This window comes from Hemiscyllium ocellatum, chromosome 20 (genome assembly GCF_020745735.1).
Source record: "Hemiscyllium ocellatum isolate sHemOce1 chromosome 20, sHemOce1.pat.X.cur, whole genome shotgun sequence".
In the NCBI taxonomy this organism is placed as follows: Eukaryota; Metazoa; Chordata; class Chondrichthyes; order Orectolobiformes; family Hemiscylliidae; genus Hemiscyllium; species Hemiscyllium ocellatum.
The window spans coordinates 36,253,674-36,762,904 of NC_083420.1; the positions used below are offsets into that span (position 1 = coordinate 36,253,674).

The 509,231-nt window shown below is 41.1% G+C and overlaps 9 protein-coding genes and 1 pseudogene across 18 annotated transcripts; 6 read left to right on the forward strand and 4 right to left on the reverse strand.

Moving 5' to 3' along the window:
• Positions 1-10,201: 10,201 nt before the first annotated feature.
• Positions 10,202-31,316, forward strand: ubfd1 (ubiquitin family domain containing 1). 2 transcript variants are annotated; one of them, XM_060840275.1, is made up of 8 exons: positions 10,227-10,254; positions 13,674-13,798; positions 15,445-15,732; positions 17,446-17,654; positions 22,274-22,339; positions 24,100-24,205; positions 25,514-25,596; positions 29,063-31,316. In XM_060840275.1, the coding sequence occupies exons 2-8, from the start codon at positions 13,795-13,797 to the stop codon at positions 29,171-29,173; spliced, it is 867 nt and encodes a 288-aa protein (XP_060696258.1). In that variant the 5' UTR covers positions 10,227-10,254; positions 13,674-13,794; the 3' UTR covers positions 29,174-31,316. The 2 variants fall into 2 exon arrangements, with proteins under 2 accessions (XP_060696257.1, XP_060696258.1); XM_060840274.1 differs by lacking the exon at positions 13,674-13,798 and having other exon boundaries at positions 10,202-10,254.
• Positions 31,317-32,031: 715 nt separating this feature from the next.
• On the forward strand, positions 32,032-156,249 carry ern2 (endoplasmic reticulum to nucleus signaling 2). Its single transcript, XM_060840737.1, has 22 exons — positions 32,032-32,205; positions 72,712-72,826; positions 81,210-81,243; positions 83,567-83,639; positions 87,245-87,317; positions 89,046-89,168; positions 99,803-99,904; positions 100,091-100,352; positions 101,455-101,533; positions 101,800-101,959; positions 105,104-105,222; positions 113,550-113,735; positions 114,245-114,509; positions 117,494-117,584; positions 121,900-122,089; positions 132,739-132,838; positions 138,195-138,394; positions 138,983-139,130; positions 148,194-148,321; positions 151,499-151,622; positions 151,706-151,773; positions 153,418-156,249. Exons 1-22 carry the CDS (start codon positions 32,140-32,142, stop codon positions 153,646-153,648), a joined length of 2,937 nt encoding a protein of 978 aa, XP_060696720.1. The 5' UTR covers positions 32,032-32,139; the 3' UTR covers positions 153,649-156,249.
• Positions 67,693-70,891, reverse strand: LOC132825551 (betaine--homocysteine S-methyltransferase 1-like; annotated as a pseudogene).
• A 385-nt stretch (positions 156,250-156,634) lies between the features above and the next one.
• plk1 (polo-like kinase 1 (Drosophila)) lies at positions 156,635-168,760 on the reverse strand. Its single transcript, XM_060840738.1, has 11 exons — positions 168,203-168,760; positions 167,237-167,405; positions 165,953-166,097; positions 165,761-165,854; positions 164,694-164,913; positions 163,138-163,189; positions 161,980-162,080; positions 159,320-159,397; positions 158,719-158,873; positions 157,626-157,808; positions 156,635-157,541 (listed from the first exon to the last, which is right to left on the reverse strand). The coding sequence occupies exons 1-11, from the start codon at positions 168,572-168,574 to the stop codon at positions 157,335-157,337; spliced, it is 1,776 nt and encodes a 591-aa protein (XP_060696721.1). The 5' UTR covers positions 168,575-168,760; the 3' UTR covers positions 156,635-157,334.
• A 4,720-nt stretch (positions 168,761-173,480) lies between these two features.
• Positions 173,481-193,474, reverse strand: dctn5 (dynactin 5). Its single transcript, XM_060840739.1, has 7 exons — positions 193,386-193,474; positions 191,024-191,092; positions 189,689-189,807; positions 188,513-188,624; positions 181,481-181,583; positions 176,624-176,755; positions 173,481-175,436 (listed from the first exon to the last, which is right to left on the reverse strand). The coding sequence occupies exons 1-6, from the start codon at positions 193,431-193,433 to the stop codon at positions 176,658-176,660; spliced, it is 549 nt and encodes a 182-aa protein (XP_060696722.1). The 5' UTR covers positions 193,434-193,474; the 3' UTR covers positions 173,481-175,436; positions 176,624-176,657.
• Positions 193,475-193,804: 330 nt separating this feature from the next.
• palb2 (partner and localizer of BRCA2) lies at positions 193,805-221,452 on the forward strand. Its single transcript, XM_060840276.1, has 14 exons — positions 193,805-193,994; positions 194,075-194,134; positions 195,188-195,287; positions 195,798-197,600; positions 198,428-198,784; positions 201,932-202,428; positions 203,060-203,149; positions 210,844-211,005; positions 211,993-212,078; positions 214,276-214,434; positions 215,710-215,826; positions 216,320-216,407; positions 218,554-218,711; positions 219,600-221,452. The coding sequence occupies exons 1-14, from the start codon at positions 193,947-193,949 to the stop codon at positions 219,829-219,831; spliced, it is 3,957 nt and encodes a 1,318-aa protein (XP_060696259.1). The 5' UTR covers positions 193,805-193,946; the 3' UTR covers positions 219,832-221,452.
• A 5,974-nt stretch (positions 221,453-227,426) lies between these two features.
• On the forward strand, positions 227,427-236,301 carry LOC132825214 (acyl carrier protein, mitochondrial-like). The gene is made up of 5 exons (XM_060840277.1): positions 227,427-227,639; positions 233,012-233,134; positions 234,386-234,473; positions 235,310-235,427; positions 236,136-236,301. Exons 1-4 carry the CDS (start codon positions 227,475-227,477, stop codon positions 235,399-235,401), a joined length of 468 nt encoding a protein of 155 aa, XP_060696260.1. The 5' UTR covers positions 227,427-227,474; the 3' UTR covers positions 235,402-235,427; positions 236,136-236,301.
• Positions 236,302-243,156: 6,855 nt separating this feature from the next.
• On the forward strand, positions 243,157-250,433 carry LOC132825601 (uncharacterized). Its single transcript, XM_060840983.1, has 5 exons — positions 243,157-243,293; positions 244,138-244,297; positions 247,012-247,369; positions 248,841-249,485; positions 250,306-250,433. The coding sequence occupies exons 1-5, from the start codon at positions 243,157-243,159 to the stop codon at positions 250,431-250,433; spliced, it is 1,428 nt and encodes a 475-aa protein (XP_060696966.1).
• On the forward strand, positions 249,787-288,849 carry si:ch211-14k19.8 (mucin-5AC). Of its 2 annotated transcripts, XM_060840749.1 has the most exons (9): positions 249,787-253,472; positions 255,982-256,097; positions 261,385-261,443; positions 261,736-261,899; positions 262,773-262,935; positions 272,261-272,452; positions 282,270-282,497; positions 284,464-284,617; positions 287,305-288,849. In XM_060840749.1, the coding sequence occupies exons 1-9, from the start codon at positions 250,433-250,435 to the stop codon at positions 287,377-287,379; spliced, it is 4,191 nt and encodes a 1,396-aa protein (XP_060696732.1). In that variant the 5' UTR covers positions 249,787-250,432; the 3' UTR covers positions 287,380-288,849. The 2 variants fall into 2 exon arrangements, with proteins under 2 accessions (XP_060696732.1, XP_060696733.1); XM_060840750.1 differs by lacking the exons at positions 272,261-272,452; positions 282,270-282,497; positions 284,464-284,617; positions 287,305-288,849 and having other exon boundaries at positions 261,736-261,877; positions 262,773-262,929.
• Positions 287,803-478,320, reverse strand: LOC132825456 (trinucleotide repeat-containing gene 6A protein-like). Of its 8 annotated transcripts, none has more exons than XM_060840745.1 (25): positions 478,200-478,320; positions 477,851-477,898; positions 428,788-428,878; positions 426,353-426,374; positions 388,363-388,686; positions 382,734-382,781; positions 348,628-351,357; positions 323,817-324,023; positions 322,791-322,957; positions 321,523-321,603; positions 320,649-320,697; positions 320,383-320,525; positions 319,621-319,788; positions 318,358-318,495; positions 317,279-317,425; positions 314,733-314,807; positions 313,827-314,022; positions 312,853-313,002; positions 312,044-312,220; positions 303,941-304,081; positions 298,502-298,609; positions 297,745-297,963; positions 294,472-294,542; positions 293,360-293,499; positions 287,803-289,812 (listed from the first exon to the last, which is right to left on the reverse strand). In XM_060840745.1, exons 1-25 carry the CDS (start codon positions 478,202-478,204, stop codon positions 289,440-289,442), a joined length of 6,018 nt encoding a protein of 2,005 aa, XP_060696728.1. In that variant the 5' UTR covers positions 478,205-478,320; the 3' UTR covers positions 287,803-289,439. The 8 variants fall into 8 exon arrangements, with proteins under 8 accessions (XP_060696728.1, XP_060696723.1, XP_060696730.1 ...); XM_060840740.1 differs by having other exon boundaries at positions 313,593-314,022; XM_060840747.1 differs by lacking the exon at positions 382,734-382,781.
• Positions 478,321-509,231: the final 30,911 nt, after the last annotated feature.

Genomic DNA, 509,231 nt, shown 5'->3' on the forward strand with positions numbered 1-509,231 from the left:
GTCGACTTTGAAATGTATCACAGCGTATCCTAATCTTCAACTGATAGTTTTTATACATGTTTCTCAACAGCAATATAGTTGCTGGCCAGTGAGCAAACTTCCCCCTCCTAGTAGATGGTCATAAATCTTCCCCAGACCAGCTGAACACAGATTCTGGAACCTGTGATCCCACTGACAGTGGCTTTACACCGAGCCACCAGCAGCTCAGAACAGAATCCTATTGTGCAGAAGGAAGCCATTTGGCCCATCGTAACAATGCTTTGAGGCCAGTCTTAACTCCGCAGCTCTTTCCCATATGCCAGCTGGAAACAATCTACAGTTATGGAAAATTAACATTTTCAGTGAGAAAGACAATGTTTGAAATAGGACAGGAGCAATTCTGATAAGAGGTTGTCATCTTGAAATGTTTACTCTTTCTTTCTTCACAAATGCTACCTGATCTGTTGGGTGCTTTCAGTGATAATCTTTGCACTGATTTCTTGCCTCCTTCAGATTATAGTTTAACAACCACAACTGGAGGTAGGGCATGAAATGGAAAGTGGATGGAATGACAGATGGAAGAGATGAGGAAGTGGGTGACTAGTGCCAACATCTCTGTTTCTAGCCTGCGGCATTGCTCCGGCAAAGCTCAACCCAAACTGGAGGAACAGTACTTTATCTTCTGCCCATGTACTTTACAGTTGGTTTTAACAATTTCAGAGTGTAAACACCCTCCTCCATGTTTGTCACTCAACCCCACAGTCGAAGATCCTGTTCTGTTGGTGTTGTTCCCAGCACAGAGTGTGGTGCTGGAAAAGCACAGCATCATGAATGTGCTTCCTTATAAAGAGCTTATGCCCAAAATGGCGATTCTCCTGCTCCTCCGATGCTGCCTGACCTGCTGTGCTTTTCCAGCACCACACTCTCGATCCTAATTTCCAGCATCTGCAGTCCTGGGCGGCACGGTGGCACAGTGGTTAGCACTGCCGCCTCACAGCGCCAGAGACCTGGGTTCCATTCCCACCTCAGGCGACTGACTGTGTGGAGTTTGTATATTCTCCCCGTGTCTGCGTGGGTTTCCTTCGGGTGCTCCGGTTTCCTCCCACAGTCCAAAGATGTGCAAGTCAGGTGAATTGGCCACGCTAAATTGCCCGTAGTGTCAGGTGAAGGGGTAAATGTAGGGGTATGGGTGGGTTGTGCTTCGGCGGGTCGGTGTGGACTTGTTGGGCCGAAGGGCCTGTTTCCACACTGTAAACAATCTAATCCTCTCTTTCTCCTAGCTGTTCCCAGTGCAGACAACTTTGGCATAACAGCCTCCCAGTGTGGTGACCTCCCATCCTGGCCTAGCAGCTCCCCAGCAGGTGTAGTAACAACCCAGGGTAGCCTCCCAGCGTGGCGTGGCATCCTCTGCCTAGCATGATGGTCTGAAGCAATCTCCCAGCCTCATGATTCTCAATGTGAAGCCCAGCACGGTCTGGAGCCAAGGCCTGATGCTGAATGGAGGCTAGGTGCCAGAGTGAATTGGTTGGAAGACTCTTGTTCTGGACTTTTATTTCTGCGATGCTGGATATTTTATTTCTCTATTTTCCAAGATCTTGTAACTAAAGAAGCTGTACTGAGGTACCTTTGTACCGAAGATGGAGCTATACGTGGTGACATATAAACTTTTCACTGTACCCATGAGTATATGTGACAATGAAGCCAATTCATTCATTCATTCTCTATTTCCAACAATTCTACTTTTTTCAGCATTTATCTCCCTTTCAGCTTATCATCAATTCCTTTGTTGCCTCTCCATTTGTCTTTCTCTCTGTTCATGTATCCTACTCAATTCCTGCTATTCACCCCCATCATCAGCATAATACCTTTCCCATCTGGTTTCAGTCCTGACAAAGGCTCACCAGATTTGAAATGTTAATTTAGGTTTTCTCTCTACAGATACTGCCAGACCCACTAATCATATCCAGCATGTTCGTTTTTTGTTCCAGATCTCCAGTGTCTGCAGATCTTTATTTTATTATAGTAATATGGGAAACCTGGAGTGAATGAGAGTAAATGAGAGAAGACATGCATTCAATCATGAGAGTTGAGGATCATGAATTTTGAGAGCAGATGTGGACAAAAGCAGAGTGGAGTGAGTGTGAGTGAGGAGAGAGAAGAACTTACCCTCATCGAGCAAACAAGGTTATTAATTTTTTTAAAAGCTGAAAGAACTGCAGATGTTGTAAATCAGAAATAAAAACAGAAGTTGCTGGAAAAGCTCAGTAGCATCTGTGAGCTCTGTAGAAGGGTCATTGGACCCGAAACATTAATATTACTTTTTTTTGCCGCATTGCTGGGCATTGTTCTGGTTTGTGGTCAATGCATTGATGCAGGAAGTAACTTTGGGTAAGGCTGGCAGGATCTTGTCCATGGTGTCCTCTGGAAATCCTGAGGAAACAGGATGGCCCTCCTTTGCACCAGTAGCCAGTACTTCCACTATAGATAGCAGAAGATAGTATGGGTAGGGTATCATAGAGCCCTGGTGCATAGATAATGAGATAAACTGTACAGATTAGCTTGGAAAAACTCACTAGAACTTCATGGAGAGAACCCCTCATGAAACTCGCCAACATTAACATTTAACTAATTACTCATAAAATTCAGCCCTATGACTTTATTTATAAAGTTCAGAATCCTGTAAGAGTTATCATTTGCTTTCTCAACGTGTCCTATCACCTTTAAGGATTTGAGCCCATAAAATCCAGGTCCCTCTGATCCTGCATTCCAGTTAGAATTGTTTCCTTTACTTTACACAACCTTTCCTCAGTCTTCCTACCAAAAGATGTCGCTTTAAATTTTACTACATTAAATTTCAATTGCTACATGTTTGCCCATTCCACTGATATGTCTATGTCATTTTCCAGTTTATTGCTATCCTCTTCACAGTTCACAATATTTCCATGCCTTATGACACCTGCAAATTTTGAAATTGTGCCCTATAGATCAACGCTGAAAAATGTGTTGCTGGAAAAGCGCAGCATGTCAGGCAGCATCAAAGGAGCAGGAGAATTTAGGTTCCTGAAGAAGGGCTTATGCCCGAAACGTCGATTCTCCTGCTCCTTTGATGCTGCCTGACCTGCTGCGCTTTTCCAGCAACACATTTTCCAGCTCTGATCTCCAGCATCTGCAGTCGTCACTTTTTCCCTATAGATCAACATCTAGGTCTATTTTATGTGTCAAGTACAACAGTGGTTCGAATATGGTATTGACCTCCAGGATACCCCACTGCATACTTTCCTGCTGTGCACAAAAAATAACTATTAATTAAAAAATAATCCATTTGCACCTGTCATTCAGTCAAGTATTTTCTGTACTGCCACTGCTTCTTTTATTCCATGGGTTTCAAATTTAGAAGTGAAAGTGTTATGTGGCACTTTATCGCATTACTTTTGGAAGTCTAAGTACACCCATCAACTGCATAATGTTTGTTAACAGTCTTTATTACTTCATTATAAGTCCAAATTAAATGAACTCTCAGCTCCAGGAACCCATGACAGATTTTTTTTTGAAAGCATATGTTTAGTTTCTAGTTTGTTCCTTTGCAAGGAAACACACACGGCTGTCTGGGATTATAATGAAGCATCTACATATACTGACTCATTGGTTCCTTGCCAATGTGAACCAACTGTCTGCACTGTTTACTCTGTACATAATGGCAATAGAATTCAGTTCACATGGTTTCTAGAGTAAGTAGGAATTGGGTAAGAATCCTAAATGAAATGGGAACCATTACTGATTCAATTAAAATCAAGGGAAGATTTACACTTATTACATATTTTCACAACCTCACAAAGCATTTTATAAACTAATAAAGTACTTTTGGAATGTAGGCGATGTTCAAACTACAGGATAATAGGACAATACAGGACAAAACATGGTCATTCAGTCCATTGTAACTGAGCTAGCATTTTAAAGTGCTAGGGAATTAGTGCTACTACCCTACTCTTTTCTCATAACCCTGTGAATATTTTCCTTTAAACATTTAGAATAGATTAGAGTAGATTAGATTCCCTACAGTGTGGAAACAGGCCCTTTGGCCCAACCAGTCCACACTGACCCACCGAAGAGTAACCCAACCAGACCCACTTCCCTCTGAATAATGCACCTAACACTTTAGGCAATTTAGCAAGGCTAATTCACCTGACCTGCACATCTTTGGACTGTGGGAGGAAACCAGAGCACCCGGAGAAACCCACGCAGACACAGGGAGAATGTGCAAACTCCACACAGACAGTTGCCCAAAGATGGAATTGAACCTGGTTATCCAACACCATTTTGAAAGATGCCATTGATTGTGCTTCCACCCCCACCCTCTTTCAGGAAGTACATTCTTAACCATTACAACTCTGCATATTTTTCCCTTTTCACCTCTTTTGTATAGTAGCTAATTTATGCAAAGCCCAAAGCACAAACAATGAGTTAATAATGAGCAGAAGGGATTCATGAGAATGGTTCCAGGCATGAGGGAATTTAGTTGTGAAGATAGATTGGAGATTTAGGACTCTTCCTTGGAAAAGGCTGAAGGGTGATCTGAGAAAATTATTCAAATTCATGAAGTGTCTGGACAGAGTAGATAGGGAGAAATTGTTTTTGCTTGTGAAAGGATCACGAAGGAGAGGGCACAGATTTGGATAGGAAAGTGTTGGAGAGATATGGGCCAGGAGCGGACAGGTAGAACAAGTTTAGTTTGGGATTATGTTTGGCGTGGACTGGTTTAACCGAAAAGTTTGTTTCCATGCTGTGTCATTCTATGACTCTATTTAAGGCACTTGGTAAAAGAAGCAAAATAATTTTACTGAAAACTTTTTCATGTAGTGGATGGATAAGATCTGGAACGCATTGCCTGAAGTATAGTAAAGCAATATTCAATTAAAGCCATGCCATTTTGAAAAGAAAGAATGTGCAGTGTTACAGGAAGAAGGCAGAAGAATGGCATTAAGTGAAATTTTCATTCAGAGTTCTTTTGCCAATGTAATGGTCTGAATTCTCTATAATGATAAATGAACACTTTTAGAGATGTTGGTTGTGAAAGTAATATAGAATCACACACATTTACAGCACGGAACCAGACCTTTCGGTCCAACTTGTCCATGCCGACCAGATATCCCAACCTAATCTAGTTCCATTTGCCAGCACTTGGCCCATATCCCTCTAAACCCTTCCAATTCATATATACATCCAGGTGCCTTATAAATGTTGCAATTGTCCCAGCCTCCACCACTTCCTCTGGCAGCTCATTCCATACACACACCACCCTCTGTGTGAAAATGTTGCCCCTTAGGTCTCTTTTATATCTTTCCCCTCTCACCCTAAACCTATGCCCTCTTGTTCTGGACTATGCCACCCCAGGGAAAAGACTTTGTCTATTTATCCAATCCGTGCCCCTCATGAATTTATAAACCTCTATGAGATCACCCCTCAGCCTTCGACGCTCCAGGGAAAACAGCCCCAGCCTATTCAACCTCTCCCTATAGCTCAAATCCGTCAACCCTGGCAATAGCCTTGTAAATTTTGTTTGAACCCTTTCAAGTTTCACAATATCCTTCTGATAGGAAGGAGACCAGAATTGCACGCAATATTCCAACAGTGGCCCAACCAATATCCTGTACAGCTTTTCAGCAGTCTAATCCTCTTTATCAATAATCAAGGAAAAAAACTTCTTCACTACCGTGAGTCAAATAACCCATCCTCAAAGGTTCCAGTGGAGCATGCTCTATTCATACTACTGCTACAGTCTTAATACCCATTTATTTTCCTTTTTTCTCTGAGAATTCCTGAGTAGTTCTTCCTGCTGCAATTGGTCTCTCCTTTAACTTTCAGAAAGTGGCTTCATTTGTCCAGTCTTAATGCAATAGAAGCATATCCTTATCTTTATAATACATTTAGGTTCTAGTTTTTCCTTTACGACTTTGAAGGTCCTTCTCTTTGTTCCCAAAACCTAATACTATTTCCCAACATATAACTGTTGTCTGCATAAAATATAATAGATATCTGCCAAAATGATGCTTCCCAGAGCTTTGATACTTGACACTCATGTAAATAAGATTTAAGGTTTACGGAATACTATTTTGGAATTCTTCCATTAGCATTATTGCCTTCACATTTTCAACTTTTTTCTTTCTGACTTCAGTAATTGAAACCACTAATCTCATAAAATGTATTTTGTTTTGCAAATTCTTGATTTCTTTTTTGTAATCTTACTGCCAAAACAATGACCATCATCAACAAGAGAGAATCTAACCATCGCTTCTTCGCTTTCATTGACATTACTATCACTGAATCTTCCACTATAGAAATCCTGAAAGTTACCATTGACCAGATACTGAACTGGATTAGCATGAAAATACTGTGACCACAAAAGCAGGCCAGAGGCTAAGAGTTCTGTGGCAGGTAACTCACCTCCTTTCTCTCAATATCTATTCAAGGCACAATCAGGAATGTGATGGAATACTCCCCATTTGCCTGGATGACTGCAGCTCCAACAACACTCAAGAAGCTTGACATGATCCAGCACAAAGCAGACTAAGACATAAGGAAGATGTCATCTTCTCTTTTACAAATATGGATTTTTAAAATTATCTGTTTCACAGAGCAGACTGGGCTTTTGTTTGATATTTATTGCAGTGATTGCCTGAATTTTGTGCTCATGTCTGAAATTTGTGACACAGAAGGAGCTACAAGTGTATCATGGCTGACACAGATTTAAACACCCAACATCACCTCTGCCACTAAAGATCAAAAGGCAGCGTGAATCTTAAACCTGGAGCAAGGTTAGGTTGCAATAATGGGCCCTATTTTAATTTTGTGCAAGAAGATTGATTTTGAATCAGTTGAAATCTCATGGCAATAATTCCACAGGAACTGTTATCACAGCCCCACTGTTAACATGCTTTACTATGTCACTGTGGCTTAAGTGGTCCCATTCATGTTTCTGAGTTACAGATTCTCAATTCAGGTGTCCAATTTAGGGTTTAAACCCAAAAATATACATCTGAAGGAGTGCTGCACTTGTTTAAAGTGCTGTCTTATTGATGAATCATTAAGTCAAAGGCAGCATTTATTTGCTTAGGAGGATGTAAAAAAACTCCCATGATACTATTTTGAAGAAGAGCAGAGGAATTATCTGGTGTTCCATTCAACATGTATCCTGCAATCAACTCCATCAAAACTTTTTTTATTGCCCGTTATCACATCGTTGTTCAGGGAGGTGGCTGCTGCATTTTCTACAATTTAAGAGACTATGCTTCAAAAATAATTTGTTACTTTGAGATGTCCAGTCATGGTGAAAAGCATCATGCAAAAATGCAAGTCATTGATTTGAAACATGAGCCATGTTTCTCGAGAAGTGCTGCCAGACCAACTGAGTATTTCCAAGTATTTTCTATTTTAAGATAGCTTAAGTCCTTGTTCCTCAGGTTGCAAAAGGAATGGAAGTGGTGCACGGTCAGGATCACAGCTGTGTCTACGTTTATTCTCAGATCATAGACTTTCACCTTGCATCTTAAAACTTTCTGTCTAATGAATAACAGGATGGTCTTTAAATGACCAGAAGGACAAATGAGATTTAATTTGCAAAACATGCTTAGGATGAAATCAAGACATTAGTATATATACTGGAGTTTGAAGGTGCGATAAATAGAGTTACCCTTAAAATTCCAAGTGCCTTTCATCCCAACCACCACTGAAATGAAACTGAAATATGGGTCACAGATTGGTTTTGCTTGGATTCAATAGCATTCAGACCAGATCCTTAGGTTGCTATTTGGAGTGCCTGGGGTCAGTTTGAAGGAATGTGTTGGGGAAGGTGGTATTCCCAAGCTTTGCATAGAAATTCCTTCATTTTTCCCTTTAAGACCATAAGACATAGGAGTGGAAGTAAGGCCATTCGGCCCATCGAGTCCACTCCGCCATTCAATCATGGCTGATGGGCATTTCAACTCCACTTACCCGCATTCTCCCCGTAGCCCTTAATTCCTTGTGACATCAAGAATGTATCAATCTCTGCCTTGAAGACATTTAGAGTCCCGGCCTCCACTGCACTCTGCGGCAATGAATTCCACAGGCCCACCACTCTCTGGCTGAAGAAATGTCTCCACATTTCTGTTCTGAATTGACCCCCTCTAATTCTAAGGCTGTGTGCACGGGTCCTAGTCTCCTCGCCTAACGGAAACAATTTCCTAGTGTCCACCCTTTCCAAGCCATGTATTACCTTGTAAGTTTCTATTAAATCTCCCCTTAATCTTCTAAACTCCAATGAATACAATCCCAGGATCTTCAGCCGTTCCTCGTATGTTAGACCTACCATTCCAGGGATCATCCATGTGAATCTCCGCTGGATACGCTCCAGTGCCAGTAGGTCCTTCCTGAGGTGTGGGGACCAAAACTGGACACAGTACTCCAAGTGGGGCCTAACCAGAGCTTTATAAAGTCTCCGTAGCACAACGGTGCTTTAAAAGGCTTTAGTAGTGATAAGTACACAAGTACGCTTGAGGCTTTCTGAAAACCTCTACTAAAGTTATGATTGGAAACTGAACTCGTATATTTCTGGTCCTGAGGAAGGGTCACTGGACCCAAAATGTTAACTCTGATTTCTCTACACAGATGCTGTCAGATCTGCTGAGTTTTTCCAGCTTTTTCTGTTTTGTTTATAGTTTCCAGCATCTGCAGTTCTTTGATTTTTTTTACAGCTTTCCCCAGGTTACGAATGCCTGACTTGCGAACGCCCGTACTTACAAACTGATCTCCGTAAAGCCTATTTTTTTTAAAAATTGAGTTACATACAACGGTTCGTACTAACGAATGGGTGAACTACTTTGCGCGATGCTCAAAACACTATGTGTTTTCAGTGGTTCGTTAGCCCAAGGGAGAACATTGTCATCGTCAATGACAATGATGTCTTAGACTTGCTTGAATCCTATGCTGAAGAACTGACCAATGAGGACCTAATGGAGTTGGAGCAGCAGATGATAGCATTTGAGGAAGAAGGCTGGGCCCGAGAAACCCCAGACTCCAAGAAGGTTTTGACGAAGGAATTAGCTGAAGCCTTTCGTCTCATTGAACATGGATGGAAAAGTTAGAAGAGCAAGATCCTAATGCAAAGAGGCTCACCAAAGTTTACTGGATAGTTGCCTAAGGCCTCAGCTGCTACAAGGCCATCTCTCTCTCTCAATTATAAATACTGTGCTGTAGTTACATTTATTATTATTACTACATTATATTTAAGATGTTTTAAGTAAAATATATACTATATACTAAGACAAACATTTGACTAATTGACACTGGATGTGAACTGTAACCGTTCCGACTTACATACAAATTCAACTTACGAACAGACTTAAAAATGGAACTTGTTCATAACCTGGGGACTTCCTGTACATATATTTTTATCTTCAGCCCCCTTGAGCTATTGCAAATGGTGGAAACATTACCTAACTGTCCAAAGGGCCTTAGTTCTAGAAACAGTAAAAATATCTCTGCCCTGGACCAAGAGTGGATTAATTCAAATGGGCAAAACCATGCACCTAGCTCAACTGCATAATTCCCTGAAGGACATGGGAAAGGTTCCAAGTGCTGGCAAATGGGACTAGATTAATTCAGGATATCTGGTCAGCATGGACAAGTTGGACTGAGGGATCTGTTTCCATGTTGTACACCTCTATGACTCTATGACATTTGTAAAATTTTGATTATTATAAATGGGTCAACACTAAAGTAATTATAGTTAATTTTGATTATATCACGTTTATACGGTTGTGAATACTTTTTAAAGAACCTTTAAGAGAATACCTGATAGAAAATACTTTTTAAAATATTGAAAATAAAAAGTGTAGATTCACTAAATTGTCAGAAATGGTGTTAGGTTGATTACAGGTAACATGAAGATGACGGACCGAAAAAGCTCCTTTGATAACCATTCCACAAATCAATTTATAATTCACCAGGATTCCTTGACTGTGAACCACGCCCACCGGTTGCTAGGAGAGCACCCGACTGCCAATCAACAAGTCTCCGCCCACCAACGACAGCACACCACCAATCAACCGTGCGAGACCCACCCATCACGTGACCGGTCGCATGTCAATCATGAAGGAACGCGCCTGTGGGCGGTCTCAGATATGACGTCGTTTCTGGGAACTGCCAATCAATTTAGGGCGCCGGGCCAGGAAACGGATGTTGTCATCACGTTCCCAGCGGGCGCCGGGCTGTGAGGGACAGCGATGGCGGCGAGGGATGGTAGGTAGCGGTTACGGCCGAGTGCTGAGCTAGGTATCCCGGTTCTGTCTGCAGAGAGACACTGCTCTCCTTGCTGTGCTGGTTGGTGCTGCATATGCATTCTCCCATTGTTGGGGTCCCACTATCACGAGATGTGTTGAACAGAGACTCGAGGCCCAGTGCGATCAAGATGCAATCATTTGAGGAGAGCGGAGTTATCAGGAGACCAGGGTGCGAGGGATGTGTGGTGGGGCGGTGAGCTTGGAGACCCGGGTGTGAGGGATTTAGCTATGAAGGTGTTCTGGTGGGAGACCAAGGTGCGAGGCATTTGGCACGGGCGTTGTGGAGAGGGTGTATGAAGCCCCAAGATGTGAGTGTTTCTGAGGTGGGTTTGGGGTGGACACCGAATGAAAGGAATCTTTTTTAGGTGGAGGGTAGACGTTGTTGGACGATAAGGTGCAAGGTAGCAGTGTATGAGGATGGTGTTGAGCTGGAGATCAGCATATGTAGTTGAAAATATTGACATCTTTGCTTGCTTCTCTGTATAACAAAGTCATTGTAGGCAGGATGTCGTCTCAGCTGAAGTTCTTTGATGCAGTTATGGAAAGTTCAGGACATTTTCAATTCCTCGAATTTTTTCTGAGGAAATGTTCTGTTATTTTGGATATTGTGTATGAGTGCTTTGGGACAGTACAGATTGACTATGACGGCAGGTGATTTTGAACTTCTGGTCCCCAAAACATAGGGAATTGGCACTGAGGAAGAGGGTTTTCATCATCAGATGTCTGGGTCTTTTGTAGAGATTGATTTTTGTCATAGAGCTGTATTACATGAAAACTGATCCTTTGGTTCATGCTGATGAGCTATCCTACCTAATCTAGTCCCATTAGCCAGCACTTGGCCCATACCTCTCTAAATCTTTCCCATTCACATACCCATCCAGATACCTCTTAAGTGTAATTTTACCATCTGCCTTGACTTCCTCTGACAGTTCAATCCATACACGCACCATCCTCTTGGTGCAAAAAAGTGTCCCTTTTAAATTTTTCCCCTGTCACCTGTCTAGTTTTGGGCTCCCCCACCCTGGGAAAAATACTTTACCTATGCCCCTCATGATTTTATAAACCTCTACGGTCACCTCAGTTTCTGACGCTCTAGGGAAAATAACACCAGCTTATTCACCCTGTCTCTCTTGCTCAAACCCTTCAACCCTGGCAAAAACCTTGTAAATCTTTTCTGAACCTTTGAGTTTCAAAACCTCCTTCTTTAAAGGAAGGAGACCAGAACTGCACACAATATTCCAAAAGTCGCTTAACCACTGTCCTGTACAGCGGTAATACAACCTCCCAACTCAATGCACTGACCAATACCAAACACCTTCACTATCCTATCTACCTGGGACTCTACATTCAAGGAACTATGAACATACACTCCAAGATCTCTTTTATTCAGCAACACTTGCAAAGATCTTATCATGATTTGCTATTGAATGTTGGAATTTTGCAGCCATAGACATGCCAGATTTAGAGGAATTCATAGTGTTCTGAGCAGTTCACATGTTTTAAGGGCAGCAGCTGTTGAATGAAGTCTAAGGTTTGAATTTGAGAAACAGTAACCAATTTTGTCAGTTGTGTGAGGTTTCTTTAAGTGTGTTTTCTGTGAGTTGCTCAGTTTACTGGTGTAATTAAAAATGAACAATAGGTTTCTGACCTCTAGTTAAAGAGAATAGGCAGAGATTGTGAAGGATACCAAAGAAAGTTAAGGTGATAGGTGTGTAATGACATACTTATGAAAACAACCATCAGAATAATCAGCTTGGATGATGAAAATGTTCAAGTAATCTGTCCAGTCTGTCTCATATTAGCTTAGATCTGGATGTCATCAGCAATGCCTCTTGCCACAGTAGACAGAAAACAAACCCCTGTGAAATACCAGGGGACTGCAGTAACTTGTATAAATAACAGCACTTATGCCACCTTTGCCTACTTCTGTAACTTGAGATCCTTAAAAATGAAACTTTTTTTTTGGAAGTTATATGGTGAATCCAGACTTGCTGCATGTTCCATTCTGTTTGAGGTCATTGATTCAAAGGCATAACATCCTGGTTTCTGGCCCAAATATTTTCAATACCCTCCAAGGCACACGGTTGTTCTCTAGTTAACAATAGAATTGAAGACCTGTATAGGTACTTATAATAATTGGATTGTTATGAAAGCAAAGGTCACAAAAACTGGTTAATATAAAACGTCTGAAGAAGAGAACAATGTTTGGGTGGAGGGTGGTTTGAAGATTTTTATTTAATGTGTCCCAGTATTAATTTGTATAGAGTAGTCATTCCTTGTCTGAACAAAACTGGGTCTTGCTGGCATGCTTTAAGAAGAAACAGAACCACAAGGAGAATAGGATAGAAATATTATTTCAAAAGTGAACTTGCGTTATGGTGAGTTCTGCAGTGTGCCCATATTTGCTTCCCAGATCAGTATGTGTTAAGCTGAAAAAGATGATTGGTATAAAAACAAAAAGCTGTTAACAGTCAGCACCCAAGGCAGCATCAACATTTCTTGTTGATAGCCTTTCAATGAAACAGATGTATATGTGATGAATTTCAAACAGTCACGTTGAAGGGGAAAGCAGGAAGGAGAAGAGCAAAAGAACAGGCAGATCTGTAATTGACTGGCAGGAAGGAAAGACTGGATTTGAATGCTTGGGAAGAGATCAGGGGAGTTTGTCCTTGTGCCAAGAAAAAAAGTAGTGACCAGATCATAACATAATTAGGTTTGAAGGAGCAAGGAGAGAATTCAAAAGTAAGGAAATTCCAGAACTGGGACTCAGGCTTTGGTGGAGTAATTGAAGTCTGATTTGTAATTGCCCAGAATTGGAGCAGAGCTAAAATCTTGGTATATTGTAGGATGAGAAGGTGAGGCAGAGGTTTTAGTAAAAATTAACAAGGATGAGAATTTTACAACTATTTAATCACTGCACTGTTTCAAATGTTACTAGTGATCTGTAGCTTTAGTTTAAACAGTTAGAATAGTTCTCTGTATAATAACTGATCTGGCATGCAGATCTCCAGCAACATGTGACTGGAGTGTCAACCAAAAAAATGAGCTGATGTCTTGAGGTAAACCTTGGATCCACAGCCTTCTAATATGGGTGCTCCCACTTTTAAACAAAGTTAACCCTTTCATTCTTTGAATAAGTCACTTCAAATGATAAAAAAAAATCACCTAAATCATTTGTGAAAGCTTTGAGTTGTAGCAAAGATTTGAGAGAATAGGACAAAATTAAGCAAACTTTCCAAATTTTCAAGTAAATTGTATATTAACTTTTAAAATGAGAAAATTACATCTTCCCCCATCCCACAGCTATTTATGTTTAAGGCGGTTCATTTATCAATTGTTTCTAGAACTAAATAAGTTTTTTTTATTTTGTTTAAACAGGGAAGAAAGTCTGAATGAATGTTTTCAACTTACGGAGAGCAACCGTTCTCTGCTATTTGGAAGTGATCAGAATTTTATCAATAAATGATGTCGTCTTGCATGTTGCTGCTGGATTAGATTCATGTGTAAGCATTGCATATTAGGAGGGAGATTATGTTTAAGAGCTGTCTGGAGCTAATTTAACGAATGTGCACCATTGACCAGTAGCTTATTCTGGCAACTTAATGTGTGTTGTCCCCCTGTGCGCACCCCTCACCACCCCCATCCCCATCCCACAGAGCTGTCACAGCTAAAGTTGGACTTATCCTTGCCTAGAACATAAAGATGTTTTGTTGGGAAACTATAACGGTCAAGTTTTTGAGTTGTTGGAAGGGATTTTTACTTTTTAGCTTTATAGCACATTTCAAATGCCTATGTAAGTTTTATAATCCTCAAATCTATTCTGATGGCAGTGAATTGACAGACTGTGGGGTCTGTGATTGTTGTCGAGGCATGCATGTAGGCCAACAGAACATGAGAACTCTATCTTTCCATTGAATCATGCATTGGGATCTCATAATACTTTGTATGAAAGATGGCACTTGTGATAATGCAAACCTAAGCAATTGTATGTAGTCCAGAACTGATGCATGGCAAAAAAAGGCCATATGAGCAACTGTAAACCCACATCCTTGCTTCGATGTTGGTTTGACTATTGAAGCTCCTATATTTTACAGCAAGTATATACCCTATGTTTATTTTAGAATGCTAATTGGATAAGGAATGTTTAGCACTTTAGAAGGGAGGCTGTCCCTTTCTGTTGACATTGAGCTCTTTCAGTTTGGCGCTCTATAGCTAAATACCAAAAAACTGACATGGAAAATTTAGTTAGTAGGCTGTCTTATATTTTTGTTTGAGCATCTTCTAATGCTTTAAATTAGAGGCTAAACATCCCTTTTCAAACAGTGCTTTCCAAATACTATCACAGGCCTGTACTGTACCAACTGATTTTTTTTTTGTAATTAATCTCTGCTAGAAATAACACGTTTCTGTAGTGATGTTTGTGAGCAGTTGAAGCACAGCTAGAGAAGGGTCTTTATAATATGTAAGCTGCATGGGAAGTTTTGTACCTGATACTGGTAGAGGTGTACTCTGCTGGCTGCATGGATGTTACAATTCTTTTTGTATTTGTGGATGTTTTGCTTTCGTCTTTTGCGTTTTTGATCTTTGGCTATTTTTGTAGGTAAGTTGGATGATGGAAGTGGCACAGCCTTGCCCTGGGCCTGCTATTAGTCTGCAAGCTGACCTGTATGAACCAATGATACGCAAACATTGACTTATTGATTTATTTGACTGGAGGGGATAGTAATTGGGTTAAATGTTAAAAAAATTAATCTTCCATGCGATTGACTGCTGTAAGATATCAGATCAAGATGTGGACTTAATGCAGGTACTGTCTTGGTCATTCTACCTTAGTTTTGTTTAATTTAGTTGGTAATTTAACAGAGGTAATTTACGAATTGAAGAACCCTTCAGCAATGCGTATTTGATTGCTAGGCAGTATTATGGTATTTCGAAGTGGCCAATTGTGGGAGAATATAGTTTAATGTGAGTTCCATAAGCAATTTCCATTGTAATGTAGCAATTTAACAAGAAAGTTGACAAAAAACTAACAGGAATTCTGGTTCTGCGGATGTGAAATTGACACCAGTTTTAATATTTTATAGATTCACTTGAATTCTGATGTTCAGATAATTAATAACTTTCGTTTTCTTTTCATGCTTGATCGTAGGGGCAGACAGTAGTGGAATGGAAACAGAGATTTGCAAAGACATCACCATTCAGAAAGAGAAACCAAGCTGTGGGACTGCTGGTGACGGAGATGCTCAAACTTTGCTGACTGAGCAAATGGAGAATGAGAATGCACTTCCTCAAACTTCAGTTAGCAATGGTGGAGAGTCAAGTGCAGAAAAGGAAATGGTCGACCTGAAAATTATTTGGAACAAAAACAAATATGATTTGAGAGTTCCATTGGATAGTACAGGTGCAGGTTTGAAAGAGAAGATTCACACACTCACAGGTGTGTTTTACTGGAGCGGTTTGGTTCATATTAACTTTCCTGTCATGTTCTGCAGTTGAGGATCACAGATGACAGATGGTTGGATAATGCTAAACCTTAGTATACTGGGGAAAATGCTGGAGTGTCATTTTTGCCATTAATTGTCCTGAATTATATAGCATATACAGTACAGAAAGTGAATTCAGTTCAGTCTTTGGTGTTCTTGCTTCACACAAGTCTATTTTCATCTCACATTATCTCACTATCATTTTACCCTTTTATTCTTTTTCTCCCTTGTCTGTATAGCTTTCTCTTAAACAATCCATGCAATTTTCATGTGTTGTGCAAATATATACATGTAATTTAAATTCCACTTTTTCAACCTCGTCTTGGTGAAGAAGGTTCTCCTGAATTGCTGTTTGGATTTGAAGACCTTGTATATCTTGAATGGAGAGAACTCCTTTAAGTTACAGGAAGCAGGTTTTCTCTCTAGTCCTTGATACTTGTGTGGTCATTTCTCTCTCCCATTCAAAAAGGTACTGAGTTAATTGGATTTTCATTGTTGCAAACTAAATCAGAAGTTTGATTGCTACTATATAATGTTGTGCATTGTTAAATAGTTCATCAATGTATCTTGCCCTTGTTTTAATGTAAAAAATGAGGTCTGCAGATGCTGGAGATCACAGCTGCAAATGTGTTGCTGGTCAAAGCACAGCAGGTTAGGCAGCATCTCAGGAATAGAGAATTCGACGTTTCGAGCATAAGCCCTTCATCAGGAATTGTTTTAATGTAATCCATCATCATGGAGATATTTTTCTCAGTAATTTACATATTTGGCACAAGAGTACAGTACAAAATACTGACTTGTGTATTAATTTGCTGTTTTCTTAGTCTTGTGTCAAGATCTTGAGTACCATTAAGGGAAACAGAAGTATTTATGCTGGTGCAGTTGTTATTCTGACCCTTGACTGTGCTCTACTGTCTCACCTTTTGCTGTAATTACCCAAGAGATGTTGATGGAGCATTTTGTTACATCTAAGTTGTGCTGTAGTTACCTTGAGAGAATGATTGTGCAGTATAGAAAGAGATTTAGTCTGTTTTCAGCCCATGCCTTAAAAATATTAAGTGCAGCTATAGAGGCAGCCTTGGGATATCATGCTGTGCTGGTACCTCTCACCATTGCCATGGCAGGCACATAGCACTTCTGCCTCACGGCCAGGGACCTGGGTTCAATTCCAGCCTCAGGCGACGGTCTGTGGAGTTTGCACGTTCTCCCCACGTCTTCGTGAGTTTCCTCCGGGTGTCACAGTTTCCTCCCACAATCCAAAGATATGCAGATTAGGTGAATTGGCCCTGCTAAATTGCTCATAGTATCCAGGGAAGTGTAGGTTAGGTGCATTAGTCAGGGGTAAATGTAGAGGGATGGGTTTGGGTGAGATACTCTTCGAAGGGTTGTTGTGGACTTGTTGGGCCAAATGGCCTATTTTCACACTGTAGGGATTCTATGATTCTTTGATATGAGAGATGTATAATGTTGGACAACTTGGGAGCAAGAGACCAGGGATGAGTAATTGTGTAGATAGCTCTGGGTGCAGGGGTTGGGGTGTAGATTTCATACCAGTTTTCTTATTTTCATTGATCCTGACCTGATTCTCACTGGTCATAATAACGATGAACATCTTCTCCCAATTTTTCAAGGATTGGACTAAGATCAATACTCCTTCCTCTTTGCAGGTCTCACTCCTGCTATGCAGAAAGTTATGCACAAGGGTCTGCTCCAAGAAGATAAAACTTTACGTGAAATTAAAGTGACAAATGGTGCAAAAATAATGGTAATCGGATCAACAATTAATGATGTTCTAGCGGTAAACACACCAAAGGAAGTGGTTCAACAAGAGGCCAAGGCTGAAGAGCCTAAAAAGGAACCCCTATGTAGGCAAAAGGTAAAGTGTTTTGTACAAAAAAAACCTACTGGATAATGTGAGCAGGAGGCTTTTTAGCTCCTTGAGGCTACAGCAGATCATTGAGTCTGCAACTGCAGTGGGGTCAAGCCACTCAGCCCCAGTGAGTCCATTGTCAGATCATAGCTGATCTGAAATTTTATCATTTACTATCAATGCTCCATCTTGACTCACCTATCCAACAAATTTTCATTTAGCTCAAAGTATATTATGGGAGCAAGCGAAGCCTGATTATCTCCATGTTGTCCATGCTAGACTGCTTTTCTGACTGCATGAATTCAAAGCAGCAGAAAGCCATTAGGCACCTCTAAGCTCTGCTTTTCAATAAGGTCACAGCTGATCTGATTGTGGCCTCACCACCACACTCATTCCTTCCTTCTCTTCCCAATCCCACACCCCCAAAAAAGTCATTGTTATTCAAGAATCATATCCAACTCTGCCTTTAAGAGTGTTCCATGCTCCTCCACATTCACTCTGGGGAACCGGTCTGAAGATACCTGACCCTCTGGAAGAAAATGTTACACTTAAATGGGAGGATTTTCTTATTTCTAAAATGTATACATTGGTTTTAGTCTCTCCCACAAGGGAAATACTTCCTTTTAAGTATCCACCCTGTAATGTTCTCTGAGTTTAATTCTTTTAAGCTTAAATAGATACAAGCCCAGCCTTTCCTCTTGCTACAATTCAACTGCGATTTTCTCCCGCCGACCATAAATTCAAGTATACGTTAAGTAAATCTCATCTGAATTGCTAATGCATTTAAATCTTTCCTTAAATAAGAAGACAATCCTTCTATAACTGTAGTCAAACATCCCTACTTTTATACTCTGTCTTATGACTCTCGGCAAGGGCATTCTGATGCCTATATATGTATGATTCTGTAATTTGCAGTTAAGTAAATGTGGTCATACTCCCTTTTCCTCTCACTATATTCTTCTGCCAAATGCTTTCTCTCTCACTCTTTATCCCCTTTGCAGACTACTTCTGTTCTCTCAACTTTTTTTCCTACCTCTCTTTGTATCGTCAAATTTAGCAACCATACATTTGGTACCTTCATTCAAGTAATTGAAAAAAGCTGTAAACAAATTGAACCTCAATCGGTGATTCTTGTGTACACCACTTGTCATCTCCCAACCTCAATGGCCCATTTATGCATGCCCTCTGTTAACTAATCAGTTACCTCTGCATGATAAATACTACCCTCTACACATGAGTTCTTATTTGCATAGTAACTTTTGTGGCATCTTGTCAACTACTTGCTGGAAATCTAACTACATGTTCACAGGTTCTCCTTTATCCCAAGTTCCTCAAGAACTCTAAATTAGTCAAACGTGATTTCTTTTCACACAACCATATTAACTCTACCTGATTTGCATTAAGATTTATGTCTTGCTAGACTCTCTTGCAGTTTGTGTTGAGCTAGTGTCGCTGTCTTCTCTAGTTTTGTGGATCAAGCTGCAGAAATAAAAGTGGATCTACTGAAACTCTACAGGATTCTTCATTAGCAAACTCCTCAGACTTTTACAACCCTTGGTCATTTTATATGCAACTCCCTGTGGGATTCATGTGTAGGCTGCAATTGGAGGATAGCTCATTGCTTTGGGTTATATGCATTTACAAGCCAGATATCTCTCCCTATCCTTTGCCAGACTGTAGTTCCTTCCATTGGTATCTAATGAAGGCACAATTGACATCTGGTCATTGGTTGAAGGAGAGAAAATAGGAACAGTCATAGAGATGTACATCATGGAAACAGACCCTTCGGTCCAACCCGTCCATGCTGACTAGATATCCCAACCCAATCTAGTCCCCTCTGCCAGCGCCTGGCCCATATCCCTCCAAACCCTTCCTATTCATATACCCATCCAAATGCCTCTTAAATGTTGCAGTTGTACCAGCCTCCACCACATCCTCTGACAGCTCATTCCATACACGTACCACCCTCTGAGTGAAAAAGTTGCCCCTTAGGTCTCTTTTAAATCTTTCCCCCCTCACCCTAACCCTATGCCCTCCAGTTCTGGACTCCCCAACCCTAGGGAAAAGATTTTGTCTCTCTCTTTATCCTATCCATGCCCCTCATAATTTTGTAATCTATAAGGTCACCCCTCAGCCTCCGACGCTGCAGGGAAAACAGCCCTAGCCTGTTCAGCCTCTCCCCCAGCTCAGATCCTCCAACCCTGGCAACATCCTTGTAAATCTTTTCTGAACCCTTTCACGTTTCACAACTCCTTTCCAATAGGAAGGAGACCAGAATTGCGCGCAATATTCGAACAGTGGCCTAACCAACGTCCTGTGCAGCTCCAACATGACCTCCCAACTCCTGTACTCAATACTCTGACCAATAAAGGAAAGCATACCAACGCTGCCTTCACTATCCTGTCTACCTGTGACTCCACTTTCAAGAAGCTATGAACCTGCACTCCAAGGTCTCTTCGTTCAGCAACACTCCCTAGGATCTTACCATTAAGTGTACAGGTCCTGCTAAGATTTGCTTTCCCAAAATGCAGCATCTCACGTTTATCTGAATTAAGCTCCATCTGCCACTCCTCAGCCCATTGGCCCATGTGGTCCAGATCCTGTTGTAATCTGAGGTAACCCTCTTCGCTATCCACGACACCTCCAATTTTGGTGTCATCTGCAAACTTACTAACTGTACCTCTTATGCTCACATCCAAATAATTTATGTAAATGTCAAAAAGTAGAGGGCCCAGTCCTTCAAGTCTGCTATGCCATTCAACTGAATACCCTGTTTACCACTTTTTCCCTATGTACTTTTATTACTTTAGCCCTAAGAACAACCTAACTCCTCCTTGAAGGCATTCATTGTTTTGGCCTCAATCACTTCTTTTTTTCCCTGTGGCAAAGATTTTCACAACCTCACTACTCCAAGAAATTACCCCTCATCTCCGATCTAAATGGCCTACCCTGGTCCTTAGATTGCAACCCCTTGTTCTCGGCATAAAGTAACTTTTCATAATTATAGAATGGTTACAGTACAGGAGACCAAGGTTAAAGTTCCAACTGCTCCAGAAGTGTGTAAAAACATTGCTGAACAAGTTGACTAGAAAATATCTAGAATAGTTACAGCAGAGAAGGGGCTTTTGGGTCTTTTCTGTTTGGATAGTTTCAAAAACTATTCAGCTCGTCTCACTCTCTCCATGTTCATGTAGTCCTACTTTTCAGATAATTGTCCATGTTTCCTTTTGAAGGTCTGCATTGAATTTGGCTCTGTTGCTTTCTCTGGCAGTGCATTTCAGGATTTAATTTTTAAAAAAAATTCTTTTCCCTCCTGCTGCCTTAGATTATTTTGCCATTAATCTAAAATGTCTCTGTAGTTCTTGACCATTCTGCTAATTGGAACCATTTCCTTTCTCTCTCTCAATTTTGACCTGGATCTGATGACTTTTGAGCACCTCTATCAAATTTCCTCTCCACCTTCAGTGATGAGAACAGCCCCAAGTTTACTAGTCTGTCCAGATATCTGGTTTCAAGGATTCTCAATCTTTCTGCAAACTCTCCAATGTCTTCATCCTTTCTGAGTGTCGCATCCAGAAGTTCTGTTGTGGCCAAACGTATGTTATATGAAGGTGGTTGATAACTCACTTTGTACTCTACCTCTAAATTAAATTTTCTTTTAAACATCTGTTTCTTATTATGTCCTGCCAGCTTCAAAGATTCCTGTGCATACACTTCCATATTTTTGCCTTTTTTAGAAATATATCCTTATGTTTGGTTGGAAGAACAAGGATAGGTATCACTTTACAACTTTTTGTATTGAATTTCATCTGCCATGTATCTCCTAAGTCCTCTCGCCATCCTCCTGTCAGTTCATTATACTCGTAGCTTTTACCATCTGCAAATTTAGAAATTGTACTTCATCACCTTCCTCTGCATGGGTGGGGGTATGATTTAGAGAAAGGAATTCATTACGCCGTCCAATGTTCTTAAATTTAAGCACTGTTGTAATGTAATGCCCACCCTTGGTGTACACTTTTTTTTCAAAAAAAAAAGGTGCTGCTTGTTTGCTTCCAGCAAAAATCTTTTGCACCGGTGGAAAGAAGGCTCCCAAGAGACTTTTTTTCTTGTTGAAGATTCTCATTCTAAGGGGCATGGATAAACTAAACTTAAATAAAGCACACACTGGCTGTGGCACATACTTTAGCTCAGGGAGGTAGATACCTGGAATAGATTGCCTAAAGGAAGTAATTTGGGTTTGGAGGGATATGGACCAGGTGCTGGCAGGTGGGACTGGATTGGGTTGGGATATCTGGTCGGCATGGATGGGTTGGACCAAAGGGTATGTTTCCATGCTGTACGTCTCTGACTCTGGTCTTGGACAGAACTTGATGAAGTTGAGTAGTTTGTTTTTAGTATTGTTCTGAGGCAGTTTAGGATGCAATTTATTGAACTTTGGGATTGTTAAGATGTACCTTATGTATGTTCCTGCAGTTCACAGGAAGGGGTTCAGTAAAATACAACTGAGTGCTCTTTTCCACCACACTATCATTGGGGGAAATACTTTCAGACTGGCGTTTCAAGTGAGTTTACTTAGCTGTGTCTTTGACGTCCTATGATTTCATCGGCTGCTTTTTTCCTTCTAGCAACACAGGAAAGTGTTAGATAAAGGAAAACCGGAAGATGTCATGCCATCCATTAAAGGTGTTAAGGTAAGTTGCTGCATTTGGTGTTTGCTGTGCTTTGTGAAAGATCCTTGGTGTTTCTACCTGTTGCCTATGATCGATAAGGATCTGCCTTGTTTATAAATTGAAAATTATGGGTTCAAGATCTACTGAAGATATTTGAGTGCAAGTATCCATGCTGACTCTCAGTACTGAGGGAGTTTGCCATCTTTGAGCTATAGATCTCTCCACTGGTTGTGAAAAATCTCCTGAGATTTTTTTCCTGGCTGTAATAGGAAGGGGAGTTCCTGCTGATAATTTGTAAAATATCTTTTGAAAATCCAGATATATCGGAGAGCTTGCGGAAGGTTGCAAACCAAAGAAAATCACTGACTGAGAAATCTGCCCGTCACTGCTGATCTTTTTACTCATGAGAATTTTCAGACTGTACGCACAGCTAAGCCTCATTTAGAGTACCTCCTCAAAAATTGCAGAGACAAACGTAGGGTAAAGCTTTTTTTGACACTGACGGCTCTAGGACATCTCTGCAGCAGTAACTGAGTAGTGTCCTTGGTTTAACCATCTTTAACTACTTCATCAATGACATTCCCTCCATCATAACATCATCACCATTCACAAATCCTCACACTGGAGCAGTCCATACCAAAATGCAAAAAGATCTCGACAGTATCCAAGCTTGGTCTCTTAAATGATAAGTAACATTTGTGCAGAACAAATGGCAGGCAGTGATTATTTTCAACAAGAGAATCTTAACTCTTGCACCTTGACATTCAGTAGTATGACACTGATTCCCCTGGAGGTTACTATTGACCTGAAATTCAACTGGATTAACCACGTTAAGTATGATTGCCTCAGACCTGTTCTTGTAGCAATGAAAACCAAGAGCTGCAGATGCTGTATATCAGAAACAAATAGAAGTTGCTGGAAAAGCTCAGCAGGTCTGGCAGCATCAGAACTGCTGAGCTTTTCCAGCAATCTGTTTCTTTTGAGGCAATGATTTATTAGTAACTTACCCTCATGATTTGCCAAAGCCTGTCCACAAGGCACATGCCAGGAGAATGATGGAATGCTTCCTACTTCCCTGGTTGATTACAGCTCTAACAACAATCAAGCTTGACATCGGAACAAACCATAACTGCAAATGTACAGACCCTCTATCACTGCTACTCAGCAGCAGAATGTACCATCTACAAGATGTGCTGAAGAATTTCACCAAGTTTCCATTTGCTTCCAAACAAATGACCATTGCCAACTAGAATTGCAGGATGGCAGATACATGAGAACATCATCTGCAAGTTCCCTTCCAAGTTACTCAAGGTCCAGGCTTGCAACTATATCACTATTCCTTCTGTGTCACTGAGTCAAATTGTAGAATTCCCTCCCTTTAATATGTGTAGGTGTACCTATACCAAATGGACTGTAGTGGTTCAAAAGGCAGCTCACAACCATCCATTAGATATGGGCAGTAAATACATTGAAGTTTTTTAAAAATTCCATGAAGCACTCCAAAATTGGCTGTTGAATAAAGGTCCTTGCATGCTTTTGTCTACTATAACCCCCCCACCCTGAACCCAAGTAGGCTGTATTGGTGTGATTGTCTACAAAGGCAGTTTAATTTGTTGTATCTAAGTTTGTAACTTCCATTTTGCAATTTGGCTCCCCTAATGGTTGAGATTTGTAATTCTTGGAAGTGCTCACTCTAATGTGTTGAATGGGGGCAGTCTGATAAGCCACTTTATCCTTCAAAGGGCTGTGATACTAACTCGTTCACCCTGAACATTCTGCAGGAGCGTTTACCGAGTGTACCGTTATCTGGCATGTACAACAAGTCAAGTGGAAAAGTAAGATTAACCTTCAAACTGGAGCAGGACCAGCTCTGGATTGGAACCAAGGGTGAGTGTTACAGTGCATATGTTGCTTTGATTTGATAGGTATAATCAGTAGGTTTGCAGATGACATTAAAATTGGAAGTGTGGTAGACAGCAAAGAAGGTTACATCAATGCAACGGGATCTTGATCAGATGGGTCAGTGGGCTGAGGAGTGGCAGATGGAGTTTAATTTTAGATAAATGAGAGGTGCTGCATTTTGGAAAGGCAAATCAGAGCAGGACATGTACACTTAATGGTAAGGTCACAGGGAATGTTGTTGAACAAAGAGACCTTGAAGTGCAGGTTCATAGCTCCTTGAAAGTGGAGTCACAAGTAGATAGGATAGTGAAGAAAGCTGTTGGTATGCTTTCCTTTATTGGTCAGAATGCTGAGTAGATGAGTTGGGAGGTCATGTTGTGGCTAAACATGACATTGGTTAGGCCACTTTCGGAATATTGCGTGCAATTCTGGTCTCCTTACTATAGGAAGGATGTTGTGAAACATGAAAGGGTTCAGAAAAGATTTACAAAGTAGGAGGATTTGAGCTACACGGACAGGCTGAATAGGCTGGGGTTGCTTTCCCTGAAGTGAGAGGCTGAGGGGTGATCTTATAGAGGTTTATAAAATCATAAGGGGCATGGATGGGGTAAATAGACAAAGTCTTATCCCTGTGGGCAGGGAGTGCAGAACTAGAGGGTATAGGTTTAGGGGGTGAGAGGGGAAAGATATAAAAGGGACCTATGGGGCAACTTTTTCGTGCAGTGGATGGTGCGTGTATGGAATGAGCTGCCAGAGGAAGCGGTGGAGGCTGGTTCAATTGCAACATTTTAGAAGGCATCTGGATGGGTGTATGAATAGGAAGCGTTCAGAGGGACATGGGCCAAATGCTGGCAAGCAGAACTAGATTAATTTACGATATCTGGTTGGCATAGACGAGTTGGACCAAAGCGTCTATTTCTGTGTTGTACATATCTAACGATGACTCATTGCTCTCTTTTGGAACAAACCTTGTATGTGGAATGATGCTTGCAGATCCATTCTGAGGAATTGTTAGAATATGCTTATGTAAGTGCAAATTGTTGCAGTGGAAGGTATCTGGCAGTTTTCTTTTCTGGTGTCACCCATATTTTAAATGGATTTTCTGGCTGATTTTTTTTTTAATTACTCCATCCTAAAATATAATAGAAAACAAACGAGCTGAGAGCAATTGAAAAAAGTCGGTAAGTGAGATTAATTGGATAATTGGTTGAAAGTGTTCTTGGGAACAATAGCTAAATGGACTCCCTTAGTACAAAAGATTTTGTGGGTGACCATTGTTTTATTTTTTAACAGAGAGAACAGAAAAAATCCCTATGGGCTCTATCAAAAATGTGATCACTGAACCTATTGAAGGACATGAAGACTATCACATGATGGTGAGAACTGAGCCTAGTACCTGATGAGTATGGAGGGCATAGGGTTTCTGGATAATTGGGTGTGTAGGTCTATAATTAATATGCACAAATGTTTTGAGGGTTTACTGAATTATTATGGAATCTGTGGCATATTTGGTTGAGCTGAGATGCTTGGAAGGTGGGAGATGGGAGAGTGATCGGGTATAATGGAGTCTGGCAGAAGAAAATCATAGATGTTTGTATTGGATCAGTTGAAGGAAGAATAGAGTATGTGATGGAATGGGTAAAAATAATGACTGTAGATGCTGGAAACAAGAGTCTAGATTAGAGTAGTGCTGGAAAAGCACAGTTCAGGCAGCATCCGAAGAACAGTAAAATCGACGTTTCAGTCAAAAGCCCTTCAGTTGATTTTAATGCTCCTCAGATGCTGCCTGAACTGCTGTGCTTTTCCAGCACCACTGTAATCTAGACTGTGGTGGAATGGCAGTGCAAAAGATGTTCTTGTGTTGAAATGGAAATCGTGAAGTTCATATCAGAGATTGACTTGATATGGTAATACAGAAATGTTCACACTTTCAAACCCCCCCCGCCATCTTATCCTCTGTCTTGTTAGCACAAATATATGTGGACAACTCTCTGCCACTCTGTAACCAGTCACTAGGATGTACATGTCAGTGCAGCTTTTATGCATAGTTGGTAACTTCAATCCTTGTCTATTAATCTGTAATTAATGACTGGTCACTGACCACTTGCCATTCAATTCCCACTTGTCAAATTTAAAAAGTTACATGATGGCCACAATTGTCTGAAACTGTATTTCCCATCACTTCAACTTCTGAATACATCTGCATTTTGATAGGAAGACAAGGTAATTTCTATATAGTTTCCAGGAACAGTAGAAAAATATTCTGTTAAACTAATTGGCCTGTAGTTCCCTGCTTTCTCTCAACTTTCCTGAATGAAGGTTTGCATTTGCTATTTTTCAATGTACAGGCCCCTTCCAGATCTTCCAAATTTTGAAAGATTATAACTAATGCATCTGTCTGTGCTGACGCTATGTTTAATACCCTAGGATGCAAATGGTCAAGTTCTGCTTGACTTGTCAGTCTTTAAGCCCAATAATGTTTCTAGCACTCTTTTTTCCCACATGAAGTTCAGCTCTCCACATCACCTCTTGATTTTTATTAACCTTTGGAAGTTTTGTCTTCTGCAATAAACCAACCAAAAAAATTCGGCGGGTCGGTGTGGACTTGTTGGGCCGAAGGGCCTGTTTCCACACTAAGTAATCTAATCTAAATCTCCACTTTTGTTTTCCTATTTTTTTCAATTCCCCAGACTCCGTCTTTGGAGGACCAACATTAGCCTGAGTAACACTTATTTACTCTTATTTAATACTTCGGAATGCTACACTCTGTTCTTGTATTGCTAGCTAGCCTTCAAATTCTACATTGTCCTTTGCTACTTTTGCTGCCTAAATATCGTCTAATCGTCTGGGCTGGTCACATAATACTGTGTCTGCAAGAGCAGGTCAGAGGCTATGAATCCTGTAGCAAGTATTTCACTTACAGACTCCTCCAAAGCTTGTTCACTATTGACATGATGCAAGTCAGTAGTATGATGGAGTTATCCCTGTTTGAGGAGTTGCTTTCGTCCAGGTACTCCAGGAGCTTGACTCAATCTAGGACAAAACAGGCAACGTGGCCTTCTGGAATTTTGAGCTCCCTCATTCATCCAAAAAAAAATTCTTACCACGAGCTACCTATTACTACTAGACAATTAATAGTCCAGGTAATGTCTGGGGACCGAGGTTTCAATTCTGGCAGTTTGTGGAATTTAATTCCAGACTTTGTAAAATGGAATTTGAGTGTAACGATGACCATTAAACAGGTGTCAATTGCTAGAAATACTAATCTGTTTCAGTATGTCCTCTTTTTTTTTAAAAGAAAGAAATCTGTAGTCCTTACTTGATTTGGCTTACTTGTAACAACAGACCCAGCAATGTGGTTGGCTCTTAACTGCTTTCTGGGCACTTAAGGATGGGCAATAAATTTTAGCCTAGCCAGTGACACCCACATCCTGTGAATAGTTTAAAAAAAAACTGCACCTGGTTGAATGTCTTGTTATGGCATGGTGTTATGCTTAATTTGCCCATTAACCCTACAGTCTATATAGAGTCAAGAGCAAATGCTGTGAACGTTAGCACTAGGTAGTTGGCTTGATTCTTTCTTGATTATGCTCTCCTCACTTGCCATTAAATTCTTGATTTAACTCCCCTGCTTGGATGGTACCAGCTCCAAGGTGTCAAGGTCAATTTAATTGTTCGTCCTCTAGCCACATATTTCAACTCCAAGAATCCTTGCTGCTTACTCAAGCTGTATTCCTGCTAGTAAACTTAAGTACCAAAGAAACATGACGATAATTTCCTGGGCTTTCCACTTTCTCAAACAAATATTCAGAATAATAATTGAAGAAAATGGGAAGCAGTGTGCAAATGACAAAGTTTTAAAAGCTATTAGGTTGTGCCATCGAGAAAAGTGGAGTGTAGAAGAGGAAGAGAAGGTTTTCTCCACATTGCAAGTTTGTTTCTGTGTACAATTCAGTTATCGGGTATATCTAAAAGTTCTTTGCCTCCTTGGTAGACAGGTGGGATATTTCAGTTGAGTGGAGTCTGAAGGAAAGGGTTTTATTTTACCCATTGCTGTTAGGATGTTAAACCGCTCCCTTTTTCTAAAAAAAAAACCCTGTAGTTCAGAGGAGGATTGAGCTCTGCTGGTGATCTGGCCAGTATTACTTTCCTGACTCCACCAAAAAGAACAAAATAACTGGCTGTCTGTCATGTTGTCTGTGGATCTGCCCTTTGCATGTGCTGTTTTCCAGCCCAGCAGTAATGTGAAGTGATTTGAAATGCTTCAAAATTAGTTAATTTTGTATAGATGTTCTTTTGCAAGGTTTGTAGCTCGGGTTGAGGTTTAGGATGTAGGTTTGCTCACTGAGCTGTAGGTTTGATATCTAGACGTTTCATTACCTGGCTAGGTAACATCAGTGGTGACCTCCAAGTGAAGCGAAGCTATTGTCTCCTGCTTTCTATTTACACATCTATCCTGGGACAGGCTAAGCAAAGACATACCAGAGAATTCCTAGAGGCCTAGCACTCCAACCACAGCGCCATAAACAAACACCCAGATCTAGATACCATCTATCAGCCCCTCAGAAAATGAACAGGAAATGACATCACCACAAATCCCAGGAACCCCCATCCAGGATAAACAAATATAAATAGAAAGTAGGAGACAACAGCTATGTTTCACTTGGAGATTGCTATTGATGATACCTAGCCAGGTAATGAAATGTCTGGATAGCAAACCTACATCCTATAGATGTTCTTGTTTCTGTGGCTAAGATGGCTATTATACCTTTTTTTCACGTATGTTCCTAATGCAGTTCTAATCTCATTCATTGATTTTGTTTTTAATTGATTTTTTTCCAGGCTTTTCAGCTGGGTCCGACTGAAGCTTCATACTATTGGGTTTACTGGGTGCCTACACAGTATGTTGATGCAATCAAAGATACAGTTCTTGGGAAGTGGCAGTATTTTTGAATGTGCCTCCACCTCTGGCAGTGAAGGATGGACTGAAACCAAAGGACTATAAAACTGATTAATTGGAACTTTCTCATACTGGATTGTAATTCTTCCTTCCCTCTCCCTTCCCAACCCATGGAAGATGCCAACAATGATTTATAAAAATGTATTGGAAGATCCTCACCAGCAGCTGGAGGTGGTATGTCCAATCTGACTTTACCTTTGAACTTCAAATTTAAAAAAATCAAAGAAGGAAAACTCCAAATTATACGAAGTTCTGTAAGAGCCACAATTACTTGCAGGTTATGCACTAGAAGCATTATTGTATTTTCTGTAACATGGATAACCTCTCATCCAGGGCTGTATCTCTAATAGTACAGTGGGCCTCTACTTACTTGTACTCCTCGCTGCCTGGTCCGCCTATTGTGTGTGGATCTATTATATCAACTTCTATAAAGCTTAATTGGAGTGTTTATTTCTATAAACAAGCTTACATTACATGTCTGTTCTCAGGACATTTTACAGTCAGATGCCTTGTATTTAAATAACTTCTCCAGTTGTTTCCTTAGTATCTCAATGGCATTCTTTTGACTTGCCTTGTTTGCAAGATCCAAGGAAAAGGGAGAGTGCAAAGAGAAATTAGTGCACAGTGAATTCTGTTTGTCTGCCATCTTAACGTTAAAACTGGCTTTGCTAGTTAATTGCATTAATTTTTCCAGGCACAACACTATGCAATTAAGCGGAACCCACTGTACTTCCACTAATTTCTGTTGAGGGTTTTAAAAAACCATATTTGGGTGAACCATGTAATTGTACTGTATGTGCTGAGTTTTTTAAACCTGTTGCCATAATGCGGTACTGATTTTTTTTAAAGTTGCATGACCATTTCCACATCATTGGTTTTAATTTGTGTAGCTTGACGGGGCAGAGGATGATTCTCAAAGCATTTTGTCTCTGTTGGTAAGTTTCAAGATCTTTTTATTTTCTGACTTGAGCAGAGTTGTTCCCGGTAGATAGTTTTACCTGGGACCCCAAAATGTGGGAGTGATCGAGGATAAAACGTTCATTATTTTTAATGCTTGATGTTGAAGGATCTTCATTGTAGTGCCATATGCACCTCTTCTCTGGGTTATCCTGTCAGTCTGTTCTCATTATAAAGTTGGTAGTAAGCACTCAGCCAGTTCAGGTATTGTCATTTGAACAAATAAAAATAATTCCACGTTTTTAAATAACTTCAAAATTTAACCTGATTCTTCCTTCTCTTCCACCCCCGTCCTACGCTGTGAGCAAACTTTTCAACAATTTTGAAATGATAGAGCAGCAAACAATTTTCAAACTTAATTGGTACTTCCACTTGATGCAATACAATAGTCCGTGATAAGAGGTTATGTGGGTTTCCAACTTGTTTGCTGTGTAATTCAGTTTGAAGTGGTGAAAAGAGTTCTCGACTGTGGTAACCTCTCAAACTGAGGTATGTGCCACCAATTCACTTTGAAAATTTTCCAGAAAATGCATTGTTTAGAACAATGTAGATGATCTTTGCTTTGTGTCTAACCAGTGGTTGAAGCACTTCTAATATCCAGCATTGCATCTGGCCTGGGAGGTTTTGATAGGACATTGCAAAAGGAGTTTTACTCTGTACTTGTGTGCAGTGCCTACCTTGGAATTATTTATAAAAGTGCAGTAGAAGCTTCTTTCTGTACTGTTTGCTGGTAAGGATGACTGCACTTGTGGCAATAAATTGCAGTTTCTAATCATTGAGCTTTACTTGAATTCGTATAAGTCAGAGTGAAATATTTTGATTTAATGGGCTTTAGATAAAGTTTATAGATCATAGACCAGATAACTATGAAACGAGGTGCAATATTTAAGTGTAAATACCATCTTTCAACAAAATAAATCCTCTGCCCTGTTCTGGAATTTTCCATGTGTGGAAACTGATGCTATGGTTTAGATTGCAAAAGGTCATGCAGCTTTTAATACCACTTATCTTGCAGAATGCATGATTCAAGCACCCAAAGTATCTGGTGAACTGAGGGAGTTGACTTGGTTTTAGAGTTGCACTGCTTCTGATTTTAGTGCTGACCATTAGTTAGCCCAATGTTTAATTCTAAGACTAGTCTTTATTGCCAATTAAAGTTTGTTACTTTACAGTATTAAACTTGTGTTGTCTTTTGTGTATCTGTGGAATATCACCAGAACTACACTAAAAGCAAAAAAAGTATGCTGGAGAAACTCGACAGGTCTGGCAGAGAAAAACAGTTCATATGAGTGCAGTGTTCCAAAGAAGAAATTGAACTCCGATATGAACTGTCTCAAAAATGATACTAGACCTGTTTAATTTAACCAGCATTTTCCATCTTTAATTACAATTAAGAACTGCTGAGATTGGATTTGCTTCGCTTTTGTCTGATTTGCGGATGAATGGTGGAAACGGGCTCTCGGGATTGGCCTACGTGTGTTCCTACATTAGCTCGTTGCCAGTATTTTCTATTGGGTTGATGGTAATGTACAGTGGTGTGTGTTTGCGGAGTCAGCATGCTCCCGGAACAGGAAGTTACTGGAAGCTGTGTCTCCAACATTTACAAACAAAACAGCTCCACGTGTCAGAACTGTCACTTTCGTTTGCGAAGACCTAACCCTTGACGCGTTCCCGTTTCCGATTCGTCAATCCTAAAGTCCCGCCCACCGCTCCCTCTGTGTGATTGGTTACTGTCTCCGGGTCCCGTGGGCACTGTTGTCCGGTGTCTGTAATCACGTGGGTGCTTTACCCAATCCTGTCCGAATTCCTGCTTTGAGCCAATGAGCGAGGAGCGGGGTCGGCGCGTGCCCTCCCGGGCCGGATGTCCGCGCGCGCGCGCGCCCCCGAGCTGCGGGTTGTCCGCTGGCGGTTGGAGCCGCGAGCATGGGAGTGCGGTCATTTGCAGCGTTTCTTCACCACCAACCCTCCATCCCTCTGAGCGAGTGAGTGAGCCGGGCAGGCCATGGCTGAGTCCCGGGGGCTCCGAGCCCCTCTCTTGTTAGTTATCCTGTTGCTGGCGGTAAGGCAGGTGAGTGAGCCCGAAGGGACGGAGACCCTTGTCATGGCCGGAAATCTCAGACCGAAGCTTGAGGTCGGCTCCGAGGGGCTACCCGAACTGTGTGGGCATTGGCATTGGAGGGCAGGAGCTTGGCATTTTATTTTTCTCCTTGCGTCTTTGGCGGTCTTGAACATAATGAACCACGAGCAGGAATCTGGACTGCAATTATATTGTGTAGGGCATTGCGATGGGTGAATGCGCCCTGACTAATTCTTCCTGCTTGTTACTGTAGGTCAGCAAAGCGACTGTCTGTTGTCCTTATTGAATGTTTTGGGACAAAACAGAACATTTAACTTTTAAAGCACGACCCTTACTAAAAATAGCAGATATTTAAAAAGACAACTACTGGAAAAGATTTCCAAATATAAATGATTATAAGCTTGCCTCATTGTTGAATTGACCAACTGCGTTTCAGCCTCATTTTTGCAAGGGCATTTTTATTTGAATATCTGACACTCGTTTGTCGCTTGTTCTGATTTGTTCAGTATATCAAGTCGGAGGGCCACTGCTCGGGAACTTGGTTGAAAGTGGCTGACGGAAGACGGGGTGCAGGATGTTGGTCTGTCCAGACCCGGGCTTTTGCGTGGCAGAGGAGCAGGCTGAATGATGCTGACCTAGGTCAGTGTCCAGTACATGGCCAAAGCTATCCATAGCCTCATGGCTGTACATCTGTGACTATGACTCCAGTTCACGGCCCGAGAATGCACTGAATTGGTGGCTCATATTTGTCGTGGGTTTCCAGATGTACAGAACCCGTCTATCCAGAACTCTATGTTGACCACTGAGACACAACCCTGCGTCTGATCTTGTATCCCATAATTTGGCTGTGGAAATTTAGGTTTGAGCATTTTTAAAACAGCGCAAAGTGTTTGTTTTTCCTATGGGCTGTGCTATTGCACCTATCCACCCAGGTGTGCCTATCTTAAAGCAACAAGATCCCAATTGGATAAATCTTTCAATCTGGAGTGGAGAGTGTTGCATGTTGGAGTTTCATCCAGCAGACACTTAAGTCAGTACACAGTGTGCCAGGCCACGTGTAAGGGTCTGCATGCTGTATATTTTTAAAAGTATGTTTATCAGAGGGGTTAACAATTATTTTCCTTTGGTTTAGACACCAGCATGGTGATGCTATAAGTAGTATTTGAAGCACTAGTTGTGGTGCTAAATTCGGATGTAGCTTTTTTAGCTTTGATGGAAGATTTTTTGTGGCCTGGAGAAAAACTTTTGAAGTTTTAATTTGAATGTCTTTGCAGTCTTTTTCAATGCGCTGCTTTAAAACCTTTTATTGCACTTCAACTCCATGCTCCTGATCTTTAGGCACTCATTTGGTGGGGCAGGCATATCAGAACAACTCATGGGCTCCAAGGTCTGCTGTAAATTTTGCTGTTTGTTAATTTTTCTTAGGTGCACTCTGTCCAGAGATACTTGAACTTGGATAGGATAGTGCAGAGGGTATTTGGTGTGTTTTCCTTTTTTTTTATTGGTTGAAGCATTGAGTATAGGAATTAGGAGATCATGTTATTAGATTAGATTACTTAGTGTGGAAACAAGCCCTTCGGCCCAACAAGTCCACACTGACCCGCCGAAGCGCAACCCACCCATACCCCTACATTTACCTCTTACCTAACACTACGGACAATTTAGCATGGCCAATTCACCTGACCTGCACATCTTTGGACTGTGGGAGGAAACTGGAGCACCCGGAGGAAACCCACGCAGACACGGGGAGAACGTGCAAACTCCACACAGTCAGTCGCCTGAGTTGGGAATTGAACCCAGGCCTCAGGCGCTGTGAGGCAGCAGTGCTAACCACTGTACAGGACATTAATTGGGCCAGTCTTGAAATATTGTATGCAGCTCTCTCCCTCCTCTCTTTCCCCCCCTTCCCCCTGTAGAGGAAGGATATTGTGACCCTTGAAAGGGTTCAGATAAGATTTACAAGGATGCTTTCAGGGTTGGAGGATTTGAGTTATAGGGATGGGCTGCTTTCCCTGGAGCGTCTGAGGCTGTGGGGTGACCTTATAGAGGCTTATAAAATCATGAAGACCTGAATAGGATAAACAGTCTTTTCCCTAGGATGGGGAAGTCCAGAATGAGAGAAAATCGGTTTAGGGTGAGGGAAAAGATTTGAGAATTTTTTCACACAGCAGGTGATACGTGTATGGAACAAGCTGCCAGAGGAAGTAATGGATGCTGGTACAATTACAACATTGAAAAGGCATCTGAATGGATGTATGAATAGGAAGGGTTTGGAGGGAAAAGGGCCAAATGCTGGCAAATGAGATGAGATTAGTTTAGGATATCTGGTGAGCAATTTCTGCATCCATACTGTACAGCTCAGACTCTGGCTTGCCAGTGTGACCATCAAAGGGCAATTGCTATGAGAACTGACTGTCTGCTCTTTTCACGTGGTTACATCTGTGCTGGAGTATCCATGGACAGGGAGATTGTGTTCACTTACACAGGTGAAGGTCCAAGGGTACTGCAGGGGTTAAGGTTGATCACAGTGATAATTACCTTTTTTTAAACTACAAACAATTTTCCTTTAAGTTACAGTTGACCTTTTGGCTTTTGTTAGTGCTCCACTGGGCTGTCTAAATCACTTTTGAGTAGTGTGTTTTGGGGCGAGAAAAACTTTTTGAATGAGAGCTTTTTGTGTGCACTAGATTGAATGCTCTTGTCACATGACTGCAGCAGGATATGCGTGTAGGATAAAAAGAATTTGAAGTTGCTGTCTAGCCTCCATACTACTGGTTGCTTCTCTGAATTTTCAGCACTTATTTTGTATCTGGTACAAGTTGGTTGTGGCAAACTGATAATGAGCAACTGATTGTACAAAAAGAAAAATGATTTCTATTCTCTTGATCATACTGGGCTTGGGAATGGAATTATTGTATAAACGTCTGACTAAAGTGTTGTAATCGGAAGTGGTGATTTTAATTGCAAAACAAAATTTACTGTATCTCTGATTCAAGATTTACAGTAATTAAATTGTAAATGTTTGATTTACAGTGCAAACTCGTATTTTGAAGGAATCATAAGTTTTCCTTTAACTCAATACGGGCCATAGGTACTGAATGTTGTGTAATGGATGTAAGTTTGCTTGCTGAGTTGGAAGGTTCATTTTCAGATGTTTCATCACTACACTAGGTAACTTCAGTGAGTCTGTAATGAAGCACTTGGGATATGGCCCGCGTTTTATGTTTAGGTTTCCTTGGATTGGTGATGTCATTTCCTGTTCTGATTCTGTCGACACCTGAAACCATACAAGACTCTCTCATTCACATTTTTCATGTTACAATACTGGAAGTAAGATTTGAGTAATCTGACTCTCATAGAAATGGGTAAAACACTTAATATGTTCTGATTGAACTCCTCCCATCTTGCCCAAGGCTTATGTTGAATTCACCCCTGTGCATTGCTGTTTCCTTTCCCATAAATCCCAATCAATACCTACTTAGAATTTTTAACTTTCAAGTTTTTATTGTTATGAGAGTTCTTGAAGTGCAGTGGCAGTGCCCCTACTTCTGAGCCTGGAGGCCTGAGTTCAAATCCCACTTACTACAGAGATATGTAATAACCTCTCCGAACAGGTTACTGAGAAAATATTGACATTGTGTGCATCATTAATGCTGTTGGGTTTGTCATAGCCATTATTCCTTGATCTATATTATGTATTTCATGTTCCAAATCCATTCCAAGCCCGCCTCATCTCCTCTTGCAGCATTATTATTATGGATCATCATTATTATCAGCTAGGAAAAGGCATTCAGCCACTCGAGTAGATTCTGTTATTTAGTGGGATTATGGCTGATCTGTGCCCTAAAGTCATCCATCTACATTGTTGCATATTCTTTAATATCAAAAATATTAGTCAATCCCAGCTCTAATTTTTACTTGAGCAAACATATTGTACTTTTTTTTTCAAAAGTTTCACATTTCTTCCATTCTCTGAAGCAGTGATTCCTAACGTTGTTCCTTAATGGCTTGATTCTCATTCTGAGGTTGTCTTCTTTATCCTAGACGCATTTACTCATTTAAAAAATTATATCATCCTTTTCAAGTCCTAAAAACCTAATCAAGTTTATTCCTTACTCTTCTGTATTTCAGGCAACATAAGTCTAGCCATATAACCCTCTTGGAGCCTGATTATGTTCTACAGTGCCCTCCTTTTAAGGCCAAATATATCCTTTTCCAATGGGCCTAGAACTTCATACTGTATGTCAGATGTGATCTGTTTAGGACTTCGTATAATTAATAATACTTTCAGTCTTTTATGATTTAGTCTGCGACATGGCAAGGCTTACATTCCTTTTGTTTTGATTTTTTTTTAAAAGCATGTATAAGTCATTAACACAGGAGATTATTTTGTCCATGTTAGTGCTAGCCAAAAAAAATCTGTCTAGCCTGATCTCACATACCAGCTCTTGCTGTTGCACTGTGCACACTGCAGCAATTTGAATGCTTATGCGAGTATTTTTAAAGTATAATGAGATTTCTCTCATGAGTATCTTTTTAGATTGTTCCAGGTTCCTCACTACGCTTTTGGGTTTTAAAAAAAAATTAAATGCCCCTCTGATCCCTTTCCTGACGACTTCACCTCATGTCTCCTGTTTATTGAAGTTTATAAAGGAAAGAGATCCTTCCTATTTACTCTACCTAGGCCTGTCAAATTCATACACTTGGAAGAATTATTTCACCAGTTTCTGTTTCATAGAAAGCAAGCCTAGTCTGATTCCTGAAGAAGGGCTTATGCCCGAAACGTCGAATTTCCTGTTCCTTGGATGCTGCGCTTTTCCAGCAACACAATTTCAAGCCTAGTCTAATCCAATTTTTTCTCAACCGTATCTGTGCGTCTCATAGTTTTGTAGACTTCTGTTAAGTCTGCCTTCAGCCCCAGTATTTTGCATTGGTGTTTACTGTGGAGAAGGATACAAAAGATATAGAATGTGGGGAAATAGATGGTGGCATCTTGAAAAATGTCCATATTACAGAGGAAGTGGTACAGGATGTCTTGACATGCACAAAAGTGGATAAATCCCCAGAACCTGATCAGGTGTACCTTAGAACTCTGTGGGAAGCTAGGGAAGTGATTGCTTGGCCCCTTGCTGAGATATTTGTATCATTGATAGTCACAGTTGAGATGCTGGAAGATTGGAGGTTGGCTAAAGTGGTACTACTATTTAAGGTGGTAAGTAAAAACCAGAGAGCTATAAACCGGTGAGCCTGACTTTGGTTGTGGGCAAGTTGTTCTAGGGAATCCTGAGGGACAAGCTTTACATGTAAGGACTAATTAGGGTTGGTCAGTATAGCTTTGTACATGGGAAATCATGTCTTATGAACTTTATTGAGGTTTTTGAAGATCTAATAAAGATTAGATTACTTAGTGTGGGAACAGGCCCTTCGGCCCAACAAGTCCACACTGACCCGCCGAAGCGCAACCCACCCATACCCCTACATTTACCCCTTACCTAACACTACGGGCAATTTAGCATGGCCAATTCACCTGACCCGCACATCTTTGGACTGTGGGAGGAAACCGGAGCACCCGGAGGAAATCCACGCAGACATGGGGAGAATGTGCAAACTCCACACAGTCGCCTGAGGCGGGAATGGAACCCGGGTCTCTGGCGCTGTGAGGCAGCAGTGCTAACCACTGTGCCACCTTGCCGCCCACGAAGAGGATCGATGAGGGCAGAGCAGTGGAAGTTATCTTTATGGACATCAGTAAGACATTCGACAAGGTTCCCCATGGGTGCAAGGTTAGATCTCATGGGATACAGAACTGGCTCAAAGATAGAAGACAGGGGGTGGTGGTGGAGGGTTGTTTTTCAGAGTGGAGCCCTGTGACCAGTGGAGTGCCACAAGGATCGGTGCCGGGCCCACTACATTTCATCATGTAAATAGTGGTACCATGTTAGCCAACCTCCAATCCTCCAACATCTCACCTGTGACTATCAATGATACAAATATCTCAGCAAGTTGCCCCTTGGGTCTCTTTTATATCTTTCCCCCCTCACCCTAAACCTATGTATCTAGTTCTGGACACCCCAAGGAGAAGTCTGCTTACCCTATCCATGCCTCATGATTTTATAAACCTCAAAGGTCACCCCACCGTCTCAGACGTTCCAGGGAAAACAACCCCAGCCTATTCAACCTCTCCTGGCAACGTCCTTAAATCTTTTCTGAACCCTTTCAAGTTTCATAACATCTTTCCGATAGGAAGGAGACCCAGAATTGCACGCAATATTCCAACAGTGGCCTAACCTGTGCAGCTGCAACATGACCTCCTAACTCCTGTACTCGATACTCTGACCTATAAAGGAAAGCATACTAAATACTGTTGTCACTATCCTATTTATCTGCGATTCTGCTTTCAAGGGGCTATGAACCTGCACTCCAAGGTCTCTTTGCTCAGCAACACTCCCTAGGACCTTACCATTAAGTGTATAAGTCCTACTAAGATTTGCTTTCCCAAAGTGCAGTACCCTGCATTTATCTGAATTTAAACTCCATCTGCCACTCAGCCTATTGGCTCATCTGATCAAGATCCCGTTGTAATCAGAGGTAACCTCCTTCGCTGTCCGTACACCACCAATTTTGGTGTATTCTGCAAACTTACTAACTATACCTCTTAAGCTCACATCAACATCATTTATATAAATGATGAAAAGTAATGGACTCAGCACCAATCCTTGTGGCACTCCATTGATCATGAGGCTCTATTCTGAAAAACAATTCTCCACCACCACCCTCTTCTACTTTTGAGCCAGTTCTGTATCCAATTGGCTAGTTATCCCTGTATTCCATGAGATCAAACCTCACTAACCAGTCTCCCATGGGAAACCTTGTGGAAAGCCTTAGTGAAGTCCAAATAGGTCATGTCTACTGCTCTGCCCTCATCAATCCTGAGTTTTTTGATGCAACAATCAAGTTTGAGAGACATGGTTTTCCACGCACAAAGCCGAGTTGACTATCCCTAATCAATTCTTGCCTTTCCCAATACATTTACATCCTGTCCCTCAGGATTCCCTCTACAGCTTGCCCATCAACGAGCCAGGCTCCACAGTGTTTCCGCAGTAAACACTGATGCAAAATACTCGTTTAGTATCTCCCCATCTCCTGCGGCTCCATACAAAGCCCGCCTTGCTGATCTTTCAGGGGCCCTGTTCTCTCCCTAGTTACCTTTTTGTCCTTAATGTATATCTAAAAACCCATTAGATTCCCATTAACTCTATTTGCCAAAGCTATCTCCTTTCCCCTTTTTTTGCCCTCCTGATTTCCTTAAGTATATTCCTACTGCCTTATACTCTAAGGGTTCACTTGATCTATCCTGTCTATATCTGATATATGCTTTCTTCTTTTTTTAATCAAACCCTCAATTTCTTTAGTCATCCAGCATTCTCCAAACATACCAGCTTTTCCTCTCACCCTAACAGGAATATACTCTCTCTGCACACTCATTATCTCATTTCTGAAGGCTTCCCATTTTCCAGCCATCCCTTTATCTGCGAATGTCTGCCCCCAATCAGCTTTTGAAAGTTCTTGCCTAATAGCATTCAAATTGGCCATTCTGCAATTTAGAACTTCAACTTTTAGATCTAGTCTATCTTTTTCCATCGCTATTTTTAAACTAGTAGAATTATGGTCGCTGGTCCCAGAATGTCCCCCCACTGACACCTCAGTCACCTGCCCTGCAGTAAGAGTAAGTCAAGTTCTGCATCTTCTCTAGTAGGTACATCCATATACTGAATCAAAATTTTCTTGTACACACTTAACAAATTTCTCTCCATCTAAACCCTTAACACTATGGTAGTCCCAGTCTGTTTGGAAAGTTAAAATCCCCTATCATGACCACCCTATTATTCTTAAAGGAAAGCATATCCTTCGTGGGCAGAGCATTGAGTATAGAAGTTGGGAGGTCATGTTGTGGCTTTACAGGACATTGGTGAGTCCACTTTTGGGTGTAGTTCTGGTCTCCTTCCTATTGGAAGGATGTTGTGAAACTTTTGAAAGGGTTCAGAAAGGACTTGCAAGGATGTTGCCAGGGTAGGAGGGTTTGAGCTATAGACTGGGGCTGTTTTCCCTAGAATGTCAAGAGGTTGAGGGGGGACTTCATAGCGGTTTATAAAATCATAATGGGCATGGATACTATAAATAGACTTTTTTTTTCCCTGGGGTGGGGGAGTCCAGAACTAGAAGGCATAGATTTAGGGTGAGGAGGAAAGATATGAGATCTAAGGGGCAATGTTTTCATGGAGTAGGTGGTGCATGTATTGAATTGGCTGCCATAGGAAGTTCGGTACAATTGCAAAATTTAAAAGGCATCTGGATGGGTATATGAATAGGAAGAGTTTAGAGGGATTTGGGACTAGATTATGTTAAGATATTTGGTCAGCATGGGCCAGTTGGACTGAAGGGTCTGTTTCCGTGCTGTACATCTGACTCTGCCATTCCAGAGAAAACAACTCCACCTTTTCTTGCCTCCTCTTTATAGCTCACACTGTCTAATCCAGGCAGCATCCTGGTGAACCTCTTCCATACTCTTTCCAAAACGTCCATGTAATATGGAGACCAGAATGATAAGTGTACTATAACTTTTGATTTTTCAAGTGTCTGAGATTTGGAATGTCATCACACATTTTAGCTTTGCTAAAATCCAGTTAGATCACATCAAATGTGCTACTCTCATCGACCTATTTGATACCTTCGCAAAACTTTCAATCAAGCTAGTGAGAGAGAACCTTCCTTGAAAGACACCAATCTGATCGTATTCCATCACCTATGCCTTTCTAGGTGACTCTTTTTGTGCTACCTGTTAAGAACTTTCTTTTCCAAACATTCTTCCTAATAACTTTCCCATCAGAAGTTGGGCTGATTGGCTTATAATTCCCATAGTCCTCCCTACTTAAGCAGTGGTGCAAAGTTAGTCTTCCAGCTTCAGCTGTAGCCACCGCAGATTGGGACATGATGGTCAGGGCCTCTAGGTATTTCCTTTGCTTCTCTTAGCAAATAGGATATACATAATTATATCTTGAGATCCACTTTTAAGTTGTAAACAGCTTAATAATCATGCTTGTACAATGTGTATCTTAACAATATTTCAGAAGTGCAGTTTCAGCATTGCTTCCATCTTTTATGAAAACAGCTGTGAAATATTTGAGCAGTTGTCATATCATCTGACTCCACAAGTCTCATTTTTGATCTCCAATGAGACTTACTTAGTAATCCTGTTGCTGTTTAGGCATTTATAAAACTTATTTAGATTTTCCTCCATTTTATCTGCTAATCTTTTACTCATTCTCTGCTTTCTTGATTTGTACCTTTCAATTTCACCTACAGTTTCCATACTTTAGATTTTCTATAATAAACTATTGCCATCCAACAAAAACTTCTGTTCCTATGCTACATTTAACTAAACTGTGATCGTTACCACTAAAATGCCCCTGCTTTAAATTTGCAAGTATTTTAAACTGAGGAGGCTGAAATAAACTCTAAGCAGATGTAGGTTGGTGAATTTTCAGTGGCAACTAAAATTTAATGTTATGAAGTATTAAATTATAGTTGGAAGAATGAGGAGAGACAATATAAATAAAAGGGGCGCTTCTAGAGGGGTGTAGGAACAGGAAGATTTGGGACATTTGTGTACCAGTTGTTGAAGGTAATACAGCAACTAGAGGTGGTTAATGAGATACATTGCATGGCTTCTGATTTTTCAAAAATCTGGTAGTCCACGCCTTCCCCCTCTGTCTGCCCCATATTCTTAAATTGTATTGTGCTCACCTCTGGAAATGTGATATCTCTGTAGCCCTAACCTTGCAGATGCACCAGGATGAAGCTAGATGCAGAACAGACTCAAATCTGGGGCTCCTGCTTCTCCAGCTGATTACATTTCCTGCATCTGTGATGGTACAGAACATGAGAAATGCCATGGAATTAGCATGTGCTACAGGATGTGCATTCAACAGGTGTGAAGTCTTTCCAGATTCCACTTATTAGATGACTAAACTTGCCACAGACTTGCTTAGTCCTAAGCTTTTTTCAAACCTAGTAAATTTAAAACTTGTCAACACAACTTCATATGCCATGAGCTAAATTATTTAACTCGCTGCTTTAACCTGCAGTGAAAATGATAAAATAAATTAAGACCAACCATCTACCTTTGCCCTTGTGACATCAGGGAATGAATATAGGGTGTCACTGCTCCTTCTGTTGTCACTGTTCAGGCCTGTGCTGTTATCTGTCCATTAAATTTTAGTGGTCTATCTTTTTATGTCTCGGTGGGAAACCTGCTGGATATCAAGCCACATTATTCCTGGAATAATCACAGAAGTTAAATTTTTTTGAATGACATGCACAGTATTCTCCAACTTACCTGTGGTTTAGAACCAGGTTGGCATAAAACAGACCAGGGTTCCTATATTTACCAGGAGTTATTATTACAAATAATCTAGCTACAGATTAACAATTAGTGATTTTTGAGAAGATTTGTAGCTCCGGTTACTAAGTTTGTAAGTTAGCTTGCTGAACTTGAAGGTTTGTCAGAAGTCGTGGTTATTTTTTGTTCTTGCATGATATCTTGTAAATGACATTTAGTTTTGCTGGTGGTATCTAATGGATCCTTTAGGTTCATTTGTTGCTGTTTAAGTTTGTTGATAGGTTTATGGGCTACTATGATGTCAAGGTAAAAATATGGAAGTCATTTCTGATATGCCTTTGTAAGGTAAAGTGGCTATAGTTCTTGGTTGCGTTGTCTGCTTGTTTGGTTTTGTTTCTGAGGAATAAACGGATTGGGTACCTGTTTCTCTTCAAATATCCATATGTTTTCTTCTGCTTTTTGTAGTTCTTGGTTCTGAAGATGGCTTCTGAAGTAAAGTATTTGACCATGTTGTTTTTCTGTAAGATGTCATTTAACTGTATGTTTAACTGTCACGTCGAGATTGGGAGTCTGTTGTCGTTCTGGCAATTTTATGCCTGTCAGGATATTTTGATGGTGTTGAGTTTCCTCTAATTTGTTCTGTTTTGTGCTGAAGGTGTCATCGACATAGCAAACCCAAAGTTTGGGTTGGGTAGATGGGAGGGCAGCTTGTTCAAGTCTCTGTATTACTACTATGGCAATGAGCATATGAACAGAAAACCAACGCACATGGGCCAAATACCTAATTTCAGAAGCAATCACACCAACACCCACAAACTGAGCTGCATTAAAACATTGTTCAACAAGCTACATTGTCCTGCGGTACCCAAGAACTACAAAAAGCAGAAGAAACATCTATACAACGTTTTCAAGAAAAATGGGTACCCAGTAAATACAATCTATCTATTTCCACAAACACACGTAAACAGTGACTAATGAATCTAAAGGATCTATTAGATACCACCAGCAAAACAAACATCATTTACAAGGTACCATGCAAGAAATGTTTTAAAAAAAAAGTCGGACAAACTAGTAGGGAACTTGCTGTCAGGATCCATGAACATCAACTGGCCATCAAAAGATGCAACTCACTCTCTCACTAGTTTCCATACAAACAGACAAATAAGGACACCAGTTTGACTGGTACAACACACACATCCTAGGATAGGCACAGTAAAGGCACATGGCATTCTAACCATCATTCCATCAATAAAAACATATTGTTTTAGATCCTATCTACCTTCCGTGGGAAAGCAAAAAAAAGGACCACCAATGACATTACCCATCTTAAAAAAAAAACTAACACACATAAATAGAGAGGTGGGACATACCACCAGCTCTTCACCAGAGACTATGATGATTAAATTAGTTTAGATTCCCTACAGTATGGAAACTGGCCCATCAGCCTAATAAGTCCACATCGACCCTCTGAAGAGTAACCCACCTTGACCTATTCCCCTATATTTTACCCCTGACTAAATCACCTTACACTATGTTTATCATGGCCAATTCACCTGATTGACACCCTGGATTGTGGGAGGAAACCGGAGCACCTGGAGGAAATCCACGCAGACACTGAGAACGTGCAAACTCCACACACAGTCGTCCAAGGCAGGAATTGAACCCAGGTCCCTAGCCCTGTGAGGTAGCAATGCTAACCACTGAGCTACCATGCTGCCCCAATGATGTTACCTAGTATGGCGATGAACTATCTGAAAACAAACCTTCAAGATCAGTGAGCTAACTTACAGACAGATTAACAATTTTATGATCTGTTGATATTTAACTCGTATTAGTTAAAAGGCAAAACCCCTCATGAAACTCCTTCCACACACGCAAAAAGAAGTGTTAGGCATACAGAAAGATTGGGAAGGTAATTCAGCAGTCGCTGTCTCCTGGGGTGAGCAACAATCCCAAAGTTTTCTTTTCTGCAATAGAGTACTTCAGATGCAAACTGAGTTTCTTGGAAAAGTACCCCACTGGCTTCTCTACTCCCAACATCCTGCAATGTGAATGCACCTGCTCCTACATCGCAAGCATTATTTGCCATTTTGAAAGGTCTGGAAAAATCAGGGGCAGTCAATACTGGTTCATGTATTAGGAATCCCTCGCTTCTCAAAGGTTGCCTGGCATTCTGCTGACCAGACCACCCTTGCTTGGTTTTTTTAAAACAAATTTGTTGAAGTTACAAATAGTTTTCCAGCAAAGTCCATCAATTCCTAAAAATCTCTCAAATTCTTATTTAGTTTTAGGAACAAGGAATTCCACTAATACCTTAATTTTCTCTGATCTTGGTAACACTTTCTTATTGTCCTACAGCATATTGAAGATTTATACTTTTCTAAATTACTTTTGGGGGATCCTTGTGCATGAATCACAATAAGCTAGCATCAAATTTCAATAGGTAATAGGGAAGGCAAATGAACTATTTATCTTTTTATAAAGGAAATGGAGTATAAGGTGAGAGGGGGAAGATATGAAAGGGACCTAAGGGGCAACCTTTTCACACAGAGGATTGTGCAAGTATGGAATGAGCTGCCAGAGGAAGTGGTGGAGGCTGATGCAATTGCAATGTTTAAAAGGCATTTGGATGGGTATATGAATAGGAAGAGTTTAGAGGGATATGGGCCCAAAATACCAGAAAATGGGTCTGGATCTTTTTAGGACATCTGGTCAGTATGAACAACTTGTACTGAAGGATCTGTTTCTATGCTATCTCTATAACTTTAAGAATAGGGAAGTCTTGCTAAAACTAAGCAAGGCACTAATTAGACCATACCCAGAATTCTGTGAATCATTTGGGTTCCTCTTATTTCAGGGGATAGGATAAACAGACAAAGTCTTTTCCCTAGGGTGGGGGAGTCTAGAACTAGAGGGCATAGGTTTAGAGCGAGAGGGGAAAGATATAAAAGAGACCTAAGGGGCAACTTTTTCACGCAGAGGGTGGTATGTGTATGGAATGAGCTGCCAAAGGAAGTGGTGAGGCTAGTACAATTGCAACATTTAAAAGGCGTTTGGATGCCTATATGAATAGGAAGGGTATGGGCCAGGTGGTGACAGGTGGGACGAGATTGGGTTGGGATATCGGATTGGCATAGACGAGTTGGACCGAAGCGTCTGTTTCCTTGCTGTGCATTTCTATTACTCTATGGCTAAATTTATTACTATGCCAGCAAATTGTAATTGCTTAATCAGATCCTAGACTTGTCTCTAAATTTTTTCCCTTGTGTCACAACATAGTAAAACTACACAGTTATGGACTTAAGGTAGACTTATAAACCTCTAGCACAAAGTTGGGATGTCCTTTAACCCAAATGGCATCACCAAATGGTGTAATGAAAGCAGTTGCAGCTTTAACGTTTGACATTAATTACACTTGCCAGTACTCTTTCAATTGATCTTTCTTAAATGAGGTAGTGTCAGCCCTATCAGTGCAGTCTTCTAATTGTGCAATTGAGTAGTAATCTATCTTTGTGACATTTACTTTTCTGTATATAGAATTTGGTTAGTACATCTGGTTTAGGAGCTAAAGGTAATAGTGAACTGCAATTGCTTTTACGTTCAATGAAGTGGTTTTCCAGCAAGTTTTGAATCTCTGTCTCCATCTCATCTTGTTTTACTGGGCTCACCCAATAGGGATGAAGTTTTATAGGTCTTTGACTCCTACATCCATATCATGTATTTTGTTAGCTAAGCATCTGGATGTATTTCAATAGATTACTATACTTTCCTAGTAGTCTTGCACGATCCTCCCTATGTTTTTTTTAATCTAAATGTGAGAAGATTGTGCAAGTCTACCAATTTTTCCATGTTAGCCAAGTCTGACTGTAGTATGTTCACTGAGAATGATCTACTTCACCTTCCACCTCACTCTTGGTGTCTCTGTCATCTTCCACTATTCTTACTATGATATCTTTGTTCCTCCTTGTCGTCTTCCCTGTTTTGATACCCTATCAACATATTTGTGATCCTTCCTGCACCACTGAATTTCTCTTTCAAAAGTTCACCACAACAAAGGGAACAATGAATACTTCATCTCCCATGTTAAACATTCTGCTTGCTGAATGTTTTCCTACCCATCCTTTTATTTTCATTGTGAAACTTCAAATACTTCTGTGCTACCTTACAAGCTGCTGAGTTTTTCTCAACATTCATGGGGTTGAACCTAGGAGAGGTAAGAATATTATTTGCTGAGCCTGATACTCTTTTTATTATTCTTTATTGTGTTATCTAATTCATTTATGAATTTAAGGGTTTGTTGAGGTAGCATATGGGAAATCAAGCCTCTGCTATTCTCCAGGTCATCACAAATGTTAACAATTTTTAAAAATGTGCCAAATTCCCCAATTTACCAGACTTTCAGACCCAGGTTGATAGAAAGCATAAATGTGGTTTCCATGTTTAGCAAAACTTATTATTTATTGCAAGTAAATAGACCCTAGTTACAGGTAAATCATTTAAGAACCATCTGCATATAATTCAACTTGATAAACTCCAATTCCCTTAAAATCTTCCATTATTACACAATCATATGATGCACACACTAGTCAGAATGTCACTTCTCCATCTGTTCTCAGGAGGCTTTTGTTAGTTTGCGGGAGGCATAGAGGCTAGTTCATAGTTTTAAATCGTCTCTTGCTTCTGAATTAAAAGACACAGCCTAAAACTGCTGATGAAGAAAACCAGCGATTTTCCAAACTTAGAGCTGTAGATCAGCGAGCGCTCCTGAGTTGATGGTCTGAAGGATTCTCACTATCTTGTTTGTATTCCTAAGCTGTTAGGAGAAAGTGAGGACTGCAGATGCTGGAGATCAGAACTGAAAAATGTGTTGCTGGAAAAACTCAGCAGGTCAGGCAGCATCCAAAGAGCAGGAGACAACTATGTAACCTGAGAACCAGTCAGAGTTGCTGGCAGGCAGAAGTCCCCTGTTATCATTAACTGGTCACTAATACATTGCACAATCAGCTTCTTATCAACCCACTCTCCTTTTGTACACAACCCTTCAGTACCAGCTCATTATAAACTACACTCCACTTATTGCTTGAACAAGCTACTGTATAAATGATGCTTGTGATGAGTGTCAGGTAACTTGCTTCCAAAATAAGTTGCAGTCCTTCATCAAGTCTTGGTTTCAAAGCTGTTTCTTTTCTCAATTCACTCCACAACTAAAATTACCACAAAATAAAATGACAGTCTTTTGGTGACTTCCTTCCACTTGAAGTACATAGCTTCACTTTCTTTTGTATGTCTTAACCAGTACAGTTGCCCATGCAATAATTTGCCTTGATTCCATGAGCATTAATTTGAGCTAATCGTTTATCATGGAATTTTATTGACTGCTATCTGGAAGGCTTTTGACTGTAGTGAAAGCCTTTCCATACCTACTACTTTAGTCCCATCTTCAGAGATACAATTAGGTTCATTAGAAATCACCTATAAATCTTCATTGGTATGCTCTAAAGGTCTTAATTTTTTTTCGAAGTACTAAGTCACTTTGCTCTTGGATTCTAATAACTTTCCTACAACGGATGCTAGAATAAAATTTTTCAGTTTTCTTGTTTCTCTCTTTGCTGTGTCACTTTTATCAGGGTTATAGATCCTCTCTATATATCACCATCATCTTGTAGGGATGGAGAGGCAAGTGCACTCTGACAATTCTTTTGAGTGATATCTTTGGCAATTCCTTGCTTCTAGTATAGCTACCCATGGTGGTGATGTTTTGGGGAGGTACCAGAAAACAAAAAGACCTCAAAAGCAGAACTTTGGAGGAAACTTATTTTTGCTGGCTGCAGAGGGAGAAAAATGCTGCAGTGACAAAATTATCCCTGTCATTATAGTTTGCTATATCACCAAAATCTGATCACAATTTCCTAACAATTGTTTGGACAATAATGTGCCTTACAATCCCTCTGTTAGATAAAGGTGCATGCAGGCTTCTAACAGGATCCATTTGCTAATCACATGGCAGTGGAGAATTGGTGACAGGAACAGGGCTGTGCATCTGAAAGATCTTAGTCAAGAAACTGCACACAGATGACCGATCCATGAAAGTTGTTGGATGCCTGTACTGGGACAGAAGTGCCTTTGAACTCCAGCGTTTGTGACTGAGCAGGCCTCTTCAAGATGCCCTAACCTTGAGTGAAGAAGAGGTCTAGAAAAGGAGCCCTATAATAGTCACTCTCATTTTTCATCTGGTTGGCGAACTGCATCCTGTGAACTCACCACCTTTGTATCCATCTTTGTAGTATGCCTTACTCTGTCTAAACACCCTATGCTCTGTATATCTATGTGTATCTTTCTGTACTGCTTGCCAAATAAAACTTTTTACTGTATATGGAGGTACATGTGACAACAACAAATCAAATCAAAGAAAACCTTAAAATTTATGTCTTGGAATGTTAGAACTCTCAGGATAATCTCATGTGACTCTCCAGAAAGAAGAATTGCAGTATATGTTGGGGAGACGATGGCTGAGTCATATTATTACTCGACTATTAATCAAGAAACTCAATCGTGTTCTGAGGACCTGGGTTTGAATCCTGCCACAGCAGTTGGTGGAATTTGAATTCAATTAAAAATATCTGGGGTTAAGAGTCAACTGAGGATCATGAAACCATTGTCAATTGTCAGAAAAACCCATCCGGTTCACTAATGTACTTTAGGGAAGGAAACTTCCATCCTTACCTGGTCTGGCCTACATGTGAATACAGAGCCACAGCAATGTGGTTGACTCTCAACTACTCTCTGAAATGGCCTAGCAAGCCACTCTGTTGTATTAAGCACTAGAAAGTCACAACAAAGAAATGAAACGGGATAGACCCACCTGGTTTTGACCTTGGAACTGAAAAAGACAACGGCAAAAACACAAATCGCCCTGTCGACCATGCAAAGTCCTCCTTACCAACTATCTGGGGGCTAGTGTCGAAATTGGGAGAGCTGCCTCATAGACTAATTCAGCAACAGCATGACATAGTCATTCTTACGGAATCATACTTTACAGATAACACCCCAGACACCACCGTTACCATCCCTGAATATGGCCTGTCCTATTGGCAGGACAGACTCAGCAGAGGTGCAGCACAGTGGTATACACTCGGAAGGGTGTTGCCTTGGGAGTCCTTGACAATGACTCTGGACCTTATGATGTCTCTTGGCTTACACGTGGACGAGGAAACATCTTACTGGTTACCATGTACTGTCCTCCATTGGCTGATGAATATCCGTACTCCTCCATGTTGAACAGCACTTGGAGGCACTGAGGGTGGCAAGGGTGCAAAATGTACTCTGGGTGGGAGATTTCACAGATCACCGCCAACAGTGGCTCGGCAGCAGTATTACTGATCGAGCTGGTCAGGTCCTAAAAGGTATAAGTGCTGAACTTGGTCTGTGGCAGGTGGTGAAGTAACCAACTAAAGGGAAAAGCTACTTGACCTCATCCTTACTAATCTTCAGGCTGCAGAAGCATCTTTCCATGACAGTATAGGTAAACGTGACCACTGCACTGTCCTTGTGGAGACAAAGTCCCTCCTTCACATTGAGAATAACTTCATCGTGCTGTGTGATACTATCAGCATGCTAAATGGGACAGACTTCGAACTGATCTAGCAGCTCCAAACTAGGCATCCATAAGGTGTTGTGGGCCATCAGCAGCAGCAGAACTGTACTCCAGCAACCTCATGGCCTGGCATATCCCTCACTGAACCATTACCATTAAGCCAGGGAATCAACCCTGGTTCAATGGAGAGTGCGAGAGGGCATGCGAGAAGCAGCATCAGGCATACCTAAAAATGAGGTGTCAATCTGCTGAAGCTACCATACAGGACTACTTGTACGCCAAAAGGCATAAACAGCAAGTGATAGACAGAGCTAAGTGAACCCAAAATCAACGGATCAGATCTAAGCTCTGCAGTCCTTCCACATCTCGTCTTTAATGGTGGTGGGCAATTAACCAATTCATTGGAGGACGTGGTTCCACAAATATCCCCATCCTCAATGTTGGAGGAGCCCAGCACATCAGTGCAAAAGATAAGACTAATACATTCGCAACAATCTTCAATCAGAAGTGCCAAGTAGATGATCCATCTCGGGCTCCTCCAGTGGTTCCTCAACATCACAGATACCAGTCTCTAGCCAAATTGATTCACGCTATGTGATATCAAGAAATGGCTGGAGGTACTGGATACTGTAAAGGCAATGGGCCGTGATAATATTCCGGCAATAGTACTGAAGACGTGAGCTCCAGAACTTGCCGTTCCCCTAGACAAGCTCTTCCAATACAGTGACAACACTGGCACCTACCCGACAACGTGGAAAATTGCCCAGGCATATCCTGTATACAAAAAGTGGGACAAATCTAACCCAGCCAATTACTGCCCAATCAGTCTACTGTCCATTGTTAGTAGAGTGGTGGAAGAGGGTCATCAACAGTACTCTCAAGCAACACCTGCTCAGCAACAACCTACTCAGTAACGTCCAGTTTGGATTTCGCTAGGGTCAGTCAGCTCCTGGTCTCGTTACAGTCTTGGTTCGAACATGGACAAAAGAGCTGAATTCCAGAGGTGAGGTGAAAGTGACGGCCCTTGATATCAAGGCTGCATTTGACCAAGTATGGCATCAAGGAGCCCTGGTAAAACTGGAATCAATGGGTATTCGGAGGGCAAACACTCCACTCAGTCAGATCTTGTACGAAGGAAGATAGTTGTGAGTGTGGTTGTGGAGGGTCAGTCATCTCAGCTCCAGGAAATTTCTGCAGGAGTCCCTTAGAGTAGTGTCTGAGGCCCAACAATCTTCAGCTGCTTCATCAATGACCTTCTGTCTGTCGTAAGGTCAGAAGTGGGAATGTTCGTCGATGATTGCACAGTGTTCAGCACCATTCACGACTCCTCAGATACTGAAGCAGTCCATGCTCAAATGCAATGAGGTCTGGACAATATCCAGGCTTGAGCAGATAAGTGACAAGTAACATTTGTGCTACACAAATGCCAGACAATAACCATCACCAATACGAGATGCTCTATCCACCGCCCCTTGACATTTAATGGTATTGCCAGTACTGAATCACCCACTGTCAACATCCTTGGGGTTACCATTGATCAGAAACTCAACTGGACTCACCACAGTGGCTACAAGAGCAGGTCAGAGACAAGGGATGCTGCAGCAAGTAACTCACCTCCTGACACCCCAAATTCTATCCACCATCTACAAGGCACAAGTCAGGAGTATGATGGAATACTCTCTACTTGCTTGCATGGGTTCAGCTCGAAGAACACTCAAGAAGCTTGACACCATCCAGGACAAAGCAACCCGGTTGTTTGGCACCACATCTACAAACATTCAATCCCTCCACCACTGGTGCTCAATAGTAGCAGTGTGTACTATCTACAAGATGCATTGCAGAAATTCACCAAAGAACCTTCGACAGCACCTTCCAAACCCACGACCATTTCCATCTAGAAGGACAAGGGCAGTAGGTACATGGGAACACCACCACCTGAAATTTTCCCGCCAAACTGACTTGTAAATATACTGCCATTCCTTCAAAATCAATGGGTCAAAATCCTGGAATTTCCTCCCTGAGGACATTGTGGATCAATCCACAGCAAGTGGACTGCAGCAATTCAAGAAGGCAGCACACCACCACCTTCTCAAGGGCAAATAGGGATGTGCCAGCCAGCGACACCCATGTCCCACAAATGAATTTTTAAAAAGTGAATTATCAAATCAAATTCATATGGTTTCCCTTAATGAAACCCATCCTCCTGGGTGGGGCAACTGAAGTTATAAGCAAGGGGTACACCTTTTACTGGAAAAGAAGGCATGACATAAAGCATAAGACATAAAACATAAAACCATGATGTTCAACATACTATTACATGTCATGGGCTTTCTCTTTGTAGATGACATTATTTGCATTGGCTTTATTAACACCATTTTTCACAATTATTCTATTCCAGACATGGGAATCACAGTCAACCTTGACATTCAAGTCCCTCAACCATACCAAAATGCCATTATAATCAGTACATGCCCCTACCCTTGACTTTATTAGAGTCGTAGAGATGTACAGCATGGAAACAGACCCTTCGGTCCAACCCGTCCAAGCTGACCAGATATCCCATCCCAATCTAGTCCCATCTGCCAGTACCCGGCCCATATCCCTCCAAACCCTTCCTATTCATATACCCATCCAAATGCCTCTTAAATGTTGCAATTGTACCAGCCTCCACCACATCCTCTGACAGCTCATTCCATACACGTACCACCCTTTGCATGAAAACGTTGCCTCTTAGGTCTCTTTTATATCTTTCCCCTCTCACCCTAAACCTATGCCCTCTAGTTCTGGACTCCCCGACCCCAGGGAAAAGACTTTGCCTATTTATCCTATTCATGCCCCTCATAATTTTGTAATCCTCTATAAGGTCATCCCTCAGCCTCCAATGCTCCAGGGAATACAGCCCCAATCTGAAAATTAGATTAGATTAGACTTAGTGTGGAAACAGGCCCTTCGGCCCAACAAGTCCACACCGACCCGCCGAAGCGCAACCCACCCATACCCCTACATTTACCCCTTACCTAACACTACGGGCAATTTAACATGGCCAATTCACCTGACCCGCACATCTTTGTGACTGTGGGAGGAAACCGGAGCACCCGGAGGAAACCCACGCAGACACGGGGAGAACGTGCAAACTCCACACAGTCAGTCGCCTGAGTCGGGAATTGAACCCAGGTCTACAGGCTGTAGCTCAGATCCTCCAACCCTGGCAACATCCTTGTAAATCTTTTCTGAACCCTTTCAAGTTTCACAACATCTTTCCGATAGGAAGGAGACCAGAATTGCACGCAATATTCCAACAGTGGCCTAACCAATGTCCTGTTCAGCCACAACATGACCTCCCAACTCCTGTACTCAATACTCTGACCAATAAAGGAAGGCATACTAAATGCTGTCGTCACTATCCTAATTATTTTTGATTCCGCTTTAAAGGAGCTATGAACCTGCACTCCAAGGTGTCTTTGTTCAGCAACACTCCCTAGGATCTTACCATTAAGTGTATAAGTCCTGCTAAGATTTGCTTTCCCAAAATGCAGTACCTCGCGTTTATCTGAATTATTTGAGCCAGTTCTGTATCCAAATGACTAGTTCTCCCAGTATTCCATGAGATCTAACCTTGCTAATCAGTCTCCCATGGGGAACCTTGTCGAACGCCTTACTGAATTAAGCTCTATCTGCCACTTCTCAGCCCATTGGCCCATCTGGTCCAGATCCTGTTGTAATCTGAGGTAACCCTCTTCGCTGTCCACTACACCTCCAATTTTGGTGTCATTTGCAAACTTACTAACTGTACCTCTTATGCTCGCATCCAAATCATTTATGTAAATGACAAAAAGTAGAGAGCTCAGCACCAATCGTTGTGACACTCCACTGGTCACAGGCCTCCAGTCTGAAAAACAACCTTCCACCCCCCCTCCTCCCCCCACTGTCTTCTACCTTTGAGCCAGTTCTGTATCCAAGTGACTAGTTCTCCCTGTATTCCATGAGATCTAACCTTGCTAATCAGTCTCCCATGGGGAACCTTGTCGAACGCCTTACTGAAGTCCATGTAGATCAAATCTATTGCTCTGCCCTCATCAATCCTCTTTGTTACTTCATCAAAAACTTCAATCAAATTTGTGAGACATGATTTCCCACACACAAAGCCATGTTGACTATCCCGAATCAATCCTTGCCTTTCCAAATATATGTACGTCCTGTCCCTCAGGATTTCCTCCAACAACTTGCCCACCACCGAGGTCAGGCTCACTGGTCTATAGTTCCCTGGCTTGTCCTTACCACCTTTGTTAAACAGTGGCATCATGTTTGCCAAACTCCAATCACCCGGCACCTCACCTGTGACTATCGATGTTACAAATTTCTCAGCAAGAGGCCCAGCAATCACTTCTCTATCTTCCCATAGAGTTCAGGTCCTGGGGATTTATCCACCTTTAACCGTTTCAAGATATCCAGCACTTCCTCCTTTGTAATCTGGACATTTTCAAGATGTCACAATCTATTTCCCTGCAGTCTATGTCTTCCATATCCTTTTCCACAGTAAATACTGATGCAACATATTCATTAGGTAAAGGGGTAGTACAGAGAGATCTGGGTGTTCTCGTACACCAGTCAATGAAGGCAAGCATGCAGGTACAGCAGGTAGTGAAGAAGGCTAATAGCATGCTGGCTTTCATAACAAGAAGAATTGAGTATAGAAGCAAAGAGGTGCTTCTTCAGCTGTACAGGGCCTTGGTGAGACCACACCTGGAGTATTGTGTGCAGTTCTGGTCTCCAAATTTGAGGAAAGACACTCTGGCTATTGAGGGAGTGCAGCGTAGGTTCACGAGGTCAATTCCTGGAATGGCAGGATTACCTTACACTGAAAGACTGAAGCGACTGGGCGTATATACCCTTGAGTTTAGAAGACTGAGAGGGGATCCGATTGAGACATATAAGATTATGAAAGGATTGGACACTCTGGCAGCAGGAAACATGTTTCCGCTGATGGGTGAGTGCCGAATCAGAGAACACAGCTTAAAAATACAGGGTAGACCATTTAGGACAGAGATGAGGAGAAACGTCTTCACCCAGAGAGTGGTGGCTGTGTGGAATGCTCTGACCCAGAGGGCAGTGGAGTCCCGGTCTCTGGATTCATTTAATAAAGAGTTAGATAGAGCTCTCAAAGATAGTGGAATCAAGGGTTATGGAGATAAGGCAGGAAGAGGATACTAATTAGGAATGATCAGCCATGATCATGTTGAATGGCGGTGCAGGCTCAAAGGGCTGAATGGCCTACTCCTGCACCTATTGTCTTTTGTCTATTTAGTATCTCCCCCATTTTCTGTGGCTGCACACAAAGGTCGCCTTGCTGATCTTTGAGGGGCCCTATTCTCTCCTTAGTTACCCTTTTGTTCTTAATGTATATGTAAATTCCCTTTGGATTCTCCTTAATTATATTTGCTAAAGCTATCTCATGTCCCCGTTTTGCTCTCTTGATTTCCCTCTTAAGTATACTCCTACTTTCTTTATACTCTTCTAAGGATTCACTCGATCTATCCTGTCTGTACCTGACATATGCTTCCTTTTTTTAAACCAAACGCTCAATTTCTTTAGTCATCCAGCATTCCCTATAGTTACCAGTCTTCCCTTTCACCCTGACAGGAATATACTTTCTCTGGATTCTTGTTATCTCATTTCTGAAGGCTTCCCATTTTCCAGCCATCCCTTTACCTGCGAACATCTGCCTCCAATCAGCTTTCGAAAGTTCCTGCCTAATACTGTCAAAATTGGCCTTTCTCCAATTTAGAACTTCAACTTTTAGATCTGATCTATCCTTTTCCTTCACTATTTTAAAATGAATAGAATTATGGTCACTGGCCCCAAAGTGCTCCCCTACTGACACCTCAGTCACCTGCCCTGCCTTATTTCCCAAGAGTAGGTCAAGGTTTGCACCTTCTCTAGTTGGTACATCCACATACTGAATCAGAAAATTGTCTTGTACACACTTAAGAAATTCCTCTCCATCTAAACCTTTCACACTATGGCAGTTCCAGTTGATGTTTGGAAAGTTAAAATCCCCTACCATAACCACTCTATTATTCTTACAGGTAGCTGAGATCTCCTTACAAGTTTGTTTCTCAATTTCCCTCTGACTATTGGGGGGGATCTATAATACAATCCCAATAAGGTGATCATCCCTTTCTTATTTCTCAGTTCCTCCCAAATAACTTCCTGGATGTATTTCCGGGAATATCCTCCCTTAGCACAGCTTAATGCTATCCCTTATCAAAAATGCCACTCCCCCTCCTCTTTTCCCTCCCTTTCTATCCTTCCTGTAGTATTTGTATCCTGGAACATTAAGCTGCCAGTCCTGCCCATCACTGAGCCATGTTTCCGTAATTGCTATGATGTCCCAGTCCCATATTCCTAACCATGCCCTGAGTTAATCTGCCTTCCCTGTTAGGCCCCTTGCATTGAAATAAATGCAGTTTAATTTATTAGTCCTACCTTGTCCCTGCCTGCCCTGACTGTTTGACTCACTTCTGTTCTCAGCTGTACCCGTCTCAGATTGATCTCTTTCCTCACTATCTCCCTGGGTCCCCCCCATCTTACTCGTTTAAATCCTCCCAAGCAGTTCTAGCAAATTTCCCTGCCAGTATATTAGTCCCCTTCCAATTTAGGTGCAATCCTTCCTTATACAGGTCACTTCTACCGCAAAAGAGATTCCAATGATCCAAAAATGTGAATCCTTCTCCCATACACCAGATCCTCAGCCATGCATTCATCTGGTGTATCCTCCTATTCCTGCCCTCATTAGCTCGTAGCACTGGGAGTAATCCAGATATTACTATCCTTGAGGACTTCCTTTTTAAAATTCTACCTAACTCTCTGTAATCTCCCTTCAGAGTCTCAATCTTTTCCCTTCCAATGTCATTGGTTCCAATGTGGACAATGACCTTCTGCTGGCCCCTCTCCCCCGTGAGCATATTCTTCACCTTCTCTGAGACATCCTTGATCCTGGCACCTGGGAAACAACACACCATTCTGCTTTTTCTTTGCTGGCCACAGAAACGTCTGTCTGTACCTCTGACTACAGAATCCCCTAACACAATTGATCTCTTGAAAGCTGATGTACCCCTTGTTGCATTAGAGCCAGTCTCAATACCAGAAACTTGGCTGTTCGTGCTGTGTTCCCCTGAGAATCCATCACCCCCTACATTTTCCAAAACAGCATACCTGTTTGAAATGGGTATATCCACAAAAGACTCCTGCCGTAGGTGCTGATCTCTCTTACCCTTCCCGGAGCTAACCCGTGTACCTGACTGTATCTGAGATTTCCCCCCTTCCTATAACTGCAATCCGTTACACACTGTAGCTGTTGCAAATTTCTCATCGCTTCTATTTGTCTCTCCAATCGATCCACTCAATCTGATAAGATTTGCATCCAACAACGTTTATGGCAGTTATAATCCGCAGTAACCCTTAAACTCTCTTTAAACTCCCACATCTGACAAGAAGTACATATCACTGCAAAGGCCATTTTTGCTCCTTCACAATCTACAGACCCAGAAAATAACACCGTCTTATTCCTCTACAAACACTGCCCCAAGTTAAATTAATAGCTATAGCTTCGGGCGGCACGGTGGCACAGTGGTTAGCACTGCTGCCTCACAGCGCCTGAGACCCGGGTTCATTTCCCGACTCAGGCGACTGACTGTGTGGAGTTTGCATGTTCTCCCCATGTCTGGGTGGGTTTCCTCCGGGTGCTCCGGTTTCCTCCCACAGTCCAAAGATGTGCGGGTCAGGTGAATTGGTCATGCTAAATTGCCCGTAGTGTTAGGTAAGGGGTGAATGTAGGGGTATGGGTGGGTTGCGCTTCGGCGGGTTGGTGTGGACTTGTTGGGCCGAAGGGCCTATTTCCACACTGTAAGTAATCTAATCTAATCTTATATTTTATGTTTAATCAAGAGACTTATCTCCAAAAACATATAATCAAGAAAGAATCCACTGTACCCACTACTGCAGCCTTTCTATTGGACATTAGTATGTGGAGGAAACATTCTAATCTTGTTAAAACCCTCATTGCCTTCCCAAAAGAAAAAAAAAATCAACTTCTATGGACTTGTACTCAACAAGAAGTCAAACAGAAGGAAACATCAATGTTTGCAGTCCTCATGGTATGCCAGCTGACGTCTTCAAAGAGGACAAAGTTTTCTCCACATCAGGACAAGGGCACAAAATAATTTGCTTTCAAGAAAGCAACATTCCAAAAGTTCAAAGCTTATACCCAAATGAAAATCTGGAAGAGAAAGGAAAAATGATTCTCAAAAAGGTCAGCCCCTCCTTGTTGCTTCCTTCTCAGTCTAATCCATTTTAGTAACATACTTTCTGTATTTCACAGTGATGAGTGAAGTATTTAGATTTGCACAGCAACAGAGCTAGAATAAATTCATGGATATCCTAAATTTTTATCAATACAATTAAACTTGAGGCCACAATACACAAATAAAGCATTAATTTCTCAGATACCACAATATTTAAATGGATACGAGGTGACATGTATAAGTTAACACAAGTTTTTTTAAAATAACTAAAATACTCCTATCCACAAAAAGCTATTTCAGCTAATGCATTTCCATTGCATATTCACAAAGCTGAAATATTTTAAGCAGACAGTTACCACCCATTTTATTGAATCTCCGATTTAGGTGTAACATTTGACAAGGTGTTCATTTTAATGGCATTCACCACAATCTTCCCCATTTAATAGCTCCTGGTTGTGTGCAGCCTTAAGTTAGAGATCCCACATTAATTTGCATGTAATGCATTATTTTAGTGATTCCAAGTTTCTGGTTAGTTGAGTCTTCCTTTGATAGGTTTGAAACTGTTGTGTCTCCTTCACAACCTCTTTCACTTTTCCCCTCCTTTGCAGCCTGCCTTTCATTCACACCTTTACTTGAAACCTACCTCTCTGTCCATCTCTGCTTAATCTCCTTGTGGTTCCAACATTCTTACAACTCCCTCTTTTTATTCCTGACCTATTATGGAACCCTTCTGTCCATCCAGCCACTGCTAGTCACCTTCTAGCCCCTCTGTCATCTTTCAAATTCTCAGACCCCTTGTAACCTTCCTCTTCTCTTCTCCCATTGACCCCTGGGGCAAAGGCACAGCTGTCCACACCTTCCTCCCTGCCTTGGCAAAATGGTGGCTACCTCATGGATCTTGCCCTGCTAGCTTCCAGCCGTGGACATTGGCTTCCCCACCTCTCACCACAGATGACTCCTGTGTTTATTGCTGATAGTACACGAGAGAATCAAACTGTAATTGGAGAATTAACTTCTCACCCTTTCATTCCATTTGTCTTACAGAACCATATTTTCTGCCTCCTAAGTAGATCTTTCCAGGGTTATTCAGACATTTTCAAGGGTGGATTCCCCTATGTCTGTCTGTATTTTGAGCATCGATCAAGCATCCTGTGCACTCAATTTACAGTTTGGAAGGAAAAAGTGTTTGAGCCCTTGATTTCAGGAATTTTGCAATTGTAATTATCTTCAAGAAGAGACATAAATCATGCTGTGGAAGCTATTTAGGTGTTTTCCTCTTGACGGCAGGGAAAATCCTAACATTATTCCAGTGAAATCCTTTCAGAGATGTAGAGAGGCTTAGACCTTTCATGGGACCCTCCATCATAGTCTTTGTTGCCAAACAAATCCAAGAAGATTGTTGAGGACACCAAGAAATCTTCATTGCATTTGATTACTTGACCAAAGCATTTGATTCAGTAAATTGTGAGGTCCTGTGATTATTCTCCAATGATTTAGATTTCCAAGAAGCTTCTTCACAATCCTACAATTGTTTCATGATGATGTGACAACAACTGTCTGGATCTGAAACAGCTACCTTCAAAAGTCTGGACTGGAATCAAGTAAGGCTATGTGATCGTCTCCATGCTAGTTACAATTTATTTGATGATGGCTACTAACCTTACCAAAGATCAACTATTCTGCTATCAGCATTACATGCAATCTGGACAGAAAATTCTCTTAACCTCAGTCACTCCATGCCAAAACTAAATTGACCACCATAAGAATGCATGATTTACAGTTTCTGGATTGCTGAAGCATTGTTGCCCAATCTGCACCAGAACACAGGAAACTCTGCCTGACCGTTGCCAAATAAACACAGGTCAGGTAAACATTCCACCTTCTATATTTATTGGAGGACAGATTCTGAAATATGTTGAGTATTTCTCATACCTCGGTAGCCTCCTCTCATAAAAGACCACCATTGAGAAGGAGTTCCGATACCAGATCAGCTGTGGCAGTACAGCCTTCTACAAACTATGGTCATAAATGTTTAACCACAAAGTCTTTGACATATTAAAGAAATCCTTCTAACAGAATAGTTGTCTCACTCTCTTCTAAGATGTTGCAAAGGTATCTGCAGTCTGCAACTAATGGTGTACATTAAAGCGACATATGATCATCGGTTGAATCACAGCTATTGATTGTGTGTGTGTGTGTGTGTGTGTCAAATGCAAATTTATTTGTAGCGAATTTCTGCAAGTGTTGAGTCAAAAAAGAGAAAGGTTCATTGGGTGGGAGAGGATTTGTGCAGGATCCAGTTCCCTTACATTGCTCAAAGGCTTAAGAGGCGGCTACACCATCCTCCTCACGGTTCATAGTACTTCCAAGTTTTATGTCATCTACTAATTTTACTCTGTTTTTCTTTTAATTTTTCTATCGTTTCATGTCCATGTTGAAATTAACACATGAACATTGTTCCTTCTAAGACATTTTGCAGGTTTGTAAATTTATTGAGTCTGTTACATATTATTTTCTTGATAGATTTGTTCTTGGCAGTTTTGCCCTGGTTTCTCAGAGATTGAAGGTGACCGTATAGAGTTTTATAAAATCATATAGATATGGTGAATGGCAAGTGCCTTCTCCTTAGGGTGGAGGATTTAAAGACAAGGCGGAATATTTTTAAGGCAAGAGGAAAAAGATTTTAAAAAATCATCAAAAGCAGAAGTTTTACACAGAGAGTGGTTCATATGTGGAATGAACTTCCAGAGGAAGTGGTGGATGCGGGTACAGTTACTACAGTGTTTAAAAGACGTTTGAATAAGTACATGAATAAGAAATGTTTGGAAGGATATGGGCCAGGTTAGGCAGGTGGGAAATGATTAGTTTGGCATTGTGGTCGGTATTGACTGGTTAGACTGAATTGTCTGGCTCTCTGCTATATGACTCTATGACTGCAGTGAGACCTGGACTGTGAATCCGTGGTACATAATGCCTTAAAAAATTTCCATCAGTGATGCCACCACGGAATCCAATGAAAGACAGTTGAATAAGTGCTAGTGACCTGCTTGAAGTGGGCTCCACAAGCATTCAGACAAGATTCCTGCAAAATCAAACTCAATATGGCCTAGATACTGTATCCAACAAGCTGATAAGTGCCTGATCATGTTTTCTCAACTCAAATTATGAAGTTTCCATTTGAGTATAAAGAAAATGCTTGAAAGACACTCTGAATTTCTCTTTGTCATGTGGGGGAGTTGACATTAATGATTGGGAGGAACTTGCAAGCAATTGTTAAGAATGAAGACAACTTTTCACTTTTTTTGTTACAATGTATGAAGAATTTAAAGTTTAACTTAACTCTTTGAAGTTACTTCTCAAAGTTTTTGAAGTCTAGTTAAGTGTAATTCATCTACAGAATGTGTAGATTTCTGCACAAAAGACTCATTCTTGGACAATTATTGATACCCTTGTTAAAATATGAAGGACCTGGTTTAAAATAAAGATTCCTCTGATGTCAAGCCTCCACTGACATTTCTCTGAAAATGTTACCTGACTAATGTTTTTGTCCTTGAGCCAGGTTTAGGTGTGGCACAGATCCTGTTCCTTACATGATTCATGTTATGGTGATAAAAGCTGCACAAATAGAATCCTATTTATTAACTAGGATGTGATGTTGTTCTACCAAAAATGTCATTTTAATGTTTATTGAGCTTGACCTTGCGTTTTATAACAAATGTTAGAGACCAAAAGCAGATAATGGAGAAATGCTGCGAGTCATATTTCATAATTAATAAATCTATTAGAAAATATAGCTGGTAATTTTATATTTAAAGTTATGGAATTGATAATTATAGCATTGCACTGCACATTGAACTACGCTTGCTCAGAGTTTCAAAGCTAAGAGCAGTAATCTCATACTAAATTTGTTTTCCTCCTTAATGAAGGGTAGAAATTCACAGTTCAGAGAAAAGTAATGCATCATATTGTTCATAATAATTGTTATGTAATCCTAATGTCAGGAATTAAAATTCAAACTCACGTAAACATTTTGAGTACTTTCTGTGCTGCAGTCTTGGTTATTTGTTTTATGTTTTAAGGTTTAGTAGTAAAGGGTATCTTGCATGTGAACTTTGATTCCCCTTACACAAGTCATATTTTGCATTGGAGAAAAGGGATCTTGGCAGTTTCTCAATTTCTAATATCACTGAACTCTATTGCACTTGTCATCATGCTATTACTAATCAGCAATATTAAAATGAAAAATAAACATATTAAGGTGTTTTTCTTGAGAAAAGCACATCAATATGAATATAATTGTTTAATTGTAAGCTTTATAATTGGATTATAGAAATATACTTCCAGATATTTGTGTGTTTTAGATCACGAGGTCTGAGACTCCTGCCAATACAGAATAGGACAGGCTCACAAGATATGACATGAACCCATTGTTTAAGATGTACAGAGACGTGTACTTAGAAAGCTCTGTAAAATATTGAGTAGGTGTGTGCACATTAGTTGAATGAGTCAAGATAATTTTGGTAATTGTAAGGAACAATTATTCATAGAATATGGAACTGATCTTATACTTCTGCATTATGACGAGTAAAAAATGAGGTCTGCAGATGCTGGAGATCACAGCTGCAAATGTGTTGCTGGTCAAAGCACAGCAGGTTAGGCAGCATCTCAGGAATAGAGAATTCGACGTTTCGAGCATAAGCCCTTCATCAGGAATAAGAGAGAGAGAGCCAAGCAGGCTGAGATAAAAGGTAGGGAGGAGGGACTAGGGGGAGGGGCGATGGAGGTGGGATAGGTGGAAGGAGGTCAAGGTGAGGGTGATAGGCCGGAGTGGGGTGGGGGCGGAGAGGTCAGGAAGAGGATTGCAGGTTAGGAGGGCGGTGCTGAGTTGAGGGAACCGACTGAGACAAGGTGGGGGGAGGGGAAATGAGGAAGCTGGAGAAATCTGAATTCATACCTTGTGGTTGGAGGGTTCCCAGGCAGAAGATGAGGCGCTCCTCCTCCAGCCGTCGTGTAGTTGTGTTCTGCCGGTGGAGGAGTCCAAGGACCTGCATGTCCTCGGTGGAGTGGGAGGGGGAGTTAAAGTGTTGAGCCACGGGGCTCCCACCCTGAACCCTGTAAAAACGCCATCCCATATTCCCAATTCCTTTGTCTCCGCCGCATCTGCTCCCAGGAGGACCAATTCCAACACCGCACAGCCCAGATGGCCTCCTTCTTCAAGGACCGCAGATTCCCCCCAGACGTGATCGACGATGCCCTCCACCGCATCTCCTCCACTTCCCGCTCCTCCGCCCTTGAGCCCCGCTCCTCCAACCGCCACCAAGACAGAACCCCACTGGTTCTCACCTACCACCCCACCAACCTGCGCATACAACGTATTATCCGCCGCCATTTCCGCCACCTCCAAACGGACCCCACCACCAAGGATATATTTCCCTCCCCTCCCCTATCAGCGTTCCGCAAGGACCACTCCCTTCGTGACTCCCTTGTCAGATCCACACCCCCCACCAACCCAACCTCCACCCCCGGCACCTTCCCCTGCAACCGCAGGAAATGTAAAACTTGCGCCCACACCTCCACACTCACTTCCCTCCAAGGCCCCAAGGGATCCTTCCATATCCGCCACAAGTTCACCTGTACCTCCACACACATCATCTATTGCATCCGCTGCACCCGATGTGGCCTCCTCTATATTGGTGAGACAGGCCGCTTACTTGCGGAACGCTTCAGAGAACACCTCTGGGCCGCCCGAACCAACCAACCCAATCACCCCGTGGCTCAACACTTTAACTCCCCCTCCCACTCCACCGAGGACATGCAGGTCCTTGGACTCCTCCACCGGCAGAACACAACTACACGACGGCTGGAGGAGGAGCGCCTCATCTTCCGCCTGGGAACCCTCCAACCACAAGGTATGAATTCAGATTTCTCCAGCTTCCTCATTTCCCCTCCCCCCACCTTGTCTCAGTCGGTTCCCTCAACTCAGCACCGCCCTCCTAACCTGCAATCCTCTTCCTGACCTCTCCGCCCCCACCCCACTCCGGCCTATCACCCTCACCTTGACCTCCTTCCACCTATCCCACCTCCATCGCCCCTCCCCCTAGTCCCTCCTCCCTACCTTTTATCTCAGCCTGCTTGGCTCTCTCTCTCTTATTCCTGATGAAGGGCTTATGCTCGAAACGTCGAATTCTCTATTCCTGAGATGCTGCCTAACCTGCTGTGCTTTGACCAGCAACACATTTGCAGTTCTGCATTATGACCCAGATAATGAGTATGTATCCTCAGTTATATATCTGTAATTAAATTTGCCTTCTTTTTAATTTCTTTTTCAAGTAGAAAAAATTAATTGAACATGTGCATTTCTGTGAATTTAATATAGGAATGTGATTGAGAGATTACATCTTCATAGAAGTTTAATATATCGTATCTTCCTTTATTTGTTCGTGGGCATATCGATGTATTTGCCCAAAATAACATAGTGATGATCTGCCTTCCTGAACTACTGCAGCCCATGTACCCTCAACACATATTCAGTGCTATTAAGCAGGAAGTTTATTGTTTCACGATTTTGATCTAGTGACAGTGAAGGCATTGTGATGGATTTTGTGTGCTAGGAGGGGAACTTGAAGTTGATGGATGCATCAATTGCCCTTGCCCTTCCTGGTATAGAGGTCACAGATTTGGAAAGGCTTGTTGAAAGAGAACGATGAGTTGCTGCATTGCTTTTAATAGCTGGTACACACAGCTGCCAATATTCATTGGTGAAGATGGTGGATGAGGTGTGACTCCATCAGACTACTTTGTTCTAGCTATTGTGAAGCTTCTTGAGTTATACCCAACCAGGGATTTCAAATGAGTTGCTGCTGTTCTTTCAAATCCAATACTAGGTTATTTAGGTAGAGAAATATGACACCTCAACCAAAGTGCATAAAGTATGTTTATGACTAAAGCATAGGTTTGCTTTTGTAGCTTATCATGACAATATATAGTTCTGGTTGACCGTTCATAATTTTGAGTTGTAGAAAGTTTTGGCTCCTGCATATTTTATCATCTCTAGATTTTGATAGGAGTTCAGCTGATGTTCTATCAGGCAAAACTGGCCGTGTCATTGCAGTGGCTGAAAATTGGCAATATCTAAAGTTTGTTGGTATCACTTAATTTAATTGAACTTAATTGTTGTTAACTTCACGAGCCATCAAAAAAGAAATGTAGCAAAAAAGGTTAATTTATGAAGATTGGAAGTTTTTAATGTTGGAAGATTTAACATTTCCCCCAATATATGCACAAGTTCACAGCATCAAATATTCCTGTGTCAGACATAGAAAAAAATAATTGAGTAAAATTTCCAAAACCGTACTTACTTCATCTGCATCAGTAGATCAATTCCATTTTACATATTGCTCTCACCTTTGGGTGATAAAGTAAGTTAGAGATGTGTTATATTTTGCATCACTAATTGCTCATGTCACTGATAAAAGAGCTGATGTGTAAAATACACATGAAAAGACCAGTAGAAATCTTGAACTCACTCTCCAAAAAGCTGTTGATATTGTTGGGTGAGTTGGACCTTTCAAGATAGAAATATTTTTCTGTAAGAGTTTCAAAGAATATGGGAAAAATGTTGGAATCTGCAACTCAATAATGTTGATAATGCATGATCTAATTGAATGATAGAACAGACTCAAACAACTGAATGACTAACTGTGGTTCCCAAGGTTCCATATGGGATGAGAATTAATTGGTTGAGTGCCTTTTCTTGTTTTGAGAGTTGTTAAATGCTTAACTTACTACTAGAAGAACAGATATGTGAATGAACTGGAAAAACCTTGTCTTTATAAATTTCTTGTTAAACAATGGAATCTTTGTCCCTGATTTTAGTAGTGAATGTAATCAATGCTTAACATTTTCCTCATTGATCTATATTGTCCAAAAACGCTATTGTCACTCTTGGATGACAAGTGCCTAATTAATGCACTAATTAGAGTACAAATAGGTTAATTTGTTACAAGAAAGCAGTTTTAAACTTATAATCATCATCAAATCATAGAATCCCAACAGTTTGAAAGCAGGCTATTCGACCCATTAAGTCCACATCGACCTTCTGAAGAGCATCCCACCCAGGTCCACCTACCATACCTGTAACCCTGCATTTCCCATGGCTAATCCATCTAGCCTGCACATCCCTGGACCATATGAGCAATTTAGCTTGGTACCAGAGCTCCCAGGGAAAACCCATGCAGACATGGGAGAATGTGCAAACTTTAATTGCCAGAGGATGGAATTGAACCTGAGTCCTGGCACTAAGGCAGCAGTGCGAGTATAGATAGAAGAAGCCATCTCTTGAATACAAATTTAAGATCTCAGATTTTCTACGCACAGTTCTATACAATACTCTTAATCTGAAACTTTCCATCTGTTATTTGAGCATCCACAATTCAGTTAATAAGTAATCAGGCACTGTAGGGTAAATGCAATTTTAAAGCAAACTAACCATGAGCCACAAGGGTGTTGGTTTAGGTACACATTGCAATATTTCCTTGTTACTGTTTGCTGCTAGGTTGTATTCAGTTTAGCACTGAACTGGAAGTTTTTAAAAATTATTTTATACAATTTTATGGGAAAATAGGATCATTATCTGGAGAATTGAGGAAAACAGACTATGGGAGTAAATAGTAAAGTAGAATTTATTTTCAGTTGTTTTCCCAAAGATCTAACATGTCTGGGTCTCAGTCGGTTTGTCTTATAAGAAAAGATTGGACAATAACATGCTTATTACACAACATCAGACACAAAGATTAAAAATAGTTACGGATAAAAGATAATTAAACGTGATGTGGTTAGTAAATAAGCATTAGATACAAAGATGTAAAAATAGTTATGGACAAAGAATGACTTAAATGCAATGCAGTTATTAAACAGCAGGCACAAAGATTAAAAGTAGTTTTGGATAAAAAAGTTACTCAAAAGTGATATAGTTTGTAGATAAACATCAGATACAAAAGTTAAAAATAGTAACAAGTAAAAGATACAGAAAAGTGATACAGTTGGTTCTCAGATGTCATTTCTTTTTGTTGTATTGGTCTTTGTCTTCTTTGGTCACGCCAAAGCTATCTGGCTTTGAGAGGCCACATATGGTCACCCTGATGCAGGCCCCAGTTTCTCCAAAATGTCCACTGAGCTCTCACTTACACCCAAGGCTTTATGTGCATTGCAACACCATCTTCCCAGGCATCATGCTTCACTGACACCACTGGAAGGAAGACCTTTTCAGCTGCTCTTATGCTACAGCCCTAATATGATAAGGTTCACATCCACAACAGACACCAATATGTTGGATTCCTGAAGTAAAAGCATCTCTTGTATCCCATTTGGCGAGAATTTGTGGCTCCAGAGCGAATGAAAATTCGGGAAGATCAATGAATTTCTGCTTGTTGTAGTCAGGTGTGTACAGAGCTGTGGGCTGCTTCATGAAGTGTGCTTTTAGTTTTGCAGCTGCTAAACCTTTTCTCATAAGTATCATAGTTTTGAGTTAAGTGCCTGGCTCAAAATGGCAGTTCACTCCAACAGTGTCAGTAGTAACCGTTATAAGTCTTCCTGCACTGTACCCTACTGATACTACAGTCAAAATTATCTTTGGACCAAAGCATAAGTGGGACCAACTGGTTTTCTGGATTCCTTCAAAATATGAACTGCCCGTTCTGCTTCCTTCACATGTTCAAAGTACTCAGCAAGCATGATGTTTATGTTTTTCTTGCTAAAGACATCTAGTTATTTCCTGCAGATTGCCTTCACCTCTGTCTCACTTTTGCAGCTGTGTTAGGAAGAGGTTTGGCTGACTACCCCAGTAACAAGGACATATGTCCTCCTTCATTAACCATCTCCCTTGCAATGTCATATGCAGCTTCACTTTCAGGCCTGAAACTTTTTGTTCTAAATAATTTCCTCTGTTTTCCAACTTGTCTTCACTTGCGTAAAAAGTGAAATCGGCATGGCTGTAAAGCCTGCTTTGAGGAACTCCTGGTGTAGCTGTCTGATAGCCTTAAGATACTCAATCGTTCCTTCTGGGTCCAAGGTCCAGCTTCAACATGTTCTGTCTTTTTGAGAACAAAAGCAAACCCTCCAGCTCCAATAATGACCTCCCAGAGGACAAACAATCCAGAAATGCTCTTTTGGCAGCAGCCTTCTCTTTTTCCTGACTGGTGGCATTCCAAAGGCACTGGCTGGTTCTGAAAATGCACTCTGCTGTCCACTTGTTTCCAGCTTTGAGGAGTTATTATGTACTTACAAATGAAGCCGTCTGATGTGTTTCAGGCATGGACCCAGGAGGTTATTTATTTTCTTTCACTGGAATGGGGATGACAAATTTGTAGCTAAAAATTTGTTTGTTACTGTCCGTCATATTGGATGCTTATAGGCTATTTCTCAAAACTATTACACAGTTAATCAGGTTGTATGAGTGCAAACATAAGGTTGAAAAAATTGCAATAATTTTCAGCTAGAAATGCCAGGTGGATGATCTATTTCATCCTCCTACTGAGGCTCCCAACATAATAGATGCTGGTCTTCAGCAAATTTGATTCATTTCACAAGAATCACAAAATGGCTGAACACAGTGAATACTGAAAAGACTGTGTGCCCTTACAATATTCTGGCTATAGTGCTAAAGACATATGTTCCAGAGTTTGCTGTGCTCCTTGCCATACTGACACTAAACACTGGAATCTACCTGTGTGGGAAAGTGCCTAAGTATATACAAAGGACAGGACAATCCAAGCTGGCCAGTTCTCTCCTGGTCAGTCTACTGTCATTTATCAGTAAAGTGATGGAAGGGGTTATTAACAGTAATCATTAATAACCTGCTCACTAATGCTAAATTTGGCTTTCTCCAGGACTACTCAGTTCCTGACCTCATTACAGCCACGGTTCAGATATGGAAAAAAGCTGAATTCCAGAGGGGATGTTAAAGTGACAGCTCCACGCTGGTGAGAGTCACACCTAGCACATCGGAAAATGGTTGTGGTTATTAGACGTTAATTATCTCAGAATGAGGACATCTCTGTAGGGGTTCCCAGTGTAATGTCCTAGGCCCAGTGTCAACCACAAAACACACACACTTGCTTCAGCATTGTGTGACAACACATTGCATCTCGTCAAGGGGGGATACATTGGATGGTTACGTTGCACAGAATGGAACAAGTGGGATGTATTGCTAGGTTGTAAATGCTAAAATAGGGCACCAGTAGATTCTTCCTAACACTGACAATTTGAATTCATTCAAAATAAGGGGTGGCACAGTGGCTCAGTGGTTAGCACTGTTGCCTCACAACGCCAGGGACGCCTTGGGTGCCTGTCTATGTAGAGTTTGCATATTCTCATCGTATCTGCATGAGTTTCCTCCCACAGTCCAAAGATATGCAGGTCAGGTGAATTAGCTATGCTAAATTGCCCATAGTGTTCAGGGATGTGTAGGCTCTGCATTAGTCAGGGGAAATGTTGGGGAATGGGTCTGGATGGGGAACTCTTCAGAGAATTGTTGTGGACTTGTTGGGCCAAATGACTGTTTCCACACTGTAGGCATTCTACGATGTCAGTTGTGGTGTGAAACTGGATTACATTAGTACACAACACAAATAACTACTGCATTGAAGCCAGAAGCTGAGTTCAGTCTTTCTACTTGTTCATCAGGTTGATGCCTGTGGCAGTCTAATAGTATGACTACACCCTTTCACACCCTTGTAGAAAGTTTGAAAAGATCTGGTTGCACAAGTTATTAATTAACGGAAATTGCCCTGCAGTTCATCACATTGTGATGTTAGAAGAGGGTTGTGCTTGCCTGCAGTTATGTTCACTTCCAGTAATATCTTGCATTATTTGCTTTCAAAGCTTATGTTACTTCTGATAATGGCTACTTGGACAAAGTATCAGAGTTTGTGTCATGGCGATGAATCAATCAGTTTCAAGAAAAAAAAGGAAAGGAGTAGTGATGAGAAATAAAAGAAAAAAATAGATGAAACTAATGTCAACAATAGGCTGAACCATGTAGTTTTAGGAAGGCTGCTACCATCTTTTTAATTTTTTTAATTCAATGGAACTAGAAATTTATCTTGCGTTTTGGGTACCAACTGCAGTGGTTATTTTACATCGTCGAGAAAAGGTGAGAAAGCTGTGTTAATATCTTAACACATACAAAATAGCACTTTTAAAATCCAGATCATTATCATATTACTTCCCTGTGAAACATGGTGAGATTTGTTTGTATTCCCTGGTTTAGCAGTTGTACCAGTATATAGCCATTTTAAGGGTTTTCTGAGTTACTTGATTTGAGCAAAAGTAACTTTCCTATTTTTACATTTTTTTAATAATTCGTTCACGGGATGCGAGCATCGCTGGAGAGGCCAGTATTTACTGCACTTTCCTAATTGCCTAGAGGGCAGTTAAGATTCACCCATATTGCTGTGGGTCTAATGTGAGTCACGTGTAGGCTAGGCTAGGTAAGGATGGGCAGGAGGCTGCAAGACCACAGCAGGCCAAGCAGCATCAGGAGGTGCAGAAGTCAACATTTTGGGTGTAACCCTCCTTCAGGACTGCGGGTGGATGGGGGGAGGGCGCTGCAGATAAAGGGGAGGGTGGTGAAGTGGGATAGGTGAAGGCAGGTAGAGGGTACGACCTGGTTGATCAATGGGAGGAATGAATCTGTTGGTTGCAGGAAGGGGGAGGGGCAGGGAAGGGGGTCAGGGGATGGGGAGGGAGGTTATTTAAATTTGGAGAACTCAATGTTGAGTCCTCCGAGCTGTAGGGAGCCCAGGCGAAAGATAAGGTGTTGTTCCTCTAATAGGTGCTGTGGTTTGTTTTGGCAATGGAAGAAGGAGGCCAAGGATGGTCATGTCGGAAAGGGATTGGTTGGGGGAATTGAAATGGACAGTGACAGGGAGGTCCAGTCGGTCTGTGCAGACTCGCTGCAATGCTTGGTGAGCCGTTACGTAAGTTTACGTTCTTGCATCAGTAAAACGTCTGCTCAATTTGCTCCGGCAGGTGCCATCCAAATTAGCAAATACCTTTGAAAGAGTTCAAGAAATTATACACCTTGTGGTTAAAAGAGATTGTAAATTGCTGATTACCAAGTACTGTTGAATTCTTAATTCTTAGATCCACAGACAGTCAAGGTCGTCAGGCACTTTGGATTTTCACAACACTATCTGATTATCATATAAACTAATATATTTAATATTTCCACACTCAGTACAACATGTAATATTTTAGCTATAAAATGTTCCCTAAATCTAAATACCTAAAGTGGAGAGGAGGAAGAGACTCAGTTTTCTGTGGCTATCATGGCAATGAAAGAGAAAGGATAATTCTAATCATCAGATTGCAGAATCTTCCAGTAATCATAGAAGAATTCCTATTCAGGTACAACATGGTTGTTTTTTATTTAAAATTCGACTGTTTGCTTTTTGTCAAGAATGATTACTTATTATGGAGCATAATTTTCAAACTGCAACACAGGCTAGTATGCCACCTAAGTGACCAGATTTTCTACCTGAGCCAAGACTGCAAGTGCAAACAACCAGCGAGGAGGCCATATGTGCTCTGCAGTACAATGCATGGGATATTCCTGAATACAAATATGTGTGGGCAGGTATTATCTAGTGGTATTAATTGCTAACTTTAAATGTTTGAATCCTGCCGTGCAAATAGTAGAGTGTGAATTCAATTAAAAACCTGGAATGAAGAGTCAAATGATATCATGGATGACCATTGTCAATTGTCAGAAAAAAAAACTCATCTGAATCATTTATTCTCTTTTGGGAAGCAAATTGTCATTCTTACCTAGTCTAGAGATGCTGGAATCCAAAGTAGACAGGCACGAGGCTGGACACCTTAGTGAAATAATGCTGAAAATTTGACTTTATAGTTGACTTCATCCTCTTATTTCCCATCATTGAGCTATTTTCAGACCAGGGACGAGGTGGACGAGTTTTCAGCCTTCTAACCAATGTTAACATAGCCTTAACCCCGAACAACTTGGCGATTTTGAATTGACTTTTCTTTGCCAGTGATGTTGCTGTGATTTCTTTATGCTTGGTCTAGGAAGAAAAACATCAAACCAAGTTAGACATAGATGAATATGAATGGATTTGAATTTTAAGTTATTTTCTTACATTTTAAATTTTGACAGCAAATATCATTCTGTGTTTCAACAGTGTGCTGTCAGCACAGTGACTCTCCCAGAAACACTGCTCTTTGTATCGACACTTGATGGGAACCTGCATGCTGTCAGTAAACGAACTGGAGAAATTAAGTGGACCTTAAAAGAAGGTAAAACATTTTTAATGGATGTAATATTTAAATATACACAATTTGTTATTAAGGCTTTCTGCATATATAACTGAAAAATCAGCAAATGATGAAGGTAGCTTTCTGAGTTTAACCAAAATATAGCCAATTGATGGTAAACATCTTCACTCCCCACATTCTTCCTGAAGCTGTCAACTCTGTTTCTATACCAGGGCTCTAGCCTATTGCATTTGGTATTCCCTAAAGTATCTCTCACCTTAGTACTAATCAAGTCTGAGTTTACATACCTTCTGAGGTCAGACAAGATTGGGCATTTTCAGACTGCTACAGCCATAGGCAGAACATTAACCTGAGGGTTTTAGATTGCTAGACCAGTGACATTACCACTATATTGCTGCCTCCCCATAATTATTTTTAATCAACCTGTTGAGGTATGAAGAGCTTTGGGACAGTTGGTTACCTAAACCCAGATTTTCTAACCCACACGTGGCGACTCTATCATTGCACCATAGGACCTCCTAATATTTTTTAAATCAATCTTTCCAGACATGTTACACATTTGTATTGACAGGTACGACTTGAATCCAGAGTTTCTGGTCCAGAGGTACGAACAGTTATAAGCTGGTTAACAGATGGTGGAAACCTTTCACTTTGCTCATTATAAGCCTGGATCATCCATTAGGGTCCAGTGGTTGCTGTAAGAAAAATTATTCATCACATTTGCTTACATCAGTACTGAGAAATTTAATGTTAGTGAAGGTGCTGTGGATTTAGGTGTGGAGAGCTGATTTTTTTTGCTGGCTGTAAATGATCATCAAAAGCTTGATCTTTGTCTGCAGAATATTCTTAATCAAAGAACAAGAAACATGTAGACAGATTGGGCTGTCAATAACAATACATGGATCCTCTTTCTCCATTGGTTTATGCATCAGGTGATTTCTTGATCTCTTTTGGGCCAAGTAAGAAAGGTATTTTCTTGAAACCATGCAAATTGGAGACAATAGCTGAAAATGTGTTGCTGGTTAAAGCACAGCAGGTCAGGCAGCATCCAAGGAACAGGAAATTCGACGTTTCGGGCCAGAGCCCTTCATCAGGAATGAGGAGAGGGTGCCAGGCAGGCTAAGATAAAAGGCAGGGAGGAGGGACTTGGAGGAGGGGCGATGGAGATGTGATAGGTGGAAGGAGGTCAAGGTGAGGGTGATAGGCCGGAGTGGGGTGGGGGCCGAGAGGTCAGGAAGAGGATTGCAGGTTAGGAGGGCGGTGCTGAGTTCAAGGGAATCAACTGAGACAAGGTGGAGGGAGGGGAAATGAGGAAACTGGAGAAATCCGAATTCATCCCTTGTGGTTGGAGGGTTCCCCGGCGGAAGATGAGGCGCTCTTCCTCCAACCGTCGTGTTGTTATGTTCTGGCGATGGAGGAGTCCAAGGACCTGCATGTCTTCGGTGGAGTGGGAGGGAGAGTTAAAGTGTTGAGCCACGGGGTGGTTGGGTTGGTTGGTCCGGGCGTCTCTAAATTGGAGACAAAGTAAAGCACAGGCGAAGTAATAGCATAGTGGTAATGTCACTGGACTAATGACTCATCCAGAACCTCAGGGTAATGTTCTAGGGACATGGGTTTGAGTTCCACCATGGCAGATGGTGAAACTTAAATTTAATAAAATCTAGAAATGTAAAGCTAGTCTAAAGGTGATTTTATAATCACTGCTGATTGTCACAAAAACCCACTGGATTCATTCAGATCCTTTCGGGAAGGAGATCTGCCATCCTTACTTACTTTGGCCTACATATGACCCAGACCCACAGCAATATGGGAGACTTTTAACTTGCCTCTGAAATAGCCTAGCAAACTACTTAGTTGTATCAAATCACTGTGAAGCTCAAACAAAGGAATGAAACTGAACAGACCACCAGGAATCAACTTAGGCTCTGGAAATCAGAATAGCAAAGCATAGCGTTGAAAACAATTTAAAGTCTTCTTTACTAACATCAGGAGGTTCATACTAAAACTGGAAGAGCATTGCACAGATGAATCAAGCAAAAGTTATACTGATGGAATTGTACCTTACAATGTCTCATTCCCCACTACTATCATCCTGTCTTTCAGATGTTTTGTCACCATATTAGGTAACATCATCAGCGAGCCTCCAATGATGCACTGGTGTTAGTGACCCATTTTCTATTTATGTGTTTAGGTTTCCTTGGGTTGGTGATGCCATTTCCTGTGCTGATGTCACTTCCAGTTCTTTTTCTCAGAATGTGGTAAATGGGGTCTAAGTCTTTGTGTTTGTTGATAGAGTTCCGGTTGGAATGCCATGCTTCTAGGAATTCTTGTGTGTGTCTCTGTTTGGCTTGTCCTAGGATGGATGTGTTGTCCCAGTTGAAATGGTGTCCTTCTATATGTAAGGATACTAGTGAGAGTGGGTCATGTCGTTTTGTGGCTGGTTGATGTTCATGTATCCTGGTGGCTAGTTTTCTGATTGTTTGTCCAATGTAGTGTTTGTTACAGTACTTGCAAGGTGCTATGTAAATGAAATTAGTTTTGCTTGTTGTCTGGATAGGGTCTTTCATTAGCTGCTGTTTTAGTATTTTTGTGGGTTGGCGGGCTACCATGATGCCAAGAGGTCTGAGTAGTCTGGCAGCCATTTCTGAGATTTCTTTGATGTAGGAGAGAGTGGCTAGAGTTTCTGGATGCATTTTGTCTGCTTGTTCGGATTTGTTGCTGAGAAATCGGTGGACTGTGTTCGTTGAATATGCTGTATAGGTGATTTTCCTCTGCTGTTCATAGTTCCTCTGTGTTGCACTGTGTGGTAGTTCATTGAAATAATGTTCTAATGCAGCTTTGTTTGTGGGTGTTGGGATGATTGCTTCTGTAGTTCAGTATTTGGTCTGTATGTGTTGTTTTCCTGTAGACGTTGGTTTGAAGTTCCCACAATAGACTCCGTAAATACAGCCGGGAAATTTCGTGCCAAAAAACCATACTCACGAATGCATCAGACCATGATTGGACAGACACATTTCAACAAGCCATAGATATTAGACATCGACAAACACAGAAAATGAAAATTAACTAGACTGCAGAAAAAAACTAGACAAACTCACACAAAATAACAAAGTTAAAAATCACACAACAGCAGGTTATAGTCCAACAGGTTAAATTGGAAGCACTAGCTTTCGGAGCGCCGCTCCTTCATCATTTGGTTGACAACCACCAATTTAACCTGTTGGATTATAACCTGCTGTTGTGTGATTATTAACTTTGTACACCTCAGTCCAACCCCAGCATCCCCAAATCATGACAATAAAAACAATACAGACAACACAGAAGCATAGATAAAAAAACTTATCTGACCGACCCTTAACAAATAGAAAAAGCTGTGTTAGTAAGTGGATTAAATTACAACTTCCAGGATGCAGACAAGAAAGATTTCTTGGCAGCATCAGAAACAACACTGCAAGACTGCAAACTCACAGAGGAAACCCAACAAACAATTAGATAGACAGTCGCTCCAAGGAGGAAAAAGGAAGGAAACACACTCAATACACAAGAAAGGAAAGCATTAGACGGACTGAAAAAGGACTGAGAAAAGATAAAAACATTGTTATCCTCCTGCAGATAAAGGATGCTTGATAGTCATTTTATTTCAAACAGACTACATTGAGAAAGCGAGCACACTGCGTACAGATACCAACACTTACCAACAAGTGGTGATAAACCCCACAACTAGAGAACCGATCGCAGCCCTACTGAAAAAAACTTCAGAAAGCTGGAAAATTAAAGACGTACTTCCAAAAAATGAAACCAGATGGATCCAACACACCATGCATCTACGGATTACCCAAAATTCACAAACCAGGAGCCCCCTCAGACCCTTAGTCTCGCTACCTGGAACACCAATGTACAGATTAGCCAATGAACTACACCAAAGACTAAACCACCTTAGTAGAAGACCTACACCACTCCATCCATTCCACCCAAGAATTCCATCAAAGATACCAGGATAGAAGAGGATGAAATAATGGTCTCCTGTGAACAGCCCTGGTCACATCCATAAACATCAACCTAGCCAAGGAAACACTGACTACACTATTAGAAGAACCAAAGACACATACACAAACATCACAAACTTCGTCAGCAAGGATAATATCGTCAAGCTAGTGGACCTATGCCTTACCACCCACTTCACCTTCAACAACAAAACCTACAACAGACCAGCAGAACACCTATGGGATCTCCAATATCAGGGTTCTTAGCAGAGGCAGTAATGCAGATCTCAAACAGACTGCTTTGCCAACCATCCAACCCAAACTTTAGGTTCACTACGTGGATGATACCTTTGTCATCACTAAACAAAACAAATTTGAGGAAACCTTCAACACCATCAGAAATACCCTTACTGGCATAAAATTCACTAAAGAGGAGGAAAACAACAACAAACTGCCATTCCTAGATGTCACAGTAGAGCGAACAGCCAATGGGGAACTTCAAACCGACGTCTACAGGAAAACAGGACATATGGACAAATACTGAACTACAGAAGCAATCATCCCAACACCCACAAACAAAGCTGATTCACAGATTACTGATTGCTAAAGGTACCTTTAAGAGAGCTATTTTTTGATCAGCCTGCACATACTGGTGGCTTGGCAGTTCTCCTCCCACCTGTTCAATTTTCTCCCATCTTATATCCCCAAAGCATCACATTGTGTCACTGGCTTTTAAGATTGTCTATGTACTAAATTCAAACGTGATTGGAGTTTGGTATTTTTTGGGGTATAATTTAAACTGATCAGCCTAATTCAAATTTGTTTTGTTGTCTCCAGGCAACCAGCTAATCTAGTTTTTCAACAAAATGTTATATCTTGTTCAGAACACTTAGTGCTGTCAGGTAGTTCTGCTAGCTTTTAACTCTCTTCAAGGTACAGTACACCCACATCTTCATAACAGAAGGAACTGATGATGGCATTAATGATAATATTGAAGACTTGTTCTCCGAAATTAGCTCACTGTAATCTAACTGTTCCAGAACAGCTGCAATATTGGCAGCCAATTGTCATTGTTGAAAACTGTTCAGTTATGTCCTCTACAAAACAAACATGACAAATCCTCAACCACCCACTCTTGATGGATGTAGTCATTGATCATACTATCAAGCAACACTTGCAAAGGATTGACTTGCTGATTAGTGCTCAGTTTGGGTTACTCAGCTCCTGACTTTGGCCTACACAAGGGCAAAAGATCTGAATTCCAGAGATCAGAAGAGAGTAACTTTCCTTGAAACCAAGGCAGCATTCAACCAAGTTTAGCATCAAGTGAGCAGTATCAAAACTGGACTTGGTGGAAATTGTGAAAAAGTCTCTGCTTTTGCAGTCATACCTAGCACAAAAGAAAGAAATTTAAGGTGGTTGGAGATCAATCATCTCAGCACCAAGACATTGTTGCAAGATATCCTTCAGGTGGGAGATGATGGTAGCAGCATTGGGGCGCTGGGTTACTGGGGGGGGGGGTAATCCTGGACACCAGAGTCCTAGAAAGAACTGACCAACACTGGGCCTAGGCTTTGACATTCAGAGCCACTCAAATCTTTCCCAAATTAGAAACAAGAACTTGAAAATGGGCTTCTCCTGTGAGGAATGGAGGTTGGAAAAATCTGACAATTCTCACTTTTAAAAGAAATCAATAAACTCCCAGTCTCTCGTCAATAAATCTTTGGACTTTCTAAATACATCTGTGCAATTCCAAATGTTTTTAAAAATCAATTAGTGGAAGGGTGAGATCATAAGTAATTTTGCAGATGACACAAAGATTACTTTCTTCACGCTTGTCAGTGAGGAAGAATCTCTGTGGTTACAGGATATACGTGGATTGATCAGATGAGTAAATCGGTGGTAGATGGAATTTAATCCTGATATGTGTAAGTTGATACATTTTGGAAGAAGTAACAAGATAGAGGAATATTCAATGAATGACAGGATTTTAGGAAGCCCCGAGGAACAGAGGGATCTTGGAGTACTTGTCCACAGATCCCTGAAGGCAGATTAAAAGAGTAGTTCAGAAGGTATAAAGGACATCTGCCTTTCTCAATGATGGCATAGATTATAAGTGCAGAGACATTATGTTGGAGCCGAACAAAACTTTGGTTAGGCCACAGTGGGAACACTGCACGCATTTGTAGGAAGGATGTGATTGCACTGGAGGAGTGCAGAGGAGGTTTACCAAGATGATTCCTGGAATGGAGCAGTTTAGCTTTGAAGAGAAACTGAATAAGCTCAGGTTGTTTTCTTTGGAGCAGTGATGGCTGAGAGGGGACCTGGTTGAGGTGTGCAACAATATGAAGAACAGTGTCAGAGTGGATAGAAAGTAACTGTTCCCATAGTTGAAGGGTCATTAACAAGGAGGGACATAATTTTAAGGTAACAGGTAAGATGTTGAGAGGGGATTTGAAGAAAGTAATTTTCACCCAGAGGGTGACAGAAATCTGAAATGCACTGTGTGGGAGTGTAGTTGAGGCAAGAAATCTTGTAACCTTTAAACACATTTGGATGAGCGTTTTGAAATGTCATAACATATAAGGCTATGGGCCAAGTGCTGAAAAGTGAGGCGAGTGTAGATTTGGAGGAGTTTTTGTTGATGCAGACTTGATGGGCCAAAATGTAACTTCTATTCTGTATGATTCTGTTATGATATGTTTGGCCCAACCACCTTCAGCTACTTCATCAATGACGTTTCCTTCATCATGAGAACCAAAGTAGGGATCCCCACTGATTGTTACATAATTTTCAGCATAATTTGCAACTCCTCAGCTACTGAAGCAATCCAAATAGTAATGCAGCAAGATCTGAACAATATCCAAGCTTGGGTTGATATGTGGCACATAACATTCATGTCACAGAAGTGCCAGGAAATGACCGTCTCTAACCAGAGAAAATTGAACCATTGCCATTGATACTCAGTGGCAAATAGCGAACACTGAATCCCTCATTGTCAATATCCTGGGGGTTACCATCAGAAACTGAATTTGACCAGTCATATAAATATTCTGGCTGCCTAAACAGGTGAAGGCAGGAATTCTGTGGCAGATAATTCGGCCATATTCTCTGCAATACCTGTGAATCATCTACAAAGTACTCGTCAGGAGTATTATGGAAAAGACTTCATTCAGCCAAAGGGTGCAACTTCAGTGACACTCAAGAAATTTGATACCATCCAAGACAAAGCAGCCATTTTGATTTGCATTGCAAGCACAACCTTCAGTTTTCATTCTTTTCACCACTGACACGCACAGGCAGCTGTTTTTAACCATCTTCAAGGTGCACTGTAGCAATTCACCAAGGCTCCTTCGATAACATTTATAACGTCTACCACCTAGAAGAACAACGGTAGCAGATACATGGGAACACTACCATAATTTGGGACTAGTTCAGTTTAGGAAACCTGGTCAGTTGAAGGGCCTTTTTTTATACTGTATGACCACCAGTTGTAAGGTCTGCTCTAAGTGACCATTCTGACTTGAAACTATTTTCCATCACTTTTGCTTGGTCAAAATCCTGGAACCCCTTTCTTAACTCACCGTGAGTGTCCCTACATCCCAAGAACTGAATACGTTGAAGCAGGTATCTCAACACCACCTTCTTAGGGACAGTCAATAAATGCTGTCTGAGCCAGACATGCCTGCATCCCTTGAATGAATTAAAAGAAAATGTTGTAGTGCCTTAATTGAGGGCTGGTGTGAGATAATACGAGATGACAGCAGAAGCAATATATCGAATGAATTGTAATCAAACCCTCCACAAGCCATAAAAATCTACACAAAAAGGTGCAAACCATAAACATATACAATGACATGCTTTAAGTAGGTGATTTCTAATTACAGTACCAGTTGTCAATCATCATTGTTCAGATAGTCAAATAACTCTGCACAATGCACAAGTGCATCATTGATATCTGAGTACTGAACACAGTAGAACCTTTACATAAGATCATGACATAGGAATTTTCTAATCAACCTGTTCAGAGTTGTTATTATGCCCCTCTGGGGCATGTGGGACTTGAACCTGAACCTGCTAGAATAATAGAGATAAACTAGGGTGATAGGATTATTTGGCACTACTGAGAGTCAGCCTAAACTTGACTGACGGGTGGCTGCATTCTCTGTTGTAATAATTCTCTAGGAACAACGCTGTACTCTAGTCCTGTAAATCAATTGGCAGGTGGGTGCAAACTTTCAGTGTTCTCAAGTAAATCTCAAGATTGCTTGGAAAGCTATGAAATAGCTGCATGATTCAACTAACCTCTCAGTATGGATTGGGAAAATGGAACCCCAAGTTTAGCACCGTCACAGAGTTTCTGTTTAGAACTGCCACATTTCTCAAGCAGCTCTGAATTTTGTCTATAATTTATTTTTCAGATCCAATCATTCAAGTTCCAGTCTACGTTGCTGAGTAAGTTTCTGTTAAACTTATTATTTATATTCTGAAAACTTCTACAGAATATAGGCTTGAACTGTTTCACTATGAAGACACCTAATTTAGATTAGATTACTTACAGTGTGGAAACAGGCCCTTCGGCCCAACAAGCCCACACCGACCCTCCGAAGAGGAACACACCCAGACCCATTCCACTACATTTACTCCTAAACTGGGCAATTTAGCATGGCCAATTCACCTAACCTGCACATCTTTGGACCGTGGGAGGAAACCGGAGCACCCGGAGGAAACCCACACAGACACTGGGAGAATGTGTAAACTCCAGTTGTTGACTTTGTGAATGATTAAATGTTTTTCATGTAACTATTGGGTACTCAGCATTGTTGAGTTGCAAAGAGCTATGCTGATGGGTTGAGTACGAAATTGAGTCAGTCAAAAACAGGTAAGGCACATCCTTCACTTTATTATCAAAAATCCCCTTTCACTTAAAAAAAACCACATACCTCAAAAATATACTATATAGTTTTTTTAACGTTGACAATTTTCCATTTCCCCTGGTGAGTTCTCTGCTCTGCTGCAATTTAGAGGAGATCAACATTTAAATGTTGATCTCTTGCTGTAGCAGTTCAAGAAGGCAGCTCACCACAGCTTTCTCAAGGGCAAGCAGGAATGAGGAATAAATGCTGGTCCAGAAAATATCCCATGAAAGAATGAAAAACCTTCCCTCTTATCCCAGTCTTTCTTTGTAAGTCCTCTTTGGTCTCCCAGCCTTAATCGGGGGCCTCTCATTTCTCATGAGTCAGCATTGTATTTGCATTTTTCCTACAGCTCTGCTCATAGTGCCTTATGTTGTAATGGTTTTCAGTCCATTAGTGACCTTTCTACACAATTTACATGTGCAATTCTCCCAATCCATCATAAACTGGTTTGTCCTTTACTGATGACTTTTGCACCCCTCCCAAATGTGAGAATGTCACTGAAGTTTTTGCAATCTCCAGGTTTCATGACCAGGAGGTAACAGCTGAATATCCCTCAGTAATTCTTTTTTATCATGTTCTTTCCATCTTCACTTATATAAAATTAGTTTACCTTTGTTTCAGAGTGACCATTTCTGTATTGTTATGAAGGTGTAGAGGTGTACTGTACCTTTAAGAGAGTTGAAAAGCTAGCAAGGACTGACAAAGCACAGAGTCCTGAACAAGGTAATAATGTAACAGTTGGTCAAAACAAATAGCAGCAGCCGGGTTGCCATGAGTTAAAAAAAATTCAAATTCTCCCAATCAATTTAAATTATGCCCCAAAATACCAAAATCCAATCAAATTTGACTGTAGTATTTTGATAATATTAAAACCAAAGAAGCAATCCAATGTTTTCGGTATAAAGTCAGACATTTTGACCAGTTAGGGGGAGAACTGACAAAGACCACCAAAGTAGACTGCTAGCTGAAGAGCTCTCTGAAAGGTATCTGTATGTGAGAAGTTTGTGCAGCAGAAATTGAGGCTTTCCCGGAGAGAATCTACATAGGAAAATCAGAACGGCTGACTGGTTTTGAAACGTGATTTTTTTTTTTGTAAATCTTAATTGGGATTTTTTTTGTCGGGCTAGTAGAGTGGGAGCTAAAAAATAGGTTTAAGAGAAAGGAGTTGTAAATAGTTGTTGGTTTTAAAATTCTCTGTTGCATTTAAGGGATAAAGTTGTTCATTTTTACTTTAAATAGTGACCTCTGGGATGGTTCTTTGGTTTTTAACAGACTACAGCACGAGGAGAATCTTTTCTGTGTGGCTGGTTTAAATTAGCAGAGGGATTTACCCCGTGTCATTACAGCATTTAAAAAGTAGCATGCACTTAACCGCAGCATCAGTGATTGATATTCTGCATAATGTATAGTACATATGAATAAGTAGATGGCACAAATCATCTGTCTCGACACTGAGATTTCAAAATAAGTGTCAAGCATCAGACAGTTTTTGCTTACATTTTATCGAACCAGTTTCCGAATCGAAGTGTCTGCCAGTTCACTAGTTGCAACACTTCGGAAGAGCACTGGAATCATAGCATTTTACTGCACAGAAATTGATAATTTGGTCCATTGAGCGTATATTTGTACAAAACTAAAAATGAGTCAAAAGAAAATCAGATGTGGGTTGGTCCAGTGAGGGATTTAGATTGTTCTATAAATTCTTAAAAAGTTACTCCTAATTCATGACTGTCATTTGACCTAAATTAAATACAGTTATTACATTTTGTTTATTTGTTTCTATTACAAATTATATCCTGCATTTTGGGGCTTGATTCATGCCAAGTATACACAGAAACTTGTTTCTGTTCTGAATGTAGGCCGGCATTTCTTCCGGATCCAAATGATGGCAGCCTTTATGTTATGGGAGGGACGAACAAAGAGGAACTAATGGTAAGTTGCGTAGCATTTCATTAATTCCAAAAATGAATTTCAGTTCTGAATTTATTATTCAAGTGCAATACCAAGAGTGTTATTAGTCCAGTTCTCCAGCCCTATCTTTGTAGCCCTCTAAATTGATGATTTTCAAGTATATATCTAGCTCTCTTATGAAATCTCCAACTGTATAGAATCAGTCTCCACCATTGTCACAGCACATTTCAAGTCCTAACAACTCTTGAATAAAGAAGTTTCTCCTCATCTCGTCCTTAGATCTCCTTCTGATAATCTTGAAATTGTGACCCTAGTTAGTGATATACCAATGAATGGAAACAGAATATCCTCTTTATCCTCTCAAAATTGGCACAATAAGGTCACCTCTTAATCTTCTCTTCTCCAAAGAGAGAAAACCCAATTTCTCTAATCTTTGCTTCTATCTAAAATCCCTCATTCCTGCATCATTCTAGTAAATCTCCTTTGAACTCTGTCCAAAGCTTTAACTTCCATCCCCAAATAAGATCCCCAGAACTGAACAGAAAACCCCAGATATTCTGACCAATGATTTTTAGAGGTGCAGCATCACTTCCTTGCTTTTATACTCAATGCGGAGAAATTGAGGACTGCAGATGCTGGAGGTCAGAGTCAAAGGTTGTGTTACTGGAAAAGCACAGCCGGTCAGGCAGCATCCTAGGAGCAAGAGAGTCAACATTTCGAGCATAAGCTCTTCCTCAGGAATGAGACTTGTGGTCCAAGGGGGCTGAGAGATAAATGAGAAGGGGGTGGGGCTGGGGGCAAAGTATCTGGGAATGCGATAGGCAGATGAAGGTGGGGATGAAGATGATGGTTGGAGAGGAGGGTGGAGCAGATAGGTGGGACAGAAAATGGACAGATAAGACCATTCAAGAAGGCAGTGCCAAGTTGGAAAGATGGTTCTGGGATAAGGTCTGGGATCTGGGATGCAATCCTGGGCCGCCTCCACCACCAAACCCTAACCACCCAATGCCTGGAGAAAGAACATCTCATCTTCCGCCTTGGGACTGTCCAACCACATGGGATCAAGCTCTGGTGTGCCTCTACTCCTGTAATCCCCTTAAAGTTGTACCATTTAACCTGTCTTGTCTCTGTGTTTCTTCTACCAAAATGTAATACCTCACATTTCTCTGCATTAAAATTCACCTGCCAGGTGTCTGCCCAACGTTCCTCTGAAGTCATTCAGCATTATCTTCATAACTTACTGTTCTCCCTTGCTTAGCTTTATCTGCAAATTTGGAGATTTTTCCTTCAACACCTATCTCCAAATCGTTTACATAAATCATTAAAAGAAATGACCTCAACACCAATCCCGAGGGAACACCACTTTCAACTTGTCTCCAATTTGGGAAATACCCATTTACACCTACCCTCCATGTCCATCTTCTAATCCAAGCTGCCAAGAATCCATCAATCTCAAACATTTCTAACTTTCTAATCATTCTACCACATGGCACCATATCAAATGCTTTCTGAAAGTCGAAATATACAGCATGCACAGCACTATCCACACCTAACTGCCTGTGTTATCTTGTCAAAGAACTTAATTAAATTTGTCAGACCAGACCTGCTCTTGAGAAAACCATGTTGACTATTTAGTATTAACTTCTTTTTCTCTAAGTGTATATTTATCTTATTTAATACTATGGCCTCCATTAGTTTTTCCACTACTGCAATCAAGCTGATAGGTCTGGAGTTTCCTGGGTTATCCTTTGCCGTTTTTTTAAACAACAGTGTTAAATTTACAATCCTCCAGTCCTCTCGGACTAATCTGTAGTCAGGAAGACCTGGAGAAAAGACTGTTATCAATCTTCTCATTGTTTGAAAAGTTCAAACGTTTGTGGTGCAAAAGATCAGTTGTCTTACTTTTTATTTCCAGCTTTAAATTTTAAATAAAACATTGCAAACAAAATATAGAATAAGAGGCCATTCAACTCCTAAACCAGCTACTTTCACATTACAATCTACTTTGGTCAACTCTACCGTCCTCATTTCATGCCAAGCCACTATGGACCCAATATATTATCTTGAACATTCAATCTCTCCACAAATGTTGGAAGGGACAAATAACTTCACAAATAATTCCCTGCCATTAAGTATTCTTCTTCTTAAAGTTAAGCAACTGTTGCAGGCCAAGAAGCATCTACACCTGCTCCTTGTCACATTATAAACTAGGGAAAGTATGTTACAGAAATGCAAATTTGATTTTGAGACTGAAACAAATTAATTTGTATGGGGAAGCTAATTTTCTATTTAGCTCAACCACCATATAAGTTGGTGGTAAGGGCTGGACACAGAGGATAGTGAAGAAGCTGGTTATTTGTGTAACTTGTGTAGATCTGTGAACAGGCAAGAAATAGAGATACAAACCTTGAGCAGGCAGGTGGAATTAGAATAGAATGGAATCATGGTTGACACAAACATGGTGGGCTGAAGTGCTGCACTGTTCTATGTTAACTCCATTTGCAGTGAATTTGGAACGAACACAACATTGTTATGGACCAGACAAAACCCCCTCAAAATATGTCAAAGAGATAGCCTAGACCCTAACTTTTTTCTTATTTAAAGGTAAGTGTAAGGTACTGTATTCCAGGTGCAATTCGATTGGTCACTTTCCTTGGCTTTAAGCAAAACACACTTTATTCTTACCTCTACTTAAAATACAAACAAAAGAAAGAAGGATTGATATAACCTTAACTTTACTGGAAAACATAACAGAATAATAGATTAGTTAACCAACTGCTCCAATATAGTAACATCCCATAAACACACCCTTGTCAAAGGCAAAGTCAGTAAAACAGATTGTCTCATGTGTGATTCTGGCAGCAGAAAGAGAATCCAAGCTTTTTAGCTGTAACAGCTTCCACAGCCAACTTCATAATCTTAACAACTGCTGAAAACTAAACTAAAACCTGAATGAGTGGGAGCCTGACTCCATCTATCTGCCGCTTCTATCATTCCAACCTTTCAAAAACCCCAAGATGTCAAAAGCTGTTTACTTTATTGGTTTCAAATAGGCAGCTTGTCACCTATGGCTCACAATTTCTCTTTAAAAAAAAAGCCCAGGACAAAATACACCTCTTAAAGCCATAGTATTGTCACTCCAGTACTGAATCATAAGAAACAATTATCCATGTTGTGATGCCAGTATGTTGCATGGTGAAAGATTATTGATGACAGTATTTGTGTGCAGAATGTCAAAGATATGTGCTTTTGTATGGTTGTAATCCAAATGAGGGAGATACCACATATAAGCCTGTCACTTTGGTGGAGGGATTAGGCGTAAGAAGAAATGACAGGGAAAATATGATGAGTAAACAACTGTGGATTCTTGCACTCTGCTGCGGTTTTGAGGCCTCTGAAAACAGCTTGTTTTAATGACTAGCTGAAAGCCAGCAAAGGCATCTATTTTCTAATGTAATGCAATATCTGATTTTTAAACAGTATGTATTACTATTGTATTACAATGTACCATGTATTATTGTCTGAATAAAATATTAACAAAGTTAAAAAAAAACTTAATTGAAGACCATTGTCTGAAAGTCAGTACAATCATTCTGCTTTTGGTCAAATAAAATTATTTATTTCAGAAACTGCCTTTCACCATCCCTGAATTGGTCCATTCCTCTCCATGTCGAAGTTCTGATGGAATATTGTATACAGGTAATGTTTTATGAATTATTAACTTGCATTTTATGCATTTGCATTTCTTTTGTTATAGTAAAGCAACTTTTACAAATTTAAAAGTCACCTTCTGCAATAAAGGCTTCTCAGGTTATACATTACAGCATTTCTAAATTAGAGGGTGGTTTATCATGTCTTAACAATGCTCCTCTTAAACAGCAACTAAGAGATGCACAGCTAGGCAATGGTGCTAAGTTGGATATAGTCCAACAGGTTTATTTGGAAGTACTAGCTTTCAGAGTGCTGCTCCTTCATCAGGTAACTAGTTACCTGATGAAGGCATAGCATTCTAAAAGCTAGTACTTACAAATAAACCAGATGGAATTTAACCTGGTCTTGTGTGATTTTTAACATTGTCCACCCCAGTCCAACATTGGCACCTCCACATCGTGCACCTGTCTGTTAGTCTGGTTGTAAACAATGTGTCTCAAAAATTAGTGTATGGATTTCAGTTAAACTTGGTATGTTAAACTTTGCACATAGGGTATGGCCAAAGGAGGAACTGATTAGATTTTGCTGAAAATGCCTCAGATCTGGATCCTGGAATTAAAAAAAATAAAATTCAGAAAAACGCAAATAGAATTTTATTTAAATTTTGTGGGATGTTTTATTTCAAATATTAGGATACAATTCGTCATTGTTGTCCAAATGTGAGCAAAGTTTTCAGAGCAAATTGTTGAATGTGGATTGGTTTGCAGTCTCCTCAGTGAAATGGAAGCATGATAGAAATGTATGCTGTCTTATACCATTTACTTATCTTACAACATTTTACCCTAGCACTGCTTCTACTATTCACCTATTATTCAAAGAAAATCAGAAAAGCATTATTATTACAGTATTGTGCTTGCACATGCTTTTTGTATATATGCTTTGTGTGTGTGCATACTTGTGCTGATGCTTTTGTACATGTCAGCTATTTCCTGTACGTAACTACTCATGCCCGAGTGTGTATCTGTATGAGACACATAATAGATCCGACTTTGAGATCATTCTAATTCTAGATGGTAATGAAGCAAGAAGAAAAAATACAGAATGAAAAATAGCCCACTTCACCCATTGCTTCAAACAGATTGAGCACAGTTTATTCTTTTGGAGACTTCAGACAACTGTTTAATCACCAGAAATAGGTGACTACTGAAAGACCCAAGCAGTCTCAGTCTGGCACTCATAATTAAATATCAGGATCCCCAAAAGTAACAATATCTAACATTGCAAATTTATCTTAATCAACCCTGTTTAGTTATATTCCACAGATGACATCTATATGGTTGCAGACGCACAGAAACAATCATGCTCCAAATTTTGCTAACCATCTTTGTGTGTACTTATCCTTAGAAACTGTATTATAAGATTTATCCAATGTTTTTCAAAGGCACTGGCTGACTTTTCATGCTTGTCTGTTCCACATGTCTATTCTTTTATGGACATGTATATATTTAAAAAATTGTGTAGCTTCATTGATTAATTTGAAAGAGGTATTTGTAATCCTGGTAATTCGGTGGCAGCAGCATTATTATAGTGGATCTTTCTGTGATTGGATGGCTATTATCTGGTACCTATGTGAATAATTAAGCCTTTTTTATGTGTCCCTTCTTGTTGCAGAAGCTGTTCTAAAAGAGGGCAGCCTAAAGAAAAATAGCTTTTAACACTTGGCTGCATAATTGCATGTTTAAAGCATGTATTGTTTGCTTTTTTTTCTTGCACCAGGTAAGAAACAGGACTTATGGTTTGTTGTGGATCCCACAACTGGAGAAAAGCAGACTACGCTGACCACTGATACATCAGAGAACATTTGTCCATCTGCCCCTCTCCTATACATTGGGCGCACAGGTAAGAACATTCAGAGGCTGATTCCTGGTTGTTTGCTTGGCAAAAGAGGTGAGCTTTTAAAAGGTTGATACCTAAGAGTGTTCAGTTTGGTGAAAGGTCCAAATTCCAGGGAGACATATGAAAAAGAAGTTGAGTATGAAGGTAAGTAACATACAACATTTTTTAGTAGGGTATGGAATGAATGAGGAAGACAGGATTAATTAGTTCAGAATGCAGCTAGATGCATCATTGGAAAAAGGGAGGTTTGGAAGTTTTCATAGATTTGGGGTAAAATTAATACAGGTGAGAATAGCAGGACCAGTCTCTGCTCAAAGTATTTTTTCTGCTCACATATGCACTGTGAATATTCATATAAACATTGTCTGTTGGCTGGAAAATTGTAATCTGCAAATTGGCAATGCAGTTTGCTTTCCCAAATTTGCTTGGCCCCGTGAGTTGAGAGAAACATTTTAATTACAATAGAAATTGATATTTAGTTTTATTTGAGTATTTCTGGAAATTCCAATATTGACAGTGTTAATTTGTATGTCTAAAATATAGAATTAGACCAGCTGCTTCATTACTGCTTGGGAGCTTGGTGTGCAAAAATGGCTTCTTTTATTACCAAAAGCAGCGTCTGCTAACACCAGCACTAGCATGTTATGCACTGCTTAAACTCTTGTGTGTGCATTTAAACATGTTCAGGTTCAAATGGGGCGCACTGTGAACGGATTTACTAGGAGATGTGGCATATGAAGAGAAATGTGGAAGGGAATGTGGCACGATTAAGAGCTGTGAGGTCCGTTTCAATATTGTGTTTCTCCTCTGCACGTGCATAGAGCCATCATTACATGATGATAATGTAGTGGTACTGGAATCGAGTGGTACTTGTGTTTTTCCAGATTAGTCTGCATGTACAGTTGCCCCATAGTTGTGGGTGTAAGGAGACAGTCATTTCCAAATTAAAACAGTAGCTACACTTCCCAAAGTGTTTTACAATCAATGAAGTATAAATTAAGGATAAATAGACAAAGTCTTTTCCCTGGGGTCGGGGAGTCCTGAACTAGAGGGCATAGGTTTAGGGTGAGAGGGGAAAAGAATAAAAGAAACCTAAGGGGCAACTTTTTCAGTGGTACGTGTATAGAATGTGCTGCCAGAGGAAGTGGTGGAGGCTGGTACAATTGCAACATTTAAGAGGCATTTGGATGGGTATATGAATAGGAAGGGTTTGGAGGGATATGGGTTGGGTGCTGGCAGTTGGGACTAGATTGGGTTGGGATATCTGGTCGGCATGGACGGGTTGGACCAAAGGGTCTGTTTCCATGCTGTACATCTCTATGACTCTTAAGTAATTTTAATGACCTGAGGCAATGAAAGAAAAACTCCTGTAATTAGTGAATGGGAAAGCTGTCTTAGCGTATGGCTCAGCATAGTAAAACATTTTCAGGTGACATGCTGGTCAACTAAATAGTATTAGTTATTGTTGTATTGAGTCACTTTTATGATGTGCTTAATACATGATCTTGAAGAAGGGTTATACCCAAAGTGTTGACTTCTCCATCTCCTGATGCTGCCTCACTTAAGTGTGTTCTTCCAAACTCCTGCTTGTCTAATACAGGATGTTGGTGACATCTAGTGGTAGAAATGATCCTATGACCAAATTTGTCCATCCATCTCAAAACTCCTATACGCAGATACTGCAAGTAATTAGAAAGGTGTAGCAGATAAGAACTGTGTTTTGTCTCAGAGTGCCATTGGTCTGGGGAATTCTGTTCCACAGAAAGCAATGGAGATTGAGTCATTGAATTTTTTTTTATTTAGGGAAGAGTTAGATTGTTGACAGATGAGGGAATCACAGATTGGGGTGTAGGTAGGAAGGGGAATATGAGACTATGGTCAGATCAGCCATGATCTTATTGAATGTCAGAACAGGTTCAAGGGAATAACTGGCCTACTACTGCTCCTCTGTGCTATGTTTATAGCTGAACAAATCTCTACATTTCAGTGGTTGTTTGGTAAACAAGAATATTTCTTAAAAGATACATTTCGTCAAATCTTCTCATTTCACACTCAACAACACAATCTTCAAGATTACTAATTCAAGGAGAAAACCAGAATTTATATTGCATGGGAAGAGAGTTTTGTTGGATTGGCAAATGCTGATAGACATTTAACAGCCATGTTTTACTTTAAACCTCATATCAAACAGGTAGACTGATTGGTCAGGGCATTGCCCTGTGAAATGAACCAATGAATGGCTGACACTTATTTTGCTAAGTTGAATCAGGAGCAGTGCACGTACGTATTCTTCCTGTCTGTAAAGCATGAGGCTTTGTGTATTAATATATGTTTGTGTGGCACACTGGGGTGCAACTGGCAATCCTAAATTGGTTGTCAGTGTAATTATTTGCACACACTGAATTATTGAAAAGCTTTACCAAAATGTATCTCTAAATTTATTTGTTCAACTATTGAAAATTCCATCCAGTTCCAGATAAAATTGAGTTTGACTACAATATTATTTATATCCTAGCTTAAAACATTATGGCCTGGAGTTTTGTAAAATCAAAGAGCAATTCTATTGTTGCAAAAATGGCATATGAGCCCACATATCAGAAATGTGGATCGGATAGGGCAATGCTGCTTCTTTAACAAGGTTATGCTGTCCTTGTTTTTTCTTCAGAGAGGTTGTAAAAGCAGTGATTCCGAAAAGTCCATGTTTGAAGGGCTTTAAGGCCAGTTTGATTATAACTAACAGATACTTGCTCAGGCAAAAGGCTTTCAGGTTTTAAAAAAGCACTTGTACAATGAAAGTGGAGTGGCCTGTTCTCTGGTTTGGTAATTTTTTAGCAGTCTGTCTGTTCACTGAAAGCAGTCAGTCAGTTTGAGGCTGCTGATCTAAAAAGACATGGAAGTAAGTGTTCCATGCTGAATCCCTATTCCATCTCTGTCCTGTAAGACCCTGTGTTTGATTTTACTTTATGTTTATGGGGTGTTTATGGGGATTGTTGTGGGAATTTGGAACAGTATCATTAAGTTGGGATAGTCAGTTGGGTTTTTGGACAGGTTTTAATTCTATACCCTGTTCTCTTTTGTTTGTGTTTCATTTGGTAATATTGCAAATAAATTCTGTTTTATTTAAAACTGTATTTGGATCAGTTGCATCACTCCTGGAATATCCACTCTATACCTGCTTAAAACAATGAGCAAAGTTAGGGTCCAGGCTACTTTCTTGAAGTGTTTTGAGGGGAGACCTGGCCTAGTCCATAACAGATTGGGGGCTCTTTGTGGGATTTGTTCTATAGTTGCAAATTGGGATTAGGTTGCTGAATGGTAGGTGTTAGTGTCTTTTGTTTTGGGAATTAGATTTGGTTGGTTTAAGCAGCGCTTGGATAGCAATGCCTCTTTCAGTCACCAAGTGTTTTCTGGGAGTGACTTTGGGGAGCTTGCAAAACGTGATTAACGGCAAGCTGCTGGAATTGGCTGACAAACTGGAGTTAGAGGTGCATCCTTCCATGAGGAAAGGAGAGATAATTGCAGCAATAGCTCAGCATTTAAATTTGCTGAAAACACCATCAGAATCTTTAGAGATGGTTAAATTCAATTGAAAATAAAGCAGCTTGAGTTAGAGGCAAAAGACAAGGAAAAGGCAACAGAAATGGAACAGTTTGAATTACAATTAAAAGCAGAGGAAAGAGAAAAAGAATTAACTGCTTTAGCAGAACAAAACGAAAAAAAGGAAGAGAAAAGGAGAGAGAGGGAGTTGAATGTATCCCTGAATGCTGTTATCTTAAAAATCATGTTTTAGTGAGAAAATAGAGACCATCATATATTCAGGCAGATGGGATATGGGCAGAAGTTCATCAAATTGTATTGCCAGTGGGTTATAGAGAGGAGGTGTTGCAGGTAGCATATCAGCTACCACTAGGGGGTCATTTAGGAGTGAGAAAAACTCAAGCTAAAGTACAGAAACATTTTTACAGGCCTAGACTACACAAGAATGTAGTTGAATTTTGCCAGACATGTCATACATGTCAGGTAATTGGAAAACCACAGGCAGTAATAAAACCAGCACCTTTAATACCTATTACTGCATTTGAGAAACCTTTTACAAGAGTCTTAATTGATTGCAAAGGACCCCTCCCTAAAACAAAAAGTGGGAATCAGTCCTAACCTAAACTAGTCCTGTTTGCCAACACTTGGCCCATTTCTCTCTAACCCTTCCTATTCATACCCATCCAGATGCCTTTTAAGTGCTGAAATTGTACCAGTCTTCACCATTTCCTCTGGCAGCTCATTCTGCACTATCCTCTGCATGAGAAAGTTGCCCTTTAGGTCCTTTTTATATCTTTCCTCTCTCACCCTAAACCTATGCCCACTAGTTCTGGACTCCCCCACCTCAGGGAAAAAAACTTTTATCTATTTATCCTATCCATTCCCCTCACGACTTTATAAACCTCTATAAAGGTCTGGATTAGAGTGGTGCTGGAAAAGCACAGAAATTCAAGCAGCATCCGAGGAGCAGGAAGATCGATGTTTTGGGCAAAAGCCCTCCTGATGAAGGACTTTTGCCCGAAATATCGATTTTTCTGCTCCTCAGATTCTGCCTGAACTGTTGTGCTTTTCCAGCACCACTCTAATCCAGAATCTGGTTTCCAGCATCTGCAGTCATTGTTTTTACCTAAACCTGTAGAAGGTCACCCCTCAGCCTCCGACGCTCCAGGGAAAACAGCCCCAGCCAATTCAGCCTCTTCCTATAGCTCAAATCCTCCAATCCTGGCAACATCCTTGTAAATCTTTTCTGAATCCTTTCAATTTTGCAACATCTTTCTGATAGGAAGAAGTCCAGAATTGCACGCAATATTCCAAAAGTGGCCTAACCATCTGGTCAGTTTGAGGATGCTGGTTCAAGAAACAGTTACATGGAGGAAGGTGTTCTATGCAGAATCCCCTTTGCCATCTCTCTCCTGTAAGACCCTGTGTTTGATTTTACTTTTTTTGCCAAGGGGTGTGTATGGGGATTGTCGCAGGAATTTGGAACAACATCATTAAGTTGGAATGGGCTGTTGGGCTTTTGGATAGGTTAAGTTATTCTATATTCTGTAATCTTTTTGTTTGTGTTTCACTCAGTAATATTGCAAATAAATTCTGTTTTGCAGATGGCCCAACCGCTATCCAAACACCCAACTAGCGGTTGGGCCAGCTGTATCCGTCCTGGAATATCCACTCTACACCTGCTTAAAACAATGTGCAAAGTTAGGGTCTGGGCTACTTTCTTGAAATGTTTTGAGGCGTTTGGCCTGGCCCATAACAAGGGAGAAAGGTCAAAGTCTTTTTCCCAGGGTAGGAGGTCCAAAACTAGATGGCATAGGTTTAAAGTGAGAGGGGAAAGATCTAACAGGCAACATTTTCACACAGAAGGTGACGAGTGTATGGAATGAGCTGTCAATGGAGGCTGGTAGGGCTACAACAATTGAAAGGAATCTGGCTAGGTACATGAATAGGAAGGGTGGATATGGGGTCAATGCTAGCAAATGGGACTGGATTAATTTAGGATAGTTAGTTGGCATGGATGAGTTGGACCACAGGGTTTGTTTCCAGGCTGTACAGCTCTATGACTCTAAACATGGCACCTACCATTTTTGTGGAGGTGTGAATGAGGGCATCTTCTTTGTTTTGTGCTTGTGCATTTTGAAGAGGAACCTGCCGATATAAATCTGTACTTGCCTCTATGATGTGTGACCTTGCTGATCTGGGATATGACAGTGCAAGATAAACTGGAAAGGAGTGTGTTTGAACATGGTGGGTTTATTTGGGTAGCCAGGATACTCTTTTGGAGAGGTAAGGTACCCCTTTGCATATGGTCCCAGGATGTCTTTGGTGAGATCAGGTGCCCAAATTGTTAATGTAGGCATGAATATAGATTATTAAAACTTTGCAGCTCTTTGGACTGCCAACAAGACCTATCAAAAGTATCAAAGGGACATGCCAATAATACCAAGAGGATGTAACAAAAGTGTCAAGAGGACCTGGCAAAAAGTGCCAAAGATGACCTGGCAAAATGTCACAGGAAGACATGTCAATGAAGGAATTATGGACAGTACCTATCTCAAAATTAGCTGTCAAGAGAGCCTGTCAGCACTGTCAAGAAGAACTATTAAAATGAATTCTCAAAGGTAACAAAACATTTACAACTCCTGCCCTTAAATTCTCCTAGAAAAATGTCTGGAATTTCAAAACAATTGTTTGCTGTTTAAATGCTTTGTTGACAGAAGACTGAAGGTTTCTATTACTTGTTTAGAGCTACAGATGCTATTATCATTAATAGTCAGCCTCACCCTGGACAGTGAGGAGACAGTGCAATACTATATTTGGCATATTTACTCAATATGCCTGGGGTTTGAGGATAAAATGGGGTGCTGAAGACTTAGATAGCTCGGTTGGCTACGAATGTGGGCAAGTTCAGAGCCTATGGGTTCACAATAAAGAAGGGAATGTGTACTTTTGGGGTTCACCATGAGGAAGTGGCTGAGCCTAACACTCAGTGTCTGAGGAGTGACTGCTGTTTTCTTCCATTCTGCTGTAAACAATAAGTGTGCAATGAAGATGAGAATGGTTCCCATTATGGCCAGAGTCAGCAGGGTAGATGTTTCATTCTTTGAGGCAGGATTCAATTTTGAGTAAGATGAGACCCTTCAAAGGTAAATAGCATTACAAATACACCCACACAGTAAAACTGAAACACATTTACGAGCACTTTATGCTGTGTGAACCTTGGGCATTGACTTACTATGTGCAGTTCAAATCCTTGCTTAAGCATTTTTCAACACTTGGGCAGCATCACAAATCAATGCCAGTAATGACTGTGATACACATGCATTGTGTTGTGACCTGGAAAGTTACCAAAGTAGCAGTCACCTTCCTAATTCCCATAATCTACACCTGGTCCAAGAGCTGCTAAATTCACATCTTGGACCATAAAACCTTGTCTGGCATTAGAGATGATTAAGCTATGTACAGTACCTTCAATGCTTTATTTGGGACTAGATGGATATTTGCTCACAAAGCTGATGATTAAAAGTAAATACGTTAACAAATGTGATAAAGTAGTTACAATGATGCATCACTGGTGATACTTGTGTGCCCTTAGATCTTCTTTCTTTCCCTCTCTGTCTCATTGCAGTCTTAGGGTCTGCAGTTGAGGTGAATGAGCTTGTCCTAAAGTGGAATCTGTTGACCTAATGTTGGGTTTGGGCAACCCTGGGACATTTATCTCTAAAGGGCCCAGACATGCTAAATGTGTTCTGGCCAGAGACAGATCCACCCTGCTTGGCTTGATCTCCCACAGGGCTATGAGTGGCATGCAGGGTGGAAATGAAATTACTCCATCTCTGAATGATCCTGAGGTGAGGCTTCTGGGGTCTTTTATGTGGTTCATCCTCTGCTAGCTGCCTATTGGCACCACTTTTTGTCCTTTTGAGGTCCAGGTCCCTCATCCCTGACACCTTTCTGCTGATGTTGAGTATACATGACTTGAGGATGGAATACAGATTTGTGCATATATCCATTAGACTTAGAGATTGCTGGACCTGAAATGTCTTGGCAGCTGCCAGTATGTCCATGGAGATGCCAGACATTCAGAACCTGAGGGAGCAGGATTCCAACAGTGCTGGTCCAGTCCAGCAATCTTTGTGTCATGTTACCGCTGTCCCTGACAGTGCTGCTCTTCTGTCTACATCTCAATACAGTCGCAATTTGTTGACACCTTGGCGTCCTTTCCTGCCCAGACCCAAGCAGGTGCCTGATTTTCAGCAGTCTTCGAAGTTCCAATGGACTGGGGCATTACTTCCTTGACTAGCTGCAGAGACATGGCAGTGAAGTATTCACCAGCAGGTGCTCAGCACTCTTAATATAGCTAAATTACCCACCAAAATGTTAGTATCTAAGCTGGTGCACACAGACGAGCAGTTTTGCTGATGTGTTCTGTGAAGTATCTTTGTACTCTTCCTCAGAGATGGAGGAGGAGGTGTTTTATGGGGCCGCCTTCTTGGCTGTGGAGTCCATGCTATTCCTGCTAATGGCTGTTGAAGATGAAAGAGAGAGAACAAGAGAGAGGAAGAAGTTCTGATATGTTAAGAATATGTTAGAGAGTAGCACTGCAATGGACAATAAAACTTTCTTGGTTGTTAGGATATGGATGTTTCCACATCTCCATAAGATTGGTCCCAATCCTAAACCATGAAGACCAAGATTCTTTTCTCACTATGGGTGAGGAGCAGAATGTCAGGTAACTCACCAACCATCCCAGTTCTTTAGGTCCTGTAATGGGCCATTTTCTCCTGTAATGAAAGAAAAGGAGGAAGTGAGTGAAATTAAAGTGATTGCCCTGCTGTTAATACTGGTTAAGTCGGGGAAGGTAACAAGGTGTTCCAAATGAGTGGACAGAATAGAGGCTTTGTAGGGTTGATTTGTGCTGAGAATTGGGAGTTGTCAGCAAGTGAATAAGATTTTGCATGCTGTAATGTGATTGGTAGAGCCTGAGCCTTGGTGAGATTTGGGTGCAGTAGCAAAGATAGAATATAAGGGAGCCAGGAGAAGATGGTCGCACTTGCCTTTCCAGGGATCATTCTGGTGAACCTTTGTTACACTCTCTCGATAGCATTTGTGTCTCTTTTAAAATGAGGAGACAAAAACTGTGCACTGTATCCCATGTGTCATCCCATCAATGCCCTGTACAGCTGCAGTAAGACTTCCTTGTTCCCATCCTTATCCTGTAAGAAAATTCTAACTTATGCGCCACAGTTCCCTCATTGGGTGTGCAGAGCTGGAGAATATTATGACTCTGCAATGCTGTTGCAGGAGTAAAAACATCAGTTCTATGTCTTTTAGATAACTAAATTAACAATGGAATTAGGTGTCTCCAGGCCCCAATAAGTTGTTGATATTGTGGATGATAAAACGTCTTTAACAAGTACAGTCATTGGTCTTTCGAACTGATAGTAACATTTGGAATCAGCGCATATGAAATTCAGCATGAAAATTCTAAAAATTGCTGTCAGTGAATCTATGTTTTTATATGCATAGCTGACATTCCTGCAGATTACAATCTTATAGATTGCATTGAACTGACAAGAGCTCCCTCCCTTGTGTTGAAATATTATTATTAAAAGCCCATCAATGTGTACATCTTATTAATGAAAGGTAACTAGATTTATTTTGCAGGTATATTTAGTCACAAGTTCTTCTGAAGAACCTGTCTGGCCGAGAAAACTAGTTTTATGTATATGTAATGTCAGTTTTTCTTTCTGAGATTTTTAATATGACAATTAAAAAGCATTGTTATTTCAGCTTTCAGTGTAAGCCCCGATTATTAGTTTTGCTCTCTGAAATTTAAGTCATAAGTGATAAGATAATTGCTGCATTTTACTTTTGGGTTTGCAATCTGTGTGCAACAAGTGCAAAACCATGGCGCCCTCACTTCCCCCCATCCACTTCCATCCAAGATCTGACAGAAATTTACCTGTACTTCCACACATGTCATCTGCTGTATCCGTTGCACCCAATGTGGTCTCCTCTACATCAGGGAGACAGGACACCAACTTGTGGATAGTTTCAAAGAACATCTCTGGGACACCCACACCAATCAACCACACTACCTCATAGCTGAACACTTTAACTCTCCTTCCCATTCCATGAAGGACATGCAGGTCTTGGGCCTCCTCCATTGCCAAATCCTAACCACATGAAGCCTGGAGGAAAAACAACTCATCTTCCACCTTGGGACTTTGCAACCACTCAGAATCAATATGGGATTTCACCAGTTTCCTCATTCCCTTCCTCCCATCTTATCCCAGTCCCAGACCTCCAACTCAGCACTGCCTACTTGACTTGTCCATCTCCCTTTCCACCTATCCACTCAAGCCTCCTCTCCAATCTATCACTTTCACCCCCACCTTCATCTATCTATCGCATTCCCAGTTACATTCTCCCCAGCACAACCCTCTCCCATTTATCTGTCAGCCCCCTTGCCCCGCAAGCCTCATTCCTGATGAAGAGCTTATGCCCAAACTGTCAATTTTCCTGCTCCTCAGATACTGCCTGACCTGCTGTGCTTTTCCAGCGCCACACTCTCGACTGCAGTCTGTATTGTATTTCAGTATGACCAGCTGCTTAATTACTTGAAGACATCCCTGTTAACGGATGCCAAGATGACTTCTTGAATTGTACCACATTAAGATTAATATGAGGAAAAGTGAAATCATAGAGATAACTGAATCTTTGTGGGCAGTTCTCTTCCAGGCTAATAGTGAGTGTGTTATTAATTGCAAAATCCAGGTGAATATGTGATGATTGGTTTATTTGTTTGTTTTTGTATTTACATTAATGTTGTTCTCACCTGACTGTTAGTGGTGGATACGGTATGTAATGGATGCATGCATAAGGAGAGTTTGACTAAAAAACTCAGGTAAACCTGTAATTTGAAATGAAATGGCAGAGAGCATTGTCCATTATTTGAGGTTTCATATTGTTCTGCAGGTAAAATGCCACTATTCTGCTAGCAGTGTTTAATTCCTCTTAACATTCCTTGACTTACGTTGAAAAGGAATACTTCTTAAGCTATATTGTGACTATTTTTTCATTTCATACCTTGATAGAGTATATGATTACCATGTACGACACCAAGACTCGAGAACTTTACTGGAATGCTACCTATTATGACTATTCTGCTCCTTTATGCAATGAGAATACAGACTACAGTAAGTTTTGAGTTTGATTTAATTAACAAAGTTTACAGACAGTTTCAAGAGTTTGTTGCCTGCTATAATCATTTGAGCATTAGAACTAGATCCACTTCCTGAGTGAAATTTCAGCTTTTCTCATTTTATGAAATGACTGTTAGAAGGGTATAATTGATGCCGCCTCCATGTTTCTGATTTGTACAGAAATGGCTCATTTTGCATCAAATGGAGATGGTTTGGTGGTGACAGTAGATAGGGAATCGGGTGATGTTCTTTGGATGCAGAACTATGGCTCTCCAGTGGTGGGAATGTTCATTTGGCAACAGGACAGCCTGCATCGGATACTTCATCTCAATGTTGCCATGGAAACTCTGCGGTATCTCACTTTCAACTCTCAAGACATCCGAATGATAAAGTGGAAGTACCAGTTCCCTAAAGAACCCTCCACCACAAAAACTCAACTGGTGTAAGTTGTGATTTGGAGATGCCGCTGTTGGACTGGGGTGTACAAAGTTAAAACTCACACAACACCAGGTTATAGTCCAACAGGTTTAATTGGAAGCACCAGCTTTCGGAGCGCTGCTCCTTCATCAGGTGATTGTGGCTACCACCTGATGAAGGAGCGGCGCTCCAAAAGCTAGTGCTTCCAATTAAACCTGTTGGACTATAACCCGGTGTGGTGTAACTTGATTCTTTCTGAATCCAAATGTAATCCCCATATGTGTCATAAATTATGACTAGCTTTTGTTACCATCGTCTAAAACAAATTATGGGACACAAGACAAAGGCTGCCAGAAAAAAATGCCTTTTCAATGTGTATTTATACTATGGCTTTTCTCTTCATTTTTTACTTCCTTATGCTTCTGTTGGTACTGCAATCCAAATCACTTGGCTGCAAAGCTTTAGTGTCTTTCTGTATTGAGATGCACATGAGTGCTTTGGAAGGTTGTTCATTTAATCTACAGTTCTGAAGAAGAGTCATACCAGACTTGAAATGTTAATTGTTTCCCTTTCCATAGACCTGCATTTCTCAAGTATTCTCTGTGTTTGTCTCTTTAAACATCCTTCTCCACAACACCAAAACTAAAGTTGTGAACATTAACTCAGCTCACGACTGATAACATGCTTCAAAGCAATCAGTTGGTGATACAGTTGAACTGCTAAGAGTTCCAAGGGCAGTTGAGGCTAGGAAATAAGTGTTGGCCTACCCAGGAAATCCCACATCCCATGAATCCACTTTCCAACATGTTTAGCTGTATTTAAGACCACCATTATGAGGCAAGGCTTAGTGTCTTCTGGACAGAGTTTTTCATTGAATAATGCAACAACATAAAAAATCCTAAAACACTTTACAGGAGCGTTTTCAGATAAACAGTGACCTTGATGAAAAGCATAGTTTAAAGCAGAGAAGTTTTAGGGCCAGTCTTAGAATCTGTATCTCACACAATATACAATTATATTTAACTGAAGTAATTTTTATTTTAAGCCTTTGAAAGTGGTCTTTTGGATATATGATTTTCCATTAATTAAATATACTATTAACTTTATTTCTTTTTCTGTTATTACAGTCCCACACTTTATGTTGGGAAACATGCGTCTGCTTTCTATGCCTCATCATCACTTGTCCATGAAGGTGTCGCTGTAGTGGTAAGTACATAATTCCACAAAGGGCCAATGCACCATCATTGTGAAGTTACTGATCTAAATGAGCAATACTGGAAAGAAACAGTGAGTCTCTGAAAAATGTATAAATCTCACAGGAAATCTTTATTTCCAGAAGAATTGGTGAACACTATTTGGTGAATAAATGGTCTTTCCTTAATTTTTATTAATTTACTCAACTCCAGAGAATGCTGCATAGGAACTTATTTTAATCTAAAAAAAGTTTGTGAACTTTCTTCCTTTTTCCCCAGCCACGAGGAATTACTATTGCCCGTGTTCATGGCCCTACCACTGATGATGTCACTGTGCCGGAACGAAGTGCATGTGAAAGAACTCCAAGCACACATGTCAAATATCCACAGGGGAGTATCCTATCATCTGGAAATGACAAGAATCAATGGTTGTTCATAGGTATGTAACTAATTTCCCAGTTATTGTAATGACAAGGAAACTCATGATCTTTGAGTGTAGAGCACTCTTAATAAAAAGAACAAGATACTTAAGTTCACTGCCTGCACCATGTCCCCCATCCCCAGTGATAATATTTGGATTCTTTTGCACTGCTAGTTTCTGCACCCAGTGAGTTCTGACTTGATGGTGAGCAATCAAGGAGGGGCGGTACTAACTTTGAAGGTAGACAGATTAATGAAATAGTAGCCGAGGAGTTTAAACTCCTGCTGTAGAATCCAACATACAACCCCTCTGATCAAGAAACGAAAGTATGACACACTGACCAATGGCAGTACACTTTCCTGAATGAATGAATGATTTATTTATTATCACGTGTATCTTGAAGATACAGTGAAAAGTGTTTTGTTGCCACAATCCATTGCTATTTTGAATTACAGCAAGGATAAAACAAAATTACTTAAATAAGAGTTCATCTTCACTAGAGCACTACAGCAAGTTGAGTACTGAAATGTGTGCTGGAGAGCAAGGTGGTGCATTAAAATTGCAAATGACTTAAATGTTGGGGTCGTGCTTGCAAACTAAATGGAAGTGTTCTGCAAAGCAGTCACCCAGACTTCCTTTGGAATCCACAATGTAGAGGAGACCGCAGTGAGAGTAATGAATATAGTACAACTACAAGTACAACTACATCGCTGCTTCATTTGGAAGGAATGTTTGAGGCCCTGGATGGTGAGGGGGAATGCAGTAGGTAAAATAATAGCTTAATACTCTTTCTGCAATTGAGTAGGAAAATGCCGTGGGAAAGGGGACAAGGTTATTATTGAAGTGGACCAGATTGTCACAAAGGGAATAGTCCTTCCAGAATGCTGATGAGAAAAGAGATAAAGTTGGAAGTGGTGGAAATGGTGAAGGGATCATCCTTTGAACTTGAGGGCTGATGGGGTGGAAAGTGAGGCGAAGGAGAATCCCACCTTACTACTGAGAAGGAAACAAGTGTGGGTTTGAGAAATTGTCAAACACCTCTTAAATAATCAGTATTCAAAGGCTGTTTTATTTTTCCAGAAGGGATTAAAGTTAGAGATGAGAAACAATAAGGTAGTCCTTGTTCTTGACTCTAAAATGAGGCAAGATGTCTGGCAAGATTGTAGTTGGCTTTAAATGAGGTAAAACATTAATCACACAATTCCCCAAATCAAAGACAGGTTGAAAAGAAGATGGTAAACCAAGGAAGTTTTCAAACTATTGAAATATGTTTCAGAGCAAAGGGACAGGTTTGAAAATTATGATTGGTTGGTTTGAATCTGTATTTGACATAGCCCCAGGTATCAACTTACACGAGGATAGGGTGCAGGAGCTATACCCTTTTATTTTGGGATTCTTTGTGTATTTCTTCTCTTAGACACAGGCAAGGAGAGAGAGAGAGAGAGCTGCCAAGACTCAACTTGAGAATACAGTGGTTTATCAAATAGCAGCCTAGAAACATAGCATAGAGGCTATTAGGAAACAGGAGTGTTACTGCATTGGAGTAATTAGCAGAAATTGAGAATGGAGCCTATGCTCACAACTAAAGATCTAAATGAATGAGAAATTAAAATTGTAGACCCGCCTAGTAAAACTACTGGAAGAGATCCACAAGGGAATTCTCCAGAGAGATGGAGCTCAGGAATTACAAGTACCAAATTGGAAACTAAGGAGAAATGTGAATTTCTGAAAGTTGTGGCACACCATGGTTTGATCGCAGGAGAAATGGAAAAACTCTCAAAATCGTTGTATGTTTGGGGTCATCTTGGGTGGAATTAAAAACAGAACGGAAAGTGGTCCTTTTAATTAAGAACTGTGGAGGTTTGAATTTCTTTTTAAAAGTTAATGGTTTTCTTGTGATCATAGCATCATGAATGGAAAGTGTTCCCAGGTTCTCAGAGAATACAGTTTTACAGTCTTTATAGGATCTCTTCCAGTTGAGAAAGTCAGTTTCAGGGAGAAGACCTTCCCCAAGTGTAGGAAGCAAGGGATCTATTTGGCAAACTCTGCTGTGGTTTGAGATGCTCAGATCAGATTCCATCTTGAACATGTATTCAGATCTCGGTACAGTGCTTCAGGAAAAATATATTGGCCTTAAAGGAGGACAGCTCAAATTCACCAGAATACCGGATGAAAAGGGATAAATCACGAGGATAGGTACTTAGACTTAGTTACAAACCCATATGTCCAGAATATTAAGGGGTGATCAAATCAAGATATTTTTGAAGCGATTAGATGTTTCAATTGAGTAAATAGAAAGCAACTATTTCTCTGGTAGGGTGAGGGTGTGAATAAGAAAGGGTCCAATCTTAAAAAATTGAGGTTCAATGTTCAGGAGTGATAGCAGGTATTATTTCTTCACACACAACATAATGGAAACTTAGAACTCTCACGGTAAACTCAAATCACTTGATAAGAATGCACCTTTGCATTATCATTTATTATCACTAAGATTGAAATTTACAATATTGATCTGAAAAGCTTTCTACAATACCGTTGGTGATAAAACTTTAATTAGATAATTTAAAAAAATGATATTTCCCAGCTTCATTCAGGAAGCATTTGCTGCAGGTATTCATACAGGTCCTGTTATCTAAAGCCTCCATTAAAATATTAGTCAATGTAATTATGCACAATGTAATATTATATGCCAGAGGTCTTGGAATTGAATGAAAGCATAGAGACAAGGTTTTTAGGAAAACATAATTGCTTTCAGTTTTGTAGTAGATCTATTTGGGATGCTGTAAAGTCTCTATTTTTCACAAGGTTGGGTTATTGATTCACCTCATCTGAGAAAACAAAAAGTCTTCTATATTGAAAATTTTCTTTACATTTATATAATGGTTATGATGTAGGGCTGGAAGCATATGGTGAGTTGGGTGCATATCTAAAGGATTGAATGGAATTTGACTTCTGTAAACTAAGTATATATACAGAGAGTTATTATGTGAATTGGACTTGTGGCAGCAATGAGTGCATAAATTGAAATTTCTAAGATGTGCAATGATCAGTTAAAACTTCACAGATAGCGTGCGCTTGTATATTAAGCTTTAATTTAGAATAATGGTGGAAACTTTTTCTTTCTAAGCATCAAATAGCCAACTTGATTTTTATTATTTGAAGGTCACCATGAGCTGCCACCAGTAGCACATACCACCATTCTGAGGGCATTTCCAGATCCATTGAAGAAGAATGAAGAGACTGTCATCACTACAAAGACTAACACCAGGACTCTCGATGAAGTATGTTGCAAGCAGTTCACTTTAATTGTTCACTGCTGATTTATACCATTCATTCTGTGTTTCTTAAATATAAAAAGAATAAGGGGCACCAATATTGCAAGAAAAGCACCTGCAATGACCATAATTTTCACCCTGGCCCTGCACTGATATGAGTCATAGGAGCAGAATAGGCTATTCAGCCCATCAAGTCTACTTTGCCATTCAGAGAGATCATGGCTTATTGTATAATTCCACGTCCCTGCTTTTTTCCTTGATTCCATTCCGGGTGGTTCAGTGGTTAGCACTGTTGCCTCACAGCGCTGGGGACGTGGGTTTAATTCCAGCTTCAGACAACTATCAATGTAGAGTTTGCACATTTTCCCCGTATCTGTTTGGGCTTTCTCCTGGTACTCTGGTTTCCTCCCACAGTCCAAAGATTTGCAAGTTAGGTGGATTGGGAATGCTAAATTGTCCATTCTGTCCAGGATGTGCAGTTTAGGTGGAATAGCAGTAGAGAAAGCAGGTTAACAGGGATAAGGTGAGTCTGGGTAGGATGCTGTTCGGAGAATAGGTTTGGACTCAATGGGCCATATGACCTGCTTCCACACTGTAGGGATATTATAATTAAAAATCCGACTATTTCAGTCTTGAATATAGTTAATAGCCTAGCCTCAACCACCCTCTGCATTAAAGAATGCCACATTCAGTACCTTGTGAGAGAACAAATTCCTCTTCATCTCTGTCTTAAATGTATGACCCCTTATTCTGAGATTATGTCCCCTTGGCCTAGACTCTCCCACAAAGGAAACAACCTCTTCATATCTCCCCAGCAAATCCTGTGTGAATCTTATATGTTTCAATGAGGTTGCCTCACATTCTTCTATATTCTATGTTGTTCAATCCACCTAATCCCTCCTCTTAAGACCGTACCTCCATTTCTGGTATCAGCCTAGAGACATAGCTACTGATAAGGAAATGACTTTTCAAAAATCAATCCATATTTTGTCATCTTGTGGCTTGTAATAGAATCATTGAGTTTTTACAGTATGCAAAGAGGTTTGTTGGTCCATCATGCTGGTGATAGTCATCAAACATCCATGTATTTAAATCCAACTGTTCAGCACTTGGCTGTCAGCCTTAAATGCTATGGCGTTTCAAATGCTCATCTAAATAGTTCTTAAATGTCTTGAGGTTTCCCACATCCACTACCCTTTCATGCATTGAGTTCCAGATACCCACAATCCTTTGAGTGAAAAATTTTTTTTTCATCATATCCCCTTTAACTCTCCTGCTCCTTACCTTAAAACTGTGATCCCTGGTTATTGGCCCATTTATAAAGGGGAAAGCATTCTCCCTATCTACCTTGTTTATGTCCCTAGGAATTTTGTGCACCTTGATCAGATCCACCCTCAGCCTTCTCCACTTTAAAGAATACAAACCCAACCTGTCTAGTCTCTCTTTGTAGCTGATCTTGGTGAATTTCTTTTGCATCTTTTCTAGTGCAATCATCTGCTTCCTATAATTGAAATCCCCTGTTATTATTACACTATTGATCTTATTGTTGCCTCCTGGTGTGCTTCCCTGACCTCAAACATGCACTCCTAGTGTCATAGACTCATACAGCACAGAAACAAACCCTTCAGTCCAACTCATTTATGCCGACCAGGTTTCCTAAACTGAACTAGGCACATTTGCCTGCATTTAGCCCATATCTCTTAAAACTTTTTCGATTCATGTACCTATCCAAATGTCTTTTAAACGTTGTAATTGTACTCATCTCTTTGACAATTTATTCTATATGCACCACCCTCTCTGTGAAAAAGTTGACCCTCTGATCCCCGTTAAATCTTTCTCCTCTCATCTTAAACCTAGTTTTGGACTCCCATACTCAGGGGAAAAGACCTTGGCTATTCATCTTATTTACGCCTCTCATGATTTTATAAACCTCTATAAGGTCACCCCTCAGCCTTCTTATGTTCCGTCTTATTAAGTGTCTCCTATAACTCAAACCCTCCAGTCTCGGTAACATTCCTAGTAAATCTTTTCTGCACCCATTCCAGTTTAATAACATCCTTCCTTTGGCAGAGCGACCAGTTTGCATGCAGTACAAAAGTGGCCTCATCAATGTCTTGAACAGCCATGACACGACGTCCTAACACCTATAATCAGCACTGTGATCAATGAAGGCAAGCATACCAAGTGCCTTCTCCACCACCTTGTCTACCTATGATGCCACTTTCAAGGAACTATGTACCTGCACCACAAGGTCTCTCTGTTTGTCAACACTCCCCATGGCCCTACCATTAACTCTGTAACTCCTGCCCTGTTTATACTACCACAGTGCAACACCTCACTTTAATCTGAACTAAACTCCATCTGCCAATCTTCAGCCCAGTGACCCAGCTGATCAAGATCTCATTGTACCCTAAGATAACCTTGTTCACTGTCCTTTACGTTACCAATTCTGGTATCATTTGCAAACTTACTAGCCATGCCTCCTTTATTCTCACCCAAATCACTTATAAATGACAAACAACAGTGGACCCAGAACCACTGTCAAAGGCTTTTAGTCTGAACAATGTGAGGAAGGTGATGGCGTAGTGGTATTTATCACTGGACTGTTAATTCATTGTCCCAGATAACATTCTGGGGACCTGGGTTTGAATCCTACCACAGCAGATGGTGGTAGTTGAGTTCAATAAATATCTGGAACTAAGAGTCTAATGATGACCGTGAATCCATTGTCAATTGTCAGAAAAATCCATATGGTTCACTAATGTCCTTTAGGGAAGTAAACTGCCATTCTTACCTGGTCTGACCTACATGTGCCTTCAGACCTATAGCAATGTGGTTGACTCTTAACTGCCCTCTGTACAACTAGGGATGGGCAATAAATGCTGGCCTAGCCAGTGATGCTACCATGAATAAACAACAACCCTCTGCCACCACCTTCTGTCTCCGACCATCAAGCCAATGTTGAATCTAATTGATTAGCTGTCCCTGGATCCTATGTGACCTAACCATGCAGAACCTTGTCAAAGGCATTGCAAAGTCTATGTAGACAAGATCTACCATTCTTCCTTCATTTATCTTCCTGATCAACTCGTCAAAAAACTCAATCAAGTTAGTGAGACATGATTTCCACTGCACAAAGTCACACTGACTATCCCTAATCAGTCCCTGCTTTTCCAAATGCATGTAAATCCTGCCTGTCAGAATCTGGTCCAACAACTTATGTCAGATTTACTGGTCTATAGTTCTCTGCCTTTTCCTTGCAGCCTTTCTTAAATAATGGCACAACGTAAATCCCATTCACATTGAATCTTGAAAATAATGTCACATTAAACATCATCTCTGCTCAATATAACAAACATTATTACAAAATAGAACAACAAGTCAGCTTGGTTGGTATTTCAGCAGCTGTTGTTGGTCTTCAGCTTAGATTAATCAGTGTTTAAAATATAAGAAGTTAAGGTCCCTAGCAGATATTTAATGTTTGTTAGCAGAATTAAGCCTAAAGAGAGTAATTTAAGGGTAAGTCATGGTGGAGCAGCTGGTCCATGTGGAATGCTTTTTATTCATTCGTAGGATATGAGCATTACTGGCTGGCTAGCATTTATTGTCTGACCCTAGTTGCCCTTGAGAAGTTATTGGAGAGCTGCCTTCTTGAACCACTAGTCCACGTACTGTAGGTTGCTCCACAATGCCCCTAGGGAGGAAATTTCAGAATTTTTACCCAGCGACAGTGAAAGAACAGTGATATATTTCCAAGTCAGGATGGTGAGTGAATTGGAGAGGAGCTTGTAGGTGGTGGTGTTCCCATGTATCTGCTGCCATTGTCCTTCTAGATGGAAGTGGTCATGTGTTTGGAAGGTGTTGTTTAAGGGTCTTTGGTGAATTTCTGCAGTGTATCTTGTGGATTCTGAGTGTTGGTAATGGAGAAGATGGATGTTTGTCGATGTGTCAGTCAAGCAAACTGCTTTGTTATGGATGGTGTGAAGTTTCTTCAGAGTTGTTGGAGCTCCACCCACCCAGGCAAATGGGGCGTATTCCATCGCACTCCTGACTTGTGCCTTGTACATGGTAGACAGGCTTTGGGGAGTCATGAGGTCAGTTGCTCACCACAGAATTCCTAGCCTCCTGTGTTCCTCCTATGCAGTGCCGAATTCAGGGATGACCATGCATACAGTCTCTGACTGCAGCTGCATGAAATCCATTTTCAGAACTGGAGCAGCAGCTGGTGTTGCTGTGGAACTCCACAAGGCTGAAATCACCACATTTAGTAACTATAGTGAGCTGATCACTTTGCAGTTAAAGACCACATGCAGGAAGGGAATGGGTGACCACCACACAGTGTAGAAACATTAGACAGATTGTGCAAGAGTCTTCTCTAACAAGGGGAGATGTTTCTTAAAGGAAAACAACAAGAGTCAAGTCAATGACATTATGAGTGGCTCAGCCAGATAGTTGGTAGAAAAGAAGTGAGGAAACAGTACTGATAAGGGACTCTATTGTGTGGGCAATGAATAGATGTGACCAAAGATATGACACCAGAATAGTATGTTGGATAATTGGACACAAGACATTCAGAAAAGGGAGGGTGAGCAGCTCAAGGTTGTGCTCCATATTAGTACTAACGACATAGGCAGGAAGAGGGATGAGGTCCTGGAGAAGGAATTTAGGGAGTTGGACTTTGAACTTAACGCAGTACAGTACAGGAACAGCCCTTTGGTTCACCATGTCTGTGCTGGCCATGATGCTATTCTAAACTAATCCCATTTCCCTGCACATGTTCCTTATCCCTCCATTCCCTGCCTCGTCGTGTGTCTGTCTAAATGTCTCTTAAATGGGATAGTCTTGGGATGAGTCCCTATGTCACGTTGTAATGAAACTAGAAATAGAAAGATAAAATAGTTGAATGCGTAACTAAAAAGCTGGTGTAAGAGAGAGGATTCAGATATCTGGATCATTGGGATCTCTTCCAGGCTAGGAGAGACTTGTACAAGAAGAGGGGTTGCATTTAAACTACAGGGGCACCCATATCCTTGCAGGGAGGTTTTCAAGTGCTACTCTGAGGCTTTAAACCACTGTGGCAAAGGGGTGGGTACCAGAGCAGTAGATCAGCATGTGAAATGATTGAGGAGAAGGTAAAAGTTAAATCAAGTATGATTAATAGGAAGAACAGGCAGGGCCAGGTTATGAATACGGTGGGACTGATGGTCTGAAGTGTATTTAATTTGTTGCAACAGGTAAGGCAGATGACCTTCAAACCTGGATTAGTACACAGAACTATGATATTATAGCCATTACAGAAACTTGGATGAGAGAAGGGCAGGACTAGCAACTCAGATGTTCAAAGGTTTAGATATTTCAGGTGTGATAGAGAGGGATGTAAAAGGGGTGGGTGAGTTGCATTACTGACCAAAGAGAATATCACAGCCACACTAAGAGAGGATATCTTGATAGGCTCATCCAGTGAGGTCATATGGGCAGAAATCAGGAATTTAATAGACACGAGTACTATCACTATGGGCCTCCCAATAGCCAGCTGGAGATAGAAGAACAGATATGTAGACAGATCACAGAAAGACATAACAAGAACAGGATTGTTCTAATGGGTAATTTTAATTTTCACAATATTGAGCTCGACTCCCTTAGTGCCAGGTCAGAATTTGTTCGGTGTCTATGGAAAGTTTCTTGAAACAGTATTTAGACAGGCCAAAGGGCATACTAGAAATGTATTGGGGAGTGTGCCTGGCCAGGTGATTAAAGTTTCAGTGGTGGGGTGCGGGATTTGGGAACAGTAATCATAATTCTGCAAGTTTTAAGATAGTTATGGATAAGAATAAGTCTAGTCCTTGAGTGAATGCTAATTACAACACTTGTAGTCAGGAACTGGAGAAAATGAAAAGCATTAAGGTTGCTAAGTCCTCATTGCCTGATGGGATCTATTCCAGGTTACACAGGATGCGGCTGTTTGAGGTAAACCTGAATTTGATGTGGGAGTCTTTTAAAGGTCTATTGATCAGAGCTTGAGAGCAACATGTTCCTGTGAGGTTAAAAAGATGAGGCTGCCAAAATTTGGGAACCTTGGATGACAAGAGATATCCAAAGTTTAGTTAAAAATGAAAATAAAGCATATGTAATGTTTAGGAAACTGACATCACAAGGCCCTTGAGGAATACAAAGGAAGCAGAAAAGACCTTAAACAAGGAATTATGAGGGCTAAAAGGGGCCATGAAATGTCTTTGGCAAGAAAGATTGAGAAAAGTCTCAAAGCATTTTATACATTTATTAGGAGCAACAGGGTATCTAGGGAAAAGATAGGTCCACTCAAGGACAAAGGGGGAAGTAGATGCATGAAACCAGAGGAGGTGGGTGATGTCCTGAATGAGTACTTTGCATCGGTACTCACCAAGGGCACAGATGATATTAAGATAAGGAAGGGGTATGTTGATATTCTAGGGCATGTCGGTTTAAGAAGGAGGTATTGGATGTTTTGAAAAACATTAAGGTAGCAAAGTCCCTCGGGCTCAATGGGATCTATCTGAGGGTCCTGGGGGAGGCAAGGGAGGAAATTGTTGGAGCCTTAACAGAGATCTTTGTATCCTCTGTAGCCACAGGTGAGGTGCCAGAAGGAGAATAGCCAAATTGTGTTCTACGGTTTAAGAAAGGCAACAGGAATAATCTAGGAAATTACAAGTTGGGGAGCCTTATATCAATGGTAAGGAAATTATTAGAGAAGATTCTACAGACAGGATTTTCTCGCATTTTAAAAGAATGGACTTATTAGGGATGGTCAACATGGCTTTGTGCATGGAAGGTCTGTCTCACAAATTTAATTGACTTTTTTGAGGAAGTCACGAAGATGATTGAGGGGAGTGCAATGGATGTTGTTTAAGTGGACTTAACTAAAGCATTTGACAAGGTCCCTTATGGTAGGCTGGTCCAGAAAATTATGTCACATGGGATCCTCAATGAGTTGGTAAATTGGATATAAAATTGGTTTGATATAGAAGACAGAGGGTAACTGTGGAGGGATATTTTTCTGACTGGAGATCTGTGATCAGTAATGTTATGCAAGGAACAGTGCTTTTTGTTTGTAATATATATATTATTTGGATGAAAATGTACCTGGTCTGATCAGTAAGTTTGCGATAATATGAAAATTGTGGGGAATTGTGGATAGTTAGAGAGGTTGTCAAAGGATGCAGCAGGATATAGATGAAGTGGAAAGTTGTGTGGAAAAGTGGCAGATGGAGTTTAATTCGAACAAATGTGAGGCGATGAATTTTTGGACATCAAATGCAGAGAAATATCTACAGTAAGAGTATAAAGTGAAGTATAGGGACCCTTAGGAGCTTTGATATATGGAAGTATTTAGTAGCAGCATAAGTGAATAAGGTATTAAAGGTGTGCATGCCGTCATCGGGCGAAACGCTGAGCTTAAAAGTGGCAAGACGTGTGCAGCTTTATAAGACTTCAAGTTCGGTCACATTTGGAGTACCGTGTGCATTTCTGGTTGCCTTAAGAAGGGTTTAGAGATTTGGATAGGGTGCAAAAGAGGTTTACTCGGATGTTGCCTAGATTGGGGTGTATTAGCTGTAAAGAGAGGTTGGACAAACTTGGATTATTTTTACTAGCACATTAGAGGTGAAGGGTAACCTGATGGATTTTTATAAAATTATGAGGGGCAATCATAGGGTAGGCAGTTGGGAGCTTTTTTCCCCCCCAGGTAGAGTCAATCTCAAATACTGGGGGGATTAGGTTTAAGGTAGAAGGGAGAAGTTTAAAGGAGATGAGTGAGGCAGGTTTTGTTTTTGCACAGAGGGTGTAGAAGCAGATATTTAGATAGCCATATGAACATATACGAGACGGAGGGATATAGACCATGTGCAGGTGGGTAGGATTAGTTTAGAATGGTGTCATGTTCAGCACAGAAATGGTGAGTCAAAGGGGCTGTTCCTCTGCTGTGCTGTTCTGTGTTCTGTGTTAAGACTAGAACAAAAGGAGGTAGAAATCATGTTTAGCAATTATAAAGCCCTGGTTAGATGACATTGGATGTACATGAAAAATTTTGAGCGCCACACCCCTGGAAGGGTATTTAGATCTTGGAGGCAATAGGAACTGAATCACAATTAATTGTCATAACCTTGGACTCCTGGGATATATCTTAGAAATAATTTGGTAAATCCGTACTCTTTTTGCCTTCTTTGATAGGTGGAAAAGTTCCAACGCTACAGTCTATATTTCAGACTAAATTACAAAACAAATCCTTATCAGAAAATACAATTTAGCATAGAAGCACATATAATTTTTTAAAAGAATAGTTTTTTTCTTTCCTTAAGTTTATGATGCAGCCTGACCAGACGCAATCAAAAACATTTGACCAAAGTTATCGGATGGACAACGAAGTAAAACATGAGACTGCAAGTGAGAGTGTGCCTGAATCAGGAAATCAAGACATCTTGACTGTGGCCATATTCACTGTGCTAGTAGGAGGATGGATGGTGTTTCTGATTATGTATCCAAAAGTAAGTTATTTTTATTACGCAGCAATTTATGTTGTCCATTATCCTGGTGCAACTTGCGTGCATTAGTGTATTGTTACATTTACCTGCCATGCAGCTCTTCTCCATTAAACCAGTACCCAGGTGAACCCCTTTAGTCCATTATCACACTGCCTCACTGAGCTTCGGCCATTAACCCAATGTCACATTCAATATCCACACTCCACAGTTCCCCTTTGTTAACTTGGTGTTAATTTATCTGGTATTGCAATAATGACACCCCCATCCATTGGCCAGATCCTGTCTGTTAATTTGGTGCTACAGTGAAACTGAGCGGAAGGTAGATTATCTATTCTGATCTCGAGCTGTAATGTTTTTGCTCTTATTTAGTGTGGTGGGATTGGAGGAGATTCAGAATTTTAACTTTAATCATGAGAATTTACCTCTGAATCTAATCACTCCACACTCTAATGTACTATAATGAATGTTTCCCTGTCTGTTTTTAATCTTCACTTTCATCTTTTCTGTGGCAGAAAATGCACCAACAGCAGAAACTACAGCAGCAACAGCTGGAACAACATCTAGAAGAGAAATTCCAGCTGCTTCAGCAGCAGCCGCCACAATCTGGCAGTAAGCTCAGGGCAGACTTCCCAGAATTCTCAGAAGATGCAGCTCAGGTCTCCCAAAAAGATCCACAGGAATCCAACTCCTCAGCCCAAGATAGGAGCAGCCAATACTCAGAACAGCATGACTATAATTTGCAAAATGGCACTGCCTGCTATGATGAAATTGTTACTGGTTGGTATTTGAACTTCTCTTTGCTAGTTTAAATTTTCTTTTTAATTTGAGAAAAAGATTGAGGTGACACAGTACAATGTGCCATCATATATAAGTTGGAAACTCTGAAACCTCTAGAATTGCAATGTTACAAACTATACGTAGAAATGCCTATGACAGTTGAGGTTAAATGCCAAGCAACTTAATTTAAAATCCCTGACTGCCTTTAATGCCAGTAATTTATAGTTGGAGTAGTTTTATGTCTCCAACAGAATAGCTAAGAGAAAAATGCCTCATCATGCTTAGATGTTGATATTGCAAACAATAATTTCTTGGCAATGGTCTTCTTTAATCTTGATTTTGTCTGCTTCTCATTGCAGCTGTTCAGCCTTTTTTCTCATTATTCATCCCGGCCTCTTTCCATCTGTCTGTTTGCCTTCTTTTCTTCACATGTATATCAACCCAGGCATTGAAAGTTGATAAGAGTGTTCTAGCCTGATTCTGTCTCTGATTTAATTCACATTTCTGTTTATTATTTTGTTTATCCTGCTGCCTCCCTCTGAACAAGCCTAAAACATAGAGTGTAGGTAAGAACATATCTGGAATAATGTACGCAATTTTTGTCTCCTTACTAAGGAATTATATACTCCTCATAGAGTGCATGCAATAATGTTCACCAAGCATGGAGGAATGGAGGGATTGTACAAGGTTTGATCTGGGACTTTATTCTCTCAGTTTAGAAGAATGAGAGATGATTTAACAAGTAACTTGCTTAGAGTACAATCGAGTTGATACAAGCGGGATATTTTCTCTGGCCACTATGTCTAAGGTCAGGGGACTCAGTTTCAGAACAAGTGAAGTGACGTTTAGGATTGAGGTTTGACAAGATTTCTTCACTTTGGTGATGAATCTTTGGTGTTTTCTGCTCCAGGGGACTGTGATAGATTAGTCATTGAAATGTTCTGGACAAAGATTGATTCTTATGTGTTAAAAATCTAAGGAATATAGGGATACTGCATCAAAATGATGTTGAGGTCGAAGATCAGCTGTGATTTCCTTGAAATTGGGGAAGCGGGCTCAATGGGTTGAATAACCTATTTCTGCTGTCATTTCTTAGGTTTCCAAAATAATAAAGTTCACATTCAATAGTAGTGTCAATAGCCCATGCTGAGTAAATTTGTTAGTAGATTTGGAACTCAACAAAGCATTCATGATGAGATTCCATTGAATAACTGTGTCCAAAACCCATTCTGAGCTGAATGTGTTCAAACTTTTGAAGACCTCAGTGATAAACCAGAATGCAGAATGGCAATGTGAATGAGCATTTGGCTGGATGAGGATGACTGGGGAGGTGTATAAGACCAAGGTGGAGTCAGAAGCTATAGCTTAAGGGATTTGGCAGCAGAAAAGGCCGGGAAAGGCTCGGGGAAGGCAGCGATGGAGTCTGGAGCTGATAAAGCAGAGCTTCAGATCCCGGCTATGTTTCCTTAGCTGCTACTATTTTGCTGTGCTCACCTGGATGCTGCTATGTGCCTGTAACCTGAGTGGGTGGTCACAAGTGGAGCAGCATGAACAGAGGACAAGACACTGCGGCAGCCTGGTCCCTGAGCACAACTTATTGGCTCTAGGAAGGGTCCCTCCCAGGGAGCACAACAGACAGAGGGAAGATAGGCAACAGAATTAGTGGAGTGAAGGAGCAGTGCCTGACGGGATACTGCTGTGAAGGGAAAGCTCTTCTCCATCAGCCTCAGCCTTTACCTGCGTCTCCAAGTTTCTGGATCACACTTCTGGCTGAAGTTTTTAGTATTGCTATCCTTCTGGTTTGCTGCTTTTGTTGCTTCATAATTACATTGAAGGCATCTTTGTTCTACGTGCTCTTAGCACCACCTACAGATGGAATTTACAACATTCCCAGCCTATGTAGACAGCCAGAATCTCAGACATCTGTCCAGGCTCTTGAACAGCCACACTGGGGGCTGAGGTGATCTTCAAGGAAAGCACAAAAACTGTGGGACATTTCACTGTCATCTGAATTTTCCTTTTGCTCAATGGAAAATATCTTTTTCTGAGCGAATAATGTATTCAAATTCAGCCAAAGACTTTTCACTTGCACGATGTTGTTCATTTCCTTAACAACATACTAGATTGTCAGAATTGACTACCTGATTATTTAATGATTTTTTCAAAACAGGCCCTTATCATCACTCACTGTATTGTAAACATATAACTTATGATGCAGCAACTTTTGGATTTACCTTTCATATGATCCTCATTTCTAAATCAGGATGAACCTGATGTCTCATAACATCTTTATCCTGGTATAAAACATATTATTTTTCAAAATCAGTCTAACTCCATTAAAGTTGTGATTGGTCTGAAATGCAATGGAACCAGCAATGAAGGGACAGCTGTGTGCAAGTTTGCAAAGCACCCTTTACCTGAGCTATTGAAACTTACCAGCGCCGGTAATGGCAGTGGGAATCCATATCAGTTCAGGCCTATTTTTAAATCAATTTGGGCCCACATGAAGACAGAAAAATTCAGCCCATGATTTTAATTGTGTTGCTTTCAGAATATTTACTCATTATATTCCAGGAGTTTAATGTAAACCTGAAACTTGAGAGTTTTTTTGTCTCTACGTCTCTGGCATCTTCCTTAAAATATACTTTTAGATTTCACAAAATGAGCATCTTTCTTCTCTGTGTACTTGAATTCTGTCTCTTTATCTTGAGTTTCCCATGGTTTAAATATTTCTTTTTAAAAACTGAATTATTCTTTAGCTTTTATCAAACAAGCTGATTACAATTCTACTTTATTGGAAACTATTCAATTGATATGTTCTCGAACGTAGTGTTTAAGTGAGCAGCGGAAATCTCAATGTTTAATAATATTGAACACACTCCCTCTTTTTATACCTTGCCCAAAAATATTTGTAACAACGAACTTAAACTGATAAATGGTCCTGCTTGAAAGATTAATGGAGTTCTGTGTTCCCGTTCATCTAGATAATGGAACCAATTTGGTTACTGTAGGAAAGATTTCCTTCAACCCAAAAGGCGTGCTGGGTCATGGAGCTGAGGGAACATTTGTATTCCGGTAAGGCAAGGAAAACCCTGGATGATTGTCACTTCATTTACAGCCAGTAATGGATCAAAAAGCAACAAGTGTTATTCAGAATGTGTCCTGGATTATAGTATTAAAGTTACAGGTCCTAGTTGCAGTGAACTTAACAATCAAGAATTTAAAAGGGTGATTGTTTTGGCATATGCATAAGAGCACGAACACGCTTCACTGCTTGGGCTAGTACACAAGTTTAAGCTGTGATGCATTGAGCTTCAATTGCCAAGTGGAGATCAAATTCTCCCCAACTCAGTATGAGTGAAAAATCATTCCAAGGTCATTCTCTTGGAGTACCTGCCAGGTAATTTCACAATATGATATTTGTTGAGGCTTGGAAGGCAACTTGGGATAGCCATTCGATTCCTTTAGATTGTTGTGCTATTTAACTAAACCACGACTAACTACTATGGGAGAAAAAGGTTCTGATTCATTAGGCACATATACCAGCTCTATGGAAAGGGAGAGCTGTTTTGTTGGGACAGGCTTCATTTGAATGATGCTGGGCCCAGTGTTCTGGTGAATTTTATCACTAGGGTTGTAGATGGGCAGTGTGATTGAAAGAGTCAGAAAATACAAGCAGAAGAGTGCAGCAAAAATTACAATCAGCACATGCAACAATGTTTAAAAAGTCAGAGATTAAGGTTCTTTATTGGACTATCTTTGTAATAAGATAGATAAGATAACAACACAAATAGAAATACATTTAAATGACTTGATGGCTAACACAGACATGGTTGCAGGATGAAGAACTTGCAAAATGGAAAGGGGGTCAAATAGCTTTGTTAATAAAGAGCTTTCAGTGCAGTGCTGAGTTGTGATATAGGTGCAATAAATTGTGGTGTGGAATCAGTTTGAGTGAAAGAAATAGCAAAGGAAATAAGTCATGGGTAGAAGTTGTCTATTGACATTTGAAGTGTTGCCTGACTGCAAGACAAGGTATAAATTAGGAAATAATGGAGATGTGTAAAATGGACACGATAGTTATCACGAGTGATTTTAATCTCCATATTGACTGGATAAATCGTTTGGCAAGGATAACATGGAGAATGAATTTGGAGAATGCATTAGGCATTGTTTCTAAGATCGGTACATTGTAGAAACTGTCCAGGAATGGGCTATTTATCACCAATAATACATAATGAGGTTGGTTTAATCAGAGATTTTGTAGGATCCTCTAAGGTGTAGTGATCACAACATGGTAGAACTTCAAATTCAATATCAAGTAAGCAACTTGGATCTCAAACCAGTGTTTTTTAACTTAAGTAAGGGCAATTATAAAGCTACGAAAACAGATTTGTCTAAAGCAGATTGGGAAAATAGATAAAGGAGAATGTTAGTAGATGAGCAGATATTTCATAAAACTCAACAAAAATTTAATCCAGTCAAAAAGAAGCATGCAATAAGGATGAACCAATTTGTGTTAACAAAGGCAGTCAAGGAGAGTATCCAGTCAAAAACTAAGGCACACAAAGGAGAAAAAAACATGTGGGAGAGCTAAAGGTTAGGAATTTTCTTTTTGGAACCTTCAGTGAATGACTAAAAAACTAATAAAAAGGGAGAAAAATGATTTTGAAATTAAATTGGCAGAAATATAAGAGCAAACAGCAAGAGCTTCCACGAGTATATGAAAATAAGAGAGCAGTTAAAATGAGTTTGACTTTTGCAGGATGTGTCTGTGGAATTGATAATGGAGAATAGAAAATAGCAGATAATTGAACCCGTTATTTTGTGTCATTATTCACAGTGGAGGGTCCTGTTAACAATCTAGTGATATCAGATTTGCAAGATGTTTGGGTGAGATGCGGTTGGGGAGATTGGAGAGGGGAGAGGGAAATCTTGTAAAGTTCTCTTTTATAAAGGACAAAGTATTTGGCAAAATCATGGAAATAAAGACAAACAAGTCACCATGATCCGATGGCCTACATTGTAGGATTTTAAAGAAAATAGCTGTAGAGATAGTGGAGGCTTTAGTTGAAATATTTCAAAATTCATTGAACTCTGGGAAGGTTCCAGTGAATTGGAAAACCATTCATATGACACCCCTGCTCACGAAGGGAGAAGGATAGCAAGCTTGAAACTGCATGTCAGTTAGCCTAATATTTGTCATTGAGAAAATGCTGAAGTCAGTTATTAAGGAAGAAATAGCAGAAAAGCTTAATGCAATTAAACATAGTCAAATTGGGTTTTGTGAAATGGAAATCATGTTTGACAAATTTGCCAGAGATCCTTGAATGTTTAACAAATTGAGTTGATTAGGAGATGTCGTGTATTTGAATTTCCAAAGGGCATTTGATAAGGTGCCACATAAAAGGTTATTGCACAAGATAAAATCTCATGGTATTGGGGTAATGTAATTACATGGACTGAAAATTGGTTGACACACAGACGACAGAGTCGGGATTAATGAGTCTTTTTCAGGTTGTAAAGATGTGGAGAGCCACAAGAACCAGTCTTGGAATCTCAACTATTAATGATTGGTATTAATTACTTGTAGTAGAGTGGCAGAGTATAATGTATCTGAATTTGCTGATGATACAAAATTAGTGAGAAGATATGTTGTGATGAGGACATAGGGAATCTGCAAGAGAATATAGATAGGTTGAGTGATTGGACAAAAACTTGGTAAATAAGTTTAATGTAAGAAAATACGAGATCATGCACTTTAATAGGAAGAATCAAAAGGCAGACTATTATTTAAATGGAAAGAGGCTCCAAAATGCAGCACTGAGGGATCTGTATGTTCTTGAGCATGAAACACAAAAAGTTAACATGCAGATGCATTAAGTAATTAAGAAGGCACATGAAATTTGATCTTTACTGTTCAGAATTTAAACATTGGGAAGTGGAGGCTAGATCACTGAACATTTTAAAAGAGGAAGTAGATAGATTTTTGAAATACCAAGGAGTTAAGGGTTGTAAGGAATTGCAATGAACGAAGAATATAGATCCAGAGGGCATTGTCTCAGAATAAGTAGTTTATTGAGATGAGCAAGAATTACTCCACCTGGAAAATGTTAAATCTTTGGAATTCTTTATACTAGAGGCCAATGGAAATTCAACCATTGTGCGTACCTAAGATAGAAATCAATAGATTTCTAGATATTAACAGCACGAAAGGTTAAGCGAATAGTGTGGAGTGATTTCAAAATAGATGAGCAAACCCAATGGCTTAATGGCAAACCTCTGCTACAATGTTCCTGTAATTTAGCTATATCTTAATTCATCTAACTACCTGGGCGGCACGGTGGCACAGTGGTTAGCACTGCTGCCTCACAGCGCCTGTAGACCCGGGTTCAATTCCCGACTCAGGCGACTGACTGTGTGGAGTTTGCACGTTCTCCCCGTGTCTGCGTGGGTTTCCTCCGGGTGCTCCGGTTTCCTCCCACAGTCCAAAGATGTGCGGGTCAGGTGAATTGGCCATGCTAAATTGCCCGTAGTGTTAGGTAAGGGGTAAATGTAGGGGTATGGGTGGGTTGCGCTTCGGCGGGTCGGTGTGGACTTGTTGGGCCGAAGGGCCTGTTTCCACACTGTAAGTCTAAAAAAAGTCTAATCTACCTTCGTTCCATAATCCTCAATAACCTTATCTCAATTAATTCTCCACCCTTTTGGGGAAAATAATTTGGGTTCCACAATTTGTGTGAAGAAAGGCTTTCTAACATCAATATATTCAAAGACTTGAGCTGCATGGTCTCAGCTTGAGACATTTACCTGTTTTTATTCAAACTCAGATTTGCTAGTATTTTAAAAAATGTTTTGTTTTTATAACCTCTCATATTTATCTGTTCCACCCTCCATCAACTTGAAGTTATTCAAAATTGCTGTCCACATCCTAAATTCTACCACATCCCATTTGCCTATCGTCTCTATTTTTACCAAACTACATTCTGAATATAATCTTTTCTCCTTGTTTTCAAATTCCTACATTGCCTCATCCTTCCTCATCTCTGTAATTGCTTTCAGCTCACAACCAACATATCTTCATTCCTTCAAACGTAGCCTGTTCAGCATCCCCAATTTTAATTGTCCATTACTGGAGACTGTTCCTACAGCAATCCTAAACTCTGGAATTTTGCTCCCTAAACATCTCCAACTCTCTTCCAGACACTCCTTGAAATTTATTTCTTCAATTACACATTTTATGATTTGACATAACATTTCCTTATGTGGTTCAATATCAAATTTTGTTTGATAATTCTTCGTTGATGTGCCTCGGGATAGTTTGCTACACTGCGGGGGCTGTAAGCACAAGATTTTGTTTGTGTTGGTAACTGATTTCCTATTCATAACCCAGAGGCAGCTTTGATAATCGAAATGTTGCAGTGAAAAGGATTCTCCCTGAATGTTTCAATTTTGCCGACCGTGAAGTTCAGCTCCTTCGTGAATCTGATGAGCACCCCAATGTCATACGTTATTTCTGTACTGAAAGAGACAAACAGTTCTACTATATCGCTATTGAACTTTGCAGTACCACACTGCAGGAGGTGAGTCAGGAGCTTTCTGTTTAATGATTTAGTGATTCTTCTTACTCTCTATCAAAGGATACACCCCAGTTAGTTAAAGTTTCACTGTCTTGGAGAATTATTAAGTGATCCAGTTGATGTTTCTGAAATTAGGTAGGAAACTGCTAGTTTGGATCTGGGCAAGTTGTACATTTAATCAAAGTTTGAAATAGCAGTGGAAGTACTTTGCAAAAAAGGAAATTATTGTTTAATTTAACTCCAGGAAATCTGGAGTTTCTTCTTCATGCAGAGGATAACCAGAGTTATGAATTATTTTGCCTGAAGTAAATAGCTGCAATGGGTTCATGGTTTCTGATGAAAGAACAGATTAATATAGACTTTTATAAGTAGGATCGTGCACGTTTTTTTTTCAAGGAACTACTTTACTTTGTGTCCAGCTTGCACTCATTCCAGTTCACACAGTCCGGGTCTCACTTCAGCGCAAGAGTGTAGTGCCAGCAATTGACACAGATATAGATAGGTAAGTATATTGTGAAGATGATATAACAAGGATGCAGGTTGCTATAGATGAATTGAGTGAGTTAGCGAACTTTTGGCATGTGGAATATAACATGGGAAAATGTGAAGTTATTCACTTTGGCATGAAGGATACAAAAGCAGAGAATTATTTAAATAGTGAATGACAGCACATTCTGAGGTGCAGATTGATCTTGTTATTCCAGTTCATGTCACAGAAGGTTAATATGCAAGTACAGCAAATCATTAGGGAAACTAATGGGATACTATCATTTAGTACAAGAGGAACTCAACATAAAAGTAAGCATATTACGCTTCTGTTATACATGGCATTGATGACACCATATACTCTCTATTTAAAGAGGAAAAGGGGTCCCTGATTTACAAATGTAGTACTTGCAAACATGTTCCCATACAGGAGTATAATTTTAAAAACCCAATGTCCTGGCCTGTGTTCCAACAAGCATACAACTTGACTTATACACAGACTCCAGACCAGAACCATTCACTACCTAGGGCGTGCCTACGTATAAATGCATTGTAGGCAGTTCAGAAGATGTTGAGAAGTGTGGTGCTGGAAAAACACAGCAGGCCAGGCAGCATCCGAGAAGCAGGAGAATCAACGTTTTGGGCATCAGCCCTTCTTCAGGAATGAGGCTGGTGCGCCAATCGAGCTGAGATAAAAGGTAGGGGAGAGGGAGTTTGGGAGAGGGGCGCTGGGAATACGATAGGTGGAAGGAGGTGAGGGTGATAGGCCGTAGAGGGGGTGGGGGCGGAGAGGTTGGGAAGAAGATTGCAGGTCAAGAGGGCGGTACTGAATCCGGGGGTTGGGACTGAGATAAGGTGGGGGGAGGGAAAATGAGGAAGCTGGAGAAATCTCCATTCATCCCGTGTGGTTGGAGGGTTCCTAGGTGAATGATGAGGCACTCTTCCTCCAGGCGTCATGTGGCCAGGGTCTTCTCCTACTGCCCCCTTGACCATGACCCCACCTCCCACCACCAAGCCATCATCTCCCAGACCATCCATAACCTCATCACCTCATGAGATCTCCCATCCACCGCCTCCAACCTCAGAGTCCCACAACCCCACACTGCCCATTTCTACCTCCTGCCCAAAATCCACAAACCCGACTGCCCTGGCCAACCCATTGTCTCAGCCTGCTCCTGCCCTACCGAACTCATCTCTGCATACCTCGACACTGTCCTGTCCCCTTAATCCAAGAACTCCCCACCTGCATTCGGGACACCACCCACGCCCTCCACCTTCTCCATGATTTTCGCTTCCCAGGCCCCCAACGTGTTATCTTCACGATGGACAACCAGTCCCTCTACACTTTCATCTGCCATCACGAAGGCCTCCAAGCGCTCCGCTTCTTCCTCTCCCGCCAACCCAACCAGTACCCTTCCACTGACACCCTCCTTCGACTGACTGAACTGGTCCTCATTCTTAACAACTTCTCCTTCCAATCCTCCCACTTCCTCCAAATCAATGGAGAAGCCATGGGCACCCGCATGGGCCCCAGCTATGCCTGTCTCTTCGTCAGATATGTGGAACAGTCCATCTTCTGCAGCTACACTGGCACCACCCCCACCTTTTCCTCTGCTACATTGGTGATTGTATTGGCGCTAGCTCGTGCTCCTACGAGGAGGTTGAACAGTTCATCCAGTTTACTAACATCTTCCACCCCGACCTCAAGTTTACCTGGACCATCTCAGACTCCTCCCTCCCCTTCCTAGACCTCTCCATTTCTATCTCAGGCCACCGACTCAACACAGACATTTCCTACAAACCGACCGACTCCCACAGCTACCTAGATTACACCTCCTCCTACCCTGCCCCCTGTAAAATCACCATCCCATATCCCCAATTCCTTCGCCTCCGCCGCATCTGCTCCCAGGAGAACCAGTTGCACTACCGAACAACCCAAATGGCCTCCTTCTTCAATGACCGCAATTTCCCTTCCAATGTGGTCGACGATGCTCTCCACCAGGACCGAACCCCACTGGTCCTCACCTTGCACCCTACCAACCTCCGGATACATCGTATCATCCTCTGCCATTTCCGCCATCTCCAAATAGACCCCACCACCAGGGATATATTTCCTTCCCCACCCCTATCAACCTTCCGGAGAGACCCTCTCTCCGCGACTCCCTCGTCAGGTCCACACCCCCCACCAACGCAACCTCCACTCCCGGCACCTTCCCCTGCAACCGCAAGAAGTGCAAAGCTTGCATCCACACCTCCCCCCTCACCTCCCTCCAAGGCCCCAGTGGATCCTTCCATATCCGTCGCAAATTCACCTGCACCTCCACACACATCATTTACTGTATCTGCTGCACCCGATGTGGTCTCCTCTACATTGGGGAGACAGGCCGCCTACTTGCGGAACGTTTCAGGGAACACCTCTGGGACACCTGCAACCGCCCTGTGGCGGAACACTTTAACTCCACCTTCCACTCCACCAAGGACATGCAGCTCCTTGGCGTCCTCCACCGCATGACTCCTGGAGGAAGAGTGCCTCATCTTCCACCTAGGAACCCTCCAACCACACGGGATGAATGTAGATTTCTCCAGCTTCCCCATTTCCCCTCCCCACACCTTACCTCAGTCCCACCTCACGGATTCAGCACCGTCCCCTTGACCTGCAATCTTCTACCCGACCTCTCCGCCCTCACCCCCTCTCCGGCCTATCACCCTCACCCTGACCTCCTTCCACCTATCGTATTCCCAGCACCCCTCCCCAAATTCCCTCCCCCCTACCTTTTATCTCAGCCCGCTTGGCACAGCAGCCTCATTCCTAAAGAAGGGCTTCTGCCCGAAACGTCGATTCCCCTGCTCCTCGGATGTTGCCTGGCCTACTGTGTTTTTCCAGCAACACACTTCTCAACTCTGGTCTCCAGCATCTGCAGTCCTCACTTTCTCTTAGTTCAGACAATATTTACTAGATTGATACCTGGAATGAGCTGGTTGTCTTATGAGGAAATATTGCACAGGCTGGGCTTGTTTACATTTGAGTTAAAAGGACAATTCAAAGGTCAGTGAACAAATGAAAGCTGATTGATTCAAACTTGTAAGATACCCCTGTACTGATCAGTCTTGACAATGTGAGCGTTGAAAGTTCTGAGTGCATCCAGAACCAGAGGATACTTTTAAATCAGGAGTCATCCTTCTGGGACTGTAATGAAGGGAATTTTTTTCTCTCAGGGGATTGTGCAATTTTGGAACACTCATATCTCAGAAGGTAGATGAGGTTGGTACATGAATGTTTTCAGGCAAAGATAGATCTTTGTTTGGAAAGGAATAGAGAATAGATCAGAATTTGAAACACAAAGCGATTAGCCTTGATCTTATCAAATGGTGAAACACACTTGAAGGACTGAATGCTCTACTTCTGCTTCTAATTTTTATGCACACAGTAAGTTCTGTTGTCTTCCCGAGATCTTCATTGTCAAATGCTCACTGCTGTCGTTTGTAGAAGGCTGAATTGGCATAACTGATAAAAGTTGAATCTCCGCATTAGTGGTGGCTGTTTGAGAAAAGATATGGGAAGTGCTCAAAGAATTGCAGAATCTCTCCTTCAGCGTTTATAAGAGATGGAATATTTGGCTGACTGTGTAGCATTGACAAAAATTTTGTTTTGCCAGATTTCTAGGGCAAACCAATTTTCTTGTATGCACTATTAAAGAAATCAAGAGTGGCTTGCAGATGTGATGCCGAGTTTTATACAAACTCTGGTGGTCAGTTTAGTTTTGACACAGAGGCAACTAAGATAAAAGAGTTTTCCATCTAGACAGTCTAAAGTATAGACAGTCAATCTTTGAGGAACTGAATACTGGATTTATCATTGACAAGTGAGACTGCTAGAGAAGTTCTATCGTTAGTGTCTCAAGCATCCTCTGGATTCACTGAGATGACCATCAAAAACAACTGCGAGTATACCAGTGGCTGACAGCTGCAAAAATATTCAGGCAAAACTTGAAAAATCAACTTTGATGGACTGGAGACTGACCTAATGGTTGATAAGTGTCTCCCCCACCAAATCTTGTTTATTCAACTTTCAAATGGCCCATATTCCAGGGAAGAGAAAGAAAATGCTTTTAAGACACCTTGAAGCTTTCCTTGAAACATTGACAGGGTGTTTTTTTTTATTACCAAGTATTCAAAATGACAACATGTCCATCAAGCTGAATCACACTTTAGGTCCCAATGACCTAATTCTGAGGTAGAGTGGTGGCAGAGCAGGGGAGAAAGGTACCAAATGCTGAACTCAGAATCCTTTTGTCTCATGATATATCCTGCTTCATGTGCCCAAAGATCAAAGAATTGAGAATTGTCTGTTCCCCACATGAAGACCTGTGGCAGAAATGCACAACTCTGATCGTGAGGCCCCACTTTCACGGTCTATACTCGTAGTGAAAATCAAGATCAAGTGAGCTTTTGCCCATCTGCTCCATTGGAACTGTCTGAATTCCCCAAGCTCACTTTAAGACACCCGTGTTTTGGTGTGACAAGTGTACTGCCCCAATCAAACACCCCACCTGCTGCTGTCTCTGGAGCAGGTCATGCCTGGTTGCCCAGGCACTTCTGACTAGAAGTGATAGTCCTTTACCGGGAGAGTAAAAGAGTTCTGCATAGGTGTCATCTTCAAACAGGGGACAGTTGGTGAGAATGAACCTATGCCAATCTTACAAGTGTTCGATGGGATATTGTATTGGCATCTTTACTCTGTGCTAAGCTGTTTTCTATTTGTCCTGGAAATATTTGATGGCACGGTGTAGAGAACGTTATACTATATACCCACCAACATATGTGTCTTTGAATGTTTGATAGAATAGTGTAGAATACGTGAAATATGAACAGAGTTAGATGATTTGGACTGCTGAGTTTGCTTTGTCATTTAATAGATTCATGGTTGATCTTAGGCTTCAACTGACCTTGGATGGGTGTTGCTGAGTTTTATAATTAAATGTATTTTTGTTGAACATTTTGAACTTTTTTCAATGTTTTGTTTGCTGCCATAATGTTTAGTCTGTTTTCTCAATTAACCTTAAGCTCTCCTTTATCATTATATAATTAATTTTGTTCACATTTAAGTTTCTTATATGTGATGGAGTATGTCACTTTCAAAGGTGACATGGAATTTAAGTGTTATGATCACTTTCCCACTGAATCTTTTATTATGACATTAATAATTAACCCTGCTTCATTGCACAATTCTAGATCCAACATGGCTTCATCCTGAGTCAGTTCCACAATGTATTGCTCCAAGAAACAGTCACAAAAACATTCAACAACCCACATCTTCTTGACTTCCCTTTTCAATCTAATTGTACAATACTTCAAAAAGTTAATTATTACAGTGCCTTTTTTAGAAGTCCAGTGATTTCTGGTTTAATGTTCTATCCAGTGGTATAACCGTTTTTGGAGTGATGGTGCAATATACCACTTATATCAGTGATTTCTGACTATTGCTACTTCTAATTTCTACCTATACTGATTCTATTTTTTCATAGTCTGATGCCAGATTTTTTTTCTCAGGAATTCTCTTTTGTAATCCTTTACCATCAGCACTACTCCTTCTCCTTTGTCCTTCTCTCTGTCTTTTGGAATATTGTATTCCTTGGAATATTTTTTTCCCAACCTTGATCATCTTGTAACTATATTTCTGAAATAGCAATTAGATGTAAATCACTTTCCTCTATTTTTGCCTGCGGTTCATCTATAATATCGCAGAAGTTCATGTATTCAGATAAAGAACTTTAATTCTATTCCCTACAATGACATTGTTCACTGATGTACAATTTTTTTTTAACTCACTGTCCCTTCCCATTTGGTTTTATCCATTAATGTGCCTTGATTTTTCTCTTTGGGTTTCTGAAGCTACCTGCCCACAAGCTCTGGTTAAGTGATTGACCAGGACACTAGTCCCAGCCTATTGAAGTGGAGTATGCAAGTTAGCTTGTTGAGCCTGAAGGTTTGTTTTCGGATATTTCGTCACTATACTAGGTAACATCATCAGTGAAAGTCTCTGATGAAGTGCTCGTGGTATATCCAGCCGATTTATAGATCTTGGTTTCTGAAGGCAGGTGACATCACTTCCGGTTCTTTTTTTCCCAAGGGAAAGTACATAGGGTCTAAATCGATGTGTTTATTGATGGAGTTCTGGTTAGAATGCCATGCCTCTAAGAATTTTCATGTGTGTCTTTGTTTCACCTGTCCTATGATGTGTGTGTTATGCCAAAGTAGTGTGCTTCTTTGTATGTACAGAAACCAGTGAGAATGGGTCATGTCTTTTGATAAAGGTAAAAAATGAGGTCTGCAGATGCTGGAGATCACAGCTGAAAATGTGTTGCTGGTTAAAGCACAGCAGGTTGGGCAGCATCCAAGGAATAGGAAATTCGAAGGGCTTATGCCCGAAACGTCGAATTTCCTATTCCTTGGATGCTGCCTAACCTGCTGTGCTTTAACCAGCAACACATTTTCAGCTCATGTCTTTTGATGTCTAGTTGGTGTTCATGTATACTGGTGGCAAGTTTCCTGCTGCATGGTATCTTGTAAATGACATTAAGTTTTGCTGGTGGTATCTGTTGGATCCTTTAAGTTCATTAGTCATACCATGGTGCCAAGGGGTCCGAGTAGTCTGGAAGGCGTTTCTGATATGTCTTTGATGTCAGGTAATGTGGCTGTAGTTTTTGATTGTGTTGTGTTGCGTCTGCTTGTTTGGGTTTGTTTCTGAGGAATCGGCAGATTGTGTTTGTTGGTTACCTGTTTTTACTGAAAACATTCTATAGATATGTTTCTTCTGCTTTTCGTAGTTCTTGAGTGCTGCAGTGAGATGTAGCTCGTTTAAATGAGGTGCAACTCGTTTAAATAATGTCTTGATGCAGCTCCATTTGTGGGTGTTGGGATGATTTCTTCTGAAATTAAGTATTTGGTCCATGTGTGTTGTTTTTCTGTAGACATTGGTTTGAAGCTCTCCGTTCACTGTATATTCAACTGTCACGTCTAGGAATGACGTTTGTTGTCGTTCTCCTCTTTTGTGAATTTTATGCTTGTCAGGGTATTGTTGATGGTGTTATATTGTTAATTTGTTCAATTTTGTGATGACAAAGGTGTCATCCACGTGGTGGACCCAAAGTTTGGGTTGGACAGATGGGAGGGTCAGGTTGTTCAAGTTTCTGCATTACTGCTTCCTGATTTTGAGTCCTGATATTGGTGATCCCTTAAATGTTCCGTTGACTTGTTTGTAGGTTTTGTTATTGAATGTGAAGTGGGTGGTGAGGCACAGATCTACTAGCTTGAGGATGTTATCTTTGTTGATGAAGTTGTTTCTGTCTGGTGTTTGTGGTCCTGGTCTTCCTAGTAGTGATGCCAATGTTTCTTTGGCCAGGTCAATGTTAATTGATGGGAAAAGGGCTGTAACGTCAAATGAGACCATTATTTCATCTCTTCTATCTTGATGTCTTTGGTGTTCAGGAATTCTTAGGTGGAGTGAATGGAGTGGGGTGAATCTTCAATTATGTGTTTTAGTTTTTGGTGGAGTTCTTTGGCTGGTCTGTATGTTGGTGTACCAGGTAGGGAGTCTATGGGTCTGAGGGGGGGGGGCCCTGGTTTGTGTATTTTTGGTAATCTATAGAAGCGTGGTGTGTTTGATCCATCAGGTTTCATATTTTGGAAGTCTGTCCTGTTTAATTCTCCTGATTTTTTAAGTGCTGGTAGAAAAGATGAGATTCTGTTTAATAGCTGTGGAGTTGAGTCTATCACCACCTGCTGGTAAGTGTCAGTATCTGCAGGTAGAAACATTTGCCTTTTGAAGATAGATTTTTAAAAAATAATGGTCATGCATCCATTTTCTGCATGTAGGACAACAATGTTTTTGTCTTTTTTAAGTTTTTCTAAGGCTTTATTTTCTTGACCATTAAGCGTGTTTCCTTTTTTTTGGCCTAATGAAGGTGCAATAGCTTGTCTTATGGTCTGCATTTGAATCCACTTTAAAAAAATAACAGTCTTTCAAAAGAAATACAGCAGGCCATAACACAAGCTATCCCATTCCTAGACATAGCAACTAAACATACAGTTAACAGAGAGCTTCAAACCAGTATCTACATTAAAAACAGCACACATGGACTGAATACTTAATTTCAGAAGCAATCATCGCAACATCCACAAACAGAGCTGCATCAAGACATTATTCAAATGAGCTACATCACACTACAGCACCCAAGAACTACAAAAAGCAGAAAAAAAATCCATACAACATTTTCAAGAACAACGGGTGCCCAATAAAGACAAACCACCGATTCCTCAGAAACAAATTCAAACAAGCAGACACAACGCAACCAAAAACTATCGCAACATTACCTGACATCAAAGACATATTAGAAATGACCTCCAGAATATTCGGACCCCTTGGCACCATGGTAGCCCACAAATCTACCAACACACTTAAATAGTGACTAATGAACTTAAAGGATCCAATAGATACCACCAGCAAACCTAACATCATTTACAAGATATCATGCAAGAACTGAAAAAAAAACACTAGATCGGACACACCAGCAGGAAAATTGCCACCAGGAAACATGAACACCAATTGGTCACCAAAAGACATGACCCACTATCACTAGTTTCTATACATATAGACAAAGAAGGACACCACTTTGACTGGGACAACACACACATCATAGGACAGGTGAAACTAAGGCACGTATGAGAATTCTTAGAGGCATGGCATTCTAACCAGAACTCCATCAATAGACACATCGATTTAGACCCTATCTACCTCCTTCAAAAAAAATGACATCACCCATCTTAAGAAACCAAGACCTATAAGTAGAGAGGCGGGACATACCACTGATGTCACATAGTATGGTGACGAAACGTCTGAAAACAAACCTTCGAGCTAACTTACATACTTATCCTCAATCTGATCTGTAAATCTTCTCAAAAATCGCTGTTGAAGTGGAGTCTATGTAAGATCTGGGGTTCATTTTAAATTAGTTGTAAGATTTAAGTGAATATAATTATAGATTGAATTAAGATAGAATCTTACATCTCTTTTTAATGTCAACTAACTAGTCATTAATTCTACCAAATGAAGGTGTCTTCACAAAATTCACAGAATTTATTAGCTTAACCATATTAATGATAGAAATGCATCATTTAGCGAAGGAATTTGGTAAGCAGTCTGTCCATTTTGGAACACTGGCCAATTGGCAGAGTCTTTTGATATGTTCTGTTGACCAAAATCTATCTTCTTTCTTTTTGTTTCTTCTTGCTATGTGCCTGGCTGCTATAAGTTGCTGTTTATTAACCCTTACCAGCCATTACTGCTGTGTTGTGACTGTCCTTTAATTGGTTTGACAGTGCACGATCAGTTTCTGATTGGTTGGGTAGAGTATGAATAATGCCACATTCGTTTATTAAGGGTGATGGTCGTCTTACTAATGTCACTTCCTGTTATCTCCAGACTGATAACCTGAGGTTTCAGTTACTCAATGCGGGTGCACCAAGAATTAAACCTCTGTCTTTCCAACCATACTTAGAGCTAGTTGACTCTCTGCCAGTTAGCAGGTGGCTCAGGTAAAATCCAGAGTTGATTACTTTGACGTTATGCATCTTAATTTGGATCTTAATTCATTAAATTTTCCTTTAATAAAGGAGCTTCACTCTATTTTCAGTCTGTGCTATGCTTGCTATTAGATCATAAGACCATATGATTTTGGAGCAGAATTAGGCCATTAGGCCTGTTGTATCTGCTGTGCCATTTAATCATGGCTAATATGCTCCTCAACCCCAGTCTCCTGCCTTCTTCATGTAATCCTTTATCCCCTTTTTTTCTTGGAGTAATTGATGATATATTGTTGCAAAAAAAAATTCTGCATCTCTAACCTGTCTTGCTCCTGGTCTAGGAGATCCTTGTCTATCACTGGGAGCCAATAACTGGCATTCTATTGCACATAATTATTTTATCCTGGTGAGGTCTGATTACCTTCCCCCTCCCCCCCAGACTACTTTTAGTTTAGTTCAATAATAAAAATAATAGATGCTGAAAATGCTCAGAAGGTCTGGCAATATCTGTGAAGAAAAAAATATTGTTGATGTTTCAGTTTCTACAGTATATTGCTTTTATATTTTACTTCTTGTGTTTACAGTATGTGGAAGATTCCAAGTTTGATCGTGTTAATCTGGATCCAGTAAGTGCACTTTTTCAGACCATGTCTGGCCTGGCTCACCTGCATTCCCTCAATATTGGTGAGGACCTTCTTACATTTCAATATATAATCTAAAAGTAATTTAGTTAATTTGGCTCATCAGGTTAACATTTGTGTTCCTGTTTATGAAGTACTTAGTGTAATTATGTTCTCTTCATTCACCCTAATGTTTACTATTCCACGAAGCTGAGTCCCAAATTTCTTCACTTTCTATACACTTTACTATTCAAATTATTCTAAACCCTCTCTGTTTGACTTTGCATATTTGTTAATGCACCACCTAGTTTAATACTGTGCTTCCACCTATCCTCGCTATCTCCATGTTCTTATTATTCCAGTTAGTCTAATCCACTCTTTCCTTCATTCTGCACATCCTTTAATAATCCAGTTAGTTTAATCTCAATTTCCTGCTTGCTCCTCATACTCTTCGTGTTTTACACCCTGTCTAATCCTATCTCTTCTTTGTTCCCTTTGATTTTTTTTCCTGTTGAAGTAACTTTCTAAATCCCAAGAATTAATTAATGCTGCTCACTGACCTGGACATTTTGGACCAAATGGCTGTTTCCAGGCTGTAAATACTACGTGATACCTCAACAGCAGTTTGTTGCAGACGATTCTACATTCTAACCTTGGTCTCTGTAAAGTTATCTTCTAACAACCCCTTCAGTTCTTTTTGTGATTATTTTAAATTTATGCTCCCTTTTGTAATTGCTAAATACTTTTGAAACTAAAGTACCTTGGAATCAGTTACTCTGGATGAAATTTCCCAGCCCCTGAACAATGTGGGCATTGGGGAATCAGTTGGGAAAATTGAATGAGATTGGCAGAAATTCGATCCTTGTTGTTGAGAAATAAAATTCCAATTCCAAACCAAGTTTTGATTGACAAGGTGAGAATCTCAGTAGAGAGCAGCAAGAGGTCTATTTGCATAATGCCATAGTTATCTCACTACACCAGTAATGTAGTTTTCCAATTTCACACCATTGAATAGAAGATAGATGCCAACAACTCCTGACACTAGGGTTCCTAGTAACTACAGTCCACTGTTTACTCCTCCAGGCCTCCATCTTGGACATCAGTAACCAACATCCAAGGACGCAGTCCAGGGCAGTGACTGGCACACCCCTATCCACAGATGTTGTTATTTACTGCACTCTCATGTCTGACCCATTTACAATATGGTTCTGCACTTCAGTGCTACACTTTGGAACACACTAGAACCTTTTATTGTATTGCTGCTGCCTTGTGCACAGGACGAAGCATCCATCTCATGGACTGGACTGGGTGCATCTCAGGACTCCTCACTTGTTATCTCAGCACTCACTGACACTGCCCTTACTGCAAAACAGACAAAATTTCTGCCTTGCATTTTTCCAATTTTCTCCCTGAGCCAGACCTTAAAGGCCACTGCCTTTTAGTGCAGAGACAAAGCCCCAGGCAGGTTGTCAGCAATCATCAGTCAATGGGGTGGACATGTTGCTGTATGGCACCATGCTATATTAAGCTCACATCTACACAATGAGCTAGCAGCAATTGCAGAAAACAATTGATGTGCTTCAACCAAATGGCCATATCCCAAAGTCTCGAGAGAATTGTCCTCAGATAGTCCAAGACGTGATAGCTTGCAGCCAGGAAATCCCAGCCAGCCAAGGTCAGCCTCCATCTCAGTCTAGGGGCTAGCACTTGGTCAGTAAACTGATTGGCACATCCAGGCTCAAGAGATCCATATCGATAGAGACCAGGGGTTGGCCATGCTCAGTCCTACAGATCCAGTGCAACCAGCCCTTGGAGTTGCAGTAAGTCAGTCATGGAACTGGATAGAGATCAGTCAAGGGTCTTAGCACTCATCAGTCAGGGCTGTCAATCCAAGTCTTTTTGAGGTTTCGACACTGTCAATCTTAGAGGACAGCTCAATGAAAATCAAGGAAAACTATCAGAGGACACTACTGTGGTATGAAGTTGGGGATGTTAATTGTGAGGATTGGAGGCAACATGCTGGGATGTAGAGGGGACAATAATTGTGATGGCAGGGGAAACTCAATATATAAGTTGGGGGAAGGCAGTAGTGCATTGGAAGACATGGGTTGTGTGGGAGGGGAATCATCAATTAATACAACCATCCTGCCTTTGATGGGAGAGGGGATAATTAGTGAGCATGACAATTGGCATGACTAAGCTGTAGGGACTGGGACATGGTGGTTAATGTTAAGAGATAAAGTTGTAATTCATATGGGATTGTTTGGAAGCTCAGTACTGATGGGCTCAACAAGAATTGCAAGAATCATGGAGGTTCAGGATGGGGCTGCCTTTTATTACCAGGCTGAGCTTATGGCTCATTATGCCAAATGTGACCTGTGTTGCCTTCAGTACTCATGCGATCCATAAATGTGCACTGTAAATGAAAAATGGCTGAGACGACACCCAAAGTAGGGTGGAGTAAGTTTTGTTTTCTGTCTGAGAATGAGGACTCTACTTGGAAGCAATGGAAGGCTTTTCAGGGGTCAGTTGCATTAATGTGGCACGAGCACCATTCAGATTAAAGTTGTCATCAGCAATCACTCGCAAGCAAACATGATTGTTCATGTAGGAATTTCCATATCACTGGTCACGTGTTCTTTGAGTCCTTGCGTGACCAATGAGCCCAATCCAAGAGCGACAACTCCAATCACATTTGGCAGGTGTTTCTGGAAGATGGAAGTAGTCCTTGGCCTTGAGATCACTGGTATTCTTTTCTCAAGGTTCTTTTCTATACTTTCTCTTGCTGATTCTCAAAGAATTATTTCCCTTCATATAGAACGTTCCTCCAGGTACATTCTGAGTGAGTGTCAATCCAGGTATTCCTTCAGCTAAACACCTTGTACAGGACATTTTTAATGTGGAAATGCTATTGCACATTAGCAGATACATGGTCCTTGACAGAATGTTCAACCAGATCCAGTGGCAAGAAGACCTTGATGACTAGGGATCTCCCTATTCTGCTCCTTCCATACCTCTTCACAACTGTTTATGTCCCACACGCGTCTTTTATCTAAATGACTGCTGAGGACTTGCTTTTGTCTGGTTCCTTCCCTCTGACGTTACTTTCATGGGTGACCCTGCCAGAAATATGTAAATCCTGGTCACAAGCAATCTTAACCAAGTCATTAGTCATTGCAGATTGAAGACAGTCACCTCTGTAAAACAAGAGTAATCACATGTGAATTTAGAAGTGGCAAAAATACTCCAAGATCTCATAAGTTGCTCAAGGGCTCAGAACTGATTCCTCTCACCATGAACTGTAAATATTCACCAACATGCTTTTCTATGCTATGTTGTCTTTCTTAGCTAATGGAGGGGTGGTGGACAAGGCATCAGAAATCATACTGCACTTATAATTTCCTGCTATATTTACACAACATAGCTTGTACTATATATTTTGAAAAGGTCCCATCGTCATAGGTTCTTGTAGAGGCATTCCATGGTTTTAACATTCCTTGTTAGAAGTCCTGTATGTCTTAGTGTAGGGATGACCATGCTAAACTGTCACTTAAGAGTGATGGAAATGCTAATTGCTTATATTACTAAGGGCCTCTTCTGTTTCTTGTATTCTCCAAGAATGATGTATGCAGCCGCAGCAGGGGTATTGTTGCATTTGCTATGGGGCTACAAAGACACAGAGAACCTGAGGACAATAGATTGGTCAGCAAGCCCAGGACCAACAACTACTTCTAGTGACTGCTCCACATGAAGACATCACAGCAGAAGGACCCTCAGGATTCACAGGAGCTACAGGATGTCCAGAGTTTACCATCCTTGATGCTGTTTCCTCTAGATGAATGAAGCACATAGTTGCAACGCAGATCTAGGATTTCCCAGGACACATTCAGAACTCTGCCAATTGCTGGAGATCTGCAACAAGAGGAGTGGGTAGCCATCCTATCCTGGTAGATATTAAGGTGACAGCTGTGCCAATTTTTTATCCATCTGGCTGCTTCCAAGGGTCCCTTGGGGAGATGTGCATATCTCACTAAGGACCTGTAAATCTAGCAAGGCAGTTACCAGTGTAATTTGTGCAAATTCACACAGTTTCATCTAATTTCCTTGTGCTAAGGTCAAGGCTGCAGAGGGGCAGTATGCTTTGACAACATCGCTGGCATCCTGAGGGCATATAGACTGTACACACATTGTGTTGACAGTGCCATATTGTAACAAAGTTGATGATCATGTATTTTATTCTGTCAATGCACAAATCATCTGTAGTCATTGCTACCACATCTTAAAAGACAAGTGACCCTGGGAGTCGAATGATGCCTATATCCCTGAGAACTCTCAGTTTGCTGCTTTGTTTCAAGGATTGTATGCCTTACAAAGATAGTTGCTGGGAGACAAGAGCTATTCTCTGTAACCGTGGTTGTTCTCTCCAATATACAATCCCTGGCAGAGGCCAGGTAAAAATACAATGCAGTCCATTCTTTGATCTGGGCTATCTTAGAGCAGATGATAGCCTGCTGAAGATGAAGTTCCAATTCTGATTGTTCTGGGAGGCATTTGCAATACATTCCAGATTGGGTGCACCACATAACCCTAGCATGCTGTACATGGAGCAGGATGTGATAGTCATTGAAAAGCTGAGAGAATGACAGTGATCTTCCATATAGGAAGATAAGAATATTGACCAGAACAAAGGTCACCTTTTGCATGATATAGCTTCTGTTGTGTATATTTTTCTTTGCTTTTTTTTGTTGGTGAATAAAAGTGAATACATTTAACCATCTGAAGATTTTTCAGTATGTGATACTCCCACATTAAACAGCGAGATGTAAGGCTACACTGGGCATTGGGATAGAGGTCGCTCAGCTGAGACAGTCTTCTCAGGCGGACTAATACTAAGGCGATGTAGCTTGGTCCTTAAATAGAAATACGTTTATGAATGTGTACTTGTATTTGCATTGAAGTGTCAGCCATGCTAACAATGTACCCTGGAAGCATGTGTGTTTGGTTACCTTCCTGCTACTTTGCATGGTGAAGGGCAACTCCTGACTTGCAGCAAAACCTAAAATTGCTGGAGAAACTTAGCAGGTCTGGCAGCTTGCTTGACTAGGTGCATAACTGGGTTTTAAAAATGGCACTAGCACTGGAAATTCCAAGAGGTCCCAGCAAGAGTGAGTACTTCTGCCTCTGTGAGAGAAGATATGACAAGCAAGAAGCCATTGAGGTGAGGTGCACTGGTAATGAGATTAATTTTAAAATGTAGCTTGGGAAATCTCATTAGAATAATGGAGAGAATCCCTCTGTGAAACTTAACAATATTGATACTTAGCCAATTTCCAGTAAAATTCAGATGTCTGTTATATCAGCAAGTTGCTATTTGTTAGCCAAACCTGATCATCATTTTATTTCTGGAATTCTGGTTCTAGTCCATCGAGATTTGAAACCACGCAACATCCTTATTTCTCTGCCAAACTCTCATGGGAAGGTGAGGACAGTGATCTCTGACTTTGGCCTCTGTAAGAAACTGTCTGTGGGGCATCACAGTTTCAGCTTGCGGTCTGGCATACCTGGAACAGAGGGCTGGATCGCACCAGAAGTCTTAAGAGAGGAGCCTAAAGATAAGCCTGTAAGTATTGGCATAAAGATAGCCTGTTTACTCTCAAAACTAAGCATTTTGGGTAAACAACCTCAGAGGATCAAAATTACAAGGCGACAAAGAAAATCTGGAAATGGCCATCAGATCAGCGAGCAACTGACTGACAAAATAAAGATTGATTTTTTTCATGGAGATCTCCTCAATTGGAAACTGTCACAACAGTGCTGACAAAATTTACCTTTATTTTCTCAGCTTTAGCAAACATGTTTGGATCTCTAATATTTTCTGATTTACAGTGAGTGGCTAACTAGTCAACTGTATGTTCATTCAAGTGTTAGAGATTTCATTATTTTTTCTGAAAAAACTGACACTTAAAACTTTAGCCTGTCCATATTGAGAATGGTAGTAATGGTAACTGCAAATGTGATCTCAACCCTACTCTCTCTGAGATAGGAGAGTAGGGTTGAGATCACAACTCGATTAGCAATGATCTTATTTCATGGAGGAGCAGGTTCAAAAGGATGAATGATCGAATTCTACTTGTGTTATGTCATTTTTGAGTACTGTGTGCTCAGAGTCAGAACCACTTCAAAAAAAGCACTTGTATTTTCCCAACAGACATATGCAATTGACATTTTCTCAGCGGGCTGTGTCTTCTACTACGTTATTTCAGAGGGAAAACATCCGTTTGGCGATCCTTTGAGGCGGCAAAGCAATATAGCACTTGGAAAATACAATTTACAGCACTTTGAACAAGAGGTATATGGTAAGGACTTTCTTTGCATAGCTTTGGTCTAGCACCCACAGCTTACCTCATCAGAAATCTGGAGAGTATAGCCAATGGTTCACATGCAGTCATTCAAATTATTGTTCCAGCCTTGTTCAAATAGATTTAGAATATTTGTTAAGCTTTTTTTTGGTCTGCAAGTGAAAGTTGGAAATCATCACATCTCTTGAATGGATCTCCTGGAGTAAATGTTTAATATAGCATTTACCTTCACACTCAAATAAAGATCCTATGTTAGAAGCTATCTGAACATCCATAAGACATGAAAGCAGAAATAAGTTATTCCGCCTTTCAGGTCTGCTGCACCATTCAATGATGTGATATTCTTCAACTTCACTTTCTTGCCTTTTCCCCATAACCCTTGATTTTCTCCTGATTAAAAATCTTTCTACTTCACCCTTGATTATATTTAACGATGGAGCCTTAACAGCTCTCTTTGATAAAGAATACCACAGATTCATTGTCCTTTGAGAGAGGAAATTTCCCTTACTCTGAAATTATGCACTCTGGTCCAAGACACTTCCACGATGGAAACAACCTCTCAGCATCAACCCTGATAAGTCCCCTAAGGATCTTATATTTTTCAATGAGGTCATCTCTCGTTCTTTTTACCTACTATGAGTATGATTAAATTAGATTACTTACAGTGTGGAAACAGGCCCTTCGGCCCAACAAGTCCACACCGACCCACCGAAGCGCAACCCACCCATACATTTACCCCTTACCTAACACTACGGGCAATTTAGCATGGCCAATTCACCTGACCCGCACATCTTTGGACCGTGGGAGGAAACCGGAACACCCGGAGGAAACTCATGCAGACACGGGGAGAACATGCAAACTCCACACAGTCAGTCGCCTGAGTCGGAAATTGAACCCGGGTCTCAGGCGCTGTGAGGAGCAGTGCTAACCACTGTGCCACCGTGCCGCCCACTAATGATGTGCACAACCTCTCCTCCTAAGGAAAATGCTAATACCCCAAATCAACTTTGTGAACCCTTTCTGGATTGTCTCCAATGCCATACCTCTTTCATTAGATAAGGAAACCAAAACTGTTCACAGTATTCTATCAGAGAATTTGATCACTGTCTTGTATAGTTTTAGAAAGACTTCTCTGTTTTTATATTCCATTTCGTTTGAAATAAAGGCCAACATTACATTTGTCTTCCCTCTTGCTCATTGAACTTGTACATAAATCACAAAATCTAGCATATGAAACCCCCAAATCCCTGTTCGCTGCAGCTTTCTGCAATATTTCTCTATTATTCCTGCCAAATCCATAACCTCTCATTTTTCTATATTTAATTCTACTGGGGAGTTTTGCCCACTCATGTAATCTGCCTATATCCTTCTGTAGACTCCTTATTTAATCTTCATCGCTTGCTTTCCCCCTATTTTTGTGTCATTCACAAACTTGACAACACTGCATTCATTTCCCTCATCCAAGTTGCATACCAGCATCCAGAGGCCAGCACAATTTTGTGACAACCTGTTCTAAACTGGAGATACCAAAGACTAGTTCTTCCAACACTAATGCATCAAGTAATTATGGTGCAGAACACCATTCAACTCATCAAATCCATGTGAACTCTCTGTAGAACAATCCAGCCAGCCCCTATTTACCCATTTCTGTACCCAAAACCCTGCAAGGTTAACTCTCTCAAGTGCTTATTTAATTCCCTTTTGAAATCATTTATCATCTCTCTTTCACTGCCCTTATGGTCAGCGAGTTGCAGGTCATCACTGATCATGTAAAATGTTTTTCCTTAAATATCTCTCATAATCTTTGAACAAAACCTTAAATTTATGTTCTCTAATCCTTATATCATCAACTAGATTGGATTAGATTAGATTCCCTACAGAAACAGGCCCTTTTGCCTGACAACTAGTAAGAGTAGTTTTTTTCTGTCTACCTTATCGAACTAAATCTGACATAATCAAGCACACTTCTATTAAATCTCCCCTCAACCTCTTCTGTGCCAAAAAGAAAAAAAAACAGCTTCACCACCTTAACCTTATAGCCAGATTTGCTTATATACCTGGAACCATTCTGGTTAAATACCTCCGTAAAGGAGATTCTTCCTAAAATGTGCCCAGAACTGGAGGCAAGTTTTTAGTTGTGGCTTAATCAGAACTTTGTAACTCCCTGATTTGTGCTCACACCTTTATTAATGAATCCTAAGGTCCAATGTAATTTGATTACTACTTTTCCAATATGTCCTGTTACCTTCAACTTCTATGCACATGAAGTCATAGAGATGTACAGCACAGAAACAGACCCTCTGGTCCAAATCAACCAGATATCCTAAATTAATCTTGTCCCATTTGCCAGCATTTGCCCCACATGCACATCTATTTATCTTCAGTATTGTGCCCTTAAATGTTTATATTACCTGTCTCTAACCCTTCTGCAAAAATATGATACCTCCACTTCTTTGTATTTACTATTGTCTGTTTACAATGGATTGATATTGTCCTAATATTTGTTATACCTCCAAGAATGGTACCATTGCACATATTGAAATTTTACTTTGTATTCCAATATCCAGGTCATTTATCAAAAACAAATCCCAGCATAGACCTTTGGGGAACATCAGTGTCTAAATCCTCCAGTCTGAAAAACAATTCTTTACCACAGTCTGCTATTTTCTGTCCATAAATCAGCTAACATATTCTCCTATTCCTTGGGCCTCCATTTTGATACACAGCTTTTTACGTGATACTTTGTCGAATACTTTATTAAAAGCCATGTGGACATCATTCATCACATTCCCTTCATGAACCTCTTCTGCTACTTTATCAAAAAAATGTAATTTAAATTAGTCAAGTAAGATATGCATTTTACAAATCAAATTTTTCGAAGTACTGTTAATTTTTCTGATAGTTATTGTTTCAAAAACCTTACTCGTTGGATTGATAGATTTATACTTACTATGAATGTCTTTCTTGAACACTTGCATCTTTCCAATCCTCTGATATCCAGATATCCTGCCCTATGTCTAGGAAAGTTAGGAAGATTAAAGTTAGCCCTTGCACTATTTTCAACCACCCCAATTTCTTATCGATCTGAGACGTAAGTCATCCAGACCATTCGGCTTAACTATTCTAACTTTGCAAGTATAACCCACCTAACCAAATTTCACCTTCTCCATCACCTTTCTGCTTCTGTCTACATTTTATCACTATCCTCTTCATTATACACACCAATAAAAGTACTCACCAAACATTGTAGTTTTACCTTACAACTACCTTCTTGGCCCTGAATGGACTCTATCCTCTTCTTGCTACCCATTACTGTTTACATCGTGGAAAATTTTAGTTTACCTGGTAGACCATTTCAATATGCCCTTTTCTGCCAGTTTGATTTTACTTTTCCCTTTCCCTCTCCTCTCAATTGTTGGCATTTGCTATAGTTATAGAGAGTCATAGAGTTGTACAGCACAGAAACAGACCCTTTGGTCCAACTCATCCATGCTGACTAGATATCCTAAATTAATCTAGTCCCACATGCCAGCACGTGGCCCATATCCCACTAAACCTGTCCTATTCATACACCCATCCGGATGTCTTTTAAATGTAGTTATTATACTAGCCTCCACCACTTTCTCTGGCAGCTCGTTCTATACATGCACCACCCTCTGTATGACAAAGTTGCCAGCCACCCTAGACCTAGGGACTAGGGTATTTTAGGGTGATATGGTGGCTCAGTGGTTAGGACTATTGCCTCAAAGCACTAGATTCCTGAGTTCGATTCCACCCTCTGGCGACTGTGTGGAGTTTGCACGTTCTATCTGTGTCTGCGTGGGTTTCCTCCTGATTCTCCAGTTTCCTCCCACAATCCAAAGATGTTCAGGTCAGGTGAATTGGCCATGCTAAATTGCCCATTGTGTTAGGTGCATTAGTCAGGGTTAAATATAGGGTAAGGGAATAGATCTGGGTGGGTCACTCTTCAGAAGGTTGGTGTGGACTTGTTGGGCCAAAGGGCCTGTTTCCATACTGTAGGGAATCCAATCTAATACTGTCTGTCTTGCTGTGATCACCAGCATTTGTTTTCAGTACAGATTCCAGCATCTCCAGTAACTTGCTCCTGTATTATGTCTACCTGGGACTTCACTTTTGAGGAACTATGAATCTGCACTCTAAGGTCTCTTTGTTCAGCAACTCTCCCCAAGACTTTACCATTAAGTATACAAGTTCTGTTCTGATTTGCCTTTCCAAATACAGCATCTTACATTTATCTAGATTAAATTCCATCTGCCAAGATCCCATTATACTCTGAGGTAACCTTCTTTGCTGTCCACTCCACCACCAATTTTGGGTCATCTACAACCTTACTAACCATACCTCCTATTTTCACACCCAAGTCATTGATGTAACTGACGAAAAGCAGTGGACCCAGCACCGATCCTTGTGGCACACCACTGATCAAAGGCTTCCATTCGGAAAGGCACTGCTTTACTATCACCTTCTGTCTACTACCTTCGAGCCAGTTCTTTATCCAAATCATTAGTTCTCCGTGTATTCTATGTGATCTAACCTTGCTAACTGTCTACCATGAGGAACCTTGTTGAATACCTAACTGAAGTTCATAAAGATCACGTCCACTGCTCTTCCCTCATCAATCCTCTTTGTTACTTCTTCCAAAAACTCAATCAAGTCAGTTAGACATGATTTCCCACTCTCAAAGCCATGTTGATTATTCCTAATTAGTCCTTGCCTTTCCAAATATATGTAAATCCTGTCCCTCAGCATTCCCTCCAACAACTTGCCCACTACTCATGTCAGACTCCCTGGTCTATAGTTCCCTGGCTTTACTTTAACACTTTTTTCTTAAATAGTGGCATAATGTTTACCAACCTCCAGTCTTCTGGCACCTCATCTGTGGCTATCAGTGATACAAATATCTCAGCAAGGGGGATCCAGCAATCACTCCCCTGGCTTCCCACAGAGTTCTAGGATACACCTGATCAGATCCAGGGACTTATCCACCTTTATGCGTTTTAACCTCTTCTGACATGTCCAGAACCTCTTCTGACATGTATTATGCATTCTCCATTTTTGTTTAATCATATTTGCCACCTTCTTTATTATCCAAAGAGCCTTGAAATTAGTTTCCCTATTTTTCCTTCTTGTTGGAATGTACATAGCTCTGTATCTGAATCAACTCTTTCAGCAATTGATTCTTCCTTGCTGGAATGAGAATATACTGGTCAAGAAATTTCTCTTGAGCAACCTTCATAATTCATGCCTCTCTTTTTCTGTTTACTCCAATATTATCCCAATTGGTATATGCATACTTAAAGTCTCCTAAAATAACTATTCTCAAAAATTGTATGTTTACAATTTTCTTGAAGATTTGTTCTTCTCTCCCTCATTATTTTGTGGTATATAGAATTCTGGATGTAGGTTTGCTCACTGCGCTGGAAGGTTCGTTTTCAGACGTTTCGAAACCATACTAGGTAACATCATCAGTGAGCCTCTGGATGAAGCACTGGTGGTATGGCCCGTTTTCTATTTATGTGTTTGGGTTTCCTTGAGTTGGTGTTGTCAGTTCCTGTGGTGACATCATTACTTGATGACAGGAAATGATGTCACCACAGGAAATGATGTTACCTAGTATGGTGACGAAACATCTGAAAACGGACCTTCCAGCTCAGTGAGCAAATCTACATCCAGAACCTCAACCTGAGCAATAAATTTTCTCAAAACTTCGCTAATATAGAATTCCACCTGTAGGACAATCATAAGCTTTTTGCTTCTCAGCTCTAACCAAGTAGATTTGTCCTTGCACCATTATGGATGTCCTCTCTTTCCAACATCACAATGATGTCCTTAATCAGTACTATAATTTGACTGCCTTTTGCTCCTTCTCTGTTATTGCTGAGATCTGGGAATATCAAGTTTGTAATTGTCACTGTTCTCACGCTGCTATGTCATATTCTCCCATGCTTATTTGCACTTGTAGCTCATAAAACTTATTGACTGCACAGTGTTTACATACATATTCTAAACTGTCTCGATATTCTTCATTGTACTTCCTAAACTACTACTAATGTGGAAGTATTCCCTCGTTTAGTAGAATAAAGAAAATTACAGCACAAGTACAGGCCCTTCGGCCCTCCAACCTTGCACCAATCCATATCCTGTATCTAAATCTGTTGTCTATTTTCCAGTGATCTGCACCTCTGCTCCTCTGTCTAGATACGTCTTAAAAGATGTTATCGTGCCTGCCTCTACCACCTCTGCTGGCAACGCATTCCAGGTGCCTGCCACCCTCTGCATAAAGACCTTTACACGTATATTTCCCTTAAACTTTCCTCCACTCACCTTGAACTCATGAGCCCTAGTAATTGAGTCCCCTTCCCTGGGGAAAAAAAAACTTCTTGCTGTCCACAATGTCTATACTCTGATCCCTTTATCCACCTTATTCCCCTTTTTTACTTCTACATGCTGGTGCCCATCCATGTGCCAATCTAATTAAATCCTCCACAATGACATAGTGAACCTCCCTACAAGGACCCAGTTCTGTCAAGGTGCAACTCATCTTTGAATAGGTATCAATTGCCCCAAAACTATACCCAATGTCCAACGAATATCTAACCCTTTGTTCTGTCTCATACCTCAAACCACACATTGCTCCTCCTTATATCCCTATTTCTATTCTCACTGGAGTGAAGCATAGAACTAATCAAGGGATTATCACTTTTGAGGGCCTACTTTTTAACTTTCACCCTAGCTGCTGAAAGTCTGACCATAGAAAATTGATACCTACTGTGTTTATGTCTGGTATTGGCGTGTACCACAATTCTGGCTTCTTCCTTTTCTGCTGCAGAATATTCTAATATTCTGGATAATAAAAGAAAGGACATACAAAAATGCAAAAAAATGCACACAACCTGTTGAATGGTAAAACCAGAAAAGGGCAGCAAAGCATCTTATAAGAGCTATTGAAAGGGATTATGAAAGAAAACTTGCCAGAAACATCAAAATCAGAGAAAAGAGATTTTATAGTCACATAAATTGAAAATAGGTGTCAGAGCACTAAAGACTTAAGTGGGGATATTGTCAATGACTATGGGGAATAGGCAAAGGTCGTTAAATAATTATTTTGCCTCAGTATTTACATTAGAAAAGGATGATAGCTTTCCAGAAGTCTTGAGGAAATTAGAAGTGGATTGGGAAGAGGGGCTGAATTAAATTAAGGTAAGTAAAATGTCAGTGATGAGGAAATAAATGGAATTGAAGAGTGGCAAATGTCCAGGACCCGACAGTTTCCTTCTGAGGGTGTTAAAGAAAGTATGGGAGTAAAGGAAGTACATTGACACCCTAACTATAATATTTCAGAGTTCCCTAGATTCAGGAGTTATCCTTCTGGATTAGGAAATTGCTCAGTGTTGCTCCACTTTTCAAAAAGAATGAAAGAGGAAAACCAAGGATTACAAACAAGTTAGCCCAACGTCTGTGAAGGGGGTTCGAGGCTATAATCAAGGATGGGTTAACTGAACACATAGAACATTTTTGGTTAATCAGGGAGAGCCAGCATGGATGCCTAACAAACGTCATTGGAATTTCTGAACAGGTGACTAAGGCAGTGGATGTGCGAATGGGAAGTGAACAGGGTAAATGGATGTTGTTTCTATGGACTTTCAGAAGGCACTTGATGAAGTGCCACATAAGAAACTATTAACTAAGGTAGAAGACCACAGAATTGAGTATAAGTTATTGTTGTAGCTGGAAATGGGTTGAGTGGCAGATGGCAGAAAGTAGGGACAATGGGGAGATACTCAAATTGGCAGTACATAGCTTGTGGTTCCGATAAGGATCTGTATTAAGGTCTCAATTATTCACATTATTTATTAACGATTTGGATAATGGCATACAAATCATACTTCCAAACTTGCTAATGACATAAAGTTAGACAGCATCGTAGACAGTGTAGATGATGCCATAAAATTACAAAGCGATGTATATAGACTAAGTGAATGGGCAAAACTGGTAGATGGAGTGTAAGTACATGTGAGGTTATTCATTTTGGACCCAAAAAATAGGTCAGGGTACTTTCTAGATGGTATGATGCCAAATACAATAAATGTCCAAAAAGACTTTGGGGTTTTCAAAAAATAATGAAAAAAGCTAGTGGAATACTTATAATTTCTAGAGGATCGGGATGGAAGGATGCAGAAGTTGTTGTGGTTCTGTTCGCCGAGCTGGGAATTTGTGTTGCAGATGTTTCGTCCCCTGTCTAGGTGACATCCTCAGTGTTTGGGAGCCTCCTGCTTCACAGCACTGAGGATGTCACCTAGAAAGGGGATGAAACGTCTGCAACACAAATTCCCAGTTCGGCGAACAGAACCACAACAACTTCTGTATCCTTCCATCCCAATCCTCTAGATAATACAAGATTTTTACCAATCTTACATTATCAGCGTTAACAGATGGAGGTATTATGATTCACGATTTAATGACCAAGAAAAACATATTCGAAATTAAATATTCAAGTTCATGAAATTCAAACAGTAAAATGAAAATACAGGAACAGATCTATTTAGTCAATCTGAAGCCTAGGGCCGTGGAATGTCATGTGATGCCAAGATGCAGCTTAGCTGTTGCTGGCATTTCACCTCTGCAACCTTGTCTACTGCTTCAGAGGTTAGGTTATGAGGAGAGATTATACCAATTAGACATGGTTTTTTGAGAATTTATAAGGTTAAGAGGTGATCTAATCAAAGTCTTCAAGATATTTACAGGAAAAAACAGGTAAATGAAGATAAAGATCCCTTTTTTTGGAGATTCCAGAACTAGGCAGTATAGTCTGAAAATTAGGGCCACTCCATTTAGGAGCGATGTTAGGAAGCTGTGTTAAGTGGGAATGGTGTAGCAATAGGAAATCAATCAAGATCTCTCATTGTTCATTAGTTCTCGGTGGAACAGGAACATATTTACATTGGTAAAGAGAGGATTCGACTTGGCTGTGGTAACCTTACAGTCAATAGTTTAGATAATTTTAAAATTGAAAAATTACAACCTATCGTTTTTTTTTAGAGAATGTTGTGGGCAGACATTTGATCGAACAAATGATCGATGAAGACCCAAAGCAGCGGCCCTCTGCTCAGTGTGTCCTGAAACATCCCTTTTTCTGGACTAAAGAAAAGCAGCTTCAATTCTTTCAGGTAAGATTTCTCAAAGGAAAATCGACAAAGTTAATGATGCTTCCATGAAACAGAGTGTGAAAAAGAACAATATTTACCAAGCTCCCTTTCCAAATGTTTCTTTATCACAAAGCTTTGGTACAATTACAGATCAGGAATTCCCAGGACTGCCTGTCATATTTTTCCACTCTTGAATTTTAAAGAATCAAAAATCCGGAGAATCATGCCTGTAGTTTCAATTTACCAGTTCTCAGAGGATCAGCCATTGAGATATGAAAGGAAGACCCACCATTCAATAACTGACATTACAAAATAGTGGATGGCTGTTACTATATTCTGAAGTATTAAACTAGAGTTCACTTGTGTTGAACATCGTTTACCAGTGTCATAAATTTGTGGCATAGTCTGAAATATTCTGAATCATTTGTGTTTGTGACCCACTGAAATTAATTTGCAGGAAAATTTAAGTAATAAGAAAATATACAGGTTACTAATGATACTTGGAACTACATTTTGATGTAATGCCATAGCAGATAATGTGATATAATTGTCCCTGAACGAGACTTCAAAATAAAATGAATGTTGAACTTTGAAGTAAATTTATAGGCAGTGTTTGAGCAGACTAGCCAGCACCTAAAGGAGGACAGAAGGAACAATGTTCTGATGGACAGTCACACTCCACCAAAACTTTCACTTTTCCTTTTAAGATGTAAATCAGCCAGTTATGCATTTCCTATTTAAATTCTTCACCTAAATGATGGAATTTTAGTTGCCTGAGTTCAGGTCATAACAGCATAACTTGTCAAATTGTAATAATTGACAAATTAAGTTCAACACAGATAAATGAGGTAATATGTTTTGGAAACACTAGGAGGCCACTTACTCCTTAGAGTTACGTTTTTAGATGGGGTAGAACAGCAAAGGGGTCATGAAGTATAAATACATTAATCATGGAAATTTACACCACAGAATTCCTTTCCTCAAAAGGTAGTGTATGCAGAATCTTTAAAGGTTTTTAAGACAGTTAGGTAGATTCTTGATTACCACGAGGATGAAGGATTATTGGTAATAAGCAGGATTAGACGTTAAAACCAGCCATGACATTATTGCATGATGGAGCAGGCTTGAAGGGCTCAGCGGCATACTCATTTCTTGTTCATATTAGAAAAAGAAAATGAAACACCAGGTTTACTTCTTGAGGGATAAATTGCGAGGAAACCTGCTCTAACCTTAAGTTGGACAACACTTGGAGTGCTGTGTGCATTTCTGCTCACCATATCATAACTAGACTGAAGTGGCATTGGAAAGATAATGCCAGAAGTACATGGGGTTGAGTATTTGGAAGAGATTGATAAGCTGGTGCCTTCTTCTACTGGGGAAAAAGTGTTGAGAAGAAACCTAAAAAGTATTTAAAATTATTATTTTCTTAGAGTGGATGCAGAGAACATTGTGGAAAAGAGCACAGTTTGGGCTTATCATAATACAGGATACTCACCAAGAAATTCAGTAGTGAACACAGAAGAAAAATCTTTACCCAGAGTATGAAAGGACTGTGAATTTAATACCAAGAAGAACCATTGTAGTGAATAGTATAGTTTCATTAAGCGAAAGCCACATGAAGGAGTAGACAGTAGTAATTATATGGTAGATTGGATGAGGAATGATAACAAGAAGCCCAAGTGGTGTATAAATATTGTTATGGACTTGTTGGGCCAAAGGACCTGTTTTAATGCCATAATCCCAGGAGAATTCTTTGGGAGAGGAGATGGCCAAGTGGTATTATCGCTTGACTGTTAATCTAGAAAGCCAGGTAATGTTTTAGATTAGACTTACAGTGTGGAAACAGGCCCTTCGGCCCAACAAGTCCACACCAACCCGCCGAAGCGCAACCCACCCATACCCTTACATTTACCCCTTACCTAACACTACGGGCAATTTAGCATGGCCAATTCACCTGACCCGCACATCTTTGTGACTGTGGGAGGAAACCGGAGCACCCGGAGGAAACCCACGCAGACACGGGGAGAACGTGCAAACTCCACACAGTCAGTCGCCTGAGTCGGGAATTGAACCCAGGTCTCTGGTGCTGTGAGGCAGCAGTGCTAACCACTGTGCCACCGTGCCGCCCAATGTTCTAGGGACCTGGGTTTGAATCCTGCCAAGACAGATAATGGAACTTGAATTCAATTTGAATTAAGAGTCTAATGATGACCATGAATCCATTGCTGATTGTCAGAAAAACCCATCTGGTTCACTAATGTCCTTCAGGGAAGGAAACTGCCCATCCTTACCTGGTCTGGCCCACAGCATGTGGTTGACTCAATAGATGCTGATCTAGCCAGTGATGGCTACATCCTGTGAATTAATTTTAAAAATCTGAAGTGTGTAGACTAAGAAATATTAATTATAATCTAGTGATGATTTTGCTCATTGTGTAGGATTGGTTTAATTTTGTAACATGTAATGCCCTAAATTACAAGTCTGCAACAAGTACAAATCTTTATTCTCGTAAGTAAAGTGAACTTCAATAGACTTTCTATTTATACTGTATGAGTTTAACCTCAACAAATTCAAAGAAAAATCCACAGTCATTATTAGCATTTATCACCCACCCATACTGTCCTTGAGAAAGTGCTGGTGAACCATCTTCTTAGGACAACTAAGATACTTAGCAGGGCATTTAAAGATCAACCACATTTAATGAGGTCTGGAATTACTTACAGATCAGAGTGAGTAAAGATCTTTCAGAACCAGCTGTGTTTTGATAGGAATTTATGCCAGAATTAGTTAATTAAAATTCCCCAGTAAGTGTAGGGTGATTTTAATTCATGTCTCCAGATCAATTGTCTGGAATTCTAGTCAAGTAACGTAACCACTATGTTACCATATCCACATTGTGGGTGGGGTAGTTAGTGGTTATGTTATGTTATGGACAAGTAATCTGTTAGTATAGTGTAACTCAGCACTAACAAGGATTTGAAGCTGGGTTTCTTTAGGTCTATATGACTCAGCTACAATTGTTTGAAGCTCAGTAGAGTTGAATGTTATAGTCTGCTACACATTGTTCTGCTGGACTGATATTTTGTTTTCATACTTTGAATTACTTGACACAACTTGCAAATATCAACAAGTATGGAAATATAACACTGGAAAGTTACTGCACTGAAATATTATATTCAAAGTTCATTTTGTGTTTAGGATGTCAGTGACCGGATAGAAAAGGAACCATTAGAAGGGCAGATAGTTGGTAGATTGGAGTGCAACGGCAGAATGGTGGTGAGGACAAACTGGAGGATGCACATCTCTGTCCCTCTACAAACAGGTGAGCTATCCCTGAATGATCCTGCTTAATAGCTATAAATACAACTAAGATTCAGTTTACAGTATGTTTTCTTTCTTCCTCAGATTTGAGAAAGTTTCGGACATACAAAGGAAATTCTGTGCGTGACCTTCTCCGAGCCATGAGAAATAAGGTGAGGAACGTCCTCGGGTTTCTTCGCCAAATCAAAGACCTAAGAATATAGCTGTTGGGATTTGGACTTAATTCTAAACCAATGATCAGAACTTAATCATACTGACAACGAGGACGGTTAATAACTTAGAAAGCAATTCTAACAAGTTTTTTTGGAGAACAAAAACTAATACTTAACATTCCACTAGTTGAGATATGGCACAATACATAGGTTTAATGAGTGTTGATCTGTCTTTCTTGTGAATTTCTGGACTTCTGAGGTCTTCTGTTTGATTCCTTGAACCTGATTCTCTTGATTCACAATTTCTTTTGTTATTTTAACTTAGTTAAGTTAAATTTAACATGTATACACATTCCTTTGCCCCTTGAGACTTCTCGGTCTATCTTAACTATTAAAGCTAAGCTGCACTTTATACAAATTTATACTGGCGTCCTTCCCACACAAGTAAGTATTTTACCCTTGCTAACTTTATCTCTCCTCATAAGTGCCTGCTAGCAAGTGTCCTTTGCCAAAATGCTATTGCTTAGCAAATGCAAAGATCTTATTAACGTAACTCTATTTTATAAACCTCATAATTAATGACTCCAAATCCATATTTCTGACTTTTGATCAACTAGAAGGTATTGTAACCCCTCACAGTTATAATGCTCAGGCCAATTATTTCAGTCAGTCAATGTTGTGAGCCTTCTAACTGTTGGCTATATCTGTATTTCAACAGGATGCCCCAGAACATGTGGTGGTCTGAACCCTTTTTGGCTATAACTTTCAATTTTTGTTTTGGTCTTAAAGCCACTTTACAATAGCAGGCATTTAAGAGATATGCAATTTAAGACTTGTCATCACAAGCTTATATACAGTACAATATGACAATGTTAAGCTTTTCAATTACACCAATGTGCCAGCTTTTGTATCAAAGAAGAACTAGGGATGAGGACTAAAGCCACTTTTAAAAGGGAGTGTATAAGGAGGATTTTGGAGATGAAGAGATGTGATGAAGAGGAAATGGAATCCCAAAAAGTGGGACTTCAATGGTTGAAGGTTTTTAGTTAATAAAGATGCATACACAGCAGAGTAATATCTCAGAAATAGTGATGTGTGCTACTATGTTGGGTTAAAAGGTTTGTTGAGCTATATATCTTCAATAAAACAAATAAAAATTAACAAAAGTATACATTTTAAAACAAGGTCTGCTGCCAATAAAATCCCATTCATTTTCATGTGATGTTGTTTACCTCATACTTGTAAGGGATTTTGTGTGAAACTCGTCTGAGTGATCTTGAGTCAGTACCTTGTGGGCATGAGAAAATACCACACCAGTATTCCTAATAAACTACCAGTTGTTAATGTTGTTCAGACAGCCTTAAGACTGGCTGGTGTGGAAAATAGAGAATATCATAATGTTGCAGTCAGGAGAAGATTTTCAAAATTTAAGATGATTGATGCAAGTGGAGGGAGCTATACTTTGCATGCAGCTGTGTTTTACTTCCCAGCATAGACTTGATGCAGCCGGGGGCTGCTTGAAATAGAAGTGTTCCATTTTGCCAGTGCAGTCATAAGCAATGAGCAAAAGAACATATTTTTGTTTTAAAGACTAACATTTTAAAAGTTGTTTTCACATATTTCATGTAAAATAACTCTTCACAGAAACATCACTACCATGAATTACCCCTGGAGGTACAGGAGACACTGGGAGAGGTACCTGACCAGTTTGTGCAGTACTTCACATTTCGATTCCCAAACTTGCTGTTGCACACTTACAATGCAATGCAGATATGCAGCCATGAGAGACTTTTTCATCCTTACTACCATCAGGGAGCTGGAGGCAGGGAAAAATTAACCACTATACTTCCCTGCATTTCAACTGTGCCAACATAAAACTTTCCAAAGCCAGAGAAGTAGGAAGAAATGCTCCAAGCATCCCACGGTTATGCTTGTGGTATCCTGTGAAACTGAGAGAACTGCTCTTCACTTTTGGATTCTTCATGTAGAGAACAGGACTCCATCCTCAGAAAACAGGAGAAAGTTGGCTTGCTTAATCCCTGCACTGACACAGATTTATGTTTGGAACTTAGCATCCCACAACAAACTGCTTTGCTGCACTTCATTCTTAAGATTGGACAGGAAGACAATAAATATTGTAAAATTGATGACAGATTAGGTGAGATCCCTGCTAATACTTCCACTCATTGTGGTATACAATCATCAAATGGACTGTCCTGCACAGCGATGGGGAACTAAGACAGAAGGTGGAGAGAAGTGACCTATTGATAATGATGTACCACTTAACAATGATGTCACCTCTGGGGAAGCAAAACTGTTTCTGTCAAGGAGGCCTCTTTCCTGGAAGCATCGTCAGGACTAATATTCATAAATGAACTGAATTGACTCATCAACATACTTGTGCCATACACATAATCACTGACCATTGCAGAAGACTGGAAGGCAGCAGCTAAAGATGCCTGAACAAGTTGTTTCATTGCATGTATCTATAATTTTGCTCTACAAGAATGATTTCTATAGTAACTAAAAATAATGACAAGTTACTTGATAAGACTCCTGCTTTGTCATTAACTCCAGAAAGAGGAGACACGGTAGAATCCCAACAACAATTTGTACCACACTGTAACAATTGATACTGGAAATGTCATCAGTGCTCTTGTGACTTGTGAAGAATCTGCTATTTGTGATACTGGTATGAAGGTTTATAGGGTAACATTGCTGCAGCATGATCTTATTACCAATGATTCGACAGGTCTTTTTCTGCAGAGATTATTTTCATAGAGTAATTAATGCAACCTAATTTTTAAAAAAGATTTTAATTCTGTTTGAACAACCAAAGTGACTTTTCATATCAGGAATAGATGATCATCCCTTGATGTCAGTAGGAATAACTACCATCATTAACCCTGCTGTACTGAAGCCAGTGCTGTTTTGCTGAGTTAAACTAATATACTGTAAGAAGAGGTGGGAGTATAGTGGGTAGTCGATAGTGATCAAGAATGGAAACCACAAAACTCAGGACTTTGCTGGACCACTGCTATCTCCCAGCTAATTCTGCACAAATCCCATTACTGCCAGTTCTGTAACTCAGCTACTCACTCTTTTTGTCAGCACATCAGGGGAGGGCCAATCATTATTTGGGTTCATAATTGTACAAATTCAGTGGAAGTTTCTGTGGGCTGTATACATTGCCTACATAGTGAAGTAGGACATAATTTAAAATGAGCTCTGCACAATTGGGAGTGAATGTACTTGTATCTATTATTTGGACATTTGACCATGTGAAGTTTATTTTTGGAAGGGAGAGGAGAAACCAGGTACATGGTAACCTGTACTGCTGCTGGTATGTGAGAGCTGATATAGTGTCAAACATATTCTTGTGTTCGTTTTTTTTAAATCTACAGAAAAGTATATGGCACAGAAAGGTCCATTCAAACTCCATCTTCCAGCTCTTGGACTGAGCCATGTAGGTTATAGCACTTCACGTGCATAGTCAAGTATTTTTAAGTAGTTAAATACAGCAATGAGTTCTAAGTCTTTACAGTCCTCTGGGTGAAAAAGATTATCAATTCCTTCAGCCAATTGTTTTTAAAAAACTCTGCTGTGCCTTGTGGTTCTTGATCTCTCTGCTAATGGAAATAAGTGACAGTAGTTTTAGTGTATTCTTAAATGCAATTGAAAAATCAAACTGCCAAAGATGTGGGGTGGATTAAAAATGGTTTGTTGCAGATAAATTGTAGGAATAGATGCATTTAGAACTTTGGGAAAACACTGGGAATTTGAAGTGCAATATATTTAGTTTTAGATACAAATATTAAGATAACTGGTTTATTTCTACTCATCATTTTAAATTGCTAGCTGCTTTGCTGAAAAATTATCTATATTGATATTATAAGTGTTTGACATCTGCTCTTTGGATTTCTTTCATAGTTGACATGTCAACACCTGCAGTACCTGATATGTTTACACTGTTATTTTCCTGCTATGCTCTGTGTGTGCAAAGCTTGCGCACATTATTTTCTTGCCCAGTCTCACTGGCTGGGTGGTTTGAGAGTTTGGAAACTTGCTGCACAAGCATTGCTGTGAGCCCATCCTAAAAACAGTTGTGCTTTCAGTCTTGTGTTACACATCCCTCTCAACAGGTTGCAGGAGTTCATTGGTCTCTGACTGCTTTGGTGGCTGAAACCCTTTCTGGTTTCCAATAAGTTGCTTACTACGGCCACTAAAGGGCATAATTTATTAGTGCTGTGTATCCTACTCCATTTATATTCCTTTTCCATTCAGATAAATGTTTTATAAAAGAGAGCAAATCAAGCTAAACAATTGTGGTGAGTTTTTAAGCAACACTGACTGTATAGAACCTATCTTTAATATGTAGGAAACAGAATTATGGCACATGATTGTGTTAAATAAAGTTCACCTTCCTGTATCTCAACTTTGATTGTACATAGAGTTTACACTGTAAATAGGAGCAAAAATCTTTTGTATTGGAAAGTAAAACAATAAAATAAAATTCCTAAACACCAACAGTGCTATGCTTTCTTCCTACAAGGAGCAGAAGTGTTCACATAGGGGGGAGAAAAAGAAAAGGTTAATTTGACAATGGTAGCAGTCAGCTTTTTGTATTGTTTTCTCACTTTCTGTAAGGCAGAGACAGACCTGCTGTTTCTGTTGATCGATGTGTATGCCTACTTACCAGGAGTAAGTTTTAGAGGTCCTTCAGGAGGTACTAGCCATCAAGCTAACAAAAAAAAAGGAGGCCCCAACATATTTAAATATTGTCTTTTTTCTTCCACTCCATCTCTAAATTAAACACTACAATAATTATTCAAGAACAGATTTATTACTTTAATATGTTACAATTTTTAAAATGTATTAAGTACAAAACTTTCTCCCATTAAACAGAGACCAGTGTTAATAGCTGTACAAATAGTTGTTCCTAAAAGGTTCATCAACTGTATTCAGGGTGGGTTTTATTGGATGGAAATAGGGTCAAAAAAGTTTAGCAAAATATATTCATATCAAGTTCTAATTTGTTTTTCAACTAAGCACTTTTACACGCCCATTGAAATCAGTCACTGCATTTCCTATTGTTGTTAGAACACCAACACAGGTGTTGTTCTTCAACCACTAGAGTTCCTCATCAGAACAGGAGGGGTTGGAGCAAGAAAATACAAAGTGCAAGACACAACTGTTGCCTGAGAAGCAGTTGATCAAGGTTGTAAAGTGCTGTTGCCAGAGTATAAAAAGGTAGAACAACTAGACACCTGCAAAGAGGAGTGTAAAGCAAGTTTGGTGGTACACACAATGTACAGCTTAAATTTACATGATCTCATCTGCTGAGTCACTACACATAATGGAGAGTCACCATGTTTCTTCCCTCCCCCCTACTCGATTCAAACACATTGTTCACTTGTTTACTTCAAAAAAGTGTTTTAATACAAAAAAAAACCGAGCCGTACAAAAAGAGGGATTTATTTACACAAGTTTTTTGCCCCCTAAAGTAGGAAAGAATCGGTCCAATGGGGGCACTCAAGTCAGCCAGCCAGAAGCTCCAGTCTTCATGCTGAGTGTTTGACCCGTGTTCCCATAGTTTTTGTGGTGAGCAGCTTCTCCACCATGGTGCGTGCATAACGCAGTCGGCTCGCCAGCTCCTTACAGCAGCCATGTTCCTCAATCATGCTCAGCTTGAATGTGTGGAATTCTCGTTTCTCGTCAATATAGGTTACAGCATTCATTAGTGGGCACAGGATGATTTTAGTGTGGTCCTGGAAGAGTGAGTTTTAAAGATTCTTCATGTTGCATTTGTTCACCAACAGTAACTTTAAGTGGCAATTTAAAGAGGTACTCACCTGGAAGAAGTTGATTTGAACAGTGCCATTGCTGAGGTGCAACACAATTGCACTACGAGTCCTGAACCAGATCCGCAAGAATGGAAGCCGTGCCAACTCGTCACCTTCCCGGGGAGTGATGTTGGCCCCTGCCTTCAACAAGTGCTCACTCATGTAATTACGGAAGTATTTGAGTAGAGTTGCCTGCAAGAAGAGCACTCTTATGAGCAACACACCTACTGGCTATAAATTCAATATGTTCGTTTCCATGCTTTCGTTTTGGGGTAGGTGAAAAAAGTTGTCACCTAATTCAGGTCATTTCGAATATCACCATTCGGGGAGAAAGCAACAGTTTGACAGGTACTCACCATCCTCCTACTTTAGATAAGTCAGAGTCAAGATGACAACAATTCAATTGTCAAAAAGGAATGAGCCAGGCTCAATCCTTTCCACAGTTCTACAGGAACCAGTGGCTCTGATTTTGATTGTCCCTAAACTGTGTTATCAAACAGTTCTGGATGTAAATTTGCTCACTGAGCCAGAAGGTTCATTTTCAGACATTGTCACCATACTAGGTAAACAGTGAGCCTCCGGTGAAGCACTATTTATAAGGTCACCAACACCAAGTTGAAAACAAACCTTCCGACTCAGAGGAGGATTACTCAGATGGACTAATAGCCTCACAGACCCAACAATTATACTTCTCATGCTGAAATCAAATGGGGTCTTGGCGAGTGAGCTGTTTACTGTAGGATGACATTTTAAGAACAGGTTCTGACAAGTGTTAGAATGGGGTGTCATGTGCACACATTACGTATATTGCAGAACATCAAGTGGCAATTCAGAGCTAAAACATATCCATGCCAAGAAATGTCTAGGTTGGAGTTCAAAACCACTCCTCCTGTCAGAGTCAAGAGTGATTTCACCAAGATTTAAAAAAAAAGTTTCCTCCCTGTTACATTACATTTAACAGGAGACAGACCATATGCGTACAACAAATTGGATGGAATTGCTTGAATTTCTCGAATGCTTATAATTAATAAGGCAGATCAGGGCCTCGAGTACAATTATGATGGCGGCTAATAAATTCTGCCAATGCTTCAGTGACACTCACCTTTTTACTTAGGCTGGGAGGGTAAGATCGAAAGTTCAGGTAAGTCTCAGTCATGTCACGCTCAATGTATTGAAGACTCTCCCCATCATTGTACATAATTAAACGAGTGGAATCATTGAAGAGTACACCAACACTGTTGTCGCATAACTGATAACCTAGAGAATGATTTGATTTCCAGTCAGTGTACTGCTACAAGGTAAATTAACAAGACATTATGTAGGAGGCTACCTACTTAAGATACAGCTTCTGACCAGGAGAAAAATAGCTCCCTTGTATATTAGGTGTCTCAAGACACCAATTAAAAAAAAAATCCACAAAAGTCTCAAGCGACAGGGTTATAAACTGAAATATGGAGAATGCAAAAAAGGTCCTGAACCAGTGTCGCAATATCTGTATCTCCACTTATCCTTCTAGATCAGACTGGACTACAGGACAGTTATAGCTTACTTGAGGCAAAATCCAACATTTCACTCATTGCAGGAGCTTTCTTCTGATGATATCCAGTAAATTGACTACAGATCAGACATAAGCAGATAAATTATTACAATCCTAGTGCATTACACAAGTTTTATGAAATAGTATTGTTTAGAACATTACTTACCTAAACCATATTTATCTGAATAATCCACCCATTTGCTGACCCAGAAGATTGGTATACAGGCTGGGTCTTCAGCCTCCTCTACAAAGGGGAAACAACATGGTAAATACTGCATTTAATCGAGAGAACTCAAACAAAAACAGGGAGGGAGGTAAACAGTTATCCTGGGGTAGAGTCAACACATTGAACTTACCAACTATTTAAAAGTAGTTTTTTTTAAAAAAAAACCTCTATCAGGAACATTGATTTATGGGATGCTTCACAGTACAATATTTTGTTTCCTCATTAGCAGTGGAGGCAGCCAAAGCGCTTGCCTATGCACATTTCCTTAGTTACTCTGCCACCCCCACCCACCTCCCAAAACAGGTCACTAGAAGTCAGTTTGAGGGGTGCCACACCATGTGAAATATTGCTGACTTGGGAGTTTCTTGCTTGTACTGCTTGTCTGAGGCATATTGGTAAGATTTACAATTTGATAATGTGGGGATACAGTCAGATGTACAGCATGGAAACAGACCCTTCGGTCCAACCTGTCCATGCTGACCAGCTATCCCATCCCAATCTAGTCCCACCTGCCAACATCCAGCCCATATCCCACCAAACCCTTTCTATTCATATACCCATCCAAATGCCTTTTAAATGTTGCAATTGTACCAGCCTCCACCACATCCTCTGGCAGCTCATTCCATACACGTACCACCCACTGCGTAAAAACGTTGCCCCTTAGGTTTCTTTTATATCTTTCCCCTCACCCTAAACCGTTTCAAGACATCCAGCACTTCCTCCTCTATAATCTGGACATTTTGCAAGATATCACCATCTATTTCCCTACAATCTATATCTTCCATATCCTTTTCCACAGCAAATACTGATGCAAAATATTCATTTAGTATCTCCCCCATTTTCTGTGGCTCCACGCAAAGGCCACCTTGCTGATCTTGGAGGGGCCCTATTCTCTGCCTAGTTACCCTTTTCTCTTTAATATATTTGTAAAAACCCTTTGGATTCTCCTTAATTCTATTTGCCAAAGCTATCTCATGTCCCCGTTTTGCCCTCCTGATTTCCCTCTTAAAGTATACTCCTACTGCCTTTATACTCTTCCAAGGATTCACTCAATCTATCCTGTCTGTACCTGACATATGCTTCCTTCTTTTTCCTAACCAAACCCTCAATTTCTTTAGTCATCCAGCATTCCCTTTCACCCTGACAGGAAGATACTTTCTCTGGATTCTTGTTATCTCATTTCTGAAGGCTTCCCATTTTCCAGCCATCCCTTTACCTGCGAACGTCTGCCCACAATCAGCTTTTGAAAGTTCTTGCCTAATACCATCAAAATTGGCCTTTCTCCAATTTAGAACTTCAACTTTTAGATCTGGTCTATCCTTTTCCATCACTATTTTAAATCTAATAGAATTATGGTCGCTGGCCCCAAAGTGCACCCCCACTGACACCTCAGTCACTTGCCCTGCCTTATTTCCCAAGAGTAGGTCAAGGTTTGCATCTTCTCTAGTAGGTACATCCACATACTGAATCAGAAAATTGTCTTGTACACACAAATTCCTCTCCATCTAAACCTTTAACACTATGGCAGTCCCAGTCGATGTTTAGAAAGTTAAAATCCCTGACCATAATCACCCTATTATTCTTACAGACAGCTGAGATCTCCTTACAAGTGTGTTTCTCAATTTCCCTCTGACTATTGGTGGGTCTATAATACAATCCCAATAAGCTGATCATCCCTTTCTTATTTCTCAGTTCCACCCAAATGCCTTCCCTGGATGTATTTCCGGGAATGTCCTCCCTTAGCATAGCTGTAATGCTATCCCTTATCAAAAATGCCACTCCCCCTCCTCTTTTGCCTCCCTTTCTATCCTTCCTGTAGCATTTGTATCCTGGAACATTCAGCTGCCAGTCCTGCCCATCCCTGAGCCATGTTTCCATAATTGCTATGATATCCCAGTCCCATGTTCCTAACCATGCCCTGAGATCATCTGCTTTCCCCGTTAGGCCCCTTGCATTGAAATAAATGCAGTTTAAATTTATTAGTCCTACCTTGTCCCTGCCTACCCGGACTGCTCGACTCATTTCTGTTCTCAGCTGTACCTGTCTCAGATCGATTGCTTTCCTCACTATCTCCCTGGGTCCCACCCCCCACCTTACTAGTTTAAATCCTCCCAAACAGTTTTAGCAAATTTCCCTGCCAGTATGTTAGTCCCCTTCCAATAGTCCTTCTTGTACAGGTCACTTCTACCCCAGAAGAGATTCCAATGATCCAAAATTGTGAATCCTTCTCCCATACACCAGCTCCTCAGCCATGCACTTGCAGGGTCATCAAGTCCTGGAATTGGAGCTTGTGGCTCACAGACAGGGACCCTATCATACTGTGACACAGGATCTCCTGCTTACAGCATGCTTATTCATCCACAAAAGAAAAATATAGTGATTACTTGAATTGATCAAGAAATTTAAATAATTTGTTAAACTCAATACACAATATTTTCACAACATACAAAACAATTGACAACATGATCAACCTGCTGCATCCCATTGCCATTAAATGGGAGATTAATTGTTCACACTAGACTGTCTTATTATTCCAGATCAAGGTAGCCTAAAATGCATTTAAAAAAACAAACATTTTCAGGAGAAGGCAGTTTCTGTACCTTGTCTGATGACTGGTTTGTCAGCTGGCCTTGCTGCTACTACACTGCTTAACTGTTGCAATAGATCAGAGAGGTAGAAATCATTGCATTCCCCGCCATCCCTGTAGAAAATATAAATTAAGTTTAGTCAAAATGTAATGTTGTGGAATTTTTAGCTATCCTCAGTTTAACAGTCACCATTATTAACAATTGCCACCGATATCCTCAAGAGAAGAAAGTCTGCCTTTCTCACTCAGTTTGGCCAACTCAGTCGGACTCTAGACCCTCAGCAATGTGGTTAACTTTTAAACAACCTTGAAAATCCGTTCAAGGACAGTTAGGGATAGCCAACACATGCTGGCGACATCCAGGTCCTACGAAGGAATAAAAAATGTTTGCAACATCTTGCACAACCAACAAAGCTTGAAGACAAGCAATCGCAGTACATAGCGGTTTAATCCAAGTCAAAAACACAAGTCATCCTATAAACAGGAGGATTTTTTTGCTCAGATTTGTGGTTTGATTAGAGCAATACAGTACCAATGACCTACAGTTCAGAAAATTCTGAGTATTGGATGGTATCTGGAAATACTATTGGAGGTCTTCCTTTAAAATTCCCTTCCTGTATTTAAACAGATGTGCATAGCATGAGTGGTATAGAAGTCCATAGATTAAAAACTCTGGCTGAAATGGGAACAAGTAACAATTGTGTCACACAAATGCCAGGCAGTGAGCACCTCCAATAAGAGATAGTTGAATCACCAATCATCATTACTGAATTCCTGACTATTATCACAGAGGGTTACCATTCACCACAAACTGGCTAGGAATCCTGCAGTAAACAACTCATCATACTCCCCATAGCCTGTTCCCTATCTGCAAGGGTGAATGTGATGGCATAGTCCCCATGTGTCTGGATAAGAGAACCAGGGTCACGCCTTGAGGGAGCTAAGGGTAGGCCACAAGTGCTGGCCCAGACAGTAATGCCCACATTCCATGAGTGAATTTAAAAAAAAACCCCAAAAAAATTACATTTCCAACAATAATGAAATACTACAGGTCCAAAGCATTAAGACCGGAATCTCCTTCCCATATTATTTAAAAACTTCCATTGACTTGCATGAGACAAGTCAATTCAGAAGGCAAAATACCAGTTTAAAAAAAAAGGGTATTATTTACCTTGCTACTCCATCATCTTCTGACTTGCCTGGTCTGTCACCAGCTGCAACATCTATTGGGTTAACATTAGAAGGATCAATAACTTAAGACATAATTTTTAGAGAATCTCAAGTCATTAGAGGAAGTGATTTTCAATGGACTGTCCTGATATGGTCAGGAATTACAGTCAACTGTTATAATGTGCATTTCATCAACACAAATTGGGTATAACACAATTGAAGAATTTAGACCATTAGTTGTACAACACAAACTTGCTTTAAGTGTATTGGCTATGACATGATTCTGGTCCAATTGGTTTAAATTGGCCTGCAATTATGAGATTTTCTTGTAACATGGGATTGCACAGGAACAATCACATTATATCAGAACAGATTGGATAATGCAGGCAAATCACAGACCAATTCTTTTAGACTAGAGGCAGAAACATACGTTGCCAATTATAATCTTTTTAGCAAGTTGTGAAATGTAGTGGTGAGACCAGCTTGCAATTAAAAATTGCTAATTCAATAACACAAAACAGTGCTGCACTTAAAAACATCTCACTTGAAACAAAACAAAATTTATGCATTCTAATATGGGTGTTGAATATAAATAGAAAAAAAAAACAATGAAATTAAAAAAAAAGTTTTCCCAACATGGGGGTCAAGGTTTTGACACTATCCTATTAACTACTCGGAGTTACTTAGCTGTGAAGGAACTTGCCCCAGAAAGCTTTTTCAACCAAGCCTCACAGCCATGATAGAACAGAACCAAAAAGTCAAACAGCGCAAGGTAATTTAAGAGTGTGGCATTAACATAATTGTTCCCAATTTCTTTTTGAGACAGCCAGAGTGCTAATGCTCTCATTGCAGAGGTTTCAGTCAGCTGTCACCTAATATCATTCTACAGATAGAGTAACTGGAAGCCTCAGTGGTGACATCGGGAATATAGCAAAGTTGCCAGATAGTAATCATACAATCCGTACAGCGTGGAAGCAGGCCATTCGACGCGAAGAGTATCCCATCCAGACCCACTCTGCAACCCTATCCCTGTAACCCTGCATTCCCATGGCTAATCTACCATGCATGCACATCACTGGGCACTATGTTTCCCAATCTACTTCACCTGCACAGCTTTGGACTGAGAGAAAACTGAAGCATCCAGAGGAATCTCACGCAGACACAGGGAAAACATGCAAACAATTGCCCAAGGCTAGAGTTGAACCTGGGTCCCTGGTACTGTGAGACATCAGTTTGAACCACTTGGCTCAGTTTAGTGCTGAGCAACGGTATCATTACTGATTCCTTCATTTTGGACTTTGAACATCTTGCATAACAGTGGATGAAGTATTCAGTGGTCACTGGTGGTCAAATGAAGGGAATTACATGTTGCCTTTGTTGTATTCCACATATTCTGTTCCCCTTGTTGTCCATTCCACGTGTGAAAGTCTTCACAGCACATCATTCTTATAGCTTACATTCCAATCTAGTGTTGTTATATTGACAGAAGTCCTAATTCATGCAACACAATATGTACACAATACAAGTCAAGGACCAGCACCGCTCAACATATGATACCTTTGTTGAGTTCAGTGAGAGGTCGTCTCAGATTAGAATCAATCCCACCAGGCGCAAGAGAAAATCGGGGAGCCATAGTCAAGCAGGTTGTAGGCAAACGGACAGGTAGGTAGCCAGATTTAAAGAACTCATCATTCAACAGCTCATGGATGTTAGGCCGTGCACTTGGATCAGACCGAAGCATCCGCTGTATGAGGCTGGCAGCCACAGGATTAACATGCTAGAAAAGGGATCAGATCAGTTAATGGTTACAAACTGAAGATGGAATTTATAGAATTTAAAACAGACAATTAAACTGATCCAGACCCACCTGTTCACAGTATCTATTTCTGCATTCTCTCTCTCCCCCCCACCGTCTGACCTAGCTTTCTCTTCAAAAGTGTACATTATTCAACTCACCCAGTTCATGTGATAATAAGTGCCATATTTTTATTAGTCTGACTGACTAAATCAGTGTTCCTCATCATGGAGGATGGAGATATTTGTGCAGCCATTGCCTTTAGCACATTGTTTTAAGATTGCCCACAACTGGCAAGACTGCCTGGAAAGTTAATCGCAGGTTATCGTTCTGAGATTACCATCAATGCCTCAGCATCTAAAATGCATTATGGTCAAATACTAGCAGCTTCGATGTGAAGAGACACCATCATAATGAGGCCAATGCTGATCAGTTCAACAAAGAACGTCAGAGCACAAAAAGAGAAACATATGTTGAACTGGTTTTGTTAGGCAGAAGGCAGTACGATTGTGAATAGTACTTGACAGATCTTTAGAATTCAACCAAGAGCCTATCCCACGTGCCTGTAAGTCTGCACAATGCAAATGGAATTTCAGAAAAGGTGCAGACTCATCATTGAAACAGTCAGTCAAACTGGCTAGTCATTTTTCTTTCATTTTATGCCTTAAAATTGATTTGTCTGTGACAATGGCAGGGGTTACAATCAAAGAAAACAACAATATTCCCACCCCATAGTGGTTAGTGTGCACCAAACCTTGTTTAACACTAGCTTTCACATTACAGATATTTTTGGAGCAATTTTCCCAGAATAATAGTTAAATGCACCCACCTTGGGAATATTGTACTCATTTTTCTTTATCCTCAAATAGGTCTCTTTCAGACAGGAAGTTTCAAATGGCGGCTTCCCCACAAGCAGTGTATACCTTCAAGTATTAGTGGAGAAATCAGAGTTAAAAAGTGACAAGATGTAATACGTTTTTTAAAAATTAAAATAACCCAACAGCAGAGATGATTTACTCACATAATACAGCCTAGAGACCAAACATCAACTTCAAAACTATGCCCTTTCTTGCCGATTACTTCTGGGGCAATGTAATTGGGGGTCCCGCATAAGGTTTTCTTGCGTTCTCCTTCATATTGTACAGTCGTGGCCAGGCCAAAGTCACCTTCAAAACAGTTCACATCATAAGCCATGATTATCCTCAATCACAAATTGGTGACAGCACAGGGAGCAATTTGACTAGTGCTAATTCCCTAATATAGCAACTTAAAATCATCCCACCTTCACCGTAGTTTCACTGTACTCCTCATTCTCTTAGAGATTGATCCAATTTGTTTTTTGGATTGACACTATCAAGCTGTACCTTTTTAGATCTGAACCATCTACTACTAGTTTGTTTGTCTCCAGTGGGGAATAACACCTCCCTGTCTCTCTCAGTCATGCACTCAAATTTACCGTGCCAGTCTACGTATTCCCTTGAAATCCTCCATTCCTTTAAAATGGCACTGGCAATTTCCACAATCCGAATATCCCCTCTTGCTGGATTAGCAGTGCCCATTCAAGAACCACTAACGTGCAAACCTGCCACCAAACCCAGGAAAGTTAGGGCCAATTCAAGCTTTACTGTCAAAGAAATGACTACAGTAATCAACTTCCCTAATCATTTTTGGTTAAAAATAGTGTGTGCATACTAAAGGCTTTGTAAGAGAAAAGCAAATGCCTTGATCAGATGAGCCAAGGAGTGGAGCAGAGGAAGTTTAATTTAGATAACTGTGAGGTGTTGCATTTTGTTAATGTAAATCAGGGCAGGACAGTTATACACTTGATGGTAGGATCCTGGGGAGTTTTCCACAACAAAGAGACCTTGGGGTGCAGGTTCATAATTCCTTGAAGCTGGAGTTGCAGGTACACAGTGTACTGAAGGTGGCATTAGGTACACAGGGTAGTGAAGGTGGCATTAGGTACACTAACCTTAATTAGTCATTGCGTTAAGTACAGGAGTTCGGAGGTCATGTTGCAGCTGTGTGGGACATTGGTGAGGCCACTTTTGAGATAGTGTCTGCAATTCTGGTTTCCCTGCTACAGTAAGATGTTTACAAGGATATTGCCAGGGTTACCAGATTTGAGCTAAAGGGAAAGAATAATAGGCTGGGATATGAGGCTCTTATTAATTTAGGATGTCTGGTCGCCATGGCTGAGTTGGAGCGAAGGATCTGTTTCCATGGTGCGCAACTTTATGACTAAGTGAGATGTTGGTTTCAAGAACAGGCCATAGAGTACCGACAACCGGGTGCGGTGCTTTACCTATTTTCACTTCCATGTCATCATTGAGGAAAAGGTTGCCAAGCTTGAGATCTCGATGAATAACGTTGTTGTTGTGCAAATATTGGCCGCCCAGGATAATTTGCTTCAGGTAATACCGGGCCTCGGGCTCAGTGACAGCCTTTCGCCTCTTGTGCAATTCTAGCAAAGACTAAACCAGACATTTTTCGCTATTAAAGAAATTTTTGTTAAAAAAAAGATTGAAAAGTTTATTGAATTATTGGCCGCAGCCGATCAACAACACGGGGCGGTCCCAGGGAAAGCAAAATTTGCGGACAAGCGTCCCCAGGTTAGACGGAGGGGACTAACTGCGGCTTTTCCGAGCCATTTGGTGGATTAACACGGAGTGAGGAGCAGGGAAGGGAAGATGAACTGCGATCAGACCGACAGGCGGCTGCTCCTTCTGGTTTGCAAAGCCAAGGCTCCGCCTTCTTGAATACCAGGCACCCCGTCAGCCAACCGGCTCCGAGCTCCCGGAATTTTAAATACAAACCCCAACCTCCCTTTAAAAAAAGGAAAGGGACAGAGTCAGCAACGGACAGGCCTCCAGCTGGGATCCTGAGGGAGAAGGATACACCCGGGGTGGGGGGGGCAGGCAGGGGGTCACTTTAACCCGAGCTCAGACCCCGGCCCAGGGTGGGAGGGAGAACAGAACCGGAGCTGCTGTCCCTTCCCCCCCCGGGGGGGGGGGGAAAGAGTCTCAGACTGAGCCTGAAGGCTGCCCCCTGGGGAGGGGGGTTCTCGGAGCCTGTTACCAATCCCTCACCGATCGCTGAGAGCTGTGGGGGAGCCCGCGCCCCACATTGTTACAGATGGTCCCAATGGGGGGAGATGGGAGTGTGGACGCTGCCACTCGGCTCCATTCCCCGGGACTGTGCCCGTCCTCCCTCCCCGGTTTACAACTGTGTGTGTGTGTGTATTATATATTTTTTAAATATATACACTCACCCTCCGCCTGCACAGCTCCAGCACAACGTAGACGAAGTCATCGTCCTCGAAGAAGCCGTGGAAGCCGACCACGTTGGCGTGACTGAGGCTCTTGTGGATGGAGATCTCCATGGACATCTTCTCCCGCTGGTGCGGCTTCAGCAGCAGCGTCTTGGGCACGATCTTGCCGGCGAACACCTCGTTGGTCTCCATGTCGGAGATCTCGTAACACTTGGCGAACCCGCCCTTGCCCAGGAAGCGGCCCCGCACGTACCTCTTCATGGTCTTGGGGTTCACCAGGATGTCGGGGATCTCCTTGGCCACCGGAGCGGCGACCGGCGGCGGCGCGGCAGAGCCCAGCTTGGCGGACGGTTTACCGGCCACCGTGGTCATGCTTCGGCCGGTTCACAGCTTCGGGAAGGGGGGGCTGGTGGAGGGAGGGAGGGGAAACAGTGGGTGAACCGAAGTTGTATGGACTCCTGCCCGGGAGCGGTAAAGAGCTTGGTGTCTGCACACCGAGAGGCCGCTGCAAACCGTGTCCGTCCCGGCTCAGACGCTCGCGGGCTCTGATTCAAATCTGGAGCGTCGGCAGTTAGCGAGCCGTGCGCCGCTCCTGATTGGTCGGTTTTATTTAAATAGAACCCTCGACCCGGCTGAATGCCGGGAGGACGGTTTAAATGCACCCCCAGGCCCGCTGCCCGGCGACCGAGCTGATTGACAGCCACGTCCGCCAATCACAGCCGAGAACCTCAACCTGTAGGCTGGTTCCTGAGCAACGGAGGGAAGAGGGTGGGGATTCGAGCTCACGAACCCCTCTCAAGGCTCCCCGCGTGTGTCTTCAACTCCCCCCCCCGCCCCAAATGCTTCTGATTGAGTTTAGGACATTAATAGCAATGGGGAATAACCTTGCATTGCAGCCAGAAATTCAGGTGTTTGAGCACCATCCACTCCAGATGGAGCCGTAATCCAGACTGACATTGTTAAAAATCACACAAAACCAGGTTACAGTCCAACAGGTTGAATTGGAAGCAAACCTGTTGGACTATAACCTGGTGTTGTGTGATTTTTAAACTTTTGTACACCCCAGCCCAACATTTGGCATCTCCAAATCAGACTGACATTGACAGAGATGCTGACTTTCAGATGAGATGTTAAATATAATGTTTCTGGGACTGACCTGTTTCTATCCTAATAGCAATTACGAGTTGTTTGCATCCTCCCACTTCCACAGTTATCTCTGATGATGACACCCCCACCCATCTCTCGCCTACATGCTGTACTTTGCCAACATGGAGTCTTAGAGATATACAGCATGGAAACAGACCCTTTGGTCCAACTAGTCTGTACCAACCAGATATCCTATATAAATCTAGTCCCATTAGCCAACATTTGGCCCAGCTCCCTCCAAATCCTTCCTATTCACACACCCATCCAGATGCCTTTTAAAATGTAATCATACCAGCCTTCAACACTTCCTCTGGCAGCTCTACCCATACACGCATCACTGCCTGCGTGAAAAAGTTGCGCCTTAGAACCCTTTTATAATCTTTCCCCTCTCACCTTAAACCTACGTTGTCCAGTTTTTGACTCTTCCACCCTGGGAAAAGACCTTGCCTATTTAGTCTCTCCCTTCTCATGAGTTTATAAAACTCTTTAAGGTCATCCCTCAGTCTCTGATGCTCCAAGGGAAAAAAAAATCCAGCATATTCAGCCTCTCCCTATGGCTCAAACCCTCCAACCCTGGCAACAACCTGCTAAATCTTTTCTGAACCCTTTCAAGTTTCACAATTTCCTTCCTATAGGATGGAGACCAGAACTGCATTCAATATTCCAAAAGTGGCTGAACCAATATCCTGTAAAGCTGCAACTGCTATACTCAATGCACTGGCCAATAAAGACAAGCATACCAAATGCCTTCTTCACTATCCTATTTAGCTGCAACTCCACTTTCAAGGAACTATGAAGCCCCACTGCAAGGTCTCTTTGTTCAGCAACACTCTCCAGGACCTTACCATTTGGTGTGTAAGTCCTGCCCTGATTTTCCTTTCCAAAATGCAGCAACTCACATTTATCTAAATTAAATTCTGTCTGCCAATCTTCAGCCCACTGGCCCATCTGATCAAGATCCTGTTGTAGTCTGAGGTAATCTTCCTTGCTGTCCACTACACCTCCAATTTTGGTGTCATCTGCAAACTTACTAATCATACCTCCTATGTTCACATCCAAGTCAATTTACATACCTATGCTGACAATGTCCACCTCCACCTCACAAGCACTTATCTTGATCCATATACTGTTTCCAATTTGGCAAATTGCACAACTGACATCCGGTGCAGTACAGACAGAAAATTCCTCCTCCTTTCAATATTAAGGGAGACTGAAACTCGAACACAGAAGGTAAAAGGTTATCTGATTAATTTTCAACATATAATGGGAGGAAGAAAGATGGGGAGAAATTACTTAGCTAGCTTGAGACTCCAGGACTAGCTACATAGAAATGAAATAGAGCCAGTCTTATAGAAATAAAGTTAGGAAATGCTTCTCACACAAAAGGTGGTACAAAACTCTCTTCTTCATCCAGAAATCAATATTAAATTAATTGCTAATTTTAAAACTGAAATTGAAAGACTTTTGTTATTCGCTGGTATTAAAGGTAGGCAAAGTTGGGAAAATGGAGTTAGTCCCAAATCAAGAGCTCAACAAATGGCAACATCAGCTTTAGGCAGCAAAATAACCTGTTTCTGTATTCATTTGCAGACACTAAGTATGTTCTGTACAAATTTACCAGTGTTCAGGGTTGACCAAGTGTGGAATTGACTGAGCTATGGATTTGCCTGAATGTGCGTTTATCTGTGTTGAGGGTGTACATAGGTATGCATCTGTCTGAGCTATGGGCTTACTAGAATGCAAGGTTGTCTGAGTTTACCTGGATGTGTGTTTGTTTGAGTGGTAAACTAACCTGGATATGGTTTTGCCCATGTGCGACTTTCAAATATTTTCATGTTCTTTCCTCGTTCTGTTTTATTTGGTCTCTGCCCCCAATTTCTCTCCCTGCTAGTGTCTGAGATAAATCAACTTGTTTGCTAACCTTAAATGTTTGACCCCAAAGTAAGCCTCCATGCATATATGTACCAATACTCAGACTGCCTATTTCTATATCAATTTCACATCCCCGCAGCTATTCATCTGCTGCTGAAACCCTTATTCAAGCCTTCATTGCCTCTAGGCTCAACAATTTCTACATATTTCTGGTTGGCCTCCCACATCTACCCTCGCAAAAACTTCAGTTCACCAAAATCTCTTTTGCTTGTGTCTTTACTACTCGTGTCAAGTCTAGTTAGCTATCACTTTGTCCTAAATTATCTTCCAGTCAAGTAAAGCAATACATTTAAAAATTGTCTCTTTATTGACAAACCTCAAGTATTTGGTTCAGCTGACCCTAATAATCTCTGTAATAAGTTCTTTCTTCAATTTTGTTAATATTTGGAATTCTCTCTCCAGCAAGTATATACAAGGCTCAATTAGATAGTTGGTTGACAAGGGAATCAAAGGTTATGGGAGAGGCAGAGGGAAGTGAAGGTAAGTCCATATCAGACCATTAATAATCTTACTGAGAGGCAGAGCAAACATGAGGGGACTAAGGGCCTACTCTACCCCCTATTCCTTACATCCTGAAGGTAAGGCAGGTGACATGCCAAGGGTGAGGCTGGTTAAAGTTTGATGCATATAGTGACAGCAGGGCAAATCATGGTTACACTTTGATGCATGGAAAGAGTGGCACAGGTTATGATGATGGTTTGATCTGTTCCAAAGATGGGACTGGTTAAAATGACAGATTGATCCATACTGAAGGTACTGCAGGTTAAGGTAATAGATTACTGCAGAGGGTGGAGCAGGTTAGGATTATGCAATATCAACTTCAGTTTCCTTTACTCATTAATATCTCCTAGCATTCTGGTTAGGTTGTTTGTCTAACATATCTGGGTGACACACAGCCTGATGAGGCAATTTTGCAAAAATCAGGTGTCACACACACTACTCGGATCAGTCAAATACACAGCATGGTCTGAGACATAGGTTCGCAGAGAAATTAGTCAGTACTGCCTAGGTCCTGAAAACACTCAACATACATACCTCACTTGGATGTGGCAACACACCGCCACCATCCCAAGTGTAATGTAGGATAGCAAAACAAAAAATTCTATCCAGCAAATACCACATCATATGAAAGAACAAAAAATAAATAAATAAAAAGCAGAGAATAAAATATCGGCTAGTCACTGAAGTATGAGCAAATGGAGTAGTGACGTGCCATTTCCAGATAAGGTAATAAATTATTCTTTGCAAATAGTTACTCTGCGTGTCACACTTGAAGAAAAACAAAAGTGTCACTATCACCACCAGCCAAGTATCAACTACACTTACACTTTACATATAGTTTTCAAAACAGCAAGTGATTGCACTCAAAAGCAAAATATTTTATTGTACATTGTTCCAGAGTTGCAGTGTGTCATATTATCCAATCTTCAGGATTCTACATTCCTCCAAATATGGCTTCCCACACATTCCCTAATATTTTTACCTACCAATTGTCTTCACCCCAAACTCCCAAAATCCCTCCCCAAACTTTGTTATTTACCACAAAAAGTCAGTAAAAGTAGATTTTAAGCCATCTAATTCAATACCTTATATGCTTGTTGTCAAATTAGGCTCAATTATTGAAGTGTTTTGAGATTTTACGATAGTAAAAGATGATACATAGATTATTATTATGCAAGACTACTTGCTGATGTGGCCTGGGTCACACTACATAGTCATATCAGATTGGGGAGGCCCTCAGCATAAAACAGCCAGACTGGCATAATCAAAAAGCCCATATTGTAGACATTTCCACTATCACCAGCAGCAGTAACTGAAATTAGACAGGACAGTTGTTGAGGAGATAAGAATGAAAATAAACATTCAAACTTTGTACTTCTAGTACACTAACTATCTCCATGTAGAATTGAAATAATAGAAAAGGTACATAAATATTTGAAAAATAGAATAGTGAAGTAACAAGATAATTGGAAAAATTGAACTGGTTCACAGAAAGCTGTTACTGACAGTGTGCTAAATAACCTACTGTGTTGCAAAGTTGTGATTCTAAAGCTTGCTGGAATGAGTCTTTACAGACCCTGTTGTAGATTGTACATCTTTCCCTTACCTAGCCTTCATGCTCTATAAATTTCCCCCATATCCTGCAATTTGTCATGTTTCATTTATATATTAAGAAAATTTACAATTTACACAAACTAAAAAAGATTACCATGAATATTTATTACATTTGCACATTGACCTCTCCAATTTATAATTCTTTGACAGATGTGACTGATACAATAGGTCCAAGCTGTGGTCTAGTGTCCCAGTTTCCTTTGAGGTGTTGCAGACAGAGTGGATTGCAGAAGGAACCATTTTGAAAACACTGCTGGACAGTACTGGCATGGGAAAGTAGTTTGGATCTGGTTCTCCACCTAAAGAAAAGGTAGATAAACTAGGTAGTGCACCCAGTTGATAACAGCAGTAAATTTGAGTTGCACTCAATGTGCATTATGGGTGGGACTAGGTACTGCGAAATTGCATAATATGTACTGCATGAAGCAACATTGATATCCATTTACTATGGGGTGTTTCTTGTATTGTTGGACCACTGCAATTAGTCAGTTACATTGCAGGTTCTGACTTCCCATTGTCCATTTGCTTAACTCGGATAACTCATTTACTATCCAAAGAATTGGCAGCATATCAGAATGGTTACAAAATGATAACCAGGTGATAAGAAAAAGAAACAAACTGACATCTTAAATGTAAACCCTGTATTTCACAATCTGGCAGAATTCTGACTCTTAGCTGTATTCCTAGAATTATAGCATTACACAGTGCCTTCCACAAAGTCCACTTATGGGCACTGACCAATTCAATTGAGTGAAGCAGGCATCTCCTGGAGATGGTAAAGCATTCCTCAGTTCTCCAACATCTGTTAGCTGTGGTGGTGGTCGGTGGGTGGGTGGGTTTCAGGGAGCAATCATAAACACCCAAATAATCAGGGAACTCCTAGTGCCCAAAACTAACACTGGCTTGCACTCTATCGCCTTGCCTCAAGGTCCCCAAATTTGGACTGTCATGTTTTTTATTCCTTCTATAAAGTGCACATAAGTAGGATTAAATTCATTATGGGGCAAAGGTGAGGACTGCAGATGCTGGAGATTAGAGTCGAGAGTGTGGTGTTGGAAAAGCACAACAGGTCAGGCAGCAGCTGAGGAGCAGGAGAATCGATGTTTTGGGTGGGCTTCTGCCCAAGACGTCGATTTTCCTGTTCCTCTAATGCCGCCTGACCTACTATTATTTTCCAGTACCATAGTCTTGACTTAAATTCATTACATACATTGCTTGCTGCAGTGACCTCAAAAACTAAATTTTATTTTGAGTTAAAGCCCAAACGAAAAATGCTGTCCATCCTTGGTTTCCCTGTGGAGTAAATTCCCTTAAGTCATACTATTTTATCAATGCGCCTTGCCGGAGGAATTGGTCCTTAATGAAAGTTCTGTCATAAAAACTGGTTACATTTTAGCTAACTAAGCACCATTACTGTTTTGTTGGAAGGGGTGACAACTTCCTATCTACCTGTTCACCTCCTAGTTCTCAGCTGCATCCAAGAAACAGCCAAGTCCTGAAATAATGCTGCACTACTCATTGATGTCCAAGAATTCTACTTTGTACAGAGCTCAAGTTATTGCAGCAATGAGAATTCCAACTGGTGTTGGTGGTTAAGCAGATGAAACTCATGAACTTTGCAAATAGTAGGTAGCAGTTAATCTGAATGGCATTTCACAGACATTAAGCCTAATACAAGTGAATACGAAAGAGAGAACTCATACAATTTTTACATTCAGTCACAACTGAAGTCTTTTCCAAGTGGATTAAACCCAGTCGGAGGATCAGTGATTTAACGTTTCAACAAATAAATATATGCCCAGTACTCTGGATTTTCTCTGGTGTTATGCTGTAACATTGAACTGAAGACTACACAGACAGAGAATCACTCCCAGTGTAGAGGAGCAGCAATCTTCATCAGACTAAAGATGAACACATTTATCATTTAGAAAACTTGTGTTTCCTCATGTTAGAGCCACTCCATCACTTTGAAATGCTCAGGCAGAATTTGGGCCCTCTGTTTTTCTAGCTGTTCACTTTGAGTTCCCCAATTAACTGGATTCTGCAACAAGAAAAGTAAAATTAAATGTATAACGATGGACACTCGGGAAGAATGGGTTTAAAACTGGAGTCTTAAAGAAAACATTCAGCTGGTTTATATAAAGAATAAAAAATATGGAGGGCAGAGTTAAGATTGTATAAACCTACCAGACCTAACATATCCAGTGAGGTAACACATGTAATCTGTAGATAGTTGAAAATTTAATCAATTATTCTTAAATTACCCATAGCAAACAGAATTGGAAATGTGCAGACTTGGGAACAAATGAATCCAGCTACCTGCTTCAGCATTGTTATCTTGTAAATTATAGGAGACCTAAACCAAACCTTCAAGACAAAATAAGCACTGCCTCCAAATCAATGTTTCAAAATTTGTAAGTGAATAAATGATTTTTCAAAATTATTGTGGAAGGAAAGGGGAGAAATGCTGTGTCAGATAAGTAATATAGTTTGAGTCACTACAGGCACACATTTCATCACAAATTTCCTAGAATGCTTTATATTTCATTACAATGCACTAGACAATATTACAGAGCTATAAATTATGTTTATTTTGTACAGACAGATACTGGATTATGGATGATCATCATTATTGATAGAGGTTGCTGTCATGAAACAGAACTCATTAATTTACATATGATGTCATGGAATCAGAGAGCTTTAACATGAAGACATGGCCTTAGTTTCATGTCACATCTGGGAGATGGCACCTGTGACAACTTAGTTCTCTATCAAGACAGAGTACTGACAGAATGGTCAAGTCATCATGTAACTGGAACCCTTCTGAGTCAGTAGCACTGTCGTCTCCACAGACTTATCTATTAATTCCTAGCTCAGTTCACCTTTTTAGAACAAGACCTCCTCTAGACTCTAAAGTGTTTCATTCAGTTTAGAGGGGTGAGACAGATCATCAGCCTTCAGAGGAAACTACTTTTAAAATTAAAAAACAATATTTCTGTAGGTGCTGGAAACAGACAAGCAAATTACCAAGAAAAATGTTTCAGGATTTGGCCAACAGAAAAAGAGAACTGGGGTCTCAAATCTACCCTGGAGGCCAAGGACTCAGACAGGGCTGGAGTGACACAAGAGCAGCTTAAATATTAAGGTCTCATCTCGTTTTCAAAATATAGGTAAATGCTGACTTTCATTTAAAGCTTCACTAGCACTAGGCACCTCCGATCATCTTACCTGTATTTGTAGTGCTCTGAAGTAAAGCCACACCTCATATCTGAGACAGTGGCAGGAACTTCTGGTAGTAGCTCTTTGTGACATCCATCATAAGCTCCTGTGTACACTCTGGGAGCTCACCAGCAAACAGGCCTGTCAGAAAACAAAACAAAATTCTTTAAATTATATAAAGTAGGAACCTCACTTTGTAATTAATAGTAGACTGCACTGTTATTTTGTACATGAAGGATTGCCTTTTAGAATTGTAGGATACTTCAAAGTGTATGACAGCCAAATGAGTTTAAATGAAACAGAATAAATGTATGAAACATGGCGATCAAACAACAATTTGATAGTGATTAAATAATTTGGTTTAAAGATACTGTTGGAGAGATTAGCTAGGTCACTGGGAATAATTCTCTTGTTCATCTTTGAATGGTGCCATGGATGTTTTTGCATCCACCTGGCAAGTCAGAGAACATAGAACAATACAGCACAGTATAGGCCTTTGGCCCTTGATGTTGTGCCAGCCTTTTATCCTATTTTAAGATCAGACTAACCTACATACACTTGGTTGTACTAAGTTCCATGAAGGATCTGTGTGTGGAATATAATATGTCTACTAAAAAAAGTAAAGCGTAATTTCATTGAAATACTGAATTAATTAATTAATAATATAAAAAGATAGTCTTATGATCTACCAGAGTGTCTCAAATATGGAATAGGGTGAGGTAAAGATCTATGCAATTACATAGGCAAGTTATCCAAATACACTCTAATTTTGAAAGTCACTTTCCCTTCATGTAGGATCTTATTTTATTATTGATCTGAAAGAAGCACCTCAGTTGAGCTCCTCAATACTGCATAAAGGCTGGACTGAAAGGGTCACCTTAGATTTTTGGTTCAGGTCACTGTGGGTACAAGTCCAATTTCAATCAGAGGAGCATGCTACCCACTGAACCATGGCTAGACATTGAAACAAACAGGACAGTCCACAATCTGAGGAACACAAATTATACCCCAGGCAAATGATTCAAAATAATTAGGAATGACAGTCCACTTCTGGTAATCAGTTTCTTCTCCCCAATCGGGGTATAAGCATAGTCAACTGCACGGTCTCTCTGGACTGGATCATTTGAGAAGCTACAAGGTTGAGGATATCAGAAGAAGGAGAACAACAAAGTGATTTTCTTTTACCAAGGGCCTCAACATTAACAAACATCCCCACCCCACAATTTGAAGTAAAGCAAAGCAAAAACATTACAAACAGTGCAAAGATTATAGAAACTATTACATTCAGATGTGAATGTGAATATTCGAGTATCTGATTGATGCAATGTGCAACGTGCAAGTGCAGAAATGTTTGCAACTGCAAAAACTTATATTTATATAGTGCCTTTACCCACTGTAAAACATCTTCAGATACTGAATTATACGCAATTTCCTCTGTATTCATATTCCCATGTAATGCCATACCATTATAGCATCATATAGCAAACTTGCCAACATTTGGCCTATATCCCTCTAAACTCTTGTTATTCATACGCCCACCCAGATGCCTTTTAGAACATAGAACAGTACAGCACAGTACTGGGCCCTTCGGCCCTCGATGTTGTGCCAGCCTTTTATTCTACTCAAAGAGCAGACTAACCTATATAGACTTCATTGTACTAACTTCCAAGGGTCACTTAAATGTCCCTAAATGTATCTGACTCTACTACCACTGCTGGCAGTGCATTCCACACACCTGCCACTTTACACCAGTGTATAGAACCCATCTCTGACATCTCTCCTAAACTTTCCTCCAATTACCTTAAAATTTTGCCCCCATCGTGATAGCCATTTCTGCCATGGGAAAAGGTCTGTCTATCCACTCTATCTATGCCTCTCAACATCTTGTACACCTCTACCAAGTTACCTCTCATCCTTCGCTCAAATGAAAAGAGTCCCAGCTCCCTCAACCTTCCCTCATAAGACATGCCCACCAGTCCAGACAGCACCCTGACAAACATCCTCTGCACTCTCTTCAGAGCTTCCACATTTTTCCTATAATGAGGTGACCAGAACTAACAATATTCCAAGTGTGGTCTAACCAGGATTCTATAGACCTGCAGCATAACCTTGCAGTCTAAAACTCAATATCCCTGCTAATGAAAGCCAACACTATATGTCTTCTTAACAACCCTATCAACCTGGGTGGCAACTTTGAGGGATCTATGGACTTGGATCCCAAGATCCCTCAGTTCCTCCAAGCTGCCAAGAATCCTGCCTTTAACCCTGTATTCTGCATTCAAATCCGACCTTCCAAAGTGAATGACTTTTCCAGGTTGAACTCCAATCGGCCACTTATCAGCCCAACTCTGCATCCTGTCAATGTCTTGTTGCAACCAACAACAGCCCTCCACACTATCCACAACTTTCCTGTTGTTGGCAAACTTACTAACTCACCCTTTCACTTCCTCATCTAAGTGATCTATAAAAAAATCACAAACAGCAGAAATCCTGGAACTGATCCCTGCAGAACACCACTGGTCACCAAGCTCTAGGCTGAATACTTTCCATCTACCAACACCCCTGTCTTCTATGTGTCTGCCAATTTGGTGTCCAGACTCTCAGGTTTCCCTATTTCCCTTGCATCCTTACTTTCTGAATGAGCCTACCATGAGGAACCTTATCAAACATCTTGCTAAAATTCACGTACACCACACCTGTTGCTCTACCTTCATCAACATTTTTTGTCACATACTGAAAGAATTCAATAAGGTTTGTGAGACATGACCTGTCCTGCACAAAGCCATGCTGACTCTCTCTAATCAATCTATAGTTTTCCACGTAATCATAAATCTTATCTTTCAGAATCTTCTGCAGTACTTTGTCCACCAGACATAAGGCTAACTGGTATAATTCCTAGGATTATTCCTATTCCCTTTCTTAAACAAGGAAATAAGATTTGCCAAACTCCAGTCACCGGGTACTACTCCAGTGGACTGTGAGGACGCAAAGATCATCGCCAAAGGTGCAGCAATCTCTTTCCTCGCTTCCTGTAGTAACCTAGGGTATATCCCATCTGGTCCAGGGGACTTACCTATCCTTATGTTTTTCAAAATTTTCAGCACATCCTCCTTCCTAATATCAATCTGTTCTAGCATTTTAGTCTGTGTCATGGTGTCCTCACAAACATCAAGGACTCTCTCAGTAGCGAATACTGAAGCAAAGTATTCATTAAGAACCTCTCCTACTTCCTCCGATTCCAGGCGCAAGTTCACTCCACTATCCCCGATTGCTCTACCCTCACTCTCGCCATCCTCTTGTTCCTCACATAAGTGTAGAACAGCTTAGGGCTTTCCTTAATCCTACCCACTAAAGCTTTTTCATGCCCCCTTCTAGTTCTCCTAAGTCCATTCTTCAGTTCCTTCCTGGCTCCCCTGAAATCCTCTAAAGCCCCGTCTGATCATTGCCTTCTCAACCTTAAGTAAGCTTCCTTCTTCCTCTTGAAGAGATGTTCCACATCCCTTGTCACCCACATCACTTGCTTGCCTCAGTGAGACAAACCTGTCAAGCACTATCAGCCAGTGCTTCCTAAGCAACATCCACATCTGTTATGTATTTCCCAGAGAACATCTGTTCCATATTTAGGCACTCCAGTTCCTGCCTTATGGCATTGTAATTCCCCTCCCCCAATTAAATACTTTCCCATACCATCTGCTCCTGTCCCTCTGCATGAGTATAGTGTGTATATTTTGGTGTCACTTGCAAACTTAGTAGTTGTTACTGTATCCGCCTCCACTGCTTCTTCTGGCAGCACATTGCAAACATACACCACCCTCTACATGAAAACGTTATCCCTCAGGTCCCTTTCAATTTTTCACCTCTCACTTTAATTCTATGCTCTCTAGTTTTGGACTCCCCAGCCAAGGAAAAACACCTTGGCCATTCACTTTATCCATGCTCCTCATTATTTTATAAGCTTCTATAAGGTCACCCCTTAACCTCCAAAATTCCAGGGAAAAAGCACTGGCCTATTAAGCTTCTTCCCATAATTAAATCCTCCAATTGTAGCAACAGCAGCGTAAATCTTTTCAGCACCATCAAGTTTAATAACATCCTTCTTGTTGACCAGACTTATTAGGAGTATTCCAAAATGGCCTCACCAATGTCCTGTACAACCACAGCGTGATGCTCCTACTCCCATACTCAATGTTCTGACCAATGAATGCAAGGATGCCAAATGCCTTCTTTACCAACCTTTCTACCTGCAGCTCCACTTTCAAGGCAGTATACACCTACATCTCTAGTCTCTTTGCAAGGCAACACTCCCCAGGCCCTACAATTAACTGTACAAGACCTGCTCTGATTGGCCTTACCAAAATGCAACACCTCACTTTTATTTAATAAAACTCCATCTGCCACTCATTGGCCAATCCAAGGTCCTGCTGTACTCCGAGGTAACCTTCATTGACCCGACACTACCTATTTTGATGTCATCTGCAAACTTTAATCATGCTCCTGCATAAATGATGTAAATGTGAATATAAAATTACAAAAAGCAGTGGACCTAGCACTGATCATTGCAGCACATCTCTGGTCACAAGCCTCTAGTCCAATAAGCAATTTTCTTCCACCACCCTCTGACTCCTACCTTCAAGTTCACCCTGGATCCCATTTGATCTAACCCTACTAACCCAGTCTACCACGTGGAACCTTAGTGCATCAATTATTTTAGCAGTATAGGTTCTAACAGGACTTTATCTAGCTCACCAGCTATAGTAAACATAGCTGCCTCTCTCTCTCCTCACGGAGGGGAATTAGTTTTGACCCAAAGAATCAAGCATGATTCCAGCTATCATGGGTATGATGTTGGTATTTAGCTATACTCACCTGGACAGCCTGAGAAGACTGTGAAAGGCGGGACCACAGTTTCTGGCGGAAGGACAGTGTTGTCCAGAATTTTGCAGCAATCTTTCAGAACACATCTTCGACCCTACGTAGAGATAAAAAGGATTAGGGACAACACACTCCGTGTGCCAAAGGAATAATAAATAGTGTAACCAAGTATGGACCCAGAGAAATATTAATAGCACAGAGGTAAATTCCTTGCTCAGGATAACAGAGCTAGCTGCTACGGTGGTCCTATTATTCGTTTTTTTTTTAAATGAATCACTTCAGGGAGGCATTGGCATAGTGGTAATGACCACTACTCGGGAACATGAATTTGAAACTGACCATGGCAGCTGGTGGAACTTGAATTTAATTAATAAACATATGAAATTCAACTCAGTAATAGTGACCATGAAACCATTGTTGATAGTCAGAAAAATCCATCTGATCAATTACTGCCCTTTCAGGAAAGAAATCAACTGTCCTTGCCACCTTACCTACAATCTTAATTGCTGTCTGAAATGACAAAGTTACTCACTCAGTGGTATCATACTGCCACAGTAAGGTCAATTAGGAATGAAGTGGAATTGAATCCCTCGCACTGGAAACAATAAGAGCACACACAGGCTAGTTTTCTCTGCAGGGTACTTAAAAACATCTGGGGCTTGTGCCAAATTTGGCGACCTGTCCGTAGCTTAGCCTGCCATAGAATAACAGATTACAGCCAACATACACACTGCCACCCCAAGGGGTGTCCTATCCCACAATCAAAATGGATTCACCATTGTGCATTTGCACACAGTAGCCAGAGAGTTTTCAACATAGACTCCAGACCCCACGGAGTCTCATGACATCAGTTCAAGCAGAGGCAAAGAAATCTCTTATTAATTACCACCATCATTCCTCAGATGAGGGATCAGGACTTGGGAGTAGAACAGAGGAAGGCAAGGGCATAGGAATTAGTTCGGTAGCAGCATTATACTAAATCTTTCTTATCCGCGAGGGCTAGGAGCATGGACCTCCCATGGATAACATTAAAAACACAGATAATGCTACAATAGAAATTCCTTAGTTACCATGAAGTAGCACGCAATCTGTTAGGAACTATCAATTAGGTGAAGATTCTGCAGCCAACCCCACAAATATGTGGACTGTAGCAAATAAGGCGGGATGAAAATTTGTGAATAGGGGCATATTTTTAAGGTAAGAGGAGAGAGGTTTAAAAAAAAAAAAGACATGAGGGGCAAATGTATTACAGAGGACAGTTCACGTGTGGAATGAACTTCCTGAGGAAGTGGTGAACTTGTGTACAATTACAACAACATTAAAAAGCCATTCAGGTAAGTACATGAAAGGATAAGGTTTGGAGGGGTTTGGGCCAGGAACAAGCGGGTGGGACTAGTTAAGTTTAGGATTATGGTCAGCACGGACTGGTTAGACCAAAGGATCCATTTCCGTGATGTATGACTATGATTCTGAGTGAAGTCCGTGTACTCTCAGGGCTTGCAGATTCTAAAGAACATAGCTGCTAGACTGGGTCTGCTATAGGTAGTGAAGGAACTAACAAGGGAAAATCTAATTCTCCTTGATATCACCAATCTACTTGTCACAAATATCCATACATGACAATAGCAGAACATTGCACATCCCTTGTTAGACAAAAATCTTCTCTTCATATTGAAGATACCCTCAATCTTTTACATGGGACGAGCACCTGCTAAATGGGATAATTGGTCAGCAGATCTAGTAACTGAAGATTCAAAGTCACTGTGAGATATCAGCAGCTGAAGAATTGTTTTCGACTACAATCTGTAATTTCATGACCCAGCGCATCTCCCACTCTGCTATTGCCGAATGCAGTATCAAATGCCAGGAAAAGCACCAGCCATAACTAAAATGGTTGACACCTGGTGAAGCAAGAACATTATATTATTTGGCATGCAAATACTCCAAGAAATTTACAATAGACAGAGCTAAGCAATCCAACAACAATCACCTCAGATTCAAGTTCTGCAGTCCTGCCACATCAGTTGACGATGATGGCAGACAATTAACATCTAACTGGAGGAGGCTCCACACTCTCCATGATGGGGATGATCAGAAGATCAGCAAAAAAGACAAGCCAGAAGCTCTTGCAAGAACTTCAGCCAAATGTGCTACGTGATGATCCCATCTTAGCTTCCTCCTGAGGTTGCCAGCATCACAAATAACAACCTTCAGCCAAACTGATTCACTCCATGTGATATCAACAATTGACAGATGACACTGGATACTGCAAATGCTATGAGCAGTGATAACATTGCAGAATTAGTACTGAAGATGTGTGCCTCAGCTGTATCCCTAGCCCAGGTTTTCCAGTCCACCTACAACAGTGACATCTAGTTAGGAATATGGGAAATTGCCCAGGTATGTCCTGCCCACAAAGCAGGTCAAATACAACCTAACCATTTAATCACAAAATCAGGCTATTAAAATTATGAAGGATTATTGTCAGTGAGATGAAGCAGCACAAATCAAAGATTAACAGCTTACTGAATTCTGTTCAGTTAGGGCTACTCAGCTTATGATCTCATTATAGCCTTGGCCTAAATCTGCACAAAATCCTGCAGGTTCCAGGATTTAGATGTTTCAGTAATAACAGAGAAGATGGTAAAAGAGGGGGAGGTGTGGCATTGTTGGTCAAGGACAGTATTACAGTTGCAGAAAGGATGTTAGGGGACTCGTCAACTGAGGTAGTATGGGCTGAGGTTAGAAACAGGAAAGGAGAGGTCACCCTGTTGGGAGTTTTTCATAGGCCTCCGAATAGTTCCAGAGATGTAGAGGAAAGGATAGCAAAGATGATTCTTGATATGAGTGAGAGAGAGAGAGAGACAGGGTAGTTGGCATTGGGGACTTCAACTTTCCAAATATTGACTGGGAACACTATAGTACGAGTACTATAGATGGGTCAGTTTTTGTCCAATGTGTGCAGGAGGGCTTCCTGGCACAGTATGTAGACAGGCCAACAAGGGGTGAAGCCACATTAGATTTGGTACTGTGCAACGAGCCCAGCCAGGTGTTAGGCTTGGATGTAGGTGAGCACTTCGGTGATAGCGATCACAATTCTGTCATGTTTATTTTAGTGATAGAAAGGGATAGGTGTATACCACTGGGCAAGTGTTACAGCTGGGGGAAAGGCAATTACGATGAGATTAGGCAAGATTTAGGAAGCACAGGATGGGGAAGGAAACTGCAGGGGATGGACACAAGAGAAATGTGGAGCTTATTCAAGGAAAAGTTCCGAGTGTCCGAGATAAGTATGTACCTGTCAGGCAGGGAGGAAGCTGTAGAGCACGGGAGGCGTGGTTTACGAAGGAAGTGGAATCTTTGGTCAAGAGGAAGAAGAAGGCTTATGTTAGGATGAGATACGAAGGCTCAGTTAGGGCGTTTGAGGGTTACAAGGTAGCCAGGAAAGACTGAAAGAGAGAGAGCTCAGAAGAGCCAGGAGGAGACATGAGAAGTTGTTGGCAGATAGGATCAGGGGAAGCCCTAAGGCTTTCTATAGGTATTTAAAGAATAAAAGAATGAGGAGAGTAAGATTAGGGCCAATCAAGGATAGTAGTGGGAAGTTGTGTGTGGAGTCAGAGGAGATAGGGGAAGCACTAAATGAATATTTTGCGACAGTATTCATTCTAGAAAACGACAATGTTGTTGAGGAGAATACTGAGATACAGGCTACTAGACTAGGTGGGATTGAGGTTCACAAGGAAGAGGTATTAGAAATCCTGCAGAGTGTGAAAATAGATAAGTCCCCTGGGCCGGATGGGATTTATCCTAGGATCCTCTGGGAAGCCAGGGAGGAGATTGCTGAGCCTTTGACATTGATCTTTAAATCGTCATTGTCTACAGGAATAGTACCAGAAGACTGGAGGATAGCAAATGTGGTTCCCCTGTTTAAGAAGGCAAGTAGAGACAACCCTAATAAGTATAGACCAGTGAACCTTACTTCAGTTGTTGGTAAAGTGTTGGAAAAGGTTATAAGAGATAGGATTTCTAATCAAAAAGAAGAGAATAATTTGATTAGAGATAGTCAGCACGGTTTTGTGAAGGGTAGGTCATGCCTCACAAACCTTATTGAGATCTTTGAGAAGGTGACCAAACAGATAGATGAGAGTAAACCGGTTGATGTGGTGTATATGGATTTCAGCAAAGTGTTCGATAAGATTCCCCACAGTAGGCTATTGTACAGAATGCGGAGGAATGGGATTGTGGGAGATATAGCAGTTTGGATCAGGAATTGGCTTGCTGAAAGAAGACAGAGGGTGTTTGTTGATGGGAAATGTTCATCCAGGAGTCCAGTTACTAGTGGTGCACCGCAAGGGTTGGTGTTGGGTCCACTGCTGTTTGTCATTTTTATAAATGACCTGGATGAGGGCGTAGAAGGTTGGGTTAGTAAATTCGCAGACAACACTACGGTCAGTGGAATTTGGATAGTGACGAAGGATGTTGTAGGTTACAGAGACATAGAAAAGCTGCAGAGTTGGGCTGAGGTGGCAAATGGAGTTTAATGCGGACAAGTGTGAGGTGATTCACTTTGGTCGGAGTAACCAGAATGCAAAGTACTGGGCTAATGGTAAGATTCTTGGTAGCGTAGATGAGCAGAGAGATCTCAGTGTCCAGGTACACAGATCCTTGAAAGTTGTCACCCAGGTTGACAGGGTTGTTAAGAAGGCATACAGTGTTTTAGCTTTTATTAATAGAGGGATCGAGTTCCGGAACCATGAGGTTATGCGACAGCTGTACAAAACTCTGGTGCGGCCGCACTTGGAGTATTGCGTACAGTTCTGGTCACCACATTACATGCAGGATGTGGAAGCTTTGGAAAGGGTGCAGAGGAGATTTACTTGGATGTTGCCTGGTATGGAGGGGAGGTCTTAAGAGGAAAGGCTGAGGGACTTGAGGCTGTTTTCATTGGAGAGAAGAAGGTTGAGATGCTACTTAATAGAGACATATAAGATAATCAGAGGGTTAGATAGGTGGATAGGGAGAGCCTTTTTCCAAGTATGATGACAATGAGCACGAAGGGGCATAGCTTTAAATTGAGGGGTTAGAGATATAAGACAGATGTCAGAGGTAGTTTCTTTACTCAGACAGTAGTAAGGGTATGGAATGCTTTGCCTGCAACGATAGTAGATTCGCCATTTAAGTTGTCATTGGACAAACATATGGACGTACATGGAATAGTGTAGGTTAGATGGGCTTCAGATTGGTGTGACTGGTCAGCGCAACATTGAGGGCTGAAGGGCTGTACCACGCTATAATGTTCTAAAAGAGGTTAACATGAGGGGCGAGTCAGAGTGATTGCCCTTGACATCAAAGCCATATTTGTACAGTTATAGCATCAAGTAGCCATTGCAAAATTGGAATTAAGGATAAAACTCAGCTGTTTTGTGTCATACCTAGCACAGAGGAAGGTAGTTGTGCTTGTCAGAGGTCAACCATCTTAGACCCAGAAAATAATTGCACGTGCTCCTCCGGATAGTTTTCTTGATCCAACCATTTCTATCTGCTTCAATGATGTTCCTTCCATACTATAGTTAGAAGTGAGGATCTTTACTGTTCGTGTTCAGCACCATTTGCAACCTCTCGTGTACTGAAGCAACTCATGTCCTTATTCAGCAAGGCCTGAAGAACAACCAAGCTTTGGCTGATAAATCATCCAGGACAAAGCAGTCCACATGACTGACATTGAATGGGGAGCCAATAATATCTACTCTATTCACCACTGACACATAGCAGTAACAGTGTATATATCATCTATAAGATGCACTTCAATAAACTGCCAAGCTCCTTGACAGCAACTTCCAAACCCACCACCTCTACTAAGAATAAGGCAGCAGATACTTGTGAAAACCACCAGCTGCAAATTCTTCTCCAAGCCATGCATCATCCTGACCTAGAACCAACTCACCGTTCCTTCACTGTCATTGGATCAAGACAGCACTAACAGCACTGAGGATCCCCACTCCCCAAGGACTGCTGTAGTTCAAAAAGGCTTCTCACTATATTCACAAGGGAAATTTGAATGGCCAACAAGCCATGAACAAATAAAAACACCTCATTAGCTATTTTTGATTAAAAGCTACTGACCTGTACTTTATCAACACTTCAGTGACATCATATCCAGCATTACATATCGGGCGTTTGAATCCCAATTTTTAAATTATGAGTAAAGCAGCGGTATAGATTAAAAGAAAGCAAACAAATCCTTCATCCTGGATTCCACTAAATCTTGGAACGTCTTGCCCATATGCCCAAATCTGAGAATAGACTTGCTCAGTGATATGAAAATTCCTAGAAGAAACTCAACCCAAATTAACACTATCCTTGAATTAATGGTCAGTCAACAAAAACAACTTAGTCTGTGTGCTGGTGTGTGTACACTTGAGTGAGGGAGTGACAGAGTCCACGTTGAGAATACATCAGTTTAGGTCATTAAAAGAACAATAGCAGCTGGAAACAAATAATTACCAAGCACAACTCCATCTGTCGTAGACTGAACAATCTCTTATCACCATGGACCACTGACAAATGATCAACAATAGACATCTGTTCAGTGGGTTAAAGACAAGTTGGTCTTTGTATTCAACTACTGAAATAAAAAATTGATTTCTTGAAGCAGTAATAAAATCAGTTCAGGTTCAGACAATACATCTACCTTCTATATCTCCCAAGACTCTAACTCCTCCTTCATTCTTAGTGATAGAAAGGGATAGGTGTATACCACTGGGCAAGTGTTAAGTTCTGGGCCAAGAGGTGAATGTTCATGTCCCACCTGTCCTGGAGATAGCTACTCCAACATCCCCTCCCCTAAAATAATCTTTACAGCCGAATTCCTCTAACATGCCTGGGTAGGCCCAATTCTCAGAAGGTCTTATAATTTCTTCTTTCAAGCTACTGTCTCTCACAGGCTTCTATTGTACACCACACAACAGGAAGTTGCATTACAGACAGAATGAGCATAACAGCATTAAGAAGAGGCAATTTACTTACGATAACACAATTCTTCCCAATGTGAACATAGGATCCAATCTGAGCAGCATTTACCACACAGTCTTCCTCGATGAACACATGGTCACCAATGTGCAGTGGGAAAAAGGCAACTCTGTATTGCAGAGGAAATGTCTGATATAATTGATATCTTAGTCAATAGGAAGCTAATATACAAATGACTTAGTCCCACATGCCATGCGAATAGAGTGCAATCCAACTGCTTCTAAAAATCAACTAATACAATACAACAGGACCCCTGTATCTTTGCATGCAGAAAATCAAAGTTTATCATGCTCTTCCTCGATAACCACTCTTGTTCAGGAGATCTGAAGTTTAGAGCTTCTCAACATTGCCAGGAAGATGAACTTGATTCTGGGTCTGGAAGAAGTGGGTGTACTGGTCTAATATGAAACAACTACCTATTTATAAGTTTATAAGAAAGCAGCTTGCCAAAAGGCTGCTGTATTTCTTCATTCTATTCCAAGGTGTTTCACTATGCAGAGGTGCTAAGTGGAGAGAACACTTATTCAGTTGGACAAACCAACAAACTGAGCTTTAACAAATTTTCAGCTAAAAGATTCCAGGTTGACTGGTGCATGTGCAGCTAGTTCACTACTGCCAGTGTTGGCTGGGGCAACAAATACGTAACCACATCTTCCTTGTACTCATCAGGGAGAAAAGACCTATCTGCAAACATTCCTCGTTCTGACCACTTGGTAAAGTTTCTTGCTGGAAAGTAAGAATGAAGGTGGACTTGACCAGTTCCTGTATTCCACATATTTCTCCTGCAGTCTGTCACCATGGCAGGGCACTTGAGAGGTGGGATTGTCCCACAGGGCTGGAGCTAATGACCAGAGAAAGGACGTTGGCAAACAATGAAAATAGGGAATAACCTTGTGCTGTCTCACCCATTCTGTAATCACTTTCTTAAATCCTTTGCATCTCAGTGCAGTAAAATCTCTGCTGCAGACAGTATTTTTAAAGCTTCAATGAACTCATTCAAAATAGAACAACATCTCTGAAGCAGATGGAACTTGAATCTGGATTTCCTGACCCAGAGCTAGGGACACTGAAACCACACCACAAAATGCTAATTTCTAGATATGATTGATGTATAAAACCTTTCCAGTCCTATGTTACAGTAATTTCCATGTCTGTACAATGCATTTGCCTCACCCTTTGCTGAATTTCTTGAAAGGCGGGCGTATGACACTTCGGCTCTTGATGACACAATGCCGTCCAACCCTCACATTCGCCAGGTCTCCACGGATGATACAATCGTTCATAACAATAGTCTGATTTTTAAAATAACATTGTTATAATAAATTCTCTGGATGAAGTATTTACTGGTTTGAAGTGATCAATAGATTTGAACTCAACATCCTTGTAAACTACTCCAGGGAGTTCCTGGTTTCTCTGTGGGCAAGTATACCACACACTGTTCAGGTGTGGTACTGAGACAGGCATACCAGACGATCCCAGATTTGTGCAATTACCTGATCGCTCCATAGCTACAATCTGTTGGCCTATATTCATTTCAATAAACCTGGGTCTACAGCAATACAAAAAAAACCTGTCAGAAGCACTGAAAGGTCTCCACTCACAAATGTTGGGAGATACAATGGGGTACAAAATAGGTTTATTAGATTAGTAATTATTATTATTAGATTAGTAACCCAGGGGCCTGTACTAATGACCCAGAAAAAGGAATTCAAATTCAGTTAGTTAATTATATAAATCAACTACTAAAATAAAAGAATCATTAAAAAGTGATCATGATACTAGATTGATGTGAAAATTCACTTGGTTCATTAATGTAATTCCAGACCTGCATTATTGCACCTATTCCAGATCCAGGAGTGTTGAAATTAATTACAATCCTTACAAATTGACAGTAACTGGTCATTCTTGACTTCTCCCTGAAATAGCCTAGGTATCCCCTTACATCCTCTCATGAAGCAAGTTCACCACCAATGAAGGATTGGAAATAATGCTGGCCTTAAAAGTAACATGCATGTCTTGCATATACGCGATAAAAAAAAAAGCATCTCCAACTAATACTGAGGCACATGAGGAAATATTAGGACAGGTAACAAAAAGCTTGCTCAGAGATTAAAAAAAATTAAGGAGTGCCTCAAAGCAGGTGAAAGAAGGGTAGAGTGTAGAAAGTTTCAGCTACCTAATTTAAGAATCAGGGGCTGAGACACTGAATACACAGTATTCACTAATGGGCGAAAACTCGAGGCCAGAATTGAAAAAGAGATGCTGGAGGAAATTGAAATTTAAAAAAAAAGACCATTTACTATAGATGGAAAGCAGGGAAGGGGCTGTATATAACTATGAACACTACCATAAGGAATTACAATTGAGGTGGTGTCAGACCAGGAGCCAAATAGGTCAGCAAGATTATGGTAATAAGTGAGCAGACCCTGATGCTTGTCATGACTGAGAAAGTTGTCCAAACACATTTAAAAAGAGGCATTTGAATGTTCCTACATCCAGTCCACTTACCTTGCCATTTAAGACAATGTTCTGGCTTCCACAAAGCACAGACTGCCTGCTCACCTTGTTGCCAGAGGCCTGTAGACACAAGTCATATTTTTCATATTAGTTCATATTGACAGGAAAAATTATAAAATCAGTCAGTACTGTCGTGACCATAGTTGCTAACAACAAATTACAGAGTGCTGATACAGCCATACAGACTAATGGCTGTCTGGACAGACATCCAGAGAATGTCACACCTAAAGATGAAAAGGTAATCTGAAAAATCATTCTGCAAAAAGGGGGGAAAAGAGTCAAAGCAAATTAGGCTGTACAGTAATCTCATGACAAAAAATAATGCAGGGCTAATAACAACCCTGCACCAAGACAAACCACCATCTGTGTCATAGCGTCACATAGACATACAACACAGAAACAAACCCTTCAGTACAACTCGTCTGTACCAACCAGATATCCTAACCTAATCTAGTCCCATTTGCCAGCACTTGATCCATATCTGTCTAAACCCTTTCTATTCACATGCCCATCCAGATGCCTTTTAAATGCTGCAATTGTATCAGCCCCATGCACCACCCTCTATGAAAAAGCTGCCCATTAGGTCCCTTTTATATCTTTCTCCCCTCACCCTAAACCAATGCCCTCTCTTTCTCGACTCCCCCATCCCAGGGAAAAGACCTTGTCTATTTATCCTATCCATGTCCCTCATGATTTTATAAATTTCTTTAAGGTCACCCCTCAGCCTCCAACCCTGTAGGTTATGTGACATTGGTGTTTTACACAAGGACAGGAGGTGGTGTAGTGATAGTGTCAATAATTCTAGACCAAGAGCCCTGGGATCAAGTCTCACATGTTCCAGAAGTATATAACATCCCTGAACATATGGATCAAAATATATCCACACATGGACAGGGTTTAAAAGGCCAGTTTCAACTCTACTGTGTTGGAGTGTGCTGGCAGGATTGAAGTTCCTGTGTATCCCAACAGGCTAAGGTAATCCAGTGTACTATCTAGAGTTCAAGCATTAACATGCTATGAAGGTCTCAAAGAACCATCTTCTAGTCACCCATGTTACAGATAAAAGAACTTTCTCACTCAGACAGCTACTAAAGCTAGAAAGTCAGACAAAAGCCATCAGATCAACAAAGTAATCTGTCTCATCAGTGGGTACAGGAGCTGAAATTGGCTGATTGGCCACTCAAGTCTGCTCTGGCATCCAACTCCACTTTCCCATCTTTACCCCATAACTTTTAATTCTATTAGATTATAACCATCTGTCTATCTCAGCTTTGAACACACTTAATAACCCAGCCTCAATATCTCTCTGCAGTAAAGAAATTTATGACCACTGGAATAAAAAACAATCATTCTCTATACAGCCTCAAATAGCAAGATATCATTCTTTAGATAAGGGGACTAAAACTTCACAGCATTCTAGGTGTTGTTTAACTATTACTCTATACAATTTTAGTGAGACTTCCCTAAAGGCCAACCATCTATTTGCTTCTGTTGAACCTGCATTTTTTTAAATTTATGCATTTGGACACATAAATCCCTGTGCTACAGATTTCTGCAGCCCCTTTTGAAAAACATTCAGCTCTTCTATTGTTCCAAGCAAAGTGCATAACCTCATATTATATTCCATCTGCTAAGATTCTGCCACACACTTCATCAGCATCCCTGTGAATACTTTGCATCATCCTCACTACTTGCCTTCCCACCTATTTCTGTGTCATCTGCAAACTTGGCTATCATACAGTCACTCCCCTAATCCAAGTTATTAATATGGATTGTAAATAATTACAGACACAGCACTGAACACTGTGGCACTTCACTGGTTACAGGGATCCAAAAATGCCCTTCTTGCTCCAAGTCTGTCTTCTATTAGTTAGCCAATCCTCTATCCATGCCAATACACTATCCCAACACCAAGGGCTTATCATGTTGAGTAGCTTAACGAAAGTTACCTTAGTGAATGCACGTTAGCGCAGCATCTACTTAAGCCTTTCCTAACTGTACACCCAGTAAACAAAGAATTTGCATTAATGGAAAATGCCTCTTAACCTCGGGTCTTTGTAAAGCACAGTACAGCTATTGAAATAATTTTGAAGTCGCCACTACAAGGTAGTAAATTCTGTAGCCAATTACTACGAAGGAAAACTCTCCTTCGCCGAAGTAGCACCATGGGCTATGTTACATCAACCGAAACAAACAGATAGGGTTGTCAGCTGAAGATCTGATCCAAAAGGCAGCTCCTCCGGCTGTGGGGGAATCCTCCCTGCCCATCTCTCATTCACCATCCCGAACTGATGTCGAATCCTCTCTTACTGAAAACAGAACAAAAACACCCGCGACACCATGAGACCCTCACCGTCTCGATGTACTCCGCCTTGTTATACAGAATCTCACACAGCTCCATCCTCAGTTGTCGGGGCGACCGCTCCCCGCTTCACCCGGAAACACAACTCACACTTCCGGGGACAAATCGACCCGAGGGAAAGGCCGGAATGAAAATTAAAAAGTCCCCGCGTTTCTTTTAATTTCCCTTCGTTAATCTCCGAATAATGAACAATATTTTTCTAATGCCGCAGTTCAGAGATGTCGTATTTAGCTCGGAGAGGCACCGGTACCTTTAATGATTGATGTTGTCAATGACCAATAACGTCTAAAGGTGTCGTCGCCGTTTCTCCAATCGGCTGGAGGGGAAGGCGGGACAAGTGGGGAGCCTGTGCTCTGATTGGTTGGAATTGGCGGGATCCTCGATAGTCCGTTAGCTACCTCTGCTCAACTCAGCTGGTCTCCAGCATCTATAGCTCAGCCCGTCCCGAGTAAAGTGTCGGCCGGCGGCTTTTCTCCCTCCCTTCCTCTCTCAGCTTTACTAACACTCCGAGGAAGAGTTAATAACCGTTCACCCCGGGAACATCAATACACAATGGAACATAGCATGAAAAAAACCCTGAGCTGGGAAACCAGGGAGCAGGTAAAACAAAACCAACACCGTCAACTTCACAACAACTTAACCACAGCAAAATAAACTCAATTTAATCATTTCATTTACAGCTCAAAGAAAGGTTGGCCTTGCTGAAGAAAGAATACGCAAAAACTGTCCATAAGTTGCAGGTAAATGCCCCCTTCTCACAATAATACATTTATCCTTGAGACCAAATATATACGATGAGGGTGCAGTATGGCTTGGGTGGAACAGGTGATTGTGGATCCCAAATTTCTACAAACTAATGACGGAATGCAGTGATTCGTTAGTAATTCAAGTACTTTTTATGTCATACAACTTCAACGACTACAAAAGGTGAATGTGATGGAGCATAGTTTTCTTATAATCCAGTTTGGTGAAATACAAGGCAGAAGTGGGTACTGCAGATGCTGGAGATTAGAGTTGAGATTAGAGTGGTGCTGGAAAAGCACAGCAGGTCAGGCAGCATCCGAGAAGCAGGAAAATCGAGGAATGGATTAGTTGCTGATAAAGGGCTTTTGGTAAAAAATGAGGTCTGCAGATGCTGGAGATCACAGCTGAAAATGTGTTGCTGGTTAAAGCACAGCAGGTTAGGCAGCATCCAAGGAACAGGAAATTCGATGTTTCGGGCATAAGCCCTTCATCAGGAATGAGGTCCAAATTTTGTTGGTTGGAATGTAGTTCGGAGTCCGTGTGGTGTCAGTCGGTTCCGTAGGCAGGTGCTGAGGAAGGAGATGTGGCTGTGGTAACGAGTCTGTGAGAACGTGGCTGAAGAGCTTCTGTGCGGAGGAGGTGACCTGGGGGGTGCAGTGAGAGAGACACTCACTGAAATCCTTGTAGAGGGAGGAAGAGAGCTTCTTCAAGGAAGGCATCCTCGAAGCCCTTCATCATTCCTGATGAAGGGCTTATGCCCAAAACGTCGAATTTCCGGTTCCTTGGATGCTGCCTAACCTGATGTGCTTTAACCAGCAACACATTTTCATCAGCGATGAAGGGCTTTTGCCCGAAACATCGATTTTCCAGTACCACTCTAATCTTGGTGAAATCCAAACCTGTTGGTATGACATGTACTTCTGTGTTAGAGACTGTAGGTTTAATCCTAGCTAAAGGACTGGAACCGATAATCAAGGCTTCCCTCTTGCTGAATTTATGTTAGCCAGTCTGATATTAAACTTATTTTTTCCTTGATTTTCTATCACTAGCGTGCGCAGAAAGCCGAACGGGTGCGAAATCATGTTAAAAGCACCATTACTCATCAGAATCAATTGTTGGAAGAGCAGACCATAACTCAGTTCGAGACTGGTAGGTTTTCAGCAAATGATTTAAACTTTAGAATGGATCACTTGACTTCTTCTCAGTCATTATGGCCTCAGTTGTAGGGTTTCCAATGGGAAATGGAATCTGTAAAGTGACAGGTTGGGCTATACTTGCATTCTGTACAAGTTAACTTGCTCTCTGCTGTCATCAAGTGATTTGTAAATGACACTGGTAGGAGTCGTGTCTTGTGAAACAAAGCACCTTAGCATATCACTCAACCACTCCACTTGCATGCTGATTAGCATTAGGAGAAGATGTGAACTCGATGGGCTAAATGGCCTCTTCCTGCACTGTAGGGATCCTGTGATTTCTCAAGCCTTTTTACTTTTGGGTAAATTTAGAGATGTTATGTCAGTCTTGTCAAAAAATGTTTTGGCAATGCTTGTCTTTGTATTCAGATTGTGTATCTAGCTGCATCCTTCTCTATTCTCCCCCTCCCACAACAAAAATAAATTCAGGGCCTAATGTATTTCTTTAATCTCTTTTTTTAAAAAGGTGAGGCCTCATCATTTTTGGATACAAATCAGTCAAGCACCTCACATCAAAGAAGTCAAGTCCCAGTAGAAGAAAGTAAAGAGAGAAAATCAGCAGTGACCTTTAATCTTGAACCGGAAATCATAGAAGTCATTAATAGCCCAAATGTGACTTTGACAAGTACATTTGAATTTGCTGAACAGCCTTCAGCAGAACCCTTCCCTTCCCCAGTTGTGGAAACGATTCCCATCACAAATATAGACAGTCAAGTTCACAGTCGCCTAAAACTGAAAAAAAAGAGGTCATGTGAAGTACTGAGAAAGGAAGCAGCAAGTGAGCAGAATGAATCTCTGGCTGCTGATGGAAAATCCTGTGATAAAGAAATAGAGGAACTGAATTCACCTGTTAACAAAGAGTCTGTAAGATCTTCCATCTTTAACAGAGGCAAAAATGTCTCTAAATCAGTATGTGGAGGTGTAAAGGAGAATGTGGAACATAGAATATTCCTTGGTTCTCCTGAAGGTGAAGAACATTTTGAATTATTAAAAAATGGAGTACAAGAGGTGAAAGGCAATTGTTTAACCTTACCTGTGAGCAGAACTGTGAATGGCTCTGTTTACTGCAGTTCTGGTGATAAGTCTACAATAGTGTCTACTTGTGAAAATAAAGCTTTCAGTCCTAGGGAATTAAAGGTCCTAACTGAAGATGCCCAACAACAGCAAGCAAAGCAAAACTGCTCTGAGGATCTCACTGAAGCTTTGGAGAGCAATCTTGCAAAAGAGTCAATAATGTTAGATTCAGATTGTCTGCAGGCAAGTACTGCTGTAGCTGAAGTTTCAGAAGAGACCTCACTGAACTCATGTACACTTGTCGAGGGCCTTCTCTTCCCTGTTGAATACTATGTACGAACAACTCGACGCATGACCAGCTGTCAGCGACAAGTGGATCTGGATGCAGTGATTCACAGCCACTTGGGAAAGTGCAGAAATGGTGGTAAAGGAAGATATAAGAAATCCTCACATGAACAGAGCAATCCTGTAAAAGGCTTCCCCAAGGCTGAGGGAGAGCTCAACAACACATTATTACTTTTTAACAGTCAGGAGGATGGTATTGCTGGATCTGATGCAGCTTCTTCACAGCAGGACTCAATATACCCCTCGAATATTGACATTGATTCTCAGGATATTAAATCAAATCCTGAAAAAAGGAGAAACAGTAGTAGAGAAGAATCTATAAAATCCAAGCTCACAGATACTGAAGTGTTTAAAGATGAGTTTGTAGCATGGACTTTAAATAACCCCAGAATTCCTGATGTTCAATGTGCTATGTCTTCTAAAGTTCAAAGCAAGAAAGAGAGCAAGGAGAAAGAAAGTAGTTCTTGTCAGCCAGTGACCGATGCTAACAAATTGTGTGGAAGTGCTGTAAATAAGTTGGATGATCGTGTTTTTTCAAATATTACTGACTTTACTATGAAGAGTGCCAGTCTGTCTCAAAATGATTCTGACCATATTGTGGATTCACTACAGAACGCCGAAAGCCAGACCAGTGATATTTTAGTAGGGCCTTTCAAAGAGGATTCAATTGATCCATCAACAGTACAAGAGGACACTGCATTGACTTTGTCAGAGCATCATTTAAACTTAAATAGTGATACTGACAGTCAGGAATTGATCCCAGAGACTCAGCAAGATTCGTTTTTTAGCACAGCAAGGAAGAAGAGTTTCAGAGGTACAAAGCAGTCTTTTCCATTGGGAATTGATTCAAAGACAGAAGAATCTTTGTGCCAAGTGTCTCAGCCCAAAAGGAGAGTGAGGCTGACAAAAGGTAAGCTCAAAGTAAACTTGCATTATTGAATTTTAAAATATTTGACTACAGGTCTCCTTATTAATTCTGACATTACAGAGTGGATAATGCTTATTAGCTTTTATTTAGGAGAAGGAAAGAGCTTGCATTTCACGAGCACCTTTTCTACAATCTCAGGAAGTCTTTAAGCTTTACAGCCAATAGATGTATTTTGTGACATTTAATACAGTAGTCACTATATAACAGTTGGAGATCATGACCAGAGAAATTGCAGTGATCTTAACTTGAGCAGATGGGAGTTGAAAGGGATTTTGGCGTAATACAAAGGAGTTAAGCATGTCTATTATAGTTATTAATAAGCCCCTAAATTACGAGTGTCTTGTGTGTACAGCTTCATCTTTAAATAAAAACATTTTTTGCTTAGCCTTCTCTTTAATCAAAAACAGGAAATCATGTGCTGACTTATTAAGAGCCATAACAGTTTGAAAGGTATATGGTTTTTACAACAGTGGGGTGAAAATTTAAGTGATCAGATACCAGAAATATCCGCTGTTCAAAAAATAGATAATTTAAGCACTGCCCTCCGTATTAGAGAGCAAGCTAATGGTAGAGGGATCCTGGTGTCAAAGATGCCTTGTAAGTAGAATTAAATAACAACTTAGGTGGTTAGCTCTGACTTGTATATTCAGACTGCCAATGTAATGATTTACTGAACTTCTATGCTTATGGAAGCCTCAGTGTGGTTAGATTGTGGGGCAGGCTTGGTGGACCAGTTGGCCTTATCCAGCCTGTCAATTTCCATATGCATTGCGATTGCTAATGTATTATGACTTCTGTTTGCCCAATAGGTAACTCTTATCGCAAAACACGTGCCATCTCTAGGAAGTTCAACACAGGACTTGACGAGGGAACCCTGACGTGTTCAGAACCATTACTCCCTGTCAAAAAGCCTATCATCCAAAAGCTTTTTCACAGTCTGGAGGTCCAGGATTTTGATCTCCCTGATGAGGAATATGGTCAACTTAAAGAGAAGTTAAGAGCAGAGACATTGAAGAAATCATCTCATCCTTCGCAGTACAATATGGTTAATGGTGCTGTGGGAACACAGGTGAAAACTGAGAATTGGGATATGGGAAAATGTGACAGCCCACATTCCCAGGACATCAGTCAAGCTGTAGAAAACCTTGAAGAACACCTGCTACAAAGTAAGATGGCCCAGTCATTCCCATAAACAAGAGATCTCAGTATTCTTTAAAATATATCAGTTATGTTTTTTGTTAAATACCCAATATTTATTCTCTCTGTTAAATTACTTTTTGTTATTAACTAATATATATTGACAGAGTTAGGAGAAGTAATACTTCATAATGCAGATTTCTCTTCTTACTGTTGGTGCTATTTATAAATCACACCCTTCTTGTACAAATCTTTATGTATGTATTAACTACAAAGTGTGTGCATATTGTGTGATAGTGGTAAAGATCGTCAGGTCCACACCCCCCACCAACCCAACCTCCACTCCCGTCACCTTCCCCTGCAACTGCAAGAAATGCAAAACTTGCGCCCACACCTCCCTCCTTACTTCCCTCCAAGGCCCCAAGGGATCCTTCCATATCCGCCACAAATTCATCTGCACCTCCACACACATCATTAACTGCGTCCGCTGCACCCGATGTGACCTGCTCTATATTGGGGAGACAGACCACCTACTTGCAGAACGTTTCAGAGAACACCTCTGGGACACCCGGACCAACCAACCCAACCACCCTGTGGCTCAACACTTCAACTCCCCCTCCCACTCCACCAAGGACATGCAGGTCCCTGGACTCGTCCATTGCCAGACCATAGCAATACGATGGCTGGAGGAAGAGCGCCTCATCTTCCGCTTAGGAATCCTCCAACCACAAGGGATGAACTCCGATTTCTCCAGTTTCCTCATTTCCCCTCCCCCCACTTTGTCTCAGTCAAATCCCTCAAACTCAGCACCGCCTTCCTAACCTGCATTCTTCTTCCTGACCTCTCCGCCCCCACTCCCACTCCGGCCTATCACCCTCACCTTGACCTCCTTCCACCTATTGCATTTCCAACGCCCCTCCCCCAAGTCCCTCCTCCCTACCTTTTATCTTAGCTAGCTGGACACACTCTCCTCATTCCTGAAGAAGGGCTCATGCCCGAAATGTCGATTCTCCTGCTCCTTGGATGCTGCCTGACCTGCTGCGCTTTTCCAGCAACACATTTTCAGTAAAGATATTCTGTGTCAATGTGCAGGCTCAGCCATAGTTCTCCAATAACTGAGGATATGAGTGATAGTGACAGACTGCAGGAAATTCCTTCAGATTGAACTTGGCATCTGACTTGAATGAAAGTAAATTTGAAATTTGGATAGGCTGGCCACCAATATCCACTACAAACCAACTGACTCCCACAGTTACCTTGACTATACATCCTCGCGTCCTACTTCCTGTAAAGACTCTATTCCATTCTCCCATCTATTCTGATTATACCAATTTTGACAAGGGGGCCTCTGAAATGTCCACCTTCTTTCTCAACTGAGGATTTCTCCGCGCCATAGTTGATGGCACTCAGTTGGGTCCAACCCATCTGCTGCACTTCACCCCTCAGCCCCTATCTTCCCTCCCATAACTACAATAGGGTCCACCTTGCCCTCACCCACCATTGCACCAGCATCCACATCCAGAGGATTATTGGCTGCCATTTCCACCACAATGCCATGACATACACCACCACCAACAACAACCCCACCCCCCCAGCCTTCTGTAAGGACCATTCCTTCTGGGACACCCTGGTCCACTCCTCGTTCACCTCCCTCTACCACTCACCCACACAGGCCCATGACAGCTTCACCTGTAGTCACAGAAGGTGTAACATCTGCTTGTTTACTTCCTCTCTCCACAGTATTCAAGGGCTCGGATGAAGTAGCACTTTTCCTGAACTTCAATCAATCTAGTCTACCATGCTCACCATGTGGTCTCCTGTATATTGGGGAAATGAAGTATATACTGAGTGACTGCTTTGCAGAACATCTACATTCTGTCCACAAAAAAGACCCTGAGCTTCCAGTTGCCTCCCACTTCAACATACTACCTTGTCCCTGGCCAACATCTCTGTTTCAGCTTGTAGCCGTGCTCCAGTGAAGCTCAGCACAAGCTGGAATATCAGCACATCATTTTCTGTTTGGGAACTCTACAGCTCTCTTGACTCGATGTTGAGTTCAACACTTGTAGGACTTGAGTCACCTTCTCTCATGTCCTTACCCTGACCTCCACATACCAGGCCTTGTCATCACGTAGTCTGCTATTACACACTACCCATTTTTAGCCACTTTTGGTCCTCATTAGTAAGTATTCATTCTCCTAGGCTGATAGTTATCCACATCTTTGACAGTCCAACTGTTCTTCCGTCTTTGGGCTCTAAGTCTACCTATCATTTACTCCTTATCTTTCCTGTGCCCCTCCTATTTTTGGTTGTTGCCATATATGTGTCATTTGATATCTGATACAGAAATATATCACTGTTTCTTCACTGACACTGGGCAAGACTTTGGAACTCTCTCCCTCCACTACTGTTGAGAGTACAGAGGTCCCCCTGTACCCGTGTGGGATACCTTTCCCAACCTGCCATGGAACCCAAAACTGTGGATAGGAGCGAACCCATTCATTTTAATGGGAAATCTACTTTCCCGGCAACCTCCTTTTCCTTGGTTCCAGAAGGTTCCCTGTAGTATGTTCGGCCCGCAGGAAACTGCGGGTAACTGAAACCGCGGAAAACGATTCCGCGGATACGGGGTTGCCCTGTATCTTCGTCTCAGTGGCTATAGGAGGTCAGGAAAATGACTTATCACATCTTAGAGCATCTGAGGAAAGACAATAAATGTTGACCTGGGGGACTTTAAATCTTGAACCTCCATTCTGCAAAATGGATCCCTGCTTCTGACACTCATGTTCTATAATGAATTTTTAGATAATATATACTAGTTATCCATGTTAAAACTAAATTTGAGGGTGGCATGCACAGCGCCAGGGACCCGGGTTCGATTCCTGTCTCAGGCGACTATGTGGCGTTTGCACATTCTCCCCGTGTCTGCGAAGGTTTCCTCCAGGTTCTCTGGTTTCCTCACACAATCCAAAGATGTGAAGGTCAGGTGAATTGGCCATAGTGTTAGGTGCATTAGTCAGAGGTAAATACAGGGTAGTGGAAAGGGTCTATTTGGGTTACTCTTCGGAGGGTCGGTGTGGATTTGTTGGGCCAAAGGGCCTGTTTCTATACTGGAGAGAATCTAATCATCATTAGTTGATGTTGAACTTACTAATTTATGCATGTTTTTCACCTAGAGAGTTTTGACTGTAAGGAACTGAACAGGACCCCAGAAAAACCAGCATTAAATGATGTCGTTTGTCCTTATGGTCAGAAAACTCCAAAACGTACACCTAACCATAAATTATCTTCTAGTGTTCTGCTGTCAACACCTTCCTGTACTTCACAGTCAGGGCGGATCCACCAGTGTGAACAAGGTGCAATTAGCCCTGTTTTTCCTTCGCTTGGTTTAACTCCTGCATTTAGTTCTCCAACCCTTTCTCAAATCAGCTGTGGAAACCAGAACACATCCCAAATTGGCACACTACCACACACATGTAAAGATGTTAAGAATAATAGCAACTGTGATGAAGAGTTACAAACATCTGGTGAAGGAGAGGTGCCATTAACAAATGAAAAAGGCACTCCATCTGCAAGGGAATATTTAGGAAAGGAAGAACAACCTGCAGAGTGCTGCCATGTCAATCAGTCAGAGATGGTGAATGAGGATAATGCTGTGGAATATATTGAAGAGGTATGTTTTCTTTTAGTATGCTGCTTAGTGTTATGGTGAGATTGTTGCCGTTAAGTGTTGTAGTGTAGCATACTGACTCCCTCATCTTGAGTGTTGTTGATGAGGCAAAACTGCAGAGGTAAAAAAAACTATCTGACAAGGGCTAGATCAACTGTTGGACCACTCTACTGAGTCAGCCTGCTACAATTTGTCTCCCCTCTGGCGAAAGGTGTGTGCTAGAGATGTAGAATTGAATGAATACCAGAGCACTTTTTTTTCTTTTGTTTGGTACTTCAGATCTGTTCCTACTGCCGAGGACAGCAATTTCTACTAGTCATTCTGTGTTATCCACCCTAAACAAAAAAAAATGTGATGATTATTATTATTATTATAATATTAAATCTTTTACTTTTATCAATAGTTTCCTAGCCCCCTTCAATGTTATCCAAAATGGTTTGGGCAGGATACGGCATTAATTAAAAAAATGCAGTAACTTGGCAACTTTTACTTTACATTTACTTTTGAAATAGAGATGAGAGGCTGCTGACTCACCTAAAGTCTGACAGTTCTATACTATTGAACAGATTGTGTATAACAATTCTTTAATGGTGAAAGAGTCTTTTAACTCAATTTTACGGGTTTTTTTTAATAGGAGAATAATGATGCATTGACTCCTCCGCTTGGCAACCGGTTACAGCAAAAGCCAGAGAGGCAAACATTGCACCTAATTTCCAAGATACAGGTTAGTAAACAGTAGCCAATGTCAGATTATAAATGATAATGTTTTCTTTACAAAGTGACTGAGTTACCTATAAAACAGCCTGATTTATAAACCCATTCAGACTATTGATCAGTTATATACCTGGATCCAGGAATGATGCCGGTAATTGCAGAAGTATTATGGTGCAGGAGGCCATTTGGTCCATTGTCTACACTGGCTCTTCAAATAAATATTATTACCTACTGCCAATTTCCTACTTTATCCCCATTGTCTTGCATATAATTTCTATCCAAATAATCATTCAATAGCTTCTTGAATGCCTCAGTTTAATTTGCCTTCACCACACTTAAAAGCAGTGCATTTCTTACTGTAATTGCTCAGTGTGTGAAAAATATTTCTTCATGCACTACATTTACTCCTTTTGCGTATCACTTTAAATCTGTGCCCTCTAGTTCTTGATCCTTTAACAACTGGGAAAAGTTTTTCTCTATCTACTCTTTCAAGCTTGCTGATGATTTTGAAAACCTCTACCACATCTCCTCTTAGACTTCTTCTTTCCAAGGAGAATAGTCCCAACTTCAATTTATTCCTCATAACCCATTCTTGTAAATCGCTTCTGCACTAATCCCATGCGTTTACATCCCTCCTGTAATGTGGTGCTCAGAACTGCACACAGTACTCCAGCTGAGATGTATCAGTTGTCTTTTAAAAATTCAAAATCACCTCCTTTGTCTTGTACTCTGTCCCTATTAATAAAACCCAGGATACTGTTTACTTTATTAATTGCTCTTTCAGCCAGTTCTGCCACCTTCAGTGATCTGTACACATATACACCAAAGTTCCTTTACTCCTGCACCCCTTTTAGAATTGTAACCCCTATTTTATCTTCGAATGTTCTTCTTATCAAAATGAATCACTTTACACTTCTCCACATTGAACCCATTTGCCACCAATCTGCCCACTCTACAAACTTGTCTACATCCTAGACAGTCCTACACTGTCCTTCTCATAGTTTACTGTACTTCCATGTTTCTCTGTTTTGTTGAACAAAGTCCAAGGAAGTATCCATTGTAACAGGAGGAGGAACAATTGTTTTCTTTTTAAATAAGAAATGTGAACATTTGGTCCTTCAAAAAGGCAAATTTATACCTGCTTTAAGCAAGACCTAATCTAGATACAGAGGAACCTTGATTACCCAAATGACATGGGCGGTGTTATGAAAATGTGGATGTACTATACCTTTAAGAGAGTAAAAGCTAGCAATGACAGCACCAAGTGTTCTCAATAAGATACAATGTAACATGTGCTCCAGCTACTGGGGTAGCTAGTTGCCTAGAAACAACAAAACAATTTGAATTTGACCAATCAGTTTAATTTATATCCCAAAAAACATATCGAATTCCAATCACGTTTGAATTGAGTATATTGACAATCTTAAAAGCCAATGACACAATCCGACGTTTGGGATATAAGACTGGGGAAAATTGAACAGCTGGGGGGAGAACTGCCACCAGACCTACAACTGTAGTCTGCTAGTCAGGACTCTGAGAGATACCTGTCTAGAGAAGGAGTTTGCATAGAGAGAAACCTCAACACTGACCTCGAGAGAGAATCTACCGACGAAGATGAAGAGATTTAGCTGCTGGCTGGTTTTAAAATTTGAATTTTCCAGTAAATCCTAACTGGGAATTTTATCAGATTAGTATCATAGAAGGGATGGTAAAGATAGGTTAGAGAAAGGAGGTGTAAATAGTCGTGAGTTAATTATTCTCTGTTATACTTTAAGAAATAAAGTTATTAATTTTTACTTGAAAATTTGCAGATTACTGCACGGGATTAATCCTTTATGAGTTGCTGGTTTAAATTAAGCAGGCGGGTTTACCCCATGTCGTAATAGATTTGGGGTTCGGGTCCTTGATTTGAACCGGTTTAGACAAATTTGAATAGATTTGGGGTTTGAATAATCCGAGCAGATGTAACCACTTGCAGGTTAGTGTCCAAGATCTTTAAACAAAATGTAGGTGAAACAATTTGTTTAATTTTGGTGACTTGTGACTGATTAGATTAAAAGTGAGAGAAATGGTTCTTAAACTTGCTAAAGAGGTTCTGGGATTTGAAGATTATTCTCAAATTTGCCAAGAAAGTTTAGAAGGAAACAAAAAGGCCATACCTTTAGAATGAGCAAATATGTTAGATTCTGGTTTAACCAAGGACAAAAGTAAAGCTGAAATTGTGAGTGAGTTACACAAACACTTAGGTGTGTCAGAGAAACAGACAAGTGCAGTAGAGGTAGAAAAACTTAAATTACAATTGAGAAAAATGGAGTTAGAAGATAAACAGAGAAAGAAAAAGTTTTTGGCTGAGCAAGAGGCAGAGGAGAAAGAGACAGAGAAGAAAGGGAAAGTGAAAGAGAATTTGAACTTGAGAGGTTTTAACTTAGCCAGCAAAGTCAAGTTAACAGGGTGGAAATTAAACGTGAAGGTAGTGATATATATAAATATGTCAAAACGCTGCCACATTTTAATGAGAAATATGTTGAAGCCTTCTTTATTTCATTTGAAAAATTGGCTAGGCAGATGGAGTGGTCTGAGGATTTCTGGGTAATGCTGGTTCAGACTAAACTGTAGGCAGAACTAGTGAGGTATTTGCTGCACTGTCAGATGAGGGGTCAAGACGTTATGAAGAGATTAAACAGACTATTTTAAGTGCTTATGAATTGTTACCAGAAACATATAGACATCAGTTCAGAAACCCAAAGAAGGAACCGGGTCAGACTTATGTTGAGTTTGAAAGAATTAAACATAGTCATTTTGATCTATGGGTGCATGCTTTGAAAATAGATAAGACATTTGAGGCTCTAAGAGAGATTATTTTGCTGGAGGAGTTTAAAAACTTACTTCCAGAGATTGGAAAAATTCATGTGGAGCAATAGAAAGTTCAGGAAGTGAGAAGGGCAACAGAATTGCAGATGAGTGCAGGTTGGTGCATTAGACAGCTTCCAGCCAGAATTTCGTCCTGTGAGGGATAGAAATTGGGAGAAAGGGAGATCCTACACTACGAAACCAAGAGCAGAGAGCACTGGTAAGAATTTACCACAGGATAAAAAAGAAGCTCAAGAGGGTGGAAAGGGAGGCAAAAGACCTCAGGTATTTCCATTGTAGTTACGTGGGACACGTAAAGTCACAGTGCTGGTCGTTAAAGAAAGGCACTGTGGGAAAAGATGAGGTAAAAGAAGCGAAGCCAGTGGCATTAGTCAAGGTAGTAAAGGAAACTTCAAGAAGAGCCTATGAGCTGCAGGAGTGTGCACAGCCTAGGCAGGGGCTGGGTATGGAGTTAGTACCTGATCTTTACAAAGAATTTGCCACAGTGGGTAAAGTTTCCTCAAAGAACAGGGGGAGAAGAACAAGAAAGTATAATTTTGAGATATACAGCATTTAACCAGTCGCTGATAGTAAGAGGTGAGTGAATATGCAGTCTTTCTGATCTGTTACCCAAGAGTGTGGTAATATGTGGGATAGATGGACAGAAATTTAGCGTTCCCTTATGTAACATCAGTTTGGTGTGCCAACTCAAGACTGTGGAAGTAACAGTGGGAGTAATTGACAGAGTGTCAGTTCCAGGAATTCAGTTTATTCTTGGGAATGATTTGGCCGGATCCAAGGTGGGAGCGATACCCCTCGTGGAGAAGCCCAAGGAAGATCAAAAAACTGAGGAGTTAAAACAGAAATATCCTGGTATTTTCCCAGACTGTGTAGTAACCAGATCCCAATATCATAAGTCACAACACAAAGCAAAAAGTAAAGAGAAAGATAAAGGAGTTGAAGTTCAGTTAGCAGATAGCCTATTTGACATAATAGTGCAGGAAAAATCTGAACAGGCAGAGGGTCAGACAGAAGTTTTTCGTCCTGGAAGGCTAAGAGACAGCAAGACAAGATGATAAAAGATACATATGTGGATGCGTACTCTGAAAGGAGGCAGAGAATATTCCGGAGGGTTATTACTTGAAAGATAGAATCCTAAGACAGAAATGGCAGGTTAGTACAGAGAGGAAATGGTCCGAAGTGCACCTAATTGTATCGCAGGTAGCATACAGACAGGAGGTGTTATGGGTAGCACATGAGCTATCTGTAGGAGGTCACCTAGGGGTACAAAAGACTCAGGCTAAGGTACAGAAACATTTTTATTGGCCTGGAATGCACAAGAATGTAATTAAGTTTTGAAGTAAGTGTCATACATGCCAAATGGTAGGTAAGCCACAGGCGATAATAAAACCAGCACCTTTGTTGCCAATTCCTGCATTTTAAGAACCTTTCACATGGGTTATAATTGACTGTGTAGGCCCCCTCCCGAGAACTAAAAGTGGGAACCAGTATTTGTTAACCATAATGGATGTGTCTACCAGATGTCCGGAGGCAATTCCATTTTGGAGTATCAAAGCAAAAAAGGTGGTAGAGGAGATAGTAGCTTTCTTCACATGGTATGGGTTACCCAGAGAGATTCACTTGGACCAAGGGTCAAATTTTACTGCTAGGCTGTTTAAGGAAGTTATGGATAGGTTAGGTATACAGCACTTTAAATCCAGTGCTTACCATCCTGAATCCCAGCGAGCTTTAGAAAGGTGGCGTCAGACCTCGAAGACCATGTTGAGAACATACTGTCAGGATTTCCCGAATGATTGGGATAAAGGTGTCCCATACGTATTGTTTGCCGTTAGACATACCCCAAACGAACCTACTCAGTTTACTCCTTTTGAGTTAATATTCGGGCATGAAGTGAGAGGCCCTTTGAAAATAAAGAAAAATTGACAGGACGAAAGTCAGAGATCTCACACTTAGATAATGTATCAGAGGTGTGGGACAGATTTAGTAGAGTAGGTGAGTTAGCTAAACGGCATCTAAAGTGGACACAGTGTGGAATGAAGCAGGTGGCAAATAAAAGCTCTGTAACTTGGACGTTGTCCCAAGGGGATGATGTGTTAGTACTGTTACCAGTGATAGGAGATCCCTTCAAAGCCAGGTTTAGTGGTCCCTATTAAATTGAGAAGTTCTTGAGTCAGGTGAACTATTTAGTTAAGATGCCAGATAGAAAAAAATGGTATCGAGTATGTCACGTGAACATGTTGAAATCATATTATACATGAGAGAAAGAACTGGACAAACAGGTGTTACCGCCCCGCAGAATGAGGAGTCAAATTCAGATGATGTGGATTTTAATATACCTTAAAATAGATTTAAAAATGAAGGAGTCCTTGCAGTGTGGGATACATTAGTAAGCTATCTGTCTCAGGAGCACAGAACGCAATTGAAAGATTTGTTACTGCAGTATAATGACATATGTAAGAATCAGATGGGGAGGACTAATGCTATTGTACAAGAAGTAGACAGAGGGAATACTGCTCAGATAAATCAACACCCCTATTGGCTTAATCATTTCAAAGCCAGACAGGTTCAGATGGAGGTGGAGAACATGCTCGACGAGGACATCATCGAACCAAGCCAGACCAAGTGGAGTTCGCTGATCGTCTTAGTTCCCAAACCGGATGGTCTCAACGATTCTGCGTGGATTATCGGAAGGTCAACGCCGTTACAAAATTGGACTCATATCCAATTCCTAGATTGGTGGACTGTGTTGAGAAAGTGGGACAAACCAGTTATGTCACCAAATTGGACTTAATGTGTGGTTACTGGTAGGTACCTTTATCAGCGACAGTGAAAGAAATTTCTGCGTTTGTAACCCCAAATGGGTCTATTAGTTTAAAGTGATGCCCTTACGAATGAAGAATGCACCCGCCACATTGCAAAGACTCATGAACAGAGTTGTGGCTGGGTTAAGTCCTGGAATGATCACATGATACAATTGGCAGAGCTCTTTGAATGACTACAAGAAGCAAAACTGGTGATAAATTTAAATAAAACAGTTCTTGGGACGTAACATCGGTCATGGAAGGTTGACCCCATGGAACGCAAAGACGAAGGCCATCGAGGAATTTCTATGACCAATCTCGAAGAAAGAGATGCTTCGATTTTTGGACTCAGCGGATTCTATTGGAAGTTTGTTCCAAACTTCAGCAGTGTAGTGGCACCGTTAACCGATTTGCTGAAGAAGAACATGAAGTTTCTGTGGACAGAACCACGCCAGGAGACATTCGAACATTTGAAATCAATTTTAGCTATACCAAACTTTTCAAAACCTTTTAAAGTTGCCATTGATGTTAGTGACATTGGAGTTGGAGCTGTACTCCTCCAGGAAGATGAGGATGGGATTGAACTGCCAGTTGGTTACTTTTCGAAGAAGATCAACATCCACCAGAGGAAATGCTCAATGGTCGATAAATAACTATTGAGTTTGGTACTGGTCTTACAATATTTTAATGTGTGTCATGAACAAGATATCGGAGACAGTTGTGTACACTGACCACAATCCGCTTTCAAGACAAGAAAATCGTACATCTAGGGGTCGAAAAAATGTAATTGCAGATGTGTTATTGCAGGTTTAACTGAGAGTTTAGATGAGATTTGTCTTTATTTAATGTTTTATATATATAAGGTCTATGGGAAGAAATTAAGGTGAACTTATATTAAAGTTATCTGTAGGTTGGGTAATGTATATAAAAAGTAGCGATAAAGGAATGAAGTCATCTTTTTATTATGATGGTTCATTTTTCTTTAAGGGGGAGGTGTTATGAAGATGTGGGTATACTATACCTTTAAGAGAGTAAAAGCAAGCAGTGACAGTGCCAAGTGTTCTCAATAAGATACAATATAACATGTGCTCCAGCTACTGGGGTAGCTCTTTGCCTGGAAAAGATAAAACAATTCTAATTTGGCCAATCAGTTTAAATTATACTCCAAAAAAAAAACCGAATTCCAATCACGTTTGAATTGAGTATATTGACAAAAGCCACTGACAATCCGATTGTTGGGGTATAAGACCGGGGAAAATTGAACAATTGATCTACTAGCTGTAGACTGCTAGTCAGAACTCTGAGAGGTACCCGTCTAGAGAAGGAGTTTGCACAGAGAGAAACCTCAACACTAACCTGGAGAGACAATCTACCAATGAAGATAAAGAGAAGATTCAGCTGCTGGCTGGTTTTAAAATTTGAACTTTCCTGTAAATCTTAATTGAGAGTTTTATCAGACTAGTATTATCGAATGGAAGGTCAAGATAGGTTAGAGAAAGGAAGTGTAAATAATTGAGTTAATTATTCTCTTATTCTCTTATACTTTAAGAAATAAAGTTGTTAATTTTTACTTTGAATCATTCTTGGCCTCTCGAATTTTCACAGATTACTGCGCAGGATAAATCTTTTGTGTTGCTAGTTTAAATTAAGTAGGAGGATTTACCATGTGTTGTAATAGGCAGGGAATATTTTGTGTAGATAATCAAATGCCAGATAATATAGTTTAGCCAAGCATCGTGACCTTGCGCTCCTGTTCGGATAATCCGAAAATTTGGATAGTCGAATGCCGGATAATCGAGGTTCCTCTGTGTAGAGGCTCCTCTGTGTAGAGGCTCGTTTTAAGAAAGTGCACGTCTATCAGTGACCTCTATGATTTCACAATATGCGCACGGTTGGAAGAGGCTCATTATTGAGAAAATTTTTCCTGTGGAGCAGCCTTGACTGCTGTTGTGAAGTAGAGTTGCTCTTCAATAGCAATAGTTCTTTGTGCTCATATTTGGAGTTTAAATAATTTTCTCACTTGTCTTTATAGAATCCATCAACCTCCTGTATTATTGACTTATGTACAGTATTTTGGATGGTGAAAGAGGCTAAAACATTATGCATTGCCTGTGCTTGTGAAACAGCAGTGTTCTTGTGGGCCCCACAGCAGCTAAGCCAGTGGACTAATATCCATATGTGGGTCTTTGATAAAGTAAGATACCAGTTCTTTTTGTGCATTGCCTTAACTCTGATCTGACAATCTAGTATTCAGTGCTAAATAATTTATGTTGAACAGCGTTAAAGTACATGTTTGAATCAATTACTTTAAATTCTGTCAGAATTTTGAATGCCTTGTCAAAATTGCAAAGTTTAAAGCCTTATTAATTTGTTATCAAATATCTGCAAACCTGCATATGAAACCATTTAATAACCATCTTCTACTTAGAATGGGAAAAGATTGGAATGATGTAGTTAAAAACAGTGTTACAGTGCAATTGGTGCTACAGACTGAAATTTAACACCACTGTACCTATTGTCTCATTGTTCTCCTCTCTTCATCCCAAAAGATATTCTAGATTTGCCCTATATACCTGAAGTTCTCTCCCCTGAGGTTGGGAGAAGTCTTAATTCCATGTTTCCACACAAGATCCTTTAGAGATGTTACACAATATATGTATGGATTTACAAAAAAGAAAATTCTAACCTTAATTCACCAGACAGGATTAATATGGCAGGGGAGAAGAATGTATTGCCTCCCCCTCATCTGAACCAATGCCACTGAGTCAGCTGATAGATGACAGACAAAAGCAGGCTCAGGATCAGCTACTTTTGCTTTCTCAAGCACTTTGTCGTCTTTTGTTTGTGAGAGGTTGGTAGGGATGTGCCCAGCAGGAGCCCAAATATGATAAAGCTGCAATCAGGAATTTATTTGAGTCTCAAATCTATTAAATGCTCCAATCTGGTTTTGCATCACAAATGTGGACAGCCTTTTCAGTTGATTATGTTCAGTAGCCAATTGACAACTGTTCGGCTTCATATACAGTTCATATTGTGTTTTAGAGTCGAAGGTAATCAAAAAGTGTGCTAAAGCGAATGACTGTTGTTGTTATGATTAGTGGATTATGAACAGGACCCTCCTATGTCTTTTAAAAAAATACTGATATTGCCTTAATGTGATTACACTTCCCCACTCTTGCAGGTTCCAATAATTGAACTCATCCCCATTCCAGATGCTGTGAACATCCTGTGTGTGGCCTTTGGAAATCTGGAGATAAGAGAAGTCAAGTAAGACAACAAAGCATATTGACAAAATCATGGAAAGAACTGATTGTTTACACTCTCAGTATTTTACAGAGAAGTGAGGGTTTGCACTACATTTAAACGTAGTAATTTTGTTTTCACAATCAAATGAGGTTACCGAGAGAGTCCTTCGCAGCCTCTCCTCTCACCCAGTGACCCTCCGGTTTAACCACCACTAGTTGTCTCTCTCTAATGAGAAAGCAGCCCTAGGATTTGGTATGACAATGGTGACTTCACTTCAATTTTGTATCCTGACATGTTTTTTCTGAAACATGGTGTTTTTGTGGTAATTAGACTTTCACGGACCAACTATTGTTATGACAAGGTGAGGAGAAACCCCTCCCTTCAGTCAGTTGCAACAAACGTTTTTTTTCTTTTTAGCATGCAAATACATCACATAAGATGTAATTATCTAAATCTAAATGAAGGAGACAATTACAAGGTTTTCTTGAGCAAAAGAAAGAAGACTTTATTATCAACTAACCCCAAGGAAAAAGTAATAAAATGTGACATTTCCAGAAGCATATAAGCATGAGCAATAAGTTTAAAAAACAGTCTGTTACATACTGGGAGAACTAAGGTCATACAGTTTAAAAGCCTTCGGTATCTTTGAGGTGTTAGATTCTATGCCTGAGGCTAGGATTGGTTAGTTATTGACCAATAATGAGTAAAGATCTGCATCAGTAACAGAATCTGTGAGTACTATAGTTTTGAATTCTCGGTGAATGGTTATTTCTCCAAGTTGTTTTTCCACCAGGTTCTGTTTTGCAATTTGATGAGAAGAAGTTAAAGTTGTAGCTGTTGTCACAAATGCATTTATCCTTCTTTCTGCCCTGCTGTTCAAAAACAGCTGTTGAAATGTAATTCAATGTGTATTCCAGAACCTAGCTCCATTGTCTTTCCAAATTGGATTATTTGGTTGTTCATCTCCCAATGTTTGAAATTATCTTGCACATTTGAAGAAAATAGGAGTTGTGAATTTCTTGAAGCTGACTCAGTTGCCTTGCCTGCTTTCACTGGCTTTTGTTGAAAATAATAATTTCAGTGCACACAGTTTACCTTTTGCACACTTTTGAATAACTTTTCAATCTGCAATCGAGTCATCCAGTGCAGCCAGTTTAGTTCCATATTTTGTACTTTTTAAAAAAAACTTTAATCTAAGAACTATTAGATACAATTAGCAACTGATGGAAGTTAAATTCATTGATCTATTTTTACTATTTTGGTAACAATATTTTCATAAAAATAATCAGTTGTGCAGTTTATTTTAGTTGGAATTGACTCTCACCCTTCCTTATATTATTCTTCGCACTACCTGTGTGTAGTGCATTGGAAAAGTGGGAAGTGGACTTAAATACTGCTAAGGTGTGAAACCAGAGCAGAGGCTAGATATTTCTACATAATGGGGCAAGAATACAGATTTAGACCTTAAGACTGGAGTATAGGGGAGGCGGTGGCATAGTGATAATGTACATGGAATAGTAATCTAGAGGCAGAGGTGAATGTTCATTGAATCCCACCATGACACAGGGGAAAATTTGAATTTGATTAAAAAGAAAATCTGGGATTAAACATTGACTTAATGACAACAATGAAACCATTGTTATATAAAAAGTCTATCTGTTTCACTCATGTCCTTTAGGGAAGGAAATCTGTCATCTAGCCTAAAGATGAGTCAAACCCACAGAAATGTGTTGACTCTGAAATGCCTTCTGAAACGTCCAAGCAAGATACTCAGTTGAAGTGCAGTCAGGGGCAACCATCAAATGCAGGCCTTGCTGGTGACGCCCACATCCCTTCCATTGTGATTAATTTTATTAGTGTATTAAACTTCTTTTGAATAGAAAATTACTTTGCTTTTGCTTAAAATACTGTGCTTCAAGCACTGTAAAAAGTTTTATTGTGTATCTAATCTGTGCTTGTACCTGCCATTGGATATGTTTAATGCATGGGGTGCTTTGCCTTGTACTTAAAATTAATTGCACCAGATTTGTTTTTAATATTGTTTGAAAAGTGGTGAACTATTCTATTCCCAGCACAGATCACCTTCCACATTTCATCAAATGCTTTTTGTGTATATATCAACAAAATAATTTTACCCAGAATATTACAACAATTTTCATCATAGGCCAATTGGAAATGCAACCTGGCTGATTAATTTTTTTTATTGGCCTTTTTTAAGAGTATTGCACTCTGTGGAGAGAAACTGCTTGGAACACACCCTGCTGCAGACAGGAGATATAAATGCGTTGCTTGGGTTGCCTGGAAGGAGGCTGGTCTGCTCTTGTGGCACACTTCAAAGTCAGCACATAGAATTGAACATCCTATCCAAAGAAGGAAGGTCAGAATCATTAGTGTTTTTTCACTGTGTTACTTGTTGGTTTGCTTTGCCTTGAGCTAAAAGAGATATGCCATAATTTAAATGTTTATTTTGTGGGGATAAATAGGAGTCCTATTATTAATTAAAGCCCCAGCTATATGCATACCCCAGACTGAGTCTTTACTCATTATTTTCCTTCAATTTTTTTGACTTCGCACTCAGGTCAATGCTAAAGGCAGATAGTAAATAACATTTCATTACAACACCAAGTAATAGCAAGAATTGACACCTACTAGTTCTGGTCCTTGTAAAGTTGATCAGTTTGTTTTTTTTGGGAATATGATTCAACAGATTCAATAAAACACTTCGTGGACAAAGTGAGCATCTACCTAGAATGTGCTTCAAAGTCAAACCTTTAAATAAGAGAAGATAATTGAGATGTGAATAAAACCATTGTGAAACTTTGACTTATTTTTAAAGGATAAGCTGCTGAAAAACATTATAAAACTAAACCTGTTAGATTTTATGCAGTAATATGTAAAAGACGCCAGGATGGTAAAACCCAGGTTGATAGAATTACTGCCAATATTTTTTATTTAAATCCGTGACACCAAATTCTTTCTCTGAGCAAAAGATCTAAATTATTTATTCAGTCCCAGATTTTTGTTTCCTTGACTGAAATGAGAAGTATTACTCCAAATACAAAATAATTCCAGCATAGTAAAGCGAAATAGGATGGATACAAAAACAAATCCTTCTCTTTTTGTGACAAAAGTATAATTTCATAGCAAGGCAATTGTAAAAATTGTAGTAAGCAAAAAATCTAGATTTTAATTTCTACATAGAAATGTTTTGAACCCTTTACAATGTAGTTTAGCATGTCAGCAATTAGCTGGAGATGTGACTGGAAAAGTTGTCAATTTTATTCCAGTCTAGTTATAATATTTTTTAGACCTTACTAACTGTGATAACATGAACTTTAACTATGCATTTCTTATACTTCATCGTAGAATGTTGTCACAAAAGTTAATACTTGATCAAAGACAAGTGATCCCAGTCTGATAATACAGACGTAAGTAATACAATCAAGCAAGATCCAGGAGACCACAGTTCCCTTGACTAATTACATTGTAACTCCTTTCCCAAACCCAGTATTGGTTAAGGCCCATGAAGAGAGCCCGAGCTGGTGAATATTGTCTTTATGGAGCAAAGAGATAATGTAAGGGGAGGAGAAAAAAATGTCACGAGGTAATAGCAGTTTTGTGATTTGTTTTATGCCTGAATTTTTGTGGTTAGGCGTGAACAATGTATGCAATTGGTTCCACCCAATGAGATGGTGCTAGCTTTCAGTGAAGTCAAAGGAGAGGCAGAAGCTTTGATTGGATCGACAATAATGAGCAATATTGTCATTTGGTAAGTACATGCTTCCATTTAACTGGAATAGAGAGTAGATGTACAAGTCATTTGTGAATTCATTCATTCATTTATTAATTTTTAGCCATGTCCAGTCTGACTGTTTCCTGCGACTAATTTGAACAAAGAGGCTGAAATTATTAATAAAAAATCTTGAAGTAATAAAAATGTTTAATCCACTGTTGTTAAAGGATCTTGCTGTACAAATAAAATTTGCCACATATACTATACCAATATACTTAAAATGAATAAAATGTTTTCGAAGCTACTTGGATATTTCTGACAAAAGTGGTAATTATCATCGCAAAAGCATTCTTTAAACTACTGAAAGTGTTTTAATCTAAGCCTTGCCACAGCCCCTCCTGCTGAACTTCTCTGCTTATTTTCTCTCTGCTTTGCCTCATTGCTCTAATGATTCCGACATGAAACTATTCAGAGACTGTTGGTCATGAGGGAAACTCTGTTCAGATTAACTTTTATTTATCTCTCTTAGGAACTTAAAGACTGGACATCTTCTGAAGAAAATCCATTTAAGTGAAAGCTACCCGGGCACTGTCTGCCAGAAGGCCTATTCAGAGTCTGTAAGGAGCAATATTTTTTATCTTTATTACTGCAAAAAGTGGTCCCAGGCTACTAATTTGTGCAGTTCAGAAAACGTTCGCTACACTAATACCAGAAATGACTGAATTGCCTTATAAGGAAAGTTTTCACAGGCAAGCTATTATCTGCTGGAGTTTAGAAGTGTAAGTGGTGACTGGATTGAAATATAAAACCCTGAGGTTCTGGACAGAGTGCATGTGAAGAGGATGTTTCCTCCTGTGGGAGATTCTAGAGCTGAGAATAATTATTTCAAAATAAGAAAATCTTTGTCACTCTCTTCCTCAAAAGATAGTAGAAGCAGAATGTTTGAATATTTTTAAGCTACAGACCAATAGCTTTTTGATAAACAAAAGGGCCTAAGATTATAGGGATAGCTGGGAATATGGAGTAATCAAATCAACTATAATCTTATTGAATGGCAGATTAGGCTCAAGGAGCTGAGTGGTTTATTTTGCTCCCATCTTATGCATTAATATCCTTAAAGGCATCCTTACCTTCTGACCTACATGTGGCTTCAGAACAATTCTTGTTGATTTAATCTGCCCTTTATGCAAAAATGCTGGCAAAGCCAACAATACCCCCATCCCATGAGAAAATAGATAAATAAATAAATACAGCAAAAGTGGGCTGTTTGCTTTGAATAAACTGCATATGGACATACACCTATGGTGCAGTCTTCACAACCTTGGATGAATAACAATTATTTATTTACACTCTCTTTGCAATGTGGTAAATGAGAACTTTACGAGGTCTGGACCAGTTGACTGGCCAACCATTTGATTAAATAACTTGCAGCAATTACTCAAAATTCACAACAGGACCCAATGCATCAGTGAGAATTTAAAAGGCAAGTTAATGTTTGCATATCAATCCTCTAACAAATGTGAGGTTTGAACAGAGTCAATAGCTGAAATGTATTTTCCGTACTGTACAAATGCTGACTTTTACGGATATATTTTTGGAATCTGTAGTCTGTTTATCTTTGCAGCTGCATTTCTGTCCAAATTAAATAATAAAAGCTACTGCTTTATGAGTCGTACTGGAAAATGGCAGAATGCAGAAAATACAGAATGCAATCTACAGAGCAGTGATTTACGTATAATAAAGCAGGGGCTGTAACTGCATTTGAACAGAATTATGATTGCAGCTTCCAAAGCAGCAGTAAAAACTTGCAGTAAATAAAAATTTACAATGGATGAATGGACACTGTGTAACAATCGCCAAACAGGGTGTTCCCTCCCAGTCAGGGAACACTTCAGCGGTCAAGGACATTCGGCTTTGGATCTTCAGGTGACTGATGTCCAAGCCAGACCTTGGGATGTGCAACAACGCAGAGTCGCTAAGCAGAGGCTGATAGCCAAGTCCGGTACCAATGAGGATGGCCTCAACTGGGTTCTTGGGTTCATGTCACAAGACAAGTGACTGCACTACACCATACATATACACTCTTATATACGATCACACTCACGCAGACCCTCTCTCATACACATGCTATCTCTCAGATACACACTGCCACACTCAACATTCACGCACACACCCTCTCACAGGCATATACTCCATCTCACGCACGCACACACAAACACTTTCTCTCACACACACACACACACACAAATCTTTGGGATGAATTTGTATTTGCTGATTTTTATTTGCAGATACATTCTATTTTGTTCAAAAAGCACACAATCTGTAGGCAGTCAGTCCACGTGACATTTTATAAATATCTACTTTGGAAATAGAACCAGTCTGACTCAAGGTTGGAATATAGACCGGATAAACCCACATCTTTAATGCATTGTCTTGAGCTGAGATGTCACCTTTTTTAAACCTTAAGTTATTTCATGAATGTGACTTCTGGGATTTACAAAGTAATGAATTGAAACCTGCAACTCATTCTAAGTGATTAAAGACATAATTGCAATCCAGATTTGTTCAATACATCACACAGCAGTTTGAAACTTTGAACTCCAAAAGCTTGTACTTCCAAATAAACCTGTTGGACTATAACGTGGGTGATTTTTAACTTTGTCCACTCCAGTCCAACACTGACACCTCCATCCACCTCCATCAAAATAAAAATTGATAGTCCTTTTCAAATTAAAATATTTAATAATTAATTTTGTGTTTTAGGGCATATTGTTCGTACTCTTCAGTCATCGGTATGTTGGCAATTGTGATGGATCTGGTGGAAATAGAGTCTGTGTTTTAAGAATGGTTGGTGTCAATCCTATGAATGGTAAAAGTAGACCTGTCATGTCCTATATGCTTCCACTGGAATGCCACGGAAGGTAAGATACATTCTATATTGCATAGAAATCAATGTCCTGCTTTGGGAAAGTCCCACTCAATCCTCAGTGTTATGGGCCTCGGCAGACTCAAAGTTCTCTGGTTCATTCCCTGTTTGTTAAACTAGCAGACCGCAACAGGGGGATTTCATTAGAATGCTTTCATCGTAAACATGTGCTAATCCAGCTGTTCTGAAAAGGTTTCTGTTTAAGTGCCGTCCTCCTCAATTTGGTGCATAATTAAACAAGTCAGCCTTCCAAGAAAACTAACTCTTGTCAATTTTGTGAATCAGAGTTGTGTAGTGAGGCTATCTATATGAGATATGTGGATCCAGAATTAAGTAAAGTGAGAATCTGGTTCTGTGTCGTATCAACCATCATCGTGAGCTTCCATTTTATAATCACATTCTTTGTGACTTTTTTAAGGTATCATTAAGCACAATCCCCAATTCTACTATCTGAAGCAGCAGGATTACTGGATAAACAAATGAGATCTTTATCTATCCAGCAATACAAAGCTCTAAAATAGATGACAGAAACAAATGAGACTCCAGTTGCTGACTGAAATCCCACTGTATTGCATTTGGAATGAAGCAGTACAAGAGGTTGCTGTAATGACCATCCATTGGAAGAATCTAATTGACATTCCTGATTTTGCAGTCAACTTAACTTTACACTCCTTTGAATTTGAAGGAAATTAAAATTGGGCACAGGTGTAAAGCAAGTTCCTGATCCAATCCAATTGGTCCCCTGCTGGGTATGTTAGTTTAAAATGATTCTTCCAAAATTGAGGGATTATGCTGCGATGTTTTATTTACTTAGCTCAGTAATAAAATAGCTATTTTTCTCTCATGGCTTTTTTCCTTTTAAATGTATTTATTTCTGGAACAGGTACCTTGTCGGAGGTGTGAAAGATCAGTCCATTGCAGCAATTGTAACCCCTGGAACCCTGATTCTTTGGGATGTACTTTCTGGCCACATCACGACCATTCTACACCATGGCCCCAATGCATACTGGTCACTTTTCCACTGGGCAGAAGCCAATTCCTGCCTCCTGGCCAGAAAGAATGACCAAACTGTATATATCTATAAATATGTGGGAACTGGAATGGATCAAGTATGATGGTATTACTGCATCAAGACAGATGCAAGAAAAGCAGCTTCTGCATCTATTTATTTATTTGAAATCTTTTACCTAATCAGTTGAATGAAAGCACCAAATAATATGTTTTTAGGACAAAACATTGCAGTGTGAAGAAGACTACTTTTGTTTGCTGTGTACTATGTAAAGTTGTATTACAATTTAGATTGATGTACTGAACTGTTGTATAGTGTCTGTTATTGCTGTCAGGGAAAGCCAGATTTGAAATCAGGACTGGCCAATTTCAGCAAAATGTTCGGAGGATACTTAGTGTACGATATAGAAAATCCCCTTTAGGTGAGTAATAGACACCATTTTTCTTTCCAAATGTACTGTCTAGGTAATTTGAGATAAGTATTGTGAACTTCCTGTGTCATAATTTTACATTGAAGGGATCATTCTTACTCAGTTTCACAAATGGTTTTTCTTTGTTAACAGAGTTCAGTCCTGAAAATATCAGATGGAAACATCTGCATTATCTTCACATGTTAAAAACCATTATAGTTAATTTGGGATTTACAGCTTGAAACGAGTAAGGGGATATCACCATATATTTTGTTTTGATCATTTGAGTGTAAAAGTATGAGTAAGAACAGTAGTACCATCACAGCTGTTTACTAATAATGAAAGATAGATGACCAATCAGTTCTGTGTTCCAGCTCACAAGCTGTCTTCATTCACGTGGCCAGCCTCCTTCAATTGTGCAGCTGTCTATGAACAGGTATTGTTGATCAGGGTAAAGTTGTATGTTGACAGCATCATTGCAAGGGGCATCATTTAATATTGTCCCAAGAAATGGTGAGTAGAGTGGCTAGAAAACATCCTTGCTTCCTCTCAGTATTAGAAAGTTAATTATCACCAGTCACAACTTACTAGTAGAGCAGCATTTGTCAAGGCATCAAGAACTCTAGCTCACTTAATCAAATATGAACTGTCCACAGAACAATCAATATGAATATAAGAACAGATAGAAATATTGCATGCGAGAATATAAGCAAGTACTTACCTGCAGTGATTGAAGACACACCAGCCTAAAAAACTAGATATGAAGAATATTGTTGACAAGACTGACAATTCAAACAAGTTGGAAATATGTTGTAGATAGTTTGGGATTTTCAAGCAGTTTGCATTTATTGAGAATTGTCATAACATCTGCAGTGATGTATGATTGGACAATTCCATTTGCAGTCCCCTGAATTAATACTTTAAGAGGGTGGATGGAGAGGTACCAGCTTTTGCTCAGGCAGTGGCTGTTGGAAGAATGATAAAAGAAGAATCTGGGCCCATTCCACGCTGCTGGTTGTAACAGTCAGAGCTAAGTTAGTTGTAGGTTCAAGTCCACTGCAGAAACCTGAGCTCAGAAATCTGTGCCAATACTTGAGGGCTCTACTGAAGGAATGTTGACTTTTGCATGAGGTTTGAAACCAAGAACCTAAATACTTTATTATGCAGAAATAAAAGATCCAAGATTTGATCTATTATAAATTTTTGATTGGAAGTGAGACCCAGCATGGAGAGAATTAAAAAATGAAAAGTGTAAAAGCACTAATGATAAAGAATAATAAAGAGTAATTATAATTAAAGCTAATGATATTGTACATATTGCAACCCTCTTCTTTGAAACAAAAAGTAAATTGTAAACACTAGAAACTTAAATTCTAGAAATATAGAGTCTATGACTACCTAAAACAAATGCTTTGTATTCATCTTCAGTCCTTATGTTTTGAAAATGCTTTTTAAAAAAAAATTAAAATCAAGTTAATTGTGTAACTAAGATTACCTGAATACATATGAGATCATTCTCTGATTTCATTCATTCCTGTATGTCATGCTTCCATACCTGATAACCATTATACATTGTATTGTGATGCAGGAAAAAGTAAGTCTGTTGGTGTTTTCAAAATATAATAAGTTTGTGCTTACGATGATATATTTGTGAGGCACAAATGTGATTTATATTGAAGACTTTTTTTTGGGAACAGTGATTTGTTGGTATTTAAGAAATAACTATAATGAGGACTTGGGCCAAGGAATGACTTGCTACAAATGTGGGCGGCACGGTGGCACAGTGGTTAGCACTGCTGCCTCACAGCGCCAGAGACCCGGGTTCAATTCCCGCCTCAGGCAACTGTGTGGAGTTTGCATGTTCTCCCCGTGTCTGCGTGGGTTTCCTCTGGGTGCTCCGGATTCCTCCCACAGTTCAAAGATGTGCGGATCAGGTGAATTGGCCATGCTAAATTGCCCGTAGTGCCCGTAGTGTTAGGTAAGGGGTAAATGTAGGGGTATGGGTGGGTTGCGCTTCGGCGGGTTGGTGTGGACTTGTTGGTCCGAAGGACCTGTTTCCACACTGTAAGTAATCTGTAAGTAATCTAATCTAAATTACCTCTTCAAAACTTGCAGATGTTTTGTCTGTACTGAAGAATAGGAAATAACATTTTTTAAAGTTTAGAATTGGAACAAGAACATTTATTTAATGCCACTGACAAATGCCATTGACCTACATTAAATATTAAAGCTGGTGAGGAAGGCTTTATGGACTGTTTTATTGTAGAAAAGAGGCAGGGTTGCTCGTAAAGGGGAATTCCAGATCTTAGTGCTTCAACAACAGAAGGTTTAGCCACCAGTGGAATGATTAAAGTTTGGGAGGCATTACAGCCCACAATTAGAGGAATGTAGACATCTTGAAGGAATAAGCCCAATGCTAGGTTATTAGAACATTTTTGTGATATGTAAAATAGGTAGGATACCGATATGAAGTTTGATTTATATTTGTAGGTCGATCACATCTTATGATATCAAAATGTCTTAAGTGCTTATCATTACGCCTCCCCACTTCAAAAGGAATTAATGGTAATTTCAAGGGACTAATAATTCAGAGACCTATCTTTGCCAGGTCTGACCTACATGTGGCTATATATTCAGTGATGTGGTGGACTCCACTCTAGTGATGCATTCACTAGTGCCAACCACTAGGAATTTAAAAAGGAATGAAACTAGATGCACCAAGACATTGATTAAAGCAGGAAAGACAACAGCAAACATAGCTCTCCCAGATGTTGGTAAAGGGAGATTTTGGAGTGTCAGTGGGGCTTCTCACAGGCTAATCAGGCAGCAGCCTGACATAGTCATACTCATGGAATCATACTCTACACACAATGTCCCAGACAACCATCACAAGTCTACGCCATCAACAGCTCAAAACCAGCAGAGGTGGCAGCACAGTGCTACACAGCCAGGAGGGAGCAGTTGTAGTAATCAGTGTTGACCCGGAACCAATGAAGCCACGTGGTATCAGGTCAGACACAGACAAGGAAATCTGCTAATTACCATGAACCACACAATCCCACATGCTCCCCCCATATCAGCTCATTAATCATTACTACTATGATGGAGTACTACAGTCCTGGCACATCCAGTTGTGAATGGTAATAGGCAATTAGCTAACTGGAAGAGGAAGCTCCATAACACCTTCATTCTCAAAAGCAGGGGAGCTCAGAACATCAGTGCAACAGAAAAGGCTGAAGCATTTTGCCATAATCTTCAGCATGTGCCAAGTGGATGATCCATGTTGGCCTCTTCCAGAGGTCTCCATCATCAAAGATGCCTATCTTCAGCCAAATGATATTGAGAAATGGCTGGAGACACTAAATACTGCAAAGGCTAACAGCATTTTCGCAAAGTATTGCAGATATGATCCTGAACTTAGCACACTCCTAACCAAGCTGTTCCAGTACGGTAACTATACTGACATCTACCTGACAATGTGGAATTTTACCCAGGTGTGTCCATACATAAAAATCCAACCTGGATAACTACCGTCCCATTTGTCTGCTCTTGATCATTAATAAGATGATGGAAGACGTTGTCAATAGTTCTATCTAACAGCCCTTGCTTAACAATAATTTGCTAACTGACACTCCAAGCCACTCAGCTCCTGACCTCATTCTTACCTTGGACAAAACAGCTGAATTCTAGAGATGAAGTGACAGTGATTACCCAAGGCCACATTTTACCAAGTAGGGCATCTCAGAGTTCTAACAAAATGGGAGTCACAGAATCAGGAGGGGTGGAGGTAGTGGGTGAGTCCCCTCTGGTTGGAGTCAAATCTGGCACAATGAAAGATAGTTGGAGTTACTGGAGGTTAGTCATTACACTCCATGATATCTCTGCAGGAGTCCATCAGGGTAGTGTCAGTGCCTCAGTTGTCTTTAGCTACTTCATCAATGCCCTTCCCTCCGTCTCAAAGTCAAAAATGGTGATATTGGGCTAATAGCGCAATGTTCAGCATGATTTTTAGTTCTTCAAATACTGAAATAGACATTGTCTAAATGAAGCAAGACCTAGACAATTTCAGGTTTTGACTGACAAGTGACAACATTCATGCCACACAAATGCCAGGGACTGGCCATTTCCAACAAAAAATAATCTAACCATTGCCCTTTAACATTCAATGCATCATCATTACTGAATTCCTCATGACCAGCATCCTAAAGTTACCATTGATCAGAAACTGAATTGGACTAGCCATATAAATAAGTGGCTACAAAACCGTATTAGAAGCTAGGAATCCTGCAGCATCTAACTTACCTCCTGATTCCCCAATATAGAATTTTGTGACCACCATCGACAAGGCACAAATCAAGAGTACAATGGTAAACTCCCCAATTGCCTAGATGCGCTCCAACAACACTCAAGAAACTTGATAATATCCAGCAAAACACAGCTCACTAATTGGTACCACGTACACCCTTCATCCCCTCCACTACTGATGATTTAGTTGTAGTAGGATGTAGTGTCTACAAGATACATCGCAGAAATTCACCAAGGATCCTTAAGTTGGACTGTTTGAACTCATGACCACAATCATATAGAAGGACAAGGGAAAAATGCATGGGAACACCAGCACCCAGCAGTTTCATTCCAAACCACTCACCGTCCTAACTTAGAAATATATTGCTGTTTCTTCAATACTCGAAGGATCAAAATCCTGCAATTCCCTCCATGAAGGTATTGTGCATCGACCTAAACCAACTGGACTGTAGTGGTTCAAGAAGGCAACTCTCCACCACACTTCTCAAAAGCAGATAGGAATGGGCAATAAATGCTGTCCCAGCCAGTGGCACAACCCATGACTGCAGTAATTTGTTTTTTGTGAGAGCAAAGTAATGGTTGAAAATTTCTCTAGTTTTTTTGTGGTGTTGCTTGAAGGAGAAATGTTGACAATAGAATATTGTGAAAACATTTTGAACTTTGAATACTTCAATTAAATCAAGCAAGTTGAACTCTAGTTGTCTATTCAACTTTGCCTCAGACTACAAAAGCTAAGGATCACCTACTTTGCCTTGGGGGAAAAAAACTTACTTTTACATAATTAAAACAATGATCAATTGTTAATCATAATGATTGTTTTCTCAATTAGTCCACAGCAAATTCATATAATTCATAAGGAAGAAAAACTCTTATTGGTCAAGATCTTTGGCAACTGTATTTCAAAGCTACCTGTTCCTTCAGAATATGACATTCACTGAATGTCTTTTCTCAAAAGTACTTCATATCAAAGCAGTCTCTGTAATCAAATCCTGTTATAGTATTCTTTCTTACCAATCTATTATGGGTGGTTTATGGTCAACAATACAAAGTGGGTAACTAACTCTTAAATAAAATAAAGAACACTTTTTGATGGGGGGTTTATTGTGCTGATGTGATTATGAAATTAGGTGGAGGGGGGGAACACTTGAAAAAAACAGTAGATCTTGCAAATGATGCATTCTAGCCCAACTTGTCTCCTATAGTGTAGAACATTGCTCCGGTATGACCAATATATTCATTTTCAAGTATTACTTTTTTAAACTGATTTTTCCTCCATGTGGTGTTGGTATAAAAGCAAGGGGGTGTTATGTTAACCAGTGCTTCTCAAACTATATTGATATTATACATTGTATAAATAAGAAAACTTGGACTTTAATTAGTAAAGAGTTATTATTTTCTATACTTCGGTAATTCCAGTCAAAGTAACTTACCATTAGTCAAAGAGTTGGTGACAAGGTGACCAATTCTGGGTGAAAAGCTCTTTACCATGCGAGCATTATTGATGGGACTTAGGAATAGACTGGAGGAAAGGGTGTTCTCAAGATGATGAGAGCAGAGACTGTTACTGCAAGTACAGAACTCAGGCCAAAATGAGTCTCAGAAGGCTTGACCTGGGATGCCAGGTAGAAAGGAAAATAATGGGAGAGTCCTGGACAATTCCTAGTTGGTGAAGGGCCCTCTCATTCAGCTTCTAACCCAGGCTGCTTATAAAATGATGGTTGTACATGTTTCCTGTTGTACATTGCCCCCTATAAAGATGGTGGTGCACTGTTGCTTCCTGATGCACTTTACCCCCTAAAAATAGTGTTGGATGTATGTACCTTCTGCTGCTTGTCTGGATGCTCCAAACCACTGCCATCTTGTGGCCAATAGCAGTGCTGTTGAGCAAAATGTTTAAAGTTAAAAATCGCACAGCATCAGAGATTATAGTCCGACAGATTTTTTTGGAAGCACTAGCTTTCAGAGCGCTGCTCCTTCATCACAACCACCTGATGAAGGAACAGCGCTCCGAAAGCTAGTGCTTCCAAATAAACCTGTTGGACTATAACCTGGTGTTGTGATTTTTAACTTTGTACACCCCAGTCCAACGCCAGCACCTCCAAATCAAAAAATTTATAAAATCCTTGGAAGAAACAAAAAGTGGGACATTTATTAACTTTTCATCAAAGAGGAATGTTGAGGTCAGAACAAAATATTTGTTGTCTATTCCTAATTCTTCTTCAACTGAGTGGATGCTGAGACAATTCAGGGTAGTTTTAGAGTAATCCACATTGCTGTGCTTCTAGAATCACATGTAGACCAGAATCGATAAGAATGGTAGATTTGCTTGTCTAAAGAACATCCATGAATCATACTTGTTTTAACTACAATCAATGGTAGTTTCACGGCACTATTACTGAGACTATCTTTCAATTCCAGATTGTATTAACTTGAACCCCTGTCCCCAGAACATTAGTCTGGGTTTCTGTATTACTACCTTCCCCACCTTAATCATTGAAGAAGAGCTTTTCATTATAAGCCAGAGTATCACCCTCTAGATCTTCCCAAATGCAAGCAAGACAAGCAATCAACTAAGTTAAAATTAAAATCTGGAGTATCTATTTTGATCAACCTTAGCCAGAGGTTCTGGCTCAGACTAGGGACCCTTGGAGTCTGGAGTATCATGATCTATGCCTCCACAGTGCAGTAACCTGGGTTACACTACTATCTCCACAAAGATAGGTAAGTTCCATGGTAGCTGCTGGATTGTGTAGTGCTGGAAAAACACAGCAGGTCAGGCAACATCAGTATTTGAAAAACTCAAAAAATCCAGGGTAAGCCTCATGACTGGAGGTGGGTGTCAGGGCAGCTGCAGATAAAGGTGGGGGGGGAAGCCAGCTGAGGGGAATAGGTGAAGACTGCATACCCTCCCTGGACAGCGCCACCTATGGCGGAAGGTGTAGCGCTCTGGGGCGGGTCAGGCCTGGCCGCGCATGGGTATTGTTGCCTTTGTCACAGCCGCCGCGGTGCACGTTGGACACACAGTCCTTTCCAAGATGGCGCTGCGTGTTCTCTCTCGATGCGTCCGCCGGTGGCCGCAACCTTGGAGTAGGTCAAGGGCAGGCCCGAGCGTCGGGGCCCAGCCTCTCGCTGGAGCCGGCAGCAGCTACTCTCAACACGTTTGCAGCAGGCGGGCTGTTGGCGAGGCGCCCCGGGCTCAGGTAATTTGGAGTTTGGTGACTAGGCCGGACCCTGAGGCAGCGGGTGTAGCATAACCCCAAGTGCCAGCTGCTTCGGAGGAGATTGCGCTAAAAATCCTTCATCATTCGATGAAATCTGATTTCAGATAGAAATACAATGCTACAACTCCCAAATCAATTTGTGGAGTTTAGAGTTTTAGCCTTCGGGGAAAGTGCACTTGGGTTCCTCTGTATTCTTAATTGTCAGGGTCAAATCTTCAAACTGGGTAAGAAGATTTAAAATCAATGCATTTATGAAAAACTTCAGGACGTTCTGTAGTAACAAAAGTAGGAGCAGAATTGGCATACGACCCCTCAAGCCCCTCTGTTAAAACCGTGACGGAACCTCTACATAGACTAAACTTTCCTTGCTGATTCCCCAGATTTGTTGAATTGCTTAATTTTAAAAAAGCCATTCATCTGTATCTGGAAAGTACTGGGAGTATTTTCAGGACTCTGGGGTAGGTAATTTGAAATTTCACAATCCTCTGACAATTTCACAAACTTTCTCATCTTTTAATCTGAAATTAAGTTTTCTGCCCTATTACCCCACATGTTCCATAACCCTCTTTGAAGTGAAGTCTACAATGTGAGGAAAGTGGGAACAAAATTATGTGTATAAGCTTTCAGAGTGCTGTTTCTTCAACAAGTAGCAAGTTGGGCAGGATCATAGGACACAGAATTTTTAGTTAAAAAATCAAATTATCATACAGTAGATGTAAATAATTGAACAAAGCTAGATGGCTGTTAAGTCTTTAATCACTTAGAATGGGGATGCAGATTTTGCGTGATTAATTTGTAAATCCCAGAACTACTTTCAAGTCACAGTCCAGAGATTACTTAAGGATTTATAACAAAAAAGTGACATCTCAGCTCAGACAGTACATTAAAGGTGTGAGGTTAAGGTTAAACACACAATCAGTCTATGTGACATTTTATAAGTTCCTACTTTGAAAATAGGCCCAGTTTGACTTAAGGTTGGGGTTCAAACAGACTTGAACCTCACACCTTTAATGCATTGTTTGAGCTGTCACTTTTTTAATAAAACCTTAAGTTATCTCAGGGCTGTAACTTGAAAGCAGTTCTAGGATTTACATATTAATGAATCGAAACCTACATTCCCATTCTAAGTGAGTAAAGACTAAATAGCAATTTAGATTTGTTCAATACTTTGTGTCAGTTTTATGGCACTTTGATCTTTTACTATAAGTTCTGTGTCCAATGGTCCTGTCCCACTAGCTACCTGATGAAGGAGCAATGCTCTGAAAACTTGTATTTCCACGTATGGAGTCAGATATTACGAGGGGGCATAGCTTTAAATTAAGGGGTGGTAGATATAGGACAGATGTTAGGGGTAGATTCTTTACTCAGCGAGTCGTGAATTCATGGAATGCCCTGCCAGTAACAGTGGTGGACCCTCCCTCTCTATGGGCATTTAAACGGGCATTGGATAGGCATATGGAGGAAAGTGGGCTAGTGTAGGTTAGGTGAGCTTGGATCGGCGCAACATCGAGGGCCGAAGGGCCTGTACTGCGCTGTATTGTTCTATGTTCTACTTCCAAATAAACTTGTTGGACTATAACCTGGTGTTGTGTGATTTTGTGTGTACACCCCAGTCCAACACCGGCACTTCAGTGTCAAATTATGTGGAGTAATTTTCCATTATGCATATTAATTTTCCACAAACAACTCTGCTAATGATTGGATAATTTGATTGAGTAGTATTGATTGAGGAGTCATTTCTGATCCAGTTTCATGCAGTGTGCGGCATTGGCGAAAATTGTCAACTTTCAGGTGTTAAGCTGAGGTTCTGTCTTCCCATAGTGGATATAAACAAAACTCCTGGGTCACTCTTTAGGCTGTTCTTCTGGAATCCTGGTATTATTACTCTGACATATGGAGGTTTTAAATTGAATGGATGTTGATGTTGGAAATCAGAAACAAAAAACAGAAATTGCTGGAAAAGCTCAACAGTTCTGGCAGCATCTGTGGAGAGAAATTGGAAATAACATTTCCAGTGACTCTTCCTCAGAGTTGATGGTAGTTGGCAAAACTTGTTTTTATGTAGAAGGTAGGGGATAGAGCCGAAAGAGAGAGCAAAAACAGTTGGACTGTCAAAGAAGTGGATAATGGTGCAGCCTAGGAGAATGAATGGTGACTATTAGTGACTAACAATGGGTTGTATGTAATAGCAGACCATGTGATAACAAGGATGTTATGAGGGTTGTAGTAAGGACATGGGGAAAGGTGCCTCAAGCCCTTAAATTGTTCAATTCAATATTGATTCCAGAAGGCTGTAGAGTTCTCAAACGAAAAATTCGGTACTGTTCTTCCAGCTTGTGCTGAGCTTCATTGGAGTGCTGCAGCAAGCCTGAGACAGAGATGGTGGCCAGAGAACAAGTGGGAGGCAACTAGAAGCTCATGGTCTTTTTTGTAGACAGAACATTGTTGTTATGCAAAGCAGTCACCCAGTCTACACTTTGATTCCCCAGTGTAGAGAAGACCACACTGTGAGCAGCGAATGCAGTAGATTAGATTGAGTGAAGTACAGGTAAAATGCTGCTTCACCTGGAAGATGTGTTTGGGTCCCTGCATAATGAGGAGAGAGGAAGTAAACAGGCAGGTGTTACTCCTTATGTGGTTGCATTGGAAAGTGCCATGGGGCTTTGGGGAAACGTATGTGGAGTGAAGGAGGAGTGAACCGGCGTGTTCTGGAGAGAATGCTGACAAGGGAAGGGAGGGGAATATGTGTCTAATGATAGTTTCCCATTGGAGGTGAAGGAAATGGCGGCTAATGTTCTGATGGATGTAGATGCCGGTTCTGTCTGGAACATCTCTTGGGCTTGCCCATACTCCAGCAAAGCTCAGTGGAAGGTGGAAAAATGACACCTGATTTTCTGCTTGGGAACCCTGCAGCCTTCTGGACTCAATATCATGTTATGTAGTTTTACGCTTGAGCACATTCTCCCATCTCCTTACCCCAACCCTGTCAAACTAGACCGTGTCATCACTTGGACTGCTACCACAAACAATCCATTGTCAGCCACTAATAGTTCCCATTAGCGGCTATTGATTCTCTCAGGCTGACCTTTACTCATTCCTTTGTCTTGAGTCGAAAGGTGTAACACTGGAAAAGACACAGCAGGTCAGGCAGCATCCGAGGAACAGGAGAACATAAGCCCTTCATCAGGAATGTGGAGGAGGGAAGGGGGCTGACAGATACATAGAGATGTGGGGTGGAAGGTAGGTGGGATGCTAATAGGTGGGTGCAGGTGGGAAGTGATTGTGATCGGTCAGTGGGGAGGGTGGAGCAGTTGATGGGGAGGAAGATGAGCAATCTGCTTAACTGGTTTTCCCTGTATTTGGGCTTGATCTCGACCTATCGTTTACTCTTCCTCCTCCAACCCCAGTCCCCCCACCAGCATATAGGCCAAGCTTCTCCCAAATGCATTCAATTCCAAAGAAAGGTCACTGAACCTGAAATATTCAGTCTGCTTTCTCTCCTTAGAAGCTACCAGGTTTGCTAAATTTTTCCTGCAATTTCAGATTTCCAGCTTCTGCAGTTATTTGGGTTATTTTTGTTATCCCTCATCAATTGCTTAAGCTGTGGCTCTCGCCCAATAAATCGGTAACATTATAAATGTCCATTTGCCATGTTCCTCCTGCAAAAAGGGGAGTTACATGGAGGAGAAAGCTGGAGGAGCAGCAGTCCTGGTAATTCATGTTAGCGGTGCCAGCAAGGTAGACAGCATCCGGGCTCCTGGGCTCATCCACTCCAGATCAGCTGTTTCCTCCCTTCTGTCCTTCCCCTTTTTGGCATACTTCTTTATCTTCTTCGTCCTGTCAGCAGTGGAGAAGGTGATATTATGGAGGAGGGTGGCTGGAGGAGCACTCTTGGTGAGGTGGCAGCCTGTCCTAGCAGTGGAGCCATGTTAGTGGTATTCCCAGAGTAGTGGACTCCAGCTGTTGTCAAGGTGATGACAGCTACAGACCCAGGGACTCCTGGTTGCTGGGTAAGTGTGGGTCCAGCATGAGATCCAGGCATTGGTGGCCTGTTGGCGATGAGGGCTCAGCGACTAAGAGATGGTGCCTTGAGTGGCAATGCTGCCATTGATGGGTCCAATGAAGGCAGCGGAGGGGTGGCAGCTCAGGTGTCGTATGTCAGCTAGCTCAGGACTCACGCCACAGGTAGCAAAGCGGAGATAGACTCTGCTATATCTTTTTATTCTTAAACTACTCAAAATAATGCCAGATTGTGGTGACAGTTGAAGTTTAGCATTGTATTTTACTGTGTTCATTGTAGGCTACAAGTGACAGTAAATCATCATTCTTTCATTCATTTCTGAAGGATTATCTCAGCAAATCCTGTGGTCAGGGCCCACTAAATTGTTTTCTCACTTTTCCTCTGCCCATAACAGCCTTTTTTTTGATCTGTAAATTATGTTGGTGAAGTTGTATAAGGAAGTTAGAGTTTGAACTAGTAGATGTTATTAAGTCGTACAGCACAGAAACAAACCCTACAGACCATGCCGACTGTAATCACAAACTATTCCCACCTGCCTGTGCATATCCCTTATCCCTCCAAATCTTTCTTCTTCTTGTACTTATCTAGTACCTTTTAAATGGTATAAGTGTACTCGTGTCTGACACTTCCTCTGGAAGTTCATCCCAGAAACGAACCATCCTCTGTGGAAAAAGTTGCCTCTTATGTCTTTTTCAAATTTTTCTCCTCTCTCCTTAAATATATGCCCCCTAGTCTTTAAATCCACCCACCAAAGGGAAAGACACATGTCATTCATCTTACCTATATCTCATGATTTTAAAAAACCTCTAAGGTCACTTCTACGGGCCTCTATACTCCAGTGAAAAAAGTCCAGGCCTGTGCAGCCTCTTCCCAATAACTCAAACCTTCTGTTCTTGGCAACATCCTGGTAAATATTTTCTGAACACTCCAACTTGATAATATCCCTCCTGCAGCAGCGTGACCAGAACGAGACATACTACTCCAGAAAACGCCTCAACATGACTTCCCAATTCCTATATTCTAAAGGTCTGAGCAGTAAAGTTAGTTCATAATTGCTTATCTTTAGTTGGAATCTATTTGTAATAAAATAGTGATTCTTAAATTCAGAAACCTGATCTATGTTTACTATCAAGTACTTTGGGGAATTTTGTGTGTTTCTATTAAATCTTTAACTTTTATGACAACTCTAACAAGACTTGATTGAGCTACCCCAACGAGGCATAACACTACTGTATGTCAAAGCAATGGTGTTTTTGTTTGCCAGCATTAAGTCTTCAGGTCATGCAACTTCCACTATAAATTAACCTGTTTTTTTCTTCTCTTTTTGCAGAGTTGTAGTCTGTTTCTACAGTCTTTGCGTCAGTATGGGGATCTGCCCCCTCTGACTCTTGGCAGCATCCAGGAACGTGTGCTGTACGTGTTAAAATTGTATGATAAAATTAATCCTGACAAGGTAAGGAAACAATGTCACTGACCTTTTATTGAATTTCTGAAATAAAAATGAGATCACTCTGAGAAAATGTGACCTCTTTGAAATGAAGTTGCCAACACTTTCTTCGTTTACATTTTTTTAAAAAATGAGCAGCAAGGTGCTGAAAAAGTAAAACAGGTAAGGTGATGAGATGCAGACTCGGTTGCAGAGACTGGAGCAGAAGCGAGCAGCAGGACCATGAAAAATTAGCATGTAGCCCTGAACTATCAGGCCAGTGTCAACAGCCACCTTCAGATGTTTCATTGTATACAGTTTGTGCAAACATGATACGTTTCAAATTTGGCTATAGGTGTAATGTTTCTTATCTCTGCAAAAAGGAGTAACATATCAATACTGTGTGAATATTCTTGCAGTTTGGTATTTGTATTTTGCCTCCAGAGTAAACGGAGGTAATTTCCGCTAAGCTTTTATTACTGCTCTGACCCATTGTTTTACTAACATTAAAACACAACAAATATAAATATGTAAAACCTTCCTGGTGTACCATCATGTCAGTTTGACGGTCCTTTTAGCCAATCTCAGATTCTTTGTGAATATTCTAATAAATCCTCAGGTTTCCTTGAAGACCAAGAATGCAGGAAGTTCTGGATAACATTCAGGCATGAACTGAGGGCTGGAAAATAATATTCTCACTTCACAAGAGCAGGCAGCGATCACTTTAAACTAGAAAGAATCTAACCGTGTCCCATTGACATTCATCCAGGCAAGTGGGAAATATTCTATCAAAGGCCTGACTTTGGACTTTGGAGGGGTTGTAGGATAGTTATGAGGTGAGTTAGTTGCTGTTAAATAATGAGCTTCCTTCCAGCTCTTTTGAAGCCAAAATGTTTATGTGGCTGATCCATTGAGTTTCTGCTGCACACAGCCCTTAGAATGAGTTACAGGCTTTACAAATTGCTGAGCTATTTCAGAAGGTTCACACAGCTGTTGATGTGTGTACTGTCTCGTCAGGCAGTGAGTAAGAATGAACTTTATCAGCACCATCTACCAGGTAGCAAAGGGACAGTTGTAACATATGTGGTCCCTGTCTTTTGAGCTAATTTTGAAACAGGAAAACTCAGTTTTGCTCAGGGGTTACTGGAAACATCAGATTATCTGTTCACTGTTTTCAAAGGATCAAATCTGTTGTTTGAGCTTAATGTCTTGATTGCTTGTGGATTTTCTCTTGTACTTCTGAAACCTCCTGTAGTTACAATATTTCCTTTCTTAAAGCTTCTACCAACCTCTCATTTTATGAAGGATTTGGGTTTGGATAGTTTGGATCAAGTAGAAATCATTATGGCTATGGAAGATGAATTTGGTAAGTGTGTGTGTGTGTGTGTGGTAGGTTGTAATGTGTCAAGATATCTTGTTTAATCCAACCACCTCAGAATCTTTGTTTATTAACTGTTCTTTTGATTCACTGAATCTTCTGTCTCCTTTGACTGAAGATGCTTGATTTGTAAGCAGGTGTCTATTTCACAGTCATTAATGTCCTCTTGCAAATAAAGTAGCTAATTGTTCATTGTGAGCCCTGACACATTCAGCCTAATCAATCTTATGGGCTTCAGACTGTCTGGTCTTATATGAGAACTCTACCAAAGATTGCATCGCATTTAGCTCCATTTTCAGATCCTTGTTTGATGAAATAGTTTTAGCCTACATGCAATAACATCTGGTTAACATTCAGACTCAACTTGCAGGTGCTAAGTAACATTTGTGCCGCATAAATACCAGCCAGTCAATGACTATCTCCAGCAAGAGGATACTGAACCACTTCCCCTTAACAAGAACAACATTGTTAGTGATTCTACCAGCAGATACATCTCTGGAGAGGAAGGGGTGGTTGCGTTGTGTTGCATCTATTAGGCATATTATTGTAACCCTCCAAAGCTTATTTGACATTAACTCTCAAACCTGTAACAATGACTGTCTAGAACAACACTGGGTAGTAGTTCTTGAGAGTTGCATCACTGCAGGATAGTTGTGAGATCTCGATTAGAGGTGATTCAATCTGGTGATAAATTATTCTGTATGAGAGGGTTGTTGAAGGGCTTGCTATATGCCCAATATGGCAATGTGAAGAGTGTTAATGTGTACATTGGCCATGTTGCTTGTCTTTAGGAGTCATTGATCTTCATTTTTCTCTCTTTGAAGGATTTGAAATTCCAGATGTAGATGCAGAAAAGTTGATGACGCCTGATGAGATTGTAACTTATATCGCAGATAAGAAGGATGTATATGAATAATTTTTTTTCCTGGAGACAAAAAGAGGGTAAGAATTTGTTAGATGAGTTCTTAAAAGGGGAAGCAAAGTGTGCATTTTCTAACTTGTCCTTTGTCACAAGTACATGCTCTTTGACAGGTGAAGGAGGATTGACTGGGACTGTTCTCCCACCGATAAAGCTCATGCACCAAATCGTATTGTTGAGTCATGTGTCTGAGGAATATTGTTTGCATTAATATTTGAGTGGTGGAGGAATTGGTGCTTTGAAACTGTCTTGGGGCTTCAGTTAGTCCTCAGAATAGAGGTTGGAACATATGCATCCTAACCACGAAAAAGGACCTTGATCTCTGAATCATTCAGCACACCGGCACCACAATTGGCCCTTTAGTTATGGTCGACAGGTGTTGGGATGGCAGTAATAAATCACCTACACACTTCACTCAGTTCTTCACTGATGATGAAATAAAAAGTTTCCCTTATCTCCCTCAGCAAGGAGACCAGTACATCTTGAGAGAGTTGACTGGATCCCATTGCCTTCTCCAAACCAGAACCCCCAAACCTGTGCAGTCGAAAGGACTGTCCCCTCTTTAGAGATCCAGCTAAATTCAGCATAACCTAAAGTTCAAACCTGGCATTGAAAGAAGGCTACTTTACCCTATTAAATACTGACTTCATAGTTGTCAGTGATTTCCAGAAATGTTTTTGAAGTGTTTTTAAAAAAAAAATAAATTCTAAAACCTGTTTTTGGCTTTGCAGGTACTTGCTGCTGGGAGCTTACTCAATGTGTGAGGGATCACAAGCACTTCTTGGTGCATAAGTGCTGGTCTATGGTTTTTGTTGTCTGATTATGTTTGTTCTGCCAGTGATATTTCAAGTTCTTGAACACTTGATTTCAGGAATTAATAAATTACTCTTGAACCTGGATCTGTGTACGCGCTGTTTATTCACCCACCAACTTTGATACTCTACCTCTACATGAATTCTAGATTGATGAGCATCAGTGGATGGATATTCTTGTTCCTTGTTATGAACTGGAGGCCACTCAGCACATTTGAATCCATTCCACCTTTCAATGACAGTGTGACTCATCCCTGTCCTAACTCCATTTACCAGCTTTGGCTGGTGAAAGTCTGATCTTGGATTTTAAAAGTTGTTAATTCAGCTAGCATTCATGTTTATTAATTGAGGTGTGATCTGCCATCTTTTGCTGGAGACGGTTCCACATTTTAATCACTGAATGTAAAAGTGTTTCTGAACTTCTTTCCTAAATAGTTTGGCTCTTGTCACCCACTAAAAGGTGGATTTTTCTGTTTAGCTGCTTAATCATTTCCTTTCAAAGTTATGTAAAAATATTCTAACCAATCACCCTCCACCTTCCACATTCCAGGGAAAAGAAGTTGCTTCTGTTGCTTTGAACTGGGAAAAGTTGCACTGGTAGCAGGTAACATCCTGATCATCCATGATTTAAATGAATGGCAGAACAGGCTTGAGGAACTGAATTGACTTGGTTTTTCCTGTTCTTTAGATGTCGCTGGTCTCTATCAAAACAGCTGGTAGAGGCAAGTTGAAACTCTAGCTTAATTTCAGTCTGTTTGATATTTTTCTTAGACAAATGATTTTAAATTTGATTTCACTGCTGTACTGTTATGTTCTTGGTATGAGATGAATATTAATTATTGGGCTATTTACATTCATTTTGCCAATTAGGTAATCGAGCTGTGCAACACGTTGTATTTATGTAGCACCTTTTAATGTAGTTTAAATAGTCCCAAAGTGCTTCACATAAACATTGATCAAACAAAAATTGGCACTGAGTCATAGAAGGAGGCATTGCTATAGATCTAATTAAAGTAGAATCAAATAGGATGAGTAATACCGGCATTCAACCCAACTAGTCCATGTCAGTATTTGTGCTCTGCTCAAGTTTCCATTCATGTTTTTATCTCCTCTAAATGGATCATCATAATCCTCTATTCCCTTCTCTATCATATGCTTATTTTATTTCCCCTTAAATGCATAAATGTGATTGCTTTAACCATTCTCCAAGGTAATAAATTCCATATTCTTACAGCTTTAGGTAATCCATGAATCCATGTAAGATTCTGTAAATCTGTTTTTTGAATTAGAATCAGTCTGACAGTCTCGCAAAGGGCACCTCACACTTTCAATGCATTATCTGGGCCAACGTGACACCAATTGTTAAAATTCACTTGAGAATGTAACCTTTTTTAAAAAAGTTGTGTGATTTACATAAGAAAGAATTGAAACCTACGTGTTCATTTTGAAAGATGAGAGACTTAACAAACAATCCAGGTCTTTTTCAATATATAATTTCAGTTACATCACACTGTAAACTTTTGTTATAAATTCTGTGTCTTATGATCTTCTACTCCGCACCACCTGAAGAAAGAGCAGCATTCCGAAAGCTAGTGCTTCCAGATAAACCTGTTGGACTATAACCTTGTGGTGTGTGATTTTTAGCTCTAGGTAAAGTCCCTTCTGAATACCTTGTTGGATTTCTTGGTGACAGCCTTATACTGATGGTTTCTGGTCATGCCCTTCCCATTTCTACATAATCTCAGCCAATCTATCATTGTTTTAAAGACCCATATTAAATTTGCATTTGGCCTTTTCTCAAGACAGAGACCAGGCTGCCAATTCTTTCCTGATGTACAATCCCCATGTTTTTGGTATAACTCTTGTAAATCTCTGCAAACTCCTCGAGCCTCTTAATTCTGTTGTGTTTTATTTTGTACCTTTTCTAATTCCTCTTCTTTTGTGTGACATGGAGATCAGAACTAGGTTCTGTTCCAAGTTTGGCTCTGGGACATTAAAGCTCTGGTGTCCCCAGTCCAGCCTCCCTTAACTGTAATTTGGAGGTGCTGGTGTTGGACTAGGGTGTACAACGTTAAAAATCACACAACACCAGGTTATTGTCCAACAGGTTTTACAGTATTAGGAAGCACTAGCTTTCGGAGCGATGCTCCTTCATTTAGGTGGTTGTGAAGTATAAGATCGTAAGACAGAATTTATAGCAAAAGTTTACAGTGTGATGTAACTGAAATGATATATTGAAAAAGACCTGGATTGTTTGTTAAGTCTCTCATCTTTTTAGAATGAACGTGTTGGTTTCAGTTTTTTCATATGTAAGTCCCAGAACATTTTTTAAAGTTACATTCTCAAGTGAACTTTAACAATTGGTGTCATGTTGGCCAAGATAATGCATTTACGATGTGAGCTGCCCTGTGTTAGACTGTCTGTGCCCCTATGTTCAGACTGATTCTGATCTAAAAAATGGATTTACAGAATCTTGCATGGATTCCTGCAGTTCTTTGAGCAAAGTAAAATGTAATTCTGCAAGTACAAATACAGCCCACAAACTTGTGTATGTGTGCGTGGGGAGGGGAGGTGGGGTGGGGTTGAGTGTCTGTGAGTGTGTAAAGGGGTACAAGTCTTTGAGAGAGTGTATGTGTGAGCATGTGAGGGAGGGTCTACGTGAGTAAGCGAGGACTGCAGATGCTGGAGATCAGAGCTGCTGCACTTTTCCAGCACATTTTCAGGGTCTACGTGAGTGAATGGGTCTGTAGGAGAGTGTGTGTGTGTGTGTGTGTGTATAGTGCCATGGGGTCACCTGTAGTGACATGAACCCAAGGTCCCGGTTGAGGCCATCCCTATTGGTACCAAACTTAGCTATCAGCCTCTACTCGGCCACTTTTCGTTGTTGCCTGTCCTGAAGTCTGCTTTAGAGGACAGTCACCCGTAGGTTCAAGGTCGAATGTCCTGGACAGCTGAAGTGTTCTCCGACTGGGAGGGAACACTCCTGTCTGTTGATGTTGTGTGGTGTCCATTCATCCGTTGGCGTAGCCTCTGCTCGGTCTTTCCAATATACCATGCCTCGGCATCCTCGCCTGCAGCGTATGAGACAACATTGGCTGAGTTGCGCGAGTACCTGTCATGTGCATGGTGGGAGATGTCTGTACGCATAATGGTGGTATGCATGTTGATACTGACATCTTGCAGCATCCACCGTGACAAGGTTGTATGGTGTTCGCCTGAAAGCTGGGCAGTTTGCTACAAGCAATGATCTGTTTGAGGTTTGCTGGTTGGTTAAAGGTGAGAAGTGGTGTAGGGAAGGTCTTGGCAAAGTGCTCATCCTCATTGATAATGTGTTGCAGGCTGCAAAGAATGTGGCATAGTTTTTTGGCTCCTGAGAACTACTGGACAATGAAGGGTACCCTGTCACTTGCAGCTTGTCTGTCTCCTGAGGGGGTCATTATGGTTTCTCGCTGTGGCACGTTGAAACTGGTGGTTGATGAGCATCGTACCCCATCTTGATGAGGACATCCTTGAGAACTTCCAGATGTCCGTCATGTTCCTCCTCATCTGAAGTGAATTGAATTTATTGTTGTGTACTGAGGCATAGTGCAAAGCATTGTCTTGTGAGCAATACAGGCAGATCAGATAGTTAAGTAGCATGGATGAGTAAATAATTGGTAACCAGCAGCAAAAACACAGGTACAGGTGAATGTTAAGAGTTTGAGTCCATTCGGTATTCTAACAACAGTAGGGTAGAAACGGCTATGAAACCAGCTGGTGTGTGTTCAGGTTTCTGCATCTTCTCCCTGATGTTAGAGGTTGTAGAAAACATTCCCCGGGTGGGATAGATCTTTGAGAATGCTGGCGGCCTTTCCTTTACAGCGGGTCTGGTAGATGGATTCTATAGATGGGAGGTTGGCCTTTGTGATTGTCCGGGCTGAGTTCACCACTTTTTGTAACTGTCTTTAATCTTGAATGTTGCCATACCAGGTAGTGATGCGTCCAAACAGAATGCTCTTGTTGGCACACCTATAAAAGTTGGCTGGGGTATTCGCCATCATGCCAAACTTCCTCAGTTGCTTGAGGAAGAAGAGACGTTGTTGGGCCTTTGTAACCAGCATGTCCACATGAAGAGTCCAAGAAAGCTAGTTATTGATGACCACTCCCAGGAGCTTGACACACTCCATTCATTCCATCTCTGTGCTGTTAATGTATGGGGGGGGGCATGAGTAACATCCCGCTGAAAGTCAATAATGAGTTCCTTGGTTTTGGTGGCATTGAGAGCTAGGTTGTTCTCAGTGCACCATTTTTTCAGGTCTTCCATCTCCCATCTGTAGTCTGTTTCATTGCCATCTGAGATTCGACTGACTATGGTGGTGTCATCAGTGAACTTGTAAATGGCATTAGTCTGGTATTTGGCGATGCAGTCATGGATATGCAGTGAGTGCAGTAGGGGCTGAATACAGACCCCTGGGGGGCTCCAGTGTTGAAGAGGATGAAATGTTGTCCCCAATCTTCACTGATTGTGGCCTGTGGATCAGAAAACTAAGGATCCAGTTGCAGAGAGTGCGGCTTAGTCCAAGATCACTAAGTTTAGAACAGATCCTGTGTATGCATAGGGGATGGCTGTTTGAATAATATGGTTCAGGTAGAAGCTGGAGAAGTGTAGCATCATGGGGTTATCCATGGGATTGTGGTAGAGTGAGGTGCTGAGGTGCCTATTCTTGATGGAGATGCATGTATCCGAGAATGAGAGAGATCTAGAATGTAATCAATGGTGAGTTTGATGTTGAGATGAAACTCTTTGATATCACTGTAGTTGTTTTAATGACTCCTCGTCCATGGATCCAGAGGAAGAAAATGTCGTCAGTGTACCTGGTGTCTCGTTTTGGTCGGAGGTCCTGAATAGAGAAGAAGTCTTGTTTGAACCTGTGCATGAAAATGTTGGCATAGTGGGGTGCAAATTTGGTCCCCATGGCTGTTCCGTGTGTCTGGATGAAGAATTGGTTGTCAAAGGTGAAAATGTTGTGGTCGAGGATAAAGCAAATGATTTGCAGGACGGTGTTCAGAGATTGGCGGTTGTTAGTGTTGAGTACTGAGGTTGTTGATGCAATGCTGTCATGTGGGGTTACTGGCGTATGCGGGACGGGCAACAACGCAAAATGGCCAAGTAGAGGCTGATAGCCAAGTTTGGTACCCATGGGAATGGCCTCAATTGGGACCTTGGGTTCATGTTACACTACAGGTGACCTCATTGCACTATACACACGCACACGCACACACTCACACTCCTACAAACACGCACACTCGCCTACTGATCCATACATTCATGCAGTCTCTCATGTGCACCATTCACAGATTTATACCCTTTTACACACACACAAATATACACTCTCTCACAGACACTCCTAAATCCTCCCCCACCCCCCCCCCCCCACACACACACACAAGTTTGTGAGGTGAATTTGTACTTGCAGAATTACATTTTACTTTGTTCAAAAACTGCATGAACCCATGTAAGATTCTGTAAATCCATTTTTTAGATTAAAATCAGGCTGACCATTATGGCACAGACAGTCTCATACAGGACACCTCACACCTTAAATGCATTATCTGGGCCGCCATAACACCAATTATTAAAGTTTTGGGTGGCACAGTGGGTCAGTGGTTAGCACTGCTGCCTCACAGCACTACGGTCCCGGTTCGATTCCAGCATCTGGCGACTGTCTGCGTGGAGTTTGCACGTTCTCCCCGTGTCTGTGTGGGTTTCCTCCCACAGTCACAAAGATGTGCAGGGAAGGTGAATTGGCCATGCTAAATTGCCCATAGTGTTAGGTGTATTAGTAGGGAGTTGGGGAAGAGGTCTACGTGGGTTACTCTTCGGAGGGTCGGTGTGGACTTGTTGGTCCGAAGAGTCTGTTTCTGCACTCTTAGGGAATCTAATCTAATCTTACTTGAGAATGTAACTTTTAAATGTTCTGAATTTACATATGAAAGAACTGAAAACCTGTTCATTCTAAAAGATGAGAGACTTAACAAACAATCCAGGTCTTTTTCAATATATAATTTCAGTTATATCACACTAAACTTTTGCTATAAATTCTGTATTACGATCTTTTACTCCACAACCACCACGCTGCACAAAGGAGCAGCGTTTTGAAAGCGAGTGCTTCCAAATAAACCTGTTGGACTATAACCTGGTGTTGTGTGATTTATTTTCCCGCCCTTAACTGTGCTCAGTATAGATGTTTGAATAGCACGATGAATCTCAGGAAGAGCAAGCAAAATGAGCTAGAAATACGGCTGTAGCTTACAAACAGGAATGATTTATGCTGTCAGCTTTATTAGAAAGTGATCTGCAGCCGACGTGCGCCTGTCCACAGAGGGCAGTGAGTCGGAATTTTATCTCGAGTTCAGTATGAGGCGTGCCTTCGAGTTCCTGAAAAACCTGGAGGGCGCTTGAGGAAAGGAAATGTCTCCGAATTCCTTTTTGTCGCCTTAAGGCGTATTTTCGAATAAATATACAGCACTTCATGGCACGCTAAATCCCTCGAATAGGCAATCAATTATCCGTATATGCTCCTTTTTTAAAAAAAACAAAAAGCCTATAGTGGGACTAACTGGACAGCTTTCAGTTAGTACAGGCACGATCAGCCCAATCTTTCAGGATGTTTCCTCTAGACTTTTTTTTCCTCTCGCCTCACCTCTATCTCTGCCAGCACACTGTCTTTTCCTGCTCTCGTTTCCTTCCCCTCTCGGGCTGCGTTCTCTTTCTTGTGCAGTTTTCTCCCCCAATCAGTCCTTTATCCTCCCCACAACCCTCCCCCAGCTTGGTCATGCGGATTTCTCCTCTGACCACCCTCAGACGGAAATCCTTTCAGGGCTGCCTCCCAAGCACAAGCGCTGAGATATCGACAGCGCCGAGCCATCCTCCTGCCGCTCTGACCCTCGCTTCAAATAAATGCAGCTCCCAGACCGGCCACCGCTAGCTCCGCTCTCCCGGAACCTCGGCTTCTTGCGCTCCAGCCACGGGACAGCACCGGACCATGTTGGCCCGGGCGGTCTGGCAATTGCTGATGCTGCTTCTCACCAGCTCAGGTAACCCCAGCACTCACTCACTCCGGCACCGTTATACAGCGGTTGGGTTTGGAAAAAGGGAAATCTACTTTATATCGCATTAGTTTGCAATGTATTTATTGTATCAAATTTTATTCTGCTACATTGCAGTGTATTGCAATTCATGCATTTTGTGTTTGTGGTGAAGGGGGGAGGGGGTTTGTATTAACCCTACAAATCATAGTACTTAGAAATTGCTGGTCCCCTGTGCTGTATGAGGGAGGAGAGTTCTAACAGTAACCCTAACAGGGCTTTCTATCTAACACTGTCCACGTGTGTAACGGGGTTTTCTGCCTTGAGCTGTGTGTAATAGGACAATTGCACAATCCTGTCTAAGGTCATCGCCAACCTGGTCAGATCTGATCTGGGATCGGTGATTCACCCTGATCCAACTTGTCCTATACCAGGCTGGATGATGTCTGAGAGCCTCAGGGATACAATTGCCTTGGTGCATGACGGGGTTAAGGGGGGTGCAGCCTTGGACAGGATATAGCACATTTACCAGTGGGACTAATTGTCCACAATTGGCTTTGAGGAGGGAATCCGACTGCTCTACAGTAACACACATCCAGGATTTCTGATGACGGGTCACCAGACCCGAAAGTTAATTCTGATTTCTCTTTACAGATGCTGCCAGATCTGCTGAGCTTTTCCAGCAGCTCCTGTTTTTTGTTTCTTATTTATAGCACGCGCGGTTCTTTTGGTTTTTGGTTACTCTACGCCAACATTGTTAGTGCAGTCTCAATCTATGGTTGGGAATCAGAAAGTCTCCTGATCACTCCTGAGTCAGGGAGGGCTGCCCACTCTCTCCTGCCTTGTTTTTGAGTTGTACAGAGCTTTTTGCTGAGTCCATCGGGAAGGATGCAAGCCTGAAAGGGATGATTATTCCGGGCAGCGGAGGCCTGTTGGTCAGAGCCTCCCTGTACGTGGATAATGTCGCTGCTTTCTGCTCGGATCTGCTGTCAGATCTGGCCTTGGGAGCCAAGGTAAATCAAAGCCATATTGTTTGGGAACTGAGCTGACTGAGCCTTTATCCCCTTCACCATCGGGGCAGATTACCTGGGAATATGGTTCAGAGGGACGGGGTATGACTTGGGAGGAGTGTATCACCAAGGCGAGAAGCGGCTGGGGAAGGGGAGCGGGGTGGAGACTGTCACACATCTCCTCCTGGAATGTGCCTTTGTTAAGGAAGTCTGGAGAGAGATGCAGTGGATTTTGTCAAGCAGCTCTGTAACACAGGATACTGTGCTGTACGATCTGATGCCCAAGATGCACACTGAGACAAACATTGACTGTGCTTGGAGAACCATCAACTTCGTGAAAAATGCTCTTTGGTCTGCCCGAAACTTGTTGGTCTTCCAGAACAGGAATTGAGCCTGACCAAATGTTGCAGACTGGCATGTTCTAAGGTATAGGACTATGTGCTGTGAGATGCATTAACGTGTGGGGGCAGCTGCTGCCAAGGTTCAGTGGGGGAAGCCCACTGTCTGAGGTCTTTTTGTTGAAGTTAAATGGCACTTCAGTTATTGGACCTTCCCAGTGCCTCACATGCAGGTAAATGTAATCTGGTTCAAGTAAGAGATGTCTTTGGTTTGTGTGGATAGAGTCAAACTCCAATATTTGTTTGTTTCCTTGATATGCTACCGTACAGAACGGAACTGTTTGTGACTGTGTCTGAAGAAGTGTGCATAACAGGGCCCTCAACCTGGAACTCTGTGCTCGCAGTGGGGCCTTCTGTCTAGCGGTGTGTATGTAATTGATTTCTATCTTGCACTGTATATTATTAACAGGCCTGACTGTCATGCACTGATTATGTCTACATAACAGGGTTAACTGTTGAGCACTGACTGTGTATGTGACAGGTCTGAATATTCCAGCTCTTTCTGTCCTGACACAGACTAAATTGTGGGTATGTTTATACAAGATAGAGCATCACTATGGGTGCTGGGGAAAAAATAAGCACTACTGCAGTTAGGCGGGAGTGCGGGGGAAAAAACAACAAGAGATTTACGTTAGAGCCCGGGTGTCTACAAAAAAAAGAAGAAAACAAGATAGAGCATGTATGTAAAAGGTGATAACAGGTCTCAGTGGAGTATTTCATAGGTGAGTAGGAGAATTGTCTTTTATGTCCTGGGTTGATATATTTAACCTTTGAGCAATGACACTAAAACGGATCATTTGACCATTATCAAATTGTTCTTGATTTGGAGATGCCGGTATTGGACTGGGGTGTACAAAATTAAAAATCACAACACCAGGTTATAGTCTAACAGGTTTAATTGGAAGCACACTAGCTTTCAGAGCATCGCTCCTTCATCAGGTGGTAGTGGAGGGCTCAATCCTAACACACAGAATTTATAGCAAAAATTCACAGTGTGATGTAACTGAAATTATACATTGAAATATTGATTGTCTGTTAAGCCTGTCATCTGTTAGAATATCATGACAGTTTCACTTATTTCATGTGTAAATCACAAAACCTTTTTTTTAAAAAAAAGTTGCATTCTCAGGTTATCTGTTAACAATGGTCGTGGCTAGACAATGTGTTGAAGGTGTTAGCCCCCTGTGTTCTCTGTCCATGCCATGATGTTAAGATTAATTTTCAAATTGTTCTTGTTTGAAATCTAGGAGTATGCAAATTGGCTGCCCCTTCACAACATGACTGCATTTCAAAGGCACTCCATTAGCCTGCCCTAATGTTGTGTAAGGTCTTATGGAAGTAACAGACTGAATTCTTTCTTTGTGCTCAGGGGTTAGGTGCTTTGTTTTGGGAGCCTCTGATCCTCTGAGACTAGGACTGTGGCTCAGTTGTAGATGAAGTATAAAAGGGCAGATGGTGGCTGAATGGTAACATGGCAAGAACTGATGCCTATGGGAAGTGATAATAGGAGAAATTCGTAAATAAAGACATAAGAACTTGTACCATTATAGCACTTTTAACATGGCTGAAGATAGTTGCACACTGGTGATATCACTGGACTGGTAATCTAGGGGCTCACGGTTCACACCTGACCATGATTGAGTTTTGAATTCAATGAATAAAATTTGGAATTGAAAGCTAGTCAGTAAGTATAAAATTGCTATTGATGAGTGTCATAAAAATCCAGATGATTCATTAATACTCTTTGGGGAAGGAAATCTGCTGTCTTTATCTATTTTGACCACATGAATGACTAACTCATCACTGCCTTGAAAATGACCCAACAAACCACTCAGTTCAAGGACAATCAGGGATGAACAACAAATGCTGGCCTTGCCAGTGACACAAACACACATTACATGAAGGAATTAATTAACTTTGAAAGTGTAGCAGGCATGTGACTGGAGCATTAGCAAACAAAACTGACATTGGATTAAATGGAGACATAATGGAATAGATTTCCAACAGCTTGGTCTAAGAAGTAGGATTTAACTTGTTGAGAAAAGGAAGAGAAAGAGGCCAAGAAGTTTGGGGAGGAGATTGTAGGGCTCAGGACCTTGATTGACCACCAGTGGTTAAACTCAAGGATGCTCAAGAGGAGAAATGCAAGTATCTCAGAGGCCTGTAGGGCTGGAGGAGGTTACAGTTACAGTGAGCTCCTCAAGGAGTTTTAACAAAGAGCCTGAATTTTATTGATCAAGAATTCAAACTTGTCTGAACTAAGACAAGTTACTAATCAGGAGCCTATGTCCTACAGGATTTCTGCCCTCTTCAATGCAGCCAGATTGTGGTGGTGTTCTGCTGCCCACAGTCACCCATAATACCCTGCGGTATGCCCTGCTGATGACTAACTCTGTCAATGGAACCAAGTGCTCCTGGATTCTGCAAGCAGCCTCAACAGAGACTCTTGAGTTAGAGGTTATCTCCTACCAGACTGTGTCCTGGACAGATGCCAGCTGTACCTCGACATACCTGGCCATCATACTGGGACCAACACAGAAGGAAAGGCGGTTCTGTGACCCATTCCAGAGTATTCCTGAAGTTGGCAGAAAGCTGGTGTTCCGAGGAAAAGGGACGGCTGTCGTTACCTTACAAACAGCTTATGGCATGAAACAAGGATTTGCACTTCGATACTCGCGTGAGTTATGATACATTATAAACCACGTTTAGAAATGTTTACAGCCTTCTGCATGAAATAGAGGCTTGGTAGCTGAGTTAGCTGAAAGACTGATGTGTTATGTGGAGCGGTTCAATTCCTGGACCTACTGAAATCTCTGTGAAGGCCCCATTCTCTCAGCCTTGCCTATTGCCTGAGTGTGGTGACCCTCAGGTTAAGCTCACCATCAGATACCTCAGAGAGCAGCCTGTGTACTGAAGGATTATAGAGTCATACAGCATGGAAACAGACCCTTCAGTCCAACCAGTCCATGCCGACCATAATCCCAAATTATACTAGTCTCATGTTCCTGCTCTTGGCCTATATCCCTCCAAACTTTCTTATTCATGTACATATCTAAATGTCTTTTAAACATTGTAACTATACCTGTATCCACCATATCCTCTGAGTGTTCATTCCACATATAAATTACTCTCTGCAAAAAAAAGTTGCCCTTCATGTCCTTTTTAAAATCTTACTCCTCTCACCTTAAAAGTATGGCCCTTATCTTGAAATCCCCCACCTTAGGCAAAAGACACTTACCATTCACCTTATCTCTACCCCTCATGATTTTGTAAACCTCTATAAAGGTCACCCTTCAATCTCCTATGATCCAGTGAGAAAAGTACCAGCCTATCCAGCCTCTCCTTATAGCTCAAACACTCTATTCCCGGCAACATCCAGGTAAATCTCTTCTGAACCTTCTCCAATTTAATAGTATCCTTAATGCAACAAAGCTATGAAAAGGATGCAGTTTGTGATATGGACGATGATGCAGTGGTAACTTTCACCTCAGGCTGTTGAATTGTGTGTGCCTTTGTCAATCTGTATTAACTGTCTGTACCTCCCTCACTCTTAGGTGTGTCTCATGTAACCATATCTGTATCTTTGTGTGTCTGACTCACAGAAACAGAAAATTTCAGCATTGAATTAGGCTATTCGGCCCATTGCCTGCTTTGCTCGCTGAAACACCTTTATAAAACTAATCCCACTCTCCAGTGCTTGATCCAAACCTAGTCTTTTTTTTTAAACATTGCCACTATTGACCACCTTCAGACCATAAACTGCACAATTCCATCCATAAGCCTCTCTGCATTGTTTCTCTTTCTCTTCTCAGGTGTTCCATAGAACCTGTCTCGTTGACAGAGGATTTTGTGGTCTGCTGGCTTACCTCCTTATGTGGCTTTGATGGTGCTGCTAGAGGAATGCTTTGAGATCCTTTAGGTGCTACGTGAATGCAGTTTGTGTATTTTTCTGTGTGTTGGCTCCCTTTTAAAGTGTTTGTCACTAACTGGTATAGGTATGGTTAGCATTCTATTTGTCAGTCAAATGTTCAACATGGTATAAAGGATGAGGGAGCAATGCAGCTTGAGTGATATTAAAATGCCAATTATATCTCTGAATGCATGGCTCTGCTGATGGAATTCCAATCATTTCTTGTTTTCATTCTCAGTGCTTATACCAGACCCTAACCGGAGAGAAATTGACGCACGAGCCTTGGAGCTACGAACTGTGACTCCATTACCGTCAGCAGAGAATGAGCAGGATCTCAGTCAACGAGAAGGTGGGATGTACTCAACATCAACTGGACAAGGGCAGCTGATTATTTCACAATACCCCGGGACGTCGAATGTGCAAGAGAGACCGGGGTCTCCCTGGATTCATCAGGTTTCCTGGTATCCCAGACGTCCAAAGCTCCCAGGCATTCTATCAGGACAGAGACAGAGGACTCAAACCCAGTCACAGCCAAGAGAAATCCCAAAAAGAAGAAATTCCAAGTCAGATTCCAGAACCAAATTTCACCCCAAATCTCTGGGATGTCAAACCTCCCAGGAAAAACCAAAAATTTCACCAAGTCTTGCAAGCCCTAAAGTTGCTGCTGTTTCAGAATCCAACACCAGGCCCCATCCTTACCTAACATCCATTATACAATTATTATCCTCTTACAATTCCAGTCCACGCTCACACATCCCCTCCAACCCCAGTGTATACACCTCACCCCCCTCCCCCTCCAGCTCCAGTGTGTACACCTCATCCCCCTCCCCCTCCCCCTCCAGCCCCAGTGTCTACACCTCATCCTCCTCCCCCTCCAGCCCCAGTGAGTACACCTCATCCCCGTCCCTCTCCAGCCCCATTGTCTACACCTCACCCCCCTCCCCCTCCAGCCCCAGTGTGTACACCTCACCTCCCTCCCCCTCCCCCTCCAGCCCCAGTATGTACACCTCACCCCCCTCCCACTCCAGCCCCAGTGTGTACACCTCACCCCCCTCCCACTCCAGCCCCAGTGTGTACACTTCACCCCCCTCCCACTCCAGCCCCAGTGTGTACACCTCACCCCCCTCCCACTCCAGCCCCAGTGTCTACACCTCATCCTCCTCCCCCTCCAGCCCCAGTGTCTACACCTCACCCCCCTCCCCTTCCAGCCCCAGTGTGTACAACTCACCCCCCTCCTCCTCCAGCCCCAGTGTGTACACCTCACCCCACTCCCCCTCCAGCCCCAGTGTGTTCACTTCATCCCCCTCCCCCTCCAGCCCCAGTGTATACACCTCACCCCCCTCCCCCTCCAGCCCCAGTGTATACACCTCATCCCCCTCCCATTCCAGCCTTGGTCCGATACCCCCTAGCCTTGGTCCAAGCGCTCCCTCCGGTCTCGGTCTGAGCGTCCCCGCACCCTCTGGTCTCAGTCCAACACCCTCTGACCTCAGTCTGGGAACGATCTCCCGCTCTGGCCTCAGGTGGAGTGCTCCCTCCCCCTCCAGCCTTGGTCCAAGCACTCGCTCCCCCTTCGGCCCAGGTTGGAGCTCCCCCTCCATTCCATATCGGAGCACCCCAACTCAGTCCATCCTTATTTCAAGCTCCCCCTCTCCATCCAGCCCTGCTCCACGCTCCCTTTCTACGACTTCATCCCTCACCTTCAGGTCAAACCTTACCTCAACCCTACTACTCAGCCCTCACCTTCCGTTCTCTTCACTACCACCTGACAATATCTTTGAAAATTTATCAGGTCCGTCTTCAACATCTCCACAAGAAGACCAAGAAAATGTAATGAGTCAAAGTAGACCGAGACTGAGCAGCCAGCCTGTCGTGGATTCATCAGAAGGAGTCTGGGGTTTATCCTCTGGCTCTTTCACAGAGTCCAACTCAGGCCTGTGGCCACTGACCAGCACAGGGACTGTGGGCCCCACAAAGATCAACATGAGCCAAGAAGGTGTGGATACTACAAGCGATGCAAATACCAATCTGGTCATTACTTCAGGGGGAGAACCAAATGTCTTGCCTAAAATTTCAGAAGAACTTTTAACAAGCATTTCACCAAGAACTGTTCAAAAATCAACAAACCAATCAGCAAGTAGGAGGACAGAACCTCCTGGAATGGAATCTGAAATGTCCTTGGTCCCAGTTAATGTTCCGGGTGATGAGGTTTTCCATCACCAAGGGAGGAGCAGGCAGCAAGACCATTCGTCCGAACGTGGACTTGCTCTTTCGGCAGGCTATGAGGTTGACCTAGTGACACAATCTGAGTTACAGGATGAAGTGGAGATTCCAGTTACTTCGACTCCAGCCCATGAGTTTTCAACCCCACTGAGTGTTCTGCAGGGTGTGGTAGAGATGTCCCGGGGGAGTGGTTCTGTGAGTAGGGTGGAAAGATCCAGTACAGCAAGTGACACGGCACAGAGTGAGAGCCAGAGCCAAAACTCCGTTCCGAGTCTCCCTGCCAGCCCTGGAGAGCCTGTCACACCTCAGCCAGACCAGGACAGGAAACAGGAAAGTGAATCAGATCAACACTTGCTTTCCTTCTCTCAGCCCACTGACCTTCCTACATCAGAATTGCTCTCCACTCAAAATATAAACACACAATCTCTTGTAAATAACCTCAAAATAGATTCGGTGGCAGGGTCAGCGAATCCGTTAGAAAACACTCATTCAACATTGGATTTTAAAGGCTTTTCACCAGATTTTGATGGATCTTTTACCCAAACCTTTGGCCCAGTAGTGATTAAACCGACATCCCGTGCCTGGAACATGTTTGAAATTCCTGAATTGATGACCCATTCTTCAAATCTTCCAGGACAGGAAGTTGCTAATGATGCTGAAACAGATACAGCAGCAGTGAACTCTGAGTCAGGGCCCACTGCACGTCTCCCTGAAATAGTTTCGGCAGTTAGCTCTCTGAGTGGTGCTGACACAACACAGAGAGCTCGCCCATTGTCGGCAGTAACGGGTGACAATGACCTTATGTCCACTAACAAATTCCCCAGATCCTTTTCATTCACTTCAGGTATAAGTCTCACAGCCATTTCTGATGTTGCAAGTGGAGGTGAAATAGTGTCAAGTGAAGTTACAGGGGGTGGTGGTGATGTTACAGGCTGGGAGTCTGAGACTCTGACTGTTAGAGACACCACCCTTAAGGATAATGGGAATGTGACACAATTCACCTTCACCAAAGACAGGATGACTAAGGAATCAGCCAATCACAGCCAAAGGTTAGAGGTTACTCAGAGGGCTGAAGGCAGTACAGGATTCTGGGTAATTTCTGGCATATCAATGGCCAAAAAGGACAGTGGCAGAGGGAATACTCTCCGTGACAGTGCTACTGAAATGATGGCTCACACAAAGCCTTCTGAAAAACCCCTTTGGTTTGAGAGAAGAACCATTTTACCACCAAATGTTGGAGGAGAAAATACAGGAAGATCTTCGACTGGACATAATGTTGTATCTAGAGACAAAGTCCCATTGTTCAACCTAAGAACACCTGCACCAGAGTCCATCACATCACAGACAGTAGCAAATGTAAGCTCACTATTTATTGGAGATGATCACAGTGCATCTCCATCTCGGGAGATCTTTCCAACCTTGTCACTCTCAGAGTTGCCAGAGCAACCTTCAACAAGCTTCGAGGAACCTCTACCCCTGACCAGTGTCAGAGAAACCATTGCGTCAACTTCAAGTAATACCACAGTGTCCAGGGGAAATACAATATCATTCCCATATAGCAAATTGGAGCCCCAAATGTCTGATGGTGAGAGGCTGAGAGAGACCTCAGCCACAGCAATGAACCAAACGTTCCAGGAGGGAACTGTACTGAACAAACCAGTGGTTACCTCAGGAACACCAACTTTGATCCAAGGATCCTGGAGTGAAATGCAGCTTGATTCCCGAGCCATGGCATCCCCTGCACTCCCAGGACTGACCTCCTCTGTTGTTACAGTGACAGACATTCCACAGCTTCTGCCATTTGTATCCACCTTTGAGACAGCATCTCGACTATCATCTGACCAGACTGGCACAGGGCATTCGCAAATGCTCAGCAGCCCCTCGGAAACCTCTGGTGTCTCAGATCTCAGGGAAACAACCTGGCAAAACATTGTGAATTTGAAGGTTACACCTCCTTCACCTCCAGCTTTTTCTTCTGCTGCTGAAGAGGAAGAAACTATTGCAACTGGTGTGGGATCTCCCTCGTCTTGGGCCCTGCAGGTGAACCAGTCAGGATCGCAACCTGTTGATGGTTCTCTCGGGCCCAGTGTCACACGCGTTGACACGAAGGACCTTCAACGTGATGCTGCTCAAACAGTCAAGCCTTGGGCAAATGAATGGTGGCAAAAAGAAATATTGTCAACATTTGCTACTGTGCACACTGTCATAACTGAGCACTTTTGGACTTGGAATTGGTCTGATTTAGAGACGTCATCAATCAGTCATGGGGTAGCACCAACCTCAGGGTCTTCAGCGCCCCCTGAAGGAACCACACCACATCCAGCAGTTACAATGATACCCAGGTCTGTGACCACTTTCAAAGATCCCACTGCTGTAACACCTGGCAGTGACAATAGCTGGACATCAGGGATGGGTGGCCCCTCTCTATTTTCACCCACTCTCGGAACCGGAACATCAACGTCACCAGTGCCAACGTCTTGGCCACTGCACCTGCCCACCGACACAACGCCACCAGAGAGAGCTGTACAAACTGCAACGCAGCAATATGTCCCGGCCACACTCGAGCTGTCGAATTCAGTCCTGTCGTTTACTCCAATGGAGAGACACAAAAGCATTTTCATTGTGGAAAATGAGCTGCCGATGATCAAAGGTGAATTAACCATTCAGTTAGAATGGTCAGAGCTGCCCTCTGACCCCAGGTCAGAGTTTCTCTGCTTATTGTATTGAGTAGTAACATTGACAATCTGTGTATAGGGCAATCCAGTACAAGTCGTTCCCTGGGAGTTAGATGATTGGAGGCAACTGATGGTTTCCTCAGTTACTTTCAATAGAATTGTCCAAAGTGATGGGGTCAAAAGTCAAAATTGGGTATTGTAAAGCCGTGGGAAGGTGATGTGATGATTGTGAGAGGTGATGGAAGGCAGGGATCTGGGGGAGGGGGCAGCCGAAGGTGGGAAGTCAGTGTGATAACATTGTCAGAATATGTTAATCCAGATTTGGCAACACTATTCTGCGGATCATTAAAAGATATTCTCAACAGTGAAGCCATTTGCACAAACCTTTGGAAGTGTCATGGGACTGATAGTGGGAGGGATACAGTGCATGTAATATAATGTAATGCATGATAATGGAAGCTCACAGGAAGGCGCACAAAATTTCACACATCTTTTCTCTTTTGCTGACCCAGTTTATGTTTGACAACAAGAGACAGGATGGAAACTGAGACATGTGAACTACTTTTAGGAACTTTTCTGGACTCTGGGACATTGAAAGCAATGGACATCATTGAAATTCTGGACATGTAGTCACATAGACACTATTAGTGAAACAGCAATATCAATTGTAGAACCAGGGCTGTCTGGGAATAAAAAAAGAATGTTCATTCATGTAGTGCCTTTTGTCTCTGAAGATATCCACTTTGCGGCTAATGAAGTAATTCTGTTCTTTTTCACATCAGTGATATAGGATTTGAGAGGACCATTGAGCCATTAGCAAAGAAAAAAAAAACTGTGGATGCTGGAAACCAGAAACAAAAACTGAAATTGCTGGGAAAACTTAGCAGGTCTGGCCGCATCTGTGGAGAGAAAGCAGAGTTAATGTTTTAGGTCCAGTTAGCCTTCTTCAGAATTTTCTATTGGCTCAGAAAAGGTTGGTATATCGGTCAGTTCTGAAGTTTTGCAATGACTATGAAGAACAGTCTCTAGACTCAAAACATTAACTGTGCTTGCTCTCCAATATGCTGCCAGACCAGCTGAGTTGTCCCAGCAATTAATGTTTGTGTTTCTGATTAGCCCTTAGTTTATACAAAAGACTGATCTAGTAGTGTGTTATGGAGACATAGACTGTGGGAACAGTAGGTATATACAGGTGTCGGGAACAATGGGATATAGAGAGAAGACATTGGGAGCAGTGGGATATAGCAAGAATACACAAGAAACATTAGTAAAAGGAGGTGATATTTACGGAATGGGAAATTAAGGAGGGATCATGTGAGGAGTTGAAAGTTGGAGAAATTTGAAGAGCAGGAGTGGCAGTATTGAGTGGGAGCATGCTGGGGTGGGGTGTGGTTTAATCAGGAATATCACACTGACAATGGAAGGGAAATCATAACAAGTCCTCAACTTGCTTAGGGTTTGGTCTAAAATGTTGATGTGGAAAAATGATCACAGTTTCCAACATTTTTATCAATAAAACAACCCTGATATTGGACTGCAGCCAGTGTGCAAACTCTAGGCTTCAGTCGGATGTTCCACAAGCCAGTCTGTCTGTCACAGAATACAGTATTTCATCATTTCTGTCTTAGTCAGGCCTCTTCTTTGGTTCACTTTCTTCCAAGATTGAATTTTGCTTACAGTTTCTAATACAGAAGCAGACCATTTCATTTAAATGATCTATGCTGATATTTATGCTCTGATAATGTTTCCTTCACCCTTCTCTATCTAGCCTGATCAGCATAATCCTTCTGCTCCTTCCCTTTAAATGTATCTGTTTGCTTCAACTATGCGACATGGTAGTGAGTTCCGCATAGTAATTTGTCCAGAGAGTAATCACTTTCTCCTGCTTAATTACTGGCTATCTTGTATTTATGATTCCTGGTTTTTGACAACACTTCAGGAGCGGTAAAGAACTTTGGGAGATCATGAGGTTATGGAAAGTGCACTGAAATATAAATTGGAGACACTGGAAACTGTTTAAAATTGGACTATAGAAACAAGCAAGAAAAATACAAGTTCTTTCTTGCATTGTGTCATATGGTCACTCTTGTGCCTTGCGCGATGTCTTCTGTGCAGAGTTTAAGCATAGTCATCTTCCCACAACTTGCATTCATTTAGCACCATTATCACAGTAAAACACTCCATAGGAATATAACCTTATCAGAAAATGGATACTATGCTAGGTAAGGACAGTTGACGAAAAGCTTGGTCACACGTAGGTTTAAAAGGAGTCACTTTGTAGAGGATAGGAAGTGAGGTGAAGAGGTTTAGGGCCTTCGCAGCTTTGTGGAATGATGAAAACTGGAGGATGCAGAAGACCAAATTGGAGGAGTGCGGATTTCTTCAAGGGTTGTGGAGCTGAAGGATATTACAGAGTTAGGGATGGACAAGGCCATGGGGGTATTTGGACAGAAGGATGAAATTTTAATTTTCTGTCTTTTTCAGAGGGTGCCACTTTGAAGATACCAACAAAACTCATTCTGGCCATGAACTTCACCCTCCAGTTGGGAGACCCAACATCTGATGAATACCAGAATCTGGCCAAGGATTTCACACACAAAGTGAGGTTTCAAAATCATGCTTTTTTCCATAAAACCCCTGTCCCAGTCACTGTCTTGTACAACAGTGTTAGTTGTTTTTAGACAGTGTGACTTTGCTTTTACACAATGTGTTTTGCCATTCCTTCACTTAAAACCTAAAAAGTGTTTTGACAGTTCATTAGCGGCTTCTGGGGTGTCTTTCCGGTTTGTGTAGTTACAACAATGATACTTACTTAACATCATTAATTGGTTCCTGGAAAATGTGATTTTATTAATGGGATTTTGTTCCTGGTGGAAGGTCCAACCAGCAAGTCCATTAACATTTTAAAACTTTTGAAAACATGAAATTGCCAACAAAGATTTATCCAACTGTCAGAAAACTGTGAAAACATAAAAATTGGGTCCTCACCAAGCTGTGATGCTTTTGTCTCACTGATGAATGGTATTGGAGATGGGTGTTACTGGAGTTTGGGAAGACTTTGGGAGGGCTTATTGAGGTGATATTTTGAGGATTTTTTTGAAAGATATTATTAGTACTTCAGTTCATTCAGAAACTGCACTCTATCATCTGTCTTACTATCAAAATACATCACTGAGTAATCTTCATGACTTTATGCAGGAACCTTTAAAGGATTCTTTTGCAGTAGGTTTTTAAGATATATTTTTTCATGACAGCTACAGTTTGTTTTATTTTGTCTCTGTAGAGCTCCCTTTAGCAGTTAACTGCAATATCAATACATCTGTTCACTACACTTATTTTTATAAATCTTTGAGGAGGGAATAAATATAAAGGAGAAACAGTAGGTTTAATATATTTGAATATCCAGAAGTTATTTGATAAGTTACCGCATGTAAGGATTCTTAATAAAGTAAAAGCCCCATTGTGTTGGAGTTAGTATAATAGCATGAATAGTGGATTGACTAATAGAACACAGAAAATTGGGATAAGGGTGCCAATCTGTAATTAGTGGACGACCATAAGGATTAGAACTCTATTTACAATATATATTACTGGCCTGGATGAGCAATTTAAATGTACCATAGCCAAGTTTGCAGAGAAGGCAAAAATAGATGGGAAGGCAAGTGATGTGGATGACACAGTTTACAGAGGGATACAGACAGGTTAAACCACTGGGCAAAAGCTTGGTTGCTGGACTATTATGTGGGAAAGTTGAGGTTAAATTGGCAGGAAGACTAAGGAAGGTGGCTATTATTTAAATGGAGAAAGACTGCAGAAAGCTACAATGGGATTTGGGAGTCATTGTCCATGAATCACAAAAAGCTAGCATACAGGTTTAACAAGTATTAAATAACATAAATAGAATGTTGGCCTTTATTACAAAGGGAATAGAGTATAAAAATAGGGAAGCCCTGCTAAAACTATACAGAGCAATAGATAGAGCATACCTAGAATACTGTGAACCGTTTTGATTCCCCTTATGTATGGAAAGATTTATTGGCTTGGATATAGTCCAGAGAAGGTTCGCTAAGTTGATTCTAGGAATGGAGGGATTCTTTTAAAAAAGAGAGGTTGAATGCTTTAGATCTGTACCCATTGGAGTTTAGAAGAGCTTCCTGAATGTGAGCTTTCTGAAACATACAAGATTTTTAGGGGATTTGGAAAGGTAGTTGTTTCCGTTGTGGGAGAATCTAGGATCAGAGGGCATAATCTCAGGGTAAAGGGTCCCTCAAGTAGGGTAGAGATGAGGAATTCCTTCTTTCAGATGGTAGTGACTCTGTAAAACTCTTTATTGCAGAGGGGTGTTGAGGCTGCATTGTTAAGTATATTCAAAGCTGAGATAGACAGATTTTTAATCAGTGAGGGAATCAAGGGTTATAGGGTTGTGGCACGAAAGTAGAATTAAGGATTATCAGATCACCATGATCTTACTGAATGGCAGAGTAAGATTAATGGACTGAATGGCATACTTCTGCTTCTATGCCTTATGCACTCTCTATCTTCACCAAAGATGGCAAATGCTGCTTTAAGCTCTTCCAAGTCACCAGAGAGTGATCTTGTGCTAAATTACTTCCTCATCAGCCCTCTGTTGTTCCACTTCCTTCAGATCCTGCGTAAAATGGGAGGCAAGAAACTGCAACATCAACAGTGTAGAGTGCACCCAACCCCATTTGTTTGCATGTTTTCACAATCATCTCTTGTTCAATAAAGTCCTTTGCTCCAATGCAGTCTGGTCACAACTTTCTCCACACCCCACTTATGGTAGATGGCAGGCCATCGCCATACAGATGTTAAGGATGGTCCTGACGTAGTTGTAATTCTTTCAGTGTTCCTTCAAGGTAGGAGCATTGTACCTTAGGATTCCTGGTTGGTTTGTCCAAAACATATTCTGTGCTAATCAACCTTGAACATTGCAATAATCCTTTGATCCATAATTTGAAAAATCCAGGTGGTGCTAGAAAGGTCATGTTAACATTGTCACTGAGATCATCAAGTACCTAGGACCATTTTGTTGAAGGTCAGCATTGTTTTTTGTCATGATTCTTAGTGGACCAATGATCTAGGATTGCTAGACACAACTAGAACAAAGAAAGTGGATGATTATTGGGTGTAGAACAGAATGTGGCCACAATGCCATAATCAGATCAGCTATCATTTCGTAGAGGGACCGAGTTGTTAGGTTGCAAAATCATCCTCAAAAATTGCTTATATTATCTATGTCTCTTTCATTTGGTCTCCACATAACAGGTGGCTTGTACTTTGAATAGCACTTAATTGTTCTGAGATTTTGGGAATGATACATGAGCATTGGCTTCATGTTGGAATCATTTGCTGCAAGATCACATGATCCTGAGCTGCTTTAAAGCCTGGTATACATAATTGTTGAAATATATGGCCTGGAAGACATTCTTTTGCAGAATAAACGAGGCCTTTCAACCTCACTAGCACCTCAGCTCAGCCTTTGTGATTACACAATGTTTTAAATCAGCAGTGGCAAGCTCTCCACCTATGCAAGTTAGTATGATTTTTATACCTTATAAATAACCCATGAGTAACACCAAATGGTTTTAAATTTGAACTTTGGCACGATCTGTTTGGGAAAGTTAGTTGGCTAGATTACCAGAGTGTGGTGCGGAATAAAGACAACATTTGATGGTGACCTGCTTTGTCCTTTACCTCACGCAATGTTCAAGCTGTGCAGAACAAATTCTCTCGACTTCTGATGGAAAGTTGTGCCTATGGTTCTTTGTGGATTGTGGCTCTTTATGGTTTTTCTAGAAACAAACTTGAAGCATTTTCTTGAATTAGCATTAAAGTAAGAGACATGTGATACAGAATTTAATGTGAGATGGCAATGGTTAACACTCTTTTCATGTCCAAGACAGTTGCAATCTGATTTTTTTTCTACTTAACCACTACCAAAAAAATGTAAATTTGCCAGACTTTTATTTTATCCGTGTTTTTTAACAACTGTTCTCTCAGTTGCTGCTGGCAATCTCAGAGTACTAATGTTGTCAACCATTCATTGTAAGGTCGGACTTCATTTGAAGCATAACTTGTTTTTGTTGTCTTATCTCAGCAGAAAGCACTTCATTAGCAATGGCTTATAATGAGCAAATTAATGAACCATTTGAATAATGAACAATTCAAGAGAACCAAGATGACAACAGGAAGAAATGCTAATTTGTGTGTTATACAAAATGACACAAACACTGCCATATCTACAAGACTGTGATCACTTAACCAGTGGTCCTCAAAAGGGCCACTGTAGACCATTACAGTACTGTAGTGTATAGCACACCACAGTACTGTAGTGTACAGCACACCACAGTCTAGGAACAGCTCAAAGTACTTAAAGGTTTTCCAAATTCTCCCAATACAATATTGCCTGTAGCTTCAGCTGCAGGACATCTCTGCAGGAGGTTCTCAGGCCCAACCATCTTCAGCTGCTTCATCAATGACCTTCTCTCCATCAGAAAGCCAGAGTGGGGTTTGTACAATGTTCAGCCCATTTGCCACTACTCAGATACTGTACAGTCCACATCAGGATTCCTGATGAAGGGCTTATGCCCAAAACGTCGATTTTCCTACTCCTTGGATGCTGCCTGACCTGCTGCGCTTTTCCAGCACTACACTCTCGACCATGTTCAAATGCAGCAAGCCCTAGATAATGGCAACATTCATGCCACATAATTTCCAGCCATTGACCATCTCCAACAAGAGTGAATTATAATAGTCAACCCTTGACGTTCAATGGCATTACCATTGTTCAGTCCCCAACTATCATCCTGGTGATTACTGTTGACCAGAAACTGAACTGAACGAGCCATATAAATACTGTGGCTACAAGAGCAGGTGAGAGGTTAGGAAATCTGCACGAAGTAATGCACTTCACTCTCTGATGCCCCACTGCCCAGCATCTGCAAGGCATAAATTAGGAGGGTGATTGAATACTCCCCACTTGCCTGGTTCGGTCTCACTCCTTCCAACACTGATGCACATTGGCAGCACAGCAGTGATGATGCACTGCAGTAACTGACCAAGCTCCTCCAACAGCACTTTCAAAGCTATAATCTCTGCCATCTGGAAGGAAAAGGACAGCCGATGCATTGGAACAGCTCCACCTGTATGTCCCTCTCCGAGTTACACGCCATCCAGATTTGGGCTTACATCATTGTTCCGTCATTGTTATGGGGTCAAAATCGGGGAACTCCCACCCTAACAGCACCATGAGTGTTCCTACACTGCAAGGACTGCAGTGATTCAAGAGGGCAGCTTGCCACTGCCTCCTGCAGGGCAGCTAGGGATGGGCGATAAATGTAAGCATAGCCAGCAACACCCACATCCCGTGAGCAAAAACAAAAAGGGTGAAAGCCTTCTTATGGGTTACAGTTCCTACAGCCGTGTGGACGTTAAGTAGGACCTTCCCAGTGACATTAACACAGATCAGCAGCAATGCTGTGCGAGGCGGATATACATTTAACAATGACGTTCATGCAAAACTATGTTGTGCAGGACAATGTTAAATGTGGAAACTGTATGCTTGAGAGCTCCTCAATTATTTAGTCAATGGTTTAAGGATGATCTGACAGACTAAACTTGTTCATTTACCACGTTACTAATTCTCAAGCATTTTAGATAAACTGGATTCATGGCTCCAGGGCTTCTGATTATTCTTTGTCCTCTCAATTGATGTAATGCTGGATGACTGCTTGCATTTAGTGTTACATTACTGGTACAACACTGAGTAATCATTACACTGCTCATATTGCTGGTTGACTGCGCACATTGATAGTTTTTACATAATCTTATAGGAAAGTGAGATCATTTCAATCCAATTTTCTGCAGGTCTCTCCGTTTTATAAGAAAGTTCCTGGATTTCAGCAGTTGCTGATTAAACACTTCAGGTGATTAAAATTCAATTGATTGATTCATTCATCATCAATGTCTGATATTGAGAGTTCTTTTCCCTTTTGTTGAGTGCAAAATTGGTACTTAACAGAACTTCTAACATGACTTATTGCCTTTCCTCCATCATTAATACTGTCTACTAATGCCTCCATCATTAGTAGTCTAGAGCATTAGCGAACATTGTCTATGTTTTGGGTATTGTGTTCCCTGTGATAAGTGATATCTGTGGACTTTGTGTGTGTCTGTCCAGTTCCAGCTCTTGTCTTATTCACCATCTTGTTTCCACAGGGCAGGAAGCGTATTGATTGAGTTTGACGTTGTCTTCATTGCAAAGGATATCCAAGGTTATCTACTGGACCCAAGTTTGATCATCAATATTACTGGACTGAATGATGTGATTGCTAATGGGTTTGAGATTGGTGGAGCTCAGGTATTGAGAGTATATGTTTCAGGTAACTGTCACCTAATTCCTGTACAAAGCATACCTTCTCTAAACACGTACACACAGTCAGACACATAATTAGACACACTCCTATCTTGCCTTCCATGATTAGGATAACTCCCCTTATCTCCCCTCATACAGCACCTTTCCCTTAAGGCCTCCTCCTCTTTTCAAGCTTCTTGAGTTTAGAAGATCAAGGGGTGGAGTGGGGTGGGGTGCCGGGTGGTGGGAGGGAATCAAAATTAACTGAAATGATTGAAGAATTTAATGAAGTAGATACAGACAGAAGTACTCCTCTGGTTTGTGACAGGATGCAAAGAAGCATTACCTTAAATATTGGATTTAGGTCTTATTTGGATAATGTTAAGAAATATTTTTTCTCACAGCGTAGTGGAATTTTGGGATTTTCCTTCCTAAAATTCTTTGGATTCTGTGGGGTTAATTAATACCGTACTTTGGAAATGGAGTTCAAAAGCTTTTTGTTGCTTAAGCGATTAAGGATGACAAAGCAAAGGTAGGGATAGGTAGATTTAAGATACTGATCAGACAGGATGTAGTTGTCAATGTGATTGACTTTTAACTCCCCTCTAAGCAGTTCAGGGACAATTAGGAATGGCTTACCAGCGACACCATATCCTATGAAAGAATAAAACCAAGGATGTACCTGATTTGCAGAACATGCTGGAAGTGCTGATTTATCTCACTGGATGAGCTGAATAGCGTCTTCCTGTTTCCTCATTGTTATGCAATTCCCACTTTGGGGAGCTGGAAAGCTCCACTGGACCTTATCAGTTAGAGCTAGCACCTTAGGGATAATAGGGAGAAATGGACTGGAGTGATGAATGAATTGAATTGTTTTGCACATTTTTGTCTCTATCTACAGAGGGTTTCAATGCTTTATGTGGTCAGGTGTTTTCCTGCCAAACTGGGTTCCAGTGCATTCATACTGACAGAAGGAATGTGACCTGCACCTCCCTTTGCCACACTGATTACTGCAAAAACAGTGGCATCTGCACTCACACCCGGGGCCGGGAGCCCATGTGCCAGTAAGTAACACATTTGTGCGTTCACCTGGAGTGATTGTTGGCTTTAGTATGGACAGCAAACTGAAAACAACTTTGTGCCAGCAGCGATCTGACGAACACTCAAGTAAAGGAACAAAAATAGGCATTTAACTCCTTACCTGTTCACCATTCAGATAGATTATGACTGATCTGGAACTCAACTTGGTATTCCGGCCTTTGCCTTATGTGCTTGAATACTTTCTGTTTAACAAAAGATTTTATTAATTTCTGTTTTAAAGTTAATTAATCTAACATCAATTGCTATTTGTTAAACAGCATTCCAAACTTCTGCTGCCTTTTGCATTTAGAATTTCCCAAAATGTCTACCTCCTACTATTAAGGCTGTGCCCTCAGCCCTAGACTCCCCAACTCATCAAAATGGCTTATCCCAATCTACCCTAAATAGTTTGAAAAGCTTGTGACAGGATGCAAACAAGCATTGCTTTAAAAGTTGGATCTAGGCCTTATTTAGAAATATTTTTTCACACGGAAAAGTGGAATTTTGGGACTCTCCTTCCTAAAATCTCTTAACTTTCTAAGTTCAAGACTGTGCAACAGGAGTTTGTTTAACCTATCTCATAGTTAACCTTTTGAGACCCAATATCATTGTAATATATCTAGTAAATCATGAATAGGGAGGGATTTGGGAAGAGATTATGTTTCCAAATTCAAAGCAAATATTTTTAAGTCTAAACATTTCTTCCCATCAACTTGATGATTGGTTCACTTTCTTTACTCCCCTTCTCACAGGTTCAGTTAAATTCAGGGTTTTTTTCAATCGATTCAGTCGTATCCCTGATACAGACTCATTGTGAATCCTAGCCACTTAAATAGGATCCAAAATCAGAACAGAATCAGGCCAGCTCTCAGAACTGTTACCCAATGGAATATACTTCTTCCCATTAATATACATTGTGCAGAATCTCAATGACCCCAGACTCTTCCCACTGACTCTCACTGCACAGAATTCCAGCAGGCCAAACCTTATTCCAGGAGGGAGAAGAATCAAAGCAGTAACAATTCTGAGTAAGGAATAAGATAGAGTGCAAATTATTGAGATTCTTGGCAGTGAGTGAATGGATAAGTACTTGGTTCTTTGAGTCTCTGTAAATAGATGTAATTTATCCCTTGGTCCATTTAACAAGAGGAATCTATTTTCGGGTGATGTGGTGGAATAACTGGGTTCCAATGCATGCATCTCCGATAATGCATCCTGGAAGCTCAGGGTATAAAATTGTTCTGGTGCAGAAGGAGGCTATTTAGCTCATCATGTCTTCCCTGGCTTTCCAAATGAGCAAAGCTGAAAATGTGTTGCTGGAAAAGCGCAGCAGGTCGGGCAGCATCCAAGGAGCAGGAGAATCGACGTTTCGGGCATGAGCCTTCTTCCTGAAGAGAAGCCCTCTGCAGTCCTCACTTTCTCCTAGAAGATCCTTTCCAAATGAGCAAAGTGACTTAGTGCCAACCTATTGTCTTACATATTGTTTTCATTTACATAAATATCCGTTGCCCTTTTAAATGCCTTGATTAAACTTGCCTCCACCATGCATTAGGCAGTGCAACCTAGAGCCTAACTACTTGCAATGTGAAAGGGCTTTTTTTCCCCAGGCTGCATTTTCTACTTTTGCAAATTACTTTAAGTTACAACTTGAACTCAGATTTTCTGAGCACAAAAGATGGTTGGCATTACTGCAGTGCATTGAGGAAGTTAAGAGTTTTATGGATAGCAAAATGTTTCAGGATGTGTTCACCCCCTTGGCTATGGAATGAACTCGGGGAAAATGGACTGAGTGACCAGCTGGCGGAAAGTGCAGGAATTCCCTGGAGTGCGGTACAGTCAAATCAGAGTTCGATGTTGATGACCAGCAATGATGATGACACCTTGGGACATATAGTCAGAAAACAATCTGTGCCACTTTGTGAGATTTGGCTGCATAAGGAAGTGAGCACTGTGGTTTCTGCCAGGGTTTCAGATAGTTGGGAAGATAGTCACTTCTGTAAACGCAAGAGTGAGTTCCAACATATTCTCCTTGGTGCCAGCCTAAAGGAGATTGCAGAATTTGGAAAAGGATATAAAAATGGCAGAGAGAGAATGAGAAACCATTTTGGGAATATGAAAGGGAACCCTATCATTTTTCAAAATATATACAGTGTAAGTTGTAAAACCATAGTTAAAGGACAGTGGGGCTGATTAGAGGCCAAAATGGAAAGCTTCATGTGAAGGCAGAGGACATGACTGAGATATAGAATCATTTAGTTATACAGCACAGAAACAGACCAAACAAACCAGTCCAATTGGTCCATGCCGGCCAGATATCCTAAGCTAATCTAGTCCCATTTACCAGCACTTGGCCCATATCCTCCTAAACCCTTCCTATTCATATACCAATCCAGAGGCTTTTAAATGTTGTAATTGTACCAGCCTCCACCACCACTTCCTCTGGCAGCTCATTCCATGCATGCCCTGCCCTCTGCGTGAAAATGTTGCCCCCTCAGGTCTTTTTTTAATCTTTCCCTTCTTACCTTAAACCTATGCCCTCTAGTTTGGACTCCCCTATCATGAGAAAAAGACCTTAGCTATTTACTCTATCCATGCCCCTCATGATTTTATAAACCTCTAAAAGGTCACCCCTCAACCTCCGATGCACCAGAGCAAAACGCCCCAGCCTATTCAGTCTCTTCCTATAGCTCAAACTCTCTCATCCCGGCAACATTCTTGTAAATCTTTTCTGAACCTTTTCAAATTTGGCAACAGCTTTCCTGTAGCAGGAAATATGGAAGAAATACTAATGTAGTGGTTTTTATGAAAGAAGATGGTGTTGCTGGGTAATAGATAGGTAGGATAAAAATGGAAAGAGATGTTGAGTGCTTTGGCGTCTCTCAAAGTTAACATTTGACTCAGCCTGAATGGGATGTATTGGAGTTGCTCTGGGAAGCTAGGGTGGATACAGCAGAAGTTCTGACCATATTCTTTCAATCCTCCTTGAATGAGTGTAGTGACAGAGAACAGTCAGATAACAAATAAGCCCCCCGTTTTCAAGAAAGAGAGGAAAAGTAAAGCTGTTAACTGTAGTCCAGTCAGTTAAATATTGGTGATGGACAAATCAATAGAAATCATTATTGAGGTCAAAATTAATTCTCATTTGGAGAAGCATGTGTTAATATGGACTGTTCATAAAAGTATGCTTTTTTAAATGAAATTATCTGTATGCGATTAACTGAATTTAAATTTGTTGAAGGTGATGCAGTCGTTACACATAGGGACTTTTAAACGGCTTTTAAAGGGAAGGTGGTAATTTGGGTGTTTATTTGGCTAAGAGATACAGGGCAGAAAATGGTGGTGAACAAATGTATATCTAGGTGGAGTAAAGAATGCAGTAGTTGATATACACACTGCACCAGTGACCCAGGTTTGATTCCAGCCTCAGGTAACTGTGTGGAGTTTGCACATTTTCCCCGTGTCTGCGTGGGTTTCTTCCCACAGTCCAAAAATGTTAAGGTCAGGGGGATTTATCGGTCATCTACCTGTGGAACCACAGGAGATGGGAGAGATTCCAAGTGAATGTTTCACGTCAGTTTTTACTGTAAAGAAAAATATGGAGACAGGGGCCCTTGGGGAAATAAATATTGATGTTTTGAAAACAGGCCACATTACAGAAAAGGAAATGCTGCAGGTCTTAAAAAACATAGAAGTGGTTAAATGTCTGGGACCTGATTGGGTGTATTCCAGGATGTTGTGGGAAGCTAGGGAAGAAATTGTGAGGCCCCTAGCAGAGATCTTTATATCATCTACAATCATGGGCGAGGTGCCAGTGGTCTGGAGGATGGCTAATGTTGTGCCTTTATTTAAGAAAGGCTAAGGAGAAGACTGGAAACTATAGACCAGTGAGACTGACATCAGTGCTGGGTTCCTGATGAAGGGCTTTTGCCTGAAACGTTGATTTCGCTGCTGGTTGGATGCTGCCTGAACTGCTGTGCTCTTCCAGCACCACTGATCCAGAATCAGTGCCGGGTAGGCTGTTGGAGGGACTCTGAGAGATAGGATTTACATGCAATTGGGAAGGTAAGGACTGATTAGGGATAGTCAGCCTTGCTTTGTGCATGGGAAATCATGTCTTTCAAACTTGATTGAGTTTTTTGAGAATTTAACCAAACAGATAGATGAAGGGAGAGCAGTAGACATTGTTTGCATGAGCTTAATAAAGCCTTTTGGTGGACTTATCAGGACAATTAGATCACATGGGATTCAGGGAAAGCTTGCCAATTGGATACAAAATTGGCTTGACAGTAGGAGACAAAGGGTGATAGTGGAGGGTCATTTTTTAGGACTGGACCAGCGCTGTTCTGCAAGGATCAAAGCTAGGTCCGCTATTGTTTGTCCTTTTGATTACCAATTAAGATGAGAATTTAGCAGGCACTGTTAGTAAGTTTGCAGATGATGCAAAAATTGGTGCTACACTGAAGAAAGTTACCCATGATTACAAATGACTTGGAGGTGCCAGTGTTGGAATGGGATGGACAAAGTTAAAAATCACACAACACCAGGTTATAGTCCAACAGGTTTATTTGGAAGCACTAGCTTTCAGAGCGCCGCTCCTTCATCAGGTGGTCGTGGTTCTCCACAACCACCTGATGAAGGAGCAGTGCTCCGAAAGCTTGTGCTTCCAAATAAACCTGTTGGACTATAACCTGGTGTTATGTGATTTTGAACCATGATTAGGAAGGAATCTTGATCATTTAGGCTAATGGGCTGAGGAATGGCAGATGGAGTTTAATTTGGATAAATGCATTTTGGTAAAACGAAGAAAGACAAGACTTATACAGTTAATGATAGGGCCCTGGGTAGTGTTGTCGGACAGAGAGACCTAGGGGCTCATGTATATAGTTCTTTGAAAGTTGCATCATAGTTAGACAGGGTGGTTGAGAAGGCATTTAGTACGCTAGCCTTCATTGCTCATACCAATGAGTATGATGTCATGTTGTGATTGGTGAGATCAGTTTTGGAGTACTCTGTATAGTTCTGGTTTCCCTATTACAGGAAGGATAGTATTAAATTAGAGAAGGCTCAGAAAAGATTTACCAGGACATTGCTGGGACTGGGGGGGGTTTGAGTTATAAGGTGAAGCTGGATATAATGGAACTTTTTTCACTGGAATATAGGCAGTTGATGGGTGACCTAATAGAAGTTTATAAAATCATGAGGGGCATGGATAAGGTGAATAGCAAAGTTTTTTTTTCCTGGAGTGGGAGAGTTCAAAACGAGGGAGCATATTTTTAAGGTGAGAGGAGAAAGATTTAAAAGGGACCCGAGGGGCAACCTTTCCACATAGAGGATGGTTCATATGTGGTATGAATTGGAAGAGGAAGTGATGGAACAATTACAGCAGTTAAAAGGCATTTGGATAAGTACATGAACCAGAAAGGTTTGGAGGGAGATGGAACAAACACAGGCAAGAGGGACTAAGTTTAGTTTGGGAAACTTGGTTGGCATGGATGAGTTGGACTGAAGGGCCTGTTTCCGTGATGTATGACTGTAAATTGTCTTGTAGTCCAGGATTGTGCAGGCTAGGTGGGTTAGCTATGGTAAATGTAGGGGCATGAAGATAGGGTGGAGGGGTGCAATGCTGTTCAGAGGGCCAGACTTGGACTAAAGGCCTCTTTCCGCAATGTAGGGAATATGTGATACATGACCTGGATTTGGTATAGGGAGTACAATTTAAAATTTGCAGACAATACAACACTTGGCATTGTTGTCTGCATACTCCTGAAGTCTGCGATTAACTTCACTATTCATAACATTGCTAATTTATGCATGAACGTGAAAGTGCAGCTTAAGGTGGTTAAGAGACGTCCTTTGAGAGAAAGAACATGGCAGGTATGTAAGGGTGCATATTGAGCAATTCCTAATGGTTGCAAATCAGCTGACAAGACAGCTGTATACGTGTATGGGAAACTTCGCTGGCTTTATAGGAGAAAGTGAGAACTGCAGATGCTGGAGATCAGAGCTGAAAATGTGTTGCTGGAAAAGCGCAGCAGGTCAGGCAGCATCCAAAGAGCAGGAGAATCGACGTTTCAGGCATGAGCCCTCCTTCAGGAAAGTGCAGCTTTATAGAGTCATTCGAAAGAAAAACAAAGACATCATTCCAAATCTTTCTAGCTTTTGGAAGAAGCTGTACAGGCTGGGGCTGGAGCGTCGGAGGCTGGGGGCTGACCTTATAGAGGTTTATAAAGTCATGAGGGGCATGGATAGGATAAATAGACAAGATCTTTCCCCTCGAGTGGGAGAGTCCAGAACGAGATGGCATAGGTTCAGGAAGAGAGGGAAAAGATATAAAAGAAACCTAAGGGTCAACCTTTTCACACAGAGGGTGGTGTGTGTATGGAATGAACTGCCAGAGGAAGTGGTGGAGGCTGGTACAATTGCAACATTTAAAAGGCATCTGGATGGGTATATGAATAGGAAGGGTTTAGAGGGATATGGGCCAAGTGCTGACAAATGGGACTAGATTAATTTAGGCTATCTGGTTGGCATGGGTGAGTAGGACCAAAGGGCCTGATTCCATGCTGTACATCTCTCAGACTCGAAATCATTGATTAGACCTCAGCTGGAGTATAGTGTAACATTTTGGACATCACAGTTTAGAAAGCATGTCAAGACCTGACAGAGAAGGTTTATCTGGATGATACCAGAGATGAGGTACTTCAGTTATGGGGAGAGATTGGAGAAGGTGACATTGTTTTCTATTGAGCAGATTAGATTTATGGGGGAGACCTAATAGAGGGAGGAATGGAAATGGTTTAATGTGGTTACCACATAGATGGTGTTACCAAATAGCACTTACTCATCAATATCCTGCTCAATATTGCTCAGTTTGGCTCTCCAGGATCGCTTGACCCAAATCCTCACTACGATCTTGGTCCAGAGGTGAGATGGGTGTAACTGCTTTTAACACCAAAGCCAGAATTGAATTAAATGTACATCAAATAAGCCAAATAAAATTCAAGTCAACAGGAATGAGGGAAACCATTCGATCGACCGATGCCCTAACTAGTACAAAGGAACGTGGTTGTGGTTGTGCTTGTGGTTGTAGTTGTGATTGTAATTGTGGTTGTGATTGTGATTGTAATTGTGGTTGTGATTGTAGTTGTGGTTGTAATTGTGGTTGTAGTTGTGGTTGTGATTGTAATTGTGGTTGTGGCTGTGGTTCTGATTGTGGTTGTAGATGTGGTTGTGGTTGTAGTTGTGATTGTAGTTGTGGTTGTGGTTGTGATTGTAGTTGTGATTGTGGTTGTGGTTGTAGTTGTGATTGTGGTTGTGATTGTAGTTGTGGTTGTGGCTGTGGCTGTGGTTCTGATTGTTGTTGTAGTTGTGATTGTGGTTGTAATTGTGGCTGTGGTTCTGATTGTGGTTGTAGATGTGATTGTGGTTCTGATTGTGGTTGTAGATGTGATTGTGGTTGTAATTGTGGTTGTAGTGATTGTGGTTGTGGTTGTAATTGTAGTTGTGGTTGAGATTATGGTTGTGGAGGCCAATCATTCTCAGCCCACCAACTGTACAAAAAGGTTCTCAGGGCAGTCATCTCGGCTCGAAATATTTCTCATCTCTTTCAGGAAACATGTACCTTCCAAGTGAGAATATCTCTGAATATTGCACAATTTTGAGTTCCATTTGCAACTCCTCAGATAATGTGGCAATCTGTGACCACCTGCATTTCTATCTGGACAACATCAGGCTTGGGCTGATGAGTGACAAGTAGCATTCACAACATACAAAAGCTAGGCAATGACATCTCCAACTAGAGACAGCCTAGCTAGCTATTGTTGGCACCTAATTATCATGTTGGCATTACCGTCGTCAAATCCCTCACAATCAAGATCATGATTAACGAGCCATTCACATTATCTGTACCACAGTAACCAGATTTAGAACAGAATAGAATAGCCTTTATTTTCATGTGCACTCAAATAATTGCTGTGAAAAGTTTGTAATGTCGCTGCTTTGGCACCATCTTTGGTACAGACTACCTAGGTACAGATATGATTTGGAGGTGCTGGTGTTGGACTAGGGTGTACAAAGTTAAAAATCACACAACACCAGGTTATAGTCCAACAGGTTTATTTGGAAGCACTAGCTTTTGGAACATTGCTCCTTCATCAGGTGGTTGATGAAGGAGCGGCGCTTCGAAAGCTAGTGCTTCCAAATAAACCCGTTGGACTATAACCTGGTGTTGTGTGATTTTTAACTAGGTACAGATATTTTCTGTTGGTTACAGAATTGAGTAAAAAGATAATCTAGCATAGGAATACAACGTTTTAAAAAGTACTTGATTTATTCAAAGTCCAGATGAGAATAAAAAGTATCTTTCAAAAATACTCAAGTCCTTTTCACTGAGTCTGTGTCCAATGCACTTCAGAACACGAGGCCTCATTGCCTCCTGCTCCTGGCTCCGGCCTGCAACTTGCCTCCAGGATTTGGACTGCCTCCTGCTCCGGGACTCGCCTCCGGGACTGGTCTCCCAGGCCCACCTGGGCTCACATTCAGAATTATGTCTTTGTTTTTCGATCCAATGATCCTACAAAGCCAGCCAATATATATACAATAGCTACAAGAATAGGTCAGAGGCTGGAAAATCTCGAGTGAGTGCTTTATTCCTGATTCCCCAAAACCTGTTTACCGAAAAGGCAAATTTCAGCTGGAACACACCCTGCTTGCTGCACCTCCGACAACACCAGATCAAAGCAGTTTATTTGGTTACAATACCATCCATGACTTTAAACATTTTACTCCCTCCAGTACAAGCACAATATAACTGTCCTGTGTACCATCTACAAGATGCACTGCAGCAACTCACACAACTTTTCAACAGCACCTTCAAATGTCCTGACTGCTAGAAGGACAAGGGCAGCATTAATATACCATCATTCCTTTTGGGACATAATTCTGCAATCTCCTACCACCACCTCATCAAGGCAATTTGCGGTGGGGACAAAAGGCTGACTTTGTCAAATCTCATTAACAAATATTTTTGAGAAAAATTGGCAAAAGAACTTGAGAAGAAATTTTTCACAGCTTGTTATGAAATGGAAAGTAATATCTGAAAGGGTGAGAGAAACAGTTTTGAAAGAACTTTTAATAAGGACATTTGAAAACTAATTTGGGGGGGTTCAAGAGAAATGCTTTGTGAGACTTCGTAGGAAAGCCTTTTCAGAGCTGGCGCAGGCAAGATGGACTGAAGTATTTTATTTTTGTTAGCTACTGATGTAAGATTCCATGAAGCCACCTATATGAAGAATGAACATTTTATTGTAGGTGCCCTGTTGGCATTGATTACTGGTTCATGGGTCCCAGATGTGACCACAGGATGACTCGGCAGAGCTTGATTGGAATAGTGTTTGGTGTCATACTCAGTGTCCTGTTGGTCGTGACAGCTGTTGCAGTCGTTGTCCTGAGGAGGTTCAAGATCTTGTTGATTGAAGCTAAAATCGATCAGACAAAGAGCAGGTAAGCTATTGCCCTTTGCAGTTGGTCTCACATCCGTAAGGTGAGTTTGCACCAATTTTTGAAATGGGTGTGTGGCTTATGGTGGGATGGGATGTGCAGAGAGATCTGTGACCAACCTCTGGGTTCAAAAATCCATATTTGTTAGATGGGGTCTGTTAGGGCTACATACAGAGGAATCTCGATTATCTGGCATTTGATTAACCAAATTTCAGATTATCCGAACAAGATCACAACGTCCTGAAGCTTGGCTAACTACGTTATCTGGCACTTGATTAGAACATAGAACAATACAGCACAGAACAGGCCCTTCGGCCCACGATGTTGTGCCGAACATCTATCCTAGATTAAGCACCCATCCATGTACCTATCCAATTGCTGCTTAAAGGTCGCCAATGATTCTGACTCCACCACTCCCACGGGCAGCGCATTCCATGCCCCCACCACTCTCTGGGTAAAGAACCCACCCCTGACATCTCCCCTATACCTTCCACCCTTCACCTTTAAATTTATGTCCCCTTGTAACACTCTGTTGTACCCGGGAAAAAGTTTCTGACTGTCTACTCTATCTATTCCTCTGATCATCTCATAAACCTCTATCAAGTCACCCCTCATCCTTCGCCGTTCCAACGAGAAAAGGCCGAGAACTCTCAACCTATCCTCGTACGACCTATTCTCCATTCCAGGCAACATCCTGGTAAATCTTCTCTGCACCCTCTCCAAAGCTTCCACATCTTTCCTAAAGTGAGGCGACCAGAACTGCACACAGTACTCCAAATGTGGCCTAACCAAAGTCCTGTACAGCTGCAACATCACTTCACGACTCTTGAATTCAATCCCTCTGCTAATGAACGCTAATACACCATAGGCCTTCTTACAAGCTCTATCCACCTGAGTGGCAACTTTCAAAGATCTATGTACATAGACCCCAAGATCCCTCTGTTCCTCCACGTGACTGAGAATCCTACCGTTAACCCTGTATTCCGCATTCTTATTTGTTCTTCCAAAATGGACAACCTCACACTTGGCAGGGTTGAACTCCATCTGCCACTCCTCAGCCCAGCTCTGCATCATATCTAAGTCCCTTTGCAGCCGACAACAGCCCTCCTCACTGTCCACAACTCCACCAATCTTCGTATCATCTGCAAATTTACTGACCCACCCTTCGACTCCCTCATCCAAGTCATTAATAAAAATTACAAACAGCAGAGGACCAGAACTGATCCCTGTGGAACTCCACTTGTAACTGGGCTCCAGGCTGAATATTTACCATCTACCACCACTCTCTGACTTCGACCGGTTAGCCAGTTTTCTATCCAATTGGCCAAATTTCCCTCTATCCCATGCCTCCTGACTTTCCGCATAAGCCTACCATGGGGAACCTTATCAAATGCCTTACTAAAATCCATGTACACTACATCCACTGCTCTACCCTCATCCACATGCTTGGTCACCTCCTCAAAGAATTCAATAAGACTTGTAAGGCAAGACCTACCCTTCACAAATCCGCGCTGGCTGTCCCTAATCAAGCAGTGTCTTTCCAGATACTCATAAATCCTATCCCTCAGTACCCTTTCCATTACTTTGCCTACCACAGAAGTAAGACTAACTGGCCTGTAATTCCCGGGGTTATCCCTATTCCCTTTTTTGAACAAGGGCACAACATTCGCTACTCTCCAGTCCCCTGGTACCACCCCCGTTGACAGTGAAGACGAAAAGATCATTGCCAACGGTACTGCAATTTCCTCTCTTGCTTCCCACATAATCCTAGGATATATCCTGTCAGGCCCGGGGGACTTGTCTATCCTCAAGTTGTTCAAAATGTCCAACACATCTTCCTTCCTAACAAGTTTCTCTTCTAGGTTACCAGTCCTTTTCACACTCTCCTCTTCAACAATACGGTCCCTCTCATTCGTAAATACTGAAGAAAAGTACTCATTCAAGACCTCTCCTATCTCTTCCGACTCAATACACAATCTCCCACTACTGTCCTTGATCGGACCTACCCTCGTTCTCGTCATTCTCATGTTTCTCACATACGCATAAAATGCCTTGGGGTTATCCTTGATCCTATCTGCCAAGGATTTTTCATGCCCTCTCCTAGCTCTCCTAATCCCTTTCTTCAGGTCCCTTCTGGCTATCCTGTATCCCTCCACTGCTCTGTCTGAACCCTGTTTCCTCAACCTTATGTAAGCCTCCTTCTTCCTCTTTACTAGACATTCAACCTCCCTCGTCAACCAAGGCTCCCTCACACGACCATTTCTTTCCTGCCTGATAGGTACATACATATCAAGGACACGTCGTATCTGTTCCTTGAAAAAGTTCCACATTTCCACCACATCCTTCCCTGACAGCCTATGCTCCCAACTTATGCTCCTCAAATCCTGTCTTACAGCATCGTAATTTCCCTTCCCCCAATTGTAAAATCTACCCTGTTGTGCGCACCTGTCTCTCTCCATAACCAAGGTGAAAGTCACAGAATTGTGGTCACCATCACCAAAGTGTTCACCCACTAACAAGCCCATCACTTGTCCCGGTTCATTACCGAGTACCAAATCCAATATGGCCTCCCCTCTGGTTGGACAATCTACATACTGAGTTAGAAAAGCTTCCTGGACACACTGCACAAACACTGTCCCATCCAATCTACTTGATCTAAAGAGCTTCCAATCAATATTTGGGAAGTTGAAGTCGCCCATGACTACGACCCTGTGGCTTCTGCACCTTTCCAAAATCTGTTTCCCAATCTGTTTCTCCCCATCTCTGCTGCTATTGGGGGGCCTATAGTAAACACCCAACAAGGTGACTGCACCTTTCCTATTTCTGACTTCAGCCCATACTACCTCCAAAGGCAGATCCCCCTCAAACTTCCTTTCTGCAGCCGATTTACCATTTCTAATTAGCAATGCCACCCCCCCCCCTCCTTTTTTACCACCTTCCCTAATCTTACTGAAACATCTGTAACCAGGAACCTCCAACAACCATTCCTGTCCCTCATCTATCCACGTTTCCGTGATGGCCACAACATCGTAGTCCCAGGTACCGATCCACGCCTTAAGTTCACCCACCTTATTTCTGATACTCCTTAACCGCACAAAATACTCCCCGCCCGTGTCCTTCGGATAATGGAGGTTCCTCTGTATTCTGTTTTCTGTGTTATAAATACTGTTCACACATTTTAACAGGAACTGCCATGATATGCACTAATTCATGAGAGCAGGGATGTAATTTCTATCCATGGACCTCCCCAAGACCATGGTATTACCCAAGTGACTCCTGTAGGCAACTCTCTTAACTACTGCTCTCAAAACTACGCTCTCAGCATGTAGGATGATTCCCTGATGATCTTACTTCCTCTGGTTTGAAACACTGCCAGCTAAAACATCTCTGAGATCAAAGGTAACGAATTTAATTAGCATAGAAATTAAATCAAAAACCATGTTAAAATGGAGAGGTAGCTATATGGGATCTCCGAGTATGAAAAAGATGACAATAATAGGAAACATACAGCAAGCATTCATTAATCATTAGGATCTGACCTGCTTCTTGCTAGAGCATAGACAGGTCTGATTTATAAGGTATGAGAACTGCTTCATCTGCTGCACCTCTGAAGGTTAATTTGAACCAACATGTTGTGCAAATTGCTTCATTAATATGCATGGTTTATTGGCCTCTCTGCCTCGTGGCTATACCTTGTTAGTTTGTGCTGTTCAGACAGATTTATAGAACTGGGTTTTCTAAATAAGATTTATTCTTTGTTAAATTACCTCACACCACAAGAAGCAGCAGCATAAAGGATACAAGACACTGCCTTCCTACTGTTCCTATGCTTCTTCCTGTTTGTCGTTTCCCAACTCTGTCAGATCCTGTCTTTCTTCCTCACTATATTCCTCATTACACCTTATGAGGCCATTCATCCTGTCTTCTCCATGCTGGCTGTCTGTAAGAAAATCTCACCTAGTCCTCTTCCACTGCCCTTATCTCAAAGATTTGCATTATATTTTCAGGTGCATCTCTAATTTATTTCTGAAAGCCACAGACTGTGACATTAAATTTCCATATGCTAACCACTCACTACCTAATACTACTTCCTCATGTCAATTGTTTTTCTCACCAGTCAGCTTAAATTGGTGTGCTACCTATAGCAACAGTTTCTATTTTAGTCTTTAAACACCTCTATCAAATCTTCTCTTAATCTTCTTTTCTCAAAGAAATAAAACCATTGCTTCTCCAATATATCCACCAAACCGTATCCCTGGAACCACTGGCAGAATGTTTCTTTCCACCCTTTCTAAAGACTTCACACCTTACCCAAAGTGTTCATAATTGGAACATAGAACATAGAAGGATACAGCGCAGTACAGGCCCTTCGGCCCTCGATGTTGCGCCGACCGAATCCTACCTAACCTATACTAGCCCAATAACTTCCAAATGCCTATCCAATGCCCGCTTAAATGACCATAAAGAAGGAGAGTTCACCACTGATACGGGCAGGGCATTCCATGAACTCACAACCCGCTGTGTGAAGAATCTACCCCTAACATCTGTCCTATACCTACCACCCCTTAATTTAAAGCTATGTCCCCTAGTAACACCTGACTCCATTAGCGGTAAAAGATTCTTAGTATCTACCCTATCTAAACCCCTAATCATCTTATACACTTCTATCAGATCTCCCCTAAACCTTCTCTTCTCCAATGAGAACAGCCCCAAGTGCCTCAGCCTTTCCTCATAAGATTTTCCTACCATTCCAGGCAACATCCTGGTAAACCTCCTCTGCACTCGTTCTAAAGCTTCCACATCCTTCCTATAGTATGGCGACCAAAACTGCACACAATACTCCAGATGAGGCCTCACCAGAGTCTTATACAACTGCAACATGACCTCAGGACTCCGGAACTCAATTCCTCTGCCAATAAAGCCCAGTACACCATATGCCTTCCTCACAGCACTATTTACCTGGGTGGCAACTTTCAGAGATCTGTGTACATAGACACCAAGATCCCTCTGCTCATCCACACTACCAAGTAGCCTACCATTAGCCCAGTAATCCATCATCTTGTTATTCCTACCAAAGTGAACGACTTCGCACTTAGCTACATTGAATTCCATTTGCCACATTTCCGCCCAGCTCTGCAACTTATCTATATCCCGCTGTAACCTACCACTTCCTTCCTCACTATCCACAACTCCACCGACTTTTGTGTCATCCGCAAACTTGCTTACCCAGCTTTCAAGTCCTTCCTCTAGATCATTTATAAAGATAACAAAAAGCAATGGTCCCAAAACAGATCCTTGTGGTACACCGCTAGTAACTGCGCTCCAAGATGAACATAATCCATCAACTACTACCCTCTGTCTCCTTCCAGCCAGCCAATTCCTAATCCAAACCTAAGTGTCATTCCAGCTGAGGCTGAGCCCAGTGTTTTATAGAGATTAATCTGAACTTCCTTGCTTTTGTAATTGATGCCTGTACTTATAAAGTCCACGATTCTGTACGCCTTTTCAAACACTTCTTCAACCTGCCCTGCCACTAGCAATGGTTTGTATGCATATACACTGAATTACACAGACCTCTTTTCTTCCTACCTGAATGTAACACCTCACACCTCTGTGTTAAATTTCATCTGCCACATGTCTGCCCACTCCACTCAGTGCGAATCGAGATGGAATGGGCTCCAGAGAGCTCAACACTCCACACAGAAAGCATGAAGATTCCAAGTTCTATCTCCGCTACCAGTCAGGGAATAAGAATTAGACTGTTCTATGAGTTATTTGGATGGCGGGAAGGGGAGAGGAGCAGACAGTGGGGAGAAGAACCAGGAATTATGACTTATGGATTTCATGAACAGAAAAAGAATCGAGCTCAGTTACACATGGGTTAATAACAAGAACACAAGCTCTGCTGGGGATAATGACCAGGGTTCCGTCTGACTCAAGCATTTCTTCATCTCCTTCTTTCCTGAGCAACATTTCCCCAGCTGCTAGTCTCAAAACTTTTGGTTTTAGTTACGGCGTCCAGCATTGCATCACTGGGAGCTGGATGAATTCCACATCTGCCCTAGAAATAGGCAATCTAGTCTTTGATCCCAACCTCCTTTCTTGCTCTCCTTCCCCACTTCTACCCTGTCCCTGCCTTGTCCTATCATCTCCATTCCTTTCTTTCACTGACCCCCACCCCTCTCCTCTTCTTCTGGCAGTGTCATAAATAGATGAACAAACCCAAAGAATAGATCTTTCAGCTGCTGACTCATTTTCAGCATTTTCTGAATCTCTCCAACTCTGCTTTCCACTGCTATAGATGTCAATATGCTGAGGAAAGTTTCCTAGGTCCTGGCCACTGTCCAGTACTCTGTACAAATGGCTGATGAGTATTGGGTACAACTTGAGACAGTGAAATTACTCATGTACACAATGAGTTCAGCTACAAATATATTAGGTGACAGGACTTTATCACAAGATGGTTGTATCCTGTTTATTTTGAAGTGTGAACAAACATACAAGGAGCAGAGTGGCATGGTGGCTCAGTGCCAGAGACCCCAGATTTGATTCCACCCTCGGATGACTGTCTGTGTGGAGTTTGCATGCTCTCCCAGTATCCGCGTTGGTTTCCTTCGGGTGCTCTGATTTTCTTGCACAGAACTAAGATGTGCAGGTGAGGTGAATTGGCCGTGCTAAATTGCCCATAGTGTCTGGAGATGCGCAGGTTAAGTGGATTATCTATGGGAAATGCCAGGTTACAGGAATAGGTTTAGGGCAAGCTGGATCTGTGTTGGATGTTCTTTAGAGGGTTGGTGTGAACTTGATGGGCCAAATGGCCTGTTTCCATACTGTAGGGATTCTATGATGATTCAATGAGTGAGTAATTCAGCCCTTTGAACCCGCTCTCCTGTTCAATAAGGTAATGACTGATCTGATTATAACCTCAAAACTATGTTCCTGCCTGATACCCTGCCACACTCTACCTCTGCCTTAAACAAATTCAAGGACAGATCTTCCAGCATCTTTCAGGAAAAGACTTGCAAAGACATCTCTCTGAGATAAAAGATGTTGCCTGATCTCTCTTTCAAATGGGTGACCCCTAATTTGTAAACAGTGACCCCTAGTTCTAGGTTATCCCATAAGAGGAACATCCTCTCCCCATTTACCCTGTCAACACTAATCAAAGCACTTCTTAAGAGTGTGTATAAATTGAGATCCCAATACCAATCCCTATGGCACATGACTCACTACATCTTATCAACCTAAAAAATATTTATGCACACTGTCTGCTTTCTATTGGCCAGCCAATCCTCTATGTCTACATCGATGCCAATATTTTATCCCCTCCACCAACAGCATTTATTTTCCACAGTAGCCTTTGCCACTTTATTAATTGCCTTCTGGAATTCTAAGTTTGTACATGAATCTCTCCTCTTTATCCACAGTATATAGCACCATTTTAAATAATTCTAATCGATTGATTAAACATGATTTCCTTTTCATAAAACCTTGCTGACTCTGCCTGATTACCTTGATCTAAGTGCCTTGTTTTAAACTTTATTATTAGCCTCTAACATTTTCCCCAATGTCAGATAAGCTAACTGGCCCAGCAATTTCCTGCTTTTTTGACCCCTCCCTTTTTTGGTAAAGGTATTATATTTGCAACTTACAATAGGACTGTCCTTGAATCAAGGAAATTTTTGAAAATTAAAACCAATGCACCAATTATCTCACTAGCCATTTATTTTATGACCTAGGATAAAGCTCACTAGGACCTCGGCACTTGCCAGCCTATATTTCCAACAACTTACTCATTACCATTTCTCCAGTGCTTGTGATTTTCTCACGTTCCTCCCTCACTTCTATTCCCTGAGTTATTCCTGCTTCTGGGATGTTACTTTTGTCCTCTATAGTGAAGACCAATGCAAAAGATCTGTTCACCTTAATCTGATCTTTCCTTATTTTATATTATTAGTTCTCTAGTCTCACTTTCTGTAGAACCAACACTCGGTTTGCTAACTTTTAAAAATATTTGTAGAAACACTGTTTATATTTCTGGCCAGCTTTGTCTCATACTCCAGTGTTTCCCAGCGTTGTTTTTTGGTTGTTCTTTGTTGTTTCTTATATTCTACCCAAAATCTTGACCTGTCTTTGCACTGCTATATGGCTTTTCTTTTAATTTGGTATCTTTAACATTTCTCATTAACAATGAATGGACCTGTTCCTTGAAATATTTATGCAATGGATAATTTGAAAAAGTACTACAAAATATTCCCTTACATTTCTGTCGATCTATGCTTTAGCCTCATTTACTTCCTTATCTTAGCATGAAAACAGAGTTGGCTCAACTATCATTATTGCCCTGATAGAGATATTTTAAAAGTGCTTTGGATCCACTCCCCTCTCTCTCAAATAGAATGTAAAATTCAATCCATAATACAGTTGCTGTTAGCACCGCCAACTACGTTCTAGTTTTATGAATTTAGGTCATCTCTCTCTATTGTATTCATACCATAATTAACTAACAGAGCTATCCTGCCTCCTTTTCCTATTCAATGTACTACACTCTTCAAGACTCAGGTTCCATTCCATATCATTCTGCACCCATGTCTCTGTAATAGCTACCAGGTTATACTGATTTGTTTTTATTTGCTTTTAGTTCATGTGTTTTGTTTAGGAAGCTATGTGCATTCAAACACAGAACCTTTAGTTTTAACCTTTTGTAAATTCTAGTCTTAGTCTGTTTATCATTTCCTGTATTAATATCACTCCCGATGCAGTACTCGGATTATCCATGTAGACCAAATTTAATCCCATGCTCGCACTATTTAATTTAAAATCCCCTCATGAAAACCTCTCCCATTGATGTGGGTGGCATCCACCTTTGGCTACATTGTTCTCGGCTCAGTCAAGTTCAGTTCTGCCCCAATTGTTAAAACCAGTGTGAGATTTGACAATTCTATCAAGCTTCCGTCACCACATATTTTCAAATCTGAAATAAGATTAGCTTGGGATGTTGTCATTTAACAATGCTGTTTTACAGCTGAGCTGAGTGGTTATATAGAAATTAAGGTGTGTTGGTGGAAATGAATATTTATTTCAAGTTATGTAGCTGCTGAAACTCTGCAAGTCCTTGAAGATTGTCTTAAATTTTCCTTTTTATTGTTGAATTTTTACTAAGAAGCCCCTGAGAGTTGGAGAGAAACAAAGACATGTACAGCAGCACCAGATCAAACCAACATCATATCCTTTGGATGACAGTGCAGTGGGAGTGTGTACATATTTATTTATTTATTTATTTATTAAATTGATGTCGGAGTCTGCCTGGCTGTGTTGTTCAGAATAATGGCCAGAGCCATTTGATTCTCAGTTTTGCTGAGATTTATTTGGAACCTGTCTCCATACCCTATTCCAAGGATTGAAGGCAAAGACACAAACTGTCATGAATATGGCTCAGCATTTACATGAACATGAACAGAGAATGAACCAAGGACCCATCTTCAGGCAGAACAATAAGTAATATGAGATATACACATTTAAGATCTATCTGAGTCATTGACACTGAGACAATGTAGTTTTTTCAGTTTTTCCCCTTCTCCATCTGAAACCAGTCAGAAAGAGAAAAAAGGTCCTTGGAGGTTACAATTATAATTCCATACTAAAAATTATCTGTGATCCAATTCTCTCTCATAATAGCAGCTGACACTCAGGTCTGACTTGTAGGCAGAAACATGGGTTGAAACTGTCATATCAGACAGTTCAAACGAAGTACTGAATAACTTCACTCAGTACAGTTTAGGGAAGGGATGTTGTAACCTTTGTAATTTTCCCTCTCCAGTTACAAGCGCTTCAGTCAGTTTGATGATTTCTCCAGTCAATACCACTCTCAGTCTTGGCTCAACTACTCAGTCAGTTCTTTGAACAATCCTGGCTTCAGTAACTCTGATGAACTGATCCACCTGCAGATGTTGGACAGTAGTTACCATTCTTGTCATGAGGAGTCTCTGACTGATATCTACAGTAGCCGGAGGACAACTCCACATGGTCACTCAACCTTCAGGCACAGGTAAAGATCAGTAGTAAGAGAACAACTTTTATACAATTCTGCCATTCCTTATTTTAAATTTAAGGTAAATACTCAGATTCAAGCCCAGACTGCTGTGTCAAAATCACACTCTGGTGCCCTGATTCTCCAAAAACAAAGACAGACACATGTATGTTTTTATACTGGGCCTTTCACAACTCAGGACATTTCAAATTTATTTCTGTTGTGAAGCATCTTGGAATGTAGTTACTTTTAATGTAGAAAAGGTAGACTAAATGTTTCATTCATCTTTTGTGAGATGTAGGGATTTCTGGTAAGGTTAGCATTAGTCTTAGTCTCCTTTAGTTGCCTCAAAGTGAATGGCCATTTTGGAGCACAATTTAGATCCAATCACTATGTTATGGGTCTCATGTCACAGGTAAGGATGAGATTCCCTTCCTCAGATATTTTTACAACAATCAACAATAGTTGCATTGTCACCTTCATTTATTATTTGAATTTAAATTACATCAGCTACCCAGCCCCCCGCCACCTCCAAGTGCATTCGCTCAGGTCTCTATTACTAGTTTGTTGATATTGCCAATGAACATTACTTGATGTCAAACCTAACACAAAGGTAGTTGTGGATGTCAATTATCTCAGCAGGAGTTCCACAGGGTCGTGTCCTCAGCCCAAACATCTTCATATGAAGGGGGGGGGGAAAGATTACTGGTGATGCAGCTGGTCAGAAGTGTGATTTGCAAATAGAGATGTTGAAATTGTACCATGTTCCAACATCAAACATAACAAAGCAGCTTGTGTTCATATACAGCAAAAACTGGACATCATCCAGGTTTGGGCTGACACAGATCAAGTAACATTGCCCACGCTGTGGGATGTGAATGATCAACTAAAATTCTGTCTTGTTAAAGTGGTTGACAGAAAAATATTGCCTCAGTAATGGAAATAACACCACTGCTCATCTTTAATACAACATATCATAGTTTATTCACCTGACAACATTTCCAACAGTGCAACACTTCCTTAGTTAGCACTGGAACATCACTTGGATATTGTGCTCACCTTTGGAGTTGGAATTGAATTTAAAGTCTTATGGCTCAGAAGCTAAACTGTGAGCCCTGTACAGAGTCCTACCCCTCTGAAATGCTACAGCCTAGCCTCGTAGGTGCATTCCTGAAATTGGGCTCTTCAAATGCTTATGACTTAACATAAAAACAAGTTTATGGTCAACAATCAGTACTATGACAACTTCCTGGTCAATTTTGAAGTTGTTTCCAAAATACAGTTAACTGGTCGATTTGGGAAGATTGGATATTATTTCAGCATTTGTGGCAGAGTGAGATTTAGATGGTGATCAGGGGTGGGGGACAAAAAGCGTTTCCTCACCTCAGCAGACCAGCCCATGCGGTCTCTTCAGTATTATCAAAGGAACCAAAGTTGCTTGTTGTTTTAACCTTTAGTTTATTAAGCCCCTTGAGAGCAGAGTGCAGTTCCACAGATATCACTAAATAATTATCAGTTCCACCCACTTAATCTTATTAAAATAAACACGACAATGGCAGGGAGGACCCATGACTTATGATGGACAGTCTCAGCTGCAATCTACACAACCTAAACTCTCAGCAAATGGTTACTCCCTGCTCAACTTCTTTGTGAGATGAGGCCCATCCCAAGTCAAGACCAGACTCCATGAAGCCTTAGTGGTTAGGGAATAAATAGTGGAGGTATAAAAGATTGAGAGATGTGGGGAAGGAACAGAGTGAGTTTTGGGGGGGGGGGGGGGGGGGGGTGCCCAGAAAGTCAGCCCACATTTCCATACCTGATCACAGCTCCACTGGGAAATGTGCATAGAGACGTTAATGAAGGGGAGACGATAACCATTCAGAACCTGAGATACCCAACAACTAGCTGCTAGTTCAACTCAGGGACATTTCAGTAGCGCAGCGACTGATCATTCATAGTATTTGGTTTTTTTTTATACTTTTAGTTTACAAAACAACTTGGACATCAGTATCAACAGCATCAATGAGCTTGCTGGGGACTCTGGGAAAGACAGTGATTTATCCATTTACAGCTGGCCTACAGATCCTCTCCAGTGGTCACCCTTTCCAATCTTGTACCAGCTGAGCAGGGACAGGCCTGTAAGTATTTCAGTTTGATTCAGTTCTTTCCCTATTTAATTCATTTGACATTACTCCTCATCAGCCTGGTTCCAGATCACCAGCAGGAATTGGTATCTACAAATGCTTTGGGATCTTTCCTACAAGATGTTACCATGGATCCTACATAGACTGAGTGTTTAAGGGTGCCCAGTCTCCATGTCAGTGTACTTACTCAAATGCAACTACCACACACAAATCCAAAGCAGAAATTCATCAGTTCAAGAGAATGGACTGATCCTCCCCTACTGGAGTAAAATTATTTGTTCAACCCAGAACCAGTGAGATGTGCTATGCAAATAATTGTTAAACAAACTACATGCTCAATCCCAATTTTCAACTTACTTTCGTTCATGGAAAAGTCAATTATACCTTTGGCTAAAATATACATACTTAAATCTGTGTGTGTGTGTGTGTGTGTGTGTGTGTGTGTATAAATAGTCATTTATATATATGATTTGGATGTGAATATTGCTGATGACACCAAAATTGATGTGGTGAATAGCTAAAGGTTACCTCAGAGTACAATGGGATCTTAACCAGATGGGTCAATAGGCTGAGGAGTGGCAAATAGTGTTTAATTTAGATGAGTGAAGGGCACTGCATTTTTGAAAGGCAAATCAGGGCAAGACTTACACACTTAATGGTCAGGTCCTGGGGAACATTGCCAAACAAAAACACCTTAGTGTACAGGTTAATAGTTCCTTGAATGTAGAATTGCAGGTAGATAGGATAGTGAAGGTAATGTTTGCTTTCTTCAATGGCCAGTGCACTGTGTTAAAGAGTTGAGGGGTCATATTGCAGCTGTACAGGATATTCGTGGGACCGCTTCTGCATGCGATTCTGGTTTCCCTACTATAGGAAGGATGTGTGAAATTTGAAAGGGTGCAGAAAAGATTTAAGAAAATTGCCAGGGTTGGAGGGCTTGAGCTCTAGAGAGCGGCTGCAAGTGGCATTTATAGAGGTTTATAAAATCATGAGGGGCATGGATAGAGTGAATAGACAATGTCTTTTCCCTGGGGTAGAGGAGTCCAAAACTGGAGCACATAGGTTTACAGTGAAAGGGGAAAGATTTAAAAGGGACCTCAAGGGGCAACTTCTTCCAGAGGATGTTGAGTGTTTGGAATGAGCTGCCAGAGGAAGTAGTGAAGGCTGGTACATTTAACAGGCATTTGGATGGGTATATTAATAGGAAGGAGGTGAAAGTGAGGACTGCAGATGTTGGAAATTAGAGTAGAGAGAGTGTGGTGCTGGAAAAGTACAGCAGGTCAGGCAGCACATGCCCAGTACCTCACACTCAACTATGAATATTTGGCCCATATCCCTATGTTTAGGGGATATGGGCCAAACACAACTAGATCTATTTAGAATATCTGGTTGGCATGGATGAGTTGGACCAAAGGGTCTGTTTCCATGCTGCACATCGAGTAGTATTGGGCAAAATATTGCTGATAAAATATTTGTTTAAAACTCTTTGATGTTGGCTGAATTTGACCAGCTTGTTAAGATTACTGACTATTTATCACTAGGAAGGTGGCATGACTAAGGGACATTGTTTGCCTGAACTGGACTCAAGCCAGGAAAAATAATTGGAGCAAAATCAAAGAATACAGTACAGAAGAGATCCTTCAGCCCTCAAGTCTGTACCACCAAAAATACACTACTACCTACCCAGTTCACTTTCCCCACGCTGGGACCTTAGCCTTGAACATTTGAAAAGGTCGCGGTTACCCACTTCAATTACCCTCCCAGACTGTGCATTTCAAGTATCTGTCACCACCGAGCTGCAAGTGCCTACCCTTGTTCTTGACCCTTCAATTAAAGAGAACAGTTGCCTTCTATCCACACCCCTCACAATCTTATACTTCTATCTGCTTTAAAGAAAGCAACCCGAGCATTTTCAGCCTCTCTTCTCAGCTGAAATGTTGGTAAATATCTTGTACGTCCCCAGTGCAATCATACCCTTCCTATGGCGTGGTTATCATATTCACACACCATTCCAGCTAGGGCCGAACCAAAATTCTGTACAGCTTCCAACATGACCTTTCTGCCTCAACTCAAAGGAAGCATCACAAATGCCTTAACTACCCTATTAACCTACCTTGACACCTTCAGGAATCCGTGGATAAGCACCTCAAGGTCCCACTGTTCTGCTAAGCCTCCTAGTGTCCTGTCATTCATTGGAAGAAATAACAAGACAAAGGGAATATTCAAAGTCCATCACCTCATATTTACACGGTTACATTCCATCTGCAACTTATCTGCCCAATCCATTTCTATCCTTCTGCAACCTGAGACCTGTCAACCAGCCAATCTTTGTGATCTGCAAACTTGTCATTCCCCTCTCCACAACATCCTCAACCATATCATTCATGAATATCACAAATAAGGGACCAAGCATTGATCTCGTGGTATGTCACTGGCCTCCAGTCACACAAACAAACAGCTTTCTGCCAGTAAGCTAATTTGGATCCATCTAAAAGAAAAGAGAAAAGGGGGGAAATTAACCACAGGATAGCATAATTATAGAACAGAATTTAGGAGGAATTTCTTTACACTGCTGAGAATTTGAAATGAGAAAGATCGCATTAATCATTTGGTCTGAATGATTTTGTTTGTGCGATGCAGATTCTACATGACAACAAAAATCATTGACTTCTTTGTTGCAGTTTACAGCTCAGAGACCTCGTTCATACTGTGAAGGGATGGAACTAGTAAGCTTGGAAAAAAACTGGACAGCATGAAAACATGAGAAAGTCATCCTTTTCCTGAAGGTCAGGAATGTTTTCCTCTATTTGGATTGAGAGCAGTACATGAATCACCAGAGTATCTTTTTTCCATGTTATTGTACTGCCCCATGCAAAAACAATCAGCCTTCCACTTGGTTTTGGAGTTTTAACGTCACTCTGGAGAGTGTAGGCTTCCTGTGGAACTGGGTTATAACAACAGATTACAACAACATGCCATCTGCTAATTGCACTCTGACCTCAGACCTGTGCTGAACAACAAGCCCTTTTGCTTTGCAATATACAGGCGACAAGGCAGTGTGTTGAGGGGTGCAAGCTGAAAGAACATGCAGAGCTTTGAACTTACGACTGAAATACTACAAAAGGAGACAACCATTGTACTGAAATAACAGAACTGAAGGGATTTAAATGCTGAGCAGCCAAAAAAAGTCATGATTTATTAATATTTGAAGTAACTTCATAATTCAACACAACCAAATTATACATTTTACAATCACATTCTATTTGTAAACAGTTAAAAAGCCACTGACTTGTTTGCATCTTCCAACAGACAGTTATAATGAAGGCAATGAAATGGTGGCATTGTCTGCAGTGTTAAAATTGTGTCCTGGTTTCTCTGCTCTCTGTACAAGCACAAATGAATACATTTAGTGGCAAAAAACAAAACAAAAAAGTGTAAAGAAATTTGTTTTCTGTAGGACTCTTATATGCAAACTTTTACATTAAAAACGCCCTCTTACAGATGAACGGTATGATTCTGTAAACCACCAGAGCTGGTTACAGTATGCATAGTTACAGATCTCAGCCAGTTTCTCTTTTTAAGTACAACAGTCATTGGACAGTCACAATAGCAAAATACATTTAGCCACTCAATAATGGGAATATAAAGGAGGGAAAAAATAAAATATATATACTACGACATATCACGTTCACTCACTATAAAAAGACAGCAATTTCAAAGCAATGACTGGAAACTCCAGCTTGAAGCAGTTTAACTTGGCAAAAAAAAAAGTAACTTTTACAGAGCAGTTTAATTCAGTGCTAAAGTTGGGGATTTCCTACACAAATCTACCAGGAGTTTCTACTGTGTCAGAGGCGGGGAGGGGGGAACTATTTCCTGAGAACCATGCTCTCTCTCGTTTCAGGATATAGAGGAATAGAAAAAAAAAGAACATGGTCAAAACACTGTTCAATATTCCCAGAGATAGAACATCTTCATCCGCAATTTTTTTTAATTTTTAAATTTTTTAAATTTTTTTTCATTTTTATGAATGATGGAAGAGTAAACATTTCCCCTCGAAAGTCTGTAAACAAGAGGGCACGACCAGGGCACCTCCAAAAAAAAAATGAAAGCTCTATTGAAAGTGCTGTACCCTCCTGGCTTGCAGGGTGGGGTTGCAAGTCACAGCTGCTGCCCACAGTGTCACACTGTAGATTAAATTCTTTAGGTTTTCATTTTATCATATTAAAACGTTTTCAAAAGAAACAAGTTGGTGCAATACTTTTTGAAACTGCAAAGTCAGTATGATAACTTGACCTTGCTCTACAATACCACATTAAGTACATGTCAAGGCATATTAAAGAGCACACTTTGTCCGTTTTTTTCCTTGCTAAAAGAACATCCTTGAGTAAACATTTACACTTGAACTACCCTCTCCCCCCCACCCCGCCCTATTGCCAATCGGACAGGGAGACAGTACTCAGTGCAGATTAACAGCTCACGCTCCCATCAGCCAACTCAAAGTTTTGGAATTTAAGGAACAAACATGATGAGTGCACACAAACTAGCTCATTTGAAGCAGTTTCTTTTCTTTTAAATGGATAGCACTATCTGGAAGTATAAATATATACTTTTCACATTTTTTTTTACTATTGGCCTGCATGATTCAAGTATTAAAACTGATATGTTCTGGGCTAAAAGAAAGTGGAAATAAAGGTGCAGAACGGAACATTTCCACAGGTGACCCCTTTTTCCCCATTTCTCTCACGTTGTAGGTGAAAAGTCCGATTAGTGCTGCTTTTCATGTAGAGGTCACAGTTTGAGTCATGAGTAAAGTTCAGATGGACTCTCCACTTCCAAGGTGGTCAACAGGGAGGAAAGCATTGATGGGGGAGGGGCTGCCGATTCCCCGCGTGTCATTGCTGCTTGGGGTTCCCCACAGGCTTGTGGAATAATTGGGGGTACCCCAGAGTGAAGTGCCATGGAGGTCTCCACTACCTGTTCCAGACAACCCAGCACCATTCCAGTGATTGAGATCATTGCGATTTGAGAATGGGTGGGAACTGTCAATGGATGCGATACGGTTCTGGCTGGATCCCAGAGATTGCCAGCCCAGAGAGGGGGTCAGCGACTGGCCTTGTGCAAAGAAGCGATTAATCTCGTCTTCACTAGCAAACTCAGCAAGAATGGTAGTGTTCCCTAAAACACACCTGTAAGCCAAAGAAAAACAAAGTCAACTGCAGTTAACAATCTATCCTCATATAACAATTTGAAAGGTAAAAAAAAACATGGGGACTAGGGGAAAAATATTGGGTTTATTATTAAGCAGAGTTGAGTTTGGTTTGTAAAGATAGATTTTGAGATTGACTTTAAAGCTGGATAAAGTAGTGGATTATAGAATTTTTATCTCCTTGGTGTTGAGTTGAAAAAACTTAACCATGACAAAAATGTGAGAGCACAAAGGTGGTCAAAGCATTACTAGAAGCCCAACAATATATCCTAGGGGAGACTGCAGAGTTTTGTGTATTGAAATGGGAAGAAAATTATTGGGAATGCGCTGGTTATGCTTAGACAGATAAGGCTGGAATCATGTTTTATTTTTTCTAGAGGCAGTAGAGGGATGAAAGGGAGAAGGTTATCACAATTAATCATGATGTGACTGGATAATGCACAATAAAAAGGATTTATAACAAACATTAAGCTAGATGGCTTGTGCACTATGCAAAGATAAGTTAGACTGGAAAAGATTCAAGCAGGGATCTTCATCAGAGATGTACAGACCTCGAAAGCAACACATCCAAAGGTCCAAGGTGGCACAGGGAATTTAGAGGCAATACAATGACTGGGGAGGACAGACAAGTTTTGGACTGGATCTGCAGGTGGTGAGGTTGCTGGCCTTGAAAGTGAAGGGAAACTGGTTTTGAAACAGACCGTGGAGAGAGAACTATTTATTATCAGTGACAGTCAGGCTAGTTTATAAATTTAGAAATCAAGATGGCACCAGAGCATAGCAACTCTTTGCGAGCTGTCCGCAAATCATTTCTTTATAACTGTTCTACTCTTAAATCTCAACATTCTACTTTATTCCCTTATTGACTTTATGCCCATCCTTTGTTGGTTTCTAGAACTCTCTCATTTTCTAGGCTGTTCTATGCAACATGAGAAGCTTCTCCTTTTAATTTTATACTACCTTTAATTTACCTAATAAGGTACTCATGGATCTTTCTTGCTGAGTAACATACCACCACACTTACTTGTTCCTTTACCCAAACAAAATTAGTCAGTTTTCACCTCATTTCTATCAAACTGTCCTTTTCCTGTTTCAGATTTGAGCATATCACACTCAGAGTTCAAATTATATGCTTGTCACATTCTCAGTGTCCAGGGATGTGCAGGCTAGGTGGATTAGCCATGGCAAATGAAGAGTACAGGGGTACGGTAGGGAGGTGGGTCTGGGTGAGATGCTTTTTGGGGGGTCAATGCGGATACAATGGGCTTCCACACTGTACAGAGGAACCTCAATTATCTGAATGAGATCTGTGGGAAGCTGGAGAAGTGATTGTTGGGTCTCTTGCTGAGAATATTTGTATCATCGATAGTCATAGGTGAGGTGCTGGAAGACTGGAGGTTGGTTAACGTGGTGCCACTGTTTAAGAAGGGTGGTAAGGACAAGCTAGGGAACTATAGACCAGGGAGTCTGACCTCGGTGATGGGCAAGTTGTTGAAGGGAATCCTGAGGGACAGCATGGACATGTATTTGGAAAGGCAAGGACCGATTTGGGATAGTCAACATGGCTTTGTGCGTGGGAAATCATGTCTCACAAACTTGATTGAGTTTTTTGAAGAAGTAACAAAGAGAATTGATGAGGGCAGAGCAGTAGATGTGATCTATATGGGCTTCAGTAAGGCGTTCGACGAGGTTCCCCATGGGAGACTGATTAGCAAGGTTAGATCTCACGGAACACAGGGAGAACTAGCCATTTCGATACAGAAGTGGCTCAAAGGTAGAAGCCAGAGGGTGGTGGTGGAGGGTTGTTTTTCAGACTGCAGGCTTGTGACCAGTGGAGTGCCACAAGGATCCTCTACTTTTTGTTATTTACATAAAGATTTGGATGCGAGCATAAGAGGTAGGGTTAGTAAGTTTGCAGATGATACCAAAATTAGAGGTGTAGTGGACAGCGAAGAGGGCTACCTCAGATTACAACAGGATCTTGACCAGATGGGCCAACAGGCTGAGAAGTGGTAGATGGAGTTTAATTCAGATAAATGCGAGGTGCTGCATTTTGGGAAAGCAAATCTTAGCAGAACTTATACACTTAATGGTAAAGTCCTACGGAGTGTTGCTGAAGAAAGTGACTTTGGAGTACAGGTTCATAGCTCCTTGAAAGTGGAGTCGCAGGTAGATAGGATAGTGAAGAAGGCATTTGGTATGTTTTCCTTTATTGGTCAGAGTATTGAGTACAGGAGTTGGGAGGTCATGTTGCAGCTGTACAGGACATTGGTTAGGCCACGTTGGGAGTATTGTTTGCAATTCTGGTCTCCTTCCTATTAGAAAGATGTTGCGAAACTTGAAAGGGTTCAGAAAAGATTTACAAGGATATTGCCAGGGCTGGAGGATTTGAGCTATAGGGAGAAGCTGAACAGGCTGGGGCTGTTTTCCCAGCAGCGTCGGAGGCTGAGGAGTGACCTTATAGAGGTTTACAAAATCATGAGGGGCATGGATAGGGTAAATAGGCAGTCTTTTCCCTGGGGTCGGGGAGACCAGAACTAGAGGGCATAGGTTTAGGGTGAGGGGGGAAAGATATAAAAGAGACCTAAGGGGCAACTTTTTTACACAGAGGGTGGTACGTGTATGGAATGAGCTGCCAGAGGAAGTGGTGGAGGCTGGTACAATTGCAACATTTAAGAGGCATTTGGATGGGTATATGAATAGGAAGGGTTTGGAGGGATAAAGGCCAGGTGCTGGCAGGTGGGACTAGATTGGATTGGGATATTCTGGTTGGCATGGACGGGTTGGACCGAAGGGTCTGTTTCCATTCTGTACATCTCTATGACTCCATTAGATGGGCAGGCACTATTTCGTTTGGATAATTGATTATTCAGTTAATTGATTAAATGCCTTTACTGTGGGGCTTGGAGTTTTCTGTTAAGTCTGCTCCCTGTTCAGAAGACGAGACAGCAGCACACCCACCCCAACACCGTACCATTTGTTACCCTGCCACCTAACCCTGTTCAACCCTGCCCCCTCTCCAGGGCAGTCAGAATGGACACCAAGACGACTGCTGCTGCTGCCGAGCGTGTGCGCGCGTGGGGGTGGGGGGTCTCCATATAGCACACGCACGCTGCCACACATACAACTGTTTGACAGGTTCCACTGTTGCCATGTATCGGACTATGTTGGAGAGGTTATCTGGGGAAGGAGTGGTTTAGGGTACACCCCTGTGTAGAATTCCAGGAAATGTGTGGAGAGAGAGAGGGAGGACAGGTCATCAGTCATTTGGAGACAGTGCCTGGGTTCCGTGCAGCGCAGGACTGCTCTCAGCAGCATTTCAGTAAGCAGAGTTCACTTTTAATCACTGTTAACAAAAGACACGATCACTGCTGGAAACAGGTCTTTGGTGTAATGTTTCTATCAGGACCTCAAGATCTCCTTCAAATAATCTGATATTCGGATAATCAAGGTTCCCGTACTAATTCTACAATATCCCCCTCTGGGATAAGCAAGATTTTAATCCAGATTATTAATAAAGAACTTACATGTGTAGAGATTTCTGTGCCTTGGCTGCCTCTTCCTTCGAACTGTAACAGACCAAAGCGTTTCCATGGGGCAGGTTAAGGTGGAATGTTATTAGTGGGCCGTGCTGCATGCACAGTGTACGCAAAGTAGAGCCGTCAATCTGAAGGTCAAAGACATAGCAAGCACCCAGTCAGCCAGAGTAATTCATGCCTGTAGCATTTATTTAGCATGTTTAATACAATAAAACCTAAGGTGCTTCATGGGAATGGTAAAAAAAAATTGGCATAAACAACAAAAGGCAAAATTAGGACAGGTGACCTGTCCTAATGATCAATGGGACATGTTTTAAGGAGAATCTCACTTGAGGTAGGAATATAAGAAGGGAAATCAATGTTAAGAGTCTAGGACGTTGAAGGTAAGATCACCAATGAGGTGAAGGAATTGGAAACGTGAAGTTTGGAGTAAGAGATCTCATATCTGGGTTGCACAATAATGGACAGAAAATGAGAAGTGCTGAAGAGAAGTTCCCAATTATCAGTATAATTGTTTACTGATAGGCAATTAAACAATGAACCTCAATTATCAACAGAAGAGAAATTTAAAATTGCGCTATATCTTGAACACATGCTGAATATCCTGATACAGCTCAGAAAACAGTGAGTTACACTCCTGAACCACAGAGCTTCTGTTCAATCTCTATTGCTAGCTGTGGCTGGAAGAGAGGAAACAATCTAACCAGCCAGGGTTCCAGCAATCCAATATCCCAGTAAGACAACAAAACTGACTGTCTACAATCACATATGATGAATGCTATTTTAAAAAAGAAGTGGCAGAGGATTCCCATTGCTCCTCAGTATAACTCAATGTCTTTGGGGATGGAGAAATGTGAATTAAGGTTGGACAGATTAATTTGCCCAAAATTGCTAAGTACAATATGTAAACAACCTTGGTCCTTTTCAGTGACCGCGAGTTAGGTTACTATGTCTTACGATAGTGAGAGTCAGGGATCAGGGTAGACTGCCAGAGTTTCTGAGTCAGAATTCAACTATGTATAGTGGAAGTTACACAGGAGGGTGAGCTGCAATGCATCTGGATTACTGAATCAGAGCCTGAATGAGATAAATTTGCTTACCTGAGGCGTGAGGTTCTTGAGAACAAGCCAATTGGTTATTCTCCCTGAGCTGATGTCACCCCAGCTTGGACCTGCATTAAGTAAACAAAAATGGAACTATTAAATCGAAATCATCCCCTATCATCTGCCTTGTCACTCAAAAGAATATCTCATTTGGAAAGTTCCAACTCCATTCTGTTTGCTATCAACAATGTTTGATATCAAGGTCAAGCAGTCTTGGTGGTCCTGACCCTATGCAGTACGTGGGAATGAGTTCCCAAAACCAACTAAGTAACTTGTAATCTTCACCTCAATACAATGCAACAACCAGCTAAAACCATAACTGCAGAAAAAAAAATTGCTTTGAGTATAAAACATGCATCTTTTTAAAGCATGGAGAACAGAAAATTCCTTTATATCCTCCAAGTAACCACACATTTAAAAGTATCAACACCAAGTTTCAATTAACTATTATTCTTTGCGTTTATTTTTACAAGCCCAGCTGATGTTCCTACTGGACAAATCAGATTCCAGAATGAAATCTGGCCTGATACATCATGTTTCTTTTTAAAGATGCAGTCTTTCACTAAATAAAGCACAAAAGGTAGATTTGGTTTACACAAAAGAACATAAGTTCATTATATAAAAAAAATAAGAGGAAGAAATAAAACAGACAAAGCTACCTGGATACAGCAATTTGAAAGAATTAAAAAAAATACAGCAAAACAAAATCCCATATAGTCCCTAATACCATCACTTTATAGCCACTCAACTAACACCGAAAGTTTATTTCTCAAACAAATCCAAAGGTTTGATTGCTTGTTCTCAGTTTCTGCACTGTGAACTGTGCAACCTTTGCTCTTAATCATTCAAAACTCAATGCTTAGACTCCCTCAGTCTTTTAATAATCTGCGAAGTGCTAAGCAAACACCTGGGCTGGAAGTCTCAATCTGACAAAATTTTTTATCTCAATTGTTCTGAACAATCTCCATTTCTAGGAGATTGCATTTGAATCTGATTTCAATTAAGGCTCCTTTGAACTGGACAGAAGTGTTATATATGTAGTTAGAGGTGCTGCCTTTTAAAGAGAGCTGACTGGGTGACGTGGAGGAGTACAGCTTGGGTCCAGTCTGGAACTGGCTGTGGAGGTGTGAATATTGTCAATAAAGTTTTCCTGTTCAGATTTACCATTTATCATTCCTGGTCTCCCGTGCAGTCCTCACTTTCACCTATATAATTCCTGGTTCCAAAGGAAGCACTAACTTAATAACTGTCAAGGACAGTGGAATCCAGCCCACGAATCGGGTGGAAACTTGGCTTTTATTGTGTCAGGAGCAGATACACAGAGAGCTACCGAAGTTGCCATGGAGGGCAGTCACAAGAGAACTCAGGCTGAGGGTGATGCCAAGGAGGAACAGTACACTAGCATAGCCAGTGTAGGAACAGCAGACACAGAAGCGCTGACCGAGGGGACTCAAGCTACAAATAGCTACTAGACTTGAGTGGCAGGAAAAATTCCCCACTGATGGGAAGACAAAACGGTAGGCCAATTTGGATAAAGGTTTGATGGAAAGTCAGAAAATTGGACTTTATGTACAGAACAGGTTAGTTTTTTCTTAAAGACAAACATTGCAACTGAGGACATAATGGATTTTTTTGTCTGGAGTACTATCAGTAAAAAAGCATTCACAATTCCAGGAGTCTGGTACAACAAGAGGAACTCACGGAGAAGACATTCCAACAACCAGGAAATTATTTTGCACTGAAGCTGCTGGTGATCAGAAAAGTTTCAGTTTTTACAGATGGATACAACACAAAGGACAGTCCATTTATGGTTGATTTAAAGTGATTAGCAGGACATTGGGAATTCAGAGGGTTCTTCCGAGATGTCTTGTGGGACCAATTGGTTTGTGGACATAAAACGGAAGCAACCAACAAAGAGAGACCTGAATTTCAAGGCAGCTTTCAAAATTGCTACAACGGAGTTTAAATATACTCAGTGACTTGGCCTCCATAGCGTTCTGTAGTAATGAGTTCCATGGATTCATCACCTGCTGGTTTAGTTCTGAAGGGTCATTCCTTCACTGAGGCTAGTGGAAACATCCTCTCCACAACCACACTAACCAAACCTCTTAGTATCCTGTAAGTTTCAATGAGATTCCCCCTCATCCTTCTAAATTTTACCAAGTACAGACCCAAAATCCTCAAATGGCCCTCACATGACAAACTGTTCATCCCCAGGATCATACTTTTAAATCTCCTCTGGACCCCCTTCAAGACTAGCACATGTTTCTTTAGATTATAGAGCCTAAAACTTCACAATTTTCAAAATATGGTCTAACCATAACCTCATACAGCCTCAGCAGCGCATCCCTGCTCTTGCATTCTAGCCCTTTCAAATGAATGCTAAGGCTGCATTCGCCTTAACCTGCATGTTAACTGTAACAGTGTGCTTCAGATTTCTAAGGCCATTCCTAGTTTAGAAAATAATGCATTCCTCTATTCTTGCTATCAAAATTCATAACCTTATACCTTCCCACACTGTATTCCAGCTACCATTTCAGTGCCTGCTCTCCTAGCCTGTCCAAGTCCTGCTGCATCTCCTACCTCAACAGTACCTGTCCCTCCACCTACCTTTGTGTCACTGCAAACTTAGTAACAATGCCTCAGTTCCTTTGTCTTGACTGCTAATATATAATATGAATAGTTGTGATCCCAATACTGACCCCTGCAGAAATCCACTGGTCACTGGCTATCACCCTGAAAAGATCTCTTTATCCCACACTCTGCCGTATGCCAGTCAGCCAATCCTCTAACCATGCTAGCACCATATTGTTAGGAATGGAGATTGTACCCGTTAGGAAAGACTAGAAACACTGGGCTTGATTTTGCTAGGACAGAGGTGAAATTTAATTGGGATATATAAAATTAGGAGGAACTTGGGCTGTGTAGATAAGAAAGGACCTGTTTACCTGAGCAAAGAGCTCAATATTCAGGGAGCCTAGATTAACAGGATTTGGCAGAAGGTTAAGAGAGAAGCAGGAGAAATCTTTGCTTATTTAGAGAGTGGGTGTTACGAATTTGGTGGAGGGTGTGCACAGAGAGAAAGTAGACTAAAGAAATCAATGCATAATTGTTTCTAAAGCAAACATTTCCAGAAACCTACTTTGCCAGTACTTTAATATCTACACAACAATAAAGCTTTTTTGCAAAATGGTGTAGTTTGAATTGCTGCCAATTCTTGATATCATTTACTGCATTGGAAGAGAAACGTTTCATCCCATCCCCTCTTACCAGGATTATATCTGGACTCTGAAGTCCCCCATCCTCCGCCCACACGCAGCGAGCTATTTCCCCACGAGGACGAAGGCTTCTGATTAGTCAACCCTGGTGGTGGACGGGATGGAGCAGTAGTGTTTTTGGGGGGCAGGGGGACTTTCCACAGCTCATGAGCAAGGGAAGCATTGGTAACTGGACCAGGAGACCAAGTGGATTTGGGGTCACCGATTCTGGCTGCAAATTGAAAACATAAATAAGGTCAGCAATCATTTATAAAATACTTGCAACATACATCTGTTACTGCCATGTGGAACATTACTAAGTTACAATTCCTGAGCTTTTAAAATTTGGAATTTAATACCAACTTCCAGATGCATTCCCCAAATAATTTGCATAGTGAGGAAGGGATGCCAGTTGCAGTCAACTGTGAACAGTCCTTCAAATTCACTGAGCAATAAGGGGCAAGACTGGTGATTCTGCCAAGTTCCAGCACTGATGAAGAAAGCATCGTGTCTGGACAGATCATTGCCACCTCTTGGTTCCTAGGCAGGATGTGATAATGTGGTGTAGCCACTCTCAAACTGAAGGCCATGATAAGGAAGAAAACAAGAGATGGGGATGTTGATTTATTGAAATCTAGCCATTAAAGATGTTTAATGGAATGTCGCAGTTACAGCAATATTGATATCCTAGTTGCAACCCACGCATAATGACTTGGTCAGAGAGGGATTTCTGTAACGTTTAGTCGCAGGTTTTGTATAAAGATTCCTACCTGGAGTGCTTTGTGCTGTACTGCTGAGGGAACTATTGTAGCTGGAGGCACCAACAAGGGACCAGGCACTAGTTGAAGGCAGCGTGGTGTTCATAGATGAGGACGACCCTATTGAATAATAACAAGGTGATGCATCAATGGCTTATTAGGAGCTGTATGACAGAAATTATTTAAACCAAGTAGCAAACTTTTTTAAAAAAATGCTAAACTATGATTTCTTGATGTTAAATGAAATAGGTTGATTCCGTAAAATAAAAACATTGAAGATTTTCAAAACAGCAAACAACTCCCACCCACTCCGCCAAAAGTACAAATGCTCTTATTCAGGAACTACCCCTTACTTTCCTCCTATCAGGAATATTTTCGAAGTTCCTAGTTGCTATGACATCTCTCAATTCCCTCCTTGCCTGACACAAGCCCCCACTAGCCACTCGGGTAACATGGGATGCAGCAAATTGGGTGGGGGGGGGGGGTGGGGTTCTGCACGTATGGGTGCGCCTATCTGCATGCGCATCTGTATATAGCCATTGTTGTGGTCCACATCTGTAACAATGAGGAGAAAGAAGAATAAGGTCCTGTAGAATTTAGGGGAACTAGGCAGGAAACTAGCTAGCAGGCAGTAGCTCAAAAGATCATAATCTTTGGATTACATGCTTGAGTGTGTTTGGAACTATTATGATACAGCAGCAAATTTGTGACTTGACAGATGGCTTTAAATTCCTGGGACAGTTTTGGGGAGGTGGAATCTGTACAGTTCAGATGAGTTGCACCTTAATGGAGCTGGGACCAACATCCTTGTGCAGTGATTTGTTGGTAATATTGGGAAGGATTTTAACTAACTTGGTTGTGATTTGGATCACAGGAGACTGCACAAAGAATTTGGAAAGACTGTCTACACTAATGCTGAAATGCTCAAGACAGAACTTTCCAAAGTGAGAGTTGGGACCCCAAGTGGGATTGTAAACTCCAAGGCAATAATTGCTCAATTATGATAACAGAGATTGGAATGGTAACTATATAAATGGTGGGGGTGCAAGAGATTTTAGGGTGTATTCAGGACAATTTTTATGCAAGCATGTTGTTGTGGTTCTGCTCGCCGAGCTGGAAGTTTTTGCTGCAAACGTTTCGTTCCCTGGCTAGGGAACATCATCAGTGCTGTTGGAGCCTCGTGTGAAGCGCTGCTTTGATGTTTCTTCCGGTATTTATATTGGTTTGTTCTTGCCGCTTCCGGGTGTCAGTTTCAGCTGCAGTGATTTGTATGTGGGGTCCAGGTCGATGTGTCTGTTGATGGATGTTCTTGCCGTTTCCGGGTGTCAGTTTCAGCTGTAGTGGTTTGTATATGGTGTCCAGGTCAATGTGTCTGTTGATGGAGTTTGGGGATGAATGCCATGCTTCTAGGAATTCTCTGGCTGTTCTCTGTCTGGCTTGTCCTATGATAGTGGTGTTTTCCCAGTCAAATTCATGTTGCTGGTTGTCTGAGTGTATGGCTACTAGAGATAGCTGGTCGTGTCGTTTTGTGGCTAGCTGATGTTCATGGATGCGGATTGTTAGCTGTCTTCCTGTTTGTCCTATATAGTGTTTTGTGCAGTCCTTGCATGGTATTTTGTAAACTACGTTAGTTTGGCTCATGCTGGGTATTGGGTCCTTTGTTCTAGTGAGTTGTTGTCTGAGCGTGGATGTTGGCTTGTGTGCTGTTATGAGTCCTAAGGGTCGCAGCATGTTTTCAATCTAACAGAGGAGGAAGCATTTGCTGGATAAGATGATGGAAATGATGTGGATCAAGTACGAAAAAAAAATAACATTTAGGTGAGTGATCATAGTATATTAAGGTTTAAGTTGGTTGTGGAAAAAGGACAAAAATCAATCCAGACAAAGAATAATTAACTTACAACTTCTAAAAATATACATAATTGTAATGCAGTGAGTGATTAGGATATGGAAAGCAGCAAGAGTTTCAGGTGGAAATAGATTCAATCACAGCTTTCAAGATAGAACTAGACATCTATCTTAAGAAAGAAAACATTGAGACTGACAGGGAAAAGGCAGAAAAGTGGAACAAGATGTGTTGCTCTTATAGACAGCCAGTCATGGCAAGCCAAATCATTTATTTTTGCACTGTAAACATTGTGATTCTACAGAGTCCAGAACATAAATTCCTTCAATGCAAATTGAATAAACTTTACTATTCATCTCGAGTTCAACTTCATGCATTCTCCCTTTCTCCTTTAAATGATCAACCCCTTCTCACGAATGAATCCTTGACTTCACCATCTATCTACCTGAACTAACTTGGGATGAGGTTGGGATCCAATAAATACTATCCAAACCACCTGTGCCTTAAGCGACCCATAATTTTGTTGCTTTCTTCACTCCCTTTTCTAATTTTGGCTGTTCATTTCCTCTTGCTGAACCCTAACACACAAGGTAGTTTGGATAGTATTTATTTAAATGTAAAGAGTCTGACAAACATGGTACGTGACCTGAGGGCACAAATTGAAACATGAGGTACGATGTAATTTCTTTCACTAAGACATGGTTGAGAGAGGGGCAGAATTGACAGCTCAATATTCCAAGATATAAGATCTTTGGGTGAGACAGGGAAGCAGATAAAACAAGGAGATGTCACAATATTGATCAGAGAATCAATGACAGCAATGGGTGGGTGGAGCATGCAGAAATGACAGGCAGTCAGAAGTGTGCAGCACAGAAAATGCCCTTTGGCCCACGAAGTAGTCGAAAATATGCATCCAACTATTCTAATCCCACTGTCTCAATTTTAGAAGGGTCCTCAAATGAATTCATATAGGTATAACTTAAAACCTAAGCAGGGCAAACCATATTGTCAGCAGTGCTTTCTTATCCAAGAGAAAAAGAAGAGCAAATATGCAAGCAAACTTCAGTGTAAAATAGGAAAGTAATATCACAGGATTTTAATTTGGAGTCAGAGTCATGCAGCATGGAAACCAGACCCTTCAGTCCTTGCCAACCATTTTCCCAAACTAAACCAAACCCACATGCCTGTGTTTGGACAAATCTTTCCTATTCATATACATACGCAATTGTCTTTTAAAAACTGTAACCGTACCTGCATCTACCACTTCGTCTGGCAGTTCAGTGCACACACAAACCACCCTGGATATGAAAAAGTTGCCCCTCAAGTCCCTTTTAAATCTTTCTCCTGTAAGCTTAAAATATGCCTCCTACTTTTGAGCTCCCCCAAAGGGATAAAATAACTTTGCTATTCACCTTATCTGTGGTCCTCATGATTTTAGAAACCTCCATAAAGCTCACTCCTCAATCTCCTGTGAAAAAAGTCCCATGCTCTTTTTAGAACTGAAACCCTCCATTCCCGGTAACATTCTCGTAAATCTTTTCTAAATCCTCTCCAATTTAAAAACATTCTTCCTTTAGCAAGGCAACCAGATCTGCACAGAGTACTCCAGAAAACGATTGACCAAAGTCCTGTAAACCTCAACATAACATCCCAACTCCTATACTCAAAAGGTCTGAGCAAAGGCAACAGGCATGCTGATTGCCTTCTTCACCACCCTGTCTACCAGTGACGCAAATTTCAAACAATTATGTACCTGAATCCCCTAGATCTCTCTGTTCTACAACACCAACCAGTGCCTTACCATTAACTGTACAAGTTCTGCCCTTGTTTGCTTTACCAAAATGCAATATCTCGCAACTATCCAAATTCAACTCCATCTAATTGATAAAGATCCCTTTGTAATTTGAGGTAACCTTCTTTACTGTCCATTATAACAGCAGTTTTGGTGTTACCTGCAAACTTACTTACCTTGCCTCCTATATTCTCATCCAAATAGTTATTGTAAATGACAAACTACCTCAATGTTAAGCAGGGAAGTCACACTGTCAACTGTTTAGATCCAGGAGAGTTTGTTAAGCCAGCATGTAAAGGCTCTAGAATACAAAGGGCAGCTCTGGACTTCACTTTTAGATAATGAAGCTGGGCAAATGGTTGAAGCAGTAACAGTATGGAAATTTGCAAACAGTGAAACCCATCATTAGATTCAAGACTATAACAGAAAAGGACAAGGTTGAACATGAAATAAGATCAGGTATGATTTGGCCAGAGTGAACTTGGAGCAGATACTTTTCAATAAATCTGTGTAAAAGGAGTGCAACACATTTGGAGGAAGAAATAAGGTGGGTTGTGGTCCAGCATGTTTCAATAAAGACAAAGGGTGGGACCAACAAATCCTATGCAGTCTGGATATCAAGATGGGATAAAGAGAAAAAGAGGGGCTTATGGCAAGTACCAAAGGGGTTCAAAACAGAAGCCCGACAGGAGCACAGAGTGTCAAAGGAGAATAATTAAAAGGAGATTGAGTAAAGAGGTATGAAAGAATAATGGCTGGTAAAATGAAGGAAAATCCTAAGTTATGTTACAAGTATGTTAAGGATAAGTAGGTAAAACAGTGCACATAAAGCACCACAGTAGTAATTTGTGCATGGAACCACTGGATGCTTGCATGATTCTAAGTGAATACTTTACATCAGTGTTCAATAGTGAGGGGGATGATGTGGCACCAAAATCTGAGAGAAAGACTGCGATATTGGATTATGTTAAATAAATTAATATAGATGAGATTCTGATGGTCTGGGAAGCAGTTTCCTTGGGGCCTTGCGCCCACACCTCCCTCCTTATTTCCCTCCAAGGCTGCAGGGGATCCTTCCATATCTGCCACAAATTCACCTGCACCTCCACACACATCATTAACTGCATCCGCTGCACCCAATGTGGCCTCCTCTATATTGGGGAGACAGGCCGTCTACTTGCGGAATGTTTCAGAGAACACCTATGGGATACCCTGACCAACCAACCCAATCACCCCGTGGCTCAACACTTCAACTCCCCCTCCCACTCCACCAAGGACATGCAGGTCCATGGACTCCTCCATCGCCAGAGCATAGCAACACGATGGATGGAGGAAGAACGCCTCATCTTCCGCCTAGGAACCTTCCAATCACAAGGGATGAACTCAGATTTCTTCAGTTTCCTCATTTCCCCTCCCCCCCCACCTTGTCTCAGTCCCAACCCTCAAACTCAGCACCACCTTCCTAACCTGCAATCCTCTTCCTGACCTCTCCGCCCCCACCCCCACCCCGGCCGATCACCCTCACCGCAACCTCCTTCCACCTATCGCACTTCCAACGCCCCTCCCCTAAGTCCCTCTTCCCTACCTTTTATCTTAGCCTGCTTGGCACACTCTCCTCATTTCTCAAGAAGGGCTCATGCCCGAAACGTTGATTCTCCTGCTCCTTGGATGCTGCCTGACCTGCTGCACTTTTCCAGCAACACATTTTCAGCTCTGATGTCATAGTTTGTACGTGAAGTATCTTGAGACAGTTCACTGTAAATTGTTCTACAAATTTAATTCGTTGCTAAAAGAACATGATGCTGACACTTACCATTGTTCCTGTCCCTGAGGAGGTCAAGATCCCGGGCAGTAGAGATCGATAGACTTGTCATCACACTGCCAGGAGTGACGTAAGGGTCAGTTTCAGGGTCAATGTTTTGATAACCTTTCCAAGGCTCACCAGGACGAAACTCTACAAAAAAGATTCAAGCAATGAATTCAAGTGTTCCAGATGTGGGAAAATAGTCTCTCAACTCCCAAAATAGGAGCCAACAAAAAGAGGAACTCCATGATATGGTGCTCCAGGTATGAATGCACAACCCACTGCAAATGTAAAGATAATTGACCCTGCTAGTGTCCTTTTTCCCCAGTTGGGAGGAAAACACATTGCCAAGTCCACTTCTTACTTCTTCCCCAACCCCATCAATCCCACTTAATTCAGAAAGGAAGGGAAGTTATACTCTATGCAAAATCACATACTTGCAAAAGCAGCCCTTATATCCCCATAACAGCCACAGGAATTCCCAAGGCACAATGAAGTTAAGAGCTTCAAAACAATTGAAAATTATATAATTGACAGTGCAGAGGTTAACAATTCCAGAAGCCAAACTAAAGGAAAAAAAGGAAACCCACTATCACTGAACCGGAGTCAGTCACCATCACAGGACAGAAAACCATTTGGCTAATCCAGTCCATGCCAGATCTCGACACGCAAATCCAATCAACATTATTCCCCCACCACGGTACCCCCACACTCCTATAAACTACATACAAAATGTGAGAAAAGCTAACCACTGAGTCCCTTTAGTCTGTTCTGCCATTTATGATGATCATGGTTGACATTTGTTTCAAATCCACATTCCCACCTACCTACGATTACTCTCAGTTCTCCCATCTAACATGAACCTATCCAGTCCTGTCTTTAAAACTAATTTCTGCCCTGAAAAGACAATCCCTAAAAGTGCCTAACCATTTAAAACACTTACTCAGGCATCGGGGCCTTTATTTGCCGAGAGGTGCGAGGGAGGAGCAAAGGACTGCCGGGAAGTTTTTAAGTGGGTGAGATTTCTCGTTTTATTTTCTTCTCTTCCTTTGTTTAGTCCTGTGCGGGCTTTCAGCATAGCAGGATATGGATGTTAGGGCAGTTGCATGTTCCTCCTGCAGAATGTGGCAGATGAGGTACACTTCATACGTCTCTGCCCACTACATCTGTGGGAAGTGCACCCAACTCCAGCTCCTTGAAAACATAGTTAGGGAACTGGAGCTGGATGAACTACAGATCATCCGGGAGGTTGAGGGGGAAATTGAGAGGATGTACAGGAAGGTGGTCACTCCCCAGACACACGATAATGTGGGTTACTGTCAGGGGGAGGAAAGGGAACTGGTGGTCAGAGCAGGATCACCCCGTGGCTGTTCCCCTCAGCAATAAGTATACCGTTTTGGATACTGCTGGTGAGGATGGCCTACCAGGGGAAAGCCATATTTGTCAGGTCTCTGGCATTGAGGCTCAGAAGGGAAGTGGGGAAAATAGAAAAGCGCTGGTGGTAAGGAACTCAACAGTTAGATGGATTGACAGGAGATTTGATGGCCAGGAACGGGACTCCCAGAAGGTGTGTTTCCCCCCTCGTGCCAGGGTCCGGGATGTCGCCGTCTGGGGGAGGGTGAGCAGCCAGAAATCGTGGTACATATTAGCACCAATGATATAGCCAGGAAAGGGATTGAGGATCTGAAGAGTGACTAGAGAGAGTTAGGTTGGAATCTGAAGAGCAGGAGTAGAGTAGTGACCTCAGGTTTGCTACCGGTGCTATGAGATAGCGAGATGAGGAAGCGTCAGCAAATGCAGCTTAACACGTGGCTGCGAGGCTGGTGCAGGAGGGAGGGAGGGCTTCAGATACCTTGACCATTGGGGTGCCTTCTGGGGAAGGTGGGACCTGAACATGAAGGACAGGTTGCACCTGAACTGGAGGGGCACAAATGTCCTGGGTGGGAGATTTGCTTGTGTGATTCAGGAAGGTTTAAACTAGTTAGGAAGGGGGGGGGTTGGAAATCATGTCTGAGGGGGAGACTGTTGCAAATGGAGCAGTGACAGGATGTATTGAATCTATCAGGAAGGGTTCTCACGCGATGAAACAAAGGGATCGGTTAAAGTGTGTCTGCTTTAATGCAAGGAGTGTCCGAAGTAAGAGTGATGAACTTGGAGCATGGATCAGTACTTGGGGCTACGATATTGTGGCCATAACGGAGACATGGGTTTTACAGGGGCAGGAACAGTTGCTTAATGCTCCAGGGTTTAGAACGTTTAAAAAGAACAGGGAGGGTGGAAAAAAGAGGAGAGGTGTAGCATTGCTAATCAGAGAGTGCATCACAGCTACAGAAACGAAGGTTGTTGAGGAAGGTTTGTCTACTGAGTCAGTATGGGTGGAAGTTAGGAACAGCAAGGAAACAGCCACCGCATTGGGGGTTTTCTACAGACCACCTAATAGCAGTAGAGAGATTGAAGAACTCATAGGCGGGCAGATTCTGGAAAAATGCAAAAGTAGCAGGGTTGTTGTTATGGGTGATTTCAACTTTCCCAATTTCGATTGGAACCTCCTAAGTGCAGATGGTTTGGATGGAGCCATTTTTGTCAGGTGGTCTCAAGAGGGTTTCCTTACTCAATATGTAGATAAGACCGACGAGGGGAGAGGCCATTTTGGATTTGGTGCTTGGCAATGAGCCAGGACAGGTGTCAGGCTGTCACAACTGCCTCACATTCAGCGTAGCTTTGGGAGAATGAAAGGAGCAGTTACCGAGGGAAGATATTTAATTGGGGGAAAGGAAATTATGACGCTATCAGACAGGAGCTTGGAAGTACAGAATGGGAGCAATTGTTCCACAGAAAGGGCACAGCAGACATGTGGAGACTACTTAAGGAGTTGTTGCGAGTGATGCACGAATTTGTTCCTCTGAGACAGGTAAGAAGGGTTAAGATTAAGGAACCTTGGATGACCAGAATAGAGGAGCTTCTTGTCAAAAGGAAGGCAGCAGCTTATGTATGGTGGAAGAAGCAAGGACTTAGCACAGTTTTAGAGGATTTCAGGCTTGCTAGAAAGGAGCTCAAAAATGCACTGAGGAGAGCCAGGAGGGGTCATGAAAAAGGCTTGGCAAGAAGGATTAGGGAGAACCCAATGGCATTTTACGCCTACGTGAGTATTAAAAGAATGATATGGGAGAAGGTAAGGCTGATCAGGGATAGCGGAGGGAACTTGTGCGTGGAGTCTGAGCATATACGAGAAGTCATAAATAAATGTTTTGCTTCGGTTTTCACCAAGGAAAGGGAACTTGTTGCAAATGAAATCTTTGAGGAGCTGGAATACAGTTTTGTCCAGATCAAAATTGATGAAGTTGATGTGCTGGAAATTTTGGAAAACATTAAGATTGATAACTCCCCAAGGCCAGACTAGATTTATCCTAGGCTGCTCCGGAAAGCGAGAAAGGAGGTTGCTAAGCCACTGGTGAGGATATTTACCTCCTCACTCTTCACAGGAGTCGTACTGGAGGATTGGAAGGAGGCGAATGTTATACCTCTTTTCAAGAAGGGTATTAGGGAAATCCCTAGCAATTACAGACCAGTCAGTCGTACGTCTGTGGTCAGCAAAGGTTTGGAAAGAATTCGGAGGGATAGGATTTATGACTATTTGGCAAAGCATAGTGTGATTAAAGGCAGTCAGCATGGCTTTGAGAGGGGCGGGTCATGCCTCACAAATCTTATTGAGTTCTTCGAGGAGGTGTCAAGACGGATTGATGAAGGTCGAGCAGTGGATGTGGTGTATATGGACTTCAGCAAGGCATTTGATAAGGTTCCCCATGGTAGGCTCATTCATAAAGTCAGGAAGTATGGGATACTGGGAGATTTGGCTATCTGGATTCAGAATTGGTTGGCTGACAGAAGGCAAAGAGTGGTTGTAGATGAAAAGTATTCTGCCTGGAAGTCAGTGTTGAGTGGGGTCCCGCAGGGCTCTGTTCTTGGGCCTCTGCTCTTTGTAGTTTTTATAAGTGACTTGGATGAGGAGGTTGCGGGGTGGTTGAGTAAATTTGCAGATGACACAAAGGTTGGAGGTGTCGTCGATGGTATAGAGGGCTACTGCAGGCTGGAGCGCGACTTAGACAGGACGCAGAGCTGGGCTGAGAAATGGCAGATGGAGTTCAACCTGGATAAATGTGAAGTGATGCATTTGGAAGGTCGAACTCGAATGCTGAATATAGGATTAAAGGCAGGATTCTAGGCAATGCGGAGGAACAGAGGGATCTGGGTGTGCAAGTACATAGATCCCTCAAAGTTGCCAAAGTAGATAGGGTTGTTAAGAAAGCAAATGGTATTTTGGCTTTCATTGACAGGGGGATCGAGTTTAAGAGCCGCAAGGTTTTGCTATAGCTCTACAAGTCCCTGGTAAGACCACACTTGGAATATTGTGTCCAATTCTGGTCGCCCTACTCTAGGAAAGATACAGAGGCTTTGGAGAGGATGCAAAGATCGTTTACCAGGATGCTGCCTAGACTGGAGGGCTTGCCTTATGAAGAAAGATTGAATAAGCTCAGACTTTTCTCTCTGGAGAGAAGGAGGAAGAGAGGAGACCTGATCGAGGTATACAAGATAATGAGTGGAATAGGTAGAGTCTATAGCCAGAGGCTTTTCCCCAGGGCAGGATTGACTGGTATGAGTAGTCATAGTTTGAAGATATTAGGAGGAAGGTATAAAGGAAACGTCAGAGGTAGGTTCTTTACGCAGAGAGTTGTGAATGCATGGTATGCGTTGCCAGCTGTGATGGTGGAAGCAGAGTCACTGGGAACATTTAAGCAACTGCTGGACATACACATGGATAGCAGTGAGTTGAGGGGTGCGTAGGTTGAATTATTATATTTCACATTGGGATTAAACCTCGGCACAACATCCTGGGCCAAAGGGCCTGTTCTGTGCTGTACATGTTCTATGTTCTATGTCAGATGTGTTCTTCCCTGAAGTGTCTATGACATACTATTCAAAACCAACCATTTTTTCTTCTATGACTTCGACATGAGTTCCAGATCACTACCACTACTCCCCTTGCATCTCTTACCCAAAAACCTTACATCTGTGCATCCCTCATCCTTGTACCATCAACTTTTCTCTCTTATTTGTACATACATATAATCATTTTTTATATCTCTATCAGACCACCCCTTAATCAGTTTTGCCAAATAACCACCTCAGCTTCTACAATATGATAAAACAGTTAAATTTTCTCATCCATGAACTACTTTGGTAATTCTCTTCTGCACACTCAGAAGGACATTAAGTGCTGTGACCTAAATAGAGTTTGATACAACATAGCTGCTTTTGTACTCAATACCTATTTATGAATCTCAAAATCCCATCAGCTTTGTTAACTATCTCAACATATGTTGCCACCTTCAAGGATCTATGCACATGAATTCCCAGGTCTCTATCTCTGTGCACTATTTAAAATTATCAATGAGTAATTATTGCCTCTGCCTATTATTTTTATCAAAACGCACAACCTCATATTTCAGCATTGGTCACTTGGTCCCCCACAATCCATTACATCATTTGAGTATCAGGACATAATTAAGCTAAAGTTCACTGTATGCCACATCTTCAAGCCTGTTATTGACAAATTTTGACATTCTACTTTATATTTATAAAAGGCACAGATACAGCACTAATGCTTGGAGAACACTGCTGTCATCAATCCACCACTCTGGAAAACAATCATTTCACATAACTTTCAGTGTTTCAGTTCTTGAACCAATTATTTATCAAAATGTATTTATTATTTCAACCACCTCAATTTTATTAATCAGCCTTTCATGTGACTTTGTCAAGATCTTCCTCAAAATCTATATAGACAACATCCATGGCATCCCTTCAACAGCCTTTTCTGTTACTTCATCAAAAAATTTAATTTAGTCAAGCATAATTTACCTCAATGAAGGAGAGCCCTCGAGACATTTTAATTCAAATCTCTCCAAGTGCCTTCCAATTTTATCCTGGTCAATACTTCTAAAACCACCGATGTTAAATTATTCAGCCTATTAGCACAAGAAATACATTACACCCTTTCTTGAGCAAGTATTATATCTCCCACTTTGCAAATTTATCATCTCTCCTCAATCTAGGGAAGTTTACAGGTAAGGTGTTCCACCATCGCTACTCCCACTTGCCGAGCAAACTATGATATCAGATATCTGGATTAGTTAGGTCTTTCCAGTTTTCACCTTCCACTTTGTTCAGAATCTTCACCTTCATTTCTAACAATATTTTCTCAGCACCTTGTTCCGTAAACACCAATATTAAATTCTCATTCGGATTTGTAGCCTTTTTCTGTGCCTTGAAACATTTCTCTCCCTTGAAACATTTCTCTCCCAAATAGGTTTCTTACTACCCACTTAATGCACCATGTCAGATGATGTTTAGGTTCATTATGTTAGTTTCTATCAATTTTTAATATTCTCTTTGTCACAGTCATTCCTTCTTCACTGCCTCTCAACTTATTTTATTTGGTCTGGTTTTCACTAGAACCAGACATGCATCATATAGCATTTTTGTGTTTCATCATATTCCCTGTCTCTCTCATCATCCAAACAGCCTTGGCTTTGATGCCTCTGTCTTTCCCTCTTATTAGGCTGTACTGAAAGCACTTCTACATTAAAGACCACCATAGGCATTTGTTATTCCTGTTGACCACTACAGAAGAAATACACAGTGATTCAGGTTATTATAAACACAAAGTGAGCAGTCAAAGAACAGTACAGCACAGGAACAGACTCTTCAACCCTATGCTGACGCAGGGTGCCTTTCTAAACTAAAATCCTTTTGTCTCCATGTGATCCACATTTCTCTATTCCTTGCTTACTCATATGTCAAGATGCCTCAAAAAGTTGCTATTGCATCTGTTGCTACCACCATTCTATTGGCAGTGCATTCCAGGCATTTAATACCATGTGTAAAAAAATGCTTGCCCGCACCTCATCTTTAAACTTTCCTCCTCTTACATTAAACCTATACACTAGAGTAACCTCCAACCCTATACAGGGAAAAAGACTCCAACTATCCAATCTTTCCCTGCCCTTCAATTTTGTAATCCTCTATCAAGTCGTCCCTCTGGAGTTCAAGTGAAAACAAATCAAGTTTGTCCAATCTCTTCTTCTAGTTAATACCCTCCAAACCAATCTATACCCTCTCCAAAGGTTCCACACCTCCTGGCAATGTGGCAACCCAGAAATGTATGCAATATTCCAGATATGGTCTTACTAAAGTTCTACATAGCTACAACATGACTTGCCAATTTTTATACTTTGTGCCAACCAATAAAGACAAGTATGCCATATGCTTTCTTGACCACCTTATCCACTTGTATTAGCACTTTCTGGGAACTGCGGACCTGTATGCTGAGATCTCTCTAATGTTAATGAGTCATAGAATCCATACAGCGTGGAAATAGGCCCTTCGGCCCAACAGGTCTACACTGATCCTCTGAAGAGTAACCTACCCAAAACCATTCCCTGGACCTATTACTCTACATTTACTCCTAACTAATGCACCAAATCTAAACATCTCTGAACATTATGAACAATTTAGCATGGCCAATTCACCTGACCTGCACACCTTGGGAAGAAACCCACCAGGAGGAAACCCATGCATACACAGAACATGCAAACTCCACACTGATAGTCGTCAGAGGCTGGAATTGAACCCGGGTCCCTGGCCCTGTGGGGCAGCAGCGCAAACCACTGAGCCACTGTGTACCACCTTCCCCCCCACTCTTCCACCACCAAGTCTTGCCTTATGCTACAAGTTAACAATTTCCATTTTAGTTCTTTTTTTTACATCAATGCATTTTTAAGAAACTCTCAAATCCTTTCCAATTGATCTCATTCTTTAGGGTTTTTTTTTAAAGTGGATCTCTCCGACCAAGCTTTTTGTCATCTTCCCTAATCTCGTGCAACTCTTGTCAAATTTAATTTTTCATTGCCACTGTGATGTACCTTGTAATGTTTAGCACTTTGCAAAGTGCTATGCTGGATCGCTGACACTCTAACCTTGAAACTGGACCTTAAGTTATTTGAAGATAGAAATCTAAATCCAGCTTAGTTGTGCCAATGCACAATGTCTTACCTGGTGGCCAGTTAACATTGCTAGAGAGCTTATCACTGGGTGATTTGGCACTTGGCCAGCCATCTCCAATAGATCCAGGAGGACTGGCCAGAGAGTTCATGGAAATGTCAAAGTGACCAAAAGGAGATTCTTCAAGCAACTTGCCAGAACAAATACTAAGACCACTTGAAGTAGCACCTAGAGAAAGAAAATATGATTGTTTCAAACCTCACTACTAAACAGCGCAGAAAAGAATAAAATGGCAACAGTACACAAAGAATCACAGAGACGTACAGCATGGAAACAGACCCTTCAGTCCAACTTGTCCATGCTGACCAGATATCCTAAATTAATCTAGTCTCATTTGCTACCACTTGGCCTGTATCCCTCTAAATCCTTCCTATTTATAAAACCCACGCAGGTGCCTTTTAAATGTTGTCATTGTACCAGCCTCCACCACTTCCTCTGGCAGCTCATACCATACATGCACCACCCTCTGCAGAAAATTGTCGTCCTTTAGGTCACGTTTATATCTTTTCCCTCTCACCCTAAACCTATGCCCTCTCGTTCTGAATTCCCACACCCCAGGGAAAAGACCTGATCTATTTATCCTATCCATGCTCCTCATGACTTTGTAAACCTCAGTAAGGTCACCCCTCAGCCTACGTGGGTTCAGGGAAAACAGCCTCAGCCTATTCAGCCTCTCCTTAAAGGAATAAAGACACAAAATTCCACAATTCAGAGATTTTCTTAGCAGTCTACTCAAATAACAAAGGACTTACCATTAATATTTTACCTGATTGTGTGTTAGGGAAGCATTGGTGCCTTACCATGTTTGCTGGAGTTTTGATCGAGAGAGGAATTAACAGGAAGGTTCTCTGAAGCAGTCCATTGCTTCAGTCGGGATTGTTGGGATTGTGGCTCTTTCAGGTTAACAATACTGCCGAAATCCAGGGGTACATTCAAGTTTGGATTCAAGCCTAAGGAAGTAAATTGATTTTGTGTGATAATCCAAATGACAGACCCATATATGCAAATGTATGGAGTATTCACAATGCAACCTCTAGGATCCACAAAATCATACATGGCAACCATCATTCCTTCTCGTTTCCAGTGATACATAGATATAGAGGGTGCAGCACTTCACAGACACTTCAAACTTCCATTGAGCCTGACAATTGGGTGTCAGCAGCCATTCTGTCCTGGAGAGACTCACATGGCAGGGGCTGACTTGTCATCAAGGGCGAGACTTTCAAGTTACATCTCAGTCAACCCAAGCAGTTGTGGCAGATTTTCTTCTCTGAAAGCCAGTGGTGAAAATATTAGGGATTTTTTTTTTAAATAGAACAATCTGGTAGATTACGGTCAAGTTTCTCTGGGGTCAGTCCATATTACTAACATTATTAAATTCAATTCCAGAACATGCTGCTGATGGGAATCTGAACTGCCTTTGGTCCGCTATCCAGTTACAGTAAATATCAAAGGGAAACACTAGGTGGCAAGACATTGGGGCATCTTTATTTTTATTCAAATAGTTTTGTAGAAAAAAATATACAAACAGATTATTCACCTCTTGACAAAGACCTTTCTTGAGTGGCAGGCTTCCTTCCTGCATGTTGATGGATGGGTGAGCCTGGTATGTGGTTGCTTGCATTACACAGTGGAGGGCTGAGGAGGTTGTGGTTAGGGCTGTTGTCAGGAAGAAACATTTTGGGTATAGGATATTGTGAGGGCATTGGGGAAAGGTGAGCAGCTTGCGATACTGTCGGATCAGATTGACCTGGACTGGGTTGTGGAAACCCACCTAAAGGGTAGCTGCTGTATGTGTTGAGCGAAGGCGGCTCTTTCGTTTGCAGCTCATGAGGGGTGGGGGGCATGAGGTTCTCCGGGAAGGGCTTCATGGAGGGCTGATGCTGTGGTGGAGGCTGCTGCTTCAGAAGGCTTGTTTCCAGTTGACGGGGGTGTTGCAGCATCTGTTGCATGTTGAGCACACGAGCAGCCTGAACATGTGGGAAGGGAAAAAAAAACAGACATTTAGTGGTCATACATTCCAAGGCCAAGTTAGAATTTGTTGTGAGTCACTTTTATCTCCTCTCCACAGTATATCAGCAACATAAACTTTAATATTCTAAAATTCATAGTGATTTTAGAAATTCAGGTTGGATAGGGATTTTACTTCATTGTCAGAACTCAGTTGCTGCCCCCTTTTAAATAATCAGCTCTACTCAATGTGATGGCAAACTGAACAAGTAATGAGAGTTTCGAAGGATGGAGGGGCAGTATGGGTCAGTGTAGTTTGATATTTTTGACCAGTTCATTCAAAGGAGACAATCTGAAACTGTTTGAGCAAATGTTAAAAGATTCAGATCAAATTCAAGCACAGCATCAACCAACAAACATTCACACATTTGGCAGTGCCTTTGCCACAACCGTCACCACAATCTACATCTGTTACCTCTCCTTTAATGATTCTGGTGTATTCACCACCAACACCACACAGCATCATCCTCATAACAGAGTTTCTACACAGACTGGCAGGGTACAAGCCAGAATTCTACACTAGGGCCCTGGTCTCACGTTTGACCAGGAAACAGAACACTTGTTATATTGTTTCACCGAAATCAATACGAAATTTAATTTCCCACAGGGGCCAGCAGTTATGAGCAATTAAGCTTTCAAGCTCAATCAAGAATATTGTAGAAGACTTTACCTGTTCTTGAGACTGACGCATGGGTCCTGGCGCATTCCTCTGATTCTGTGCCTTCTGTTGCTGAAGCAGCAGTCGCTAATATTAAAAAAGGACATTAAAGTGTAAAATGGCTAACTGATCTCACACTGGACATTGAAAACCTGCTCAATGGCGCAGATTGAACTTGTCACATTCTACAGTTCTGACCTTTGTGAAGATATTGAATTTGTTTGTTCAGGTTCTGGGAAATGGTACCTAACCTAAAGTTAACAAACTCCTTGAAGCTGACGCAGCACTGGATGTAGGCTTTTCTAAAATACTGCAGTGGGGTGATGGTCAGTTGGATAAATTACCTGATGGGCCTAGCCCTGGTCAGATGAATACTATTGTGATACCAGGATCTTGATTTAATATCTACTCCAAAACATGCATAAATGAAAGGACATTTTCAGCATAATTCTACAATGAGCTGGCAGTATTAGATGCAAATAATTTGCTCCTTCCTTTGTCAGCTTTTACCGATGGATGGAGCACTGACTATCTGCAAAAAATGAACTATAGTTTTCATCCTCCCCCAAACTCAATCTGATTCATGCAGGGACATGTCTGTGGTTTCCCACAGTGCCAGGAAGGAAGTGGTGTGGGGAATACAGAAATCCGATCTATTTGGAACGCACTCACTACCCTTTTGCTTGTACATGGGTTGAGTAATTGCACGCTACAGGACAAATTCAAACCTGTTCTATTTGCAGGTATTTTCTTTGGGAGATATTTAGGAAGCATTGTGGTAAGTTTGAGGGAGGGGGGGTAAAGATGCTTTCTCAAAGAAGCCAAACTTGCCATTCATTACCAGAAAGTGGTGAATGTTTTAGGCTGGTTTAGGGGTTGGCAGACACTTCATCGTTACCTTGTCTTTCAATCTCCTCTTGGCCCAAATATCCAACTTCATAAATATCCATCTGAGAGATGTTGTATTATGCCTTATTAAAATGTCAGCAAATAATTTGAATCCAGGTTGCATTTCAGCATGGGGAACCCTGCCGTTAGGTAATACAAGCAACTTCCAGCTGGGATATTGACAGCAATCAGAAGGAACCAGACTAATGTAACTATAACAGTAATCCTACCCATGCCCTGATTGAGATCAGCTGTTCTAGCAAATATTAGGGATAGAATTTATGATTTTCAGGTTAAATTGCTCTGCTACTTGAACTACAATTCTTAACATACTGAAGCAAGAGTCAGCCTGACTTCAAAACGTGTTCATTGCTATCCTAGTTCAATACAGACACTGGTTTGCTCTTTCCTTTTCATAACCCATCACATTACTGCAGAAGACCAGTCCTGCTCTCGATTATCTCTTGAGCAAGATCTTAAAGGGAGCATTTCATACAATATTCTCATTATTCTGCCAATCAACTTAATAAATAGTGAAATATAGAACACAATGTTCAGCAAAGGGCTCAACAAGATTTTGCATGACAGACTGGTTAGTAAGGTTAGATCACATGGGATCCGGGGAAGATAGCCAAATGGATACAAAATTGGCTTGACAGTGTGTGGTGGTACAAGGTTGCCTTTTGGATTGGAGACCTGAGCCCAGTGGTATGCCACAAGGATTGGTGTTGGGCTCACTGCTTTTTGTCATTTATATAAATGATTTGGATGGGAATACAGAAGAAATGGCTCATAGGTTTGGCGATGACACCAAAATAGGTGGTGCAGTGGACAATGAAGAATATTAGCTGAGTACAACAGTCCTTAATCAGATGACCCAATGGGTAGGAGATGGGGCTTAATTTAGATAAATGTGAGGTGTTGCATTTTGGAAAAACAAAGCAGAGCAGCAATTAACGTTAGAGACCCGGGGAGTCTTGGCTAACAAAGAGACCTAGCGGCACAGATTCCTTGAAAGTGCAGTTGCAGATAGACAGAGTGGTGAAGGCAGCATTTGGCACCCTTGCCTTCATTGATCAAAATACTGAGTAAATGAGTTGGGAAGTCATGTTAAAGCTGCATAGGACATTGGCGAAGCCACTTTAGAATACTGCAAGCAATTCTGGTCACCCTTCAATAGAAAGGATGTTGTTAAACTTGAAAGGGTGCAGAAAAGATTTAATGTTATCAGAACTGGAGGGTTTGAGTTATAGAGAGAAGCTGAGTATGCTGGGGCTCTTTACCCTGAAGAGTTGGAGCCTGAGCGGTGACCTTATAGAAGTCTATAAAATCAGAAAGCATGAGTAACAAAGGATAGGGGAGTCCACAACTAGAGGCTTAAGGATAAGGGAGAAAGATTTTAAAAAGACCTGATGGGCAACTTTTACATGCAGAGAAAGGAATAAGCGCCAGAGGAAGTGGTGGTGGTGGGTGCAATTACAACATTTAAAAAGACATCTGGATGGGTATATGAATAGGAAGGGTTAAGAGGGATTTTGGCCAAATGCTAGCATATGGGGCTAGGATCAAATTGGGATGCCTGGTCGCCATGGACGAGTTGGACGGAAGGGTCTGTTTCCATGCTGTATGACTATGACTCTAGAAATCATACAAATAAACTGCTGCTGTACCTGTAGCTGGGAGATCTGTGAAAGTTGAGACAGTTGGTTCAACTGGGAGAGCTGGTTCAGCATGGCTACCTGCTGGGGGCCAAAATTTAATAGTGCAGTGTTTAGGCTCCCATTAGCTGTTGCATACTTCAGTAATGATGCTGGAACCTTTAAGAGAATAGAAATTTTTTTCATTTAACGGGCCACTCAAATTCAAACAAACATTCTTTAAACATTCAGCTGTTCTGCCTGGTTGTTAATTTTTCTCCAGGCCAAAGCTAAATGTTAGCAGTTGGTGGCCTCTTCTCATATTTGGAAACTTGTAATAAAGAGAGCCACATTTTGTATGGTTGGAGAATTATATTCAAAAAGATAAATCATTCCCACAGTTTGCTGCAACTCGACTCTAGCATGAGCTGGGGTGACTTGTTTCTTCCCCTCCCCATCACACAATGCAGATATTAACAGATTGCCACATGTTTGCTTTGGGTATGCAGTTGCATCCAATTATTACACATATTGTCAACAGTGCGCCATTACCAGAAATGTCTTTACATCAGGTGGGGTAGCACATTCCTGTCCCAACAAACTGATATCAGTAACAAAAGTTTTGTTTTGCATTTGTTTTACTACAGCGTACAAACCTGCATTTCAGAACGAAAAACAGAGAATGTAGAGAAAATATTGCACCCCAAACATGCAACTGCCCCTCACCAGAGCCATCATCCTGGGGTAAGCACAGACAAGAGCAATGATACTGATACATGAAGTCTTGTGGTGCCCATTATTTAAAATATAGCTCAAGTGATAGAAATAAAAGCACACTCTGCTTTGTTAATTGAGGATATTCTTCCCATGCCCCTGTCCACCTCAACAACAACCTCATCCCGATTATTTAAAATAAATTGCACTGAGATATCATAGCACCTTCCTTGCAGCGAATAACATGAATAATTAAGGGCACTAGCTCACCACATGCCAAGAATGAAGATGAAAAAACTCCAAATGGCCAAACACTTGTTGCTCCTGGTTAAGTCAAAGAACAAAAAGGGGTTCGGGGAAACTTTGAACAGCAAAGAAAATCACAAATATTTGTGTACCTGAGGGGATAATAATGGAGGAGGCACTTGAGCGCGGAGATTAGGCTGAGATGAGTTAAGAGGTTGTGCTGGAGGCTGTTGCATGCCCCTGGCTTGTGCTGCTGCATTGCTACCGCCAAATATATTAGGATTGCCATTCTGTAAATGAGAGCACAAGCAGCAGAGGAAAGATCCATGATTTCAAATACACCACAGCTTAATTGCAGAATATTCAACATGTACCACATCAACAGTCTGCTGCCAGTTCCATTTCTTTCTGCTTTAAGCTAAACCATCAGCTCCTGTACATTTGTAAGACTGGTCACATCTTTTTAAAATGAACCCAACCATCCATGAAGACCCATTTGTGTTGAGACTGTTCTTTCAATCAACCAGGACCAACTTGCCACTTTCTGCAAACATTACAAAGACTCAATATACTCAGTAGTAATTTCAACACATTTTATTTCAACTTCAGCTCAACTGTGACGATAGCAGGTGACGAGACATGAATTAACCCATCTTACCCATTCTACAAAGATAAAGTTCCTTTCCTTATGGAGGAAGTGTTTATTATTCTTAGCTTTATTGCACTTCTAACTGTAAGTACTTAAGACAGTTTCACTTTTCAAATAGATCAAGTGTTGTTGCACTCAACTAGCCAGTAATCTATGTACAAAATAAGAAAAAGATATCAGGACTGTACTGTTATTCATAGCTGATAGATATTCTAATAGTCACTCATAAATGATCTTTATCAAAGGATATGTAACATATAACAGATGTAGTAACTGCTTTTGGTGAGGAGCAACGACACATGTACCCAGTATGTGGTCTGAATAGAAACATGGAGAAGTCCATAAAAAAGGTTCAAAAGGCAAGTTGACAAATATTCAACTAAAAAGCAAGGGTATATAAAGAGGCCAGGATGATGAGATTAAGGAGGCATTTTCTGCACTGTTACATTCTACTTTCGCTTGCTTATTTGTGCCATCGTTTCTTAAAAGCAGGATAAAGCGTCAGAGCTGAAATGAGAAAGGTTTCCAGAATTCAAGGGAAATGTCCAAGGCCAAAATATAAGTATCTCATAGTAGCACCACCAGACACTGCTTGTTTTCTGATTGGGATAATTAAGATAGGGTGAGAAGAGGCAGAAGAAAGATGAAGCAAAAATAAAAGAGAGCAAAATATTGAGAACAATCCTGAATATGCCGCCAAAATGAATGTTATCACTCTCACATTACAATTGACACCATGCACACAGCAGGTCGTGAACAGACTCACCTGTCTAACAGAATTCAAGTTTTGAATGCCCAGCCCCATTGAGCCAAAGGCCTGATTAGGTAGTGCACTGTTTGAAGGGGGAAGCTTCACGCTTGGTGCGGACATGTACGATATGTTTTGGGGCTCTTCTGCTATAATGCCATCTTGATTGGACAGAGACAAAGACAGCTGGGCAGGGGAAGTGGGTTTGGAAAAAGCACACAATGGAAAACCCATCAGCAGCAGAAAGGCAGACATGGCAGGAACAAGAGAAGAGACGAAGGGTTAGCATCTATTTGAAGTCCACAAGCAGAGTTAAATGGCCTGCTACCAACAGGTGTCCATCATGCAAAAACAAGTCACATTACTACAAATATTGAGTAGTATTACCAGATGCAGTGTACAAAGTGAATGCAGCCACACTGTGATGAAAAACACTTCAGCATGATAATGAATTGAGAATCACAGCATTGCTTTGATATAAGACAATGGCCCTTCTTCCAAATCCCAGTAACACAAATTCCTAGTTTCAAAAGCAGGAAAAAGTAAAGTCACCATGAAGGACTGGAGATTTATTATCAGTGGCCATGTTTACTTAATACTAGGGTCTTTCTATCCATGTGGAATCTAGTAAGAGGTAGTAATGGTCCATTATCAAAAATCAGAATCGATTCAGCCTCATGTCTTACTTTTTTTGCCACTTGTATCTGCAAAATTAGCTAGAAGTGATAAAAAGGCACCCATCTGTTATAACACATAACCAGAAATGGAAAGAATACTAACCTTATCATAGTAAGGATTGCGTTCCATGGAAGACTCTTTGGAAATAGGAGGACGAGAAGCATGTCCTTTGCCTATAATGCCATTATATTCTCCAATGTTCATGCCATGCTTGTCCATTTCCATTCTTTTATCTCTCAACACACCTGGAAAGGTAGGAGTCAGGCAGGTTTTATTAAACATGGTCAATGAACAAAGACTCCATTCAGGATGGAAAATTACTGTGTGAAAAAGATGTTAAGGAGAATTTTATAGCAATAGCAGCTTACCAATAGGTATGTCCATCTTATTGCTCTTGGTTTCTTCAGCAGACTCCCTCTGTAACATGCAGAAACCACCTTAAATATTCACAATTCTCTGCATTCAGATATATTCACATTACTATCAATTGTAAGCCCAAAAAGTTTTTTTTTCCCAATCCTATATGTTGGCCCACTTCAACCAGATTTAACAATAAGGTCACTTTTTTCAGTCAAAAAATGCAATGGTAGATGAGTGGATGTTAATGGTAGCAAAGGGCAACTTTGAGTTGTATACCTTAATTTGATGAGATAATTTTATTAAGAAGCATGGTTATTCATCTCTGCTGAGAAACAAGCACTGCACTCAGTGAAAGACTGATAGCAAAGGCAGAAGTACTCTGGATCTTAGCAAATGAGCAAGGTTTCACAAAAGAGGTTAAAGAAATGATGAACACTGGCTTTTAATAGTTAGCAAAACAGTACTTAGTAAGAATTTAGACTCTGTATTACAGCATCAGTAATAAAAATATGCAGTTCAGCTCCACCATGAGTGAGAAATGACAGAGTTCCTGCAAAAATATCACATTCTTAAATACCATTCTTGTCATAAACACTTCAGAATCCTAAAACACTTATGCCATTATCAGACCGCAGGACAGAACTAAAATCAACATTCTTGCTTTGACAGAAATCAGGTTCTCTTCACCAAATTAATTTGAATTAAGGCATCGGAATAGAAATAACATCAGATACATTTTCCTGACCCCACTCTATCCTAGAGAGAAAACTCCAGCTCTGGCCAGAGTCATTAGTGATTAGAACAAGGCCCAATCCATTGTATTCAGTCTGCATATCAAAGAGATGGGAGAGAGAATAAAAGTTCATGATCAATTGTACTTACAGGAAATCCAATGTTAGAGAATTGCTTCATTAATTGATTCATCCACATATCATCTTGTTTGTTTCCCCCTTTTATCATGCCCTAAAATGAAAAGAACTAATCAGGAGACACAATGGGAATGGCTAAACCAGAACACACCAGATTCAAAAGCCAAATCCTTGTAAAAACAAGTTTGCTTCATGACTCTGGCACCCATCACATACATAACCTGATGTTATTTTACAGCGACTTAGATACAAAATGTGCACTGTTTTTGTTCATAACTTGCTCACCTGTTTCTCCTCTCTGCATCACACCCATACCTGAGACCAAGCTGGACATTCAGAAGTGGGTGGACATGATATGTGGCACTTTGCAGTAATCCCCTATCATGTTGCACTGCACAATCTGAAGGATATAATCCCAGAGAGGGACCACAAGTAAAGCACTGAAAGCACCAAAGCATAACTCCTCAAAATATGATTTTTGATTAAATCATCAGGGCAGTATCATTTATAGCAATATACTGGCATTTGCAGTAGCTTTTCTAATTTGATATTAAACAAATGGCAACTTCATTATTTCATACTTTTTACAGTTAACACCATAAATTTATGTTCAATGTTTTAGGACACAAGAAATAAAAACACGATCATAGAGACTGCTCCACCCCTCAATAATCGTATGGTTGATATGGGTTTCAACATCATTTTGCCATTTACATCCATTATTTCTTTCCTGGAGATAGAAGTCTGTGTTTAATTCAGCCTTGAAGATACTCAACAATGGAGCATCCATATCCTTCTGGGAGAGAGAAATTCAAAGATTCAGAACTCTGACTGAAGTAATACTGTATTTCATCTAAGCCCCAAACTAGTCCCTTTTCTTGAGACAGCACTCTGTGCTCAGGCAAGACCACCAAACTATATTAGCCTGCCAAGCCACATCAGAATCCTTTATATTTCAGAGAAAGTATTTTCTTTGACGGTCCAAAGAATATTAACCAAATTTATTCAGCCTCTCTTCATCTGACTGCACACTCACCCCAGGGACTGATCTAGTGAAGCTTCATTGCACTGCCTTGCATGCAAGTATGCCTTCCCTTAAATACAGAGACCAAGACTGCAACAACTCCAGGATCACATTATACTACCAAAATCTAATGAGTACTGAAAGATGTGCGCATGGTTAGTTGGTGAGTACTTTAAAATAGGAGAGGCAATAACACTATATACATCTTTGAAGTCCGTGACACAGGTGTAAGCAACATATTTGCCAAAAATCTCTACCTTTTGAGCCATCTTTTTTGATGTCCAGTTTGAAGAGGAGGTGCTATCCTGTGAGATGTTGCTGTTCCACATCACAGACTCTCCCTCTTCTTCCTCCCAGCTGGAGTGACGGGTTCCTGGCACCGATGCTTCCTCATCACCCCAGCCATCTTGCATAGGTTTGGGCACTGTAAAGAACAGATGACTGATTTCAACTACTGAGAAAACGGTGGTCTGAATTTATCCTTCACTCTCATTGAGAGCAAAGCCTGTGAACATTTCTGAACAATGTTGTTCTGGTTTGAACTGACACAATAATGTTTTCCATAACTTATTTACAACATTTGCAGACGTTAAACATTAGAATGGAAGGCCCAACTACAACCCAAGACTTGCCATAATGTACCTTGGAAGAATAGTCTTGTAATTCTGCACAGGAAGAATAATGTGCATTTTTACATATATTCATTTTCCCAACATCAATTATAAGCTGAAGTACATGAGATGATTGCAATGGCGACAAGATGGACAACAAGAAGGGAGAAAAATAAAACTGACTTTATGATTTTACTAGTTGCCTAATTCAGACTTGACATTTGTAGCACCTTGACAACATGCAACGCAAAGATAAGTTTCAACACAAAGACTCTCATCACTGGACAAACATAAGTATGGTTAAGGATTCAAAAGTAATTTAGAGCATTTTGTAAAGAGCTGAAAACGTGTTGCTGGAAAAGAGCAGCAGGTCAGGCAACATCCAAGGAGCAGGAGAATCGATGTTTCGAGCATAAGCACTTCTTTAGGAATTTTGTAAAGAGTCAAGACATCTGCATCAAATGTTCAGAACATAACCTATGCAATTGGCAAAAGAGGATTTATGAGATGGAGGATGGTATATGTTAATTTAATGAATGTTAAGGTTTAATGCTACACGTAATAAATTAAACTTGTGGTGGAACTTATTACTCAAAGCCCCAACGCAAAATGAATCATGTCTACTCTCAAAGTATGCACCCACTTGAAATGACAAAGTATTAAGAGCTTTACCAGGTCTATTTGGAGGTGGTGGGGCAGCTGGGGTGTTACCCCATCCAGAGGTACCAGCATTGTCATTAACCGGCTCTCTCCAGCTGGTTCCTGTATCCATGGGTTGACCCCAGGCTGCAGTTCCATTGTCCACTGTTGCAGTTAGAGCTGGTGGCTCTCCCCAAGTGGATTCAGTGTTTGTCTGAACGTTGCAAGGGTCTCCCCAACCTTTATTAAACACAAAATAAAAAGCAAAGAAAAGGGGCTCAGGTGATATTCTTGTCAACACAAGCTGCTCTGATGCTTTGGTGCTAAAATTAAGTTGTACTTTTTATTTGGGGGAGGAGGTGGCAGATTTGGAAGTCAAACTATGCAAACACTTATGGAGTCACTAAATACCTCTCAACTGAAGTACATAAAGTACGCATTCCTGAAAGGAAGAAGAATCGAGAAAAGGGGAAAAAGCATCCATGGCTCAACAAAGAAGAGAAGGATAACAATGACAAGAACTAGGACATTTCATAGTGCAAAAGTTATTGGCACTTGGAGGATTGGGAAAACTTTAAATGTCAGCAAAAGGATTACTAAAAAGAAATCAAAAGAGCTAGGATGAACTTTAAAAAGAAACTAGTAGAAAACATGAGCACTGATATCAACAGCTTCTGTAAGTATACAAGGAGGAAGAGAATAGTGAAAGTTAAGGTTGGCTCTTTATAGGGCAAAAATGGAGAGTTAATAATGGGAAATTCCAAACTGGCAGAGGCACTAAACCAATAGGTCATCTGTTTTCATAGTGGAAGATAATTTCTTCCCAGAAGCTGCAGTTACTGAGGAACTGTGAAATAACTAGGGAGAAGGTATTAAGTACACCTTTGGGATTAAAGACAGTTATATCCCTGGGGCCTGATAGTCTGCACAGTCGGGTATTAAAGGAGGTGGCAACAAACATAGCTGATGCATTAGTTAGGATTTTCCAAAATTCCCTGGATTCTGGAAGGATATCAATGGATTTGGAATATATTAATGTGACACCTTTATTCATTAAAGGAGGTAGACAAGAATTGGGAAACTAGAGACCAACAATTAGTTTGGCCTCTGGAGTGGGAAGTTGGAGTCAATGACAGGATATAATTGAACACTTAAGAGTCATAGAGATGTACAGCATGGAAACAGACCCTTCAGATCAACTCGTCCATGCCAATCAGATATCCCAACCCAATCTAGTCTCACCTGCCAGTAACCAGCCCCTATTCCTCCAAACCCTTCCTATTCATGTACCCATCCAAATGCCTCTGAAATGTTACAATTGTACCAGCCTCCACCACTTCCTCTGGCAGTTCATTCCATACACGTATCACCCTCTGCGTGAAAAAGTTGCCCCTTAGGTCTCTTATTTCTTTCCCCTCTCACCCTAAACCTATGCCCTCTGGTTCTGGACTCCCCAACCCCAGGGAAAGGACTGTCTATTTACCCTATCCATGCCCCTAATGATTTTGTAAACCTCTATAATGTCACCCCTCAGCCTCCGAAGCTCCAGGGAAAACAGCCCCTGTTCAGCCTCCCCCTATAGATCAGATCCTCCAACCCTGGCAACATCCTTGTAAATCTTTTCTGAACCCTTTCAAGTTTCACAACATCTTTCCGATAGGAAGGAGACCAGAATTGCACGCAATATTCCAACAGTGGCCGAACCAATGTCCTGTACAGTCGCATCGTGACTTCCCAACTCCTATACTCAATACTCAGACCAATAAAGGAAAGCATACCAAACGACACCTTCACTATCCTATCTACCTGCACTCCAAGGTCTCTTTGTTCAGCAACACTCCCTAGGACCTTACCATTAAGTGTAATAAGTCCTGCTAAGATTTGCTTTCCCAAAATGCAGCACCTCACATTTAACTGAACTCCATTTGCCACTCTTCAGCCCATTGGCCCATCTGGTCAAGATCCCATTGTAATCAGAGGTAACCCTCTTTGCTGTCCACTACAACTCCAATTTTGGTGTCATCTGCAAACTTACTAACTATACCTCCTCTTATGCTCGCATCCAAATCATTTATGTAAATGACAAAAAGTAGAAGACTCAGCACCAATCCTTGTGGCACTCCACTGGTCACAGGCCTCAAGTCTGAAGAGCAACCCTCCATCACCACACTCCGTCTTCTATCTTTGAGCCCACCCCACAGCTCACCAATTGGATAAACAACATACTGAGGAACCTGCAAAAAAAATGGACAGAACCAGGTTTGACCTACAAAGAATGAAATCTGACAGCAACAACACCCCCAGATTCTATGGACTACCTAAAGTGCACAAACCAGACATCCCACTCAGACCCATAGTATCATTACCAGGGACACCATCACACAAACTGGCTAAAGAACTACAGCAGAAACTGAAACACCTGATTAGCCGATCCAGATATTCTAAACAATCAACATAGGAATTCTTGGACATGATCAGAAATATACACATAGATAAGGAAGAAACCATGGTCTCATTCGATGTAACGGCACTGTTCACCTCTATCGACATAACCCTCACCAGAGAAACAATAGCCAACCTGCTAGACATACAGAACAGACAACAGGACGTTGAACCTATCAAAAAAGACTGCATACTTAAACTACTGGACCTGTGCCTCACAACACACTTCACATTCAACAATCAAATAAATGAACAAATCAATGGTACACCCATGGACTCACCCATCTCTGGACTCATAGCAGAAGCGGTAATGTAAAGATTGCAGCAAACAGTCTCACCGCAAATTCAATCCAAACTCTGCGTCAAATATGTGGATGACACCTTTGTAATCATTAAAAACACAGAAATAGAGAACACACACCAAATCATCAATGCCACACTCACAGGAATCTGATTCACTAGAAAGGAAGAAAAGGACAACCAACTCCCATTCCTAGACATGATGGTACAGAGAACACCTAAACGGAGAATTCACCACAAAGGTATACAGGAAAGCCACACACACAGACCAAGTCCGAAACTACAAAAGCAACCACCCCAACACACGCAAAAGAATTTGCATCAAGACACTATTCAAAAGGGCCACAACACACTGCAGCACACCAGAACTGTAAAAAGAGGAAGAACACCACCTATACATTGTATTTGCCAAAAACGGATACTGGCGCAATTTCATCAACCGATGCCTAAGGGAAAGACAACGGAACGAGGACATGCCGCAACCCAAAGGACGAGCCACACTACCATACATCAAGAGCATTTCCGAACTGACAGCCAGACTACTGCGACCACTAGGACTCATAACAGCACACAAACCAACAGCCACTCTCAGACAACTCACCAGGACCAAGGACCCGATACCCAGCATGAGCAAAACCAACGTAGTGTACAAAATCCCATGCAAGGACTGCACAAAACACTACATAGGACAAACAGGAAGACAGCTAACGATCCGCATCCATGAACACCAACTAGCCACGAAACGACATGACCGGCTATCCTTCGTAGCCGCACACGCAGATGACAAGCAACATGAATTCGACTGGGATAACACTACTATTATAAGACAAGCCAAACACAGAACAGCCAGGGAATTCCTAGAGGCATGGCACTCATCCACAGATTCAATCAAGAAGCACATCGACCTGGACCCAATATACCGACCACTGCAACGGACAGCTGGAACTGACAACCGGAAGCGGCAGATTCAAACCACTACAAATGCCCAAGGAAAGATCACAGAAGCGCTTCACAGGAGGCTCCCAAGCACTGAGGAAGTCACCTAGACAGGGGACGAAACGTCTGCAACACAAATTCCCAGCTCGGCAACATCTTTGAGCCAGTTCTGTATCCAAATGGCTAGTTTAGATTACTTAATGTGGAAACAGGCCCTTCAGTACAACAAATCCACACGGACCTGCCGAAGCGCGACCCACCCAGACCCATTCCCCTACATTTACCCCTGACCCTAACACTATGGGCAATTTAACATGGCCAATTCACCCAGCCTGCACATCTTTGGACTGTGGGAGGAAACCTGAGCACCGGAGGAAACCCACACAGACACGGGGAGAATGTGCAAACTCCACACAGTCAGTCGCCTGAGGCTGGAATTGAACCCAGGTCTGTGGTTAGGACTACTGCCTCACAGCATAGTTCTTCCCTATTCCTTGAGATTTAACCTTGCTAACCAGTCTCCCATAGGGAACCTTGTCAAATGCCTTTCTGAAGTCCATATAGATCACATCTAATTGCTCTGCCCTCTGCCTTGTTATTTCCTCAAAAAACTCAATCAAGTTTGGGAGACATGATTTCCCACGCACAACACCATGTTGACTATCCCTATCAGTCATTGCCTTTCCAAATACATGTACATCCTGTCTCTCAGGATTCCCCTCAACAACCTGTCCACCACCCACTTCAGGCTCACTGATCAAGAGTTCCCTGGCTTATCGTTACCACCCTTCTTAAACAGTGGCACCACATTAGCCAACCTCCAGTCTTCTGGCACCTCACCTGTGACTATCAACGATATAAATATCTCAGCAAGAGGCCCAGCAATCACTTCTCTAGCTTCCCACAGAGGTACACCTGATCAGGTTCTGGGGATTTATCCACTTTTATGCGTTTCAAGACATTCAGCACTTCCTCTTCTGTAATCTGGACATTTTGCAAGATGTCACCATCTATTTCCCTACAGTCTATATCTCCCAAGTCCTTTTCAACAGTAAATACTGATGCAAAATACTCATTTAGTATCATCCCCATTTTCTGCGGCTCCATACTGCTGATCTTTGAAGGGCCCTATTCTTTCCCTAGTTACCCTTGTCTTTAATATATTTGTAAAAACTCTTTGGATTCTCCTTAATTCTATTTGCCAAAGCTATCTCATGTTCCCTTTTTGCCCTCCTGATTTCCCTCTTAAGTATACTCCTACTTTCTTTATACTCTTCGAAGGATTCACTCGATCTATCCTATCTATACCTTACATATGCTTCCTTCTTTTTCTTTAGTCATCCACATTCCCTATACCTACCAGCCTTTCCTCTCAACCCAACAGGAGTATACTTTCTCTGGATTCTCTTGGAATACCAACACTCAATTCACCATGTCAGCATAGTTTCATGTCATGCTTGACAAACGTGGAGTTCTTTGAGGATATAACCAGCAAGGTGGATAATAGGGATCTGGTGGTTGTGGCATATTAGACTTCCAGAAGGCATTTGACAAGATGCAACAGAAAAGACTGATCTAGAAGCTTAGATTCCAGGGATTAAAGGTAGAGTACTGACTTGGCTAGAGGATTGGCTGACAGAGAAAGTAGAGGGTTATGATAAACGGGTTCTTCTCTGGAATGGCGAACCATAATTAATGGGTACCACAGAGTTCAGTTCTTTGACACCAACCATTTGCAATCTATATAAGTGATATGAAAGCAAGATCAGTGTGTAACGTAGCAAAGTTCATGGATAATACTCAAATTGACGAGAAAGGAAGCAGTGACGAAGGGATAAAGAGTTTACAGATGGATATTGATAAGCTAGGAGAATGGGCCAAAATCTAGCAGATGGAATTTAATGTGGATAAATGCAAGGTTGTACATATTGGCCAGAGAAACAAAAAGGGAAAGTTAGTATTCAAATGGAAAGCAGATTCAAAGTGTGTCAGCATAGAAGGATCTAAGCACCTCTGAGCAGAAATGGCAGAAAGTGGGTATGCAGGTGCAGCATATAATAAGAAAGACAAACGGAACCTTAGCATTTATTGTAAAAAGGACCAGATTTTAACAGTAAAAAAAAGTGTTGTTACAATTATATAAGGCATTGTTGAGACCAAATCTGGAATACTGCATCCAGTTTTGGTCTCTTTACTTGAGGAAGGATATGGTGGCACTGCAAGCAGTTTAGAGGAGGGTCACCAGGTTGATTCCAAAGATGAAGGGGCTGTTGTACAAGGAGCAGCTGAATAACTCAGGCTTGTACTCAGTTGAGTTCAGAAGAATGAGCGGGGATATGAGTGAGGAACATAAAATGCTGAAGGGGATTAATAAGGAAGATGTTGAATAGATTTTCTCCTTGTGGGACAGTCTCAAACAAGAAGGCATGGATACAGAGAGACAGGAGACCGATTCAAAACTAAGATAAGGAGAAACTACTTTTCTCAGAGTTGTGAATCAGTGGAACTCACGACCCCAGAGTGCAGTGGAAGCAGAATCAATCAAGTGATTCAAAAGAAAAATGGATAGGTTTCTGATGAAAAGCAGGATAAAGGATGGATGGAGAACAGACAAGAAAGCGGAAATGAGACCAGGATAAGATCAGCCATGGCTGAAAATGTGTTGCTGGTTAAAACACAGCAGGTTAGGTAGCATCCAAGGAATAGGAAATTCGACGTTTTGGGCATAAGCCCTTCATCAGGAATGAGGAGAGTGCGCCAAGCAGGGTAAGATAAAAGGTAGGAAGGAGGGACTTGGGGGAGGGGCGATGGAGATGTGCTAGGTGGAAGGAGGTCAAGGTGAGGGTGATAGGCCGGAGTGGGGTGGGGGCGGAAAGGTCAGGAAGACGACTGCAGGTTAGGAGGGCGGTGCTGAGTTGAGGGAACCGACTGAGACAAGGTGGGGGGAGGGGAAATGAGGAAACTGGAGAAATCTGAGTTCATTCCTTATGGTTGGAGGGTTCCCAGGCGGAAGATGAGGCGCTCCTCCTCCAGCCGTCGTGTTGTTATGTTCTGCCGGTGGAGGAGTCCAAGGACCTGCATGTCCTCGGTGGAGTGGGAGGGAGAGTTAAAGTGTTGAGCCACGGGGTGGTTGGGTTGGTTGGTCCGGGCGCACCAGAGGTGTTCTCTGAAGCATTCCGAAAGTAGGCGGCCCGTCTCCCCAATAGAGAGGAGGCCACATCGGGTGCAGTGGATGCAATAGATGATATGTGTGGAGGTATAGGTGAATTTGTGGCAGATATGGAAGGATCCCTTGGGGCCTTGGAGGGAAATGAGGGAGGAGGTGTGGGCGCAAGTTTTACATTTCCTGCGGTTGCAGGGGAAGGTGCCGGGAGTGGAGGTTGGGTTGGTGGGGGGTGTGGACCTGACGAGGGAGTCACGAAGGGAGTGGTCTTTGCGGAACGCTGATAGGGGAGGGGAGGGAAATATATCCCTGGTGGTGGGGTCCGTTTGGAGGTGGCGGAAATGACGGCGGATGATACGTTGTATACGGAGGTTGGTGGGGTGGTAGGTGAGAACCAGTGGGGTTCTGTCTTGGTGGCGGTTGGAGGAGCGGGGCTCAAGGGCGGAGGAGCGGGAAGTGGAGGAGATGCGGTGGAGGGCATCGTCGATCACGTCTGGGGGGAATCTGCGGTCCTTGAAGGAGGAGGCCATCTGGGCTGTGCGGTGTTGGAACTGGTCCTCCTAGGAGCAGATGCGGTGGAGACGAAGGAAGTGGGAATATGGGATGGAGTTTTTACAGGGGGCAGGGTGGGAGGAGGTGTAGTCCAGGTAGCTGTGGGAGTCAGTCGGTTTATAGTAGATGTCTGTGTTGAGTCGGTCGCCCGAGATAGAAATGGAAAGGTCTTGGAAGGGGAGGGAGGAGCCTGAGACAGTCCAGGTGAATTTGAGGTCGGGACGGAACGCTTCAGAGATTGGGGAGACGGGCCGCCTACTTGCGGAACGCTTCAGAGCCTCTATATTGGGGACACGGGCCGCCTACGTGTGGAACGCTTCAGAGCCTCTATATTTGGGAGACGGGCCGTCTACTTGCGGAACGCTTCAGAGCCTCTATATTTGGGAGACGGGCCGTCTACTTGCGGAACGCTTCAGAGCCTCTATATTGGGGAGACGGGCCGCCTACTTGCGGAACGCTTCAGAGAACACGTCTGGGACGCCCGGACCAACCAACCCAACCACCCCGTGGCTCAACACTTTAACTCTCCCTCCCACTCCACCGAGGACATGCAGGTCCTTGGACTCCTCCACTGGCAGAACATAACAACACGACAGCTGGAGGAGGAGCGCCTCATCTTCTGCCTGGGAACCCTCCAACCATAAGGAATGAACTCAGATTTCTCCAGTTTCCTCATTTCCCCTCCCCCCACCTTGTCTCAGTCGGTTCCCTCAACTCAGCACCACCCTCCTAACCTGCAATCCTCTTCCTGACCTCTCTGCCCCCACCCCACTCCGGCCTATCACCCTCACCTTGACCTCCTTCCACCTATCACATCTCCATCACCCCTCCCCCAAGTCCCTCCTCCCTACCTTTTATCTTAGCCTGCTTGGCACACTCTCCTCATTCCTGATGAAGGGCTTATGTCCAAAACATCGAATTTCCTATTCCTTGGATGCTGCCTAACCTGCTGTGCTTTAACCAGCAACACATTTTCAGCTGTGATCTCCAGCATCTGCAGACCTCATTTTTTACCCTAAGATCAGCCATGATCATGATAAATGGCGGAGTGCGCTGGAAGGGCTAGACTACCTACTCCCACTCCTATTTTCTCTGTCTATATTTTCTATGAATATGAGGATAGCACGGGAGAGTGCTATCATCAGCCATGACCTAACTGAACAGAAGGACAGGCTGAATGGGCTATTTCTGTACTATGATCCTAACAAATATGAGAAGAGACGACAGCCAATGAACAGAGGAACCTCGATTATCTGAAAATGTGATTATCTGAAGGAGATCTCGAGGTCCTGATAGAAACATTACATCAAAGACTTGTTCGCGTCTTTTGTTGGCAATGATTAAACAGGCACCGTCTCCAAATGACTGACCTCCCACCCTTTCTCTCTCCCCATTCTTTCCCTAGAGTTCTACAGAGAGACGCACCTTAACCATGCATCTCCACCCGCTCCCCCCCCCGCCCAGATAATATGACCAACATTGTCCTGTACAGGGCAGACATGGAACATGTCAAAAAGTTAAAGAAGGGGTGTGCGTATGTTTGCACGTGTGTATTTGTGTATGTGTGTGTGTACGTATGTATGCATGCATGTACACGCTATTTGGAGACTTACTCACAAAGGCAGCAGCAATCTTATTGTTAGTATTCTGTCCGGCTGCCTCAGAGAGAGAGGCGGGGGGGCAGTGCTGGATGAGGGGGGAGAGAAGGGAGCGGTGTAAGGGGGATGGGGTGGAGTAGGGTTACATGGGTGGAAGTGTTGGACAGGATTGGGGGGGCGGGGCGCGGCGGCGGCTTACACGCTGTGTGTTGCTGTAATTTCCTGAATGGGGAGCAGACTTTAAAAACTCTGAGCACTGGAGGAAAGGCATTTAATCGATTATCCAAACAAAATAGTGCCCACCCATCTCATACAGCTCGGAAACAGACCCTTCGGTCCGACTCGTCCATGCCAACCAGTTATCCCAACCCAACCTGGTCCCACCTGTCAGCACCCGGCCCATATCCCTCCAAACCCTCCCTATTCATATACCCATCCAGATGCCTTTTAAATGTTGCAATTGTACTAGCCTCACCACTTCCTCTGGCAGCTCATTCCATACACGTATCACCCTCGGCATGAAAAAGTTGCCCCTTAGGTCTCTTTTATATCTTTCCCCTCTCACCCTAAACCTATGCCCTCTAGTTCTGGACTCCCCAACCCTAGGGAAAAGACTTGTCTATTTATCCTATCCATACCCCTCATGATTTTATAAACCTCTACAAGGTCATCCCTCAGCCTCCGGCACTCCAGGGAAAACAGCCCTATTCAACCTCTCCCTTTAGCTCAAATCCTCCAACCCTGGCAAATCCTTGTAAATCTTTTCTGAACTCTTTCAAATTTCAACCGATAGGAAGATCAGAATTGCATACAATATTCCAACAGTGGCCAATGAATGTCCTGTACAGCCACAACATGACCTCAACTCCTGCATTCAATACTCTGACCAATAAAGGAAAGCATACCAAACATCGCATTCACTATCCTATCTCCGTACGACTCCACTTTCAAGGAGCTATTAACTTGCACTCCAAGGTCTTTTTGTTCTGCAACACTCCCTCGGACTTTACCATTAAGTGTCTATGTCCTGCTAAGATTTGCCTTTCCAAAAGGCATCGCCTCGCATTTATTTAATTAAACTCCATCCGCCACTTCTCAGCCTATTGGCCTATCTGGTCCAGATCCTGTTGTAATCTGAGCTAACCTCCTTCGCTGTCCACTATACCTCCAATTTTGGTGTCAACTGCAAACTTACTAACTGTATCTCTTTTGCTCACATCCAGATCATTTATATAAATGATGAAAAAAGTAGTGGACCCAGCGCCGATCCTTGTGGCACTCCACTGGTCACGGGCCTCCAGTCTGAAAAACAACCCTCCACCACCATCCTCTGTCTTCTACCTTTGAGCCAGTTCTGTATCCAAATGGTTAGTTCTCCTTGTATTCCATGAGATCTAACCTTGCTAATCAGTCTCCCATGGGGAACCTTGTCAAAAGCCTTACTGAAGTCCATATAGATCACGTCTACCGCTTGACCCTCATTAATCCTCTTTGTTACTTCTTCAAAAAAGTCAATCAAGTTTGTGAGACATGATTTCCCATGCACAAAGCCATTTTGACTATCCCTAATCAGTCCTTACCTTTCCAAATATATGTATGTCCTGCCCCTCAGGATTCCCTCCAACAACTTGCCCATCACTGACATCAGGCTCACTGGTCTATAGTTCCCTGGCTTGTCCTTAATACCTTTCTTAAATAGAGGCACCACGTTAGCCAACCTCCATACTTTTGGCACCTCACTTGTGACTATCGATGATTCAAATATTTCAGTAAGAGGCCCAGCAATCACTTCCCTAGCTTCCCACAGAGTTCTAGGGTACAAGAATTTTAAAAAAGGTGGTTTTAAAAAAAAAAGCACAGCCAATTAGGAACCAAAAAACATATTGATGCATTGAGTTAGAGGCATGTTTGAGAAATGAAATTAGCACTGCGCCTCCAAAAATTGTGTTATTAAAGTCATAGCAAAAGTGCTGGTGGTGGTGACGATCCTGCATGGATTAAAATTGATAAAGAGGAGTTATTCAAAAGGCTGTATTTAAAACTGACAAGTCATCAGGACCAGGTAGAGTCAGAGTTATACAGCACAGAAACAGACCCTTGGTCCAACTCATCCACTCTGACCAGACATGTCAATCTGACCTCGTCCTACTTGCCAACATTTAACAACCCATATCCCTTTAAATCCTTCCTATTCATTTACTCATTCCAGTTGTTTTTTCAATGTTGTAAATTTACCAGCATCCACCAGTTCCTCTGGCAGCTCGTTCCATACACGCACCACACTCACATGAAAACGTTACCCCTCAGGTCCTTTAAATCTTACCCCTCTCACCTTAAAACCACTGTCCTCTAGTTTGAGACTCCCCCACCCTAGGGAAAAAAAAGAGATTGTCTATTCAGCCTACTCATGCTCCTCATGTTGTTATAAACCCCTTCAAGGTCACCCCTCACATATATCCCAGGATAACGATGGTAGAAATTGCAGATATACTGGTCAATATCTTTTAGTCCTCCTTAGAAGGGCTAATGACAGAATTGGTGAGTTGTAATGTTTCATGCTTGTTCATAAATGGCTGCAAAATTAACTACAGCAACTACAGACCAGTCAATTTATCCTCTGTGGTTCAAAAAACTTAGAAATTATAACTGGATAAACTAAAGTCACTTGGACAAGTGAGGATTAATTTTAAAAATCCATGCTGGCTTTTCTTAAAGACAAGCTGCATTTAATTTGGAGTTTTTTTGATGAGGAGAATGAAGTTGGTGTGTGTAGAATTCCAAAAGCCCTTCATAAAGTATTACATAATAGGCTCGTCAACAAAGCTAAAGCTTATGTAATGAAAAGGACAGTGGCAGCATGGATACAAAACTAGCCAACTACCAGAAAACAGTAGTGATGAACGATTGCTTTTGAGTTGGGAGAATGATGTGAAGTGGGATTACTCAGTGATTGGTTTTAGGACTACTGCTTTATTGATCTATACTAAGATGTCAGAACCTGCAAGTAATGTAAACTAAGGGGATCGGCTGGGGTAGACTTTAAGATAACATTCTGACAGAAAGAATGGACACAGCAGATTAACTGAATGTAGAGATATGTGAATTATGAAGAATGAAGAAAGGCAATATAAAACAAAGTATATAATTCTAAAAGAACTGCAAGAGCAGAGGAACTAGGGAAATAAGTCCACAAATCTATTAAAATGGCAGGGCAGGTTGATAAGGCATTAGGGATAGCAGCTGAAAAATGTGTTGCTGGAAAAGCGCAGCAGGTCAGGCAGCATCAAAGGAGCAGGAGAATCGATGTTTTGGGCATAAGCCCTTCTTCAGGACCCGGGCTTATGCCCGAAACGTCGATTCTCCTGCTCCTTGGAAGCTGCCTGACCTGCTGCACTTTTCAGCAACACATTTTTCAGCTCTGATCTCCAGCATCTGCAGTCCTCACTTTCTCCATAAGAGATACCAGGCTTGATAAATACAAGCATAGTATACAAACTAAAGACAAAGCCAAAGCAAACAGCTTCAACTACAGTACGGTGTTCAATTCTGGGCACTATACTTTGAGGAGGATAAAGTGAACGTATTAAGAGGGAATATAGAAAAGATTTCAGAATGGATTCAGAGTGAGGATTTCAGTTACATGGATAGAATATGCAAACTAGAACTGATCAACTGAGGGAAGGTTGAGAGGAAATATGTCTGAAGTATTTAAAGTGTGTACAGTCAGACAGACTAGGTAGGAAGAAATTCTTCCTATTAACAGTAATGTGAAGGACAAGAGAACACAATTTAATGTTAAAAATCACAATACCAGGTTATAGTCCAACAGGTTTAATTGGAAGCACACTAGCTTTCGGAGCGACGCTCCTTCATCAGGTGATTGTGGAGGGCTCGATCATAACACAGAATTTATAGCAAAAAATTTGCAGTGTGATGTAACATGAAAACTGCCCTCGAAGATAGCGCATATGGACAAGATGGGCCTAATTGGTTACAAATCAAAAATAAACCTTTGTATGAATCAAAGATTCAAGTGTCAACTGTACTATATAACCAGCCAATTAAACTTATAAACTTATAACAAGCATAGAAGACAACTGTAATTTAAACTGTAAAGTCTTTACTATGCCCGTGAGGAGGCCAGTGAATGTCCTTCGCATGTCGACTCTTAACAGGAAGCATTACTTGCAATCTGAATGGATCCTCTAGGTGGTATTATTTCCCTAAGGTAGAATGTTAACTTGGCAGCCAGCTAAATTTGTACATTAGCTATTGACTAAAGGCCCAGTGGGCAGGTGAAAGAGATTTAAAAGTGCAGCAGACATTGGGTTTGTCACAAAATAACAGAAGTATATATATCTTGACATTTTACTTGCTAACATCCTTATTACTGTGCAAATTTCAAGAAGTCTAAATTCTTTTCCACTTGGAACTATCTACCCAAGGCACATCTAACACTACCAGTCACTTCCTAGATGAGTAAACCTGAATTCTTTGTAAAGTCAGTCTGCAACTGAACACCTGTGCTTCCCTGGAGACAGCTGAGTGATAATACCATGGCTGAATAGACCCAGGTGCTACCATTCAATAGCACTTCAACAATAACAATAAACGATGTTGTTCTTGAGCTTCACCAAGGATCCCTTGGCTTCTTCCTTCCGTGATACTTCACACCACAACTTCACCAGTTTTACTTTTAAAATTTATGCCTCCCTTTCTTTCAAAATACCCAGCATTGTATTCTCTCTCTGATGCTCTTCCACTCCACTTTTTGCATGAGTAATTACCTCTCACTGTATAAGAAATAAGGCAATAGTAGAGGGTAGACAAACAGGTAATAATCAGAGTAAGAAAAGCTTAAGGTGCATAAACATTAGAGTACTTCAGCAAACAAAGGTCAGAGTAGGGAATCAAAAAGGGTGAAAAGATAGAATTAAAATCTCTTTACATGATTGCTCATAGCATCTGTAAAGACAGGATTTGATAGCACAAAACAAAATGGAAAAAGGCAAGTGAGTGGAGGTAGCTCTGTTAATAAAAGTTGAGATCAGTAATGAGCTCACTAATGGTTCAGGAGGCCAAGATGCAGAAGCAGTTTTAGTGGAGTTAAGGAATTACAAAGGAAGTCATTCCTGAGTATTTGTAAGTCCGCAACAATGGTTACACTGCAGAACAGTGCATAAATCAAGAAATGACAAAGACTTTTAAGAAAGGTACTGCAATAATCATTGGTAATATTAATCTTTGCACCGATTAAACAAACCAAAATGGCAAAGGTAGCCTGGAGCATGTGTTCACTGAGGGCATTTTTAAGTTTCTAATGCAATACATTCTAGAACTATCTAGTGAGCAGGCTATATTAGACCTGGCATTGTGCAATGAGACAAGATTAATTAATGCCATTAAAGTCAAAGATCAGTAGGCAAGTGATATCATAACATGACGAACTTCACATTCAGCTCGAAGATAAACACAGTGGATCCAAAACAGGCATTTTAGACTTAAAGAATGGCAAAAGTCTACCAAAAAACTACAAATGAAAGAAAATCAAGTAGAGACAGAGAGCGAGCGCGCCAGAGCGAGCGAGCGCGCCAGAGCGAGCGAGAGCGCCAGAGCGAGCGAGAGCGCCAGAGAAAGAGACAGAGACAGAGAGAACAAACTGCTGTTCCTCCAATTACAGACCTCCCCCACCCACTCCCAATCAAGGCTGACTGCTCCAGCTCTGCCAATCAGACTCCCATTCCCTGCCCTAACAGCTCAAAAGACAATCTATGAAAGCAGCAGAAGCATGAGCAGGAGTGACTAAAGCAGCTTACTGCATTGTCTTGCTGCTATTGTCACCAAATCACTTCAAGGGGAGGCTGTTTTGAAGTATGGCAAGAAATTGTGTCTAATATTCAGCTCTGATAACCTAAGTGAGACCAGTGTTTTTGAGGTTTATAGTCTAGATTAGTGGTGCTGGAAAAGCACAGCAGGTCAGGTAGCATCCGAGGAGCAGTTGAGTTCAGATGAATGAGGTAAATAAGCTTTTGCAGCATCAGCTTTTATAATGTTCCCAACCTCTATATCTGTACAGTATCTGCCACTACTGTTCTATTGCTTACTATTACTGTCCAAGGTGGTTGGCTCACATTAATACACCCATGGGATGAGTAATTTTTGTGAAGAAAGGCATTTATATGCATATTTTAAAGTCTTGGGCGAAAACGGTCTTGCCGTATACTTGGTTCAAGCTATTTACCAACAGTGGTATAAATTCCCTAATCCATTCTCTTTTTTTTCCTTTATGGTGGTGTTCTGTTCATATTAGTTTCACACTCCACAGCTTCCAAGAAGTGAAACTGAAAGTTGCATGAAATGCAGGTTTATCGACTGGTCCTCATTCTGTGTTCCAATGGCACTAAGGCACCCTGCTAGTCTAGTCCCTAAAATATTTTGTTTACATTGGGAGCGTTTGCATTATGCACACATAATCTTCTGGTTTATGAAGTCAGTTCTCTATGTATTCAAATTTGCGTAATTTTAAAGACCTTAAATATTTGCACATTACGCATTCTATATCACCACAATTTGGGACAAGTTGCAGATATTTTTAAATCACCTGTTCAGACACGTTATGACACACCTAGATCAGGTGGACTTGAACAAAAACCTTTTGGTCAGAGGAAGGGACACTACCACTATATCTTAGGACAGGGTGCATCCTCAGTCTGTCTTTTTTAGATTAGATTTCCTCCAGTGTGGAAACAGGCCCTTCAGCCCAACCAATCCACACCGACCCTCCAAAGAGTAACCCACCCAGACCCATTTCCCTCTGACTAATTGGCCTAAGACTATGGGGTAATTTAGCATGGCCAATTCACCTAACCTGCACATCTTTGGACTGTGGGAGGAAATCAGAGCAAACCCATGCAGACACAGGGAGAATGTGCAAACTCCGCAAAGACAGTCACCCGAGGCTGGAATCGAACCTGGGACCCTGGTGCTAACCACTGAGCGATTAAAATATAGCCTGTCAGGCTGGGGAAATTTATTGAAGATACTTGCCAGCAAGCTCCTCTTCGTCTATCTCTATTTCCATACAGACCTTCTACTTACATTGTAAAACATATGGCATTTGGGATTGTGGTGACTGAGTTAACCACCTCAAGAAAGTGATATGTGGCTTGAATGCAACAAGGGTACTTACATACTAAGAGGTTTCAATTTATAGCTCATTAAATCACTGAGATGCATTCGCTTGGAAAAGGAAAAAAAAAATCACTGAAATGAGATTTGTATCATTTGTTATTAAATGATTGGTTTCATGCAACAGAATTAGTTCATGCAAAGCTGACAACTGAATTTAGATTTGAAATGTAAAGCGTACAAAATCTTTTGATATTATGAACAGGATCATCTGTTAGTCTGGAGTGTGATACCAACTACTTCCAGGTATACTGCATGGTTCAAGATGACAATTTACCACCATCTTCTGAACGGCAACTAGGCTTGGGCACTAAATGCTGGTCAGCCAGCGATGCTCAGATGCCACAAATTAAAAAACCTATTTCCCTAGTTGTAATGCTAATCATATTGGCAATGTAACTACAGAGAACACCAACTTAATACACCTTTAAAAATGGGGAAAGTGACAAGAATCCATGCTTTTGGGTCCTGAAAACAAATAATCCAATTCAGAACACAATTCCTCAGCACTTCAATGAAACTAAGGAACAGTCAGGGAGAGTTATGTAGTGGATTCAGCTTTATTTTGAAGGAAGCGCGAGAGCATTTGACGACGAGAAAATACGTAGCTGCTCTCCTTAAAGCATAGAAGAATGGCAAAAACAAGTCAGGGAGGAGAAAACTACATTTCTTGTAGTTTAAAAGGATGATGACACCAGTTTAAAAAGTCATAAAACTTCAAAAGATATCACGTTGAAGAAAAAAAATTTGTAGGGCTCCAGACAAAGAGCAGGTATGCCGCAGCACTTGGAGGGCCAGCAGAGATTAGATGGGCTAAATACCTTCTGTTTGAAATAATTCAATAAGCAAAGATATAGATATGGTTTAGAACGTCAGGCCAAAAGTGGAAGGACAGAAGGAAGTGTGGGTCAAAGGATTTTTCTAATATGCATGGTTGGAGGAGACCGCAGAGATAAAATGGAGCAAGGTCACACAGGGATTTGTAAATGAAGGCAAATAAAGTCTGAATTCTTTATTCAGAATGGATTTCAATTGGAGGCTTGTAAGAATAGATGATGATTGGTAAAAATACTTGGTTAAGCTGAAATTTACATAAAGTGACATTTAGGATACTGAAGACAGCACTGGGAAAGGTCAGTTAAAAAAAGTTCAAGTGTGGATTGTGTTGCAGAGTTCGAGGGTAGTGGTTTTGGTGCCAAGAAATGGGGTATGAATCTCAGAACCAAATTGAACACATAGTTGGCCACATCAGTATAACAAACTACGTAAACAAAACATAAACTACTCAACATAGAATGGGGATTAAAACACACTCAAAAACAGATTGCTCAGTAGTGTTAGCCTAAGTACCACCTGCAATGGCTTCTCTTGCTTTCCCCTGCCTCAGTATCAGTGTTTCCCCAAGATCTAGCCTTGATATGCAAACATAACTACATATACCTGTTGCCCAGTACAGAACTGTGGCAGCAAGATGGAAATAACTGAATCCTGAATGCTGAAGGGCATGGGACTCTTAAGAATAGGTCCCTAGGAAAAGTGAAGGGCTAGGCCTGTTAATCAAGGATGACAATTGTACAATAGTTAAAGATGACCTCTATTTTCCTGAGATGCTGCCTAACCTGCTGTGCTTTGACCAGCAACACATTTGCAGCTGTGATCTCCAGCATCTGCAGACCTCATTTTTTACTCAGTTCAGATCAGGACAGAATCAGTTTGGATAGAGAGGAGAAATATTAGGAGAAAAAAGTAATGGGTGGGAGTGGTTCATTAGCCCCCAACAATAACCATAATGTGGGACAAGGTACAGTATAAACGAAATTTTGAGTGCTTGTGTAAATGGAGTCAATAATCATGGATGATTTTAATCTACATATAAACTGGAAAAATCAAATTGGTAGCAGGAGCTGAAAGAAGAATTGATAGAAAGCTTTCAAGATAGTTTTTACAACAGCATATTCTGCAATTGACTAGACAGAAGGTTATATTAGACTCAGTCTTATGCAATGTGACAAGATTAATAACCTCAGAGTAAGGGCTCCTTGGTTAGAAAACAGCAACTGCAAACAAATATTTTGTATCCAGTTTGAAACAGTGAAGACTGGGGCAAAGACTAGTATTTTAAATGCAAATATGGCACCACTGAACTCATGCTGTTGACATCATACTGCATTGCAAGCCTGTGACACTGCCAACTGATTTACTCCTCACACATCTCCTCTCCACCCCCCCCCCCACATTATGAAGAAGATTCTCCACAAGCATAAACTGCCATCTTTTCAAACCTTGCCGTATCTCCTCCAGTCCCACACTCGTCTGAGGTATTTGTGCTCATCTAATTTTGCCTCAAGCAGTCGCAATTTGAAACACTAAACAGCAAAATACTGTGGGTACTAGAAATCAAAGAAAATCTGGAGAAATTCAGTACTGGCAGCATTCATGGGGAGGGAGAAACAGAGTTAATGCTGAATCTGGCATGACTCTTCTTCATAACTGAACACCGAAACACTTAACACCTGAAGCACAAGTTTGTGAATCAGAAGGACCTTGGGAAATTTCCAAAATAAAATCTCTCATTAATATAGATAAGAATCATTCACATTAATATCTTAGAAGTGAACTCATGGTTTGTCATCGCCACGAATCACAATTCAAGCTTCCACAAACTGCAATTCGAAGAAACAGCCACAGTTCTTTATGTGCAGTGGTTCTACTTGTGGAGGGCAGATAGCTCAGTTGGCTGGATGGCTGGTTTGGAATGCAGAGTGATGCCAACAACATAGTTAAATTCTACCTGAAGTTAACATGAAGGACTCTCCTTCTTAACCTCTCCCTTCACCTGAGGTGTGGTGACCTTCAGGTAAACCCAATCTCCTCACTCTAATGAGAGAGGAGCCCTATAAACTAATAAGACTATGGTGCTGGATGTAGGTTTGTTCGCTGAGCTTGGAGGTTCATTTCCAGATGTTTTGTTACCCTACTAGCTAACATCTTCAGTGGGCCTCAGGCGAAGCCAACCCAAAGAAACCCAAACATATAAATAGAAAGCAGGAATTTTCAGCAGTGCGTTGCCCGAGACCAAAGAAGATGTTACCTAGTAGAGCAATGAAACATCTGGAAATGAACCTTCCAGCTCAGCAAGCAAACCTACACCCAAAACCTCAACCTGAGCTACAAATCTTCTCAAAACTCGTTAAGACTTATGGTGACCTTACTTTTGATTATATTCACCTGAACTGTATTGGGACTGGAATGCTTGAATACCACGTAATTACCAAAGTAGAGCATCTTTTAAACTAAAAATGGGTCAAGAGCTCAAATTTGGGAAGCTGGGGTAAATCAAAATTGGAGGAAAAAATACAGTAGAGAAAGGAATGAATGCTGGAAATGATAAACAATGATAGAATGGGACAAATGTCTTCCTGCAGCAAAGTCATATTAGGCTTGGAACATTAACTCTTCCACTCTCACCAGAACAAACTGCATATGTAAAATTCACTCAATATGGTTGCTGCTATCCAAAAGCATGGTGCAGCACTGCCGCCTCACAGTGCCATTCCTGCCTCTGGCGACGGTGTGTGTGGAGTTTGCACATTCTCCCAGTGTCTGCATGGGTTTCCTCCGGGTGCACCAGTTTCCTCCCACAATCCAAAAATGTGCAGGTTAGGTGAATTGGCCATGTTAAATTGCCCGTAGTGTTAAGTAAAGGGGTAAATGTAGGGGAATGGGTCTGGGTGGGTTGCGCTTCACCGTGGACTTGTTGGGCCAAAGGGCCTGTTTCCACACTAAGTAATCTAATCTAATCTAAAAGTTCTTTCACTGTGATGTCAGCAACTAATCCTTGTTGGTGAAAGGATGCTGCCTGACCTGCTAGGTTTCTCCAGACCTCTCTTTGTTTCAGATTTCCAGCATCTGCAGTTTTTGGCAGATTTTATTTTTGGATTTAAAAGCAATCTGATTAGAGATGAGGAACAACAAAGGCAACAGGTCACTTATGGGAGTTATGTACAGGTCTCCTAACACTAATCACATGATAGGACAGGTATCAAGGAAGTAGTCATGGGAGCTTGTCCAAAGAATTATCATGTGATATTTTAAACTTTACGTAGACTGGGAAAAGGTACTCCAGATGAAGAATTTGTTGAATGTTTTCAGGACAATTTCTTTGAGTATCATGTTATAGCACCAGAGAGTAGGCTATATTAGACCTGGCTTTCATCTACAAGGATTAGTAACAGACAACATCATGAAAGTGTTTTTGGATAGCAGTAACTATATTATGAGTAAACTTTACATATGCAGGTTATTCTGGTGTAGCATATGTGTCGTCAACGTGAATTCACTATAAGTCACTTGATTTGTGGACTTTGTTTGGAAATGCAAACTTTCTACTGAATGGATATTAGTCGGCTTCTACAGCACGATTTTCTATAGCGTGACTGCAGAGGAATGCAACAATCACGTTATACCAGAACAATCTGTAGCTCAAGGGAAAAAGGGTGGGTCCAAGATAACTATTTTGAATGTAACCAAGGCAATTGGGAGGGTACAGAAGCAGAGCTAGCAAGTCTTCTGGCAATTTAGGTTAAAGGATTGGTTAATTGAGATGCATCAACAAACAGTTAACAGGATATTCCAGAAAGCACAGATACACATCAATAAATAAGAAAAATTAAAGGTTGGATCTGCTTTGCATTGTTAATTGAAAAAGCTCAAAATAAATCATCTTGTATAAACTTAGTCGGCAGGTCAGAAGATTGAACAGAATGTTAAAAACAGCGAAGGTTTACTAAAAGGTTAATGAGGGAAAAATTAGTGAAAAATTAAAAAGAACATTTACCAAAAATGCTCAAAAAGGATAGGAAAAGTTTCTTCAGATATTTAAATTAGAAAAGTTAATAAGATCAGTACTAGTCCGACAGAAAAATAGGAATGAGACGACAAACACATTGAACAGATGTCTTGCATCGGTCTTCACCAGGGAGGATACAAGTAACATCCCAGAAATAGTTCAGATTGAAAGGGAGGGAAAATTACAATTGACAGAAATAATACTGGAGTAAACTGCTAGAACTGCAAGTTGAAAAACTGATGGGTTTCACCCAAGGGTCTTAAGAAAAGCTGCTAGTGAGATCACTGACATGTTGGTTTTAATTTTTTTTATAAACATTTGTTATATTCGTTCATACAGATTTGAAAATAGCTCATATAACTCTTATCCAAAAAGGGAAATGCAGAAAGCTGGAAGCTACAGGCCAGTTAGCTTAACATCTATGGGAAAAATGATAGCAATTATCATTAAACATGTTATAATTGGGCACATGGATAAGTCCAAGGCAGAGCCATTATGGTTTTGTCAAGGAGGGATCATGTTTATGATTTATTGGAATTCTTTGAAGAAATAACTTTTGCTGTGGATACAGGAGAACCAGTCGATTTCCAAAAGGCACTTGATAAGGTGCCTCATTAAAAGGTTGCTCTGGAAGTTAAAAGTTTATGACACTGGGATCACATGTGGCATGGATAGAAGACTGGTTAACAAGAAACCAAGTAAGAAAAGAAGAATATCTTTCAGGTTGGCAAAGATGCCATGAGTGGTGTGCCTTATGATGCCATGTTGGGGCCTCAACTAAAATTTATATAATCAATTTGGATGAAGGGACCGAAGGTATGGTCACTAAATTTGCTAATGTTACAAAGTTAGATAGGAAAGCATGTAGTGAAGAGGACGTAAGGAGCCTACAAAGGGATATGGATAGATTCAGAGAGTGGGCATAAATCTGGCAAATGGGGCATAATGTGGGACAGTGTGAAATTGTCCATGTTGACAAATAATTAAAAAGGAACATGAACAAAATGGTGAAAATTGAAGAGCTCTGAGAGGCAGAGAGAGCTGGAAGTATATTAAATCACAGGTGGCTAGTGTGCAGGCACAGCAAATAATCAGGAATGCTAAGAGAATGTTGTGTTTCATTGAGAGAGGAATTGTACTCGAGAGTAAGGAGTTTATGCTTCAGTTATATATGGCATTGTTGAGACCACATTTGGAGTACTGTGTACAGTAGTCATTATATTTACAGAAGGATGCTAATGCGTTGAAGACCAATCAGATGCGGTTTACTACACTAATACTTGGAATGAAAGGATGTCTTATGAGGAAAGGCCCAGCCTTTATTTTCGAGTTTAGAAGAGCCAGAGCTGACTTGATTGAAACAAAGATGACCCTGAGGGAACTTAACCAGGCACATGTGGAAATGTTTCTTTTTGTGAAAAAATTTAGACCAGATAATAGTTTAATAAGAAGTCGCCCATTTAAGACACAGATGTGAAACAAAAGGTCTCTCAGAGGGTTGAGTCTCGTCGGAATTCCCTCCCGCAAAAGGCAGCAAATACAAAATATTGACTTTTTTTTCAGGCTGAGATTGACAGATTCTTGATTATCAAGGCGTGAAAGATTATTGTAGGCATACAGTAATGTGGAGTTGAGACTAAAATCAGATTAGTCATGATTTTGTGAATGTCAGAGTAGTTTGAAGAGCTAAGTGGCTTACTCTCATCCCATGCTCACTTGAAGGCCTAACCACAATCAGTCTTTGACATTATAATAATTACCACACCACATCAACTGGAAACCTATCATAAATAGTACCATTTATCTTGGGCTGAAATTGACCCATTATCAATAGCTACATTACGCAATGTTTTTGCCTATTAAACTATGATTCGCCATAATTAGACAATTGGTAATTATACGGTTTAACACAGAAAATGTCTCAAGATGCTTAATGGAAGCATTATAAAAACTAACAACTACAAAACTAAGTATTAGAACATATGACAAAAAACTTGGTCAGTTTTGTCTTCAAGTAGGGGAAATAAATGGAAAGCTTGAGAAATAGAAAGGTTTAACAAAGGAACTCCAGAGATTACAGCCTAGGCAGCTAAAAGTACTATCAACAGATTTAACACAATTAAATTCAAATGCATAAGAGTCTATAACTGGAGAGGCATAGAGTGGAGAGTTCAGAGCTGGAGGCAATACCAATACCAAGGTCAGAGTGCTTTTTTTTACATGAGCAAAGTTGGAGTGTGAAGGGTTGGGACAGGAAAGATGGAGTACTTGAGAGAAGAGAAACGGGGGACAAAAAAAGCATTGCAGCAGGAGAATGTGTGTCAAGGGGAATACAGAGAAAAGGAAAAATGGGGAGGAAAAAAAAAGATAGCTCAAGTCAGAAGCAGACATGAAACCCAAATACAAATGGAGACACAAAATCAAGTTACATAGGCATGATTAATATAGCAAGATTAACATGATGCCTTTTCCGCAGTCTTAAATCGTAATGGAAGACGGGCAGCAGTGAGATGCTTGTAAACATATAGGTAACATCTCAGATACAAGAGTAGTTCCAACTTAACAATACAAATAGTGCAAAAATTCTATTTTCATGATATCCTGAACATTTCATGCCACTTCACATTAAATGTTAGTGTGCAGGTCACCCATCAGTGACAAACAACATTCACTATAAATCTAATCATATGTTAACAAAATGGACTAGATTAAGGGACCAGGTGCAGAAAAGTAAGAGATGAATGACCAAGCACAAGAACAAAGTAATAACAGCAGAAAATAGACCTCAGTCATGGATGCTATTTCACTCAATTTGTCTCCAAGTTGCTGCACTCCTGGATTGCTTCAATTATTTCCTTTGCATTTCTAAATCATCCTTCATCTCTTTAGTATAAGCCCTATCCATGGGCCAAACTATATGAACTGTCACAGGACATTAGTCTCAGTATAGTTAAGTCCACCCTAACAGAACAGCTAGTAAGAACACCCAAGTACAGGCATCAGTATCCCGTGAATCATAACCTTTTCTTCCCAGCTGCACATTAAGTTGTCTATCTGCCTGACTCTGTGCCAATTGGCACGAGACTCAACTCACAATCCAGACTCTACTTCTGAAGCTCTGCCTTTTAATTTGACCCACAAGTGTTCAAACTTTGCCTCAGCAGATCATCATCTACTGTTCTATATGTTACTGGTTCCGATAGAGAACTATGCAGGTACATTGAAATAACATACTCTCAACAGAAATGGTAGTAAAATGAACATATTAGTATCTGATGCATCGGACTGCATGCTTGAATGAATAAATCCACCTAATTTACCAGTGACAAATTTTCAGAAATAGACCATCTGGTCATACTTGTACATATTATAGCTTTAAGAAAGGGAAGTAGCAGACAATGAAAATTAAACTCTGTCCTTACATCCAATAAGGATATTTGCTATCCCACTCATTTTATAAAGTTCATCTACATTCAAATAATTAGTTCCTGTAGAGGATGGAAATTTCAAAATCCTAATGCAGTTTTTAAGAGGCTGATTGAATTTCAAAACTTTCATATAAAATAACCAGACAAACAGAATCCACCCTGTTAGCAAATGTACACATTACTGTTGAACATTTTTTGACTACTAAATCCAAGAGTGTGGCCAGAAATTAATAAATAAACACATAGATACACAGGTAGAGGTACTGCAACTGATTAAAGTTCAGTTTCTCATTAAGATTTGCAAATACACTGCAAAGAGCAGGATATATCAGAAACTCAAATTTCACCCGTTTCTCACATTGAAGGTGTGAATCAGTGTTAAACTTACCAGAGCCACCGTTCTCTTTGTTTTGCATGGCACTTGGTGGTGGCATTTGCTGTGGCAACTGTTGTGGCGGGGTCTGCTGCGGTGCTGGCGGGGGCTGGACCTGTGCCGGCTGCTCAGAGTTGTTGCCACTGCTGTGTGTGTTTTTGTTCCACATATTCACACCCTTATAGTTATACTTGCTCGGGTCTCCCCAGGCAGCGGTGCCATCATCGATTTCCATTTTGCGGCGAATAGACTCTGGTGAAGGTTCCTCCCAGCCTGTAGGTTCTTCCTCTTTTGATGGGGCTGGCATTGGGCCATTGAGCCAACCAGAGCCAGAGGATTTATTAGGAGGAGGTACAGCTCCCCAAGAGCCATTACTGTCCTGTGGCTTAGTCCAGTCTGCAGAGCTATTCGGTTTGGTGGGCTCCCCCCAGCCCTGGGGCTGAGCAGCCTTGGTTGGCTCTCCCCAGCCCTGGGGCTGAGCAGCTTTAGCTGGTTCGCCCCACCCCGGGGACTGAGCAGCCTTGGCCGGATCACCCCAGCCTGAAGTACTGTTGGGGTTTGAATTGTTGCTACTTGCCCAAGTGCTTCGGCCTGTGCTTGATCTTCCAGATTCATTCCACCCAGATCTATCGCCATCATTGTCCCAAGTGGCTGAACTACTCTTCTGGGAATCCCCCCATTGGCCGTTCCTTGAATTTTCTCCCCATCCGTCAGCTCCAGAAATTCCCCAACCTTGGTTTGATTTCTGCCCATCAACCCATCCTTGCTTGACCTTTTGTGCATCATTCCATGTAGCTGACTTCTCTTCTTTACTTCCTCCCCATGTTTGATTACTCTTAACCAAGAGTAATTCTGTAGCAGCAGAATTATCCTCCCAACCCCCTTGGCTGCTTGAGCCTTTGGTGTCTCCCCATCCTGTGTTGCAAGAGACTGTAGCAGGCTTTGGATCGCCCCATCCAGATACTGATGAGGTATCATTACTGACAGGGCCAGGCCCATCCCCCCACCCCCCTGAGTTAGAAGTTTGAGCAACACAACCTCCCCAAGCTTCTGTTCCATTGTCAGTTTTTCTCTCACTCTTTGCTGAAGGTTCAATATCCCAGGCAGTGTTTTGTTTGATTGGAGTCTGCCCCCAACCTGTATTGGAAAGGACACGTGGATCCAAGTCAGTTCTACTCAGAATACTTTGGACCATTCCAGGTTGGTCAGGTTTCCTTTTTTCACCACGTCTGCCAGTGCCATCACCACTTCCTACACTCATTCTATCATGACGACTCCCTGTGCTCTCTGTGCTTCCTTCACTGTCTGCTGTACCAGACGTTGATGGAGTTCTAACCCACACATTGTTCTGTTCATTTTGCTGACACACAGTATTCTGATTTTGACCACAAAGAGCATCATCTAGATTCTTCCATCCATTTGTTCCCTTCCTGTTACAATTTCCATTTAGAACATTATTGGAATGCTGATTATTAGGCAGTTTGCTCCATTCCCCATTTGAGACATTAGTGCCAGTGTTTGCATTTGGTGCTGAGTTTCCCCAGACTCTTCTAGCCCCTCCGGAGCCTGTATTGTTCCCTGCCCCCCAAGCAATATTATGGGTGTTGACCACACCAGATTCCCAAGCAACTCCCCCTCTATTGCTTCCACCATTACTTCTGTAGGCAGTACTCCCAGATCCATTGACAGCAGATTGTGCTAGAGTTGCATTCACAGTGTCACCACAAGTTTGTCCCAAATTGCTGTTTGAGCCTGGACATTTTTCTCCAGGGTAGTTAGTGCCAGATGTACCCCAAGTCGTACCATTAGACCCACTGTTCATTCCTTCGCTAATTCCTCCATTGCCTGGTTTAGAAACGGAAGTGCCATTTGTAATTGAAGTGGCCTGAAGCTGAGATGGGTTTACTGTGCTCATTCCTAAGGGTACACCCCAGGCCCCAGGCCCTGTAAGTTTAGGCAGTTCATTTGTCTGCATCGAACTAGTAGAGTTTGGTAAGCTAGAGGTCAAAGGGTTAGTAGTGTTATTTGGTCCATTCATTTCAGTGTTAAGGTTTTGAGGTTGTCCACTGAATGAAATGTTCCTTGTACCATTAACTTCTGCACCTGCATTATCCTGCATTCCTTCCCAAGAACCATGAATCGACAATTCCATATTAACACTCTGATTATTTAGCATTTGACCTACAGTGCTACGTTGAACATTGTTGCCAGAATTGCTACCAGGCATAGGTCCTTGCACAGCATTTCCATCGTTTTCTAAAACAGGCCAGCCACCTAGGTTGGCAGTTGATGTGGAACCTATGCTGCCCCAAGCATTCAGTTTACCATGGTCACTTTCTGGTTTGCCATCTACATTTTCTGATGAACCCTGACATGTGCTTGACAAAGGGCCTCGAGATCCACCCCAAGGCCCATTAATACTTCCATTTCCTACATTATTGCCGACATTTCCAACCACAAACTGACTTGAAGATCCATTTCCATTGCCTGTTCTGTTGCTATCATCATCCGTGCTCCCCGAAGCCATGATATTGAGGTTCTTCTCTGACCCAGAGCTTGAAGCAGAGTCAACGTCCATACATTCTGAAGCCAACTCTGGGTCACTGCCAGTGATTGAAGGCCAGGCCTCTTTGTTAGACCCGTCTACAATAACTTTATCCCAATTTGTAGAAGAGTCACCATTGGTAGAGACAGGTCCCCAGTGAGAGTTTTCATAATGCGATCCCAAACCACTGTGGTTTAAATCTGTAAGAGAAACAGGAATCTCAAGTTTATATTTTATCATTTAGCAATAGCAAAGAGTCAAACTATCACTGGATCAATCTTTCAAACACATTCTTAAAGTCACATTGATACTTAATTTAGCGGAAACGTGCCGAAAGCAATTTCAATTCCTTTGCTTGACAATCAGCAAACCGCTCACAGCACATCCACCAGAACACACATACTCATATGCTACCAAGTTAGTAGCTTTGGAATTCTCAGATTGAGGCAACGGACCTCTTGCACGAAACATGCTTTTATAAATTCTTAAACTGTACTTGAAAGAAAGAGAACTTGCAATACATACAATTGAGAGGATAAAGATTCATCCTGCTCTGCCAAAATAAATTAATATTAAAGCACTTTTTAAGTGAACTTCTCAATCCAACAGTTTGTCAATCATGGCTAAATGAATCACCCAAAAGAAAAACAATCCAATTTCAAGAGCACAGAACCTCTGTCACTGTGATTCTGAAAAATTATATGTTCATAAACCATGCTCCTGGTTTCTCTGATCCTCATATTAGTAGTAAAGCAACAGAGCAGTAAACCACAAACACGTGCTTTCAAAAAGCAAAACAAAATGCTCAATCATATTGCTAGTTGCTAGATCACAGCAGAAGAGTTCATAGTAAAATTATATAGATGCCCTTGTAACACAGCACTTCAATTACTATTCAGTTTTGATAGCAATATACAAAGGAGTAAATACACAGGTTGTGCATTAATCCAGAGAAGATCCATCAGATTGGTTACTGTTATCCAAGCTAATTACGAGCAAAGGCTACAAAAAATGTGAGCTACATAACCTTGAATGGGAAAATTACACTGGACATTTAATAGGGGAAGCAAGACAAATCTGGAGTACTACTTCCAAGGAATGACAAGACTCTGTCGGAACAATGGTTGACTGCAGGACTAGGAAAATTTAAGACCAATGACGATTTACTATACAAAGTGATAAACACAAAGTGGCCTTCAGACAGAATAATGGTCAGTGAAACCGAGATGAGAAATAGGAAAGGGAATTGAGTTTTTAACTTGGCAATCATGAATAAATATGAGTCAATTATCCCCTTTATCTGCAAGTATTTTATGGCCTTACAAAAACAGCTGTAGACTATGATACAGATCGTTCTACGATAATGTGACAACTGCATTCCTCTGCAATCCCACGCCAGAGAAAACTGCTGTATAAAATTGCTATGTCTGTTCAGTAGGAAGTTTGCATTACCCAAACAGCTTTCACAATTCATCAATCGTATTATAGCCAATAAGTGTTAACGAAACACGTTATACCAGAACGAACTGCACTACCTAGAACAGAGTTAATTCTTCATTCTTTTCAGGCTGCTGTGCAAAACATGTTGTTGGCAAATTGGTGAGGGCAATTTTAATTACTTGCAAATGTTAATCTGCCGGTAAATGTTAGTAGCTGCTTTTTCCATAAAATTATTTGAATCAGTAGCCAAGTGTGGTTGATGAACATAAAGTTGACCAGACAAACATAAATAGCATTAAGTGTGTGGACAGAGAAGAATGTGTCAAATGCGTACAATTTTTATAAATTCACCCCGTGGATGCACATATTAGAGAAGGTACAAAACTTGACCTACTCTTGGAAATAAGGCAGGGTAAGTCACTGAGGTCTCAGTGGGGGAGCACTTTGGGGATAGTGATCAGATTCTATTAGTTTGAAATAGGTATGGAAAAGGATAGAATTGATCAACAAGTTAAAGTTCTAAATTGAAGTGAGGATAATTTTGACCTTGTTAGGCAAGAACATTGATTAGGGGCAGATATTTGCAGGCCACGAGGGAAGTCTTCAGTACTGAGATAGCAAGAAATGGTATGACACTGTTAGTGTGAAAGGCAAGATTGGTAGGTATAGGGAGTCTGGTGACAAGGGAAATTGAGGCTCTGGTCAAGAAAAAGGAGGAAGTATGTGTCAGGTATTGACATCAGGGACTAAGTGAACCCCTAGAAAGGTGAAAGGGCAGGAAGAGTATACTTAAGAGGGAAATCAGGAGGACAAAAAAGAGACATGAGCTCACTTTGGCAAACAGAGTTAAGGAAAATCCAAAGGGATTCTGGAAAATACTAAGGACAAAAGAGTAACTCAGGAGAGAACAACGTCCCTTGAAGACCAGCAAGGCCGCCTATGTTTGGAACTGCAGGAGATGGGCAAGATACTAAACAAGCATTAGTGTTTACTGTGGAGAAAGATGTGGAAGCTAGAGAACTTGGGGAAATAAACAGCGATACCTTGAAAAGTGTCCATATTACAGAGGTGGTGGTGTTAGACATTTTAAAATGCATAGTGGTGGATAAATCTCCAGGACCTGATTAGAACTTAATGGGAAGCCAATGAAATGATTACTGGGCCCCTTGCTGAGATATTTCTATCATCGATAGCCGCAGATGAGGTGTTGGCAGATTGGAGGTCAGCTAAAGTGGTGCAATTATTTAAGAAAGGTGGTAAAGAAAAGCCAGAGAACTATCGACCGGTGAGCCTGATGTCACTGGTGGCAAATTGTTGGAGGGAATTCTAAGGCACAGGATTTACATGCATTTGGAAATGTATGGCCCGATTAGGGATAGTCAACAAGGCTTTGTGCGTGGAAAATTGTGTCTCACTAACTTGACTTGAGTTTTTTGAAATGACAGAGGATTGATGAAGGCAGAGTAGTTCATATTGTCGATATGGATTTCAGTAAGGCGTTCGACAATATTACCCCTTGGTAGACTGGTTAGCAAGGTTAGATCATATGGAATTCAAGAAAACTAGCCATTTACATACAAAACTGGCTTGAAGGTAGCAGACAGAGGATGGTGGTGCAGCGTTGCTTGTTGGACTGGAGGCCTGTGACCAGTGGTGTGCCACAAAGATCACTGCCAGGTTCACCACTTTTTGACATTTATTTAAATGATGTGGACGTGATGTGGATGTAGGTGGTATGGTTAGTACGTTTGCAGATGACACTGAAATTGGTGATGTAGTGGACACGAAGAAGGCTACCTCAGAATACAACGAGACCTTGGTCAGATGGGCTAAGTGGTAGATAAAGTTTAATCTAGATAAATGTGAGGTACTACATTTTGGTAGGGCAAATCAGGGCAGGATTTATACACTTGATGGTAAGGTCCTGGGGAATGTTGCCAAACAAAGACACCTTGGAGTGCAGGGTCTCAGTTCCTTCAAGTTGGAACCGCAGGTATACAGGCTAGTGAAGGATGCATTTGGTATGCTTGCCTTTATTCAGTGAATTGAGTATAGGATTTAGAAGGGCTTGTTGCTGTAGTACAGGATATTGGTTAGGCCACTTTTGGAATGCTGCTTTCAATTCTGGTCTCCCTGTTATAGAAAAGATGTTCTGAAACTTGAAAGGGTTCAGAAAACAGTCTGCAAGGATATTGCCAGGATCGGACAGTTGAAGTATAGGGAGAGGGTGAATAGGCTGGGACTATTCTTCCCTGGAGCATCGGAGGTTGAGGGGTGCCCTTATACAGGTTTTTAAAATCCTGAGTATGGGTAGAGTCAATTGTCAAGGTCTTTTCCCCAGGGTAGGGGAGTCAAAATTAAAAGGCTCAGGTATAAGTGGGCGGGGGGGGGAGGTGGAGAGAAGTGGCGGTGTATTTAAGTGGACGTAAGGGATAACTTTTTCACAAGACGGCAGTGCTTTGTATGGAATGAATTGCCAGAAGAAATGGTGGAGAATGGTACAATTACATTTATAAGGCATCTGGGTGGAGATATGAATGGAAAGGATTTAGAGGGATATGGCCTAAATGCTGGCAAATGGGACTGGATTAATTTAGGATATCTGGTTGGCATTGGACGAGTTGGACTGAAGGATCTGTTTCCATGCTGTGCGACTATGACTGCGACAAACACTTCCATTTCTGAAACCTGGCATTCACAGAATGCTCAGAATTATATACAAGTACGGACTCTCACTTCCCTTTTAATTGGGATTCATACAGCCAATTAGCACCATTATTCAAAAAGGACTTGGCATAGCTACACTTTGGCAGAAAGTAACTATTACAAAACTGTGGCAAAGTTTTCTAAAGTGATTAGCACAGATTTTAAACAGAAATTGTAATAGGGTGAGGAATGACGCTAACCTTATTGCAGCTTTGTAACTAGGTAGCATTAGAACCCAGGTCCCACAGAAAATTACTAATTTACTAATCCAAATGTAAATTTCTTGGTTTTTGTGCAGCATCAATTTCAAGTATTCAATACTCTAATCTCAGAATAAAAGTCTTTTGACTGCTAAGTTATTAGGGTACGTGGCAGCAGAGCAATTACGTTACTGAAAAAGTAATTCAAAGGTCTGGATGATTTGTTTACAAGTTCCTGTTTGGAATGGTCAGCACAGTTGTTGCCAAAACTATGCTGCCTGTTTAAGTTCTAACCTTTCACTGCCCAGGTCAATAATCCAATGTTTCAATATCAATCTAACATGAAAGTCTTCTTGGTGAGACACCCAAGAAATGAGATGCTTGGGAATGAAATGTAACCACAAGCTCCCTGCTAATAATTACATCATTTTCTTTTTGACAGTTCAGCAAGAAACTTTCTCAGCAAAATTATTGCAATGTTGTTGTCCTTAAAAATGTGCACTAACGCCTATTCAAGTACTTAAAATGTAAAGTATAGAAAAACAAAAAAAATTAGGCTTTGTTTATATATGGAAGATTTTGACAAAATGTTTAGTGACATGTAAGATGCACGAAGTTGAGAACGGCTCCCATAATCCCTTATACTGGATTTAGGCACTTTCCCAAATTTGATTTATAGGAGGAGATTAGTAGCTGGTAATCCTGCACTTCACTCTCATTGAAATTTACAACAACCCAACTGGACAGAGGTTTGAAATCGGTCATCTTAATTGATCTCCCAGAGGATGTCCGTTTTACCTCATTAAAACATACTGGTGGTCTCCACCATTGATATCTGTAGTAGAATATGTTCCATTCCCTTATCAGTTCCCTTTGGAAGATGTTCTCCTCGCCTGCTCTACAGTCCCCTGGGACTCTGCCTCCATCTGATGGCTATTGGGCTTTTGCTGTACTCCTTCATCTACTGAGAATTCACTTTCACTACCTCTTGGTCTGTCTGAGATATCCCCTGGTCTACCTTTAAATTTATCAACAGATCAGTTAACCAGATCTTTGGTTTTGTCCTTTCGTTTTTTTGTCACATTTCCTGGCACTTCCACACCTACTTTTATGGTTATTGGCTTAACTCTGGTCCTTTTAACTGTCTGACCCTCTCTGACATTGCTGGCTGGACTTCAGCCCTATTTAATTTGAGGCAATCTAAACCTCATGAATTTCTGTCCTCTGTAATGTTTCCCAAACCCCTACTGATCCCAGACATCTCAGTTGTTTCCCACTCACTTAACTTCAGTGACCCTTCCTGAACTATTCCAAACTTTGAAAGTTCTACTACCTCCTGTAGAAAACTACTCCGTTCCTGGTCCTTCTGATGCTTCCAGCTGGATAGCTGTACTATCACCAGGTTTTTTTAAAAAAATCTTGTGGGGTATATTTGGCAACAGGCCAGATCATTTCCCCAACAAAATATCTATCCTTGTATTAATACCCATTGTTACCAGCCCCATAATCTAAGCAAATTTTAACTAGTGAAAATTCTCTACTCTTCTGAAGAACCTTTTTATCAGTACAGTAGAATTAAAACTTGCTTTCAGGTAGAAAATCTTTTACTTTTCCCAATAGTAAAGTTTGCAAGCACCTATTGTTATGGACTGGTTACGCACTTAAAATAACCCCATGTCACTTCAGAGATTGTTGAACTCCCTTCAAACAAGAGGGTGTTAATTTTGAGAGCTTTTTGTATCAGCCTACTCTACAACAAATCTCTGTCTGTATTCATGAAAGGTTTTTGCCCGAAACGTCAATTTTACTGCTGCTAGGATGCTGCCTGAACTGCTGTGCTCTTCCAGCACCACTAATCCAGAATCTGGTTTCCAGCATCTGCAGTCATTGTTTTTACCTACTCTACAACAGCAGAGTTGGGCTGGTCACTTTAAATACAGTACTCACCAGTCAAAAGAAAGAAAGTGAGTTAAGCCAATAACCATAAAAGAACCTTATCTTCAAACTTAGGGCTGAAAAGTGTGAACTTTCATCCCTCCATCTTTAAATCCAGGTTAGGGGAGTTGCCTCACCAGGCACATGATTTCCCTACAGCTGGGATGTATATTCCCATGTCACAGTTTCTTATTTCCCATGCTTGATAATAGTAGGCTAGATCTTTAATCTCCGATGTGAGAAATACTTACAAGTGCAAATCAAAACAAGAGATGAAAGTTGCTTCATAGCTGACTGAGTTGACTATTTTTCAGTGTCTTTTGATAAAAATAATTATAATTTACACTGCATTGTCATAACCAATGTGGTATGACAAAGTTTGGCCAATCTGCATGATCAATGATTGTTGTGGCCATTTTGACATTTCTTTTCCCCTTTAAAACCATTTTAGTCCACAAAACTTCCATGTATTAAAATTAGATTATGGAATTCAAAAATCAATAGTCCACATTTTATTAGTAAAAAGACACTCAGCAGCTAACAGAGTTTTCATCACCTGGAAAATGGCCCTTTGGACCATTGCATCCATGCAGGTCATCAGGCATCTATCTATTCTAATCCTATTTTCCAGCACTTCATATAAAAGACCATAGCATTTCAAGTGATCATTTAAACACTTCATAAATGTAGAGGGTTTCTGCCTCTACCACCCTTTTAGGTGGAAACTTCCATCCATCCTTCAAATCAGAACTAGTTTATCCAGCATTATTTAGAATTAATCTGCAGTTTGGAGAAGCAGGGATTAATCAAGAACAGTCAACATGGGTTTGTTAAGAGGAAACCATGCATGACCGACTCAATTGAATTTTTTGGAGGTGACCATGTGAGTAGATGAGGGCAACGCACTTGACAGAGTCTACTTTGAATTCAGCAAGGTTTTGAGGTCTCACATGAGAGATAAATAACAAACACAAGAGCCCATGGGATCAAGGGACATTTGGCAAATGGAATTAAATCTGAATAAGTATGAGATGATGTGCTAGGGCAGGACAAACAAGGCAAGGGAATACATGAAGAACAGCAGAACCCTGGTAAACACCGAAGATCAAAGGGACGTTGGTGTGCACCAGTCCTTCAAGGTAATGGCAATTAGATAAAATGCCTTCGTTAGTCAAGGCTCAGTGTTAAAGAGCAGAGAGCTTCAGCTGGAACTGTATAAAACAGGCCACAGCTAGAGTACTGTGTGCAGCCACATTATAGGAGGAATTTGATTGCACTGGAGAGAGAGCGGAGGACATTTAGCAAAATGTTGCCTGGGCTGGAATGTTTTAGTTATGATGCAAGTTTGGATAGACTGGGGTTGTTTTCCTTACAGCAAAAAGGAGACTTTTTCCATCCAGAGTGTGATGAGAATCTGGAACTCTCTGCCAATAAGGGAAGTACAGGCAGAAACCCTCATTTTTTAAAGTCGTGTTTAGTGTGCACTTTCAATGCCAAGACATACAAGATTATGGTGCCACGTGGAAAATGGTATTGGAATAGCTAGGTGCTTGTTTTTGACTGGTGTAGACTCAAATCGCTGAAGAGCCTTTATCTGTGCTATAGCTCTCTATGATTCTAAACCTGCTACTTAATAACTAAGGCGCACAGTTATAATTTAGTAAGTTCTCTAAAGGGAAAAGATCCCCCCATCTATAACCCTCATAACATTGTACACCTCAATACGGTCATCCTGAGCCTTCCCTGCTTCAAGGAAAACTCCAGCTTATATAGTCTGTCTTCATAACTGAAACCCTCCAGGCCAGGCAACATCCTGGAGAATCTTCCCTGCACCCTCTCTGTTACAATCACATCCTTTCTGTAGTGTATTGACCAAAACAACACAGTACTCCATCTGTGCCTTATAGGTATACACTCCATAAATTCCTCATTTTTTTATTCAACACGTTGACTCGAAGGCAAATATCTTTCATGTCTCAACTATCTTATTTCCCTGATCTCTTCAAGGATCTATGGGTATCTGCATCTTTGATCTTCTGAGCTTCCTAGAGTCTTACCATTCAATGTGTGCGCCCTTGCCTGGTTAGTCCTAACAAAATGTATCACCTCACACTTAAGGATTAAATTCCATTTGCCACTCTTCTACACCATTCTGTAGTCATTTCTTCTTTGCCATTTAGTGCAGCATCCATTTCATGTCATCTATGAACTTAGGTGATTATACGTCCTACATCATACCATTTATTTACTCTACAAGCAGCACAGAACACCATGGCACCGGTGGACACAAGCTTCTAGTCACAAAAACATCTTTCCATCTTCACCATGGCTTTCTGTCATGAAGCCGAATTGCCGAATCCTACAGGCTCTTAGCCGCATAACCAGTCTGCCATGTGGGATCTTGCCAAAAACCTTAGTGAAGTCAAAGATCACATCAACTACACTATTCTCATTTACTCACCAAAGTCACCATCTCAAAAATTTCAATCAAATTAGTTACACATGATTTCCCCCTGACAAAGTCATGCTGACTATCTTTGATTAACCCTGGTCTTTCCAATGGAGTTTAGTTCTGCCCCGAACTTTGGTTTTACTCCAATAGCTTCCCTACCATTAGTGTTAGACTCACAGGCCTATACTTTACTGATATGCCTCCACCACACGTATTAATTAAAAGCACCAAATTAGCTGTATAGCAGGCCTCTGGCACCCCTCCTGTGGCCGGAGAGGATTTGAAAAGTAATGTCAGAGCTCCTGAAATACACTCTCTTCCCTCCCAAGGGAGGAGCACCGGATACAATTCATCCGACTCTGGAGATTTATCTACTTTCAATTCTGCTAAAACCAATGTTTGTGCAAAGATTTGAAACTCGTGCGCCGGTTGTCATAATTGTAGGCATGCTCGCCAAGCTGGGAAGCTAATTTGCAGGTGTTTCATCCCGTGTCTCGGTGAAATCTCCAGTGAAATCAACTCATAACGACAGAGGAGAAAACCAACAACCAATTCCCATTGAGAGGTGATGGTTGAAAGAACACAGAATGGTGAATGCACCATAGAAGTGTATAGGAAAGTCACGCCAACAAGGTCCTGAACTACAATAACAACCATCCGAACACAGAAGCTGCATTAGGATGCTGTTCAAAAGGGCTACAAAACACTGCAGCAGTGCAAAGGGAAGAAGAGCACCTCTGCAGAGTATTCACCAAGAACGGAGATCCCTAGCAACTTCATCCGCAGATACCTAACAGACAAACAACGCAACTAGAACATGCCACAACCTAACTCACTAGCCACACTACCTTACATGAGACATGTTTTAGAACTGACAGCCAGACTTTTCCGACCACTGGGATTCACGACAGCCCATAAACCAACAGCCACGCTCAGACAACTCACCAGGACAAAAGACCCTTTACCCATCATGTGCAAGACAAACAAATTTACAAGATTCCATGCAAAGACTGCACACAACACTAAGTCAACTAGGCAGAAAATTAGCAATCTGCACTCAACAGCAACTAGCCACTAACTGCCATGACCAGCAGCCACAAATTAGTCTGGGACAACACAACGATCATAGGATAAGCCAAACAGAGGACAAGCAGAGAATTTCTAGAAGCACACACTCATCTATGGATTCCATCAACAAGCACGTAGACCTAGACCCTATATACCAGCCAGTACAACAAAAAACCGGAATCGGCAACTAGAAGCAGTAGAAATAGAACCAAATACAAAACCAGAAGACAGTACAGCAACACTTCACAGGAGGCTCCAAAGCACTGAAGATGTCACCTAGACAGGGGACAAAATGCCTGCAAATCAACTTCCCAGCTAGGCAAATCTGCTAAAACCACTAAAACCTCTCTCAAAACTAAATTCATTCAAATGTATCACAGCTTCCCCCCCCCCCCCCGATTTCTATTACTGCATCATCCTTCTCTACACTGGGACTCATTTAAAACATTAATGGTCTTCCAGCTCCACGTACAAATTGCACTTTTGTCCCTTCCGGGCCCTATCTTTTCCTGGTTACTCTCTTGCCCTGCCAAATTAATTTTCACCCCCTAACAAACCCTTACATCTACAAGGATACTGGTCCTTTGTCATCCTCACTCCCTCTCAAAACCATTAGAAAGTTGATGATAGGTAATGTATCTGAACCCTCAGTAAGGAAACAAAAATAGACAAACTTTTTTCCTTAATACAAAAACAAATTTATGGAGGAGCTACCAATAAAACAAACTCAACTGAGTTGTAGAAAGATAACTTTTACTTCACAAAAGAAAGCACACTTATAATCATCATCACTATCATCCCTTCTTCATGCAATGCAAGCAACTGATAGCCAGGTGTTTTGCATTTCCGATTGAAAAGCAACAGGTTCACAGTCTCCCAGATAGCAAAGGTACCATCTCCAGCCAGTACAAACTAATCTAAACTATCTGCTGGTCATTCATAAAAATTACTGAACATGTGCACCGTACTAACTGGAGGTGTAGAGAACCTCCATTTCAAGCTGTATTCTTTTCCAAAGGTCTGATCTTGATGATGAATGGTTGTCAATACATAACTGGTGAAGAATGTACAGACAAATCATTAAACAGCTAGCTCAAAATCAGTTTTTCTAAATCCTTTATTTGATTTTTCTGAAGTTTAACAAGCAAAATGCTTTTCTGTAATACTTACCTATAAGATAAGCAACCAACCTTTTAACATCATTATATCCAGTCACACATATAAAGGGTGCAATGAAATTGCAGAAGAAACAACTAGGGGGCATATTTTAAGGGAAGGATTGGTTCCCTGCTGTATGACTATGACATTATAATATTAAAAACAATAGAGCTTTGAGAGGTTTACATTCAGCAGGGCACCAAGTAGGTGTTGCCAATTCACCAGATGCACAAAAGGAGAAATTATCAGAATATATCCCTATAAATTTAGATAACCCAAGGGCATTCACAGCAGATTAAAGCAAACATTCCATCTAGAGACACCTTGCTCCTAGTTCCTGTTCCCTTCACACAGCAACATTGAATTAAAGCTCATTTCTCCCTGAGCTAGACTGTACAGTTTCAAAGTGCTCTTCAACATGGCTGCCAAAGACTCTCTTGGAGCTGATTTTGTCTCCTTGCCAAGGTTAGTCTGAGCAATTTCTCATACCACATGCAAAACTAAAGTTACGCACAAGCCAAGCAGCAATATTTTAAAACACTTGTCGAGTTTAACAGCAAAACTGATGGATTAACAAGGCAGATGTAATATCGCGCAGTCTATCATAATTCTTGTGAAAATTACACAAATCCCTTTTTACTTGGAACTGAATTGAAATCCCTGCCATCAGGGTACAGCAGCCAACACTGAAATACAGCCAACAGAAACACAGCAACAACCAGAGTACACAGTAACAGAAGCACTGCGCAAAAGCTTTGCTATGAACAATCAAGAAATGGCTGCTGGGGAGAATGCAGCCAGAAACAAATCACAGGAAATAAACAGCCCCTGCATAAGGCAGCCAGACAAAGTAGGGACAATGTACCTTTGCATGCCATTTTAATACTCTAATCTTAGATGAAGAAATTTGTCTTATAAACCACAAAGAAGTCACATTTGTTGAATTACTTTGCATAATAAGAGCAAAACAAAATTTCAGTCACAGTGCCTTGCACATATTGTTTTCATGTCACTGAGTTGAGTGCATTGTGAAAACTGGCTACCAAGGAGAAATCAAGGACAAATGAAGTTGCTGTCTGTCATGAGCTCAAGTGAAGCAAGCTGCTTGAGTTGTCAGTATAGTGTGCCTAACAGGCTGCAATCAAGTGTAATACAAGATCTGATGAATGCCTTACTAAATATATTCACTTTGATATTTAATTTATTACAACTTTATTAGCATTCAATTCATTACAGTCTGATGCCAGCCCAAAAAAAAACAAATTCATAAGAGCTTATCAAAATATTGCCACAAGCTAAATTTCTAAGTACATAAATGCCAATCAATCACTATCATTGGCAAAGGTGAACGAAAAAGTCTAGATCACAATCTAGCAATTGAAGTTAAGTCAACAGACGAACAACCTCTTTTTGTTTGGAAATTTATCCAATCCCTATCAATGAACATTACCACAAATGAGAAAAATTTAAAGCCCACATTTGTGAAGCATTACAATGAAATGGATAAAATGACATAGATCCTTCTTATAAAGTGAGCACTGGCTCACATTGTAGAAACCTGGGGATTCAGAAATGGGTGGGAAGTTGGCCAAAGCATTCAGAGTCAACAATGCATTTATGGACTTGAAAAAGGAAAGGGAGGCTGGAGTTGGGGTAACAGTTAGCAGGGGCAAGTTGAGAAGATGAAGAAGGCAGATCTGAAAGGGAAGACCTAAGAGACAGACCATTATTTCTTTGTTGCAACCAGTTCCATCTATTAATGTGTGAAATACTCTGTTTAAAACTGAATTTTCATGAACTTACTGTATTTAATAGGGTTAATATTGCACAGCATACTTACATATGCTTTATCCAGTGGGATTAGGGTTAATAGGTGCACAACTGTACAGAGTTCCTGTTTATTGGGAATAGTCAGCTCCATCACCAGAGGAAGAGTGTACATCAACTATACTAACCTCCAGCCATCTCACTGGAGAACAAAATCTAAAACACCCAATCATGTCAGTTTATAAATATAAACTTCTGATGAAAGAACACTTGCAATGAAATTATGCACATGCTGCAAACTCATCTTGATACTTTTAATCTTCTCAATTCTCTCTCCAGGTTGTGATTTGTCACTTTAGTAACTAGGCAAGACATTACTAACTGACTTCGACTTCTCACACCAAAATGATAAAAAGGTAAAGAGTACCATTTTAACAAAATGCATAGATATTTAAAAACATCCCAAATAGTTCTCAGGAAGGTGAATGTAGTTCCAAATTCAATCTGCTCACGTAGCGACCTGAACTCAACGAGGGTATTTTTCAGCATTAAATGTACATCTTGATAAAATAGTAAACTGTGATTTTTTTTGTGAGATTGAACTTGTAGAAGGCTATGGAATCATTGCTAGGCCCATTGATGAGATATCTATATCATCAATAGTCATAGGTGAAGTTCTGGAAGACGGGAGATTGGCTAATGTGGTGCCACGATTTAACAAAGGTGGAAAGGACAAGCCAGGGAACTACAGACCAGTGAGCCTGACATCGGTGGTTGGCAAGTTGCTCGAGGGAATCCTAGGGGACAGGATTTGCATGTATTTGGAAAGGCAAGGTCAGTGTCTCACTAACTTGATTGAGTTTTTTTTTGAAGTAACAAAGATGATTGATGAGCGATGGGTGTGATCTATATGGGCGTCAGTAAGGCATTTGACAAGATTCCACGTGGGAGACTGATTACCAAGATTAGATCACATGTAATACAGGGAGAACTAGCCATGTGGATACAGAATTGGCAGGTAGAAGACAGAGGACTGTGGTGGAGGGTTGCTTTTCAGACTGGAGGCCTGTGACCAGAAGCATGCCACAAGGAAGTGCCCACTGCTTTTCATCATTCATATAAACAGTGTGAACATTGGAGGTATGGTTAAGAAACTTTGCAAAGTTACCAAAAATCAGAGTACAACAGGATCTTGATCAGATGGGCCAATGAGCCAAGGAGTGGCAGTTGGAGTTTAATAAATGTGAGGTGCTGCATTTTGGAAAAGGCAAATCAGGGCAAGATTTTTACACTTAATGGTAAGATCCTGGGGAGTGTTTTTGAACAAAAGGGACCTTAGAGTGCAGGTTCCTTGAAAGTGGAGTCGCAGCATTTGGCATGCTCTCCTTTATTGGTGAATGATTTGAGTATACGATTTGGGAGGTCATGTTAGGCTGCACAGGATATTGGTTAGGCCATTTTTGAAATACTGTCTGGAATTCTGGTCTCCTGCTATAGGAAGGATGTTGTGAAACTTGGAAGGATTCAGAAGAGATTTACAAGGATGTTGCCAGGTTGGAGGGTTTGAGCTATAAGGAGGGGCTAAATAGACTGGAGCGTTGGAGGCTGAGGGGTGACCTTATAGTGGTTTATAAAATCATGAGGGTTATGGACAGAGTAAATAGACATGGTCTTTTCCCCAAAGTGGAGTCATCAAAAACTAGAGGGCATAAGTTGAATGAGAGAAGGGAATGATTTAAAAAGGGACCTAACGGGAAACGTTTTCACACAAAGAGTGGCGTGTGTATGGAATGAGCTGCCAGAGGAAGTGGGAGAGGCTGGCACAATTACAACATTTAAAAGGCATCTGGATGAGTATATGAATAGGAAGGGTTGAGGGAAATATGGACCAAACACTGGCAATTGAGACTAGATTAAATTTGGATATCTGGTCAGCAAGGACAAATTGGACCAAAGGGTCTGTTTCCCCATGTTGTACATCCCTATGACTCTATGATTTAAGTGAACAGAATTGACTTAGGAGCCCTCTTGGAAGGAACAACAAAAAGGTAACCGAAAGTGGTAGAGCTCAATAAATGTCATGAAACACCAGTGATTGGGTTGAGATCAGCAAAATGAGGAAATGTTAAGCTCAAATTTATGAAGCATTATAATAAAATGGATGAAACAATGACAGTTAGAAAGTAATAGATTTGTTCAAACAGACATTATGCATGGGCAGTTGTGTAGCAAAGACTGGGTATTAAATATTTCAGTAAATGGAAAGAGTTGCCTTGATAATAAGGAACAGAATAAAGACAGAAAAAGATCTTAACTCAAAATCAAAATGTGGAATCAGTTTGGGTGGAATTAAGAAACAAGGAGTTCGAGAAATGTTGGGAATATTTATGTTGACCCAACAAAATTTGTTGTGCCAGGCAGAATATAAATCAGAAAAGTAAATGCATTGATAAAAATATAATAGTTACAAGGAACTTAATTCTTCATGTAAGCTGGACAAACCAAATTTCGAGCAATAGCGGAGGGGAAAATCAAGTTCAGGAAATGCATTCAGATAGATTTACAGTTCAGGATGTCAACGAACCAACGAAGGAACAGATTAGTGTAGGTCTAACTTTGCGCAAGACGACAAAATTACTGAAGAACCTTGTTGTAAAGGAGCCTTTGGGGAAGAATACGGTCAATATAGTCTTAGCTCGAGGCTAAGAGCATTGGTACACGAGAAAAATTGCCAAAGCATATTGGGAAATTAGGATAAAATGCAATGGTAGATAGAAATGAAATGTTAACTAATTCATTCATAATTTGCAAAGATTACAAATTCTGTTAAAGAAGAAAAGGTTGCCCATCAATAGCCAATAAGTGAAAGGTAGAATTAAAGACTGATGTTTATAACATTTACAGAAAACAGTATCTAGCCTGGAGGATAGGATTTTAAAATATAAAAAAATGACAATGGAAAGAGAATGTTGGTTATGAAAGTAAACTAAATGAGACAGTTTATTTAAGTATGCAAAAAGAAAAGCATAGCAATCGTAACCATCCCACTGAGACAGATGGGAGAAAATATTATGTGGAATAAGTGGCAAGGCATGAAATAAACACGTATGAAACCATGTAATAGGCAAGAAATATACTGAAGGAAGTTGTAAGACAAAGTTGACAAATCTCCCCATAACAGTCGTAACAAGATCGTGGGTAATCTTATCAAACACCTTACTGAAACCTACATACACCACATCAACTGCTTTACCCTCATCCACCTATTTGGTCACCATCTCAAAGGACTCAAGGCACGGACTACCCTTCACAAAACCGTGTTGACTACCCATAATCAACTTATTTCTACATAGATGATTATAAACTTTCTCTCTTATAACCGTTTCCAACACTCAACACTTTGCTTACTGGTCTAAAACTTACCAGGGTTGTCTCTATCTCCTTGTTGAACAAGGGGACAACATTTGCAATCTTCCAGTCTTCTGGCACTATTCCTGCAGACAATGACGACAAAGATCAAAACCAAAGGCTCTACAATCTCCTCCATGGCTTCTCAATTTTGGATATATCGCATCCGGCCCAGAGGACTTATCTATTTTCTAACTTCCCAGAATTGCTAACACGCTTCTGAGAACCTCAATCCCATCTAGACTAGTAGCCTGTGTCGCAGTATTCTCAACAATATAGTCTTTTTCCTGTGTGAATACTGACGAAAAATCCGTGATTGGCCCTATCTTACTCCAGTCATTCTTTTATGCCTGATATACCTACAGAAAACTTAGGGTTTTCCTTGATTCTATCTGCCAACGACTTCTCATGTCCTCTCCTGGCTCTTCTTAGCTCTCTCCTTCAGTCCTTCCTGGGTAACTTGGAACTCTCAAGCGCCCGAACTGAGCCTTCACTTCTCAGCTTTAAATAAACCTTTTTCTTCCTCTTCACAAGAGATTCAACTTTTTTTAGTAAACCATGCTCAACCATTTCCTCCTTGCCTGACTGATACATAGTTATCAAGGAAACGCAGTATCTATTCCTTGAATAAGCTCCACTGCAGTTTCCTTACCCATCCTATGCATTTAAAATCTTGCCTAAATTGCATAATTTCCTTTCCCCCAGCTGTGACTCTTGCCCTGCGGTATATACCTAAGCTCCTCTATAGCTAAAGTAAAGGTAACTGAATTGTGGTCACGATCACCAAAGTGCTCACCTACCTCCCAACTGGTCGGGTTAATTACTCAGTACCAAGTCTAATGTGGCCTCACCTCTTGTTGACGTGTCTACAAAATGTGTCAGGAAACCATCCCATACGCATTGGACAAAAACTGACCCATCTAAAGTACTCGAACTATAGTATTTCCAATATTTAGAAAGTTAAAGGTCTCCATAACTACCACCCTGTTACTCTCGCTCCTATCCAGAATTATCTTTGCTCTCCTGTCCTCTATATCCCTGGAACTATTGGAGGTCTATAGAAAACTCCCAGCGGGGTGACCTCACCTTTCCTATTTCGAACCTCAGCCCATGTAACCTCAGTAGACAAGTCCTCAAACATTTTCAGTCACCGTAATACGGTCCTCGACTAACAATGCCATACCTCCCCCTCTTTTACCATCTTCTCTGTTCTTACTGAAACATCTAAATCTCAGCTATTGCACAAAATACGGAAGAATGAGATTTAGTGGTTTGGATCTCACACCACAATTGTGCGATAGCCACTCCTACAGATACTGTTAGGGACAGATACATCTGTCAATAGTTTGGTGAGAATGTTTCCCTCTTGTTGATTCACTAATCGCTTCCCACAGTCTGGCTGCTGTGTATTTGATGTCTTGCCCGACAAGTAGTAGGCCCGTGGAGATACTGTGTGAAGAACATTGAAGTACTACACCCAGATAACATTCTATGCCCTTGTCACCCTGAGTGCTTCCTCAGATTTATTCTCAACATCAAGGAGAACTGATTTATCATCGAGGGATGGTGCGGTGGGGAATATTTATCTGCCACCAGACAATTTCTTTGACCATCTTTGAGGGTGCTTTTGCGGTTTGGATCAGAAATTGGCAAGCTGAAAGACGACAGATGGAGGTGGTTGATGAGAAATGTTCATCCTAGAGTTCAGTTACTAGTGGTGTACCACAAGGATCTGTTCTGAGGGCGTAGAAAGATGGGCTAGTAAATTTGTGGATGACACTATGGTTGGTGGAGTTGTGGATAGTGCCGAAGGATGTTGCAGGTTACAGGAGGGACATAGATTAACTGCAGAGCTGGGCTGAGAAGTGGCAAATGGTATTTAATGCGGAAAAGTGTGAAGTGATTCACTTTGCAAGGAGCAAGAGGAATAAAGAGTACTGGGCTAATGGTAACATTGGATGAGCAGGGAGATCTCAGGTGTCCATAAACATAGATCCCTGAAAGTTGCCACACAGGTTCATAGGGTTGTTAAGGAGGCATTTGGTGCATTAGCTTTTATTTGTAGAGAAATGGAGTTTTGGAGCCATGAGGTCATGTTGCAACTGTACAAAACTCTGATGCAACCGCACTTAGAGTACAGAGTACAGTTCTGGTCACCACATTATAGAAATGATGTGGAAGTTTTGTAAAGGGTTCAGAGGAGATTTATTAGGATGCTGCCTGGTATGGAGGGAGGGCCTTATGAGGAAAGGCTGAGGGACTTGAGGCTGCTTTTGTTAGAGAGAAGGTTGAGAGGTGACTTAATTGAGACATGAGAGAGAGAGAGACAGAGAGAGAGAGACAGAGAGAGAGAGAGACAGAGAGAGAGAGACAGAGAGAGAGAGAGACAGAGAGAGAGAGAGACAGAGAGAGAGAGACAGAGAGAGAGAGACAGAGAGAGAGAGACAGAGAGAGAGAGACAGAGAGAGAGAGACAGAGAGAGAGACAGAGACAGAGACAGAGAGAGAGAGACAGACAGAGAGAGAGACAGAGAGAACCATTTTTGTGCTGAGGCCGTTGGAGCCAATCAAAAATTAACTTAGTGCTTATCTGCTATGGATTGAATTTAATTGCATTTTAGGACTTTATGACATTGTATTTATACTGGTAATGGCTGCTCAAACTCTGTAAAAGCTAATACTGGTGAAGCTTTAACTCACTTGTTGTGCTTGCAGACCACTCTATAGACCTTGCAGATTGGCCCACTGTCAATTCTAACTAATCAGATCTTACGTCTTATTTGAATTTGAATCACAACCCTGAAAAAGATAGCATGTTTAATTCGAAGACTAATAAATCAGTTTAAATGCAACTTAATGGTAACATCTCAGCCACGGGTACAAAATGATACAGTGTTTAAAAAGCAGGAGTCTCCTCCTAGCTTTAAAGAAAGTTATTCGAAGCCTAACATTGAATAGATTCTGCACAATGTGTCAGGAAGCCATTTTAGGGTCAAAAGTTTGCCCTTCTTGCTAAGAAGCCATTTTGCAAAATAATTCTTTCAGACATGTGAGCTGTACAAGTTTACCTTATCAACTCTCCAATTAGCTCAGACTGGTACCTCTTTATGATAGGGGTTTATCTTGCTAGCAGGCACCTAACTCGGCTGGGTATGTTTTTCCCACCTGATGAATGGCTTAGGGCCTGTAGGAGTGATTAGTCAAGCGTACATAGACCTGTCAATTAACTTTTCTTCCTTACAAATTATTGTCTTTCACGTGTTATCTGTCTAATTAAGAAAATGCAATTTTAAAAAGACTTTTATATAAAGGAAGCCACTTTGTATTAGTACATCGGAGTACCCTGCAGAGGCACTTGAACAGCTAGTGCCTACTCTCCTAGGTTTTAGAACCTAGTTAGTTTAGCTTACAGATATCAGTGTTATGTTGTAACAGTGATGCTATTAGTGAATAAAGGGGATGACTAAAATTAAACTAAATTGTCTGTAAGAGATTTTTATTCCAGACTTTCAAAGAGTAAGATCCCTGGGATGAACCAAGAGAGGCTTTACAGGTCTGAGTCCACAAGGAGTTCCCTGGGCCTTCTCAAATACCCACTTTAACAAGTGGATAAACATATCCACTGAACATATCCAAGAAAATGGAATAGTGTAGGATAGATAGGTTTAAGATTCCACAGGTCAGCGCAATATTAAGGGCCAAAGGGCCTGTACTGCACTGTTACGTTGTAAGATCGTTGCTTTAAAAGAAGTGGGAAAAGGTGTTTGAAAGCGAAAGGGTTTGTACATAAAATGCGAGATAAGTGGTTGATTGGATGAGAGTTGTGACCAGATGCGATTGCCAAAGGCGATAAGCCTGATAACAACCATCTTATTGGTTCCATGAGCAGCTTGTGGATGCGAATAATATTGGCACAAGCCTCAGACTGCTGGAGTGCAGGTGGTATCCTCTCTCTCTCTCTCTCTCTCTCCCCCCCAGTTAAATACCTAAAGCAAGTCAGTTTATTTTCTTCCACCAGGTGCTGTTAGCTGTTGCTTTTAATGAGAGTCAGCGACTTTATAACTTGTGAACCTGTCCCCTTGTGCAGACATGACAAGAAAAATCAAAACAACTTGGGCAACAAAACAACACCCTTCGAATCCTGAGGACTGGCGGTGAGAGTATCTGCATTTGCGCAAGGGGGAGAGTACAGGGGTTTTAGAAGAGGGTTAAAGCAGTAACAAGTAATTATCTGTCAACAGTTCATAATTTACTAATGATTAGAATATTTTCATTTGCAATAAATTGAAGTTCCTGTTAAGTACAGAAACTTGATGCATGTTTTCTGTTAACATGAGTCTAACAAACACGTAAATTTGTGAACTTTGTATAATTTGATCATATTTTAACTCCTGAGATGATTCCTGCAATAGCAGGACTTGAATTCCAGGGCACTGATAGTGAGGTGCGATACCACAAAGACTGTGAAGGCAATGGCTCTAATTTTCTATAACTCTATAGATTCCAAAAATATGTGCCTCTATTAGAAGATTGTGAATGTAACACTTATGGAAGAGAGGCAAGAAGAAAACAAGAAAACTAAGCCAGTTATATATAATTGGTGGGGAAAAAGCTAGAATTTATTATTAGGATGCAATAACAAGGCATTTGGAAAATTAGTGTGATGGGATAGAGCCAACATTGATTTGACAAAGCTACAGAGTTCGAAAATGTAACTAGGGTGGACCAAGTGGGAATCTGATGCATGTAATTACTTGAAGTTTCAAAAAGCATTTCATAATTAAGTTTTAGGTTGAGTCAGATTCAGACAATAGCCTTTAAGTTCAACTTTTTTGTCTATTTCCAAATCAACCTGCTCAGAGATGTTATTACACATCTTTGAAACACCTTTATCTTAAAATAGCCTAATTAGATAGCACAGCTGTAAGGTAGGGGTCAGTTATTATTCAAGCACCTGAAATTCCTTGTCTAAATGTGATGCTGATAACTGTGACTCCAATAGATCCACATAAGAAAGGGATTTTTTGCACTATATGGTCAGTTTGACTGGAGACTTTATACATAAAGGCCAAGTGATTATTTTTGAGAATTTGGCTAAAAGTGTGAATTTGGTGCTGAGAGAAAGAGGAGCTAAATGTAAGGCTTTCTGCAATATGTCTCTGGCAGAAGAAGTGAGGATAAAAGGATAAAATGTGGATCCAGAGGCCTCCAGTAACATCAGTGGCAGAAACATTATAAAAATCATAATGTGACACAAGTGCAGGGCAAAAGAATTAACTGGCAAATATTTCTACTCTTTAAAAAGTGAGGTTTTCAGTTTATGTTTAGCTCTGTTTTTTTTAGCTTCAGCATAAAATTTATACTATTTTCAAAGAACAGTTACAATAAAGTGTGAAGAACAAGCCTTTGTAAAGTATCAAAATAAATGTCTTCTCCATAATATCCAGACTGACAGCAAGACCTCCTTTAAATATGTAAGGAAGAAAGGCCAAAGTGAACATCAGCCTCTTCGAGAATGAGGTTGGGAAAACAATAATGGAGAACCAGGAAATGGCACAGGAGTTGAATAAATACTCTGCAGCCTTTATGGTAGAAGACACTAATAGAAATCCAAAATTACAAAATAGTCAATGGGCAAAAGGTAGTTGGGGAGAAAATAAGTATAGTAACTATCACGAGGGAAAAAGTACAAGAGCACTAACGGGACTAAAGCTTGATAAATCCTCTGGATTCAATGATTTATAGCCTAGGATATTAATGGAAGTCGATATTCAGATATTGGATGCGCTGCTAAGTATTTGTGCAAGAATTCAGAGATTTTGATAAAGTCACAGAGGATTGCAAAACCGCCAGTGTAACAATGTTCAAAAATGGAAGGAGATTAAAAAAAACGTAGTCAGTTAGCTTAACATAGGGACAACAACACTAATTTCCATGATAAAGGATATAATATCAGACCATTCAGAAATACTTTTGATCAGAGTCAGCTTGGCTTCAATGAGAGGAAATCATGCCTTCCAAATTTACTGGATATCTGGGGTAACAAGCAGAATAGAAAATGGGGATTTTATATATTTGGATTCCTAAAAGGGATTTGATAAGGTACAACGCGTTAGGCACATGGTGTGTTAGGGTAGTATACAAGAATGGAATAATTAAGCAATAGAAAGTAGAGTTAGGATAAGGAAGCATTTTAAGGATAATCTATAACTAATGGAAAACCACAGGACTCAATTGAATGACAGAAGTGAAAGTACGTCAGCCAAGTTTCTAATAATGCAAATAAATGGGAAGGCAAATGGTGAAGATGACAAAATCTGCACATGGTATAAACTGTCTAAGTGAGTAGGCAAACACTTAGCAGATGGTATGGAATGTGGGAAAACAAGAGATGATGCAATTTGACAGGGAGAATACAGAGTGATTATTATTTAAATGGAAAGAAACTGCAGAATGCTGCAACAGAGAAGGATTTGAAAGTCCACATGTATGATTGCTTTTTTGTGATTATTTCACATTCAGCAGGTAATAAGGAAGGCAAATGGACTGTTAGCTTTTATTTTAAAAGGAAACAGAGTATAAAATAGAGCAGACTTGCTAAATCTAAATAAAGCATTAGTGTGAAAATAAGTAGAACACTATGAACAGATGTGCTCCTCTTCGCTAAAGGAAAGAGGGGCTGGTATTGCAGGCAGTCCAGAAAAGGTTCAGTGGGTTACGGCTGTACAGGACATTGGTTAGGCCACTGATGGAATATTGCGCGCAATTCTGGTCTCCTTCCTATCGGAAAGATGTTGTGAAACTGAAAGGATTCAGAAAAGATTTACAAGGATGTTGCCAGGGTTGAAGGATCTGAGCTACAGGGAGAGGCTGAACAGGCTGATGCTGTTTTCCCTGGAGTGTCGGAGGCCGACGGGTGACCTTATAGAGGTTTACAAAATCATGAGGGGCATGGATAGGATAAATAGACAAAGTCTTTTCCCTGGGGTCGAGGAGGCGAAGGTTTAGGGTCAGAGGGGAAAGATATAAAAGAGACCCAAGGGGGCAACATTTTCACACTGAGGGTGGTATGTGTATGGAATGAGCTGCCAGAGGATGTGGTGGAGGCTGGTACAATTGCAACATTTAAGAGGCATTTGGATAGGTATATGAATAGGAAGGGTTTGGAGGAAAATGGGCTGGGTGCTGGCAGATGGAAGTAGATTGGGTTGGGATATCTGGTCAGCATGGACGGGTTGGACCAAAGGGTCTGTTTTCATGCTGTACATCTCTATGACTGAACCCAGGTATAGAGGAATTTTCCTGCGAGCCAAGGTTGAATAGGTTGGGCTCTTACTCATTGGAACTTAGGAGACAGGTGACCATATTGAAACACAAGATTCTTGGGGGGCTTGAGGGGTAGACGCTGAAAGGTTGTTCCCCTTACATGAGGTGTCTAGGACCAAAGGGCATAATTTCAGAGTAACGGATCAGCCACTTAGGACAGAAGAAGAGGAATTTCTTCTCTCAGCAGGGAATGGACATGTGGAATTCTTTACTGTCATGGATTGTGGAGACTGGGTTAAAAATAAATCAAGGCTGAGTTAGATGATTTTTAATCAGGAAGGGTAACAAAGTGGTTAGCTGAATATTATTCAAATCAGCCATGCTTGATGGGTCAAATGGCCTACTTCTACTCCAAATGAGTTTTGTAGGCACTACACAGGACATTAAGATAAACGTAGGAATTCATGGGTTTGCGGATAATAATACAATGGATTGAGGATTGGTAAACTTTCAAAACAACAAAAAAAAATCAATGATAAACTAACACTGATACAGATCTGTTTCAGGCCTGAAGTATTTACAATTTATAGCAGTAGTTTAGATTAGGGAATTAAGCAAAAGAGTTCCTAATAATGCACTACTTTAGCATCTCTCCTCCTACTTTATCTAAACCTGGCTTATCTAACAGTCCAGATTAGGGTCCAGAACTAGGCCCACAAAGGGTGTGTCCACCATGTCAAGTTTTATTGTAGACATATAGAAGACCTGTAACAGGGAATCTGTCTATGGCCCTGAAAACAAGAGCTGGACAGACAGACAGACAGACACACTTTTCCAAGTTCTTCTCTCCCTCTCCAAAAAACTATCCATGCAGCAGAGAGAACAGGATGAAAAAAAAAACCACTTCCACCATACACTTGCATAGAAATTTTCCAAAGTCAGCTCAGCATGCGTCAGAGGGAAGCGCAGAGTCAGTATTAATTAAACCCAAAGCTCAGCCCCAGTTCTCAGCAGCTTCCCTGGTGGTCAAGACCTAGGGCTTAGTTTCTGTCTCTAGCTCGGCCTAAGTGAAAAGACAAAGCAGGTTTTATTAGTGAGAAATGCATTTTCTAAAATGGTCTTTTTTATTTAGAAAACGATCAATATATTATTTTTATACTTTATGAAACTCTCAATCTTGTGCCAAATCTAACCTGCTCAATGACATCTTGATTAAGACAAAATTGAAACGTGGCCCCTTGCACAACAAGTATGAATCCATTCCTCCATTTATGCTGGATTTTGCCTTGAATCAGCTACCTTGACGAAGAGTAAACAAGAATCAGAATGAGCTGCAAGCAATTCCCAACATCTTCCAGAACACCAGCCAGGATTTTCTGCCAGAACATGCGAAAGAAATATTTTTCTCTTCCAAGTTAAATAACCAGTAAATCTAAAATATAGCAGAACATGTAGAGACAGAAATTCAACTTGGAGGGCTGTCAGGCAGAGGAAAGAGAAAGATAGAGAAGGAGAGTGACAACAACAGAACCCAGTATCTCACTAAAAATTAAAAAACATACACTGCTATTCTAATGGGAGAATCTTGCAGAACTTTCCACATACTGTACATTATTCACAATTGTTGTAGAATATCCTAATAGGATTGCATAACTTGACAATTTTACAAGACAGCTGGCATTTCAGGATTCCTTTCTACTGTATTGATGTCAGCCAGAGCAAGACAGGCTACCGATGGTGATTCACAAAACAATGTACACATCACAGCTAACTGGAAACATTGGAACATTTTAAATGTATCTCATAGTATTCTTGCTAATTTATTTCTACCTTTATCTTCTTTCAGCCACAAAACCTAAGTAATGAAACTTGAAAACCTCTGCATCTTGCATTTTCATAAGGTAGTGTGATTAGATTAGATTACTTACAGTGTGGAAACAGGCCCTTCGGCCCAACAAGTCCACACCGACCTGCTGAAACGCAACCCACTCATACCCGTACATTTACTCCTTACCTAACACTAGGGGCAGACACGGGGAGAATGTGCAAACTCCACACAGTCGCCTGAGGCGGGAATTGAACCCGGGTGTCTGGCGCGGTGAGGCAGCAGTGCTAACCACTGTGCCACCGTGCTGTGTGCTTCAGTCCAAAATAACCAACAGTATTCAGACTCCTCTCCCATTGATGTCACAAAATATTAAGAAACTTTGCTGCCTTTTCAAGTGATGTTTGGATGAGTTTTCTTTGAGAACACCCAAGCTATCATGATGACAAAATGTGAATGCTCATTGAATGAAGTGAATCAGTTGCATAGTCAAGCTTGTGCTGTTTGTAGACAGATGAGATTCCATAAGCAAACATACAACTGTTCAACTCCATTCAAGTCTGCCATTAAATTGCCCAAGCTTTACACAAAAAGACCTAAATCAAATACACTTTCCACACAGATGTTTATCGTGAAGTGTTAAAGCAGAAATGTTACAGAAATAAAGAAATGCTAAAAAATTTCACTCTTGCTTGTTAGAGCAGGCTGATCATTGCTAACCTAAATCAGCATTAAGACCAAGCCTTGCTATGAACCAGCAGATCACAATCCATACATTTAATGCAAGAACATTAAAAACAAAGTATTAGCATTATACATTTTGTCCTCCATTCACTAAGTCTCAGTGCGACACTTGTGACGACACATGATCACAGCTCGTACCTTGATGTCAGGGTTGCAGTTTGAGCAAGTCATATACAGTCCATCAAATGGGTATCTGAGCAGATGCAATACTCGAATCCGATTATCTTCATTTGAAAATATCCCATCTTCCAGAAGCAAGTTTTGAGAAGACTTTTAGCTCAGGTTGAGGTTCTGGATATAGGCTTGCTCGCCAAGCTGGAAGGTTCATTTTCAGACATTTTGTCACCATACTATGTAACATCTTCAGAGAGCCTCCGGACGAAGCTCAGAAGTTTGTGGACTCAAAGTACAGTCATAGTCGTACAGAAACAAACCCTTCAGTCCAACCTATGCCAATCATAATCCCAAACTGAACTAGCCCCGCGTGCATTCATTTGGCCCACATGCCTTCAAACATTTCTTATTCATGTACTTATCCAAATGTCTTTGGACAGCTTTAGCTGTGCCCGCATTCACCATTTCCTCTGGAAATTCATTCTACACTCAAATCACAAAAAAAACTGCCCCCATGTTGTTTTCAAATCTCTCCTCTCATCTTAAAAATATGCCCCTAGTCTTAAAATCCCCAATTCTCAGGAAAAGACACCTGTCGTTCTCCTTGTCTCTACCTTACATGATTTTATAAAGCACTACAAGGTCACCCCTCAATCTCTTATGCTCCACTGAAAATAGTCTCAACCTATCCAGCCTCTTCAACTAAAAAGCTGCAGTCCTGGCAACGTCCTAGTAAATCTCTTCTGACCCCTCCCCAGCTTAACAGTATCCTTCCTATAACAGAATGAGCAAATCTACATAGAGTACTCCAGAAGAAGCCTAACCAATGACTTGTACAACCTTAACATAACATCCCAACACCTATACTCAAAAGGACTGAGCAATGAAGACAAGTATGCTTAACGCCTTCTTAACCGCCCAAATCTGTGACGCAAACTTCAAAGAATTATGCACCTGAACTCTTGGGTCTCTGTTCTACAACACCATAAGTAAGCTTTAAAAGCAGAGGAGGATAGAAATGGATATTTTTGTTTACAAGTCCTTAAAAATCCATATTCCTTGATCCGACTGACATTCAGCTCAAAATCATTTCGCATATCAATCCATATCAACTCGTGTTTTGTAAATGGAACATTTGATGGAATGTAGTAGCCAACCCAATGTCCTATCTAATTCTTGAAATCACCGAATGAACTCTTTGCTAACTTCCACAGGTGTGCAAAGTTTTCTAGATGGAACCACTTATCACTGTTTTTGACTTTCTTCCTAGTATTTTCTCCAGACTCATGAAGGATTCCGGCATTTTTTTTTTAAGCAGGGAGGACCACAGACCCAGTTTCATCTTTAATGCATTCAGAGCAGCACAGGCATTAAGGTCACCGTCCTTTAGTCGCAGTTTACAGTTCAACTTGTTTGTTTTTGAGGTTACCTCTGTAAGGAACTCAGTCGAGCAACCACACATCATCTCACAACACATTTCATTCCTTGATTTAAGGGAAAGTAACAATTTTAGGCACCAGTTCTAAAAAAAAAACTTTTAGCAGGAGATTAGCTAGTAAGATTGCAGATGACACCAAAATTGGTGGTGTAGTGGACCAGTGAAGGTTACCTCAGAGCACAACAGGATCTTGACATGAAGTGCCAATGGGCTGAGGAATGGCAGATGGAGTTTAATTTAGATAAATGAGGGGTAATGCATTTTGGTCAGACAAATCAGAGCAGGACTTAATCACTTAACGGTAAGGTCCGAGGGAGTGCTGCTGAACAAAGAAACCTTGGAGTTACAAGTTCACAGTTCTTGAAAGTAGAGTTGCAAGAAGATAGGATAGTGAAGGCAGCGTTTTGCAAGCTTTCCTTTATTGGTCAGAGTATTGAGAACAGGAGTTGAGAGATCATGTTGCAGCTGTACAGAACACTTGCAAGACCACTGTTTGAATACTGCGTGCAATTCTGGTCCCCTTTCTATCAGAAAGATGTTATGAAACTTGAAAAGGGTTCAGAAAAGATTTACAAGGATGTTGCCAGGGTTGGAGGATTTGAGCTACAGGGAGAGGCTGAATAGGTTGGGCTGTTTTCCCTGGAGCATCAAAGGCTAAGGGGTGACCTTACAGAGGTTTATAAAATCATGAGGGGCATGGATAGGATAAATAGACACAGTCTTTTCCCTGGAGAGTCCAGAACGAGAGGGCATAGGTTTAGGATGAGGGGGGGAAAAAAATATAAAAGAGACCTAAGGGGCAACTTTTTCACGCAGAGAATGGTGCATGTATGGAATGAGCTGCCAGATGAAATGACAACATTTAAAAGGCATCTGGATGGGTATATGAATAGGAAGGGTTTAGAGGAATATGGGAAGTGCAAGCAAATGGGACTAGATTAATTTAGGATATCTGGTCGGCATGGACAAATTAGACTGAAGGGTCTGTTTCTGTGTTATACATCTCTATGACTATGACCTTCCTTCAACTTAACCACCTCAGATCAGCATGGAGGATTGGTTCACTATAGGCAGAGTTTGTCGAGTAAGAATTTAAACAAAGTGCTGGAGCATTCTAGCTTATATCAAGTTCACAATCTGAAATTTAATTAGTTGAGCAAAGTCCACAGCTTTACTTGGTAATGCCTGTGGTAGATTATATATTGGTAATTGCCAAAAGGAGGAATATTAGGACCATTTCTGTAAAGTGCAACAAAGTCCATATTTGTGCCAAACATGGCGAGTGGTGCAGCAGTTATAATGGCAAATAGTTTCTCGATTAGAATATTTTTCAAACATGTATCTTTTGAATTTGTAGTCAATGTCAGTTTCTCTGATTCTCTCTTTAAGGAGCTAAAGGGTGAGAAAATCCTTAGTGGTTGTGCCCTTAAAACAACGCACACAAAAACAGCTGAGCTCTGCGGTTCACATTAATGGATTTATCAAGCTGGAGTAGCATTCACAGTCCTTCAAATCTAGCTGCTACTGAAAGGTGTCTTCAGACAAATATTCGTCTCGCCTGACCATCTCTTAAGCATCAATGGCATACTTTGGATTCCCATTATTTCATCTTTGGTCTTAAAGTCTTTGAAGAGTCAGTGGCCTTAGTCATTGCTTCTTTAATTGATTCACCACACTGGAAGAAATGTGCTTTGTCAGAGGACAGCTTTCAAAAGGGTCTTCAGCTCACTGACTTTCTTTGGCCAATGCATGTCATTCAAGGGAAAACGATCCTTTAACTTACTGCACATCATCATGGTGCCATTCCAAGTTCCTCTTTTAACTTAACAATAATTTGGCTCTGGTCACTACAATGAGGTGTCTGGAACATCCAGAATGCTGCTGGCTGCTTTCAAGTGGTGAGGGACAGGAGATCACATTTGTGGTTGAGACTTTTATCTATGGCTCCTGGTCAGCTTCCATCGCTTCAACATTGGATGTGGGATTGCAGCTACATTCTCTGCATTTTGTCCTCACCTGCATGGACCTATTGAGCAGCAGGCCTACAGAGAACAGTCAAAGGAGATCTGTTTTTGCTCAGAATCCACATGGGGAACACAGGTTGAACAGCCTAGGTTTTTAGTACTGTGATAGATGTTTTTGACATCAGCTTCTAGTATTTCTTTACTTTGTTACGTCAAAGCTTATTTTATCCTGCAAGGTTGTCCACTTGTTCAAAACTGAAATACAATATAACAAGCTGGTAAAGCCTGTTCAGGGCATGCACTTCTCTTTTACTGCATGATTTCTGGAAATGGAAGTAATGTACAGCATGATAATTGATGTGTGCATGCCAAACCAACAGTGAGATGGACCGTCAGAGACTTTGATCAACCAGTCGATCACATACATTTAGAGATGACAGGTATATGACGATAATATTTTCCCAAGACAGAGACCAAAACCGTAAGTACACCAAATGTGGTTGACCTAAGTCCCTACATGATTAAAGGCTTAAACAGGCCTGTACTCTGAAATCTTGTTGCAATAAAAGTGAGGATTTCCTAACACTTGCTGCTCCTGCATGTTAGCCTTTAACGATTTATTGACAAGGACACCCAAGTCCCATTGCACACCTAACTTTCTAAACTCCTATTAAAGCAACATTCGGCACATCTGTTCTTTCTACTGCATATCCTCATTTATTCACATTATATTATACCTGCCATATTCTTGACCAATCACTAAACCAATTGAAATATTCTTGAAAATGTTTTACATTCTCAACTCTTAGCTCTATTTCATCTGCAGACATGAATTATTACAGTGGACCAGCAGTGACTAAATTATAGAATTCGAGGAAAACAGTGGTCACTGGAAAAATGGTTAATCAGAACCACAACCCTCAGGTATCATGCAGTTCAAACATTTTGTGGTTCTCCTTTTAAAAAACAAAAGATTTCTCACAGGGAATGAAGAAAGCTGAGGCTTTCCATTGTTTGTTTCTGGAAGAAACAATCTGGAATTGTGATTTCAGAAAGAATATACATTGGCCTCAAGGATTGCATGTAAAAGGAGACTAAATATTACATACTTACCTCAAAATGGGCATGAAGTCTTAAACATCTTCAAGATGGAAGTTAAGTCATAAACTAAAACTTTTCCAATTTCACAAAGTTCACATCAACTTCAAAAAGAGGATCTGGTAGCCATGAGATTGCTCAGTTTCTTCTAAACAATGTAGTGGAACTTCATGTTCAAGCTGAAGCCACCTACCAATCTGTGCATGATGTCTGGATAACAAACACTGACGTGTACATGTATTCCACTCTGCTGTAACTCCCTTCATTCTGCAGGAAGTCCTGAAAAGCATGTTATTGCTAATTCCCTATTGGTGGATGAACTGTAGATCGCAACCTCAAGGTTAAAGTAACTGGAGGTATCCAGAGATGAATATGAATAGTGATGTAAATTTGAGAGATTCCTACCATGCTATAACATGCCACTGCGTGTAATTCTAAAGAGCACAGTGATTTTTCCATTAAAAAAATACACAAGACAGAGCTCCTCAAAATGTTTTAAAAATAAGTTTATCATTTAACAGCGAGGTTTTACAATATTAGCATAAAATAAAACTTCGCAATACTCTGTTTAAATTGGCCATTCAATGCAGATAACAGTTTTATAAACAGTTTAAATGTTACTCCTTTGCAGATGCGTAGAGGACCCCTGGCAAGCTGGTCTGTCTAAAGTCTACAATTACTCACTAGGTGTATGTACAATAGGAAAATCATAATATATTATGCCTGAGCCACAAATGAAAAGACACTTTTGAAAAACATGCAACACTACCAAATGTAAAATACAACAGGTACACCAGGAAGCAAAGCAAGCTGGTTGAATCCAAACAACATCCCAGTCAACAACTACAAGCACACCCAGCAGGTATCATGAAAGCAATCACTCCCACAATCCTCTTTTTAAGTACATAATCAAGCCACACTTAGTGACAGAAAGGAAGGGAATGGAGAGGGAGACAGAAGGAAAAAGGGAGAGAAAATATAAAGCTTTAGTCACCTGACTGGTTAGGGGAGTGGCTGACCAAATCCCGAATGGGAGGCATGCCTAAGAAAAAGCAAGAGAACCATAAAAGGTGTCAAGGTTCAATACATTCTCAGCTCACTCTTGATCAAAGAGTAAAACTGAATGCTCTCTCATCAAAATTAAAACAAAACAAACTTCCAAACTTTAACCAGGAGTTTATTAGTCACCCTCCGTTCTAATGGTGTGTTTTTTCTAATCTGAAGCAGTCCAGGACAGTGCACTGGTTAGTGGCTGCGAACAGTATTAGATTGCAAAAAGAAAATCATTTAACAGCACTCAATTGCAATAATTTCTACTGGGAATAAACTTACCAAAGGCAGCTCAAATCACAAGAATCAGACATGATTCAAAAACAGGGCTCTGATAAAACTAAACTTCAGTGTTGGAAAGAAAAACCAAAACAAAATGAAGGGGAAGTGGATTGTGACAGACCTCTGCACATTGTTTAAGCAAGTGAAATGGATGGTGAGCTATAGAGCCAGGTTTGCCTGCTACTGGAATTAACTGGCTACTTAAAAGGTTGCAAAAGTGAAGTAATTTTATCTTCATGTGAAAGCAACAGATCCCAAGTCATTATGACAAACAAATATCCAGGCCTGCACTCATCCTTCAGCTAACACCTGAAAATAAAACCCACAGATGAACTAGTCATTTGCCTAATTATCGTTTGTGGGACATTGCTGAATGAATATTGGCCTTTTTTGACATAAGTAATAACCTACTCCTGTTATTATATTTCGTATCTGTACATCATAAGTTCTTTACCACCTGTACTTTTAATTCTCTTGCACCAAGTCATAGTCTAAGTGTAAGGTAATTCACTCTTCAAGTGTACAGTCAGCCAAAGTCTCAAAATGACAGGGGCTAATATAATAGCATAATGAACATAGTAATGAAAAGTAATAATATGTTTTAGTCAACACCTTGAATTATGACGAAGGTAACACAAATATAATGTATTCTGCTTGTAAATTCAGTAATGAGAAATTTAACAGACCCCTCAAGAGGCAGTCAAAAAATGTGGCATCTGATCCACCTGCATCTGAGGAGCAGGAAAGTTGGCATTTTAAGTATAAACTCTTCACCAGGAATATGATGGGAGTGGTGAGAATTGGGTAGGGGTACAGCTAAGGGTACTGAGAGATAATTGGGAGGAGGTAAGGCTGAGGGAGAAGATAGTTGAGATTACGATAGGTAGATCAAGGTGGGGGTGTTGGCGATAGGTTGCAGTGAAGGGAGGAGCAGAAAGGTGGGAAGGAAGATACACAGGAGGTTGATATCAAGTTGGAGGGTTGGACCTGGGATAAAGGTGGGGGAGGGGAGATGAAGCAGCTGGTGAAATTGACATTGATCCCGTGGTTGAACGGTCCCAAGGTGGAAGATGGTGTTCTTCCTCCAGTCATCGGGTGGCTAGGATTTGGCAGTGGAGGGGGCCCAGGATTTGCATGCCCTTGGTGGAGTGGGAGGGGGAGTTGACGTTGATGTGGAAGGATCCTTTGGCAGCTTCCACATCCAGCAGAGATTTTTCGATACCTCCAAACACCTAATCTACTGTGTCCGTTGCTTTTGATGTGGTCTCCTCTACACTGGGAAGGCAGGATGCCAACTTGCAGAACATTTCAAAGAACATCTCCAGGGCATGCACCAAACCACCCCACTGCCCTGTGGCTGAACACCAACTCCCCCTCCCACTCACTCCGCCAAGAACATACAAGTCCGGGGCCACATCCACCAACAAATCCGAGCCACCCAACGACTGGAAGAACACCACCTCATCTTCTGCCTTGGGACCCTCCAACCACGTAGAATCAATGCCGATTTCACCAGTTTCTCCTTCGCAGATCCAACCCTCAAACTCAGCACCGCTCTCTTTAACTGTCCTACCTGTCCATCTTCCTTCCCAGCTATCTGCTTCACCCTCCACTCCAACCTATCACCATCAACCCCATCTTCATCTACCGATCACCTTCCCAGCCTTACCCCCTCCCATTTATCTGCCAGATCCCTTGCCATGTGACCACCGCCCCCTTACACACATTCCTGATGAAGAGCTCATGCTTCAAACGTCAACTCTCCTGCTCCTTGGATGCTGCCTGATCAGCTGTGCTTTGCCAGTGCCACACTTTTTGATTCTGATCTCCAACATCTGCGTCATCACTTTCTATTTCAAGATACTGCACCACTCCATGGTTAATCATCTCTCTCATTAACTCTTAAATGCAATAAAGGGAGCACGTTGGTCTGGAAGATGGCTACCTATTGTTGTGCCAAGTATGGAAGATGCTTTCCCCAATCTGATCTACTGTACCTTTTCCAAAGATGAAAAATGTCAAGCATACACAAGTTCTCAATATGCAAGTTAAGCTGTCATCAAGGGTTGAGTGAGGAAAGTGCCAATTATATTATGAACTCTCAAAAATTCATTAACTAAAAACCATTGGCTGGCTGGATATGCACACATAGCTACATGTGGACAATTGCAATTCTCATAGAACTGACCTAAAAGAGAAACAGGAAAACTTTAAGCACTGAAATATATGGCTCGTGCTGATGTACAGTTGTATAGGTCTTCTCTCAAAATCTACAGTCAAGATTTTACAAAAGGGAGTTGAACATCACTAAAAGGGGAAATTCTACAGGTTTACAAGCAAAGTGCAGATGAGTTAAACTAGCTAAGTTTCACTTGCAGAGATCTGGCACAGATCAACTGTGCCTCTTTTCACGATGCAATCAATTTATGATTTCACTTATATAAGACTGTAATTAACCATTCATTAAAACATCAATAAAACTCAGAAAAGGAGTTACTAGGAGGTTATTAAAGAACACTCCTGAAATATGAAAAAAAGGGACATATGACAGCTATCATTACAAGCAGTTAAAATCATTGAATCCCTATAGTGTGGAAACAGACCATTTGGCCCAAAAAGTTCACACCAACCCTCCAAAGAGTAACCCACCCAAGCCATTCCCCTAATCTATTACTCCACATTTACCCCTGACTAATGCATCTAACCTGCACATCTTCGGATTTGGGGGGGGATACCAGAGCACCCAGAGGAAACACAGGGAGAATGTGCAAACTCCACAAAGTCGCTGAAGGCTGGAATCAAACCCAGGACCCTGATGCTGTGAGGCAGCAGTGCTAACCACTCCCACAATCAGAACGAATTCATTAAAAACTGTTTCAAAGGCTGAGAAATTTTGCATTTTTGTAAAGGTATATACATTTGTGTTAACCAGCCTGGACAAGAAGTGTTTCCAAAGTATTCCCCTACTGTCACTTCAGTCACTTGCCCGGTCTCATTACTGAAGATGAGGTCAAGATTTGCTCCTTCACTAGTAGGAACACCTACACACTATTAAACATGTAAGAAAATTTCCTCTTATCAAAGTCTACACTCTGCAAACTTTTAAAGACTATCATCGTCCCAAGTCAATGTTTGGAAAATTAAAATCACCTATTACAACCTTATTATTCTTACACACATCTGAGATCTTTCTATACAGCTGTTCAATTTCCCTCCAACTATTGGGAAGTATATAATACAATTCCATGGTTTTGTGCCAGGGAAATCAGGAGTCTCAAACTTTGATTGCATTTTTCAAGGAAGTAACCAAGATGATTGTCAAGAGCAGTGCGGTAGACATTGTTTACTTGGACTTTAGTAAAGCCTTTGGCAAGGTTTCACATGGTAGACTAATTAGTAATGTTAGATCACATGGGATTCCGGGTCAGCTTGCCAATTGGTCACAAAATTAGCTTAATGGCAGAAGACAGTGGGATAGTGAAGGATTGTTTTTCCAGACTGGGGGATTGTGACCAGCAATGTTCTACAGAGATCAGTGTTGAGTCCACTTTTGTTTGTCATTTATATAAATGCTTTAGATGAGAATATATAAAGCATGGTTAGTAAGTTTGTGAATGACACTAGTGGACAGTGATTACAAAGAGATCTTGATCAATTGGGTCAATGGGCTGAACAGTGGCAAATGGAGTTTAATTTGGATAAATATGAAGCATTGCATTTTGGTCAAACAAACAAGTTCAGGACTTACACAATTAAAAGTAGGGTGTTGGGCAGTGTTGTAGAACAGAGACTAAAGGGGCTCAGATGTACAACTCATTGAAATTTGTATCACATAGATAGGATGATTTAGCATGGTTGCCTTCATTCCTCAGATCTTTGATTACAGGAGTTGGGATGTTATGTTGAGGCTACACAGGATGTTGGTGAGGCCTTTTCTGGTAATGCATGAAGTTTTCGTTGCCCTGTTATAGGGAGGATATAATTAAGCCAGAGTGGGTTCAGAAGAGATTTACCAGGATGTTGCCAGAACTAGAGGTCTTGAGTTATAAGGAGAGGCTGGATAGTCTGGGACTTTTTTCACTGAAGCAGAGGAGGTTGAGAAGTGATCTTTGAGGTTTAGAAAATAATGAGGGGTAGAGATAACATGAACGAGATGTGTCTTTTTCCTAGAGTGGGGGATTTCAAGATTAGTGGGCATTTTTTTTTAAGGTGAAAAGAGAAAGATTTTAAAAAGACATGAGGTGCAATTTTTTTTAAAACAGAGTGCTTCGTGTGAAGGATGAACCTCTAGCGGAAGTGGTGGATGCGGGTACAGTTACTACAGTTAAAATACATTTAATAAGCACATGTATAAGAAACGCAGGCAGGTGGGACTAGTTTAGTTTGGGATCATGAACTGGTTGGACCAAAGGGTCTGTTTCTGTGCTATATGCTCTTTGAATATTACATTCTCTGGCTCAGGAGTATGAGAATGTAATAATAAAGTAGAATACACAGTAGTAAATATATTGATACTCGTGTGCTATGCCAGAGAAGAAACCTCAACCTTCAGGATATATCTGCAGAAGGTCCAATTTTATGCACTCAACCAAACGTTAATATGCATTACAAACTTGTCTCTGCAGGTGAATTGCATTAACAGAAAACATAATTACTTTTGTAGGAGTAACTATAGTGGCAGCCACAGATCCAGCTAACAAGGGTTTCTATGTGAAGACAGGAATGCAAATTCAATCCAAAACATTCAAAAAGTTGAACATTGACATTCACAGTTAATTGACCCTTTCCTGAAATTCTGAACTGAAGCTCTTATTTAAATGCAATGTTCTAGTCACTGGCATCATTCGCAGTGCAGTGACAGGCTAGCCTGAATGTTAAAACAAAGTACAATCATACAAGCAAATTTAGAATCATAAGATTCGTAGAATCTCTACAGTACAGAAATAGGCCATTAGGCCCATCAAGTCCACACCAACCCTCCGAAGAGCATCCTACCCAGACCCACCCGCTACTCTATCCTTGTAACCATTCAGTTCCCATGGCCAATCCACCTAACCTGCACATCTTTGGACTGTGGGAGGAAAACAGAGCATTGAGGAAGTCCATACAGACACGGGGAGAATGTCTGTGTGGAGTTTGAACAGTCACCCAAAGATGGAAATTGAACTGGGTCCCTGATGCTGTTAGGCAGCTCTGCCAACCAATTAGTTACTGCAATATAGTAATTGATTATCAAAAATTGAAGTGTCAAAGTTACTTCTTGGTGCATGGAATTATGCAAAATTGGTTACCTGTCTGAGTTTTGCTGCTGTATTGCAGCTGCCCGTTGGTTACTGGGTGTAGAGTTACAGCACTGCCTCCAGACAAATTGGTGAGTACTGGTGTTGTGGTCCCAGCTGCTGATGGTAGTTGCTGGCCTCTTTTCAGCAGTTGCTTTTGTTCCTGGTGTCTAAAGCGCGGCGGTACTTCACGAGGTGGATAACGAGACAAGGCTTGCTGCTGAGTGTTGGCTGGGACACGCTTGGCATTGCTATTGTTGCTGGTAGTTGTGGAAGTGCCGCTGTTGGGGTTGGCAGGCTGAGGCTGGCTTTGACTGGTCTTGGTTGGTTCTGGCACTTAACGGAGGGGAAAAAAATTCAGTTAGCACCTGTTGTACGAACAGCTTATTGAACATCCACTTTGTTAATGAACACTGATAATCAGAAATGGACAGGTGGGGGTCTCAATCTGGCTAATATGAACACACAAATCCTTGAAAGATACATGATTTAGGGGAGCTGATGTTGGACTGGGGTGTACAAGGTTAAAAATCTCATCACCTGGTTATAGTCCAAAGGTTTATTTGGAAACATTAGTTTTTGAAGTGTTACTCCTTCATCAGGTGGTAGGAGATTATGAGATCGTAAGACACAGAATTTATAGCAAAAGTTTGACAGTGTGATGCAACTGAAATGACATACTGACAAAGGCATGGATAGTTTGTTAAGTCTCTCATCTTTTAGAATGACCATGTTGGTTTCAGTTCTTTCATATGTAAATCCTAGAACTATTTTAAAGTGACATTCTCAAGTGAACTTGAACAATAGGTGCCATGTCAGCTCAGGTAATGCATTGAAGATGAGGTTAAAGTTTGCCTGACTGTGCCCCAATGTTCAGACTGATTTGATTTCTAAAAGAGGAATTTACAGAATCACACGGATTCATGCAGTTTTTGAGAGAGTGGGGACGAGCGTCTGTGAGAGCGGGTGCATGTGCGTTGTGTGTAAAGGGGTATAAATCTGATTTTGCGCGTGCATGGTTGAGTGTATGTAAACGAGAGCGCGCTTATATATGAGAGGGTCTGCGGGAGTGTATGGATCTATAGGAGTGTGTGCACGTGTACTTGTGTACGTGGGAGCGCATGTGTAGTGCAGTGGGGTCACCTGTAGTGTGACATGAACTCATGGGGATGGCCTCATCCAGGACCTTGGGTTCATGTCACACTACAGGTGACCTTACACAACTCACACCAACAGACCCATATTCTCAGACCCGCTCTGATACACCAGCTCTCTCATATGCTCATACATACAGACCCCCCTTGCCACCTCACAGACTTATATCCTTTATACACGTTTGTGGGGTGAATTTGTACTTGCAGAATAACATTTTATTTTGCTCAAAAACTGCATGAAAACATGGAAGATTCTGTAAATCCCTTTTTTTAGAAATAGAATCGGTCAGAACATCGGGGCAGAGAGAGGTGGATATTCATCTCACACCTTCACTGACATAACACCTATAAGAATCATAGAGATGTACAGCATGGCAACAGACCTTCCAGTCCAACCCATCAATGCTAACCAAATATCCCAATCCAATCTAGCCCCACCTGCCAGCACCCAGCCCATATCCCTCCAAACCCTTCCTATTCATATACTCATCCAAATGCCTCTTAAATGTTGCAATTGTACCAGCCTCCACCACATCCTCTGGCAGCTCATTCCATACACGTACCACCATCTGCCTGAAACAGTTGCCCCTTAGGTCTCTTTTATATCTTTCCCCTCTCGCCCTAAGCCTTTGCCCTTCAGTTCTGGACTTCCCGACCCCAGGGAAAAGACTTAGTCTATTTATCCTATCTATGCCCCATAATTTTGTAAAGCTCTTTCAGGTCACCCCTCAGCCTCCGACGCTCCAGGAAAAACAGCTGCAGCCTGTTCAGCCTCTCCCTGTAGCTCAGATCCTCCAACCCTGGCAACATCCTTGTAAATATTTTCTGAACCCTTTCAAGTTTCACAATTCTTCTCGACAGGAAGGAGACCAGAATTGCACACAATAATCCAACAGTGGCCTAACCAATGTCCTGTACAGCCACAACATGACCGCCCAACTCCTGTACTCAATACTCTGGCCAATAAAAGGAAAGCATACCAAACGCCGCCTTCACTATCCTACCTACCTGCGACTCCACTTTCAAGGAGCTAGGAACCTGCACTCCAGCAACATTCTCTCGGACCTTACCATTAAGTGTATAAGTCCTGCTCAGATTTGCTTTCCCAAAATGCAGTAGCTCCCATTTATCTGAATTAAACTCCATCTGCCACTCCTCAGCCCATTGGCCTATCTGGTCCAGATCCTGTTGTAATCCGAGGTAACCCTCTTCGCTGCCCACTACACCTCCAATTTTGGTGTCATCTGCAAACTTACTTACTGTACCTCTTATGCTCGCATCCAAATCATTTATGTAAATGACAAAAAGTAGAGGGCCCAGCACCGATCCTTGTAGCATTCCACTGGTAACAGGCCTCCAGTCTGAAAAACAACCCTCCATTATCATCCTCTGTCTTCTACCTTTGAACAAGTTCTGTATCCAAATGGTTAGTTCTCCCTGTATTCCATGAGTTCTAACCTTGCTAATCAGTCTCCCATGGGGTCCTTGTTGAACGCCTTACTGAAGTCCACATAGATCACATCTACTGCTCTGCCCTCAATCATCTTTGTTACGTCTTCAAAAAACTGAATCAAGTTTGTGAGACATGATTTCCCACGCACAAAGCCATATTGACTATCCCAAATCAGTCCTTGCCTTTCCAAATACATGTACATCCTGTCCCTCAGGATTCCCTCCAACAACTTGACTACCACCCAGGTCAGGCTCACCGGTCTATTGTTCCCTGTCTTGTCTTTACTGCCCTTCTTAAACAGCGGCACCACGTTTGCCAACTTCCAGTCTTCTGGCACCTCACCTGTGACCATCGATGAAACAAATATCTCAACAAGAGGCCCACCAATCATTTCTCTAGCTTCCCACAGAGTTCTCAGATACACCTGATCAGGTCCTGGGGATTTATCCACTTCTAATCGTTTCAAGACATCTAGCACTTCCTCCTCTGAAATCTGGACATTTTGCAAGATGTCACCATCTACTTCCCTACAGTCTATATCTTCCATATCCTTTTCCACAGTAAATACTGATGCAAAATATTCATTTAGTATCTCCCCCATTTTCTGCCTTGCTAATCTTTGAAGAGCCCTATTCTCTCCCTAGTTACCCTTTTGTCCTTAATATATTTGTAAAAACCCTTTGGATTCTCCTCACCTGCCCTGTCTTATTTCCCAAGAGTAGGTAAAGTTTTGCACCTTCTCTAGTTGGTACATCCACATACTGAATCAGAAAATTGTCTTGCACACACTTAAGAAATTCCTCTCCATCTAAACCTTTAAGACTATGGCAGTCCCAGTCGATGTTTGAAAAGTTAAAATCCCCCACCATAACTACCCTATTATTCTTACAGATAGCTGAGATCTCCTTACAAGTTTGTTTCTCAATTTCCCCCTGACTATTGGGGGATCTATAATACAATCCCAATAAGGTGATCAGCCCTTTCTTATTTCTCCGTTTCATCCAAATAACTTCCCTGGATGTATTTCCGGAAATATCCTCCCTCAGCACAGCAGTAATACTATCCCTAATCAAAAATGCCACTCCCCCTCCTCTCTTGCCTCCCTTTCTATCTTTCCTATAGCATTTGTATCCTGGAACATTCAACTGCCAGTCCTGTCCACCCCTGAGCCACATTTCTATAATTGCTATGATATCCCTGTCCCATGTTCCTAACCATGCCCTGAGTTCACCTGCCTTCCCTGTTAGGTCCTTTGCATCAAAATAAATGAAGTTTAATTGATTAGTCCTATCTTGTCCCTACCTGCCCTGACTGTTTGACTCACTTCTGTTCTCTGCTGTACCCGTCTCACATCGATCCCTCTTGTGAAGTTCACTTGAGAATTAAACCATTTTTTTAAAAAGTTCTCGGATTTAAAATGAAAAAACTTAAACCAATATGGTCACTCTAAAAGATGAGAGATTTAAACAATCCAGGTCTTTTTCAATATATCGTTGCATAACACGGACAACTTTTGCTATAAATTCGGTATCTTACAGTCCTATACTCAACCACCACCTGAAGGAGGTGGAGTAGCACACTGAAAACTGGTGCTTCCAAATAAACCTGCACTATAACCTGCTGCTGTATGATTTTAAACTTTGAAAGATACAAGTGGCAGAGCTTCCTGTTAGATAATGCAATTTCTCTCATAAGGAAAGGAATAGTCCAAGTTTCCAAGAAAAGAACAGGATACATCAATATAGTGAAATTGTCAGTAATTTAAAGAACTTCATCACCTCCAAAAATATGTCATACCAGACTAATTTTAGAAATAGTGAAATGATGGAGCTTCATGTGGAAGGTTATGCCGTTAACACTAGTCTAAGTGCTGAGGTGCAGGATTGTTTGAATACACAAATACCAAATTATACTGGATGAAGGGAAGGCTGAACAGAAAACTCCTGGAATCTGGAGAGCGCACCAAATCGCTCTTGCAGTACACAGACTTGCATGCTCTTTCAAAGTACAAAACATGCAAAGTATGTGTCCCAAATCAGATTTACCATTTCACCTTAATATTTTCCAAAGGTCATCTGCAAAATTATGTACCATTTTCAAAAGGCAGAATTTATTCTAGAGCTCAAAATTGTATTCAATCAAAAATACAACCAGGAATTGTAGACCAATTATTTGAAGCTGTATAAAGGGACAAGGCCACACATCACCAATGTTCACTTTCCTACACAGCCAGCATCACATTGAACTATTGAAATAACGAAGACTTCATGTTACATCATTGTCTTCAAACAACTTTTATAAAAGGTTGTGAATAAAGTTCTTCCTCTGCATACAACCCTTGCTGCACAAGATTCACAGATGTAAACAAACAGGTTTTAAGCTTCATTCAGAAAACAATTGGAGTGCTCTGGCCGTAAGACTGATAATCGTCACTTCATGAGGGTTCAATGCACAAGAAAAGCAACTAAAAACTCACTTAAAGCATGGTTGGCACCACAGTAACACAATCTTCTACTGTTTCACGGCTACATAAATACTAAGAGGCAGGTAAAACAATTCCCTAGACACGATTTTTGAAAGATGACAGCACAGTGGACATTCACACAATGGACAATACTAAATATCTGATCACCTGAATTCTTCTGAATCAAGTTGCTGCCTTTCCCTCCTGGGGATACAACCCATTTCTCCTTTCTTCCTCCCAAAACCTTTAAACTATACCCTCTTGATGAGCTGAGCTCCTATTACTTAAATTGAATTCATGAGCAGTGCCTGTCCTAATTAGTTTTATGGAATATGGAACTGAATAGGTTTATGTAGCTACCATAGATCAGTTATACTAGACACTGTATATTTTCAAATTCGATGGACAGAAGTATTTGTCTAGAAGCTGAAGGGACACACACTATGTTTTGAACTCCCTCCCACCAACCACTCTTCACCCCGCCCTATCACTGCATTGCAGACACTTGCTTTTTGTATTCCAGATTACAAACTTTGAAGATCAGTGCTGGAATGATTGCCATAAATCTCTGCATTTATACATTTGCTGCACAAACGTTCAACTATGCCAGTCAGCTAACGGTCACAATATCATGGAAACTGAAAGCTCCATGGGAATAAACACCAGGAGAATGGTGTACATGACTCAAGCTCAGAAAGATTTTTTAACAAAATTGTGCATAAATAAATTCTTGGTAATATCCGAAAACTGAATTTCACAGTAACTAAGAATTTTCAAAATAAAATCTAGAGGTCACCTGTCAATCAATTCTTTAAATATTAAAATAGAACAGACAGTGGCAGGGTGAAAAAGTACAGATTCAGCACAACTTACTAGGAAAGAGATCAATTATTAACTACAAGTAATGCAGTTAAACAGGCAAAACCCAAGATAACGCAGTGAGAAAGAGATGTCTAATTTGTTAGTTAAGCTTTATACTATTTTCTAAACTCAAACGCTTGACATTTGATATGGCATTATCACATCACAGAAACATCTCTAATACCATTCAATGGAATGGTTTGTGCACACTGTAGGATGTCACCCAAATTTACCCACATGGTTTCAGAAGCCACTGTCCTGATTAAGATCAGATGCTAAAACCAAAGAACAGCACCCTACTTTTAGACATAATACAGAGGAAACTTGATTATCTGAAAATTGGATTATCCAAAGGAGATCAAGGTGCCGATAGAAACGTTATATCAAAGGCGCGTTTTCCAGCAGTGATCGAGTCTTTTGTTTACAGTGATCAAACAGGCACCGTCTACAAATGACTGACCTCGCGCCCTCTCTCTCCCCACACTTTCCCTGGAGTTCATCAGAGGGGTGTACTCTAACCTCAATCTACCCCACTTCCCAGGAATGGTCTCTCCAACATTATCCGGTGCAAGGCAAAAATGGAACCTGTCAAAGTGTGTGTGCGCTCTATATTTGGAGACTTATCCCACAAAAGCAGCAGCAACAGTCTTGTTGTTGGTGTGCAGTCTGGATGCCCCGGAGAGGGGCCAGGGGCTTGCCCGCATTGTGCTGGAGGGCAGGCAGGGTTGGACCTGGTTTCTGGGGTAGTGACCCATACGCAGTGCGCTGCAGCAGTCTCCCGAATAGGGGGCAGACTTTAAAACTCCAAGCTCCGGAGGAAAGGCATTTAATTGACCAAAATAGTGCCCACCCATCACGTTCGGATAAATCAAGTTTCCACTGCATTCTAGTTGCAATCTTGAAAAGTGCAACTTCAAGCAAAACATTAAGCAAATTGGATTTTTCAAAAACTAATGTGAAAGCTTTAGTAAAGGTTCTGTAGGACCACTCTCTTAGGGAAAAAATAAAACATTAACCATTATATCCTGCAAGTTTAAGTACTTCACATTTAAAACTCACTACATACCTAAACTTTTTAAAAAATTCTTAAGAAATATGCTAACTGTTCAAATTACCTCCTGCACCTCACATCAGCTGCTTACCACTTTGTGTTCCCCTGATCCTCCCATTCACTGCCTCTCATGCTCCCCGAGTACAGCTCCTGCCCCAACTTATCACTGCCCTCTTCACATCTCTTCAATTAGAGCTTTGGAAATATGCAGCAAGATACAGGAAGAAACTAAGAATGACAGCAACTTTGAGTTGCAGGGTTATAGGGGCAAGCCAGAAGTTGGTGGGGTGGAAATTAGGCAGGTGAGATGGAGAGGGGGGTCAGGGAGCAAAAGCAGCCACTCCAAAAAGGCACTGCTCAAGTCACACCCTTGAAACAAAATAAAACATGGAGCGTCCTCCACTCAATTTCTCTTATTAAAATGTACCTTCATTATATCTTGAAATATCCTTTAAATTAGCGAGTTGTGAGAAGAGTTTTAGTTCAGGTTGAGGTTCTGTTTGTAGGTTTGATTTCAAACATTTCATCACCATACGAGGTAAAAAGGAAACCTTATTTCGTAAATAGAAAGCGGGCCACACCACCAGTGCTCCATCCGGAGGCTCACTGATGTTATCTAGTATTATGTTGTGGTTCTGCTCGCCGAGCTGGAAGTTTTTGCTGCAAACGTTTCGTTCCCTGGCTAGGGAACATCATCAGTGCGGTGGGAGCCTCGTGTGAAGCGCTGCTTTGATGTTTCTTCCGGTATTTATATTGGTTTGTTCTTGCCGCTTCCAGGTGTCAGTTTCAGCTGCAGTGATTTGTATCTGGGGTCCAGGTCGATGTGTCTGTTGATGGATGTTCTTGCTGTTTCCGGGTGTCAGTTTCAGCTGTAGTGGTTTGTATATGGTGTCCAGGTCAATGTGTCTATTGATGGAGTTTGGGGATGAATGCCATGCTTCTAGGAATTCTCTGGCTGTTCTCTGTCTGGCTTGTCCTATGATAGTGGTGTTTTCCCAGTCAAATTCATGTTGCTGGTTGTCTGAGTGTATGGCTACTAGAGATAGCTGGTCGTGTCGTTTTGTGGCTAGCTGATTTTCGTGGATGCGGATTGTTAGCTGTCTTCCTGTTTGTCCTATATAGTGTTTTGTGCAGTCCTTGCATGGTATTTTGTAAACTACGTTAGTTTGGCTCATGCTGGGTATTGGGTCCTTTGTTCTAGTGAGTTGTTGTCTGAGCGTGGATGTTGGCTTGTGTGCTGTTATGAGTCCTAAGGGTCGCAGTAGTCTGGCTGTCAGTTCTGAGACACTCCTGACGTATGGTGGAGTGGCTAGTCCTTTTGGTTGTGGCATGTCCTCGTTCCGTGGTCTATCTCTTAGGCATCTGGTGATAAAGTTGCGTGGGTATCCGTTTTTGGCGAATACCTTGTATAGATGTTCCTCTTCCTCTTTTCGCAGTTCTGGTGTACTGCAGTGTGTTGTGGCCCTTTTGAATAGTGTCCTGATGCAGCTTCGTTTGTGTGTGTTGGGGTGGTTACTTTCATAGTTTAAGACTTGGTCTGTGTGTGTTGGTTTCCTGTGTATCCTTGTGGTGAATTCTCCGTTGGGTGTTCTCTCTACTAACACGTCTAGGAATGGGAGTTGGCTATCCTTTTCTTCTTCTCATGTGAATCGGATTCCTGTGAGTGTGGCGTTGATGATTCTGTGTGTTTTTTCTATATCTGTGTTTTTGATGATTACAAAGGTGTCATCAACATATCTGATCCAGAGTTTGGGTTGGATTTGTGGTATGGCTGTATGTTCTAATCTTTGCATAACTGCCTCTGCTATGAGTCCCGAGATTGGTGATCCCATGGGTGTTCCGTTGATTTGTTCGTATATCTGATTGTTGAATGTAAAGTGTGTGGTGAGGCACAGGTCCAGTAGTTTAAGTATGCCGTCCTTGTTGATAGGTTCGGCCTCCTGTGTTCTGTTATGTATGTCCAGTAGGTTGGCTATTGTTTCTCTGGCTAGGGTTTTGTCAATTGAAGTGAACAGTGCCGTCACGTCGAATGATACCATGGTTTCTTCTTTGTCTATGTGTGTCTTCCTGATGACGTCCAAGAATTCCTGTGTTGATTGTATGGAGTGTTTGGATCCGCTGACTAGGTGTTTCAGTTTTTGTTGTAGTTCTTTGGCCAGTTTGTATGCTGGTGTCCCTGGTAGTGATACTATGGGTCTGAGTGGGATGTCTGGTTTGTGTACTTTGGGTAGTCCATAGAATCTGGGGGTGTTGTTGCTTTCAGGTTTCATTCTTTGCTGGTCCGCTTTGGTTATCTGTCCGTTTTTTTGTAGATTCCTTAGTGTGTTGATTATTCTATTGGTGAGTTGTGGTGTGGGGTCGGAATCCTTCATTTGGTAGGTGTTGGTGTCTGCGAGTAGTTGTGCTTTACTGATGTAGTCAGATTTATCTAGGATGACCGTCATTCTGCCTTTATCTGCCGGTAGTATGATTATGTTTTTGTCATTTTTCAGTGCTTTCAGTGCTTCCCTCTCCTTGGTGTTGAGGTTATGTGTTTGTCGTTTTCTTATCATCATGGGTACTACCGTTTGTCTCACTGTTTGTTGTGTCTCTTCTGTCAGTCCATTGTTCCTGAGTGTGCTTTCTAGTGCTGCTAGGAAGTCTGCTGTGTTGGCATCCCTGTGGTTGTATTCGAGTCCCTTGGCCAGTATAGTTCTTTCCATGTCTGTGAGCTGTCTGTGGGAGAGGTTTTTAACCCAGTTGTGTGTTGTAGTGTCCTCCTTTTTGTGTGTTAGTTTGTCCATTTTTTCTCTTAGTGATGTTTTTTTGCGGAGTGTTGTCCTGTTCTGTCCTATAGTGATAGCCTGTTCTATGGTCCGGGTCCATTCCTGATTAGTGGTTTTTGAAATTAACGACTTTTGGCGCGCAATTTCTTGCTTGTATCTGTGCAGTCGGTTGTGAGCGTCTGTGATCATTACCTGGACCATCCTGAATCCGTTCTTCTTGGCTGTTTCCCTGGCTTGTGGGTTATTTACTGGAGGTCTGTACTTGACACATGATACAAATCACTGCAGCTGAAACTGACACCCGGAAGCGGCAAGAACAAACCAATATAAATACCGGAAGAAACATCAAAGCAGCGCTTCACACGAGGCTCCCACCGCACTGATGATGTTCCCTAGCCAGGGAACGAAACGTTTGCAGCAAAAACTTCCAGCTCGGCGAGCAGAACCACAACAACGGATACCCGAGCTACAAATCTTCAATCAGATTTTATCTAGTATTAGATTAGACTTAGTGTGGAAACAGGCCCTTCGGCCCAACAAGTCCACACCGACCCGCCGAAGCGAAACCCACCCATACCCCTACATTTACCCCTTACCTAACACTACGGGCAATTTAACATAGCCAATTCACCTGACCTGCACATCTTTGGACTGTGGGAGGAAACCGGAGCACCCGGAGGAAACCCACGCTGACACGGGGAGAACGTGCAAACTCCACACAGTCAGTCGCCTGAGTCGGGAATTGAACCCGGGTCTCAGACGCTGAGGCAGCAGTGCTAACCACTGTGCCACCGTGCCGCCCACAAATGGTGACGAAACATCTGAAAATGAACCCTCCAACTCAGCTATCAAACCTACATCCATATCCCTTAAATGTAAGGTACTGCAGCTCTCAATTTGCCAGTGCATCTTCACTAGCTCAGTCTTCTTGGATGCTCTTAAGTTTTAATCTGCTAGCAGTGGAGCCATTCTTCTCTTCCTCAAAACAACTGTAAAATTCAACCATGTTATGGTCATTGCTACCTCGGGGTACCTTCACTACCAGTTATGAATTAGTCACCCACTCTCTGGTTGGCTGTGGAACATGAAGTTTAAGAAGCTATCACAAATACATACAAGTGAACCAATCTAGGCTATCTTAGCACATCTAATTTTTCTTGTTTACATATAGATAAAGTTCCTGTGATTAGGAACTGTACTTTTCTGACAAGCTCCACTATCTTTTTCCTTCATGTTCCATGCTACCATACGGTTGTGGTTTGGAAGCATGTATGACTCTCAGAACCTAACTTCTTACCTTTATTATTTTTTCTCTCTACCCAAACTATTTCCAATCATTATTTCCTGAATTAAGACTATTCTCTGCAGTGCTAATACCATCATTAACATAGCCATCCGTAACTTTTCTTAGCTCCCCCCTTACGATATGTTCAAGTCCCAATCTACGTCATCTTGACGTCACGTCACTGTAATGACCACTAAAACAAATTTTATTTCTAAGTGCACTATCTATTCCTCTCTTTTGTTTCAAATGTTACGTGCATTCAGGTAGAATATTTAGATTAGATTAGATTACTTAGTGTGGAAACAGGCCCTTTGGCCCAACAAGTCCACACCGATCCGCCAAAGCGCACCCACCCAGACCCATACCCCTACGTTTACCCCTGCATCTAACACTATGGGCAATTTCGCGTGGCCAGTTCACCCTAACCTGCATATATTTGGACTGTGGGAGGAAACCCACGCAGACACGGGGAGAATGTGCAAACTCCACACAGTCAGTCGCCTGAGTTTTGTCATTATTCATGGTTGTACCATCTGCTCTTATTTGTGATTTCAATTTTGTAAATTATTACTTCATGGTCTGTTTATCATTTCTGGTATCAATACCTACTCTCTTCCCTTTGATTTACCAAACTTCAGTTCTAAAGAGTCATAATGGACTCAAAAACATTAACTGTTTCTCTCCCCACAGATAGTTCCAAACCTGCAGACTTTCTCCAGTATCTTGTGTTTGCACTATGCCATCTTAAGTGCCTTAAATAATTAAATAATGATTATTAAATCAATTACTGTCTCCTTACTACCACTTACTCTAATTCAAACCTTAGAATCTACTAAGTGTTACCCAATTAAAATGAAAATAAATAATGAAGTCAATAGTGTTGTAGAGTATTTCCCCTGTTAGAAACCCTTAAATAAGCTGAGTAATTACAGACAATTGACTAAATCTTATGCTCTTAAGTCCAAGATTACACCTTTCTATGGAAGGATTCACAATATAATTGTCTTTCAAAGGAATATGGTGGAACAAAAGGAAGAAGAAACAGAGTTGATTTCCCAAAATGCTGTTTGTTTTTAGAATTCTTTTGATTCTGCCACCTCGGAATAAGTATTTATGAAAACTGAGTACATCCTAGGGGCCTTCACCATCTCCACATCTTGAGCAGCTAGCCCATCACCTCAAATCAAATAACTGAATCAGGAAAAGCTTCAACTAAATTTGCATTCTACACAGTTGTTGGCAATTGATTCCCAAAGTCTTCAAGTAGCTGCTTATTAGAGCAAGAAAGGAAAATGAAAATACCACACCTGATGAAAATATTTTGGTTATGGATTGAGTTTAGAGAGCTACTGCACTCCGCTTCTGTTGCCATTTTTTTGATCTGCTGAACCTCTTTTGGTCGTCGATTTTTAAAGGCTTAGTGCCACCAAACCCTGCAGGATAATGTTTGAAAGTACATTCACCAGGTAACCAATTATTAGTTCACTCATGATCAGCTAAATCAATATTGTGGCTCATTTGGTCAAGTAAGTGATCAGAGTTGTTTAGTCTGTTTGATTTAAGGACTAGTGGCACAATGGTAGTGTCACTAGCTCTGGACTAAGAGGCCCAGGTTCAAGTCCCATCTCTTTAAGAGGTTGTTATTACAGCTCTGAACAGCTAAGATGATATCTGCCCAATATTCTCTCTTACATGAAAACTAATGATGTTAAGGTTGGTTAAATTGGAAAGGGTAGCTTTGACAATGAATTCAGTGCATTACATCATTTTCTACAGCAATATGTCATTGAGCCAACCAGGAAGCAGACTACCTTGAATCTGGTAATATATAATGAGGCAGATTTAATAAAGGCAGCATTTGCGAACATGGACAACTGGAAGCAACTATGCATGAGGAATCATTCAGGAATGCACAGTTGCAAACACTAGCATCATGTAGACTTTCACATGTGACATCACACACAAATGCATTACTGCACATGCACAGGAAAGAACATGTGATATTGAACCAGGCTTCAGTGGTGGGGATGAGGTTCTTAATGGAAATACTGGTTTCAGTGAGAAGGAAAGAATCTAGAAGCTGGGGCTGACAAGGAGAGCCTGGGTGCAGGGATATCATAGTAAAGTGAGAGCAACACAGGAGATCATGCTTCTGAGATATAGTACAAAAATGGTCACTAAAATGTGTGGATTTGACAGTCATGCAACCATTTCATCTTTTTTTCCCAGTTGCTGCTAACAATTAAATCCTTTAAGGCCAAGCAGAGAGGCTCTTTTGTTGCATTTTCAAAGCACATCGCAAAGAATTAGTAACACACAAAAGTTAGCTACTAAAGCCATCAGGTTTCAAACGCCTTCAAATAATCACCAAAATAAGTATTTTATGTAGTGCATAAAGCTTCATCGTTACCCATTTCCATATTCACTATTGTTCAAATCAGGTATATTCACTGGAAACTTATTTCTCTGCTACAGCTAACGCTCTCTCTACATTCTTCTTGCTGTGCACTTCCCCCAGTTTCTTTAAAAATAACTCAAAACTCAGCTACTCAAAGTTGAAATGATTTGAAACGGTCTAATTAGCAGCTGTTACAGATTTCCCCAGTGCATTATCTTAGCTGCCTCTAGAGGTGAAGTTCAGTTACATTTCAAGTCATCGCACACTCCTTTGCCAAACACTTAAGAACATACGCTTTTGAAACAAAAAAATCTAGAAGTGCCCAATCTATAACTAACCTGAGCAGGAGCCGCAATTTGGGATGGCAGGAGTGGGGTGGCTAAATAGGAAAACAGTTTGAAAGGTTTTAATGGAAGTCTTTTTCAAATTTTGTTTCTTCCCACTCTGCAAGCTTCATTAGAAAATGGAGGAAAAGTGTGGTGTCATTTTACTGCTACAAAAGAGCAGTGTTTGCCAACTCCTCCTGTAATAGGGGCCCAAGGCAAAGCTGGGTTAACTTGAGATTCTAGTAACTTCCTATGCAGTTTGACTAAATCAAAGGCAGATGGAAGAACTTTAGCCAATCAGAATCAAAGCAATACAGCAACACAAATCTAAAGCTGTGAACAACCACAGTAACATGCAAACATACTTTCAGCATGCAGGCCTGTCGCCAGAGAAGGTTCGTCCCTGTTCTCTTCTACAGTTTTTACTGTGCATTTCCTATGCTTGCTATGTCCCAAGATGAATTCAGTTATGGAATGTTGAAGGCCAATCCAAGGGAAGTCTGGCTTTCAGACAAAATTTTGTTGCATTACTGAAAATTCTGCAAGGTGGGAAGTGAACAGGAAAAGTAACTGCATCTATACCATACCAACCTACCATTACCTCAACGGCAAACAGTACAAATCAAGCTGCATTTTGTTCAACACAACAGCATGAATCAGCAAATTGATTAATAATATTTATTTTAGCCAATACACATTTTCCCTTATTTTTAAAAATTCAACTGACATTAAGTTCTCAAGCCTTTCACTCTCAATTAACTATTCTTTCTGAAGTACAGTCATATTTGTAATAAAGAAATGCAACAAATAATTTGTCCACAGCAAAGTCTCACAAATATCAAAATAACTAACTATCAGGAAATAAAAAGATGGTGGCGCTGGCACAGTAGCTAGTGTTCAGGTTTGTCAGAGCCAGTCTATTCCAGGCCAGCAGCATCTTCTTCTCTACGTACTTTTCGTTGTCGCCTCTTTCTCTTCTTTCTTCATCTTCAAGGCTGGAGCAGTGTTGGTCAGGCAGTGGCTGCAACATCAATGGCGCAGATTGGAAATCTTGGCGGTAGTGCATGAACTCTTGGTAGCAGCAATGCCCAGAGTAGTGACTCCTGGCGGTGTCAGGTGGCAGCAGATGTAGGATCACCTGGGTCATCGGTACTGTTGCAATTTCCAGATCAGGTCTCTGAAGACTGGAACATCTTGCAGAGACCTTGCTGAAGCCCTGGAACCATGCTTGAGACCAATATGAACAGAAGATGAAGTCTTATTTAAGTAATTTTTAAAATTCTTTTTGTAGCTCAAATGATGCCGGATTGTGGCGACAAAACACTCTTCACTGCATCTTCATAACATATGTGACAATAAAATCAAACTTTCAACAAGTGTAAATGGTCAAGTCAGAGATCAAGAGAGCCTATGTAAAATCACAACTAAAGTAAGACAGTCACTGCAGCACTCCCTCAGAATTACACTGAAGCACCAGCCTAAATTCATCTCATCTGCCTGCAATGGGGTTTGAAACCACAAATTTGAATAGAATAGCAATTTACTGTCACTTGTATTTTTGAAAATACAATGAGATGTGTACAAGTCACCACAATTCAGTGCCATTTAACTACAAATTATAAAAAGAAATAACAATGTTAGGACAAAGTACACCTTTTATTTCCAGCACAGCTCCTGAAGCATCTACATGCCATCGTCGCAGTTGCCCAAGCAAAGAATTTCGAGGCCAAATTCACCATGCTACCACTGCAGATACCAATGCCACTGCATCGCTACCATAGCAAAGAGGTACAAACCAGACTGCCGTCCTGTTCCCACCCACTTCAGTTGAAACAAAACGCCCAAACACAATATAGTTTTACCTCCTCCATCTTTATTCCAGGCCCTGGAGGGAGAGAGAATGATCACCCATGTGCACAGAGACAGGAGTTCTCGGTCTTCTCTTGACCAGCAAATTCTTAATAAGTTATATAGTCACTTACAGGGAGGAACACCTAGATAAGGCAACATAAATGTTGATTGGGTAACCATTACAATCGAGTGTCAATGGTAAAGATTAAGCCATCTGCTGTTACACAATGAATGTTCTTAACCTTGTTAAATGGCTTCACATAATGAATACTTTTCACCTTGTTAACTGACTTTACATACTGAATGCCTCTTCATCTTGTTAAATGGCTTTAACATAATGAATGGATTCTGGATCAGTGGTGCTGGAAGAGCACAGCAGTTCAGGCAGCATCCAACTGCTCGTTGGATGCTGCCTGAACTGCTGTGCTCTTCCAGCACCACTGATCCAGAATCTGGTTTCCAGCATCTGCAGTTATTGTTTTTACCTTTTTAACATAATGAATGCTATTCCACCTTGTTAATCCAATACCCTTGCCTCCAGCACCTCATTGTTTACTGCACATTCTTATCTGATCAGAGTCATGTTAGCTGAACCTTTTTTTGACTTTTGTGAAACACTTAACTCTTTCTCTACCTGCTCATACCCTATACACATTCTCAAGACTACCACGTTACCAACCCTGAAACTGTCACAACTTGTCACCACTTCCATCGCTGCCTGAAGCCATCACAATGCTGCCACAGCTACGAGGAATTAACCAGAACCACTAGGTCAGCACCACTAGAGCCATCACTTAAATTGCAACACCACCACCAGGAGGAACAGACCAGACCCACTGACGACTAAACTTTCGCTAAAGCCATGGCCACTAACGGCCACAAGGATTGGACATCAGGATCCACCCCACCACAAGCCCTTGCAACTGCCTTCCTCCACCATAGCCACAGAAAAGGTAAACTTTGATACAAGAGAGAAATGGAAGAAAAAAAAAACAAAAGTGCTAACACATAGGCAAGTACCATTAAGTCAAAGATAATACCAAGGACTCATTTAACCACTGCGGCCACTACTACAACTTGTAACGGCATATATTTAATTCTAACAATAGCAGAGCTTTGGCATCAATAACATATCTGAGTAAATGTCAAACCCTGACCAGAATAACTAAGTAGAGGGTGTAAGCAGTGTCACTACAGGAATGGAGGGCCATAAACGGGACAATTGCCCAAACACCCTGCAGAATACCTCTATTCAATCCACAAATTTGACGCCAAGACTTGCCATTTTAACCCCGCCTCTCTCTCACGCTGACATCTATGTGCCATGCCTTCGTAAGTATTACTGCAGAACAGTTTAATGCAAGCTCAAGGAACAGCACCATGGCTTTTTAAACTGAAGAGGGAGTTAGACAGTTTCACGTTTGTCTTCTCTGTTCCTCCATTGTTTTTCTCTGCATGCATCAATTTTAGTCTTTGTTTTTCCAATGACAGAAGCTCATTATCATGTCACTCATTTTAGCTACATACAAAAAAAATTCCTGGGTTTTGTCCCACTAACCTTTCTATAATTTAATGTCTATCTTGTGCCAAGAACAGGCTTTTGCTTGTTCATTTTTCTACCCTTCTCCAATTAGCCTGCCTAAAAATTTGTTACATCTTCAACTTTGCCCACTTCCAATGAAAGATCAAAGCCTGAAATTTTATCTGTTTTCACTCCACTGATGGTCGTAGACCTGCTGAGGACTTCCAGCATCCACACCATTTTACTTTCAAATTTATCCAAGGGACCAGAAATGGACTGTTAAAGACTCTTAGCTGGATCGGTTCACTGAGTAGGTACAGTTGGATTGTTCGGTGAAAGTTTTCCACATGAAAATGTTCTAATATCTGCAGCAAAAACAGATATGGTATCATCAGTTGTGATTCAGTTGATAGCATTTGGATCCAAGTTTAAGAATTCCAGGTTCAAGTTGCACTCCAGTGCATGGATATAATAATCAGGTCTGAAAATGTGTTGCTGGTTAAAGCATAGCAGGTTAGGCAGCATCCAAGGAATAGGAAATTCGACGTTTCGGGCATAAGCCCTTCATCAGTTGATAGCATTTGGATCCAAGTTTAAGAATTCCAGGTTCAAGTTGCACTCCGGTGCATGGATATAATAATCAGGGCTGATATTCCATTGCAACACAAAAGAACTTTCACTCTCTGAACTGTTACCTTTCAAATGAGACATTAAACTTAGGTCTAACATTCCTGCTCTGCTAAATGTAGAAGATTCTAAGGTACACTATCATTAGTGTTCTGGCCAATATTTATTTCTCAAAGGATATCACAAAAAAAAAATTCTGGTCATTCTCTACTTGCAACAGTTTACTGTATGCATACCAGCTGCTGTGATTACTGTATTGCAACAGTAATTTCAGAAGAGTATCATTTCAGTGGTTGAGAGTGCTTTTACATCCAGGGGACATTAAAAATCATGATTATTTTGTTTTCGTTCTTTACAAACCCGACTTGAAAAGTCACACACCAACAGTAGATCAATGTGGAATATTTTCTAATTGCATTGTACTTGCACTGATTAAATTCCATTAAACAAAACAATTTCCTGCAGAGGACGGGCAAGGACTTGTACTTCAGAGGATAACTTTCAAAATACTAGTGCTCCACAAGTGCTACGTTTGCTGCCATTTCAGCACAATGCTCCTTTTCATTAGCAGCATAAGCAAAGTTCTTTAGCATAAGCAAAGTTAGCATTACTCTAACAAGGTATACAGGTTACATTAATTTACAGAACAGCTGAGATACAACTCCATCGTGCCCAACATCATGATTTTTGTTTCTGAGAGATTGTACAAGACTCTACTTATAGTGACTTGGCTATGTTCCACCTGAGAATGTGTATAAATGTGTTTAGAGTATAAGCAGGCAAGAAAAGAGTTAAGTTCTGAGTTTTGTGTAGCAAAAGGTTCAACTGAGTGCAGGCAGGAAAAGAGTTCAACAAGAGGTTCAACTGAGAATGACTCAGATAAGAACTTACAGTTAACAATGGGGTGCTGGAGGCAAAGGCAATGGGTTATGTAAAGCCATTTAACAATATTGGAAGCATTCAATATGTGAGGTCAGTTTAACAAGATTAAAAAGTATTCATTATGTGGAAGTCAGTTATTCAGAGTGTAACAGCAGACGACTTAATCTTTCCTGTTGATCCCAATCTGCATGTTGCCTTATCTGGATGCACCTCCCTGGAAAGTGATTATATTGTTCATTAACAGACTGCTATTCCAGAGAAGACAGAGAACTCATGTCCCTGTGCACACGGGTGATCGTTCTCTCTCCCTCCAGGACCCGGAATAAAGATGGAGGTGGTAAAGCTCTACTATGTCTCGGAGTGTTTTACTTCAACTGAGGGGGGGGGGGGAAGAAAGAGAGGAGGAGAACGGGACGACGCAACAAATCACTGAAACATATCTGGATGGAAATTAATCATACCTGAACATCATGAAAAGATTCTAACAACATGAAGTCAAAGTTAAAGTTTCAGAACATCAACTCTAACTTCTTTGCAGATGTTGCCAGATTTGCTGAGATTCTCCAGCAACTTTATTTTTGTTTCTGATTTACAGCATCTGCAGTTCTTCTGGTTTTGATCATATATATTTCTAGCTCGGGCTTTGGTGGACTTGCACCTATGATGCCTTAAAACTGATCTGAACTATTGTCAGTGAATGAATGGAAACCTTTTCAGTGGGAAATGGAAAGCTGGAAAACAGATTCTACAAACACATTTGATAATTGTCATTGTAAATGGTCTGAAAAATCTCATTAAGATACATTATGACGTGCTGTTGCTATAACAATATTTTTTCATTAGTAGAAAAAGTCAAGTCTCTATGATCCTACCAGATCATATGGCTACTCTCAGAGACATGACTGGTTTAACCCCTTACTCGGCAATGACGAGTTAACTTGTCTTCACCCAATTTGTCTTTTTCAGAGGGCGACGAGTAAACTCGTCCAAAACATATAAATTCAAAAACAGCAACAGACGAGTTTATATGTCAATTCTCGGCATTTCTGGGCCCTTCTCAGCTAGAAACGAGTATACTCGGTGACTCGTACATTTGGTAGCTGTGTCTCCTCTGCCTCAGGCATTGCAAGAAGCTTCGCCACACCGCTTTTGGGCACACCCTGTCATTCGGTTTTTTTCTGTTTTTTTTTACAAATTACGCCCAGATGTCGAGCTCAGAAGATGCCAATGAGTATGAACCTTCTATTAGAAGCTTGGATACATCAGATGAGAATGCAAGCATTAAAAATACGATAAAAAAAGGCAATACAAAAATTCATCTGAAAATGAAACGTTTTCTCCAAAAAAAGAAGTCGCCGGGGAAGGGGTTAACCTAAAGGTCACCATGCCTCAAGCATGGGATGAGATTAAAACATACTTAAATATTCAGAGATCAAATGACTGGTCACTATAAAATAAATTTTTGCTGCATTTTGAGCCATGGACCATATCTCCGGAAGAGATACCTTGACCATGCAACTGAAAATAGATTTCACATCAATCAGCTGTAATCAACATAATCAGTGACAAACTCAAAAATTTAAGTAAAAACAATAGCACTAGCAATTGAATGTAGGTCAAATGATTTTTTTTGTAGATATTTTTATTGAAATTTAACATTTTTGCAAATTTACAAAAATAAACAAAACTCTCAAATACAAACATTGATGTACAATTAAATCATATATACAATAGTCATAATTTAACAAAGAAAAGAGAAAGAAAACAAAAAAAGAAAAAAAAAAGAAACGAAAAAAGAAAGAAAAAAAACCTCAACTTTCTACTAATCTAACCTATAACTAACCAGAGTGTATACCTAAGTCTCTTACATGCTCGGAATGTATAAACATCAAATATAATAAAACCCGTATTCGCGCAGGATTCCTCTCCCAAGGGGCCCCGGAGCAGCCCGGTCTGAAATCTTCACTAAATAAAAGCCCTTGTTAGGATAGCAAAAATATCTGCATTTATATAATTCAAAAAGGGCTGCCATGTTTTATAAAATAATTCAGTCTTTCGGTGCACCATATTTGTGAGGAAGTCAAGGGGGATATATTCCATAATTAATCTGTGCCAATTTGAAAGTCCAGGGGGGCCCTCAGCCACCCAGTTCACCAAAATATTTTTCCTTGCACAGAAAGAGAGAATAGAAAATAGTCTCTTCCCATGCATATCCAGAGATGAGAGGTTCGAAAAGCCCAAAAGGAGAGATACAGGGTCCACCCTAATTTCCGTTCCTAAAATTTCTGTCAGGGTATTTGCCACTTTAGTCCAGTATCTGCGGATTTTCTGACAAGTCCACAGACCATGTACAAGAGTACCCACCTCTATTTTGCATTTAGGACACATTGGAGATGCTCCTGCCTTAAATTTTGCCAGTCGAGCCGGAGCTATATGGGCCCTATGAAGTATCTTTAGTTGGATAGCCTGAGTTCTGTTACAGATAGCAATTCTTCTAGCATTTTCCCAAATGTCATTCCACATATCCTCAGAGATTTCTAGCCCCAAGTCCTGCTCCCATGTTTTAAGCAGGTCATCCATGTCTCCTGAGACTCCATCATGTAGCAAATGGTATATAGTACTAACGGAGGATGCCCCCGCTGGTCGTAAGACATTACGTTCTCTGTCTGATTTATAAAGACTATCTATTAATGTAGTCTTCCTCTGTATATAATCTCGAACTTGGAAGTATCGAAAGAGATCCCCATTAGGTATTCCGAATTTCATACGCAGCTGCTCAAAGGACATCAGGATCCCATCTTTAAATAGGTCCCCTAAGCATGAGATGCCCCTGGATCTCCAGAGTTTAAAGGTGGCATCTGTAATCCCCGGTTGGAATCCCCATGCGCCTACTATTGGTGCATGGGGGGATGTTTTATGTGAGTTACCCTCATTTTGCCGCATTATATTCCAGGCCTTAATTGTGTTTAATATTATGGGATTTTTACAGTGGTCTGTAATGATTTTCCTCTTATCTGAAAATAAAAGGTTAATAAGTGGGTATTTTACTTGGGAGGCTTCGATATCCAGCCAAATTGATTGTGGATCAGATGAAACCCAATCAGCTATGTAACTTAGTAGGGAGCTTAACTGATATTTCCTAAAGTCTGGGAAGTCCAGTCCTCCCCTAGCCTGTGGAAGCTGTAGCTTCTTCAGCTTAATAAGGGGCCGTCTATGGTTCCAAATAAAGGAGCCCAACCAGCCATATAATTTACGTAGGGCTAGCCTTGGCAGCATCAGCGGGAGCATTCTCATAGGATATAAGAGACGGGGCAGAACATTCATTTTAATTAATGCTATTCTCCCTAGCCAGGAAGTCGGAAGGTCTCTCCATCGCTGGAGGTCCTGCCTTATCCTTTCCATTAATTGTACAAAATTAGCCCTCTACAGCTGATCAAATACTGGCGTGATAAAAATACCTAAATATAAGCCGCCCTCCAGGGACCAACGGAAGGGAAAAGGGGATCCGTCCATTAAGTGGGGTATCATAGCCAGACCACCCATTGGCATGGCTTCCGATTTTGAAAAATTAATTTTATAGCCTGAGAATGCACTAAATGTATTAATAACTTGAATTAGACGAGGCACTGACATTAAAGGATTACTGAGGAATAAGAGAACGTCATCTGCATAGAGGGTAATTTTGTGTTTACCTGTACCAATCCTCGGGGCCGTTATATTAGGATCAGTCCGGATGGCTTCTGCTAATGGTTCGATTATCAGTGTAAACAACAATGGTGAGAGAGGACATCCTTGACGGCAGCCCCTACCCACACTGAAGCCATCCGATCTTAACCCATTAGTAATAACAGCTGCTTTGGGGTCATTATACAATGTTGAAACCCATTTGGTAAACACCTGTCCAACGCCAAACCTTTCCAATGTGTAAAATAAATATGACCATTCAACCCTATCAAATGCCTTTTCCGCATCCAATGAAATTACTACTCCTGGTATCTTTCCCTGATGACAGGCTTGGATCATATTCAAGACCCTTCTGATATTATTGGATGATCTGTGGCCCTTAATAAATCCCGTCTGGTCCTCCTTTATAATATATGGCAGTACCCTTTCTAGTCTTAGTGCTAACATTTTTGAGAGAATTTTAAAGTCTACATTTAGTAAGGATATTGGTCTGTAAGATGCACAATCTTCTGGGTCTTTTCCTTTTTTGAGGATAAGAGAAATATTTGCTTCTTTCAGCGTGGGCGGGAGACAGACCTGACTATGCGCAAAATTATACATATCCATAAGTGGGTCAACCAATATTCCTGTAAATTCTTTATAGAATTCAGCTTGAAAACCATCCGGGCCCGGTGCTTTTCCGCTCTGAAGTTGCCTAATTGCCTCAAGTATTTCTTGGACTGTTAAAGGGGTATTTAGGGCCGACACCTGTTCCGGAGTCAGGCCCGGGAAGGTCAAATTTTTAAAAAATGACTGCATCCTCCTAATCCTATCTTCACAATCCTGCGATCTATATAGTTCAGAATAAAATTCTTTAAAGGTCGCATTGATCTTTTTATGATCATGAGTCAGGGTACCTGTACTTTCCTTGATGGTCGGAATAGTTTGAGGGGCTTTCTTTTTCTTTGCAAGAAATGCTAAGTATCTACCCGGTTTGTCGCCATATTCATATAATCTTTGTTTCGCAAATAATATTTCCCTTTTAGCCGTTTGAGTAAGCGCGGTGTTTAAAGCTGGCCTAAGAGCTGTAATCCTCTGCAATTTTGTGATAGAAGGTCTATCAGCGTATGCTGTTTCGGCTGCTTTTAGGCGAGCTTCGAGCAGACGCTGTTGCTCTCCCTTCATTTTCCTCTGGGTCGCTGAATAGGAGATGATCAAACCTCGTGCATAAGCTTTGATGGTCTCCCACATCATTGACGGATTGCTAGCCGTACCAGTATTAATTTCTAAAAAAGTTTTAAGTTCTTGGGAGAAGTACTTTAAAAATTTGCTGTCTTTTATCAGGAAGGGGTCCATACGCCAATGCCGAGCAGATGTCCCATTGTTCTTTACCTTAGTTTCCATGTATACAGCGGCATGGTCAGAGATTGCTATAGTACCTATTTTACAGGTTGCTATAGAGTTTAGAAAAATCGATGGGGCAAAAAACATATCAATTCTTGTGTGACATTTATGTGGATTAGAGTAGAAAGAAAAATCTCTACCCTGTGGATGGAGACATCTCCATACATCTACCAATCCTAATTCTTTATTCAGGTCCGCCAGTTGTCTAGACCTGGGAGATACTCCAGCGGCACTCTTGGGAATCCTGTCTATTTCCGGATCCATAATACAATTAAAGTCTCCCCCTATAATTGTATGACGGGCACCAAAGGCCATCAGTTTTGAAAAAGCTTCCGTTATGAATTTAAAGGGGTGTGCTGGGGGGCAGTATACATTTAAGATCCCATATTCCTCTCCATTTATGAGGGCTTTAATCAAAATATATCGTCCAGATTCGTCTTTTATCTGATTTAGAATTTTCAAAGGGAAGTTCTTCCAGACAAGGATAACGACTCCCCTGCTTTTTGAATTAAAAGAGGAAAAAAAGGCCTGATCAAATCCGCCCTGTCGTAATTTTAAGTGTTCTTTATCCGACAGGTGTGTCTCCTGTAGGAGAGCTATATCAACTCTCTCCTTCTTAAGATTTGATAATATTTTCTTCCTTTTAACTGGCGAATTACTCCCCCTGACATTCCAGGTGCACCACTTAACCGACTGTTCAGCCATAATCATCTGGACAGATCCGAGACCCCTCGGGAGGGGAAACCCTATCTAGAACATCCCGAGCATGGAGCATACAAGATTTACAAAAGTAAAGATTCTCTGATACACTCAAAACAATATAACAAAAAACTCTTTCTAAGTATAAAAAATATAAAACATTCCGAATTGGAGATTTTCTCCCTTGTTCCCAGGGAGCGTCACTTCCTCTCCCACAGTCCATCTTACCCTCTTCCAACCAGTGCCCACCCTTGACCCAGGTGTTCCTCAATAAAATGAGGATAATTCAAATATAATATAAAGCTAGAGTTAACAGTGAACACCCCACCCACACCTAAATATATTTGGGAATATTAATACCATATATAACTATAAGATTACAATCTCAACATGTAATACTTAAATATAATACCACAAAATAACAGGGGAAAGAAAAACAACCCCGCTCCTAAAAACAGAAGTAAAATAGAATAAGGTAACCACCTCTCCCCATCAACATTAACCAAACGCCCCTATATATATATATATATATACACACACACACACACACACACACACACACACACACACACACACACAGGGAAAGATAAGAAAAGATGAAGGGATGTAAACCAAAATAATGGGAAAGGCAGACCAGCGTCCACAATCTCTTACAGTTTATTTAAGAGAGTCCAAGAATTCCTTAGCCTTCTCCGGTGATCCGAAGTTATATATGGATCCTTCGTGGCTAAGGCGTAGCGTCGCTGGATATCGTAAGGAGTACTGGATATTTAAGTCCCTTAAACGCTTCTTCGCCTCATCGAATGCCTTCCTCTTTCGGACCAAAGCTGGGGAGAAGTCCTGGAACAGCATGATCCTGGATCCTTTGTGGGTCATAGCTTGGGGATCTTTTCCCAGATTTCTTGAGGCTTCCAGGAGCATCTGCCTCTCCCTATAGCTCTGCAGCTGGAACAGGACCGGGCGTGGGCGCTGGGTTGAACCGGGTCCACGTACTGCGACCCGGTAGGCCCATTCTACCCTTACCTGGCCTGATCCATTATGCAGATTTAAAAGTTGTGGCAGCCAATGCTCTAAGAATGCTGTCAGCTGACCTCCCTCTTCCTGCTCGGGCAGGCCCAACAACCGAATATTTTTTCTACAGACATCGATTTTCGAGGTCATCAATGTGGTTTTCTAGGTTCTGGACTCGATTCTCGAGAAAACGGATGTGGTCGGCTGTTGATTTTATCCCAGTCTCCGAGGCTGCGGCCTTCGACTCCACCTCTCTGACTCGGCACTCCAATTCCTGAATGTCTCTGCCCTGCTTCTGCAGCTCGGCTGATTGAGTCTCGGCAGAGCAGAGAAACACTTCGATAAAAGCATCAATCTTCGCCTCCCACCTGGCAAACATCTCCTCAAAGCTCATCTTCATTGGTAAATCTCCTGAAGTAGCTGAAGACACCTTTGTTGCAGATGAAGAGGGAGAGGGTGGGGGAGGGGTCCCTGCTTTCTTAGAGCCGCCTGTTCCCTTCCCTTTACTCATTTTCCAGCTAGTATTAGACTATTTAAATGTACTAATAGGTAACTATTTAAGGTTAACAACTATTATAAATGGTTTAGTGAGTGTGGTGGGGGTGGATAGCCCACTTTTCCCAAGTTTTGGGTAGAGCACTGTGGACTCAGTCTTGCTGGGTCGCCGCCATCTTGGATCCCCCTAGGTCAAATGTTAACTTTATCTTTCAGAAATAAAATGAATACGAGAGCACATGACACAAACTTTAAGTTACCTTTAAATGCAACTGCTTAAGGTGCAAAAAACTGCTTCCACAAACTTTTCTTGCCTTTTGACTGAATGAAGGTATTGCTTCTTTGGTCTTCTAACCTTTTACTGTAAAACTAAGCAAGGACCATTGCGATGCATTAATCTAGCTTTACACTGCTTGAGGCTTCAGTGCATCAACCAACATGCCATATCTGCATAGTTTTTAAGAGCACAAAAAGAACAAATGGCTCAATACACTCTGCACTGTTATTTGAGCCATGAGCCTTCTTCCTGCCCTCTTCACTGCACCCTTTCAAATATATCCCTATTTATTGCTCAAAAACTTCTCAAATGCATCTATGCAGTTCTCACACTTTCACCATTAAGAAAATTTCATCCTAAACTGATAGAGATTTATTATTTACCTCTAGCTTTGGTCTTTACACATTGATAGGATAGCTGGACAGTTTTGCCAAACTCCTTGACAATTTCAAAAATCTCCATTGAAGTACACCTCAGTCTTGTTTCCTACACATCATTGAATCCCAACATATTCAGCCTTTCCTGATAATATTAATTCAGTTTTGCTACTGTATCAATTTTGAAAATCATTATACTTCTCCTTAGATAGTCACATCGAAAATTCTGAGAAATTATCCTCAACCACCACCATAATTTCTGCAAGAACTTTTCCTCCCCCAGGTGAATGGCTAGACTTGACCCTAGGTTCCAGAAGGTGAATGTTCAATAGCTGACTTGCTGTCAACCAATTTGCATGTCCTTAACCCCAGTAATAAAAATTACCTTGGTTTACATTTTAACTGAACATTTGTGCCACTCTGATTTTGACTCACTCCATTTCAAAGTCGGCACATGCTCGCTCTCTGCATACATTAATGTCTTTCTTTAAAAATCACTGAACATAAAGTTAAGCAATAATTGTTCACTTAAATTTTTTTTAGTCAACCAGTTCAAAGATGTTACTCAACACCTCTGAAGCACATGGGACTTGAACCCAAGGTGCCTGACTCAAATGCTGTGACACTACTGCTGCGCCATAAGAGCCCTCTATGTTTGCTATTTTCTACTCCTTCCCACTGTTTCTAAACCCAACCAGGAGAAAGGGAAAGCCAACTATTGAGTCTCACCAACTACTTGTACTTTTTTAAATAGCACTTTTAACTCCATGTTTATGGTAGTTGTTCTGTTCAGTTAATGACTAACTAGCATTAGAGGGGAGAAATATAGATAAATTGAGCATTTGCCAAGATCATTAACTACTCAGCTGGAGCTTTGAATATCATTGAAATATACAAGGGCTCTTTCCTATTATCAACAGACATCAGAACTGCAGTAATTTTGAGTATAGGTTCTGATAAAACAGAAACAAAAAGTTAATTTGTGGTAATGGTTACAGGAGAAAGGGAAGAATACCATATTAGCTTATTCACATTCCAAATGCACAGGACACATGATGCGTGCGTTATAGTTACACAAAGCTCATAAAATTGATTGAAAAGACTTTTTAATGCTTTTTACTTTTCTGAAAATAGAGGAGAGGTGGCAGCAATCCGAGTGGAGCACCACCACATTCCATTTAGCACATGTCAGAAACAGATGTCGGTCACTAATATTAGGGAAACTTTGCATAGCAATGAAAGCTGCTGACAGAAAAAAGTATGAAAATTTGCACTTTTTCTCAAAATTAGACACATACAGTCTTCAAATGTTATGTACTTTTTCCTTTTGACTTCCTATTCAGATACTATCTGTCCCATTCAGAGGACAGGATATTACAAATATCCATTACTGTTACCTAGTCATGCCCTCAGTCTGACTGCAATTAGAATTACAAGATTTAGAGTCACAGAGTTAACTCGTCCATGCCGACCAGTGATCCCAACCTAATCTAGTCTCATTTGCCAGCAGTTGGTCCAAATCCCTCCAAACCCTTCCTATTCATTTTTCCATCAAGATGCCTTTTAAATGTTGCAATTGTACCAGCCTCCACTACTTCCTCTGGCAGCTCATTCCATACATGTAACACCCTCTGCATGAAAACGGTGCCCCTTAGGTCTCTTTTGGATCTTTCCCCTCCCACCCTAAACCTATGCCCTCTAGTTCTGGACTACCCACCCCAGGGAAAAGACTGCCTATTTATTCTATCCAGGCCCCTCTTGATTATATAAACCTCGATAAAGTTACCCCTGAGCATCTGATGCTCCAGGGAAAACAGCCCCAGCCCATACAGCCTCTCCCTTTAGCTCAAATTCTCCAACCCTGGCAAGTTCCTCACAAATCTTTTCCTAACCCTTTCAAGTTTCACAACATCCTTTGGATAGGAAGGAGACCTTCTGATAGGAAGAAGATTTCTAACAACTGTTCTTTAATTCTTGAGGATGCTGAACTGTTGCTATACAGGAGGGAATAATTGCTCTCATAGTATGATCTTTCACAGAGCTTCTAAAAATGCCAATGGCTCCAATAGCCTAAACAGAACCAAATATGAAAACTGCAATAAAGTAGAAGGAAAGAAACTTGTGTCCTCTTTAAGTAGATGTCACAGAAATCTTTGGAAAATTATGCAGAAATGGATAAAAGTGAAATTTAAACTGAAATATGTAGCATATGACCAGGTTATAAAGTCAGGCTTTCCAAACTAGTACAAGCCCCAGCAAAACTGAAATCAATGAAAAACTCTCCATTGGTTACAGTCATATCTAGCATAAAGGAACATTGTTTTGGCCACTGAAAATGAATCACGCCAACCAAAAGACATCATAGGTATTCCTCAAAGCAGTGACCAAGGTCTAAACATCTTCAGCTGCTTCATCACTGACCTTTCCTCCATTACAAGGTCACGGTGGGGGTATTTGCTGGTGATTTCAATGTTCAACACCATTCACAACATCTCAGATATTGAAACAGTCCATGCCCAAACGTACCAGACAAAATTCAAACGTGAGCTGACAAGTGACAAGTAATATTCGCACTACACATGTCAGGCAAAGACCATTCCCAACTATAAAGAATCCAACCATAATCCCTTGAAATTCAAAAGCATTATCAATGCTGAATCCTCCATTAGCAACATCTTGGGGCTACCACTGACCCGAAACGGAATTGCACCAACCACATAAATACCACTGCTACAAGAACAGGTCAGAGGATGTGAAATCTGCAACAAGTAACTGACCTCCCGGATCCCCAGTGTTTGTTCACCATCTTCAATACAACATGGAACAGAAGCAGGCAATTCCGGCCCTTGAGCCTGCTCCATCACTTGGTTTAATCATGGCTGATGTCATTCAACAAAAATAGAAATAGATGGAGAAACTCAATAGACCTGGCAGTATCTGCAGAATTCATGTATGGGTCCAATGACCCTTCTTCAGAACTGGCTGATCTCATCTCAGCCTCATCTTCACTTTCTTGCCCAATACCCGTCAGTCTATTACTTACCACCATGTCTATCTCTTTCTTAAATTCACTCTGGGGTTGTGAATTCTGCAGATTCACAACCCTTTGAGAAAAGCAATTTCTCGGTTTTTAAATCTACTACACCTTATCCTAAACCTATGACCCCACAAGGAAACATCCTTTCCACAGCTTTGTCAATCCCCTTTAGCATCTTATATACTTGAATTAGATCTCCTCTCGTTCTTCTAAACTTCAAAGAACATCGGCCTAAACTGCTCATTCTCAAGAAAAGACATCACCTCTGGAATCAATTTTGTGAACGTCTGAACTACCTCCAATACAATGACATCCCTTCACCAATAAGGGGATCAAAATTGTACACAATACTCCAGTTGCAGTTTCACTAATGCCGTGTAAAGTTGCAGCAATACTTCCCAACTATTATACTCTACTACTTTAGCAATAAAAGGTCAAAATTCTATTTGCTTTTTTTTTTGAGAAGATTTGTAGCTCAGGTTGAGGTTCTGGAAGTTTGCTCGCTGAGCTGGAAGGTTCATTTTCAGACAGTTCGTCACCATACTAGGTAACATCTTCAGTGAGCCTCTGGACAAAGCACTGCTGGTGTTTCCTGCTTTCTATTTATATGTTTGGGGTTTCTTTGGGTTGGTGATGTCCTTTCCTGTGGTGACAACACATTCCAAACCTCCAAACTCTACCAGCTAAAAGTAGAAGGAGCAACACATATTTGGGAATACCACCACCTGCCAATTCCCCTCTAAGTCAATACTAACTCAGAACTATATCAGCAATATTTTATTATCAGTGTTTACATCCTGCATATCTATACCCCATTCTCAAGGGTAATTTGGGATGGGTAATAAATACTGGCCAAATCTGTGACACAAATTCCATTAATGAAAAAAATCATGGTTGACTTAAGATTCATTAGCTGAAATTTCACAAGTGTTTGTTCTTGGTTTCCTAATAAAAAAAACCTAACTTTTCAACACAGGAACAGTAGGTCATTAAATCCTATGAGCCTGTTCTGTCAATTAAATACATTCACATTCGAACTACAACCAATCTCCATATGGCCACCTTTGTCTCCTGTCCCTTAAAACCTCTGGACAGTAAGAACAATCCATTTCTGATTGACTGCTTATTTTTGATCCAATATTAATTCTAATTTAGAGAAAAAATTCCAAACTTCTACAATTTGAATTTAGAATACTCAACTCATTCCTGCAAGGATTGATTCGAATTTATTGACTAAAATCACTAGTCCTCAATTCACGAACTAATTGGAAAATATTTTCTATCTGCTGCCCTTAATGTGTTGAAAACTTTGAGCAAGCCACTTCTTACCATTCTAAAATTCCAGGGAATACAAGTGAAATTTGTTTATTTTCTCCTTTGAGTGCAAACATCATGCTGGTAAACCTGCACTGCACTTGCTTCAAGGGCAACATATATCTAGTAAAGTGCTTTGGCCATAAACAGTTAAAGTGTTCCAGACATGGTCTACCAAGACATTGAAAGGCTCAAGGTTTTACATGCTTGTGTTCTAGTTCTTTCAATACGAAGTCAGCTTTTTTGACCATGAACTTTATTACTGCAGGAATTACATTTAATTGGTTGCAAGATAGTTTGAAACCTCCTTGATGAGAAAAACATTTCAATGCAAATCTTTCTTTTACTCGTTTTAACACACATACAGTTCAATCAGCGATAATCTGCTGTTTCTCCTGCCATCCTAAACATTGATAGCTTCTCCTCGAACATTTTCAATGAAAAAGGTTTCACAGCAAGTTCTTCAAAATACTTGGCAGTGCAGACAGCAAAAATCCACAAGATACATCATTTGGCATTAGCCTGTTTCGCACAATACCCTTGGATTTTCTGGAGGGGGAGGCAGGAACCATGGAAGAAAAAGGTTCTCAAAACAGACAATAGCTATTGGAATACCATTCAAAACCCATAGTTATAAATTGTGTGCAGAGATAATTTTTTTTAGCAGCAGCAGCAAAAGACTAGGGACAAATCAGCTAAGCAGCTCTTCTTTTTTACTTTGTGATAAGGGGACTAGCAGGGATGACAGTGCAGGGAGAGCAATGTTCCTCCTGCATGATGTATGAGGTGGGGACGCCATTAGTGCCATCCAAGCATATCTGCAGGAAGTACACTGAACTCTCCCTCCTCCAAAACTGTATTAGGGAACTGAAGCGGGAGCTGGATGAACTTCGGATCATTCAGGAGGCAGAGGCAGTGACAGGTAAGAGTTACAGGGAAGTAGTTATTCCTAGGCATGAAGAAAGCTGGGTCACTATTCGAAGGGGAAAAATACAGTAAGCGGAGGGATCCCCTGTGGTCGTTCCCCCGAAAAACATGCATACCGTTTTGGATACTGTTGAGAGGGACGACTTAGCAAGGGTATGCAGTGGGGTCCAGGTCTCAGGCACAGAGCCTGCCCCTGTTACACAGAAGGCAAGGAGGGAAAGGAGGAGAGTGTTGGTCATTGGAGACTCAATAGTTAAAGGCTCAGATAGAAGGCTTGTTGGGAACGAACAAGACACACGGTTGGTGTGTTGCCTCTCAAGTGCCAGGGTCAGTGATGTCTCTAATTTTACCTTTGGGGTCCTGAGGGGAGACAAGTAGTGGTCCACATAGGTACCAACATAGGTAGAAAGAGGGATAGGGATGTAAGGGAGGATTTCAGGGAGCTAGGGTGGAAGCTGAGTTATCTCTGGTTTGTTACCCATGCCACATGATAGTGAGGCAAGGAATAGGGAGAGATATCAGCTGTACATGTGGCTGCAAGGATGGTGCAGGAGAGGGGGTTTCAGGTAAAAGCAAATTACTGCAGATGCTGGAATCCGAAACCAAAAGAGAAAATGCTGGAAAATCTCAGCAGGTCTGGCAGCATCTGTAAGGAGAGAAAAGAACTGACGTTTCGAGTCTAACTGACCCTTTGTCAAAGCTCCTATTTGCAGCGGAAGCAAAAGAGCTGAGAGAAAGGGATAGAGTCCTTACAGGACATAGGGTGAGAACAGCTGCTGTGGGAGTCAGTGGGCTTGTAATGGATATTAGTGGATAGACTATTGCCGGAAATGAAGATAGAAAGGTCAAGGAAAGGAAGCCAAATGTCGGAGATGGACCAGTTGAAGGTGACGAAGGGATGGAAACTGGAAACGAAGTTTATGAATTTTTCCAGGTCAGGACGAGAGCATGAAGCCGCACTGAAATAGTCACTGATGTACCGATAAAGCAGTTGTGGGAGGAGACCCACATACCCCATGAAAAGGTCCCATGCAGGTACCCATTGCTACATCTTTGATTTGGAGAAAATGGGATGAGTTGAAGGAGAAGTTGTTGAGAGAGAGAGAGAGAGAGAGAGAACAAGTTCAGTCAGGCGGAAGAGAGTGGTGGTGGATGGAGTTGTTCGGGCCTCTTTTTGAGAAAGAAACGAAGAGCTTTCAAGCCGCCTTGGTGTAGGATGGAGGTGTAAAGAGATTGCACATCCATGGTGATTAGGTGGTGGTTAGGGCCTGCGAATTGAAAGCTGTCAATGTGTCGCAGGGCATCAGAGGAATCCCGGATGTAGGTGGGAGGGAGTGAACCAGAGGAGTAAGGATGGAGTCAAGGTAGGAGGAAATAAGCTCATACGTTCAGTGGGGCAGGAGCATGCTGACACAATGTTCCTGCCAGGACAGTCCTCCTTGTGGATTTTGGGGCGTAAGTAGAAATGGGCTGCCCAGGGTTGGGAGACTGAGGTTGGAAGCTGTGGGGGGTGGATGGCGCGGAGGCATCCGAAGGAAATGAGGTCAGACACGGTGTTGGAGACAATGGCTTGATGCTCAGTGGTGTGGTCATCTCTGAGGGTTTCAGGTACTTGGATAATTGGAACTCATTCTAGGGAAGGTGGGACCTGTACAAAGAGGACAGTCTTCATTTGAACCAGAGGGTACTAATATCCTGGGTGGGAAATTTGCTGGTGCTATTCGGGTGGATTTAAACTAGCTCAGCGGGGCGGTGGAAACCAGAGGTGAAGTTGCAGTGCACAGGAGGATGAGAGTAGGAAGTACAGGGACAGGATTTCAGGACAGGAATGTGCTGGCAGACAGCAAACTAGTGTGTCTACTTCAATGTCAGAAGTATCCGAAATAAGGTTAGTGAGCTTGCAGCATGGATAGGTACGTGAGACTTCAATGTTGTAGCCATTTTGGAGACATGGATACAGCAGGGTGAGGAATAGATGTTGCAGGTTCCAGATTTAGATCTTTCATTAAGAACAGGTAAGGTGGTAAAAGAGGGGGAGGTGTGTCCTTGATGGTCTAGGATAACCATGGCTGAGAGAACTTTTGACGAGGACTCATCGACTGAGGTATTGTGGGCTGAGGTTAGAAACAAGAAAGGAGAGGTCACACTGCTTGGAGTATTTTTTAAATATAGGACTCCAAAGAGATCCAAGGAGGTGGAACAGAGGATTGGCAAAATTATTCTGGATAGGAGTGAAAGACCATTATGGGGGACTTTAACTTCCTTGACTGGAAATGTTACAACTCTAGTATTCCTGTACTGACACAATACGTCAAAGGGTCGACAAGAGGGGAGGCACCCCTGGATCCGGTGCTTGGTAATGAACCAGGCTATGTGTTTGATTTAGTTGTAAGTGAGCACTTAGGAGGCAGATTCAGTTAAGTTTAGTTTAGCGATGGAAAGAGATAGGTACATGCCACAAGACAACAGTTATCGATGGGGTAAGGGCAATTATAATGCGATTAGGCAAGAATTTGGATGCATAGAATGGGGTAGCAAAATGCAGGGGATGCAGACAATGGAAATGTGAGGCTGGTTTAAGGAACATATATTGAGTGCCCTTGGCAGGTATGTCCCTGTCAGGCAGGCAGGAAGTGATAAGGAAGGAAACCATGGTTTACCACAGAAATTGCATCTCTTGCTATGAAGAAGAAAGAGGCTTACGTGCTGATGAGGCAAGATGGTTCAAATGAGATGATGGAGTTACAGATCAGCTAGGAAGGATGTAAAGAGAGTGTTAAGAGGAGGAGAGGACACTAGCAGTCTTTAACAAACAGAATAAAGGAGAACCCTAAAGCTTTCTATAGGTATGAGAGGAATAAAAAGAATGATTAAAGGTAGGAATAGGGTCATTCAAAGACAGAAGTGGGAAGTTGAGCGTGGACCTGTGGAGATCGGAGGGGTGCTAAACGAACATTTCTCATCGGTTTTCACTCAGGAAAAGGAGAATATTGTAGAGGAGAAGAATGAGGTACAAGATATTGGACTAGAAAGGATCGAGGTTAGTTACAAACAGATGTTATCAATTCTACAAGGAGTGAAAGTAGATAAGTCACCTGGGCCAGATGGCTCATCATGAGATGATTCTCTGGGAAGCTCGGGAGGAGATAGCAGAGCCTTTGGCTTTGATATTTGACTCGTCATTGTCTACAGGTTTAGTACCAGAGGACTGGAGGATTGCAAATGCTGTGCCTTTGTTCAAGGAGGGCAGTAGAGATGACATAGGTAATTATAGACCAGTGTGCCTTACTTCTGTTGAAGGAAAGGTTTTGGAGAGGAGTATAAGAGATAAGATTTATAATCATCTAGCAAGCAACAATTTGATTTCAGATAGTCAACATGGTTTCGTCAAGAGCAGGTCATGTCTCACAAACCTCTAAGTTTTTTGAGAAGGTGACCAAGCATGTAGATGCGGGTAGGGCAGTTGACGTGGTATACATGGACTTCAGTAAAGCCTTTGATAAAGTTCCACATGGTAGGCTGTTGAAGAAAATGCAGAGGCATGGAATTGAGAGTGATTTAGTAGTTTGGATTAGAAACTGGCTTTCTGAAAGAAGGCAGCAAGTGGTGGTTGATGGAAAATATTCAGCCTGGAGTCCATTTACTAGTGGTGTGCCACAAGGATCTGTTTTGGAACCACTGCTGTTTGTCATTTTTATAAATGACTTACACACAGGCATAGGTGGATAGATTAGTAAATTTGCAGCCAGGGAATTCCTAGAGGCATAGCCAGGGAATTCCTAGAGGCGTAGCCAGGGAATTCCTAGAGGCATAGCACTCATCCACAAATTCTATCAACAGACACATCGACCTAGACCCTATATACCAGCCACTGCAGCGGACAGCAACTGACAACCGGAAGCGGCAGATTCAAACCACTATAAATGCCGAAGGAATCAGCACAGAAGCGCTGCACAGGAGGCTCCCAAGCACTGAGGATGTCACCTAGAAAGGGGACGAAACGTTTGCAACAAAAACTCCCAGCTCGGCGAACAGAACTACAACAATGAACCTTCCAGCTCAGTGAGCAAAACTGACATCCAGAATCAAAGTAAAGGTGCTCAAGTCATGAATTTGAACTTCTTAAAATTTACTTGTGGGATATGGTGTGGCTGTTTGGCCAGCATTTGCCTTGAGATGGTGGTGGGTGGTGAGTTACTTTCCTGAGCTGCTGCAATCCACATGTTGTACATTAAACAGCATTGTGGATCAAGCAGCAATTCTAGGATTTTGACCCAGTGACAGTGAAGGACCAACAATATATTTCCAAATCAAGGCGGTGAATGGTTTGAAGGGAAACTTGCAGGTTATGGTGTCCCCACATACTGGCTACCCTTTTCATTTTAGATAGGAGTTGTGGAGGATTTGGAAGGTGCTGTCTAAGGATCTTTGGTAAACTTCTAAGGTTGGGGGGGGAGGGGCGGAGGAACACTTGTGGACGTGGTGCCAATCAAGCAGGCTGTTTGTTCCTTGATGGTGTCAAGCAGTTTCAACAGTATTCAAGCATTTATCAAGGCACGTGCAAGAATTAGGAGTAAAAGAGATGACCACAATCAACTATTCTTCTAATCACTGTCTACATGAGCCACCTTTGACACTTTTGAACCATACCATCCTCCTTTAGTTTTCCTCCACCAATGCTTAGCTGGTAATGGAGTTGCTAGAGACTTAATTCCATCCTTCCTTAGCCTCTAGTCAGAGAACATCTATAGTGGCTATTGTTCAGATTTCTGCATCACCACATCAAGTGTTCTCCAAAAATTTATTCATGGTCCCTTTATGTTTCTCACCTACCGCATGGTGATACCTGCTGCGAACATATTGGGTTCCATACTAATGGAAATAACAGTCAACTCTGACTCACTATTACTTCTCTCAATTCCTTCACTGTGTTTGATTTGTCGTAATGATTTTGATATTCAACAAAGAATGAACAATATTTTCTCCAACTAAAGATTGAAAAGGTTGAAATAAATGGTCCTTGGTTCACAATTACCTCTCCCACCCCTTTCAACTATGTTAAGTAACAGACAACATAGATGTTGTATTTGAGCAAAAGGGAAGATTCTGACTGTTCCACAAGAAGACTGTTCATTTCTACCTCTCAACATCACTATTCCTATCCGGCCTCAGCTCACCTGCTGAAATCCTCACTTTTGATTTTTTTTTTGCTCCTAGACTGGACTAATCTATTGCTCTCCTAGAAGATTCACAATCCTCCATTCGACATAAATTTGCACTCATCCAAACCTCTGCCATATAGCACCCTACATTTGGTGACTTTCATTGGCTCCAAATAAGCAATATCTCAATATCTGCTTTAAGTTTCTGAATTGTCTTAATCAACGTCCCTCCATTCCAAAGGCACATCATTGCAGCCTGGAGTCTTCAAGCATTTAAATCAATGCAATTGCAATAGTTTCTCCACATCACAGAAATGGCTGGCATTGGTCAAAGACAGGAACAGTATAAATGAGCCTGCTGAAATAAATGGTTTAACAAAAAGAAAATATTATAGCATAATTGTTTTCTCTACATACTATATTGGAGTGAGAAAGAAACACTTAAAAATTAGTATGAACTTCAAAAGAAAAACAACTTCAACCAAAACCCTTCAACAGCATGTCACTCTGAAGAAAGCAAACTAACCAATATTTTGTACTGAGCACACAGTACAGTGAAATAACTTGAGTTGCAGTCTTTTCACTATAGGCCTGATGCTTTAATGAATAGATTTTTTTCCAAAAAGCACTAGTGTGTATAAAGTCTGTGGTAATTAAACTTTTAAATGCTTTCCCATCACCTGATTATGATGACTTAACTCCAAAGTAAAACAATCAGATAAAGATAAGACACCAAGATAAAACACTAATCCCAATCTCATTTGCTGATATCCTCCAATACACTCCCTGCCATCTCTTCATCCCCATTTCCCAAAAGCAACAGGTTAACACTGAACCAACATTTTAAGCTTGTTGCGAACCATTACACTATATAAAGGAAGCATTGCAATGATGCATTCACTGCCTTTTCTATTTAAATCAAAAAATAACGTTAAATGGTAACACCACCAAACACACAAGGAAACATACAATAGCTGAGCAACAAATGTCATCTTACCTTTATTTTTTTGTTCAATTGCCTGCAACAAAAGAAAGTCTGTCAGTTTGAAATGAAATCTTACACCTAAAGATCACCAAATAACTGCACAATGGATTACACTGTGGAAAATATCCCACAAAATTTCAAAAATCAGTGAAAAAAAACATTTACTATAAAAACTTAAATACTACAATTACTGATCGATTAAAACAATTCCAAAACAAAAATGTTTCATAGTATTATGTTTCCAGCAAAATATGAATAGGGAGGTGCCCATCAGATGCATTCTCAGCCTTCAACCTATGCAAATGAGATCCCATATATTCGCTATACAAAAAGTGCCATTAAAGGTGGGCAACTACTCAGATGCAACTTTTGATACAGCAACCATTATCCTCATTCGACACAAACTGGAAAAATAGGTAGCCAACATGACAGGAAAGGCATGCATGCAGATCATTCTTCAGAAAGGAACTTTTAAACAAACTTTGCCAGACTCTCCTTAGGCCCCAACTTGGACAAAGTATCCTATTTTGGAGTTCAAAGCTTCTAAACAACTAATTTCTAGAACATGTCCAAAATAAATTCAAACTTTCCAAGGTCTATAGACACCTAGTACAAGCCATTCGGCCCTTCAAACCTGCTCCAATTTTAAACATGATTGTGGCTGATCATCCAACTCAGAATCCTGTTTAGGCTTTCACCCCACACCCTTGGATCCCTTTAGCCTTAAGGGCTATATATAATCTCCTTTAAAACATTTAATATTTTGGTCTCAACCACTTTCTGTGGTAGAGAACTTCCCAGGCTTACCACTCAGTGATTTGTTGAAGAAATTTCTCCTCAGCTTAGTCTTAAATGGCCCATCTTATATTCTTAAGAAAGTGAACTCCCAGAGTCATTGGGAACATCCTTCTTGCATTTACCCTGTCTAGTCCTGTCAGAATTTTATAGGTTTCTATGAGAATCCCCCCTCATTCTTCTGAACTCAAGTAAATATATACCTAGCTAAAAATGTGTTGCTGGAAAAGCGCAGCAGGTCAGGCAGCATCCAAGGAACAGGAGATTCGACGTTTCGGACATAAGCCCTTCTTCAGGAACCTAATTCCTAAAGGGCTTATGCCCGAAATGTCGAAGATTCCTGAAGAAGGGCTTATGCCCGAAACGAAGATTCCTGAAGAAGGGCTTATGCCCGAAACGTCGAATCTCCCGTCCCTTGGATGCTGCCTGACCTGCTGCGCTTTTCCAGCAACACATTTTCAGCTCTGACATCCAGCATCTGCAGACCTCACTTTCTCCTTATATATAGACCTAGCTGATCCAGTCTCTTTTTGTACATCAGTTTTGTCATCCTAGGAGTATATCTGCTATTCTATAAAGATGGGAGATTTCTGCTCCAGTGTACTACTGACCTACTGGTAGATAAATCCATCAGCTCCAAGGACAAGTGTATCAACTTTTCGAATAGAGGTAGAGTGCCTTAAAGCTCACTATAAACTTAGAAATAACCATGCAGTTGCATCTAATAATAGCATGATGAAAAGATTTTTAAATACTATGCTACAACAATGACCACTATTTCAAAAGTATTTTATTGGCTATAAAGCATTTTTGAATAGCCTGTGATTATGAAAGGCAATATGAAAGCAACCTTTACTAGTGGCTAATGTAAGATGTTAAGAGTTTTGGAAAAGTTATGATATGGCAACTTGGATCTAACTTGACAAATGTAATATACAACTGGATTGTGAACTGGCCAGCTTTCCTTAAAGTAGATTGCTTGCATCACTGTGTGCTGTTTCAAGTATCTTTTATAATACTTTTATGATCAGACAACTCTGCGTCGAGTCAGAACAGCAACTAGAGATTCACCACGAAAATATCAAAATGAACAGTACAAACAATTTGAATAAAAACATCTCAAATATGAGTAAAAGAGTTGTGAATATGCGGTCATGTTATGGCACCAAGTGTTTTTGGAAGGAGACATTTGCAATACACAGTGTACTTTAAACTATTTAAAGATTATCCTTTAAATTATTTTTAAAAATCTTCCAGATTCATGGCCAAGAATCTGTTTCCTACAAAAGGTACATTACATTGAGCATCCTAAATATTTAGATTCCCACACTTTGATGGAGTTATTAATTGGTGGGTTTAGGCATCCTTGATTGACAAAATCAAGCACTGGTGTGAGGGGCAAGTGTATATTGCTCTAACCCTAACGATTTCTCAACGAAACACTGAAATTTTGCTCTAAGTTAACAGAAGAATTTTAGAGGTACTGAATACTGCATGGATTAAAATTTCAAAGTTTTTCAATAGAAGATCACTTCAACACAGGCAGTTGCATCTTTCATTGTCCACCCCACAATAATGCACTTTTATTTCAAACACTATACAAAGGGTGAAGTCCATTTGAATGTTATGCTGTTATCTCAGAAATACAGTACCTTCTTCAAAGCGGCTTCCTTTTTCTTCTTATCGTCTTTTCTTTTTTTCCTTTCTTCCATCAACTGTTCTTCCTTTTCTTGCACTCTATCCCTTTAAAACAAAAACAATAAGATCCAGAGCACTTAGCAGGATGATTTTGTTGTTATTGCTGGAATGAAAGACGCGGTTCAACAGAACTGGAAAATAGAAAGAAAGAGCTCTAATGTACTTACAGGATGTTTTTAACCTTACAATTTGTAGGTCATAATGTTGTGCCTGCATACAACATGATAGTGGACTTCAGCAATTGTTTTTATCAATAAAAATAATCAAAGTACTTCGATTTTACAAGTGCTTCTGAAACTCCTAAAGCAAGGGAATAAAAAAAGCACCAGCACGAAGACAGACCAAATCACAATCAAATTGCTTTATCTAACCTGAACAAGCATATAAACACAACTTCAGGAAGTGACAATGCTTGGTTTTACTGTCGCAAAAAAAATAAAGTAGCCTAATAGACCAATTCTGCAGGGGTCACATTTACTATTTATAAGCAAAAGGATGCAGGAAGCCAAACTCATCAACAAAGTGGCATGATCCAAGAACATTAAAAAGGATTCAAGTTGCACTTACAACCTGTCCTTTCGTTACTGTTCTAAAATGGGTCCTGTTCAGTCTAGCCTTTCCTTGCTTCAATAAAAACTATTTTTTACATTTCAGCCACCACTCAATTGCAGTTCTCTTGCTACCAATTGCAGCCAATACAAGTCCATTGTTCGATCTGTAAAATTTCAATACCTCTACAGATAGGACAAAGGAAATGTCTGTTCAGGAGTTATAAGAGCTGCCTCTGGATTGGCCACCACAACCTTTGCAAGACAACTGTAAAGTGACACCAAATAGTTTTGCAAATAATGCAGAGTGGTAGCAAGAGATCAATCATTCTTGAAACTTCAATTGCTGATACATGGAAGTGCTTCGTCAAAAGTAGATGAATGGGAAAAGCTAAGACTGTGCCAGAACTGTATGGTAAAGCAAGTCAGTCAGTAGAAATTTTCAAAATTACATTAAGTAATTGAGTAAGAGTAGTCCTTATGCTTTAAATTTTATTGATGTGTACCAAATTAGGAAATACAATAAAAAGATATGCATCTTCATGCTTGCCTTACTCTGCTTCAGACCTGTTCATTTTCTGCCAATTTGTTTACCACAGCTGCAGCATTTTAAGTTCCACACCATCTGAAAATACAGGGCTAGTCAGAAAATGTTCCTTTGCAACACTGCAGAGAAAAGGGGAATTCCATACAAAGTCAATTTACCGCTGTTTTGAAGCATAATGAGAGAATTAAGGGGTGTCAAGATGGTGAATACATAAATCTATTTTCTAAAGGTGTTAGCTTGGCTGTTTCTATCACTTACATATGCAATGCAAAGTATGAGCAACAAACAGTGGAAGCAGCATATGATAAGTAGAGTCAAGCAATTCCATTAACTACAGAACAGATCTAAATTCTGCAATCCTGTCACATTTAAATAAGAACAGTGATGGACAATTAATTAAAGGGCAACACTAACAACATTCTGGAAACACTAACACCATTGACCAGTTATTGATAAGGGCCAGCCATATACACACTGTAGGGACAAAAGGTCAGCGAGTGGGAATTCTGCAGCAAGTAACTCACGGCCCAACTCTCGATGTCCACCAACTATAAGGCACAGGTCAGGCGGATGATGGACTTTCCCATTTGCATGGGGAAGTGCAGCTCCAACAATACTCAAGAGGTACAACATCTAAGAAGCCCACCATCTTCAGTATGCACTCTCTCCATTACCAAAGCAAGATGGCAGCAGAATACCATCTACAATATGTACTGCAGCAAATCACTGTAGCGCCTTTCAAACCAGGGACCTCAACAACTTGGAAGGACAAAAGCAGCAGACATGTGGAATCCCACAACCTAGAAGCTCCAATCAAGCAATGCACTTTCCTGACTTGAACTATATTGTCATTCCTTCACTGTTACGGGGCCAAATCTTGGAACTTCCTTCCTTACAGCACTGAGTACATATCTCAAAAGGACTATTTTGTTTAAGATGGCAGCCCTCCACCATCTTAGTGAGGACAATAAGGGATGGGAAAATGCTGACCTACCTGTGAAATAAGGCTAATTACTTCTTTCTTCAGAACTTTATTGCAACACTGAAGGAGTGATGCGTTTTCAAAGATGTTAAATAGTGGTCAAAAATATCCCACGGCATACTCTTGGTAATTACAGATAAGAAAAGCTGTTCAAGCTATTTTAGTCCATGTATCCAGAATTAACATTTTGACAATTTTCAAACTATTTCTTCAGTCTTTGCTTTCATTTCTCCCCCTTATGCATAAAACTTTACATTAAATTCCACCTCCCTACACATATTTTGCCCAACTAGTTCTGGTGTTGAAGGAAAATACAAGTTCAATCTTCTGACAAGCAACGCTCTGTCAATGAGTATAGACAAAAGCAAGTTAGCTGTGCTAGCCTGAATAGCGATGGCACTAAAAATAGTCATTCAAAGGCTGTGAGTTGCTTTATTGCACTTAAGAATATAATGAACAATATCTAGATGCAATGTTTTCTGCTCTAGAGATTATTGTGTTAAAAATACAAAAATTGCTGGAAAGACTCAGTAGGTCTGGCAGCATCTATGGAAAGAAAGCAAAGTTAATGTTTCAGGTCCAGTGACTCAGTCAGTTCTAAAAGAGGGTCAACGGACTCAAAACGTTAACTGTTTTCGCTGCAAGGTGACAGACCTGAGATTTTCCAGCAATTTGTTTTTCTGATTTTTCATATCCACCTTTCTTTGGATTTTTTTGTTTGTTCAGTAGAAGATGCTGTCCATTTCATCCAGGTGCAATATTCATTTATAATGTTCTTTCAAAAATTCAATTTGTAACTAGATTGGATTGGGGGGGGGGGGGGGGGGGGGGGGGGGGGGGGGGGGGAAAGAGGGGTGAACGCGAGGTGGAGATGCACACAATCTTATTTCCTTCATGTTTTCAGCTGGTTGTCAGAGTAAGAGTATTTGCCCAGTCCAAACAGGAAGGAAGGGTCACAACAACAATGCTTCAACAATCACCTGAAGTAACACTCCCACTTCTAGAGCGTGCCATTATAGCTGCCTGACAGATAGTGAATTTATTCTGGTTGGAACTATCAATGCCAAGTGGATACCCAAAAAGCATGATGAGTGGCAGATGTACATCTCCCAAATAGCTTTCCAAAAATTCAAGCATCATTATTCATCCAGGCATTCGGGAATCTAAATCTTGAAGGACTCTGCATTGTTTTGATTGTGGGTATAATCTTACCATATTCCACAATATGATTCTCACTTTTGTGTATCTGTTCCTCAACAACTCCTTCAAAAACCTCATTGGTACTCTTATTTCCATCTCAAATGCATGTTTCCAGGATTTTTTTGATAACTTTAATTTTCACCATTTCTGGTGTTTAGTTTCAATTCCATCTTCCAAATAGTTTCTTTAGACAAGTTATCACATTATTCCTACTCTGTTAGATTCCATTAACTAATTTCTTCTCTGCTCACATTTTATCATAATGCCAACTTGTCATAACTGTAGATCTATTATTTGACATATCCGTCTAAACTCTTGCTCAGTTCTGGTGGAAACAATGCTCGGTCTGGATTATTAGTGAGCTAGCATTCTTCTTTCAAAGTAAATTACAAAATTTTCTGCCAGCTTTTGAATCAAACAAACTCTCTTTATGGTTTGAAACAGTATTTGGAGTACTGAAGATATATGGTATTTGAGATGGAATTTCAACAAGAGGATAAAAATACATACACCTTTGATATACTGTTGATTGAACCACCCGTATACGGTCACAGTGAGTGGTGGTGTTGGCATTTTAGGCTTTTGCTTGCATGACCACCTTTATCCCTCTCAATGGGCACAGTTCTTAACTGCTAGTCCATAACACAGCCATCCTTAGAACATTTATTTAGAAATCTTCATTCTCTTCAAAACTGACGATTGCACAGGATCTTCAGAGATCTGCTCAATTTTTGGCTCCTTGGCAGTGGTTTAAGATGTTCACTTTAGCGATTCAACATGACTATGCCTTGATTGTTGCGTAGGTACCAAAATTATTATAGATTACTCTGTTCTAAAATGGACTGGTACTTTTACAGAGAAAAGTGGCATTGCAATACTGTGGGAAAATTCCATTGCCAAGTCCCTTAATTTGTCTCAAGGGTTCTCTCATTGGTTGGTACAAATCTTTATTCAAAAATGAAAAAGTAGAAGTAATATTCTAACATTTAAATTTCTGTACAGAGTGAGATGAAATTAAGAAACTCTGATCAAACTGCTTGGTTGGTGATTAAGTGAAAATGTTGAGGTTCAAGACAGTCCCACTTTTGAGTGTTCCACACTACAGGGAGTCCCAAGTATAGTATGAAGGTTAGTACAATGTCAGTGAAAAGGAAAAAAAAAATGCATTCTCATCAAAAGCTTGCCTCTACATGAAATAAAATTGGAAAAATGAAGCACCATCTTTATTTCAACCCCAGCTGCAAAACGAATGGTGTACATTTCAAAATAACGGAGTGGGAAATTTTGTCGATTTTCATTCCTCACCCCAACATTAGGAATAACTCAGATGTAGGTACATTGAAAATGCTGAGCACTGAAACAATTATCAAGGAAACCAACTGATCAATTTGTAGACATCGTCAAAATCAGATACAAGATTGAGTGTACAGACTGCATGTACAGATTAAGAAATTGCCTGAAAAATGTCAACGATAAATATTGGGTTTAATGCTCATGTTGAATTGTGAGGTTCCCTTCTTAAGATTCTTGCACACTTGATGCAACTGCAGTATGCCAACTTCTGTGAACAGCCACGATTTATTTCAGCAAGTATCAACTTTTGGAGGATCACAATATTTCACGATATTTGTGGAGCATGTCAAGCGAGGCTCTTTGAAAAAGGGAATCATCCCCCCTTTATACAAGGTTTTACACTGCAGGCAGTCATGCATGCGAGACAACCCCTTGCCACTCCCCACAGTCACATGCCACTCAAGAACAATGTAAGTTATTCCCTGAAACAGAGATAAGGCAATTCCTTAAATTGCAACATTTACAGACTATGATTAGATTGTCACATCCTTCCTGCAAGACAAAAACACCACGCAACCCCGACATCCAATTTCTTACATGTCAGCAAAACAAATTAACCCTTTAACATCTGATTAGTCATGATTAGGATGAATAGGATTAGCCATGATCCTATTGAATGGTGGAGCAAGCTCAAAGGCCTAAACGCCTACACCTGTTCCTATTTCTTTTGGTCTTGCGTTAAATATCAAGTGCAGAACTGGAGTTTATTAAACTGTTCTTGGAAACAAGAATCAAGAAAACTAAACATTTGACTGTCTTTGATGTGAACAGCATGCTGTAATAACTGCTATACAGTATACATTTAAATTTCCACGTGCAATTTTCAGCTGTAGGGTGCATCTTGCATACCTCACTGGAGGCCTCTCCTGACAGAAATTCAATATAGCTACATTGCAATACCTGTATCACCAAGCCCTCAAGGCCAAACATTCAGCCTCGGGGGATCTGTCTTTTTAATTTGTTGTCTGGAGGAGGGCATTGCTAGCTATGCCAGCATTTATTGCCCAAACCCAATTCTCCAAAGGACAGTTAAGAGTCAACCATATTGTTCAGGTATGGAGCTATGTGTAAACCAGAGCAGGTGCAGATTTCTTTCCATGAAGGAATTTGGTGAACTAGATGAGGTCTTTTGGAAAAAACGACAATCGACAATGGTTACATGATCACTAGTGGATTCAGTTTTATTCCAGATTTTTACTGAATTTAAAGTTTCACCATTAGCCATGGTGGGATTTGAACCCATATTCCCAGAACATACGGGCACTGGTTTACTACTCTACTAGCTTCAGCCACATTTTTAATGAGTTCTCAGTGTTACTGAGACTGGCACGTTCTTCAGAGTAAGCAGCGAGGGATCAACATAATTTATTTTTCAAGTGCTATTCTTAGACTTTTTCAAAAGCTTCATGTTGGGCTTCAGGGGCTCCTTTCAACTTATTCACCATAATTTCTGAGACAGAATTTAACATTGCTACGAGACAAATAAAACAAGTTATCAAAAACAAGGTGTTCCCCACACTGCTCCCCCCTCCAAAAATAACTGATACTGTCTTATTTAAAAAGCCATCATCTCAAACACAGCTTTTGCAAATTGGTGAATTCATAGCTGATGCATTGCCATTGCATACACACAAAGCTGGACCATTTTAAACCAGGGAGGTACTGCTCTTTACACTGCATCTCAGATTTAAATTTTCAAAGTGATAATATCCTTTTTTTATATTCACAGGATTTGGGCATCACAGGCCAGGACAGCGTTTATTATCCATCCCTAATTGCCCAGGTAAGAGTTGCTGTGGATATGGAATTAAATGTAGGCCTGACTAGGTAAAGAAGCAGTTTCCATACTTAAAGCACTAGATGGTTTTTTTCTGACAATTGATTCATGGTCATCATTAGATTCTTGATTCCAGATTACACCGAATTCAAATTCCTCCACATCAGGATTTCAACCCACATTCCCAGAACATTACCTGGATCTCTGGATTAACTGTGTAGTGATAATATCATTAAGGCCATTGTCTCCCCATTACAATTCCATTAGCTACACTTTTCATGGTACAGAATGTGTACAGTCTTTAGCTGGAAATGCCACATTCATCTGCCAGAAATAACTGAGGGAATGAATTCAATGTGTCCAGTTCACAGAGTACTACTTCGTTGACAGCTTTCAAATGGCGTTCTCTCCTTTGCAGCACCCCCATACATAATTTGCAGCACAATCCCACCCCTCACCCCCATCTCAAAAGGAAATGAGCTCATCTGCAGCAGACAAGCACAGCAAAGGACACCTCTCCCTTAGACTTCATCAAAAGGCCACCGTCTGTTCCCAGCAAACACCTCCACTCCACTGCCCTTACCCAGTTTTGGCAAACAATCTTTTCAATGACTCAGTCACTGGCAACATTTACTTTCCTAAATGCTCACTGTCCCTCTATTTTTCTCCTATAATTGTTGATATGCTCACTATTCTCCAATTCTATTTATGGAGCAACTTTTCTATGACTGGTCTCCTCCATTCCACCCCTCCCCGCTTCCATGGCTGACATTTCCAGAGGATGTCTGGGAGCATCCAGTACACATGCACACTCTGCACTTCTAGCAATGACAACAGCACATGACAGGACTGCATCATAAGAATTTGGAAAGTGAGAGCATTTTATTTTTTTTTAAATCCTAGGTGAGTTTTCACTCTGAATTTAACTACAATTTATTATTCAAGTTAGGTTTAATTCAGTCTTAAGCACAAATTAAGACAGACAGCTACAGTTAGTTAATCAGATAACTAGCTCAAACATGATTCTCCAAACAGTAGTGCCCAACCCTGCTGTAAAATTTCAGTCAGCTAAAATACATGCGGCCCTGCAAAGCACAAAAGATGGTAACTGCAGACAAAATCAAAGTTTGGAAATTTCATGAGTAAATGCAGTTCAGTAAGGGAGATATTGGTCTGACCTTTTACAAAAAAAAAGTGTGGTCTGAGAGAAGGAGTTAGAGGGAGACAGAAGTAAAAATTAAAAAGCAGAACCTGAAAATCCATCATCTCTGGATTACGACCTGAGCCACAGCAAATTGGAATCACTTACATAAGGTTAGAGCCATTAGATGTATGGATCAAGGTTGATGTAGGAGAAATTAGGCTTGATCCATGTGGTATTAGCACCAATTCTGAGGAAACAAAGCAGTATTGTTGACACAATCTTCACTTGAACAGCATAAGTGTCAAAACATCAAAACTGCACCTGCAAATTTAGTCAGAGGAGGCAAAAAGATCTCAAAGGCAGTATTGTCGACTTTTTGTTGAATCCTCACAGCATTCATAACAAAATGGATGAATTGACAGCACAAAAAAAGTGAGTAGATTAGTGGTAAACCAGGGGACTGGAAGTATTTTAAAAACCAAGACTAAATAAAGACAAAAGGAGGGAGAAGACGACCTTTGAGGAAACTTGCAAGTAATATCAGGGACAGCAAGAAATTCCTTCAATGGATAAACATGGGGGGGGCCATAGTACAGGAACTTTAGAGAATGAGGTTGAAAAATACTAATAGGGAGAAATGACATGGGAGTTAAATAAATACTTCAAGTCAGTCTTTACAGTAGACAACACTAATAACATTTCAAAATTTACTAAATAAACAAGGGGATAAATCAGGAAAGAAAATAACAGCACCCTGTAACTAATGGAGTGCCATAAAAATCAGTGCTGGGGTCTCAATTATTTATAATATTAATAACTTGAAAGGGTAAAATGAAAAGACAATATTCAAATTTGCAAATGATAAAAATAAGTGGGAAGCAAAACGTGGCAGAAGAATATACTGAAAAAAATATAATATGGTTATGCACTTCAGCAGAAGAAAATGAGCTAATTATTTAAATGGGGAAAGACTGCAAAACAGTAGCACGCAGGTTCAGCAGGTAATGGGGAAGGCAAAAGGCTTGCTGGTTTATATGTCAAAAGTAATTGCAGCATAAAAGTAGGGAAGTCTCATTAAAAACATACAAGACATGAGTCAGGCCCCAGCTGGAACACTGTGATCAAGTTTGGGCATTTTATCTAAAGATATACTGTATTGGCATCAATGGCAACCCAGAAAAAGGTTCGCTAGGCTGATCCTGGACTTGAAGGGACTCAGTTTTGAAAAGTTGAGCCTATACTCTTGAGTTGAGAGAATGAGGGGTGACCTTAATGAAACTTAAAAAGATTCCTAGTAACTTGACAAAGTAGGTGCAGTTTCTCCCATCTTGGGAGAAACATGGACCAGAAGGCATAATCTCAGAAAAAAGAACTTTGCCTTTTTAAGACAGAGATGAGAAGTAATTCTCAATTCTTAAAAGGGTAGCAAATTTGCGAAATTCTTTAAGTCAAAGGGTTGCAGAGGCTGGATTGTTATACTCAAGGATTTATTTGGATCTTTGATCAGTATTGGAATTGAGGATTATAAGAAAGAAAAAAAAGTGGAGTTGAGGATTGTCAGATCAATGATGATCTCACTGCATAGCAGAGGTGTGATTGGTTGAACAACCTGCTTCTTCTGCTCCTACAATACAGAGTCTTAAAATACACCAACGACACAGTTGGATAGTGACCCTATTGGGGAATCTTATCAAGAGTATTTGAATTTCAAAGGACAGTATAAAAAAGGAATAGGAGGTATGGAATCTCCAATGATAAAGGATGAGATTCGCATGATTGTGGAAAAAAGTAGTTTCAATGGAGAAATGAAATACAGGTGGAGGAATTAACTGGAAGCAGTTTATCAGGAGCTCAGCAGTAACTACACAGGACAGGGCACATATACATCTAGAAATACAGGTATGCACACGATATACTATCTGCAAAATTTGTACCCAGACATTTGTCTGTATTAATTTATCCAGACAGCCCACAAGCCTTTCCTTCTCAATTAAAGCTTTATTCTAATACATATTAAATTGAGGGGGTTTTTCAACTGAAGCAGACAACTGCCTTATCTTTTGCCATACCTCCTCTCAGTGGAAAATGGCACTTCAACTGAATTCACTGCATAGATCAAAGATCTAAACACACAGCAAACACAATGCACACAAACTTCCATTAGGAAACCAAGATAAGGAGTTAATTGCTGACAAAATAATTTGTCATCTTGCTCTCAACAGGACAATTTTCAAGAATGCCAATTTTAGGGCAAAATCAAAATGTATATCGCATGAGAGGAGAGTGCTGATTGATTGGCAAGTGAACTCTGATTGGTACAGATGGTGCCAAACAGAAGGCACTTATGTTTTAGTAGAGTGATATGTGTTTCTTGTCCGATGTGGGAGTTTAAAGAGAGTTTAAGGGTTACTGCGGATTATATCTGCCAAAAATGCTGTTGGTTGCGGATCGGTTAGAGAAGCACTGCTGCCTCACAGCGCCAGGGACCCAGGTTCGATTCCAATCTCAGGCAACTGTCTGTGTGGAGTTTACACATTCTCCACATGTCTGTGTGGGTTTCCACCGGGTGCTCCCGTTTCCTCCCACAGTCCAAACACGTTCAGGTTAGGTGAATTGGTCATGCTAAATTGCCCACAGAATTAGGTGCATTAGTTAGGGGGAATGGGTCTGGGTGGGTTACTCTTCGGAGTAAGAGTGTGGACTAGTTGGGCCAACTGTTTCCACACTGTAGGGAATCTAATCAGAAGCAATGAGGAATTTGCAACAGCAACAGTACGTGATGGATGGCAGTAATGGGGGGGGGGGGGGGGGAAAGAGAGGAAAGAGGGGTAAAGTCTTAGATTCAGTTACATGTATGGGCTAACTCCAGGAAAGGCAGCTAGTGCAGGAGTCTTTTGCAGCTATACCCATTTCAAACAGGAATGCTGTTTTGGTAAATGTAGGGGGTGATGGATTCTATGGGGAACGTAGCACCAATAGCCAAGTTTCTGGTATTGAGACTGGCTCGAATGCAACAAGGGGTACGTCAGTTTTCAAGACATCAATTGTGTTAGGGGATTCTCTAGTCCGAGGTACAGACAGACATTTCTGTAGCCAGCAGCGAAAAATCAGAATGGAGTGTTGCTTCCCTGGTGCCAGGATCAAGGATGCAGAATGTTTTCACAGGGGAGAGGGGCCAGCAAGAGGTAATTGTCCACATTGGAACCAACAACATAGGAAGTGAAAAGGTTGAGATTCTGAAAGGAGATGACAGAGTTAGGCAGGAATTTAAAAAGGAGGTCCTCAAGAGTAGTAATATGTGGATTACTCCCAGTGCTACGAGCTAGTGAGGACAGGAATAGGAGGATAGAGCAGATGAATGCATGGCTATGGGACTGGTGTATTGTAGAAGGAATGACATTTTTGGATCATTGGAGTCTCTTTTGGGATAGAGGTGACCTGTACAAGGAGGACGGATTGCACCCAAATTGGAAGGAGACTAATATACTGGTAGGGAAATTTGCTAGAGCAGCTTTGGAGGATTTAAACTATTAAGGTGTGTGGGGGTTGGGGGGGCAAGAGACCTAGGGAGATGGTGAGCAAGGAGGTCAATCGGAGACTGGTACAGTTGAGAACAGAAGCAAGTCAAACAAACACAGTCAGGGCAGGCAGGAACAAGGTAAGACTAATAAATTAAACTGCATTTGTTTCAATGCAAAGGTCCTAACAGGAAAGGCAGGTGAACTCAGGGCATGTTTGTAACATGGCACTGGGATATCATAGCAATTACAGAAATGTGGCTTGGGGTTGGGAAGGGCTGGCAGCTTAATGTTCCAGGACACAAATGCTACAGAAAGGATAGAAAGGGAGGCAAGAGAGGAGGGGGAGTGGTGTTTTGATAATGGATAGCATTACAGCCGAGCTGAGGGAGGATATTCCCGGAAATACATCCAGGGAAGGTATCTGGGTGGAACAGAGAAATAAGAAAGGGATGATCACCTTATTGGGATTGTATTAAAACATCCAGTAATAGTCAGAGTGAAATTGAGAAACAAACTTGGAAGGAGATCTCGGTTATGGTAGGGGATTTTAATTTCCAAACATAGACTGGGACTGCCATTGTGTTGAGGGTTTAGACGGAGAGGAATTTGTTAAGGGTGTATCAGAAAATTTTCTGATTCAGTATGTGAATGTATCCAAGAGAGAAGGTGCAAAACCTGATCTACTCTTGGGAAATAAGGCAGGGCAGATGACTGCGGTGTCAGTGGGGAAGCGCTTTGAGGACAGCGACCATAATTCTATTAGATTTAAAATAGTGATGGAAAAGGATAGACCAGATCTAAAAGTTGAAGATCTAAATTGGAGAAAGGGCAATTTTAATGGTATTAGGCAAGAACTTTCAAAAGCTGATTGGGGGCAGATGTTCGCAGGTAAAGGGACAGCTGGAAAATGGGAAGCCTTCAGAAATGAGATAACAGGAATCCAGAGTATATTCCTATCAGGGTGAAAGGAAAGGCTGGTAGGTATAGGGAATGCTGGATGGCTAAAGAAATTGAGGGTTTGGTTTAGAAAAAGAAGAGAGTATATGTCAGGTATAGACAGGATAGATCAAGTGAATCCTTAGAAGAGTATAAAGAAAGGAGTATCCTTAAGAGGGAAATCAGGAGGGCAAAACAGGGACATGAGATAGCTTTGGCAAATAGAATTAAGGAAAATCCAAAGGGTTTTTAAGAATATATTAAGAACAAAAGGGTAACTAGAGAGAGAATAGGGCCCCTCAAAGATCAGCAAGGCGGCCTTTGTGTGGAGCCACAAAAAATGGGGAAGATATTAAACAAGTATTTTGCATCAGTTTTTACTGTGGAAAAGGGTATGGAAGATATAGACTGTAGGGAAATAGATGGTGACATCTTGCAAAATGTCCAGATTACAGAGGAGGAAGTGCTGGGTGTCTTGAAACGGTTAAACGTGGATAAATCCCCAGGATCTGATCAGGTGTACTGGAGAACACTGTGGGAAGCTAGAGAAGTGATTGCTGGGCCTCTTATTGAGATATTTGTATCATTGATAGTCACAGGTGAGGTGCCGGAAGACTGGAGGTTGGCAAACATGGTGCCACTGTTTAAGAAAGGTTGTAAAGACAAGCCAGGGAACTATAGGCCGGTGAGGCTGACCTCGGTGGTGGGCAAGTTGTTGCAGGGAATCCTGAGGGACAGGATGTACATATATTTGGAAAGGCAAGGGCTGATTCAGGATAGTCAACATGGCTTTGTGCATGGAAACAAATGTGCATCAAACTTGATTGAGTTTTTTGAAGAAGTAACAAAGAAGATTGATGAGGGCAGAGCAGTAGATGTGATCTATATGGACTTAAGTAAGGCGTTCCGACAAGATTCCTCATGGGAGGCTGGTTAGCTAGGTTAGATCTTACGGAATTACAGGGAGAACTAGTCATTTGGATACAGAACTGGCTCAAAGGTAGAAGACAGGGAATGGTGGTGGAGGGTTGTTTTTCAGACTGGAGGCCTGTGACCAGTGGAGTGCCACAAGGATCGGTGCTGGGTCTTCTACTTTTCGTCATTTACATAAATGATTTGGATGTGAGCATAAGAGGTACCTCTTATGCTCACATCCAAATCATTTAATGTAAAAGTTTGCAGATGAGACCAAAATTGGAGGTGTAGTGGACAGCGAAGAGGGTTACCTCAGATTACAACAGGATCTTGACAAGATGGGTCAATGGGCTGAGCAGTGGCCGATGGTGTTTAATTCAGATAAATGCAAGGTGCTGCATTTTGGGAAAGCAAATCTTTGCAGGACTTATACAACTAATGGTCAGGTCCTAGGGAGTGTTGCTGAACAAAGACACCTTGGAGTGCAGGTTCATAGCTCCTTGAAAGTGGAGTTGCAGATAGATAGGATAGTGAAGGCGGCGTTTGGTATGCTTTCCTTTATTGGTCAAGAGTATTGAGTACAGGAGTTGGGAGGTCATGTTGCTGCTGTACAGTATATTGGTTAGGCCACTGTTAGAATATTGCATGCAATTCTGGTCTCCTTCCAAGCAGAAAGGGCTCAGAAATGATTTACAAGGACATTGCCAGGGTTGGAAGATTTGAGCTATAGGGACAGGTTGAACAGGCTGGTGCTGTTTTCACTGGAGCGTTGCAGGTGGAGGGGTGACCTTATAAAGGTTTACCAAAGTATGAGGGGCTTGGATAGGGTAAATAAACAAAGTCTTTTCCCTGGGGTCGGGGAATACAGAACTAGACAGCATAGGTTTAGGGTGAGAAGGGAAAGATATAAGACCCAAGTGGCAACGTTTTCACACTGAGGGTGGTACTTGTATGGAATGAGCTGCCAGAGGAATTGGAGGCGGCTAGTACAATTGCAACATTTAAGGAGGCATTTGGATGGGCATATGAATAGTAAGGGTTTGGAGGGATATGGGCCAAGTGCTGGCAGGTGGGACTAGATTGGGTTGGAATATCTGGTCGGCATGGATGGGCTGGGCCAAAAGGTCTGTACATCTCTATGACTCTAACATCGATTGAACAAAGACTGGCAGTCAACTGTCAATTTTAAACCAGGCCGGCTGAATCAGAAAATGACTGCCATCTCTTTTGTTGAGCTGAAATAGGCACAGTGCATGTGCATGTTCTTCGTCTGCAAAACCAGGACCAATATGTTTGTTGTTTCAAGTACATGAACCAGTGCCATATCATGAACTCAACTGACAATCCTAAATTGGTGTTGGTGCAATTCCTCGCACATTCAGGATCATTCACGAAGTAGTGTCCAATTGCAAAACTGCATTTTATAGCGAACATCGTCTTGCGAGTCAAGTAATGAATTTAAGTGATGGCGTGATGTCAGACATGTACATCAGATGTTCCAAAGGCTGGTGGATTCTAACAGTATATCCTCTTAGCTGCTTACAACAATCAAGGCACTGACTGCATCTAACCAGCCTGTACTCGCAAGATCCAGTGCCCAGTCCTGCATTTGACAACATATCGTGGATAATCCCAATGTGGACTCAAGTGGGCCCAGCCTGGACTTTGTGGTGGCTGCATGTGAGCCCTTCTCTATTTTTCTAGGATGAGCATGGGACCAGACATAGGAAGCAGCAGCAGCTGCTACACTGGTAGAGGCAACGTTGGTGAGGTAGGCCCAGCAGCAAAAGATGGCCGAGGATCGGTGACTTCGTCATTGATTGAGTCTGGCACTGGCATTAGTGAAGTGGTGGTGAAAGGGCTTCACAGGTGACCTCAACAAAGGTGGGTCCAGAAGTGAAAAGTGCAACTCTGACACAGATTGGTCCAGCACAAGTGGCATCAGGGCAGCGGAGGAGAATTGACGCAGTTGCAAAAAATGGCATTTGAAGAGTAGCATCCATTTGTTGGATCCAGTGTAGATGGCAACAAGGTGGTAGGGGGATGACAGCACAGCCATGACTGATGAGTTGGCTCAGGACTGAAGGACAGGTTTTTTTTTCTTATTCTTAAAACTATTCAAAATGGTGCCAGATCATGGCAACAGTGGAAAAGCTTTTCACTGTATTATACAGTTTTTCTCAATATAAAATGTACATGACAAATTCATTTAGAATTATGAATTAGAATTGCAGTGTAGTGCTCACACATGTACTGGAAACTAAATGTATTCATACTCAAGACTGTGTGGGGGCTTTGAAGACAAAGAACATGTACAATCACGGCACCCGTTTCAATTCCACAAAATCTTCACTGGTTCATTCTGAGCGCAATGCTCTGAACAATGAGTCAATACGAGGGGTTTAAAATTTAAACAAATTCTTGACAGTTAACTATTATTAGGTGCCTTGTCCATTGGAACCTTATCCAATCAGCATCTATTCGCCAAGCAATCAGTATCCTTTAAATACTGGTTTCCATTTGAATTCATATTCTTGCAAACTACCCCAACTCCAAAATGAAAAGATTCAACAAAACGTGACTTCTTCCACTGATACGCAAGCTCAGTATTGCCAATGAACTGGTTAATCAATTATTGGTCATACCAATTGATGGCAGAATGCTTGTCAGGATATAGAATTGCAGGAAATAGTATAAGTTAGCCATTTGGTCCTTCTCATCTGCATAGTCATTTAACTGATTTCCAACTTCAATTTAACTTTTCACCCCACAATACAACAAAAATATTTTGGAATTTTGGTTCTCTGCAGTTCCAATACATTTCAACTATATCCAGATTTAATCCAGGTGGGAGGGGAAGCAATTAGAAAATCTGTGCCTTCCTAGATTTGCACACCAACTTTATCTTGCAACAACAAACATTGCTGGCTATGTAAGTTGAAATGGGAAGAAAAAATTGCACTTAAACAGGTCACTAAAAATATATTGCAACAACAGAAAACCAAGAATCCAAAAATACTTCGATGAATTACAGGTATCCTATGCAAGTCCAATAATTTAATGAAGTATCCAACTTTAATTCTTGGAGAAATCTAAATTCCCCTTCCCCTCCCAGATCTGCAATAAAGTAAACTATACAGCTTAGTTTCCTCATTCTTATATCTTGGTTAAGACTTAGGCCCAATTTGTGGGGATTTATTTTAAAATATTTAAACTATTATCTTCAGATGGCACAATAATCTGTGCAACTTGCTATTATTGGTAAAATAAATTCATGGACATATTACTGCTGCAGCCCTATAAGACTGTAACAAATTACTGACCTGTTAATTAACTTGTAGCCACTGGATTCTTCACTGTATCATGCATTTCATTTCAGACAATTCAATATGAACATTTGTTTCAGTTTTACTATTCTGACGCTCAGCCAGGTGCAACGTGTGTGGTTGCATCGATGGTGGGGTTGGAGGATACATGAGACCAATAAGACCTTATAAGAAAGGCTAAGCTGTTGTTAACAAGTATTATGCACACTCACTTAAAACCACGAGCAACCTCTTCATCAGCACTAGCAAAGTTTATGCTTTGAAAGTATTGCCAAATTAATTCAGTCACATCAGCATTATAGAGTTGTTCAGCACTCAGGTCATGCTCAAATAACACTTTTCATCACAATGAAAGTTGAAGTCACCCATCATTACTGTATTACCTATGTTACAGACATCTCCAATTTCCTGATTCATAATGCACAATATTACTACAATTTGTCTATAAAGAAATGCCATCAACACTTGCTATCCCTTAGTGTTTCTTAGATCCACCCAAATAAATTCCACATCTTGGATCCTATGTTACATGATCCTCTCACCAGAGGAGTACTCAACTTCCTTACCCTGCTTCCTATTCTTCCTGAATGAAAAATATCCTTTTAAGTTTGTTTTTATTCTTTCACTGGATAGGGACATTGCTGACAGGGTCAGCCTTTGTTGTCCATTCCCTCATTAGCCTTGAACTGATTCGTTTGCGAGGCCATTCAGAAGATACTGACGAGTCACCAGTGTTATGGATCTGGAATGACATATAGCTAGGCCAGGTAAGTTTGAGAATTTACTTACCTAAAGAATGAGTGAACCAGATGAGGTTTTACAGCAATGGTAATTGTCACAGTCACCATCACAGACATTTGATTTTCAACACAGGATTTATTAACCTAATTGAAATTGCATCAGCTGTCATGGTGGGATTTGAACAAGTCAGCATCTGTAAAGTATTAAAATGAACATTACCATTTCTCTATATACCAATTAAATTATGCCTATTTACCTCCATTCCCACCTTCAAATCATCTATCTTGCAGTGAATTTTGTAAGTGTGCAGAAAAGGTGCCTTGACTTGGTCTTTATAACATCATTGCACATTGTGATCCTATTTGATACTCGTATAGGTTTCAGCTGCTTTCTAATTTCATCACTACTTCTTTACTTCAAGTTATCAGATAGGTGGTAAACAAATCTGAGCTCCCTCAGGTTCTGATCCTTCTGCTAATCTTGTTTAATCCCTCAACAGCACTAATCTTCCTGTAAGGATGTCAGTCACTGTCCTATTAAGGCAAGCTGGTCATCTTATGCAGCCCCTAACTGCTCCAAAACTAGTCTCAATTCCTCAAATCTGATGCCCTACTCCTACACGAATTCTCTAGTCATATGTTCAATTGCTCAATAGTGGCACTGGGAGCAATTCTGAGATTATTGCTCAAGGCCCCGCTTTTTAACTTCCTAAACTCTCTAAAATCAGCTTTCAGGAACTCATGTCTCCATCTCTGCCTACTATACTCGCATCAGTGAAGATCACCACCTTTGCTTCGATACCCTCCTCAGAAGAAGGACTTGTAGCTGCTCCGTAACATCCCTGACCCGAGCATCAGGGAGGCAACATCACTTCAACCATAAAATGCACACATCTGCTTCCTTAACTAACGAATTCTTCTCACTACTGCCATGTTACTCTTCTTTCACCCCTCCCATTCACTGAGCCACCTGTGATGCCATGGACTTGGATCTAACTGGACTTCTGAGGAACCATCATCTTCGCCAATATCCAAAATGAAAACCCAGTTAAAAGCAATGTCAACTAGCTGCCTGGTACACCTGATCACTTGGGGTTACGCATTCCCACTCCACGTATATGATCCAAATCTGGAGAACCATCTATGCTTGCTAGCTCAACAGATCTCTACATCACTGTGAATCCAGCCAGTTCTCAACATCCAAAGCCCAGAGCTCAAACATTTACAGTTACTGTTCCCATATGTTTGTGCGTCAAGGACACACGGGAGCAATCACAACTTCCCAATTACTACTGAAAATACAATTCACTTCGTCGAGCTGTCCTGCTTTACTCTAAACTTCATAAACTATAATAAATTAAGTTACTCACAGTATCTTACCTCATACCAAAGCAAGAATGGAGGCAATGTTCCAATCACCTGTGCAAGGGATGTTATGACACATTTGGAGCAGGTGGGACTTGAATCTCTGCTTCCTGGCTCAAATGTAGGGGTATGACCACTGCACCACAAGAGACCTAGTATTAGAAGCTGATGGTAGAAAGTGAAAGCAGCACTGTTTCACTAATTATGCTCCCTAAGTAAACTCTCAGTTTCACTCTATCCAAGCAAACTGGATGTAGGGCACACTCAGCTGCCCTGTGTCTATATTACCAGAGGCTGAGATGAAGTGTTGCCAGAGCTAAAGTAACTTGTTTAATCAACCTGCCTACTTAATTCATTTCAGTTTTTTTCCAGTAGAGGGCTTGCTTATCCATGCTCAATGCTGGAAGCAGCACAGACATTACGTTTGCACTAAATGTTAAATGCAAACAAGACTAGATTTTTCTAAAGGAGTTTAACCTTTCTGATTTGCTCAAATTCCCAGCTTCACTCTGTCCTGCCACACTCCATCTCCAGCTGCAGGCCCACAGAAGACAGATTCACCAAAGAAACAACATCTTTCCAATAGGAAAGAGACCAGAATTGCATGCAATATTCCAACAGTGGCCTAACCAATGTCCTGTACAACCACAACATGATCTCCCAATGCCTGTACTCAATACTCTGACCAATAAACGAATGCATACACCTTCTTCACTATCTTATCTACCTGCAACTCCACTTTCGAGGAGCTATGAACCTGTACTCCAAGGTCTCTCGGTTCAGCAACACTCCCTAGGATCTTACCATTAAGTGTATAAGTCCTGCTAAGGTTTGCTTTCCCAAAATGCCCCATCTCACATTTATCTGAATTAAACCCCATCTGCCAGTTCTCAGCCCATTGGTCCATCTGGTCCAGATCCTGTTGTAATCTGAGGTAACTCTCTTCGCTGTCCACTACACCTCCAATTGTGGTGTCATCTACATGAAAATGACAAAAAGTAGAGGGCCCAGCACCGATCCTTGTGGCACTCCACTGGTCACAGGCCTCCAGTCTGAAAAACAACCCTCCACCACCACCCTCTGTCTTCTACCTTTGAGCCAGTTCGGTCTCCAAATGGCTAGTTCTCCATTTATTCCATGAGATCTAACCTTGCTAATCGGTCTCCCATGGGGAACCTTGTCAAATGCCTTATTGAAGTCCATATAGATCACATCTACTGCTCTGCCCTCATCAATCTTCTTTAGTGTTCAGAAAAGATTTACAAGGATGTTGCTAGGGTTGGAGGATTAGAGATATAGGGAGAGGCTGAATAGGCTGGGGTTGTCTTCCCTGGAGCGCTGGAGGCTGAGGGGTGACCTTATAGAGGTTTACAAAATTATGAGGGGCATGGATAGGGTAAATGGACAAAGTCTTTTCCCTAGGGTCAGGGAGTCCAGAACTAGAGGGCATTGGTTTAGGGTGAGAGGGGAAAGATATAAAAGAGAACTAAGGGGCAACCTTTTCATGCAGTGGGTGGTATGTGTATGGAATGAGCTGCCAGAGGATGTGGTGGAGGCTGGTACAATTGCAACATTTAAGAGGCATTTGGATGGGTATATGAATAGGAAGGGTTTGGAGGGATGTGGGCCGGCTGCTGGCAGGTGGGACTAGATTGAGTTGGGATATCTGGTCGGCGTGGACAGATTGGACCGAAGGGTCTGTTTCTATGCTGTACATCTCTATGACTCTATAAATGCTCAGTGGCATATTTACACTAATTTTGTTTTATCGCATTTAATTCTCATTTGTAAACATGGCTGAACGGTTAAAAACTGATTACTAATTCTTCTAATCTTTTCAGCTCTTTTGTTTTATATATACACCAATTCCATAAAGAGGAGAACACGAACTTGATGAGTTGCGAGAAATGGAAAATGTTTCCTGAATATTTGCGATGACTTATGCTTCAAGTTGCCTGAAGCAAAGATCATTCTTATAACAGTGCAAGTTAAAATTTCAAAAATACATCTTCAATAAACTTCCTGCCAGCAACTACATCGAACCTGCCAGTTTAATCCTTCATTAGCATATCTGATTTTAGTTATTGGTATGAGTCATTTCACTAACAAATGAACCAAACTGAATTTTGTTTATAATTTTGAAATCAATTACATGTGGGCAACCTTACCAGTAGTACCAAAAAACATTTGCAATATGAAACAATTACTATTGCAACAGATTTGAATCAATGTTTTTATTCCAGGAGACCTCCATGCCACTGCCAAGCTCCCAACATAGGAATCTTATGAATCTAGAGGTAACTCGAAAGTAAAATCTGCTGGGTCTCAGCAAAGTTTCAGTGAATTTCAGCAAATTTACCTTTGGAATTTGGATGTCAGGCAAGATGCTTGCACTGGAACTGGTGGTGCGAAACCAAGTCTGACATTTAATGAAAGTAGCTCAAATTATATAAAATGAGAAATGCGGTCTTGTACTAAACATGACTTGCAAAGAGAAAGCGTACAGAGAAGGAGTTTATTGAACTGTTCGAAGTCAGCAAAAAAAAATTCCCAAGTTTTTAAATCTAGAATTGACTCAAAATACACATTTGCCTTAAGACTATTTGGATTTTTTTAAAAAATCTCAAACTTCTCTTAAAGTCTATTTTTGAGATTTCAGAGCACAATGATGGAAGAACTGAACAAAATGAGCATTTTTAAACTGTCTGAAAAACTATGAACATTCAACAACCAATATTATGCTCATTTGCACTTGAATGTGGCCCTTCACTCCCACACTATGTTTGGGAGACTGTTTAATAGTGCCCTTTAATAACAGCCTTTTCTACTGCTGGCCAGCAGTTGGTTCTGCAGCCACAATGGGGCAATTGTTCCAACTCCAGACATCCTTAACACAAGCATTCATAACCATTTACAACCGTTGCAAAGCACATCCCTTATTATCGATCCTGACCTTTCTTTTAAGGGGCATATAGTGACAGAAGGATTTTGCAGTAGACTGTCTGCAAGTATGGCCTACAGGATTAACAAACCTCTAACCACAACAAGAATCGGACAAGCCTAAGTGCAGTTGCTGCATGCAGTGTAAAATGCATTTCTTTAGGCTGGGATAAAGGATATTTTGGCCAAATGTCCCCTCATTTGTAGTCAAATACATACCAGATTGAACAACGCAGCTTTTCAATCAGGTCTTAAATGGTCATTTCAACGTAGACCATTAACACCTAGCTAATCAGACTCTTTCATACATTCTGGTTTCCCTGTTTTTCTGTTACTGAGACAAGACACAAATGATAGACAATTCTATCTTAGGCCACAAACATACTTGTCACTGATGGGTGAAAAAATATTACAATGCATTTGCTAATGTCACACCTTATTAATGTACCCACTGTATTACTTCCAATGAACTGCAAAATTTAGAATAGCATGAGGCAATAACAATTAGAGTGCGCATACAGAGACAGTCCATACAGTTTTTCATTCATTACACAAGCCAGGTAGGATTAACTCTTATAGGTCACAAAACAAAAGTAGCTAAAAGCAAAGACTAAGGAAGTCCCAAATTGCAATTCAGCATGCATTCAGCAATCAAACCATATTGCCCTATCAGGAATAGAGAAATAGGTTTAAACTTTGATTCAATATCTTACAATCAAATAACTAACCAAAACTTTTCACCACTCTCACACCATTAAGGGTCAATTAGTAAGTAACGGCAGGAAATTGACCAGAGAAAAGACTAATCAAATTGCCACATTATATGAAGTTAAAATTTAGCAATGCTGGCAAGATTGATCTATCTATTCCCCCAGTCCTCTATTGTATGGGCTGTATTGCTGCAATTAAAATTTAATGGGATACCCTTTCATGAATCAATGCAGATATAACTCAGTATTACAATATATAACAGTCTAATAATATTTTCTACGAGCTGTTAAAAAGGCTAATGACTATTATTATAGATAGAAAGTTAAAGCAAGAATATCTGAATCCAAGCTGGATTTGAAACAATGCTACAGTAATCGCTTTCTTTCTGCTCTATTGCACAGATTAAACAGAATAACATCAATCCCCATAAAGCTAAGACATGACTAGCAATGCCAACTCTTTGATCATTATGTAGCCCATCAGACAGTGATTCAGCATTTCCATTTTCCGATAATCCTCAAGAGTTCAAAAGTTTACCAAAGTTATTACATATGGCCAAGGTTAAGGAACAAAAACAGAAATCGCTGGAAAAGCTCAGTACATCTGGTAGCATCTGTGGAGAGAAATCACAGTTAACATTTTGCATGAAGTGATCCTTCCTCACAACTGATGGTGGTTCGGAAAGTGCTGATTTTTATGAAGATTAGAGGGTGGAGTTTGGGGGTAAGGAATAAACGATAGGTGGAAATAGAGCTCAAAGAGAGAGAGCAGTTGAACTCTCAGTAGTGGGCAACATTACTGTAATGGGATGCTGCTGCCAAACCTGTTGAGCTTTCCCATCAATTTGCTTTTGTTTCCAATTTCCAACACCCGCAGTTCTTTTGGTTTTTATTAAATAACTAAGAATCCACAACCCACTAGATAGAAAATTCTGAAGGGTCAGAATGGTGAGAAGAAATTATTCCTTAACTGATTCCGAAAAGGTCGATCCCTTACCCAGCAATCACATCACTTAATCCCCGAATTCGCCAGACGAGAACAGCCTTCCTGCATCTCGCATCTTTTCTTAATCTACAGTTCAATGCAATTTCTACCTACTCTTCCAAATAACATAACACTGGCCAACGTTCTCTAATCTCTCATCAGAGAAACTCTCAACTCAAAGTGATTTTGCTTGCACATCTTTCTTGGGTAGGAAGACGAGAATAGTGGGCAGAACTCCAAATGTGATCTCAGCAAATCCCAGTGCAGTAACCTTATTCTAGTATTCCAAACACCTCACATTAAAAACCTACATGCCACTGCCTTCCTAATTATTTGCTGAATCTGTACAGTTAACATTGTTTTATGAACAGACACCACAAATCTCCCAAACATGCAAAACTACTCCGACCAAAGTGAGTAACCATACATTTTTTTCCACATGATACTCCAGCTGCCACTCTCCTACCTATTCAGTTAATTTATCTAGATGTACCATTGCAGGTTCTGCACACCTTCTAACAGCTTAATTTCCTACCCAGCGCTCCGCCCTCGGTTAACTTAGACACATTGGTCATTCCTCCTTCATCTTTTTGTAATTTTTGGTCACCATGAAGTCTTTTATTCTATAATATCAGGGATTTCAACTTGTTTTTTTTGCTGTGGAGGTGGATGCCCCACAAATACCTTCATCCTCAATGTCGAGGAAGCCCAGCATATTAGTGCAAATAAAAAGTGTGTAATAGTTGGATCTATTTCAGCCAGAAGTGTTGAGTGGATTCATGTCTGCCAGAGGCCCTCAGCATCACAGTTGTCATTTCTCATCCAACACAATTCATTGCACTCCACATTGATTATAAAGAAACAGCTGAAGTAGCAATTCTTAAAAGATGTGCTCGGGAATTGGTCATTCCTGTACAGCTGCAAGACTTGTATCTACTCGAACACGTGGAAAATGGTTTGGGTTTGTCTTAGACACTGAACAGAATAAATCTAACAGCCAATTATTGCCCTTAGCCTTTCCTGCATCAGAAAAGTGATCAAAAGAATCATTCGCAGGACTATCAAGCAACAATTGCAAAGAAATACCCACTCGCTGATGCTCAGCTTAGGTTCAAACAGTCACATGGCTCCTGACCTCATTACATCCTTGATCCAAACCATGGACAAAAGGATAGAACACTCAAATGACCCTCAACATCAACATAGCATTTGAAAAAAAGTATGGCATCCAGGAGCTTTAACAAAATTTTCATCAGCAGAAATCAGGGGAAAAATTCCACTGGTTGGAGTCAGACCCAGCCCAAACAAAGTAATTGTGGCTATTGGCAACTCAATAATTTCAGTCGCAAGACAAGCGTCCCATTAACTAGCTATTTTCTAATCAACCTGTTAGGAATGCTATAACACAGACTGTAACAAGTGGAACTTGAAACTAAGCCTCCTGGCTCAGAGACCAGGACATGACTACATAAGTGACCCATTCCACTGACTAGGCATTTCACCCCCTATTCAAACTGCTCTAATAAGAGATGTTATAACACACCCCTGGAGTAGATGGGACTTAAATATAGGTCTCCTGACTCAGATATAGAGACATTATCACTGTACTGCAAGAGCTCCATTCCAACAGCTATTGGTCTAGATCAAATCACCTTCGGCTATTTCATCCATGACTTTCTAACATATGGCCATAAACGGACTGCTCACTGGTGATTACATAACGTTCAACATCATTCTCAACTCAAGTGCTGCAGTTAGACATGGGTATTTTCAGTAAGACCTAGATAACATACAGGCTTAGGGGAAGTGAGGACTGCAGATGCTGGAGATAAGAGTCAAAAGTGTTGTGCTGGAAAAGCACAGCAGGTCAGGCAGCATCTGAGGAGCAGAAGTGTCAATGTTTCACATTCCTGATGAAGGGCTTATGCTTGAAACGTTGACTCTCCTGTCTTTGTATGCTGCCTGACCTACATGCTTTTCCAGCGTCTCACTTGTTAACAACATACAGGCTTAGGTTGATGAGAGACAGGTAACATTTATGACCACCTTAAACATGAAAAAAACGAACACAACTCCTTAAAGTTCAATGTCCTCATTATTGCTGAATCTCCCACAATCATTCTGGGGGCTTACCAATGATCAGAAACTGTACTAGTGATAAAAATCCCATGACTACAAGAACAGATCAAAGAATAGAAATTGTGTAGTAAACACTTCCCTCCTGTTTCACTTATACTTGTCCATCATCTACACAGCCACAGTCAATAGTGTGATGGAATACTCAACTTGCCTGGATGATAGCAGTTCCAACAAATACTCAAGTATGACACCATCCAGAATAGAGCAATTTGCGTGACCTGCAACTTCCTCCACTTTCAACATTCACTCCACCAGAGATACAGCAGTGTGTATCATCTACAAAACACAATTACTCACCGAGGGTCCACCAACAATACTTCTACCAGTTAGAAGGACATGAATTACAGATGCATGGATACACCACCACCCCCGAGTACCAGACCATCTTGATTTAGAACTATATCACCATTCCATCACTATCACTTTGTCAAAATCCATGACCTGAAAGAACCCCTACGATAGAGGCCATTCAGCCCATCACGTCTGCAACAATCTTCTGAAAAGTATCCTACACAGATCCACTCCCACACTATCCCCATATCAGTGCATTAACCAGTGACTAATCCACCTAGCCTGCCTGTCCCTGAACACTACAAACTAATTTAGTATAGCCAATCCACCTAACTTGCACATTGTTGGACAAAACCAGAGTACCTGGCAGAAACTCTGACACCAGGGGAACATACAAACTCCACAGTCATCCAAGGTGAGAATTGAACCTGCGCTCTTAGCACTGTGAGGCAGCAGGACTAACCACTGTGCCACTGTGATGCCCCTTCCTAACAGCAGAGAGTATCCCTACACTAGTTGGCTGAGAAAAGTTCTGAGTGGAAAGAGAAAATAAAATGAGAAAACTAGCAAGAAACATTAAAAAAAATTATTTCACACTTATTTATTCACACCTTTCAAACATCTAAGCACATTTTTGGGGCGGCAGAGTGGCTAGCACTGCTGTCTCAGTGCCAGGGACCTGGGTTCGATTCCAGCCTCGGGCGACTGCGTGTGGAGTTTTCCCAGTGTCTGTGTGGGTTTCCTCCAGTTGCTCCAGTTTACCTAGTGCCAGTACTGAGTGAGTGCTATTTTGTCAGAAACATTAACCCAAGTGTGACTGTGTAGGGAACTATGTGCATTGGCTGCTGTAAGGAGTGAGTTTAAGTAGCTTAAAACTGGGGGGAAAAAAATGTATAAAATCTATAATAGTTCCAACTTGGAATTCAATAAATAACACTATCAAAAAGGAAGTTAAATCAAGTTAAAGTAAACTGAAGAAAAATAAAGTTATGCCAAATGAAATAAAATAAAATTAAGTTTTTACGCTTATTCTAAGTGTAACAAAGAGGCTTCAGAGTCACAGAATTGCAGATCACCTGGATGAAGTGAACAGCAACTTAGGTACATCAAAAGTCACAGACATACCACATGCTGCAGACAAACATCAGCTTCAGGTTTTGGAACTTGAGCAGCGGATAGTTGGTGGTGCATCACCAAAGCAGAGGACTATGTGAATATGGAGAGGGAAGTGGTCACATCAGGGGTTACAAGTGTGCAGGCATTTTTTGTAAAGAGTGAAAAAATTTTTCAATAAATATATACATGAAATAAAAGCATGCAGGCAAAGGAGGACTGGCAATGTGCCCATACTGGAACCAACAACACAAGGAAGGAGACACAGGAGTCAGGAAGGAAAATAAAAACTCCCTGTTAATAAAACAAAATCAAGAGCACTTATTGTTTGGGCACATAGCTGGACACCTGGAGGAGGGAGGGCAGCAGATTTATGAGGTACTCTGACCAATTCTGATAACTTTGAAATGCCTTGCAAAGTTCTATGTCGTTCAAACTGAATGTTAAAATTGAATAAGGGAAATTATGGAGATTTGAGGCACAAATTGGCTAAGGCAGACTGGAAAATACATTAAGACTGAAAATTATTGCCTATATACTATCAAAGAACTATTGCATGATTTTCAGCAACTATAAACTTCAAGGTGCAGAATTGCAAAAAAAGGACAATGACGACTCAGAAAAGATGTTAAGGAAATATGTAAGCTTATAAAAGGCTTGCAAAGTTGCCAAAAATAGAACAGAATCTAAAGATTGGGATTTTTAAGATTATAGCAAAATGGACCAAAGAAAAAGGGGGACTAAAACATGCATTTAGTTTAACAAAAAAAAAATTCTACAAGATTCCATAGGTATTGGTTGAGAGTCAGAAGCAATAACAGAGAACAGAGAAGAGCAAAGAAGCTAATTATTTCTTTGTGTCTCTTTTCACAGTGGAAGATAGTGAGTCTTTGCAATTCTCTACCCTAGTATGCTGTGGATGCTCATTCCAAGTTTGATTAAAGTAGAAATTGATAAATTTGATTACCAATGGCATACAGTTCTGGGGATGTGGTGAGTAAACAGCACTGAAGAACTAGATCAGCCATGATTGTATATTAAACGGCAGAGCAGGCTCAGTGGACTGAACAGCCTGTTTCTGTTCCTATGCTCCCTATACAAAGCCACACACAAAACCAAGACGGGTTAACAATCTGCCGTAGGAGCTCCCAGCTGCAAATCTACCCCTCTCTGACATGTGAAGTCTGTGCTGCATTGGCTGCATAGGAAATCAGCAGACTGAAGGGTGCACCATTTGCTAGCCTGTTCACATTGGGCCCTCTTGGCAGCCAGTTAAGCTTCTTGCTTTTGGTCGCTTCTTCAAACGGTGTTCCAGTCAGCCTCCAGAAATAGCAAGTGTCCTTGCAGCAGAGGTATGGATACTCGGAGGATTAACAACCAATGACCAGTTCACTATACCCAATGTCACTGAGTACATGGCTTTCATCCCTACAAATGGACGTGGCCAGATCAGCTCAGATATTGTTGACCAAGTCAGAAAAATGCATGCAAACGGAATTTGACATCAATCTGGTAAAACTTGTGCCAAAAGATGCTAAGCTTACAGAGGAGACAATGAAAAGGGAATTCAGCCTTTTCTCCAGCCCTGTATATACTCTACCAGTCTCATCAATTGTAGAGGCCTGGAGTAAGGGCATAGGTTTGGTAGACTCACAGTTCAGTGTTCTCAGTCACATACTTCCTCAGCTTGACTAGAAAAGCTGCCAATTTCGCAATGAATCAAGTGACAGATTGCTGTTAACTGTACAGCAAACAACAGTGAAACAAACTGTGAAACAAAAAACAATCTCAGGCTTGACACTGACGTCTATCAGTATCGATAGTATACTCCAGAACACAGTATTTATCTTCCAACGCTCATGGTCAAACCCATGATCCAGCAATGGTGAAAGAATGACAATATTTTTCCAAGTCAGGATGGTGAGTGATTTGAAGGGGAACTTGAAGGTGATAGTGTTCCTGTGTATCTGCTGCCCTTCTAGATGGAAGTGGTTGTGGGTACGGAAGGTGTTACCTAAGGATCTTTGGTGAATTTCTGCAGAACATCTTGTAGATAGCACACACTGCTGCTACTGAGCATCGGTGGTGAAGGGAGTGGATGCTTGTGGATATTGCATCAGTCAAGAGTGCTGCTTTGTCCTGGATGGCATCAAGCTTTGAGTGCTGTTGGAACTGCACCTACCCAGTCAAGTGAGGATAATTCCATCACACGCCGGAGTTGTTCCTTGTAGATGGGGGACAGGCTTTGGGGGAGTCAGGTGGTGAGTTACATACTGCAGTATTCCTAGACTCTGTCCTGCTTTGGTAGCAACTACATTTATGTGGCAAGTCCAACTGAGTTGATAATGGGGGATTCAGACATGGTAACACATTAAATGCCATGGGACAGTGATTAGATTGTCTCTTCTAGAAATGGACATTGGCTGGCATTTGTGTGGCATGAATGTTACTTGCCATTTGTCAGCCCTTCCTGATGAAGGGCTCCTGCCCAAAACATTGTTTTTTCTGCTCCTCAGATGCTGCCTGACCTGCTGTGCTTTTCCAGCACTACTCCAATCTTGATATTTGTTAGCCTGGACATTATCCAGATCCTATTGCATTTGAACTTGGACTGCTTCAGTACCTGAGAAATCGCAAACATTGTGCAATCATCAGCAAGCATACACACTTCAGACCTTACAGTGGAAGAAAGGTCATTGATGAAGCAAGCAGCTGAAGGTTGGGCCCAGGACACAAATCTGAGGAACTCCTGCATAGATGTCCTGGAGCTGAGACAACTGACCTCCTGCAAGATTCTTTTCCCAAGATTCACACACGAGATGCAATTCACACACCAGCTTCTGCAAACAGTTAAAGTTTATTAAAGCTTGTATAAGGTAGGTGAACCTGTTTGACCCACATCGCAGGCATGCTAAGTCAAGTCAAAGTGAGGCCCTGAACAAAGAAAACACATCCCCCTTTATACAGGTCAGCTGGAAATGCTTACAGATCCTTTGACCAGTCTCCTACAATCACATGCCACTCAAGACAACCCCCATTCATATGTTACTCCAGGTACAATGGTAGGATGAGATCATCCTCTGAGATAATGCAAATGCTAATGCCCTAATCCTGGGGAATTGTTATGCAGACACTTTCCTGACTGATTCCCCAACACACTGTGGGTGTGACATACCTAGCTTCAGGGGATGGCTACAAAGCATTTCTGAATGGAAGAGAGTGAATGATAGTTTAATTTGATAATAGTAGGGGAATAGTAGCAAGTGACTGTCTAATTGGGGTGTGGGTGATTCAGATTCTTGCATGAGTGGTATGCCCACCCACTTCCAGAATGTTCACACAGTGCAGTCTAACCCTTTAATATTGTGTTAATGTCCAGAGAGATAGTCCCATTTAATCTTTTAACATTACATTCTTCCCTTTTATCATTCCATGATAACCACCTAGATGACACTATCAGCTTTCATAAGAAATTTACTGCAAGTATTTAAGTTATTGATCCATAACATGCAATTATAACAAAAATTACTAGTCCATGCAGTAGATAGGATCCTCCCAGGTAGCAAAAAACATTCACCAATAAAGTTCTTAAATCCACAGTCCTTAGTGACCATTCCACCCATTCCAAGTAGAGTGGAAACGAGCCAGCTCTCCTTCAGTACAATCCAACCTGAACACAAAATTCAGTCTGTGCTTGCACACCACTCCACTGAGAAATCTGAATTCTTGGATAAGGGCTACTAAATACTTAACAAAACTGACAAGACATCCATCCTTCCGGATGCTTCAGATGGAGAATACCAGCACATCTGAGCTAGAACTGCAGGCTAGGCGAACACAGCATTCTTTGATGCTACTGCTCCTATTCTGTTGTCCAATGTAACAAAGCCAACTGGCTGTTTTGATGTTAGCTTGATCAGTGAACCTTCTTATCCCTTAAGGGATCGAAAGAGTAGGTAAAGCTCATGTGGTTTATTGTCCATAGGAAGGCCACTTACAAAAAGCATACCAACCTCCTCTTCACCGTTGTTAGCTTCTTCACTTTCCATGCTCAGAACTGAGGAGCTGATTGCATCTGTTGGATCAGGTTGTGGAGGGGCGGGTGTTGGTCTAAACGTGTACTTTACCTGTGAATGGAGAATCTCTAGAGACAATGTTTGCATTTCCCACATTTTCCCCCTCAGTCTTTCCTTGCCAAGGTGGTTATCAGAATGAAGAGTCACACATTTAACTACACTAAATTGTGTCTGCCTTTTTCACCATTCTCAGTCGCTTTGAAGTCTGTTACTCTGTTCACTATTTATGACATTATGAAGTTCTACACAATCCATAAATTTCTAAACTGCAGTGTCTAAACATTTAAGTCATTAGTAAACAATAATCAATGATCCTAAAATCAAACCTTTAGGGGACCTCAAAAATAACCTTTAGGGGTTATTCAAAAATTATTTTTCCTTTAACAAATTAATATTTGGCTAATGTGAAAGCTGTCAGGAAAAGTATTTCAAAAAACTAGAATAGCAAGAAAACAAAATGTTTCCTGTGCAGAAAGCCATTTAAGAGGCAGTTCCAGTTCAGCTTTACATCTCAAATATCCGTGGGAAATAAATGCAGAATATATTAAAATATGTCCTCGAAATTCTAATTTTTCTGGGACTCTAAGCCCAACTTATCTGTTCAAAACCCTCTTAAAATCCAGATTCACGCAAGTGATTCCCCTAGACAATATAGATGTAACATACCTAGCTTCAGGAGATGGCTAGAAAGCATTTATGAATGGAAGAGTGCATGTTAGTTTAATTTGAAAATAGGAGGGAAGTAGTAGCAACCAGCCACTTCCAGAATGTTCACTCTGAGGTCTAATGTAATACTAAAGAATTAGTTAATGTCCAGAGAGATAGTCACATTTAATCTTTTAACATTACACTCCAACAACTATGGCCATCTTCCTACCTGCTAGGTAGAACTTCAAAGGAGAGTTTGCCCCGATACCCATTGATTCTGGTTTTGCTACGGCTCCCTCATACCCCATTCTGTTGAATGCAGCCTTGATGTCAAGGGCTATCATTCTCACCTCTGGAATTCAGCTCTTTTGTCCATGTTTAAACCAAGGCTGTAATGAGAATAGGAGCTAAGCCCTATTGGAATGCAACTGGGCATCACTGAGCACACCGTTGCTGAACAGGCGCTGCTCGATAGCACTGTTGATGACAACTTCCATCACTTGACTGATTGTCAAGAGTAGACCGATGGGATGGCAATTGGCTGGGTTGGATTTGTCCTGCTTTTTATGTACAGGACATACTTGGGCAATTTCTCACATTGTTGGGTAGATGCCAGTGTTGTAACTGTTCTGGAACAGCTTGGCTAGGACAGTGGCATATTCTGGAGCACACGTCTTCAGTACTATTGCTGGAATGTTGTCAGGGCCCATAGCCTTTGCAGTCTCCACTGCTTCCAACCGTTTCTTGATACTATGATTAATTGAGACACAATCAAAACTGCTACACTACATTAACAGAATGGGCCAGGTAGTCAATCACTCCCTTGTAGCAGGTATTAAATAATATGCTGTTCCAAATCTGACAGGCAGTGCAAATTCAAGACTGAAACACAGACAAAAAGCCTACATGTGCTAACCTCATCCAAACCACAATATTTATCTCCTCCTTTGGACTGACCTTCAGAGTCGGGACCTCCACATAAGTAGAATCATAGGTGTGAAGTGGCACATGTCGACACCATCCACAAAATCAGTTCAAATAAACTGATACATGTCAAAGATTTTTGCAGAGCTGCTGCAGCAAGCTGATGTGCGTTAAAAAACTTGGAACAAAGTTACTTTGGAAATTATGAACGAATGATAACACTGAGCTTGAAACCTTTCCTTGAAACACATACAGCTGAAAGCCTGAAGAATATATTAAAACAAAGCAAGGTTTGTCTACAAAATGTAAGATCTTAAGTTCCAAAATGCATTAGTGAAAGTGCATCTGGGTACACAAATTCTGGTTGAACAGACCCATCATTTATAAACAGACACTGTAATAATACATACAAGGAAACTCAACAGTTACAAACTTCAATTAAGTAGAGTTATGCAAATTACATGTTGTTAAGTCTTGTAAAAATATGTTAGGAAAAAAAAGGAAATAACAAGGACATGCAGCATTAAGAAATTAAATTAAATTCCAACTAAAGTTAGTGCTGAAATCTCGTCTGCAGGGAAAAAAACTATACAAGTGAGCCTGTCATATTTAACAATTCAGAGACTTTGCCTCCCAGTTCAAATGTTCTCTTCAAAGCAGGTGCATCTGTACAAGGACTAAGTTAGCCAGAGAACAACTGAATCATATTAAATCCTGTGGCTAGAATTCAAGGGATTTGAGAAGACTACTACCTCTGATCATCAATCTCCTTTACCGCAGTGAATGCGCACAGATATAGACATCAAATGACCATTGTCTCAACAGTCTGCAAGCTGTTCCTTCAGTGCCAAGTTGGTCAAACTCCTGGAACTCCCAAACAGCATTGAGTGTCAACCTGGACTGCAGTAGTTCAAGAAGGCAACTCACCATCATCTTCAAGGGCAATTAGGTATAAGCAGTCAGCAATGTTGGCATTCAATGAAAAAAAATCCCAAAAATGAAGGACCAAATCAAATAATGGCAAGTTCACCAAGAGGGTTGGCAACATTGAGAAACCATTACAGAATGTGGGGGCTTTCTTCAGGGAAAATAGGATTGTTAAAAACGCAGAAGTTTTATATACTTTCTTAAAAGATGTCCACATGTATCACTGAAGGAAGAATCTAAATTGAAGCAAGATGGTGGAAACAAAAGATAATGTCAGAAAGGCATGTGCCACAATGATATTCCATGGTAGTTCCAAATTGGTATAAGAACTTGTGCTGTTCCTGACTGAAAATGATGCAGAGGTTGATCCATTAGTTTGAACATTTAAATGGCAGACAAATTTATACTTTCCAATCACAACAGGTAAACAAAGAAAGTGGTGCAGAGACATTCCATCAGTATAATATTTCATGAAGTTCCATGGCTGATCCAGGAGCTTAATGATTTCCAAGCCAATTCAATCATATCTTTTTCTCAATGTTAAAGCTGTTTGTGATTATAGCACCAGTGAAGTCATATGCATATCTTATTGTCAAGAGTCTGATTAGGAACAATGATCCACAAACACAAGTTGACAGTTCTTGTTTCCTTTCACATTGAGCTTTAAAAAAATTTTAGCTCTAATTTAATGAGCAAATAATCTTCAACTGGATATACACATTTGCCCTCATGCAGCCAAGCAGTTTTATAATAAATTAGAAACAAAGTTGATCAAAAACACCTGATATTTTGCATAATAATTAATGGAAACTGCTCCCAAACTTTAAAAATTATGAAGAACTTTTAAAAACCATGATGTAACAGGCTAACAGGATACCAGAAAATTTGGCCAACAACTGGGTATGCTGCAATTAAGGACACGTTAAAAATGTTTACATTAATGTCGTAGAGCAGCACCGTGGCTCAGTGGGTTAGCACAGCTGCATCACAGTACCAGGGCCTCAAGTTCATTTCTGACCTCGGGCAAGGCTGTGCGGAGTTTGCACTCTCTCCTTGCATCTGTGTGAGCTTCCTCCGGGTGCTCGGTTTTCCTCCTACAGTCCAAAGATGTGCAGGTCAGGTGGATTGGCCATGTTAAATTGCCTATATAGGTCATTCTGCTATAACATGTTTTGTTAATGTGAATTGCTGTAATGCAATCAAGTTGGGGACAATTGTTTCTAAAGCGCAAACTTTGAAAACATGCTGGTTGTAATGCATTAAAATCAACATTAAGCACGGCTTCGAGTGTGATTTTTCTAGCATGCGGGGTTGCACAAGAGTGTGCGCACCCGTCTGTGGATGGAATGTACTTCTGAGTCAGTGTGGATATGTTGAGCCAAATGGCCTGGTTCCACTCGGCCAAGATTCTCTCAAATAAGGAGACCAATTTACATAATGTACAATGACCAAACCAGATTTTCAAACAAAGTTTGAGCTGCTGTTTAAAGTAATCCCCATCATCCAACAGATTCAATTGTTCACTGTAATTGAACTCAACCAAAATTGTGACATTTTGAAATTAGGAAAATTTGTACACAAACGCAAATGCCCTTCAATATTTTTCTGTTGATAGGTACGCCATTGATATTTGCTGTGATATAGCTTTCAATTTTTTTTATATATTAGATCGACTGCTAGGAGGAAGCCTTATTCCCAATTCTGTTGCCAAGCCACATTAAAAATCATTAATGTTGATTAACTTTGGTAACAGGCAATTTAGCATGATTGTAAATTACATTAAAAATGGTAGGTTCAAGTCAGGAAGGAAAATGATTTTTCAGATGAAGTGGTGCATGGGGAAGGGCGAAACAAACTATAGGATCTTTCTAGGTGAAAGAATTAACAGCTAAATGACATTTACTAATTATCGGATTATTTGATACAAAAAAGGTCTAAGTGCATTGTAACCAATTAATTGCTTAGAATTTGATGGTAGTTTACATTAAGCTCAAACTAAGGCTCTGGTTGCCTTCTAACATCTCAATATAAAGAGACATTGAGCATATCTCAATGCTGTACTGCCTCAAAACAGCCCTGGAAAGAACAGTCAGTTCCTTTTACATCTGGAATGGGAATTTAAACAACAACTTCGCCTCAAAACTACAGAATGACCAATGAGTCAAACTATTGCCAACTGAGTCACTATTGTCAATTCAACTGTGTTGTTGTGGTTATTTCCAGTGCCCAGATCGATGCCAGTTCAAAGTGTATCCTATTTAAACATGGGGGTAGCACCACACATGATACAGAGTGTATCAATACACAGACAGGATTTGGTCTCCATTGCACTATGATCATTAATACAGATAGTATCATGGGCAGATACATCTATTGCAGAGAGACTGGAGGGGATCAACATTTCCTTGTAGCCATGCAACTACTTCACACAAGCCAATCGGTGAGCCAATGTACCGACTGAAAACTCTTGATAAGTTATGACAGTACACAGACCTTTGAGGTCAGCACAAGATTTTTAAAAGAAATGTAACACAGGGAAGGATAAGATCAAGTACATAATTGTTTCTTATGGGCTCCACCTGCCACACACCAAGTCTACCAGTAATGTCACTTAGGACTTGGTCAGCAGTGGTGCCACTGAGTCAGTCTTAGAATCATAGAAACTTTAATGTGGAAGCAGGCTGTTCAGGCCTAGTCCACACTGACCCGCTGAAGACCCATCCCCTAGCCTACTGCTGTAACCCTGCATTTCCCATTGCTAATCCACCTAGCCTATACATCCTGAGACACTATAGGAAATTTAATATGACTAATCCACTAATCTGCACAGAGGAAATCTGACACTAGAAACCCATGCATACGCAGGAAGAATAGGCACACTCCACACAGACAGTCGTCAGAGGGTAGAATTGAACCGGTTCCTGACACAGAGATAGCAGTGCTCACCACTGATCCACTGTGCCGCACTTGACATGGTGGCTTAGTCTTGGTGATAAACATTGAAATTCCCCATCCACAGTACATTCTTGCTGATCATCATGCATGCCTTCTGCAAATAATTGCTCAAATGTGGAAGAGTACCAATTCATCAGCTGAATGGGTACGGTCAGTGGTGATGAGCAAGAGGTTTCCTGACCAATGTTGAACCTGATGGCATGACGTTTCATGAGTTCCAAAGTCAATACTGAGGAAACAAGGGCTTATACAATTAATGGTAGAGCCTTCAGCAGCAATCAGAGAACAGAGCGATCCAAGGGTGCAGGTACATAGTTCTTTGAAGTTTGCATCAGATATACACAGGGTCTTTAAAAATTACAATTGAAATTCATTTGGATAAGTACATGAATAGGAAAGGTTTGGAGGAATATAGGCCAGGAGCAGGCAGGTGGGGATAGTTTAGTTTGGGATTATGTTCGGCAAGGATTGGTTGGACTGAAGCGTCTGTTTCTACGCTGTATGACTCGATGACTATGACTGACTCCCAGATCAGCCCTCGTCTGATTATAAACAATGTTAAAGCTACTGATGAGTCTGTCCTGCTAATAGGATGGTGGCAGTGATGCCTGAAATCCATAAGGTACGATTCCAAGAGTATAACTACATCAAGCAACAGCTTGCTCAGTCTGTGGGATAGCTCCCAGATGTTGGTAAAAAGAGCTTTGCAAGGGTGGCTTTACTGTCTTAGTTGTTTCCAGTGCCTAGGTAAATGCCAGAAGGTCATTCATATTCTTTCCTTTAATTAGACTTGGCAGTAGTTTGATTCAACTGGATGGCATGCTAGACCATTTCATGACTTGTCCTACCTGTCTATCTTCTTTTCCACCTATCCACTCCACCCTCCTCCTTGACCTACAACCTCATCCTCTCCCCTATTCACCTATTTTACTCTAGGCTACTTGCTCCCCACCCCCACCCTCCTCTAGCTTATCTCTTCACCCTTCAGGCTCTCTGCCTTTATTCTTGATGAAGGGCTTTTGCCAGAAACGTCGATTTTCCTGCTCCTCGGATGCTGCCTGAACTGCTGTGCTCTTCCAGCACCACTAATCCAGAATCTGGTTTCCAGCATCTGCAGTCATTGTTTTTGACTGACTGTGAAATAGTCTAGGTAATCACATTGGTGTGCGTCTTCTGGTAGAACAGGTTTCTCTCTTAAAAAGACATTATTGAACCAATAGGTTTTTACAACAATCAATAATAGTTGCAAAAGCGAGCTTTTAATTCCAGATGCTACAAAACTCAAATTTGACCATTTCCCATTGTGGAATGCAAAACAAGTCCCCAGAACATTAGTCTGAGGTTCCAGATTACTGATTCAATGACATTCCTGATGAACTGCACCTTCAAGTATTAAAGAGCACCTGTGACCAGAGAAGTTGGTCCTAGGATCTTAGGAAAACTCCCTAGGCTTGTGGTAAAGTCCGATCAGATTGGAGAACAGCAAATGTAAATCCACTACTTAAGGAACAAGGGAAGACAGACATGAGCAAACTCCAGGCCAGTTAGCATAACATCTACCGTGGGGAAATATTTGTAGCTATATTTAAGGAGGTTACAGCAGGACACTGATCAAGCAGACATTAATATTGTTTTATGAAAAGGAAGTTATACATGACAAATTGTACGAGGTCCTTAAGGAAATAACAAGCAACATGTATAAAGGGGAACCTGTGTGCACTTTGAAATTTTCAGAAGCCACTTGACAGGTGCTATATCAAATTAACGTAAAGAAGTTAATGTAACAGCACAAAAATAATTGTTAGTTAATAGGAAACAATATTGGAATTAATGGGTCATTTTCCAGCTGGCAAGGTATAATAGTTCTGGGCCTCATCCACAATCTATATCTAGTTGGCTGAAGGAATTGAAGGTATGATTGCTAACTTTGCTGATGACACTCTTGGACAGGTAGGAGTGTAATGGTGAAAAGCACAAACAATTTGCAAAGGAATACAGATAGGTTAAGGGAAAGGGCAAATATTTTGAGTATAATCTAAGAAAATATTAATCTGTTGGAATAGCACATGAATAACCTTGTTTAAAATGGACAGATTGCAGAACTTTGGTACAATGGAGTCTGGGCTTCTGGCTATCTGAATCAAAAGAATGTTAGTAGACACATGCAGTAAGTGATTAGGAAGGCATATGGAATATTGTCATTTGTTGTAGCGGCAACAGAATATAAATCAGCAATATTTTGATATAAGTAGACAAGGTATTGGTAAGGCTGCATCTGGACTACTGAGTTCCATTTTCAGGTCATTATTTAGGAAAGGATTGGAAGCAGTGCAAAGAAGATTTACTTATTGATTCCACAGTTGAAGGTGGTCTCTTATGAGGAAAGGTTGGACCATGTGTATTGTATGTCAGACTTTAGAAGAATGAGATAGACTCATCTTGAAATGTAAAAGATCTTCATGGGCCTGACAGGGTCAATTCTGAACAGATATTTCCACTTACAGGAGAATCTAGAACTAAGGGACAGAGTTTAAAAATAAGGGGTCTCCCATTTAAGTCAAGTTGGTGGAGATTTATTTTCATCTCAGAGGGTCAATCATGTCTCACATTTTCTTCCTCAGGGAAGGCGGAGATGGATAGATTCTTGATGGATCGCTTTTTCCCCTTTTGGGCTATAAACTGCAAGATGAAAGTTGAACACTACTGAGAAGCCTAAAGCACAAGGAGAATTCCTTTTGCAATTTGAAGATCAAGTGGGTTTGTGTGGCGTACACTTTAGCTACACTAATGTTACTTTTTGGAACAGAGGTGCACATTTTATAAATAACTGAAAAAGGCCGAGTACCAGTCTAAAGAAAATCTTCTGAACTGAAGCCTTGAAATTGCTTAGCTGCAATTTATCACAGATTTGTTAGTTTAGTGCGCAAAGACAGTTCTAAGGCCATAAGAAACAGGAACAGTAGTCGGCCAATTGGCCCCTGAGCCTGCTCCCCCATTCAATAAGATCGAGGCTGATCCAACATTTCTGATGTCCAGGTTCCTGCATTTGCCCATTACCTTTGATTCCCCTATTGGTCAAGAATCTCAGCCTTAAATATACACAGAAGTCTGCAAAAGAAGTCCCTCCTTCTGTCAACGAAAAGGATAATAAACCTAAAGACTCCAAAGAAAGAGGAGTTAAAAGGGTTTTAAAAGGTAAAGCTTAAATGGCATAGAAGTAAATTTTTTTTTGCCATTTATTTACAATAGTGTTACTTGCTCTTAATGCCAAAACCTGCTGTAAATTACTTTGTCCTAAACAGCAGCCAATCAAGCAAATTGGTCTCTCATTATATGTTTGTATCAGATCATGTTTAAGTTTAGCAGCCATGTCAGTTATGAATTGCAATCAATTAAAAAACTCATTGGATCAATTAAACAGCTGAGCTCCACAAATATCTCTACTCTCAGTTATAGCAGAGCTCAACGTATCAGTGCAAAATAGAATGCTGGAGCATTTGCAACAATCAACCAGAAATATCTCAGCCTCCTCCAGGGGTCCCCAACATCACAGATGCTAATCTTCTGCCAATTCGATTTCACGCCATACAGTATCAAGAAACGACTGAAGATAGTGGGACTCTTAACATTGCAGCAATAGTACTGCAAACCTATGCTCAAAAACCTGCTACATCTTTAGCCAAGCTGTTCAATTACAGCTACAACATTGGCATCTACCTAATAAAATGGAAAGTTGTCCTGAAAACAAGAGGCAGGACAAATCCAACCCAGTCAACTATTGCCCCAGTAAAGTAAAAGAAGGGATCATCAACAGTACTACTGAGTAGTACCTACTCAATGACACTCAGTTGGGTATTCCACCACAGCCACTCAGCAATTGGGCACATTATAGCTTCAGTTCAAACATGGACAAGACAGCTGAAATCAGGAGATGTGGGAGTTACTACCCTTAACGTCAAGGCTGCAACTGACGTGAGTGAAGCATCAAGGAGCCCTAGCAAAATGAGAATCAGTTAGAATGTTCACCAATGATTGTGAATTGTTCAGCATCAATTATGACTCCTTAGATACTGCAGGTAGCCGTACTTAAATGGAGCAAAACCTGGACAATATTCAGGTTTGGGCGAACAAACGGCAAGTTACATTCATGCCTCACAAGTAGAAGACAGCGAACATCAGAATCATAAAACCCTGACAATGTTGAAGCAGGTCATTTGGCCCATTGGGTCCACACTGACCCCCTCCCCAAACCTATCCCCCTCCCCAAACCTATCCCCCTCCCCCCATGGGGCTGTTGGACTGGACACGAACGAGAGAGAGAGGGGGAGGGGGAGAGACATTTGGAGACAGTGCCTGTTTAATCACTGTAAACAAGAGACGCGATCACTATTGGAAACACATCTTTGATATAATGTTTCTATCGGGAGCTAGAGATCTCCTTTGGATAATCCAGGTTCCTCTGTAAATACTCGAGCTACAGAAGCAGATCAGTCTCAGAATCCTGCAGTGATTCACTCACCTCCCAACTCTCCAAACACTGCCCTGCCAACCTCAAGGAACGGCTTATAAATGTAGTGAAATATTCTCCACTAGTCTGGATGGGTTAGTCCAATGACACACAGGCAGCTTTACACCATCCAAGAGAAAGCAGCCCACTTGTTTGGCAGCACATTCATTACTTTCTGCATCAACATTCAACAGCAGTGTGCACTATCGATAAGATGCCATGCAGAAATTCATCAAGGTTGCTCTAAAAAGCACCTTCCAAACGCATAATCATTACCATCTGGCTCAATAAGGACATCGGATATATGGGAACACCACCAAAGGCAGTTCACCCCCAAACAACTTGCCACCCTGAGTTCAAATTGCATTACTGTTCCTTTATTGTCTCAGTCAAAATTCTAGAACTCCATCCCAAATAGCATTGTTAATCTACTCCAAATAGACAGGCACTGTTACCATATTATTAGTGCACTCTTCTCAACTGCGCCTTGACCGTTTCAAAAGGTATGAGGGGGTTGACAAGAAAGTAAAGGCCATAGTTACATAGGTCATGATCTTATCAGATAAAGGTGCAGGATCATGGGGCTAAATCTCTGCATTCAAATCAGTAAACGTGGTAACCTGCACATTGTACAATCATAAAACAACACAAGAAAAAATTCCAGCCCAATAAAGTCTTTAAAAGGTGAACAGGAATAGAGATATTTGCGCAGCTCTGTGCCCCCCACTTCAGTAGCTCCAGCAATACAGTGAGAATTGAAGCGCACTTTCAGTGGGAAAAGAGGAAAACAGCATCTCTCAAGAGCAATGGGAAAAGAATTAAATCGACAGACATACCCAAAAGAAAAATGTATCAAGAGTCAACCATCTTCCACAACAACAGTCTGTAAAGAGTTACATTGCTTATACAAGTCATGAGATTCAGCAACATGTACACTACTCTTCTGGAATAAAGGGAATTTCAACCACAATCTCTTGCAATTTTCTGGCAGTCTTGGCAAGAAGAAGTTAAGATAAAGATCATCAAGGACAACATGTGAAAGAGAAAAAGAGGAAAAAGTCATTGCTTTTAACTTTTCCTTTCATGCACAGAGGACTCTGAATAAGCCAATTAATAGTAAAGCAACAAGTTTTAAATTTTCTGCCTGTGACTTAATACGAGAGTTGTAATCCTACAGATTAATAATGGGAGACAAGCCCTAAATTTAGATTTTCACTTTATGAGTTATATTAAAAATAATCACCAGCTAAAATGTTTAAATAAAATCATTACAAATGCACAATGAAACAATTACATTTCCCACATTTTTTAAGACAATAGTAGTATGGAAAGACTAACAACTTTCAAATGGATTAAATTATGCTACATGTGTACCCAGTAGGCTTTCAAGGATACCTCAAAACATCCTTAGGTCTAAACCATTCTTCCCAGGTCCACAGAAAATTTCTCTGGATTTATAGGTTTGCAAATGTACTCTCAGCTATCTGGAAGCCAACGACATTGCAGACCAAAATCTTAAAACAGACATTCCACTTAAATTTAAATCCCCATTTCTGAATATATTCAACGTATTTCACAAAGGTAAAGATTTTTTTCTAAATCTTTACATATATTAGAATGACATGAAAGAAATTGTTTAAACAAGTGTATCTTATTTCTCCAGGTTGGTTTGAGAAATAGGTTGGTGTAAGTCACCATCATACCATTCAGTATAAGTTAAACAAAATTGAAACCTTGAGGTACAATTTGCTGAGCTCTCCCACATGTAAAATTGGTGTCAATTGCTAGTGCGTCTTTACATGTCAAAATTATATTTTGGCACCAAAACCACAATAATCACTGCTCTCGAAACAACAATTGTTAAGCAACATTGAGACTTTTTTTTGTAAAGAAAGCTTACATACTAGATATAAAAGTGCTGGCTAGAATCCAAGCAGGCTTAATCACTGATCTGTTCTAGGTGTTTCAGTAAACCCAGCTTTGTTTGCATAACAAGAGCAGTGTGTGTCTAGCACTAATTGGGAAAGAATCCATATGAGATACAATAAAAGGGAAATATCTGGAGTGCGGAGCATGTATTTTCCACTAGAAAAAAAAGAGTTAGAGGCCACATACTTCATGCTAAAACACAATGAGAAATTAAAGGTCACCATTCAGTCACTGAGCCCTCTGCTTGATAATGATCATCTGCCTTCCCATTTAAGTGATGGATTCAGCATGACTCAGACCTGGCTTACTGCAGCTCTGGATCATTGCCACAGAATAACCAACTTTCATTTTAGTCTAACAAATTTTACAATTTCTGACACTTAGAGTTGCTTCCTATGTTTGTTGATGTGATGTAATTTACAGTAAATTTTAAACAAGTGGAAAACAGAAGCAACTATACAAGTTAAGAACACAATCATAACTAAGACTACAAGCGACAAGGCTATTGTGGAGTCATTGAACCATACAGCATTGAAACAGACCCTTCGGTCTAACTCATCTATGCCAACTAGACATCCCAATCTGACTTGGTCCCTTTTATCAGCATTTAGCACATGTCCTTCTAAATCTTTCCTATTCATATATCCAGATGCTTTTTAAATGTTGCAGTTGTACCTACCTCTGCCATTTTCTCTGGCAGCTCATTCCATACACATGCAACCAGTTACCTATCAGGTCCCTTTTAAATCCTTTCCCTCTCACCTTACACCTATGCCCTCTAGTTTTGGGCTCCCCAACCCTAGGAAAAAGACTACAGCTATGTTCACCCGATCAATGCCCTTCATGATTTTATGAACCTCTATATGGCCACCCCTCAGTCTTTGACATTCCAAAGAAAATAGCAACAACCTACTCAGCTTCTCTCTATTGCACAAACCCTCTAATCCAGTAACATCTTTGTAAATCTCTTCTGGACCTTTCAAGTTTTGCAACATGCTTCCCATAGTAGGGCAACTAGAATCATACACAATATTCTAAAAGTGGCCTCACCAATGTCCTCTACAGCCATGACATGACATGACATCTCAACTCCTATACTTAATGCACTGACCAATGAAGGCTAGCGTGCCACATGCCTTCTTCACCATCCTGTCTACCTGCAACTCCTTGTTCAAGGAACTTTGTACCTGCACCCTTCGGTTTCTTTCTAAGGCAGCACACCCCAGTGCCATATTTACTGTATACACCCTGCCCTAGTTGCATTTTGGTGAGGCAAACACCTCAGATCTAAATTAAACTCTATCTGCCACTCCTTGGCCCATCGGCTCATCTGATGAAGATCCTGTTGCACTTCAAGATAACCTTCTTCACTGTCCACTACACCACCTATTTTGGTGTCATATGCAAACTTACCAATCATCCCTCCTTGATTCACATCTAAATCATTTATACAAAAGACAAAAAGCAGTGGACCCAGCACTGATCTCTGTGGCACACCACTGTCACGAAACCAATCCTCTACCACCACTCTGTCTCTGACCTTCAAGCCAATTTGTTTAAAATCCAACTGGCTACCTCCCCAGATTCCATGTGATCTAACCTTACTAATCTGTCTACAATGTGGAAACTTGTTGAACACTTGGCTAAAGTCCATATGAACAACATCAACCACTCTGCCTTCGATTTTATTTGTCACCCCTTGAAAAAACTCAATTTTATTGAGGCAATTTCCCACACAAAAAGCCATGCTGACTATCCCTAATCAGTTCTTGCCTTTCCAAACGCATGCAAATCCTGTCCTTCAGAATCCACCCCAACAACTTAACCACCAATGACATAAGGCTCACCAGTCTGTAGTTCCCTGGTTTTTCTTTACAGCCTCATATTATGGAACCATATTATCCAACCTCCAGACTTACAGCACCTCACCCAACGATACAAATATCTCATTCTAAATAGCCTTTATAGCAAGTGGTGGAACCTTGATATTCCAATATCTTTAATATATTTAGCTTTCCTAGATAACTGTACAATTAATAAACTTATAACATCAAGACATGGAAGTCCACAGATGAACAAATAAAATTTGAACCCAGCAGCATGCATAAGAATCAACTAGTTCAAACTTTAATTTTCCTCTTCAGGCACTGCTTCATATTGAAACTTCAGCATATCATTGCTGATCAAGTACATCTTTCGTTATTTGGAAATTCAATATTACAAACAAAAATAAAGGAACCTGTCCAGTAAATTTAATAGCTAACATTTTTTGATAGGCAAGTATACAATTGTTGACTGTTGCTCTTCTCGATTGTACCATTAGCGAACAAAGGTCAATGGGAGAGATAGACACCCTGAAAACTGTCTCCGTTACGATTCAAAGAGTTCATTCCTGAACCATGTTAAGTCATAACAGAGACAGTTTTAGGGGTATCTATTATCATGATGATTCTATTATTCTTGCCGCTTGAAAAAAAAGTCTGTTTATCCCTATTGTTTGTTTCCTAAATACCAATGTTTTCTATCCATGTCAGCGCACTACTCCCAAAGCTGTATGCTTTAATTTCACATGCTAATCGCGTGAGATCTTATCGAAAGCCTTCCGAAAGTCCAAGTACAAATCATTCTGTTATAACACACATTACGGCAACGTAAACTCACTGTCATGCAACTGTTTCTAAAGTGCAAACTTTTAAAACATGTGCTGGCTGTAATGCAATTACAGCGCAAACACTAAGCATTGCTGCTAAAGGTGGATTTTTCTATAATACTGAGTTGCACAAGAATGCAACCATTGCGTTACAGAAGAACTGTCTGTTAATCCCATCCACTGATCAATTCTACTAGCTACATTCTCAAAAGATGCCAGTAGATTTTTGAAGTGGAATTTCCCTTTTGTAAATCCATGGAACTGTCAATCCTGCCACTATTACCTGCTTTTACATTGTGTAAGGATCTTTATATATGAAAGGTTAACTCGTCAGAGCCCTAGTTTCCTAATGAGCAGTTCTGAAACATAAAAGGCACTACAACACAAGGACAGGATTGTGTCAAAAAGCACAAAGTTTTTTTTTACAAAAAACACCAACCAACCAAACAGCAAGTCTGGTTGCAGCTGTGGAGAGAAAACAAATTTAACGTTTTGATCCAGTGACTTTTCTTCAGAACTAGTTTTTTGTGAAGCCTTGTCATGATTCAATAACCAAAGGATACTGACCAGCAGGCCAAGGAAAATTCCCTTGACCTTCTTTGAATAGTGATTAGATTTTTTAATATTCAGATTAACACCTCATGTGATAGACAACAGAATGATGTAGCAATCTCTCAATATACATTGGACAATCTTGGAACTACAGTCGTTCTTCTACAACGCAATAGCTGCATTCTAGTGCAACCCTATTCTTTAGAAATAGGGTCCAAGATTCAACTGCGTTGTAGCAAATTCATGTCAACGAAACATGCATTATAACAGAACAGCTTACATTCAGGAGTTTACCGGCTGTAGAAATGCAAGTAGAGACACCCAACCACCTCTCATTAAAATTCTTATCCACATATGGGCAGACAAACATAGAATGACTTTATGAATAGAAAAACATTCCAAGATACTTCATAAAAAGTGATAAAAGTTATTAACAAAACATTCACACCAAGTTGCACAAGTTTTGTGTTAGGTGAAACAAAGTTTAAAGAGCATTTTAAACAAGAGGTGAAGCTCGCAATTAGACTTTTACTATGACACCTCATTCAATTTTTTTTTCTTCTTCTCAGACCTATCCATGAGTATTTCTGAAAGCACTTTTATATTATCCATACTAACGGAAGCCAAACTGTTAAGTCCCACAAGACTGCTAACCAAAAAGCTTAAGTTAACTGACTGCAATATTTTCAAAATGTTATGACTTCCAACATTATCCTTAAGGTTAGATCCAGAATAAATGAATGCTGTATCCAAAGACTGCCCAGGCCCTGACTTTCATAATAATGTCACTGGGAATTTACATGACTAATTTAAGGAATCTCAATTCTCCATTCCTTCTGGCAGCTGAAAACATTACCACCAATGGTGGAGCAATTAAGAAAAAGATTGTCAAGAAGTCTGAATTGTATAAGGATAGATCTGTGGATTTTAGGACTGGAAATTTATAGATGCAAGAAAAGCTCAGGTCATGGAGGAATGTGGAAACAGCAGGATCATCTTAAATAGACAGACTTTATTTAACTAGAGTCAACATAAGTTAGTGGGTACAGGTTTATGGATGAAATTGACTTTGAGAAAGTTGGAATACAGGCTGAGATTCAAATAAGCTGAAGTTGAGGGTTGGTAGCGAGCACTTTTGAAATTTAGTTAATGATGTGGAAAATTCTTATTTCTTGAATGAATGCTTCAATTACCTTTTTCCTCCTCTGTATAATTTCAGTCAACCCCACAGAGACCTTAACTTTTCATCCATTTCCTCATTTTGCACCACCATTGGTGCAATAGCCACAGCAAACTACAACTTGTTTTCAGGAACATCTCTCCCTGAACCCTTCTACTTTACGATCTGATAAGGAGACATTTGAGAGTTTTGGAACATCTAAGAGAAATCAGTCTTTGGCTGAGCGGCCAATTTGCCTCAGACTCATAGTAAAGTACAGCACGAAAACAGACCCTTTCGTCCAATTCATCCATGCTGACCAGATATCCTAAACTAATCTAGACGCATTTGTCAACAGTTGGCCCATATCCATCTAAACTCTTTCTATTCATATACCTATCCAAATGGCAAATGCTGCAATTGTACCAGCCTGCACATTCCATACATGCACCACCCTCTCCATGAAAATGTTGCCCATTGGGTCCCTTTTCTATCTTTTCCCTCTCACCCTAAATCTATGCCCCAGGGAAAAGACTTCTATTTATCCTATCCAAGCCCTTCATGACTTTATAAATCCCAGCCTTTTCAGCCTCTCCCTATAGCTCAAATCCTCTAATCCTGACAACATCCTCGTAAACCTTTTCTGAACCCTTTCAAATTTCACCACATCCTTCCAATAGGAAGGAGACCAGTATTGCCTGCATTATTCCACAAGTGGCCTAACCAATGTCCTGTACAGCTGCAACACAACCTCCCAACCCTTACACTCAATGCCTTCAAAATGTCTCAGAACATTTTTCTACAAACATAAATTCTGCACAAATGTCCAGCGGCTTTGCAATTACTGTAAAAATTTAAACAATGTGGATTCACCCTTCTCCCTGGCATTTAAGGATACACACACACAATACAGAGCTGAATCAGAGCTGGACAAGACAAATTTACCCTGGAATTTGGGTGATCTTAGCTTTAGATCCAAAGTGCAGGTGCGAAAGACAATGTACAACTGGACTTAGAGTCCTCACTGCATGCATGAACATCAGACATCAAATAGGATTTCTCTCACTCAAATGAGGTAAACTCAGTCATTCCACTCCTCTCGCTGGCTTGTCATCCATTTAGAATAAATTTGAATGAATCCAAAACTTTGCAGCTATTTCCATTCATTTTTGCATTCCTTGCTATACTTTTTACAATTTTAGTGACATTCTAATGTTTAAATCCTTCCTGGATGTTGTTCCTCCCATCTCAGCACCCTCTAGCAGCCCTGCAATTGAGATCAGCACATAACTCCAATATGGCCCTCCACTGTATCCTATATTCCTGTTCACTACCTTTGCCATCAGCTACTTGTAAATTTTTATTCTTTAAGCCTCATAATATATCTATTTAATCAAATTTTGACCAGTCTTAATGTTTTCATTGGTTTAGTGTAAATTTGGGCCTAATCGTATTCCTGTGAAATATTTTGGGATGTTTTATTACAATAAAACATTTCTACAAAATATTCCAGAACATTTTTCTACACAAATTCTTCCCAAGCGCCCAGTAGTGGCTTTATAGTTTCTATTAAAAAAATTAAACAGATTGAAGATTCAATCTACTCAGGCCTTTGAGTGTATGCACACAATACAGAGCTAAACCATATGGAAAGAGCAAATTCAACCTAGGACTCGGATTTGTAAAAAAAAGGCAACTATCCTTCTATAGGAATGTACTAGAGGGGCACTCACTCACCCACGAAAGGTTGAGACTACCTTCAAAAATGGAGGAGCAAATACTCCAAACATGACTAGCCAATTGAAAGAATAACCGTACGTGAAAAGTCTGAATTACTTTGAAACATATAGACAACCGCTTTCTTCTAATTTGCAGCGATGCCAATCGATTCCTGCAAAATACATGTTTACAAGCCAATACCTGGAAGGGCGGTACAGCGCGACATGCCTTTCCTAGATACTAACAGACCTCGATCCAATCTCATTTACTTTACAGCATTTGCAAGTTTTAATATTTATTCTACAGTTTTTCTCCACAATTTAACTCAAACGGAATAAGAGCGGCGGGGGCTTTATATGAAAGAGTAAGTGAAGGTCAGACATTTCCCTCCCCAACTTGAATGTATTTAACTGCAAAATGAATCAAAGGTAAACCTTACCTGTTTAGTTTATCTTGAGCTTCTTTGGTAGCGTTAGCCTCCAATCCTCTGCAATTAAACAGGCGACAATCAGGAGGCAATTTTGAGTGTTATTTTTTTTAAAAACAAAACCGCAGCAAAATGCCTTAAGTTCAGAGCGCTGCAATGCGGGATTTGCACACAGGCCCTGTCCTGACGGCTGCAGCAACAGAGGGGCCTATTTCTATCTCTCTCTCCACCCTACCACCATAACCATTACCCGACGCTCTCCCATTTAGTGGCGACACAGCATCAAACAAAACGGTCGGTGGACTGCATATGCTGGAGCCGGCTCGCTTGCACAACCCAGGGAAAAGATAAATCTACATACCTCATTAATGTAAAGTGCAACAGTGAGAAATTCGAAAGCTAAACATGCGAATAAGGCTTTAATAATGAGTGTGCGAGTGGCCGCGGCGCCAAACACAGCGCTCACTTTCCACAGCCGCCATCTTCTTCCAACTGACAGGAACTGGTCTAGGAGCGCGCGGCCGGGCACTTCCGGTCCGCAAATGGCTGATCACATGGCAACCGGATGGGTGGGTGCTATGGCAACCGGCTCAAGATTGAGGGAAGGGCAGGAAAAGAAACGAGCCACAAGTTGACTGTAAGCTCTGAACGAGGTACGAATACCAATTAATAATGCACTAGTATTGGAAAGGAGTTCCGTGACAGGATATTTTTCTTAAAGATTGCATTTGGCTGTTAAACTAAAGGCAGTCATTTCGCACGCCCAGTTTTCTCCTCTAGTTTCCAGTCGCACCTAGTTCAAATCACCCTTACCCATTCATCGTAGAATATTAGTGGGATTATCTACTGGGGAGGATGTTACCCTCATCTGGGGAACAAACATTTGTGCTTTCGAGTTTCCAAACTCCAATTTACCGTTGCTCTCAGAGAAGGTCTAACATACGAGGAACGGCTGAGGATCCTGGGGTTGTATTCATTGGAGTTTAGAAGATTAAGGGGAGATCTAATAGAAATTTACAAGATAATACATGGCTTGGAAAGGATGGACGCTAGGAAATTGTTTCTGTTAGGCGAGGAGACTAGGACCCGTGGACACAGCCTTAGAATTAGGGGGGTAAATTCAGAACAGAAATACGGAGACATTTCTTCAGTCAGAGAGTGGTGGGCCTGTGGAATTCATTGCCGCAGAGTGCAGTGGAGGCTGGGACGCTAAATGTCTTCAAGGCAGAGATTGATAAATTCTTGATGTCACAAGGAATTAAGGGCTACGGGGAGAATGCTGGTAAGTGGAGTTGAAATGCCCATCAGCCATGATTGAATGGCGGAGTGGACTCGATGGGCCGAATGGCCTTACTTCCACTCCAATGTCTTATGGTCTTAATATTCTACCTTGGGCACTTCCTCAAGCAGATGAGTTTGCTCAACTGTTAATTTCGAAGAAGTTTCTCTGCAGTCGATTTACTTTTTCTTTAGTTCTAGCCTCATCTAATATGGTATGTACATCATAGTTTATAATTTTGAATTTTTTCTACATCAAAGTGAGAGATGTGTGTTGGTGAATTAAACAATTTCCTTTGTGGTGCGCCGTGTATCAATGTTCAGCATAGCCTAGAATAAAGCTATTTAAACCATTTGAGGTTAAGCACATCATGAATTAAATGTAGAGTAAAACTGACTCGACACTGTCTTATCTAACACCATGAAGCGGACTGCCAGTATTGGACTGGAATGGACAAAGTCAGAAGTCACAGGACACCTGCTCCTTCTTCAAGAAAGCTTGTGATAAAGCTGGTACAGAGCAAGCTAAAATGTCCTTTTACATTGTTTTATACATCCATGGACAGTTCACAGCACATTTCAAATGAGAAAACTTCCTCCTCATGAAAATTAATCCTGAACTCAGAAGCTTGCATCTTCAACACTAATATGAGATTTTCCTTTCTCTACCCACTAGTATCTTCTCAGATTGTGTCTGCAGCTTATGGCACTTTCAGCCTTATAAGTTGGAGAGGTGCCAGAGTGATATTGTCACTGGACTAGTAGTTCCAGACATCGTGACAACATATGTTTGAAGGGCAAAAGTGAGTACTGCGGATGCTGGAGATCAGAGTCAAGACTAGAGTAGTGCTGGAAAAGCACAGCAGGTCAGGCAGCATCCGAGGAGCCTGAAAATCAACGTTTCAGAATCTAGCAACTAAAAACGTTGCACCGTGAGGTGCTGTGAATCATTAGCAGCAGCAGAATTGTGTTCAATATTTGACTTTGTAGTCTGGCATATCCTCCAATCGACCATTACAAGCCTTTAGTATATTTTCAGAATGTAGCCAGAGCCAATAACTTTCACAAGGAGAAGGTTTTCTCATTTAAAATGTGCTGTGAACTGTCTTGATGAAGAGCTTTTGTCCAAAACATCTATTTTTCTGCTCCTCGGATGCTGCCTGACCTGCTGTGCTTTTCCAGCACCACTCTAATCTTGACATATATTTGAATCCCATCACAACGAATGATGACATTTGAAATCACCAAATTTCGATGTGGAATTTAATGCTAGCCACAACCGTTGTAAAGCCCTTTAAGGAAGTAAAATCTGCATTTCTCACTTGTTCTGGCATTGTGGTTGATTCTTAAATGTCATCAGTTGTACCTAATCACAACAAAGGTTATTAAAAGAAATGAAACCAGGCAGACCATCACCAAACCATCATCTCCCAGATCATACAGAACCTCATCATCTCAGGAGATCTCTCAGACCATACAGAACCTCATTATCTCAGGAGATCTCCCACCCAAAGCTTCCAATCTCGTAGTCCAGGAACCCCGCACTGCCTAATTCTACCTCTTTCCCAAGATCCACAAGCCTGACCACCCCGGCCAACCTATTGTCTCAGCTTGCTCCTGCCCCACCAAACCCATCTCCACCTACCTCAATACTGTCCTATCCCCCATTAGTTCAGGAACTCCCATATACGTTTGAGACACCACCCACACCCTCCACCTCGTCCAAGACTTCCGTTTCCCCGGCCCCCAACGCCTCACCTTCATCATGAATATCCAATCCCTCTACACCTCCATCCACCATGACCAGGGCCTCCAAGCCCTCTGTTTCTTCCTCTCCCGACGACCTAACAGTACCCTTCCACTGATACTCTCATTCATTTGGCTGAACTGGTCCTCACCCTTAACAATTTCTCCTTCGAATCCTCCCACTTCCTCCAGACGAAAGGGGTAGCCATGGGCACCTGTATGGGGCCCAACTATGCCTGTCTCTTTGTCAGCTATGTAGAACAGTCCATCTTCTGTAGTTACACCGGCACCACTCCCCACCTCTTCCTCCGCTAAATTGATACTGCATCGACGCCACCTCATGCTCCCGCGAGGAGGTTGAGCAGTTCATCAACTTCACTAAAACATTCCACCCTGACCTTAAATTCACTTGGACCATCTCTGACACCTCCCTCCCCTTCCTGGGCTTCTCCATCTCCATTAATGATGATCAACTTGACACTGACATTTTTTACAAACCCACCGACTCCTAGAGCTACTGGATTACACCTCTTCTCACCCTACTTCCTGCAAAAATGTCATCCCGTATTCCCAATTCCTCCGCCTCCGCCATATCTGCTCCCAGGAGGACCAGTTCCACCACAGAACAAACTAGATGGCCTACTTCTTTAGACATCGCAGTTTCCCTTCCCACGTGGTTGAAGATGCCCTCCAACGCATCTCATCCACATCCCGCACCTCCACTCTCAAACCCCACCCCTCCAACTGTAACAAGGACAGAACCCCCCCTCCCGGTCCTCACTTTCCACCCTACCAACCTTCGCATTAACCGCATCATCCGCCGATATTTCCGCCACCTCCAAACAGACCTCACCACCAGAGATATATTTCCCTCCCCACCCCTTTCCGCTTTTCGCAAAGGCCGTTCCCTCCATGACTATCTGGTCGCATTCCCCAACAAACCACCCTCCCATCCCGGCACCTTCCCCTTCCACCGCAGGAATTGCAAAACCTGCGCCCACACCTCCTCCCTCACCACCATCCAATACCCAAAGGAGCCTTCCACATCCATCAAAGTTTCACCTGCACATCTGCCAATGACATTTATTGTATCTGTCGCTCCCAATGCAGTCTCCTCAACATTGGGGAGACTGGACACCGCCTTGCAGAGCGCTTCAGGGAACATCTCCAGGACACCCGCACCAATCAACCCCACCGTCCCAACATTTCAACTCCCCCTCCAAATCTGCTGAGGACATGCAGATCCTTGGCCTCCCTCACCGCTGCTCCCTCACCATCAGACGCCTGGAGGCAGAACGCCTCATCTTCTGCCTCAGAACACTTCAACCCCAGGGCATCAATATGGACTTCACCAGTTTCCTCATTTCCCCTTCCCCCACCTCACCCCAGCTCCAACCTTCCAGCTCAGCACTGTGCTCGTGACCTGTCCTACCTGCCAATCTCCCTTCCCACCTATCTGCTCCACCCTCCCCTCTGATCTAACACCTCCATCCCCACCCCCATTCACCTATTGTACTTTTTGTTACCTTCTTCCCAGCCCCACCCCTCATTTATCTCTCTACCCTAGAGGCTTCCTGCCTCTATTCCTGATGAAGGCCTTTTGCCCGAAACGTCGATTTTCCTGCTCCATGGATGCTGCCTGACCTGCTGTGCTTTTCCAGAACCACTCTGATCTAAACCCTGACCAGAAGTAATAATAGTCCTGTTGACCCTAAAAAGTCCTCTTTACTAACACAGAGTCTTATACTAAAATTGGAAGATGTGTCTTATTGCTGGACATAGTCATTTTCATGGAATCGTATCTGACAGGCAACATCCCAGGCACCATGATCGTCAGCCCAATGACTGAACAGAATCACTGTAGCAGCACAGTGATCAGTATTCAGGAAAGAGTTTCCCTGGGAATTCTTACCATTGACTTCAGGCCCATTGAAGTCTCATGCACCAGGTCAAATGTGAGCAAAAAAACCTCCTGCTTATCACCACCTACCACAGTTGATAAATTAGTTGTCCTCCATGTCAGCAGTCACTTGGAGGACACATACATTGGCAAGGACACAGAATGTACACTACTGGGGACTTCAATGTACATAGCCCATCGCACTACAGACCAATATATCTGAATCCTAAAGCACAAAACTGCTAGATCGAGCTTGCAGCAAATAATAACAGAACCAACAAAAGAGAAAAACATACTTGACCTCATCCTGAATGATCTACATTTAGTAGATACATCTGTCCACAACATTATCGCACTGTCCTATGGACTTCACTTCAAGGATACGTTTCATCATTTTGTGTAGCAAAATCACTGTGCGAAATTGGCTAGATTTCAAACCATTCCTGATTCATGTAATAAGCAAGAGAAGGTACAATTCTGGATTAGCTAAGGAAAGTAAGTTGGGCAGATGAATGAAGTAACAGTGAATAACTATTTGAAGATAGTGAATGCGACACTTAAATTTAGCTTTTACCATAACTAATTCCTTTAGCATATACATCCCTCGATATTACAGGCAATTTATCATGGCCAATCCACCTAACCTGTTCATCTTTGGACTTTGAGAGGTAACCAGAGGAAACCCATGCTGACGTATGGAGAATGTGCAAATTCCACACAGACAATCTTCCGAGGATGGAATTGAACCCAGGTCCCTGGCTTTGTGAGGATGGAGGTTGATATGTCGCAGGCCTTAATTAATCTTTTGTGCCAGCACACCATAGTCCTCAACTCTTTGATATTTCATTTTCCATACCTCACTAAACACAAGCATGGTACCAGAGGATTTGTGGTCTGCATGTATTGTACCAGTATTCAAAAAGGGTGCAAGGGATACACAAGTAGGCTGGTCAGTTTGATCTTGGTCATGGGCAAATTACTGGAATCAATATTGAGTGATAGAATTAACTGTTACTTAGAAAGTCATAGATTAATCTGGGATAGTCATTATGGTTTTATTCAAGGAAGGTCTTGACTTACTAACTTGATGGATTTTTTTGAGGAGGTAACAAGGAGGATTGATGAGAGTAGTGCAGTGGATGTAGTCCACATGGATTTTAGGAAGGCATGTTTTTGTGAATGGAAAGTAGGTTCCAGATGTCTTCTACAGTGCTCAGTTTTGGAGCCCTTGTTATTTGCAGTATAGATTAATGATCTAAACTTTAACATGGGAGGCATGATTGAGAAATTTGCAAACAAGATAAAGTTGGCCAAAGTTGTTGGGCCAAATGGCCTGTTTCCACACTGTAGGGATTGTATGATTTCTTTAATTAGTTGATAGTGACAAGATGGCTGTAAACCACAGGAAGGTGTCAATGGTTTGGTTGAAGGGGCAGAAAAGTAACTGATGGAGATCAGTTGGAGAAATGTGAGGTTATTGTTTGGCAGGGCAAACAAAGAAAGAGAATACAGAATAAATATGAGAGTTTTGAGAGGAGTAGAGGAAGTAAGGGATCTTAGAATGCATTTCCACAGATTCCTGAAAGTGGGAGTAGAGTTATATAAGATGATAAGGAAAGCATATGGAATGCTGTCCTTCATTGGACACAAGATCAGGGATATAAAGCTGGAACCATATAAGACAGTGGTTAGGCCACAGCTGGGGTTGTGTGTACTGTTCTAGTTACCATGTTATTGGAAGCAAATAATTGCTTCAGAAGGCATACAAAGGAGATTTACAAGAATGTTGCAAGGCTTTGAAAATGACAGGTGTAAGTAAAGATTGAATAGGTAGGATTGCTTTCCTTAGATGAAGGAGGGGGGGTGATTTAATCAGTGTTCAAAATCATGAGAGACTTGGGTAGAGTGGGAAGGGGACAACTGTGTCTCTTAGCAGAGAGGTACATTAGCAGGGGCACAGATTTAAGCTGATTGGCAGAACAATCAGAAATGATATGAGGAAAATAACTTTCACTCAGAGAGTGGTGGATGTCTAGAATTAGCTGCCCAGTTTGATAGCTGAGGTGAAAACCGCCAATTCATTTGCCAAGTATCCTGGACTTGTACTTGGAACACTGTAATTAGCAAGTGTACAGACCAGGTTCTGACACATGGGATTAGATTGGATGGCTAGTTTGTTCAGCAGGTGCAGAGTTATGGGCTGAATGCACACACTCATCAAGATATAAATCAGGAGCAGGAGTAGGCCATTGACCCCCTCAAGTCTACTCCACCATTCAATAAGATCATGGTTGACTTGATTGTAACTTCAAATTCACGTTCCTACCTATCCCAATAACCTTTCAACCTTCTTGCTTAACAAGAATCTATCTGTCTCTGTTCAATTACTCTGCCTCTCAGTGCGATAAATCCAATGACTCACAACCCTCTGAATGAAAAATTTCACTTAATCTTTGTTTAAATCTGTGCCTGTTTGATTTTTAAACAGTGACATGAATGGCCTCTTTCTGTGCTGTTACTTTTCTGTGATTCAAAAGTATTTCACCATTACATCCTTAAGAGCAGTTAGGGATGGGTAGTAAATGCTGATTTGTCCAGCAACTCACATCCTTTGACTAAATCAAAAATGTTGGTAGAGACGTTTGGAGATCAGCAGGTGTATGACTTGCCTCAGACTATGCAGCATTTGCCCTGCACTGCAAGCCAGATTGGTCATATGACTGATTAAGTATCTGGTAAGTGGTGCTCCTGAACATAGTGCTAACGCAAATCTGTTGCAATTCAGGGAACAATGTTTGGGTTTTCTCTTGTTTCATAGATACATTGTTTGTAAGTGGTATTACCTATCACTTTCCAGCACAAGCTGGACATTGTAATGGGTCAGCTGAGGCATGTTAACAAGTCACTTAACTGTGCAAAACAACCAAATTCCATACTGTACTCACCGAGTGTCCAAACGAAGCAATTGGATAGTGATCAGGATTGAAAAAGCTGGTTAATCTTTTCCCAATTCATTGTAAGACATGCTAGGGACAATTGAGGATGAGAAGAGAAACATAGCATCTGATCACAGATCAGTGGCAAAGCCCACCTGGAGAAGATCTCCTCTTCCTGTGTGGAATGTGATAGCCTAAAATATGTGCAATTCAACCTGGAAAGTGTGAAAATACAACCCAAGCCAACCATCCATCCTTGGAGGTCTTAACTTGTATTTACAAAATAAGTATATGCATAAATCCATTCATGTCAAGGCAGCTAGGCTAAAACCTGCAGCAAAACCTTATTAAAGGTCTAGTTAATCTTCACAGGTCAACAATCTTTACAAAAACTTACCACCGTGTGAAAATGCTTCAACAAATTCCTACCAGTTATCCAGATATGAACATGTCAATCTGATTTGTTCAACCCCCTGCATTTCCACATATCCCTGAAACTTTCTATTTTTCAACCACATACTGTGTATATACTCATGCATAGGTCGAATTTTGAAGACAGTTTTTTAAAGCTGAAATTAGGGGGTCAACTAAAACATGGGCAAAATTCATGCTGCTGTTCGAAATACTATATTATTAGCAAAAGTCAATTTGATCGCACAATTTAATCCCAGGTAAAGGTTCAATGCAAGTGGCCTAACAGGGAAGGCAGATGAACTCAGGGATGGTTAGGAACATGGGACTGGGATATCATAGCAATTACGGAAACATGGCTCAGGGATGGGCAGGACTGGCAGCTTAATGTTCCAGGATACAAATGCTACAGGAAGGATAGAAAGGGAGGCAAGAGAGGAGGGAGAGTGGCATTTTTGATAAGGGATAGCATTACAGCTATGCTGAGGGAAGATATTTCCGGAAATACATCCAGGGAAGTTAATTGGGTGAAACTGAGAAATAAGAAAGGGATGATCACCTTATTGGGATTGTATTATAGACCCCCCAATAGTCAGAGGGAAATGGAGAAACAAACTTGTAAGGAGATCTCAGCTATCTGTAAGAATAATAGGGTAATTATGGTAGGGGATTTTAACTTTCCAAACATCGACTGGGACTGCCGTAGTGTTAAAGGTTTTGACGGAGAGGAATTTCTTAAGTGTGTACAAGACAATTTGCTGATTCAGTATGTGGATGTATCTACTAGAGAAGGTGCAAAACTTGATCTACTCTTGGGAAATAAGGCAGGGCAGGTGACTGCGGTGTCAGTGGGGGAGCACTTTGGGGCCAGCGACCATAATTGTGTTCATTTTAAAATAGTGATGGAAAAGGGTAGACCAGATCTAAAAGTTGAAGTCTTAAATTGGAGAAAGGCCAATTTTGACAGTATTAGGCAAGAACTTTCGAAAACTGATTGGGGGTAGATGTTCGCAGGTAAAGGGACGGCTGGAAAATGGGAAGCCTTCAGAAATGAGATAACAAGAATCCAGAGAAAATATATTCCTGTCAGGGTGAAAGGGAAGGCAGGTAGGTATAGGGAATGCTGGATGACTAAAAAAATTGAGGGTTTGGTTAAGAAAAAGAAGGAAGCATATGTCAGATACAGACAGGATAGATCAAGTGAATCCTTAGAAGAGTATAAAGAAAGTAGGAGTATACTTCAGAGGGAAATCAGGAGGGCAAAACGGGGACATGGGATAGCTCTGGCAAGTAGAAATAAGGAGAATCCAAAGGGTTTTACAAATATATTAAGGACAAAAGGGTAACTAGGGAGAGAATAGGGCCCCTCAAAGATCAGCAAGGTGGACTTTGTTTGGAGCCACAGAAAATGGGGGAGATACTAAATGAATATTTTGCATCAGTATTTACTGTGGAAAAAGATATGGAAGATATAGACTGTAGGGAAATAGATGGTGACATCTTGCAAAATGTCCAGATTACGGAAGAGGAAGTTCTGGATGTCTTGAAACAGTTAAAAGTGGATAAATCCCCATGATCTGATCAAGTGTACCCAAGAACTCTGTGGGAAGCTAGAGAAGTGATTGCTGGGCCTCTTATTGAGATATTTGTATCATCGATAGTCACAGGTGAGGGTGCCAGAAGACTGGAGGTTGGCAAACGTGGTGCCACTGTTTAAGAAGGGCGGTAAAGACAAGCCAGGGAACTAAAGACCGGTGAGCCTGACCTGGGTGGTGGGCAAGTTGTTGGAGGGACAGGATGTACATGTATTTGGAAAGGCAAGGACTGATTCAGGATAGTCAACATGGCTTTGTGCGTGGGAAATCATGTCTCACAAACTTGATGAGTTTTTTGAAGAAGTAACAAAGAAGATTGATGAGGGCAGAGCAGTAGATGTGATCTTTATGGATTGCAGTAAGGCGTACGACAAGGTTCCCCATGGGAGACTGATTAGCAAGGTTAGATCTCACGGAATACAGGGAGAACTAGCCATTTGGATACAGAACTGGCTCAAAGGTAGAAGACAGAGGTTGGTGGTGGAGGGTTGTTTTTCAGTCTGGAGGCCTGTGACCAGTGGAGTGCCACAAGGATCAGTGCTGGGTCTTCTACTTTTTGTCATTGACATAAATGATTTGGATGCGAGCATAAGAGGTACAGTTAGTAAGTTTGCAGATGACACCAAAATTGGAGGTGTAGTGGACAGCGAAGAGGGTTACCTCAGATTACAACAGGATCTGGACCAGATGGGCCAATGGGCTGAGAAGTGGCAGATGGAGTTTAATTCAGATAAATGCGAGGTGCTGCATTTTGGGAAAGCAAATCTTAGCAAAACTTATACACTTAATGGTAAGGTCCTAGGGAGTGTTGCTGAACAAAGACACCTTGGAGTGCAGGTTCATTGCTCCTTGAAAGTGGAGTCGCAGGTATATAGGATAGTGAAGAAGGCGTTTGGTATGTTTTCCTTTATTGGTCAGAGTATTGAGTACAGGAGTTGGGAGGTCATGTTGTGGCTGTGCAGGACATTGGTTCGGCCACTATTGGAATATTGCGTGCAATTCTGGTCTCCTTCCTCGGAAAGATGTTTTGAAACTTGAAAGGGTTCAGAAAAGATTTACAAGGATGTTGCCAGGGTTGGAGGATCTGAGCTACAGGGAGAGGCTGTTTTCCTGGAGCGTTGGAGGCTGAGGGGTGACCTTATAGAGATTTACAAAATTATGAGTGGCATGGATAGGATAAGTAGACAAAGTCTTTTCCCTGGCGTCGGGGAGTCCAGAACTAGAGGGCATAGGTTTAGGGTGAGAGGGGAAAGATATAAAAGAGACCTAAGGGGCAAGTTTTTCACGCAGAGGGTGGTATGTGTATGGAATGAGCTGCCAGAGGATGTGGTGGAGGCTGGTACAATTGCAACATTTAAGAGGCATTTGGATGGGTATATGAATAGAAAGGGTTTGGAGGGATATGGGTCGGGTGCTGGCAGGTGGGACTAGATTGGGTTGGGATATCTGGTTGGCATGGACGGGTTGGACCGAAGGGTCTGTTTCCGTGCTGTACATCTCTATGACTCTAAGAAAAATGAATTACAGTCAAGGTCATTATCAGGTAAAAGCAAGAGACTGGTATGAAAATTTAACATGTCCAAGATTTATGGAAATCCTGCAAAATCACACTGTTCAACATCATCATGGCTTGGTATAATGGCACACTTAAGATGAAACATTTATTAAATTCTGAAGGTGAAAGCATCTTGAACTTTCCTGCCAAATTCTTCTTTTTCCCTCCCATTTACTCTTGCATGTTATGAACCTTAGCAACATTAACACATTTGTCAAAGAATTAAAGATAAACTGGTATGTAGTTAATATATCTCACTTTTATTCAGATATAGTGGCACATTCAAAATTATTAACTTTTTAACCATATTAACTTTTGGGATGTATAGTGAATGAAGCATGATAAGTACTAATGGACTTAGTACCGGTCTGAATGAATCAAACATTCTGTAGTATGTAAAGTTCTGAATGAATGAATGGAGATGTGATCTAGTAAACAAAGAGCAATGAGTAGACTTACCAGTCTGAATGAATAAATGTGATTTAATATGATAAAGTAGGGTTGACTTATACATGACAGACATGGAAAATACAAGATTTTTTGGACAAAAATAAGAGGTCGACTTGGACAGGTTGACAGGAGTATATATAGTATTAAAAAAAAGTCTACTGTTCTCTCCTCATTCCATATTAATACAGAGAATGAGTGACTACTTTGTACATAACATTAAAGCACCTTGGAAAAGGAGCAATGTAGTGAAAATTATAACCTTGGTTGAACACCACAGAAGCTCAGATCAAAAACAATAGAATTCATCAGTGTCAGATATGGAAGGGATTGCCACTCACAAGTTGTCCTCTACAGCCTCAACAGATATGATGTTTAATCCAGAAGTGAAATACATCCCTTGCAAAGTTCATATCTTCCATGGCAGACAGTTGACCAGAAAGGTTAAAAGACTGATCAGATACTGGAAAGTGTTTATTTTCATTGATGCCTTGGGGCTGAATCAGATAAAAGGATATTTGCAAGGTTCATTTTAAAGTATGACCGAGTTGTCTGTGCAAACTTGCAAAGACTATTCATTCCTTTTTTTAAGATCTTCCCACCCTTGAATACCCAACAGTTCAAAGCATGCATCCATCCTGGATGTTAAGATGATAATTGCACAAGTGTATGGCAAGTGATTTAGCATGGTTTATTGCTCAATATCACCTTCAATACCACCTAATCTGCCTTATTAACATGCAGTCTTCTATTGTTTCTCCCGGTGGATAGAGTTTAGATGCCAAGAATTCCCAGTGTAAATGTCTGAGCTACTTCAGCTCACAACTTTCTCCTCCTCCAGACCTCAATTTTGGACACCATGGCCAGCAACCTCACACAGAACACATTCAAAGATTTTAGATTACTTACAGTGTGGAAACAGGCCCTTTGGCCCAACAAGTCCACACCGACCCGCCGAAGCGACAACCCACCCATACCCCTACATATACCCCTTACCTGACACTACGGACAATTTAGCATGGCCAATTCACCTGACCCGCACATCTTTGGATTGTGGGAGGAAACCGGAGCACCCGGAGGAAACCCACGCAGACACAGGGAGAACGTGCAAACTCCACACAGTCAGTCGCCTGAGGCAGGAATTGAACCCAGGTCTCTGGCGCTGTGAGGCAGCAGTGCTAACCACTGTGCCACCGTGCCACCCCTAATGTTGGCATCTGATGTGTACCAGCCTCACTGCAACATCACACATCTCCAATTCACTTACAATATGTTTTTTTTCCCCTTCAATTCTGCTCTTTGAAATGCGCGAGCACCTTTTACGCAGGGACAGGTGCCCAGCTCATTTATTGGACCAGGGTGCATCTTGGGACTGCTCACTCGCTTCCTTAGGTTTCACTCACTTGAGCTTAAATGGATTCTAACAGCATTGTTGTTCTAACTTGCCTTGCCTTTTGCACTTTTCCCTCTCAGTCAGACCTTAAAGGTTCACAGTATTTCTGCCTTGCTTTGCTTAGTTTGTTTAGTGCAGACACAGCCAAGTAGCTTGTCATGGTTGCCAGTAGTCTTCTGTCTCGGGGTGCCTAGCATTACAAGCGTTGCTTTTCATAAAGATCTGAATGTAAAATGGCTGAAATCATACCTGTAGTCGGCAGAGTCAGTTTTTTATCTGGTACAAAATTAAACTTCTGAGTGACAAAAGGCCCTCCAAGGGTCAATTGCATCAGTCATCCACTTACAGAGTGTAGGCTAAAGTTATTTGCATTTGCTGTGTACAACTGTGTTGGTGCAAATATTGTCATGAGCAATCTTGACCAAATCATTGGACTTTGCAGATTGAAAATTGACATTCCTATGGAACAGAACTAATCACGGGCCTTCTTAGACTTTAAAGTGGCACCTGCGAGCTCAAAGCACAAAGCTATTGCATGACGTCTGAGGCTGCATAAGGGCATTAAACTGATCTCTTAATTTGATTTGTAAGTAAAATTAGCACACAATGATGTGCAATTATACGGCTGATGTGGGGCTGGGAGGAGAAAGGTTCATCATTTGCAATCTGCTACAATATCTATGTGACATGAGTGATGATGTTTTCATTGGAATATGATCCAACCTCAAAGTTTCATGTCAAGCCATTGCAAAATACCATGCCATCATTTGTGAGTGAAGTGAATGCTGAGTGCTCACATTACTCAGGACCTGTTCTATTCATATGGTCCCCAAATAGATTGATTGCAAGCATGACTTATAGATCCAACCATAGCAAAGGTTATCGTCAGTATGGTGCTACAGTTGCAACTAAGATGCAGATAAATAGAAGAGGAACAGATATACCAGGAAGCCCAACATCAGCAGAAAACCCCAGTGGATGCCAAACAGCCTGTACATGAAAAGATTATGGCTAAAGGTTCCCACAGAATGTGCAAGAGGTACAAGAGGGCCAGAATCTATCATCAATGCCATCTCCACCAGATGAGCAAGGTACAGTATCTGCACAGAATAAGGATGTACCAGGACACTGTCACAGAAGTAGTTTGGAGTGGACCCCTAAACCTGAAGGACAATGTGGCCAGCCTATCCTGGTTGCAATTAAAATAACAGCTGCATATATTATTTATGCAATTAACTCCTTTCAAGGAACTCCTGGGAATCTGTGTAGGATTTTCAATCGTTCACATACTACTGTATTAAGACTGTTATCAATGCCATTTGTACCGACTCAAACAGTTTTTCCTTGCTTCCCTATGATGAAATCAGCCTGCAGCCCAAACAGTAGGATTCAGCATCATAGCTGGCTTTGCCAGTTGCAAGGCACAATAGACTGTACACATGCCAAGCTAAGATACTTCATAACACAGCTGAGTTCATGAGTGGAAAATGGTTCCATTCCATCGATGTGCAAATGATCTGTGATCTTTGATATCCCATTTAATAAGTTTATAATCTGGGAGTCACTGTGATGCCTATATTTTTCAGAACTCCCTTGTTCCTGCTTTGTTTGAGGGGCCAAGCTCTCTGTAAGGATATTTACTAGGAGACACAGGCAACCCTGTGCCACCATGGCTAATGACTCAATTACAGAACACCCTGACTGAGGCAGAACATGCTTATAATATAAGCCATTCTTTGGACACAGCCCTGGTGCAGTAGACCTACTGAGGATGAGGATCCACTGCCTGTATCAATCGGGGGGGAGTGGGGGGGGGGGGGGGGGTTGCAGTGCACAGTGTGCTGCAGCATCCTAACATCCCAGCACAACTGAAGTAGGCAAAGAAGAAGTGTGACAGGGACAGAGCTGGGACAGCAGAAACAGCAATCTTCCAAGGAGGAGAATGAGGAGAACAAGAGGAACATCACCTTCTACATTATCAAGTGCAGTAGCATCGGGCACTACAAGACAAAAAGGAGTTAATTAACACCCAATTCTAGTAGATGAGATCTGGTTGCATTAATTGACTGATAAATTATTGCTGCTTAACATGCAAGCAGTTAGTTTCTGTTCTGTTCTGTAAATGCAGCTGATTGATTTCTGTTCACTTTTGGTCTTGGTGAATATAAACTGAATAATTAGAATTATTGGAATGCTTTCTTGTGTGTGATGGTCCCAGGATCTAAGGGGCAACCTTTTCACACAGAGGGTGGTGCATGTATGGAATGAGCTGCCAGAGGAAGTGGTGGAGGCTGGTACAATTACGACATTTAAAAGGCATCTGGATGAATACATGAATAGGAAGGTTTTAAAGAGATCTGATCCAAATGCTGGAAAATGGGACTAGATTTATTTAAGATATCTGGGTGACATGGACAAGTTGAATTGAAGAGTCTGTTTCTATGTTGTACATCTCCTATGACACGATGACCAGGTACACTGCTAGGGGTCAAAGGTAGTACCAGTGCCAAGGATCACAGGATATTCCCAGCAATGGTGAGGGAATCCAGCTAGTAACAGATAAGAGAGTCATGGATGTGTGATACTTAGTTAATGAAGTGAGTTTCGAATGATAACTTAAGTAAACTCACCAGGCCTGCTTTAGATAATAGGTCAAGATTTAATTTGTTAACTTATTATTTGTTTATTTTTGTTAAAAGGTATAGATTAGGTTACATAGGTTACACCTTTAATGTCCACAATTTTGGTTGTTTTTCTCTGTAACGTTTACCGTTGCAATTTACGTGTCAACTGTCACTGTTACTGGTTCTGACCACTGGATGGCACTGTGAGGATGATTTTAGAAAGTAACTTTAGTATTTAGGTGTTCTGAAGAAAGGTCACTGGACCCAAAACATTAACTCAGATTTCTCGTCACAGATGCTGCCAGACCTGCTGTGATTTTCCAGTAATTTGTTTTTGTTTTAGATAGTTTTACAGCTCTTTCTGAATTCTGACACTGAGCCATGTAAAAAACAAACTTATATTTGCCACAGATGGTGAGAAATTTACTTATATTGTATGTGGTAATGCCCCAGCAAGAGAGTTCAGAAGAATAATTAGAAGGAATTTTTAAAAGATGCATGTCAGTGCTGCTGTAACCATATCACATTTTATCAGTTTTGGAGGAACTGGACACTAGTATATTTAATTTTTGGATTTTTGTAGCTTAAGAGAGATTTACAATGTAATAGAATGAGAGACTACAATTTAACTGGCATTGCATGTACTGGATTTAAATCCAAATATCCTCATGGAAATTACTGAAGAGAACCGTACTCTTGAGGGTTCAGAAGTTATGTAATTCTAACAATTCTGTTCTTAGTATTGAACACCAAATAATTTGAAGAGAGCATCATGTAACCACATAGAACAAACAATATTTTAAGCTTTCTCTCTCAGAAACTTTCACTGGTTTGTAGTTTCTTTGAAAATCCTCAACTGTTCTTCCCTTTTGTTTGAGGCAATTCCATAATTCTACATGAGACCACTAGGTAAATTGTGAAGATCCACCCATATTTTCCTGAATACATATTAGCACTGTGAAATGGCAATAGTGAGTCATGGATCTTAGTTACAAGTCTGAAGACAGGAGAAAGTGAGGACTGCAGATGCTGGAGATCAGAGCTGAAAATGTGTTGCTGGAAAAGCGCAGCAGGTCAGGCAGCATCCAAAGAGCAGGAGAATCGACGATTCAGGCATGAGCCCTTCTTCAGGAATGAGGAGTGTCTTTGGATGCTGCCTGACCTGCTGCGCTTTTCCAGCAACACATTTTCAGCACAAGTCTGAAGACATCGGTGGCACAGTGGTTAGCACTGTTGCCTCACAGCACTAGAGACCTGGGTTCAATTCTCGACTCAGGCGACTGACTGTGCGGAGTTTGCACGTTCTCCCCGTGTCTGCGTGGGTTTCCTCCGGGTGCTCCGGTTTCCTGCCACAGTCCAAAGATGTGCGGGTCAGGTGAATTGGCCATGCTAAATTGCCCGTAGTGTTAGGTTAGGGGTATGGGTGGGTTGCGGGTCGGTGTGGACTTGTTGGGCCGAAGGGCCTGTTTCCACACTGTAAGTAATCTAATCTAATCTAATCCATGTTAACACAATATCATCAAATATTAACTTTACTGACATTTAAATATAAACAAGAGATTTTATGAACTGTCTTCTGTTTAGTTTAATTAAATCAAGTTGTGTTGTGAGTGTCTTTCAACTAACTCCAACTATCTTGAAAATCCAGGCATTAGATATACTAGTGTTACGTTCCTCCGAAACTGATAAAATGTGATAAAGTTACAGCAGCGTTGACTCACCTCTTTCCTTAAATTCCCTCCTTCCAATATTTTCTTCCGCTCTCTCGTTGGCACATTACCACACAGAGGTGAGTTACTCCAATCTGTATGTGCTTTATTTTATCCATTGTAATACCACTGGCCTATTCCAGTCCCATTTCAAATTTACACTGTTTAAAAAGTAAGTTCCGAATATAGGTTAACTCAGAAAACTCTGCATTTTAGTATCCCTTGTGTAAACAGCTTTTCTAATCATTCCTTATTCCCATAACCTATCGTTTTCATACATTTCTTGTTTGGGAACAAATCAACTGTGATTCAGCCAAAGCAAAATCATACCTAAGCCTAGAAAGCATGTGCCAGCTATTCATAAACAGGGGGCATCATATCTGAGTTAAATGTGATACCTGTATAGACCAGAGAGGCATGCAATCAGCTTGCACTCAACAGTAGCAAACTGTAGGATAACTAGATAGAACAATGTTTGTCTCTCATGTGAATTGAAGATAGTTGAATGGCATCAATCTGTTCAAGATAGCTCATTGAAGAAGATGGAACATTGTAACGATGTTTACCCCCATTTAGTTGTAAATTTCTCAGTGGCAATGTGAAGGACAGTGCAAGCTGGAAATATTTGTTATAAGTATATAATGTCAGCTGACCTGGCTAGTAAATGAAAACTGTCTTTCAAAGATCCAAATGATGCTTTCTTTCACTTCACTTCCAATTGATACCACTGACATCGAAAAAAGGCTGTATTCTCGAGACACTACAAAAGACAATACTCCAGCAATAATCCTGGAGACTTGTACTCCAGAACTTGCTGCACATCAAGCCAAGCTGTTCCAGTACAGCGAACAGCAATGAAATCTAACTCCAATATGTATGTCCTGTACACAAGGAGTTCAAATGCAACTCAACTAATTACTGTCCCATCAGTCTACTATCCATCATCAATAAATTGATAGAAGGGATAATCAGCAATGCAATCAGCTAGCACCTGCCTAGCCAACCTGCTCAATGATGTTTAGTTTGAGTTCTGCCAAGGCCATTCAGCTCCTGACCTCATTACAGCCTCGGTTCAAACACAGTCAAAAGAGCTGAATGCAAGAAATGAGATGTGAGTGATTGTCAGTGACATCGAAGTCACATTTGACCAAATAAGGCACCGAGGACCTAGCAAGGCAAGTGTCATTGGGAATCAGAGGGAAAACTCTCCATTGCTTGGAGTATTATCCAGCAGAATGGAAAATGGCTGTGGTTGTTGGAAGCCAATTATCTCAGCTCCAGGACATCACTACAGGAGTTCCTCAAGGTGATGTGCTCAGGCCCAAACATCTTCAGCTGCTTCATCAATAACCTATCCCTCATCATGACATCACATGTGGGGAGGTTTGCACAATCTTCAACACTGTCCATAACTCCTCAGGTACTGAAGCAGTCCATGTCCAAATTAAGCTTGACAGGGACAATATCCAGGTTTGGGCTGACAAGTAACGAGTAATATTCATGCCAAGTGCTAGGTAGTGACCATCTCCAACAAGACAGAATCTAACCCTAACCCTTGAAATTCAGTGACATTACCATTGTTGAATCCCTCACTATCAACAGCATGGAAACAAACCCTTTGGTTCTGCTTGTCCATGCTGACTACGTTTCCCAAATCGAACTAGTCCCATTTGCCTGAATTTGGCCCATATCTCTCTAAGCCTTTCCTATTCATGTACTGAATAAATGTCTTACATCCTTGGAGTTACCATTGAACAGAAACTATTCTAAACTAGCCATATAAACATGGTTGTTACAAGAGAAGGTCAGAGGTTGGGAATCTTGTAAGACCTAACTTACCTCTTGACTCTCCAAAAACTGTCAACCATCTATAAGACACAAGTCATGCTTGTGGTGAAATACTCCCTATTTGCCTAGATGAGTGCAGCTCCAACAATGCTTAAAAATCTTGAAAGCATCCAGAAGAAAGCCCCATGCTTGATTGGCATCACATCCACAAACATTCATACCTCCACCACTGACTCTCAATAGCAGCAATATGTATCAACTACAAAATACACTGTAGAAATTCACTAAGGTTCCTCTACAGCACCTTCTACCTAGATTAATAAGGGCAGCAGATACATCGCAACACTATCTTATAAATGTTCCTCGCCAAAATTAGAAATGTATCACTGTTACTTCAGTGATGCTGAATCAAAATCTTGGAACTCCCTTTCTAATACCATTATCAATGTACAGCAAATGGACTGTTGCAGCTCAAGAAGATAGCTTAGCATCACTCGCTCCAGAGGCAGTGAGGGATGGACAATGAATTTTAGGTCAGCCAGCATCCTCTGAATGAATCTCTAAATGAGACATGTGTTCCTCTGCGGCTGGGTCACACTTACTGGAGTTATTGTCCATGGGAACAGTGGAGCAGCTGTGAAAAGGCAAGTTACCAGTTACCCTGATGTCCTTTGTTGAAGTCCAAGAGAGACAATTTTTGAAATTTGAAGATAATATAATCATTTCTAGCAATTCTGGTATTGGATCTTGTAGTCTCTACATTTATGTCACACAATATGTGTATTGAGGGAGTGAAAGCCTTTCCCACTGACATAGTTGGGATCTGTTCTGAGAAATCCATTGGGGAGGCCAGCAACCCTATAAAGTGGAAGAATTCATTTCACTGCTGTCTAGCTATGATGCAAAGGGGAATTAGGTTATCAATAAAAGATGTTAGTACCTAATAAATGTAGCTCATTGTACCCTAACTGATATTGTAGAGATTGGTTGTGCTAGACATTGCGTATAATTTGATTTATTGGAAATAGTGGTTATTTTTGTGGTAATAAATAAGAGAAGTACCTCGGGTGATTTGTTGGCGAGGAAACAAAGTCAGCTGAGAAAACAATAGAGATTCACTGCACAAGTCCTGCAATGCAGTGGTGGTGTTCCTATCTCTGGGCCAGAAGGTCTGGGTTCTAGTAGCTCCTGCCCCAGGCAAATATCATAATTTATCTGAATAGGTTGATTTAAAATATTGAAAAATTGAATATGTCTATAGTGTGAAAGTTAGCCACCAGGGTAGCGTGGAAGGTGTTTGGCATGCTTGACTTCATTAGTCATAACATTGAGTATAGGAGTTGAGATGTCATGTTGTGGCTTACAGAACATTGCGTACAATTCTGGTCACCCTTCTATAGGAAGAATGTTGTTAAACTTGAGAAGGTGCAGAAAAGATTCACAAGGATATTGCTGGGATTGTACGGTTTGAGCTATAGAGGAAGGCTGAATAGGCTGAGTATTCTTTTCTCCTGGAGCATTGGAGACTGAGGGGTGAACTTGTAGAGTTTTACAAAATCATGAGATGCTCGGATAGGATGAATAGCCAGTCTTTTTCCAAGAGTGGGGGGAGTCTAAAATCAGAGGACATGGGTTTAAGGAGAGAGGGGAAAGATTTAAAAAGGACCTGAGGGATAACTTTTTCACAGAGAGGGTGGTTTGTGTATGCAATGAGCTGCCAGAGGAAGTGATGGAGGCAGGAACACTTGTAACATTTAAAAGGCATCTGAATGGGTGCATGAATAGGACGGATTTAGAGTGAATATAAGCCAAATGCTTGCAAATGGGACTAGGTAAGATTGTGAAATCTGGTCTGCACAGACAAATTGAGCTGAAGAGTCTGCTTCCATGCTGTATTACCCTATAATTGCAGGTTCTCATGCAATAAGTGACACTGTCCCCTTATCCTTTGGTACAGCACACTTATGCTGCACATATCTCCATGAAATCTCTCATACAACCTGTGCTTTTGGTTTTTTTATATGAGAAGAGGACTTGTATTTTCCTCAAATGCAGCCAGTGTCTCCATTGGCTTATCAAATGCTGACTCTCCTCCCTGAAAATAGATCACAAAAACATTCCCATTGGAAACTTTACATCTACTCCTGAGAAGCTGCACTATTTAAGAGATGGGGGAGGGGGGGGAGAAACTGGTGTAAAGCGGAAAGCTGGTGGAATAACCGTTAAATCCACTGTGAAACAAATCAAGGTGTTGTGAGAAAAATCCATCAAAATCAAGATATAGAAATTGTCTTTTAACTGCAGAAAGCACATCTGAAACTCTTGAGATTTTTTTTCTCAAATTCCCAATATCAACTGCTGCATCTTTTGAATCTCAGACTAGACAAAAAGCACATTAGCATAGAAGCAGAAAATCTGATGTGGATGAGATATCGGCAGATGGAAGATCCAAAACAAGAGCATGGAGGCAGTGGGGGTGGGGGAGTAAAGCAATGCAATGGCAGAAACTGGTAGAAATGGCATCTGTCAAGATAAATTAAAATGCATCAATTGTACATCACTAACAAACCAAAATCAATGAGAAAATTAATATCACAATCTTTGATCAAGATGTTTATTTCTGTATATTAATACAGAACAGAACCTTTGCTTACTCTCCTGGATCTATAAATAGCTGCCGAGATCCTCAGTAGACTAGACTTTCTGTAATTAGATCTGAAAAGTCATTGTGTTTATCTCTCAAAACTGTGCCACAGACTCAGCACTGTTCATTATCAGTTATGAGTTTCCTCTCTCAGAACCTTCCTGCACTACTCCATTCGTGTATTTTTTGTTATAATAGGATGGACATAGCTAAATTGTAAATAATCCCACATTCCCACACATTGCGGCCTGTCTGCTGTCAAGGTTACAGAGACCATAAAAGTCCCAGGGCTCTGTATCTAATGCAGCGGAGTGGTGCACATCAATAATACCGACAGTTCTGGCTTTGAGATAAAATGTAATTGATTCTGTATATGAACGCTGTAAGGAATGTTGATATTTGAAACGCTTCATAAAGTTTTTGCCTGTTTTTACCCTGATCCCCTATTACAGGCATATTTGAGCACTGGAGCCTGACAAATGTCATTTCTGTTTCCTCAAGAAAAGTCTGGACAGGTAACACTATCAGGACTCATTATTAAAGGGGCATTCAATCTCCAAACTTGTTCTCAATTGAGATAGTCTTGTTACTAGGTAATCTTTTATATGGTCTGACTGAGCTGGCACTTGGTCTGTCTGCAGCTGAAGTGAAAATCAGACAAAACCTGAAGTGTATTGCAGGCCATTTTATATCCTACCAATGTTCTTTTCCTTGAAAATGAGAATGTTAAACAGGCAGCCTATTCTTTATCATGCGTATGGTGTTTTGGCTTTCATTAATATGGGGATCGAGTTTAAGAGCCACAAAGTTTTGCTACAGCTCTACAAGTCCCTGGTGAGACCACACTTGGAACATTGTGTCCAGCTCTGGTCGCCCTACTGTAGGAAAGATACAGAGGCTTTGGAGAGGGTGCAAAGAAGATTTACCAAGATGCTGCCTGGACTTGGAGGGCTTGCCTTATGAAGAAAGATTGAATAAGTTCAGACTTTTCTCTCTGGAGAGAAGGAGGAAGAGAGGAGACCTGATCGAGGTATACAAGATAATGAGTGGAATAGCTAGAGTCTATAGCCAGAGACTTTTCTCCCGGGCAGGATTGACTGGTACGAGGAGTCATAGTTTGAAGATGTTAGGAGGAAGATATAAAGGAGACATCAGAGGTAGGTTATTTACACAGAGTTGTGAATGCATGTAATACGTTGCCAGCTGTAGTAGTGGAAGCAGAGTCATTAGGGACATTTAAGCAACTGCTGGACATGCACATGGATAGCAGTGAGTTGAGGTGTGTGTAGGTTAAGTTGTTATATTTTACGTTAGGATTAAACCTCGGCACAACATCGTGGGCCAAAGGGCCTGTTCAGTGCTGTACTTTTCTATGTTCTATGCATTTATATGACCGCCCAAAGCCAGTATTATCTGCAAATCCCTTTGAACTCCATTTTTATTTTGCTCCTCTTCCTCATCTCCCTACCTCTCCCTCACCTTTAACAGGCTTTGCGCATACATTATTCTTCTGGAAACAGGGGCGATTTAGTGGTCATGATTAATAGGTGAAAAAAAACTGATGATTAGGTGATGAGGAAAAATGTTCAGTTGCGTGTAAAAGCTCTTCTGGATTTAAAATGTTAAAAATTGAAAAGATATTAAGTGCAAAATCAATAGGAAAACATGGGTGATTTGGTGGAAGGAATCATCTTTGGGTTCTATCAGTACTTCCCCATAAAAAAAACCTGCAAGTGTCAGCTGTGACTTGAGCCTCTGATTCATGTGGTACTGAGTTCGAATCCTAGTCCCGGGATTTGAGTATAAAATTATACTAGTAATCCAGTGCAGTACTGAGAGATTGCTGCAGTATTAGAGAACTGCCCTCTAAGGTGGACATAAAATATCCCAGTGCACTGTTTTGAACAACAGCAGGGTTATTCTGCCTGGTTTCTTGGCCAATATTTATCTGCAATAAAACCTCTAATGAAACGGATTACCTGTTTAGTTTCCAAACACAGCAATGAGATAATAAGTGCAAAGAAATTGATTGCCTGTTTTATACATTGTATTGTGGACTATACAAAAATCTTTGAGATGTCATGTGATTATGAAAGGTGCTACAGAAATGCTAGTGTTTCTTTCATAATTTCGCCATTAACAATCAATTTTAGGGGAATCCTCTCACAAACAGATCAATTTCTTTTCCTCACCCTGTCTCCTTTTGGACTGTAGTGCTATGTATAGCTGGCTGCATGAATGTCCATTCTCCATATCTCGAGATGAGCATAGTCCAAACTGCTTTAACCCACTGTGGTCTCAAAATCCAGCATCAAAAATTTCCTCAGCACAGGTAGAATATTAAAATAGCCTGGAAATGATAAAGGTATGGGTGAAAGTTTCAGCAATGTATATGTTCAATAGCTAAAGGCAAAGGCTGGCAATGTGACAAAGATGGAAGTAGGCAATCCTTGTGATAGGATTTACGTAACATTCACACCACACAAATGACAGGCAATGACCATCACCAATAAGAGACATGCCAACCATCATGCCTTGTCATTTAATGGTGTTGCCATCACTGAATGCCCCACTACCAATGTCCTGGGGGTTACTGTTGACCAGAAATTCTATTTAAATACAGTGGCTACAAGAGCAGGTCAGAGGTTGGAATACTGCAAAAAATAATTCACCTCCTGATTCTCCAAATCCTGTCTGCCATCTAAAAGGCACAAATCAGGATGTGATGGAATACTCCCCATTTGCCTGAATGAGTGCAGCTCCAATTACACTCAAGTAGCTTGACATCATCCGGATATAGGAGCCACTTAATTTGGCATCACATCCACAAATATGCATTCCCTGCATCACCAAAGCTGAATAGTAGCACTGTGTATTACGAAAAGATGTACTTCAGAAAGTCATGAAAAGATCCTTAGACAGCTCTTCCAAACCTATGACCACTACCATTTAGAAGGTCAAGGACAGCAAATCCATTGAGAACATCTGCAGTTCCTCTCTAAGCCGCTCAGCATCCTATTTTGGAAATATATCACTATTCCTTCGGTGTGTTTGGATCAATATCCTGGAATTCCCTCTCTGACAATATTGTTGGTCTACCTAAAGAAGATGGACTGCTGCAGTTCAAAAAGGCAGCTCATCACTGCCTTCTCAAGGGGAATTAAGGACGGTAGTGATGTCCACATCCCATGAGTGAATAAAACAAAGTATGAGATCAAAGGGATCGACAGGGAGGCAATTTTGCAAATTTGATTGTTTCAACCCAAACGTGGCGAGTAATGAGGCTAGAATTGCGCCCAAAGAGATAAGCTTTGTAATAGAGTCTGAAGATGATAGCTTTGGTCTTCCCAGTGTTGAGTTGTAGGAAATTGCAACTCACCCTCCACTAGGATAGATTGCCCATGAACATTATCATTGTCTGCAGACTCTGAAAATCCTGATGAATCAGATATCCTTTCAAGGTGCACCATATCCAAGACTCATCATTGCACGAGGACCTTGAGAATATAAAAATGCTGGAGAGAGGAGTTGAGAGGGCAGATGGGGAGGCGCTGGCGCAATAAGTCAGTATGAAAGCTGACCCATGTCCGTGCATGAGTAGCAGCATGTCAATAAGGACAAGAAGGGGGCTCGAAGGACTCACAAGATAACAATTTGCAGATATGCTGAGAAATTATTGCTAAAGATGTTCCGGCTAAAGGCAAACAGGTAACAGTAGTCCCACTGAACTGGGAAATGGATAGTTTTGCACTTTGTGTTTTTGTCAAAAGCTACAGAGAATTCAAAGAAGGATAATTCACCACCTCATTTCTTGGCAGGCAAGTTATATGTTTTTCTTCCTTCTTCTTCCGAAAGAGCCAACTCTGGCTATGGGACAGAGTTCGACATGGGTTCAACAGCCCTTCTGAGAATCCATGTGAACTGAGACAATGTCTGCAGACTTCTACTACAGAGCTTTTTAATACCAAATTCACCTAATATTCACATGTACATCAGGTTGAAGCATGCAACAATTGGAAGCAGGAATTTCAGTGAATTCTGAATTCAAAGGACCAAGGCCAACTCTAATGGCCCCTATACTGACATGATTTTGTTTTTCTTGGACTTACTCAAGTGCTAATACCACAACATGCACCTTCAGTGGGGGAGCCATGTGTAACAAGATCTTGCATTTGCATAGTGCCTTTGACAAAGTAGAGTCTCTCAAGGTCTTCACAGAAACATTATTAAACAATATTTAATACTGAGGCACATAAAGTGATATTTGGGCAGTGGAGCATAAGGAGTAATTTAAAGGAAGAGAGAGTATGGACATATTTAGAGAAGCAATTCCATTAGAGCCTCAGGAGGTGAAGCCATGGCAACCAATATTGTAGTAATTAAAATTGGGAATGTGCAAGAAGTTAGAATTTGAGACATGTAAATATCTTAGAGGGTTATAGAGATAGAGAAGGTTAAAGAAATAGGGAGTGCTGAAAGCATGTGGGAATTTTAAAATTAAGGAGTTAACACACTAGGAGTCAGTGTTTGTCAGTGAACACATCTATGTGCTCATGTTCCTTGCAGCCAAGCTCCTCTTTAGTTTGCAGAAATGATCCTTACATTGGAACTGAGACCATATTAGTAAACAATTCTATCACAGGAACCTCACCTAATATTCACTTAAGCATCAAATTGAAGCTTGTAACAATTGGAACCAGGAATTCCAGTGATTCCTATATTCTCAGGGCACAAGGCTGATTCTCATGGTCCAAATGCTGCCCTGACTTTGATTTTCCTCAGACCTCCCAAGTATGTAGATTTTAGTGTCATAGGCTACAGAGGAGGTGCTGCTTGTGTGATTATCAGCATTTAAATAAAGCAACCTGATTATGAATAAGGATAGTAGCTGGTTATACAAATGACATTCAGAAGACTGATATTTTCCTTGGAGCTGCTGATGCACATGGTCGACAGAACCCTGTCACATGGTCATACATGATTAAACAGCTGCTGCCTCTCACATCCCCATGGTAATAAGCAGCCATTAGTTCTGGGCTCATAGCTTCACTGCCTTGCCTTCAGGCCTCAATTCCATTCGGAGTATTATTACTGCACGCCAAGTGTCTGCAGCCCCGAGAACAAGCACCTAAGTTATTAAAGATAGAATTCAATTCCAGCCTTTAAATTACAGAGAATTATCGAAGAACAACCTTTTGCTTCAGTTTTAAGTTATGGTGAGCTGGATTGCCCAGCAGAGCAGCGTATGCATGCAAAAGAGCTGCAAAATGGAGTAAAGCTGATTCAGTTGCACTCTGAATGACCCTAGCACTGTCGAAACAGCTGCCAGGCTACACAACCAAAACAAGAGATAAGTTAGTACAAGAAGCAAGCAGACAAAAAAGAGGAAAGCATAAGCACAAGGACGGTATGGCCTATGTCCATCAATTAGAAATTTCTGATCAGTGTGGAAATTTCTTCCTTATTCTTCCAACTTTCTTTTAACTCTGGTTATTATTTCAAAAATTAGTCTTGATGATGCAGTAGCAATATCACTGAGCTAGTAATCCAAAGTTCCAGGCTCTGGACGTATACGTTCAAATCCTACTTTTGCAATTGGTTGAATTTTAAATCCAATCAGTAAAGATGAGTTTTTTAAGCTAGCCTCAGCAAGAGTGACCATGAAGCTATCAATAGTTTTGTAAAACCTCAACTGGTTTACCAATACCCTTTAGGAAAGGAAACCTGCCATATCCTTATCTGGTCTAGCCTACATGTGACTCCAAGGTAAAAACAATGACTGCAGATGCTGGAAACCAGATTCTGGATCAGTTGTGCTGGAAGAGCACAGCAGTTCAGGCAGCATGTAACGAGTAGCAAAAGTGACATTTCGGGCAAAAGCCCTTCATCAGGAATAAAGGCAGTGAGCTGGAAGCGTGGAGAGATACGCTAGAGAAGGGTGGGGTGGGGGAGGAAATGAAGGTAATAGGTCAGGGAGGAGAGGGTGGAGTGGATAGGTAGAAAAGAAGATCGGCAGGTCGGACCGAGTTTGTTTCACGACATGGTTGAAGAGCTTCAGGGCAGAGGAAATGACCTGGGAGTTGCAGTGGGAGAGGGACTCCCTGAGATTCTTGTAGAGAGAGGAGGAAGATTTCGTTGCTCGTTGGATGCTGCCTGAACTGCTGTGCTCTTCCAGCACCACTGACCCAGAATCTGGTTTCCAGCATCTGCAGTCATTGTTTTTACCTAGTTGATTTTAACCCTACTGCGAATCCTCTTGCAAGGATGCCTGCCTTGAAGAAGTTTTCCTCCTCTCTCTACAAGAATCTCAGGGAGTCCCTCTCCCACTGCACACAGAGTTGAGAGTCAAAAACCTTCTCAGAGTTGGGAGACTCTGATTCGGTCGGATTGGCGCCATCTAAATTGATACCTAAATTGTTCTGTGAAATAAGGAAGTATCATGATACTTTATAACAGGAGTCTTGAGGGTTTTGGGAACTTGAGAAGGGTTTGCGGAAGTCAGTAGATTGTTGCGTGTTGACAAGCTGTTAAACAGTCAAGTTTTTGAGTTGGAACCATAAAAGGAAGGTTGTTTAAGGTGGGTAATAATATAAACAAGACGGAAGATCCGCCTTCACCATTGATATAAATGTGTGAGAAGTTTCCGGAGATTTGAAAGTGTTCAGAAAAGATTTACAAGGATGTTGCCACATTGGAGGATTTGAGCTATAGGGAGAGGCTGAACAGGCTGGGGCTGTTTTCCCTGGAGCATCGGAGGCTGAGGGGTGACCTTATGGAGGTTTACAAAATTATGAGGGGCATGGATATGATAAATAGGCCAAGTCTTTTCCCTGGGGTCAGGGAATCCAGAATTAGAGGGCAGAGGTTTAGGGTGAGAGGGGAAAGATATAAAAGAGACCTAAGGGGCAACCTTTTCATACAGAGGGTGGTATGGGTAAGGAATGAGCTGCCAGAGGAAATGGTGGAGGCCAGTACAATTGCAACATTTAAGAGGCATTTGGATGGGTATATGAATAGGAAGGGTTTGGAGGGATATGGGCTGGGTGCTAGCTGGTGGGACTAGATTAGGTTGGGATATCTGGTCAGCACAGACAGGTTGAACTGAAGGGTCTATTTCCATGCTGTACATTTCTATGACTCTTAGTTTGAAAGTCTGTGGAAACTTTCTAATAGTGGCCACTAGGTGGCCCTAAAAGTATTCAGTTGGTTAAATCAGCCCAGCAATTGATTCGGCAATGAAATGTGGGCTCGAAAACAAATGAATTAATTAGACTGTGGCAGCAATTCTGTGATGAAAGCCACAAATAATCAGTATTGTGCTCATGGCTGGATACTGCCACTAAATTGGGAATTGAATTAACTAAGAATGGTACCATGAAGTCTATTGAGGTCCTCAAAAATGAATATGCTCGAGTTAAACGTCAACAGAAGCAAAAGATAAAGTCACTAGTGACTGGTCACATCAAAAAGAACTGTATAGGTCGATGGCTGATTTTGGTTTAGGCGTGGGAGACAATGAAAATTTGAATTTAGATGATTGGTGTTTCTACATGCACCACAGCCGCTTCCACCACCTCTGCCTAATTCTCAAGTGCATCATAATGCACCCCCGGTTATTCTAGCCCCTGCCGGATCGGCAAGTCCAGAGCCCTAAGCGCCCCCCTCCTGTCCTAACCCCTTCCCCAAAGACTATTCAACCTCCTGCATATCAAACTGTTGTTCCACCTAATCCTCAAATTCCCATTGTTCCCCCGCAGCCTACCCCGTGTTTTCCCCAACTGGTCCTAACCCTGCAAACGTTGCTCTTTTTCCAATTCCCCAGGTTACTGTTAGCTCAGCAGCTGCAGCTCAACCCAAGACATATGCTGCTGCCATAGCCACGCCTGTCCCCCCACCCCCTCCCCAGTTCACTGACCCTGTTGCTTGGAACACTCGTGGTCAACAGAAATCAAGACATCACTAATCTTCTAACAAACAACTCTTTTGGCAATCAGAAACCCCTTTGAGTTCCTCTTCTGAGGACTCGGGAGATGAAATACCTGCATTAGGCATGTTCCCAGTGAGAGAACACCGTTCCCATGGGCTGGCGCTCCTTGCCAAAACGCCACTATCTGTGTCTATTGTCCCTGGAAGCCCCATGAAATTACGTCCATTCTCAGTAGGGCACCAGAGCCCCAGAAGGCTCCTCAGCAGTTCGTTGATTTCCTAGACACCACAATGATAGCAATGCCCAGGACCTTTGGGCCCTTCTTCAACAAGTCCTTACCCACTCAGAATATGCCTGTTTTACTGAACGCATTGGTCACAATAATTTTGCTGCCCTCTCTCACGCTGTAGCTCAAGATCAGCAGCAACATGATGATATCCTTGCTGCAGTATCTGCCATACTAGAAAAACCTACTGACCTTACTCGCATCCTCAAACTTCGCCCTAAAAGTAAGGAGGCTGCTGAAGATTTCCTTGACCGCTTTAGAGAATGCTACGAATCCTATTCTGGAGATTGGGCTTGGAATTTCATGTTGTCAATACTCAATATAACTCCATGCTATGAAACTCTTTGCCATCCTCTGTTGCCACAGCAGTTAAGATAAACAACCTGGACTGGGTTGAAGCTAATCCTAATCAACCCCATCATTCAATTAAGGCTTTATAGAAACATCAGAGCGAAGACAGAGCTCCAAAGCCTGTCAAGTCAGGATTTATAGTCCAGGAGGAGGCTTCCTAACAACTAACTGTGCATTATAGTTAGGGCCCTGCACCTATTGGAGGCCACTGTCGTGGGCATAGCCGAGGGGCCCCTCTTAGGCAGCCCCCTCAGAGCTGTTTTATTTGTGGCCACCTTCTTCATTGGGCCTCTAATTGCCCTAAAGGGGGATCCAAGGAAGTACTTATGGAAGCTACCCTCAGAACTCCTATGACAACTGGGGAAAACCCTCTGATATACTCATCCCCTACCACAAGCGAGACGCAGAGGACAAATCACCAGTTTTTCACAAAATAAAGCCTTTTCCCAATGACTAAATAATTTTCCTTTACGGTCTTCTGTGTCTTCCAAGCGGGAACCCACAGTCTTACTTAAAATTAACAGCAGATGGTACCTCTTCCTGATTGACACGGGGGCCTCAATATCTTCTGTGAAATCTGACAGGAATCTTCCAGTCTTGAAGGGGACAAAGAAATCATCTGGTTTTTAAGGAGAAAGCCACAGGTATCCATGTTCTTATCCTCTTCCTGTCTATTTTCAGGGCTATTCCCTGCACCATCACTTCGTGATTACACCCATAATATCCTACAATCTAATGGGACGAGACCTGCTGCGTACCTTTCAAGTTAAACTTGCCTGCTCCCCTGATAGTGTCCAACTTGA

Bases quoted from the DNA above. Each gene is read 5' to 3' on its own strand.
- ubfd1 (XM_060840274.1), top strand. The intron at 15,733-17,445 runs GTGTGTTTTACT...TCCTCTTTGCAG, and splicing joins GAAGATTCACACACTCACAG to GTCTCACTCCTGCTATGCAG. The intron at 17,655-22,273 runs GTAAAGTGTTTT...TTTTCCTTCTAG, and splicing joins AACCCCTATGTAGGCAAAAG to CAACACAGGAAAGTGTTAGA.
- ern2 (XM_060840737.1), top strand. From the start codon at position 32,140: ATGGCTGAGTCCCGGGGGCTCCGAGCCCCTCTCTTGTTAGTTATCCTG. The intron at 87,318-89,045 runs GTAATGTTTTAT...TTCTTGCACCAG, and splicing joins TGATGGAATATTGTATACAG to GTAAGAAACAGGACTTATGG. The intron at 99,905-100,090 runs GTAAGTTTTGAG...TGATTTGTACAG, and splicing joins CAATGAGAATACAGACTACA to AAATGGCTCATTTTGCATCA.
- plk1 (XM_060840738.1), bottom strand. From the start codon at position 168,574: ATGACCACGGTGGCCGGTAAACCGTCCGCCAAGCTGGGCTCTGCCGCG. The intron at 165,855-165,952 runs GTGAGTAAATCA...TAATACTTGAAG, and splicing joins TGGTCTCTAGGCTGTATTAT to GTATACACTGCTTGTGGGGA. The intron at 159,398-161,979 runs GTACAGAAACTG...TCCCCTTTGTAG, and splicing joins CAAACCAGTCATCAGACAAG to AGGAGGCTGAAGACCCAGCC.
- dctn5 (XM_060840739.1), bottom strand. From the start codon at position 193,433: ATGGAGCTGTGTGAGATTCTGTATAACAAGGCGGAGTACATCGAGACG. The intron at 189,808-191,023 runs GTAAGTGGACTG...TTTAAAAATCAG, and splicing joins ACATTGTCTTAAATGGCAAG to ACTATTGTTATGAACGATTG. The intron at 181,584-188,512 runs GTAAGTAAATTG...ATCTCTACGTAG, and splicing joins TTGGGAAGAATTGTGTTATC to GGTCGAAGATGTGTTCTGAA.
- palb2 (XM_060840276.1), top strand. From the start codon at position 193,947: ATGGAACATAGCATGAAAAAAACCCTGAGCTGGGAAACCAGGGAGCAG. The intron at 198,785-201,931 runs GTAAGATGGCCC...TTTTTCACCTAG, and splicing joins TGAAGAACACCTGCTACAAA to AGAGTTTTGACTGTAAGGAA. The intron at 215,827-216,319 runs GTAAGTACATGC...TATCTCTCTTAG, and splicing joins ATGAGCAATATTGTCATTTG to GAACTTAAAGACTGGACATC.
- LOC132825214 (XM_060840277.1), top strand. From the start codon at position 227,475: ATGGCGCTGCGTGTTCTCTCTCGATGCGTCCGCCGGTGGCCGCAACCT. The intron at 227,640-233,011 runs GTAATTTGGAGT...CTCTTTTTGCAG, and splicing joins GCGAGGCGCCCCGGGCTCAG to AGTTGTAGTCTGTTTCTACA. The intron at 233,135-234,385 runs GTAAGGAAACAA...CCTTTCTTAAAG, and splicing joins ATAAAATTAATCCTGACAAG to CTTCTACCAACCTCTCATTT.
- LOC132825601 (XM_060840983.1), top strand. From the start codon at position 243,157: ATGCAGCTCCCAGACCGGCCACCGCTAGCTCCGCTCTCCCGGAACCTC. The intron at 244,298-247,011 runs GTAAATCAAAGC...TCTTCAATGCAG, and splicing joins ATCTGGCCTTGGGAGCCAAG to CCAGATTGTGGTGGTGTTCT. The intron at 247,370-248,840 runs GTGAGTTATGAT...TTTCATTCTCAG, and splicing joins ATTTGCACTTCGATACTCGC to TGCTTATACCAGACCCTAAC.
- si:ch211-14k19.8 (XM_060840749.1), top strand. From the start codon at position 250,433: ATGAGTCAAAGTAGACCGAGACTGAGCAGCCAGCCTGTCGTGGATTCA. The intron at 253,473-255,981 runs GTGAATTAACCA...TGTCTTTTTCAG, and splicing joins TGAGCTGCCGATGATCAAAG to AGGGTGCCACTTTGAAGATA. The intron at 282,498-284,463 runs GTAAAGATCAGT...TTATACTTTTAG, and splicing joins CACTCAACCTTCAGGCACAG to TTTACAAAACAACTTGGACA.
- LOC132825456 (XM_060840740.1), bottom strand. The intron at 319,789-320,382 runs GTTAGTATTCTT...TCCCCTGCCCAG, and splicing joins GCAATCCTTACTATGATAAG to CTGTCTTTGTCTCTGTCCAA. The intron at 297,964-298,501 runs GTAGGAATCTTT...TTCAATTTGCAG, and splicing joins TACAGCACAAAGCACTCCAG to CCAGAATCGGTGACCCCAAA.